At 42.9% G+C, this 539284-nt stretch overlaps 1 protein-coding gene across 1 annotated transcript; it reads left to right on the forward strand.

The window, feature by feature from the left end:
- Positions 1-130711: 130711 nt before the first annotated feature.
- On the forward strand, positions 130712-469082 carry TENM4 (teneurin transmembrane protein 4). Its single transcript, XM_035560436.1, has 30 exons — positions 130712-130934; positions 135435-135704; positions 261116-261368; positions 266552-266650; positions 268698-268933; positions 290995-291165; positions 296003-296217; positions 301111-301321; positions 318118-318219; positions 322927-323121; positions 327356-327556; positions 345892-346077; positions 352105-352131; positions 359486-359632; positions 375392-375608; positions 389244-389363; positions 395044-395305; positions 401924-402191; positions 404359-404502; positions 405526-405775; positions 408465-408485; positions 415581-415813; positions 424491-424645; positions 428357-429234; positions 439905-440077; positions 444415-444650; positions 451926-452222; positions 453423-455037; positions 459591-459733; positions 468322-469082. Exons 1-30 carry the CDS (start codon positions 130712-130714, stop codon positions 469078-469080), a joined length of 8307 nt encoding a protein of 2768 aa, XP_035416329.1. The 3' UTR covers positions 469081-469082.
- The last annotated feature ends 70202 nt before the right edge of the window (positions 469083-539284 follow it).

Consider the following 539284-nt stretch of genomic DNA (forward strand, 5'->3'; position numbering starts at 1 on the left):
TTGAAGTAAACACAGGAAACAAATAAATGAGTCTATGGGCAGAAGAGTTCTCTTTCTTCCTCTCTTTTCTGAATGGAAGCAACTACTGTACTTATTTTCCAACTGAGAAGTGAAATTAAATTGTCTGGGTACTTGATGGCCCACTGTTTTTAGAAAGCTATTAAGATGCTGCTGTCAAGTAGTGGACAACCTTCTTGACCCTCTTTAGCTGGCTTATCTAGTGGCCTCCTGATGACTTCATCACTGTGCAGAAGGCAGATCACCAGAGGTGACCATGTTTAACAGTGTCTTCCTCTAAGTGGCAATTTAGTGAGCAAGGGAACACACTGGACTGGCTCCTGAATACAGTAGGGGGGACCTGAGGGAGGAAGGGAACATTTTGTGCTGGTTATCTTGCCCCTAAGAAGCGTGGTGATACAACAGACTTTCAGCTGCTCCAGCTCTTATGCTGGCTGGGAGCGTGAATTAACAATGCTAGTGCTAAGTCTATGTGGGATCAGAACATCAGGCAGAAAGGCCCACCTCTTTCTTGTACAGGTTTTGTAGTGAAAATATGTTTTTACTTATTACTGGCGCTTCATGAAATTTACAGCTTTTAGATCATCATTCTTAGCTGATCTCTACAATGCTGCTCGTGGACAAAACTTGATTTTGCTAGTGAGGTCAGTCAGTTGGAGACATTAGACAAAGTCCTGCTGGCTTTATTTGTCTTTTTATTAGCCTTCAGTCAAGTGAAACCTAATTGAACTTTTTTTTTTTTTTTTTTTTTTTTTAAACTGAGAAAGGACTTTAGGTATGAATAACAGAACAGATTTAATGCTCAAAGCTTTTTTTTTTTTTTTTTTTCTAATTTTGTCTTTGGGAAAAACATTTTGGCCTGACCTCACTTCTCACTTCAAGACACCTGTGGTGTAAGCCCCCCACATCTATGCTACCCTGCTGGCATGAGTACTGTTTCCCACCATGGTGCTTGAGCATGGAGGAGTAGCTGGGTGGGCACACGGGCACAGTTAGCATCTCACTTTAGGGGTTGGCATCCAGAAGGTTGTGAGGCCTCTGCTCACACAAGGACCTGGTATCTGGAGATGCCTGCTACTCAAAGCACAAAGGCATCCCTGCCAAAGCTGTAACTACTCTGGCTCTTGCCTCCATGTGTTAGCCAGGAATGTGTTTTCAATAACTGATCAATCAGTGAGACCCAGGTTTGCTCCTGGACACCCAACACTTCCTGCCAGAGGTGTTTTCCTTCTTCTTTCTTTTATTTTAGTTTCTGATCTCCAGTCAATGCTGTTGAAAGGGCATAAAGGTTCACCTTAAGGGGAGTGGTGACAGATAGCAATCATTCTTCAAAAAGAATCCCTTTCGGAGACAGAGGAAAGCAGAAAAGACAAATGGCAACAAGACCCTCTAGGCAAATTTCTGGTTAAATACTTCTGGGGGCCCAAGTTCAGACACTTGTGCTGGGAGCAAGTAGCCCTTCTCACATCCTGGTTTTCAGTGTACTTCTTTGCTCAGAAGCCACACAAGAGCACAGATTTTGTGATCATGGAATGGATGAATGATTGTCTTCTCCATCCAGCTCTGAACCTTTCAGTCAGGATTTCTGAACTGTTACTTGCAAAGAGCAAAGCTGCCCATCAGACAATGTCATCAAATGAACCAAAAGGAGAACTGGTTTCACTCTGAAGTGAACCTATTGTATGGGCACTTCAGAATGCGGTGACAGCAGCTTAAGATGCTCCTTTATTTTTCCTTCTGTAGATTGTTCTTTTTAGAAAGCTAACTGCATCCGATTATTTTTACGATCTGAGAAAAGGCTATGGGAACGGTTTATCTTTTTGTGTTTATATAAGTTCTCTAATCTAAGTCTAACCACTCATCCATTGAAAAGCAAAAGAGACTTTTATGGTACTCTGAGAAAGATCCTCTGCTTGTAAATCAGCATATCACCACTGAATTTCAATTAATTTCACCCTTGGCTAAGTAGACTACAAGAGATCTAGGTAGCTGAGTGATCTGGCCTTTTGGTTTAGTGGATTGTAATATACAAACTCGTAGGAAATAAAGGAATGAATAAAATTATAGGGTATTACTCTGAGATAATGTTGTATATTTTGTTTAAGCCCCCAAGTATATTACTTCACAGCACATATTCTCCTTTCTTTCTCTCTCTGTCTTTCTGTGTCTGTGTCTGTAACAGCCTGTCTGCTGTCTGTCTGTCTGTCTGTCTCTTTTTTCTTTTTTTTTTTTTTTTTGGTAAAAGTCATTACTGATCCAATTTAAGGAAGGTAATAAAAAAGAAGAAAAATCTTTCCCTACAGTTTTATAGGAACGCAGCCTTTGGAGAAGCAATATCCTTCAAACTCAGATGACTAGCTTTCATTGACGTGAGTTGCTTTCACAGTGGAAATATTCTTCAAATGCTTGGCTGAAAAAGAAAATAATCATCAACTTGTTGAAACCATGCCTTCTTGCTGCTGCACAAAATCTAACCATAAGTAGCTTTAATTATCCAGAAGTAAAAGGAGGAGCCTTCTTAATACAGGCACTCAGATGCAATTTCCAGTTGTTTCTGTTCATGAAATGGTTGTAAGTTCAAGCTTGAGAAAAACTGTGTTTGCTGTGCAGCTGAATATAAACAGAAATAATAATAAGAGGGGAAAAAGACTAAGAAAGAGATGATGAACATCTTGATCGTACGTGTCACTGGCATACGCAGCTCTCATGGATGGGAACAAGGGAACAGGGAGCCTTCAAGATGTACTGACTTTAAATGATTGACATTAAATTTGGTGGGATTTTTTTTTTTTTCCTGGAGGCAAGTTCCCTTTGGCTTCTGTCATGGTACTTATATTCATTGCCCTAGTTCCCCATCCCAGGCATCTCTGTGAGAAATCATAGCTATTCACTGAGGATTCTAATGAGGAAGGGCCCTGTGGACTCTCTGGTGTGATGTAGCATTTAGCCTTGCCCCAAACCCGTCCCAGAATACTCACCTGGATAGAAAAGACAACTCGTCTCTCCTTTCCCCTTTGCAGAAATTAACTTGAATGGAAAGAAGTATTGAGGTGATAGGGAAAACTGTTCTTTTCATTCTGTATAACATATACACACACAGAGGTGCATTAGGCAGGGTCTACTTCTAAAAATACTACTACCACTACTACTACTACTACTACTACTACTGTTACCACCACTGTTAATAACAATGACAACAACAACAACAATAACAACAACAATAATAACAACAACAATAATAATATACTGTGCAGGTGAGTTGACAACATTCAGCTGAAAACAGGGTAGTATTCATGGCAGTGAATGGTGTTTTACATGGCTCAGTATCCAAAAGGTCTCAACTTCAACATGGGAGAAGGAGAAAAATGAAAATGTAAGGAAGGACATAACACAGTGCATAACACTGAGAGGGTCTCAGAAGCAATCTTTCTGCGCCTCTTTTCACAGGCATTTTTCTTCTGATGAAATTTAAAACAGCCCAAATAAAGGGTTTTCTGAGTTAGAAATATAGGTGAGAGTTGTATTGTTTTTTTTTTTTTTTATCTGAGGGTCTCTAACTACTTTAAAATATTTAATTAATTAAGTCTTAGAAATCCACTTTGGGAGAAGCTAAGAAAAATTAAAAACTGGAAAGTGTTAAATGTCTTGTGCTACCTTAACGTGTGTCAATAAAGAAATCTTTCGTCCTTAAAACAAAACAAAACAAGAAAAAAATAAATAAACAAGTCCTTTCCAACCTTGTGTTTCTGTGATTCTATGAACAACAAAATACACCAAAAAAAAAAAAAGTTTAAGGAAAGTTAAAGGAAAGTTTATTTTATAAGGTGCATGGACAATTTGGAAACTAAGCATTTGAATAAGATCCCCAAATCTTCTATCTGGCAGCTGTAATTAAAAAACAGGTATTACAGCTACCTTTACTAACAATCAAAATTAGTATTCATGTTCATCAATAAGGAGAAGATCTCAAAACAGTTCTCCAGAACAGGGCAATATAATTATCCCTGACTAAAAACACAGAAGTCCACCTGTAGTGATCAATGTAACTCATTTCCCAGCAAATTCAGAAAATGTGCCGGTAGCGTGAATTGTCTCCCATCACACAGAACCATCACATCAGGGAGAATATACAGACCAACATCTTGACTTTATGGAAATCAAGCAGAGTCTGTGACCTCAGAGAAACATTTTTTTCCCTGATTTTCTGGCTCCAGTGTGCCATGTTCAGGATGTACTATGAGCCATTCCCAGGTGTATGTTCCCCATCCAAACATCATTTTCCAGTAGTCTGCTGTCTTGCTATCCCCTTGACAAAGAGATGGACAATGGCAAGATATATAATCAGGCTTTTTTTTAACCTTACTTCTATTCTCCTTTCCCAGTATGTCTCTTAAATTTCTCTCTCTAACACTTCTCCTTAGAGCCAGGCTCAGTTTCTAACTTCCCCTTTTTCACTCCTGTTTTTTTGCTCCATGGTCCAAGGACTTTCTCATTAGTTTTGCTGCCTGGCAAGCCTGCCAAAGTCAAGAGAAAGAAAGGTAAAAGCAGGTAGATTAGGGCAAGAGCAAGAGCTTGAAATCTGGGATCTGTAGTTCAATTCCCCTCTCATTACTTTTCCAATGCCAAATACTTTTCCTTCTCAACACCTTTTTTTTACTGACACTAAATAGGGAATATCAGTGGTTCCTCTATTCACTGGAGTAGATGGTCAGCTAACTTGTCTAGGAAAAGGACAGGAAGAAAATGAGAGATGTTTACATGCCATTGCATTTCATAAGGTAAACCATATTTTGCTGCTGCTACTGGAGGATGAAAGGAAATGAATTCCTGTTTTGTAATGAATAATCAAAGCCATTTCACTTGGGGTTTCTTTCTAACACTTGAAGCAATGGCACAGTGGATTTTTAATGACCCGGAGAGGAGAACAATGACCTCAAATGCTGGTTGGGAGCACAACTTTATTGTCTTTTTTTATTTCAGCCTCCTTAAACTCTCTCTCTTTTTTTAAAACCTTTGTTCTCTGCCTTTCAACAGATAGTTCTGTTGTAAGGTTATAAATAACTTTACAGGCTGTTTTTACTTACACACACACACTCTATTCTGCAAAGTGAATGGTAACACTGAAATCAAGAACCATGCTTCTCCAGCTCCAAACAAAGGCACTGCTACTTCTCGGCAGCACCAGGATTTGACCTGGGGGTCCTCCGGAGCAGAAACTACAAAAGATTAACATTTCAGTCTGCTGAGCCCACCAGTGCGGTCTTGCCTTATCTCATAAGCTCTGCCGGAGGAATGAATTGCCCTAGTTCATTAAGACTCGTTTTAAATTGTGGTGAGAGGTCACCACATAAGTCACCTCCAGTCTATTTTGCGAATAATATGGATTATGATAAAAGCCGGCTGGGAGGTTGAAGCCCAAGGATTTTGTTTTCTTTATTCTTCAAGGTGGGTAGAATACAGGGTGGGGAAACCCTGATCTGGACATTTCCTAACACTGCATAGTAGACTATAGAAAAGTCCTTTTTGTTCTTTTTTTTTAACCCATGAATAGGTGACCTCTTGATCTCTCTGACCCCTTTATTTTTGCCATGAAAGAACTAAAACTAGCTGTGCCCATACAAAATCTTCTTTCGCTTCAGTTTTCTCATGATTAAATTCCCTGCTGTGTTTTTGTTTAAGTGCTCTGATGATGCCCTTTGGAATTGGGCAGATGTTTGACCCTTTGAAACAGCATTTTTATTACTATTATTTTTAATTTAGCAGTGGCCTACAGTTGAGTCATGTTCGTCCACATCCGAAATAAATGAAAAATGTTTTTGTAGTACCATTCATATCTCACCACCCAAAAGTACTTTGCGAGTGTTACACTGGGATACAGTAATTGGTAATTTGCATCAAATTAATCTGATGTGCAGAATGCTGTACATAATAAAACAAAGGCTATCTCCATGTTGGGTTGATTACTGGGAATACACTAATTACAACTGTAGGCAGCTTCAAACATAACCTTGTCAAACTTAGGTAATGGAGAGTAAGGTTGAAGGCAGATGGCATATGATCTACTTTAATCACATACGTAAAAATTAATGGAAGCCAATCATTGAGGAAAATATGTGGAAATAATTCTGAAGAAAATGTATGTGCTTCAAATATTATGAGTTAGTTTCTTATATGCATAATCCTACTGGCTATGTGGGAGCTGTGTTAATTCATTGCTGTTGAAATCATGGTTTTTAGGAGAAGAAGAGTAAACTGGGATAACGTTTAGAGCTATGGAATGATATGGAATTGTATTGATAGTATGGAAACATATCTTTACCAGGAATTAGCTAAATCCAGGCTCTTTTTTACATGGCACTTTGTCAGGCCTCTGTAGACTATGGTTATTAAAAATGATCATGCATATAATATTAACATCTAATTGAGATCAAGGCATCATTTTGCTAGTTACTATACAAGTACAGTGAATTTTGCACCAGAGAAAATACAGGCTTAAGATTTAATAGAAGTGAGTAATATATCATGTAGGCTAAATGTTTTGGTGCTCAGATTTTGTGATGCTATGCTTAGATTTGTTTAGGGAAAAAAAAAAAAAAGAAAAAAGAAAGAAAAAAAAAAAGAAGTATGAACCCCCACTAACACTGGACAAAACTTCCCACATTTCTCACAGACACAACAGAAGCTTTATGTCATCCCTCTCTTGGCTGTGTTTCTGAGGTGTTCTGTATCACACTGCCGAATCACATGTCCTGGTGTAGCCCTTGGCTGGTGATCCAGGACTGTGTACCCCTCTGCCCTGTCATTCTCCCACTTGAGCATTCCAAGTCACATTAGTTAATGCCTATTACCCAATTCATTTCCAATTCCATGCACTCAAATACAAGCCAAATAAACCTGAGAGAAATTACATACAAATACATAAAATAGACATGTACGGGCAACCAAACTTGTATTAAAGGCCACCCCTTTGGGAAGGGCTGGTTTAATGATTGACTTGAAAATATGTCTAAGGCTTCCAGCACAATTTTTCCAACCTTTACTTGAAAAACAACTTCCACTAAAGGACTGACCTTGTTCCGATCCCTTAGAACTCAGTGGTTAGGATATGTTTCAAAATGTAGATATAGCCCAAATATTTTACCCAAGAAAAAGTAGATTGCATATAAAAAGCTCTCAAGCTCCAGCTTTGGAGTGACTTACACTCAGGTTTGTCTTCCCATGGGAATTTCTTGCTGGGGATACTGAGTGTACACAAAGTTAAGCACAAGAAAGGTTTAAATCTCAGTGGACAAGGCAAGGGGAGCTCCTGTTCACCTTAGACCTAGGGGATAATGTCAGTGAGATGTGGCTGTAGGTGAGTTAAACAGATCTGTAAACTCCTTCTTCCTCCCCATACTTACAAGAAGGACCACTGTCCTTTCCCAGCCCTGTATTATAGAGATGGATGTGAGAAGTGTGGGGACGGAGAAGGACAGAGAAAGAGAGAGAGAGAGAGAGAGAGACTTAAAATGTGTCATCTTTATCCTGAGAATGACTGTACTGAAGTAAATTATTGCCTAGCAGAGAATTATCATTTTTGTGAGATCTTAAAACCAACAGCTGTGAAATTGACTTCTAACCGATTTTAATTGAGATGGGCCAAAACTTAAAATATCAGAAATAAAAAGTCTGGATGTTTATTCCACCAGATGATGTGTGAATTTCTTTATAGCATTTACTGTATGTCTGCTTCTTCCAGATATACAGAGGACATTCTGTTTGTAATGAAATTGCTTCAGACATCCTTTGCTTGTTCTCAAGTTCACAAACATTCTGGCCACATTATATACAGTATTATATCAATATATATTTTTTTCTTCTTGCCTGAATTCTACATTTTTTTTTATTTATTTATATTTTATCTTCCTGTTTCAAAGTGTCACATCCCCAGAAGGTGTTCTTGAAATATCTGACCACCCCAAAATGTTAAAAATTATCACAATACACACATGGTTTACACTTTTTCCTTCCTCACCTACCAGATATTCAACCTAGAAATGAAATCAGTTCCTCAGTTACATCCAACCTTACCCCAAAATGCTAGACGTTGTCATATCCATTCTTCACAAAACAAGAGAAAATTATCTGGGAGTTGACCTGCAAGGCAGCTTGTTTGTGACAGTTAAAATTAAGTTCAAAAATTCAGAAGTCACTCATCCTCAGATAAATATCTCTAAAGGCAGGTTTTCTTTACCACGATTTTTTGGCCCAAAACAGGGTGTAACATCACATAGCTATAGTATAGGTAGTGTTTTTGCAACAATTATACAGAATTGTGTTGACCTGCTCAAGAGATGGTTATAAAACCAGGGTCCACCTGGAAATAATGAATTTCAGGAGGAAAAATAATCAGAATTATGCAGAGTTTTATTCCTTTGCAAAAGTAATGCTCTAAAGGCCTTGCAATAACATATTAATATTTCTATAGAGGAAGAGTGGTAGAAAGCACACTTGTCATTTAAAGATATACAATACATTTTGGCTGCAGAATTTGCATTAGACCCCCATCAGGTCCTTTTAAATGGCAGCTCTATTTTTTTGATAGAGACTCCCTTAATCGTATTTATGTGTGATAAAAGATACAGTGAGCTAAAGTTTGGCTTAAACATTGTTGGGGCACTACTAACTTGTACCATAATTTAGTAAAACAATGTGAATAAGGTTGTGTTTCTTCTGTATTTCTTCCCACTGAACAACACAACAGCTTTGTCTGGTTTTGAAGCTTGAGATTCCATATTATGAATTAGGTGATTAAGTATTACATTCAGACCACCTGTTTAATCAGCTCCAACAGCTGAGCTAGATGTTGAGTGTGATTTTGACCTAACTTTGACAAAGTTGTTCAAATGGAGGTTTTTGGCAAGTGGAACATAACTGTTAAAACTATACATCAAAATGTAGCTGATTTCCCCTTTGTCTTGTTAGCAAAAATAACTAGAGATTCTATGAACATCAGTGATTATGAACTATGACAAATAATGATGGCTTTGCAAAGCCTTGGAGATGACTACTGGACATTGCTGAGTCTACAACACCTGTTGTGACCCCAACAGAAGAGCTACCTGCCACTAACCACTCATTGAGCTTGAGATATCACTAGTCTGAGCTGTAGCTAAAGCTAGAGCTAAAGGCTAGACATTAAATCCTCTCATTCAGGCAATTTATGACTCCTTGTACTTTCTATGTAAGTGTTCATTTGTCACAGAAAGTGCTGAGGTGGGAAGAGCAAGACTCATTTCATTTTGGTGAGCTTGCTGGTGTTTGGCTGTTTACCTCTCCCACACTCATAGTTGTTCAGTCCCCTTCCAAGTGACAGGAATTGCTAGGTCAAGCCCAATCCAGCTTGTTCATCATCTTGGGATCTGCACCATTACTAAATATTTCTTTGGAAATTGTAACTCTATTAATGTGGATGATTAGAGATTAGCCTCTATATTATATTATAAGTACCACTATATTATTTTAGGTACCTTAAAGGAGGCTGTAGCGAGGTGGGGATTGGTCTATTCTCCCACATGTCCAGTGACAGGATGAGGGGGAATGGGCTAAAGTTGTACAAGGAGAGGTTTAGGTTGGATATTAGGAAAAACTTCTTTTCTGAAAGGATTGTTAGGCATTGGAATGGGCTGCCCAGGGAAGTGGTTGAGTCACCATCCCTGGAGGTCTTTAAAAGACGTTTAGATGTAGAGCTTAGTGATATGGTTTAGTGGACGACTTGTTAGTGTTAGGTCAGAGGTTAGACTCGGTGATCTTGGATGTCTCTTCCAACCTAGATGATTCTGTGATTCTGTGATTATTATAGGGGGAATTGTTTTCAAACTTGATGCTGTTAGAGGATGGATAACTTCACTAAAATGCCAAATAAACCTTTCCTTTCCTTTTTCCTTTCCTTTCCTTTCCTTTCCTTTCCTTTCCTTTCCTTTCCTTTCCTTTCCTTTCCTTTCCTTTCCTTTCCTTTCCTTTCCTTTCCTCTTTATTGTGAATATAAGCACACACACACACATATATATATGAATCCTGTAAAATTTGAGAGTAGATACTTAATTTTAGCATAGTTGTTAAGACAGCTGTATGGCATTTATCTAATGGAAATATGAAATAAGAATGACAAAAACAAGGTATTACGTTCCACAGATTAATGACACAATATGCCTTCTTTAAGAAAATGTATTCCAATTAGTTTGTTTATTATTGTTTTCTCTTCAGATCAGAAGACATAGCTTTGAAAAGCCATTTTTCCTAAAATTTTAAGGTTCTTTTTCTTTCCCATTTTTTTTAATGGCAAAATATATACATATATATATATATATCAGAAGTGCAGAAAGTTGATAGTGCAGCAAGACACCTGGCTTGCATCATTCAGGAGTTAATAAACTGAACTGAATTTTGGATGCCATTCTCCATGGAGCTGTAGGCATCCATGCAATCTTATAGGTTTGTCATTGCATTCAAACGGAGCTGGCCATTCTTTCTACCAAAACAGCTCCCACAGGGATCCAGATGGCTACTGCCACTCTCTGTGAGACACTTTTTGTTTTGGTTTCATAACCAGAACAAATGATGAGAGCACAACAGAACACAGACGGCAATTCAGAAATTATGAGCAATCTATTAATCTTTGGGGGCTAATATCACAAAGCAAGGAGTATAATGCTACTCCCAGTTTAACTGAGAACTCTCCGTATAAAGGACAATTAATGAGAAATGAACAATTTGGTGTTTCAGGAGAGGAAAATGTTGGAACCTTAGGGCATATCAAAGATTTAAGCACTGGATTTGACTCTCCTGTGACAGGTGGAAAATTACTTAGTTATACAAACGTGGTTCAGTATCATATACTCTGCAGTGCTGTTCTACAAAGGAGGCCTAACTTCTCCCACTTGTACTTTTTTTCCCCCTAGCATACACTGATGTCAGTGGAAAATCAACAAGGTAGTTAAAGCCATTGGAACTGATGCCATGAAGAAAGCTGGGTTTAGCAAGCTGAATACTGGAGCTAACAATGTCATTGCTGTTGTTTTACAACTCGTGAGGTTTAATGGGCTCCATCTCATTTCTAAAGGGTTGTATTTGACCTTCTTTATAAAACTACCTTGGAAGAAGTAGGACACACAAAAAGATCAGCTGGGGAAGGCATTTTTTTCCTAGTCATTTTTTTCCTAGTGATTTGAATGCAGGTTTGGATGCAGGAGCTCTTGAGATTTAATTTCTCCCTCTCTCAGTTGCTATATTTGTTCTCAGTCAGTAACAATAGGAGGGGACTTCTAGCAGCTCCTTCTATCAGAACAGGGTGTAGTGGGGGTACATTATTCAGTTTTGATAGCTGCAAGAAATTTGGCACACTTCGTGATTCTAAATGTCAATCCGATGATCAGTTTTGGCACAAGTTATGTCCTTTTTTGTCTTTGGTAAAAATGCTGCCTTCGGTTCCATGTAATCAGCAACAAAATGCATTGGCTTGGACATTTTACAGAAATAAACAATTTCATTGAGCATAATGCTTCCTTGCTAGCATTTTGTTCAAGGACAGCAATAAGCTTTTATGAAGGCTAAAGACAACTTCCATCCATTTCCTACCAGTGTACTGTTCTAGAGGAAGTCGTGCAATCTGTTTGGACATCATATGCTCTCACTTGAGATTTTTCTGACTCAAGGTGAAGAAAGATGAAAAGCTGTGAGTGCAGGTTATTTTGAATAATGTTTGTTTGGCAGCAGTTGCTGTTTTTTGTTCTTTACAAAGAGATTTCACTGAGGAAAAAAAATGGCAACAGAATAAAACAACCCTTAACGTACAATAAAAAGTGTTCAGATTGTTGTAAGGTGGGTTTTATTGATTGTGTTACATCTTTGCTACAAGTTTTGGAGAGGTACTTATATTTCAGTACTCCATTTTCATTGCATTGGCCTTGGTTTACTATCTCAGATCCATGTATTTGTAACTATGCATGGGAGGAATTTCATTAAAGCGTGAAAAGCTGGAAGATGAGTTTGAAGGAGAGAGCAAGCTTTATCAGAGCTAAGGGGATGTAGAAATAGGGGAAATGTGTTTCAGTTTGGGAAAAATGTGTTGTGTATTATCTTCCTGAAGACCTGCAGTTGCACAGCAATCAAGGCAGTGGGTAGCTTTTGACTGCCTTGTAATATCAGCAGAGGCACTTACAATATCACACAGAGAATGCTGCTTTAGGTAAACATCTCAGGAATGCTGTGCCTCAGCTGTTTCACTGCAATACACATACAGATGACTTGAGAATTGCCACATCACAATAAATAAGTATATAAATAAATGAGCATTGGGTGGGATTCATCTGCATGTTCAACCACATGAATTTTAGCACCTTGTGCATCAATATGTGAGATGGATGGCAAAGCTCTCTTTAAACTTGATCTACCCAAGGCAGGCAATGGAGTCTGGAGAGCTATTTATCTGACCCTGAAGCAGACACCTGCATTTGCCCAGCCAAATGGCTTTCTAGACTCCACTGACTGTGCTGATTAGGTCTCCTCTAACTGTAATTGAAGTGTAGGCAGACACCTGCCTCTCTTGTGGACGTCTAATTTCAGGTGTCTGAATCTGGACGTTAACCCTATCTTTGCTCTACCAGAGCTGAAACAACAAAAGCTACACACTTCAGAAGAAAATACAGTGACTTATACTTCATGATGGCCCCATTACTTTTTCTGACTCCACCTGGTGGTCAGTGTACCACCTGAATCATGAGGACTAGTGATTTTTATCATTCATTTACTTGCTGGTTTATCTGAAAATTAACCTTTGATTCTGTTAACTCTTCCATATTGCCTTTGCACAGATTCAGATTATTTGAGATGTACCAGGCTACTCTACAGCAATAGCAGATTTGGCAATAAGATTAGAGTACCAGCTGGGACTGGTCCAGCAATTAGCTGGACCAGGCTTTGATCATTGATGATGATTGTCATTGTTAGCTTTTTGGGTGGTGGTTTTACAACAGACCCAACTATTTTGTTTTGTTTCATTTCTTTGTAATTGTGTGTGTGCATTTGTGCACACTTTTATGTCTTCATCGTCATCCAGCTTTTAAGATGGTTGGGAAAAAAATGGTTCTGAGTGGTACTTAGAACTTTTAGGCTGTTTCTTAAATTCTTGTCTTTCTCTTATGCTTTTATATGCTGTTCTCAAGCCCTACCTGCAACTTATTATGTTAAGCAAAAAAATGTTACTGTCCATTTCTTCTGCAGTGCATATGTTCACTACATCATTAAACCTCGAATTGGACAGAAGACAATTGACGTGTTTCCTTTGGTAGTACAGAGTTACTAAAAGGCAAGAAACACAGAAACCATGTAGACAACAGAATTTTAGAAAGCTGTTACTTTTGAACCAGTGCAAAGTTGTTATTTTCATTTATTGCTTGACAACTGCAGTCAGGAACTTTCTAAAATGTGGCTGCTAATACAGAGAGCATATTGTTTTACAAAGGAAAAAAAAAAAAAAGCTATTTTTTTCCAAATCCTTCTGCAAGTCCATGCACAGATCAGAGAGTTTGTAATGTTATGGGGTCAAGGGTGTATAAGCCAACAAAAAAGTACCCTCTGGCCTGACTCACTCCTATAGCATCTTCCCCAAATCAAGGCCCAAATTCACCTCACTTGTCTTGAACCACCTTAAAACATGGTGACACTTTTCAGAGAGGTGTTTTAGATGTGTTATTTAGTTGAGATCTTGACATTTGATTTGTTGAAGAAAGTTTAGTATTGCCGTGGTGGACTCATGATTTATGTATGCACAGCTTCCCATGCCATAACATAGAAAAAAATTAGGTCACCTATTTAAATAAAACTCAGAAGGTTTTGACTAGTGCAAGCAATATACAATACAGTGCAAGCAACTTAGGGGAATGATACAGAAGACTTTCAACAAAGGATATTGAGTTGTTTTGCTCAGACAAGCAGGCAGATGGATATTCATACAGCCAGTCTCCAAACACTTCCAAATGCAAAATGGGAGCTTGCATCCCAGAAGCCACAAAAAGGCTTTATCTTCTTAATATGATTGCTTGTTTTCAGCTAACTGAGCAGTTAGATGGAGACAGGAAATTTATAAGAGCCAGCTTGGAAAGAGAAATGAGAAGTCTATTTTAAGAGCTGTTCCACAGTGTAGGCTCACTTCCCCAAGTATATATGGCTTTTTCTGAGTGTTATATATATTAGATTGTCATCTATTGGATATTAATATCAACAAATGTGACTTATCTGCTTAAAATGGAATGGAAATGCTCATACAATCTGTATGATGCTGTGGGCTGAAGTTTGCTGTAATCTGTGGATGTCTGTATTGGGTGTTACTGAGTTTTCAGTGCAGCTTGCAATAAGAATTAAGGTATTTGCATGCACTACTTAACAAAGTTGAGCCTGTTAGCTCCAAGTGAGCTCTCATTACCTCAAATGGATTCTTAGTCATCAAGAACCTTCCCCTTTTAGGAATCATAACATATAAAAGTTAACCAAATGCTCACAGTTGATGCACTCTTGGCTGTGAATACTGGTGTATAAAGCTTTTAGCTGTAACCTGATTCACATCTGCTCTCAGCACTTAAGCTGATGAAAAGTGACAAGCCTGAACCACTGCCACTGACCCAGCCTCTTTCTGTCTTTTTGTTAAGTAAATGGCAAAAATCATACTAATTATTGATAACAATCTGTAATTTCCCAACTTTTTGCTGCATTATGCAGGCCATTTTCTGTGCTTTTCTAAACCCAAAATACTGGCTTCGAGGGTCACAGTCCAGTTAATAAAGAAAAAAACACCAGGAGTTTTTACAGAGATGCATGCCAGTTCAGAGAAAACCTTTCTTTAATCTCTTGGTAACCAAAAAAAAGCCAAAAAATATGACCTGTAACCTTCTCCTGAGGCTTGAAATGGTATCTGTGTCTGATCTACTATCTGAGGTTTGAAAAATTTTGGATTACTTGAAACATGCATGCAAACAGCCTTCCAAGTGCACCGATAAAAACCCTGCAATGAAATCTATGCAACCTGCAGCCAACACACATGCTTGATGTTCAGAGACGAGCCAGTTGGACGTGCTGCAATGTAGCAGGCCATTTAAACCCTACAGTGAGTGGATAAACATAAGCATATACACCTAGGCTGTGAATCTGCAAGATATTCTTTGTTTTTTTTTTTATTCTTTGTCAGCCTCAATTGGAATCTCTTTTCCAAAGGGATGAGTACCTATCTTTGCATATTATTGTGTGCCTCTTACTATTCTTTAGATGTAGAAGAGATGACTCCTTTACTGATATCTGGGAAGCGTAAAACATTTGTATGCTGTAGTGCCAGGTTTGCTGATGGTTGGACATTGTAGCTCTCTCTGCATTATTGCATATCGTGGGCTGATGTGTACTCCAGCAACATTTTCAAGCAAAGAAGTTGTTGACCATGTAACATGTGGCCAAAGCCAAACTAATAGGCTCTGTATTAATGGGCTATATTAGCTCAGAGTTGTAGCTTTGCCAACAGTCACACTTTTTGACCTGGAACTGAGCTAAGTCCTGTAGGCAAAGCAGTATCATACCTGCTCACAATATATTGCCAGACCTATAAACCCATTCAAAGTTGGTGACTGAGGGGTGAAAAAGGCTCCCCTTTTACCTACACTCTCCCTTTTCCCAATAAAAAAGGCACACAATGCTTCATGTGAAACCCAAACCATCAAGCTGGCATGACCTACGCAGCCACAAATTTGCTGGTACCTTCAGTTCAAATACAGATAGGTTATGCCTCTGGGTGAGATTAACCTGGAAACATAGCCAGAGTTCAGATGAAATGGTTAAAAACCCCAAATGACAACAAAGATTTTTAAGCCACTCATAATATTTGAAGGCCTAGTTCATGTAGTTTAGATGCTTGGATTTAGGAAGACAGTGGTGTTAATTTTGACTACTAGTTTCATATAATGTCAACAAAAGTTGCTAACAGTTTCAAAATACTCTGTTTCAAATCTTCTGTATTCCTTTTTTATGTGATTTCCTCCAGAAGTGAGTTCCACCAGGTATTCAAGGTTCCTGGATTCAAATGACATGAGATGAGTACTGGAAATTAGTTTGGTGCTCCTTCCTTGGCTGTCTTGGTCTTATCTTTACAGAATTCCTACTGACCATTAAACAGGATGGGAAGAGTGGTAATTTATTTATGGAGTTTGAAACATTTTTAGCAAAAGTGTTTGTTTAACTATTGCCATGAGAGTGTGCATACAGTTCTCTGTGTTGCTCCTGCAAGCACAGCCAACAAATAAATATAAATGAAAGGAGGGAAGGGAAAAAAAAAAAAAAAAGAAAGAAAGAAAAAAAAAGGAAAAAATGTCTTTGTAAACCTGATTCAATGCTGTAGCAAAATAATATTCTCTATGATTTAAAAACGGAAAGCTAGATTTCTGTATAGCAAAGATTTCCATCAAGCTAGATTTCTACCTAACAAAGGCAGTAACTTTCTATTCTCTGTCACTCTATCCTGAGCCATTGAATCTACAGACAAGACACTTATTTGAAATAAGCCATTTTAAGCATTGTTATTTTGATGGCTTCTTACCCTTGTAACCCTAGCATTTTCATTTCTTAAATACATTCCCATGCACCAAGTGTTTTGTAGCATTTTAAATAGTTCCCTCACCTCAAAGATGGTGACATTTCCCAAAGTCTGTGTGCTGTTAGATACCTCCTTTGTTATCATATAGCCATATTCTATATATTTACTTTTGGGAATCATGCCTCATTAGTCAATCCTTACACATTCCTGTGAATAAAGTGGTACTGCAGTGACCACATTTTTAATGAACCCCTACTGTTTCGACATATCTTAGGCTTCATAATGCTTGTGGCTATGAATGCAGCAATGGTGCCAGAAAACTGTGTTCCTCATGATCTTCTGTGGATCACAGCAGGAGTGAAAATGGACAATGAAACTTCGAAAAATATAGTTTATAAGAGACCTGGAAGAAGATGTGTGTACATCTTGTTGGAAATCTTCAGTTTTTCATCTCTTGCTCATTCAGATGTCAAGGATGAATGAATTCCTGCCATAGCTTGAACCAATTATTCACTGATCCAGAAGATAAAGATGCACAATCAGTAAACTATCATACCTATAGTATGTAAAGTGATTGCACTTTAATCTTAGGGAGCTATTTCAGGGTAATCCCAACACGATTATCATTCCAATGAAAAAACAGTGACAATTTTCATCACGATTAGGGTTTTCCAAATAATCCTTTTTTATTCTCGTTATTATTTTTACTTTTCCACTGTGATCTGCCCTGCATCCCACAGTTCTCAGATCTCTGTGGCATACATTTGGCTGCTCACAGGGCCAGCACTAAGAAAGCCATAAGTGAAACAGAGTATTTGCAATGGAAGGACATGCTGTAGAGAAGATTGGGGAAGGAAAAGATGTGCAATGAAAATGCATTTCAGAAGAAATAATATTGTATCAAGCTTAAAAATAATGTGAAGAACCTTATTTACCTACTGCTGTGATTCAGCTATTGATGATGCTACATACATCTTTTACAGTCAGACCGTAAAAAAATAAAGGGTCTCAAAGTGCTTTAGATGTAAATAAAGAGCACTACTCCATTTCATAAAAGGGGAGGGAGGTCTTGGTAAGGTAAAATAACTAGAAAAGTGAGTAAGTGGAAGAGCATATATAGCTGAGCTCAGCATGCAGCCTTGTCCTCCAATACTTGAAATACATTTTTGGACCAGGTATATGCCAATGGTAGTGGGAGGACAATAAAACTTTGTCCCTGGACATAGAAAATCTGTGTGTTTTCCTCAGTATCTCTGCATATGACAATTGGCAAATGGTTGACTTGTAATGGTGAACACTTCCATGTGTTTCTGTGATATTTTAGATTGAATTCTTTTTTCTTAGTGGCTATACCAGCCAGGAAAATGAAGTCTTCATTTTCTTCAAAAAAGGAGTACAGAATCCATCTGACTCTTTACTTTCTTTAAAATAGAAGCCCTAAAAAATGTGACTTTCATTATGGCTTGTTCATAGGACCTTACAGTCAGAGATAAAGAAAGTATTGCTAAGTGTTAAAGGCAAAGAAAAGAAAGGATGTGTTCTGCTTGGTTTTATCTGCACAGTCTTTGGATCAGACATACTGGACTGTTACACATTTCTTTCTCTGAACAACCATGCTGATTGCTTTCAAGCACTGCAGGAGACCTGCCTGACTTTTAATTGCTTCTTTTTTCTCTCTGTAAATTCTTGACATTTTCTTGCTGAATGAGGTTCATGATTACATGGCAAATGTGGTTCTACATTTCGTTCTTCTGTTAATGCAGAGTATCTTCAGAACTATTTGGATTTATGGCATTACTGTGAGATTTGCATCACTGTAGCAAAGCAAAACCAAGTCTACAGTAAGCCCCATGTGTTGTAAGTAAGCCCCATGTACAGTAAGCCCCATGTACAGTAAGCCCCATGTACAGTAAACCCCAATATGTTGGTAAATCAGCAGTCCCTTTACTCCTTGCAATACGATCAAGTGCTTAGATAAGTCAGTGATAGTTTGTCTTCAGACAGAATTGCATTGGACAGCATCATCATATGCATTGATAATTTAAGTACCTATGTGTAAACCTTAACATCTGATTATGATTCATTTTGATGGTAAAAGCAAGTAAAGCCCCTTGAGGCAGAAAATCAAGGTGCTAGGAGTTTATTGAACGTTGCTGGAGTACTCACAGGGGACCCCTCCATATGTGATTCAGAGATCTACAGGTAGTACTTGAAAACAGAGCTCCAGCTAACCCACCTTTGGATGCAAATTAGGACCAAATGTCTCTAATGGTATTATTTTTCCATAGGAATTTACACAGCAAAAGATAATAAGTGAGAAATGATGCAAAGGCTAATTATGAAGTAGGAGTATTTGAGAGAGAAAATGCAATGTCAACTCTTTTTTAGAGGAATGGTTTCAGTACTAAAAATATTCTCAATTTTATTGCAAATCCAACTATATTTGGGCTTCTTCAGGTAGTCATGTAATTAGACAGAGATCTCACCCTTTGTTTAAAAAGGAAAATCTCATCAGGTTTTATAGTCACAAAGAACTAGCTTGAAAACATGTCCTAATTGCAGAACAAATTGATAAAATATCCAGGGGAGATTTTTTTTTTCCATTTTAATAGAAGTGTTCATGACACATGGACTTAGGAAGACAGTGTTGTGTAGGAAAGCAGGGATTTGTTTGCCTGATAAGTGTGATTATGAAATGTCAACCCTATGGGATGGCAGCATCACCACAAATGGTGTCTTTGGTTCTACTTTATGTTTTCTTCTCTCTGCCTTCTTAGTTCTCCTGTCCATTTGTCTGAGGAGAAAGTTACAGGAGGTCATTCTTAATGGATAACAATGAAGAAGTATTGCCTGCTGGATTTCCAACTGCTCTGACAGCCTGGCATCGTTGCTGGCTATTTACAAGTTACTTCCTTCTATCTGATTCAGTTTCTTCATCTGTAAAAGGGCTTCCTTTCTAAAACACTTTTGAGTTTCACTGATTGCTGAAAAAGCTGAACATGAAGAGTGGAACTGACATGTTATAGATGGAGGGCAGCCACTTTGACAAAAAAAAAAAAAAAAAGAAAGAAAAAAGAAAAAAAAAAGAAGAGAGAAGCAGGAAGTTCTTAAATGCAGCACTAGAAAAAATGAGTGAGTGATAAGCTATGGAAGAAGGGAAGTTGAAAGCAAAGAAAATGAATGAATGTGAGAGATCGGTTTAATTCCAGGACATCAAGAGGGTGGTAGCTAAGTAACAGAGGAATCCATATTGATCATCTCTGAGGCTACAGAGGGTACATCCACACTGGCAGTTAGTCATATAAGAATCATAGGATCATAAGTCTGGAAGAGATTCAGAAGACCCCAAGGCAGGATCAGCTGTATCTCTGTCATTTCTGGCTCATGTTTCGACAATTTGTTCTGAAGACTTTCTTTGATAGAGACTACACAGCCTCCCTAGACTATCTGTCTCACTATTTTCCTCACCCTTAGAAAGTTCTTCTTAATGTCACATCTGAATCTTCCTTGCTTTATTTTAAGCTAGTTACTTTTCCTCCTGGTGTCAGTGGATGTGAAGGGGAAATTATTCTCTTCCTCTTTGTGGCAGCCTTGTATGTATCTCTCCACTGTTACAATAAATCCATTTCTGTCAATTTTTAGTCTTTCCTCAAAATGATGTCGCTGGCATCTTATGGAATCTTTCCAGGTGATCCACATCTTCTTTTAAGTAGAGGACTCAAAACTAAGTAGAGGACTCAAAACTGGGCAATGGTTTTTGCATGCCCATTCCCAAGCTGAGACTTCCCCAAGTTGAGATTGTCTACCATCCAGTTTACTTACACACCAGAAGGTGCTCAAATCCTATTATGGGGTCAGCTCTTTAGGAGGATATCTCAAGTGTATCAATGCCTTCCTTAGCTGAGACCAAATTCTCATACCCACTGTCGATTAAATTGAGCCAAGCACCACACAGCTCAATCCACTGGTTACTTACAATATACTGTTTATCTAGGCTACTGGAACTAACCAAGTAGGCAGAGAATGAATATCACTTAGGACTGAAGGAATTAAAATGTCATGGTGCCCTGCATATTGAGCATATTGATATATGTTAGGTCAGGGAGCAGAGTCAGCACGTATCAACTTTAAAGGTGGTCTTTTTTTTAAAGAGGCCTGCTTTCTCTTCTCTTCTCTTCTCTTCTCTTCTCTTCTCTTCTCTTCTCTTCTCTTCTCTTCTCTTCTCTTCTCTTCTCTTCTCTTCTCTTCTCTTCTCTTCTCTTCTCTTCTCTTCTCTTCTCTTCTCTTCTCTTCTCTTTCTTTCCTTCTTTCTTTCTTTCTTCCTTCCTTCCTTCCTTTCTTCCTTCCTTTCTTCCTTCCTTCCTTCCTTCCTTCCTTCCTTCCTTCCTTCCTTTCTTTCTTTTTCTTTCTCTTTCTTTCTTTCTTTTTCTTTCTTTCTTTCTTCCTTCCTTTTCTCCTTTCCTTCTTTCCTTCTTCACTCTGTGAGTATTTTACAAGAAAAAAAAAAAGCACAAGAATCTGTCGTAGTACTTTCCACATTTTTTAAAGATGCTTATTCAGTACTGCACAAAACTCCCCAAGAAGAGGTAAATCCAGAGGAAACTGATTCATCCATCCTGCTCATGAATCCCACTGTTTTTCCAGCCACTGAATTGTGTTTAAATTCATCAATGCAAACCAAGTGCCACACAGAGCAGCATCTACTGCAGAGCAATCTCACCTGCACTCACTGTGGCTTTAAAGTACTGCATGTTTCATGCTAGCAGGCTCTAACCACAAAGGACCAGTAAAAAAGCTCTTTCTGTCCGACATGAATTAGGACGCTCAGTTAAAAATTCATAGGAAGATTACATAAAACCATATGCTGCTTTTATTTTTCCCCTTTTGCATTAAAAATGTACAGCTGCTCTGCATTAGACATTCCATTAGCCTTCAAGTCTCACAATCTGGACTTTGTAGTTAACGATGGGGGAAGGAATAACATAGACGGGAGAAGGGGGAGAATGCAAGTGTTTTAGGTACAATGTTCAAGGCTTCCTTAAAAAGGCAGTATATAAGGTGGATGGAGAGTTTAAGTGTGGGAGTAGAAGGTCTGACGAAGAGGAACTGCATATTAGAAGAGACCTGTTTTCGGAATTATTGGCTTGCCCTCAGAACCTCTGAGCAGCATCAGCAATAATTAAAATGATATAACCTGTTTCCTGTGGTCATTTGGGAAGAAAATAAAAAATCTATATTCCAAATGGACTCAGGAAATGTTTAGACTCCTCTAACAGTGTTAAGTCACAGAGAGTTTTATGGCCACTCTGTTTCTTCTGCAGGAGACCCTTTAATTTAGTTGGAAGACTTGAAAGGTCCAGCTTTATTATTAGATAATTGACTGTGTTGGGCAGTTAATTGCCTGGGATTGAATATGTGGTCACTTAATGTACTGCCAAAATGAATCATTTCACAATAGTCTTCCTATACATTATAATGAGATGCATTCCAAAGAGTCTTCTTGATGATAGTGTGTCAATAAATGTCCTAGAGGGTTTTGTTCAGAAACATGTGAAGAAGCTTCTAGGTATAGGTGTGCAGTGTGTGACAACAAGCTCAAAAATGGAGTAAGCAAACTGCATAATATTTAAAGTAGATTTATTTACACACAGAAGACCTGAATCTGGATTTTATCATGGGGCAGAAGCAAAGAGGAAAATTGGGAGCTTCTAGATGTGCCAGAAATATCTTCTTTATCCTCTGAACTTATCCACATGTATTCTGTCATTGTAGGTGGCATGTGCAATTCCAATATTAAAAACAAACAAGCAAATTAACAAATAAATAAATAAAAACAAACAACAGAAACAACCACCACCACCAAAAAACAAAAACAAAAACAAAACAGCAGATAATCCAAACAATATTTAAAATATCTTCAGCAGACAAAGAAAAGAAGTATTGTGTTCATCATTCGTGAATTAGGAAGGGGATGGTTCATTTCTAATCTAGGAATATTTCAACATTTGTTTTTGTTTTTATCTTAGCTTAAATACAAAAATGAGTTATAGCACTAGGGTCTGTTCTCTCCGTGTATGATTGCTCCCAAATGAGCCATCTTGTATTTTCTTTATATTATTATATATTAAACATATTATTTCTTCTTGGTCTGATCCAGTGTTAAAAGTCATAAACATTGCACCTTCTCAGATTGATTATAGTTCTTCACAGTTACACAAAATGAGAAATATGAACAAATTTTTGTTGAGTCTCAAATAAAATTTTAATACAAGGCATTGTGAAATGTGTGATGCAGTCACCATTGCTAAGCTGCATGTTTAATTAACCACTGCCTGAGTGCAGGTACTAGGCAACAAGAACACAGGAGCACATTAAAGTGTCTTAATTAAATTATATGCAGTATGGTCATATTTAATTGTACACAGGACATGTTTTCTCCTTGTTTTTATTTCTACATACTTTTTTGTTCCACATCATCATAGTACTCCATTGATGGAGTACTTCTGAGGTACACTTCATTCACAAAACACATTTTTGTTCCCAAATGTATGGGGTCTGGAAGAAATTTAACACAGTTATTTGTTTTCTTAAGCATGCTACAAAACGAATATGCTGATATAAGGAGAATCACAATGAGTAGCATCAGTGAATCCTCAATTTAGCTCATTCTCTCTCAAAATTTATGTTACATAGGTTGCACCAAATACAGCTCTCTGCATTGTGGTCTTGGTCTAGGAAAGGATGCTATACATGGATACATGTAATGTCTATGAACTTGTGGCTGATGACCAGATCTTTTGTAGCTTTATGGAGTCTGTTAGGGCATTAATTGTTTAAGCAAGTATTTTCTGAATTAGTAGTGCTGTAATCAACAACTGAAATAAACACTGTAGATAAAACAGATATCAACAAAGCAAATATGTCAGCGATTGCTTTAATAATAGAGCAGAATAGAAAGACTGATCTGCAAGTTTGAGACCTTGATTATAGCCCAGAGCAGATGTCATGGCCAGACACAATTTCTGCTCTCCTGGGAAACACAGCTGATGTGCTGCAAAACTGCCAGCTACAAGAGCTGTGACAAGGGACCTGTTTCTGCAGGTTTAAGGAACTATCTTGACCTTCGAGTCTCAGGAACTCAGCTCACTGTGACTGTGATTCATTCTTAGCGAGATGTTGTTTGTTGGAGAGACACAACGCAGCCGCGCTCCTTTGGGTCTGTGCATTGAAAGGGAGAAACACTGATGAGAACTTTGGCTAAAATGTGGTGTTGCAGAAATGCTTGTTTCTATCAAGCTCGAACTTGGCCACAGTCTTAAAACTGAGCCTGATACAGCTGTATTTCATAACACTGTTTTATTTGGCCAGATTTTCTCCTTATGCTCATACAAGGTAACCTCCCTTTACTCCCAGGTCTGGTTCATCCCAGCAGATTATAGTCATCTGCATCACAGCCTTGTGTTTGCAGCAGTACCTTAGTCCTTTGGGAGAGACACAAAAGATAGACAAACAAAAAAAAATCTTAGTTTGCCATTGCAAAAACAACTTTGAGCACTGCTCAGAGAGCTTTTTAGGAGCCTTTCCAGCAGAGTTGTCTGGGAACTATGCTGTGTTAGGCCTTCTCTGTGCTATCTCACTCCTGGTTTCTCTCCAGCTAACCTCTCCCATGCTGGAGTTTGGCTTGACCAGTTGTGGCTTGACCAGCCCTCTTCAGAGTCAAGACATCCCCAGCAATGTGGATCTGGTGGTCTCTTTCTCTTCCCTGGTGGCTTCATGCACAACTAGTTTGTGGCTCGTGGCCCAGAGAAAAACATGTGAATCCAGGGAGTTGGAAAGAGGACCACACAAAGAGTTTCAGAGGCGTGCAGTGAGTGTGGTGAGGCAGTGATGGGAGTATGTGAGGCAATATCAGACCAATATCATCCTCAGGGCATGAGATTGCACATGTTCTTGAGCTTCTCCTCAAATAGCCTTTCTTAGTCTGGGATTCTTGACAGTAATTCTGACCTTTTAATTTTTGCAAGTATGGAAGATCTGAAGTAATAATTATTGTAATGAGAACTTCACCCATGGAGTCATCAGTCTCTGTCATGGCCTCCAGATGTCAAAATGGGCAGGGATGATGTGAAAACACACTTGAAACTCTTCATCCTTAACAAAGCTTAGAGAAATCTAACATTGTACTAATGTTTTAAAAGGGTAAATGGAACAACCCAGGTAATTACAGTCTTGTCAGATTGACATTGATCCTAGGGAAAGTAATGGAATTGCTGATGCAGGGCTCAAATAGTAAAGGCATACAGGAGGGTAATGTAATTAATGCCAATCAATGTAGTTTTCTGGAAAAAAAACACCACCACACCTATATATCTTGTCAAATCATCCTGATGTCTTTTTTATGAGATTACAAGTTTAGTAGAGAAACATAATAGTTTTGATGTAATAGACTGAGACTTCTATAAGGTTCAACTCTGTGCTGCGTGACATGTTGATTAAGAAACCAGAATGATACAAGCTCAAAACAGGAGTTATTAAAAATGATAAAACCTGGCTGAAAATTAAGTCCCAGAAAGTTTTGTGAATGGGAACATCAAACACTGCTGTGTCTAGTGGACCAATGATTTACTGAGTCTCCGTTTGATATTTCCAGCAACAACATGGAAGATGTACTCAGTACTGGTAGTTATAAGATTTTACAATTACTAGTGGAATGATAAATCATGAATTGGACTGATCATTGACACAGAACAATCTGGACTGGTTTATAGTAAAGTGTGAGACAAAAGTAAAGTCGAATATATAGGAACAAAGGCTATAGGTTGGTTCTATTTTCAGAAGCAGCAATTCACTGATATGTTTGAAAGATCCTGGTTTATCACTCACTGAGCATGAATGCCAAAAATGAGTAATGTATTTGAGGGGGGGATCTTGAGTAAAGCTAAGTGTATTATCTTGTGTTTTTTTTTTTTTTTTTTTTTTTTTTTTTTTTTTGTGCCTGACTTCACTGTTTGTTAACCTGGGGAATATTTGGGGGGCACCATGTGAATTGTTACCATAAGAAAATAAGGATCATACCACTAAATAAGCTAGGAAACAAAAGATGATCCTAGATGTTTGATATAAGAAAATGTGTGTTGTTTTTTTCTCTTTCTGCTTGCCCCTGCTATGACTTTGAGGATGGATAGCAGCAGTGTGCATGATAGTATCAAAACCTAGGGACAGGTTTAATAATGTGAGTACCATTTTCCGTCATCTGTGAACAGGCGCAGGCTATTATCAGCTTGATCCAGAGTTCTCTGTGTGCACTGTGCTGGCCATCTGTGGCAGGAAGGGATTTCATGTTGATATTTCTCTTCATTTCTGGTTTGACTGTCACATGTACTCCTTTGGGTGCTTGTCACCCTTGAAAAGAGCAAATCTGTCTCTATCAGGAAGGTACTCAGTTGATCCCAGGAGTCTTCCACTAATCAAGAAGGTCACGACTCAAATTTCCTCTTAGTCTATTTTTCTGTAGACAGGGAAGTTTGGGAAAGGGAGAGAAACATTTCTAATCCTAGGCCTGGTGTCTCTTTTCTGTTGATAGAGGTGATATAGCAGAATCAATGTCTTTTTTCATGAAAGAGAAGCCAAGGTTGATAACAAGTGATGTGGGCAGATAGAGCCTGCCTGCTTGTTTCCTGCAATGGCGGATGAGAAGAGCTGCCCCACTGCCTCTGTCATGTCTCTATCTTTCCCAACGCTGCATGAAATGTAGCAGTTCAATACCTTAGGCTCTTGCTGCCATCCTCATCGCTTTTATCCCCAGGGTTCAAGCTCCCCTCACTCCCACATCGCTGTTAAAATTTTCTTGAAGACAGAGCATGGTGTGGAGGGACAAGGAAAAAGGAGCAATGTTATACAGCCAGTGACAAACTGATTGTATACAGTTTCATAAACTCTTTTATTCTGGGATATTTAAATTGAGTTGTTCCTAAATTTTCTTGTGTCCAGGAGCTTGGAGATGGAGTAAGAGTGAAAGAAACAGTTGATAAAGGTTTCTCCCATTATCTAGGAGGCCACAGGGCCATTATCTAGATTGAAGAGTTGACCTCTGTGCTCAGAGATATGGGATGATCTTTTTTTCTGGACTAGCAAATGGTCTTTATGCTTTCTTTACCTACTTCCTGTCCGAAAGTAATGATAGGCATATCTAACCCCTTGGACTTGGACTCAGACCATCAATCCATATTGCAGACAGCAGACAGTGGGAAGTAACTAATAAAACCTTCTGGTTAGAGTGATCCTGGGATGGATTTGACCTCTGTGTCACCTTACAAACCCTAGACTATCATGGTTCCCTCCTGCAGTTATTCTAATGAGCTGAAAAAATGGTTTTGGACATACTTTCAGAGTGTTGTTGAGACATAAATACGCTTTAAGTGAGGACTACATAATGTTTTCCTGTTTGTGCATAAAAAAATAATGGAGCAGTAAGCCAGTGACCCAGAGGTGAAAGCCTTTGCATTCTATATTGCCAATTTATTACACATGCAAAATTTAAGTATATAACTTAATTCCAGTGCAGTTATAGTGTCTTGGTGTCCTTCCTCTAGTCTGTTTTTCAGTAATTTGGATTCTAAGCACTACCCTTTCAACTCAGCAGTCTGTCATAGAGCAGCCATCCATGGTTCTTACTATTGCTGGGAGTTTCTTGCTCTATAATCAACAATGAAGGGTTGTTCCCACTGTGTGTCCTAGAAGAGATACTGCAGTTAATCTACCCCGGTGGATACATACTCCAGAGATATTTATGCAGTCCTGGGCCACATGTACCTAGACTGGGATCAAGATCCCAGTGTGCAGTGCTCAAGGCCCTGTGCCCCTAAAGACACAGGAGCTTTATGGGCCAGGTGGAGAAATCTGTGGAAACTGGTCAACAGCCTAGTTTTGTTTCAATCAAAAGGTAAAGGAAAGCAGAAAATAAGCTTCAGTATTTCACCTTGTCATTTTCCAGGCATAAATAGCTCTGAGTAGCATAAAGCACACTTGCAATAATCCTAATGCCTATAGAACAGATTGGACTTGTGATGCTGGACACCTGCCAGGTGAGTCCTTTCTGTGCCTGGTGTTTGCTGCAAGAAATGGGTGAGCTGCATTGGCAGCCTGAGACTGTGGAGCATGTGTAAATCTGGTATTACCAGGGGAAAATATTTGTTTTCCATGCCTGCACCGCAGAACAGACCTGTGCAATCAACATGGAAATGTCTGTAATTTCCAGACTTAGGGCAGGTGACTGGATCCTATGTCCGACCAGGGCTGACAAACTTCAGAAACCTAGGAGAAATGTAAAAATCCTTAACTTTTTTTTTTTTTCCTGAATTTAAAACAAATGATTTCAGACAGACCATACAGAGACAGTAGCTAGGAGGCTCTGTCCATTACTTTGCTCTCAATCAGCAACTAATTTTTGTTGTGATGGGAATAGGGGCCCAATGCAGCTTTCTACAAGCCCACCACTCTCTGCTTTTCTGTTCTTTTCCCTGACAAATTTGTCACACTGCAGACTAGGAAACATGGATTTGTCAGTAAGTAAGTAAAATTGTGCTGCAGGCTATAGATTGAGGCAACTTTGCCTTCAGGGCTTAGGCAAGAGCATCACAGATGGGCTTGGGGGTGGGTTCACTGGGCTAGCTGAGAACTGGGTCACCTTGCAGTGGAGGCAAGATACAAGATTTTACATACCAGTGGTCTGTTTCTGCATAACAAATAGCCTCTGTTCTTGAACTACAGCAGTAGAACCAAGTTAATAACTTGGCAAAAGAAAACCATCTCAAAAGAAGATAAAAATAACACCAAGAACTTGTAGCTGGGTAGATAGCCCAAACCTTGCCAGGTTTGCAGGATAAATATTACATTTATCCATGCAAATTCCATTACATTTCCAAGCTTTTGGAGACGTTTCTTCCTGTAAAAAGGAAGGATAGTAGATGAGGAAAGAAATCATTTTTCTCATGAATTAACTGGGTACTACTTTCTTTTGTGTGGGTATGCAAGTGGTAGACCCTGTAATTGTAGAGTCGGTTGCATAACATCTCCTTGAGGTTGACAGAGAATGACTGTGTGTATCCCAGTGAAAATGGTGGCTCCTAGATATCTAAATTTCAGTTTTATATGGTTCAGACATGGTTACTATAAACACTATTAGTTTAGTTGTTGTTAATAAAACACTCTAATATAATCATTATTTACCTGTCCTGTGTCCTCCCAGCTGCAGCTCTGGGTAGACATGTCTATGCAATTAGAATTAACGCAAACCACTTAAAACTTGAATGCCTAGTTTATTTTCAAATGGGAAGGTCAGCATCATTATCCTTGGTGGATTCAATTACCAAATCCTGCATAATCACAGAGCGTGCTTCCTGTCTGCTAATCATGACTTGCTCTGCATACATTATGTGCAAATATAACCAAAACAAGAGGTGGCATTTCCATATGTTTTTTGCCTGTAATTACTTCTTACAGGTTGCATTTAACTTTCTTAGTATAATGTAAATTCCTTTTATTGACTTTTTTTTTAAAAAAAAAAGAAAAGAAGAATAAAACCCAGTGGCAAGCAAAAATAGGAAAGCATCTGTATGCAATTAATCCTTCTGCTTTATTTAGACCCCACAGAATCTGTGAATGTAAGTCACAACAGTAGAACAAAGTTGTTAGAGTTATTGCATTTGGAAATGCCTCTCACAAAGAACAGCATGTGTAATTAATGGCCTTGGAATTATTTTGTTGGTTTTGGTTTAGTTTTGCTTAAGGAAGAGAATTCTGATAAACTTGTATTCTTTTTTTTCTGATAAACTTGTATTCTTTTTTTCCTTTTTTTTTTTTCTTTTTTTTTTACTATTGAATTGTTCACGGCTATTGTAAACAAAAATCTTAATGACAAGATCAGGGAGTATTAACACACAATAAAAAATACAGCCACCTAATTAAATGTAAACATCCTTTAATGAAAGAAATTGCATTCTTATGTGGAAAGCCTGATCTATAACCAGTGTGAAATCAACAGGTGTCTTTCCCAGAGCTCCGTCAGTTTTGGGCCAAAGCTGCTAAAAATGTGCCTTCTCTGTGCTACATTTATGCTCTAAAGGGATAGAAGAAAAATGTTTTTTAATGTTCTTGAAAATTTTCACTTGTCTACCCTCCTTGTGGGTGTACACACACACCCCTCAAACACATGCACAAACATACTTTTTTGAGATCAGGACTCTGAAGTAGAGCAGTTTGCTTCATTTTCTGCCTTAGGGTCTTGTATCTCCACCATCCTTAGGACACAGAATCACAGAATCATTAAAGGTGTAAAAGATCTCCAAGATCATCTGGTCCAACTACCACCCTACTACCAATGTAACCCACTAAACCATGTCCCTAAGCACCACGTCCAACCTTTCCTTAAACATGTGATACATCCTCCCTTTTGTAACACTGTGGATGCACCCATACTCCATCTGGATGCAAAATATCACAGATGAATATTAGGGCATGGCAGACCTCTGGTTTCTACCTCAACACGACAGCTATTGCAGCAATGACATCACACCAGGTTTTATTCTTCATTGATAAACAGCAGAAACAGCAGAGAAATCTGCTCCTATGTTTGATCAGCCTGGAGAAGTGTTGCACCCTGGTGGTCCTCACTCCTCAAAAAGTCCCTTTGCACTGAGGCCTGCTCTGGAGCCACCCTAAAGACCAGGCCCTGTGCCTGTGGAAGCTGCAGCACCACAGGCACAGCCCCAGCACTGCCACTGGGTTCCCACCAAAGCAGTCAAGATGCCATTTCCCCACATACCACCCAGTGTGGGAGGGCTGCTGGTCTCTGAGCTCCCTGCAAGAAAGCCAGGGACCATCACAAAGTAGCCACACACGGGGAAAGTGGGTGGGCTGGGAAACAGCCCGTGCTCACTGTTGTTCTCCACTGTAGACAAAGAAATGCTGATGTAAGGGCTGAAATGGAGGACCAGAGACCATAGAGCCTGGAAATGCTCTTACTGACTTGCATCATGCAAGATGGTGATGACAACACCACCATGGATTACACTGAAGACAATGCGGTGGCTATGCGTAAAAACAACTAGCAAAATTATTTTGAGAAATTATTTTTTATAATTCACATGAACAGATTTAGGTCTTTTAATTTTTGAAATGTTTCGTAGGCTTATGTTTTTATGTCAAAAATTTCAACCCCACTAAAAGAAAAAAAAAAAAAGGAAAAAAAGAAACAGACATACATACACAAAGACAAAGATATTTATTAAAACATTTTATATTTTAAGCATTTGAATTCCCTTTAGGTTTTACTAAATGTTCTCTCTACATTTATTCAAACAATATTATTTGTCATTTTCTGAGAGAGGTTGTGAGCCTAAGATAATTACAGTGATTGAACCTTCCAAGTGAATATCCTTTGGCAAGAGAATTTCACTGGAGGGGAATTGAATATGCTTTAAATTTAATAATAAGAGGCAAAAGGTACCAAGTCACAATTAGCAGAATAAAATGAACATCAAAGATGACATTTTATAGGACTTCACTCGACCGTGCCATCAATATTTGGGCCATTTTGAGATCTGAGCATGGGAAAAACTTAGAAACCAATGTGGAATGAAATAGGCCTGATTCTGGACTTTTTTTCTCTCATGCTTTGGCAAACATAATTGTATGGATTCTGGTGGTATTACTTCTTATGGCATTAAGGTAGTTTAGACAAAAATTGGATTCACCAGCTATGGGATTCTGTAAACTGAAGAGTGGGATTACATTTAGCAACAAGCAAAAGATTATTGTTTTGTTTTGTTTTGTTTTGTGTGTACGTGTGTTTTTTTTTCCTTTAAAGTCATGTGAAAGTGCCACCAGGTAGTATTACTACAGCATGCAAAGATTTTCATTGAGACTGAGTTTCCACTATGTCAATAACTTTTCAAGCCCACAGTAAGAGACCCCCTAAAGCTCTGCAGTCTAAATAATCCCGTCTCAAAGAGTTTCAGTGGAGAGCTTTGGCAATGGTGGGAGAGACTAATTGTAGGGTGGGATTTGCCTCCTCTAGCTTCAGATATTTCAGTATGGTTTTCTGCTTGTGAGTTTCTCAACTAAACTCCTGCTGCAGTTACATTGAAGGGGTGAAATAGACACTTTTTAGGTGTGATTTCTCTGGCCTGTTTTAATGTCTAGCTTTGGATGGGATGAATCCTGCCCCAGAAGCACTTTCTTTTATTCTAAAGTGAATATCAAAAAACCAGCTCAGATGTGGAGCCGTACTTTGTAGATGTCTAAAGATAGGAGAGGTGAATCTTGTCAAAACCCACAAAACTTGTAGTCTTCTGAACATTGCAAGCAAATTGAGATGGGTAAAGTCCTTTTAAACCTATGCATTAAAATGCTCAGAAAGCCCTAGGAGGGGAGTGATCTGAGTTTCCGTGGTAAATGAAAGCAAAACAGAGCTTCGCTGCTGGATGGTGCTCAGCTAGGCTGTGATTTTACAAGCCAGCATGACATCCTGGCAGGTAGCAAGTCTGTCATTGTGCTTTCCCACACCTTCTGAACTTGCCAGGAGGGCTCTTCTCAGGTCCCATTGTCTGGTCCCATTCCTGTGACCTTTGTCTGAAGACAGCTCCCACTTTGTTTGAGATCATTTGTGTTGTCAGCAGTTAGGGATATTTCTTCCTCTCCCTGTCCCCCTTCTCCTCGTCTTACAGTGCCAGCGACTGTTTCTGGTTGTTTTGCATTGACTACTGACAAGACCATCTAATTCAGTCCTGTCTGTGAAGCCACTGTATTAATATCAGTGACAAACAGATGTTTGTGCAGTGCCTCAAGAAGGTGAAAAACTCCCTGCAGTTACTTCATGGTGAGATCAGCAGAGACCTCTTTCCTCTGGTGCTATCCTGCTCCCTCTGGCCCTCAGAGCTGGATGTGGCGCTGGGTATCCATCTGGCCCCTCTCCTCTTTCTTCCATAGTGGGGTCAAGCCATTTCTTCTTGGCAGGGGGTTGCTTTTGATCCTACACTGCTGTGAGAGGAAGGCAGGATGGGGCTTGCTTACTGCATAATCTGTTTTTCTACCGGTAAGCAGGAGCTGTAAGAGAATAAGATCATTGTGAGAAGGTCAGATCACGCAACTTCCCTTGCTGGGGTAAAAAAGAGCAATCCAGCTGCCCTTACAGAGCAGCTTACAGATTAATTACAATTCATACTGTGGATTGTAATTAGTCTTGCATATAGAGCTTCATTCTATATAAATCCAAGAGTCAGGGCCCCTCTGCATGTTCTAGATCCTATTGCCTGATCAAGGTCATAGTCCAGGTAGTCACCCAGTTTCACCTCCAGGGTTTGCTGGTTGTGAACAGATTAATGACACATTCCCCTTCACTACAAAAATCTCTTGGGGTGTTAACCCTCAGTTTTGGTATCTCTCTTCACAAGCAGAGTTACACCTGTGCCTCGTGTCTCTTAGAAAAGGCTTTGCAAATGATTTTCTTCTTATAGAAGTGATTTTTTTTGTTTGCAATTAAAAAAAAAAAAAAGCTGTTGAACAGATCATGTTGAAGTTTTAGAGCTAATTTCTCAACTTCTGCCTGCTTTACATCCCAGCAACTTCATGTCTTTAAATATACTCAACCTGTCTAATGTACTACAGAGCTATATTGATTGGCCCTTTCTGCTTACCCTGGGGAGACATTTTCTGCATGTATTTGTTAGCCTGTAGTGTTTACTTGTTTCTCTGACTTTAAGTTCTAGGACACTTATGATGTGTTTTAAGCTACACAGAGCAGAGAGGAATCCTTCTACTAAAATGCACCTGCAACACAACATCTGCTCCGTCCATTCATAACCTCTTTGATCCTAAGCAGGAACTGATGACCTTAGTGCCAGTCCTATACATGACCAGAAGTATTCAAGAGGTTAGTTTTTGAAGAGATCATGCCAAGAGATCTTGTATTCACCAGAACAGTACCCAAAACACTATGCTTGGACATGATTCTCTTCTGCTTCACTGGGGAGGAAGGATGCTACTGGCTAGATAAACCTGCTGGCAAAATGCAGCAGGTTTCCTTTGAAGTCTTTGTTTTGCCATTTATTGGGCTACTCTGAGTGTTTTTCTGCCTCTTTTTTTATGGCAATAGTTTCCAGATTTTGAGCTGTTTTCTTGACATACATTCCCGGGGTGGGTGGATGAGCAGAGCGGAAACATGGGTTAGTTTTGCTTCATTTGGTTTTCAGCTTGTATACAACTTTCCTATTTTTGTAATTGAGCCATCTTTATCATTTTTTCTGCTCTCACGACACTACAGGGAAGCTGTTGAATTCCCTTAACATTAATTTGCTTTTGCAAGGAAAAAAAAAAGCAAAAAGATATCTTTTTTTTTCTTCTTTTTTTTTATGCAAACCATGCTGTCTTTCTGGTCTGCACCAATTGGAAGGCGTTTGCAAATGCTTCTGTCTCAGTTGCTGAAAACTGCCTCCCCATATGTTTTCCTGATTAAGAAATTCAACCCACCAAATGGCAGAGTTTGCTCAGCTGGAGCTGACTGTTTGGTTGGGATTAATAAGTAGTGTTCTTCTTCCCATACGTCTTCCTGTTTAGTATAAAAGAAAACAAATTACTTTGGGGCTTTCCTGCTTATTTGTTCTTACACAAAAAGTATATTCTGGGAGCTTTCACAGTGTGCCTGACTCCTGGAAATGCAACATGAAAACAACTTGCAAGTTGTCTCCATAGGCCGTCAGTGCTTAACAAGGCTTGCGCCTGGGCAGCACAAGAGCCGGCTGGTTAAGTGGTGAATGCTGAGTGAGAGAAAAATAACTGACTGATCTGGGTTACACAAAGTCTTACGGGGATTTATTGGTAGATTTTCTTTAAAAGCGACGAGAAGAGGTAAATTTAGTGCTTGGATTGATAGCTCAGGAAGCTGGAAATCCTTAGAGAAGAGGACGAGCACTGCCCAGGCCAAACAAAGCCATCATTTCTCATGTTGTCTTATAGGTGTGCCTCTTTTTTTTTTGTTGTTTTTTTTTCTTCCCCTTTTCCCATATGGCAGCATCTTTATGGACTCGGAAAATCTGGTTCTGGCTATTTAAGTTTGAAAACACTGCTGAGTTTGACAAAAGGGTCACACAAATTTCTAAAGACCAATAAATAGCCAGAGCTTTTAGGCACTGACACCTGCAGCTGGACATTAAAAGAGATTATAGCTCCTGAGTGTCCCAAATCCAACCTAAATTCAACAGGGCTCGGGTGCCTAACCCTGATAAGCCTCCTGTCAGTTTATGAACTTTTCTGTCTTTTGGGGCTGCTGACTCGACCAGGTCTACCAGCTGCGACCATTATGTAATATAAGTTTCTAAAAATTCTTAGCTGATGGCTTGATAAATATTTTTGATATATATATATTATTTTTGGTTGCTATTTTATTCTAACATTCCTCTTTTTCATCTTTATGTGTTGATCTTTTTATTTTCTGAATAACTTTTGCACATTATTGCATGCATGTGTGTGTGCATGTGCAAATACATAAGCCACATTTTTCTTTTGGGGCCCACTGTTGCTTTTCAGTTTACAGATGATTCTTCTTTATAATTCCTTGTTTTTTCCTCATGATAAAGTTTCTGAAAAGACCATTGCATCAAATGAAACTTTCTGGGGTTGACTGCTGCTCAAAGGTGGATTCTTTTACTCTAGGTTGGTGTACATTGCTTTCAGGTCTTTTCTCAGATGTGGAAGTACAAGGGAAGAAAAATAGTGTTCTAAATAGTGTTCTAAATTAGCTAGATCTGGTGGGTCTTGTTTAGGGTGTTTTGTTTTGGTGTGTTTTTGTTTGTTTGTTTGTTTGTTTTACTATTATTTATTTATATGGTTTTTGTTTGCTTGTTTTGTTTTGTTATGTTTTTTCCTGAGCAGACTACAGGGACTTAGTTAACTGCTTGGTTAAGTGTGGGGTGTGAGGTGAGAACTGAGCCTTGCATTTGTGCAGCGGCAAAGATGGGTAACTTGTAAGTAGACACTGACCTGAAAGAGCTTTCTGCTCCTTATATCCAAATACCTTTGCACTAAGAAATTATTTTAGGATCAGTATTTTTCAGTAGGATCCAGCCTCTGGCTGTATAACCATGTTTGATAGGGATTTAGTGGGGTACAAGAGACTTCTAAGCTCTTGCAAAGGGTAGATTTCTCTGAGTGTGGAAGTGCATTTTTCTGAAAGCCACTTTAACAGGCCCAAATCATTCATGCAAGCATTTTGGCAAAAGATATGCCTCAAAATGTGCCTAGTGAATGCAATGTTACAAAGTGCTAATTTAACACCAGGGCGTACAAAAAGCCATACTGGGCCAGGGCAGAAGTCACCAGCATGGTACCCGATCTCTTGTATGGAGATTTTGGGGCAGGGTGGGAGTGCAGTGCAATTCCCCTGCACCACATCCCAGCTCCCAGCAATCTGCTATTCTGGGACTACTCGAGCCAGAGGTGGTATCTCTGTGTTTAATAGCCCTTGATGGATTTTTCTGCAGCTGTCTGCTCCTATTTCTGGCATGTATTTGTGTAAAAGAGCAGCAACAGAGAACAGTCACAGTGTCTCATTATACACCGGCCAGCAGAAACAGAAAATATCCCTCAACCTCCAAAGTTAGAAGGTTTCCAGACTCTTCCATTTCCAGTTCCCATTACAATTCTAGTGTTTAACCAGCCACTTTAGAGCACTCATATTCTTTGCCAAGCAGCCGTACAAAAGCTGCCAGGTTTCATTCTTCTGACTTGAGAAACACTTATGTCTTGTTGTGCCTCTTTATTGAAGGTAGTGTTACATGGGTGTTTCCTAATATCAGCTGTGTTCAGGAATCTCTGTTGTACAATCAAAGGATAATTTCCCCTTAAGAGTTACACCGGTCTTTTGAAAGGCTATAATATTTCCTGTTTCGTCTGTCTGTAGCCTGTGGCGATCTACAGGGGGAGAAAAAGCAGCAGCAGCAGAGCCAGGTAAATTCTGATCTATGGGCTCTTTGGCAGACAATGCGGGTTTCATGCTGCTGCCCATACGTAGAAGTGAGCACCGAAGCCCTGTTGATGCACTGGTGAATGACCTGGAACTGTCTTCTGAAGGATATTTCAATACAGGACACAGGTGAACAGTATGAATGCTTTCAATGAAGTGCAATGCAATCCTCAAACCAGTGCTTTGGATAACTAAATAAATGCCTGTTCCTCTATACAGAGGCAAATTGCCTTTCTTATGGCTAGCAGCTCCCTCTGCTCCTGAGGTACTAACAATCTTTTTTCTCTCAAATTGTCTAATTGAGCAACACAGATTAATTAAATTTAAGTGTGTAATAACCCAGTATGTTGCCTTTGGCACTAAAGCCACTTAAGAAATTCTTATGCCCATCTTGTTTCTTCTGTGGAGTCTGCTGCCCCACTTTATTATGCTGCTCGTAGGCCACGCTGTGCATCCAGTCACTGAAACAATTTAGATAAAATGAAAAGGAAACAACTCTTTTAAATCAACATCATTTAAAACGTTTGCTTAAATCACAGTGTTGCAGATGGTTCTATGGGCCTGAATCAGTGAATAAAGAGTAGTGGGTGTAGGCAGGACCAAATGCCTGGGAGCATAAAATCTTACACCAACTTTGCTGCTAAAGACAAAGAATAGCAAAATGACAACTTTGGAGCAATTATTCTGTTTTGATTTAGCTTGAATTTTTCTGCTTCAAGCCCGAGCATGTGCCTAAAATTAGGCTCATTCATTTTCTCCAATTTTATCTGTTGGGCTAATAAAAGACAAAACTTCTCCCTACACGTTGTCTCTTGCAAAGCATATTTTCACTTTACTACAGTGTTTGCTGTTTTTATCAAAAATAGCTAGAAAAAAAATCTGAAGGCAACATGACTGTGAACTATTCATGTGTAGAGCTTTCAGAGCTGGTGCTGAGCACCATTAGCACAGGATGAAGATTAATTTGTCGAAGTCTAAAGCAAGGAAACTTTAGAAGTGGAAGATCTTCAGCTCCTGGTGTTGTAAGTGGCTAGCATGAGGCAGGCTGAAATCCTCTTTTATGGCAATGAATGCTTTGCATTATCAAACCCCTTTGGAAGCATCTCAGCTGAAACAGCTAAACCCTGAGGCCCTATAAACAACCGAACACTTTTGCAAATTTTAACTTTCCTTTGGATCCATCCTCATGACAGCCTTTTGCTTTCTGCTGTGTTCTATACCACAGATGCATCTTCTCCCCATTTCTATTTGCCTTCAGGGAAAAGACTGGCTTTTATCTAAGTTTGTATGGTAGGCACCAATAATGCTGTTTAGAGTCTCTAGACATTACTGGAATGTACATAAATAAAATCAGGAAGACTAGGAACTATGGATTTACAAAATAAAACCATTTCGGGAATGAAGCAAGTTGTGGAAAGAGGACAGATATCTCATCCAGCTGGAGATTTTTTTAATCATTTGTTATAGCACAAATGAGTGCACTCCCAAAGCCTTCTTCAGAGCACTGTTTATTTTCATAGTGAGACACTTCCCTGTTGTTTCTATTTTTGTGCAATTTTTTTCTCCTGTAGAATTTGTCCAAAGTTACAGAAATTGAAGTTGAAAGACTGACATTAGAAAATATATATATATATATTTGCAATGCATTCTGCCTAATTTGTGGGTGTTCTCATGTTTACTCCAGGCAGCCAGTGGCATCATCAGCTTATTAGCAGTGAAGCAGGAGCCTCTGTACTTTCTTCCACTTCAAACAGTCTTGTTTAGGGGAGACTTTCCCGTTAATACAAGTACATCTACATCACCATCCTACCTGAGATATATTTTGATGGATGATAGAGAAGTCCCATCCATCAGCCTGCTGTGATATGAGCACTATGAGCACTGGGTTCATCAGTTTTTTGCACTCACCCTTCTTCCTGCCTGTGTTTCTCTCTTACTTCTTGACTTATAATTCATCAGTTCCTCAGTGGAAGGGTTCTCCTTCTGGTCTTGCAGAAGTACTGGGTGGGATGCAGATGCCTAAACATGGGCATCTCCTGCCTTTGGAGATGCCCAGCAATATCTGAACTTTCCACCTTGGAAAGCTATGACATAGGATCTTTTAGGAGGTCCTCCGTCCTCTGCAGTGGCAGAGGGAAACCTAGCAGGATAACACTAAGGTGACTAAAATCCACCTGGATGGTCATAGCTGGGGTGCTGAAGATCATTAACAACATGAATAATACTTAATAATCATGGGAACATTGCTAAGGATGCATTAGTGATAAACATTTATCGCATTTCTGCACAGTTTTTTGGCTATACCTTTTTGCTTCCTTTGTCACAAAAAGCTGTACTCTGAAGCAGCGTTCATTGTTTATGGTAGTGATTACCATTCAATAGGCGATTCCAGACATTGAGACTTGGCCAGGGGGTATGAGCCGTCAAAGGAAGCGTACTTTTCTTCTTTGTTTGAATAAATGGCTATGATTTTTTGACCAAACGGTTTGCTCTGTGTGGGGTCTGACATGGGAACGGAACCCTGTTTGATTCTCTGCAAGGGGACTTGAGTGACCTGAGTGAAAATCCCAGAGGCAAATATCTCTGAGCACTGGGAGGAATTGCAGGTGGGGTCTGTGTTTTGTATGGGGGCACAGTCGTCTCCCCAGCAATTCACACTTGGACAAAGGACCACCAGTATCAAAGCCCTCAGGCTCACAAGTGGAGGGTTTATGGAGACTTCAAAAAAAAAAAAAAAAAAACTCATTTTTTGTTGTTGGATGTGTGGGCTTTCAAAAAGACACTTGAGAATGAACAGGGAAGGCAAAGGCACTGCAGATGAATGCGAAGTGGAGTCTTCTATACAAAGTGCCTGCATAGCAGAAGATACAGTTTTCAGCTTTCCTAGTTTGGAGGCTGCTGGGTGAATTGATTCAATTTGCAGTGGAAAATGATGCAATTGTTTTACTAGTTCCACAAAGATAAATGTCTGTATTTCATCAGAGCAAACACATAAATGAGCAGCAGCTCCATAATCTATCCTTCTTGATGGCACTGGAACTGAGCGCATTTGGCTCTGAAGTTATCGGCTTAGCTAAACTGGCAAGTTTCTCATTTGAACAGAAATGATTTTAACAAGGAGAGTTTAATAAACCAATGGAAAGATTCACATTCTTTTCTTTACTCCCCTTTCATACTAAATCAAATACATATTTTGACTCCATTTTGCTTTTTGAAGCATGTTGCATTTCTTTAGGCTAGGGGCGAGCATCTATAATGCTTCCTTGGAGCCAAACACATCTGCAAGAATTGGCTTTATGATGGTCTTTTGTCATAACACAGTTCCAGATGTTGCCGTTCCCGTGGTTCACAGTGTGGTGTGCACTCTCCATGTAAGATGTGGTTTTGGTGGCTCTTTTATCTTAACACTTCTCGTTAACCGTAGGCCAGTGGGCTGACAGCCTCCATCCAAAGAGTTTTAGGAAGCCGAGGTTGGCTTTCAAAAGCAGAGTGTTTAACCATGTAATATAGAGGGGGGTGGACATTGCTTTAATATTTTTCATGCACCGATGCTCAGCAAGGATTAGTTCTCAAATAAGAACAATCTTATCTTTGAACAATGAGAAAGCTTTCATCTAGATGAGCTTGCATGGCCCAAGGTGGGACTGTGCCAAACAAAGAGCTGCAAGGAGATCAGAGCTTTCAGGGGAAATGTTGAGTAAGTTCCTCCCTCCAGAAATGGGAGTCTTGAAGTGGGTAGCTCATCAAAGCCAAGTTACAGGTCTGCAGAGCAGCAGAGGAAAGAGAGGGGCAGGACAGGTCTTCCCTTAAGAAAAGAGAACCAGGCAATGCTGTAGGAGGTCTGCAGCCCTTATTGCTCCCCAGATAAGCCTGCCCACTCTGACATACTCTGCATGTCTACTGCGTAACTTGTATGCTTATTGAGTGACGACAGATTTTATCAAACGAGGTTTGCGTGAGAAATGGAGGCTGTATTTTACTTCTCTCATTGCTGCCACTTTTATTAAAGTCTTCAGACAATCACAGTGTCTCTGGCTGCGTAGGCAGCTGTCTTACTTCTCTGACATGCCATGTTTTTGCAGGAGAGTGGTATTAAAATAAAAGCAAACCTCTCCCCTAGGTGTGTGCATATAGCAATTAGGGGACCATAAATAGCTTCACCGCGCTTTGAGGCAGAGGTCATCAAACTATGCTGCATGAGGTACTGGTATTTTGTGAAATGATTGGTAACCACTTCACATGGTTGTGAAAGTTGCAAGGTGGCTTATTTGCAACTTCTGTAGTGTATTAAAAGACAGGGTGTAATTCACTGCAGTAGAATTTCTCCGTCAAACAATATAATTTGCTCAGGAATAATTTTGATTGCAATAATTGTCAGGGAATCACAGGAGAGACTACCCATAAGGCTTCCTTATGTAGACATGTAAGAGCAACCTCTGATTCTCAGACATTGTTTTTGGACAACACCATCAGGTCTGCACAAACACAAGTCCACATAACACAGAAATCCACGCACATGCCAGACATCTGCTTTGTCACTAGCCTTAGCAGAAAAGCCAAGGACTTTCTGATAAATGGCTCTTCCCTGGAGCTATATTTTGAAGTGTTTGCCCCCCTTTGGCTTCAGAATCAATCCCACATCAGCGCCTTAATAGAAACACACTGACCATTATGTTCAAAGTCACTGACTTCTGGTGTGAAACTCAGAGCAAAATTTTCAAAGGAGTTAAAGAGCAGTGGGAATTTGTGGCCTGTACGTGTTGTACCAGCCAATTTTTTCAGGCTTATTGTACATCAAGTTTATTTAAAAACCTGGTCCCAAGTGGTTTGCTGTTTTAAGATAAATTTTATAAATATTAATAATAATAATAAAATGAAGATAATAACTGATCTGGTAAATCATGTAAGCATCTCTGGCAACATCTTTACTGTTGGGAATTTAAATGCAGGGATGAAGCAATGTGGGGAAAGCTCAAGGTAGCAGCACCTGCATGCTCATCTGTCCTGTAGGTAAGCGGCCATCCTTCCCCACACCTTTCGCACTCCTGTCTTTCTCTTCATTTCTCATTCACTTGGGATGAAGGCAGGGCTGTCATTTCCTATCCCTTTAGATGCCTCCTCACCCTGCATGGCCTGCAGACAGTGCAGCAGCATGGATGCCAGTGCTAAAAACACCCTGGGAGGAAAGAGCAAGTGAAATCAGGAAAGTAGAGAGGATGGTGTGAAGGGCAAAGCTCAAGACAGCAGTTAAGGTTAATTATTGGGGTCATCACAGGAGATCTCTGAGCCCCGAGAGTTACTTGTTAGACGAATACAGAATATTTGTTTCTTTTATAAGACGGCACTGAGGCCTTTTCACTCCAGAGATCTGAACGTAGCATGCCTTGACCTTAACTGACAGCATCTGCTTCTGTTTTGACTGTATTGATGAATAAGAGAACAGCAGCATGGTGGTGTGTAGAGCCCCGGGGAATATTTATAAGGCACATTAGTATGGCAACGCAAACTAAAACAGCTATTGACAAGCATGAAGTTCAGAAGCTGTGATTTTGCCCCTAGCCATGACTACTCCCCCCGCCTTGAAAACCCTTGTCAAGACAGATCTTTGCGACACAAGGAGGCAAGAACAAGGTGCCATTTCCATGAAGTGAACCCAGCAGTATGGGGAAGGACAGAAGAGAGCTTTGGCAACCTTAATGTTAGTTCATTGGGCATGTACGCAACAGGAAATGATGTTTCATGTACAGCACCCTTCTCATGGGAGAGCTTAGGAAAGAGGTCTGGATTTTTGGCTGTCTATCACATGTGGGAAATTTCTGCAGAATATAATAGGGCATTACTTGTTTTCCGTGTTTCTATTTTTTTAGTTTTTAATAAATGTTTGTCTGGCATATACAAGAGTCATAACTCGTGGAATTTTATGGAATGCTTTAAAAAGTCCCGTAGTACGGATTTCTTTATTGAAATAGTAGTTAGCGTGATTTCTATGGAAACCTAATTATACTTCTGCAGACTTTCAGTAAGGGACTATTAGACTTTTAATGAAGACAAAAACAATATAATTGGGCCTCTTATTTAGAAATCTTTTGTCAAATTTACTACGGACACACACCCTACTTGAAAATGTTCTAGGGCACAAAACTCAAGTAAAAAGATTGAAGTAAGTTTTGTTTCTAGGTTTGAATATCACCATTCTTTTCCTGAAGAGGGAACAACATTTAATTTTCCATTCCTCAGTTTCCCTGTCTGTAAAACGAAGGTAACACTTAACCTGAGCACAAGGATGTATTCTCAGTGATGTTTAATTACTTCTGCTGTGCTCCAGATGAAATTTTATTTTCTTGAAGCAGAAACCTGTGAGCATGAAATTCCACACCATATAGCAGCAAATCTTTATTTGTGTCTTACAAATTCTACAAGTTAACAAGTGAGTACATATGCCTAAAAGAGTCCCTCTGCACTGCAAAATGTAGAGTGTCAATAGTTCTGCCAAGCACGACTGACTTTTAATTGTTTAAGATAATCCCCCAATGGCTCTTTGTATATTTTCTACAGTATTTTTTAAAGAAATAGCATCCTGTAATATAAAGAACAAGCTTGAGAGTAAGGCACTTGGATTCTACCTTCAAAACAAGTTCCTTGTATGATCCTGGGGAAATCATTTAATCTTTTCATTTTCTTCCTATATAAAATACTTTGTTGCAGTCTTTTAGGCACACTGATAAAATTTACATATTACAAAAAAAAAAAAAATCTTAACTCCATTGCAAAAGAAGCTAGGACTGGTCTTCACTTTATACTTGGAGTTTAACTCAGACTTTGACTTTTCAGATTTATTATTTTAGTGATCTCACACCCTTATTTTCACCATTCCTCTTCCTGTGCTTATTTAATCTCTTCTCCAATCCAGAAGTTAGCAGAACTTTTTTTTCTTCTTTTTTAAATATTTTTCTGTCTGTCATATACAGTAAGGGAACCATGATTCTAGACTGCTCTTCCTGGTAGTTACCATAAGACAGAGAATAAAAAATAATAATAAATAAATCCTAGGATTTAAAGAAGTGTGAGAAGATGGCTTTTAAATTTTCATACTAGAATATATTTGCTAACAGCCTGAGGAGAAAAACAGATTAGAAAATTAAATTAAACTTACCAAAATATGACTTCTCATAGAAAACCTATTGCACTAGATACAGTATATGGTACAACAAAAAGTATGAATCTCTTACTATACTTGCATATCTCATGTATGAGCTGTACCTGCTTAACAGTATAAGACATTTTTTTGTAAGAATTTCTCCGTCTACTCCAGAAAAACATTGTTTCATACAGTGGTGTTGAGGAAGACCTCTTTGTCAGGGAGTGTAATGACAGGACAAGGAGTAATGGTTTCGGACTAAAATGGGAAGATTTAGCTTAGATATTAGGAAGAAATTCTTTACTCAGAGGGTGGTGTGAATTACTGGAAGAGGTTACCCAGAGAATATGTGGATACCATTCCTGGCAGTGCCCAAGGCCAGGCTGGTTGGGCCTGGGGGCAGCCTGGGCTGGGGGCTGGGGGCCCTGACCATGGCAGGGCTTGGAATTAGATGGGCTTTAAGGTCCCTTCCAGCCCAAACCATTCAGTGATTCTATGACTTTCTGACATGCACAACCACTCTGCACAATTGTTTCATGAATGCTCTAGAAGATAACAAGCAACCTGCTGTCTCCATTCCTCTAAATTTACTCCTCTTAGGCAGGAATCAGGTGTGGGTTTACTCCCTATTCGAACACTGTGTATTGCCGAAGTTCATGTCATTTTTGAGTCAAATTCCTTTTGGTTTCGGAAGAAACTGATCAAGCCACAAGTGAGGAAGGATTAACAAAGGATTTCTCAGAGATTAGTAATAGATCAGTCCATGTTGGTTAGTGGTTTTGAAAGGTTTAAGTTAGCAAGAATGAAGAAGGATGGTCGAAAGTGACATTGATAATATGGGCAGCATGCTGTCAGAGCATATCAACAGTAGCAAATAGTGTAAACTCATTTGCTGCATTAACTAACATAGTGAAAGTTGCCGAGAGATGCCACTGAGAAGAGAAACAAACAAACAAGCAAACAAACAAAACAGCAATAACAACAACAACAACAAAAAGGTGTTACGAATGGATTCCACCAAAATTACAGCAATGCTTAGGTATACCACCCCACACAGGAGCACATCTATGAGGCATGGAAACACGTGCAAACACTTTGTTCCCAGAATAATCCTCAGCCTGAGATAGGTTAAGAGATGAATAGGATCAGATGCATAAAGACTGTCTCAAGTCTAACGAACACTGAGTGTGAACAGAAACTCTGCCTCACAGACTTCAGCAAGCTAAAGGTTTATTTTGGTGCACAATGACTCACAGTTAAGAAAGCCAGAAGAGCACACCATTGACATCTACTTTGTCATGAGGACTACATCATTTCGCTGAGATGCTTCTTTTCTGAACTACAACATTATGCATTTTTATGATGGGGAATCTCTCATTTATGGCCATTAATGGTTACTCCACTGGAGCTTTTAGCAAATTCTTATTTTTTTTTTCACTATTCCACAAGTTTAAATAATTTCAGTCTGAATTATCCAGTTACTGCTTCCAGCCATTAAATTTTGCTGGCTATTCTTTCGATAGTTTCTCTGCTAGCAGACATTTCACTCCATAGCATGGATATTTCTTTATGATACAAGTTAACCCTGTAATGAAGGATCAGACCTTAAAAGTTGGCATGGAAACAGGAACTGCTTATCAAGAACTTTTCCACTGTTCAGCTCTTGCCTTTGATATTGGAAGGAATTTTTTGATTTAATTGAATCTGAAAAATATGATAAGGAATAAAGTCTTCTTTAGCTTGTTGTGTGCAGTTTTTCAGCAGTCAGACTGCCACAGCTACTCCTTCCTGAAAGAGTCAACAGTTTTGTAGGTCCAGATTCTCTCAAACTAACTTGTAATTGAGTTTACACATCTGGTGCTCATTTTTCCTAGGTCTTCCAGAATATCTATTTAATAAACATATATTATGATGGTTGCAAGTTTAGGTCCAAGTGTCCACAAGTTAGGTCAAGAACACAATGCTCAAAATATTGTTGTGTTAGGTTTGGAAGAGGCAGTTTCTTTGGCAATGGTCGAAACTTGAATCTTATATATCCTTCCTTGCTCAAGTATTTTCAGGGGAATTATTTTTTATTAAAGTACATTCAGTTTACTAAAACACCTTGGGAACTTATGATACAAATATGCCAAACGCAGTCAGACCTCTCCCTCCTTTTCTGGTTCTGTAGATGGTGAAAGCTTGTGGACTCTGCCCTAATGAAAATAAATATAATGATTTAGTGCATTTGGACACCTAGAAGAAGTTGTCTTTCCTAGAGGTGATTTACATTTGCATTTGTTTTTCTCCTCAGAGCAATGGAGCATGTTCTACAGACTTCATATGAACCCCTAAGAAATTGTTTGGTTTGGCTATTGCGATTCTTAATCCTTCCCACATTGGGAGTCTATGAATTCCTTACTAGAGGGTATGTGCTCAGATTTTTTGTATTCTGTCAGGATAATGCAAGCTGACAAGTACATGGGGTGATGATAAATCTAGACTTGAGGTTTTTTTCATGGTAGGTGAAGAATGAGCTAGAACTGCTTTTGTGGAAGGATTAAATCTCAGTGGTAATTTTTTCAAACATCACACAGAGTTTTAGTCATGTGGTTGCCATGAAAAACAGTATAAAAGAGTCATGTGCCTAATAACTCCTACAGAGCAGTTCTTCAGAAATGTACCCGTGATGCAGTGCTGTAGAGATATGGGATTATGTTAACAGAAAAGGGCTGGGATCTGTATTTCCTATAATTGTGCCAAATTTTACAGTTTAAGGGAAATTCAGAGCATCCAGAATATGTTAGTTAGGTCTTAGGGTAAAATCCTAACAAAAGCGTATTATCAAAGTTTAGTTCTACCATATGCTCAGAGTCAGCTTCTTGTGGGCTTGATCCTTGTAAGAAAGTTGTCATGAGGCTTCAGTATGTCCCTTTTTGATCACAGAAGCCTCTTCCCTGGAATATTGTATATCTTTGTTTTCTGCCCTCTCAAAAAATGCTGCTGCATAAATTTCTCTTTAATATTGTTTGACTGTAAAACATCTCTCTCCCTTTCTCCTTCATCCATCCTTTATCTCTCTGCACAGCTCCCTTTTACACCACCTGATGTTCAGACCTCTTGTGGTATTCAGTGCCTCTACCCACCTTCCCCAAATACCTCAAGTATCCGTCCCTTCCCAACCTCTCCCTGAAGACCCATTTCTATCACTGTGCCCTTAAGAAACTGATTGAGATCAACCACAGAGAAGGCAAATAGGACCTGCTGATATTTTTTGAAGTTGAAATGACTGACGTGCAGAGATGTAGCTTAGATAAACCCCCTGCTTTTATGATTGTGACCTTCTCCACAAAGCTCCCTTGTATTATCTGCTTGAAAAAGGTGTGCTTCTATTTTTCCTATGCAAAAAGCACAGCTACATCTGTCCTAAAGTTTGTCTCTGAAATTGAGCTGCAGGATTCTTTACATTACTCTATCCTTGGAGAAAAACCTGTTTTCACCCTAGCAGAATGTGTTCTTGTGAACATATGAAATATTTCATCTTTCAGCCAAATGAACAAATTTGTTTATGCATGTGTGCATATTGTATTGGCCTCAAAAGCCATTGATTTTTCCTGTTACACTTTGTTTCTGTGTACCACGTGCCTAAGACCCCACTGTGGTTGCAGAGCCACAGTTAAAGGCTCTACTGGCTATTGTGCGTTCACTTCCCAGGTGGAGCTCCCATTGATCTTGATGGGAGTTCAGTGTGGGATTCAAGCACAGGAGGCACAGGAGGAGAGATAAGAAGGCTCCTGATAAGAATTCACACATCTGATAAGAGTTCTGCAGCACAGACAGGAGAGAAGCATTTTCACCTTAATTATCAGTCACCTTCTTTTGTGGTTCGATGAAGGATGCTCCATTTTAACAGAACATCAACCCATTCACCTAGGAACTGCCTGAAGTCCCACAGAAAGTGGCACTGATACCATCTTTAAAATATGCATCTCCTTTCCTTGTGAATTTTAAATAAAGCACTGTGCATCCTGAGCAGCACTCAGCAAGCAAGGGAGCATTGAAAAACCCAATGATCAAACACAGTCTTCAGTGATAATCTCCGGCAAACTAGTTCAGTGCTGAGCAACAAACCAAGGAGAGGCTTTGGAAAGGATTTACTTTTTAGTACGTGCCTTAAAAATAAATTCCAATATTTCAGTTTGCATGACAGGAATGTGGAGGTTTTTTGAAAAGGCTATGGTGATAACAATAGGCTTATTAATACTAAAAACCGAGCTATATAATTATAATAAAACCGTTGAGTCTCATTTCTTTTATATAGATGGCAGTATGCAAATAGGGAGCCATCCGCCTTGATAACTGCAGAAGCTATGAAATCCTTATTTGAAGAATTTCAATCTGGTTTTCCTATAGCATTCAGTACTCAAAGTTAGAAAACGAGCTACCCCCTCCTTTTTTTCTTTCTCAATATCACAATGCATTTAAAACTGCTCCAAAATTGCAAAGCTATTTCACAGTTTCATAGAGAGGAAATGGCTTGAGGGAACCATTTGATTTTTTATGCCTGGAACATCAAAATAAAATACCAAATGGGAAAATGAATTCTGTTGTATAGAGGGTGGGAGCGGCACAGAAAGGGCTTCGTGGTGGAGGGCAAATTGAATGGGGAGCCTGAGAGGGATTTGCAGACTCTAGACAGGGACCTCAAATGTTGGCTTAGGTACTTCAAGGCTACTCAAGCATGGCAGGAGGCCTTACCAAGGCTCTGTGCCCTCTGCTTATCTAGGGACATACACTCTGCAGTCCTCATCACAAGAGGAAAGCTGGGTATATGGGTTATTAGAGATCCGAGGTCCATAAAATTCACGAGATTTAGGTGGTCCTACTGTCTCTGCTATAGGTAAATGGGGGGGCCTTGGTAAGCCCATTCACTTCTTCACATCTTTGTTACCCCTTTGTGTTTCTCATGAGTGATGAGCTCTGGTTACAGCAACAAACCATCCCAGAGCACTAAACTTTGCTGAGAACTTCAAGAGGTTCATTGCTCTGAATAAAATGATAGTGAGCAGTCTTTATTCTTAGTGGCTCTCTTTAAAGTAACAATATGTTTAGATGTCTCAAGAATAGGGACATTCTCAGGAAAGGCAACATTAAATCCAAATGGAAGTTAATTTCAGGAATAATGAAAAGTTTGATGAAGCATTCATTGGTGACCTGGTAATTATGCATTACTCAGTGGGAAGGCTCAGAGCATGGCTGTGTCTTTGACCTCTCCTGGTGTACATTGACCAGCTTCAGACTGTAACTTCAAACTAGCCTGTTTTTATGTTATCTTGCTCAGCTAGAGGCTTCAGAGAAATTTGAATGCCAGTCTTCTGCAGGGTACAGGACATCTGGTTTAACACTCTGATTTTGAGTGTCAGCCTGCAGAGTGACCTTGGGCAAAGTACTTCCTCTCACTGCCCTTGCTTGCTCTTCTCTGCAGACTGCAAAACTCTCCTGCCACCAAGCACAGAGACCTGCAGTCAATGGCAAAACCTGATGCTGAGTACCATGAATGCCATATAAGTGCCCTCTCCTTGGCCAGCTGGAGAGAGTGGCTCGAAAACTCATAGGAGTCCTCTAGCAATCCTCACCTCCTGACAGCTAAAGACATCCTGGTCAAGGCAGAGAAGTGTTCCCCCTGAGGTGTAGTACCTCTTATCTGCAGATTGTTTTGTTACCTTTCCAAATGCCTTGAAATGCCTCTCCATGGGTTTATAATTTATCCTAAGGGCTAAGACTGATCTTCTTTATCACAAACTCATGGTGCTTTGGGAATGGAGAATTAAATAGCAGAGCTAAAATTTGAATGGCCACTAAACTGAAAGGGAATTGGGTACGTACATCCTCTTAAGTAGCTCTGAAAAACTGTGACTGCATTTCTTTCTTTCTTTTTTTTTTTTTCCACACAACTCCTCATCAGGTAGGAAAAAAAGTACACTTGAATATGGTACAAATTTAGAGATGTCCATGGGGCTTATTTTTCCTTTGAAGACAAGCGTACATAAGGAGAAATTTACCAGTGTAGCTGTACCTACAAGCCCGCCTTATGAAGACATATGTTTATAGTGGCAGGTGGTTCTGACCATTCAGTTTAGCACTAGCTCCCTGAACGCTGTTTAAGCTAATGACAAAAGTGATTTGAGCTGTTGTAACTACATCGTTGCAGCACGTCTTGGTGGTATAGTCTTATAAAATCATGCCCTATTTATATATCTATAAATACATATTTCTGTCTATGCATATTTCTGTACATAGACAACAGCTGCATATACAACTTTGTATATAAAGCTCATTTATAACTGTATCATTTTGTATGTGTCAATATATGCTTATATAAATCCATGCCAATATATGGCAGAGAAGGACATACCAAGTGTTCATGCCTTCCCTTGCCATCAGAAACCCTGCTCAGTATCCTTGTTTTATAAAAAAAGTCCAGTTAGAAGTGAATTGGAAAGTGGCTTTTTCACTCATGCATCCAGAAATTTGTTCAGACATGCCTGAATTCAGGCCACTAGATCTTCTAAAGTGCCAGGCAGTAGCAGTATGTCCCAGAACAAAATGATTGTCACAGATTGGTTCACTTAAAAGGAAAAGACCTTCTCATACCACATAGCTCTGGAAGACAAAGGACAGATGAAAACAGAGAAATTATAATGTTTTCCATGCAACAACAGACACCTTATCTAAAGAAGTAAAATATTTTTTTTCAAAGTAAACAAAAATATCTTCATTACGAAAACAACAAATACATATAAGTTAAACATATATTGTTCTTGTAAATTTTTTGGAGTACAACTAAACAGAAATAAAAAAAAGTCCATCAGGCCTGTTAATTTTTTCCCCAGTGAGCACTAGATCTCACAAGGCTGCCCAAATTAGGCTTTATGACTCCTCCTCTTAATATCTTACTGAGAAACCTCTCTTCAGAAACTCTGACTTGGGTTGTCAGTTGCCAAAGCTAAATCATGTCAATGGCTGAAAAGACTAAGATAGATATATACAGTAACTAATATAACTAACAAAAATATAGCTCTGCTCTGGATTCTGTGGGTGAAATTTTCCTAATTTTGGATTGCAGTAGTGAGGAGTAACTGGTGGATTAAACCTGAATTGCAAAAGCTTGAATAGCTGTTGCAGAGATGCTGCGGAGGGCATTTTGTGTCAGGGGATTTAAAACAAACAAACAAAACAAAAAAAAGATAGGAAGAGAATCAGATAAAAGGAGACAGGGAATTTTCAAGAGGGAAGAAGGAAAGTGGTTGATTTTCAGTACTGCAGTGTCAGAGTTGAATGGGAGAAAGGGAATTGCCAAGATATAGCTCATACATATTTTGCTCCAGATAAAAGTGGAGAAATTGAGATATAAAGACTTGCACTGCAGCATGTATCCTGGCTCCACATTACCGGTGGGAGTCTGACCTTGAAATCTGCTACCACATGGTAAAGGGGATCAATATTGATTCCTGCATTCAAGGTGAAAGGAATGGTTTTTAGTTTAGTATCAGTGATTTAATGTAGCTGCAGTTCTTCACAAGCATTTAGGGGTACCTATTGCTCCGGATTCCCAGGAAGATGGATGTGATAGAGTAAAATAAAGGAGAACTTCAACTCTACACTGTCTGTCCACAGATCATAACCCCCAAATGACACTTTTACATTTTTTTCCCCTTCACATGCAGGCAATCCACATGCGGTCCTTCTAACTGCATTCAGATGCTCAAGTTAATCTGTGACCTAAAAGTGAGCTATTTTACAGGCATATTTTCACTGGCTTATAGAAGTCATGACTAATATTTATAATTTCATGGTCTAGTTCAGAACTGAAACTGTCTGGAGACATTTTTCCTTTTCCACCAGCTTTCTTTAGTGAAATTCAGAACTGGTAACAACAGACATGGAGAAAGATGTGGTACTAAAGTAAGCTCAGTCTTCACTGCCAGTCAGGCTTCCCACACCTCTTATTTCCCTGAATCTGAAGGTGAGGGCTGGGGGAGCAAAGTCCTTCCCACTGTAAGCGAAGAGCATTTTCAAGACCACCAGATGAAGCGGGTATAAGGTACAAGTCTATGGGGCCCAATGCCATGCATCCCAGGGTGCTGAGGGAACTGGCTCACGGAGTTGCCAAGCCTCTTTCCATCACATTTGAAAAGTCCTTGCAGTCAGGTGAAGTCCCTGGTGACTGGAAAAAGAGAAACATCACTCCCATTTTAAAAAAGGGTAGAAAGGAGGACCTAGGGAAATACAGACTGGTGAGCCTCACCTCTGTGCCTTGCAAGATCGTGGAACAGATCCTCCTGGAAGCAATGGTGAGGTACATGCAAGACAAGGAGGTGATCTGAGACAGCCAGCATGGCTTCACCAAGGGTAAATCATGCCTGACTGATCTAGTGGTCTTCTATGACGGAGTGACTGCACCAGTTGACGGGGGAAGACCGACCAGTGTCATCTACCTGGATTTTTGTAAGGCTTTTGACATAGTCCCACATGACATCCTGGTCTCCAAAGTGGAGAAAGATGGATTTGTAGGGTGGGCTATTTGGTGAATAATTCTTCACTCAGAGGGCGGTGAGGCATTGGAACAGGTTGCCCTGAGAAGCTGTGGATGCCTCATCCCTGGAGGTGTTCAAGACCAGGTTGGATGAGGCTCTGGGCAACCTGATCAGGTGGGTGACATCCTTGCCCAAGCCATTCTATGATTCTATGATTAGTAACAGCAAATTAGAATAATAAAACTTACTGCTCTGAGATTCATCGCATATTCAACATACTGAATGAGTTGCCAGGAAAAAAAAATAGTGTTAGTATACCATTTAGTTTACAGAAACCAAAGAAAAATTAGAAAAGAAATGGGTATATGCTTCTAGTGGATTTTAGCATTTTTAATGTCAATTTTGGCAGTGCTTCCCATCCCTTTCCTCTGCCCCTTCCCTCTCTGCTCCCCGAAAGAAAACACTTGCAGTTGCCTTAGGAAGATAAGATGTATCTAATTTACTAAATAAACCAGAGCCAAATTACCTGCTAGATCTGGCTGGGGCTACTCTGTTGAAAACTATCATGACTTTCGAGACTATATCCAAAATATACACACTAAGACAGATGAGGATTACAGTGCAAACTAAGAATCACATGTGGGAGACACCCTTCACCACAGCAGGAAAAGAGTCAAAAGCCAAGTGTTTATCAATTCTTGCATTTCTTAAATTGAGCAATGTTACTGGCTTGTGTTCCTGCACCAGTTATATCTTCTTTCAGGCTAGCAGAGAGCAGTACAGGAATACCCAGCTGTAATTTGCTTTTCCAGCCTGCTCTGGCTGTACCCCTTCCCTGCTTAAATCTCTGCGTCCATGGAGGAGCAGCATGCAGTCTCTGCTGGTTTCAGCAGCACTGCTTTACAGGCTGTCTCATCGCACGGAGGTGAACATCAAACTCCACAATTGGAATGTAATTGGAATACACACGTGAATGTGTCACTACTTGCTCTAAGCAGGTACACGTGGTTCGGTTCACTGTACGTGTTAACCAGGCTGGCTTCTGCAGCTCGTCCTGCTACTGCAATGTCAAATCAAGAGAAGCAGCAGTGCAAGCAGCCCAGGAAACACCTGTATCAGTGCTTCTGCCACACTCTGGAAATCCCTTCTTAAAGTCGGTGGCTGCAGGTCTTACTTGGCTGCCTGTAGAGCCTATGGAGGAGGAGGGGAAGGTCTGTCTGGATGCACTGCAGCACTTCCCAGGCTGGGCTGCAGACTGCAGCCCCAGGTTTTTCTGCCCCCTTTGGCTGTTCACCTGGCTCTGGCCAAACCACCCAAGTCCTTAGCACATGGATTTCCTTTCACTGCTCCTAAGGCTCAGATCAGGCAAGCCTTGATCCATCTAGCCTTGTATCTCTCTCTGAGAGTAACCTCTTGTCAGCACTTAGGGAGGTGTTTAGGAACAGGGCACAAATGTCGTGGTATTTCCCACAGCACTCTTCTAGCCCTTTGCCCAGTTGGATTATAAATTCTTCAGGGAAGAAGCAATATCTCACAACGTACTTCCACAACAGTATCCTGGTAATTTTTAAGGCCAGGTAGTTCTTGTATCTGTTGCGATTTAACCCTGGAGGCAGCTAAGCAACCCACAGCCATTCACTCAATCTCGCCTCCCAACCCAGTGAGGTAGGGGAGAGAATCAGAAAAAAAAAATGTAAAACACTTGTGTTGAGTTAAAGACTACTTAATAGAACAGAAAAGTAAGGGAAAATAATGACAATAATTATGATAAAGTAATATATAAAATAAAGCGGTGCACAATGCAATTTCTCACCACCAGCTGACTGATGCCCAGTCAGACATCAAGCAGTTATGGCCCCCCACCCTGGCCAACTCCCTCCTGTTTTATTGTTCAGCATGACACCACATGGCATGGGACATCCCTGTGGCCAGTCTGGGTCAGCTCCTGGCTGTGTTCCCTCCCAGCTCCTTGTGCACCCGCAGATACTTCACTGGTGGAGCAGCACCAGAAGCTGAAAGTCCTTGGCTCTGTGCAAACACTGCTCTGCGACAGCTAAACATCAGTGTGTTATCAGCATTGTCACCCTAAATCCAAAACATGGCATCATAGGAGCTGCTACAAAGAAAATTAACTCTATCTCAGCCAAAACCAGGGCAGTATCAAATAAAAGAATGACAATTAACAGCTTGTGATTGGTGGCTGGAATTGGGATCATAGCTACTTGGTTGCAGCCAGTGCTTTCAAACAGGACGAGACAGTCATTTCCATGATATGGACAGCTTACTTCTCCATCCCTATCACAGGGATTAACACACACACTGCTAGCAAGGACCCACTGAGGGTCTAAAAGTGTTACAGATGATAAGTGTATAACAGGAAAGTCAATTATCAGCTAGTAGATCCTGGTGTTACCTTCCAAGGCACAGAATTATAGCCTGCCACTTGCCTTTTGCAGGTCATCTTTCACGGTGTTGCAGACCCACATTAAAATGACTTGTGACTAACGACAGAGCAGGGCTTAGTGCCTCTTTATCACTCTGCAGTGAAAGGAAGGTCTTCGCTTTAATATTGCAGAGAAAGCTTCACAATTGAGACTTCAGACTGGCTACAAGAGATTTGCATGGTTAAAAAGAATTGCTTGGTTTGTGTTTTGACACAATTCAGCTCACTGTTTGCATTATTCAAGGGCCTGACAAAATCTATGTTTTATTTTTATTTTTTCATTTTACACACACTGTAGTAAATGTTTGCTTTGGTCCATTACCTGCTTGGACTAACCCTTGTAGTATAAATTCTCTACTAAATCATTCAGAAAAAAAAAAAACGAAACAGGGGTTTCCATGATGTATATTAAAAAGTAGGTCAGTGGTGCAGCTTCTGCAAGGTATGCATTTAAGAAAAGGAAAAGAAAAAAATAAATAGGATCGCATAAAAAAGGAAGACTGAGAAATGTACATTTGGGGTAACCCCTCTTGGAAGGAGGTGGCATGTCTGTGAATTTTATAGATGTGTGTATACTGGTTAAAAAAAAAAAAAAAAACCTAAAGGACAAGTGACAAAAAGCTCTCATCCTCACTGGTGCCTCCCCTACAGCTGATTTGTTTTGGCAAGATCTAGACCTAGCAGGAATGGTCCACACAGCTTAGTAGTGCCAGCAACAAGCAGTGCCAGCCATTGGGGATTCCGTGCTGGAGGTCAATGTCTGACCCCTGCCAGTATTTGAGTTTGGATGCATCCTATGATGGCTGGGAGAAAGCTTACATTCACCTGAAAGATGGGTTAGAGCCTGGGCCACGCTCTGTCTTGGTGTGAGGCATTATAACTCTACTGACCTCACACACCTCATAAAACCCCTTGACTCACTGCCCCAGTGGATCTCTTCTGGCACCTACAAAGTCTGAAAGTGTCATCCAATTTAGTGCACAGCCCTCAGTAAGAGCTGTGCACCACGAGCTGGTTACACCAGCCTTGAAGAAGCCAAGAAGCACTACAATGCGGTCATCTCTGAGTCACAATTTCCTCCCCACATGGCTCTTTCCTGCAGCTAAAGCAACAAATAGCCAACATTTCTTGTGCCACCTGCACACACCAAGAAGTGTTGAAGGAGAGCTCAGGCTCTGTTCAGGCGTGCTCTCTGCAGCCTCAAGCAAGGAGTGAGGCAGTGCAGCTGTGAATGAGTAAGTTTGGGAATCACCTAATGTTCCAAAAATAAAGGAACAGAAAACAGAAATAGTGTCAAGTAGACCTAAAGCAGATGTAATAAAAAACTGCTTGGGAAACAAAACCAAACTCAGGTATTTGGGCTTGATTAAAATGCTTCCATTCTTTTTGACTTTTTAAGTATTTGAAAAAAAAAATACAAACAACCTAGAGCAAATTTCTAATCTAAAACTTTATTTGCAAGGAAAGCTCGAAATCTTTTCATTTAGAAATAAAACTAACAAAACTATAGACCTTAAGAGTGATCTTATAACACCGTTGTTGTTTTGTGTGTGTTTTTGTGTGTGTTTTAATGATTTTTATAAGTTTATAGATCACAAATTAAACTGGGCTTTTGAATAAAAATAACCAAACTTTCCAAGTAAGGCAGATAAAAAATAAAAAATTCATTAGGAGCAAAATGTTTTTGATCTACTAAAGAACTAAAAAACACTTCATTACTGAATATTTCATCTCTCATATTTAAAAAAAAAAAAAGGAATTAGTTTTACAATAGTAGGTGTGTTTCACTCACCTTACAGTGCACAAGTGCAATCCTTTCACAGAATCCACTGTGTTGTTGCTTAGTGTTTGTACACAGTTGCCAACGTTCGTCAGATTTCTGTATGGCACTTGGAAAATTTCAATATGTAAAGATCTTCAGGATCTTCTGAAATGAAAGGCATTCCAGCCACATAAGATGTTTCTATCATTGTTTTTACAAAACTAAAATTAAGTTCTTATACTACTGAGCAGTGCTCTTTTAATCCCTCAGAGGTATTACTCCTGTTCCTGGGTTCAGTAGTGAAATAAGAATGATCTCCTTACTTTTTTTTTTTTTCCTGAAATGCTGTTATTGTTTTATATCTTTTGGGAAGAATAACAAAAAAAAAAAAAACCTGTGCAAAGTCAAATCAATTGCATGGTATAGCATTTACAGGCTGGAGGCTGGTCTTAATTCAGATCAGTATTGGCAATATGTTATTTAGGAAGTACTTCTAGAACTTGCTAGCCTGGGGGATTAGATTTTAAAATGCTATCAATGAGCCATATAACAGGAATCATGAAGAAAGTGTAGCCATAACAGAGCTGAATGTGTGCATGTAATCTGCCTACAATGTGGAGGTATTTTATTTATATGCTTGCTCTTAAATGCCCAATTAGTGAGTCCCTAGTGATGAAGATTACTGCAATACATGCCCTGCATACAGACTATAGTGCAACCTTTGGAAACCCTATCCTTCTCATTAGAGTTTCCAGCCTGTGAAAGTATCTTCTCCTTCCCCTACCTTGGTATTCAAAATATGCACCCATGTGCTTCAGTCTGGGATATGTTGGTCTCCTGCTCTCGTTACAATGCTCTCTCAATGTCAGATGCCTTCTGATGTGGAAAAACGTCATCGTTATCAATTAAGAATATTAACAATGGATTGATAATGAATTTCACCAAGCCCTCCTGTCCTTCCCTACATTTTGCCTAACTAAATGGTGGTGTGCAGCAAACCATTGGTTGCAAACAAGCAGAACACAAGTGCCATATCCATCATACACATCCTTCTGCAGGGACAGTTGGCCAAAGACAGGGAAACAGTGATGAATAACCCTCCACTACTATCACAGAACTTGTCAGCTAGTAGAGACATCCTCTTGTGGAACATGCAAAATAAATAGAGTCTAAATTTCTATTTACTGTCTTCACCTCGATCAGATGTCAGCTTTCTTCTCTCTAGAAGGCATTCTTTGGTAAATGGTAAGCTCTCATAATGAGAAAAGAAAGAAGTACATTTTCTGTATGCATTGAGACTTGCATTGTGAAAAGACAGGAGAGTCAATTTGCCTTCAGTCATTTAACAGCATAACTCATTGCCGTGCTGAAGTGGGTCAGCTAATGTTATCAGCGAGCATTGTGATGGGGAGGAGAGTTAGTGCTCTCTTTGTGTCCCAAAGGCTTTTAGTAGACAAAAGCAAATCAGCTGAAGAAATAAAATAATATGCTGATAAAAATCTTTAGTTTTTAGCTGAGGGTCACTACATCTGGCAGATACTGTGAGGGCTTTTTTTTTCTTTCTTGAGCAATACAGTGAATTTTGCTTGGAGGAAGCCAACTGAATCCAGGTCAATCTGATTAGAACAAATAAAATAGGCTTTGGGTATGCTAGAAAAGAAATTTGCCCAGGCCCTTAGTTGCAAAAGGCACAAAATCTCTCAAACTTGAGCAGGTTAAAGCCTGCAGAGCAAGGCTGCAGCCATTTCTGAGTTATTTAAATACCCCCAAAGTATTTAAAGTTATTTTGATCTCAGTTTCTGAGGTAGAAGCCTGCACTGGACTCACTCAAAATTCTCAGCAGTGTTACAAGGATCCATAACCTGTCGTGTCTACAGCATGATGGGATGTAAAACACCATTGCCTGTCCAGCTAAAACAAGATCAGATTATTAAAATACAAATCAATCTGTTTTTGCTTAATGTACTAGCACACATGATTTACCAAGAGAAGCACGTTGTATAAAAGCAGACGTTGTGTGTAAGTCATGTTAGGTAAAGACAGCCCAACCAGAGATGGTGAAGGCGTTTGCGCTTTTCAGGGGGATGGTAGGGCAATAAAATTTGATCTACGTTCCTTGGAGGAACTGAAGCACTGTCAAAATTATAACAAGGTAATGAGCTATTTATTAAAAACACTCCTTGACACCTTCATAGCTCTGTTCATATGACAAATAATAGCTAATCCTCCTAATCACTTTGCAAAGTGATTATGTAAGTAGTGTCCTCGTTTTGCAGGTGGGGAAACGAAGGCAGAAAAAAAAATATTTTCATGGCAACAGAGGAAACTGGTGCAAGAACCAGAGTCTGACTGCAAGAATTTCATTTCTCCCTTTGTATTGCTCTTGCAAATACAGGATAGTCCCATAGTGGTGATTTCTGAGCTCTGGTTTTGTTTTATTCTTCCTTCTCCCTGTTTTAAGTGACCTGATTTTATCTTTCTTAACAAGAGGAGAGAGGCACAGCAGCATATCTTGTTTGTGTGCATAGGGAGGCTTAGAGGAGCACTGCAAATTTGGGGCATCTGCGGTTGTAACCCTTCCCTGCCCATGAGGCTTCCTCCCGAAAAATGCGCAGTTCTGTCTGCTTGGCAAATCCATCTACAGGGTCTGAAGAACTGCGTGGTCTGCTAGAAGGGAAAAATACAAGGAAGGGCAAACTGATTGTATGTAAGCTCATCCTACACTAGGGATTTGCTTAGAGAGCTGGCGGTTTGGTAAATTCTCATAGATTAACTCCATAAACACAATGAAAAATCATAGTGTCTTCTCCTATCACATCTACAGCCTCCCTGTTTTCTCTCTTCTCCTTCAGGCGAGTATTTCACCCTGAAGAAGGCTTGCATGATGAAAACTGTGCTGCTCACAACTCTTTGTAGCAAGGTGTAAACACCCCGCTGGCTGCTTTAAAGTGTTGGAACTCTATTATGCAAGTGTGAGGAGTGAGGAAGAGCAAAGGAGACTGTTATACTCCCTTGTCCTGTTGCAAACAGGGGATTTTGGCCCAGCCCACCTGCATTTAATTCCCCATAATAACTTTGAGAGAGGGATTGCACTTTGTTCTGGGATTCACTTACCTATTTTCACACACTTCACCACCTCTTCAGATCACCCTTCACTTAGGGAATCACCTAGTCTAATGAAGTGCAAGCACGAAGGAGTTTTCAGGGCATAATGTACATTATCAAGCAGTTTTTCAGCAGGCCGTTTTTGCCAGATACTTTCCCAACTGCCCTTTTATCTGCTGTCCTATCAAAGTCTGTGGTTTGGATTAGGAGACTACTCGTAGAGGCATCACGGAAGGGAAAGGTGTCAGATACGCGTTCCCTGCCAATGTGCTTTTGAACTTATCTATTTCTGCAGGGCTAATGGGACAGAGCTCTGGGTTGCTTCAGTTTTAAAGATAGTGCTGGATCTCTTTTCTCAGAATAAACCTAGGACTGCTTGGGAAGCTGCCATAAGACCAAACAAGTCTAAGAGTCAAATGACTTCAAATGACTCCCGGGTGGCTGTGCTTGGAGCTCGATGTGAAGAAAGCCCTGAGCAGAACCTGCCAGCCCAGCTCCCATGACAAGCACAGAAGCTTCATTTTTCCCCCATGTTAGCTTGCTGTTGAAAGCAAAACATTAAACAAGGAGCTCAGGGTTTCCTTGTTTGGGAATTTGGATGGATCTTCAAGAGTCCTCAGTCTCGAAACCTCACCTCTGCTGCTGGATCTAATGCTCTTGATGAAGTTAATATTGAATTGGTGACCCAGTGGTGCAAACGTGGAAGGAAACACTGTCAAGCAGGTGTAAATCTGGTATTAGAGCAGAATTCAGACAGTACATGATATGAGGGGGATGCCTGTGGGGTGAGATCTATTAAGCAAATCCTTGCTTTAGATGAGGTTGCAGATTTGAACCTTCAGTCCGCAAATAAGAAAAGTCTTAAAGACCTGATATCTAGACCTAAGTTTTTCCTTCTAGTGCTTGTTGTGTATCAAAACACATGATCTGTTCCACATGCTACACATCAGGGAGGGTAAGCAAGCCTTGTGTTTGTCACACATTTTCCTCCTGCCTCTGCAATGTCTTGTTCTCCAAAGAATAACTGCTATATCCAAGCAAGGAAAGGAGCTTTTCTGCAAACTGCTATCTCACCACAGACTAGCCTTAGGGTGAAATTGCAGCCCAGAATAGACTGAAGAGCAACTCAGGTACCTAGACATAAGCGTTCACTGCTATTTGAGATGCCACAAGGTATTACAAAAGATTTTAATGATATGGGCAACAAGCTGTGGAATACCCCAGAAGATCTCAAACTGTACGAGATGCTTCTGCTTAGGCAAGTGAGAAACTTTTTTGGAGTTTCACTGTTGACTTCATCAAAGCTAAGATTTTTTTTCTCTGCATGTCAATCCTATAGTAAATATATTTGACAAATCCTGACTTTCATATAGAAGCAGACTTATTTTAGACTTTTTAATGGGTCTGTAGTTTCAGAAAAATTTCCTCATTATCCTCACTGTGGGAAAGATAGGGTGGAGTCTGAGTGTACGTGGTGATGGTTTTGTGGAGCTGATGGAGGGTGTTGAGTTAACACCCCCAGCCTTCCCAGCCTGCTGTCTGGCACCTCATTCATCTGAAGACCTCTGAGCATATAAGGTCTGTGACAAACAAAGGGGGTCTGTATTGTGCCTCTGGGTTTCCAGTGACTTATTAAAGATGGGATTGTTTAATGTTATCCTTCAACAGAGAGATATTTCTGTGGCTAGGGAGACTCCTGTGTCACTGGACAAGAAAGAACAAGGCTTTCATGTTACTTGCTTAAACCACTAAGCGCTGATGTTTTGCTGTTTGACATGCTATTGTTTCTTGCTCTTTCTAACCAGGCCTGTTTCTCCATTCCTTGTGGTTAATTATTGCTCTCGTTCTCTTTCTGGCATGTCTTCTCCTGCTCTGTTACTGGATCTGTAGGGGAAAAGTGACTGAAGGAACTAAGCGTAAGACCCAGAAGCAGAAGATTAACTGTCCCCGTGGGAAGCTTGAGTTACTAGCTGCCACATATGCACATATTCATTGCTAACAGTGAAGAAAAAGTTAACAAAGAGCTTGTCACCTAGAGCAGAGTACAGGGCGTAGGAAAAATTTCTGCAAGTAATTTACATTGTCTACCCACGACAGCACAGTGCATGCAGTTCATGTCCAATTATGATTTTTTTTATTCATTATTTGGATTACAGTAGCATCCGCAGGTACTAGTCAGGACTGTAGTAGCATTGTGAGAGATTCTGCTCCAGCACAGACTGGGTCAGCTTTGGAAGTCTTTAGCAGTATGCCAGCTGAGAATACAAATTTTCTGCCAAAATAACTACACCGCTGCATGCCATAGAACTGCATCACAGCAGACTTGCCTTCTACTTTTGCAGTTTATTTATTCCTTTTCCTACAAAGGAGAGAAGAGATGCAGGTGTAAACATTTTTCTGTCATTTTGAGTATTTATATTTGAATGTAGCTGCAGCAGTTAAATGCTGCAATAGTTTCAGGCAACATTAGTCCACAGGTAAATGCATGTAAGGCAGACCCTGACCCAGAAGGCATCACATCTCAGTGGACAACAAGTGGAAAAGGAATCAGAGGCATAAATAAGTCATAAATCTGTTGGACAGTAGTAGCACTGGACATAGTGCTTGTCTGATCCTTGGATCTGGGCTGGCGTTTGCCTGCTATGGGAGTAGACAAGCTAGTCTTCACTCTAATTCCACATCAGTGTCAATGTAACTTCGCTAAAGTTAATGAAAAGCTGGGGTAATTTTAATTAGGCCCCATCTATCTAAAGGTCTCTTTTGCTATCCTCAGCTCTGGCGATTTAATGTGCCAGGGGCTTCTCAGAAAGTAGCTGGCTGGCATTTCAGTTTTGCAGCCTGCAAGAGCACTTATAGCCTGATCTGTCTTCAAGAGTGTCTTGGGCATCTTCTTCCTGATCACTAAAATGGAAATAAGAAGGAATTCAGCTCCTGTTAACATTTGATATAGTTTCTGTCATACTCTGCCAACTGGCTTAAAATTCTGACAAGTGCTCAAGAAAGTGTGAGAATAACCCTTCCTACAGAATTTCCTTCCAGACTCAATGTGACAAATAATAAAGCAGTCAACACAAGTTGACTTTCTCTCCATGATTTCAACGCAATGGCTCTGCGAGTGTCTGATGTGCAGCTCTGGAGTTTTCAGCTTTTGCGACTCAGCTGGCAACTTTTTTGTAGAATAGATTCCAGGTAGAATTAAGACCAGAATCCTAATATATACAGTATGTGGGCTACGATAGTGCTTTGTATATCCACAATGATTTGCACTTAAGATAAATTCTGTTGCTATCAAACGTGTTCTCTGAATACTCTCTTCTAGGTTGGCACCAATGCCATAGAAATCCTTTGTTAGATGTAGAAACATAGGGAAAGACTAAATAAAGCAGAAAATCCCATTAATTCCCAGGAAAAATAAAATATACAGGTTGGAGCTGCAACCTCTAAGTTTTGCCGAGCTTCTGGGATACTCTCTTCAAAATCAGTTATGAAAGCAGCAAACACTGATCTATAAAATACGGTTGCAGTATGAAATATCTTATAGATCTGTATGCTTTCGACAACCTTTCTGCACGTATAGATGTATTAAAGTATATGGATTAACTTGTTCTATCACTTCCTGATTGATCGTGATCTCTATAGTCCTAATCAATAAACTGTAAGTTTAAAAAGCTATCTGATCCAGATGGTTGTCTAAAGCAGAGATATACATGTCAGAGCTAAAGTGATATGTCAGCTTGGAAGCTGGGAATGGGTGGCAAATATAGGTGAGGAAATTTCTTCTATGGATTTAAAACTGGCAAAGTGATGGCTTTAGCTGTCAATGCATATCATTGAGCCAAACTGCTTGTATGGTGAGATGCTTGCATGTACCATTTCCAAATATGTCAGATACGTGTGATAAAGTCATGTTGCTGAAGTATAAGCTGAAGATACAGGGCACAAAGAAAGGCAAATCATCAGTGGGAGAATGATTGTCACGATATCATTATTAAAAAAAAAAGAAAACTGCAGAAGGAAACTGGGATCATAATCTTCAAGCTGAGTTGCTGAAGTACTGGAGACCTCTTGAGATGCCAATATGCCGGTTCCATTCAGTATTCTAGCTCAGGAAAGTGAAAATTATCTAGAAACTTATGAGCATCAGAACCATCACAAAAGTCTTCCTTATCATAGGAAAAAAGAGAGGTGTTGGAACAACTAAAGTACGCTTCAGTTGCTGATCTGAAAGCCTCATAAAGTAGGACTGGAGGACTGTGGTCTAAAGTCCCTGGGAAGATTAACATAGGGAAGTCATTTGATATAAGTAGGAAACAAATCTATGTGTCCTGCTTCCAATTTAATGCTCTGTTTCTAGATAAGACTGCCTCTTATTACCTCCTTGCAGATTTTATCAACAAAGTGGAAAATTACTGGTGCATTCACACCATCTGATTTTAAATGTTTGTTAAATGTTAGTTTTAAATGTTAGTTGTCCAATCTTGAAATGGATCCAGTAACTAGGCAGATAATTTAGGTTCCCCACTTTCAGGTGTTTTGTGTTGCATGTAATTAGGTGCCAAAATATTTGGAAGTGTAATATATGAATTCTCACATTGCATCTGTTGTGGTCACCTTCTGCATGTAGCCATTGAGCCAGGAAAAAGGCTGAAACGTCCACTTCGTACACATGAAATTGCCCTGTATTGGTGTGCTGTGGTTTAACCCAGCAGGCAGCTCAGCACCACCCAGCTGCTTGCTCCCTCTCCCCATGTGAGATGGGGGAGAGAAGAATTGGAAAGGTAAAGGTGTGAAAAGCTAAGGTAAAAAAAAGCTGTGCGTGCAAGCAAAGCAGAACAGGGAATGTCCCCACCATCCTTCTCCTTTACTCCAGCCTTTATTGCTGAGCATGATGACACACGGTATGGGACATCCCTTTGGCCAGTCTGGGTCAGATCCTGGCTGTGTCTCCTCCCAGCTCATTGTGCACCCCCAGGGACCTCGCTGGTGGGCAGCACCAGAAGCTGAAAGTCCTTGGCTCTGTGCAAGCACTTCTCTGCAACAGCTAAACATTGGTGTGCTATCAGCATTATTCTCATCAAAAATCCAAAACATAGCATTGTGTGAGCCTCTACATCAAAAATTAACTCTGTCCCAGCCAAAACCATGACATGGTGTGAGAAATCGGCTCATGAAGGCTGATGTTTTCTCACCAGTGTTTTGATAACCATCACTGTGGAGTCTGGAAGATTTCAGGTCTACAACTCTACAGCAACTGGCACAGCTGGCAAGAAAGGAAATACTATGCGAATACCATTATTTGGTTGTCAAAACCACACTCAGATACTTGAAGACACTCACCTACTGTTGTGCAGGATTACCTTTTCAGAAAAATATGTTCTTTTTCTTGCCACCCTTTCTGCTGCCCTAACATTGGGTAGTGGTGGATCTGTAAGCAGTTGTTGATCTCCAGAGCATTTTTCCAGAACACATCAGGTCAAAGTGTCAGCAGGACAGCACAAAACTTGTTACCCAGATCCAGGTGCTTTCAGTGGTAGCCAGCTTCTGTAAAGAGGGAAGGGGAAGAAAAGGAAATGGGTCATTGCTGTGTTAAATAGGAGGCAGTAACTGACCAGTTTACAAAATTTCACCTTTGTTTAATGTCATCTGTCAAGTCTGCACTTTGAATAAGTGACTTTTGAACTCATATCTATCCAGCTGGTGCCTATCTACGATCACAAGAATGTATAAGAGCCCAAATCAAGTACCAGGGTGCTAGATCAAGGAATGTATTCCTTCAGATTTGTTTTTAATATAAGCAGTAATTATGGTATCTTCCTTTTCCTCAGATATTCTGTGGCATATCAAAGGTCAGAGCGGTTTTCATCTTACACTGATTTAACTGAGAAATATTTCTGCTGGATTAAGTGACGTGTGGTGCATGTTGGGCAAGAGGTCCAGCATCTCTGAGTGCTACTGTTAAGAAAGATTTCCTGATTTCAGACTCACTGGGGGGCCAACATCGTTCCCAAAATAAGCTTCTCAGAGTCTCAGTACATAATGTGCATACTCTACAGGCAGACGGGGATCAGCTCTTCTCCACGGAGTCTGAAATGCCTGAGGCTCTTGTCTCTGCTTATATCCATTAGAGGTAAAGCAGGGCTGATTACAGGGAACACTGTACTTCTGATCATGTCAATGTGCATAGCTAGCAAGTGTTCTGGGGGCAGATTCTCATCTCATTTGCATTGGTGCAAATCAAGAGTAATTGAGTTATGTCATATTGATAGCAGGAGAACTGCCCTAATAGGATTTTCTGTCTCAATAAAGATATTATTGAATTCAGCTAGTGACTCTGTTTTGTCACTGTTTTCCTTTGGTTCCATGATAAGTCGTGTTTAGCTTTGGTTCAGAACGGAGCCCAGAGCGCGTGCAAAGAGAAGGCCACTTAGGAAAGAAACACTGTTGAGTCCCAGTTCTGGGACCAATTGTTTTCAAAATGGGCTTGTATCAGTTGCTCCTAAACCAGATTTTTTCTAGTGAGTCACGTACCTGTCTGCTGGCCCTAACCAAACCCAAACCCAGGGGAAGCCAGTAGTCCTCATGCACTATGATCACTCATCACAGAAATGGGTGGAGAGAAAAGCAACCCATGCAGCAGACTGACATTAAGCCGAGAGATAAAAGGCAGTCTTTTTGTGTAAAGAAAAGGACCAGCTTGAAAGATGATTTAAAAACAAAATTCTTCACATGACCCTTTAAGACAATATAAGCCCCTTTTTGTTTCCTGCCTATTTCAGCCTGTTCCTGGTCAGGACAGCCACAGCTAATAATTGTGTCAGAAAACCTTCCTGTCTGAAAATGATCTCTTCCTAATGGATAGACGATTCCATATGGTTTCATATGTCATAGATGGAAAGAGAACATATTGGACGACTGGCCACAGCTGGCAGTTCGTGTTAGTGCCATATGGATTAATGTGTGAGCTCTACTGCATTGTGTATTTCAAGTAAAACATTTATCTAAACAGGTGCTGACCCACTAAGAATGCATCTTTATGGTCAAACTTGCAGCATACACTGATATGAACCACTCTGTCCTCCCCTCCTTTTTCTGCAGCTCAAACAAGACACTTAGGTATGACTTGACTCTAAGTCCATTGCCGTCCACAAAAGCACACCTGGGCAGTCCCTTTGTAAATGAGATCAGAATCTGGATCCACAGAAATGCATGGATATTAGGACCCCAGTCTCCAAAATCCTTTCTGGGAACCGGTCTGAGATATTCACTTCCAATAGATATTGCCATATCATGCTCAGTAGATTAAAATCACCCCCTTTTATGAGGCTGTATAAATACAATATCAGACTCTCCCCCCCTCCTTGAGCTACTGTGCTCCTTTCCTGCTTCCAGCTGAAATTTTTGCACTCCTTTTCTCTCCAAGCCATAATCGCCTCTTTGTCTAAACACGCTTCAAGTTGGAATTCCTCTAGCTTGCATTCCTAATATGTGTGGTTCAAGGCACTTGCTGACTGATTTATGCCGGGCTTGTGCGGCTCCCTTGGAAATGGAGCAGAGCACATTCCATCCACCTGTGTAATAAAACCAGCCCGTGCACAGTGAGGGCACTCAAACCACAGCAGAGATAATCTTCACCTAAGTTTTGACTGAGTTATCTGTCTAACTCCATCACATGTTCTGATTGTCTGTAGTATTAAAATCATGCCTCAGGAGCAAGCCTTTGTGAAAAAGTAGTCTCTAATTATGCTGTTTATTCTAGAGCTCTGTGTCATTGCCAGCACCAAAAGGCTGTGGGGTGAGGGAAAATGCCTCACCTGTATTTCTGTGCAAGTATTTTTCATAAAAGTGCAGCCCTCTGTTAATTTGGTCCCAGCATCCAGACAGTTGTAATATCAGTTAAACTCTCTAGGCTCCTTCCTCTCCTCCTGTCTGTTTTACAAGCAGGGTAACCCTCTTGCCATCATTGCAGGAGGTAACAATTTACATGGGAGATATTAGGTCAGCCTGGGGTTAAACCAATGTACAGGCAGAAGCTCAGATTGGTAATTTCATTAATGAGATGTGAGTTGGATTCCCCATCAACCTGAGCCTGTACCACGGCATGCCAAGGAGCAGAGAGTTGGTTTGGGTAGGGAAATTAGGATTTCTGTGTTGGTTGGAGGCATGAGCCTGACAGCCTTATTCCTGCCGAATAGATTCACATCACGAAGAGTTCAGTCCTGGCTCCTTGCTAGGTGTGAAAACAGAGTCAGCCTCAACCCATCAGGAAGAGGATGGTGGCACTAATTCTCATCTCCCGCCACCTTCCAAACCGTACCCACAACTGAAGTGTGCGTTCCCTCACTTCGGTTTGTTTGTGCTCGTATACTCTAAACGTTAGTTAAGCTTTCACAGAGTAACTGTAATAAGGCAGCTTAAATAGCAAGTTCTCAGCTGTGTCTGGTGCACACTGTGCCGCGAGAGATTAAAAAGAAAATCAGAAAGTGCGTGACGGAGATTAAGATGATTCTGAATCGCTGTGTATAAGACTGAGTCCCCTTTGTGCCTCTTATCTGCTGTTTGAAGTACCGTTACTTAAGCCCAGTGTTAGGGGAAAAAAAAAAAAAAAGTCTTTCTGAGAGGATGTGAGAAGCCATTTCAAAAGATGACGCCTCTCCAGTAAATAAAGCACAAAAGTTTCAGGTCAGCACTGAAATGGTGGATGAAATGGAGTTGCACCCGAAAGAAAGCTTGTTCATCCAGGAGGCTTTCAAATCTCCTCACTGAGATAAAGAAGATCAAAGTGTTTAAACACGTTGATCCACTACTGAGGAAAATTTAGTGCTGGCAACAGAGAGCAGCTGCAATATAGCCAGCGTGTCTAAACTCACAGCAGGGAACTAATTGCTCCTATGGATATAGGTTTGCTTTACAAAAACAGGTCTGAAGGAACGCCATTCCCATGCACAGGATGGAGATCTATTGATAAGGGGTGAAATGCAGATCTCCAGTATGCAGCAGCATCAGGAGGGAAGGAGCTGCTGGGAGGAGAGCTGCAGCCTGGGCAGGGGGTGTGTGAGGATCCTCTGCTTTTACTCAACTTCTGTCGCGCAGGGAAAGATCCTATCAATTTGCTCAAGATTATAGCATTAGCTTCAAGCCCTCCTCAAGACATATTAAATAATGAAATGAGGAAGAATAGCTCAAAGTCAAACCGTAATGCTATTTATACAACATATTGTGCTGGGGGGATAGCAAGGAGGGAGGGGTATAGTCATCAGAGATTTCAAAATTTTCCATAAAAACTGAAATGTTATTTTTATATAAATTATTAATTGAGTAGGGAGTGGAGAATAATGAAGTTGGTTATGCATTAACCAATTAATAATCCAGCGGACTATTCCTGGTACAATCACAGCTGTAAAATACATTTGAGAAGTGGTGGAGAGGCTGCTGTGGCATCTCACCCATTAAACTTATTGCAGTTCTGGCACTCGGGTGTGTTTCTATTTCATCGGGGGACAGAGTAGACAGGCCTGAAGCATGGGTTAGTAATGTGTGTTTTTTTCCAGGTCACAGGAGTTGTTTCTGACAAAGGTAGCAACTGAATGTAATTTTTGCATTTGGATGTGAATATCGAGATATTTGAGTTCTGTGTACCTAATACCTGAATGTTTTTTTCTTATCCTAAAGAAAATTAAGAAAAATGTTATGACTCTGATCCAGAGTGTCTTCCTTGTAAAAGTACAGCCCGCAGTATCATCGTATGCATTCAGCAAAAAGTGAAAGTAGCTCAGCCACCTCAGCCTTTCCAGTTGAGGAAAGATGTTTTTGCTCTAGGAGGAAGTTAAATACTCCTGTGCCAAGTCATTACAGTACAGTGCAATATGCCAACCTAGCTCCAGCAGTTCAGCCCTTTTTTGGTATATGTAGTTGTTCTGATAACAGCAAATTTCACTCTATGTATATATATGGTATGTATATACATATATAGATGGAGAAATATTTCTATGTGTATGCCCAGCCACAGAAGTAAAGTGCATGCTTTGACCTTTTTTAATACCACCTCATTCTTGGGATGTTCCAGGAGTACCTAAATTATTCCCCTGGGCTCCCAGCAGAGTCAAAGGAGGGAGAGAAGAGCATTCAGAGGCCACAGATTTCTGCTGCTACCACAAATGAGAACCTTTTCAGAGCTGCCTCCTTGATTGCTCCTTTGCAGTGGGGACCCTTGTTAAAGCCATTCAAATGTCAATATGCCACCGGTGCATTTTCACAATTCTCACCTAAATGCAGGAGGTAAATTCTTCTATGGTTTCCTGCGAGGGCATCACAGCATGCCTACGTTTGCTGCACTGTGACGGCCAGCAGGACAGGCTGCTAAGCATGCTGCAACACAGTCGACAGCATGTGGTGGCTGCAGAGAATGAATACAGTTACAAATTTATTCTCTGATGGATTAAAGGCTTGATTCATGGCACTTTGTACCAGAACTATCTCACCTGATCTACCTGGCGGCCCATCCCAGCAACTACATGAAGTTTGAATTGCTGAGAAAACAGCTTTTAAAAAATATGTTAAAAGATTATTTAATATCCATTTCATGTGCCATTAATTTGTTACTACTGTCATACTGGGAACTTTTGTTTGGTACACCTTGTTAATCATTGGTGTCTGGCATGCTTTATGCTTATTCTACTCTTAAATTTGCAAACAGTTGTTTCAATGGAGTTTTGTGGAGAAAGTATTTGTGACAAGTGGGATAAAAACATTGCAAGAAGTTGCAATCTTTGTCAAATCTAGCAAGAAAATGTCAAAGTTCAGATGTACAAAAAACCTACAAAATGACCAGATAGCATGCACAAGGTGATCCACAGGAGTGTTTAAAGTCTATGGGAAATGTGAGGTCCACACAGTTTAGTCCACAAGTGCCAGGCTTTCCTAGGGTTAGGTTTTCCATCCTTCACTTCAATAGCAGTGCTCCTGTAAACTTCTCAATGTCAGCTTACCTACCCACTGGCAAAAAACAGGGGCAGCAATTATCCTTCATTGCAAAGCATTTGAAGGGCTTTGGATTATATAGATCAGCATTGGATAAAGGGAAAGATTATTGCTTCCATTTAACAGCTTTAACGAAAAGTGTATTGATGGTAAGATTATGTTTTATTGTTGGTCAAGCCTGTGCTGAAAGACCTGAAGCATTTATAGGACAACAATTATAGAAACATCTGTTTTGAACTGGGAGACATACTGTGACACATTTCTAGGCAATAGAGGAATTCTTTCTTCTACATGGATATTTTTAATATACAGTTCAAATGGGCCAGAAGAAATGATTTTTAGCTATGAAAGGAATCCAGCAGAAAAAAAATATAAATAAATAAATAAATAGTATTTTTTGCCCAGAAAAAGCAGTAGCAGAAAAAATGATCCAGGGCCCAAGAAGATTTTTTTTTCACAGTACACCTGGAAAATATATTTTTTTTAGAGATTCCATTGCACAAAAGACATATTCTAATGCTTTGAATTTAACAATATGGATTATGAGCATTTTGAAGCAAATTTTGTGATAAGCTTTAAAGAAAGGTTTTATATGTGCAGGAAAACTGGTTTCTAAACTGCTTTTCCAGCCTTGATCAGAAGGGTATGTTAATTTTAAGCTCTGCAAGTATCTGACCAACTTCACTGTGAATGAGAAGCTGTTGCTTTTTGGTACAATTGCTCAGCCAACCTGAAATCTAAGTTCCATGGATCAAATTGCCATAGCAGAAGCAATTGAAAATTAACATTGCTGCATTTCCACCCACTTAGATTGATGCAAAATGACCAGTTTGTCATTTTTCTAGATGGCCAAATCTGGGAATTCTGCCCTCAAGTTCTGCTGACTTCATAAAATAAGTTATTTAACTCGCTTAATCTCGTGGTCAAGTGTGATGTTTAGGTTAGTGTCATTACTGATATTACTGGTTAGCCTTTGTCAAGGCAGCATTGAAAGTAATGGCTGTAGGAGGAGATACTCATTTGCGCTGTGAAAACACAGTTTGGGGTGGGACTCCTTGGTGATTAACTTGTGCAACTAAAAATTAGACAGCTGAGTGGGTCTAGATTGATAGTTCCTTAGCATCTAGTTGTATATGTAGATGTCTAAAGCTGAGATAGATCTGTGATGACCAAAGTATATGCAAGCAAATGAGACAGATATAACATGATTAAAGTAGAAGGTGAAGGCCAACTTTTTGCACAGAACGTATGTGGTTATCTTATGATAAGTAAGGAAGAAGAGCTTGGTACACAAAGGACACAAGATAACAATTCTCTGATGAACATTAAAAAGTAATTCTGCGGAAAATCAACAGGACATATTTTACATCCTTTACTTCCGCTACCATTTCCCAGAAATCCAATTTTTCACATGAAATTATTACATATTGAGAAAATTATCTTAATTCTGAGAAGCCTCCACTGTGTATCCTTTTCCAACATCCTCTATAAACGTAGTCCTGCAAATGGCTAAAAACCAGCCTCACGCTTCTTAAAATAAAAATAAAATAAAATAAGAAAAAAAGAAAAAGAAATAGATAATAGCAGAGATAAAATACTGTAATATGGCCCTTCTGACACAATTGGAACAGATTGGGATATGCAAAACACTCACTCCACTGGGATCCATCCTGGCTGTTGAGGTTCAAAACTGACTTGATGTGTGGGCTAAAAAGAAGAGGTGCTTTGGGAAAGGGCAGCTCTCTGGGCTTAACTGTGCCTGCAGATCCCTCCCTATGATGGCTCAGCCTGCACTCTCCATCCTCTCCCTCGTTTTCTTTTCATCTAAAAGAGGGATGGATCACAACCCTTAACTCTTTCCTAACAGAATTTTTGTATGGGGATGATGGTCCCTCCAAGTTAATCTCATCACTTGCTATGGACTGTTTTAAAAAGATCTCCTGTGCTGGCTTTTCTGTGTATTTCTAGCCAAGGACTGATTGTGTGGATGACGATCGCGAAGATAATTGCAATTTGTTTTGCCGATGACATGCTGTCAGTGTGTGGCAATGAAACGTTAGGCAAAAGCCAAAAAATATTTCTACGCAGGGCATCAGTTTGGTGTGAAAAGAGAAGATGTGCAGGTCTGGAGCATGTTTGAAGTGGTGGCTGGGCTTCAGTCACTGCAAAGGAATATGCTGACTTAAAGACATCCTTTGACTTTGCTGAACCGAACAAGATTCTCTTCTGCTTTTATTTGATGCTTTTTGGAACATGCCTATGATCTCCAAATACATCAGACATGTCTTTCCATTCTCTGTGGGGGATCAAAATAATGAGGGGTTGTCCTGTAAGCTGGGCTTCATTTGGGAGGATGATTTTCCACTCATTTCCACAGGCTCCGTCTCCACTTTCTGCTTGACTCTGCCTAGCTGCTGTGCTACATAGCAAATCCCCAGAAATCATTTAAAGCTGAGGGTGATAATGGAAAAAGAGATGGAGAGAAATGTGCAGCACAGAGGCAATCAGAAGCAGCAGTGACCAGTTTATGTATGTATGTATTTATTTAATCCTGGTCGTAAGTGCCTCCAATTCATCAGTTTGTCCCCATTCAGCCACGGTGCTCTGAGGGAACGCTTGACTTCAGGTACATATCGAAGCTCTGCTGAGTTCAGTGAAACTTAAACATGTGTGTGATGGTAAATGTTTCCTAAAATCATTATTTAGGGATGGGCTGGATGAGAGAATATCTCGAAGTGCTTTGCAGGATGCTCTACCACCAACTCAGCTGGTCCCGAGATGGGGCTAACGTGGTTCTCTCTGGAACCTCAAGGTTATTCTGTATGTCCTTGGTGAAGGCACATCCATGGCCTCCTTCTCTCGCCCTCCCAGCAGCAGCCAAGCCGTCTGTGACCATTTCTTGTGCTGTTGAGGATGGCCTTAATTAGTGCTATCCCAGGGGGAAAGGTTTCTTACACGGTAGACACCGTTTCATTAGGAATTCATTTGGTACTACAGCAATTCAGGGGCATCTCACCTGCTGTGGGTTAATTCAGGATGGACCAAAGCAGCAGATTAAACTGGGAAAAGCTCTGCTAATTCCAGTGCTGAACACTGGCTAGACCCCTCAGTTGCTGATTGAATATATGATATGTTTGGAAATAACATATATATAGAAAAAAAAAAAAAAAAAAAGAGCAAACACATCCCAAAATGATACAACCATCAAAAGTCTGGATTAAAGAGCACAGGTGGCAAGAAATTGTTCTCTCCTTGTGTGTGGTCCCTGGTGCAGATGCCTTGTTTTCACAACACTGATAATGAAAGCCTTTTTACTTTTGGATGCTCTGTAGGATAGTGTAATACATCAAAATAAATCATTCCATCCCATGCCTGTTACACAAGTAAGCTGATGCCCCAAATGTCAAGGTGCTCACTTCAATTAATCAATGAATATTGCCAATTTTGCAATGTTGAGGATAGGAATGGTAGTGAAGAGGGAAATGCTGGCTTGATGCAAAGATATAGAGATTTTTTTTTAAATGATATGTTTTTGTAGATTTAGAGATAATACTCTTTCAAGAAAGAAGACATTTCCATGGTATATCTGAAGTGATGTAGATCTTTATGTACTTAAGGAAAAATTAGACTTTTAGTATTAAATCAGTCAGCTGGATCTGCGCTTTAGTAGAGAAAGAGCATTTTTTCCCCAAATTTTAATGTATTAAATGAATTCAATAATCATCATATTTGAAAAGACATTCATTTCAACTGCTATGAAAAAAAAAAAAAAACCTTCTGATCAAATCAAGAGCATTAGCTTCAAGGCCACCCTTCTTCCTACGAGACAGGAAGTATCTGCGTGATAAATTAACTATGGGTGAATGCGAAGTCTTTAATGAGAAAAATCATGCTCTGTTGAATTCAGCCTTTCATGTGAAAGATGTTTGGGACCTTACTGAAAAGAATGTGTTAATCAAGAGAAAAGCATAATTACTGTCTTGTCAACAGACACAAATGGGAAAGCCTGGTGTAAATGAGGTTGAAATTAACTCCAAAAAAATACACAGAAAAAGAGTTTTTCTGTAAGGTTTTTGGAAAGCTTGCCTTACACTGCACGGTGATTTACGACAATTGGAATCTCACTATTTCTATAATTAATATTGCTGGATGCTTCCTATTCAGAGGAATGTTAATCATAATAATGCAAATGGAAGTATTATTGCAGCTATGCCTCAGAGTTCATATTTCATATTGAGCCAAAGGTTCAATATTCAGCATCCTTCTCAATGGAGCATTCACATTGTATGGATAGATGAATGTGCACCAAAGGTAAAATAACTGAATTAATATAAACCAGAATAATATGTCTGGCACAGACCTTCCCATTTTCCCATTTTGCTGTAAGGTCCTGATTGTTCAGGCTTTTTAAACCAATAATAAATTATTGCAATGCACCGCTAATTGCACCTCACTGAAGTTGTGTGTAGTATAAATTGCTCTGGCGATGGACTTAGATTTAGTTTCTTGTGCTTATTTTTAGCAAGTCAAAGGCAATTCATTTCCAGCTGGGCACGTTTAAAAGTTTATAGCGAAAAAATGTGTAATTACTTCCTAATATGAGAAGAATATTGGTAACAAACTTTTTGTACTATGTGTCTTTTAGCACAAAATATATTAATGAAAAAGGCAGAAGTAATAGCACATATTAATTTTGACATATGTTTAAAAAATATGATGAATATTTGTAAATTTTGCTCCTGTGAATACTTTCCAAATTTTCTTCGTAATGTTTTCTAATTCCCTCTACACTCCCTTACGTCATTTCTTAGCTCATGACTGGTTTCTTTAAGACTGCTGATGCTCCTGGAAATATATGATCATTTTCCTTTTTCCTTCTTCTTTTTGTGCGTGTGTGTGTGTGTTTTGTTTTGTTTTTCATGAGTATTAATTGGTGATGGGGTGGGAAGCAAGAGAATGATCATCATCAATTTTTTAATACTGCTGGCTTTTATTAAAAACACATAAACATGAAGTTTCTGAGAATATTTTACTGTTGATTCAGAAGCATTAACTAACCTTTCACAAAGTAAACAATCCAAGTAAATTAAGACCATACTGCAAATGCTTTTCCTAGCCCTTTTCTCTGTAGCAGAGAAGTGCTTTTTATTTTCTTCTGGAAGGAATATAACTATCATATTAAAGCTGTCACATCAGGATGTGACAGTAAAGGAAGCTGTGCAGACGGATAGGGTGAGAACCTACATTTTGGGGAACAGAAAATTGCAGTAATATGGCAGTGACTGGAGCATAAATGTCCATGACATGAGTATCATTTTGTTGGGTAAGGAGAACAGTTCTTAACAAGGCAAAACATTTTAAACGTTGAATATCTGGGTTCAAATCCAACACAAATTTCCTGTAAAACATGAGTTTTAGTCCAGGTTTTCAGAAACACCTCAGCACCCAGCTGAAAGAGGAGGTGCCCAAATAACTTTCAGGAGCAAATCTTAAAGATTATGGCTGTATGTCTTATTCTATAACCTGTGGTCTGGATTAAGGGTTTACCTAGGTACCTGATGTTCAAATTTTTGGCATTGTCTTGCATCTTGCCATGCTCAGTCTTTCAAAATATCATTTGGAGAGTGGTACAGACATGTAGATATAGTTATTTAAACACAGAGAGAAGAGATGAACTCACTTAGATATTGCATTTGACAGGTTATCCCAGAATATGCAGGCAGTTATGGCACAGTAACTTCCACAAGAGAGGTGTAGGTGCAAAAGCAACTTTAACCTCTTACTTTGTAACCACAGCTGTTAAAGGAGCACAGCCAACCTCCTTATTCTGTCTGTGCTAGAAGATATTGACAAAAGTAGTAATAATAGCACTTCTCTACCTTGATGAGAAGTTTGAAAATACACATATTTAAATAATGAGAAGCATAGATATTATGGTGGTGAGGGACCATATATGTACCAGAGTCCTGAGAAGGAACAATTTATTCTCACCTCCTCATCATTTTCAGATCTCTCAGAAAAACATTCTGGTGGGTGATGACCTTTTCTGGTTTTGTTTTCCTTCTCATTGAAGTGAACGTCAGCAAGAGAGGAGATTCATAAAATTAATTCAGATTGGCTTAGATAAGGACCCTGTGATGTTGATTAAAAACCATCCACAGGGCCATTAGCAAAGTGAGATAATAAATGAAAATGTATTGCATTGCATGAGTTTTCTAGTGGGGGAACATCAGTGAGCAGTTTTGAGTCCAGTCGTCTTTAAACATCTTCATTCATTAGCCAAAAGACAGGAAAAGGGTATGTGTTAATTAGAATCACAGATGATCCAAACTGGGAGGTATTGCATAAATCAGTGAAGATAGATTAGAAACCTTAAGCAGGAAATGACAAAATGAGATGCAGCTTTGAAAAATGCATGTTGGGGAGAAATAATCTGTACCAGGACACAATCAGCAGTGAGGAGGATTGTTCAAGAAGAGAATTAATGGGAGGAAACTGAAGGATGTGGCCTATGGAGTAAAGGGCAATCTAACAGCGCAGCTATTTAAAGGCAACCTTTGCACCTTTTCAGTGGAGAGCTTGGATTCAAAATTCATTTACAATTGGCAAGATTGAAAGGTCAATGTAGTTTTGGACCGTATATGCAGAAACAGGTTGCCAAAGAAAGACACGAAAGCCCACCTCTATAATAGCCTGCTACCACATCATTCATGCTTATTAATTTTAATCTTCTTCCAATTCTGAAAGACTCTGTGCACTAGAATACATGAAAAATGGATTCATATCAAGCAAAATGGGTAGCCTGGGAAAGCTGCTGGCCCTCACAAACGTGGCTTTCGATGAAACCACCCCCATCAAGCTACCACAGACTCTTGTCCACCCCCTCAGTCCCCATGGGACTGTGTCACCCTGAGACAAGGAGAGGAGAGGGGGCATGAGGCTAATCAGGTAACGACAGATACAAGAGAAGAGCAGAGCCCTGGCGCTGCACTGCAAATGCATTAGTGTGGGCCAGCTTCCAAGGGTGCCACTTTCTTTGAACCTCCTGCTTGTGGCAGGGCATATTTTTCACACAGGAGTCATTACTTTTAAGCTGGGGCTCTTCAACACCACAAGCAGCTCAGATAAGACAAAACTTACTGATGTGAGTGGAAACGATGAGAAGCTTTTGTCTGGAACCTTACTCATTTCACTTTAACAGCGGTAATAGATTTAAGGAAGGAAATTTTTTGGGTGATTACATAAATAAAAAATAATAAAAAAAAAAATCTTTCACCTTCTGAGGACTGTAAAACCACACAGAACAGGAAAGGAACAATCACCATGTTACTCAGAAACCCTTGAAACTACAATAGAGGAACTGGTAAATTACTCCCTTGGCAAAGGGGTGGATATTTGCACAGTTAGCCAAGGACAGGCATTTAATTCTAAGTGCTGTACAGAAAGCCTTAGTTTGTATTTGACAAATACATTTATTTCCATGGAATGAATAAGAATAACCCAGTACAGTGCTGATGTGACATTGCACTAGGAATAATGAATTTATAGGTGACTGTTTTATGTGCCCTAACTATAAGAAGTTGTTTTAATTCATTCATCATAGCAAGTTTAAAAAAAAAAACAACTGATTTTTGTTTGTTTGTTTGTTTGTCTTTTGACAGGTAGACTGAGAATAACACATGTCCAGGTTAAAACTGTATCCTACAAGAAGTATTTGATGGATTATTCCTAGACATTTCTAAGAAGGTAAATACAAAAAGTGAGTACTAATCCCAGTATCTGGGGTGCTTTAATTATGTTTTGTTATTATGACAGTTGTAATGTTTCTTGAACAGATTTCTCTGATTGGAGTCATGAAAAATTTCACTGATTTCTTTAGAATATATCTACTATTGTTCTGAGTTTAGCATTATTATCTGATGTTGATAATTTTCATTAATGTCAAACTTGTGAGTCCCTTTCAAGGAGTCATTTTTTCATAAAAATCTGTGCTACTCACTATAGAACATAGAATCGTATGGGCATGTGACAGGATGGTGGCATTGTCCTCTCTGATGGAGAAGGAAGGTTGCTTGTGCTCATGACTAGGACTCCTCAAACTGAAAGAAAGCAACATTACAGCTGCTGAGCACACACACAAAAGAAAGGAGAAGGTAGAGAAACAGAACCATGAATCAAGAATTACAGAATATTTGAGGTTGGCAGAGACTTCTGGAGATTGTCTAGTCCAATCACCTGCTCAAAGCAGTGTTACCTACAGAAAGTCACTGAGGGTTGTGTCCAGCTGGGTCTTGAATATCTCTAAAAATGAGGAATCCACAATGTCTATGGGCAACCTGCTCCAGTGTTTGACTGCTTCCCTGTAAGTAGTTTTTCCACTGTTCAGATGGAATTTCCCGTATTCCAGTTTGTGCCGATTGCCTCTTGTCTAGTCACTGGGCACCACTAAGAAACATCTGGCTCCATCCTTTTTAACCCCTTCCCGCATCAGCTCTCACGCACATTCATAAAATCTGAGATTTTTCTCCTAGGGACTAAACAGCTCCAACTTGCTTAGCCCCTCCTCAAAAGAGATGCTTGAGTCCCTTAAATGTCATTGTAAACCTTCATTTTACTTGATCCATTATGTCCATGACTCTCTTACACTGGAGAACCTAGAAAGGGACCCAGCACTCTCGATATGACCTCACCAGTGCTGAGCAGAGGGGATGGATCACCTCCCTCAACATGCTGCCAATGCTCTGCCTAGTGCAGACCAGGAAGCTGATGGTCTTCTTTGCTTCAAGAACACATATCTGGCTCATGGTCAGCTTGCCAGGTCCTTTTCTGGCAAGTTGCTTTCCAGTTGGTTGGTCCCAGCCTGTGGTGGTACCTGGGGTTACTCTTCCCCATGGGCACAACTTGACATTTTCCCTGGTTGAGCTTCAGGAGGTTCCTGTGGGCCCATTTCTTCATCCTGTTGAGGTCCCTCTGACTGGCAGCACAGCCCACAGATGTATCAGCCACTCTTCTCAGTTTTTCATCCCCTGGAAAACTTGTGGGTTCAGTCTGCCTCATCCAGGTCATTGCTGTGAGAATTTAATATATTGGATGCAGTATCACCCCCTGGGGTATGTCACCAGTGAGCAGCCTGAAGCTGGGCTTTGTGCTGCTAGTCACAACCCTTTGAGGATGGCAGTTCAGGTAATTTTCAGTCCAACTCACTGTCCATTTATCTGGACCATACTTCATCAGTTTATCTATGGGGATGTTATGGGAGACAGCATCAACGCATTACTAAAGTCAAGATAAACACCATCTACTACTCTCCCCTCATCCACTGAGTCATTCATCTTCCTGCAGGTTAGCTAAGCATGACTCCCCCTTCATAAATCCATTCTGACTACTCCTAATCACTCTCTTGTCCTTTATACGCTTAGAAATTATGTCCAGGATTATTTGCTCCATCACCCTGGGGAGGTGACCAAGATGAGGCTGACCAGTCCTTGGTTCCCTGAATCCTCCTTTTTCCACTCCCTGAAAATAGGAATTACAGTCCTCAGAAACCTTCCTTAGTTCTCCCAAACTTGAGAGGAGAGGAAGAAGAGAGCTTTTAACAGGCTGTTTTGGAATCATTGTCTTTAGCTGAAAAGTCTGTGTTTTGGGACTTTGAAAGGACAAGAGGACAAAGAGAATTGTTGGAGGGAATGGGACAAAACGGGGTAAATGGGAGGTTCAAGAAGAGACTAAGAAGAAGGTGTTACAACTCATATTAAAGAGTAGGACAAGGCAATCAGAGAATAGGAATGGCAAGGGAGGCATAAGGGGAGTCTTGTTATATTAGACAGCTTTCTCATGAAAGAAACTGGTAAGATCCTGTACAGAGAGTGTGGAGGAGACAGAAGGAATGAGGGTCCCCAAGGACAGGGTCAAGATGGAACAAATTTTTCAGAAATTGGAGTTTAGGCTGGAAAACAAGAGTGGATTTTAAGTGGGAATTAGAATGGAAGGAAAGAATGAATTAGCGGTGGGGAAAGATGGCCTGATCAGATTTCCCCCCAAGGATGCTTCAGCTCATGAGAGAAATAGCCAGGTGTGTGTATATTTGGATAATGGATACCGAGACCTAAAATAAGAGCCCAGTAATCCAGTCTTCCTGTTCAGGCAGTGGGAGAGCACTGCATCTCTTTAAAATATGTAGACCATTCAGCACAGGAATTGCTCATAGAGAAGTGTCTCCCTCTCTTTCCTTGTAAACTACTGTCTGGGGCAACCAGGTGCTGAATTATGCATGGCCATTGTTCAAAACTAGAAGGGATGAATACAGGAATTAACATCCCTAACCCTTATTTCTCATCTGTGATATGGGGTCAAAGTTTCTCTTTGATACTTATATTTTTTATTCAGGTTTTAAGAGCTTTTCATGTGGAAGGTGTACAAACAGCATCTAGCACTACAAATGAGGGCTGGGACATCTACAGGCTTCTGCCATATGCAGAAGCAGAATGTTCACCTTACCTGGAAAGTCTTGATATGGATGGAGAAAATCAGAGAATAGAATAATAGAATCATTAAGGTTGGAAAAGACCTCCAAAATCACCTGGTCCAACCATCCCCCTACCACCATTACCCACTAAACCACGTCCCTAAGCACCACATCCAACCTTTCCTTGAAAGTCTGTTAATAAAAACAAATACAAGTATGGTGAAAGAAGTTCTAAAACTCTTAATCCTGAATATAAAATTATATTGAAATGATATCGATGCAGAACTATGTTGACTAGCAAAATGAAAAGGGAGTGGTTAGTGAACACCTGTGCTTTAATCACCAGCTCTTTACAAATACTGACATAAATAATAGCAGGCAGTTCCCAAAACATGATAACTCTGCCTGCAGGTTATGTCTGGGAGTGCGTATTTGTTGTGTATATCTCTGGGGAGGAACCAGTTTCTTCTGTATGGAATTAGATCGTTTCTCTCCGTAATAACAATGATCACTATGAATTAGTTGAGAATTCAGAGCCTGCTTCCTATGTATGTAGGGCTGATATATATGCATATCTAGCCTACTCAAGTGAATTTTATAGTGGGTTGGGGTTTAGGTTGATTGGAAGTACTGGGGCTAGCACGAGCTGAAAAGAATCTGTAGCCAGCATTCACAAAGTTGAGTCTTGAGTACGATATCACTCCAGAAGAGAGACTATGCATCAAAGAAAAAAGACAGTGTGAAAAATTAACAGAAAAATCAGTGTTTTCAAAGTCAGTTCCATGTTACATGGTAACAATATAATGAGGTGACAGCCTGCAGCAAACTGAATTCAGAGAGGAAAGGGAGAGGAAATCTTTAAAATAAAACTTCCCAAATTGCTGGGAGTCACTGAACATAACAAACTGTTTATAAATGGATATGTAAGTTCACAGGACATATCTAGATTTTCTTTATTGAAGGTGAATTATTGTCAGCATAATCAGAAGAATAATGAAAAAAAATGTTACTCATTTTTACTTACTTTGATGTATTTAATAACCTTGTTGCTGCCAGCTGATCTGGTTGGTGACAAAGGATCAGAGGGTGAGTAAACAGACCCCAAATCAATTATTTTCTGTGGAATCACAGCATTTTTTCCTAGTTATGTCCAGCTGGGCAGTGAAGCCACCCATGCCAGCTATGTGGCAATCAGGTCAACCTCAGGGAGCCAGTCCATAACCCCCAGGAGGTACACCATGCTGTTTGTTGGTCCAGTTCCTTGCTGAGCAGAATTCAGCTGAACTGAGCTGGCAAAGGGCAATGCACACAGAAAATGAGTACGAGAAGTACAAATAATAGGTGCTATTATTTCACTGTCTCAGTAAAAGGAATAAAATGTCTCGGGGTAGGTAGAGTATTTCTCAGGGTGCTTTTCAGCCAACATCTTTGCTTTGGAGCAGTAAACATTGATCTGAAAACAGGCTGATTCCCAGAGTTGCTGCTCAGCTGCAGCTCTCGAAGGCAACTGAGGTTCATTGCTGAACGTCAGACTATTTTTACTCAGGTGAGGAAAGATGTTATTAGCTGGTTGGCATTAGGTTCCCCAACTTGAAAAGACTTGCTGTTGTTGTTGGCTTTCATGCCATTGTACTGCATCCTGTGCACTCTTCTCTTCTCCCATCTATTTTCCTATCACACCACAAAGCAACCTGCATGTATTTTGGCATGTTTACAAACAAACTCTTTTTATGAATATAAGTTTTTGGGAAAAAAAAAATCATAGAAAAATGCCTTTTGGACAGCTAATTAGGAACTGTTGTGTAATGTGTACATCTCATCTAATTTTCTTAAGTCTCCTGTTTTCTTAGCCTTGATCTACCTGTCACAGGATCCACATGGTATATTTTCTCATTTACATTATAAATCCAAGATAAGCGCCCTTGCCAACTATTATAAATGTATATCTATTTACACAGCAGCTAACATGTTGGGCTAGTGATGCACTTGAAGCCTCCAGGTGCTACAGATATAAAGATGTTATATAATAATAGGGAGCAGCTCATTCTCCTACAAGGCATCTTGTTTCAACCCACAATACAGAGAGACATTCATTAAAAAGGTTCCATTCATTTAAATCAATCTGTCATGCAATGTTAATTAAGCATTAATTGATACTTATTTCTCTAAGGCACCAGATCATCATTTCTCTTGAATAACCCCTGAAGTTTGGCTCACAATACTGGAGGAAGAATGGAATGGGCTTGTCTTTGTGACTACTAGAGGCATCATTTATTTATTTGTGCATTCATTCACTTATTCATTTTTGCTCTCAAGTGCATCAGTCTCCATAATCCCCTCCCCTCCCATTATTTGCCTAAGGAGGAACTGGCAAAACAATAGAAAGGATGTAATTAGTAACTTGGCTGTGGGGTGCATGGAAGGGTGGGTATAGAAACCAGTATGAAATCAGAAATTTAAAATGAGAACTCTTTGTATGCTGTCAGTCAATCATTTTCTCCCTGTTTAGATTTGCAAGTGAATTGCAGCTGTATTTCTTGGACATATCAGCATTTGTTTTTCTTTTGGTGTGTTGCAGGAAGCTATTTTCAGCTTAGGCTTCATCCCTCCTGTTGTGACACGCAGGAGATGTGACCTCACACCCTCTACAGAACTGATACACAACAGCGATGCCATAACAAAGCTCCCATCATTACACTGTTTGGAAAAAGATGTAACTTCATGGCAGTGGAACTGCCTTTAGCTGTGAGCATGGAGTATCTCAGAGAAATCTTCCCCTGGGGATACTTATTGCTCATCCCTTGTAGGTTTAATAACATACCATAATACCATAGCATCTTCCCTCTGAAAACCGCGTGCTGTTTGGAAAGCATTAATGACATTACGCTTAACCCACAGCCTGCGCACCACAACACCATTTACACATACCACCCACCTCCACCAACAGGCAGATTCATCCAGACGCTCTAAGCATGGTTTTGTTGCTTTCAGGATCTTTTCAAGCTTCTTGCAGGGTTTCCTTATGTATCTCTGCATGATCCTATAAGAAACATTACAGACAGATCTAATAGTGCCAACTTTGCTATGGGCCCCAGTGGGAACCATGCACCCAGGGATTTTCAGCCCCTCTACTTTTCACTCATTTGTGTTGGCTGAGTTAACTTTATCCAGCTTGTGGTGAAGTTTTCAAATGCCCAGGCTATACTTGTTTTAATTTACAGATCCTAATTAGATGTTGACTGATAGGGCGGGAGGATGGTGATAAAAGGGAGTGAAGTTTGCTTTGGGGCATGCAAGCATCAGTTACCATTCTGCAAGAGAGCTCAAAATGTTTCTGTAGGAAAAGGCAGAGCTCTTTCATTTAATTGTAATGCTAATTTTTCAATTGTGTATGATGCTATCCGTGACTCTGCTGCTGGGGAACTTTGGTTTTTGCATGTTTTTTTTCATTGGGGTTAAAAATGCACTGCATATCATAAGGCAAAACAAATGGGAAGGTGAGTAGGGGTATTCATCTCTCACACAACAGGATAACCCAAAACACAGTAGTGTGGAGAAATAAATGAAAGGGAGGTATAGGATCTGTCTTCACCTGCTACTAGAAAGCACCCTTGAGTACTGCTGCTACAAAACTGTTCAACATGTATTTAGCTCCTGTGAAGAGTCCTATTAAGTCTTAACATGAAGGACAGGATGAAATAAGGAAGGCAATTTTAAACATGTGTCAACAGGTAGTACTCTTCTTCTGACTAGGTTTTGTAATAAAAAGCGTAGTATTGCTAGTAATAATAATTAACAATCATGAATCTGGTAAGGTGCATGTGCCTTTGAAGTAGAGGAGTTACTTTTTTCACTGTATTGCTAAATAAGGGTAACTTATTTTTCTGCAGTGGATGGCCAGAAGTTATGACTTTCATCTGGTGTAGCCACAGAAGCTTGTTCTTTATTTTAACACATTTAACCTGTTAGTATGAAGAGGCAGTCTGAGTCAGCTAAAAGCACTATCCTGAAAACTTACTATTAGCAGTGTATTAACCCAACGTGGCCTCGTTGGGAATGATAAGTAGATTAGATTGTGATGCAGAGATCAGCAACTCTGAAATACTGCTCAGCTCTGAAAAGACAAACAGCAGTATGCCATAGCTTTTGCAAAGATCTTCCATATCTAAGTGAAACAAGAAATACAAGTGCCTCTGACATCATCAACCCAGGTATAGAAAACCCAAAGCCTGGACAAATGTTTTTTTCTGAGCTGGACGTCTGACTTGTGCAGATTTGTTCATCTCTGCATAATGGAAACAATTTGTTTTCTCCAAGGATTTCTAACAATAAGGTGTTTGTGGGGAGGAGGATGCATGTCTAAGGCATGCACTCAGATTTGCAGAGCATTCAGCATTCATTTCTCGGAAAAACAAAAATTATCTTGGCCTGCCTCATGCAGAGTTGCTGCCCTGTTTAAGGCAAACACACAATTCACCTGCTATCCTCAATTTTCAGTCTGTGCTGGGGAATTGTCACTTTTAAGTGTAATTACCAGGCACTAAGGAGTCCTTTTCTGTCAGCCGTTCAATGACAGAACAGGGGAGGCTATCCTTGAAACTTCTTCAACAGGCAAATGTGGAATATTCTGCTTGTTTTTACGAGACCTTAATATAGATTGGAATGGAATGGAGTAGAGTAGAGCAGAGCAGAGTAGAATTGTTCAGTTTGAAGGGGCCTACAAAGATCATCAAATCCAACTGCCTGATGACTTCAGGGCTAACCAAAGTTCATCCATATTGGACCATGTGCAATAAAAGTACAGCTGTGTTGGGCAGTGCTCAGTTGCAGGATTTGCTCCAAGTGGCATTCCCAGTAAGACAGCCACACTGAAAAGGATGCGTGTGAGATGTCCTTTCTGTCCATAAAATATCATAGAAGCAGAGAAAGGTTTGGGTTGGAAGGGACCTTAAAGATCATCTAATTCCAACCCCCTGCCATGGGCAGAGACACCTCCTCCCAGCCCAGGCTGCCCCCAGCCCCACCCAGCCTGACCGCCGCCAGCCCCACCCAGCCTGGCCTTGAGCACTGCCAGGGCTGGGGCACCCCCAGGTCCTGTGGGCAGCCTGGGCCAGGGCCTCACCACCCACATGGGTGGGACTTTCCTCCTTATATCTAATCTAAACCTACCCTCTTTTAGTTTAAAGCCATTACCCCTTGTCCTTTGAGCTTGGGATTGCCACAGCCCAGGTGCAGGACGTCGCACTTGGCCTTGGTGAACCTCATGAGGCTCACACAGCCCCACCTCTCAGGCCTCTCCAGGTCCTTCTGGATGCTATCCCTTCCCTCCAGTGTGCTGACCGCACCACACAGCATGGTGTCATGAGCAAACCTGCTGAGGGTGTTCTCAATCCCCCCTGACCATGCCACTGTGAAATACGTGATCTGCAGCCATAGTTGGTGGCCCTGGTGAGGTGAAAGGACATTTTAGCACGTCTGCACACATGCTTACACAGTAGGCCATCCATGACTCTGAGTCTAAGGATCCAATTTCAGCCTGTAGTTTACCATGTTTCTTTTCTTTTTTTTCTTTTTTTTTTTCTTTTTTGCATTTTAATGGTGTGACATTTGCCTGGGAAAACATTTGCAGCAATAAATCTCATCAAAATCTCAACCAGAATCTCATCTATTGCCTGACATTAATTTTGATCCTTTCCATCACAATTGTCTCCCTGCAGGTTTCATCTTTGTGCTGGGAGATGGGGATTTGCTCAGCCTACTCCATCACTCTCCAAGCAGTCTCTAAGTGTTAAATGATTGGAGGGCACTGAAAAAAAAAAAAAATATATATATATATATATAAGTTAAATGCAGCGGAATAATTTCCACCTTGTTCCACCTTGCTTAAACCACTCTGATTCCTTTAACCAATTCCTTGGCAGTCTGTCAGCACATTTACCCCAACATCAGAAGCTCCCAAAATCTCATTGACAGGTGTGTAATTGGTGCTGTTTTAACTGTTTGAAATTGCCCTGCATAAAGAGTCTGCAGAGCCACCTTTGTTCCAGCTTGCCCTTGGAAAGGGCATCATCCCTCTCCCTCCTATTGCGCTTGCCAGCCATGGCAAAAGCAACAAGCATGCATGCAATGAGAGAAACAAAAAACACATATTCAGTGGTGTTGTCTTCTGTTTGGGCAGGAATCTTGCATAGCTACAGCACCAAGCCTTCCAGGGAAGAAAGCAGGCTGGAGATCTGCTTGGGAGGCCAAAGAGCTAATGGCATCCTCAAAACAATCCTACTGGGCATTACTCTGTTAATTTGCTTTGGAAATGAGCTCAGTTAGCCAAGCCTGGCTATAAAACTGCATATCTTAAAAACATTAACATTCAGGTTTGTTGACAATACCTTGGGGCAGCAGACAAACACCCCTGGGGCACCTTTAAGAGGAGTATTCTGCTCTCTGCCTTGGCACACTGGGTTTCTCCTCACCAAAATTCTGTGATTCTAAAATGTCAGCTGGACTTGCCACACATGAAAACAATGAAGTAGAACATCCCAAAAGAAAAGAAAATACAAAAAAGTTAGCTTATTTGTTTGTTTCCCTGTTCAATTCTGTAAAGCCTGTGGTTACATCCAAGGGGAAAATTAAGGAATACAACGGGGACACATACCGCTTCATGATGGCATGACTTGCTGAAGTGATAAAATGCATGACGTTTCCTGACACATGCATATTCTTAGTAGCTGATGATGAGACAGGATGAGTGGAGTGCAAATGTTTGCTATCTTGGGGATGGCTTCTGATACGGAAGGTATGCAGAGCTGTCTTTGAAGTCTGTAATAGCCAGGCACATATGTAACTGGGATCAGCAGTGGTTGTTCATTCTCCAAGGACACCTCAAAGATTGCGTAAAAAAAAAAATATATATATATATATATATATATATATACTCCTAAGCATGATGTCATTGGAACCCTCTCCAACATATGGCCATCAGAGTGCCAAAGGTCCATGTGGATGGAGGGCTGCAGGAACTTGTTCAATGGCTTTAGGTTATTCAATATTCAGCAGCAGGACATGAATTTGGGAGGTGATATCTGGTCACCAATTCAAAAAAAGAAAGGTTCTTTTCATTTCCCCTGCGATGTTTTTTCGTGGTCTCACTAGAGGAACCATAGTGGAATTGTCAAGTCTGGGAGAGCTTGGGCTTCCTAGGAAGACACCTGTGTCTTTTTTCCTTCTTCTCTGGCTGTTGCCTTTATTTTTCTAGGCTTGCATCCAAACTACACAAGTGCATTTTGAGTCTTAGGTCAGTTACTCTCCAGTGAAAAGGAAATATATTTAGAAAATCATCCAGACATGCAGACCAAACATTTCAAAAAAGCATTCCACTTCAGCTCACCAAAGCCTGGTCCACTTGTGTCCCCTTTATTTTCTTTATGAACTTTACAAGAATTTTCATAAGAAAAGGTAGCTGCTCCCAGACTAATAATGTTTCTCCTCTTTGTATATATCTGCTGGAAGACGATGCTAATAGCAGAAGAGAGATAATTGTGCTTTAATTGGGCTTTGCTAGTTCAAAGGGGGAGGGGATATGGGATGCCTTTTGGTTCCCATGGCCTTCTAGATAAGTTTCCACATAATGCCAATTAAGAGCAAAATAAAGAGTATGCAAAACAGATGACAACTGCTCCTCACCAGGAATCATTCTTTTGTCACTAAAACAATGGGGCATTCTACCAAGGGTGTGCTTTTTGCTGCTGTAGTTTCCCTTGATTTTTATTGCATTTTGCTTAACGTTTGCTGCTGAGTGGACCAAGCCTAGAAAAGTTTAAGATGAATGCGTAGTGGGAGCCTTCCAATTGTATGTATATGTGTGTGTGTACACTTGCCAAAAGCAGAAAGGAAAGTCAAATTAAGTTATTTTTTCTTCCCCTACAAGTTATTTTTAATTTGTTTTCATTTCAAAGGAGCTATTGTGTATGGGGAGGGGTCAAGGGTTTTTTTTCCTTCTCTTTCTCTGCATTTTTTTCTTTCTCCTTGTTTGTTAGTTTTAAGGGTAATTATTCACCAGGGCCTTTTCAGCTGTCAAATGTAACAAAAGGTAATCCGGCTTCTTCTCTCCCCTACCCCCACACCCGCCTGTTCTTCCAACAAAAGCAGTCTTTGTTGGGGGGTCATCATTTCACAAGGATCCTTCTTCATCCCACAAGTTAGAAATGCTCTTCTACTTGATATCAAGGCGACCTCTCATGAATGCTGGGAGACTTGGGATGTTGCAGCTGATGCTCTGCCCTGGGTGATGTTACCCATGGACAACTGCCAGCTTGACAAATGAGGCTCTGATAGATACTCTGAATGCTTTCTTTCCCATCAAGCAGGATTCCTAACTTAGTATATAAGCTAGTCATCAATTTATCTACTATCCATACCCTGGCATTAATCGGTCTCCATCTAAAGAGTGGTCTTTAACCATTGGCTCGGATTCACAGCTCCATTTGACTGGAATTAACCCTCCGACTTCCCAAATTGTATTTTCTTTTTCTTCATGACTTGCAGCTCCTTGTTGATGTGGAAGTACATAGTGGAAAGACAGCTGCTCAATGCAAAAGTATTTTACAGACAGAATTATGCTCCTTATAAACAGATCAATATATGCCAATCTCCATCTTCATATAAATATTTGCTTAGATACTAAATTGATCTTGTCCTAGATTTGCCATAATTTAAGTCTATGAAGATACAATCAAGATTCCTTGATAATAAAAAAGAACCCATCAGCGTTTATACTCATTCACTTCCCCATATTCAAGCTGATTTCAACATTTCACTGATAAACTCCCATTTTCAATCAAATTTGCAGTGTGAAAATCAACATTGCACACCAGTTAAAGATGCTGAAGTGCTTTGTGTGTGGTATTTGAGTGATTTCAGAGGGGCTTTTATCTAATAGGGAAACAAGTTTTTACTAAAAATGTACCAAAAACCTTCTTTTAAACTCAGACTATTTCAGATTTGAATATACTTTTAAATTTCTGAGAGTTTCCAATAGCCAAATTCCAATAGCAAATAGAAGCACCTAAAGATGGTTCTGTCACATATTTTTCATCACCATGATCACTTTTAGTATGGAAGTTTCTGGTACCGTGAGTTATATCAAGGATCCCTTGCTTTAAATGCTGGGATTCCCAACCCCAAGTACTTTTGTTCTAAATAGAAGAAAAGTGTGTCTCTTAAGAAATGTTATTTCTATTTGGTCAGAGGGAGACTTGCAGCTCTCATAGTGTAATAGAGGAAGTCTTTTAAGGAAGAAAATTGAAGCTTCCCTGGGTTTGATCTGGACCTCATTGCAATAGGAAAATTTTGTCTGAGATTAGGAGAACAATTTTCACAGTCAGGTTAAAACACTGGTGCAGGAGGTATCTCCATCCTTGGAGATATTCAGAACTGGTTTGTCCAAGGACCTGAAGAGCTTAATTGAATTCCCCAGTTGTATCGAACATCAAACATGGCCCTACTGTGAGCAGGGGATTAGATTAGGTGGCCTCCAAAGGTTGTCTCTAACCTAAATTACTCTGTGATACTATGGACTATGGGAGCTCCTCATCTTCTCAGCAAACATTTACGTGCATATATATATATATGTATATTTATATATATAATATATACTTAAAAAAAAAAAAGTTATAGACTTAAGTTAGTAAATAATGAGGATGTGTTTATACATAAATTCTGGTAGTCATATCAGACAATAAGTGTCCTGGCTAATGCTAACCAGAGGAAAGGGCTAAAATCCCTTAGCTTTTCCAGTGACTATGTGCCTGATCATAAGACAAAGACCTATGTCCTTATGTTCTTTTAAGACCTTGTTGCTTGCTTAAATTTTGAACCTTGGTATTTTCTGAGGTTAACCCAATACTGGCTAATTTAATTTTTCTGAGCTGAAGTTGTCTTCATGGGGCATATCCTCAGATCTAAACCATCTGGCCTTATCCATAGACTTTTAACAAGCCTGAAAGTGCTTTTCAGATAGATGTTAGGTGCTCATCTGAGTTCATTCCTAATTCCTACATCTTGACATGTGTGGTGGCATCTATTATTAAAACAGAGCTGTGTTGGGGGTGCTGCACAACACACACTGAAGAGAATCACCTCTTAAGTGAAGAACCACATGTAAAAGTGAAAGCCTTAGGTAGGGTAGAATATTACATAAATAATGAACAAATTTATAATTAAGTCAAAGGACAGCCTCAACAATTTCATTCTCATGAGAGATTCCTTGAGACTTTAATAACCACGTGGTCAAGGTTTGATTTGATGCCTCACTTGAAATTCTTTCCTAATTCAGGAAAATATCTGTTCCATACTTCTTGTTTTGTCATTGTTGTTGTTTCTCTAAACTGACATTAATATCCTATATGGATAGGATGCATACAATATACTGCAGGGTGCACCTGTACCCACAACCCCTTCATCGCTGCTTGAGTATTTCATATTTCCTAAGGAGCCTGAAACGCCTAAAACCATTAGTAAACCGAATGCATCATGCTCCACTGGAGGAAGGCAAATAGAATTAGACCTATTTTACTGATAAGAAAACTGAGGTCATTTTCCAGCTGACGTCTGAAGTTAAATGCCTATCTCACCGCTTTCAGCTGTAAAATGACCTAAGCACTGATGGCCCCACAGTTTGAAACTCAAACGCTCGGCTCCTGCCATCCCTCGCTCAGTCCCTGGCGGTGTCTGTCACAATATTTCAGGCCTAATTGTCAGGAGAGCAGAGGCCCCTGGTAATCATCAAACGTGGTGGATGTGCAGCACTTTCTGAGTCCATTTAATGTCTGGCTTTGTGCGTAAGCTGAAGGTGACTTTTCACAGCTTGTCACTCGAATGTACTACAGACAAATGAGCTCAGGCCAGAAAAATAAGGGTTGTGGAGGCCTCTGGAAGTGTTTGCTTGCTTGGTCTCTGAAAGCCCTTGCAAGTTGTTTGGCTGATAATGTGAACAAATTGGTATTTAGGGCCTGGACTCTAAATCAAAGAAAACACATGGAAAAGCACCTAATAAGTAACATTCATTATCGGATTATCACTGGTTGCAGAGCCTGCGGGGCTGAATCATATTTGGTTTTCTTTATCAGTCCCACCAATGGCTGGAGCCAACTCTAATATGTGGAGTTATCCCTTGGGATTAGTTGCCACCTCCTTATGGCTGATTGTTAAAAAAATAAAATAAAAAATAAAAATCCCTGATCACCTATTTCCATGGAAAAATCAAATAAAATAATTTGCCACTAGTTTCTCTACCAGCATGCTGAACATAGTCCAGAGATGCTGCTCATGAGGCACGGTGCTGAATCTTTCAGAGCAATTAACAGCTAATGGTATCTCTGCTGATGCAGTAGAGATGTGTGTGTATTGCAGCATGTCACAACAGCCGTCCTGACCCCACTTTCCCTAACTGGAGGGAAATAAGCAGCCACACTGGTACCAGAGATTAGAAACTCAGCTGTACAAGAGCATGTGGGGAGCTTTGTCCTTTGCTGATGTTTAAAAAATAAAAAATGAAATAAAAGCAACTCTGAGAGTTGCTGCCTTCATGGTCAGCGGTTGCAAGGGTAGAAAGGTGGAAGCAAAAAGGGATTGTGTCCCTCACATGGGGGTAGTGTCTTCCTTCAGAGAGAAGCCGTGTAGCCCTCTGGAAGGGACCAAGCAAAGCAGAATGCATCCTGGACACATAGGAGAGCAACACCAGAACAGTCCCTTCCAGCAGAAGTGTCTCATGTTGCTTTCTTTCATAGAATTTTTATAACCCTTATTTTTTAATAGGATTTATATAAGCCATTTCTGATTAGAAGAAATAATGAATTTTCATCTTCATTTTCACAAGACAGTAAAATAATGAATAGAAGAGTTAGTCTAGAATGACCCCGATTGATACTTGCAGGCAGTATTCATTGCACCTAAAAAAATTACCAAGTGTATCTTATAACTTCAGAAAGAAATAGGCATTAAATGGCCAGTTAATCTCACCCTCAGTGAACATGTAAAACAGGATGGCTAAACTGAGCACAAAAGTGTAACTTTCTGTCCATTGTATATATATAAAGAGAGTTTAGAAAAATAGCAAGGGGCAGCTGCCTGGTGAGATGAATCCCATTTCCTAATTCCCCTGGGCTTCTTCCAGATACAGACAGATCCAGAGGAGATTCATAGGCCATAATGAGGAAACCACCTTCAGAAGTTTTCAGTCTGTCTGTACCAATTAACAGAGGAACACCCAGGTCAGGCTATCTTCTTACCTAGACGCATCAGCCAGGTTGGGTGAGATGAAGCTTGAGCTTATGTCGCCCAAAGGCGATGCAGGTGTGAATATCACCTTAGTGCTTTCTTTGTTTTCGCCCGGACAAAGTGCACCAACATACCCCATGCAGCCACACAGCCTGCACTGCAGGAATGCTGTTTCTTGGTTACCATATGGAAAATCATTTAAAATTAACCTCAAGGCTTCTCAATGAGCATTGCATGTTGATTGATTGAAAAAAGCTATAAGTGAGCTACAGCTAATGGGTGTATTAATCATAGCAGGACACAAAACTTGAGAACATTAAGATAAAGGCCCTATTTCAAATATAGGGAAGGTGAGATCAAAGCTGACTTCTTGTCCTTTCATGCTGATGCCTTTGAGGGGATGCCATCCACAGAGTGGGAATTGAGGCAACTCAGCATGTATTATCTTAAAAAGGAGACTAAAAACAAACAAAACCCAGTAAAAATACCAGAATGTGATGATATGAAAACCTGTTCATTTTTCAGTGTGCTCTTTAAAACCACAGAGAATTAAACTTGGTTTTGAAGTCCTGACATCTGTATGTTCATGCCAGGGAAACACATTATCTGGAGGTGTTAAACTGAATATGATTTTTTTTCAGTTTAATCAAATAATAAAATGATCTTCCCAGACTTTGGGGAATAAAATGATCTTCCCAGACTCCCGTGGGCTTATTGAATGTTTACAAGACCCATCAAAGTTTCGGGACATGGAGAATTCAGCAGGTTTCAAAAAGCACTTGGTAATTCTTAGAGGTAGAATTTGCCTTGCCTTATTTTTCAGCTCTCCACAGACAACCCCATTTTGACTAGTCACCCTGGACTTCATCTACAGTCACTGTAGAGTGAAGAGACACTTCTGCCGATTTATTTAGCTGACATATCTTATACGTGTACATTAGGATAAGATGAATTGCACCTGTAAAGCTATAATTTAGGCGCTTCCATGTAGATAGCTACCTTGCAGACATTTTAATGTGGGTGGAAGATTTGCACCCTTTTTATTGTTTGGACTAAGGTCTGACGTTATCATTGTGTCAGATGGATTTGCAGGCTCTAAAGTCTATTTTTCTTATGTTGATTACATATCTTCTAACCAAAATAAATACATATGTCCATCTTTGAAGTCAAATTGCATTGAATCGTAAAGCTCTTGTGCCTTTGTTCTTTATCCCAGCATTGCTCTTTAACCTCACAATACTTATAACCAGCCCCGTCCCCCATAAATTGAAGCTACATTAGCTCCTATTTAAGTTTGTGGGAATTCAGGTCGTTCTTCACTTCCCATGGATGGGATGAAGGAGTGGAGAAAGCTTAAGTAGTTAGAAAGTTGTAGGGACTCACTTTTTGAGGCACTGGATAAGAAAAGCTGAGAATATTACATCAAACCACCCATTTATTTCCTGAGGAGATAGAAGAAAATTCTCCTGAAGAATCACTACTTACAAACTGTTTTCCTCTCCACAAGATTTAAAAAGAAGCATGTTTAAATAACTTGGCACACCTCCTCTTCAGTTGGAAAGACGAAGCACAGTGTGGCAAGTGGTTTTGAAAAAGCATTTTCTTGAATCAGTGTTGAAGCTGCAGATAGTATAGACAAAAGTCGAACTCCCAGGAACAAAATTGTTCTTTTTCTGTTGAACCCTATGACCAGTCAAAACACCAGTAGAGATTAAGATTTCCAAAACTGTATGCAAATATATATATATATATATATATATATGCACACACACTATTAGCTGCAATTCCTTGTAGGTGCTGAAGATTGGCTATGAATTTGGGGGGATCTAGGGATGCTGGACAGAAGGATGGATGCCAAAATAGAAGTTATGATCTGAACTGCATAATGTTGTGTGCTCATGGTTGAATGGTGGTTGGAGCTGAGGACCAGCTTGAGGACCCCTCTTCTCCTCAAGTCAAGTGTGGATATTATGGCTGGAGGATCTCCATGCCATTCTAGAAGTGTTTTTTTGCAACAGCAGAAAATGTGGTAGAAGAGAGAAGATCCTGTGGGCCACATCCAACCCCAGGGCTATCTTGATCTAATATGCTACATCAATGTCAAGTTATAGCTTTGTTAAACATTTACATGCACATGTATATAGATGGAGTAGAGTCTTAAAAATACACACGCACACCAAAAAACACAAACCTTTTTGGCATTTATACAGATAAGGCCATTTTTATTGGCAAATATTTTGCTTGGCACCAGTTCAGCGTGTACTAATAGCTTAATAATTTTGGCAGACACACCAATGAAAAATGTTACTGAACCAGACCCAATTATGTGTATAAAATGTAAACAGTTGTGTCTGCTGGGGATAACTGCAGTATGTTGTCAAGCCACGGCTGTAAATTACATATGGTAGATTGCTCTAAATTTGTTTTTGACAAACAACCGTCTGATGAGGTTGTTTCAGGGCCACACAACTGATGGAAGGACATTATCAGCAGACCATAATGCCAACATGGCTGTTGTTTCAGCTCTTGGGCCAGCTTTCCAAAGTTTGGCAGCTCTGCCATAAGTTTCAGGCTGGTTTTCTGCTGTTTGCTTTCAGAAGAGCCTCCACAATGTCCTCATGCTAAAGTTATAATGAGTTAATTTCCAACAGTTATTTCTTGTTCTCTGTATTAGCCATTAGTTGGAATAGCTGTTTAGGCTATTTCTTACTCTGGAAAAATTCCTGTGGCACTGGCAGAAACTGATTTTTCATACTGAAGCATTGAAAGAACAACAAAGCCCTTTCCTACATCCTTTATGCCTCCTGTTTTACTAAACTGGATATTAATATATATATATATTTATACATATATATATATATAAAAATATGCCATCGAAGGTACCATTCAGCCCTTGTAACTGAAAAATAACTCTGGAACTGGCTAAAAATGCTTTTCAGGAAGAATTTGAGTTAAGTCAGGGCTGCAATTAAAGAATTGCTGTGCAAAAGGGGTGGGGAGCATTGGAAAAAAGGTGGAAAATAATGAAGCTTTTCAGAACACGGCACTGAGGAGACCCCTCCAGCCCAGCACCTGGTGCAACCATCGAGTATGCCCTCCCGCTAGCTTAAATTAGAGTAACACTGCTACGCAGCAGGCCCCTGCTAAAAGCAGGCAGGGAGGGAAGAGACTTAAAAAGAGCCTTTTCTGATGCAGTCAGGTAGAAGAGTGTAAAGTAAATAATGAAGCCGAATGGCAGCGCGCGAGAGCGTGACTTTGCATTCCTTTCACGCCCGCTGCCACGTCGCTCAAGGAGAACGCAGCAAATGAACTGCTGAAGGATGCACAGCACTCCGCGCCGGCTTTGCTAAAAGCCGGCATTGGCGGGGAGAAAGAAGTTTGAGCGTGAGCCTGCTGGAGCATAGCCCACCACCAATCACTGCCCTTATCAGAGTTTTCCAGAGAGCCTATAAACATGCACACTTCACTAAATGGCATGTTATAAATACGGGTGAGTAACAGCATTGCTGTGGAAAAGAAAACAGGCAGTTATTTATCACCACCTTTCTCTGATCATCATATTCTGTTAGAAGTATGTAGTTATTAGGAGAGGTTATTGACAGGGCTTTGTCAAGCTTTGTATGAGTAAGCGTAATTTGTAAATAACAATGGCTTATTTATTTAGCAGGTCCTAAAATCTCATTTTCACTGAAAATTTTCCAGCCTTGGAAGCCTCGATTTACTTCTTTAGTTCTACAACAATATAACAGTAATTATTATTTCAGATATTCACTGACATAGGTATAGAGAGCAATGGAGAATTATTGATATTGTTAACTGGAAAACATGTTTTTGGTATTGATCCAACTGGATTTTTATTTGCATTTAATTACAAACATTGTAAAATACATCCATAATAAAGAATGAAAACTGAATGTGGAATAACAATTATATGACATAGTAAATATGGAATTGGCACGCTTTGTGTCTAGTTAAATGTTTTCTGAGCCAGATGAGATAAGGAAAAATAAATAAAGTTATAGATTTGGACAACCATGCCTTAACTCTCTGAGCATTACTGACACAGAATGAGTACTCATGATAGGGAATGATTAAATTTCAGGCAGAGATTCATTAGAGAAGATAGGAAGGAGAGCAAAATTTTCAAACATAGGACCCATTGCTTGGTTAGTTTGACTTTGGAGCAATCTACCTCCTCCATAAAATGATATATAGTGACTTCCAATGCACTTTATATGTGTGTCTTTCTTGCCTTAATGTACTTTTGCCTAGTAAAGAAAAGAGAAGTAATCAGTCTATGGACCTTTTCTGAGGTCACACCCTCTGTTTGCTCTTATGTTTTCTGAATCTTTACTACCTTGGCCAAGAAATCAACTCCAAAACATAAGCACATAGTGCAGGACTCTTGAATCTGATTTCCTCAGATCATCTGCTCAGGAATTTATGGGAGCTCACTCTTCATCCTCAGTTTGCAGCCAGGGCATGCTATTGCAGCTGAAGAACAGGTCTGAGGAGCCTTCATCCGAAGAGCGATGCAAAATTGTCTTAAATATTACACAGTCTGCATGCAGAATTGGCATCCAAAGTAGGCATCTTGGAAAATCCCCCTTTCAGTGGGATTTCAATGAGGAAGGAAGAACAAGTCCATCCACAGTTGGTTCTTGTCACTTAGAGAAATCTGAAATTTGCAGTGTGGTAGCTCATTTGTGGTTTGACTTCCTGCCTTTTTTGTTTATTTGTTCATTTATGGATAAAAGAAATAATTTATTTAAGCTATATAGTAACTTCTGTGTATTTTCCTTGCCTGCTCATCAGTTTTGGTTAGCATCATTCTTGGGCCCGCATTGTTACATCTATTGTACCCCAGAGTTACAAAAATGTTATTCTCACTTGCAACAGAGAACTGCTGAAATGAAAGAAGTTATAAGAATACACATAGGGCCAAGTCTCATCGATTGTAGTATGAATTGCACTGGCTGGACCAGTCCTACATGTTACTGTCAGCAGGGTGGGAGGCAGGCAAACAGGCAGTATCACCACAATCACCTTCAATTTCTACTTCAGCTACCAGTGATGCATACATTTTATTTGAATAATCTTTGAACTTGACTAGACTCAGTCCTGGATTTCATTGTCAGTCCTGTTAGTTCATCCCATCTTTTCTGCCCTTGCAGAATGGGCTTCATATAAATACCAGATGTTTTTTTTTAATTCCAACTCATCGATAGATAAGGAATTCTTATCATGATCAAGTTCAGCCCTCTTGTCTTCACCTTCATAACTCTGCAATATTTCATCTTCCTTGTCCTTTCACTTCTCTTTCCCTGCACGGTTTCTGTCTTTCCTATTGCCCACCCTTCATTTCCAGTACTTACTTACTCTAAATTTAGATCTCCATTTCCATGGGGCAGAGTCCTTTTCTGTATTGTACCTATATATTGCAGAGATATAGGTTCATGAAGAGTCATCAGTAACAATAGACCTCTAAATAGCAACAAAAAAACTCAAGATTCTTAAACAGAAGAACTAGCCTGCCATATTATGCTTTCAGAGGTAACAAAAATACTGGAGCCCAGAAACCTTGAGAGAGCTGCTTTAACACCAGAATATAAATCAGTTTAACACATGCAAGGAATTTATCTTCTGTTTTAGTTTTAAGTTGTTGAGTAGGAGTAGCTGAAGGTTATTGTCTAGTTGTTTTAATATTTAAAATAATGTTTATCTATGTGTAGATAAGTAGAAAATATACAGAGTAAAAAGAGGGCAATGCAGTAGAGAAAAGTATTAGAAGTAATAAGCATTGCCCCTTACTTGACAGACAACCTAATTCATTTCTCTGGGCCTCATACATGATGCAACGATCGTTATAATACTTGATATTTTCAGGCCTATGTTGGGTGAAATCTTGACTATATATTATATACATATAATTGCATTGCTTTCCTTCTCTGCCTTCACGGCAAATTCTGGTGGTTATAACCCTCTAAACTGAGCCAGTTAAATGGGGAACAGTGACAAAGTCCATCAGGGATCTGCAAATTCGAAAGGAGTGTTTGATTACACCCTGACCTGATAGTGCAAAGCAAACATTAATAGACAGATCATCAGTGAGAATGATTTACAATAAGGCCAAATCCTGTCCCTTTGAAGAAGCTGATATTGTTGATTTGAAAAAAGACCTACAGGCATAAGTATTGTTATCCTATATTTTCTATACTGACATTTGAAAAGATGCTTAGAGATTTTTCATCAGAGCTGCTCACATGTTGTTGACTTGCCATTATTTGGGAGTGAGCAGGTATATAAGTGAAAACAAAATTGTTAGAGGCAGAAATGTTTACCAAACACGAGGAAAAATATTTTTCATGGAAGAACGCTTTTGGTTCTTCAAAGTTCGTAAAGAACAGAAAAATTTGTGATATTATAATCCTTATCTGCAAAAGAAAAAATGCACATCCAAAGTGCATCATGCAGGTTTGTATCGGAAGGATGGAGGGTTGACTTAGGAAACAGAGGTCTGGCGGTGTCTTCACCCACCATAACCAAAAGTTCAGCTCTTCTAATTAAAAAAAATAAGAAATAAAACCTAAGTGTGACTTTAGCTGCCTATTTCAGGATGAAATTACTCATCTGTTGAAGGCTTCTACTCTAAATAGAATCTTGAACCTGTAATGTAAACACAGAACTTGTTGATGTGTAACTTGGGGGATCTGAATCCCACCCAACCACTCTGGAGACAAGGCGCACTCAGAAATTTTAAGTAAATCTCTGACATATCCATGATGCATGGGAATTATGCTTTAGAAATATTCTCATGTCAGTGTTTTGTGACCTGCTCTAGGACCTGAGGTATTGCTGACTTCCTTTCTTCCTTCTTCAGATTTTAGTAGGAATTAGGAGGCTTTAAGGAGCAATTTTGCTGCAGAGTTCTCTGCTGAAGTCAGTGGGAATTTTTAATAAAAACCTAGTGTATATGCATTGCAGTTGCACCAAAGCCTGGTTGTGCTGGACATTGTACAACCTTAGAGTAAGAAATGTGTCTGGCCTTGAAGAATGCATAAAATAAATAGGAAAAGACCTGGATTTGGATATGAAGGCTGTGCAGGGCTATAGACACTGGCATTCCAGAGAGAAAACTAAGTCCTCTGGGTTCTCAACCTATCCTTAAGTTTGCAGCGCATCCCTCATTAAATGGATTAATTGATTGACTAGAAATGGCATCTTTGTCAGTGCAGGCTGATGTGCCATAGACACTGAGAGTCTCCGAGATGCAGATTTGGGGCTGGGAAGGGATTTTCCCTAAATGATATTAGCAGGGATCATCAGGCTTTTCCAAACTGAGTCCACTGAGGCTTTTTCACAAGATATCCCCCACCCTTGTGGGGGATTTACAACATTGGCCATGCCCTTAGTCTGCCCTGCTTTTTATCTGTGGCCCACTGTAGATTTTATCTCTTGTGGTTATAGGTACTGAAGGTCTTGGTATTGTTATGCTGTCTTGAGGAGTGATTTACGGTTTGTTTTTGGTGTGTGCAGTGGGTGTTGTGTGGACAAGGGCTTGGCTTTGTTGCTGAATAACTCGGTGTTTGCATTAGGAGCCTTTCTGCCAAATCAGGCATCTCCAGGGTGGGGCTGATACCTCTGATGTGGGCTACATTGAACCCTGGAGGAGAGAGGGATACATTATCTGAGTGCCTAAATTTAGGTTGGGTTTTGCATTTGATATAATTGCCTGTGATGGTTTGGGACAGGACATGGAGACAAAGACAGTCCCCTCCAGTTCTCAGGGCGATCAAGAAGACCTATGAATGGTACTGTAGCTCTTTTTACCCAAATCTTTCTACATTTGCTAAAGAATAAAACAATAGAGTGTGGAGTTTCAGCTCTCTAGTGATTTTAACCAATTACTGTTTTCCTTCAAGCTATATAAATTGTGTGCATTTAATATTTAGTTATCTCCAGACTGTTTACACTAATTTTCATTTATACAATGCATCTCGTAACAGAGGTAGAGTGCATTTCGTTCCCTATTTCTCTTTTGAATGAAAGCCTTGAGGGAAGCCTGCAGTTTTTGATCGTGCTCTCCTTTGATGTAAGCAAATGTTTAAGTTACGCTCTGGCAGAATGTCTGAGACTCGTGTTCATGAATGATGCAGGATTTGTCCTCCTTCCTCGGCGGCTCTATTTATAGCCACCACTGTTTTTATTTTCCACATAGTCATGAGAGAGAAGGTGAGAAGGAAACAACCACAAGTCCTTTGTCTAAGCACAGCTAAGTTTGTTCATGTGTTTTGCTGCATTTTATATTCTTCCATGCTGTGTTTCATCTGTCTATCTCCAGACCAGATAAAGGCCTTTTTCCCACCCCTGGGCTCCAGAGACCCAAATCTCTACTGCTCTGTACTCCACAGGATCACGTACTATACAGTGATGTAGCTGCAAAGCGCTGCCAGAGGAAAGCAATGAACCTATTTCTGTGTTCCCTTACAGCACGTTCGCTCTCCTGACCCATGCATTGCTGCTGTTTTTGCCAGTGTGTAAATCCAAACCAGCCTACATTTATACACAGAAGAGACCAAATCACAGACTCTGTTTTGTTTTGTTTTGTTTTGTTTTGTTTCCAGCATGTTCTCTTTTATGTTTGTTTTTTTGTTGTTGTTGTGGCTTTTGGTTTTTTGCTTTCAGAGCTTTTCTTTGTCCTGTTAGACAGCAATCCAAGGCTGTGTTTGGATCTGAATTGTCTGTAGTGTTAAGGGCTGGGATGATGCGATAAGATTGCGCAGGGTGCCAGCAGTGGACAGTCATTCTCCAGGGGATGATGGGCAGCTCTGAGCTGCTGCAGGGTAGTAAGAAAGAAGGCAGGAATGCTCCCAAAGCACTTATCTTTGGTGGGTTCAGTGCATTGTTTTTTGCAGCATTTGATGGTAAAGCTTCCACTCAGCTCCCAAGGGGAACGAAAACTGCCTATCCCTGGCAGAAACAATGAAATAAGGTAGTGTCGAGTGGGGAATTAGCTCCAGTGCACCTGGCTCTTCTGTCAAATAAAACCTCTGCTTTTCCATATTTTTCTGTGATTCAGGATTGCCATAAATGTTTGCTCTAAAGGTGTGTTGGAGCCTAGGAGGCTGGGATCTCACCAAAAGATGCCCTGAAGGAACCTTTAAACAGAGTAATATACGAAGACAGAGGAGACAAAATGGGTTGTGCTCAGTTCACACTCACCCATCACTTCCGCTAATCAAGGCAGAAAGAGGTGGAGTTGAATCCATGCACAACATGGCTTTTTCTTCAGGATAAGAACAGTAGGAAGCAAACTCCAAACATAGATGGTGCTTTCAGGGACACAATAGCAGGATCCAAGAAAATGTGGCAATTAGAGGCTTAATTAAAAACAAGTGACTCAGAAATGCAAGTTAGAAGGGAACCCGACAATTAAGTTGTACATAACAGAACAAAAGCTTTTCAAGCCCTGCAGAGTTTGTTTTGCCAGGATGCCGTCCTGACTCTCCAAAGGGGCCCTGCAGCCCTGCCTGATTCTGTGAGTGATCAGATCTGTGCCTGGAGTTTATAAGCAAATTTATTTTCCAATTCCTTTACATTTCACAGTTTCCCCTGCTTTTTGCTTTGGGAATCTGTGTTCGCTATGTCCAGCGCTCAGATCATATTCTGTGGCTAGGGAAATGATATCTCACATGGATGGGAATTGGAGAGAGCCTCAGCATCTCACAAAGCTTGATGTCTCATGGCCAATTTCAGAGAATCCTCAGTGGAGATCCAGCTGCTAAGAAGATATTTTGCAGTCTCACATCTCAGGATTTTGCTATACTTAAAGAAAGCACACATTTCCTGAGAGCTCTTCACTTTGTTGGCTGTATTTTAGTACTCCGCATGGTACTTTGACATCTGAAGCCTCCCAGTTATCATATTTCCAAATAGAAACTTCTGGCCAGACTTATTGTTTCCCAAACTTTTGGAGGATGTCCTTCATGAAAATGAAACCACTTAACCTCTTTTGCAACTTTTTAAAGGATTAATCCCTAACCCCAATGTTGTTTTGTTTTGTTTTTTCCTTTCTTTCTGTGCAGTTCTTCAAACTTGGAAAAATTCTTGTCCATTATCATCACTCTGATACATTTTTAACAGACGCTATTCCCACACCAGTGAGGAATAGTTACAGTGAAATTCAGATAACATGCACTTTTAAATATTGGCAAATACAGCTTTTTAGTGATATCCACTTGTTTGCCCTAGGTCAAGCATCAGGGTAGTGGCAGAGTGCAATAGGTCACTTACCTGGGAGCTCATGTCTTTGAAACCCTGTCTCAGAGCTCTGGCTGACAAGCTAAGTCAGGTAACATAAAAATATCTAAAAGCACACAGCGAGGGAAAGGATTTAAATAGGGCCTTTTTTAGGGAGAACTGATGACAGACACCTGCTGTAGGGAAAGAATAGAGACAAGCTTTAAGAAGGGCCAAGGAGCAGATCTTGAGTTTCAGAAGGGGGGGATTACTTTACAGTAGACTGGTGTTGGTGGTGAATTGCTTCTTTACGTAACGAAATACCACAAAGAAGTTTCTGCATTTCTGCTACTATGAGAATTGCTATTTAAGATACCATACAGTGAGCCGGCCCAATGGACAACACAAAGATCAGACCCTCATTTTCCCAAAGGCAATCTTGATGAGTGCTCATCAAGAAATAATAGAGAACAGAAGGCGAAAAGACACAGGCTTCCCAGAAAGCACAGTACTGCCTTTGAGCCTTGACCACCTCTGAGATTTGTCTCACCATGTTGCAGCTCTACGAGTATTAACTGTTGTGTATCCCTCCTCTCTCCCTTGTAATAAAATAAAATACAAGAAAACTGAGTAAAGAGAAGAAACCATGCAGGGAGAGAAAGAGGGACAGCATTACATGGGCTCTAAAGACATCAAGGCTGTGCACGTTGGTGAAATATAGTTCTTGGCCCTGCTATTGTGGCTGCCACACCATGAGTGTACTTAACAGGGTTCTACCCGAGTTTCAGTTAATATGATGGCAGAAGCACTTTAAAGTGCTGAAACCCATTGGAAATAAATCTGAAGCAACCCCATAGACTGAAAATATATATATATACACACAAACATCCTTCAGCAGGGGGCTAGACCTTGTTTCCATTCACACTGATGGACTGAATGCCACATGGCTCTATCAGTAAATAACATTAAAATATTCAATAGCGAACAGAATATTTTTACAACATGAATACCAAATGAAATGATTAATGTTCCCAGCCTTCCTAAAGCAGCAAAATTTCATTATGTTAACACTGGACTAATACAAAGGTAAATGAGGCAGCCTGATGTACTTTGTTTTTCAGACGTATTCCTGAGGAGAAGATCACCAGTCCTCTAATCCTTCCATTCATTTCCATGTATCAGCAATAATAACTGGTGGTAGTTCAATACTGAAGTGTGACAATACTTTGTTAATGTTTGAAGAAAGCACACAGAGTTAGGGATTATTATATCAAATTTTGCAAGACTCAAGTAACGTGTCTGCTTATCTTTCATTTACTTCACATTAGCTGAACAAATTACCACTCTCTACAGTTTAATCAACTGCTGTGGATCACACTATCAAGCTAAAAATAAATGAGGGTGGATTAATGAAATAGTCAAGGAATATGTCCAAACACTCAGCGGGTGATTTCTTTTTTTCCAGTGTTTTTCTTTCTATGTTGCTGAAAGAACGGTCCTGTACTATTGAACTTCTACTGTAAAATACTATTGACTGTTCTTTTACCACTTTCCCTCTCCTGTGTTCATTTACCTTTGTAAAATGATGTAAAAATCTATCAGATAGGAATGGTAGGCAACTGCTTTCCATTTGCAATTGCCACTTTCAGTAGCAGTTACGATGTGGTGGAGCAGCACCAAAGCCCTTGGGAACCGGCTCTTTATCCTGGTCAGAAACCGCCCCAACTCAAGGAGCTTTCATCTTAAGGAATAAATAATTATAAAGGGTAAATGGCACTGAAGAGTATGTCTCTTGTCCGTCTCCATCCTGTCCTTATACTAGTGTCTTTGACTGATTACCTCTTCCGGGATAGAGTAAGGAGTCCATCTCTGTTTTTAGTGTCTGCTGTGTCTGACATGCTGATTAATTGTGCCTCCCCCAGCTGCATGGCTTTGCTCTGCTCCCTGCTCTCTCCACTCCTGCACAGCTCCTTTCTGGCCCCATCAGATGACTGAAGGTGTCTCAAATACATAACAAGAGCAGTTCAAGCATCAGCTTGGCCTTTTTTGTCCCCTCTTTTCACCAGTTTAGAGGGTAACCTCTCTTACATCTTTTTTTTTTTTTTTTTTTTAAATGCTGTCCAGGTCTTCTCATTAGCACTCTAACAACCTTGTCAAGAGGTGTCTTTAATGGCTCCCTCAAAATCTGCTCATACAAAATTGCCATGTCACGTTTAGATTTTGCATGCATAGCATGCTTTCCACACACAAAACCCATCCACAGCCAAGTGTAGAGGATCTGGTTGCCATCACTACCCGAAAGGAAGTGGTCATGGATCTTTTCAGTGGCTGGCTTGCATTTGAGGAACTGTGCCTTCAACTCACGTGGCAGAGGTATATGTGGTATATCTGCTGGTGAACTGGGATTTTCTATGACAGTCCACAGTCAGCCATGAGAACGTTCATGCAGTTTCAGAACCACTTTGAGCGTTGGATTCATCAGGAGACACAGCACATAACAGTGGTCATTTTAAAAAGTATCTCATCACAAATCAAATAGTTACCATATATGAAGAACTGATTGCATCCCATTTTTGCTTGGCATATGTAACAGAACTGACACTAATGACCTCGTGCTTGTTACCCTATAAACCTGTGTTTAACTAACGTTCCACTAGAATATGATGTGATTTTCAACTCTGTGCCCATCTCACTCATACAGCAATCAATGGAAAGATTTTAATGCAAATGTAGTCCAGAGATGCCTAGAAGTATAACTCTTCAAATAACAGAGGCTAAATAAGACAAGCTTTCATTTTACTGTAAATATTTCAGCATATTACATGTTATGGTCATTTGGATAACTCATTTCAGAGGTGTGTTTATTTAAAGGAAAGAATTTGTAGCTTCTGTGTAATGCTGAGGTCAACAGGAAGATGGAGTCTGTAAAGTACTAGCTGAAGGTTAAAGCTGCCTTCTCTTCTCCTGGCCCAAGATAAATAAAATAAAATAAAATAAAATAAAATAAAAATTTTACAACCAAGGATAAACATATTCTCATGCTAGGCTAGGAGTAAAGTTACCACACATTTACACTACCATAAATGAGATCAAATTTGGCCCTTCTTAATTAATCCTGGGTCGTAGTGAGACTTTACAGTTCTTTACTCTGGAAAGCCTGAACTAACATCAAAGAGCATATTTTAATTGACAAGTGTATTCATTGCCAGAGAGGGGTATAACACGAAAAGGGGATTAACACCCAGCTGTGCTCTAGAGGAAATTTAAGGCACAGACACACTGTAGATCAGATAAAGTCGGCATTAATGCTCACGAATGTGAACTTTCATTGTCTTCACTAATGCTAAGCAGTTCACATCTGCCAATTAAAAGTCTCTTCATTCTGGTGCCCTCCCTGTAGTGGTCGGTCTGTTCGCCTTGACTCGCTGTTGCTATTGAATTACTGTAGTTATAGCTGCACATCCTCATAGTCAGCAGAGTGTTTGCTTCCTCCCTGAGGGTACTACAAAGCTGGAACAAGCTGACAGTTTCCAGATCTCCAATGAATATGCTGCACAAAAGCAAGAACACTGGAATATTTCGAAGCTTAGTGATGTTACTCAGTGGCTCTTATTCTCCTCTCCGTCAAAGCTGCTATGAGAAGCACCTCCTGCCTTCAGTCAAGCTATCATCTCAACCAGCCTCCTGGGCCGCTTTCCAGCAGCTGTTGCGATAAGTTAAGGATTATTTAGGGGCCATTACAAACTGCTGGGGATTGCCATTGAGTAAGGAATCTAGCCCATGCTCCATACAAATAACAAGCAGATGTTTGAAGAGGCGGAGGCTTGTGCAGCAGTTCTGCAGCTCCAGAAGTTTTCCTTACAGAAGGGTGATCCTTCTAATGCCAACAGCATGAATTCAGGCTTCCTCTGGGTCAATGAATTGCCTTCTGGGTGTGTGGAGGTTACCCCAGTGTTGTGATATGAATATGGACCTCCATTAACTCAGAATAGCTTGCTTTCTTTTTCCCTTACAATACTGGGCAGTGGCAAAGTGGTTAGGAGTTTGGCCCATATCTTTCTGGTTTGGAGTATTCAGAGCCAGTCACAGGCTTCCACAGTCATCAGTACAGATTTATCTACCTCCACTGTGAATTATCCAGTATAGGAAACCTCAGAAGCAGAAGAGAATCTACCAAGGCTATTTGTCCCACTCCCAGTCCAACATAAGGCTGCTCATTTACATACAACACCGTGTTTCTACATTGCTTTATTTTATTTTATTTTTATTCTACTTCCTCAAGGGATCTGATCATAAGTAAAATATTTCATTATATTAGTCAGAAATTTCATTTTTCTTAATCAAATCTTCTTCTTAATAAAATAGTAGCACAGATATCCATTCCTGTTTTGTCTTGATACTTGAGTCCTTCAGATTTTTGTGGATTTTTATAATGCCGTTGTCTTTACAGCTTACCAATCTGCATGCATTTATTGCAGATGTTTAATGGTCAGTCCTTCTACCCAGTCCCTTTATGGTTTCCTCCACACATGCACACACACACTCTTCATATTGATATATTTTTGGTTACCATCTAGGGTTATATGACACACTCTAAGCGGGCTCATTGCAGAGTCATGTAGAGAGATACATTTCCATGCTGTAGCAGATACTAATGAAACTGCAAGGAGTTAGTGGTGCCACTGGGTCTATGATTTGAATGGGACACTCTGCCTTCCCCATCTGCCCTCCCAGTAAAACCTTAAATCAAATGTAAGAAGCAATAACACCTCTGCTGCTATTGCTCATATCCTGTAGCTTGACTGTGATACAGGATTGCAGTACAGGAGTGAGTCCCTCTCACTGTGCTATTACAGCTTATTTTTAAAATGCTGGGGAGCAGGGAAGTAGCTGAGACATCTGCTTGGAACCAGGAGACCTCAGTGTACCCTTTCTTCCAGCCTGAAGGGACTAAAACTCACCTTTCTCATAACAGAAATCCATTTCTCATAACAGAAGTCATACCCACCAAAAGGCAGTAGTGCTGGAACTGTGGCAGTCTGATTGTCTTTGGGAGAGGGAAAGATAGGGAGCAAGCTGTGGAGAAAAATAATACCCTTGGCACTACAAAGCACATGTATAGGAATGCACAGTTCTCTGTTCTGGTCTGCTTTTAACATTGCCTCCTCTTTACATGTGCGGAAGGTAAAAGCAGAATTTTCAGCAAGTATTTTTCAGGTATTGGGCCATACAAAAACAAATTTCATTGCATTAGTAATAGGCCTTGGACGTACATGCCCTGCATTGGGATCGCTGGAACTCTTTCGAACTGGACTCAGATAACTTTTACTGATCTGGAAGCAGGCAACAAATCTTTCTGGATAGATTAAGCCATTTTGACCTAATATGCCATGATAAGCTTATATGGTCTCCTTTACCTGTTTCTTTTATTCCCAAAACAGATTCTCCAATAGGTGCACCCTTCTCTCCATCTTAAGCTAACAGATAAAAATCAGATTTTGTTGCTGCTGTTGCTGTTTTAAGAAAAAAAAAATGTAATATTTCTGTTATAATTAAGAGGATATTGTCATTTCATAGGTATCTTTCTACCTCCCTTTGTCATGAGCTTCAGCGGCTCAGGTCATAACATAAAGGAAATTTGAAGAACATCACATTGCAGAGGCATAGATGGATTATTGCCACTGCACAGTCTTTTCCAGGCTCTTCTTCAAGGTCCTATTTCTTATCTCCAGCAATGACTCACAAAGCAATGACACAAACAGCATGGACTACATGGACCTTCTACTCCACACAAATCCCCTTCTCTGTTTCATGGCCAGCATTCCCAGCCAAGCATGACAGAACACATCTGACCCATTTATCACCAGCTTGCAAGTGGTTATCAGGGCTTGCCAGCCTCAAGCTGCTTGAGCCTTAAAGAAACAAATGCTCCAGATACACATCTTGTAATTCTATGTATTGCCTCCATCATGCCACCTTTTTCCTTCATTTGGGCAACCTTTGCTCCCTCTTACACCTCCAAAATCAATTTTTTTCCAATGTTTTCATTTCAGGTCCTGAAGTTTTTAGATTTCTCCTAAATTTCACATTCTGATTTTATTTTTTTTAAGTCTCCTAAGCACTTTTGAGTCTTATTTGCCTCTTTCATTGTTCTGGAGACTGATTATCTTGTTTGGAAAGAAAACCCCTTGTTTGCTAAGAAGTGTCCACACCCACTGAAGGCGTCTCCTTATCATCTCTTGGTCAGCACAGGTCTCTGTATTTGCCAAACAATGGGGTTCCTTCAGCCTGCACATAAACTGCCTTCCTTAGACAACGTTAAACTCTTTCCTGCTCAGGGTTGGGCCCTGCAGGCAGGTCCTTCAGACGTTGTTTGGGGGTGAAAATATATGATTTTCTCCCCAGAACTGTGGAGCATGGCCATGCCTGGAGGAACCCCGCAACCCACTCACTGTGTGCAAGTACTTCCTAGGGACAAGTTTGTCTTCAGATTGTCTTTAGAGCTAATCCGGTCTTGAAATAGCAGCAGTTGTCTCACTGCATAGATCGCGCTGCTTCTGACTTAGGACATTGCCTGGTCCTCTGCAGTGAAACTGTAGTCTTTCTAGAGAGGTAAAACATATGTCTGACAATTGCTGTCTGAAGTCTAAATATTAAATGAGGTCCTAAAAGCAATGCAAATAAAAAGAAATGTCCAACAATCTAGCTCTGTTTTATTTAAAAGTCAGGAAAGGAAAGAAAATGGCTTAATAGTCAAATTTAGAAGGAGCATGTGAATTCACCACTGAAACATCCATTCATGGGTTCATTGAAGTATCTGCATATTTCAATGCACTTAACTATGATGGGGGAAAAAAGCCAAGACTTGTGGCAAGGAAAGTGAGGAAGAGGTTTTTCAAGCGTTTTTTTTCAAGCCCAACTCCAGGCTGGGCAGGGAATGGCTGGAGAGCAGCCCTGAGGAGATGGACCTGTGGGTGTTGGGAAGTGAGAAGCCGGCCCCAAGCCAGCCCCGTGCGCCGGCAGCCCTGAAAACCAAGCGTGCCCTGGGCTGCAGCAGCAGTAGTGTGGCAGCAGGGAGAGGGAGGGGATTGTCCCCCTGGGCCCCGCTCTCGGGAGGCCCCCCCTGCAGCGCTGCGTTCAGCTCTGGGCCCAGCACAAGGACACGGAGCTGCTGGAGCGGGCCCGGAGGAGGCCGCGAGGATGCTCAGGGGCTGGAGCAGCTCTGCTGTGGGGCCAGGCTGAGAGAGCTGGGGGTGGTGGGCCTGGGGAAGAGAAGGCCCCGGGGAGACCTTACAGAGGCCTTCCAGTACCTAAATGGGGCCTAGAGGAAAGCTGGGGTGAGACTCTTTGTCAAGGAGCTCAGTGATAGGACAAGGGGTAACAGCTTATGTGTTCTCCAGCAGGTAACGCCTCCCCAGCAGTAACAGGAAAACACAAACTTCCCAAAATTGAGAGTAGCCTAACTACAACTCTTAGACAAGGTCTGTGTCAGGAACAAGAAGATCTCCATTCAGTTCCTGGTTCTGCTGCTGGCTGGCTAGAAAACATTGAGTGACTCACTGCATCAGTTTGCCTCTCATTTTTTTTCCCTCTTTGCCTCTGTTTCCCCAGCTGTAACTGAAGCTCTGCTTTCCAACACACCATCTGTGCTCATTTCATAGAGGTTTTTACTAGGAAAACATTTTTATTCAGAGATGGCCAGCTTAACAAGGAAACTTCCATTACTAATGAGTGTACAATCCTTTAATTAATATACCTTTCTCTTTACCTTGGTGTGATATACATATCTGAGAACCACAAAACTGATATAAACAGCCTATAACTAGAAAGGGCTTAGGCAGAAAACAAGATAGTTCTTTTTATGGTGATGGATAAGCAAGAGCATGGGTTGTTGCTAGGAACAGCATGGCTTAGCTGCCTGCTCTTTGGTCAGGGCCAGAGCATTTGACCTGCTTTGTCCACAATTTCTATCATCTTGTGATTCATGATTAATCTACTTGATGGATGGCACTTTACAGATGTCAAGCAAAGTCACAGCCCTGGCCTTCAGGGAGAGCCCACTTCTATGTCAACCATCCTGAAAATAAACAGCAGCATAAATACTGCAGAGGTAGATAGCCTTGATCCTGTTAGGTCTTTGCTAAGTGGCTTTTCATTGAAAAAATGTACAAAGAACCCAAGCTCCCCTTCATTCATTGGTATGCCCCCACAGTACTTGCTTATTCAGCTCTCATTCAAAAAATAATTGTGAGAAATTTATAGGTAACTTTAGATAAGGTTTTCCTCTGAGAAGTTTCTTATACTCACGGCTGGCCCCAGTGTTGGCAAAACGACTAGTTCTGCAAACAAGACAGGATTAAACTGCACTGTCTCTTGCTGGATTCAATGTGCTCACGGGTTTCAAAATCAATTGCTTGAAATGCACCTTATTAAGGTGAAAACTTTTTGATTGCAAAAGACCTGAAGTTGAAGAGGGGACAAGAGAGAGAAAAGACATCTGTTCCAGTGCCTAATGAAACCATAGCTGCACACAGGCACGGGTGAGATCAAGGGATGCTTGTAAAATATTAACAAAATTGCAAAACAATCCCTAGGGGAGCTTTAGAAATATTTGATTTGATGACAACACAATTCCAATTCATTCTTCACCAGGAGCCAGGAGAGATAGCATTCACATCCAGTAATCCCCCCAAATGGCATCTTTCTTTCTTAAACACCCTTTCATTATCGTTCACATTGTTTGTTGATTTGCAGGGCTTCATGTAATAGTTTGAAGGCAGAGATTAGAGTTGCGAGGGCAACCTGACAAAATTCCGTCTCTGCCTGCTATTGCCTTCACTCCCAGACAACATGCTCTAAATGATATCTGCTCCATCTATGAACTTCTAATGAAAGATCACTTCTGTTTCATTTGCTCTTTCTACTCTTAAAAAAGAAATGGGAGGGGAAGTGAAACAAAATGAAATTGAATGCTGAGAAAAATTATACTGCTCAACAGTCTTGTCAGGAAGGGGAAGAAGTAGGGATTTTCTTAAAAAACAAGATCCAAGGTCCCAATTATTGTTGCATTCAAGTCTGACAGCTGTAAGACTGACACCACCTAGCTCTTCTGAGGTCCCTGCTACACAAATAAGGTAGTGCTAACATGGGTTAAAGAGCAGGATTTTGCACTGAAATCATTGTTTGTGTAATTAGCTTACAACCAATACAAGGAACACATTTTGTTTTACAAATGAATCCAAAAACTACTTTAAATATGAAGGTACGCGTTCCCTTATAGTTCAGCCAGCTGCAGCTTTATCTATGAATATGCTATCAGACTAAGCAATGCCAGAATATTCACACTGTTTGTATTGTTAAATAACTGCTAAACAGCAATTAATAGAGGCCTCTGGCAGTGTTTTGACCTGGGCCAAACAATTTCTGAACACAGTTCAGTCATTAGCATCAGCCAGGGACCAGTCCCAAAAGGCAGAAGACTACAGCCACCCTCTTTCAGACACTAAGAGGTTTTATTATATAGATGAAGGCTTCTCCATGCCAGTTGGCCTCAGTGCCAGGGAACAGTCCCAGACTTTTATTTACTGTAATAAAATATTTAATTTACTAGTGTAGATATCTCCTTTGTGTCTCCGATTTCAGTAGATCTGTTCCCAGATTAAAGTGGTGAAAAATCTGGTGGCGGACCAACACTTTATTAGTATTCCTGTTTAGCAATAAATGCAGTGTTCATTTACAGCTTTTGTTCCTGTTTGTTTGTTTGTTTTAAAGAAGGTTTAAATATGTTTGTTTCCAAACTCAGAAATTACTAAGGTCACTCTTTATCTCTTAGTGTAATGCTTTAATTTCAGCCTATATAAAACCCTGGGCCAACTGGAAAGTCACTGATGTTCTCATACCAGTCTATAAAAAGCATGCACAGGCCAGAAAAGAGGTTGGAGATTCTGGCTTTAAAATGGACACAGACAAACTAGCTACTAGTATTAACATTATTAATATACTTAAGTGCTCTCCTGGAGTGCTTCTCCCTCTGCAGTCCCATAGGAGAAAGTGTTGGCCTCACCCTGAGCTCAACACACATTTCCCGACCATTGCTGCTGCCCATTCCCTCTTACATTTACCTTGTTTCCAAAATCCTGGAGCCAGATACATGGTCTACACCTTCTCTCCTCCTTCCCCCACGAAACAGCCTCTCACTTGATATGGATCAGCTAACATGAGCTGAAAAGCATGAAGCAAGAGAGGCACAGGCATGTTTGCCTTGGGCCAGGATCCCAACGATGTCTCTGTGATCCTAACACCCCCTCCCCATACATTTATGTTCCTTGATCTGCATTGAGAGCAGCTTAAAATTAGGGACTGAGAGCAGTGTCAAGCTTGGCTTTCTGCCTGCTCTCCTGCCATTGCTACAGCAGACGTGATGGAAGGGGAGGTGGACAGAAGCTCACACCTGCTATTCTCATGCCAACCTAGCTTGCTCAGGGCTAACAAATTGAATTATAATGCTGGGCTTTACAGTAATGAGGTTCCAAGTATCTCTTTATTGCTGATGCCCTGATAGGACCATTAATCTCTAGAGGGAATGGTGATGTGGCCAACTGGGCCAGAAGGAAAATCCTCAGTGTTACCACAAGTCTGGCCAGATGACCTCTGTCACTCCCCTGGTCTCTGCTTTCAGCATCGACATCACTATGTGCTTCCAGAGCTGCAGCTGGCAGCCCCTGGCACAGCTCAGCACAACCTCTTGTTATTTATTTGCTGCCTGAGAGGTGCCATAGCAGCCTCTAGAACCCCTAGACCTTTTGTACCCACCACAACTGGTGCCCTTCTCACGGCACTTCATCCCCTTGACTTCTGCATATTCCTCCCCACCCTTCCTTAAAGGCAACTACTTTTTCCTGTCCAAATCTAGGCCATGGAGACCTCTGTTTGTTTCCACTACGTATGTGGTTGAACAGGGACTGTTGTTTGACACACTGGCTTCAGTCCAAGCCAACGCACAGACACTAAACAATTCCAGCGTAGGAGGTAAAACACATGTGAATAAGATTCGCCTGTACAGCTCCTTGCTTTGTAGCTGAACTTGTCCTCCCCCTACACACATCCTTCCCCAAATTGCAATTTGTAGCCTAACACCCAGGAGAAAGCTCTGCTATGGGTTTCTCCTCCACATTCCTGGGTGAGCCGAGGTGTGAGGGAGACAAAAAGCTGCTTAAGATCTTCCAGTCTGGAAACATCTTCACACCCTCTCCATCCAGATGTTGTGACATCTGGAGATACAGAGCAGATGGGAGTTAGGGTGTAGTCCTGACCAGGACAGCAGGGTCATGGGGACGTGGGACCTGTGTTTAGGGTAAATACAGTATTATTAGAGCTTGGTCCAGAGCTCTGGCCAGCAGATCCTGCCTGCCCTATGCCCAGTCCCACCATGCAGCAGTGATCTGCAAAAATGAATTAAATTTATTCTCATTTCTGCAATAATTTTGTACCAGATGAGATTAACATGGATGCTTTTCTCATCACAAGGGACGAGACACATCTAGGTAAAAATCATAGAATGACTTGGGTTGGAAAGGACCTTTAAGATCATCTTTGGCTGCCCCAAAATGAGCATCCAGGGAAGGGTTTTTGCCTTAATTTTTCATCTGTGCCAACATTTCTCTGCCTCAGAAAACTGAGAGGAGCACAAGCCTTGCAGCACCCAGGAGCACTCAAGAGCTTCAATAAACAGGCAGTCATGGGGAAACCAGGTGGGATTGTGAGAATTTCCGGTCACAGGTGAAAGAAGAGAAGCAGATTTGAGAGAGGAAGATCAGAGATGAAGAAGGAGATGGAGGAAAAAAAAAATCTCTTATTGAATTAGATTTATCCCCAAACAAGGGTCCAATCCACTGACCTACCAATTTGTCTTTTTATAAATTGCCATCACCAGGATATCTAAGCATCTTGATATTGTCCCTTGACAGAGGGAATAATTGAATGCTCTTCAGTTTATGTCAAGGCTGAAGGTACAAACCCTGCTCAGATGAGGGCACAACCGAGCAGACCGGGTCAGCCTCTGTCTTTCCTCCTGCGGTGCCTACCAAGGGTGGAGAGAGGGGGTTTCTCTTTCATTTCCCTTCCCATTAACACAGTTGCATTTTGTGAGGTATTTGTTTACATGAGTCTTCTCAGTTCGTTCCTCTCAGGGGAGCCATTAATTTATCTGCTTTGCTTTCTGTCAACAGGAGTTGACAGAGGGAGTTATGGGTTAACTGCTCTGTTTAGAGCAAGTGGCAGGTGCTGGTATCACTCAAGCTAAATGAAAATATAAATATCTCCTTACCTACCCAAGAAATCAGCTTAAATGCACAGGCCACACTGTTTAGGTTCAACCTGTTTATAAGCCTAATGACCCAACACGGCGTTGAATGTGTTCAGTGACAGCTTGAATGTCAGGCTGCCCCAGAGCCCAGCTACATGTAATTACTGTATGAAAATTTCAAAAATGCCTTAATGATAGCAAGCACTGCGCTTATAATGCCAGAAAGGAGCCTAATTTTGGAGAAACACATGCTCCATCAAAAACAGGGCCCCTTGAAGATCCTCGGGGGATCCTTGCAAATCAGAGGCTCCCAAGGCTGCAGGCCACGTCTGAAAGAATTGCCAACATGCTTTGCTATGAGTTTCTCCATCGGTTCATTTTGGGTCACTCTGGGAAGGAGATTTCCAAAAGAGGCCAATTTCATAATTTTATTCCTTTTCATCCTCAGTGCTGACACTTCTGAGGGCTGAAATGTGATGCAGTGCAGCCCATGCCATAAATGTGGATGTTAAAAGGTTTTGTAGAGGGAGCTGAGCTTATAAAACCCCACTTTTCTCTCCCAGCGAAATGAGTGGAAAATGCTTCTACATAATTTAATGGGCTTTGGATCAGACACACAGTTCACAGAAGCCATTGCTGGTGTAAAACCCAATGCCGGTCAGAAGATGACACAACCTGTTCACTCCTCACTGGTCAGAAATACAGTGAGAAAAACGTGTTTCATAGAATATCTTAAAAAATAGCTTACACGCAGCATGATTTCCAAAACAAAAAGCACCAAGGCAGTGGGGAAGACCTAATCATTTTTTGTACGTTCATTTCTCCTATATGGGATACCAATAATTGCTACTGAAATAAAAGGGAAGAAAAAGAGGAAAAAAATGCTGACTGTGTCTGACAGGTTTGCTTTCAGCAGTTTTCAGCTTTTCTTGTAGTAAAGACATTGTCGAGACAATAAAGTATTAACAGAAATTCCAATTAAAGATAGAGAAACTTGGGTCTGTAAACAAGCAGGAATAGATGAAATGTAGGCATGAAGCAGAGGGGTTCAGCAGGGCAGTTTCCACGAAGCAGCAACAGCAGCTCTCTTGGCAGAAAAGGAACAATGTCATCTCAGAGAGTTACAAAATGTACATCTGATCTTGGGTGGTAGGGGCTGGAGCTGGAAAAGATACATTAGAAAGGCTGTTGGAAATCTATGGCTTGAAACACTGGCTAGAAATACAGATTTTAGATCCAGGGAGTTATCGTATGCCATGACCTAAAAAGGATATGGTTCCATCTTCCAGTTTATGTGGTGGCAAAGAGTTTCTCAATCTGCCTTCCTTCCCAATCCAATGCATTGCCTTCTTGCCAGTGCCAGTGCAACTACTTGTGAAATTACACTTTAAAACCAGACTGATTTTAAACTAGCCCAATTAAAGTTGGGGTAGGTTAAAAAAATGAAAAGGTAAGGGTTTGGCAGACAAGTGCTCTTTTTCTTTCTATTTCCAGCCCATTTCCCTGATCTGCTTATGGTGTGGTTTTACAAGCAGCTGCATCAGTGTCCCCAGGGAGGCAGCAAGCAGCAGGGTGGCTGAGCCCTGGCAGGAGGGAACATCTCAAGCTGGGTTTGTCATCAGAAACACTGAAATGTGGAACCATTCCTCCACAAAGGCTGACATTTTCAAACCCCAGAGCCTGAACTTTGGTAAAAACAAACTTGTGTTTAAAGGATACCTGGCAATTGGATTTCCTGAGGATTTCTGCATCCAGCAGATCTAAGCATTGATCCAGCCTCACTTGGGTAATGATATGTAGAACGAGACATTTGGTTCAGGAGCTTATGTCTGAGGATGTTGCTGTCTCTCCTGTCTCCATCTGTACCACTTCCTTCTCTTCAGATATAATAGCTAATAAATTAACATTTATATACTGCTTTGAAAATCCTCAGCACTAAATACAGGTTTTTATTAGCTCATATCCTGGCAAAGCATTTTTTTTCCTTATAAATTACTTTTTTTTAATTGAATTATCTATTGCAATTTTAAAACATACAAAGTGCTTGGACCTCTGCTATTTATCATTTTTTCCCTGCGAGAGTTTGCCAAGGTAGGAAGGAAATTGGGTCAAGAATTTACTGCAAAAAGCAGATAAGCATTTTACTTTAGGGTCCTTTTATGTCCATGATTCCAATGAGACTAATAATCTTTGCAAATCATTAGCATGTCATAGCCAAAAATCCGTCCTGAAACTGTATGATCTCACCTCATAAGTTTCTCCTTAGACTCCTAGACTCACTCAGTCATCATCTTAATAGTGATATATATCTCATAGATAATTGATTGAAATGACATGCTTAAAAGCATCAAACAAGACCTTTTACTTGGCTGTGAAACAGCTAAGAATGGTTATATCTGGTTTTCATATAATGGGCCCAAAAGGTTAAATGCCTTGTCCAGGATCACACAATAAATTAGTGGCACTGCTAGGCATAAGAGGAACTAGTGCTGTTTCCCAGACTCTTGCTTCTCAGCAGTAGACATAACTATCTCTCCATCTCAGGAACAATTGCATGGTCTAAAATGAAGATGGTTTTCTTGCTACTTTAAACCATGCCCTTGACCTCTTAAATTCTCTTGTCTTTTGGCCTTGTGCAAGGTCAGAAGTGCACACGGGACAATGCAGAGATAGAGGCCACATGGTAAGCGTCTAATCTTGGCTTTATTATTGTTATTATTTTCCAGAAGATAGACTTTCCAGAGATAGAAATTTGCCTTATGTCGACTTCAACTCGAAACTTTACAATTCGGAGTTATCTACTGAATAAGACTCTGTGGTGCTCCACTACATCTCATATGGTATACATCTTACATGGTGGAGAGCCCTTTGCTGAGTTTTGCTTTTTTTTTTTTTTTTTTTTTGCTTTTACCTTGTAAGAAATATAAAAGATTGTGTTTGTTGCATCTATTTGAAACAGATAGTAATAATTAACATTTATATAGCGCTTTCTGCTTTATAAGCACTGCACAAACACTAACTAATTACTTTTGCTTTAGTGTAAATTAATGTAATCCTACTCTGCTTTACAATCTATTTGCATCTTTTGTTGACTGAGAGCTAGTTCAATTGCTTCTAATCTTTGGTCTAACTAGTTATTAAAGACACGGCTAAAAAGATCCATTTACATCTTCAATTGCCTTATCCACTCCCCAACCCCTTTCATTTGCTTTTTCTTTTTCCTTCTGCAGTGTCTTTTTGCTGAATATTCCTCCAGCTGGATGCCAGTGCATGGTAGCAAAGCTCTCCTTCAGCAGACCAGTGAGCCTTTCCACTCCTGTTGTTAAATGGAGTGAAAAAACTTCCTGTTCATTATAAGAATGACTTAATAAGTCATTCTACTTTGCCACAGAAAGTCATATAGAAGACACGTCTTCCTATGGCAAACTGAACTTACCACTTAGCAAATAAATTAGTGATCTCAGTACCCATAATCTGGAATTCAGTTTCCATTTGCGGCTTGGATAAATCACTTGAGGTCTTACATAGCATTTTGACTTCTGGAAAATATAAAAAAATATTTGGCTTTCCTGAATATTGACACAGAATCCATATACTCCAGAAAACAGGCTTACAAAGTGCAAACAGGAGCTTGGGTTTGTGCATGCTCTGCCACCGAATTCTGTGTGACCATGTCCACATCACCTCCCTTCTGCCTGTCTGTTCTACCTGGAATATGTGCAAGGACCTACTTGAATGGCTAAATCCTTAAGAAATAACAGTCATGCAAAATCATAATTGAATGAAAAAACACTACTGTGTTATTATTTCAACCATATTTGGACTCTTACTCCCAAATGAGTCAACCTAGGGTCTCTCGGTAGCCAATAGAGAGACAGCATCACTTCTAGGTCAAAATTGTTCTATACTAGTAATAGATGTGTAACAGCTTTTTTATGAATCTTGCCCTAGAAATGCCTTTTTTTTCCCCCTTCATTAATTATAAAATGAATCAAATGTAATGAGTTTGGTTGTAGGTATTTGCAGAATAGATGTCTAAATTTGGGTGAGACAAATTCTACATCTTAGGAAAGCCTGTTCGCCCTGTCATGTAGATTTACAATTGAAGCTCAAAACCAGAATGTAAATTTTATCTTCAGATTATTTGCCATGGTGTTAAGAAAACAGAAATAAATAAAAATAAACCTTGATATCATTCTGATATAATTGGGCAAATGTAGAATTTTGCAAGGATAATATAAATGCAATATTTTCTATTGTTACCCAAGCCACAGTATCTCTTACCTTTACCTTCCTAAGCCCCCTCCTTAGTACATAGAATCCTAGAATCATTAAGGTTGGAAAAGACCTCCAAGATCGTCTGGTCCAACCATCCCCCTACCACCAATGTCACCCACTGAACCATGTCCCTAAGCACCACGTCCAACCTTGCCTTGAACACCCCCAGGGACGGGGACTCCACCACCTCCCTGGGCAACCCGTTCCAAAGCCTGACCGCTCTTTCTGAAAAGAAATGTCTCCTAATTTACAACCTAAACATTGTGCTGTCCTTCAGCATTTGTATGTCTAGAAAAGTCCATGGAGGTCTGTTTTGCAGGTTCATTTTAGCTCTGAGCTGCAGCCAAGCAATCGGGTGTGAGTCCATTTGCCAGAGTGTAGTATGTGATCTGTGGAGATATTGGCTGGAGTTCTCACACTGTAACATGGATTGCATCTTCTTTAAATCCCTTTGAGGGATTCCTCACTTTGCTATTCAAGTAAGGGAGCCCCTTGTCTAATGAAATAAAATAATAAAATAAAGTAAAACAAAATAAAATAAAATGAAAAATAAAAAATAAAGAGATTCTTTTCTAATTTATTATTTTTATCTCTTTATTCCCCGCCCCCCCCAAGACATTTCACCTAAGGAAAATATACTGCCTACTGCATAAGCTTGATGTGTAATTTAAAGTTAAGCTTTGGACACAGTAGGACACTGATTAATCAATCCCTAACATCTTTCAATGCACTCTGATTATCTTGCACAGAAGTCCTAAAATAAGTCCATAGAAAATCAGAAATCAATTCATGGGTCTTTGCAGTCTTTTTACAGATAATTCATATTTTAATAAACTTAGTTTGAAGATGGGTTCTTCAGGGGATTTTATCAGAAAAAGAAAACAGGTTTATTTCTTTCCTAGCTGAAGGAAAGCAAGGAGAGATTACCCAGTAACACAGCATCTGAGACAAGATCAGGGACAATTTTACACATGATAAGGCAAGGACACATTGGCCTTGTGACTAATCCTGCAGGAGTCTTGGATGCTAGCTACTTGGATCTTGTAACCCGGGCAAGATACTTGCTTTTGCCTGCAAAAAAGGGATAGCAGTATTTACTTTTCCTTCTGTTGTTTGTCCTGTCTGTTTAGGTGAGAGTTTCCCTATTACAGTAGCATTCTGTGGACTGTTTACATAAATAGTGTTAATAAATAGGCAGGTAAAAAAAAACAAAACAAAAAAAAAAAAAGCTTTTTGAGCATACTTTTGGGTTTATTCCTCCAAACTCACTTGAGCCTGTTACATCTCTGTCCATTCGACTGCAGTATTAAAAGCCAATGCAGGCACAAACTATTATTTTGTTATTATTATATTATTATTTCATTATTTTCACAGCCAAGGCCCAACATAAAAATAAAAACAGAATTCAGATATTGCAAGTTTTACATGACACCTCTTTTTCAACTACAGCTGTCCCCCTGTGAGCAGCTCAGACACCAGGCTGCATCCAAAGGGTGCAGAACAGGAGATGTGCTCTGAATTCTGTTTTAAATACCCAGTACACACCAGCATGTTCCTTACACCCAGTGATACAGATATATGACAAGGTTTATACTTTAAACTTCATCTGCCAACTGTTTTCTCCTTCTTAGTTTTCCTGCAGCGAGCACTCCTGATAGTGTCAATGTTTTTAGAGGCAATGTTTTTAGTGGAGACAGCAGGGAGGAAAGGCAGACATGCTTTCTTTCCTAAGAGTCCCAGCCCTCATCCAGTTCTCTTCTATGAGAGCAGAATTAAAGCATATTAATGATAAATAAGGTAATTTTGAGGGTGGATATGAGTTCAAAGCCTTGCTCTTATGGAAAGGGCTGTGAGCTCATCAATATCCCCGTAGAAGAGACAGGACCTGTACACATCAGGCAGAGAGTTTAAAGGAGACAAAAGGAAGTGCTTTTTCACACAACATGTAATTACATTGTAGGACTACTCACAGGATGTTGCAAAGGCCAAAAGTGTTTAAGTGTCAAATGGGATTAGACAAATCCTCAGAGAACAGGTCAATGAAGAACTGTCAAACCCAGTGGTCGAGCTAAGAAATTTGCTGAGCCCCAGACTCCTGGGAGTATATCGAGAGGCAGGACCAAGCTTATTGCTTTAAACACACTTCCTAACCACTTTCCCTTTTCCAGAAAAAACACCACTGGGAGACAGGATACAGGACTTGATGGCCCATTGCTCTCACCCAGTTTAATCATTCTTCTGTCCATTATTTTGGGAGTTCTTCACAGGATGGTCAAATCTGAGACAAAACTGCACGATATGCCATAGGCAAGGACTTAAGTATAGACAGCCATTTGATCAGTTAATGCATAATCCTGTAAGAAGTTCTAGTGTGTAAAGAGAGTTCAGTTGGTCTCTGACGCCCTACTAAGATGACTAGTTTTGCTTTGTGTATCTATATGCAGACAAAAGTCTTTATTTCTTCCTTTTTTTCCCCAGAAGTTCACAGAAATGCATACATTGCCTATGGTTGCATACAGCCCATATGGAGTAATAAAGTTGTGTGTTTTCCATACACAATTTATGAAGGAGAAGAAGGTTATAGAAATAATATATCTAAGTGTCGGTATTCCCTTACAAAATAGTGGGAAAAGAGGTTGAATGACAAATTGTGCATGGGACTTGTCCTGGGCTTCTTGCTACACTTCCACATGGGTCACCATTTTATAACAAAAATTTCCTGTAGGTCACACAAGACCTCTAAGAATTAGACACAAAGCCTTGCCCAGAGAAGCCTTTTCACCACCCTGAATGAGCCTCCCACTAGTCTTTTCTTGTTATCTAGGAGATGACTAGAGATTATCAAATACATTCTGGTTTTTGTTTGTTTGTTTGTTTGTTTTGTTTTGTTTTTTTCTTTTTCAGAAAAATCAAACAAAACAAAACAAATGAAAAAACACCTTAGACTGTTTTTACAATTTGTAAGAAAAAGAAAAGACTCCTCTAAACAGATTCAGGAAACTTGTGCCTAGGGCCTTCACCTGGGATATTTGAGATGCATTCAAGACCTTGTCCAGTCTCATTCAGATTAAGGACTTAAATCTCCTGTATTTCAGGACATTTAAGAGCCCAAATCAGCAGATGGTGGTTGATGGAGGAAGAATGGGAGGAAGGACTACTGTGTTCTTTAGTGAGATTCATTCAGTGACTACCTGCATTGGCGGTGTCACTCCTGCATTTGATGCCACCAGCTCTGGGACGTGCTGACACGCACGCTGTTTTCACCCAGCTTGTGGATGTCTGGCACATCACACACCCGGTGCTTGAGGCTGACTTGGTGAGCGAGGAAAAATTCACAGATGGAACCTGATTCAGTCTGCATTGGCAGGCTGGCTCTTCTGGCATTTAATATTTAAATAGCCGTACACATTATCTAATTGAAAATATTTTTAACTTCCGGCCCAAAATCTTGCCCTAATACAGGCTAAAAGCTGCAACCCATGAGGGGAGACTTCGGGGTCTGCAAAATGGAAATAATTGCATTCCATCCTCTTCGTGCTTTCCCACAATACTTCAAATGTCCACTACTGTTTCAAGCTTTTCTGGACCTCCAACTCACTGCAGTTTTAGATTTATTTATGGAAAGGTCACAAACCACATCTTTTGGACAGGATGTTACGAATTGCCTAGCAAGTCCCATACCAGTAGAAGAAAGGCTTAGTGGTTGTGACCAGAAAAGGGAGGTTTTGTTACTTTCTTCAAGCACTGGGTTCAAGCCAAGAAGAGTTAACTAACTTTTCATTATTCCCTCTTGTGCCTGCTTCTTTCCAAAGTCTTTGCCAAAAATGTGAGAGGATGTTATACCTACAGCTTAATTTATTTCCTACAAAGACCTTCTGGGATTCAAACCTCTATTATAAATCTGAAGCTTAAAGTTTAATAAAAAACACAGGAATCTTTTATGTTATAGAAGAATCTCCCAGAAACCTGGTAAATAGCATCACACAGTTTAAGCCATGGTTGTGTATTTGCTAAGATCAGATCATTGCAGCCTCCGATCACCTGGCAATACAAATTTGATTTGAATCATTCCTAAGTACATGCCCAAATATCTGCTGAATACATCAGAACATTCAACACTACATTTATGCTGGCTTTGTGCTTCAGACAAGCTGTGGAATGGCAGGCAGTATCACAGATTTTTTTGGACAAATGGAAATGGCCAAATAAGATTTCCCAAGTTCATCATTTTGCATCATAAGACCAGAATATGGAGCCCAGTACCAGGCATTTGCATCCTCACAGAAGTGCAGTGAGGACTGTCACAGTGGACTGAGTTGTTTCAGAAAGATGTCAAATATCAAGTGGTAATTTAACTTGTTGTTGGACATTAATAACAACAGCCACAAAGTAACTTAAACATCTGAACTCCTAACATCTGCAGATGCAGCTTAAGATCCTGAGTTGGAGCTAGCTTCCCAAATACCATGGCTGGTTTGACCCCAATATCTCTTGGTGTTTGTGTGAAAAACTCTCTCCCTTCTGACTCTGAGTGGTGTTTTTATCATTCACCATGGGATTTCACTGGTCAGACATAGCTGTAGTTGTATATGCTCCACAGCTTTTCTGACTGAAGGGCACTATCCAAACATGAAAGAGCATCTTGTTAATAATACCTGAGGTTCATACTACTCTTCTCACACAAAGATTTCAGACATGCATTGGCAAAGATCTTTAAATTAAGTATTCTGCTGTGCTTATGTGACTCGTTTCTCAAAAAATCCAAGGCTGAATGTCAGTCTGCCTGGGAGATCAAGAGTCTGCTCTCAGCTCTGTTGCTTTCTTCTTGTACCACCCTAAGCAAGTTACTCTGCCTACCCGTGCCTCATCCCTTCCTCTATAAAAGGAAGAAAAGGATGCTTGTTTGCTACTTACCAGCTTTGGGTCTTAGTTAATGATTTGCTTTGTGGAGCCCAAAGGAGGGAAAATAAAATCCAGCATGCTACTCGGCATTCTGTGGCTGTGCTCATTCTACAAAGGACAGCAGCATTAAAAATTAGGGGAAAAAATGCCCAAAGTAGTGGAATGAGAAGATCTACTTTAAAAAAAAAAAAAAAAAAGACAAAAAAAAGCAGGCCCTGCTGAGTAAGATGATGCCATTTTAGCATAAGCAGTTTTGCAGAAGAAAACCTGTCTTCGCCCAGAGCGAAGGTGTACAAAATCAACCCACCAGGATTCATGCTCACGCTTTCATGAAGACGAGATATTTCACTTTTCCAGCTTTCTCACCACCCTGTTGCCATAACTATATAGGAAACACATAAAGCTATCTCTACCACTTAAACACTCACATTTTGACAGAAAATTGGATGATATGACATGCTGCCTTCTTGAACAGGCACTGTCTATCACCTTGCTGCTAATCTCTGTGATTAGTGACCTGCAATGTAAGTCAGCTATCAAAGACCACCTGTCCCTTTTGCTGTAAGCGCCTCCTAGCATATCGCTTTGTGGTGTCACACTCTCTTGTCTGGTTTTTGATTGATGGAAGTTTGTCTTTTGAGTGGTGACTCAGAAAATAAATCATTCCCCTTGCCATTCATTGAGTGCAATTCTGCAGCACAAAGCCGGTGTGGTTAATCAAAGCTCCAAAGAGCAACAAAAAGCAACAGAACCGAGAATGAGGAGGATAGATATAAAGGATAAAACATAATAAAAAGGATTATTTAGGAGCCAACCAGAGCAAAAACAAAATAAAAACAGCTGCAAATAAGCAGTGCGCTTACTGCACCAGAACTAGAAAGCTCAGGTTTTTGTTCTGCTTCTCGACACATATGCACTGATGTGAGAAGAGCCTCACACCTCTGAAAAATATAACTATGTCGAGGAGTCTGATTTTACAGGCTTTAGTATGTGAATAACCCTTGCTCGGATCAGTAGGACTTTCTGAGTTGAGTAAGTAAAGCCTGAAGGATGCTTCTGTTGTGAACACTATTCCAAATCAGCTTGCAGTCCAGCTGGTATTGTACACTCAGAAGGCTGTCAAAAATAAGAATGGCTATTGCCATTAATTGTCCTGGAGGGAAAAAAAAAAAAAAAAAAAAAAAAAAAGATATGCAAAGAGCAAGATGATGAAAAAATCAAACTGAGACAGAAACATTGCATCATAGGACAAGAAGGTCCTTTCCAAATAGAAACGGTTTAGACCAGAAGGGTTTTGTGCTTTTATGGAGGGACAAGGATTGAAGGAATGGAAAGGACAGTACTAGAACCTGTTGGTTTTTTTTTTTTTTTTTTGGTCCAGCAAGTTTATGGAAGACTTTAAAAATATGAGGAGCAATTGTGAGCTAGAGACGGAAAGAAACTGGTGGCTGAGTATGTAACTGAGACAAGTGTGATTCTTTCTATTCGCTGTGTGCCAGAGAAGTCACAAAAAATGTGAAGTGTTGATGGCATGGATGAAATCTTAGCAGAAGCAAAATCAAGACACAAGGAGTAGCAGATAAAAAATAATAATCTATCAGAGAAACACACTGCGAGGCAAATTCCCTGCCGACACAACTGCATTGAAGACAAGGTATGTTAACCATCTGGGAATTTGGCCATAAAAAGGAGATGACAAGAATTGGATGTCCATGGAGAGGTGCTGGAAACTTACTTAAGTCAGTTAAATGCAACAGATAAGAAAGAAAGGAAAGAAAGGAAAGAAAGGAAAGGAAAGAAAGGAAGGAAAGGAAGGAAGGAAGGAAGGAAGGAGGGAAGGAAGGAAAAGAGAGAAAGAGAGAAAGAGAGAAAGAGAGAAAGAGAGAAAGAGAGAAAGAGAGAAAGAAAGAAAAAAGAAAGAAAGAAAGAAAGAAAGAAAGAAAGAAAGAAAGAAAGAAAAAGAAAGAAAGAAAGAAAGAAAGAAAAAGAAAGAAAGACCTAATGTGTTTTGGTGGTGACCTTTCCAGTCTTCTTACAAACAGCAAGAGGGAGAGCAAGGGCTTAGGAGAATTAAATTTATAAAGACATGAACGAATTGGGAATTGAAGCACTGTTATAGAGGAATGTGTATGTGAATGGTGCAAATTTACAGGACTATTTTTGATGAACTGTAGGAGGAATTTCAGTTTTTCAGCACCTTTCTTTACGAAAAGAAAAACCTTCATCTGGTGGGAATTCAGTCAATTACCTCATGTTTTTTTGGCCATTTCCTAAGTTGCAAGGTTACTAATGGTAATTACAGACCCTGTTTGTACCTTGTGGCTCTAACTGTGCAGAAAGGTTTTCTTGGCACGTGTGCTTCTCCTGCTAGTGGGTTTATAAATGACTGACCCTTTGCAGGAATTACTGCAATACTCATGAGCAGATAGAAGCCCCCTTTCCTCATTTCTTTTTTGTAGAATACAGTAACTGCTTTTCTTGCTCAAATTTTGCTATCTCCAGCCCTCATGACAATAAACCACAATGTCAGTGTTCATTATAACAGCTCTTACTACAGCGTCCTTGTGAAGGAGCCTGTTTTAAAGTGTTTTATTGAAAGGTATAACAAACCTGGTCCTTTTGAGGATTTCACACAAACAGAGGTAGTATAAAGGAGATAAACCAATTCAATAACAATCGGAAAAAAAAAAAAGTCACATTTTTCCAAACAAAAAAGGCTTTGTTTTTTAAGGGAGGAAGATAGTGTAGTGAAGAGCAGTCAGATGTTCTATTCCATTTACATTTTTGAACTAAGTACCAATAAACTTAATTCAATACAGCGAAATGTCTACCTTTATTTGGTAGACCTCTTAAACACTATTACTATATTAAGCAGGTCCTTAGAAGACTGTTTCTTCTTCATTCAGTCTGAAGTCTTTCCATCTCTCAGGCCCTTATTCAGCAAAATGCTTAATGTGCATAAATTTTGGGCAGTGAGGAATCCCATTTGCACTCACTGTATTAAATGTACACAGTTCATGAATGAAAATAGATCAGTGAATTTGGTGGGTTTAAACACATGTTTAAAATCAAAGCGGTGCTCAGAAGCTCTGCAGATGACTTGAGTAAAGCTCATTTATGGCATACACTCCCAATCCTCCATTCATGTTCAATAGGTTCTCTGTGCTTTGCTGACAAATAGGATGTGTGAACTTGGTCTGCTGCCATCACTGGAATAGACTGGGAGAGAATTCAGTGGATTTTTGTTTTTGAAGTAGTGTCTTAATTTCTGAGAAGAGTGCAACAGAAACTACACAAGTTGTCAGAATTTGGTTCTGTCATTGCAAAGTTCCTTTTGGAGGTTAAAGGGACAAAACCCAGTGAGCAGTCTTTGTAAAGTCAGAGCTGCAGAAACAAGAGCAGGACTGTCTTTTTCTCTGACCAGCTGCCAGTGTATCTCATGGCCATCCCACAGCCCTTGCTCCATGGGATCCTTGAATGGCTGGTGGTGTCGGGCAGCTGCGGGTCCCTGTGGTGCCAGCCCTGCTCCAGCAGGGCCACCCCGAGCAGGGGGCCCAGCCCCACGTCCAGGCGGCTGCTGGAGATCCCCAAGGAGGAGCCCCCAGCCCCTCTCTGGGCAGCCTGTGCCAGGGCTCCGGCACCCGCCCAGCCCAGCAGTGCTTCCTGAGGGGCAGAGGGCACCTCCTGGGCTCCAGGCTGGGCCCGGGGCCTCTGGGCCTGGCCCTGGGCACCCCTGAGCAGAGCCTGGCTCTGGCCTCTCGGCACCTCCCGGCAGTGCTGGTGGCCATGGCTGGCAGCCGCCGGAGCCTCCTCTGCTCCAGGCCCAGCAGCCCCAGCTCTCGCAGCCTCTCCTCACGGCAGAGGTGCTCCAGGCCCTTCGGCACCTCGGGGGCCCTGCGCTGGGCTCTCCCCAGGGTGCCCAGCTCTGGCTGGTGCTGGGGGGCCCAGTGCTGGGCCCAGTGCTCCAGGGGCAGCCTCAGCAGTGCTGAGAAGAAAGGCAGAGACTCCCTCCTGCAGTCCCTCATCAGCTTAGAATACTTAGAGAATACACTTAATTATGCTTGCACCAGACAGCTCAGTGAGTGAGAAATTTGTAATAAAATGCTGTCTTCAAGCTCCTGCATTACTATTACAAATTGTAGGGTATTATGAATTGTTAGGGTCTTCCATTCCTCACAGGCTTTTGGAGAGCCACAAATGCTGTGTTACACCACATCCCTCTAAACCAACCTGTAAAACTCCCAACACATCTCATCTTTACAGTTGTGTTGTAGCTGTGTTGTGCTGCAGCACAAATCCAGGGCATAGCATCAAAAACAAGGCTGGGCTCTAGAAGTGTAGAGGATCAAGATTTCATTAGCACGTTCAGGATTTAGCCTTTCAAGACAGAAACACCAATGGAATGTGATTAATTCCTTGCCAGTGTATTTCCATACTTACTCAGTATGAAAAAGACTGAGGAGTGATAGGTATTTTCAATTCCTTGTCCTCTCTAGTAAACAACCATATTCTGGTCTAGCATTCCAAGACACAGCTCCTGTTTTTTTGCAGTTAGGAGGGCTCAGCTCCCAAGAAACCCAACCTGTAATTGCAGATTTGCAAAATAAATAAATAAATAAATAAAATAATAATAATAATGCTTGGTTTGTGGGTTTTCTCAGTATTTTCCGTGTAAACCAGTTTAGGTACTCAAGAATTCAAGAATGTATTTTACCATCTTGCTGCAAGTTATTGGGCTTTCTTTTTTTTTTTTTTTTTTTTCCAGTGTTTCTGTTCTGTTGCATTTAATAAACTTAAAGTGAAAAGACAATTTATTAATTATTTTGACAAACGTACTTTTAATACATGGTGTATTTTTTATATCAGTTTTCTCTATGTGCAGACGTGCGTATACACACTGGTTTTCCACAGACAAATATCCCAGGCCATGCTGTTACATGAAGGAGAGCATGTAACATTTGTTTGCACTTTCTCAGCTCTGCTAAGTTCTAATATGTTTCTAGCTGGGTAAAGAGGAGCTATCTGAATACAAAGATATTTGCATCTGATTTCCATCCATATCTCATCCCTTCATTCTTCTTTCCTCCCTCTCTCTTCCTGTTTGCTTTCTTACACACTCTCATTATTTTTTTCATTCCTAATAGACTCGTAATGTACCAAAACACTTTTAAAAGCATAGGACAGCATTTTCCAAAGTCTTCCATGTGCCCAAATAGAGACATTTCAGCATGGCCTGATTTCCCACCAATTAGGTGACTGTTGTACATAAAATGTGCCTCCAGGAGGTGTCTGAGTCACTTCCTGTGGAAATAAGACACAGAAAATCACAATCAGTTTGAAATCCACAAGTTCAAGCCCGGTTTGGACAGATGCAGGTTGCTGCGTGCATGTATCCCGTTAGCCAGTGTAATTAGTAAAGTTCTGAGTCACACATAATTGAGACTTTCTTCCCATCGGTAATTGCTCTAGGAGGGTTTTCCTGCAGTCCATTAAGTAACCTCTCTTTTGTTCAGTGCAAGAATATATAAAAAAGGCAAATTAGCCTTCTGGTGCCCAAAGGCATGAGCATAGGTACTATTTCTTTCATTCTCTCTTTCAGATTATCCCATTCTGACCACTACACGGACGTCATTATTTTAATGTTGAATACTCAGACAAGAGTGCCATGGATGTAAAAGAAAGGAAACCGTATCGATCTCTGACTCGGCGCCGCGATACCGAGCGCCGCTACACCAGCTCCTCAGCGGAGAGTGAGGACAGCAAGGTTCCCCAGAAGTCCTACAGCTCCAGCGAGACCCTGAAGGCTTATGATCAAGACTCCAGGTTGACCTACAGCAATCGGGTCAAAGATATGGTGCACCAGGAGGCTGATGAATTCTGCAGAGCAGGTGAGCACATCTCAGCAGGAGCTGCTGTAAGCAGTGAGAGTTAAACAACTCGGTGCTGAGAGCTTGGGGTGGGTAGGGGGCTGCTTTTGAAGGACTGTGAAGCTGAAAGCAAGATATAGTGAAGGAGAGCAGCAAGGAACATCTTCATTGTTTTGTACAATTGTGGGATGTATGCAAACTGATGACTTTAAGTGGGATACCACTAGCCTGTGTTCATTAGCATCAACTAAAAGACATTCTCTAATTATGAGTGTTGGGAGTACAGAGAGGTACTACTCTTATCCCACATTCTAGAAGAAAGTTGGAGGCAGTCTTGTATGTGTTGTGTGCATCTGCAACAGCCCATTGACACTTCCCGCTGTGAAACCAGACACAGTGGGAACATGCTGCACAGTCCATCTCCATGTATACTGATGTTGCGTGAAAAGTCCTGGAAATTCCTGAGCAATCTGCTCTAGGTGTTCCTGTTTGAGCAGGGCTGTTGGACCAGATGACTTCCAGAGGTCTCTTCCAAACTCATCTGGTCTGTGATTCTGAAGTCCCTGCCTGCTTAGGTGTCCTTTTTTTTTTATGTCATGTGCCTGCTCTGTCATGAAGTCAACAAAGATCCCAAGGCAGAAGACAACCAAGGGATATTACTACTGTCACACTGTCCATCAGGGCTACAGAAAAACCCAAGAAGCCTGGAGAAACTGCAGATGAGCTGAAACATCCTTGACATTGTACATGGCCTGCAGGCTATGGGTTTGAGACAGGGACAAGTTCTAGTATTAAAAGGGTGGCGAAGAGACACGTTTAGGACTTTTAGGACTCCATTTAGTGAATATGGGTCAGCATGGGCTCGAGTCCTAACTGACATTCCAGATATTTTCCTTTTTATTGATAGCTTGAAGTCAGGTGCAGTTACATTTTTGATGCTGTTGTTGCCTACATGAGGTAGATTTCTGGCTGTTTCTATAATCTCATAGTCTCATTTTCATTTTTCTGTAGAGACATGAGTAACTTAGTTCAGAAACCAAGCAGGGTATCACATAAATTATTTTTAGAAGTCCATAGAGAAAAGCATAAAATGGCAGAGGAAGTCGAATGGAATAGGCAGTAATCCAGACAATGAACATAAAAGAGCTGACCCTGACTGCTCTGAGCTCGCCCACTGGTGTTTAGAGAAGCTGATTCTCCAAAGCGAATGCATACAACTGTACTAGTTTAACTTGGGGACTGCTTAATTTCACTCTTCAAACACCATGCAGTTGTGGTTTTGGTGCAAAACTCATCTTTAAGGCATTCCCAAGGAAAATGACTTACAGAAGTCTCTTAGGGCGCATAGTCTTGGTATTTGTATTTCAGGAAAGTTGCAGCAGGCAATAATTAACAAAAGGGGCAGTAGGTGTTATAAGTAATAGTTTGCAGTCATAAAAAGAGTTTCCCTCTTAGCAACTCTGAAGTACTTCATCCTCTCTAAGGAATCTAAGAAGTTATAAAGAAAAGGAAACCTTTTAGGTCATTGAGTTTGCTCACTTCATACAATATATTCACCATGCAGGGTAGATGTGAATTAGTATAGGTCAGCGGTTTTCAGCCTGAGGGTCTATGAGGCCACGCAGATCTATGGACTTCTCCTAAGAAGTCCACAAAAGAGAAATAAGAAAAGCCAGTCTATTGACAGGGAGTATAAATTTGCTATACAGAAGCTCATAATTCCCTAGGGAAAAAAAAAAACAAAACTGTAGGATACTGAAAAATGCTAAAAACTATTGGTCTAAGTGGCTGAAATTGATTGAGAGGTTAAGGTTAACCACATCAGGGGGCTGGTTCTACTTCTGATATATCACCCACAGGTTTTTCATTTTATAATTTTCTCCCAGTTTCTCCTGAGAGTCCCCAAACTGTTCTGAAGAATGATAACAATTACCCTGGACTTTCTGTGCCACATTTTCCACTGGCAGAAAGCCATAACTGGACCTCACTTTGTGGTGCTTCTTGGGCTAATGCCAACTGAAACCAAGCCTTATTAGCTTGCACGACATCAACAAAGCAAAGTGAATTTCTCTCCTGCATTGGTTTGGAAGGCAGAGGAGGGAAACATTTCAAATTGACCGAATAAATTCAGTAAATAAACAAGTCAGCATTTAAATGGTTTTAGCTAGAGTGTGAGTGCCAGCAAACGTGCAAGTCAGCACAGGAAAAAATAGACCAGATCTGAATTAAAAAGTCTCAGATATTTATTATCTTCCTTTTATTGACTTGAGTTCTTCCAGCTTAAAAGGCAACAGTGAGCACAGAATATGAAAATCGATGCATCTCCTGCTGTTTATTGCAAATAAATTTGATTTTCAGTTAATTGTAGCAGTCATTTTTCATAATTTATGAGCTGCTGTTACTGAAGAGTATCAGTCACACTGCATGTTGATGTGTTGGATGATGAGTGTGGCTTGTTGCAGGGGAAGGTGGAAGTCACCATTGGTGACTCAAATGTACAAGCAAAACCAAAAGATGCTGTTCTCCAGTTCTCCACAGAAGATGGTTTGAAAACTATCCCAGCTTTGCCCAAAAGTCAAAACTGGAAGAGTGAGGTCTCTAGGGATTTACTACTTCTTTGCTTTTGTAATTTAGGTCAAGTTCATTTGTTACTTCGTGTTGTGGAGTGGTAAGAGGATGCTCTCTCATACTTGTTTTGCAGCCAAGTTAAATGGATTAATCTGCCACAAGCTTGCACTGTGCTCCCCAAGCAAGGCTACAGGGTTCAACGGATGTGTGAGCCCCAAGCATCCTCATCTGTTCACTCTGTCTGAAAGCTTTAATCTTTTCTGGTCAATTAAGAACGTGTGAAGTTCATGAATGCTATATACAGTTTAAATGTTATCAGCTGTAGATCCATAATCAGCTGAACCATGGTTATTTCCTCCTGACATCAAGCAGTTCCTTTACCGAACTTTAGGTTGACATGTTGTCCAGTCCCGTTATTCACTTTGCATTCAAACATCTCCTTCTCTCTGTTCCCTCTGAGATGCAAAGTCACTGGAATGAAAAAGCACGGTAAAAGAGCAGCTGATCATTCAGTGCATGTGTGCTATAATGCGAACCCTTCCCCGCCCAGCAGGGCACGAGGACAAGCCAGAGTGTTTCCACAAGCATGAAACCAGACTCTGGAAAAGTAGAAATCTGACTGTTTCTATTGGATTCATGTTTTCCACCATGTGATATTTTACATCAACAAATAAAAACGCGAGGAGAACCACATGCTCTTGTGGTTTTGAGCACAGAGAGAAGCATAACTCAGTTTTGGATACAACCTTGAGGCTGAGGTCCAGACCTGCGGAATGAATTTCAATAACGAATAGATAAGAACTTTGCTGTTCTAAGTGAGGTTGGGGACTGAACTGTCCTGGAGATCATGCGTTCAGATCCAGCTTGTAGAAACACGTCTGAGCCACAAACACTGCTCTAAAACTGAGTCTGGGGCTTGCACATGAACTTGGCGGTTTGGGCTCAACAACTCTTTTGATTGCAGGGGATTTATTTATTGAAATAACAGGAGGAAGCCAACTAGACTGATTGTGATCAGCGGTGTTGGTATCTGGCCACAGTCCAGGGCCTGATGCCTCCTACTGGTTAATAGATAAAGTTCCTTAATCTGTCTGACCGAGGCGTACTGTAACAGGAGGGTGCACGTTGTGCCACGTAAATGCACGGTGCAGATAAAGGCACTCACAGGTGGCCAAAAACCTTTAAAGACATTCAGGACTGCAAAATAAAAGAGTGCATTAATAAATAAATATGTATTAAAATAGAAGCACTAATTGCTCTCCCCAGCTCTCTCATGCAACTTTCTGAACAAAGCGTGCTAATATTTGAAGACTCCTTCACATCGATTTGGTCTGATTTTGAAGCTCAGCAGGTAATGAGACATGAACTCAAGAGTCATTTTTCAGGTTATATTTTTAGTCAGCTAAACAATGGCATCTATTTGCAGCCAAATAACCTCCGCTGTGACTGTGTCAGAATGAATGGCTAAACCGAGTCAAATCGTGAGTGGTCAGCCAGAGGAAAGTGAGATCACCCAAGGAAATTTAAATCCCCAATATGTAATTTCATTGATTTCAAGGAGCAGAACTCACTCAAATTTCCTACTGTAGTACAGTTGCAAGGTATATGATTTTTTTTTTAATCATTGCATTCCCCATTTTACTTTTCTCTTTCTCCCAAAGAATTCCATCCCCTTTGCTTTCATATGTGATGATTTTATTGAGCAAGTCCTGAGTTTTAGTCAGAGACAAGGTTCCAGAGGCAGGAATCCAGCTGTTTTTTTGGTCTTGGCATAGTCACTTTGTGTCCCATTAACCAACGCCATGAAACAGGGCAACTTTTCCTATGATGTTAGGACTCTGGAGCTGGAGGGTCTCATTTGAAGACAGAAGACGAATGGTTCTGCCATTTGACACATGCTATATGAAACTGTCCCCTATTAAAGAATAACCAGGCTGCTGTGTTTTCTCCCAGGAGCCAACTTCTCCTTGCGAGAGCTGGGTCTTGAAGACGTGACACCCACACACGGGACTTTGTACCGGACTGATATCGGGCTGCCTCACTGCGGCTACTCCATCAGCACTGGCTCAGATGCCGACACAGAGGCAGACGTGGTCATGTCACCCGAACACCCCGTGAGGCTCTGGGGACGCAACACCAAGTCCGGGCGCAGCTCCTGCTTATCGAGCCGGGCCAACTCCAACCTCACCCTCACCGACACAGAGCACGAGAATACCGAAACTGGTAAGTGCCATGGCAGCCTCGAGCTTGACCAGTAATGCCACTTCTTGCCACTCCACCTTAATCTTCCTTAGTTGTATTTTTTTTTTATCAGACTCAGTGAAAACACTCTTCTAATAGCGCTGTGTCGCAGCCTTTTGTACTGTCCTACAGTGTGTTTGTTAATAAACTGCTGGAGAAGCTCCTACTTATTTATCACAGCGACAGAGATCATTAAGCGGCTGTAATACTTTCTCTGTTTTTGTAGCGACCTTTCAGACAAAAAGCATTTAAATCTCCCCTCCCCTGGCTGATGCTGCTCTTATCTTTGCTACAGATTTTCGGGGCAGATAATTTCCTTCTTTTCCTCACTGGTTCCTTGACAGGAGCCGTTTCATTTATGTAAATCGGCTGACTGCTCTCTGAAGGAAAACGGTGGTGAAATATTTTTAGAAGCCTTTTTCTTTGTGAGAAATAAAAGCTGAAGGTCACGAATTTTTTATCTCAGTAACTTTGCATCCCCAGCTGCAGGGACTCCTGCATGCCTTTTGTAAGTCCTGTGAACCTTTTGGTCAGCAGTTCTGCCAAGCAGTGTAGGAAGGAGAGAGGATTTTGATTCAATTGCAGCTTGACCCGGGGGTTCACACAGCCATATATGCCTTTGCACCTTTAATTCAATTATGGCACAGCCTGCTTCTTAATATAGCTGCTGCGTACAAGTCATCGGGCACTTGAGCTCAGCTCTGAAAGCTGATGTGAAATGACTGCATTGCTTGTTCTCGTTATGCTTTTTGCCACAGTATTATAGTGACAAATGATGATAACTTTTCCTTTGGAAGCCATGACACAGTGAGACATACACCACCCACATGATTTTATGTTTAACTCCAACAAAATTACAGTGGAATCTTATTAAGTTTCTGTTCAGTGATAATAATATATTAGGCAAAGTTCAAAGATAAACAACCTTCTATTTAACGGATGTACAGAAGAATTTTCTTAAAAATATATCTTTATGATATTTTTTTTTAAAGTTTCTTGGTGTAGTGTCTTACAGGGTTTCACTCAGTAGGACAGGCAGATAATGCAGTGCCAGAGTTTAGCATTTTACTTCCTAGCTTTGTGTTTTCATCAAAAGACAGAGGGATCTTGCACGCTCCCCAAAGCAAACACCTTGCACTTGTGTCCTGTTCTCGTTTCCATGTCCCTCTCCTGCGCTTTATATAGTGGTGTATGAGCAGCTGTGAACCTATACCATACATTTTTCTTTCCATGCCTCCTAAGAAAAGCAAACCACAGAATTTTAGCCATTTTTTTTTCCTTAAGAGAGAAGAATTACATTAGCTACTGGAGTCTTTTTCACCAGTTTCCGTAATGCTATCTCTACATGTGCAAATGCAACTCTGTACCTACAGATCACTTACAAATGAAATTATATTAGCAACAACACATTAGCAACAGCACATGCCTTGAAAGGCTTTACTGAAACTAATAACAGAGGAAGGAGTACTAATGTCAGGACTGAGACAACCTCCAATTCCTCTTCCCTTAAATTTGATGACACACTAACCATTTGTTGAACCACCATAGCAATTAGAAAAGGGAAGACAGCAAGGTGGAGAACATATCTGCAGTATTTTAAGTGCTGTCCAAACATAGAAGTTTACTTGGCTCCTAAGCATTTGTCTTAGGTGTTGAGTATTTTGAATGAGAAAGTCTATATCGTAGTCAAAAATATAAAATCTGTGTAGCATAAATATAATCTAGAGAGGGACGGTGTGCAGAATCTAATTGTGTTGTTCATACTGACAAAAAATAGAGGTGTGGAACACAAAGAATGCAAGGGAAAATATTACAACCCAAATCATGCTGTTGGAGAGCTTGAGTTGGTACTTGAAACAGACTTCCCTGGGAAGAAGGGAAGAGATAAGAGACATCAGCCAGATTCAGGTGAGAAAAATTTGCCCAGAGCTGCAAGAGAGACACATAACTTCAGTGTAGGGATTGCCATTGAATTGAGGGAATAAAAGTATCCAAACACAAGGTGCAGAGGAAGAGGAAAACAGGGACTAAGGACAAAATCTTAAGCCTTCAATGTACACAGATAAAATGTGGACATCTTTATTTTGTATTTTCTTGGCACAGGTAAAGGTGTGACAAACATTTGCAAACAAACCCCTCACAACCTGAAACCTGCTATTGGAGAATGCGAAGCCTGTTATACACTCAGAAATTCTGTCTAGCAAATGGAAAGGTTGCTCTGTCACTTCGCACAGAAGCAGTGTTACTGTGGGCCCTCTGCAGCTAGTTATCACACAGGCTATTTTGAGAAATCCCAGATTTATAGGAGAAATGTTTTCAAGAAGACATGAAATTTTGCTAATGGCAGCATAAAGTAACATAATGCTATGACTCAGTTTACAGGATACCTTTGTTAGTCAATATTAATTGTTGACAGTATTGATAGAAGTTATAGCCTTTAGCTGAAGTCAATATGGAGCTTTATGAACCTGCCATCAATAGAAGATTTTATGGGGCCCATTAAACCAACTTTTCCAATGAAGGTTAACGTCAGCAATTTTTATGTTGTTCATTATTTATCCAAAATGAATAATCAGAATTTACTTCTGATGTTTCTAAATCCAAAGCTGTTGAAATGCAATTCTACCAAGACATTTGCTATGTTCTTAGAAAAAGAGAGGTCTGGCTCCCTCAAAAAGCAGGTTTTCTTTTATTTGAGGAGTGGTGATGCCTTGAAGGAACAGATATGCTGCTCAGTAAATGCGGCCACAATCGCCCTCTCTGTCTTTAAGGAAACCGATGAAGTGGTCTGGTTCCATGGCATATTACAGTCCATAAATCACTTGCACAGGCAGCTGGCATGAAAAGCCATGCAATGTTTTATCTAAACTGTTCCCAGGCTTTCCAGGAGGTTGAGTACTTTTACTAGGTTAGGAGTTTGTTTTCACTGAAGTTAGCTTGAGTTACAACCCTGGCATTGCCCTGAGCTCAGACCCTGCACACCCAAAGAGCCCCAGAGGCTTCTCCTTGGTTGGCCAGTGCTTTCTGCTCAAGCTGGCTGGTCACTTGGCAGAAAAGGGGACAGAGGGGACAGCTTAAATCACCACAAAATCACCACACCTCATCCAGACTAATGCAATCACTCTATGCTGCTAATATAGCAGCCACTTAATGAAGCTTAAGGGTTATTTTGCATCATGACCACCTAGGTTAAGCTGAAGTTGTGAACTCATATCAACTGTTCAGGTCCATGCACAGAAAAGTGTTTGGGTGCTGAATGTCTAAGCAAAGAATTTAGGAGAATTTTTTTCCTGTGCTATTTCACACGGTTTCTCAGCAAGACTAATTCAAACAAAAGAAGCTCCTGAGGTGGTCATTTGGATCTGAGCCTGGCATCAACTTAACTGGTGTCACCTTAGGCAACCCTGAACAGGCTTTGCTCTGATTTGCTCTACTTCTTTACTATAGATAAGAGCAAAATGGAGGAGAACGCGGTAATAGTTTTCCAGAAAATGACTTATTTTGCAGCAATTCAGTCAAAAGCAAAATATTTCTAGTCATAAAGACATCCTCTTAAAAATACAGAACCACAGAATAATTTATGTTGGAAGCTGTGCTTAAAGCAGGGCTAACTTTAAGGTTAGATCAGGTTGCTCAGCACCTTATCCAGTTGCATTTTGAGTATCTCCCAGGTTGGACAGTCCACAACATCTATGTCCCAGCTCTGGTGCTGACCATTCTTATTGAGAACAACTCTTCTTCTTGGAGGTAGTCAGAGTTTCTACTGTCCACTCTCTCTTGTTCCCTCATCATGCTTTTCCAAGAACAGTCTGGCTTTATCTTTTGTATATCCCCACATCTAAAATAGTTAAAAGACAGCCACTGCTTTAGTCATCTCTTCTCCAGGCTGAACAAAGACACCTTGATCCTCCTCTCATAAATGGTCTGTAAGTAGTAGGCACCGGCAGAGGTAGTCAGAGAAGTTTGGGGAACTCCAGTTCTAAAAGGTTTGAGGTGTAAACCAGACACCTAGCTGCTCGTAACCATCCAGGTTGGATGCTGCCTCAGTCAGAGTTATTGTACCCGTTGTCCTCTTGAGCATCCCTTTGTCCTGTTTCAATAGTTTGTAGCATTGACAAGCTTTCTTCTGTTTCAGGGGGCATGCAGGACTGTTCAGACTGGGCTTTGAGAACCTCGTGGTTTTGTACTGTCTAGGACACTCTTAACAGATGTAGAGTTGGACAGCATTTGTTGGTTAGCACCCATGAAACAGGCTCTGAATATCTCCTTCTGCTCCATAGGGAAGGTCCTACCCTAAGCCCACCCAAACCATTGTGAATCATGCTAATAGTCTCCCAATGGACCTGAGCATGAGGGGGGAAAAAATTACTGATATTGCCATACCTTCCTCCTGCTCCCAGAAAAAAACAAAACAACACACACGCTTTTCTGTCTGCCTTCAATGTGATAAAGAGCTTACTGATTTATTCAGTGCAATTGCTTCAGGATCACTTTAGACCTGGGTCAACCACATTTTAAAAATTTGTCTTTCTGAAAGTGGGTTGTTGCCCTTTTTATATTAAAAAGAAAATACAATTTAACTTTCAGCTATTCCAAAGAAGCCGAGGCAATCTCAAGATTCACTTCATTTTTAATCAGGGGTTAGTGCTAATTTCCACCAAGGCATGCAGTTAAATGTGAGAAGGAGCTGGAGAGAGGGGGAGCGGTTTCTTCATTAGCAGTACAAGTCAGCAGTGATTAATGCTCTGTACATGTGCAGAGTGGAGCTGATGTTTCTCTCTGTCGTCATCTCCTCTTGGGAAGAATGTGGGCAGTATCAAGAGGCCACAAGGATCTCACAGACAGGATGAGTAACATCAGATGGCTTGAGACAGTTCAACCGAGATGGAGATGATATAGAACTAAATGCTCAGTTGTGATATATTGTATGAAGAAATTATTGCAGCAGAACTGTTGCTGAAGTGTGGAATTTTCTTATCTAGCAGACTGAGAGATAAGTAGACACAAACTAAAATTCCAAATCTAAGCACCCTGGAAGCCAAAATTCAGTCTGCAAGACCTTTGCTGCTGAATTGTGCTGTGGGTCCTTCTTTCCATCTTAATAATTCAAAAAATATATAGGAAACATATGCTGCTGCAAACAATTCTGCCTGCATTTCATGTGTGCAAGAGGAGTGAAAATGGCATTGCTGGGACTCAGATCTCTCATTCACCTATGAACTCCATGCAAGTATCACCAACATTTCCACCACTCATCTGTTGGTCACCTCTGTTTAAGAAGAACAGTTCAGTCGCAAGGTCCGTTTGTCTCTGGTGTCACCTCTGAAATCACCAGTCAGTCCCAAAAGCTGTATGGTGGCTATAGCTATCGAGACACTTACTTGGTGACAAGATTAAGAGTACCAATTCATTTTACACTGCCGGACCCACATCCTACGGAGATAAATTTTTCTTGTAGTCACTACCGTTCTGAGATGCATTTAAATGAGCTTTAAAGCTGTCAAGCAAACAGCCAGCCCAATATCCAAACCTGCTCTCCAAGCCTTACCAACATGACTAGAAAGGTAATGAATGTGTTACTGTTAATTTTTGCTTTCCCATCAAATAAATTGCCTTTCTGGAAAATTCTCATATGCTATGTAGAACTGAAACTCACTGGCAATCAGAAGCTGGAAAGCTCACGATAGCTCTGCCTGTTCCACCATCACAGCCCCAACTCTTGGCCATTTAATTGACATAACACATGATTTAAAGAGCATTTCTTGCAGTAACCGCCACACTTTCTGATTCCACACTGCTAAAGCCATTATTGCTGCTGGAAGGAGTGCTTAAGAAACTGCATAGGAAATTAGGACTTGATAGAAACAAATGCTCATAGAAGATATTTAGAAACACAGTGGTACGTTACAGCAGGAAATAATTAAAGACAAGTTCTTCAAGCAAGAAACACCAGAGAAACGATATAATTTTATTTCTCCTGGGTAGTTAAGAAGCCTAACTAATTCTTCCACTTATTCAGCAGTGCCTGATACAGACCTTGCTGAAGCCTTTGAAAATTCCTGTTGCTATCAGCAGTGGTAGATCAGGTCCTAGGTGTACGGTGGCACCGTGCTGCTTTGGAAAAATGGTCTGAGTGCCAGCAAGGTGTAAATCCCAGTACTCTTGGTTAAACACACTGCAACATGCTGTTCACCACCAGGTTTCTTGTATACATTTTGGCTTCTTATTAAATCAGAAAGCTGTCCCAGTCATTAAGCCACATGCTCCAAAATTTCATTAACTTTTTCTGAATATTCTGAATATTCTCTCTTCAGAGTGTTTTTTTGTTTTGTTTTGTTTTGTTTTGTTTTTGCAATAGCTAGGGGAACCTTAGGCAAATGGTAATTATTTCCGTGTATATTTCTTGTTCTCTTTGGTTGTCTGGAGCTTATCTTCCTAATGCTGTCTGTACATGTTACCAGGAGCCTTACAAGGTATTCCTAAATAGCTCTGAATGTCTGCACAGGAAGGATTTTTACTCGGTCTTCTTTGCCTTCTCTTCCCTGCTTCCCAAACCATGTTGACCCAAACCACTGGCCCAAATTGCAGTTCAATATATCAGTGCAATTAGCAGTGCCAGAATTATTGTGTGATCTTAGCATTACAAATTATTTGTTAATACCCTAGTTGATAATCCATGGTGACTTTTCTTTTTATTACCACGTTTTGCTGAGTAATTTCCTTTCAGGCTTCATGCACTCTATTGTTAATATTGTTACCGTGGTTGCAGCAACATCTTTTTTTTTCCCCCCCTTCGAATTAAATAGTGCATTATAAAGTACTTCCAGTAAATGAGTGTGCGCTTCAGACATGCTTCTTCTGCAAATTGTGTAGGCATAAATATGATACTCAGACTCCGGAGAATTTAGAAAAGAAATTTAGAAAAAAATTTGTTCTTCAAAATAAATAATTTTTAAGAAAAGAAATATGCTGTAAGCTCTGTTTTCTTAAGCTTTCCTTATGCCTTTTGAGTAGGAGAAGACAAGAATAAATTAGAATTACCAGGTCAAGATCAGGCATCTGCTGGCTGTCATCCTTCACTTGCCTCCTATCAGTTGTAACCTTAATATTAACAAGATGTTTCAGCTTGAAACAAAAATTAGCCAGAGCCCTTAGCACTAAAGATCCAGCATCAGTTGTAGAAGATAGGGAACAACACTGGAAAACTACAAAAATGAGCAGCAGGTTCAGAAAGGGATTTTCACTAATCCCCTTCCCTGTTTCAGTTCCTTGAAATTCTTACGCTGCTCTTTTCTAGGTGGGATTTGCAAGCAATACCCCATTTTGATATCACATTGGGATTGCTCGGGTATTGCAGCCTACTGAAGCTGCCTTATAGAGAATTCAGAGACCGAGGATCACTTGAAATGTGAAGGTCAGGGGAAGGAATGTGCCTTCAGGTTTTCCAACCGTAAAGATACTAATATTCTTATGAAGAATATTGGTGCTAAAAAGGAGACTTTTGCTATATGACCATCCCAAACGCTACATTCTCCAGTGAAAAATGGCTCCCTTGAAGGCTGTTATGTCTTCCTTTCTTGTGATCCAACTTTCTAACCACGGACATCCTTGATGATGGATTCCTAATGCCTTACATTTTCTGTCCTCTTTTGTCCTTTTCAGACATTAGCCCCAATATGCTTCTTGAAAGTGAAAAGGTGAGGTACCTCCTTACTTCTTCACAGGAGTCTCAGAGACTTTTACCCTGACAGGATGATAAATTGATAGGGTTTAGGGCAACAGACCCTTAATGTCCCTCCACTTTTAACCAACCCTCTGTCCACTTGGTGTAAAACAGCCTTTCAAAGCAGGAAAGAAGGGGATGTCACTGTCTCTAGGGAAGTATTCAATGCACCCAAGAGCTGTACCTCCCTTTGGTACCACCTAGCTCGTCCCAGGGACCAGAGAAGGAGCCAACAGCATCCATGCTTCCACTTCAGGCGATGAAGCTAGGCAGGATTCATCTGAGTTTAATAATTCATTTTCTTCATTAATGAACAATATCTTGATTTTGTTCCTCAGTGAAGGGATTCCCACTGATTTTAGGGCTAATCTGTCTCATCACTGGTCTGCTTTTTCTACAGAAAAAATAAGTCTTTCCATGTATTTTTTTCTCCATATGATAAGTCCCATAGAGAATGTATTTTCTTTATTGTTGTAATTTGCATCTGAAGGGATGCTGACATTAAAACGCTTCACAATGGGATTCAGCTGTAATGAACTGCAGTTCAATATAGGTTAGTGTGCAGATTCCACATTATTATTATTGTGATGATGGTGAAGCCATTAAGTGGGAAAATAAGGTCCAAACTCCATAAACTCATTGATAGCAGGTAGAAACTACATTAACAGGTAAGAATTTACTCTTCTTTTCACTTAGGCTGCTAATTTTTGTCCTTTCCTTCGCCACTTTAAACTGCCTTGTCATGGACTTTTTTTTTAATGGAAAATAATTGCATTTAGTAACATTGCTGGCCAGCTGCCAAGCATTCTGGAAGCAAATCTGGGCACTTTTTATGTATATATATATTATTTCCAAGTGCCACGAATAATTCCTTGTGGTGTGAAACACCATAGGGGGAATACAGCTAGGGTCAGCAGCAAAAGCCCTGTTGCTCTTTAAATAAAAATGCTTGGCTTCAGTCTCTTTTTGGGGTGGGATTTGTGTTTGAACATCGGTGCTTGGGGCAGGTTGGACTTGCAGCTTGATGTGTATTTGGAGCAGGATTTTCCTTGCAGGGCCAGACACTGGCTTCATCCTAAGCAAACAGTCAAGCCCTCCTGGGACAGATGAGAGAGGAACAATGTGGAAAGAAAAAATCAAATGATTATAGGGGGAAATAAATCAAAGCAAGGAAAAGGTGAAGGCTCAAAATGGTCTGTTACCTACCTCCATGGCCAAAGAATCCCTGCCCTGCAGAGTTAAATCTGCTAGTTAGCATGGACCAGAGTTTGTTTTCCCTTGCCTTTTCCCCCTTTTCTGCTTCAACACGGTTGTGTAGGGGTCACGCATACATGTCGATATGCCAGCCCAGCCTTTCAAAGAGGTACAATGCTAGTTCCTGCACAGGGGAAAAGGCATACCAGGGTTTCTTCCTAACCTGACCTTTCCAGATGCTTGTATCTGTATTTCTGAACTCCTTTTGGGGCCACTGTACCTACTTCTAGGAAAAGCATAAAGTGTTAGTTCACATCTGGTCCAGTCTCCGCCAGCACCCTTAGAGGTATCGTGCTTTGTCTTCATCAATGATCCATCTCCACCCATGAGCAGAACAAAGTGAGAGAAGAGAAAATATTTTGGTTTTACCCATGCCTGGAGGTGTGCACTGACATCCAAATAAAGGCTTCTGCCATGAGAATTTGTTCATTAACGTCTCATTGCTTTATTTCTCAGAGGCTTTTGATTAACTGTTAGACAAAAATGCCATTTTCTTCAATCCAGGGCAGTTATTGAAAATACAAGGCTGCCCTAGTTCTGTAAAGTTCTCAGTGTTTCTTTGAAATGCCCCTAAAACTTTAATGCCCTAAGGCAATTTGGTTTTGTTTGTCCTTCCCACCACAGACCACTTTGAAACACAAATATAAAAAGATTTCTAATAATGCCTATCCGATGTTCACGTAGATTAAATATTTTATAAGCATGATGTTGTTATGGACCAATCAAAAATAAGTCTTTAACAAGTGTGTCTAAATAATGAAATGGCATTTGGGGACCAGACAGTCCAGGACTCAGAGAAGGGCTGCATTTGAGTGGGCACTGGGCTGCAATTCAAGAGAGTTAATCCATGGCTCTGCTACAGGCAGTGCTTAACCTTGGCTGTATCATTTCATTTCTCTTTCTCTGTATTAGTTCCCTGTTACAAAAGGAGGGTGTTTTTTTCCCTTTTTTTCCTCTTTTCTTTTTTCTTTTTTTTTTCTTTTTTCTTTTTTTTTCCTTTTTTTTTTCTCCTTTTTTTTTCTTTTTAAGTTGTGAACCCAAATACTTTCTAATCAGACATGGATATAACAACAAACACCACTGCCATACTCCTCTTCTATCCAGTAATGTATTAAGTGAATTCTCAGCACTGAAATATTTAAAATGCCAGCACAGGCAACCCCTCAAACATGCAACAGCTATCTTCGGAGGGGGCAAAAAGGCTGAGAAGTGAGCCTTCTCCCCTCACAGCTCTCTCTGCAGGCGAGACCTTTTCATGCCAGCTGGCAGCAAGCGCAGCCCTCTTCTCGCCACTGTGTTTAATGACCTCCGAAGTGCTACAGGGCTTCCATGGCCAGCTTCAAATGTGGCAAAGCAGAGCAGAGCTTCCTCAAAGCGACGGCTTTCTGCCACATTTGGAAGCACACGCTTTGATCGCTGCCCCGCTTTGGTCGCTTTGTAGTGGGGGGGACGCTTTTTTTAAGTTTAATTTAAGCAAAGCGCACGTTTCCTCTTTTAATAGAGAAACTGCTGAAAATGAAATGGGGAATTATGACAGTCCTGATTAAGGCTTAAATTCAGAATAATCACTTAGAGACTTTTAAGTTACTCTCAGACCGTTTCCAAGCCGCTGTGTCTTAACTGCCGAAGTTTTAAGGAAAGGCAAAGTCCTTGGGCAAGCAGCTAGAACCGGTCTGTGGAGGTGCTAAATCAGCTCCTGACAGCAATTGCTTCTTCTGCAGGTGGAAAGGGAGATTTTCTTCACATCGAGTCACTCAAGTAGATCTGCTCAATGAGCATGTAGAGAAGTGAGAAACCTCCAGCAGTTAAGAAGGGGAAGGGAAGATCTGCATGAATAAAACCGAGGCAAGATGTCTTATAGCTAATTCTAGGACACATTAAATTTGAGGGACAACTGGCTGAAGAGGTCCCCAGCTGCCACCCTTTCAAGGGTTCACCGTCCCTGCAGCCATGCCACTGTAACAGTTTGCATGGTCTGACTCTGATTTACTCCCAAAACAATGTGATTTAAAGCCTGTCCTTAAGGACAAGGTATCACCATCCCACACACAGAGGTTACTTTGACCCAGGGCAGAGCATCAGAAATCTCACCCAACAGAAAATCCTCCTGATTTGGATCAGAAAAGGGTCAGTGGCTGAGCTGGGGCAGTGAAAGCACCTGGGAACTATTTAAGCCAGCATTGCCAGCCAGCAAGAAGCATTGACGAGCTCTCTTGGAAATATCCCTCCGTTCCAGCTCCCCAGCGACAGCCAGCGCCCTCTCTTTGTTAGTTCAATTCATTTTCTGTGCAAGACTTATTTTCTTCTCATATCTCCAGCAGGTTTGAGCATTTTTATTACTCTCAGTTTGGGAGGAGGGGGGTGAAATTATAACTGGATTCCAGTTGCCATTTAAATGCAGCTTGACATGAATTCCAAATAAATGAAAAAAAAAAAAAAAAAAGGAAAAGAAAAGAAAAAGAAAAAAAAAAGAAAAGAAAAAAATCCAGCAATCATCTACTGAATAAGAAATCTGTTGTTCACCATTTTCTCTTCAGAAAAAATGTAAAAAGTAGAAATCTGAATAAATGCATGCTAAACTATATAATTGCTGAAATAAATATGTATAGATATAGGATATTCTTTGATTTAGCATAAAGAAGCAGCAAATTATACCAATCAGTGAGAATCAACCAGTTTTAAAAGAAAATAACTGAAAAGCACAAATGCAAAACAAGATTAAAACTGATTATTTAAATCAAGATTCTCTGTTTGCTGGTTTAAACCATGATTATAATTTAAATCAAGCCGCCCTGCCATGAATAGTTTAAGGACAATGATTTCTCCCTCTGACATTACGTGCGGATTCGATAGCCAGCAGAGCATTGCACTACTTGTAAGCTTGGATGTGCCAAGCCTCCATCTCCAGCCATGTTCTTTGCTTGGTTCTGGTTTGCTTTACGTGTTTGAAACAGGCAAATAGCAATCCTTGCCTGAAAGAACGCAAATGTGAAAAACCATCCAAAGTCTCTGGGATGCTTTTATTGCTTAGGGAGGGAATTAAATAGATGCACAGCTGCTATCTCAGAGCCAGGTTGTGGTGCTGATTCCCTGGTAACACAGGGCTGGAACAGCAGCCCTAGCCCCATCTCAGAGTGCTAAGGGATGCGACTACCTGTCCCCTAGGTACCACCGTTTTGGATAATTACATTTCACTTAACAAAACTCCCTTTGCACCTGCAGTTGGACGAGGTGTTTCTCCTCCATTAAATTGCTCTGTTTTGCTGCTCTGCTCCACCGAGCAGCTGTTAATGTTCCACCCCAGAGGTGTCTGCAGTTCAGTGATGGGTGAAATGATTAAGGCTAGCAAAGCAGTTGATCACTGGGAATGAAAGGTGCTACATAAACATACTCCATTAGTTTTATTAATGCTCAACAAAGCAAACTTTTCCTGTAGCTGGTTCTGCTCCTCCTTGGTGTGTAACACAATGCGTTTCCTCCAGGAGAGATGCCAGGTAAACTTGGTGCCAAATAGGGAAAGGGCTTAGAGGTTCCACCTGATGGAGTTACAGAGAAAATAGGTCCTTTCATGCAAATCAGGTTCAGGCTTTATGCATATTATAAGTTTGGTTGATAAAGAGAGGATGACTTGGTTGGTTGCAGACTTTGATTTGTGAATGGCATCACCTCAGACATCTAGATAAAGGACGACATAGACATTTGTGCAAAGAGAATGTCTGTATTTATAAGTCATACACCTAAACCAGACTTGTTGTGAGGGCAGAAGGGGACAAAACCTGCTCTCCTTGTTCCTCCCTAGGCTCAGGGTCGCTCAGCTCCAGCTGAATGCTTTTGGGGTTTGAGTGGCCACGAAGTGTGGCTCCCCCTGAAGGAGTCCTTGCCATTCCTTCCACACAGGTCCCTTCCCCGGGGACACTGCCCACCCTCAAGTCCTGACAAATCTGCTTTCTTTGGTCATCTTCCTTCTGTTGGGGCTGTGAATAGAGAAAGTAGAAAACAGATCCACTCACAAAATCTCCATGGCTCCTATTTAGGCTGAATGGGGTATTTCCATAACTCCCTTTGGTGGGGGTCATGTATGTCTGCACAGGGGTATCTTCCTTCGTGTGAGCTGGCAGTGAACAGAGTGGCTCCCAGCTGAATTTTGGATTATGAACCCTCTTCCTGCTCCTATTTGTCCTCGGGATTTGTGTGAATTGAAGCTGAGCCCTGGTGAAACATCAGTGGACAGTCCTACCCATTTATGTAAGTGGATGTACCAAGTCATTTGGTTATAAATTAGCCATATTTTGACAAAAACAGACAACAAAAGATATTGCTACATTAATTGTTGGATAGAGAGTTTCTGGGACTGAAAGGGTAGGCACTGGGGCTGTAGGTATTGGAATTCAATATAATGCATTTCAACATTTCAGTGGTTATCTAGAGGAAAACTTAAACTCATGGCTGCTAAAGTGTGTGGACATAAAAACTAGATGCAGTAGTAAAAAATAAACAAAAATCTGTGAGGGCAGGGTCTAAACAGACACAGATTAATGCAGGCAGATGCAGTGATCTGCAGCTGTACGAGCAGAAAGCTTTTGAGTGCAGCAGGGTGACAGCCTGGAGGTGTTGTCTCTGTAAAGAGTCCTAGGGTCAGGGTGAGCAAGTTTCTCAGCAGCATCCACATGAGATGCTCTTGGTGTGTTTCAGCTCATGACTGGATGTCTTGCTGGAAGGCTAGCAAAAGGAACAGAGCAGCTGGGCGAAAGCAGCTGTGATTTAGACTGACTTCTGTCTGTAAACTGCATGACTATGCAAAAGTTCACTCTTCAAAAGTATATTTGAGAAGGGATCAGTGCTTTTTACTATGGAAATGTTTAACCACCTCTAAATAAAAGCTTTATTCGGAAACTTTTAGGAAGAGCCATGGCCTGGACTCTAAATCCATTACAACCCCTCAGTCACTTTTATCTCAGTGGCTCTGGAAGTTTGCACTGTCAGCATCAGATTGTGGCTGGTCCCACACATATGAGTAAGATAAAAGATTCAGGAAGCGTTCCCAAAGACATCCTGAACACTAGCATCTATTATTGACCCTGAGCAGTACCCCAACAGATTCATATCCCCATAGACTATGATGAACTGAGTCCTAAGCCTTCTTTAAGTTCTTTTCTTCCAGTGTAATTAATGTTTTCCAAAACTTAGTGGTCTCACAATCTATGTGCTGTTTATCTCTTTCCTCCTTGAACTGGATTTCATTAATTCATTCTTGGCTTTGTCTAAAGTTCTTGCAAATACATTTTGCATCCTTCAAGAGAAGAATGTCCAGACCATAGTAGAGATGGGGAGATGTCAATACTCCTTTTCCCCGGCAGACAGAGAGCAGATAGATTCTGCAGAGGAGTTACTCCGATGCTTTCTTGGAGAAACTACTAAAAAAATCTCTCCCAGAGCTGCTTCACAGATTGATGTCTTATCGATGGTGGCATGTGGGGGTTGAGAGGATAGAAGGGACAGATGGTCCATAAGGTTCCTTTGAGCTACAGCCAGACTCAAAGAAGAAAGAGGAAGACTGGTGAATTCTGGAAGAGTTTATTTCCTCCTTGGACTTGATCAGGGTGTTGAAATTCATCCAACAGACTCTGTAAAGCCTTTTGGATTCTAAGAAGAAGACATAGATCTACAGCCTCATTATTGCTTGTTCGGCTGTAAAACAAGGGTTGCAAGGAAGGAAGGAGACAATAGAGTTTGCTTCCTTCCTGTGTATACGAGCTCCTCTCCAATTGGAAATTTACTGATAGGGCTGTTCTGAAATAATTATTTCAGCATCCTTTCTTTTGGCACGAGTATCTCTCTGATCATTCTGATTCCATGTAGAGAGTTACTTCAAAATGAATATTTCTAAATAATTTCCCAGGAATAATTACATTGTTACATTGCCAAGTCTAGATAAACCTATGAATAGGATTCCACAATAGGATTAAAAATGATAATAATAAATAACAGATTATTTACTTAAATGTTTTCTAAAGTATGCAGACATACTTTGTACTTGCAAAAATCCTGTCTGAAAACAAGTTAGTGACTCCATTTTCCAATAGTTCGAAGGAAGAATGCAAGGAATTACAAGGAATTCAGCAGGTCACTAGGAAGGGGTACTCAATATCACTCTATTAGGGGAGCTGATAGAGGAAGACAAGGAGCTAACTTGTCGAAGTCCTGCGCAGCCACGTAGTGAGTCAGGAAGGTCATAATAATTGCCATAAACCACCTGAGATGTCACCCAAAACCTTTGAGATTCCAAGCCACTTGGATGAAAGAGAAATGAACAGAAAAAACAAGGTTTTGTTCATGTCTTGCTGCAGGTAGTTCTTGGTGTCTGGATACGTGCTGCCCTCATGAAAATGGTATCCCTTGAACATGATCCCTGGGCATGAGCCCAGCCACCACTCCACTCTAGCCAGTCCCTGAAAAATAAATAAATAAATAGATAGATAGATAGATAGATAGATAAAAGACATGACCTTGCATTGGGGTCATAATTCCCATAGTGATTGCATGAAAGGTTTCAGAGGCGGGTGGCTGCAGCACGTTTTACACAGCTTCGGGAGAAAAAAATCTGTTGCATGACTCAAACTCATCCAGCATCTCCTCAGCGTTTACAGTTTCTACCACTCAGATTTTGCATTCAGTATCTTTACTCAAACAACTCTATTTCCTCCCTCCCTTTCTTCACCTTTATTTCTTCCTGATGAGCAATTCAGACAGCAAACTGTTCCTCTTCTCCGTTCCCATCAGTGACTCCATTCAAAGTCCTGCCCATGTTCTTATTTTCTTGGCAGAGCTATATTCAGTGAACGCATTTGTTTCTCTAGCTAGAGAACAAAAATATCTGCAAGCAAACTCATTTCCCTTCTGAACTGCTTAGGAGAGTAGTGCTGGGAAGGGGGAGGAAAGTGCTTTGTCAAGTGTTAGTGGAACAAGAGAGACATCTTCTCCCCCCTGATTTCCCCCTTTTATTATTATTGGGAAGACTCTGTTAGTCTCTCAGTTCCTTGGGGACTAGAAACATCTTGAAAAGATCTTTCACGCAGGCAGATAACAAACTCACTGCAGAGCTGCATCAGAAAGGGAAAAATTACTTGCTAGTAATGATGTTTATCACAATCCTTCCTCTTTTCCCAATTCTACAAAGGAAGCTATCTCTCATACAAAGGCCAAATCTGGTGCTTTTTTTTTTTTTTCCCTGGCAAACTTCCTATTGTGTCAATTCAGCCTGGGTAAGCTTGACTGATTGGAGTTTTACCTAAGAAGTGTGTTGAGGGAGAAACTACAGAGTGGCTGGCGTGATTTATATGAGATAGGCCTGAGGTGATAACACACACCCCCAAAAAAAAGGTCAGGTCGCTCCTGCTCAACAAATTGTGCTGTTCCCAGAGCTGAGCAGAACCTGTGAAGCCCCAACCTGATGCTGGGGGACTCGCACTTCCACCAGACTGAACTCCTCAGCAGATTCCACTCAGCTTTTCATCCCACCAGGACAGGAAAACAGTTACATGGCACCATCTGTAGCTGCTTTGAAGGAGACTTTGATTTCCCTTGCTCTGCATGGATGTTAAAAATCTCACAGTGCTTTAATTTGAAGGTTGACCCGGGTGGTTTTTATCCTCAGGTGTCTTTTCTCATATAGCTAGCACTGAACCAACTGGCTCCTACCCTCAGCATTACAGGCATCCACATCCTAGAATAGGAGCTACCTGCATGATGTGTAAACCTCAAGAAACTCTGCAAAGTGGGGACATGCAAAGTGTACTTGTGTGCATGGACAGCTGCAAGCCGAGGTGCTTTGTTACGATGCATTTCCAGTCCTTTTAATTTCATCCGCTTGATGTTGCATGCTCTGTCCACTTGGTCATTGGCAAGACTGAGACCTGAGCCTAGGGATCTGACATCCAGACCCTTGAGTCTCCCTAAAATGTTTTCGTGATGCTCAGTGAATAAGAAGCGATCCGGTGTGCTTGACTCCAGCACACCCTCTGAAGCATTCACAGAATGACATTGTACACCCATAACATCATCAGTCCTGGGGATGGAATTTATGAGGCTGAAAAAAAAAAAAAAAAGGCTTCTCTCTCTGATTTACTGAATTCAGGGAAAAGGCACCTGTATATCAGCTGTCTTTTCCACAGACGAGAAGAGAAAAGGCACTCCAATGTAGCTGTTAATGAAAATAAAAGGACTGCTTTATTTGCTTAAGGTGCAAAGTAAATGACTGCCTTTAAGAAGGTGTCCACCTAGTAATATTTCCCCTAATGTCTCATTATATGATGATTGAAATATCCAGGTCAGTCAGGTTTAAGATGCTGAAGACCTTGTCAACACAGTTGACAAGGAAATGCAGTTTTCCTGGGACATTCTCAGGAACAACTAAAATGATTTAGGTGCATACGTATGAAAAAAAATCTAACCAGCTGTGGAACGAAAACTTCTGGAGACTCACCATTTAGTCTTCAGTATCCCCTGACTGAATTTCTTAATAAACATCAGAGTGGAGCAGCTGGGCAGAAGGGGCAGGCATATAGCAGACACATCCAAAGAGGTCAATTTTTTTTTTTTTTGGAGAGCTTCTTTTTCAGAAGGAAGATCTTTCTGCTAAAAAATATATATAAATATATGACTTTTTAATAAGAGTATGTAGTTCATTACCTTCTGCAAATTAACCATATCTAATCATATATTTCCTAAAAAATAAAATAGCACGTTGCATCTGTTAGTCTTCATTCAAATACAAACCAAATATGCATGAGTACTGTAGTATAAACTGTTCCATCTGTTTCCACGAATGTATAGTCACGCTGGTCACCCACACACACACAACAGAAGGGTCTTTGGCTCTCAGCATCTGTCTTTTCTGAAGATCTAGCTCTGGGTAACTGCATTTTGACTGGGAATAGCCAAGCTGGAGCAAGAGCAGCACTACTGTAAAATACTTCTTGAAATTTGGTGTCCATGGTGCTGTGGTCATTGGGAGTCCCAAAGCTTTAAGATCAGTGGGGGTAGATCTGTTTTTTAGCACCACCATAAAGCTGAGCTTCATCTTAAATATTTAAAGAAATGGTTAAAAAAAAAATCATCTGTCCTTGGTGGAGGGAATTGTGGGAAGATGTTGGAGGGCAGGCGTTACTTGAGAGGCAGAGTGGACAGTGGGCAATGGTAGCAGGCAGCAAGTTGTGCTGCCCAGGGTTTTGTTCTTTGCATACTTTTGAGCAGGGCACTTCAAATGTATTGCTCTGCCATGTTTGAATCGAGTGGTTTTGTGTGTGACGGGGGTAGGATTTACAACCAAAGATGAAGCTGTAGTGCAGGTTAGCTTTGTGGCTATTTTTAGAAAACACGGATTTGCCATTCAGCTTGTGCCAAGGGCACCGCTGTTCTCACTTGCTGCTGCCCTTTCCCTCTGGCCTGCACATCCCAGCCTCTCACACCTGAATTACTACAAAATCAGGATAGGCAAGGGCTCTCCAAATATCAGCTCCTACGAACAGACCATTAAACTACTCAGGTATAGCCTATTCCTGCATGGGAAGGAGAAGCTGCAGTCCATTGCCCAGAGCAGTTAGCTTTGCTTTGAGGAGCTCAGCTAACACCCTGAGAGGTCACTGCACTGTACCATGTCTGCATATGCTGGCCAAGTACCCAGAGGTGTCTCAGGTCCAGCTGTGCTGAGCAAAGTGGACAAATTCAGAGATATCTAGTCTTCTCTGAGACACTTTTCTACCCCCCCCAAGAGCACAGCCCTTTGGTAGATAAATGCAGTCACCCCTGTTTTCTCCAGTTACCATCTTCACTTACATTTCCAGCAACACAGTCATTACATTTGCGACTTATTTCTGGGCAATCAGGGTCCTTCTCACAGCCTGCTCTTGCACCACTGACAATGCAACAAAGCAGACAGCGAAATGGCAATGTCATAAAACACCAAAAAGTCCCCAGGTTGTGCGTGGACGGATCCCCCCGCTCGTGACAAGCCTGAAATAATCCCAGCCTGAAATAGCAGCGATGTGGGTGCACCCTAAGGACTGGGGACCAGCTGGGGCTAGTTGATGAAGAAAGGTGCTGCAGAGAGAGATCTGTCCCAGCTGGCCACTGGTGCCAGCGCTGTCGTTTTAATTAGCTGTGTGTATATATACAGATATATAATACACACTGTACCTCTTTATCTGCTGGATGGGTTCACTAAATATATGTCAGCTGAAATTACTTTAGAAAGAGTCTCAGCACTCAGCTTCCCACCTGCTTCTCTACGACAGCTGCCCAGACTCTGTAAAACACATGAGATGAAAGGCACCGTAGAGCTACAGCACGATGCTATTATTATATCTAACAGATGAGCAATCAGATCTGAACTGACCAGAGACTGAGCATCTGAAGCAAGAGGAGAATCCTTTGGGGACACCGTTACCATGAAAGTAATATAATTCAGTATTTGTACTAGTGACTCTGAAATTCAGCAGCAGTCAACCTAGTGGTAGCATCCTTTTAAATAACATCTTTCATTTCTTAGCAAACAGCAATATCCTATAACAACATTAGGACAGTGAAAGGAGGGGAACTGCACAGCAACCAAACAAATGTACAAGAGACAATATGGGCAGGTAGGAGAATCAAAAACAAAATCTTGTTGAATTTGTTGGCATTCTAAAGGAAAAAAAAAGGATGGTGACATACTGGTCTGAGGGTTGAGCTGAGCCTCAAGAGAAGGGCAAATAACAGAGATCACCAGGGAGATGGTCCGGGAAGCAGCATTCGGCCACACATCACAGCCCAGCTGAGACCATGGGGCTGTTTTCATGTCTGGGATCCTGCAAGATGGAAAACAGTTCAGCAATATCCATGGTACAAATCCAAGTGGGAGAGCTATCTGAGTATCCATGTAGTGGGCATTTGGTTCATATTTGGGGGGGGAAATAGAAGAAGGTAACCTGCTTTGACCATTAAAGACAGCTTTAGGGAACAAGACAGCATAGAAATAAATGAAAACAGAGTTTGTAAAGCTTTGACTTGGTAGTGGAATGATATTGAAGCTCTTTTTTAATTATTGTTTGTTTGTTTTTTGTTTTCCTCCATAAGGTTGTCTTTTTAATATGCAAAAAGAGCAGCAGGCTATTGATTAGCCTTACATTGCACTGAACTGATTTCCTGGACAAGTTCAATATCAATAACTCAAAATCTGGGAATAAACCAATAAACATGGACTGCAGTTGACCTTAACTGTAACCTTCACACTATCTTTGTGGCAAAAGGGAAAAGCAAGCATTGAAGATGATAATGAAAGCTCTTGTTTTAGCGCATATTAATATGCACAGCCATCAAACACTCTTCCTGCTAGATTTTAATTTCATGAACAAATTGGATGAGACTTAGAAGATCACAGGGTGAAATGCTGCTTTTGACACCCAAGTGTCTCATGATTTAATAACCCTTTGCTATGATGGAATTCTGCCACGACTAAAAGTGTTTCAAGGTAGTGGACTTGGAGTAAGGGAACTCAAATTCTCCTTGTTTCAGCTACTTACCGTGCCAGCTTGCTCAAATCTCTCTGAGCTTCTGTTTCTTTCTTGGAAATACTGACTGTAAGACTTTCTTCCCTTCTTCCCCTTCAATGAACATGTTCAAGAAAGAATTTAAAGTGAAACCATTAGAAAAATAAATAAATAAAAATTGAATGGTGATGGCATAGGGGATCCTGGGGTTACTACAAAGCCTTTCTGGGCTTCATCTATCACAGCAAGGGCTGAGGGGGGAAGGCAGGGAAAGGATATGACTGCAGCTTCTAAATATATCAGCCAGGTAAACATCAGGGAGGGAGCAGAGGTCTTCAAGCTTAAAGATGGTGTTGGCACAAGAACAAATGACTACAAATAGGCCAAAAATAAATGTAGACAGGAAACTAGAAATTTTCTAAGCGTTTAGGGAATGAGTTCTGGAATTTCTTCACAGTCAGATTAGACCAAAACTTAACTAGTTTTAAGAAAGGTATTAAGACAGATGTGAGAAGGCCTGTATGGGATGATGCCTCTTATATTCGAGGGATAGAGCCACTGACCTTGACCGTCCCTCTTAATCCCATGTTCCACTTTCATTTTTCTATCATCCAACACCTGGGGTGTCCTGTGCAGCGTGCCAGAGAGAGCTGTGTCAGACAGGTCACTCCTTCATACCAACAGACCCTGTTTTAATACAGCACCAGTTCACAGGGCTGAGAGCCACAGTGGTGGGAACTCGTCAAAGACGCGCCGTACGTGAAGACTTTCTTTCCATGCAGGAGAGCAGAGTGTCTGCTTAATTACAAACTATTCCGGACAGAAAGGATGGTTCTGCACCCAGCACGGGAACACAGGAACAAGGGAAATTCAAAACTGGCTCGAAATCCGTCTGCCCAAGTTATCTTTTCAGTTTATGCATTTTTACCTCACTACAAATTCAAGCCATTCAATGAAAAGTCAGAGCCCTGCTGGGCAAAGTGCTGCTCATTTCACATTAAGGAACAGTCCTCGTCCTAAAGGAATTACAAAGCTCACCAGAGAAAGAGGTTATTGTCCCCACCTCATACACGGGGAACTGCAACAGGGCGGCATGGTAGTATTTCTAAAAACAGCCTCAGCTTGGGCCCTTACAGGCTCAATCTTACCTTCAATTTCTCTCAAAATAAGAGCAATTGTGTGTGAAGCCTGACATAAAAAAAAAAAAAAAAAAGCAATCTTTTTTTGGTAAACATGTAAATATATTGCTGTTTCTACTTCTTACATCTCTTGACTCCCGGACCCAGCCTACCACCCCTGCAGTGTGTTTCTCTGCATATTTGGTCGGCTCTCAGAGCCACTTTTTGATCTATTTTGGGATGGAGCAAAGTGAAGGTTTTTAATATACCCCCATTGGGCAGATGTGATTTAAGAACTGAGGCAAATATGGCTCTCAGTTTTCCCAAGCCTAATAAGGCTTTAATCCAAACACTTAGTATTTCATGTTTTCCCATACTATTCCAAGCAATCTAGTCTGTGTATTTTTATTTTCCTCACTTCTGATGACCATTTTTGTTTAGTAGTGATGGCTTAGTATTTATACCTAACATTTGCCCTCAAAACTTCTGACATGGGATAAGAGAGCAAAACAATTAAAACACAATATTCTGCTACATGATGATAATTTTCCCTCATTGGTGAACATTAGGAAATGGCATTATTGTAAAGACCCAATTACCTTTTTTATGAACATTGTATATTTGGAAAGTAATAAAACAGAGTTATAAAACTCAGATGATTAGGAATCTCAGAGATGCTTTGCATTTTAAGAGGTGGGGGAGGAATATTCTTTTAATTGCATCTGAGCACAGCCCAACCAACGATTAGTTACTTTCAAAGCAATAAACATTACCTGGGAAGCAATAAAAGGAAGTGCAGGAAAGTTACTTGATGGATGATTCCCAGAAGGCATAAGGCAAAAGAAGGGAATGTGGTTTAGTGGTTAGAATAACAGCCTAGTAGGCAGGACTCCTGTTGTTTCATCCTAGCTGTGAAGATGACTTACTAGATGCTCTTGGGTTCAACATCTCGTTTTATCCGGTGTTAATTTGGTCTAATAATACCCAAAGAACTGATGTGAAACTGAACACGCAAGTGTTTGTCAAGGCTTTGAAAGCCAGGATGAAAGAAGTCAGAATAAATATAAAGTATAAGTGGCTGGAGAACATGGAATGTATTTAGTTGAAGTCTGACTATGCAAAGCACTAGCACAAGTGACTAGGCAAGCTCCCATCATCTACGGGTCAGAAATCAGCTGCTCAATCTTACCACGGGAATCACAAAACATCTTTAATTTCAATTCTTGGAGAATTCAGTGAAGCTTCATCTCACTTCCAGTGATTTTCATCACGCTAGCATTGGCCCTATAACCTGAGCCTCTTTAATTCAATCCCACATCATTCTCTCAACCCACTACAGCCTGAATCCCAGGTTCCTCTCTGCTAACATGATCTGTCACAACGCAAGCAGAGCAAGAGAGCAGAAAAGCACAAAAAAAAGGATATGCACAAGTTTTTAAGACAGCCTATCCTTGCAAAGCATCTTAGAAAGCCAAAATCAGAACAAGAACCACCTGTGATTCATTATTGGCCCAGGAACAGCATCACAACAATTTTCAAGTGGGTGGTTCCAGTTAGAGCAACTGAAAAAGAAACCCCAAGAAAGGAAGAAAATATCCAATATTTTTACATACCTTTAAAAATTATTCTGTTACCTTATCCTTCAAGGCTTAGACGGGACCTCAGGACAGGGCACAGTGGTTGTTACCCCGTTAGTCATCTCCATTCCTAGAACTACTGTGAAAGCATTGATGGGCACAAATAAGGAAATGAGGATTTAGATATGTCAATTGAATGACAAAGATAAATTTATTGAGAACTATGAAACAGAGCAACAGTTAGGAGTAGCCAGAGACAAGTCCATCCTTTATGTTGGGCTCTCATGTTCTTGTCAGATTTCAAGTCTGCTTTTTCCAAAGCAATACAACAATGTGACCCCTGGCTGCCCTTGTTGAGCACATGGAGGCCATTTAAAAATGCAGAACGAAGTTGCTGGGTCCCCCTAAGAATATACATCCAGGAGAAGGTATGTCTTATCATTCACTGGATACCAAGAAAAAGGCATTAATGTCAAGTTGCTTTAGGGGGCTGGTTACTTTTTCATCCACACCAGTTCCTACGTGAACCTGGAAAGAAAACTATTTGTAGAGTCTTTGGAACTGATTGCCCTCATTTCCTCTGCCTTAGCCAGAGTTTGGGTGGATATCAGACTTTGTCCATATTATTTTTACTTTGCATAACTCATTTCACAGATACCAGAACTCACTTAGGATATGAAAAACATGAGCTGCTTCAGATGAACTTTTTTTTTCCCCCCAAGTCCACTCTGTGATCTTCAGGGAGAAATACTGTCCATAAACTAATTAGATCATTTCCTTCCACTGATACAAACAGCCTGGAAGAAAATGAAATTGCATGCATGCTTGGTTTTCTAGTTTTTCTGTTTCTGTGCCAAAACATTTCTTTTCCTTAATTATGGAGAAATTTGACCAGGTTTATGCCAGAGTTATACCATCTCTTTGTATGTAGTTACTTGAGATCACAGTGTTGTATCCTGTAATGCTGATGCAGCTTTCTAAGTACTTGACATAATGGTGCCTGAACATGTCTGGTATAATGCTTGTACCACAGCAGAGGGAGAAATGTTCTGTTTAAGGCCACTGAGAATATGTTTGAGATCATTTGGGTTTGTCCTTTTAGTGTCATCATTTTTCCTAATTATTAAAACCACCAAACACAAACAGAATTTTAATGCAAAGACACAGAAAACATCCTGGAGCTGTCTGTCCATCCTCCAGTGAATCTGAGGACCACTGCTCCCATCTTCTCTACTTCAGTTAAGTGTCTGTACCTAGGTAGCACAAATCTGGACCTAAACCCTGTTGATCTCATTGGCATATAAGCAAGAGCTTAAAATAAGGCACAGCTGAAGTCCTCTGCAAGATCAGGACCTCAGAGCATAACGCTATGAGATGCCAAAATCCTTCATGGTTCATTTAATCATCAGGAGCGTAGGATATTCAGCATTTTGCCAAGCTGGGCCTCTCCAGCTGTGTTATATTGGTTTTGATTGCTCTTAGTTCACTCGTGTTCATGCCCCGTTTCAATTTGATTTGAATGAAAACCAAGCCTCCAAAGGCACTCTGATGAGAACGCCACAATCTACCCAGCTCGCCCTGGAAAGGGGGAAAAATATTTTAGCTGCAATTTTAAAGCACACAAACACAGCAGTTCCTATTCAAACACCAGTTTCACATGTGGGGCATTGATGGCAGAAAAGCTGAAGGCAAAGGAAGTATAGAAAATCGGGTGAAAAGCAATTTGAAGGAAAGTTATGGGAAACTTAGAAGCAGGGTGGAGGGGAGAGAAGAAAGTATAAAGTTTGATTGCTTGCTCATTACAGTCAGTGGTCCAAAATCCCATTGAATTTAATAGCACATGATCAGGCTTCTCCTTTGTAAAATTAATATTGCAGCCTAGCTTCTGAAGGATTCTTCTGGTGCTACCAGCTGGAACCTAGACGCCCCATATAGGAGTTGGCTTTCCATTGACTTACACTTTAACAAGCAGTGCATTGGTAAAAATCAGCTTCAGAGTAGATATAAAAAGTTCAGTTTTACATTGGAGCATTTTAGTACAATTTTAACTCACTTTGCACCAATGTAAATGATTTTTCATGTTGCAAAGCACCAGAGAATCAAGCCGAGAGCTTTTTTTGATTTTTTCAGTCAATGGCTCTTGGGATAGCTTGTGCTTAGCCAAATTAGCTGAGGATCTGGCCTAAAGGGGGAAGAATAATGGGAAGAAAAGGAAGGATTCATAAATTTGGACTCATTTCGCAAATCTGGGGTTGGAAGGAGGAAAAAGCATGTAGCAGATTTGCGGCCATTCAGCTTCCATGAGGTTAAACTACCTTTTGTTAAAACAAGACAAAAACACCACACTTGAATTATTTCCCTCCATAGTCATAGCTACTGTGACTTAGTCCAGATTCAGTCTACATTCTTAAACCTCTGAGCAATTGTTGGCAAACCCTGTCTGAGCACTGGGATCACAACTAAACGGTTTCACAAACATCTGCTAGGGCTGCCTGACAATCACTTTTTTATTTTTTATTTTTTTATTTTTTGTGAGTTTTTTAGAGTCAGAAATCTATTTTAAAAGCTACAGAACAATAGCATTCAAGCCGTGGCATCCTCTGTAGGAGCTGGTAACTCTCATTGCTTAATTACGAGGCATGTTTGAGTCTTGGACATCATCCCGGTTCATACTGTTATTAAGTTGATAGGGGAGCTGTAAACTGGGCTTATGAGATCCCCATTCCATCAGCCACTCCATCTGACATTCCTAGGTACAACTCAGGAGCAAAAATGCTGGGTATTTCTCGTGTTCTCCACTGAAGTACAGATGACAATAGATGAAATAAGTTAATGAGAATGTAGATGCCATTTTCCTTTGCTGTTTCAGCGTTTCTTCATTTCTTTTCCACCAAGCATACATTGTTTTTGGCTCTCAGGTACTATGTGTTCTGGACACTGTGTTCAACTCCAGAAGTAGCCGTATTTTAGTAGATAACTTGTCTCTTAGATGCTCTTATGTCTCTTTAAAGAGGTTCTTTCAGTGCTTTCAGTACTATGTGAAGAGATTTAATCACCCTGTCTTCAATCTGCTCAGGTTCAAACATGAGTCAGTATACAACAAGGAATGGGGAAAAAAAAAAAAAAAGGAAAGAGAAAAAAAACATTTCTGCAAAAAGCATAAAAGATTGTTGGATTCATTCTGTTAACATAAATAATTTTCCTGTGTTCTCATGAATGTAATTCCAGTGTGAGCCCATAAACAGAAGACATATTATTGCCAATATGCGGGATATTTGAGGGTCTGTATACTCTCAAAGTTCTCAAGTAATAAAGGTTATTATGAACAGGGTTATGAATTTTTATACACACATACACACAGGGAAATACTTAAAATACTTTAATACTTTAAAAAGCTTGAATATTTCAAACTCATCAAAGGCTCTTCCCTCATCATTTAGAGTTTTCTGGATTGTTAATTTTAATTTTCTCATTCATTTTGTTTAAATTGTTCATTATCTCATCACTGCCAGAGTAAGTTGGGGCTTGTTGAAAGCACTCACTATGAAGTTGTCTAACATCAGAGCCTTTGAAAAGTTGAAGGTACTTCCAAGATTATTAATAATTACATTTTCTAAGCTATTTGACATGGCTAAGAAAACCCCACATCCAAATTCCATTGTGAGGATGGTGAAGAAAAACAGATTTTGCACAGTTAGTAAGTGCTGTGCTTCAAATGCCCTGGCATTTGTACAACTCTGTATGCAACATGGTAGATAAGAATAGTGAAGTCGAATTTGTTTATGGCCTTCTTTCATTATTACAGGGAAAGTGATTTTACTGTGTCATTGAAAATGGATTTTTTTTTTCAAAACTCACTTCATCTAGAGCGTATTGAGAATTTATCTTATTAGCATATGTAAACCGATGAGTCTGTAAGGCATTTTTCAGTTGGGATTGTTGTGCTGGAGGTTGGTGCAGGCAAGAAATGAAGTTGGTTTGACACCCCGAGACAAAATAAAATGAAGCGCTATTTTAAGGCTATCCTAGAGGTATGTAAAAATAAAAATTGACTCAAAACAGATATTACTGGAGAAGAAATTGTCTGGATCCGTGTCCTCCACACCATGGAAGGGATTACTGCTTGGGCTAGCTGGGGCAATGCTTGTGTTTGGACTCAGATCTATGTCCAAGATTTTGGGTTGATGTCAAACCTGAGCAGTTCAGAGCAAGACGCTGGACATGTGTTGAGGTTCAAACATCTCCCAGTCACTGTGGTCAGGGCAGTATCTTCTGCTGTGTAGATTTATATCTGAAGGAGAGCAGAGACACACAACGTTCCCCACCCAGGTGGCAAAGCCGCAGAGCTGAGTCAGGTCTGAAAACCCAGCCTCACACTCATACACACCTCCCTCACTGCCACAAGGCTCATTTTTCCCCATCTCCAGTTTGCAGGCTCCACAGCCTACATTAAATCTTGCTGCCTTCCAGGGAGGGAAATCCTATGTTGCTGTCCCAGCTTCAATTTCCTTCCCCCTCCTCGCTGAGTACAGAGAACTCCACCGGTGCTTCTAGGTTCAGTCCCCATATTCCTCATTAGCCCATCGCTCAACAGCCCTGTCTTGCTCTACAATATCTTCCTTTCTCCCTAGTTATAAAGAGAGATTTCTCCCCTTTTGCCCTTTCTCAGGAGGTGAAGGGATTTATTTCTGGCTTGGTCATGAAAGACGTATCAGGAATCCTCAGTTATTTCCTTGTTTCACCCCTGAGCCACAGCATGACCCTGGAATAATCATTTGCATCCACATTTAAAAGTGCTCAAGCTGTATACGGTGTGGGTGAGGGGCTGCATAGCTGTTCCTACCTGAGATGACCTGAGTGGCAAGAGGAAAAAGAGCAAAAGCAACTCTTAAATTTCTCCTTAGGCAGCAAAGTCTCCCTCGTCGCGTCTCTCCGGGTCAGTACAAGATGCCACCCAGGAACAAGAGCAAAGCACTTTGAAATACACTCAGCCATGCAAAACGAGGTAGTTGTCAGAGGGCCCTGCTCAGAAATACTCCCCTGCTCTGGTCTCTTTGATCAGTAACTTTCAGGGGAAGGAAAAAAAAAAAAAAGGCGAGAAGGGCAGAATGCAGAGGGGAAATGAGTGAGCTGCTTTCCTCTAGCCGTGCCAGGCAAGGTAGGTGGCTGGATGAGGGCACACAGGGGTCCCCTTCCCAAAAAAAAGTGGCAGAGGGATGCAGAAAGACTGAACACCCATGTCAGTGTTTTGTCTGCCTCAGACAGTGCAACCCAAGGCATAACTTCATGGCATTTACCAAAAGCCTGGCTGTCCCAGCATCCGCACATAGGATCCTTTCCCCATCATTTTGCTTTCCCATTTGATCCCACCAGGAGCTCATTTGTACATCTGGGAGGCAATCAGGTTTTCTACCCTGCCCCACTGAGAGCAGATTGGGTTTAAATTTTGTTTTCCACTCTTCTCCTCCAAATTTAAAGGGTTTCTTCTCTATCCCTCCAGCTACGTTGTTGTTGTTGTGTTGCAAACGAAGAGCTGAGGTTTTTCGGCAGCGCTGCTCCAAGCCTGTTTTGGATGGGGAGAGAAAGTAGTTTTGGCAGGGCAAGGCTGTCCTGCTGGGTCAGCCCGAGGACAGGAGCAGATGGGAGCATTATGTGAGAGCGCGCTCGTGGACGGCATCAAACCAGCCTCATTTGGGACCCAAAGCCTTTGAGATAACTTGGCTGTGACCAGCTACCAGTTGATGATGAGGGAATGCTGATTGCTCTAGACTGGAGATTTCACTAAAAAAAAAAAAAAAAAAAAAAGAGAGAGAGAGAGAGAAGAATCATTGTATTGCTTGTGTTATTCCTATAAGCTCATTTTTAATGTATGGCAAATGCAAAATACTGCTTCTGGACCTACTTCCATGCATACCATTCTCACAAAAGCACTGAGGACAAACCGTTGTCCTCTACGGGCTTGCTTTCTGTGTCCTCCCATTAATTCATGAGTGGCCTTCCAGGGCTTACATTTGCATGTCTTCCTCTTATCTTTAGTTTTCTTAAATGAGATTTATGCTTGGGAGCAGGAGTGGATGAGGAGGGCCAGTACTGATAGGACTAGATAAGCCGATAAAGATCTGATGAGTAAATATCTTGCAAACTTCTGCTCTCCTCATGCTTGTAACGAAGCCTGCTGCTCCATGGTGTATCAAACAGGTCACCCCCAGCTTTCTGCAAAAGCTCAGGGCAATGTTCCCTCTCCCTTCAAATTAGGCTGGGTTTTCTGGGGCTCCAGCCACATCAAACAGAGGCAACGCCAGGGAGATGCCTCCCAGAGGTCCTCCAGAGACCTCTGTAAGGATTTATCCCTTGTGGCATAATGGACAGCCCATGGTCTCCCTTAGGAATGGGACTGGTGAGTCCAACCTGTCCTCTGCCAGAGCAAGTACCTCTGGAAGATGGGAAGCCATAGCAAAGGAGATTTTGCCTTGGCAGTCATAGAATTGTAGAATCATTACGCTTGGAAAAGACCTTCAAGATCATCTGGTCCAACCATCGCCCTACCACCAATGTCACCCACTAAACCATGTCCCTAAGCACCACATCCAACCTTTGCTTGAACACCCCCAGGGACACTGACTCCACCACCTCCCTGCATGGGGCAACCCATGCAACAATGTCTCCTCCTTCCGCCTTGGCTTGTTTGGGACTGCCACGCTGCAGGCACCATCAGAAAAATAAATAAATAAATAAATAAATAAATAAAAAATAAAAAGCAAATATCAGACCAGTCGGAAGTACTCAAGAGTGTGATTTTGACAATGACAATGTGACCAGATGGAAATCTGGCAGGAGATGCTCGGTGCATCTTGTTTGCTCGTGTCAACGACATCTTTATGGAAGTCTTACCAAGCAGCCACTTGAGTCACATCCCCCCTTCCCATCTCTGGGTAAATGTAAGGTAGTTTGTTCTCATTTCATGAGGGGCTACGTCAAGTTTCTGATGAGATCTTGCTTCTAAAAGAGGCTGCACACATTGCAGAGGATTCCCAGGGAGCAGCTGACATGCCGTAACTCCTTGCTGGGAGCGACATTTTTATGCTTCAAAGCCCCTCTCAGCCACTCCAGACAGGGATTATTACTGCTGCATATTCAAGTTTGGGAACTTTATATTAAGCATCCAAATCTGTCATCTGAATTATCCCATATTGCATTTTAGTGCTGAGTCACATCCCTTATTACAGAGCCCTGTCCTTAACGAGATATTCAGCTCCAAAGCTTGATTTGTCCCTGCAGGGACCATTTAACCCTTTCTGCATCCTTGTTTACATTCCACCTCCTGCTGCAGTGACCCAGACCCTAAGCCAAAGGCACTGCAGCATCTTTCCCTTCTCTCTTCTCCTCTCTATGCAGTGGCAACTGAGGCACCAATGATGCTTACATGGGCAAAGTGCTGCACATGTTCTGCTGGTTAAGGTCTGGGTCCTGCCTCTTAACCCAAATCCAGCTGCAATTGCCTCCCTTGTGGCAGGATGGGGACAGGGATGGAGGAAATGCAGGTAGAAAAAACAACACAGTTTGCTTCTTATGGTTTTTTTTAGGATGAATGGGATTGGGATAGCTGCAGGGACTGGGATAGCTCAAGTATGGAAACAGGATTGGGAGCAGCAGCAGACTTCTAAACTCTTAGGGGAAAAAAAAGAAAAAAAAAAGAAAAAAGAAGAAATAAAGGTAGAAAAAAGAAGGAAAAAGACAACAGATTTTTTTCCTGCCTTATTTTTCTTCTTTTTTTTTTTTTTACATAGACATCAACTAGTTAGCAGTTGTTAATTAAGAAATGATCCCAGCGAAAGCTGCTGCTGCCACTCTAATAAATCATTCATTAACAGTCCATTTCAGTGGGATTGTTGTTTCCAAGCACTGTATTTAGCTGTTGGAAGCAACCTCCATACACTTAAGCGAGGGAAGCAGTTAGGGCTTGGCCATTACCTGATGCTTAATGATGCTCTGAGCCGGGAAGCGATGGTTGTGCTCTTTGTATTTTGCGCAGATCTGGATGGTTTAACGGGAGTGTGAGGGGATTTGTGGGGTTTCTATGGTGATCAGTGCCAGATAAGACCACAGATGGATGATGGAAGTGTGCTACAAGTACAGACACACAAACCTTGTGTGTCCCATAGCCAAAGACTGCGATATCGCCAGACTGTAAATTCGGGGGAAAACACTTGTGCAGCTCTCCCCGACTAACAGCCCTTGAAATGCAAACAGCTGAATGCTTCTCACTGCACAATGAGGCAGAACTGCAATTCCTTTCTTGCCACACTAATGTTGTAGGTTAGGGTTTTAAAAATGGCAGCACGATGCTTTGATGCCAATTTCTGGGGCCTTCCTCCCGTTCCCACCTCTTCTTGTAGTTTTGTCCTTAGAGGCTTGATGCAGAGATGCTGGATTAAGGCTCTCAGCCTGGAGGATAGAGGCACCCTCTCTGCTCTCATTGCAGGGAGAGGGTGCATCATTTCCTGCCCTAGCAGCGGTGATGGCACCCTAAATTCCAGTCCCTAATTTCCTCGTGCATTAATCACACTTCAAATTTGAATTCCCATTTTGGAATAGGGAAATTTATTCCACGGGTGCAAGGTCTCCACCTCCTAAAAGCAGTGTATATGAAATACATTTAAGAATTTCATAGAGAGCAGATTGTGTTAGGACAAATGTATATGGAGAGCCCACCTGCGGTCTGTAAATAATTCAAATGTTAATCGTTGCGCTTGGCACTTCAGTGATGGCTTTTACTTCAATAACACCTCGAGCCCTCAAGCAATTATCGGGATCCCGCTGTGCAGCGTGATACACTCGCTTAGAAAGGGCAAGCCATAGCCCAGAGAGTTTGCTGTCTTGCTGCAGAATCCACCTTTCAGAAAAAAAGTGTCATTAAATGAAAAAAAATAAAATAAAATAAAAAAAACACGGGATTTTTCTATCCCTGTTCAAATCATTTAACCATGAGCTGCTTCTTATGATTAAAAAGTTGTGAAGTTGTGTTTGGTATGTTGACGGACTGACAGAGAAGTGCTCAATGTCCTGTGCCACAGAAGAAAACTTCCCAAAATGCCCATATTTAAAAAGTGCCTTGGTAAACAAGGATGCTGCCCTTTTCTGATGCTCCAACCCGCAGCATGTCTGGGAGCGAGGAGGATCAGTTCAGGCCATGCAGTGTTAAACATCCATGAGCATCACCCTGGCCTCCGTGCTGGTTTTAGGGATTTCTTTTTGTCTTTACCCATCGATGTGACTGTGCCTTGTGAAAATGTAGTGCCTTACGTTGCAAGAGGAAAGAAAGTAGGGGCATAAGGTGGAGACACCAGACAAATTAAATTTGGTGCTCATTCTGCTGTGAACTTCATGGTTGTCAATGTCCTTTTAGTTGTATTGCACCTTGATTTCCTCACTGATTTGTAAAATCAGTGTGCAGGCTTCAGGAGATGCTGCGCAAGTCCAGTTATCCGGAAAAAAAAAAAAAAAAAAAACACCACACTGATCAGATACTCTGAGGACAAGTTCTTAGAGATCCTTCATTGACAAAGCTTTTTATCCTCCTCCAGTCAAGTCTAACATTAAGGTGAAAGAGTCACCACCGGCCTTCCCCGTGTTCTCTTTGTTTACACACCAGTCTTTGAGGGGACTCGCGGCACCTTGAAAAAATGCAGCTGGAATTTTTCCCCCTTTGTCTCGTGTGTGGCTCGGGAGCTCTCCTCCGCTAAGGCGCCTTTATTCCAAGAGGCCAGATTTCCTGGGCTGTATTCTGGGATTACTAAATAAAACATGCGGGTCTCTGCAGAGCCTTTTACAGGCTTTTCCAGCCTCGTGAAACACACACACAGGCACTCCCTCTTGTTAGCACTACTGATAATATCGTATAAAACCTTTGTTGCCCACATTTATAAATCAGCTATCACCAAGTTCTCTAATCAACCTTACTCTGCGATGCTACAGCCTTGGCTCTGCAGCAGTGAATTATTTATATCTTGTTGTGGGGTGTGTGGTTTTTTTCAAGCTGGACTGCACCGTGGTGTTCTCTTAACTCATGAGTGGTTTGCCACTCAAAAAAAAAAAAAAAAAAAAAAAAAAAGACTTAAAAGCACAGCACTGTTACAAAGAGAGGATCAAAGTCTTATCCCAGCATCCTGGTTTGTTTGCCCCTTTAAAAACACTTGAAAACAGAGACAGTATGCTGCCTGTGATTTGATCCTACCTACTCCGGGGCTTTGTGTACATTTCTTGTTCACATATCATATTTCAACAATGCCAGCCCAGTGTTTTATTTATAAAGCTATTCAACCACCTTCCTTTAAAGCGTGGATTTTAATAGGTGCCAACTTCAGATGTGCTGAGCCCAGGCATCCTGGTGATGCCAACAGGTGCAGAAACAAATATATAAGTACATCTTGGTTTTAAATACATATTAAATGATATCATATTTGAGTTCTGTCTGAACAGCCATAGATGTTTTGTCATTGACTTCAGAAGGACCAGGTTAAGGGCTTTGGGACCGACATCTTCTCCCCTATCTGTGCATTCAAGACGTGGGAAGTTTGGCGCAGATACCTTTCTTTTCCTAATGGCACACAGTCTTTTTCAAACCATATGTTGCTGATTTTTCTGAGACAGAAGAATTAATTTATATTCCACTCTAGGAGTATTTATTGCAATTCCCAAATTACCTCAGAATCTGTAGATCACTGCTTGTATTTATATATATATGTATACCTACATATTCTGTTGAGAATATCTCGCTGGTAAAAAGTTGCAGCATGTTGGGGACAGCCTGCTTCCACCTGTGCACTTGACGAGGAGTCAAGCACCCACAAGCACCCAAATGCCTGCCAGAGCTGCTAGCCATGGTTTTTTCTCTCTTTCTGCTGATTCCAGATCAAAAGGATCTTTCAATTCTGTTTAGCTTTCAAATGGAAATCTGCTCCCTCAACATCAAAACCAGGCTTTAAATGGGCGTTTGTCATTCAGCCTTGGCTGTAGAGTCAGGATTGCAATACCACCAAAGAGAAAAACTGGTGACAAGCCAGAAATCATCGCCTTGGCACTGGGTATTCAATAGCTCGGTCCTCACCCATCAGCCTGTCCTACAGATGAAGCTAGGTAGGTGAGGAGAACTACCAGGGTCATTTTTCCCCCTCCACCCCAGAGAGCCTGTGTTGCTTTTTGGTTAGCTTTTAGGGAAGACAAACTGCAGCCTCAGGCCTCAGAAGAAAACTTCTTGAAGCTTTGCAGAAAAATAAATAAAAGCAGTGTCATGAACCCCACGGGGGAAAAAATATACTTCTGTCAGCCTTCGCTATATGATATAACTGCCATCCTGCAGTGCACTTTGTTGGCATGCCAGATCACATCTTATAGGAGACGGAGCTTTATGTTAAATTATGTGCTGGGAGGGAAGCGGATCAGGGCACTGAAGACAGTCGTAGGCGTTATTGGATTTACTTTATTGCCTATTGTATAGATTGGAAGCAACTTAGAAGCTCATAACTCCTCAAACAGAGGAAATTTTGCCACCCACAGGTTGAAAATTTTGGTGGCAAGCTTGCTTTCATTCCATGAACAACTGGCTAAAAAGCCTGTTGTCTTCGTTGCCAAACAGCAGCACTCAGGGACCTCGAATCTCCTTTTAAAAGGCATGAAATTCACTTTACAATCATGAGAATACAGATTGCCTCCCTTTCTTTACCTTCTGATTCTGAGCTTGCCAAGCATGCATTTCCTGGTTTTCTCTTGTAAACCAACAACAAAGCCCTACAAAATGAGGCTACTGAGGCCAAAGTTTGCAGAAATCATTGCCTAGATCAAGATTTTAAGCACAAATGTGGGGTGTAGAGCACTGTCTTTTTTTCAGGCATTGGTATCTGGCCTGAAGGAGGGGGATTAACAGAGATATATAGGATAGCTGCATTAGAAGTCAGACATGTCTGTTCTGTGTTACAGCTGGCAACCATTGACATGATGCTAGTTATAAGGTACTCCACAAAAATCGAGAAATTAACACTTCTAATGTTGGAACATTAGGAAACTGATGGGATAAAGCTTGCTTGCCTGCTCTAAACACATGTACTAGATAGAAAGTACCCAATAAGCTTAAAAAGCCCAAATTCCTTAGTAGGAAAAACCATGTGTGTGTGTGCACACATGCAAGCACACATTTTTTTTTTTTAAATTCTCTGGTGGAGGTGTGTATTGATTTACATCAGGCAGTGGCCAAGGTTACACCAAGCTCTCCTCAACGTCCGACCTTCTGAACTGCGATTGCTCTTTTCCACAGCATTTGATATTTGGCATTATGTTTCTCAGCGTTACATCTAGTAAAACCAAACTGATCGGGATCATTTTGTTGTTCTTACACACCGGGGTCCAATCCTGCTTCCTACGAGGTGAAAGCTGCTGACGCCACGAGGTTCAGAGCAGGACCCCGCTGTGCTTCTGCCGTGCAGCTCAAGCTGCCGGGGCATTTCGCCTTATTTACGTTTGCAGCTACAGATAGATAGGAAATTGTACCTTGCCATATATACAAAAACCTTTGTGCTCCTGCTAGTTTTGAAGCTCACTGTTTGGATCATGTTCTATTATCATGAAAAGTTAAGTCTCCCAGATGAGCTGTTTACTCCATGCTTGACAGTTTGCTGCTCAGGCAGCACAGGTAGCCCTACACAGACAGGATCGTGAAGCCTTGGGGAGAAGACATCACCACTTCCAAACCCAAACCAAAACCATTGGATTTTTGCTTCTCCTGATCAGGTAACTGGCTTTTATATTCCAAATTTAATTTTTTTTACAGTAAAACTCCCTGGTCAACCACCCTCCACAGATGCTGAGAGAGAGGATTCACCTTAATTCCTATAGTTTTCAGGAACTTTTCCGTCCATTTTTAATTGCTTATTTGCTTCGCCCGGGGAAGAACACTGCTTTTCCTGTGCTTTCAAGGTGAAATGTATTGATTACTTCCATGTGATTCCCAACCCGGGCTGCAATGCACCAGCTAAACCCAAATGTTTGGTAACGACGAGCTGTGCATTAAGCCGGAACATAAAAACAAAACAACAAAAACCCCGCCAGAAACTCCACTCCGCAACAGCGAGTCTTCAAGGCTCATGCTGCTTTTGTCATTTAATTTGCTGCAGGATAATTAGAAACTCCTACAATGATTTTCACTTTGCAGAGGGGGAGATGGAGATCCTTCCGTGCACTCTCCCTCCCGTGCACAAGGGAGGGCACTGGGGTTCCTCTCCCGGAGCTGTTTTCTTGCCAGCATGGGGTGCAAGGGCCTGCAATTGACCACGGCACATCCAGAGAGCTCTTTTACCCATGGGAACAGCATTGTTTATGCCTTTTATCTTCTGCATGAAATAAGCTTATTAGTTTTGTAGTACCTTAGAGTAATAGGTTAAACAGATTGGAAGGGGTTGGAGAATGGAGAAAGGAAAGGTGTCATTGTCTGGGGTCATGTATGGCTTCGTACCCATGACAGTGAGGGCTCATTAGCTCCCATGGACTTCCAGAGGGCCTGAATTCAGCCCTTTCATTTCTGTGTGCTCACAGCATATCTCCTGAATGACAACAAATGTATTTGCCCATATCACTGTATGCTAAAAGGATTGTTCTTCTTCCCTCGGGATTTTGGTTCTTGGTTCTGGTTACTGTCAGGTTTAATTTCCAACAGATTCATATTTCTGACTTACAGACACCTGATCTGACACCTGATCACCTGGACATGAATACAGTCATGCACCTGAGCAATGCCACCAGCTTCTGCAGCTCTGCATGTGGAAATAACTCTTTGCATTAAGTGTAGGGTTTTTTTAGTGCTTTTGTTGGACACAAGCAAGCGATCTCTAAACACAAAACTGTGCATGCACTATAAGGAGCTACCCTTGCTCTTAGCTTGTGGTTATTTTAACCCAATTGATGAGATTTCTTTCCAGTCCTATTTAAGATATTACATCAAATAGCATATTCCCTCCTGTTTGCGTAATGAACTGGTTAACATTATTATTGTTGAAGTCCTTATATTGTCCAAGTCCTGCAGCTCTCTTCTCTGGTACTATTATACACGTTATACTGGACTTTATTTGCCCCTATGCACCCCCATTTTATGCTAGTGCTTACACTGCAGTGTAGAAATCACAAAATCCAACCTCTCAGCCACTGTACACCTTGCATTTTGTGTTACTGTGAGCTAATCCTTTCTATTGACTCACAATTTCTCTACAGATGCAAGACAAAAACTAGTTCCCTAAGTAGCAACACTAATTTTAAGAAGAAAAAAAAATATCTTTAAATCCCCAAAGGTGAGTGGAGAAGCTGATTGCATTTTTTGTGGTAGATAAACCTGCATTTTCCTCTAGCTCCCAGTAAGTATCAAATATACTGCACTTACAAAGCGGAATAATCTGCGTGCATGTGTTGGAGTTAAGGCAATATATAAAGTGTTACATTGTTTTTAAATCTATGCCAGTAATGGATTAAACCCAGCTTTTATACTTAAATCTGAGAATTAGATTTCTCCATAAAACTTGGCACAGGCATCACACAATTTCTCAAAGCCATGTTTTACTCTAATCATGGCATTTCAAAATGCTGGCTCTGGTCAGATGAAGATAAAAGACTCCAGGACCCTGGGCTCCTCACAGACAAACTTGGTGAAGAAAACTCCACTACATTAGATACCGAGAAAGGAGCTCTTGTTTCAAATATTTCTTTGAAAGCAACTTTCTGCATGCTGGAGAGAGAGGCTCTTGCAGGTTTCTTGACATAAAAGGGGCAGCCTATGTATTTGATGAGAATTTGGTAGCTGGGAGAGCTAAATACTCTTGCTGTCTTTAGCATTGGTTCATGTCGTGGGTCTACAGAGTTGGTCTGAAGGCTATTTAACCGCAAGGTCTGCAGAGAAGAGCATTTGGAGTAGAGCATACAAAGACTTTTGGTGGGTAGGTAAGTTAATGGATGGATTCAGTAGGAAATGGGCAGGACACTGCATTTTCTCATCATCACTGATATGCTGGATATGGGGCAGCCCTCTTGGGCATGCTATGAAAAGATATTAATTCTTTAATAACCTGAAAAAAGGTGCCAAACTGCCCAAGGCCCAAGGAAAGACCAGGAGGAGCCAGAAAGAAAGGTGGCCCCTTGCAGCAATGTGCTTTGAGCTATCCCAGGCACACAGAGAATGAAGAAATTCATGCTCCTAGGCACATACCTGGGGGATGCAACCACAGTCCCTAGCAGAACTACCCATCCTTTTTAAGTTAAGAGCAGTAAAAGTGAGAATAAATCATGGTAAGACCCAGCAAATAACGTGGCAGGTGTGGAAAAGAGGTGCAGAGGTGTGGGTAGGCACCTGTGACCCATGCAGGGCTTAAGGTTTTCTCTGGGGTGGCTGTGCCTGGCTGTCCTAGTTGGGCACAAGGAGGCAGGATATGGGACAGTAGGTTCCCGTCAGTAGGTTCCAGGATACACACATCCCTCCCTGGAAGGGAGGCCAACTGCAGTGGGGTGACAGCTGGAAAACAGAAGCTCTGGCTGCTGCACCGCAGAACAGGAGCAGCAAGCTGTCCACATCTCTGACAAGTTTGTGTAATGTGGGCACCCACCCAACCATCCAAATAACAGCCTTTAACGCCTCGCTCTGTCTCACCTGCTTTGCCTATGCATCATTCTTTATTTTTATAGCTAGAATTTATAGTTTCATCCTGCAGCACCCACAAAAGCACACAAACAGATAAGGAGGAATCACATTTAACTGCAGCAGTACTAACTTGGGTAAGTGGAGATGACAACTGCCTTTCTTCCCCGTGGCTGTGCATCTCAACCCAAGGGCAGCTCTGGCAAAAGGCAAAGTCAGATGGACCACCACAACCAGCAGCATCTCACTCAAAAAACAGACTCAACCAGCAGCACAAGGGACCTGGTGGAGTGACAAACCCATCATGCTGCCAGTTACAGCACAACCTGATGACATAGTGATGGAAAATATAGTTTTTTCTTTTTCTTTGATCTGCTTTGGTAATAGTGAATTTCTCTTAATAACAACGTGAGAGAAAATACTCCAGTGGAAGTGGTGTAGAGCAATTGACTGTGTCCACATCATTCTGTCTCAGCTGCTAATAAGATTTGGCGAGAGGATTTGATTGCTCTAAGTATCATTTAAAGCAGCAATATTGCTCCAGCACTTATTGAGGAGTGGGGAGCACGGTGCAGCCCCAGCAAGAGAAGTAAGCACAAAGCAATGCAAAAAATAAACCTTTACCAGGGTGTTGTGGTTTAGCCCGGCTGGCAGTCAAACACCACACAGCCGTTCGCTCACCCTCCCCCCTCCCTCTCCGGGATGGGGGAGAGAAACAGGAAAGTGAAGCCTGGGAGTTGAGATAAAGACAGTTTATTAAGACAGGAAAAATAATAACAATAATAATAATAATAATAATAGTATTAATAGTAATAATGTGTACGAAATAAGTGATGCACAATGCAATTGCTCACCACCCGTTGACCGATGCCCAGCCTATCCCCGAGCAGCCGGCCCCCCACCCCGGCTAGCCACCCCTATATATTGTTCAGCATGACGTCAGATGGTATGGAATACCCCTTTGGCCAGTTTGGGTCAGCTGTCCTGGGTCTGTCCCCTCCCAGCTCCTGCTGCACCCCCAGCCTGCTCGCTAGCAGGACAGAGCGAGAAGCTGAAAAGTCCTTGGCTTGGTGTAAGCACTGCTCTACAACAATTAAAACATCAGCATGTTATCAGCGCTCTTCTCATCCTAATCCAAAACATAGCACCCTGCCAGCTACTAGGAGGAAAATTAACTCTGTCCTACCTGAAACCAGGACACAGGGCCACCATGACTCTTGTGTACCAAGCATACTTCCTAAAAAACAAAACACGGGCTTCTTTCATTGTCTTTGTCCTCCCCAGTCCATAATACTGCTGCCTTGGCACCTAATGCAGAAAATCTCACCCCTAAGTTTTTGCACCTCCCGTTGCAGCATCTCTAAACCTCTTCATCTGCAACCCTTCTGGGGATTTCTGATTGCTGCTCTACTGTGAGATGGGATCCTCAGGAATATTCTGGCCTTAGAGAGTATTTTCACTATTTGACCTGCCTAATCAGAACCAGTTCTTGAACTCCATTTTTATTAACTTGGAGAGAAAAAAAAAAAAAAAAAAAAGAGAGAGAGAGAGAAAGAAAGAAAAGTTTCAGACAAAGCTGATGGTAAACAGATGCTACTCAGCTAATAGCACTTGGCTCTCTAGGTACTCAAACACAGGGATGGGTCCGAAAAGAACAAAACCTTCCCAGTATTGGTTTTAATGAGCAGGCTTTCTTGCATTTGATCATCTGTTTTCTCGGAGGAAAATGTTAAGAAGGTTTGCGATTAGCCAGAGGCCATTCCATACCCAATATAACGCAGGCATGGGGGGCGAAGCGCTGATGCTCCATGTCAGACAGCCCCGTCCCTCCTCCCTCCGTCCTCACTGCTGCTGCAGCTGCAGCCAGCCACGGGATGTACAACCTGGAATCATAAGGTCCAAATAATTGAGAAACAATAGCTTCTGCAGCTAAGCAAACCGAGGCAGCTTGCAGAGGCTGTCAATCTCCACGCTTACAAGCCCCAGTCTATTTTCACCCCCGTAGGCTGCCAGGTTAATTAAATGGGACTCCTTGTGGTGTCAGGAAGCAAGTCAAGCAGCAAGTGTTTGTAGAATCAGGCCTTAAAGCAAACAGTATACGAGAAAAGGAAGATATTTCCCCTACACACGTGTTTTCACATTTTCTTGCCAGACGTGCCGTGCCTCTGCTGCTTCAGGGACGGTGCCTGCCTGGGCAGTGTCCTAGCGCTGGGATGCTGCCCAATGTATTTTGCCATTACTAAACCTGACTTTCTCTTTAATGTAGGAGAAGCAGTATCCTCCCTTGTGCCTGAAAAATGCATGATTACCACAATTAGGACAGCAGTATGACACCTGACTGCTTTATGTTTCCCATTAAGGCAAAAACGCTGCAGGGTTTTCCTAGATTTGAGATCAAGACAAGAAAAATGACCAGTTTCAGCAGTTCCTATTTCCTTCTATCTCCTTGGCTTTGTTCTTGTAGGAGCTCACAGTGCTAACACTTTTCTATTTTGCGTCACCCATTGATGATACTGCCCCCAAATTAATCCTCCCTGGAGTATTTTTCACACCGAGCTCCTGCAGTTAGGAAAAGGGAACAAATGCAAGGTTATTTAGGACATCGTTCAAGTCACATTGCTCATTTTGTATCTTAAACCTGCAAAGCTATATAAAAAAGCAGTGGCTCACCTGTTGCCCCACCAAAATTTCCCAGTAAACTCAGAACTGTGATAGGGAAAAGGCACAGCTGGATTTTCGGACCCGAGGTTAAGCTGTAGAAGTGTCTGCTGAGGTGGGAGGTAAATCTGCTGGCTGAACTGAGCGGATCGGGTGAGAATGAGTCTAATCCACTTCTGTTCATCTTTAATACAAAGTAATTCTGGTGGAATTGCTCTTGCCTGGACAGGCACCTTTGCACTGCCGAGCTGAACAGGACTTAATAAATCGTGATCCCTACAGCATCCTTTAATGGTCACTTGTCCATAAACTACACAAGTTCTGAGGGCATGTCTTAAAGGGTCATTTGACTTTTACTGCATTTAAGGGGATTCCCTGTACCTTCCCATTTTCTCCATCTCTGACTTCTCCAGAATAACCTCTTTCCTGTACGCCTTGTATTTAGATTATTTCTCTGTTTATCAATGTCCACTGTTCTTATTTACCGCACAGAGCCCCTTTGTACTACTGAGCAGACAGTAAACAAAATCCATCCTTTCTCCTCATACAGAAAAATAAAGAATTTAATGGAAATTGATGGCTCCTCTACAGGTTTCTGAATAGTCTTACTGAATATAGAACAAAAAAAGATCTAATTCTCTGTCATGTTTTATGTGAGTTCAGAGTTATTCCTGCGAAACGCTTTGGCATAATTCCTGTTCACCCATTTTACACTTTCCATAAGAGTTGCAATACTGTATATGCTCAAGAAAGAAAACACTGCCTGCTTTTAACGCTTCATTCTTTTCAAAATAAGTATAAAGGCTCAGCAAAAACAGCCATCAGACCCCAAGTATCAATGACCATTCTTTATGCTAATCTTTCCATTTCCTGCTATTACCAGTTCTAGGGTCAGCAGTTAAAAAATAAATAAAAAAATCCTGAACTATTGTACAATCATCTGTCATTTTATTTTCTCTCCCAAGTCTCTTAAAGAGTGTCTGCAATGAATTACCTCCGTGTCTGAAATGAATTACTACTCCATCCCACACAAACACACCATCATTACCTGCCCCAAGCAAGGTCTGGAACTATATTGCTCTTGTATGTTAAACAATAGTCAGGCAATGGTGAAATGCAATTGATTATGTGAAACGTTTGAAAGCTTTAGTAAATCAGCTTCTCTGAAGTCATCTGGGCTTTAGGTGTAGCTGGTTTTGGTTTAAGAGGGCATTGCACTTTCTTTTTTTCTTTCTTTCTTTCTTTTCTTTCTTTCTTTGTCTTTCTTTTTCTTTCATTCTCTCTCTTTCTTTCTTTTCTTTCTTTCTTTTTCTTTCTTTTCTTTCTTTTCTTTCTTTCTTTTTCTTTTTCTCTTTCGTTCTTTTTCTTTCTTTCCTTCTTTCTTTCTTTTTCTTTCCTTCTTTCTTTCTTTTTCTTTCCTTCTTTCTTTCCTTCCTTCCTTCCTTCCTTCCTTCCTCTTGCAATAATTCTGACAATGCCACTGCACAAAGGAAATTGGCCAAATCTTTGAAATCATCTTCAAATTTCGTTCCTTCTCCATCCTTCATCAGTGCCAAAGACACTGTCTGGTCCCCAAGTCCAGACTCATTCTACAAGCAGGAATAAAATCTTTCAGTGCTCATTGTCTTGAAGCCAAAAGGGCATGTTGCTCCCATCACTTTTCCTGGAGAGAGTTGCTTCATTCTTCAGATGCTTAGAAACATTCATCTCATTTTCAGCTTAAAACGATTCCTACCTTTTTATACTAATTTACTCCACTGCCAAGATTTTCTTTTAGCTCACTTGTTTTTCTCCCTTGCCAGTGTTTACCTGCTTGAAATATTGCATATTCCCCCTCACCCTTAATTTTCCTAACTTAAAAAAAAAGAAAAAAGAAAAAAAGCTTAATAAGTATTGTAGGGTTTTTTTGGTTGGTTGGTTTTGTTGTTGTTGTCATTGTTTCCTTCTTCTATTTTCTTTTCTTTGTTGCTTTTGGCACAGGAGTGCCCTATTGTCATTTAGCTTGATTTGGCTAGGAGCAAATTTGTCTAAATCCAAATGAGCTGCCCCTCGTGGCACATTATTCAAGTATGATGAAGCTGTGGTAGCATTGTGCTCCCCAGCCAAGGGCAGTGAGCTGGCTGGGGTGGTTCTGCCATTAAACCAACTCTCCTGTAACAACAGGCAGCCCGGTGAGGGTTAAAACAAGGAGCCAGGGAAGAAGCCAGCCTGGGACATCTCTTCAGTTTCCAGCAGGCAGCTGACTAAACAAAGGCGGGTTGGGGTTTACATCCCATTTCAAACCAACCTGCCATCCAAGCGGATTCCCACCACTATTACCCAGTCATAAACAACATTCAGATGTTTCCATTTGCTCACTGAAAACCGCGTGTAGTCACGCACCGTGATCCCACGGGGATGGTGTCTGCACCCTTCACAGTGGGAACAGGTTTATCATGGGATTTCTCTCCATGCATGGTGCCCGGGCACTCTTCTTTCCCACTGATTTGACCCCAGACCTGGACATACTGAAAAGGTTCCAAGTTTCCATGATTTATTTCCCCTGCTCAGGTTTTGCTTCTATCTGGAGTTACGCAAGGAGTTAGTCTGAGGAGCAACTATGCTGGAACATCACATAAATAAGAATAATCTCTCCTAGAGCTGCTGAACAAGGCACATAAATCATGCCTAGAAGATGCAAAGGCTGAACTGTGTTGGTGTCGTTTCCACCCTGGTGGTGGAAGGGGTGCATGGAAATGAAAGAGGAATGAGTAGGGGGTGTGCAAAGTCGGGCTGCAGCACCTCCCCGGACACCACAGAGGAGAAATTCGGTGGAGCTGCTGCATTGTAGCCATGTAATGGAGGTCAGGATCCAGAGCAGCAGCTCTCTATCCGTTATTGGGAAATAGCAGATACACACAAAGGAATAATCAGGCATTGCTTTGCCCTGCGGATCTCTTACTGGTTTCAGTGTGCATTCAGATCAAAGGGCAAAGCCTGCTTTTGAGTGTTGTGCTGGTCAATGCTCCGGGCTGGGGATCTGGGTCAGAGATGTCCATGGCAGGTTTCAAAAGGCTGGGTGATGACCACTGGATGTGTGGGGAAATGTATTTGCAGTGTGGCTCTCTTACCTATTCAGCAATGTTTCCGTGTGCTCATTGCATACAAGTGCCCCTCAAAAAATACCTTGCAGAGAGTTTTGTGTGTGTCACCGGCTGTGATTTTTATCAGCCACAAAGCAAATAGGTGGAGAGCCTGCTTCAAAGAGAGATCCCGAATTTTCTGAATGCTTCAGAATTGTTCATGGGCTTTAACCTCAGTCCTCTTATTTAAGGAAAGGAAGTCAACCCCATCTCCATGTCTCTGCAGCACACTGTACAGTGAGGTGAGGGGACTTGATGAAGGTTTTGCATGGAAAATGAGAAAATTCGCCGTCTTTGGGGCATCGCTCAGACGACAACTAGAAAGGACCCCGGGAACAACCTAAACCAGCAACACATCCAGCATCCAGCCACTGATTCGTTTTACGCAACGGAGGCAACAGCACCAGCAGAGTTTGAAACACAAAATGCTCCAATTAAAACCAAAATGCTCAGCGCTGAGTGTATCTGCTTTGCTGTGTGCATAAAAGAGTTGAGAGCTGGTGGAGGAGAGGGCTAGGCTGGTCACGCACAGTATGAATGTCCGGATCTTTTTAATCATTAGCCAAAAACAATAATTATGCCTTAAGAACAAAAGCCTGAAACAAGGACTGAACAGCACAGGGGTTGTGCAGGGTTATCATGTGAAGTATCTTCACCAGTGTATTTCTAAGCCGGGGGAAAGCCTTTTATACGGCTGTGGCTGAGCCCTCACTTTATAACTGAACTTTAGATTTCATCAGTGATTTATCAGTGATAAATCGAGTGTCTCTCAAAGAGTTCTGTTAAACCACTAAGCACCAGGAATTGCATCAGATCAGCAAACACGAACAAGAAGCAGAGTCTGTCCACAGAGCGCTGAATTACTTGGCAAGGGCTCCGTAGCTGGGGGGGATTCCAGCAGCAGCAGAGCAGCGATGCTCTCTGCTTCCAGTTCATATACCCCGTGCGATGCTGAGCACCTTCCTCCTTCTGAAGAGCCCCCGACACTGCTTCAGTGCCCTTCGCAAAACCTGCCTTCAATATTTATTATTTGTGAGAGAAAAAAAAAACAAAAAAAAACCACACGGCTCTCTGCAAAATAGCCATTGGGGAGTGGGGATTTTTATGGCTGAGTGCAGATGTTTTTAATGCTCTTTATCATTCCCATTTATTGTCACCTCTTCACACTGCTCCAGAGTCTGTCTCTTTGTCTCTCTGTTTACTTTAGGTATATTAATCTTGCATTGAATAAACATGCATTCACCCAGGGGCTAGTCACCAACCAGTTGCCTTGACTGAAGTTTATGGTCATCTGGCCCCTACCCAAAATATCCATCCCGGCCCCTTTGCAGCATCGTGTGGCCAGCATTCAGACCCTCTACTGGGCTCTTAATGCTGCTGGTCATGGCTCTTAGCAGCTCTCATCTCAATAACGCAGCAGAGCGGTGAGTCAAGAGGCTGCCGACACGGTCTGTGCCCATCATGAGGTTTTTGGAGGATGTGGGCACACAGTCAAATCTCACTGAACTGCCACAGTGCAGCTGGGGCACAGTTATCTGAGCTCACTCCAGTGAAATAGAGGAATTTAAGAATACAGAGGAATTTCTGGACATGGTCTTGGGCAACCTGCTCTAGGTAGCCCTGCTAGAGCAGGGGGTTAGACCTCCAGAGGTCCCTGACAGCCTCAGCCTGTCAGTGATCCTGGGATTATGGGATTCTGTGAATTCAGCATAAACCTTAAGTTTATGCTTAAGTTTCTTTAGCATAAACCTTAAGTTATGCTAGAGGTGCAGAAGAACATTTTCTGTCTCACAATTAGGAGTGAGCCTCAGTGACACTCAGGAGCAGATTTACACGAGTGCATTTTTGTCCCTCTCAGCATCAACCAATGTGGCGTGCACTTCTGCATCATAGGATAACGTCCCCTCCAGCCACCCAGGACCTGCGCCCATGCTTTTGGGCCACCACGGCTCAGCTGATGACACGCTATCAAGCCTCCAGAACTCATCTGCATTCGACTGTGTGTTCTGTCCTAGAGACAGTCCCGCAGTCTCTGTGGATTCATTCCCCAAAGCAGCCATTTTTTTTCATTATCAACAGCGAAGTCATTAGGGCTGCTGTCCCTCAAGGGGACTCTTGTCCCCATTCCCCGGTGCAAACTTCTGAGGGACACTAAGAAGGGGAACAGGATGGATAAGGAAGTCCTCGAGAAGGACAAAGGATGTGTTGCACTCAAGACGAAAAGGCATGGATCAAGCATTTGGAATGGGATGTCCAGGGGAGTGGTGGAGGTATTTAAGAGATGTGTAAACATGGCACTAAAGGACATGGTTCAGTGATGGGACATGGTAGGTCAGCTTGCTGGGTGGTCTTGATGATCTCGCAGGTCTTTTCCAACCTAGATGATTCTGTCATTCTATGCATAATTAGCTTATTAAATAAGTTTAAAAAAAACAACAGTACCTCAGAGAAGGTGATTGAAAAACGTCTTTCAAGCTCAGAAAATCACTTTCTTAGTGAAGCAAATGGTTTTGCTTCTTTTGATGGCAGTTCTGAGGATATCGAGTTTGGGACACCTTCACTAAATCTGCTCAGAGCACAGTAAGGTGATGGTACTTCCAATTGTTTTATACAACAGTATCCTCTGGATTGTCTGCTGTTTCTTCCTTAATCAATACAGGCCATTAGAAGCTCACTTTTCTGCTAATACTACTCTGAATACATCTTGTTGGGAGGTATTCTTTATGACATTAGAAGACACAGTGCATTGATTTCTCCTGAGACATACAGCCTAGGGTTTTTCTTATCCCACCACATAACACAATTTCCTTGCTACATTTCTAACTGCCGTGATCTAATATTCACAGTCAATGAAACACCTAGATTACTAATTGATTTATTTATTTATTTTTACAGAAATAAAAGTGAATACCTTTAAAATATTCATACAGGTATATTAAAAAATGGTATGATAATGTACAGCTATGATATACTTGTATATATAGCAAGTACAACCATTGCTAGACAATTATTCTTTAAAGAAAATGGCTTCTAAATGCTCTCCTGAAATCATCCAATGGAGTGACATTCTCTGGTTGACTATATATTGCATACAGCAGAGCACGGTACTTTTAAAACCTTCATTCTTCTGTAGCAAGTTGGACAGCATTTCTAGAGGATGAGTACAGATCTCAGGACTTGAACCATCATTGCCAACAAGGCTCTGAGGTCTGAGCTAAGCTGGCAGGTTCTTAGCTCCTTTCTTTCTGCTGTGGGATTGACAAACCAGTGCACTGAACACAGCTAAAATCAAGCATGCTGAATATCTCTTCTAAAAGAAAGAGGTGCTCATTGAATGACTGCTGCTGGAAATTTGAGCTGATGCTGGTCACAGAAAGGGAAGCTACTTACTCAGGCATTGAGGAAAGGATGGGGTGGCTGAACATCTTCTGCTTGTTTCTTTAGAAAAGAAGAGGAGATCTTGAATGGTAGACCAATGAACCTTAATCAGTTTGCTAGAAAGGGAACTAGTGTTATACCAGTGTTACAAAAGATCACAAATAAGCCGTATGTACATGATGGAACAGATGCAAACATGCTTTTCCAGTCTGCTAGTCTTTTCCAATCTACATTGAACTTAACAAGAAAGTGGATAAAGAGGCAGCTGATTATATTTAATGTGGAGTTCCAAAAAAAACCCCTCCTTAACAGAAGATAAAGGAGCTTTTCCTCCTTTTAAGGAAAAGGAGTGTGAATGGAATCTATTTAATATGCCCTTTATTGACTTAGAAAAGCAGTGAAGGGGGACGTAACAACACTGGCAGATGGCACAAAAGTAGTGACAGTCAGGACTAGAGGAGGCTGAGGATGAAATCCAGAGCAATCTCCTACTGCAAGGCAAAAAGAAAATGAACTGTTGTGTGGGGAAATGAGATGGGGCAATCACAGGTGAAAACACACAGGTTGGAGAGCCAAGCACATTGCTAGGTTCTGGAGGGTTTTAAGGGAAAATTGGTTGATCACTATGAATAGTTCAGGGAAATCACGTGATCAGTGCATATCTGCACTTTGGAAGGTAAATGTGTGAATAGAATATGTAAAAGTGGATTTTATGAACAATACCACAAATGCCTGATAGCAGACCTGGCAATGGTGACAGACACTTGTTAGGAATACAGTGACTGGTTCGGTTCATGCCCACTCAGACCTTCAGAAATCAGATTTTATTACAATTTTTCATTACAATTTTTAAACAAATTAGAAACCAGAAACCAGAAAAAAAATACATTTAAATAAATTAATCCTTTTATATTGAAAGAAATAGGAGGATTTCAGGGTGGAAGACGTCTCCTACAGCACATGTGTTAGGAAGAATGCATAGGCAATAGAGAGGAAAAAAAAAAACAGCTTAAAGAAAAGGTGAATAAAAAGCTGTTTGAAGGGAGTATATTACATTCCGAGTGCTACAGAGAAGGTAAATTGGCAGCCTTATTTACTCCCACTCATAAAATCAAAACAAGAACCATCCAGTGCAATTGAAGGGCAGTAAGTTTAGAAGTGATAAAAGGCTTACTTCTAATGACAATTTAACCTGTGGAATTCACTGCAACACGGTATCATTAAGGTAAAACCTAACCAGAATGGAAAAAAGAACAGGTATTTATATGAATAGTATGTATGGACAGTATTCTGGGCTGCCTGGGGCAGAGCAGGGCCAGCAGGCCGAGGGAGGTGATCCTTCCCCTCTGCTCAGCGCTGCTGAGGCCGTCCCTGGAGCACTGGGCCCAGCGCTGGGCCCCCCAGCACCAGCCAGAGCTGGGCACCCTGGGGAGAGCCCAGCGCAGGGCCCCCGAGGTGCCGAAGGGCCTGGAGCACCTCTGCCGTGAGGAGAGGCTGCGAGAGCTGGGGCTGCTGGGCCTGGAGCAGAGGAGGCTCCGGGTGCTGCCAGCCATGGCCACCAGCACTGCCGGGAGGTGCCGAGAGGCCAGAGCCAGGCTCTGCTCAGGGGTGCCCAGGGCCAGGCCCAGAGGCCCCGGGCCCAGCCTGGAGCCCAGGAGGTGCCCTCTGCCCCTCAGGAAGCACTGCTGGGCTGGGCGGGTGCCGGAGCCCTGGCACAGGCTGCCCAGAGAGGGGCTGGGGGCTCCTCCTTGGGGATCTCCAGCAGCGGCCTGGACGTGGGGCTGGGCCCCCTGCTCGGGGTGGCCCTGCTGGAGCAGGGCTGGCACCACAGGGACCCGCAGCTGCCTGACACCACCAGCCACGCTGGGATCCTTCAGTTCTGTGAATATTGAATGTAATCAGAGTCAGGTTGCGCAGGAGTTAAATACACAAATCCTGCAGGCTTTAAGAAAAAAAAAAAAAAAAGGAAAAAAAAAAGGAAAAAAAATACCACCACAATTTTCTGCCAGAGGTTAGGATGAGCCTCCTTCTATGGGAAGGTTGTTCCATAATTGGTCATGAAAGGTTTCTTGCATTTTCCTGTGATGTACCAAAACATACAGTATTAGTCACTGTCAGAGAGAAAATACTGGATTATATGGACCATTGATCTGACCCAGCATGGCAATTTTTATGGTCCTGTGAGCAAAATCCAATGGATTTGCAAGGAGACCTTACAGAATAACAGCTTCGTTTTGAATTTTTCTTACTGTTACAGAGGCCATAGAAAAAGCAACTAAATTTCTGGCAATGACATATCTCTGCAGGCAGGCATAGTAGCAGTGCAGGTATCTAATGTTTTTATGCCATTTGCAAAGGATTATACAGTGGTAATCTTTCCCATTAATACTTTGACTTGTTCTATGTTGAAGATTCCATAATCTTCTTCCTCCCCTCATCCTAACAAAATAAGAAAAAATAAATACTGGGTGCACAGACCAAAACTTAATAACTGAGATTAATTAACTAAGTACAGACCTACGTCCTATTAATCTCGCTTAACTTTTCAAATCAGCCTATCCTCCCAGAAATGGAATTATATCCTCTGTGTTTTTCTTTCCTTTTCTTCCTCTGCTGTCTTGTTTTCCACCTGTTATTGATTCTCCCAGGGGAAAGCATGTCTCTGTCACTTTCGAGTCCCCCTCTCGCAGTGCCGTGCTGGGCAGTGGCCATCTGCAGTGTTAGTGGAGTGTGAGATGAGATACTTATCAATGCATTTTCCTTACATCTCAAGGAGACACTTGTTTGACAGAACAGCATTTCTGAGAGCATCCCCACCAAAGCTGACAGCCAGCAGGTGTTAATTTTTTCCTCAGATTCGAAACTAAGGAAAGCAGGCTACCAAACTGCTTGTTCCTTGGCACAGTGGCACTCAGACAGTTCAGGGAAAATTGTTTTAGGAATTTTGTGCACCTGCCTTTGGTTAATGAGGAGCCAGCTACCAGCTTTTGGAAAAATGTTGCCTATTTGCAGGTAGTTTTTACAGTGAGATGGGTCAGAGCCAACAAATATTGTTACTTTATTGTAAACGCATTTTCCATCTTAAGGAAGAAGCCTCAAGGGTACTCCAAATACGACAGAAAATAAGAGCAGCTACAGGCAACAATAAGCGGAGTTCCTTATATATCACCAGTTTATTTTAGTGCCTTTAATACAGACAGATGTGAGAAGGAGCTCCCATCTATTTGGAAACATAGCTGTCAACTCTTCCAAAACCTGTCTTTTGTATCTGGCATAGCTTCTAGCTATTTTGAAGGAATCTCCCCCTTAGAAAAGCAGATAATTGATTGCTCATTGGGGATTTAGGACAAAGATGCTTAGGCAGAAGGAGAGGCAGGGAAGCAAGTCTGGGAATGCACAAACCTAGTGAAGATTTTGTGTTCTTTGTCTGCCTGGCCCAATCCATAGGTTTTCATCCATCAGTGTTGCTTTTCCTAGTTGGGGCCAATAGATATGTAACAGATAGCGGAAGGAGAGGTTTTGCCATCTCCTCGCAGACCTCGATGGGCAGCAGTACTGAGGTGCTTCACAGGTACCACAGGAGCTTCCATGGAGTCCCGTGGTGTGAGCCTGGTGGAAGTTACTTCTGATTCACCCTGGAAAAAAGGACAAAGAAAACCCTTATCGTTTGTCACTAATATTCTCTGCAATGCCTTATCTCACAGTCTGAACCCATTCTGGAACATAGCAACCTCAGGTTTCCAAATTATTGACGCCACAATCTGAAGTGACCAACAATACCACAAACACACCCCACAGTTTGATCTAACAAGAGATATGGCAATCCTGGCAAATCCACCTAAGCCGACCAGTTCCACTCTTGATTATGATTATCTGCAAATTCCCTCCTTGCCTGGGACAAAAGGCATCAGACCCTTATAGAAAGGGCACTAGATTATGTCATCTCCCTGTAGTTTTTCAAGCAATGCCACCAAAATAAAGATAGGTGGAGGCTTGATGATACAGCAAGTAAGTGCATCTCCTGCCAAGATATAAGCAAGGAAACTTCTGGAAATCTGTACGAATGAGGGAGGATGGATTTGGCCCCAAATGCAGCCTTGGGAAGTGGGCCAACACAGTAGGGTCAAACCACAACCGCTATGAGCCCAAGCCACAGCAACATTAGGCAGGAAATTCATGTGAATTGGAGTTTGCACCCACTTTTACTTTCCACGTGAGCATAGCCACAATGTGTTTAGACTGAAACTTGGTAGAGATTCCTCAAAATCGTAAGTATTGGAGGTGAGCTTAATCCAACCAATATATTGCTTGCAGCATTTCATTTTTCCTAAGTACCAGCTTTCCCTTCACAGGATCTCATAAAAACAAAACAATATGTTGCTCTCTTATAGATAACCTGAAAGCAGCAGTTGGTGATGCAGCCCCCAAGTCCAGAGCTATATTATATCTTTGATGTCTGCTTCTGCAACAAAAATATTTCAGCAGAGCAAGACAAAGTGAAAGTTTAAGAGCTTGTTAAGCAACCCACTATTACAAAGAGCCATGTTCATTTTGCCTCTATTAGAAACACAGGAAGAATAATTTGTCACTTTCCCATGCCTAGGAAGATCTCAGGGGGAATCTCAGATAAGACATCAACATCATTGGTGATTACTCAGCCTTTTTTCATTATGGTTTACAAAGCCCTGAATAAGAAACTGGATTCGACTGGTGCTCCAGTTCTGCAAATGCATCTTTACAAGGCATTTATTTCTGCTTTATAGATGAGGCGAGTGAATCATAGGTGACTGGTGACTCGCACAAGTCCACAGTGAAAGAGTTTCGGCACACCATGGGTGATGCTGTAACGTTACAATAATAGTTCTAGTAAACAGAAATCCCGGGTTCCCCTTCTGGGTTGCAGCATGAAGATTTTTTTCTATTCTTTTTCATCTCTTTCTGTACTGTTCCTATCTTACTTTCTTAAACTGGACATGATACAGTTGAAAAACCTCTTCTTTCCTTGGGATCTAAAAACTTTTCAGAAATGTACAGCTACTGGATGATGTTCCTATCTGGCTGATATTTAATACATTTGTTCTGCTGTAATTGAGAACACAGTCGTGCTGGAGGATAAATTCCAGTGATAACATTACAACACTTTGAGTGTTTTCTCCATTATGCGTCTTTACAGCAGAGATAACCTTTTGCTTATTGAAATATAATTGCATACAGAGATAGTTGTTTTAAAACAGAATTAACAATATAAGCTGAACATTTTGAAGGAAGTTGCCATAATAACCTGGTTTTATGTCACTTTCTCCAGAACACAGCATCACTTGTACTATAAAATTAATTGAAAATTGAAAACTGAGCAACAGGAGATCTTTACTTTTCTTTTAGCACATCCCTGGAGTTATCGTGAGTATAAAAACTACATTTGAATGTCAGTGGCTGCTTTGTCAGCACCTATCCCACGGCAGTATTACACAGGGATTCTCCCAGACTTCCCTCACCCCATATATTTGTACAGGAGGCAGACGTGGTGACTGGGTTGTATTGTGCATCAATACATGTAGTGTTTTTCAGAACAATCATTTTTCTGCAAAAATACAGCCAGAGCTGGACTTAAAATACATCTAATCCTCATGGCTGCCCTCAGGAGGAAACGTGCATGCTGCACCCGCAACAAATCTGCAAGCAGAGCCGCGGGCATGGCCCTGCTCTCCCCTCCAGGTCTGCAGGACCCTAAGATGCCCCCTGCCTTTCATTCTCGGGTGGTGAAGTGCACTATAGACACGTAGGTTAGAGTTCAATACACACGAGGAACTTCCCCGTAGGGTATAATCACAGCCCCCTAGCAGCATGACCCAAGGGAATGGTGCGGGTACGTGGCAGCAGACGGCTCTCTGCTCTCACCAACCTTCTGTATTTTAGCTGGTGGTAGCCAGAGGCAAAGCCAATGTTGATGACTGTACCACCAAATAACTGAGTTGTAGCATCACCCATAGTGGATCAGAGGCAGCCCAGTACCCCAAAAAGGTCAAGTCCCAGCACCTAAAGACTATTCCTTTTGTGGGAGACCTTCCCCTTCCCAGCATGGGCTCTCTGTCATCATTTACCCCTGCTTTTCTCCAGCCATCCCTTCAGACAGAGGTGCAGCCACCATCCCCTTCACAAACCTCGTATGTTGTCCTGCCCTCCTGTTCATGGTGGCATTGCCAGCCCCTCCAGCAATTCCTCCTCTTCTGCTGCGGAGCTTCAGCAGAGATCTTCTCCCTGCTGGGGGCAGAGAGATTGCCGGTGAGTTCCCTTCAGGATAAAAGATCCTAAGGGACAGGATAATAGTTAAATGATTATTTTTAGCCTGCTTTTGACCTGACCTATTTCAATAATGCAGGGAGCAGAACCACCCCACAGAGAGCAACCCTGCTGCAGCCCAGAGGCGGTGAAGTGCGATGCAGAAAACAGGACCCAGGCAGGGAGACCTTGGCCATGGCTTGGCGTTGCCTCTTCTGTGCCAAGCTGACCAGTACCACTTTGCCTTCGGGATGCTTGTATGGGCCATAAGTCACCACTTTTCCCAATCCTCTGCTGTAGTGGTTCCTTCTCCCAGCTCGTCCCTACCTTCGCATCATTCGGGTTGGGGTCAGGCTGTCAGTAGGCTGTTGGGGAGTTTATTTTTCTTTGAGCCAGGCATTGCTAATTAGGCCTAGCACTTCCTCCTAGGCTTTATTAAACAGGAGTCTCTAATCCAGAAAACATTTCCAATATTAAGACTAATTGAGTGTCACAATGTCAGCCAAGGTAAATAAGGCACAAAAGGAAAGAAACAAGCACTGGAAGTGGAATCGGAGTTGCTGAATGCACGTCTGCTGCTCAGAGCCATGGCTGCCACTCAGGAAAGCATCACCCAGTGAACCTGATCAGACTAATCCCCCCTGAACAGATAATGCAGAGCGATTTTTTGGGTGTCTTAGGTGTCATTTGCAAGCCAGCTTGCAAGCCTGTGGGCAAACACCAGTGCTGGAAGCCAGCAAGGGTTTGAAGCTCACGGCTGCAGTCATCTTTGGACTTCAGAAGGGGCAAAGTCAGATCCTTGCAAAGCAAGGTTTATTTCTTCACTTTTTAAAGGAGTGCATAAAATTCAGGGACAGCACAAGATTTCCACCTAAGGCTTGTGTGTGTCTTTTCAGTCAGGCTGGAGGGGAAGTTTTAAAACTCTGCTAGTATGAGAACTTATTTGTAGTGTGTACAAATATTCTTTCATTTTCGTTCAGCTACCTGTTTAATATTAAAAAGAAATGAGAAAAGGAAACTTTCAGGAGGTAGATTGTTTGAGAAACATCATTTAGTCATCCCTCGTTAAAGAAACCACAGCTATATGTATCTTCAATCTGTTTTTTTTCTGCCTCTCCTTATCTTAAAAATATCTTATGCAGTACTATAAATAACCAGCAGAAGGAAAAGTGAGGCAGGAGGGGAAAAACAGCAGTGGTTGTCCTTAATCATGTTCAAACACAAATATCGAGAATGAATGAATGTCCCTCTCTGCATTTCCAGGCCGAACAGGATAGCCTGAGTCCCCGGGGATTTGCGTTTCAGACCTCGGTGCCAGTGTGCATTACTGCGGCCTTCGAAAGATGCTCTTAAAATGTTTCTAAATAACCAAACGGAACAGGTCTCTCCAGCGTGATAATCCGCGCTGTTCCTACCGCAAGCCTGGGAGCAGAAGGGGGCAGGGGGAGGCGAGGGCACAAAGTGCTCTTCTAGCTGTGCCCCAGAAACCCAGTGCGAGCAGGTATCGGGAAGGTGGATCACAGAACATCTGCACCCAGCTTGGATGTGCAGCACCCACACAAACACAGGGGTAACTGCTTCAGAAAGCAGTGGCCAAAAAACACGGCATTAAGGTATTATGCAGGATTTCTCTGTGGGCAGATGGAAAGGTGGAAAGTCTCCCTGACACAGCTCAGCAGCTGAAGGATGAGGTCTGGCTTTGTTTAAGCAGCACGGGAGAACGGTGTGGGTTTTGCTGCAAGGAACATGAAGCACGCATGCAGCACTAGACCCTGCTGCCGTTATCAAAAGACAGCTCCTGGGGAAAAAAATAATAATAATAATAAATAAAAAAAAAACAGTGCAGCACGAGGTACAGTGCAAACTTTAATAAACTCATCAGAAATCTCCAGTCTGCCTGCCTGCCTCACTGTGACTGCATTTCAATTGCAGTTCTAGGGCCCTTTAATGCAAAAAAAAGCCTGACTCCTAGGATGGCTCTTGCAAAATTCATGGCTGGTACTGTTCCATGCCCTTATGACATGACAGTAACATCCATTTGTATCAGTTTGGCACTGTGCAAGTAGGTCACACGATTATGATGAAGTTAAAATGAATTTTGCCTTCCTTTAAATGGTGGTGGAATGGTTACCAACTGATTAAGGAAAACATTAGCAAGTACCATTTTAATTGATTTGAATGCATGTGTGTTTTGTATTGGTTTAGTTTGAGGGCATTTTTAAACAAATAGCACTGTCATTGTGAGCCTTAATTAGATAATAAATTAATAGATAAATGGATTAGAAAGTTCAGTATGGCTTTCACAATCACTGCTAGCAGCATAAAAATGAGGTGCTTGGTATTAGCAATGCTAATAGATGGAATAAGGAATGCACTGGGGGAGAAGGATGATGTGTGACTGGCGAGGACCATGGTCTCTCCTTTGCCCACACGTATTTTGGAAAACAAAGGTGCTCCTGTGCTTCCCTAGGAAAGATAACAGGGGGGCGGGTCTGGGAGGGGAAATATGTCAGCTCCCCTGCGCACCTCAAAGCCTGCACATTTAATGTGGGGTTCATGAAAAATTCAGTAAGCACATACGACATATTCTCAGGGTTGGGCTGCATGGGGATCAGCTCAGGGACCTGCCAAGGAAAAAGGCTCAGTATGTGCAGAATATATTCAGTGATGGCAAAACTGCTCAACAGGGAGGGAAATCTGGACCAGCTGGATGTGAAGCGCGCGAGAATCATTCGGATCTTTCCAAAAAACAGTGAGTTTGTGGATGTTGTGCTGCTTACTTAGCTCCGTCACGCAGTAAATCCGGCCATACACGTCTCGGTGCTGTTCAGGGAGGTAGTGACAGTAACTCAGATAACAGACACAGAGCGCTGCGGGTTGGAAGGTGATGCAAATAATCACTGGCGTGAGCTCAGACTGAGTGTCAAATACCTGAAATTAAGAAGTAGGGAGAGAACCTCTCGATGGTGTGGATCGAATATTATGCAGCTTTCCTAAAGACACAGAGTAGCTTGGATTTCTCTTTTTGGGTTGATTGCCCCTACTTCACGGATAGTATTACCCTGCAGCACTTTGTCACCCAAATTAGAGTGAATTCTCTGAAAAGGTTTGAAATGTGAATTATATTAAAGGTGCTTTTATGATTTTCATCAGAGTATCAAAGAAAAGCATCTTTCTGCAAAAACCTGTACTGGATGTCCAGTATGGCTGAGCTGTGACTGCTGCTGAAAGGACTTTAGCACACATAAGACAATGTTTGGATGGACGTTATTCTTATTTTTTAATATTCTTGATGCAAACAATCTGTTCTGTTGCTCCCCTGAAACTTGACTTGTTAGGCAGATGATTTTGAAAGAGACGTGAACTTCAGCAGTCGGCCCAGTCCTTGTTAGGAATTAGCCATGGTGATAGAAACATCTTTTGGTGTACATTTCAGGAGCACTTGGCTAGCTGCTTTCTTTTATGGCAGCAGTTAAGTACCTTGTGTACGGCATTCTGTTGCTCTTGTTAAATGAGAATTAAAGTTCCACCTGATTAAAGACCAGCCTGATAAAAAGCGAGCAGCGCACTACCCCCTCAGCTACATCATTAATAGTCTGATTATCAATCTATCTAGAATATAAATGTGCATTCAAAAACCACTGCAATTACTGTAAGGCGTATCACAGGGTGTACAGACCTTATCACATGGGTAATTTAAAGCCTATCAAAGCATGTGAAAATATACAAGAAAGTCATAGCGGATCTTAGGTAGGAAGAGATGCGAGATGCAAACGGTGTTTTTCACCTCTAGCTTTCAATGCTGGAGACATTCGTCATCTGTTAGGCTGTTTAGCAAGCTTCTAATTAGTGTTTTTCCCAAGTCTCCCTCCCACCCAAAGGGCTTCCATCCACAGAAAATCTAAACAGGTTCAGAGATAGTAAATACACTGTCCTGGGGGCTTGCATAAGCTCCCACAACCCCGGTTCTTTGGCAGCCCCATGCACATTTGTTGTAAACCCTCAAGCCGTGCAGCCACGTACTGCAGGACTGAGGCTAACCTGTTAAACCCCCGAAAAGGGGAAGTTTTCCCATTAAATTAAATCAGCTTTATGTCAGGACTGTGTTAGCATAGCTGCAGTGCTTCTAGCAGGTTCATCGCATGGGCAGGCCAAGCTCGTGTCTTCTCACAAAGACTACGTCGATACATTTACTGACACAGTGAGAAGAGCAGGGCGAGCACAAAGCCTTAGGATCGACAAATCCCGTCTGGTTTGGAAGCAGTGCAGCCTTAAGGCAGGCTAGGAAGGAAAGAGCACACCCGGCAGGAAGAATGCAGCCACCATAATACAATCAGGATCTTGAGGGCCATGGAAATGAAATCTCATGTTCTGTTTTGGGGGTTTATTTCATTTCTTTCTGCTCCGAGCGTGCAGCTAGGACAGCTATTCATTTAGGCTGGCTTTGCAGCATTGCAGTTACACTCCTACCTTGCACCTTTATTTGTGAGCGTGTTGAAGGGCTGCCAGGCAAGAGCTTTTCTTCTTCCCACTGTCTGCAACTTCCATGCCAAGGAGAAGGCTTGGGGAAGAGGTCAAAGCCCAGCGTGTGGAGACTGGGGTCGTGCAAAAACGGAGAAAATTGAAGGGAGCTTTGAGCAGAGGTGGCTCCCCAAATCGAGATGACAGCTTGCTTTGTGGGGTTTCTGAAAGGAAAAAACAGTGCAGGACACGATGCAAACCAAGGGCTAGCACTGATCCATGTGTAACGATGGCTCTTGGGACCTCTCTTGAGTTTTGTCTCTAATTGTGCAAGCTATTTGCCCTGAAATGCCATGCAGAAAAAGGCACGTGTGGAGCTTGTGCGTGCCACACGTGGCCCCAGGCTGAACCTGCTCAGGAATTTTCTTCACGTGCTGCTGCCCTTCCTTCCTCCCCTCCATCCCTGATTCCATAAGGATGACTTGCAGCAATTTCCTGTTCTTGTAAGATCTCACCTCTTTTTTTTTTTTTCTTACATACCTTACTATTCCTACCACAAAAGAGGCATGTCCCGGGGGAAAGGGTCTGCGTTCAGCTGGCCAAACAGCTAGTTTTGTTTCGCGGGTTTTTGTTTGGTGTCAATCCCGGCATTGTATGTACCTGTTTCAAACATGATGGAAAGAAAGTGTTTCCCTTCTGGAAGAGAATATTTGTTTGGCCCTGTAGATAGATAAATGCATGCTGCTTTGTAAAATCCATGAAAGAGAAGGGAGGGGAAGGGGAAGGGGAAGGGGAAGGGGAAGGGGAAGGGGAAGGGGAAGGGGAAGGGGAAGGGGAAGGGGAAGGGGAAGGGGAAGGGGAAGGGGAAGGGGAAGGGGAAGGGGAAGGGGAAGGGGAAGGGAGGTGATAATGAACTTGCATGAACATGCCCACACTTTTCAAGGCCAGGGAATAGCTTGAACTGGTGATATGTCCAAATTAGAGTTCCTGATCACTGCAGCACCTAGACAGTTAGAATGAACTTGGTTAAAAAAAAATGGAAAACAGCCTCCCCTTTCTTCCCCAAAGACCCTTTTGTTATGTAAACCCCTGTTCATGTTTTTAGTTTAATCTTCCCTCTACAAGAGGCTGAGTGAGGACTAGAAATCAAAGATTGTACAAGGCTCAAATTAAGATCTGCATTTGGGTCAGAGAAGTCTCTGTCCAGTTTGAAACACAGGACAGAGCGCTGAGGCAGAATAATCACAGTTCACCCTGTAGGTCTTTTTCCATTCCTAATGCCTCTGATTCTGTGAACCATCAACCAAGTATTCCTGTTTGGGCCGTTCATAGGGTTGTTGCTCTTTTGAACCTCTCCTCTTTGCTCCAGGGATCAACAACATCGTCCAACTCACTGATCTTAAATCACTTTGTGTGCTTGGGACTTGGCTTACGTTGAAGTTCATATTCCCACCATGCCAACAGAGCAGTTTCCCCAACACATGCTTTTCTTTTTTAACCATTTTTCCAGAAAACCCCACTCCTTCCGTGGGCCGCCACTGTGTACTTTGGTGGGTTTGACTGCAGATTAAATCATCACTTTCTGTGAAATAATTGAAATGGAAAATCCTGAGTGTTGGGAATAAACTGATTTAGGAAGATAGGTCTTTCCTTTGATATTTGGAGACTTGAGCTAAGCTTTGGATGCATGCGGTGTATATGTGCACATCCCTGTGAGCTTTTTTTTGTTCCTTCATCACAACCAAAACATACACAAAGTCCGTATAAGAAAATTCAGAAGTGAGCATTGTCTTTGGGAATGTGGGAAACTCCTTGCTTCATGCAATGTTTTTATTCAGGAAGCCAAACAATTGCTTCAGAGAGCCTTCTACTCGGGGTTAAAGTTGTACCTAAACCTGGCCAAGCAGTTAACTTTCCAGTGCCCTTTCTACACCTCTGTTATAGTGCTTAATAGGAACCTGTGTTCACTGAACCAGAACTATTTAAACATTTTTCTGCAAATATCCCATTCTCTCATTTAACCCCAATAGCAGACCTGTTCTGCAAATAAACACAGGCCTCAGTCCTCCAAGGAAACCTTTACACTTCATACAATCATTTACCATGTGGACATTTGACTCACATTTGAATATCCTGGGGTAGGGGGAGAGCAGGATGGGCTTTCTGTGTAGTAAATCCAGGCCCGGCAACTTGTGCTGACAGCTCTGAAAACTGATGATTTGGGTTAATTCGTAAAACAGGAGAGGGTTTGATGAGATAGCGATGCACTAGGGGAGCACATCTCGGAGCATTTTGGGTTTTTCTCCCTAGGCACAGGCTCCTAGGGGAATATCGGGAGGGGGTTCAGGCCCTGCCAGGCAGTTTCTCCCATCACTGTGTTACTATTTGGTTTTCCCAGGCACAAAACCAAATCCCTTGGCACCATGGGGATGTCGTAGAGATACCCAAATCCCTCTGTCCCAAAGAGCCCTGGGAAGGTGGGTGTCCTGCCCTGCCTGCCCCACGTGGTGCTCCTCCAGAAGGATTAGCTGCCATGTTACTTGGATAAATGAGGCAGAGCAGGGTGATGGCATGGTTTTTTTCGAGTTGAGATGTGGCTAGAAAGGAGAAAGATAAACCTGTAGCTCTTATGGATTAACTTCTGGTTTCTAAGAATAACATAGATAAGGCAGCCTCAATTAGACAGAGCTTAAAATCACATATAACGAACCCGAGACGGAAGAGATTGGTGTATCTGAAAGAGAAGTCACCGCTGTTCTTTAGATAAGCTCCCAGATCCTCAGATGAGAAAAAATAAATATTGCAAAATGGGGTTTTCCTTAACCTTCCTTTTCCTTGACTTCACCTTCCCAGCCAGGCTCACTAAGCTCTCTGCCTTCTTCGCTTGCCCGAATTGCCTGCCACTGAAGAAAAAAAAAAAAAAAAAAAAAAAGGCAGCTCAAACACAGGGTAGTTTTACTGCAAATCTTTCTGTTTCTGCTTATTCTTTTATGTCCTTTTAGAAAACCTAAGATAAGAAGTTGTCCTTTTACACACATCTGGGACAGTTTCAGAAAGGTGTCTCCTCTCTTTCTTAACAAAAGAAAAGGTCCAAGCCAAGCATGCACAAGTAAGACAATCACACATGCAGCAGAGATGTCTCACCTGGAATAGTCTGCACAAAATCTGCACAAACCCGTGTCTGTTTCTTATCCGTCGTGGTAGTCGTTTATTTTTATGAACACTAACGTTCACCCACAAAAATAAAGCAGGGCAGCATTTCATAATGAGGCTGTTTCCTCCAAGGTATTTCCTACAAGGTGTTGGATTCACTTTCTGTAGGATCAACAGCTATCGCTGTGTAATTGCCAGCGAGCAGGTACCAGGGCTGAGGGTCAGCCCGGCAGCGTGCATGTACCCAGCACAGCTGCTCCTGTTTAACATCCCTAATAAAGGGAGGGAGACATTTGATTTTGATCAAGGTTTTAAGAAACACCATATCTACAGAGGCCGGACATTTTCTTTCTCACTTCATCAGGGAACTTTTCAGGATAGAAAAGCAGCCCTGAGCAGTTTATCATGGAGATGACCTGGGGTTGGCAAGCTTTGGATAGGTCAAAGGCTTCCCATTGCCACAATGGGAACGTATTTTATCCTCGAATATGACAAAAGTTGGTAGTGTACAACTTTTGAACTATATTTTGAATACTTTGTGGGGTTTTTGACTTTTGGTAGTTCTTATTGCAAGTTTAAGACAAATGCATATTTGTTTGTGGAAGGTAGGCAATTTCTCCCCCTTCTTTCTTTTTTCTTTTCTTGAATTTAAACTGCTTCTTTATAAAGGTCGCTCAAGTCCAGAGCAAAAGAGGATTAATTACTAATAGCCATAATTTAGAGACAAATTACCCTCCTGATACTTCAGCCGCATAGGATACACCATGGAAGAACCATCTATCTGAGAGAATGACATGCATGACTGTAACCTACAGTTGTGTTCAGCACCAACATGGTTCATCTCCCCTGATGAGTGATAAAGGTTTTAATATATTAATAATAAAGGGTATAAAAATAACACCATATTTCCATGCAACATCTCTCATCCAAACAAGACAGTTTTTCTCTTAATCAGACCGGGCAATTTTTTTTTTTTCTATAGGGATATGCATTGATTTCAGTAGGGTTATTCACAGAATAAATGTTCCTCTGCATGAACACAGCCCACAGGATCTAGGACGTTCATTTCCAACCCCCTCTTTCCCCATCTCTCATTACATATGCCTTATGTTATCAGTAATTCAATTAAAATCAGTAAGATTGGTCCGTGTGGAAAATGACCCCAGGTAATCAGCTTCATCGAGGCACGATGCGCACTTTGGACGTGGCAAGCAGAGCTCAGATGCTCACACTGCTGGTCAGTGGTGGACCTCGAACCGAGAATTTGAGAAATCCACTTAATTTCATAAATCCCTCCCGAGCCCTGATCGTGTCCGTAGGCACACCTTGACGGATCTGCATCTCAGCTTGGTTCCTGCTTCTTTGGAGAGAAGAAAACCCTAAGGATTTTTATGTATCATGCAACAGGCCCCAGAGCATCAGTGTTTTGGGGTGGCATAGGTCTGTGCTAGCGAGCCCTTTGGGGAGCTCTGCATCCTGGGGACACCATGGGAAGGTGGCTCAGCCCATTCGTATCCACGTGGCTTTTTCACTTCCAGAGCTGACCTGTCTGCAGGCAGCTATGTGTGCCCCCATCTCCTCCCAAATGTCCCATTTCTAAGCCTACGCCATTGACTTCACATGGTAGCCACGCATTTCTGTCAGGCCGCTTATATATACCTATGTATTTCACATGGTGAACTTTTCTGCCTGCAAGTCTTTTCAGAAAGGCCAGGAATTTTCTCCCACTGTTGCCAGATAATATCTTTTCTCAAAGGTCAATCATAAATGCACTCATTCCACTTTATTATTCATAGTTGCTTCTGCTTGATTTCTGGCGAGTTCAGGCTGTGGGATGATCTTAGAGGCTCACAATGCTATTGCCAAGTTGTGGTCATTTAAGAAAGGACAAAAATCGCTGTTGAGAGAGTTCACAGGGGCCTTATATAGAAAAGGAAAATAATGGGAAAAAGTTGTCAGGCAGGAAGAGTCTGGGTACACAAAACACCTGGCTTAGACATTAATCAGTGTGGTGTCTTCTTTAACACTTTCCATTCTCTTTCATTTGGGAATAATGTGCAATTCAGTCTGACATTGCAAGACAGTTAATTAGCATCCATGGACTTATAAATAGGATTTCATAGAATAGCCGATAAGCTGGTGTTATTAGTGTTCATTTCACTCTTACTTCTATTCCCTTTTGTGCTGAAAACAGATTTTATTAAAACAGACCTTTCACAAAACACATTTATTCATTTCAGATTCCCATTAAACCCCCAGGTGTGGGGGGCAGATTGGTTTCATTTGGTTTCTTTTCAGTTATGATTCCACTCTTTCTCATAACACGCTGCTACTAAAAGTTCCTTAAGCAAACAGAATGATTCAGTGGACTCAGCCCAAGGGATACATGTCCTTTTATCCAACCTGTTGCAAGATTTTGGCCTGGAAGCTTTACTGCCCACCCATTCCATCCTCCAGGATGCACATTTTCTTCTGTCAAAGAGTTTGTCAGATACAACACAACGTGCAAACCCTAAGCATTGTTTCCAAGGCTGGGACAGCTTTGGAAAATCCATTTCTGAGTTTTTTCCAGTGACTCCCAAGGCCCTGGTGAACAGGTGGCTCAAGAAGCCACTGGTATTCATAAAATGTTCCAATCAGTTCTAGAGATTTGCATGATGCAGCAGGGGTTTGCAAAAAAAAATACCCTCTTGCTCAAGGGCATGTGCTTATCACCTGGCAGGGATCTAAAGGGAGTAATTCCTGCAGCAATGTGCAGTTTGCTAGATGAATCATTGCTGTATGGATTTTGGTATCGGCCATGCTGAAAAAGATCAGTGAATTAATGAACAAATGAGATTGGGAAAACGTAATGGGTTGAGAAGCGCTGCTCTAAGAACTATAATTCCAGTCCCATCAGTGATGGGTTCAGAAATCACTCTTCCAGTCCAGTTTTCCATTACATGGTTTAGCAGCCACCTTGTCCCACTGGGAAGGATAAAATGAGAAGTTTAAAGAAGATATTCATTGATCCATCTCTTGGATGACTTCACAGCATCATAGCAACAGCAAATAAGGAAAGAGAATGGCATACATCGTAAAACCTTTCTTCTTCCTCCAACTGGCCTCTACCCACACCAAAAACGGACTTTGAATTGTTTTTATTTCACAAAAATCAGCAGTAATTCTTACAATGCAGGTTTGAAATTATTTTAAATATGCCTATTTCCTGAGGAACTGCAGAAGTTAAGGACTTAAAGAGCTGTTTTCACAGGTATGCAAAATCCCTGCCCGTTTGAGCCTTACACTAATATTACTGGGTAACCAGACACAACTGCTTTCTCTGAATAAAACGCTGCCCCTTCCACTTCGGAAGAAGCATTATAAAAGCAGCAGATATGCCTGTTGCTGTGGAGATTTTCAGCCACAGGCCAATCTCTCCTCTGTCACCTGAGTTAGCTCACAAGTCACAGCAGCTGAAGGTTGTTTCCCCGTGATTTTCTGAACATGCAAATGTTTTCCTGAATAAACCAGACAGAAAATCATTTGCAGATGCTAAACCTTCCCATCCCATAAGTCCAATGGTCAAGTTCATCACCAAGTTAATGCCCTTTCTGTACATGACATTCTGCAATGCCATATAAAACTCTCTCACCTTTTCATCCCGTATTCTCTGAGCTTTCGCTGGCAGCTCTTGGTGGCCTTCCCCACACCGATCACAGCACTGACTTAACTTCTTCTGCCACTGTGGCCTTTGTTTCCAGCCTTCAGTCCTCCACTTGTTCAGAGAGGTCTGAACATGAGCCAGCAGTGTGCCCAGGTGGCCAAGAAGGCCAACAGCATCCTGGCCTGTGTCAGGAATAAATAGTGCAGCCAGCAGGGCCAGGGAGGTGATCGTCCCCCTGTGCTCTGCTCTGGTGAGGCCGCACCTCGAGTGCTGGGTTCAGCTTTGGGCCCCTCACCACCAGAAGGACATCGAGGCCCTGGAGCGTGTCCAGAGAAGGGCCCCGAAGCTGGGGAAGGGCCTGGGACACAAGTCCTGTGAGGAGCGGCTGAGGGAACTGGGGGGGTTTGGGCTGGGGAAGAGGAGGCTCAGGGCAGACCTTATTGCTCTCTGCAACCGCCTGAAAGGAAGGGGTGGGGAGCTGGGGGTCGGCCTCTTCGCACAGGTAACCAGTGATAGGACCAGAGGGAATGGCCTCAAGTTGTGCCAGGGGAGGTTCAGGTTGGAAATGAGGAGACATTTCTTCTCAGCAAGAGCGGTCAGGCATTGGGACGGGTTGCCCAGGGAGGTGGTGGAGTCCCCGTCCCTGGGGGTGTTCAAGGAAAGGCTGGACGTGGTGCTTGGGGACATGGTTTGGTGGTGACATTGGTGGTAGGGGGACGGTTGGACCAGATGATCTTGGAGGGCTTTTCCAACCTTGATGATTCTGTGATTCTATGATCCAAATTAGAGAGAAAGGAGACTGCTATGTTCCTGAGTCAGCTTTCCATCCGTAATAATTCTAGGATTCTATGATTCTAAATGTCCTTTGCTTCCGTTGACTGCCTTTGTACGCTTATGTGGTTGGCTTCATTGATACAGTGCTAAAGTCAAAAAGTAAATCTGTGTACTAAGCAGAGATATTCCACACATGGGCACATCTGAGTTATTGACCTTCTCTTTTTATCTGTGCTCTCTAAGACCTGTGTTAGATTTTCTTATATTTTAAATAATAGGGTTATTTCATGTCATCCACATCAGGTTCTCACATCCTTTTATTAGTGGAGGTGAGTGAGTGTTCGTCTCCAAAAAAGGAGGATGTGGAGAAATCTCTTTGGTGTTTTACTACCTGAAGAGCTTTAAATGATTATAACTGTTACTAATACAGTTATAAAATCAATTTAGTTGTAGAAAACTATTTCTCAAAGTGAGCCAGCAAGCATCTGTATGCCATTTGAGATCCTGAAATATCAGCCTAGTGGCATATTTTTGTAGGTGTGATAATCCGAGGAGTTAGTCAAGAAAACACTTGTAGGCACAGGTAGTATCTTTTATTACAAGTAATATACTCAGAAAAAAAGTAGGCAAGCTTTCTTCAAATCCGTAATAGAAGCAGCAGACTTCAGAGCTAAGTGCGAGTTTAGAGAAATTGCTCGGAGTTTCTAACAGAGCTTGTACGGGTGCATATATTTTTGCAGGGTAAATGGGATGGAATAATGGCTACCAGAGCCCTTTTTCAGGTGTGTGTCAGGACTTTTAATGTTCACACCGGAATGACCACTTTGCTCATGAAGTAGCTCTATTGCTCCCAGACCCCAGCACCTCCGCCTCCATTGACTGGAAGGCCAGAACACCCGAGCAGGGCCAGGTGCTGGGTTCGCTGCCTCGGGGATGGGCATAATAAAAATCACAAGCATATAACAAAAAGGCAGTGTCGCGCCTTTTCCACATTCATCTTTGCATCAGCTTCGGCATAAAAGAAAATGTAAAGAAAAAGGTAAAAGTAAAGGAAAAATGGAAGACAGCATAGTTACTGTGCAGCAGCAGACGTCCAACCAGAGCTGCTGCTAAATAGCCCTGGAGAACCTGTAATCTGGGGAACCTTCAGATACAAACCAGTTTGTCAATAGCACCTTTACCAGTCCGTTGCTAGAATCCTAAATGTAAAAAGGAGTTTTATTGAAGCTTCTGGGTACCCTGGGCCTATGACAGGGAGCAATGACCTTTCGTTGTTCTTAAACGACTCCAAATGTGTGTTGCAGATGCCCCATCAGGGTGTCGTGGGTTAGTTTATGCCCAAAGGGATGGGGCTAGACAGCAGCTTTTTTCAGCCAATAACAGCAACAACAAAATACAACACATTCTTTTTTTTTTTCTTTTTTTTTTTTTTTTTGCAAAGACTGTGTGCGGGTGACAGTTGACCATTTAAGATATAACTGAAAACAACCAATATTTATGATTTTGTGTTAACAATTTTAAGCGTTGGCTCTAAAACATAATTTTAATTGTTTATTTGCTTACATAAACAGGCACACAACAAAACCCACTTGATGTCTGCACCATGAACTCTGGGTTCTCTTGCACCTATGAAAAATTAAGATCCAACATACCCCAAACTCCTGATCTACTTCGTGTCAGGGCCTCCACACTCAATGACTTCAACTTTTCACTTTAAGTAAAGAAAAGTGAATTTTGGTGCTTTGCTCTAAGGACCGAGGTCTGCAAATTGTGACTTTTAGGCAGACTCCATCACACTGAACCTCTGAGCTTAATGAATCTGGGGAAATTTGGGACATGTGAACCCAAGTAAATTGGAGAATTCCAGTCTATGGGGAAAAGCCATCTAAATTTTGCTTTTCATACTTTGCATGTGAAAGGGAAAAGCTTTTGCCACTTCAGGACTTTTCAAGTTCATTTTAGTTATTCTTTCCCATCGTAACATCAGTTTGTTATACACATCAAGGTCAGTTCTTGGAGGATACTGAGCAATTACTGGCTTAATTACAGTGCCTAAATAAATACATTAAGTGAGGAAATTGGAGGTCTGGATAATTATCCTGGAACAAAAAGAAAAAAAAACACTACCCTGCTTATTTTATCTTTTTTTTTTCTTCTTGCTGATAAGCAATAGCTGTTATTCTTGCTTAAATTTTTCCAGATCATCTTTTAGCACTTCTTTACAGTCAGCCTTTGATTTTTTTCCAGGTGATTCAGTGAAATGCATTGGCAAATACATTTTCCAAGCATTTTTATAAGGCTGTGATAAATGGACGTTTTAAGAGTTGAAGTAGGAGCTGAGTTTATACTATTATTTTTGATAATAGGATCACTATACAGGATATGACATCAGGAAGGAAGTATGCTGTAAGCTGAAGAAACCAGAGAAATAATACAGCTACTGTACTTTTCTGTATGTAGGACAAGAAAATACTGTAATAAAATACTGCTGGGAAGCTGCAGACGTACAAGATTTTTTGCATGTAATTCTCCCAGAAGATTTAAAGTACAGCCTTGTGAAAAACTGGGCTTTAGATTAACCTGTTGTTTCTTTATTTTTTTTTTCCAAATGAAAAGCATCACTTGAAAAAAAATATCTAGCGGAGGGAAAAGAGCCTCTTCTGTGTGCATGCAGGATCTGCCCAGTGAAAACTTAAGAGTGCAGGGAAAAAAGAAAAAAAGAGTGGTCAGGCATTGGAATAGGCTGCCCAGGGAGGTGGTGGAGTCACCGTCCCTGGGGGTGTTCAAGGAAAGGTTGGACGTGGTGCTTAGGGACATGGTTCAGTGGGTGACATTGGTGGTAGGGGGATGGTTGGACCAGACGATCTTGGAGGGCTTTTCCAACCTTGATGATTCCATGATTCTGTGATCCAAATTAGAGAGAAAGGAGACCGCTATGTTCCTGAGTCAGCTCGGCAGCCTACTGAAGGGTGTCAGTGCAGTAGCTGGGAGTGCGTGGTGTTAGACCTGTAAGACTCAGGAACAGGCTGCCCAGCCTAATTGGTCAGGAATTTAAAGTTAGACTTGGAATATAAGGGATTTCTATGCCATAGTGAATAACCACCTCAACAACCCTCAGAGATGGACAAGCTAACCAGCCAGGGCTTCCGATCATCCAAAACAAGCATGGTTCCCTGCTCCTGTTCACATTTTATCATGGGATAAGATCAAAACCATTACATTTACAAAGGAAAGCAGGAATTATTTTAGAGCTAGTATGTGAAAGTACCCATTCCGTGTTAGTTTTGACAGAAACTCCTTAAACTCAGGAAAATCGCCTATGAGAGTTGGAATATGCCTAGCATGTAGTTTCAGTAGTCAGAAAAAAAATAAGGGCTACAAGTCATCTTTCTTTATTGCCTAACTTTGATTACTATGTAGTATGAGGAAGACATTTTCCCCTACAGTACAGGATGCAATTAAGAGTTTTAGGGGAGGGGTGCATGGCTGGAGTCAGCCAGGGATGGGGAACGGATGGTAAATCAGCTGGAGCAGGAGTTTGCTCCATCATGGCAAAGCCTGTAGCACATCCTTACATGGGTTCAGGTGCCACCCTTTCAAGCATGAAGCTCATTTTTAAAAATGCCCTCATTTTTCTAAAATGCATTCTTTTTTCGAAGATAACTAGTTCCTTTACCCAAACAGAGGCGGGGGATGAGAGATGGAGAGGCTGTTCAATGAACAAGACCATGCATCTTGCCCTCCTGCATACAGCCCACACTGCTGTGAATCCTTCTCCGAACTACTGGGATTTTTTTTGCAGATAATCCTCATGTGCCTTGTACACGTGTTGAATTATAATCACCTTCCCTCTGTCCAGGAAATCTCTTACAGGAGACCTTTCTTTGTACAATGCGTTGAAGAATTTCAGGTTTTTTTTTTTTTTTTACTGAGCAGGGAACTGAAAAAAACTCAAGGTGAATATTTTTTCTTATGGGGCAGAAGTCAGTAAAGCAATGATTAAGGTATTCAGATTGTGGCTTCAAAGATCTTAAGCGAGGCTTTGGAGGAAAAAAAAACCAGTAACATCAATGATGTCTCTGAAATTTTCTGAATTCTTGCTATTGCATTTGCAAGTTGGCTTGTTGGCTGCTAAAACATGGAGGAAAAAATAATAGTTCCTTTTTTTAGGACTTGAAATTCCATATAATAACCTGAAACTTTGCCTCTACCGATTTCTTCCTTTTTTTCTTGAGAGTGCTCTTTAGCTACTAATGTTGTTCTAGGCCTGAAATGAACCTAATGAAAAACAGAATTTTTGGTCCAATACTTTTTTTTTTTTTTTTTTTCCTCCTGGCTTAATAGCATCATATTCCTGTATTACCTTCTTGGGCAATACTACTGATTGGCAGTCTTTCTCAGGAGCATCACCAGGAGCTACTATTAAAGCAGAAAGAATAAAAAATTCTTTGCCTTAGCAAGAATTCAGGAAGTTTTCTTGGAAGAGGATCCTGAAGCGCCGGTTTATGTGGAGGAACTTCGGATTAGAGCAGTGAGGACTGCATATCTTCTTTGCAGCTTTTTCAGTAAGTGTGTGGTCTTCACTTTGACCTCTGTGGAAGCACAGCACTTGTCCTGCAGCACAGGGACTCTCTCTGCCTCTCAGCGCGTGCAGAACATTGTGAACAGCTCTCTGCCATGATAATTAAGGTACAGCCCAGCGCTAGGACACAAGGCAATGAGTACAAATGGCAACACAGGAGGTTCTGCCTGAGCATGGGCAGAAACTTCTGGGCTGGGCAGGTGCCGGAGCCCTGGCACAGGCTGCCCAGAGAGGGGCTGGGGGCTCCTCCTTGGGGATCTCCAGCAGCCGCCTGGACGTGGGGCTGGGCCCCCCGCTCGGGGTGGCCCTGCTGGAGCAGGGCTGGCACCACAGGGACCCGCAGCTGCCTTACACCAGCAGACGCTCTGTAAGTCTACAATTTTGAACTAAACTTTGTTTTGGGATCTGTTTGGGATCACCTGAGCGCATTAAATTGGTTTGTAGACTGGTTTGTCAATCCTGCAGGAGAAAAGAAAGGAGTTAAGAACTTGTCCAGACACAGTCCTGGGTAATGTGCTCCAGGGGACTCTGTCTGAGCAGGCAGGTTGGACAATATGGTCCCCAGAGGTCCCTTCCAACCTCAGTGATTCTGTGATTCTGTGATACCCAAGCACAAAAAACTTCCCTACTCTTACAAGTGGCATTGCAAGAACACCCGATGGCCCAACACAAGATCTAGGTCCTGCTGTTCTGCTGGCTTTGCGAGCACACAAGGAGAAGCATCTTGTGCCTCAAAAACCCTGCAGAATAAATAGCCAGAAATGTCCCACGTGACTCTGGAAGATGCAGGATGGGTCTGATCTTGTACCGCTCTGTGCCAGCCAAAGGGTATGTGCAGGATTCAAGTGCTTTCCCAGAGGAGCATGAGGTGCAGAGAGACATTTAGGGGTCCCACAAGCTGTCACACCCACCGTACAGCGCTGTGCACAGGTGCTGGCACAAGGTGCACTCCTTTAGCTTAGTACCATGCCCAAACTCTTCTGCTGTTCAACACATTAACTCAGCAGGCTCAGCATCACTCCGGTACAGCTATCCTGCCTCCTCTTCTGCAGCAACCTCACACTTTTTTGGTGGCTTACCCTTCTGTTTTCAACTCCAGGGCCACAGGGCTAGCTCACAGAAGGAAACTGCTACGGAAAATAACCTTTCTTCTTAATCAGATCCCTTCAGAGAGTCCATCTGAGAAGAGTCTTTTGGCACTAAGTTGCCTTGATCTCTCTTCTTAGCTGAAGACAGAGAATGATCTTCTGAACCATGACGCGTAGATGTTGAAGGGAGACAGTTGGCTTTGTTTGAAATCGTTCACTGGAGAAAAAAAAAAAAAAGGAAAAAAAAAGAAAAAAAAAAAGAAAAAAAGATCTTCCCAGATTAAGGGATATTGGCTAGAAAACAGCAAACAGCAGTCACTACAAAACAACCTCCACACAATTTTAGAGATGGAAGCATCCAACCCTGACGGGGATAAAAAGTAGGATCAGGAGGAAATTGCCCCAAGAAGGATAAGAGGCTAAGCAAGTTCATTAGTTTTAATGTAGCACAGAAATCCACAGCCAACACTATTTGTAACCAAAATAGGAACAGGTAATGATCTCTTTATTCAGGCCACATTCCTCTCATCTGAAATTTCATCCCCAGAGAGTTTATGGCTAGATGACTTGGATCCTCACTGCAGTATAACTTTGGTACCCCTTTGTCATGCTCCAGAGATCTGCAACCTCATGTTTTCTTCGGACTGTATTTACTCATACAGACTGCGTTTCTTTCCAAGAGAAGCATAAAACATCAGGGCTTCAAAGTTCTCCCTCACTCCAACTTTCATCTCTAGGTTCCTGTGGGTTGAGGCATCTTCCATCGCTTCGATACAGCACTTTTGTCTATGAGCTAGGAAGGCTCAGTCTGTGCCCTCAGGTATTACAGAGCAACCCAAAACATCGCTGGCAAAAACGTCTCGGTGAGATTGCCTTATCTTCAGGCAGGTTCCAGACATTAAGCCCAGGGTTCATGCCATTTTCACGTCGGCATCTGAGTTAGGATCACCCAATGCTCCTTGTCTAATCAATGAAGAGAAATAAGACAGTCCAACAGAACCTGCAGACAGGGTTTGCTGGGCAGGTCCCGAAGCACGGCACTGATCATGAGCTGAACTTTTGCATTTTTGGGTCTTTTGTCTATAAGACCACCCTGCAAAATAATTGCATAAATGTTATTCCCTGAGGCAGGTGAAAAAGTCTTGCAATGGCCCGTGTGTATTAACTCTTCCCTGCTAGGCTAAAAGGACTAAGAAAGGGTGCTTTGCCTTGGCCAAGCTTATCACGAACAGTTTTGCAAGGCAGTATAAACCTCTTTGTTAGCATAAAGCTTAGGGAAAGCAATTTCTACAAAGCCCACCGTTTGGTGCTCAAATATAGGAAAATGGACCTTTTAGGAGATTTGCATGTAATCTTCCGCAGAGAACTTTATACTTTATATGGGGTGTTTTGGATCAGATAGAGCATTAGCGTCAGATTGAGAGAGGCCATTTCACGGGCAGCTCATCAGCCTTCCTACCGATTACATTATTCTTTTACAAGTTGAGTTTGAGTAAAGCTGCAGGAGCTTTTGTAATGGTGATCCATAATTAGGGGCTTGTGCTTTCCTTAAAACTTCAGATGATGTGAACTACTTGCGTAAATATTTCACGGGGAGCGATATAAATATTCCACGGTGATTAGGATTGTTTATGCTGGCACTATCAGAAGAGAGTCTCTTTCCTGATCCATATTTCTTTGATTTTGAAAGAGATACAAGTGTTCTCCCATATATTTGGAAATTAAATTACCTGTTTTTGCTTTCGAATAACAGCACAATCTCAGCCTTGGAGTCTGATATTCAGAAAATTGTGTAGCTAACTTACACAATCTGTTTCTACTGTTGTGCCTACAAATGAGCAGGCTGAGTATCCGGCTCAGGCAATTGCCCATGTAATTTTCTGAAAATCTGCTGTATTATTTTCTTGTGTTGGCAAAAAATTATAAGTGCTGCTGTGCTGCTCCAGAGCACCTCAAGCCCCCGAGGAACTGCATTTCAGAAGGGAACAATTTCCTCCCTGCTCCTCTCCATCTTGCTCAATGGATAATTGTTTTCTGCTGTTTTGGGTTGGGTTAATAACCTCAGGAGCTGGCAGAAAGCAGATCTGAGGTCTGGGCTATTTTTTGTCCCTTTCCACCTTATGCTTCGTTTGGGGAATAACTGCAAAAGGCCTGAATGCTCGGTCCATAATCTGGGCTGGGACAGAGGCAGATAACACAGGCATATGGTTGGGATGCTTTTATACGTCCCATCATCACATCACCTCTCACATTCTAGATGTTTTCCACCCAGAGGAAGGTCTTCTTTGTCCGAACAAGGATGTTCCTGAGTTCCCACTGATGGTGACTTTGTGAGCTCCTTGACAGAAATTATCCTGTCCTTGCACATGGATAAAGAGAATTATTGCATCTCTTCACCACAAAAGGGAGTAAAAAGAACACAACTGGGGAGGGGTAACACAAATCACCCACAAGGCATAACATATGTTCTTCATACTCCATTTCAGTCCAAGGGAATTTATTCATTTCTTCGTAACCTTGCATGGCCCTTTTTCCCAATATGCCAGTCTTCATACAGGGCATGTGATTATTTCTCATTTTCAAGGCCCAACTACTCATTTCTTAATTTCGGTGACATGGCAGCTGCCCAGGTTTTTCTTGTTAAGATGATATTCATTTGTCCCCTTTATTTCATTTATTTTCCCCTCTGGCTTCATAGCTATAAATCAAATACACAAAATTAAATTAAATAAAATAAACATAAGTGCAGGTGGAAATTCAGGAAATATAAATAACTAAGAGTCATTTTCCAAGGCTGCTTTTTTAATCAATTCTAAACACAAGATATATATTCCCCATTGAGCTAACAATGTTGTGACCACCTATTGTTAAAGAACGGCAATAAATCTGCACAACAATTTCTTACTCCTATGATTCACTGACATATTTTGCCAGACAGCTAGTTCAGATTGCTCTTCTTCCAGCGGTGTTTTATGGTGTCCACAGGAAAGGCGTGATATGCTACCATGAGAAAGGCATGAGTGATGCTTGTCCCTTAGGAAAATCCTTTCTTCTAAAGGATTCTTGGCTCCTGGCTGCTAAGAAAGCAGTCTTTTACCGTGTGATCATCAGGGGCTAGTCTTTAAATATGTTCCCCTAGCTCTGAAAAGCAAAGTGGCAGATGTTCTCCTGCTCCTCTCCTCAGCTCCAAAGCCCTGAAATACTACAGGAGTAACTCACCGTGTTTTCTGTTCTGCGGGGCACGGAGCACCTTGTCCCTTGTGCCAGCAATCCATCTCAGAGGTGCTGCCAGGGATGCCCCGATGCCTGCCACCTTTCACACGCCAAGACCTCAGCCCTGCAGTTCTCCTTCATGCCGGTGGGGCTTCAATGAATCGGATACAGTGCGGGATGAAATTAAATTGCCTGAGTTTTAGATTTATTTATTAATTAACTGCTTTTGTCAGACAGAGGTACCTACGTGTTTCCGTTGTGTAAGCAGGTCTTGGTTTTCTCCAGCTCAAGACTAACTACAGTTTTAATATAGATCAATAAGATTTAGTTTGGATGTCAATAAGGATCACTCAAAACCACTGTGCGAGGAGAAGGGGAGACAAAAACAGAAGAGCATCTGTTTACACTCTTTCTTTTGACAGGATAATAAACCCAGCCAGCACACTACTTCACTGCATTTATACAGCCTTCCCGTGAACTCTCAATGCATACCAGTGCCACACATTTTTAAGGCCAGAGCTGTGTTGTGATGTACTTTTTTTTTTTTTTTTTTTGTCGTGGTGCATGAATTGTCTCTGTGCTTAGCAGCACCACTCCTATTTTAAGGTTGTATAAAGCTCAGCTTTTCCAGCGGTATGGTACAATGCAAAAGTTCTTCCCTGATAACTACTGTAGTTGCCCCACCGAGCTAATTGTGTCCACAGTACTTCTGCCCGCCTTCCCCTATCTCTCCTTTGTGGTGGAAATCACTGATTTTAAATATTTTCAGTGTCGCAAACAGATTTTTTCTCAGTGGTTAGAGATACTGTGTGCAGATACAGGAAATAACAGCATTTTGAAGCAAATTATTTCACTTCTATGAGCCTCAGTTTCCTTATCTGTAAGAAGTACAAGCCTGCTCCCCCAGACAATCCAATTTTATCAGCCTATCTGATTACAAATCCCAGTATTTCAAAGCGTACATCCTCAGTGCTTGTAATGCTCTTCAAGATTCCTGATAGAAGATATTCCTTGATAGAAGAAGATACTATGGGGAAAAAAAAGTGGATATTAATGATTTATTGATTGCAGATAATACCACTCTGGGTATACTGACCACTATTAAATCCCATTGCCTTGTTATATGTGTTCCATGAGAAGTCAGCATTTGTATATCCACACTTCTCTAACCCTTTTGAGACAAGTTGTAAACATATGAGTGTATTCCTTAGAATATAGTCTATGAAACAACGTACTGTCCTTCGTTTAAAATGATCTCCCTGAGTGTTCTGTATTCCTGGCAGCCTTTCTGTTCACATGAGCACGAATACACCCATTTTAAATCAGCTCTTGATCTCTGAAGGCCAAAACCTGCAAATGACAGAGCAACTCTAGAAACACACGGTATTCTGAAATATTACAGCCAAATGTGCAGCGTAAACTGAAGGCATGTTTATTGTTTGTCTTACTTTCCCCTAACTATTTAGAGTCTGCTCTGGTCTGTCTCTTCCCTAAATTTAAAGCGGTTGCCTAAAATTTGCAGAGTTCCGTAGTGAAGCTGAGAAACGCATTCTTTGTGTTAACCTAGTTCCGAAGTTTGTGTTTCCTAAGCACTTTCATAAATCTACAAGGGACTGTAACATATCTTCCCCTGATATTTTTAATCTTCATCTGAAATACTGGCACACAGATAAAATAGAAGTTTATGTTCTGTTTGCCTCTGAATTTGGGCAAGCAACGTATCATTCACACAGAGACATTGAACTTTTATATTATTCCTGCCTCAAGTCCAAAGAACATAATTTCGACTGTTCACTGCAAGCGGATATACAGGGTTGTTACAAATTGATGCCAAGGGGCCCATACTTGGAATCCGTTTTGTTTTTCTTTGAGTTAGTTTCCAAATTGCAAGGGTGTGCGTAATGAATGTGTTATCTAGTCCTTCTGTTTTGTATTTTTGAAGGAGAGGCAGCACATACTGCAAACTGACTTGGCCTACTTGCTCAGGTTCCATAGCAACCCAGTATTGCTCTGAATTCATTTTGTACTAATCAATTAGAAATTTTGCTCTGGCAGCTGGAATGAAAGTTTATGGGCCGAATCCTGCTTGTTTTACTTGGATCTGCAGTTGCAGTAAATTCAATGAGGTACTTTCTTCGAAGGATACAGACTTGTATCTTTTGTCTCTCTCTTGGTTTATTTTTCCTGAAAAGGTCAGATTTAATTTCTGGCTTTCTGTCCAAGCAGAAGAAAGGAGGCAATTCTCTTAAAGGATCCACAATTTAAGACACCCTTGTCTTACAAACATAGTTACTGACATGCTTAAAAAGAAGGTATCGCTTTGCTTCTTCCTCATTTTAACTGGATGCTGTCAGCACAGCTGACCAGCCCACACCTTCCATCCAGAAGCTTGTGAAATCTCCAGCTGCATCCAGCCCAAAATTGTGTGTCCAAGAGGGAATTTTCTGGGGCACATGGTTGTATGCACCAGTGCCCTTCAGAGCAGTACAGCCCTTCCTTTCTCATTGCCAAAATTACAATGTTGGGACATGGTGGAAAGTCTATGTCAAAACCCCAACATGCAGCCATGTGGAAATGGCAGACAGTTTCTGATGTGATAGGTACTAATATTTTGCTTTTAGGGTTACAGTTCCAAATTCAGCTCATTCTGTTGCTTGTCTTTGTGTCTGGACTACAGGTTTCATGCGCAGATATGCCAAGCATGCTATCTAACAAAAACACAGGGAGAACATTAGGGATCTCCTTTCATTTACCACATTATTATTATTATTATTATTATTATTTGGTCATAGTTAGTCTTACCATTAGCTTCCTTTTTATGCTTTTTCACTGGACTTTGGGTAAATGAGTCAGAGGCTTGAAATAGTTTTTAAAATCTAGATTGTCTCTCAATGGCTGGAAAAATGTGTCCTCAAATTACAAAGAAACGCACAGGACAATGGGATGACATAGGTTGAGCAATTTCTTTCCATTTTACTCATCTTCACACTAGAATGCAGGCTCTGACTACACAGAGCCTGTGTATATCATCAGCACAACAAATCAAAGACATGATTTAAACTTTATAATATGTCAGGGCTCATCAAAACTCCATCGCAACAAAGAGGATGATGCAGAGTAGACTTGGCTTCTTCAGGAGCACGTCAGAGCTAGAGCTGTATCTCCAGAGCCGTTTGCATGTTAGGGTTTGTGACATGGCAAAACAGAGGTGTGTGGGATGGATTATGATATGATCTCACCTGTGTATGAAGATGGCCTTGCTCAAAGGAGCACACAAAAGAAATCAGTCTCTTCATTTACTTGAACCCAGAACTGCAAGTGGCACCTGTCTTTTTCATGGGGTCATGACAGTAGTCTCTTGCTATCTGCATTTCTGTAGACTTCCTCCTTTTCATGTGTGATGATTCTTCAGGAATTTCCTTCTGCAATCCCCTTTATAACATAAGGGTGTGCTGTCACCCTGTTTCAGAGGCAAACAGCTAAGGCTGAGAGGAGCTAGACAGGATGCTGAGGCACTGCTGGTGCCTGAATTGTCACTCACAGCCTAATAGTTGGGCTTTCTTCTGCTCCCACCCATTAAGCATCTCCACAGTACCCTGGAGAATTTGCACATAGTCCCTTTTTCTGCTGTCTCTCTCCAGCTCCTACCTATAGTTAACAGGAAGGTGACAGCCTTGGTACCCTAAGAAGGGTCAGGGAGTATGAAGTGGGCTATAGATTCCTAAAAGACAGTGTTCCTAAAGGAGGAACTTCTCAGTCTGGAAGGCTGTCAGAAGGAACGAGAGCCAGGGAACTCCACTGGTGATCATAACAAAACACACAGGGCTCACAACCTGAAAAAAAAAAAAAAAATGTATAGGCTCTCTACTAAGGCTGGTTTCTTCTGTGGGGAGTCACAGTGACTTGAATGTCTCTGAGCACCGTCCCATGTTCTCTCCAGGTCCCAGGCTTTTCCCTCAACACCACAATTTCTGGTCTGATTACAGTTTTCACTTTATAAGATCTGCATATGCCAGGGAGGTAACACCCAAGGGCTTATCAGGAGAAAAACTGATGACCAAGGTGGAAGGCAACTTAGCAGAACCAGCTTTGGGGGATTTAAATGTTAAACCCGCTTCATTGTTTTGGGTTTGTGTTTGCTTTTCTAAAGCATTCATGTTGTGTTTAGTCAAAAATACTGCATGGCTATGTTGTGTGCTATGTTATGTTCAAAATATGCTGTTTTAGATTTTTTTTTTCTTTTTACATTTGCTAGTTTTTTTGTGCTGTTATTCTTTTATGGATTTTGCATAACATTTCAGTATATGGGAAAATGTGTGAAATTAATCATAATTGTTTTCATATCAAATGTATCAAGGGGAAATACTTGTGTTTAAATGCATCGTCCTGTATTTTAACCTATTACATGTCTGTGTTCATATCCCCCTGTTTTTATTGATATACTGCAAATATCTCACCTCCACATTTCCCCAATAGTTTTTTCACCAGCTTGGGGTTTCTGATTTCCCAGTCGAGCTGGGAAATCCAAAATCTGATTGGAATAAGACCCTGATACCACTAATTACTTACAGCATGTTTTTTCAAATTGGATCTACTTAATCTCCACGTACCTGATCCAATTTCCTTCAAGTCACTAGAAGCTCGTCCTTCGGCGGATGCAGCTTTATGTAAAATGTTATCTAAGAACCTAATTTGCCGCATGTCTAGTGATTTAATCCACAAAATGAACCTGCACTAAGTTTCTCAGGGTGCTGGTTTGCTGACATGCTTCGATGCCATGCAGCAATGCCCGTCTCTCTCCTCCACCCTCCTGAGGTGGTTTTCAGTCTGTTTGCCTTATAAACTCGATACAGGCATGCTTAAAGACAATCCCTAAGGAGAGTTGACTGTTTTCAGGTAAAACCTGAAAAAATTTACCTCATAAAACATCAGGCAAAACTTTCCCTTCAGAACCACGCAGCCTGGTGTCGACACACAGCCATGTTGGCAGCGCCCACTTCGTGGCGAGAAGCATGCCTTCCACCAGAACCCCAAAACCCTAAAAAATGATGGATATTAGTTTTAAGGGTCTGTTACACCAAGGGACAGCAGCAGTCCCCTCAGCGCGACAGATACACGAGTCGGCCGCCCTCCAGCGGGCCAGGAGGCCGCTCCTCGTGCCCGCGCTCAACTTTTTTCCACAGTTTTGTGTTCGTGTGCGTCTCTCTGTGTCTGTGCTTTCCCGTTTACTTCCTTTATTATTATCATTTTCTCTCTCTCTCTGTGTCTGTGTGTGTTTGTGGCCCGCAGGTCCCCCCTTGCCTTGTTCGTCCGCCTCCTCCACCCCCCCTGAGCACTCCCCTTCTCCCCCCCCCTCGCCGCCCGCCAATGAAGGCCCCGGGCGGTTGCGGGGCAACGGCGCGGCCCAGCCGGCCGCGGACTCTGACTCTGAGGAAGAGTTTATCCCAAATTCCTTCTTAGTTAAAAGTGGCTCTGGAAACCTCTGTGTCGCCGCCAACGGTGAGTGACTTCTCTCTACCTACTTGATTTTCTCGGCCGACAGCCGCCCGCGGGGCTGGAGGGCGGCCGGCGCGCGTCTTCGCCCGTCGGCTGGGGTTCGGTGGTGGTTTTTTTGGCTGAAATGATAGCATCGTGTGGGAGGAAGGGGGTAAAACGTTAATAAAACAGCTCGTAAAGCATGCAAAGTGCTGCATTGGAAGCGTCCGTGCTGTGTGGCTGGGTGGCTGAGGTGAGGGACGAGCTTGGTACCTAGGCAGAGATCAGAAACTTCAAGTGCGTTGAAGGCTGGAGCTCCCTCCCTTTCTTTTTTTCCCCTTTCTTCCCCTTTTTTAAAAATGTTTTGTCCCCTTCTCTGCCAGCCCCTCTGTCTGTGAGGGCGGCAGTGCTGAGGCAAGGTGCCCCCTCGGTCTGTCAGAAACCTGTCCCCACGGGGATGCAGGAGGGAATGCCGAAATGCCAGAGCGGGTTTCAACTCCCGGTGAGCTGTGACAGCGGCATCTGCACCTTGCTCTCAGCCTCAGAGCCTGCAGGAGGCTTTCCACGGCCACATCCCCCTAAGAAGGGCTGAGAGATGCCTCCGGTAAGTATATGAGGTGGCAGCACGGCCCCTGCGATGCCCCGAGACTCCCCAGATGGGAGCTGAGGGTGCTCAGCCCCGCCGGGACTGACCGTGCTGCTCCAGCGAGTTTCAAGAAGAGGAATGAGATTCACAGCTCCCTGCCGCAAGACAATGAGTCATAAACAGAGAGGTAACGCTCATTGGCAAAGAAATGTGAGATTTCATCAAAGGTAGTGTAACCTGACGAAGCACAGATTACAGCAGTGGAATAGCCGTGGCCACTCAGGCCACTGCCATCCCGCTTGAGTGATAATTACTCACAGGTTTGATTTATGATGAAGGAGAAGGCATTCAAAGATATCTTGAAAGAGAGAAAGAAAGGTGAGAGAGAGGTTTACTGCAGCTGGCAACAGCTTAACTCCATTTATGTTAAGCTTCTAAGAAGGTTTCCTACTATGCTGTTATCTCCAAGTAAGGAGAGAAAGTTTGACATTTAATTTGTCCCCCCTCACCACCACCCCTTTCCCAGCTTCCCTCTTCTTTTCTTTTGTTGCATTTGTTATGGTAAAAACAAACTTTCCCTTCAAGGCTTTTCAAAGGAGAAGGTTATCTCCTCTGAATTGTCATCCTAAGGAGAGCAGGGGGAAATACAGTGTCGTATTCATTCAGGAAACTGCTTAAAATTCATATCCTCTATTCAGCTTCCCCCCTCCCCTCCCACCCTGCAACACACACACACACACACATCTGACTCCATGCAGTTGCAGCACATTTAAATCTGAAATCATGTAGATGACACTCTTGTTGGAAATAAAGTCAAACCCACACTCATGCTTTCAACATCACAACGTATGTTCTTTCTCTTTGTTCATTTAGGGAATATATATGTACACATACACGCATGCCCTCCAGGTGAAAGGAGGGGAGAAAAAGAAAGCAAGTGAAATTAAAGACCTTAATCTCTTCTTTTACTAATTAGCTGAACAACAGAAAAAGCATTGTTCGGAGTCCGTGGTGGGTTGACGACAGTATTGTATTATTGATATGCTGGTGAGTTAGTTGGAGTTCAGGCTTTTCAGCTGCCTGCTTATTTATCCTCCTCCTTTTTTTCCTCAGTGCTTTTTGCATCGGCTTATAGACATACTACTTTCCCTGAGGCTTCTTTTTGTGTGGGATTCAGCAGGTTGGTAATAAATATGTCCCACACAAAGACAGGGTGTCTGGGGTCTCATTTGCGTGGTTGTTTTACTTGTTCAATAATCAGAAGTGAAGGTAATGCCAGCACACTGGTGATGTGGTAGGATCAGCTCAGCATCGCGCAGCTATCGGGAGGAAAACAAAGATGACTTCTTATGCCACCTGTCAGCCCATAATCTGAGAGTTCACAGGAATGAGAAGCACAGACCATACAAGCCCATCATGTCTAAAGCCTGATAGATACTCTTCTGACCTCTGTAAATAGATTTAATTGCTTTAGTTCCTTAACGTTCTGTTTCTCTGAGGCTTAGTCAGCTTAAACTTTAAATGATAAAGGCAGGTCTTTATGTTCCTTAAATGGTGAAAATTAGGGAAAGCTTATTTTGTTTAGGACTAAGTTTAATACAGTTAGAGCACTCATTCTAGGAGAATAGTAGCTGTCTCAACAGCAGGACAGCCTGAGAATGCTGTCCAAAGGATTTGTGTTGCACTTTTTAATTGATTGTGGGTAGGTTTTCCTTCCACAGCTGTGTAAACTCAGCCTTAGAGAAGTCCATCCAAAGTAAGTAACACCCAGGGAGCAGCACCGCTATTACAAATCCCCATGTAAATTGCAAATATAATGCACATGGAACATAAGAAACATGCTACTTTTTGAGGATACAGTAGGCTATTCTTTATCTAAGTTCCTTTCATTCCAGAAAGGTAATAATGTCCGTAACATTATTTCTGTGCTTCCAGGAAAATGTCCAAGTAAACATTCAGATAAAGGATGGAACAATCTAATCAGTATATAAAAACACAGGCATCTTTTAGGTCTTTTAATTTTGTATTGCATGGATTACAAGCCTTGTTTGTACTTTTAAGGGAAAAGTAAAAGTCATTTAGAACACGAAAAATCCCCAATTCTTATTATACTATCAACAGGTACTTAAATATAAGAAAAAAAAAAAAAACTTTTCAGACTTGTATCTTTTTGCTTTTGTTTTTATTTATATCTGCTCCAGAATATTTTGTTGTTGTTGGTTTTTTACCTGAAATTATGCAAAATAACTAGGATGTGAACGTCTCCATTTCAGGATATTTCATTTCAGAAACCTTCGAATGAAAAGCCTGATTTGGGGATTCACTATCTGAAAAGTAGGCTGCCTTAGGGTATCTTGGTGGACATTCAAATTTTCTAATTAGTTTTTAAGGTTTTTTATCAACCCACTCTATGTGTATGCTGGTGTCTGGGTATGTATGTGTATGACTGATGACAGAAGACATCCAATCCTTACACTGATTGTTTCTAAGAAAGTAAAAAGTTGCCCTTTAGGGTCAGAACATCAGTCCATGTAGCCTCCAACAGCGGCACTGGGAGGAGAAACAGCGCAGTGGGGTTCCTGGAGGATGCTGACTGGCTGGGAATGGTCAAACTCCAGCCAAGGAGATGGATCTAAAGGGTGATGATTGGCTGGGAAACAGCAGCTCTTCTCCATTTGAACCAGTAAATAAGATGAAAACTAATCCCTAAAACCCCATTGTCTTTAGGGAATGGTGTTCAGGAAGAGCACATCAGCCTGGCCACTGCTGTCCACGTCCTGCAGCATCCACAGCTGCAGCCCTGGGGATGTTAGTGGGTACATTGCTGCTCAGCACACCTCTGAGGTAGGGACGTGGCGACTATCCCCATGGAGAGATGATGTGCAGAGTGACGAAGAACAGATTTTGAAAAATGGATGACAGCTATGGAAAGCTGACATCTAAATTCCTTTGAGACCGCTGACCGTGCCGCCTCGCAGTCAGAGCCGAGGTGCATGGCCTCTTCCAGCTCTTGCATCAGTGAGCAGCCATTCGATGCGAAGCGTGCTTTTGTCATTCTGGGGGGTCTGCTGTGTTTCTCTGAGTCACTCGTACCAGGCAGGCAGGGAGGCTGGGTGTAGGCATTTGCAACGACCACCACAGCTGGGAGCCAGAAAATCCCAAATCACCTCTTGTTTGGGACATCTTAATATTCGTGTATGGAATTTCAGAGGCTAGGCGTGGATTTTATTTAATTCTAGCAGAAGCAAGGAGATAGCAGGAATTAAGGTTGGAAAAGACCTCCCACATCATCTGGTCCGACCATCCCCCAGCCACCAATATCACCCACTAAACCATGTCCCTAAATTTGCCTTGTTAATGGAGAGGAAGGAAATGGTACACACATAAATGTTCCTGGTTCAGATCATACGAGATGAGTGTGAATGTCATAGGATCCCTGATTTCAGTGGAAAATAGACCCAATCAGGATCAGTTTGTCCTCCAGAAGACAAAAAAACAAACCCACAACATGCTGCTTCTACGTATGGGGTCTGCACGAGCAAGCCTTGGCCAAGAAAAGCTGTGGTCAGGGAGCTAGCGCAGATTCACATGCTGCCTTCTCCAGTTTGTCTTTGTTCAGAGTGCTGGATCGAAGCAGGAGGTTTCCCCATGATCTTTCTTCTCATTTCTTACTGAACTGACCCAGCCTAGACCTTCTGATTTGTAAGCTGTGTACTGTTTTCTGCTTAGGATTTTTTTTATCTTTAATGATCAGCCTTGAGCTGTTGAAGACAATCATCATTTCTAATTTACCTCCCGTTCCCGTCCTTCTGAAAGAACTTTCCACCTTTTTATTAAATGATTTGGCCCAGATTTATGAGACAAATCCTTCCCAAAAACACTGTTGAGGACCACTATGGCCTTACTCATGTTCTCTCAAACAGATAAGTTTGATAGAAATTGTGGATTCCTGGCACTTCACAGTGCCTGGCTGACCAGATTATCTGCTGCTACTGCTGCTATGGCTGAATTCCTTTGGTTTCTAAAAGGAGGTAGTCCTACAGAAATACAGGGCAGTTTCTGCCCCGAAGAACTGATGCATGTGCTCAATGTTTATTTCTTTAGTACCCTTGATGCTTTTGGGGCTGCACAGTTAGTAAGTGCAGGCCAATCGTGCCGCAGGGGTAGGTGCTCACAGCGCTGGGATGGACGAGACAGCCGCAGAGAAATCAGACTGCAGCAGGGAGCCCCAAAGGCACAGCATATTAAAGCGTTTGGAAGAAAGAATGGTATCATGTAAGGCTGCTTAGAAGTGGAGAATTTTCAAGGATCTGACTGAGGAGAGCAAAAGAACCTGTGATAATTTAATCTTAATAATTGATATTTTCTTCATCTAATAATTAGTAATAAATCCCAATTAAATTCAATTTTCTTTTAGCCGAGCGGTTTTTTTTCCCCACAAAGGTTTGTGGATGGATGGTCCATTCTCTGGCTGTGTCTCGTCCTTGAGCACTGCTTTCTGATGCTTCTTTATTTACTACTCGAGTAAGCATGCTAAGTAAGAACAGCAATTAATCTCTGCATCCTTTATCAGAGATTTGCAGAGCCCATTAGCAGCCAGTGTTACTCGTAATGGTAATTCATAATTACAGAAGGGAAACTGAGGAATAGGAAGATATAACCAATCATTTTCCAAATATTTAGGAAACTAAAAATCATCTTTGAATTGTGTTTCCTACCCAAATTTCTTTAAGACCCCCTCCAAACATTTCGGAAGTTCAGGAGAAGCATCGTAAGAAGAATAGTTCAAAAAGATGTTTAGTTTAGCAAGTTTTAAAATATTCAGAAAAAAAAAGAACATTTTGGGGAGAATGGTGATGGAAAAAAAAGGTGGTAGGAGAGGGGCTTGGAAAAAAGACATTTGAAAACCTGTTTATCATATCTTTTCACTGAATTTATCCTCTAATTTGGGAACAGTAAACATTCAGAGTTCAGCCTGAGACACCGTGACCTAAATATGTGCCTTTTAATTTTAATCAGATAACTAAGCACTAATAAACATATTAATCATAAGCTTTCTGTTTAGTAAGAGGCATCTCAGGCCATCCGGGGCTGAACCATCCTTAGGAGACATCTCTTTTTCCACCCATCGTGGAGAGATTTGTGGCTGCCTAGGAGTCCGTAGGAGCCCAAGAAGTTCATTGGGATGAATCTGGTCATTTGGGCTTGTCATCAGCCTGAATTTCCCACTGACTTTGCTGAAGGCATCCCCAAATTCCCTGAGATATTTGAAAAATATCACACAAATCCTTCTTCCAAATGTATCTCCATGGCAGAGCTGACAACAGAGTTCAGGGTTTGAATTCCCAAGCATCAACCATTGCCTGTTAGACCCTGGAAGATCAAGGAAGACATTGTGCTGGGCAGCTGGGAGGAGGATCAGATCATGAATTATTCCTGCTCCTATTCACCGTGCGTCGGAGCCGTCCTGTTGAGTTTTTGTTCCTTCCATTTCACTCTTGCTGCCAGGTGGAAAGATCAGAAGGACTTCAGCCTGTGAGCTGCAGATCTTTCAGAGGACACGGAGCTCCACGAGTGCCTTGCCCTCGCCTGGGCTCTTGCCCCATGACTTCTCTTTGCATCCTGAGGGTGTTTGTTTAACCTGGCAGCTCTTTACCTTCAGGATGAGCCAAAGGTGAGAAGCAAATCATTTGCCGTAGGACCAGATTCGTACCGCTGATTATCGGTGGGAGGCATTTGGGTCAGATTCCTAGCATAACGCGGGTCAAATCCTGACCCAGCTGAAATCCTCTGGGCTCAAACAGGGGGAGGTTTGGTCAAGAGTGGATAATCTGAATACGCAAGAAAGGCATTTTTTTTTTTTTTGCAAAGAATAAATATCCCAAAGAGAACAAAGCAAAGTTATGATTGTCACATTCAGCGAAGGGCAGCAATGAAATGAGTCACCTTTCCAGGCCAGTAGGGAACACACTGAATCAGTTAAAGCAGATTTATAGCTTTTTAGCTGTGATAAAACCGTATCAGTATGTATATGAATTTACATAGGAGTAGGGTTTTTTTTTTCTTGCTTTTAATGCAAGACACATTGAAAAGTGTGCACAAAGGAGCCCCACTCCGAGGAAAGACAACTGGAACAAATTATATGCATTCAGACTTGTTAAACTGAATTGGCAGCAGAAATATTCCTGGTAACCTGAGCGTTACAGCAGCGTTGGTATAGTTAAGGTTATGTCAGCATTTCCATTAGAAACCCTTACTTTCAGAGGTTTATATCTGCAGTAAAAATTCACTGTGGGTTGAAACTTGACAAGCTGTGCAAGGTCTCATCTGAGACAGATTTTTTTTTTCTTTTTACCTTTTTCCTCACAAAATTGAGGAGAAAAATCTGTTTGAAGAGTCAAGCTACAAGAGCGCAAACAAAAATCGCAGCTTTCTGGCTTTGATCCTTTCCGATGTTAAAAAACCCCGTTCCTTTCTTTATAGTGTAACCATCAAATGTGCAACAAAATCTTGCTCTGAAGAAGGAATTAATCATTACACTATTAAAGGAAATGAAACATTAATTTATGGCCCATTAGATGCTTTTTTCACTGCAGGACTGCCAGTGTTTTGGTCTACCTAAGGTTATACTGAGAGATTTGTGACTAACATGAAACAAAGCCCCCAGAGGAGCAGATCCTGTGCAGAAAAAATGCTTCTGGGCAGCTTTAGAAGAACAAAACATTGAAGGCAGAGTTGTCCAGAGACCGGAATGAGTACGCGGCGTTCAGCCTTCTGGTTTCTGCCACGGGCTCCTCAGCTAAAGAACTTAACCTCGCTTTTCTCCATTGTAAACGGAGGATATTGCAAGCTGTTGGCCTCACTATCCTTCTAAACTGTTCCCTCATCTCTCCAAATCTGTTGATACTAACAGAGCTGCCATGGCTTACACTAAGTTGAATGAGGAGGGAAGGGATCCACGTCTCCATCCTCGCAGACATCAGTTTTCAGAGTCAGGACTAACCTTTTCCCTAAATCCTTTCAGATTTTAGGGTGCACGGCTCCAAACTCGTTACTTCTGGGTACGCGTCACCTGGGACCTGAAGCCTTTGCGGTGAGGTTGTTGTGGGAGTCTGTGTGCGCTCCCAATTCCAGCAGGGCTCTGTGTTTTCTGTGCTTTGAAAGCCGTGGCTGATGCTCATCAGAACTTTTTCCACTCGCCAGATGAAAGCCGGCGTGGAAGTGCAAAGCGTTATAAAATTCAGGAAGGAAGGCGGACGCTCGTGCGCCCGGGCTGCCTGCTGTTGTTACTGTGAAATGGATCCCTCAGTTGGGAACGAGCACAAACTTTGGGGAGGCTTGTTCCGTTAGCTGTTCTCAAGCCATATGTCTCCCTTTTAAAATGAGGACCTGGGGGCTTTGAACTTTATTTATAAGCTGAAATCTGCTGGCCACTGTGAACCAGCGATTAATTTGCGAGGAGGAAGATGCCAGAAGTCTCGTTCTGACCCGTGCCTTCTTTCAAACTAAACATGCAATAACTGCGTAGCCTCAGAAGATGTCCCCCCCGCTTCCTCCTCCATCCTTTCTGCGCTTTGCATTATTCACTGTTTATTGTAACACGCTATTCATCTCAACCACGGCTTTCAAACCGTCGTGTGACCCCAGCAAATTCCTGGAATAAAGCTGTGGTAGCTGTAGGTATTCCGGGTGGAAGCTCTGAGTAGAAGGGAAAGGATCAGGTTAAAATGTTTGAGACAGAAGTTCTGTGGAAAAACTGCCTTGTGGGTAAGTTTTCTAAAAAAAAAAAAAAAAAAAAAATATATATATATATATATTTGGAACATGACATGGGGGGGTAGTGCAGCTCCCTGCTGCGTGTGGATGAACCATGGGTGTCCTTTGAAGTCGCTTCCCGTGTGCACCTGGGTGCGAAGCAGTAGGGTTGTTCGGTTCAAGAAAGGGCAATCCCTAAGCGCATGTCTAACAGCAGGACCAAGCCCCCGGTGCCCACGCTTGGTGGTAAAGCTGATGTGATAGACAGTTATGGCACAGAAGAAGCCTTTGATCTCAGAGGGATTTATATGAAAGACTGTCACAGTTCCTTAAGAGTCAATTGGGTTAAGCCTTTGAGGACTACAAGCGTACACGTCCCACCTAAGAATTCGTTTTGCTGGCAGTTTGGAGAACTCCAGAACTGGGAGGGTTAAAAGCTGTTTGCGTGGTGGGAGTTAACCACCACGGGAATTGAGGCAAAGCCCCACATACAGGTGGGGATTAGCTGTTTGGGGTTTTACAGGCATGAATGGCCTCACCCCAAAATCTACCGCCACAACCTGGCTGCTTTGCAGCAAGCAGAAGACCGGTGGCTCTTCCCAGTTTGTGCCCAAGAGGCTGCCACCTGACTGCCACGAATAAAAGGGGGATTGCGACCATGGTTCACCTCTTACAGCCTCAGAAAACATCCTCTGAGATCCTTGGGTGGAAATGGAAATGGGGTGGCGCGCTCCCACTCTGCTCTGCTGGTCCATCCCCAGCGGGGCCGGCTGGGGGAGCGATACCACCAGGTGTAGGTGTCCTGGTGGCGATGTGTCTCGAGGGTTTGGCCTGGCTTTTAACAGGGAAGACCTAACAGATCTTTTTGGTCTTCTTGTGTAATAATTCAGCCTATTACAGAAACCCTACTAATTAAAGCCCATCCCATATAAAGCAGATAAAATGCAGCAAAAAGGCAAAATGGCTCAAATCATACGATTGCATGACGGAAGCTAATAAAATGCACACATTTACTCTATCGCATTGCTGCTTACAAGAGATCAATTAATGTTGGCACGTCAGAGTAGCATGAAAATACACAACCATTCACTCAAAGCAGCAGTGGGTGGAAAGACGAGTGGCTCCAGGAACCTGAGCTACTGGAGCCCAGAGCGACCGAAGTGGTTCAAGCAGCAAGCGGTCCCACTGGCAAGCGGCCAAAGTAACAGGGCAGGACTGGCCCTCGTTAATTGCTTCCTAATTGTTCCTAATCTTTCACTTCTTAGGACATCAGCATGGCTCGGAAATCGACTCCTGCAAAATACAGCGAGAGGGTTTGGGGTGCCTTTCTGCATAGCCTAAAAATTGCTCTTGTTGCTCTCTTTTTGGCGTTGCTGCCTGGCCTAACTCAAGATACCTTGGCTGGGCAGAAAGTGATGGGCAATTGTTCCCTGTTCTGTGCAGATGTATCGCTCCTTTCTGGATGATCTGAGCTTTTTTCTGCCATGTGAAGTTTCTGTAGGTTTGCAAGATACTTCTAGATGTCCCACCACTTCAGTCTCTTAATCTGAGAGTGTTTCATTTTCTTTCTGTCTAAATAAGACCTGGATTGTAGAGACAAAAATCTGCCTTTAAGAATTACCGAGGTTAAGCAGGTTGTCATTTCAGCATTTTGGACACAGGACGATAGGCATTCGATAAGTACAATGTGCTGCAGACAGAAAAACCATTCTGAAACCGTAAGTGGCCATATTTCTTTCCAGCATTTGGGGGAAGAAGTGTTACGGTGGCCAGGCCAGCAGTAGGAGAGTCAGTGTCATCATATGCACTATTCAAAGTCAGCCAGCCGTGGCAGCTCAGGAATTGGACTCCGCGTTCTCCCACGTGAGGGGAGATTCGAGCTCTGTGACCTGCTTCAGCAAAATTAAGGTAGCGACACATGCCTCATTAGCATGACAGCGTTGGGAGTGGGCTTGGGATATAATAAAGTGCCGCAAGACCTTGGAGCGCGTCAGCGGGAAAGCTCACGAGTGTAAAATCGATGCTTTTGATACATTAGGTGGTAATGGAAGAAGCACAGCACAGAAATGGTATGATGGGATGATTTAGTTATAGCCATAAATCTAGCGGCAGTAGCAGTATCGTGGCGATGTGATAGGACACAGCATTTCAGGAGGAGCGCGGCGTAAAGGTTCATGCATTTCTCCGGTCGGGTGCTGAAGCACGTCTGGGTAGGGGATGGCTGCTGAGATAAATGACGGTGGTTCAGCCTGGCTCATACAGCGAGCTGGCAAAATGAGAACACGTCGTAGTAAATGGACACTTGAGGTGGAGCTACCTGGGTTCTGTGTGGGGATTTCTGGTGTGGAAACACAGTGAAAGGAAAATCATCACGGATCGCTCCAGGTTAAGTGTAGCGTTAAAACCGATGCTTGCACAGCGCCCCCTTTCTTGCCTCACCCTGCCTGGCCACGTGTGGATTTTCTAAAAACTCTGCAGGGTCTTGTTTCAACACTAAAACGACTGCCACTTGATGGTTGCTTGTGCTGTGTTTTAATATAACACAACTCTTTTCCATGATAGTCAGCTTACACCACTCTGCCCAAATCACCTTAAGACAATTTTTCTCCCTAAACGTGACCAGCTGCATGAAACGCTCGCAAGGATCTCCATCCTACCTCAAGCCATAGAGTTCCTCATTCAGGCATCTTGTTTTTAAGTTCACTCCTCCTCTTAAATTGTCATCATTTTTTGCAGGTAATTTTGCTGAATGTATTGCATTCGCTTTATCTGCACCTCCCTAATAGTATGGGACAGCTGAGGTTGGTATAACTTCACGTGTGCAACCAGTACCGAAGAAAGAAAGGTCAGGTAAAGACAGAGGAGAGTGACATTGCTTCCTGCCATTAACATATGCTTGATTAGGAAAAATATTAGGATTGGTGCCGAGGAGCAGCGAGGCAGAGGGGACAAAGCAGACTGAAGGGGTTTTATGGAATGAGTTAAAGAAGTCCTTACTGTTGCTGCCTGTAACTTTTCTGATACACCAATGAAACTTGAAACAAGAGGTCGTCTCAAAGGGTAATAGCTTCCAGCCAAAATGTGCTCCGCTCTCCCAGACCACCCATCCTTCCTTCATCAGCGAGGTCAAAATAATAGCGGCACTTGACACTTTTACACAGATGGGGAAAATCCATTGTGTCACCAGTAGATATTTCCGGAAACCTAACCCATCTAACTGATTTTAATAGCAGAAGCAGTTGCATTGCGCCTTCCCTGTATATATCTCTAAGCAATTAGGAACAAGTAGGTCTCCTGGTACCTCCTCGAATCAGATAAGTGTGATTATCTCCATTTTACAGAGGTTACAAGTGACTAGCCCGAGGTCACCCAGGCATTCTGTGATACCATCACGGTGGGATTCATCTCCCCCTATTCTCCCGTTTCTGTAACAACCACTACACGATGTTCTTTCCCAAAAGCTACACGGAGACACTTAACTCAATTGAGCGCTTCGGAGCAATTGATTTCTAACAGTCTGCGAGCCATTTCCTAGCCCTGATATCACCTGCCGAAAATGATTCGGTATGATCAGGAGTTTTCCCCAGTTTACAGAAGACCTCCGTGCCCACGCATGGAATTCGTATTAAACCACAAAAATACAGAGTTAGACATCCACACGCCATGTCTGTCTAGATCTGCATGAAATATCCCATTTGCTCATGAAATGGTTTTCAAATAAATGGCTTTCAAACGAAGCTGAGAATTTTACCAAGGCATCTTAACTTCCTATCTGAAAATCAGGGCCTGGTTTTTAGTCCCATGAAGATCTGAGCAGGGAATTTAGGCTTGTGTTGTGGTTGCTTCTGTTTAAAACAGTTCGACTTGTCTTCCATTTCTTCTCCATAAAAACTCTTGAGCAGTTTATATCAGTGTCAGTCCATGCCAGAAGTTCCTCCAATCCATCTTGGGGTAAAACACAAACAGTTCTCCTCTGACTGAACTGTGAGTTGGTTGCTGTCATCTGGAAAGCTGAGTAAAGCCCTTTAATTTATGAAATGCTACGTAGTCCTCAAAAGATTGCCTAAATATTTTACTGCATGTCACTTTTGTTGGAAACCAGAACCCATATTCGCCGTGCCATCCATTAAGTAGAACCTCTTCAAATTACTTCTGCTTCTAAATGGGAGTTTGTATGTGCTAACTTTTATCTGGCAACTTCAAACGTTTCTCGGGGCACTTGCATCTTTTTTTCCTGTTTGTCTCCACCTTGGCTTAGCGTAATATTTACGTGCAGGATTTAGAGGTGGGCTTAAAGCTTTCGTTTAATTTTGTTTTCCAAATTGTTCTGTGTAGGGCACTGGGAGGGGGTAATTTTTGAGGTCCTTTTAGAATATGGAAAAGTTTGATCTGCTCAGCTGCTAAGGATGTTTGCATGCTACAGTGATTGAAGTTGTACGAAATTAATGTGTGCAAGAGGCGATGATAAAGTACTGTATTTTACAGCATGGATTTCCTTGGAAGTTTTTCAGCACAGTAGCCAGAGAAAGCTTATTTCAGACAGAGGAAGCGAAGAAAGAAAAAGGATCTTTAGAGACTGGCGTAAGCGACTTGCATGGCAGAAAGATAACCCCAAACACACCTGTGCGGCAGAAGCAGGAGGTACTGATTAGGTTTGTACTTCATCTGGCACTCGGGCATTCCCTCGGCGAACACCCGAGTGCTTTCTGCTGGCCCGGCTCGAGTGTCCCTGCGGCTCCAGCCGCAGCGCCGGTGGGTTTCCACAGGGAACAATGCCTGCTTGTTTGGACTCCAGTGTCTAAGGTGGAATTTCTAACGGTGTGAAAAATGAGGGGAGAAAAGAGGAAACAATAACCCAAACCCCGAGGCACAGCGCTCAATACAATTTCTCCAACGTTGCCCTCACATCCAGTCCTCCTCACCCAGTCCTTACCCTAGTGAAGTGGGGTTGTGCTGCTGGTGTTACTCTGCACAAGGAGGGCCTGGCATGCCCAGTCCCACAGCTTTACTCCGTCCTGCTGGCCTTTGCACTTACTGAACCGCAGTTCCTCTTGTGTTACGAGTTTCCTCGTGTTTCTCATTTTGCGCTGTAAGAGCCCCAAGCCCCTCACGGGGTGACTGCACGCCTGTAAAAACAGGAGTCTTGTAATTTCAGGAAAATTCTGCCCGAGCCTCGGAGTGTTCCATATAAAAGGTGGGACGTGAGAAAAAGGGAAAAGATTATAAGGATCTGTCTGTGGTTTCTGCCACTGCTGTGCTTTTGGGAGGAAGCGGCTCACCTGGATGGAGCACTTGCTGCAGAAGCCAAACTTCTGGCAGAAAACGAACATTAAATTCCAGCCTGCAAACATGAAAGAGAGGAGGAGGAAGAGGGCAGAAAAAGGCCGAAGAGCACTGAAGAAAGCTTTGTTTCACATACATTTCAGTTTAACTTTGGCCTGGTGTACTTCCTGGGGTGTTGGAGTGCTGTAAATTGGAAGCGCTCAGGTTGGAAACAGGTCCGAGCCACTGATTCCTGAGCCCAAACAAAGTTGCACTTACTGCCAGAACGGTTTATGCAGCCTGCTGGACGGGAGCCAAAGGAACTGACCGCCCTGCGAGCTGAAACCAGTGCCAGCCAGCCGAAGAATAACATTGCTTTGACTGAAATGGCAACTGTTTGTTTGTTCTTCCAGCAAAAAAAGGGGGAGAAAAGCAGCTTTTAGTGCTGGTGGTGAGAGAGAAGGTTAAAAATCGAAGGGAGCAAAACAAAGATGATTGTGAAAGAGCGTGAAATGTTAGGGGCAAGTTTTTCCCCTTGGTTACACTTCTCTGCCTGGTCCTTGCTGGGGTGTGATTAAAAGCAAAGCTTGTTCTTGATTAGTTTTAGCACATGCATTTTTTTCCTTCTGCTAAAATACAGTAATTTCCTCTCTATCATAAATTCCCCTTCCCGATGATGTTTGTAATACACCAGACCCACTGGGCACTGTCAGCACGGTCACAGCAGTGTGTGGTGGCTCCGGCAGCCCCAGAATCAGAGCTTTTCAGGTGCGGGTAGAGCACTGGGTGGAACAGCACCTGAAGCTGTGACCTGGGGCCTGAGTTCTCCGACCTTTGCAGGAGCTCAAGGTGAGCCAAACAACGCAAGCTCAGGTGTTTTCAGGTCTGTTTTCAAGGGAGCTGCTCTAAGAGAGGCTGGCACCACCCAACAACCACAGCCAGAGCCAGGTTGCTGCCTGCCACCGCCCCCCCATGCCTCACTCATCCTCAGGGAACATCCACCTCGCCCTCACTAGCTGTCATGCAACTATCAAGGCAGCTTTTTCTTCCTTGTTAGAGCTTCTGGTAAGACAAATAATCCCAGTTAAGGGGTACTGCCAGTGATATTAGCAGCATTTTTTTTTTCTGTGTGTGGCAGTGCAGAGCCTGCCTTTGGTTTTGCTAACTCCAGGCACGGTTGGTGCTTATATTGTTGTGCCAGCCCCTGGCATTTTTCAATTACCCAATAATTTCCAGCCTACTAAAAGAAGAATAAAATGAAAGTTTCTAGCCTTCTGTATTCTGGAAAACAGATTTAAATGTGATCCAGCTGCAAGCATTTGAAATGCAGAGCTATAAAGAGAAGCCAAAATATGTTATTAAAACGCATTTGAATCATATTTCTAATAATGAAAGTATTTAAATGTCAGTGTAGTTAATTGCTTCTTTAAACTTCAGAAGTATATAAGTCAATCACACGGCCTGGGGGGCCCACCTCTTTGTGGCAAGGCTGTGCCCAGCTCTTTTGGGGTGGGTAGACGAGGCAAGGGGCAGCAGCTGGGGAGGGGAAGGATCAGTCTGATGCTCTGAATGAAGCACACCAAGAGGTGTTTTCCATTTCCATTTTGCAGATGCTGTTGGAGAGGAGCAGCTGCTTACGCAGATATTGCAAAACGTAGGGTCGATGGCAGAAGCAGGAGATGGATAGGGAAGTGAGAAAGGAGAATAAGCCACCATCTCATCCCTTTTTATCTTTAAATACCTTAGGAGGTCTTCATCTCCCCTCTGTACTGCAGGACTGGCACTTGGGTGCAGACTGGCTTGTTCTTCCTTGTTCTTCCTTGCGCCAAGTGTGCTCTGCCTTGGAATTGCCATTCTGGGCATTTAGAGGGGAGGCGAAATGACAGGCTAAGTGCTGGCATCGCTAATACCTCAAACAAGTGTTTTTCGGATTAATTAAAATAAATTGGCGTAAGAAGAAACACAGTGTGCGTCCTCAAAAGTGCAAAGTTGTTTTCTAATGCAGGTTCCTGTTAGAGCAAGTGCTTTAATTATCTCTGTTTGTGCTCGAAAGCAAATCTGGACTTTTTTTTTTTTTCTTAGAAATCAGCCTTGCTTGATTCCCATTGCTGTTTAAAAGGCAGCAGTGTGAACGGGAGCTGTCCGTAAGCACGAAGTCTGTTTTCCCCTCTGCACACAAGTGGCTCCCTTCGGGCTCCCTTAGGAGTGACCTAAGCACGGCTCTAGGTAAAGAACTTTAATCTGTGTTTGTTCAGAGTCACTCTCTTGGTTTGCATTATTTTATTATTTAAACATACTGAGCTCCAGTAGTTCATGAGCAGCACACCAAAAGACAAAGAGCTGTGGTAGCAGGAAAACAAGCAGGTTTCCCTCCCTTGATACAGAGCTTAAAAAACAAATTAAAAGACTCACTGCAGTTGTCAGTCATAGAACAGTCCCATCACTATCGGTAGGAATGGGAGAAGTCGTGGTTATAGTACTAGTTACTGGCCAATTCCTTAAAATAAAATATTAATACAAAACCATATTTGTTATTATTGCTAGATTCCAGACTGGAATGAAAATTAATTTGCTAATTGCTTTCTTTGTCTGTAGAGTTCAGCAACTTCTGTGCTACCTCCTCCCCTGCAAGCAGCACCAGTTGTGTGTTTTTAGAGTTACATCGGGTTGCCCTAACACACTAGCCGTGTTTTGCTATATATATGGAAACCCCGAGGGATGCTCTCTGATCTTGCTACGGTTGGTGCTGGTGCTTCCCAAACCCTTGGCTTGTTTACGGGTCAGGGCTCAGCGATCCCTGGGTTGCCCTCGGCCTCGGGACGTTCTGGGGTTCTGTGTCCAGGACAGCGTCAGGTTTTCTCTTGAATCACGCCGTGAAACCAAAATCTCAACCGCTTCCTTGGGGTTCCTTAACGATCTCATGTCATCTTTGTAATACATGGGTACCGATTCGCCTGTCCTAGTTGCATTCTAATTTCAGTAATTTTATTCCAACCTTTCCAGATCTTCTGTGCCTTTGTAATATGTTAGCCTTTTTTTTTTTATAATCAATTTGTATTTGAAACTTTTCGTTTATTGTTCAGCAGAATGAAATACCAAGGGCTGGATTCCCCAGGAGATCAGTGTAGAAGATCAGGTAGTCCTTTCGTACCATAAGACTATGAGTCTGTGCAGTGTTGTTTCATGGGTTTAGGCAGCTGCAGTGTGCATCACCGCTGAGGCACTCAAATACAAGCCGCGTGTCTCCAGGGTCTCTTTACCTGCTGCAGAGCAGGGTGGGGAGGAGCAGCCCATTAAATTGTCACAGAACAGTCGAAGATCATCAAATCTACCCAGATACAAAGCAGAGTTATCTTAATGGTTGAACACCACCTGGCCACTGTCTTCCAGTCACTCCCTTTGGCGTAGACTGGAAACTCTCGCACGCTCTGGTCGCCTTTACAATCGTTGCAGACCTGCAGCAGAAGTTTGTGGTTGTGCTGTGTATTGAGAGAGCAAATGCCAGGATAGGAAAGTTTCTGTTGTATGAAATAAAATCTTCCTAATGCTCCTGATTATGCATCCCAGCTGTCCTTGTTTTGCAAGTCCAATGATTTGAGTTTTTGTAAAAATGTTTGTTTATTGTTTTTTTTCCCCCCTCTCCCTGCTCATGCACACACCAGGAATTCTCTTTGTATCATAGCTCAGCTTTTATTTCCAGCAAAATAAAAGAAAACAAACCACAGCTAATTGGCTCTTTGCTCTCATTTTTTTTTTGACAAGTGACAAACACTGAGATCAGCCTGTAGTGCATATCCTGCAGCGGTCATATGGAGCTGAGTTAGTGAATCTCAAATTCCCCGTAATAGGCTCCCACTTATCTTCACGCTGGCTGTGTTTGGGGTGTGTGTGTTTACACACTCTATGCCCCGAATGCTTCCAGTTAAAGGGGTAAGCTAAAACCTACCAACACTATGTGGGAAATAGCACTCGGTATTTAGGCATAGCTCCTATTCTCTGATTCTTTTTTCGGCTTGATTTCATAGCTCGTGAGGAAAATGAGGTGTTTGAACCGTCTGGCTAGGAAATGATGAGGATTTGGACAGCGCTCCGAGGGCTGTGCTTAGCCCAGGACACCCAGCCGTCTGTGCACAGGTCGCCTGAGAGGTGTGCGTGGCTGTGTCAAAGCCTGTCGGGGCGTGCTGTCCTGGAGGGGCTGGCACTGCTCTCGTTTAAGCCAAAAGCAAAATTTCTGTTTTCGCTGAGAATGGACGAGGCCCAAAGTTCAGGTAATTGGAGAAGGAAGAGGCTTCCCTCAATGAGTTAGGGCACTTACGGCTCTACCTTTGTCTCCGTCCATCCATGCCTTGTAAAAGTCAACGGGCTTCTCACTGCTGGGGAGAGGATTGCATCAGATAGACCATGGAATTAAGAAGTTACTCATTACATTGTTTTCATTCCCCTTTGTGTAGGACAACATGGCCGAGCCTTGTTGTTAAATGACTGGAAACTGCAATGGAACCAGAAGTGAAATACCACGAGGGTTTAGTTGAAGTCCTGCCTGCCGTGTTATCCGCTGGATGATTTATTTACCTTTCCCATAACTAGTCTTCATCATATTTGTGCTGAGATGGCATGATTTCGTCTTCTTAATTTACAAGTGCCCTGGTTTCTGCCAGTGGGCAGCTTATATAACCGTGTGAATGAACCGGAGCGGAGCATGTGAATTTAATTTAGAGATTCTTCCCCTCTCCACCCCCAGAACTGGAGCCAGCTATTCCATAAAAAACAGGACGATTATTTTCAGTAGTCATTTGTCTGTCCCCACAGTCCTCTCCTCTCTCCTGTAAGCAAAGGGGGACCTGTGATGACTGAATGGTGCTTCCTAAGCACAGCATGGCTTTGCCAGGCACGTTCCCTTATGTTACCTGTTGAAATGAGCGCCAGGGTAACAGCAAGGAGCCTGGGACCTCGCTTGTCACTTCTGAGCAAACATCATGCTGCAATTTTAGACCACAACTCATCGCGGGGGAGTTTTCTCCACCTCTGTGTTTGCTGCTTGAAGGCTGACGCTTAGGTATCAGATAACCCAGCAAAAGACCAGGGGCCGATTGTTGTTGTTGTTGTTTTTCCCCTTTATCGTCTCCAGACTATGTCCTCTCCAGCCTGTGGAGAGACTGCAAATCTTCATTTGCTGAAGAAATAATGAGTGTGGCCTGCTGGTATGCAAATGCCATGTGGTGAGCAAAGAGTTTTCCTGGATAGATGAGCTTTAACATCTCATATTCCGCGTTCAGAACTGTATTCCCTCTTCTTTAGTAGCGTTTAGTGTAGAGGCAAGATTTCTGTGCTCAAACAACGGGCATCAGTCACGGACCGAGTTCTGATTAACGGTGTCAAGGAGGGAGAAGACTTCCAGCCAGTTCGTTGGGGCTGTAAAGGACTGGAAGTCCCAGCCAGACTGAGAGGTATTTATTTATTCTTTTCATGATGGGGATGCCAGTACCAGAGAAGGGCTGTCCTCGTTGTGCCTTTACTTCTCCAGCTCGGCGTCCAGGGAAGCTCACCCTGAGACCCCCTGTGGCACCAAGGGTGACTCTTGGTGCCTGCAGCCTTGAACCTCGTGCGGAGTACTCACACCGTTGCCTTGTCTGAGTTGTCCTGTTGCTTTTAAAGGACATGAGACAACTAGGGGAGATTTATTGACACACATAAACATTCAGCAGGATTCCCAGGGGATTTATAAGAAGTGCCTGGCAGGCAAGCGGCCTCCCTGTCCTGGCACTTAGCGAGAGGTACGTCACTGGCACCAACGCTTTTACACCTTTTGCTAAAGGTATCACAGAATCACAGAATCGTCTAGGTTGGAAGGGACCTCCAAGATCACCCAGTCCAACCTCTGACCTAACACTACCAAGTCCTCCACTAAACCATATCACTAAGCTCTACATCTAAACGTCTCTTAAAGACCTCCAGGGATGGCGACTCAACCACTTCCCTGGGCAGCCCATTCCAATGCCTAACAACCCTTTCGGTAAAGAAGTTCTTCCTAACATCCAACCTAAACCTCCCCTGGCGCAACTTCAGCCCATTCCCCCTCGTCCTGCCACCAGGCACGTGGGAGAACAGACCAACCCCCACCTCTCTACAGCCTCCTTTAAGGTACCTATAGAGAGCGATGAGGTCTCCCCTGAGCCTCCTCTTCTCCAGGCTGAGAATCCCAGCTCCCTCAGCCGCTCCTCGTAAGACTTGTTCTCCAGACCCCTCATCAGCCTCGTCGCCCTTCTCTGGACTCTCTCGAGCACCTATGCTTTTCAGAAGTGCCAGAGTGATGTACGAGTCTAAGTCACTAACTTTTGTGAGTACCTAAACTCTGAAATGCATGGAGCACTTTAGAAAATGAAGCCTAACTTGGGCCTAGGGCTTTCTAGAAAACACATCTCATATACTATGGAAAGTATGAACCTCATCATTTATCTCCCGCCCTTTCACACACCTAAATATCTTTATAAACTTGGCCCTGCACCCCATTAAGCCTTATAATTTAACACTGTGACACGAACTGGCTTCGGCGCTTTGTACGGGCGAAGCACAAAGCACCGCTTACCAGCAAATGAAAAAGAATGAGGAGCTCCGTCCCGACAAGCGTACTGTGTGTCACAAATCACAGCCATGGGGGAGCCGATAATTTAGAGGGAGCTGTTGCTGTCAGTTCCGTAGCAGTGACTGTGCCGTGGAGAGGGAAGGTTAGCACACAGGAGAGGCTTGCTTGAAGCTATCAGGATGATGAAGTGAAATTTAAAATTACATTAGATGTTTGCTTAAGAAACAGCAGATGAGGCCCTGCGGATTCTCAAATCCTCCTTGCTACACTGTAAAATGAAACCATAACCATTTGTTATTCTTCCACTGGCGTCTAGGAAGCCGAGGCAGAAAGGGATGACCTTTTAATGATGCTTTCCGGCTTTTTAAGGGCTCGAATGTGTTGCTACTTTTTGTTCCATCCAAGATTCTGGTCATCCATCTACGCGAAGCTGCCTTTTCTCCGCTTGAAAGTTTCAAGTATTTCTGGTATTATGTCAATGTGATTTTAAAGGTGTTTCAGCCCTCCTTCACGGATTTTGCATGAATCTATCAAGAAGTCATTTGAAGTAGCACGGTGAGAGCTTAAATTAAAATCACTCCCAGTGGCAAGAGAATTAGGAAAGGAATTGAAATTGGGACCTCCAATCACTCCGAAACTCTTAGCTGCTGTGCTGAGCGAGCGGGCCTTCCTTCTCCTAATTCCATGGAATATCACTGTTGATATAGCTCACACTGTAAAATATAAATTAGGGCTCTAAAGGATTTAAATGCTATAAATACAGGTTGGCAATTCCCCCAGTGATTGCAGTGGAGTTTTTTTCCCTCGCACAGCTAATTTTAATTAGACTTGGAAGTGGAGATTTCTCTGTAAAATAAGATCCCATGAAGGGGCTTTGTTTTTTGCGGCGTTGTGACTAAAAATGGCCCGTTTTGCTCTAAGGTGGTGTGCAGCCTGCCAGCATTCGCTAGGTAGTGAACTTTTGACACCAATGAGCGTAATTCCTGCCAAACAACAATCCATTGCCGCTCAGATGCCTTGCGGGATGGTGTTCATGCAAATATTCCTGCTAGCCCAACGCGAAGCAGTGCATTATAAACCAGTATACCACGGTCATCCTTTTCTCTGCGTTTCAGATCATTAGCATAGGTCCAACAGCAGAGAGGACCAATTTCCATGATAAAGGAAGTCCTCTCCCGTTTAATCACTTACCACCAAATGAACCATTTAATGCCACATTCAGACCTATTCTTTGAAGATTTCCCAAGGCTCTCCTTGATCCACTTACACTCCCTTATCTGCCTTTTGTTTCTTGTTAACCTGCTTGCTTTTTAGAAGGGGATGGGGGAAGGAAAAAATCACATCAATTGCAAGAGGCCTGCAGCTGTTTAATTAAACTTTTTTTCCCCCTTCAAAAGTTGCTTGAGATTTCTTGGGGCTTCTCCTTAGCAGCGCCTAATCACTATAATTTAACAGATTCTGTAATTACCTGCCTCACATGGAAATGGCTTGATTGCTGCTTCTTTGTCCAATCTATTTCAGCTCTAAATGACAGCTGAATTTACTCTAAATGAATGGCTTGTGCGGTGGGAGCCGGGTCGGGGTGGTCTGGATTTATTTGCGGCCTTAAAAGCTTCTAAAACAAGAGCAAAACATGCTTCTGAGTTCACAGGCGAGCGGAGGTGCGAGGCTTCTCTGTTGATATTGTGAGGAGCAGCCCCTGTAACCTTTGCTTTGAGCGGAGCGTATGTGGGACTCATCTGGGGGCATGGGGCTGAGTGGTCTCTATTCAACAAAAGCAAAAAGCGGCAGAATACACCCCAGAAGATGCATGGAAACCGCCGACGCTTTGAATAAGGATCCCACAAATTCGGGGAGACGGTAACAGGCTATTGTTTCAGCCAAGAAATCGAGCGCTCGACTCCAGCTGAGCCCTGGCTGTGCCTAAACAGCGCTGCCTGTTTTCAGGGAGCCGTGGCTGCCGTCAGTGTGTTTGTGCCGCTTCTGCGGTGCTGCCAGGCCGTTGGGCATCGTTGCTGGACTGTGATATCCCCCAAACCATGGGTTGGAGGCCACAAACATGACAGAAAAGGCAAGTGTTCCCCCCAGCCTGCTAACAAGCACGACATGCCAAGGGGTGTGCACAATCAGACACTGTTTTTGCCTAAAGCTGGACCAGCGATGGGTTTCTAACCTGTGCTTCTTTCAGAGATACCAAAAGAACACAAAATGCTTTTGTGAACGCACAAGTGAGTGAGAACGTTGTTTTCCTCACCGCATATTACCTGCTCATAAGGTAGGAGTGGTGCAGCAGAGACTAGACATGCAGGGAAGGAAAGATCAAACAGAACAATTGGTGCCTGCAGCCCTCGTTGCAGGATTGCTTCCCGCAGTCCTTTTTATATATATTGTGCTCTCTTGTTGTTAATGTTCAAAGCAATGAAGTTTCCTTTAAATATAATGCGAAATTAGATAACATTAAAAACACGTCCCAAGATGCAGAAACACTACAGTCCACACTTATAAAATAATACATAAAATAATATTTATTTAAACACTGTGCTCACTAGGATAGCCTCATTTCCTAAGGGTCTCAAGGGGAGAGCAATCATACAGTATAATCTTGTTAATTTAATACACGTCAGTGCAATGCAAACAATAAATACAGAACATTCAGACTAGAAATTGCAGTAACTATATTAAGCAATCACAATTTCAGTTCATTATGCACTGACAAGCTTCTTAAGATAAAGATATACCATTTTCTTTAACTCAAACAATATGTCACATTTTAAGCAATAATAATATTTAGCAACCACATAGCTTGATTCATCTTCAAAGTACTTTAAAAATAATCATGTTTTAATCCCAACGACGTGCGTAGGTAAATATTATTAACCTATTGCACAGATGGAAAGACTTGTGCAGGTTGAACAGCTTGCCTGGGACTACAAGGATTGTCACCGTCACCAGCGGTGAGGTGAGGGCTCGTGCTGCCAGCTTTTCTGCTCAGACCTATTTTGAGTAGGAAATTGCTGGAGGAATCTCTGGGGCCATCCACTCTCTTCCGTGATTTGTCCCCAGTTTCTGTACGGTTCTGAAGCTGTCCCCCTTGTTCACTGGTGGCTGTTTTTTTCAGCTGGCCTGGCCTCTCTCTCTCTCTTTCCAAGCAAACCTAAGTCTTCCTGGAAGGCCAATTATTTCTTGACTTTGCATTAAAGTAGCTGTTTAGATAAGAGGAGAAACAATTCCCCTGATTAGTATCTTTGGATTATTTTTCTTATAACCTAGTAAGAAAATCTCGCCAGATCTGTCTTTTGCTCTCTTTCACCCCTGCATGTCTTGAGATACAAATTCAGGATTAACATTTCTCTTCATCTTTCCTTTATCAAATGTTTATTCAGGCAAGGGAAACAAAGGGACGGGTTCGTAAGCTCTAGGACATCCACGAAACCTTAGACCTGCTCCTGCGGACATGCAGAAATGAGTATGTGGGAGATTATTCTTTATTTGGAGCGCTCTGTGAGTGAATTTGACTTAATAGCCACACATCCAGTCTTGAGATACTGCATGGAATGCGAAAATAGTAAAAGTAGCTGCCTCCTGGTATTCCCAGGGATCCTTTTGGCAAAGGGATTCATCCAAATACTGTGATTGATTTACATGGTAAGAAAGTGGATTGCCTAAGGACCAAAGTTCTCTAAAATTTGAACAGATCTTTGCCAGTCTTGCAGCTCTGAGATGAGTCTTGAAGAAAGGAGGCTGTATTTAAGACCAGCTAGAACACATTTCGGGATTGCTTATCTGTATTTACTCTGTGGGCTGAGTATAAAATGAATGAGGAGTATGAAAATAAAAATTCAGGTTAAGAAGTGCTATTTAAAATGTCTTATAAGCACACTATTTTGTTGTTGTTGTTTTGTTTTATACTTTAACTTGAGTCCTATCTCATGCAGGGGGGTGCCGGAGGGTCTGATCTACAGACCTATCTATTTCCAGAGCTGATCTCCACCCCCATTTCTCAGCGATTTTCAACAGGAGCTGCCTTGTCCTGTGCTTCCACATAGACCTGGGCTGCAGGAGGCTCAGCGGTGGGATCGTGTGTGGGTTTGTGATCTCGTACCACCGAACTTTAAGAAATACAGTAAACATTTCCTTCATGCAAGAGCATACTGGGCAGGACCCAGAAATGTTTCGATGACACTTTCCTTGTTCTCATTAGACTTGAAGCATTCAGACAGCTCGAGATGCGCCATTCAGCTAGGCTTCGTCACTCTGGTCTTCCGTGTGTTAACATGGGTGGCTGCTGGGGCCAGCAATTATAAAATATTGCTGCCAGCTTGTAGAAACAGGCATTTATAGATGGGCTAAAAGACAGCAGAATTAGAGAGCTATGAAATAGTGAATTCAGGAGCAGTTGTTAGCAGGTAATAGGATTGAGGAACATCGTGGCTGGCATATGATAGAAAGATGGTACGTAAGGAAGGGCCGATGAAATACAGTGGAGGAATAAGATGGTGATTTACAGCAATATCTGTACTATTATTTGAAGTGCTCCCTTCAAACTCGGTTATTTATCTTCCCAAAGTGGGGGGATGTGGCAATGCAGATGGTAGAGCTGCTGGTTGTCTGAGGTTACACGTGCATGAGTGTTGCAGGAAACTCCTCAGTGCCTTTGACCAAATGTAGCCAAAAAACACAGGTCAGGGTGGTTCGTGGCATTTTATACAAGTGTCTCCTGATGTTTGGGTCTCTCCAACTCTGCAAGGAGCCTGGGGAGCTGGCAGAAACAAGAGGGTTGCTCCACAAATCGCTAAAATACAAGTAACTGTTTGACCCTATTAATGTCACTGTGGGTGGTTTTCCTCGGCTCTCCTATTAGTAATCCTAACTTGTACTTAAATTTTAATTGGAAGTTCTGTAGGACCTCGGCTTTGATTTTTTTTTTTGTGACTTGCAATTGTAGAAAATCAGAAGAAAAATCTGTTGCTGTCTGTTTGATTAGGTGAGGGAAGCCGAGAGGATAATCTGAACAGTTGTCTCAATCGTCTGCAAAGCACTTCTGTGACACAGTAACAATAGTGAGCAGAACAAATACTGTGACAAATTAAATATAATCATTTCACTTATTTTTGCTAAGGAGAAGGCATTTTAAAACCCATTTTTCTGCAGGAAATGGAATGTTAAAAATTCAAGGAGTTTCAACCTAGTAATAATACAGTTCTCAGGAAGAGGTAACTTCATCCCTCTTGTAGTCAGCTTTATGTTGCTGAAAGAAGAACTTATAGTTCCAGATTAATCAAACGATTCATTAAATCAGGTTGCTGTTACACATTCTGAGGCCTCAAGCTTCCTTGAGTTGCAACGCCTCGGAGTTCATGTGGCGGTGTGGTTGTCAGCAGCCTTCACAGAAACACAGAACCACAAAATTACAGCATGGGTTGGGTTGGAAGGGACCTTAAAGATCGTCTAATTCCAACCCCATGCCAGGTGCCCTGCCTGGGCACTGCCAGGGCTGGGGCACCCCCAGCTCCTCTGGGCAGCCTGGGCCAGGGCCTCAGCGCCCTCAGAGGGAAGAATTTCTTCCCAACGCCTCCCTGAAGCCTCCCCCCTGCCAGGCTCCAGCCGGTGCCCCTCGTCCTGTCCCCCCAGCCCTGACCAAGAGTCCCTCCCCAGCTTTCTTGTGGAGGGGCCCTTTCCTGACACAGGTGACATTAGGACACAGCCCTACGTGCTTCCAGCCACCTTTACAGGTAGGAGCCTTGAGGTAGGCTCCACTTCAGGCTGTCTTACTTTGTAGGGTTTTTTTATGGGTAAGGTCCCATCATCACAACAGCTTCGTGGCTCGTCTTTGGACTGAGCACCTTAGGTGCCTGCTGGAGCTGGTTAAATACCATTTCACCCCCAAATTCACCCTCCCAGCAGGCAGGTGAAATCGGGCTGCTCTTGCTGCAAGGCCCCGTGGCCGAATGGCAGCAGCACGAGCCCGCTGAAGTTAACAGATTTATTCCAGGCTAACGTTCGGTGCGCCTCAGATCAGATTCTCGCTCATACAGAATTCATTACGGCGTCAAGTTCTGCTCTGGTCAGACCTAGCAATAACTATGCAAGTTACTGTGAAATATGGTGCCGTATGGGAAATAGCTCCACAGTGAAAATTGCCACGGTAACATGCAATTAGGCTGTGCGTTGACACTGAATAGCAAAAGGATGTTGAAACAAAATCCAAACTCTGCAGGAATGGAGACATTTAACATCTCTGAGAAATACCTTGCAGCAGCACTTGTCAAATTCCTTTTCAGCTGCACTTTCCCCTATGTGTGCATGCTGTACTCGTTTTCTTTTTTTTTAAGAAACGGTGTTGCTGAAGGGCCTACCTTTTAAAACTTCTTTCAGTGGATGCTGAAAATAATTCTTTCATTGTCGTTAGAGACTTGGAATACTGGATCGAAAGTTGATTAAAATATTTAGTGCTCTAGAAGATAATTTTCTAAGTGCTAAAGCTGCTGATATGCCGAGCAGTCCTCATTACTGAAACTTCTGAAACCTTGATAGCATTCTCAACCACTTAGCAGGCTGGAAAGCTGAGGTTTCTTCTCAGTCATTGCAGCACAGACAGAGGGACAGGAGGAGGACCTGGAGCTCCAGGGAGCAGTTTCAGTACTTCAGTATGTTGGCCTCAGGGACTTTGGCACCCAATGGAAGAGAAGGTGGAATAATTAACCAAATCCCAATCGCATACACTGAGGTAGGCCCACTGAAATCAGTAGATGGTCTTGGAATCAGTTTGGCTTCAGACATTTTATTAGTGATGATGGCCGGGGCTCCAAGAAGCCAGTTCAGCTCTCCCTGTCCTGGTCCTGTTAGCTGGTTTGTAAAGTTAAACTGGTCAACTGGGCAGCTGGATGTGAAACCATAATATCACAGTGTTGCTTCCACAGTACAAATACTACAAAATAGCAATTTAAAGCAAATCCATGAAAGCATTTCCAGCTCCAGAAGAACATATGGAGTAGTATATAATGCAATCCATTTTCTTTTTTTTAACTACAAATTGAGCACTAAGTATATATCATATACTTTTGTTTTCTATGCCAAATACGTCTGACTTTGGAAACTGATGAAAAATACAACGCCTCCCCTTGTGCCAGTGATACAAGCCGTGGCACACCGCTCTTCTGTAAAAGTTCTTGCATTTTCTCAGACTAGGAGGCTTCACAGAAAGAACTGGTAATTACACTTGTCACCCTCTCACTTGGCTACAGCTGCAAAGACATAATGCAGTAGCAGGCTCGTGTTTAAAATGGCATTGACTCAACTGTTACTCCCAAAGGTCACCATCATTAAAATCTGGGGCATGAGTTTTACACGTCACTAAGATCATGCAGATGAAGAAAATAATCTACAGGGAAAGAGATTTCAGGAGCCGGTAATTCTCCCTGTTTTCAGAGCACCGATTATATAATGCCTAAGCCAGTGGGGTCTGCAGAAAACAGAAATTTATGAAAAAGAAAGCAGAAAATACGTATGGGGTCAGTCAAGGCAAATCGCACTTGCGCTGTAAGGTCAAGGCTGCTCCTGGTCTTTGGTGCCTACACTTTGTCGTGTTTTGCTTCATCCCGTATGACAATGTATTATTATTCACATGATAATGACTTACACATAACACCACAAAAAGAAAGTACTTGGATGTCTGTTTGTCCAGGCAATGAAATGAGCGCCACGCCAGCCTGAGGTTAAGGGATGCCCTTGCCTGACTGTGTGTAGGATCCAGGACACTTCAGCATCTCAGAGCCCCACTAATTTAATTCCTTGGCACGTATCAATTCCTGCGCTACGTATTTACTGCCAGATCTCTGTCTTGCCATTTTCTATGGTCTAGGCAATATCTAGATAAGCTCTTTTAGTGCCCCCTACAATGAAATCCAAAATGTCCTTCAAGATGCTGTGCATACCTTGTACACTGCATAAATTGTTTAAGGTCCCACTAAAGGACCCGGTGACTTAGTTGCTGTAAATCCATATTGAACTACTTGGGATTTGTGCTTGCACGTGCTCCTCTCCTGTACATGAACGAGCAGTTGTAATGTTTCAGATTTTAACTAATTAACAGTAACTATGACACGAGACAGAAACCCAGGACTGGCCAGTACCATACAGCCTAGTGTGAGTAGCTTGGCTGTGAAGAACAACCCGGTGATGGAAATTTTGCCACTGACTTAATTATGATGAGGTTTGGTCTTAATATGTTGCCATGGCAATTGTCTGTTAATTAGGGAGTTCTCACAGGGAGAGTGCAAATGAAAAACAAACAAAAAATCAGCAGAAATGTTGGATCGTTTCTGCCCGAGCTGCAAATGACTGAGGTTCACACAGAAGTGTTTGGGAGAAATTCTGACCCGTAACATACGAGTTTCATTTAGATGATCCTCAGAGTCCGGGCAGCAAAACTGGAGAGTCTACAAAGGGAGAAGGAGGAGACAGATAAGAGTGTGTCTAAGAATGCAGTCATTTAAAATACAGTGAACTAGATTCTGATCTAACTAATACCTTGGCTTCAGCGGAATTTATTTTGGATTTACACTAATGTAAACAGGATCCTATCTGATCCAGATCCAGATCACTGAACCTTATCTAGCCACAAGAAATCTATCTGGCATTTCCTGCAATGTGTGGTACATTATGTCGCTGTAGTAGTTGCTAAATCACATCACTTGAAACTTGCTCGGCCCGTTTTGGAAGGCAGTTCATAGGGAAAGAGGATTTTTTTAATGTCATGTTTGATGTCTTTCTTCCAAGGGTAACTTCTAACCTCCATCAGGTGGCGGTTTCATTCTAATTTAAATCATTAGATTCAGAGGAGGACAAGGTAATCCATCCTGAAGAAAAAAAAAAATCGATGCAAGTAAGTGTAATTAGTAGTACTTTCCTCTGGTAAGTCAATGGTGTAGAAAGAACCGAAAAACCACTGCGGACTACATTTGTCCTTCCTAATGTATTGTGACTCCCTCACAGCTCCTGTAATGAAGTTGTTTAGATCTCCGCTAGGAATGATACGTCTTTTTTTTCTGGTTGAACATACTGACAGGCTCTAATATGCCATGAATAATTTTGTCTATCAAGAAAGGCCCAGACATACAGGCTCGTGTGGACAGCAGGGGTTTTAATTTTCTTATTTGTTGAAAACCAAACTAACCTTTGATGAAATGCTTACTTCACAACTTCATGTTTTTACCGAGTTTGTTACATATATTTATAGGTGGAGATCCTTGGGGATATTCTATCTAAATCTGAACTTGTTTCCAGTCCCTGGGAGGCCAGGTACAAAGATTTGTGTGCTGTGGATGTTGGTGATTGCTCCTTTGCATTCATCCGTATTTGCCAAGAGAGCACTCTCTTCTTGACAACTTCAGTAACATAAATTAGATGAGGGAAGTAGCAGTAGCCAAAAGACGTGAATATGACTACTCCGTGTGTTTAAGTTTCTCCAGCAGTCACATTATTTGTTTCGTAAACTCAAGCTAGTGGGAGTAAGAGTAGCATAAATCAGTATCTGAAATGGAAAAAAACAAAACACCAAACCACATTTCTTTTTGGATTGCTTCTAGACTGCATCTTTTCTGGATGTTGCTGTAGAAGCAGGTGATTAACCCAGAATATCTCAGTGGAACTCAGCACAGATTTTGCCCGATGACTTTCTGTCATATCAGTTCAGAAAGTGTTGCTCCAGATGACTGGCAGCTTGGGAGATACTCCACCCGTTTCCCTTTCCTTCCCTTTCACATCTTTCTGGGCTTTTCTTTCCAGTCGTATCTTAAATTGTCCAGCTTTGGGTATTGTTCTATAAATTGTATCTGGGGAGATCTTCTGGATCCAATACATAGGGAAAAGTGTAAGAACAGGGCATGCACATATAGGAAAGCACTCACAGCTACAACACGCGAGGAGAGTTTCCCCTGGGATTTTTCCATATAAAGAGACCTCTCCTTCCTGATGCTGAGCAGAAGGCGTCATGGCCCAAGCTGTGTTGAGCTGGAGCTGTGAGTAGTCATGTTGGCATAACCTCTGACTGCCTCAGAACTAAAAACCCATTGCCTCTGGGGCTGAGACTGGAGCACTAGATATCAGCCCAGCACCATTTCCCAGCCATCCACCGCTTCCATGCCAGCTGTTGCAGCGCTGACCCCGCACTCTTTTTGCCCAGCTGCATGTGTTTGGCATCGGGGAGATCGAGCGGGCTGTCTGCTTGCACACCACAGCTTACAGCACTCTGTGTGTGTATCAGAAACCTCCAGCAGGCTGCCTACAACGGGTCACAGCACGGAGTCTTCGCTGCTCTCCTGAGGACGGAGTCACCTCCCAGACATCATCACCGCCTCCAGTCACAGCGTAGCCACCTCCTCCGCAGCACGCGTGTGACCACAGCTGATGTTCCTGTGTATTCTGGGCTCTTCTGTCCTGCAGATCAGCAGCTGTGTGTCACAACACATTACTGGACAGGGTGCCTGGGCAGTAGGAGCTCCCCCATTTGACCCACGCAACCAAAGTCAAAGAGAAAGCCGAGAGACCCACATCTGTCTAAATCAATCACGTAGAATAAGAGTAATCATAAGGCTTAGTGTGTTCCCCTGTGGCCTTTTTCAGAATAATTTTCCCTGAGGAACCACACTGTTCTCTTCATTGGGCAAGACGCTGAGTTTCTGCACAGCCTCCACAGCTCATCCAGCTCCAGCTGCTACTTTGCCTGTATCTGCAGATACTCTGCTTGAGCCACAATGCTGTCAACCAGAGCTTTCCTTCTACTTCTGTGTGCGATCACTTGGCATGCTTTGTAGGTAGAAAACCTTTCGGAGTCAACAGAATATTTGTCAGGAACGCCAAGAAATAGAAATACCATCGATACTTGTGCATTGAGCCTGGCTTGATTTGCTAGAGATCGTGGTAGCTTCTGAAGGACGCCTGTAGCAACAGGCAGAGACAGCTTCTAGATGGGATGAATCAAAGTGTCTTGGTTTGTTTGGGTACAAGTGTCACTAATCTGCCAACCTTCGATGCCAAATGGCTATTTATCAGACATCAGTGGTGGGGATTTTTAATTAGCATAAACTCTTAGAATCTGTTGATTCCCATTGGAGTGGAGAGGGAAGTTTAGTATTACCAGGAACTTCGGTGGCTGTCGTATATAGATTAGAGAATGCATCCCCTCCGTGCAGTTTTGATGACTCCCAGCGCTGTGCCCACAGTTTTAACACCTTTCACCGTTACGAGGAGGCCAGCTGGCGAGAGAGTTCCCTCATCATAAGCTCTATGCCGTCTTCTGTGGATGACCTCATGGAAATCCTGTCTTTTAGAGGAAGAAAAAGGTTTCTTTTCCTCTGAGGGACATTTAAGGAATGTGTCACTTCACTGGAGCCTATATACTGATTCCTAAAGAAAAGAAGAAGCTTTATCTGAGACAGAAAGCAACAATGTCTTTTTCTCCCCATAAGATTTTGAACTCTTCTGGATGGAGGCAGCATTCTACCTGAATAAGACCATAAACTGTCTGCATATGCAGTGACTAAAGAAAAGCTATAATTGTGACAGGTTTGTTAAAGAACATGCCATAATTCTTATCATTTCTATTTGTCCTCCCCATGCAAACACCCCTGCTCTACCACTACAGCACCAAGTTGTATTTGGATTCTCCAGTCCACACTGCCCACCGTGCCTTGCATGTGGGACTTAAAAGCTTATTCAAGGTGCAACCTTGATCTCAGCAAATGCATCTGTCCAAAAGATAAGGATGCGTGCAGCATGTGTCCACCAAGAGTGGAGCCAAAATGGACAACAAATCGTGAAGGATTCCCTTTTGCTGAAAACAAGATCAGTTCCCTCTTTAAAACCCAAAATATTTGAGCTCGGTCATCCAGTTTTAATTGCCACCACGGAGCCCTGCATGCCTTACTGGTCTCAGGTTTTGCTGCTCTTCTGGTGTTAATCTCTTTGCTGTACAACAGCAGAACTTTTACCAAATCTTTCAGATCTCACACACACATATTCCTAGCTGGAGGCAGGACTGGCACAGAGAAATGAAATCCATAAGTTCATGTGCACCGAGTCACATATCTTTGGCTGTGCTCTACTTTGGGTTTGTTGCTTCAAGGCTCCCTGTTTTAATGTACAAGCCAAGCACAGGTCCTTTCATCATTACATTACCTTTAATTATAGTTGTAATCATCTTAATATGGAGTCCTGTTATCAGATGCTCTTAACTAATTAATGCTGTAAATTAACAGGAGAGTCTAGGGCGAAAGTTGCTTTGCAATAAAAAAAAAATATTATTTATGTTTGTAGCTCTCAGGGTATACCAGATGGATTATTGTAACAGCGTCAGGTCCCAAATAGGGTGAATATCACTTTACCCCTTCACTAAACGCTGTGAAATTACACAGAAGCTTTTGGGTTTTGTAACTGGCAGCTTTGCCACCATAAACTGAAGGAAATAATGGAGACTCCTTGCTGCCTGGCGTTTTTCTGTGAGCTCAGGCCATCTCTGTGCCTTCAAGATCCCATCAGAGCTGGCTTTGTAGGTTGATTTCAGGGAGCAGTCTGGTGCTTTGCCTGCGTCTCTTCCAGAAGATAACAGGTATAGGGCAGTAGGAAAGAGGTGCAGAGAAATTTGAGCATCTACTTCCACGCCTCTGGTTTATAAGATCTGGTTTTAAGGACAGTTTGGCAGGATTTGGATCATTCAGATTTGGCTGATGGGGAAAGATCAGGACTGGCCCAGATGAGAAGAGAGAGTTCAGAAGAAAAACTGTAGAAGAGAAAAGGACAGTCTGGTCCTTCTGTCAATGACCCTTTCTTCAAGCCTAACCTTTCCCTGCCTCATTTTTTCTCTTCTTCTCTAGCTAGATAGGAACTTTCTAATTTTTCAATGTGATTTTTTTTTTCTGGCTGTAGTTGAACATTCCTCAGACTCTACCCACAAACTCCGCTCATTTGTTTTTCTCTCCAGCGAGGCATCAATCGCTGATTAATCTCAGTGCATCCCCAGCTTCTAAAAACTTCCTTCAGGAGCCATACACTGCCCACACTGCGCACAAAACTGCTGCTGGCATCAAGCAAGTTCCCTCGCAGATCAAGGCGAGTATTGACAATACAGGAGTTGCGCTGCAGATCAAGGGCAGTGTATCTCCGTGGGAGTTGCTGCGCATTGCTTTCCAAATGGTTACGCTGACAGCAAGGTAGGCTGTTTGATTCGTAACGGCGTACACGGGTCTGTCCCTGCCACGGTTTGATCACTGGGACTGAAGAATAAAGGCAGTCCTGCCTGGTTTCCACTATTAAAGTTCCCGTCAAGTATTAAGGCATTTTTTTGCTCAAGATGAGTTGTGAAATTCCAGCCTTACTTTCTGAGTTTTGCAGTTGTTCTCAGTGAAGTTGGGGCTTTATCCCTCCTGCAGCAGCTGGCTTGTCCCTTATCAGGCACAAGGGACTTCCAGGGATGAGTTACGTGGTTCTTCCCTATAATTTGGATATCAGCTTGGTAACTGTGCGCTTTAGGACCATTTAGGCTAAAACTAAGAATTCTGGAGTTCTATTCATAAGCGTATTCCATGAAATTCAAGCCTTAGAGCTAAAAATATCCCATCAGTATTCATTTAGCTCATGTTATTAAGTAATTGTACTTCGGAAATGTAGTTTTTGAAATAAGTCCCCTTACAGTAGACTGAATAACATGTGTTATGTTAGCATTCCTGAAACCCTCCAGCCAGTTATTCATCCCACGGTTTAATTTACAGCCTGCGGTTTATGATGGGCCAGTTCCAGACCATACATCAATCAGCCGCGGGGTAGGGGAGGCTGTGGGACTACGGAGGGAACAAAAAAAACCCTTTTGTCAGACGGAGTTCTTGACTTACAGGTAACAGAATGTATCTTTATGCTCATCTCTTTAATTAAATCACAAAGTTGCGTCACCCCGACAGAGCCATGCCGGTTGGTTTTACCAAGATTGACCCTAAAAAAGCGAGGCAGTATTTTAATACGACTTAGTACTGAACTTGATTTGTTCTGTTTAAAAAGAGTTAGCAGGCCTATCAGTTTTATAGCGAATGCTTCCAGCATGCAGCCAGTATAAGTTGTGCTGCTTAGTGAATAACTACCAATGTTTGGAACAGAAGTTTCACAGATAGCTGAAACGTGTGTTGGTAGGATACTTGAAGGTCTTTCTGCAAACACCGGCTGTTTTACTTCTAGTTCTTTGACAGCACACACACAAAATCCCTGTTTATTGTTTTCATCACGCCGAAGCCCTTGGTAACGTAAAGTGTGTGCATGCGTGCACCCTCTGCGAAAATTGCCCATCTTAATTTCTGAATCATGCCGTGCTCACATTTTGTTGAACAATATTATAAGAAAATTATTGCTTTATTTTGACATTTTTCTAGGAAGCTCCTAAACTGCTTCGGAGAATGTCAAGAGCACTTGCAGAAAGTAATGAAAAGAACCTTAGAAGATTCATCTTTCGTGATAATCTGAGTGAGCTTTTAAGTCGCACGCTTCGTGCCAGTGTTATCTGAGCGCCTTGCCACTCTCCTGAGCAGCCACATGCTAAGGGGACCGTCAGCTAATACTGGACTTCGCGTAGTGCTAGGAGTTTGCATTTCCAAAGCACATTATTCAACGAGCTAATTGCCTCGCTTCAGAGGTCCACGCTACTTGTGTTAATTCAGGGCTTGAGTTTAAAATTTTCGTGGTGAAGTCTTTGAGGTGACAGACGTCACTGAGTGGTGCGGTGCCACGGTGCCATGGATGAAAGTGGGACATGTCACCTAACTGCTGTTGGTGCCTCTGAAAATCTCCCTGCTGGCACATTTAGAGCTAACGGTAATCCAGCAACAGTTTCACCCTGGGACAGTTCTAGACTTACGTCTACAAAGTATGGATTGCAGAAATAGATACGTCTCTTTCAGACTTGATCTCGTGCATTTGGCAATAACTGCTTTATAGCCTGGTACAGTGTTTTTCCTCAGTTTCTCCTCTAGAAAAGAAAACCAAAATAAACACCAATATAACAAAGAATAATTCTGATACACTTTTCTTGCAAATTTTTACAGAAAACCTAGGGCAGTCTTTTTGTTCTACCAGACACTTTTTTATTTATTCCTTTTAAATTAACCCATTCACTGAGATGAAAGCTGATGGGCAGCAAGCATCACTTTAATGTGTGATGCCAGTAAAGGCAATGCCTCGTGGTACACAACCAAAGAAGTTAAGAGCAAAAATGAAGAAAAGATCAAAATCCTTTAACTATAATGTGGTTTCTCTGTCTTTATAGTGCTCTATACATATATGCACAACTGTGACAGAGATACAAAGGTACATTCACAATGAAAAGATGAAAAAATAGTATCAGAACATGTATAAATCTCTTCGTGGTCTATCAGTGCTAGATGTATGCATATTTATAGTTCTGTTCATATTTATTTGTTACATGTTAGAGATTTATTTCATAGAATGGAAAAGAAAAAAAAAAGAGTTGGATAAATGAGGCTGCCATCTTAAATAGTTCTTCTCAGGAGCGTGTTGCCAGAGGAACTGTTTTAATTGGCACTGAGATATTTAGGAGTGGAGGTGTTATGAATAGATAGACAAACGTACACCCAGGATAAACTACACTGCCCTTCCATCACGGTGTTTTTTTGAACAAAGCGCAGCACTACCGGAGTGTCTTGACAGATTCATAGTTTTGATTTTCTTTTAGTGGCCTCTTCAAGTGTTAATAAAAATATAAAAGTTTTATGTCTGTTTCAGAATTATTTGGAGCGCAGCCTCCTGCCACCGTGCTCCAGAGAATGTCAAATAGAACCTGAACGGAAAGGTCGTGGAGCCCAGCTCTCACAAATCAGATTCCTGTGCCGAAGGGAATAAGGTTTTCCACCTGTGCAGAGAGATTTTACACTTAACTGCACCCATGGTCTTCACCCAAGGAAGTCGGCCGGCTTTTGTGTGCGCAGTGGCTGGGGCGGGGGGGGGTCGGTATTAATCACTGTGACAGACGCGGCGTCGCCGCAGCTGTCAGATGGAATTGTCACCAGTGGATGTTGGGCTTTGGAGGTATTTCACAGCCATGGCTTTGTTGGGACTTTAAAGGTGGGGAGGCAAAGTTAAAAGGAGGGAGAGGGTAACAAAGAAGGGACTGGCACACCGCCTCTGTGCTGCGCCGCGCCGCCGCGTGGTGCCTCTGCCGCCAGCCCATGCAGAGAGGTTGGTCCAGAGACACCAAAAACTCTCCAGCAAAAGCCTTGAAATAGCTTATTTCAGTTGCTGCCAACACGAAATTTCCCTCTTTCTTTCTCCGGAGTAAATAATTAAAAGCATTAGTGCTTGCTGGCATTGTGCTGCGCCACATCACGTCACATTCCATAAGCGCTTTGCTGTGAAATGATGGATCCAGAGACCGGGCCATTCACAAGCCCAGGACACGCACGAGGGGAAAGGAAAGGGACAAAACCCTCCCTCAGATGTCTCTGCTGTGCGGCTGCCGTCAGCTCTGGGAATTGCATGCCCCTTGGAAGTCAGAGTCCAGACCCAAAGCTCACAAGTTAACATTACAGGAAATTTTTTAGAGGGTTTTGTGGCATATTAATCTCTCACCCTGACCTCTAAGGGCGCATACCCGGCCCTGTCGATCCGCGTGGCAGCCCTATCATTTCGCGTTTGCAAAACGACGGTCTCTGGATCATTATCCACTTGCCACTGCTACCATTGTAAAAATTATATAAAACAGGCAATTTCTGCAGCTACTATAAATAGTCAGCTTTGCTGATGGAGCTGGGGAGCTGTCAGTCCCGTTAGATGTGCAACGAAGTCACAACAGCGCTGCGGTTCAGCGAAGATTTCTGAAGGGCATAAGCAAAATAGAGGCTGCTTGTTCCCTTTATTTTTAGGGAGAAACGGGCAAAGGTAGGTCTGTATTCCAAAGCTTTTCCGATGTAGGTATACGAAAAAAACACCTGTTCGACAGAGCTGTGCTGGCAAAATCCTGCATTTGTTTGCTATTACAGCAGCCAAAGACACCTTCTGCTAATAGACTGGAGTTTGGGGAGCTGCTTTATGAAAACATTTCAGAAATTTGCCATTGTAACCGTACCAGCTAATCACATCTGGTTTGGACACGGCTGAACTCTGCGGCTTTTATTTGTCTCTATGCTGGTTTCCACATCTTGCTGTATGAAAGAGCCCCACAACGGGCACAGGAGGCAGGGAAACCAGTTAAAAACCCCCTCTAAACAGAGCTCCTCCGTGCCAAAATCAATAAACTGCAAACATCAGCAAAATACGCAGCATTTCATTCAACAAGGCTAACCTTAAGTGTAATAACAGTTGTGTCTCTTGTTGTGTCTCAGTTGTATCAGCAGATCGGGGGGTTATTGCCATTTCTCCGGTCCTGACAGACTGCAGGTGAGTGTGAGGGTTTCTGTATAAAACACGGGGAACTGAACGCACCTCTGACACTGGAAAAAAGGTCCATGTGCTCGGAAGTCCTGCCCTCCTGCATCTCTTACTTAAAAAAGAGAGAGCAGCAGGCTGCCGGCTCCGCAGGCTCCGGTCCTAGGCACGGATGATGAGAACCATTTGTCGGCTGTGATTTGACAAGCGCAGCGACGCAGGATCAGAGCAGGGCCGGATACTGCATCCTTCACTCAAGCAGTGGGTTTTCCTGCCTCGCGTGGGGGTGCTGTCCCTCCCAGCAGCCCAGGAGGGTCACCCACCTCGCTGAAAGCCGTCCGTTCTGTCAGAGTGGCACAGCGAAATGATCTGAGCATCCTCCAGCAGGTTAAAAGTTGTGGCTGCAGCTCTCCAGACCCAGAACCCACACCTGAGGGCTCGCAGCGCAGTGTGGGTGACCGCGGCATCCCGCCAGAGATGCACACAGGTTTGAGGAGAGGGAAGGAGCTGTCGTGTTGCACTGTCACGTATAAGTAAGCATAAGTTTAGTTTGGTTATAAGCCTACACCACGATGTCAACACGTCAGTGGTTTGAGCCTCCAAGGGCTACCATTGCCTCCCGTCCACACTCTCAGAGGACTTAAAGCTGTTCCTTTTTAGCAATCCCAGCACCAAATGCAAGGTCTCCAGGGCTGCAAGCAAATTTGCTTAGTTGTGCACTACAGAGGGTACTTTCCCATGTTACCAGTCATTTATTTAAGAACTCCAGTATGTTATTTAGGTTTAAGCAACTCGTTGCACTCTGCCAGACATTTTTTTTTTTTTTCATTTCTTTTGTTACCTTGCCCTGTGTTTAAGCTAATGATTCTTCATAAACTGTCCGAGTCTGAATAGTAAGCCTCTGCCTTGTTTTTAGTGGGCTGCGATGCCCTTTTATTAACTTCGGTAATGGACACCACGGGTTAAAAGTCAGCATAACATCCCTGTACAGTGACACAGACCTTTTTAAAAGCATTACTTGTAGGGCGTACAATTCAACCAGATGCATGCTGATGAAAAAACAACCACCCAGAGCTCTCGGTGGCTGTGTAGAGCCAAAGCTTGACAGCCTAGCATCAAGCAAAAAATTGATTTAAACCCCAAAAGTCAATATTTTGCTTTTGCAAAGGCACTTTGGCACTTGAGAGGAAAGTTTGCGTGTAATGTACACATTGGATGAGAAAAATACTGAGGAGATGGCTTGTTTGGACTTGATGTGGTGCACCTGTTGTTTTCTGCAGACAGCAAAACGAATGAAGTGTTAATTTGTGCAGCTAGAGGGGCGCTTCGACTAGTTTTATGTGTGCACTTACACCATCCAGGCGGGCCTGGGTTTTGATGAAGTTCACCTAAACAAATTAAATCACTTAAATAGAGGAATAACCTGGAAACGTTTCAGAATTAAGTCCTCATAGCTTACGAAGCCTAAACTTGTCAAACAGTAAAAAAGGGTGCCGGTTGGTTTCTAGCTCCTCCATTTCCACTTGCTACTGGTTACAGTCTGGCTGCAAGATTGGTTTCACACTTGCTGTCCGATTTACACGTTTAGAGAAACACTCTGAACTGTGTGCATCCATTTTCTCCCATTATATAGTTTCCAATGCTTACAGGATTTTTCTGGATAAAGGGCTGCACCAAATTTACAGCTCAGGTGTGCACAGGAAGGTTTTTCTTAGGACTTAATCATACACAAACCCAGACAGGTGCGTGCCTATGCATATAGCATGGGAAAGCACCGGTGAGATACAAGAAAGGGACTGAAAACCCAAAGGGGAAACTCTTCAGACCAGAAATCTCTCAGAAGCAGGATGTATACGCTGCAGATGTTCAGCTCCTGGTGAGGACTGTGACTTTCTCTGGTGAGAGCCCTTGGTGGAACAGCAGCTCCCTGTTATGCAGTTCCTTAAAATAAGGCAGAGAAAAAACATCAAGGTAGCTTTCCTATCGGTGTTTTGTTATTTCCTGGAGGTTATGCGTCAGTTCTGTGTTTTCTTGTATGATTTGGTGTCATTTTGTTGCTTAGTATTTGGAAAACCAGCAGCACAAGATGTTGTTAGAGCAAAAGATGTATTTCACAGCATGGCACAAACACTCCTCTTGATGGTAGGAGAAGCCAGTCTGAAGTTGAATTCAGTGGATATACTTCTTAAGGAGAAATTCAGTCAGCTAGAATTTAAGGGAAACCTTCAAATTGTACCACTAATTCCATTTTTTAAGTGTTAGTAAGGCAAGAACAGACATCTGCATCCCGGGTGACCTGTTTCGTCTTTATTTCCATCTCGGTGGCATCCTGCCAGGCTGTCCTGGCATCGGACGTTCCTCGGAGAAGGGAATCCTCCTCCAGACTGCAGCATCTCTGCCACAGCAGCCCCAGGTACCCCCGTTGCACCTTCCTGCGGCCCCGTCCACCTCCTTCACATTCGTCTGGAGTCAGAGAGGAGAAAAGCTTCAGGCTGCTGCAGATCCTGCCTGTCGCCAGCCGGCACCAAGGCACCAGCTGAGCAGACAGCCACTTGGTCTCCCCCTTCTGATTCTTCTCCTCTTATTTTGCCATTATCTGCCAGCTCGGAGGTTAAATATTCTGCTTGCTGTTCATTCTGCACATGCCGTTATCGGCTTGCCATGTGTCTGCTACAGAACCTGCTTCTGGCAAACTGTTTTATTGTTAAACGTAGTGCCCCCTAAAAGGTGCTGGGGAAGACCCACTTCAGTCCTTTATAAACCACTCGAAATTAGGCAAGTGTGGAAATTAGGCAAGCAGGGAAAAAAAAAAAAGTGGGAATGTATTTTTCACTTTTAGGTCATTACGGTTGCCCCGAAAACAATCCCAAAACTTAATGAATTAGAAAGTGTAATCATTGCACGGACTAACTTCAGAACAGTGTTACTCATTAAAGATTAAGGAAAAGAAAAGGAACAAAGGGTTCAGACCTTTTATTCAAATGTTGCCGTATTAGCTCCTCGCTGGCAATCTTTTTATGGTTCACATTGATTCAATCCTTCATTCACAGATTTCTGTCAAGGCTCGCTAATATGTGCCAAGGACAAGCTTCATTAACCGAGTTATCCTTCAGCTCTGCTTCATCTGTGGTTACCAAGCCGCTGTTAGGCAATGACATTTTAATGGTAAAACAAACAAACAAACAAACAAGCGAGCGACATAATAGCGCCTTGATTTCTTTGAGTGTTTTTCAGATCGGATTTGCAGTGTTTCATTACATTTGAATACTGACATACTTCATCTCTGACACACTTGGGAGACCCATTAGAGAAGATGAAGCTTATAGGGGGACTCATTAAGCCCTGAGCCGTTCAGACTTTCTCAGTGGCAGCCTATCTTCTAGAGACACTGAGCTTTGTCCCTGGGACCCTGCGTCATCGGCACCTGGCATCGAAGGGTTTGAGGACCCTTTCACTATTTACAGATCCCTTTGGGGCCCTTCAAGGCCCAGATCCTCCCAGGGACTGAGTTGCATGGCTCTATTAGAATTTTTTATTTTGTTTTTTTATTCCCTATGCTTTGTTAGCTTACCTGCTCCTTCCGAATGAAATATGTCAGGTCTTCCATGAGGATGCCAACAGCAAGCATAGTGGGACTGAAAAACTCCATGGTGTTTTGGAAATCAAAGAGGAAAATTGCAGGGAGGAAAGTGTAGAAAATTATCTGGTTTTACGGGAGCCGGGATAACTGCCGAGCAGTCATGGTTAGCTATCTCATCCTTGATTTTAAAATGTCTGAGGAAATCTAATACAATTTGGGCAGAAGCCACAAAGTCTGGCTTCTCTAGAAAGCATTCTGAACTTCTGTGGTTCTGTCATCCCAATAAAGGTTTGCTGTTAGACGTAGAAGGTTTTATCTGACTTCCCCTTTATCCTGCATTTGTCTGTAAAAATGCAGTGCTGCCTAAGCAGCTGTAATAGGATAATGAGAACATCTTCCCAGTGCTGTGATGTAAGAGGAGCACTGCAGCCAGCATTAAGGTTCTCTGTCCTGTGTGGAAACCGCACACTTTATTATCTCTTGAAAACTGTGGGACAAGCTAAAGAGGGGATGTTTAAACAAAGGGACAGTTGCAATTTTTAGGAAACCAAGGAAGAACGCACTTCGTGAGATCCCCTTACTGACTGCAAAGCCCATGGGATCATTGTTGACCACAGAGGGTAAGAACCTCAATAGTTTTGTTGCACTTAGAAAATCCTGCATGGCTGCAGTAATTTTCAGGAGGAAGATTTTATAGCTCGTGCTTCCATCCGCACCTCTTTTCTCATGTTCCTCAGCTTGAGAAGAAAAAGAAGAAAAAAAAGGATTGTAAGGCAAGGGAGATAGCTGCTAATCCAAGTCAAGGTATATTAAATGTAGCGATGCTTTGACATGCCATAAGTATTCAGAATTTGTATATGAATAAAATTAAGAATATTCTGGGAGGAAAAGCTACCTACCTGTCAGAAAAAAAGAAATATAAGCTATAAAATCCTATGAAAAATCACGGACCAGAGCAAGATAGATGTGCTGCCTTTACTTAGCAGAGAAATCACCGAGGGTATGCAAATAGAGCACGAAAATGACACATTTTCACTTGATTCAAAAGCATTATCCATAATAGCATCTGCAATATGTCTGCAGTAATAGGGAGCAAATTGGGATTTACATAGCAGATCGGGGGAAACGGGCTCTGACTCAGTCTGAAAGCGGTGTCGCTGGTAGGAGAAGTCAAATGATAGTGGGAGAACATCACAAAACGCCTGCTGCCTTTTCCAGGATTCACCCGTTTGCCCACAGCATTCATTTCAGCCGTAATGAAAGCTCGAGTAACTGGACTTGTAAACCTTTGGGCTGTTGCTCCTGATTAGACGAGGCATTTTTCCTGGGATGAATTAAGTTCTCATGAAAGGTGAGAGACTGACAGCCCCAGAAACTGGAAATCCTCTGCTCATGTCCATCTCCCTGTGCCTGGGGTTAACAAGCTGCTCCTATCTTCCCTGTCCTGCTCCCCAGGCTGCAGCTCGTGCTGCGTGCTCTCTCCCTTTTCCTCCCTTTTCCCTTTTTCTCTCTTTTTCCTCCCTTCCTTCTGTCTCGCACAGGGGCTTAGCCAACAACCATGGCTGCTGCCTCTCGGGGGGGAAAATGAGTCACTGCTGTAAGGAAGCCAGCAGCAGGATTCCCCCACTGTTGTTTTTACCATCTCTGTGCTCATTTAGGCTCCGTTTAAGCAACAGTCGGCGATAACATCCAGGGCAAGGGCGGTTGGATGCCTCGGTTCATGTGGTGCTGCTGAACTGCTGTCAGACCTGGTTCGGTCCCGATATTCCTCGTCTCTACTAGCCGTGGTTGCTGCTCTATGCTTCTTTTAGCGTGCTGGCTGGTGGACAGAATTTGGCAGGGTTAGCTGGCCGTGGATCAGAGGCCAACATGGCATTTTCAATTCTGGGTGAGCTTTGCTGAGCCAGACGTTTGAACGCGCCGTTAGATTCCTGGGAAGAATTTGTCTGTCCAAATGTAGGCTTCTCTTTGAGCTGGTTACTGTCTGTTGTCATTGATGTACAATAGGGTGAACAGCACTTGTAAGATACCCTATGACCTTTTCCAGATTATTGGGTAAAATGGGTCCTAGAAGCCTTCATTTCTCCCTGTGAAATCCATAACCCTGTTCCCATGTCTAACAGAACGGCACCTTCATAATTAATATTTTCTATTGTTTTGCTAGACTACCTCAACTACCCTCAGGTTTTGGTTTAATGAGCCATAGCTAATGACGAGGTAGTTTGAGTCAACATAGGGTGAGGAGAAAAGGGATGGGATGCATCTCACTCATCTTTAAGTCTTCTCTCATGTGTCCAAATATACAAGAGGCTACAGAGATACTGTAAATGCTTTCCTCGTTCCTGTCCTGAGTCCAAGTCCTAATCCAGATTTCATAAGTGTCACTAAATGTCATGGTAATTTTGACACCATTCATTGTAATTTAGGACTATGTACAGTTCATTCAATTCTGAGCTTTCTAATTAGAGAGTAAATGAGTGTTAGTTTTTTGTGATACTGAAGTCTGTCTGGTAAGTATCAGATGGATACTTTTTTTTTTTTTTTCCCCCAGATAAAGCATCAGAGTAGTGTTGTGTCTTACTAACTTACAGGCATAAAACTACTAATGTCAGAGAGGAACAAGTTTCTGTATCCCATATCCTGAACTGTCTATCTCCCTTGAGTTCCATCAAACATTTCAGTTTTTCCTCATTTCCAGAAAACACGTAGAAATGTTTAGTCACTAAACTAAAAACACCGATATAATCAGCACCAGGTTGGTCTTTTCTGAGTGTTTGCCTTCCTTAATCTACCTCCTTCAGACTCCTGGCTAACAACAATAGTATCTGGAGTTTTACTCGAGCAGCTGTATCACTGATAACCACAGCCATTCTTTACATCTTTCTTCACTATACGTTGTTTCATTTTCCTGACACCTCTGTTTTCATGCGGTATGCATTTTTTACTCAGTTTGAGCACATATCTAACAACACAAACTATTGGATTCTGTTAAATTGTATGATCCTGACACAGTTTTATGGCCTTCCCTAAACTCAGTCTATGATCAAACGTATTCTCAGTCTTCATCTTGGCTTAACTATTGAAAGTTCTCGGGGAAAACAGGCAGAACAAACTTCACCGGGAGCTGTATATCCATCATAAAACTGCTCTTAAGTGTTATCTATCCAGCCTGGTTGTATTTTTCATGCTTTATCACAAATCAGTGTCACAGATAGATTGCAGTTTGCAAGCTGCAGTTGTTCATCGGAGTTAACTTGGCTGTCAGGACAGCCTTTTTGCAGTGCTTTAAGCTTTCATAACTTTCTTGCATGAAACCGAAGTATTTCTCTAGCCAGCCAGTGGATCAATGCATGCGTCATTAGGACATATGGAGCGAGTCTAAGCTAGCCTTTTGAGTTTGATTTAGGATATGTGGCATCCCAGCCTGTCTACATTTTAGAAGTGCCTGCACAGAAAGGAGTCTGGTACGGAGCACCTCAAATCATGAACCTTAAAAATATTTTACTTCTGTTTTAGATCATCCTCCAAATCTTCAAAATCATTCGAGACTCAGAACTCCACCACCTCCGATATCCCATGCTCACACCCCAAATCAACATCACGCTGCCTCCATCAATTCCCTAAACAGAGGGAACTTCACTCCTCGCAGCAACCCGAGCCCAGCTCCTACGGACCACTCTCTTTCTGGAGAACAACCAGCCAGCACTCAAGAACCAGCCCATGCTCAGGACAACTGGTTACTTAACAGCAACATCCCACTGGAGACTAGGTAGGTCGTTTTCTTTAGTACTTTACAGTGCGCTGCCTGCGTGTGCTAAGGATGTTATGAACATATGTGCATCTGCATAGGTAGCTGTTCAGTTTGTGAACTGGTGTTTAGATGATATATTTTGAGTTCTGTTTATTATTCCTTGTGTCTTTTTTATTTGGACTAGGAGAAGAGGAAATTGCTCTTCTTTCATAAGCTAAAAATATTATATTTTAACAGCTGCTTGTAAGGTTATTTTCCTCATTTAAAATTGGAATCAGGATCACAGATTAAAATGTTCTTTTTTTAAAAATTTTCCCTTAATGTTTTTTCTTCCTATATCATAGAATAAATCAATATCCTATTTAAGAAACTGAAATCAGTCAATATATTGAAAATATTTAGCCTTCTGGCTGTGCCTCGTCAAGCGGATGCTGTTGTAGTATGTCATTTAGGAAAGGATGATCTTGTTTTACCTACTGAGGAGAGGTCAGCTGCTGCATTTTACTACTCTACAACATTCCTCCAGCAAGCAAACAACACTGGATAGCAACGCATCAGTCAATTAATGATGTTTCCATTTAGCTTTTAAATACTTCTCCACCTATGCAACATACCAAGGGTGTGGGAAGGGTGCACTGAGTTTATCTAGTTCATACCTTTGATTAGGCTTTTTTCCTGAGAGGTAGGTTCTGGAAAAGGGAGTCGTCATTCTCCCTCAGCTTCAGTCTTTCCATCTGATTGGGAGGGCATCTTCCAGTTGTCCCACGTGAAACTCTGTTTTCACATTCTCCAGAGGTTTTGCTTCCCCATTTCCTTTGTTACAGAGAAGCCCCTGGAGTTGCTGGATCCCTTAGTCCCACACACGGTGTCTTCTTCAGTCTGGGGAGGTCTTCTAGGCCAAATATTGTGCATTGACTTAGCTGCCTTTTGCCTTGTTTGACTTGGCTTCTCAAACCAACAAGAAAGATTTTAGGCAGCAAAAAACATTTACTGACTGAAAACTGAGCCAAGGACCAAAGCTGTTGTTTCACTGCCTGTGGGAATCTCATCGAGATCAGCGGTGGCTGTGTCTGTATCCTGGGACAAACTGTGCCCAGTTTTGCCAGCTTCTGCTAAGAAAATATTTTTTAAAAATTAATGACTATCGATCTCCTAGAGAACTAGCTGTATCTGCTGGCCCCCTGAAACTTCCAAAACAGACCTCAATCTAACATTTTATGGCATTTAAGGATAATTAATTTCTCGGCAAGTGCTTGATTAAAAAGACCCAACTAAGAAGCTGGCTCCACGAGATTAAGACAAAATTATAAGCAATTACTGCGAGTGTGATTTGGCAACAATTTCAGTAATTATATTGTCTTCCTAATTCTTGAGCATACATACCCAAGGCCTGACTTTCATGTATTGTTTCTTTTGAAAAAAATATTACATTATAAAATACTTATGCAGCCCTTATGTGAGTAATCTTCTACATTTCTGGAGCATCCCTTGTACCTATTTCTAAACCAGGATGTAAATTTGTCAGAGACGAGATATTTCACTGCTTGAATAGTGCCAAGACATCCTCATATCTGACCAGAGTCTCTCAGAACACACCACATTCCATTGAGAAGGAATATCTTGGCTGCTGGAGGAATGTCAGAGATAAAAACTCTTTCCTGAAAACATCCTGCCCCCAATTGTACAATTCTGGTGGTGATCAGAGGATGATATGGAGAGACAACACATCTTAATAAATGAAGCAGATTGTAGACAGAACAATTATCTGACTAGTCCTGAACAATACCTGTTAAATTGTAAATGAGTACATCCTTAAAGACTGTCCTTATTTCTTCCCCATGAAAACACTGAGGATGAACATTTTTCAGGAGCTGAAGCAGACTGTTATTTTGGCAAGTTGGGTTATCATGTTATTATCGCTAACGCAACTAGACTTCGGAGGTCTACTTGCATGAAGAGATCCTTCTGCATCATTTAAGGATTTCACTCACATCACAAATCACTCGTATTCGTAATTGACCCTCAACTATTATATTAAGTAGAAAACAGGTCATTTAGAGACCAACGTGGCTTTTGACACACTGGATGGAAGGGCATAATGTAGCCTTCAGATGACGAACATATTGGAAGACTATGCTGAACTAAAATGAGCACATTCACAGAGCATGACAGACAGGCTTTTTTTTTTCCTTCACTAAACAAACATTAAGAAAATAAAGCATGTTATAATTTTGTCATAATGCAGAGGCTGCACTGCATAGATGACTGGTAAATCTGAGACAAATCTCTGCTCTAATAATCTGCTTTTCCAACATGCAGAGATCTTCCATTTCCTTTGGTGGGACGTCTGCAGACGTAAAAGGCCAAGCTTCTGTTTGGCAAACTTGGATGCCCCGTTTCACCTCTTTCATGAAGCTGACCTTCCCCACTGCAAAGACTTTTAGAACCAAAACAACAACAAAAAAAGACTTCTACCTAAGAGAATAAAATGTCCAATATGTAAGAAATAAATCCTGACCAAAAGACATTAATCCAAGAATTAAGGCCTTTGAAGTATAGCAATAGGAGATTATAGTAATCTCATGTCAAAAATGGAATTGTATTTCTGTTGAATATCCCTTTTTTTTTTTGAATTCCGTATTAGTCAACAGAGAGAGCAAACACGAAGAAAAAGCCACGTCTTTTAAACAGAGTTTGTCACAGGCTGTGAAACATGCCTACAGTTACAGATTTTTAAGCGCCCCAGAGTTTGAAGAGGCTTGATTTTGACTGTTGTGGACTGCAGGCAGTTTTCAGAACTGGAAAATTAGGGTGGTTTGTCACTGCCTGGAAATTTCCATCATATAACGCAAAGGCAAGCAGAGATGTGTAGCACAAGTATACAACTGACACGATAAGCATACCCTATATCTGAAAACTTTTGCTAGAGGAAGAGCCCCTCCTCTTCTCTCCCTCCTCTTCTTTAGTTTCCCTTTACTCGCTTTTCTCTGTTTCTCCTTCTTCCTCTTTCTTTTCCTGTCTGCTCCCTTTTTTGTTGCTTTAAAATCAATATATTATGAAGGTTGTGATGAGAAGATCTTTGCTCAGCACTCCCTCCTGACAGGTAAGTCAGTTCTCCCTATATTTATTCCTCGCTCTTCCTTCTTCTGTGGCATCCTTTCTGTTCCTTTACATCTGACCTTGCAAGGAGCAAATAAATGCCAACTAGATGGACGTTTGGTTGACAAACCAACAGCTTGCAGGGGACTTCCATTCCCAGGAAATTTCACGTGGCAATCATGTAAGGTCAGATCCTGCCACCACAACTCATAGTGAGAAGGGAGAGTGGTTTGTAAACAGGCAGCTCTTCACAGGTCATCTCCAAAGGAGCAGCATTTGTGAAGCCCTCGGTGAGGGCAGTCATGCATTAGTCCCATCGGTGACCCAGCCACCTCGCTGTTACACATCCACACATTATATGGTTATGTAACGCCCACCCCTTCTGCTTTATTGACAATCCACAACCGAAATTCACGGACCCAATCTGACATGGATTTGAACTCCTGATGAACTCCTATTGATCAGCGTGTCGCTAGATGCCTTGCCTCTTACCCATTAAATGCTCGGTGCATGCGCATCCGCTGCTTCTTTTTGCGTTGAATTCAACATCCAACCTTTCCTGCATTCCTAGGGAATGTGAGGAAGCAGCAAACGCTTGGGGATGTCTCGAGTGCTACGGCACACAGCTCATGCATGTCGGTCCGCTTTACTCCGGAGCTAGGAATAGGAGTCACTTTACTTACATTCACATTAAGGAGTAGATCTGTGCTGTCAAAGCAGCCCAGAAGCCTCCGAAAGCAGTGAGTTGAACAAAACAAGTGCTGGCATTAGCAGCAGGAAGAGGAGGAGGTAGAAATGAAAATGAAGGCTAAGGACATTTCAGAAGAGACGGTATCAAGGTTTGTGTAATGTGACAGGGCTGGTTTCCCTTGGTATAGCACATTACCCGAATCCAGTTTCTTTGACAGAGGAGTTCTCGTTTGAGTTCACATCATGTCACTTACATCCTGTAAGCGTTTAATCCTGCATAAGTGATAAAATGTCACAATGCTGTTACGTTCCTTTTGCTAGTTTTGGCCAGGGGATTTATTCACATTCAGGCTTAGATTCAGTTCTGATGCTGAAAACAGGCATGGGTGAAATCAGGACTGGTTTTTGTTTTAAAGAAGATGGGAAGAATGTTCTTTTGTCAGGTCCTGAGAACCAAGCCTGAAGGTGAGAAAGACACAATCTGTTCCCAGCTGTGCCTCTGACTTAATTCTTTATGTTCCTGCTATTCTCCTCTAAAAGTACAAAACAGTTTAGTATATGTAGGTCGAAATGTGACTCATTGGAGTATGTGTCGGGGAGGCCAAATATTGCAAAATACCATTATTGTGTGCAAAATCAAACCCAGGCTTTTTCACATGCAGGACCTGTATATCTCACCTATTGCCTGTATTATCCAGATTACAGCCAATATTCTGCTATTGGAATTTGGGTTGCAGTATAAGCTTTTTTCAACTTCTGCCTGTTTATCACTGAAAGACTTTTCTTATTCTGAATGCTCCTGTTGAGCAAAACTTGCATTTGGAAACTTCTAAATACGAAGCTCTCATTGGTCCACAGAGAAAAACAAATTCATCAAGTTAGTAATTAAAGAGTTCTCAAACGCAAAACTGAAACTTAAGCAAAAAAAAGGGGCAGATTTTCACTGGAGATCCATGAGGATGTTGGATTGAGCAGTGCTACCAAGGTATCAGCCACAATGAGACAGAGACTGTGATGTGCCTTTTCAGAGTAACAATAACTCCGATGCAGGAGTATAACAAGGTTACAGCCGTGCTGGATTGAAATCTAGTTTTCTGAATCCAGCACTTCAGAAGGTTTCATGTGTCACTGGCAATAAATAATGTGAAATGAACAAAGACAACTTTTTTTTATACATGCACATGTGCATGTGTGCTTATATGTGTGTATATGCATATAAATGCAGTGTATAGAGAGAGAAGTGAACATTCTTAGAAGCTATATATGTATATGTGTAGCATCTTATACATATAAATATATGGTCCATCATTCTAATTCCATGCACAACTGCACTATAACCATTGTGGTTTATGAGATCACACTTCATATATGCATGACTCACTGGCTTCATTCATGTTTCCATATGTATGTAGAAACATAGCAAAGCAGACATTCCTAGAGACATTGCAGGACAACCTCATTGAGATGGACATTCTCACCTCCTCCCGACATGACGGTGCTTACAATGATGGGTATGTGACACTTACGTGGTCTTCCTGTTTACTGTACAGTCATTATGATCCTTGCATGAAAGCATTTGGTCACATCCATGATGTTTAAGGGCAACACCATTGCTGGCCTCTTCCAAGACGGCTTTAAAAAAATGAGGTTCTGAAGCAATGTGTCCTGTACATATTAATGGCCGACTCATTAATATGCTAGTGATCCACAGCATTCCATTTGCTTTTTTTCCCCTTGTTTTGAAAGTCATTGCATTAGTAAGAAGTACCTACAGCAATTCTGAGTCCCGTATAAACCCAGATTAATTTAATTTTGATAATGATCTTAAACCATTATTGTGCTGGCAGCCTGATATTTCATTGTTAAGCTGGTATTTTTCACATACCTTATCACACGCAAGGTACAGAGTGACTACTAGTGGTATCTAAATTGAGCCTTTGATTTTGACTCAACCACCCATTCTGACATTTTTACTTAACTTTTAATCTCTTAACTTTTAAGTTATAAACAGCTTTTAACATGACAGTGCCAAAAACGTCACTCTTGTAGTGGCAGTTTCTAATTTGGTAGCCACCCTGAACTTAAGGTCTAACTGATGTGCTTGAGCACTGCAGGTACCTCTTTGCTCAGACCAGATACAACTGCCTAAACAAATACTTCCTGAAATACAGAAAAGTATCTGAGTCCTTGTACAAATGAATGTTTTGATGTAGAGCATTAGTAGAAATAATGAATCTTTCTCTAATGCTCAGCAGCCATGCTTTGAGTACCAATAAAACCATGGCTGTAATCGTGCAAACACCTGTTTCACAGAATTATATGTCACTTTATCCCGCACAAATCAGTGGCTTTTCTGCATGGTGATGTTTCTGCATGTGACATTTCCCCCCGTGACTGCACGAGTGACTTCAAGGGGAAAAGAGAGTCACGTCTGGTGTAATCCACTGGCTCGACTGACTCCCTTGGATCCATGCCGATCTGATTTCTGCTGGCTGCAAGTCTGGCCCCATAAACCACAGCAGAAGGTGCAAACTGCACGGGGGCTGCTTCTCAGTCCTCACAAGCAGCATTTGTGTTCGACATCGGCATGGTGAGAGGAGAGTCGGATCCCTTTCCCAAATTTCATTCCCACAACTGGAATGCCTTGCACTTCATCACGTCCCACCCAAAGCAGGTTTTCCATTCAGGATCCCCATGGAAGGAACTCCCATCGGGACATTTCATTTCAGGAGCTCATGAGCTGCAGTGGTTTTTGTTTGCGTTTTCATGAGTCCTCATGGGCTGGCTCTCAGGCTGCGGTTGCAGTAACGGGCAAAACACGGTGCCTCCCAACGTGTCACCGGACAGGAAACGCTGTTGCCATTGACAGTAATTCACACTTTTAAAAAAGAGGCATCAAACTAAGGTCCTTTGTGGAAGCAGGGGCCTCTCCCCTCTGTCCGCAGGCAAGACTCAAGCTCTGGATTTGATGCTTTCAGCCATACCCTTGTCCGACGCTTCCAGGCGGAGGCAGTGTGAATGTTCCCCTCTGTGACAATTTGGGTGCTATGGAATGGCTTAAGCTCTCCTCCCCCATCTCCATTCAGCGATGCAATACGAAAAACGCTCTCATGCAGTGATCAATGAATTGGTAAAGTCCCCCTTTTCCTTACTCCAACCTACGCTCCTGTTGCCTTCCAGCCGGGCCTTTCCCCGGGAGCGGGAGCAGGCCCTCGGTGCTGCCCGTGCCACCAGTCTGTCGTAGCTCTGCTTGGGGTTTCCGTGTCACCCCAACGCCAGCTTTTCCTCGGAGGGGCTCCTGCCCTTGGATGCCCTCTGTGGCATTGTTGGCGCTGGGTTTTGTTTTTTATTGTTCATTTGGTTTGGTTTTCCTTTACTCTGTGTGACTTGCCGTTGGTTTTTATTCTTCTCTTCCGTGCATGCCGTCCGTGTCTTTAGCCAGCATTATGTGGAGCTGCTTTCCTCGTCCCGGCAGCAGTCGCCATCCTCTCACCCCACGTCTCCCCCCTGCTTCAATTTGTGTGAGGAGTCACTTGCTGTCGGTCTTTCTTCCCTCAGGCACTTCCTGTTTAAACCTGGAGGCACTTCTCCCCTTTTTTGTACAACGTCGCCGGGATATCCCCTGACGTCCAGCACTGTGTACTCACCTCCCCCTAGGCCCCTTCCCAGAAGTACCTTCTCTAGGCCTGCCTTTAACCTGAAGAAACCCTATAAGTACTGTAACTGGAAATGCGCAGCTCTGAGTGCCATTGTCATCTCAGTCACACTGGTGATCCTCCTGGCATATTTCATAGGTAAGCTTATTTCTGTTTTGGTTTTTCTTTTTTTTTTTCTGCTTTTCTTTCTACAAATGCTTCTGCTTTCTACAAATTCACACACGATGCAAACGCTTGGGAACCAGAGGGTCAAACTCATGATACAGAGTAATGGGGAGATAAGGCCTCTGTTGACTTAATTGAGGTTGAAGTGCTACGGCAGGGAGCAATATTTGACCTAACGCATAAAGGAGCCAGAAGGGCTTAGCAGAGTGTAAGTCATATGCTGTCCTCCCTTTAAACCGAGCTGACTGCTCACTTTCTGCAGAGAAAAGCGTAACTGGAGTGAGACAAACACACCAGGTTGTCTAAAAACAACCAGAAAATTCTGATTAAAGCAGGCAGTGAGGTGCGTGTCATAATCACGGCCGCATCCAGGTCAGTGGGAATTCTCTGACACTGACTGACAGAGTCAGAACCAAAATCCTAACACTTTTTATTCTACCTTTTTGTGGCACATCGCATTCATTTAACCAACTATGTTGAAATTCTCAGGGTGGCCTGAAGGAATAGGGAAGGACTGAGTTTAGATTGTTGTCCAACAGAGCCTTTTTAAGTAGGAAGGATTGGGGACAATTTGCTATTTGGGTGGAGAAGCATTGTTGTTTTTTTCTTGAGCTGTGCATGGTCTGAATTTATGGGCCGTCAGCGTTCATTATGAAAGTAATTGAAACGTTAGAAGTGAAAATTGTATTTTGCCTTCTGTAAACTTGGGGTGTTAACGTTACTTTTCCTCAGTCAGAGCTGATATTTGTCTTACAAATGTCTTAGAAAGGTCCATTCCTCCACTCCTCTTGTAAGCTGTCAGCAGTGCAAACTCTAGTTGTCAGACACTTGGAGATGTGATCATAGGTAACAATGCCTGTGTCTCATGGCGCAAATGAGTCTTTTTGATTTCATAGTGGCTTCCTGTACACTAATGATCTATAAAAGGTTGTGGTTAGAATTACAAATCTTAGCCTGGATCGAAAGATTTTTGCTTTCATTTCACATGAGTATAATTAGCACTACCACAAAGGATTGCTTTTACTGTGCTCCTTTTATGTACACTTCTTTAATGACTGATACTTCTCCACTCCTGCCTTGTATCATACTTTGGTCACTTTCGTGCCTTCTGTAAGAGGAGCAGAAATGATTAATTAACCAACATTAAATCAGCAGCAGTTTGATGGAATATGCAGTCAATTTTCATCATTTGCTGTGTACATTTGGACTCGCCTTTCTCATTTGTCTGGTATTCTCCCTGTGCCCTGAACATGGTTCCTCTGGACATTATCTCAGTGTGTCAGAGGAGTATCGTTATAACTCAGAACAGCGGTGCCTGTTAATTCTGACGGAGGAGGTACATGCCATTTGATAGATAAAGAAGAGTTTGGTGGTTTGCCTCTTGCTGTTCTCCTTCTCAAACTCCTTTTTTGGAGTTTTGAGAAGGTCAGACTTTTAAAAATCACAGTTTAATGTGGCTGAAAAGTAGGTCCATTGAGTGATCTCCCTTTTTTTCCCCATTCAGATGAATTCTGTGGCATCCGCTAGGCTCCGTGGCTGGCTGGCAAGGTGCCAGAAATGCTGATCAGGTTGAACTGCTGTAATTATGGGTCATAATTACTAATTTCTAAAGGAACTATCAATTATTAAAAATCAAATTCGATGGTTCAATTCAGCATAAACATATTTAACAAAGGTTGTCTCTACCAGACCCAGCGTTCTAATCAACAAGCAAAAAGGCAGATATTTAATTAGATTTTGATGAAAAATTGTGTTTAATTTCAAGTATAATCAATTATTAATTACTGTAATGAGTGACTCTGGCGGGGTTTACTAATTAACTCATTTAAAAATTATGAATAACCTTTTCATTTGTAATTATTTTCTACATCCTGTCAAGTTGCAGATGAGAATTGTATCACCTAGCCCAAAAGGAAAAAAAGAAGAATCAGGGAGTCAAAATGTTTGTGCTTTCACTAAGTTAAGCTTAGACGTTTTGCATTCTGATAAAAACTACGCAGTTATTTACTGAACTGGTTCATTCTTTTAAATAACCAGGTCTGTTTGCAAAACAAGTGGTTGTTTTTCCTACAGTATTTTTTCCCCTGTTTTCGCTTAGTTGCATTTTCTTACAGATACATTTTCTCAGTTAAGCAGTATCTTGATCTTTTTGATGCCCCAGGGACCATCTGAGTGGTAAGGTGCAAGTGATCAGGAGCAGAAAGGGCTAATCTATATTACACCCTATCAAAGTTAGGAACATTACTTGCCACCCGTTCTTGTTGGTTAAAATAACCATAGAAGTTTAACGACCATTTTCATCCTGCAAAGCAAACTGATGTCATTGGAGAGACTTCCATTTAAGTGAGTGGGCTTTGGGTCAGGTCACAGAATCCTAGGATCCCCACAAGGCTGGTGGTGTCAGGCAGCTGCGGGTCCCTGTGGTGCCAGCCCTGCTCCAGCAGGGCCAGCCCGAGCAGGGGGCCCAGCCCCACGTCCAGGCGGCTGCTGGAGATCCCCAAGGAGGAGCCCCCCAGCCCATCTCTGGTCCCGTGACAGTGGTATAGCTTTTACTCTTTTTTTCTTTCTTTGTACACTGATTAGTTCATGGAAATACTTCAGAGTAATGTCTAGGGCTTCACAGCATCAAACATATCACAATCGTCTGTTTAAATATTAAAAATCACCCATTGATTCCTTACTTATCTATACAAGTGTATGGAGCTAGGGGCATCCAGAATTCTGCTCTTTCCAATACTTTTTGTGTGACAGATGCTCAGGCACAACTGTCATGGGTGACCATCTGAGGCAGGCAGAGCTGCATGTAAACAACGAGGCATTTGGTTGTTTCTGAAGTTCTTTGCTGAAGACAGTTCATCTTTTAAATTCATCTGAAACACTTGCTAACTCATTTGTTTAAGGCTAAAAGCCAGAGTTTCCATTTTTTAAGAAACACTTTTTCATAGAACCATAGAATCATAAAAAGGTTTGGGTTGGAAGGGACCTTAAAGCCCACCTAATTCCACCCCTGCCATGGTCAGGGACACGTCCCCTGAGTCCAGGCTGCCCCCAGCCCCACCCAGCCCAGCCTTGGGCACTGCCGGGGCTGGGGCACCCCCAGCTCCTCTGGGCAGCCTGGGCCAGGGCCTCAGCGCCCTCAGAGGGAAGAATTTCTTCCCAACGCCTCCCCGAAGCCTCCCCCCTGCCAGGCTCCAGCCGGTGCCCCTCGTCCTGTCCCCCCAGCCCTGACCAAGAGTCCCTCCCCAGCTTTCCTGTCCCCCTGCAGGCCCTGGCAGGCCGCTGGCAGCTCTCCCCGGGGCCTTCTCTTCCTCAGGCCCACCACCCCCAGCTCTCTCAGCCTGGCCCCACAGCAGAGTCCAGCTTCTCACCCCCCACCACCCCCAGGTCCCTCTCCTCAGGGCTGCTCTCCAGCCATTCCCTGCCCAGCCTGGATTTGGGCTTGGGATTTTGTGCTGGTTTTGCTCAGGTGGGCGGCCGAGCTCCACCACAACCGCTCTCTCACTCCCCCTCCTGAAAGAGGAACTGGGAGAAATTACAATGAAAAGGGCTCAAGGGTTGAGATAAGGACAGGGAGATCACGCAGTAATTATTGTGACGGGCAAAACAGACTCAGCATAGGGAGATAGTAAGATTTATTGCTAATTACTAACAAGCTAGAGAAGCGAGAAACAAAGGAAAGAATCCAAAAGCACCTGCTCCCCCATCCACCCTCTTCCACCTCCTCCCCCCCAAGCGGCGCAGGGGAACGAGGAATGGGGGTTATGGTCAGTCTATAGCGCTTCTTCTCTGCCACTCCTTCTCAGTCACTCTCATCCCCTGTGCTGTGGGGTCCCTCCCACGGGATGCAGTCCTTGCTGAACTGATCCGGCGTGGGCTGCCCACAGGCAGCAGCTCTTCAAGAACTGCTCCAGATACAGGTCCGTACCACGGGGTCCATCCCTCAGGAGCAAACTGCTCCAACCTGGATCCCCCACGGGCAGCAGCTCCTGCCAGGTCACCTGCTCCTGCGTGGTCTCCTCTCCACGGGCTACAGGTCGAGCCCAGAATCTGCTCCAGCAGGGGTCTTCCACAGGCCGCAGCCTCCGTCGGTGCAGGTCCACCTGCTCCACCGTGGTCTCCTCCACGGGCTGCAGCGTGGAACCCTGCTCCACCATGGTACTCCATGAGCTGCAGGGGGACAGCCTGCTTCACCATGGTCCTCACCACAGGCCGCAGGGGACTTCTGCTCCGGTGCCTGGAGCACCTCTCCCCCTCCTTCTTCACTGACCTTGGTGCCTGCAAGGCTGTTCCTCACTCCTCTCACTCTCCCAGCTGCTGTGTGGCGCAGCATTTTTTTTCCCCCCATCTTAAATATGCTCTCACTGAGGTGCAAAACAACATCGCTTATTGGCTCAGCTCTGGTCAGCAGTGGGGCCCTTACCAAACATGGGGCAGCTTCTAGATCCTTCTCACAGAAGCCACCCCTATGGCCCCCTGCTACCAAAACCTGGCGACGTAAACCCACTACAGATTTGTGCAGGACCTTGCACTTGGCCTTGGTGAACCTCATGAGGTTCACACAGCCCCACCTCTCAGCCTGTCCAGGCCCCTCTGGATACCATCCCTTCCCTCCGGTGTGCTGGAGGGGTTGGATGCAACCATCCAGCCAATTTCTTCCACAGCGAGTGGCCAATCCATCAGATCCATGTCTCTCCAATTTAGAGAGAAGGATATCATTCAGGACTGTGTGAAATGCTTTGCACAAGTCCAGTTAGATGACATCAGTTGCTCTTCCCCTATCCACAAGGCTGTAACCCCATCGTAGGCCACCAAATTTGCCAGGCACGACCCACTCTTAGTGAAGCCATGTCGGCTGTCACCAAGCACCTCCTTATTTTCCATGTGCGTTTGTTCTTAAATATATATATTTTTTAATAGTCTGAGGTTCACTAATCTTGCTGGGCTTTTTCAAAGAGGAGAGGAGGCATAAATAGAAGTCCCTGGAAGCTGAACGGCTGGTATCGTGTCAACATGGTGACCAAGCTTGAAGCTTTTGCAGGTCTGAGTCACTGGTCTTGAAAGATAATGACAAACAAAACATAACAGAGTGCATTAAGCACCAGAAGCGGGTTTTCATTTGAATTAACCAGTTTTTGATTGACTTGTTGCCACCTTTTCAAATATTCAAAGACACACACTACAGCAGCGACAACAATACGCATCGAAGTTTGGTGCACACACAGTTTATGCAAATCCCGGGAGCTCTACAGTCGCTTGTCTCGTGGGGTGAGAACACGAAAGAGAAAAGCAGCGGCAGATCGGGGCTGTAACATTAAAACAGCAGGGACAGCACCGCTGGAGCCACTGAAATGAAAGGCCTCTTTAAGCAGCTTGTAACTGACCTGCAAATTTGCTGTTCCAGGAGGTTGGGAAGAGACACCGCTTTAAAATTAAATTGTCCATTTTAGGATTTGTCCCTTCTACCGACATTCAAATGAGGAAAAATTTCCTGGCTTTTGCTGGGATGGGAAGGCGTCTGTATGGCAAGGAGCTCTGCCTTGGAGGGACAATTTAGAGACAGAGATAATACCATGAGGTGTGTTGCTATCTGAATACTTTGTCTGCACTTTCTGTACCTGGTAGATGCCAGGCCTGATAACACAGCTCTGTAAAGAGTCTCTGACATTGCTGCTCTACTTGGGAGGAAGATTTCTGAGTTTAGAAATAGAAAAGACCTGTTTGATTGTCCAGGTCTCCATGCCCAGCAGCTGTTTGGCTAGATCCGCGGAACGGTTTCTAAATGAATTAGTGATGGAGAATAGTTCCTTTCTTCTGAAACAGAAGGTATTATCCTGTGCCTGATGTACATTCCAGACGAGATGGGAGCACGATTTGATGTAGTTAGGCACTTGCAATTTTCCTATACTTAAGCATGTGTTGCGGTTGCATTGCATGAACAGCAAGAAAGATGGACATTTGATTTAAATTAAAGTTAGGGCTGGAAAACATATTATGAAGCCAAAACAGCCATTCGTTTGATTGGAGTCAGGTCTTGGTTCGTCTGAACTCCGTACAGATGCAGCTTCCCTTAAAGAACAGCGTTGCTTGCTATGGGCAAAATGCTTTGACAGTAAAACGGTGCTAGGGCTATGATGTGTTTATAAAGTGTCTTTCCTTTCATTGTCTGAAGATCACCCTGAAAGCTAACTTCAGCTGAGTTTCTCTTTGATTCTTTGATGATATGTAGTAAACCCAATTTAAAGCAGCTCTCCAAAGCTCTTAGCTATCTAACTGGTTAGCTGTGGATGTGTAACATACCAATTACTGTAGTGTTTACATGCCACTTGAGATCAATAGGAAAAGTTGCCATTGCTTAATGCTTAAAATTGAGCTATATTTATTCTATCTTTATGCCTTGATAGTAAGGTTTTTATTCAACTTAAAATATAAAGCAATTTATTACCGTACCAACAAGTTTCTTTCATTTTCTGCTTTCAGATTTCTTTTCTGATCCCAGATTAAGTTCTGTTTTGCTACTGTTCTGTTGCCATTTGTTCTTTTGATTCACAGGGATTTTTCAGTGTTTTCCACTTCCATCTTAAATAAAATGTAGAAATGGTAGTTCAACAATCTGTTCTAGCAAAGCCTTTACACTATGAAGTCAATCTGCCACCTAAAGAAGAGCTTCCAGGTCCTTTTTTGGTTCTTTCACATATTCCACAAACTACTGCACACTTGGTAACTTCGGGTCTCATTTTCTTCATTTCACCCTTCATCTACAAAAACTGTGAAATCCATTTTGAAAAGTGCTATGGTACCATCAGAAATATATTTTATGTACAGTAGATGTTTGTAAGACTCAACATTTCAGGATACTGGTTGAGAGGGACCATCATCACAACCGAGCACTGCCATTTTTATGTTATCTAGTAGTGCCTGAATTTGTGGCTTTTTTTTCTGTTAAAGCTGGTTTCTGTTGTGCCAAATGCATACGAGCACGCTTAGTGCCAGTCCCTCACTAAGAGTCTTACAATTTAAATGACATCTAGCTCTTTCTCTCCAGTTTTCCATTTTGAAGTAGATTAACATACCATCTGATCATGTCTCGTTGATGCAGTCTTAAAAACCTTTTTTAACTCCTTATACACAGTGACATTTGGGAAATGGGGGCCTTATTCTTCTCTTGAACATGCTCTTCTTAACCTGGAGTAACTCCATTTACTTTAGCACTGGTTCAAATGCAGTCAGAGTCAAGGGCATTGGTCCCGGTGTCTGCAACAGGAGCTGGACCAAGCCTAGAAAAGTCTCTCTATATTTTTATATATTCCTGATTATGGAGATTGATATGGTTAAAGACAAAATACTTCAAGAGAGGTGCTGACCTTCCATCCAGTTCTGAAAGATCACACTGCCTGTTCTGGTGCTGAGCTCCAAATTGTTTCGGGAAAGCTAAGACACAAGATGAGTCTCACCTACTTGGAGAGATGCTGTGAAAGGGAGCTTTCAGCTCATCTTTAAGTGCACGATTTCAGACTCTGTTTTGTTGTCTTTCATTGCAGCTTTAGGTGCATGGTGGTATTAATTGTAACTCCCATCTTGTTTTCCATCATCTGCAAAGTCAGGAAAAGCTGTTCGTATTATTAGAAGGCTGCGTGTGTCTTTTTTTGGTTTGGATTCTGCACTGTGTCTTTGGATAGCAGCCACTGTCATCTTTAAAGTTCAGAGGAAAGGAAGTACAAGTGATTTAACTGCAGCTTTAAAATATAGGTTATAAAGGTACAAGATCCTACTTTAAAGCTATTTTTGTGAAGATCAATTCATTCAGGTGGGTGGTAAAAAACTTACCATAGAAACTCCATTAAAGAACATTCACTGTTTCAACCTAGATAAGATCTGCAAGCTGACATTAAAAATGTTCGGATAGGAGAAATATGCGATGGTACAAACACTATTGAGAGAGAGATGCTGCCAGAAAATATTACTGGAAGAGGATATTAGAACATAATATAAACACTCTCATTTTACTAGAGCTGCCCAGTGTGCCAAGTGGGATAGGTATAAAAATAAGAAGTATTAAAATGTAGGTGGCATTGGATGGCAACACTTTCTGAAGCTCAGCAGAGGAACTGCTGCTTTGCAAAGCAGTTAGCACTCCTCCAGAGTCTACCCTGATATAGAGCATGTTCAACTACTGCATCTTTTACAAACTGGTTCGGTGTTTATTGGAAGTGAGAAGTAGTAGGAAGATTCCCTTAATTTTCCTTTAAATCATTTTCTTAATTGGTAATGTTAAAAGCCATAAATGCTTTTAGATCATGTAGTCTGACCTCTTAGGACGCTGCAAGTTGGTAAATTCCAGCTCCTTAATCCACCATTTTAACACAGATAAATCACATATCTACTTCAGATCATGGTTTCCCAACCTCGCTGTGCAAGGATCCCATTAGCTCTTTTGGGCTATGAAAATATTGAAAATAACATTGGACTTTTATTCAGACCCACTATCAATTGTTAAATTTCACCAGAAATTTTAACATTTCATGTTTTTTCACCAATCATGATGATTTTATAGCACTGCTATAGACAGCTGAGGAATATTTCTCTGTCACTGCCATCCCTAACTGAGCTTACTCTCATGACTAGTTACCCACACAAATGTCTGGTAATTAAAAACACTGAAAGAAAGCCCATTACAGAAAACGTTCTTTCTTTCTGCGCTACTTGCATATTGCTTTTTACTGTTGGAAAGTGCTTGTTTCTTTAGTCTGAAAGTCATCCTGCATTAAATCAAATGCTTTACAAAACTCTAATTGTGTCAAAATATGAGTAACTGTTTCTTAAGATCTATTTTTCGGAAAAGCAGTATAATTGGCCTGAGTTCCCACACATTCACTTTCGTTATTCTTCCTCGGATGAATTCGGTGTTTTGTTTTCCATTATTTTGTCTGTAATAGATGTCAGGCTACCCAGTGTAAGTGACTTGCATCTTCTTTTCCCTTCTTAAATATTTGCACAGCATTAACCCTGTTCTAATCTCTCGGTAGCTGGTTCAGTATTAGTCAGTGAGTCAGATTCCTCTTCTGCTAGCTCGTCTCATTTACTGGGTACAAGTTAAATGAGCCTGCAGATTTAAAAATGTTTGTCCTTGAATAGATGTAGTTTAATATAATTCTTGGTTATTAATGGACTGGAAAAAAAAGTTATTTCCTGTGAAATAATTGCATTATCCTAGTTATTTTCAAAAACCAGAACAAAAATACTTACTGAACATTTTAGCCTTTATTAAAACATTATTAACCATTTCCCCATCTCCATCAAGTAAATAGCTAAATTGTTGCTCAGTTTACTGGGTTTCAATACACTTAAAAAATGTTCTATTGTTCTTTCTTTTTTCAGGCCATGGATTTTTTTTCTTCATGTCTTCAGCTTCCTTTATCAACTTCCTGCATGGTCTTAGATTTATATAGATTACTCCCTCGTTCCCTGTTGTTCTGTTTTGTTTCGTTTTTTTCTTATATATTACTTTTTTATTTCTGCTTATTGTTTTATTTTGACACTGAATGAAGAGGTCCGTTTGTCAAAGTCGGATCCTCTTTCATCACTGTGGGATCTTGGGGAGAATGGCTTCCTTTTAGAAGCAGACCACCGGTATGATTGAGTCTGGAACTGGTCGAAAGGGGACCGAGGCTGTATACCCAGAGGGCTCCGTCTGATCCTGAGGTTTGCATCAATGCCTCATGAAACCAGGCATCAGTCACGTAACACCACAGTTAGCCCTTTAGCTGCCTGATCCCTTCTTAAATTTAAGAATGTTTAATGCAAGGAGGGATGAGTTTAATTTCCCTCTCTTTTTAGTAAATGGCAAGATATGAGCTCTCAACTTTTATAAGCTTTTATCAGTTGCTTTTAGTGAGTTTTTATAGTTGCCGTAAGCCCCCAGAAAAGAAAATAACAGCATGCTGACACCGAAAGTGCTGACCTTGCCTTTATGGCAGTGGCACAGATGTGCTGCTATAATCTTCATTTCACGGCTTAGGTTGACCTTTGCACACAGACACTGAAAAGAAATCAATTTTACAGATCTTAATATCTACTGGAAGGAGTTCTCCTCAAGTTTGTATTTTTATTTCATACTAATTAGTATGAAATAGTTATTAGTTATAGTTATTAGTTAATAGTTGTAGAAATAGTTATTAGTTAATAGTTATTAGTATTAAATTAGTATACTAATTAGTATGAAATAACATAATTTCATTGCAGTTAAGTGGAGAGAGAAAGAAAGAAACGTTTCCAGTAATGGGCTTTCCTTCAGTTTTTTTAAATACCGTACGTTAGTGTGGGTAACTAGACAGAAGAGGAAGCTCAGTTAGGGATGTCAGTGGCAGTGAAAAGCATTTCTGAGTTATACTTCAGTGTTTCTCTCCCATCCTTTTCTAGCATAAATTAGAAGATGGCTTCGAACCCTTATCTGCAGCCATGTCATACGTTTCTGTTGGATGCGTGCAGCGAGGCATTCTCTGAGGTTTGTTTTTACCTGTAGTTAAAGCTGAGATATGTGGTAGGTACACATCTTTACAGTGCTAAGTGAAGTGTTGCAGTTAAGTATATCACCTAGATAACATACCAGATGACCTCTAACATACAGAACAAGATGTCCAACCCGCTCTTTGCCTCTGTGACAAGATTTCAACATCACTGCTTCTGCTGAAACTTAAAAGCTCCAAAAGGACCGCTTGCACAGTTCACTTTGAGATACCAGAATCTAGTGCTCAATCAATAGGTAGGTGGAGGTTGTTGAAGCCCTGTTTAAATGAAAATCTGATAAACTCTCCCACCATCACCGGCCTTCCTTGACTTCCTCGTTATTTCATTTTGTCATACCTTAAATTCCTGTCCTTGCCGCAGTCAGAAGCTTTTGCCTAGGGAGATGATGAGAACAGCATATGTTTGCTGTTATCAGCTATGGTAGCACATAGCACAGCAGCAGCATCGCACCTTGCTTGCCTGGTACAACTGTACCATCACTTCATTATGTAAAGAGACTCTTTAAAAAGCAAAGCAGAACAAGGCAGTTAGCAGAGAGGATGGTTATGCTTGCACTATGGACTTATAAAGGAACTCTAATTCGATGATCAGTGGAGCAGAATTTCTTTCAGTTATAGTAAAAATTATAATGAAATCAAACATCAAACGGTCTTTCTAGGGCTTTTGGTGGAAAGAAAAAATACAGAACACTCAAATCTAAGCATAATGATATCGCAAATGGTATTAATACCAGTGGTCAGCAGCAGTTTATTTATATTAGTGCACCTTCTCCAATCAAGGTGGGTCATGGTCTACTCCAGGTTGTGACATAAGTGTATCTGGGACCATTCCAGGAATCCAGCTGGTCCAGACTGGGTCCATTTCTGTTCTCCTGACCTCTCGTGGATGGTCACAGCCAAAGAGATCTGTAGAGGACGATTTCTGGTCCTTCCTAGCAAGGATTCCTATGCTCAGGAATTCAAGTGCTGACTGACCAGAGCCAAAATCATGGCAGAGTTCGTTCTAACAAATCAATTCTTTGGACTTCCAAGTTTCACTGCTTGGGGATATTTCTTGGTAGTGTTTAATTCTCTAGTATCAATGTAGTTTTGGGGGATGAAGGGTCAAGGCAGAGCACGATGCCCCTGACCAAGCACGTTGGTACATTTTGTTTAAGGATGAGACAAAATGACCATGGCCAAAGTGATCACAAGCAAACAGATCCTAAACAGACTTGTGGAAGACAGGTTCTGGATCTCCACTGCCAGCGCAGTCATCAACTTACACAAAATTTTGCCCTTCAACCTACAGTTATTCTGTGCTCTTATTGCAGAAGAGTAGAGGTAGCAGCGAATGGTGACAGCTCTTTTCTATTAGACAGAACAAACAATAGTGTGTGCTTTATCACATTCCTGGTCCACACAGAGTTGGCTGCCATAAAACTAGAAAACCTGAGTTCACACATGCTCAGGAGGGACCTATTTAGAGTACTGTAGCAAAATTGTCTGCACTGAGTGTATTCTTCCACTTTCCAACCCCCTCCTACTGCTACCAACCAGGCTGCATATATGGCATCCCCAGAAAGCAATTGAACGTGCTACAATGCTGGAGTTGCCAGGGTTGAGTGGCAATCTCTGTGCAATTGTTCTGCTCAGCACTGGGCCAGTGGAAAAAAGAAATAGCCTGTGATGAGAGAATTAAAGGCTATTACAGGGTACATATGCATACAGGAGCTGATCTAAAATCACACACGCAATCTTAATTCTGTTCTTCGCTCACTTCTGAGCGCTTGACTTGGCGAACTTTGAGTTTCTTTAGTAAATGCTTTTTTTTTAGGTGTAATTAAATATAAAGATGGCTGTGGGCCTTTTAAGAGAGCGCTGTGGGTTGCACTTGCCAGCACTTGCCTTAATCTATGTGCTGGATTTAGTTCTAAGTCCAAGGGAACGAATCATCGGGTTGTGTTAAGTTTCGTTACTGAGAGAGCTTTTCACACTGATCTGAACCATTCACTTAGATTTATAGTACCTCAAAGCACTGGGCTGGGTTTTGCCCATGGTGTCTGGGCAGAAAAAAAAATAAAAAAATCTAGTGTCATTAATTGTGCTGTGTCACCCAGTTTATCAGCTTTCTCAGACTGTACATTTGTATCCATTTGCTGAGCTTTCGTACACAAAAAAAGAATAAATCCCTCTCCAAATGAACTGTTGGAACAATCTGCTTCTTTTTCAAGTTCATATAAAGAAAATTAGAAACTAAATTAAAAGATTGTTAGCCTGCTTTAAACATACCCATGTGTTTGTCATGGCCAAAGCAGTTAAAACAGTAAGATACCCCTAAATACGTGTGCAGATGATTTTTTTTTCAGATCTCTTCAAAAAGCCACCAAGCCAATCGTATTCAGCTTTAGGATTCAGGTTTGACGATGGAGCACTCTCTGCCCCGATCTACAAAACGTGTAAATTCGTGCTTCATTTAAAGCACCTCCATCACACTCTTGTAGTCACTGGATTCACTCAAGCTAAGTACAGCTTACGTTAAACCTGTGCTTTGGGTATCGAGGGATTCAGAGACTGCCGTTTCGTTCATTTTTCTTACATCAACTAGCACAGCCCAGTGGGGCCTCCAGTGCTATTTCAACCTGCACGGTGACTAATGCAGTTTTCAGCTGATTTTAGGATTAAACCATAAGCAGCACTCTCAACTCATTTTACTCATCTTCAGAATAAAATTCAGGAGGATTGATGAGCTGACAAGCCATCTGACAGATCCGTTCACTCATCAAATTATACAGGAATGTTTCGATCTCAGCCCCTAAGCTGGGATACTAAACGTAACCTCTGATCCCACCTCTTATGCTGGGGTGAAGGTAACAGATTGTTTGTGATTTTGGAGCAACAAAACTATGTCTTTCAGACTTTAAGCAACCTATTATACTAATTTGGAAAAGCGGATTTTCTCACGATATCTGGCAGAACTAATAAGGAAGGAAGCATGTGAGAGGTTGTTGATTTACCTATGTAAATTACACCCTTTTAAACCAGGATCTCACAGTTTATAAGCGTGTAATGAAATGGTGTTTGTAAAATTATACTGTCCACAACAGGTTAGCCCAGAATTTTAGTAGTTGCAAAGCAAGGTAGGAGGCCTTGTGGTAGGGCTGCCTGTCCTCATTTCTCTAATTGAAGTGAGTAGCCCGATGGGAAAACCATTATTTCTAATATTATATACACAAATTAAAACTCCATTTAGAGGTACAGTGGGACCATCTTATAATTGACTTTGATCGCGAAGAAATATCTCAGTAATATTTATAGTAATATGGTCTCTGCCAGAAAGGGTATCTAGAAGGGAAAATATTATTTTACTGAGAAAGGGCTGAGCACGTGTAACACCAAATTTACTAGAGCTGTGGGGGCTGGAATAAGCTGCTTTGGTGCAGTAAGCTGCCTAATAGCAGCAAAATGTTGCTGAGATCCATCCTTCAACGTCCTATTCTGCTTTCACAATGGCAAAGGAAATTACAGATTGTATTTAAGCAGGCAGCTCCCTGGATAAGCCACAACACCTTTATGTCATTTTTTTTTTCCTATAGGTTGACACTTTAAAAAATCCTCCTAAAAATACCCGTAAAAATATGCTAAGCATTTAAAATTGCAGTTTTCTACCCTGTAGGAGATGAGAAGCATCCAGCAAGCTACTATAGCACTGGAGGGGCCAGTGATCATCTATTAGCAGTCTGAATGGACAGGCAATCACTTGAAAGTCTTTGATCCCCAGGGGTAATTAGGAAGACATTGAATAGGAAGTGCTGACTCTTTGCATCGAACAAACATTGAGTTTAACTGCTTCATTTTATAACGTCTTCCTCCCAGTCACTTCCTTGAAGGTTTCAAAGAAATGTGATGCTTCAGCTGGAAGCTTTTTTTTCTTCCCTATTAAGAGCAATTGAGGACTAAATTAAAATATAAAGTGTTCTCCTAAGAAGGGACTAATACTATTTGGTAGACCATCTGCTTCTGTCTTGGAAATCTTTGGTACAGCTCTTCAGTGAGGAGGGGTCAGAGAATAAATGGTGTGTGTCAAATCGAAGCAAGTGAACGCCTTTGCAGCCAGGAATTTAGGTGATTAACACCATGCTTTGTTTCCCTGAGAGGTAGTTCCTACTCTGGTGGCAACATTTTCAGAGGTAGGAAGCTCTCAGTCGTTTGAATTCCTTCTTTGCAGGTTGTGATTTTGGCTGGGGGAAAGAGGAAACCCAGGCTCCCTTCTGGTGCTTTCATAGTTTGACATCTGAATGTAGAGGAATGGCCAAGCAATAAAAAAAAAAAAAAAAGACACAATTATCTCTCTATTTAGCACCTAAATCCTTCATCCTACTCGCTTCACCCAGGGACAGGCAGTAAGGGTTCTCCATTTCTCAGCATGAAGAATTTGCAGCCTGGCCTAACAGAGTGTCTTTATCCCCAGCCGATGAAGAAGGCTTGTAAAACCTTTTTTTTTCTCACTGGAGCTGGATCACTGAGCAATCAGGGAAGGGGCCAGCCAGGGAGCTTACAATAAAGGGCATTACCCTAAACGTCCCTCTTTGTTTTGTTCTGTTTTGTTTTTCTAAGTGATTGCCCTGTGACAAATAAACCAACAGGGCAGGAAGCAGAACCGTGGGACCTCCCAGCCACAGGCTGTGTCTTCACTTAAACAACACGCAATCAATCTGTCTTTGGGGCTCTGGTCTTCGAGGCCTCTTAATTTTGCATTTCCAGGCCTGGGTTCAGCTGGGCTGTGTGCAGGGTTCTCTGCTCCCACATGGTGGGCAGGTTCACGTCCGTCTGGCCAGGGGGTGATTTCTCAAGTCGGGTTTTCCATTCCATAAATAAGTGCTCTAAGCCATGAAAGGAGGGCATTTACCCATAAGAAATAACTCCAGATGCTGGTAACGTCGCAGAGAGCTGTGCAGTTTTCAGTCCCAAGGTAACCGCAAAAGTCCGTGCAGGAACTACGCTCTCTTTGTCCCGCAGCGTCTGGCTCAGTGACCAGGTATTTACAGGGGAAAGGTGTGAATTCACAATATTACAGACCACTGGGGTCTGCAGTAAGGATACCGGACTTCAATTCCAGGCCCGAGAGCTTGTTTAGTACTTGGGCATTAAATTGCTTCAGCATCAGAGCCCCATGCCTTTAGATGAGGTCCCACAAGGAGCCAGGACTTGGCCTGACAAGCAAGGAGAGCAGGTACGATACACCACATCCAGGCTTGCTGCTCTTACCCCCTTCTGACACCAGAAGGGCCACAGGACACACTTTGATCCTCGATGTCTGCCGTGTTGGCATGTCCTGCCTCTCCAAGCCACAGAAACATTGTCCAGCACGGAAACAGAAACAGCAATGAAAGAGAAAAACAAACTGGTTGTTTTCTTTCTCTAATGTTTGTTTTGCCGCTTCCATTCTCCTTAATCTTGCGCGCCTCTTCCTTGATTTATTGAAGATTGACAAACCAGTGATTATTTCATGCTGAAAGGCTCCTTTTCATAACACTGAATGTCACAAAAATATGATTAATTCTGCAACAGTCAATTCTCCCACTTCTACAGAAATCATATAATTTCAGTGTAGAGAGAGAGTTATCCAGATAATTACAGTCAAGTTTATTCCAGAGACAGGAGTGAAAGCAATACATTTACTTGAGTCAAAATTAGCCCTGAGTAATTCAGTGGAGGAATTCAGCTTTTTTTTTTTTTTTTTTTCAATTAGGAGAAAAAGTAAAACTCAGGTCTCATTTTCGAAAGTGTGTTATTATAAGACTGATTGTTGAACCTGGAGGTTAAAGAGGAATGTGTAAGCACCACGTATCTCATGCTTGATTCCGCAAAAAGACGGGGGAGCAAAGAAACAAAATACTTAAGACATCTTCTTAACCACTGACTGAGCTCCAGCTGTTTTTCCTATTCCCTTTCTTTCTTTGCTTTCCTTTGCTCTCTCTGAATCTTCCCTCTTTTTCTTGGTTTCTAACCTGTATTTTTCTCACCTTCCTCCTTTTTCTTCCCCATCTTTATTCTTGTTCGTTATGGCACCAGTGCCTCTCACATTGTCTTTTCCCACTTTTTTTGCCCCATGCTGCACTGGGGGACTTTGGAAAACCATTCTCCCTACCAGCAGCACTCCTTTGGCTTGTTTTATTTCAGATTAGAAGCCCCAAAGACTTTCTGTCTTGCCTGACTGCTCTCTGGGCTCCGTGTAAATCCAGGCTGTGCACCACGCTCGTGCTGCTGCTGATTCACTCCTTGCTTTTGTTGAGCTTCCGTTCAGAGAAACTCTTTTTTTTTTTTTCACTGTTCAGGGCAAGATCATAAAACAATTGTTATTTTCTTCATTCATTAGCTTCTCGAGGAGCTTCGGCCGGGTGAGGAATCGCTAAGGCAGCAGTAGCTTCAGGACATAGCTCGGGGAGGACAGGAGAGGAGGCAGCAGCAGAGCCTGTGAGAATGCATTTAGCAAACACCAGAGAAGCAGCCGGTGGCTTCGGCCGTAGCCTTAATTTCAAACATCGTAATTGATTGGTTTGGTTATTTATTACACTTAGCTTGCCGCCTTGGGCAAAGCAACAAGCTAATAAAGGGCCAGCAGTGTGTTTTTCATTTTTTTTTGCTGACTGGTGTGGTTTCTGGGGGTCTCATATGCTTCAGTAAGCACGTCTTGTCTTTTCTTCTCCCTGTGATCTATCACAATCATCTGCCTCTCTCGGCGAACTCCTTCGCTCCATCAACCTGTCCCAAATGATGTCCATTCTGTTGAGCATGTGAATTATTATCTTTGTCCGTTTTCACCCGAAATGCTCTTCCAGTTTCTTTGTTCTCTGCTCTGCTGAGTAAGATGTTTTGACTTCAGGGTTTCGCTGTGTCATAAGCAAGCGGCAATAATACCAAGATGCCCCAAAGCCCAGGTTTCGTGAGAGCAAACTTTGAAAGGGTGTTCCTCTTTATTTGGCTCAACACCATCGGCTAATGTTGCTTATGGTCTCCACAAGCTGCTGTAGAGTAGGAATAATGCGATGCCGAAGAGAATAATGTGTTAAAACCTGAAGAATCATGATCCTGAATATTTGGTGCCACCAGCATGAACTTTGATTTATTTGGGTGGTTAAGTAGCTCATCTGATGCTAAAGCTGTTTGTAAATTTGCTTTGCTCAAGCGAATCTGAGCCCAGCAAATGAATAGCCACATCACACCGCCGTGGATGAATTGCTGAGCTCAGCAGAGCCATCAAACCCTGAAAGGACTGTGGAGTTTGACTCCCTTCTTTTGCCCACCAAGAAGGCAGCCAGAGACGCCGCAGGACTGAGGACAAGGCTGTTTATTCTGCCACGGAAAACTCTGTTACCCATTCAGCAAGGTTCGGGGCACTTTTTGCTGGCGTGTAGCTATCGTTAAAAGTGTGCAAGCGTGCTCGGTGTCAAAACATGAGCATAATGAGCCAGATGTCCCAGATGCCTTTACCACATCATCGGAATTGTTGGTGCTGAAACGGCCCAGAGAGCACACACGCGGCGTTTCCCCAAAGTATTGTTTCCATTTCAAGGGAAGGCAGACAAAAGAGTTTTATTAGCCATGGGGAATGTAACCAAAGCTTCTGCAAAGAGCATGTCAGGAGGCTTCCCAGGCAGTGAAAGCTACATGGTATTTTACAAAAGGGTACGCTCTAATGGTTGTTAATTGCAGTGTGCTCTTTTAATACATGGGGAGCCTTCAATATCTGAATATCTACTGAGCAGCATGGTGGGGAGGGACATGGGGGCTTTTAGGAAGGCACTTGCTCTTTGAGAGCCACATCTTATATCTAGCTGAGCAGAGGAAAAAAAAAAAAAAAAGCCAAAGAGAAAATGTCAGCAGTGGGTTCAATTGACCTGGAGACTGAGAACATCAGGAATCCCAAACCATTTTTACAGCCTTAACTTTGCTTTTAGGAACATTAACACTTCAAAGTATGTGACTGTGTTTCTCATCTATGTTTCCAGGGTTTTTCCTTGATTATGGTCTTTTTTTTTTCCCCACACGAAAGAACTTTGCATCAGTTTAGCACAGAACTAGGTTGATTTGTGCTGTCCTAAAACCTTTAAACAACTGTGTGCATCAACAGTTTTACACATCCCACTGAGATTTAGAGACCCAAAGCATCCACTGCTGTTACTGCTTGACTTTTTAGCATGAGTATGGCACTTAGAGGTAAAGCAGAAGACTGAATCTTTCATCAGCTTGTAAATCAGATAGTGTTGGTATTTGGTAGATAGTAATGATAAATACTTAGCCAGGAGATTTCCTAGTAACATACATAACACCAGAGTGTGTTTCCAAAGCAAACTGGACTTCTTGTTCTGGTTTCTGAAAGGCTTTTGTGGTTATTACTCACCTGCAGCAGAAATTATGTGCTATTTGTCTTACGGTTGTGAATATTTATAGGTTTTTATATTGTTTGGAAACATCAAATTAGAAAGTCTTAATGGAGCATGAAGTGTAAGCTTTTGCATTGTTTTCTGGATTTTTTTAAAGCCACTTAGTAATCAAATGCTGTTCAAATAGTTCTCTATTTCTCAGATTTTTGCACTTTTGTATGCATGGTGTGCATACATCTCATTCTCATAAGGCATGTGTGCGATGTTGGGATCAAGGCACACGAAGCTTTTTGCTTCAGGAAAATCTATTAACCAAAGACAAAAGTTGACATGTTAATGCAGGCCCGTATGATAACATGGATACTTTCATCTGTGTGTGATAGTACAGACAGCATCGTTGTTACCTATAATTCTGTCATATTTTCTAGATTGGGACATTGTAAGATACTTTGCAAACGTTTAGGAATGAATGGTGACATGGAACCATGATTCACTTGCTCAGGGAGATGGATAATACCCAGAAAAGTCACAGCACTTCCAGACTACGAGCTGTGTCCTTTGACTGAAGCACGGTTTTCTCTTCCTAAGACATTTCCTCTCAAGTGTTTTTAATGCATTTTGCATGCCTGTAAGAAATGCTCATAGTCTTCCCTCTGCACCCAAAACAATGCTGACTTCTTCACCTTCATTTTCATGCAGTAAAGAATGATGTACAAGCAACAAATTCCTACTGAGGACAGGAGGCACTTACGCTGTAATAGCCAAGAGTGTGTCAAATGGTCTAGTGAAAAAGCCATTGGTTCAATTCATGCCTGAGCCAGTGATGCCTGGTATGAATTCATGCAGGTCGTTGTAATCTGAAGGCATCTGGTAGATGGAGTTGGAATTAAGCACTTAGGTCAGCAGAGGCATCTGGACTGCTTGCTGTCAAGGACTGCCTGAGTTTGGAGGGGTGAAGAAGACAGGTTTCATTCTGCTCTGACTACAAACACCCGCGTGGTTAACATGGGAACCCACACTAAGAGCTCTGCAGCATCTGGGGAGCACTCTGGTCCCTGGAGAGGTCCAGTCTGGACGGCGTGTTCAGGCAGCATCTGGTACTGGGCTTACACAAAACCTGCTGGAGGATGGGTGCATGCAACACTTGTAGGGCTCGTGAACCTGTGAGCACAGAGTAAGTTAAGGGGACTAACACACGGTCTCCTTCAAATGTCCAGAGAAGTGAACTGAGTCAGTCCTCTAATCCGATATACTTCTCTTTTTGCTTTCTGTGAAGTAGAAATAACAGATTCCCACCTGATGAGGTTTTATGAGGTTGAAAGCTGTGAACTTGTGTCCAGTCAGCCTGGTGAGGATGAGGGCCATATAAGCACAAAGATACTATGCAAACATAGCAATGCCAAACGCTTGATACAAATTCTTTGCTCCCAGCCTGATTTCTTCTCTTCCCTTGCACGGTATCTCTGCCAAATATTCTCCCTTCAGATCGAAATGCTGGCCACTGCCCGAAGTGTCCTGGGTGCATCACCAGTTGTGCTGGTAGTATTCCTTCTGGGTACGTGTACTTGGATAAACACATTTGGGCTGTGACCAGCTCCCTGGGAGACTTCCCTTGCTGCTTGGGGGTTTTAGGAGAGTATTTTCTTTCCTAATGACCCAGACTTTGTTAACAATCCCAGGCCCAGTTTACATGGTAAAATGAGACGTTTGTTCTCCTTGTTTTGTGATGTTGTGTTAGTGCAAAGACAAGTTTATTCATGTTAGTAAATGATAGATGACCTAATTGAGACTGAAGTGGAAAAAAGTCACTGATTTCGCTAAATTGCCTAAACATGCCATTTTTGGAGAACTACTCCGATTACTTTTCAATCATCTTGAAAAGATTGTTCCTGATGCACAGGTTTAAATAAACTAACCACGTGTCCCTGTCAGTGTTTGCCAAGCTCAGATGTACCTTTGTGAACAAAATGAGAAATATATAAAATGGAAATGCTCTTATTTCTGCACTGTTTTTGACTCTTTTTGTTTATGCTAAATGGCTGTGATTCTAGTGCCATTGCTCAATTTCTTGGAGAAATTGTAGAGTAAAATATCAAGGCACTCCCTTAGAAAAGAAATGTCATTCCAAGTGTAGCAAATATCAGATCATTTAGCTGTAGAGAGCCTGGAGCTAAGCTGGATCCTGATTGAATATGAAATGTTTATGTTGGGGAAGGAAGAACTGATACGGAAAGCCATGTTGTTTTGCTTTCTGTTTTCAAGGGGCAACCATTAGTTGTGTAAGCATACAATTTTCCATACTCCACATACATGTGTTTGCTTTTTAAGCATTCTGTCTTGTTCCTTAACTTCACCTGTCTTTATGTAATGGCTTGAAATAGATTCATGTGTACACTGGATGACTTTGCACGGCTGAGAAACCTAGAGAGAGCTATGTCCTGGTGTCACACAAATCTAAGTGGTGCTCCTTGTGTTCGAACCTTGAGGATGTATCTTTGATCTGCATAGGGGAAGCTGAATTGTACTGAGGAGCGCTCACTCGTGGTCATGTTGCATTCCTGGTGCTGAGCACAAAGGGATCTCTTCAAGATTGATCTAAAATTGCATTAAGTTTTTCTTGGTCTTAGGAAAAACTGTCAGAGGGGCTTGTGTGTTTAATTGATGGGTTAAAAAAGAAAAAAGAACCTACATAATATGCTTTGACTACAGCAAAGCAAACCAAAGAGCAATTTCCTAGGATCTATTGGTATGCTGAGAAATAATACCCCTTGTATTTTCATGTTCACTGCATCGTCACCACAGCCTTGGGAGTTTTCTGAAACACGGTGCCCGATTATTCCCTCCCACAGGCCATGGATCAGGTGTGGTTCCACTGGAAGAAGCAGGGTGGATTGGTAGAGGTGATCTAAAACTAGTTCAAGTGGGGGTAAAGAATTAATGGGGGTAAAGACTTAGTGGGGGTGAAGACTTAGGGAATCGGTACGGTAGAATCACTAGGGGCTGTCTAACCACACAAATCCCATTTTTGCCCCAAAACAACGACCACCAATAAGCCAGTGGACTGAGGGTTTAGGAAGTTCCCCTGCTACAAGTTCTGAATCTCTCCCAGGCAGAAAAAGATGACTTTTCTCATTGCTCACCACAGCCATGCACCTGTTTGGCCTAAACTGGCACCTGCAGCCGATGGAAGGGCAGATGTATGAAATCACGGAAGACACGGCCAGCAGTTGGCCAGTGCCAACGGACGTCTCCTTATATCCTTCGGGGGGCACAGGGTTAGAGTTACCTGACAGGAAAGGCAAAGGAACCAGTGAAGGTATGGTTGGTGTGTGTCCATGTCGTGAGTCTTCTGTCTGCCTCTGAACTCCAGCCACCCAATCTCATGTTCCATTACCCTCAATGCTGCCATTGTCAGGTGCTTTTTCCACTCTTTCACGTCTAGAACTAGTAGTCATCAGTCTTCTTTCCGTATGCGTCTAAGTTTCATACCCTTCTGATATTCACTGATGCAATAAAAGCGTGTACAATCCTCATCACACATCTCAGGCATTCTCAAGGTGGAACTCTGCACCTTATCTCTAAGGCTACAGATGTCCATCGTGAAAACCTTGCCTCAAATACCTATTTTCATGGAGAAAAAACATCTTGAAAAGTAAATGATTCCTGGAGCAGTGGATCCAACTCAAACATTTGGTTTTGGCTGTTCATTGCCACCATGTGCCAAATTTTTTGAGGACCAAAGAACCAGTGGGTACTGGCATTCCCTGGCTGGACATCTCTTTGCTAAGCTGGCCAGATGGAGGACCTGCTCTCAAAGTGTCGTGGTGCTGGCAGCTCGCACCTTTAACTGAAATTGGAAGCACCTGATGGTTTGTCAGTCCAGCAGCTTGACATCTTCCTGTGCTCTGTACAGAAGCAGCACTGCCAAAAGCACCCGTAAACCCTGCAAGGACAGGTTTTTGATACCTCCCAAAACTTGGAGGAATGAGGAATTGAAAGATTCAGAAAGCTGTTCTGCAATTCAAATGCTCAGAAAGCTGTTTTGTTTGTGTGTCGAGCTGCTTTATACAAGGCTAACAGATTCCAGTAAAATTTAAGTCTTTGGCTTTTTTGCTATTTATTTTGGGGGAGGAAGGTTTTGGGGTAAGAGATTTCCTACTGTTCCGGCAACTGATTGAATTCAAAAGTTTCCAGAGTTCCCTGGACTTTGGCAGAGAGCTTATGCTTATCTATTTAATTTAAATTAATTGTAGTCTTTTTTTTTTTTCCTTTAAGAGCTTATCTGCCTTTATCAGTCCAAATAAAAGCCCTAATTATGTGTGTTCCCTAAAACAGTGTATTTACTAGCAACTGACGGCTGACATCAATGTTCTACAAGGGAAAATCAGCTAAGAGTTATTCTCAGCAAACCTGACTAGACAGTGGAGCAAGCTGCAGATATCGTATGTTGTATTCTGAAATACTTGAGACAGACCCTTTTTTTTTCCCCTCTAACTTGCCATATGTTTTGGTTTTGGAACATGTAGTTTTGATCTGTCCACTTCCTTTTAAAAGTCAAAATGAAAACGAACTAAAGTATTTATCTAGGACTGCCATCCAAATCAAAGACCTCCACTTGATTTCTTTTTCAGCCATGCTTAGTGCTGTCAATTGAAGTTTTGATTGCTGCCAAAAAGCTCTGCTAAAAAAAGAAATCTGGAAATTACCCTAGGAGTTTCATCAGAAGCCCCCTCAAGTTTGTGCTTCGTACAGATGTTTGGGAATCTGTAGGTTTAGAGGAGAATATCTTGTCCTGACTAAGAAAAACCACATCAGGACAAGATGTTTCTTGCAGGACTAATGACATCCAGCCTGAATATGCAGCTCTCTCCCCATCGAGTGACTATGCAACCAATTCTGGACTAGCAGTGTTGCGTGGCTGCTGTTCTAAATCAGAATTTATGTGATTGGAATCCATTTTTTAAAAAATAGATTAAACCATATTTGAAACTACTCCTGATCACACTGAAACGGTCTGGAATAGTCGTGCAGCTGATCTGAATGAATCATTACCAACGCCTTGCCAGTTCTCATCTGTGGCTTTGCTCTAGCACAGCATTTACGGGTGTTTAAGCCCATCCCTGTTTAGCAAAGCACTTAATCACATGCTTACATTTAAGCGTGTAATTAACTGTGATTGAAGTCAGAGGAATGCCAGTGTGTTCTGAAGTGTTTTGATGAGTCAGGGTACCTTGGTATCGAAAATACCAGCAGATTCAGCAGGGGCCGAAACGAAATGGTTCATTTTGATAACCAAATAAATTAGGAAGAGTTGCTACGGCAACTAAAAAGTTCAAGGTAATGCATGGAAAGAGCAAAGTAATTGACAGCCCAATTAAGAATTCAGACCTGAAGTTAATTTTAAGTAGTCAAATATTCTGATTAAAACCTAATTTCTGATTAGAAGCTGAAATTGCTTTCTTATTGTACTTTCTTTATGAAGAATCCAATTTGTAGGGCCTGATCCTACTGTAGGTTAAACCCGGCAAAGCAGGGATTGACTTCAGCTTGGTGGCGAGCCGTTCTGCATCAGGGAACCTCCAGCTGCTGGCTGCACGGCATAGCCCGGCTCACATCGCCTTTTCAGCCTTACAACACTCCACCAAGAGGAGATACAAGCTTTGTAATTGCATGTACAAACAATTATTTATGTGAAATTGTCTTTTTCAATCACACAAACATTTTTCTTGCTTGAGCAAGTGCTGTGCGTACAGGCAGAATACACACTGTGCTCAATTTCTGCAGGCTCTCTCCTGCACAGCACCATCTATCATATTAAATTCTCACCTTCCCCTATTCACTCCGCTGTGCAGTCTTTATTAATGAACAATCAGGGCGCATATCAAATACTTTAGATTTTCATCTGAATTTCTATGAATCTATAAAACATGTCGGTAGCAATCAGAAAAATAAATCCTTCATCTGAACCTCAACAGGTGATGTCTTTAGGTCTTTTTAGTAGAAGCCTGAATCTTTTCACCGTACAATAATGAATAAGAAACTTTGCGTGAAGACATGGGAACTGTTTCCTTTAATCCCGACAGTGTGAAAAGTAATTTTTAGTATGCCAAATAAATATTTACAATCCATTTTATAAAGTAATCCCCTTTGGAATCGAGCTAGCTGATTTCCATTGTACAGCTGTACTCTTTTAGCACAAACGATTCAGTAACAATGTCCATTTACCTAAGCTGCTTCTGATTATCTCTATTAATATACACTTTGACTAAAAAAGGATAAAAAGTCACCAGATTTCCCCCTTGTATTTATTTGAATTTGATGAACAAAGATAAATGAGGACCTTATAAAATAACCAGCAGCTTTTTCCTATGAACAGGTGTACACTGTTTTCTAGACTGTGCTGGTATGCATAAAACTTCAGCCATGAGACAGCACAGAAATGAAACATACCATCAAGCCCCACTCCAACAATGTACTTCAGCAGTTGCAAACTTTAATTAGCTGATCAGGGTCCTTATTTGGACCAAAAGTTCTTCTAAAATGTTTTATACAATAAAAGAGAAAAAATCTCCTGTCTACAAAGAAATATCTTCAGATACTCCTTTTGTTAACTGTCAATATCCATATAATATATATCTGGATTTTGGAGAGACAGCTAACAGTTTACTTTTGTCTCTTCTGGGGAGTTTGTATTGGGATGATACATGGAGAAATTTAATTTTTAAAGGAAATATTATAACTCAAAACAGTAAAATGAGAGGTTGCTCTACCAATCACCTTTTCAATATGGCAAGTAAATTCTAAGATTATTTCATTTTAATTCATTCTGCATAGAAAAAGATACTTTTATTTCATATATCCTGTTTCCCACACGTAGGTTCTGGAAGAAAAATTCTCATAATTTGATTTTCCTGCAAAATGCTGCGTGTTCCTGAAAGTTTTCTTCTCGTTTTATCAGAATTGTTTGATCTGTGAAACATAGGGTACTGAGGTGTAATGGCACCGAGATAACAAATTGGTTTGGATTTCTAAATTTAATAATTAGACCTCGATGGTGATATGATGTTCTCCTTACTAAAGCCAAAATGTTTTTTTTTGTTTTTTTTTTTTTTAATCAAGTACAAGTGTCCTTAAAGGCTGTTTGCTAAGCAGTTGCTGTCATCTTCTTTCTGCACTGCAGGTGAAGCTGCGTGGCCACTGGTTATGGCAAAGGCCAGACAGCATTTGGGGACTTCAGCTTGCATTCTGTCCATACTCCTTGGGCTTCCGTGGAGTTGAGGTTTTCTCAAAGCAGCCACCAATTCTGAGAACTGTGAGTGTAAGGGTGTCTAACCTGGAGTTCCTCAGCCTTGTTTTCCAGGGATGCTGAGCTCCCTGCTGACTCCCTCGGATGTCACAACGAGTGCTGATTGCCATCCACACACTCAGGCTCTCCAGTCTGGTGGTTGCTTCAGAAAACAGATGCCTCCGTTTGTTTGGCTGCTAAAGGAAGATGGATGATCCTAACACACTTCACAGATTATATTGAAACCTAATTAAAACCTATCAAGTTTCTTAGTAGATAGTACTGACGTGCAGGGTATGATTTCCATCATCTTTTTACTCAGTCCTTTTTATCTTTAGCCTTTTCTGAACTGTTGAACAAATTTGAAATATTGATACTGCTTTCCAGCATTAATTTAATGGAGAAGCATTTTCCTTTCCCCTCTTAGGCATCCTTTCATGCTGCTCTTCTCCACACTGCCATTCCATTCAGTGACACGTGTCTACCTCACTATTACTTCCCTTCCCTCTGCTAATGTAATGATGTCTTCTCCATCAGTGAACTCATTTTCATTTGTGTTATAATGCAAGATGATTTATTTTTATGTAATGTAATTACACAAGCTCTAATGTTATGGTTTGAACAAAGGGTCATTTTTCTCCAGGTTGCTCTTCCCATATTCATGTTTTCAAACAAAACAGTTACTGAAGCCAGGAATAACCCTGCCAGTTTTCCTCTCATATCATAAGGATTGGCTACACAAAGTACTCCAAAGACCTCAGGACACTAATAGTCTGTTTCTCAAGATCAGCGTCAGAGATACCAGTACGGTTGGATTACTTCTAGGATCTAAGGCTAATCCAAGTTTTTTGTTCCTGTGTTTTGGCAGGAAAGCCCAGTAGTTTCTTTCCAGACGACAGTTTTATAGACTCTGGAGAAATCGATGTTGGTAGACGAGCCACACAGAAGATCCCTCCTGGTATCTTTTGGAGATCTCAGGTGTTCATCGACCACCCAGTGCATCTGAAATTCAATGTGTCCTTAGGAAAGGCCGCTCTGGTTGGCATCTATGGCAGAAAAGGCCTTCCACCGTCACATACACAGGTAATGGAACCTCATTTCAATGAAGCAACACTTGTCTTATAACTTTTGTTCTCATGGCTGTTTTTATTTCAGGTGTTTCTCTCAGGAATTTGCTGCGTGCTTGCAAGACAATAAAGGTGATATATCCAGAGAAAGATAAACAAGTGAGAGTTACCAGATTGTCACACGCATTAACCCCATGGGCTGTAGGCTCAGGCAAAGCAGGCGGTTGCCTAAGGCAGCAAGCTGCCAGGGGGCAGAAAGGGTTGTGTGAGGGGATCACCCTCCTGCTCCCAGCACCATCAACCACCACCCTCTCCATCCAGTGCCCCTTGCAGCAGCAGCCTCACCGAAACTACATCAAAAAGAATCATCCCTTGTCCCCACCTTTCATGCCATGTGCCCCTCTTTCAGCCTCTCCTTCTCCCCTCCCATGGTAAGAGCTGCAAGACCCCAGTTTCTCACCCTCATGGGAGCATGATTCATTTTTGCCTGCTGTGCTGAAATGCCTTGAGCCCACTCTTCACATTATGTGTGTTGACTGTCAGATTAAGCTGAGGTTGGTCAGGACACAGTAACTGGTATATAACCAAACAAAATCAAGTCTTTAACAGAAAGCCACTGTCTTACTTCAGCAGGAATCAAGATATGGTTATTATTCTGTAGGGCTAAAATGAAAGCAGTTGCTTTCCTTAACACACCTGTGAAGAAGCTGTGTTGAGAAGTCACTTTCTGGGGAAAGCTCCAAATAACCATCCCCTTATATAAGGATTTTGTACATTAGTTTCTCTACTTTCCATCTCAGTTCGTAAGCTGCTCTTAGCCAGATTGATTAATGCATTAGGGCGTAACTCTGTTTGGCAGTGCAAAACGTCTTGCTCCCACTTGCATCAGCAAGTTAGCAAAGTATTACCAGGTTTCTGTTAATGTTCTAACTTACCCTTCTCCTCCATTACTAACGGAAAAGTCCAGCAACCAACACAGCAATTTAAGATTTATAGAAATACCCTGACTTTATTTTCTTTCTAAGCAAACAAATATGTTTATTACAAACTTTCTGGGTAATATGATATTTTCCACATATTAACACACCTGCAACTTATTTATGTCAAAGAGGTGTCATAAATCTACACTTTCTCTGCCTTCTTTTCTGCAGAATTAAAATATTTCAGTAGGATCAGCAGGTCATAAATTCAGTGACACAATAGTGCTGTTATTACCCATTTTTAATCAGTCTCTCTTTAAGGGGAGATTGAGACATTTAGAGTTTAAACCTCCTGTTTTATTAAAATAATAAGGTCATGCTCACAACAATAATGCTAACTGTAGATCAGAAGTCTGTATTACTTTGGCTTTCCTTGTTTGTAATGATTATTAATATCCATTATGAAACAGAACTTAATTACATGAATAGTTTCAATTGTTTAAAGAACAATTGTGAAATTTAACACATAAATCTCAAGTAAAGTTTGTTGAATTTAAAGCAAAATGCTTAAATGGAGCGGGGCACTTCACCCAGCCATAGTAATGTTTTAATTACTAATGTTTTAAGCAATTAAGAAGCCCACACTGACTTCTTCATTGCTATGTTAAATGTGGGATGTGGCACATGTTTGTCAATATTACATGCTGGAGGAAGCAATGCACTTGTACCAAGACCTTGTAAGTGCTGCTTTCTGTATAGCCACAAATCAAGAGCTGCCAAGTATATAAAAAATCAGCATCTGGACCAAAACATCACCAAAAATTACCAGAGGGACATTTTAATACAAAAAATAAGAGTAGTAGAAACAGAACCCCAATCCCACCCTGTTATGAAGAAATAACAATGGATCTGCAGATACTGGAACAATATTGATATATTACTAGCTAATACTTAGTTCAGTTTTGAAATGAGCCCTTTTCCTAATATTTTTTAAATCTGCTGTCAATTAAAACAGTGTTTTCCTTCTGTATCTTTTTATATGAAGTTTAATCCTTAGCACTTCATCTCGCCATAATTTATTAGCCTTAGGAGTCATTAAATAGGTAACCTGCTTTTTGTGTTAACATTGTATCTCATAGTTAAAACATATGACACAAATATCATTTTTTCTCTTGCATGATCCAGAGTATCTGCTGTAAATCTACCTAGTGAGTTTTATATTTCCAAATTTTATAATGAATTTCACAAACAAGACTTTGGCAAAACGTACGCTTAAAGCAGTGATAATCTTCTCCTTGGAAGGGAGCAATAAGCGGTTGATTTTTTTCCCAGCCTATCTGGTTGATGGCAGCAATAAAATTTGAGCTGACAATCAGATTTTCTTCTGTACTAGACGATTAGATATTTCTTCTGGTTAGATAATCAATTTTCTGTAGCATGCACCTATGGACAAACTATTCTCTTTCAGGATCTTTGAGTTGCTTCCAAGGCTGTAGCCCCTTAGCCTGTATTCCTGAAGTTGGTAAAATCTTAAAAGTTATAATGTTCCCTGCTAAAACAACAAACTATTCCAGATTCTCTTTGGGAAACTTTGTCTGTGATCACCTATCTACTACTGAATGTTGCCAGCAACCATGGACATTAATCAGAAGAAAGTGCAACCTCCAAATTTCTGTAGAGTTAAAAATAGGGCTTGTAGAAGCCAAAAATAATTTACTGGTAACAAAAGGCACTTCTAATTCTTCTCAACAAATTATAATAAAAGTTACACAATTTTCTTGTGGTCTATTAAATTTAATCTTCCCATATCAAATCATTTTTAAACTCTTTAACCTAGGCCAAATTTTTTACATACTTAATTTTAGGGATTGGCCATCACAGCCTTTGGGAGGCATTTTTCCATTTATACAATTTGAATTTATTAAACTGGTATTTTGTCTACAATTTTCTTGCTTGCATTAATTCTAATTGTGTATTAAAAATCTCCGAATTTATTCAAATGTAATAAAACATAATCCATTTCCGATTCGATTCATATTTACAGCTAGTAGCTTAGTAACTTCGCAAAGTCACCAACACCTGAAGCACCATCTTGCAAACATTTATAAAAATAAACTTTTACATTTGGCAGGAAGCCCCAGGTAAGCATAACCTGGATTGGACTGTAACAACAGCAGCTCACTGTAGCTGGATGCCTTGAAATTGTTTTCATCCCACTAAGTTTTAAGCATCTAGACCTAATATGTAGCAAGCAGTAAATGCCCTCAGGGCATCCTCAGAGTGGCTGCGAATGTCTGGCTCGCACGGTGCTATTCAGAACAACCTCACGCTTCTGTCCTCTGAAACTTAAAACCACTAAAGTCTCGTATTTTTCCAAAACAAATATGCTTTTTCAATTACATACCTGTAGGCTTTATATTTTGTATTTACATCGTATTATCTCAAAACAACAACTCTGCTTCTGTCTTCGTAGACAGCCAAAGGAATGCCCTTCGTAGGCGTTCTGGCTTTTGTTTTCTCAAAAGACAGTGCAGTATCACATTTAAATGATCTACATGCTGAAATGAAATAAGAAAAAATGAATACAGCAAATTCAAAACAAAGTTCAAATAAATAATTAAAATGTAATAATGAGGAATACTCTAGGGACAAGTTTTGTCATTTCGTGTGCAAGGTAGGACATATACAGTTTATTTCTAAAAATAAATAAATTTGGAAACAAATATTTCTTTTTAACTTAGTAATAACTGCAAGAGGAGAGAAAATGCCATCAACTCTTGGTGTACCTTGAAGAGTATACCAGCCAACGTAATAATATAACAGAAGCACCCACTCTTTGATATGGCAAAGTCAAAAGGGATAAGGAGCCCAAATTTGTTGCAACCATTTAGAGCAGCAACATTTGCTGGTACAAAAATAAGTGGTGGTGTTTTTCCCTGTTTTCCTTGCTCCTACCAAAACCTACAAGCTTATTTGACTGACTGGATGAGAGAGGGAAACCCAAGTAAAGTCAGGGCACAGAGAAGCACGGCTGTGCCCCAGCTGCTGCGTTCTGCTCACAAAATGTTCTGTTCACCTGAGCACAAGATAAGAGTCGGGTTAGATAAGGTTCACTTCACATCTGTGATGTCTGCTAGACTTGTATCTGACTTGTCCCATTAATATATTATCAGACAAAATACAATTATTGCAGAAAGTCGGTGGAGTTATTTAAACAGGGAACAAAAGGTAGTTGTAATGCTAATAGCAAAATGAAAGCAATTGTTCACCTGAAGTCACCCAGGGGGAAAAAAAAGGTTCTTTTGAAGAAAATTTCTAGAAGCCAGCTCGTAAATGGGCCTTTTGTACATTATCTTATCTGTTTTCCATCTTCGTCTTCTATGATCTTTTAACCACTTCTGCTATTGCTTTAAGAAAAACCCTTACTGGCTAAGGAAAATACTTCTGCAAAACTTACACCAGAATTTACTTACAAATACCACTTACCTTTCACAATTCTGGTAACCAATCTATCCAGTTAGGCTAGATAATTTTTTTTTCTGCCTGTTTTCCTCGTTAGCCAGGACACAAAGAAAATAACAAAAAAGCTTCTGAGTAGCATCTCTTTATCATTATTGTACTCACAGTGCAATTTAGCCATGTTCCCTGGACTTCAGCTTTCCCTGCCTATGTCTCTAGAGAAAGCATGTCAGTAAGGTCAGTGTGCCCCAAATCACTTTCTAAATAAAGATGGTTTCTTGGCCCATGTAATTAGAGAGAACTACATTCTTATACTTGTTACTTCCAGAATGGTTACTTGCAGGTTGTCCAGGAACATACTTGAGTTTGGATAGACACCAATAGAGAAAACATGTTTATGAAGCATCTATGTATGTACATTTCTAATACTCAAAGCAAAATATGTCTGTCTCCTTCATAAAACAAACCAGGAACAAGAGGCTAGGCTTAGCCTGAAATTCACCCAACCATCACTCTTTTTTATTTTTCAGTTTGACTTTGTCGAGCTCCTTGATGGAAGACGTCTGCTAACGCAGGAGGCGAGAAGCTTAGAAGGACCTCAGCGGCAACACAGAGCTTTTGTGCCCTTGTCCAGCCATGAGACGGGGTTTATCCAGTATTTGGATTCAGGCATATGGCATTTAGCCTTCTACAACGATGGCAAGGAGTCGGAAGTGGTTTCTTTTCTTACGACTGCTATTGGTAAGGATTTCCTGTTTTATTCCTCAGATGGCTGCCTTGAGGCCAGGTATTAATGCACATACTCAAATTGCATGGTGCCTTTGTGTGGTTGGGGAGAGAAGGCTTGTAGAGGATGTGTTTAGCAACAGGCTGAATGCTGTTAGGCCCTAAATACCCCGTAAGTATTTTGTATGCCTTTTTAATAACTATATCCAGAAGGAGATTCTACCTAGTGCCAAAGTTGGATTACAAGCTTGAAATTCCCTGCTTCATTTTGCCTTTGATCTCATTTTTATTTAGCTTCTTTTTTTTTTTCCCTTCCTGGAGCAGAGGTATAGGAATGATTGAAGAGCACAGAGCAACACCATGCAACAGTTTTGTGTGACAGTCCTGCCTTTGAGCACTGTCAAAATTACTGCAGCAGGAGTTCAGGCAGAGCGCTGGGGTTAAAACCACCAAAGAGCGCTGCGAGGCTTAATAGTAGGAACCACGATAACAGGCATCTCTATTTCTCCTTCTAACAGAAAGAAGCTGTGATTTCTTAAGAAGTACAAATTAACAGGTTTCTCAGTTTCTCTGGCAGTAAAGTGCCCTGCCAGTTCAGCGCGCAGGCACTGATTAGTTGCTGTCCGAGGAGGAAAGGATGCTGCCTGCGGACTGCTTGACAACCCAGCACACTGGGCATTCTTACTTCCCTCTGTAAATACCAGAATCTGTTTCTGACTCAATAATGTTTAATTTTAAATTTACTGACCCGCAGAACCTTTTCATATCCCCAGATTCGTTTGGTTGTAATTTAAAGATTGCTCCATAAAACTAGCACTCAGCTTTCTGCTAGCCACCGTAATTGCTTAATGGAATTTTTTTTCTTTGCTGAAAAAAGCAGACTCGGTCCAAAGCTGCCGTTAATCCCTCTCCCAGAAGAGGCATTGGTGTTGAGTCTCAGCTGTCTGCAATAGTTACCTAAGAGCTATGGGCTGTGATTTGTCTTGGCAGGTTAATTAAAAGTTTAGGTCTTACTAAAGCAGTCATTAAGATCCCAATATTCACTTTTAGTGCTAAAGTTTGTCTAATGCAGAAGTGGAAACACTGCTGTAATACTCTGTGTTAAATTTAAAACCTGGAACTTCACGTGTTCGATGCTGTTCACAGTTAAGCAATGCCAGAAACAGTTGCACGTTGGCTTATGAAACTGAAGCCTCACTCTATAGAATGCAGATTTACTTTCATTTAGTTTGCTGTTGCAGTGATGGGATTTGAGCCTTTTCTTACACTGACCACCTTCTGCCCAGAATAGCCTCCAGATATCCTTCTGTGCGCGACTTTATTTTCGTGCTCTAGGAATTCCTCCAGTTTTAAAACTTCCCAGCACAAGAAATCGGTAAGGCTCTCAGAGAAGAAAACATTTTTAAAGCACAGTCACTAGTTGCTCGTGTTTTCGAAGTGATGCTAAATGAGGTTCTAGCCAGACTTTTCTCCCTGCCTCATTGCACTAACATAGAAAAAAAAAAAAAAAAAGCAAAATATTCGGAATCTGTCTTTGAGCCATGTGGGTGAGGAGCATGTCAGCCTGTCTTTAAGACAATATTTTCTTGTTTACCCTCTGCTGTACCTTTGCAACCACATGAGAAGCAGAACAGGCCATGATACATTCCCTGTTGACCTCAAATCATTCTGTCTTCAGTACAAGGAAGTTTTCTTTTGCTGTACAGAAAAATAGAGCTTTGCCCCATACATGGGAGCCACTTTGCCCACTGGCAGCTGTGCAGCAGCACAAAGCTTTAGCGTACAAGAAAAGCTGTTTAGGTACAACCCACTCATTCTGAAATAGGTAAAAATTTACTAAGGAAGATGTGGCTTCCTGACTAGAATTTGGCCAGATAAATGCAGCATTTTTAAAAGTACTATAAATTGCAATATCCTTAATGAGTAAGTACCTTTCTCCTTAGTCGAGATTTCAACAGCTTGTTTAAAGAAAATCCAGGCAGGCGTTCTGTGTAAATGCATTGTATTGATTCAGAGCCTTCCTAGTATATTTGTGAGGTCTGGCAAGGCATGGTTGTTACATTTTAAGTCTACCAATACTAAAGTATGGTGGTGTTACAATTTTTGTTGGTGCCAAGGTAAAGAGGATATAGCTGACACGGTGTTTATGACGCAGGGTGTAAAATGGCAGCGCCAGCCAAATAAATCAAGTCACACACAATGGGAGCCCTTAGATCTGTGTGGGGTGAGGAAGCTGCACCAGAGGCAGGTTGTCATTTTATGTGATTTGTGTGGAAGGAGCGCGTACAAAAAACTCCCTTTCTTATTGCATAGACATAGTGCTTACAGTGAAAGGGTGTTTGGAAAGTGTAGCGGGGATGCAGGGAGAAGTAGGATCCAGTGATGTGAGAAGAGAAGCAGCAGCCTGGAACTCCTGGATTCTGATCGATGTGTGAATCCTGACCCAGCCCAAGCTCATGCTTCAGCTGCTCACCGTGTACAACCGGCGAGAGTGACATTTCCCCAGAGATGCTGTGAGGGTGATAGAACTGCTGAGAAAATGCATTAAGCATTAATTAATAATCATAGATAATGGCAGAAAGTGCAAAATTGAGAATGGTGATCATGATGATGAGTGCATAAGGCCAAACTGTTTAGTCTTTCCTCCCTTGGGCATAAGGACTCACCTGAGTCAAGGATTGTAGCTTTTACTACAGCACTAAAGTGTTGCATAGTAAGGATGCTGATTTTCCAAGTTTATTTGCTGTGTTCCGATAGACCAAAACTTTCAGAGCCAGTAAAACCATCGCAGGCTCTGTGTGACAATATCAAGTAAAATGACTGTGCAGTGCTTGTCTGGAATGATTCGGCCTTCCATTATTCTAGTGAAAACTGAAGAAAAATGGAAAAATAAAAAAGCATCTTTATTCCCAATTTGATAGCATATTTGATTTCATAAATTGTGAGGCTGTCCATCATACTGTTTTGGAATTTGGTGTAGCTATAACTAAATCCACTCAGGAACATTAGCACTGATTTTAAGGGCAAGAGATGACAGTTTAGCCTGTTTTCTAAAAGGACGCGGAACCATCATCGCTACAGATTTAGGTGGTGTCAAAATCTGTGCCTGTTACATGTCGTTGCATGTGAACCCGGGGAGAATACAGAATCGTAATGCCTGTCAGAGCTTATACTTCTACGTAATACAGGCAATTCAGGCGGAGGGAAATCAGATTGTTCTAGAAAAGTTTTCAGCTTTTAATAACATTTTTATATCCTATTCCTCTGAATTACAATGCAAGACATTATAAAGGAACAGACAATCAAAGTCTCTCAATAATAAATTAACCTTTTTTGTAAATGACATTGGCAGCACTTTCTGAAATTTCTAATAGAAACACTTCTCTGAAAAGCGCTCTGTGGGTTTACCTCTGCCTGATAGTGGTGATTTATTCGGAGCAATCTGGCTTAAGTGGAGCAAAATAGTAGGCTGAGGAATCACCTGGAATCAGCACATCTGAGGCAGAGATATTGGCCAAAATCTGCTCAGGAGAAGTGAGAAACATCTGAGAGCCTGAAAACATCTACAGAGTCAGAGGGAGAAAGTCTCCCAGCACCTGTTAGTGCTGAGCTCAGGCAAGCTGGGCTGTGCAGGGCCACTGAGAAATCAAAAGAAAAGCAAAATCAGCTGTCTGGGAGAAGAGAGCATCTCTATTTACCATTGTGTCACCCACCAAGCAGCAGGAAACACATGTATGACACCTGTGAGAGGATGCAAGGTTTTATCTCACTTTTATCTTCTGCAAGAGACTGTGCTTGAGTTTAGGAACAGGTCCACGGTTCCTCCTGCCCCCTCCACTATCCGTAAAGAAAACTGCTGTAAGTACTTCCCTCCACCAACGTACAAGCAAGCTGACAGTAATATTTATACGGGGCTGCCAGCACATACAGCACTTTACAGTATACATCACAAGGCAAGCTCCCTTCCTGCAGCAGCCTAAAATATAACAACCCCCTAGGACAGCAGTTCACACACAAGAAGGATAGCAGGAGAGGAGCACTTCACAGTAGGACTGAGCTTAGGGAGGAGGGAAAAAGCGCAGGGCACAGAGGCAAGCATGGGACTGGGACCTCTCCCAAGTGTGAGAGGTGACTAGAGTGGCTCTTCTTCAGCTCTGAGCAAAAAGCACTGTAGTGTTTAGCTTGTTCTTAACAAAGGAAGAGGGAAAAGTCTGAGTAACTCAGATTTGCTTCACTTAGACTTGCTGCCTATGTGTATGCTAACTTAAACTCTACCAACTTCCAATTCAGAGGGGATGCCCAAGTGTGATCCACTTAAGTCTCAAAGCCATTCACGTTATTTACACTTGCTTTGCTAATGTCTAAGAAAGTCTAAATTGGTTTCATGTAAATATTGAGGAGTCAGGAGACTGTGAAGACTAGTGTGGGCTGTGATCTGCTCTGGCTTATGCTTTCCTTTAGCTCCCTAATGCCTGAGTTATTTGCCTTAAACTCCCCTGGGTACAGTTAGATCCTCAGGGCTCCAAATGAGGAAAAGTGGATTTCATGTCCCAGCTTCACTCTTCTGAACTTGTCCTCCAAGTATATCCAGCAAAAGAGCTGGCACATGCCAAAAGTGTCGCAAGTACTTGAGCTGAATCAGGACCTCTAATTGTTAATGGGTCTCCAGCTGCTCCCTGGAAGTGCTCTGGAAGTTACTACAGGTGGTGTTCTCCTCTACTGCGTGAATGGGGCCGCCTTACTCCATCCCCTGTTTCACAGAGGCACTTCTGAGCATTTCCACCTTGTGGTAACCCTCTAGAGCTATTTAATTGCTGGTTCTGTCGCAGACTCAAAACCCTTTCCTTCTGTTTGCTTTGCACAGGAGAAAAAAATAAATAATATATATATATACACAGTGCCATATAAGAACCATGGCAGGGAAGAAAATCACAACTTCACTTTTAATGTTACTAATCTCTCTCCTGCAAAATAACAACAGAGCTTTGCATGCCAAATAACAACAGGGCTTTGCACGCTCTGCAAATAGTTTTTTGCCTTTGGCTCTCTGTGTCCCATTACTTGACAGACACTCAGATGGCTGTGTCCCATTGCTAAGCCCTCTCTTGACAGACGCCCAGATGGTCAGTGCCTTTTTTGATTACTCTCTCGTGACCACCACCCCCTTTTATTGGTGCTTTCTTTCCTGATGTTTGGCTTCAATTAGCTTTTACCCAGCTTCTCTGAGTGTGGTAAAGCTTGTAGGTCTTGGGTAGAAACTGTACACGCTCCCTCAGTTCAGCTAGGAGGCAATAAAGGTGTTTATGAGTCCCTGCCAGGCTGTGAGTCTCCTTAGTTTTCTTCCTTGTGAATTTGATCTCACAAATGATGTTAGGCTGACAGCTCCGCTTGGCTGCAACCTTCCATTAATTTGCAGAATAGCTTCAGGTTATGCTGCAGCACTGCAAGGCGCCTTCCACCTGGCCATGGGGCACAAGGTCCTTCGGGGAGAGGTGAGTTGGTCCATGCAGGAGAATGGTGAGAAGACAGGAGATCGCCTTCTCCAGCACAGTCAAACCCATCCCAGCCTGCTAGGTAGGGCTTTGCCCTGGGAGATGGCACTGGGTGAGCTCCCTCCATCTGAGCTTTTTAGGAGCTGCAGGAATTCCCCTCTCCAGACAAGTGCAGTAGTGTGGTGGGTGAGATTTTACTTCTTCCTTCAGGCCGATGTGCAAAATTAATCTGTAGAGAGCTTAAAAACCAGAGCCGGAGCCTTGATCTGGAAACTGAAGGAGGGCTGTGGGGTGGTGAAACTTTTCACATTAGTTTGTAATCCCCGTGGCCAGAGGGTTTTGTTTGCAGTTCTCAGCTGAACACTGATGATGTTTTTAAATGGATAGTGACAAGACCCTCAAAACCTCAGCAGCTAGAAGCCAATGATAAATTTATCAGTGCACCCTAAATCTTTTCACCTCTGTCTCTATCCCCAAAATTGATTAGCAATCTCATTTCCAGATGAAGTGAGCCGAGAGGAGGAGGATGTCCTGGTATTGGAGTTTATCTCCCTCACTGCCTTTGTGTGTGACTGTCTGCAGATCAAGCATTTCTCCCAGATCCTACATCCCCTTCAGCTTCAGTCAGTAACGTTTGTGCCTGATCCCGTGGCACACAGTTCCCCAAATGTTACCTGCTGCTTTCTGCCTGCTTCTGCTGGAGCCGGAGCACTTCCAAGAAACCTGAAGTCAGACCAATCATTTCAAATCTAGATGTTATTTGTGGTGACCTTTTTCTCCCTGCAAGTGTCTAAAACAATTCTTACATAATTACCCTGCTTCCCAAGTTATAATGGCAGGCAAAATTATTATTTCAGGATTTTTCTGCTGAAGACTTAAGGCATCTCTAATAAAAGAGAAATTAGGGACACATCTCAAAGATAATTAAATAATAAGAAGCCTGGAAAGGTCAGATACTTGGCTGTGAAATATTCTGCTACAGCTCTTTCCATATACAGCATACCTCTTCACTGATGTCCTGCAAGAAAAAGCTAGCAGTATAAAATCGCAGTGAGTAAAGAAAGTTAGCTTAGCTTTAAAGCAGAGATAGAATCACTCATTTAACAGTACACTTGAGCTTTTTCTTGTTTCCTTCTTTGTAAAGAAATGGTTTGTATAGGTACACTCCTCTTCCAATAGATCTAATGATTACAAGTGATAATTTGGGTGGGAAAAATTGAGAGACAAGCAGACAGATATTTGCATTAATATGGTTGTACAAAGGAGATTAAGCCACGTTTGTAAAAATTGCTTGGATGCCAGTGTGTATTCATTTCAGTAGAAGTTAGATGTCTGAATAACTCTAATGATCCAGATTTTTTGTTGTTTTTTTTTTTTTTTTTTGATCATGCTTCAAAATAGTAGAGAAGCAAAGGTAGGTTTGTCTTTCTGAAAAGCTTTGCCTACATCTGCACTTACATGGCCCGGTAGCCTTGAACTTGCCCATCAGCGTGCTGCTTGCAGGCCGGCAAGTTCTCTTGATCCAACAGAGCTTGTACAAAAGATGTATCGATTGGGGTAATTACTTCGGTTTTGGGGTCAAGAAAAGGCTTATTTAATACCAAAGTTAAAGCCTTTCTCTTTCCTTCTGTTATTTCTGTCCCTTTCTTTCAGTTCATTTTTTCAGAGCAGCACAATTCTGCCTTAATGACATGACGTACAGCGCTATCGGAGGGTTTCTGGAGAAACGTGCAAAGCAGTGCATATGGTTTTCGTTTCTGCAGTTTTGTATATAGCTCTGTCCGTGCACCCCAGACTGCAGGCTAATGTAAGCACAGCTTGTTTTATTCCTGCGTCGGATTACTGAGCAGCTCCGCGCAGACTTTTCTTTCCGTGAACGCTCCCCTGCTAAAGCACAGAAATGAGGTTGTGGGAGTTACACGTCCACTTTGGCGAACACAAGGGGAACCCTTTCTGTGCTAGAACAACCGACTATTTTGAGCCTTACTTTTCCAAAGGCTGTATTTAATCGTATTTACATGCAGGCCTTTAATTGACCACATGAGAGAACAGAAGCCAACGAGCTCGGCACCGCAGGAGTTACCAGCCCAGTCTCCCCTTCCACACAGGGCCCAGGGGGATGAGAAGGACACAGTCTGTGCAGTAACTCCTGGCATATGTTGACTTCTAAAATGATAACGGCTGTTCTGTGTATTAGATGTGCGACTGCTTGCCTTATCTAAGAGCTGCAACAGTCTGAGAAAGAGTTATATAAATTATGCTAAACTGATTTCTGTCTCGGAGGCTTGCTGGAGGCTCTGAGAAGGAACATGATTTGACCAAGCTTGTGCAGCCAGTTGGCTAGAGGCAGACGTGGAGCCAGGAGTTCTGCTTTTTCTCTGGCCTTGATCTCAGACCACGGAGAGCTCAATGCAAGGAGTCGAGGGCATCCCTGCGAGGAGGGGTAGGTCCAACATAAAGCCTGGGCGAGACTCAGGCCCTTCTGTAGCAGCAGCTGGAGACCAGGCATCGTATTTTCGGATATCGCCACAGCACCAGACACCTACTTTTTTGCAGCGTATTGGAACCTCAGGTATCAGTCATTCCAGCTACTGCATCCCGATTTATCAGGCTGGATATATTTGCTAAAGACTTCATGTAAAATGAAACTTAGTGTTTAACTCGTCCAAAATGATAACATCGCCACGGTTTCACGGCATTTGTTTGACCAAATGAGTTCACACTGGAGGTCCTCTTTGTGTGTATGCAGGAATGGATTGCCTCCTTTTCCCTAGAGTACGCTAACTTACACCATCATTTAAAATTAAACTGAAGGCCAGCTTTAGCCTTGCCCCAAGCTGCAAGAGCAGGAATCGTAATGTACTGAACGCAAAGTAACTTCCCGCTTGCCAGCGCAGCTCCAGAAGTTGAGCCCTGAAGGCTGAATAATTGTTGTTTCCTGTATTAGTTTGTAACAATTTATGAGAGTGGGAAGGAACAAAAAAATTCCTTGCAGTCCCTTGGGCAAACTGGGGATATGAGGGTTTCATTTACAGGAGTGAAATTCAGGTTTAAAAATACTCCAGCTGCAAAGAAGAAAAGCAGCGCAGAAAAAGAACATTCACGAGTTGTCTTTCGGGATCTCCCCTGCCTTGTAATATGTCGTGGTCCCTGAGGCTAAAGGGTTATCATGCTTTTAAGGTGCATCTTAGAAGGAGGAGGAAGAAGGCTTCAGTCCAAGGGCTGCTCTGTTTAGAATCATTCGTTGAAAATTTTCCCAACTCACTTCTAAGCTGCGATCACATTTCAAGCGACGTAGAACAGAAGGATTTTTTTTCAGATAGTCAACGTAAGATTCCTTAAGAACTGTATTTCATAGCCCCTTTCAGGCTTTTAGCATTGCTCACATTCTCAGGGAAGAAAAGCGTTCCCCGTATATCCCTATGAAGAGCAGAAATACATTAGCAGGGTTTTCTAAAAGGTGCCTCCATTCTGGTCCCAGCAAAGTCAAAGGAGATTTTACCATTAACTTAAATGGTAGTATACATAAAGCAGTGCCCTGGTGCTTTTGAAATCCCATTACACCTTATGCTTTCAACCATCTGATAGCTGTAGATTATAAGGCATTTTGCACTGGAGAGATTTCTTAAAAAGGAAGCAGTAAGAGAAAGGAATGAGGCAGTGAGATAAAGCTCTCCCTCAAACACAAACCAAATTCAGACCAAATGTGTCACAGGCTTCTGAAACAAGTGGGCTTGTTCTCCTCGTTATTTACTCCCCAAACTGTTCCCATTTGGTCCCAGTTTCTGTGGAACAGAAGTTCAAAAATAGTGCACACAAAGCTGTTTTTGTAGTATTTCCAGCTGGGTTTGGAGTCAAATGTGCTTGAAGTAGTGAGAGAATGACTGATATTATTGTGGTGAGAGCCATTTGAGTACCTGGATAGATATCTCGAGCCAGGCCTGGAAGCACAAGTGCAGACATCTCAAGGGAAATTGGGCTCACATGAGGTACTGTGGAATTTGGCAAACTCAGCAGGTCTTGATGGTTTCAATAAGCACCCCAAACTGATGCTGAAGGCCAAAATTTTTGTGCTTTGCCATCACCTTTTACAATGATTCAGACTCTGGAGCAGCTGCTGGAGCAGGTACATGCTGTCAGTAGAGTGATGGGGATGTATATCTGCCATTAGAAATGGCTTTTTATTATTTTTTTTATTTTAAGTTCTTATGGGTAAATAGCTGGGGGAGGATGACATGCAATTGGATACTATGACCATTTTACTTCACTCTGACTTTCCGGAGTCCGAAGTGACTTAAGGAGTTGTTCAGAAGAGCTCTCTGCCTGTTGCCCTCTTCCTAATTTAGCATCCTGATACCTACATGTGAAGGTTAGCGTTCCATTGGGACCCGAGAGCAAAACAGGGCTATATGCACGGATCCTTAATTAAAACAGACCTCCCAGCCTTCAGAAAAAGAAAAAAAAATCAAAATCTGGCACAACATCAAGTGGCATTAGCAGTATCAGCATCGCGCTAGGTGCCCTGCAGAAGAGGAAACTGAAAGAGCACTCAGAAATAATGACTGAGTTTCCATGATGCTGTCAAGACTTTCACATCCCTGGCTGCCAGGTGTGGATTACTTGAGCTAGAAATGTAAAAGCCTTATAAAACACAAATGAAGCAAAAAAATCGAAATCTCAGCAGGTGATGATGTACTGTAAGAAGGAATCAGTCCTTTCAAATTTCATCCCAGAAAGGAAGAGGAGGAGCAAGAGCATGCCGGACCCAGCATTTTCACATTTCCTTTGTTTCCAGAGCCTTTTTTTTTTCTTCTTTTTTTTTTTTTTTTTGGCTCAAAATGTCAAGTCTGATGTTTCAGATATCTGAAGCCTGTTTTATCCCCTCTCACCTCCACGTCTCTCTCGGCATTGTTATCACAATTACAAGAGCAGGTGACAGTTCTCTAAGCTCAGAATCCTACTACCCTGCAGTGAAATTCAATTGAGTAGCATCATTTCTTTGAAAAATAAACAAGACTGCAAGCTCTGCAACTGGGAAGTAAATTAAATGCTGGCTTGTGTTCGTGGAGCTTCAGAATCTTCTTTGCCTTTCATGTTATACTGCCTGACTTCCTATTAAAAATTACTGCTAATACAGTCAGGGCAGTGACAGGGAGCATTTTTGTGAAGGAGACACATAGCAATGAGCTTGTAGGTGACAGCTTTATCCTGGACGAGCACTAGATCTAAGAAAAATAGTATGTGGTGCAGCAGCACAAAATAAGGTGAAGTAATGTGGAGTCCCTTCACCCTCCCATGACACGTAATTCATGTCAGGTGAGAGGGATGCCATGCACTCCTGATGGCCCCTTTGCATTGATGAGGCTCACACAGGGGATTTCAAGGTTAGATATGTGCTGTGGAGTTTAATTACCTGCTGCCCTGCTCCACCTTCATTGCAACGTGTCTTCTGTAACCAGGGGTAGATGACTAGGCAAAGAATAGGCAGTCAGGAACAAATTCCTTCTGTATGGCAGTAAATATATCTATTTATTTGATACAGTGAACGATAATCCTTCATGTATTTGTCCAGAAATTGTTTTTCATTTTATTTACTTACACTTTTAATTAATGCACCTGTGTGTACAGGAGGTTGAAGTTTATAACGAAAGCCTTTATTACACCGATCAGTATATGTGAAGTATCTCCCTGGGTTTTGGTAGATAGAGCAATTGTCTTCAGGCTCAACAGCTTCACTTATCTTCTCATGAGCACAAATCAAAAGATTTTGAGGGCACTTTTTGTGTAGAGGTGTAGACTACTAGCTGAAGAGACCAAACAATGAGGATACCTAAATATTAAAAATAAATAAATAAATAAATGCTGTTTTCTTTGCATCTCACTTCTCATATGTAATATTCTCATCAGAAAAGCAAGTTTCATGTTCTTTGCATCAGATGCTTTTATTAACGCTGATTCGTTAAAGTGTATTTTTTTTACACTTTAGTGCTGTTCCTACCTGGTTTTGACACCAAACGCTGTTCAGACCAGCTCCTTGAGGTTATCGAAGGAAGTGGTTACATCTGAATTCGTACAACCGCACTGCCCTGAATGGCATTTAATCAGTTCTTAGAAAGCTGTCCTGGCGCTTATTAACTCCCAGGAAAGCTACCGTCTTCAATTGCCAGCTAGATAACTATTTTTTCTTTGCCAATAGATAGTTGCCTCTAAATGCCGAGGGAATGATGATGCTTGGTGGCAAGTGTAGACTATAAAATATTTAGCTTTAACACACAATTGTGTTACTGCAGCCTCTAATAGGATTTGGTGTCAGGCAAACATCTGCCTTGGCCTCTGGCCCGAAGATTCAGAAACAAGCTATTAAGTTGAACGTTGCATAGTAAATAAATAAGGCGGATATGCTGCTAAAGTATCCGTACCACTGACCGACAAGCACGGTAAGTACCTAAGAGAGAAGTCCATCAAGAGTCTAATAATTTGTCTGTCGTCTTCGTGCATTTATTGCAGTTCATCTGAATAAAGTTAAGTCGGGTAGGTAATTGCAAGCCAGACGAATGTCTTTATAGAGCTCACCACAGCAGAGTTGGCTTTCGCGGGGCTTTTTGTCAGCAGCAAATGGTCCCCTGAGCACACCATTAGCCTGGGAGCTCCGTCGCTGGCACGAGTCAGTTGGTGATCTCAAGCAAATGGCGTTATTTGTCTGTGCCTCAGATTGCCAGCCTGAAAAAAATGGGAATGGTAACAATTAGCAATTTCCTGTTGAGCTTAGTGATATCCTTAAATGACAGATAGCATAGTGTGAAGTCTCTATTATGGGTACGGGCAGGACCATGCCAGTTCGTAGCTTCTCACAGGCTAAGTGGTGATTGCACAAGGGAAACAAGCAATGAGACAAAGATTTAGCCAAGTTTCCTTCAAAATCTACCAGCTGTGAGAGTACTTGGACCAAAAATGTCCCCAAAGAAAATGGCAAAAAAACAAAGAATAAGTTAACATGGTGTATGCTGGTTTGTTCCAAACCATCGTCTGGTTTCTTCTCTGCTTTGATAATTAAAGCCCTTGGGTGGGGAACACCTTGGAGTCCTTCAGAAGAAGAGCTTTGCTCTTGGAGATGTCTAGGTTTCACTCTTAGCAAACATTTTCCCTCTCTCCTTTTTGTTAATGTAGAAGCATTTTGTACATATTCTCCTGGGTGAGGAAGGCTGGACGAGGACAGGGAATACCTCAGATGATGCATTCCTGTGCTGTTCTCCAGACCGAGACCGTGCAAGTCTGCAGGCAATGCGTCTCATGTCATTACTCCTTCTCCCAGTGGATATCTGCGTGTTCACAGTATTTACTCAGGAAATGACTTGTTTTTTCAGTTGCTGATTAGATTTTGAAGCTGGCAGGGCAATTGCTTCCATACTTAAGCTTCTGAAATCTCCATTTGAGGCCACACCACCTCGAGTTTTGCTCATCTGTCCCCATTGTGAGTTGTTTGTTTTCAGGAGGTTTGGAAGGTGGCTTGGAAGCTGCATTTTCAATCTTCTTCTCTTTGGCCACTCTAATAAAACCATATGAGAGCATCACGCACGGCTGGCCTTCCAATTAATAATCTTTGTCCTCACCAGCTGGTGGGAATCAGATCACTTCAGAGGTTTGGAACCCAACAGAAAGCTTGTGTGTGTCTTTCTAGGAAAGAATTGTCCGTGGTCTCACCGTGAATTTTAACTGTTCAAAACAAAACAAAGCAAATAGTTGCCGTGATTCTCTAATGCAATTCCCATGGCACCATTCATAAAATACCACATGGAATTCTGCATAAATTGGAAAATATCCATATAATACGTGTAATAGGTTGCAGAATAAGATGTAGAATGGAAACTAGAACCTGGCCGTAACTGCAGTGACTTGGTTTTATTTATTGCTCGGCAGTTTTTCACATCTGCAGCAATGTTGACTATGGCCATACTGAAAGATAAATGTGTTTTCAGGTAGTAGTTTTGTGCCACTAACTTGGGCGCTCCCTGAAATTTAAGTTTGATTTTGTTTATCATCTAAGCCACTTTAAATAATATTTTCGCTAAGTCCTTGCATCTGCAACAGATGTGCAAATTTTTCCATTCGGTTCTTTGTGCTTAATTTTTTGTGTTCCCCCATCTCGACTCCCTAGTTTCTTCTTGCCAAGCCACCCATAATGTCCTGTTTAATTTGGAAGGTAGGTATGAGAGCCGTGTACATGCACGTGTGCTTGTGTGTGCACATTTCAGAGGGGCCAGAAAAAGCAACTCAGCTCTCAAATGGGTGCAGTGTATAACCACTGAAACTAAATTCAGTCTTGACTTGAAGACAGAGGTTTTTATCGGGTCTTAAGTGAGTATGATTTACTAATGCGTGCAGTGCTCAAAGGAAAAAGAAATTCCAATCTGTGATCGTACCTAAGAATATAAATAGCAGCGTGCTCAGAAACACACAGACAACTCTCAGACTTGTTGCTCACAAGCCTTGTTTGTTCTCATTAGCTCTGGAGTTAGTGAGAAAAAAAAAAAAAAGCACGTTCATTTTAACGCTTCCTTTATGGAAATAACTTTTTGAGCCGTGTTGTAGCAGCTTTGGGACAGGAATATACTGCATGCATCCTCATTACTTTTCAGAGTTTATTCTCAGCAACGAAGAACTTTGGGGAGTGTGCGGAGACCTTAATTGCCCTGAGTCACACCAGGCAAGTTCGTTTCCTTAACTGCTAGAAACTGGTAAGTGGCTCCAGCCACAGGAGAGGGAGAATTTCTTTTCCTCTTCACTTCATCTTGTCTCTATCAGTCGGGTTATTCCAGGGCAATGCGAGTGAACGCAAAATTAGAGCACATTGGAAATGTTACTTTTAGCTATATTAGAAAAATGTGCAGCATCAGAGAAGGCACAGAAGTAGGATGAAGGGTTTTTAAAAGCCTCCTCTGTCATTAATAGCATCGAGTGGTCAGGGCACAATTAAAAGTTACCAAGGTGCTTCGGTGAAGAAGGTACAACGGCTTTCTTTCAGCTGCCTTTATATTCCTTTTGGGTGGCCCACGATGTGTTATGATGAAGTTAGGGCACGCTTACGAAGAGCAGCCGGGGAAATCAAGGACTGCGGAGACATGATTGTGCGTGTACCGTTGCAGTTTTGCAAAATAAAGTGCCAAATGAGCAAATATATGTGAGTATTTTTTGTAAAGCATTAGTGTTGGTCACTGTGGATGGATCTGACCAAATGCAGATGCCTACGATGACGATATCTATGCCTGAACTAGTCAAGGGAGGAGAGGGAGCACCACGGGAGTGAAGTTCATCAGATGGATTCACCCTAAGAGTCAGGGAAGTTTGGTTACCTAAACATAGACGTGCTACGTGGTCATTCGGAGCTTTTAGATCCCATTATACCTCACCAGTACAGTGAGTGAGAGTTGTTCGGTTCACCCTATAGTGGACATCTGATCGGCATACTGAGTCTTGTCCTGGTGTAGGCATCACAGGTACATCAGCCGAACCACCCTGTAAATGCAAAATATTATTTCCAGTAACAAAGACTTCCTTTAGCTGATGTGGTGCATTGTTACGCCTTGCAGCACCTGTCATGTTTGATGCCACGTTGCTTTTCAGGTGTTTCTTTGTTTTTTAGTTCTATTGCATAAATGTTATTTATTATCACAGAGTTCTGAAGCTCATACATGTACAGGCTAATACTAACTTTTCATTTACAGGATAGATTGGTGTTTATACCTGCCATTAAATGAGAGATCCTATACTTGAATATCAGCAAAAACGCACAAGTTTCGAGTTGCTATTTGTTCTCAGAAATGTGGCTGCTGTTTGATTGGAATAAATATGGCAGATCAATCCCCAAGTGTTGACTGCACGCTGTGATTGTATTTCCATGCCCCATACGGCGAATATCTGCCTACGTGAAGTGTTAGAAAACTGACAGCACATCTTGTACCTTCCTTGCTGCATGGAGCTGTCTGCTTGGGCAAAGTCTTCTGCCAAGACTTAAAACGTAACCACTTGAAACTGTTTTTATTATTTAAAACTGCTGTTGCCGTTTTTGGGTGATTAAATTACACCACGTCCTCTAAAATGTCCTTCAGAAACCTGCGGTGTTCAGCGAGCAGCCATTCAGCAACAGGCTCCCTTTCATTGCTGATTAGAAACTAATCTGCACATCTCTGCCGCAGCTGTTTCTCTTCACTTACACCCATAGGAAGTTTACAAATATCTCTGCTATCACCGGGCCTGGTGAAGTATGCCTATGAAAGTGCAGTCATTATTCACATGGCCAAGATTTCCACCCCGCTCCGTGACAGATGTACCACTGGCGTCCCTCCTGTATAACTGAATCCAGTTTTAATCAGATATGCGTCTCCCTCGGAGAAAATGAGAAATAATAGTGTGGAATGAACCATGGTATTCCATCATCTTTCCGAGCCCCACTCGTATTTACTCAATCTTTGCTCACAGTTTAGTCAAGAAAATAAAATGGTTTTCATTCCGTTTTTGAGAAGTAATGTTTACCAAATTGTGTCCCTCTTTTATGAAAGATCAGTTTTAGCCCCAGTGTTCTGAACTGTCCTCAAAATAAGATAAAAGTGCTAGATACCGTTTTGCTTACCTGTTAACTTTCCTGGAAAGATGAATAGCCAGTGTTTTTGCCAAAGTCAGGGAATTTAAGATGATAACTAGAAAAAGAAAAGTGTGGAGTAGCCCCATTCCTGTTCCACCAGGATATAATGTTAGCCCCAGCACTTTGGGCTGTTTGTATAATATTGCAGAACAAACCGGAAGACTTACAGTTAGAAATAACCCATCGACAGCAGGCAGACAGAGCTCACCAAGTGCCTGTGATCAGTGAATTTCATAGGGAAACATTTCTATCATAGATCAGCTCTGTTAGGTGCTAATAAATGCCCCAAGTTCACTTACCCAAGTCAACAAAATCGCCCCAAAAAGTGTGTTCTGCCATGGGAACTGCATGCATCACTTCTCTTTGATAAATTCAACGAGGGAAAGGGCCCAGAAAAATAAGAAGGAAGACAAGTTTTCAGGTACGGAGTGAGGACAAAGCCTGAGCAGCTGCGGTATCAGTCGTAGGATTTGCAGTCACTCCACGCTAACGCGTTAAGGTTGAGCCATTTGTTGCTGTAAATGGATGAGCTCCCATTAGTGGAGCTCGAGACTAATGCTTTTAGTCCCAAGTGCAGCGATTGCTTCGAGGTTTCAGCTGTCCTGGCACCCAAAGCCCTCCCAAACTCAGAGGTGTTTTCTTGCCAAGAGAAATAATCTGAATTCTCTTCTCTTTTCTAGAATCTGTGGATAATTGTCCCAGTAATTGCTACGGGAACGGAGACTGCGTGTCTGGGACCTGCCATTGCTTCCTTGGCTTTCTGGGCCCTGACTGTGGCCGAGGTAGGAATTTATACCTGGTTAACTCTTCCCTCCTCCCCTTCTGTTAACACTTTTCTTCATGGAAGTCACATTTGTGCCCATGCCTCCTGCAAAGCCCACCTCATCCAGCCTGGGGACGCTGTAGAAAGATGGGAACAGCTCAGATCTGCAGGTTTGGTTCTTACTTGTCGTGATTGCTGTGCTCGTAGCGTCAACCCAACCCCCTAGCTGTGCGTGGACAGGCAAAATGTCACACCAGCGCTTTTCATTCTGGGAGCGACTTTAGAAAACATGACTTAAAAACGTGGCTTTGCTGTTTGTTTAGCAGACCCCTCCATCGTTGCGTGGTGATATTTTATTTTAAGGCACTGGTTAGAGAAAACGTAAGTACCTGTTCCATTGCTGCAAGGCTTGCAGGTCTGCCTCAGCTATGACTGGTGGCCAACACCCAGCAGGGCTGCAGTGGAGCAATGGCAGGCAGAGCTGGATGCTCTGGCCCCAAGTGGAAATCTTGGGATGCCTGCTTTTGGTTTGCTGCCTGCCCCAACAAACAATAGCATACATTTTTTTCTGCTCAAGCGAAAAGCATTTTTTTAATAAATCACTTTGGAAGGATTTTCATTTGACCTGGAATTTTTAGGTTAGTTAAACATTTAAAAAAAAAAAAAAAAAGAAGTAGTTTTAGTAAGAACATGTTTCAGGCAGAGAAATCAAATCGTTGCATGTGGAAAATGCCGGAATGCCGTGTTTCAATCTTTTCAGTGTCTTTTTTGGCTGAAACTGCTCAACAAAGTGCAGATTTATTAATTGGGGCTGAGGGGTGGGAGGTAACGCATGAAGTCAGTGCCCACACAAGGAGCTTTGCGAAGGCAGAAGGTCAGGCCTTCACCCCAGCCCGTTGCTGTGTCTGGGAAGCAGGCTGGGCTCCTTCCCAAGGGAGGGAGCCAAACTCTGTCCAACCCCACGTCCTCTCCCCCTCCAGCTGAGCCCTGCTGAGCGTGCGCCAGGCTTTGGGTCCCATCCTGCAGCCCAGCCAAGAGATAAGGCCGGCCGCATCCCCATGCGGTGTGGTCCGGGCTGAACCCCAGAGGTGTCTCAGGGTTCACAGCCCCGCTAAGATGAATGGGGCCGGCTGCGTCCCCAAGAGCTGCCGTGTCAGACTTGTTGCTGACTCAGGTTACACTTGGCGTGAGTTTCCGAGCTCCTTTTCAAATCTGTCGAGCCGGAGACAAAAGGAGTTTTTCCATCTCCCACACCTCCTGACTTGAGCTGGGGGCAGAAGTTCGGGGTTCGTTCCCCCACGGCTCGCTGCAGAGCCAGGGCAGAAGGCAAAGCTCCTCCGTCACCAGGCAGAATATTTAAACTTCGGGTCTGAAGGCTCTTTCAGGGGAGCTCGCCTCCCTTCATGGGTTACGCACCGAGGTTTTCTCAGGCTCTCAGCCGAGCCGCATGAGTATCTCCCATTTCACAAGGCTGCTTACCCTGGCTGATACGAACACCTCTCACTGGAGTCAGCCTTTTGGTTCAAAATCGTCTGGGTTCAGGTCACAGATTACTGTCTGCCTTTATGGAGACAGATTAATTCATGGAGTGTCCAAATGCTGTTTGTGCGTGCACTTCCACCCAGCGGGCTTCTTAAATGAGCACTTGCCACGGCTGTGAGATACGAGGGCCCCAGTGTTGGCTTCCTCTTAGTTTTCAAGGGAATCTAAGATGCTGCTTTTGACCTACAAATGCCTCAGAGGGCAGCAACTGCAGCATGTGCACAGCCACAACAGGATCTGTCTGCAACCCTATACAGGTTGCTGTATGGAGCAGTAATTCTCAGACAAGCAGGTCTCTGCCTGCCCCAGGATTTGTAGGTCCCAGATCTCCTGGGTGTTCGTTTCACCTTGTTATTCACCCCCCAAATGAGTGGGAAACTGTGGAACAGACAACCTTTCAGTTTTTAATAATGGCTAATTATTAATGTGTCATTCACCAATTATTTTAAACCACATAAATGTGAACAAATCCCCAGCGATGTGCTCACGGGCCTTTTGAAGATCTTATTGAACACGGAGAAGGTGTTTTTCAAGTCTACAAAGTAAAACAAACAAACAAATAAATGGATAATTTTCCTCTGTGATACCAAAGTTTACAAGAAAAGTGGTGTGCATTTGGGCTGTAGCTACCACAATCACACCAGAGAATTACTATAATCTGGGCATCTTAGATAGCATTTGTTGGAACGGAATCTGAATGGTCAAATTAATTACATATCATTACATGGAGAAAAGAGTTGCACGAGTAGCAGTGGAAAAAAAAATATATCCAGAAACCTCTTTTGTCTTTGTTTATTATGGTATGCTGCAAAGGAGGTCTTGCCATTGCCTTGACATTTGCAACAGCACTTCCCAGGTTGTGCTGGAGGTGTTCTCCATAGAGGGCTCTGTGGAATACCAGTTTTATTGCAGATGACCAGCAATTTATCTGATCTTGTACCGAGTGATCAGCTGTCCTGTCAGAAAATATGTAAGTCTTTTTCAGCAGCCTCTCACTGGTTAAAGGCAATTACTCTGCTTGTTGAAAAAAAAAGCTACAAACTGTCCTTTCCTGGTGCCTTGAAAGAGCAGGCTCCTCTACTGAGCATTTGAAATTTGAGACGGGGAGGGTGGAAAATTCCGTCAGCCTAGATGAAAAGTGGAATTACAGAGTGAGTTTGCTGTGAACCATATATTCAACACAGTGTATCTTAAACAATTTATGTGTTATATTGTATAGGTAGCTATCTCCTTGCAAATGATGCACTCGAAACACACCACTGTAATATGCTTTCTTTAAGGTGAACAGAGAGCTCCTTCGTAATAACAGCTGCCAAATTCCTTTTTCTTTTGAACTTCTTTTATTTCAATCAGGCAGATATCATTCATTGCACGTCAGGCCAGTTTAACAGTCAGAGCTGGTAATGTTTTGTTTTGAGCGTGCTGTAGTTCTGTAAGCCTCAGACTCGTCTGTAACAATAAATGAAAACAAGACAGAATGGGCATTGTGCAGTTACTGCGTTAAAAGGTGGTAAGAAAAAGAGAGGAATGTTTCCTTTAACCACGTTAATAGCTCTTTCTGCATGTGCTCAGTCAGGAACAAAGCAGAAGAGGTGCATTGTATTAATTGCATGCCTAACGCAGGTGAATTAAGCAGCAGACTAGAATAGTCTTTTCACATTTATCCTGCATAAAAATGTTCATTAATTGCCTTTGTGAGGGACAGATGACAAGCCCAGCTGCTCTCACCTAAGGATGATGCTCAACAATGAAGGGGAGAAATGTGAGTTGGGTATATGTTCTTGCAGGTGAGTTTCACTGAACGCAGTTGAAGAGAAACAGGACTTAAGCAAGAAGAAATTTCAAGGGATAGTGAGCAGGAGGGTATTGCTTTTGAGGGACAGAAATCAGCAGCTTCCTTGGAAAAATCAGAACAGAGGACAAAGGGAGCCAAAGTTGGCGGCTGTGGAGAATGGAAAAGGGAGAAATCTTCAGAGAGGAGCGGAAGTAAGCTTAGAGAACAGCAGCTGATCCTTCTCCTTCTGTGGGGAGCCTGCTCTGTATCTTTCATCCTACTCTGCCTGGCATTTTCTAGAGCTAGCTCATTTCTGGGGTCTGCCATGCCACAGCTTGATTTTGTTGTCTTCTCCCCTTGATCACAGAGAAGAAGAGGCAATGGGCAGAAATTCTTACGAGAGGCCCCGGGCCCAGCCTGGAGCCCAGGAGGTGCCCTCTGCCCCTCAGGAAGCACTGCTGGGCTGGGCGGGTGCCGGAGCCCTGGCACAGGCTGCCCAGAGAGGGGCTGGGGGCTCCTCCTTGGGGATCTCCAGCAGCCGCCTGGACGTGGGGCTGGGCCCCCTGCTCGGGGTGGCCCTGCTGGAGCAGGGCTGGCACCACAGGGACCCGCAGCTGCCCGACACCACCAGCCACACGGGGATCCTGTGAAGAAACCCTGTAGCTGGTTTTCTTCAAAAACAGCCAACTTAGTTGGAAACAAAGAGAATTAAAAGATCTTTTATAAACCAGTATAAGGATCAGGGGATATAATCAGAGAACTTTTGTTCCAGGGTGCTTGGGAAGACTAGAGGCCAGATTTGCATTGTGCCTGCTGATGAATGGAGACCAGCAGAGATCATAGGAGGGGGCTGGAGATCCAGCTGATGGTATGACTTGAACTAAATCAGGGAAAGAGACTCAACGTGGCATTCTGGACTCAGAGCAAAGTAACTGAAAACCATACAGCTGAGAATTACAACAGCAAAACAGGGGAGTGATTTGTGTACAGCTAAGGTCCGCAGCAGAGGCCATGTCAAGGAAAGTATGAAGTCTGGCAGCGGGTCAGGGATAGAGATAAGCAATTTAAGGTCAGTGGTGCTGCTGAAAGAAGACACCAGTGCATTGGGAAGTCAGAATACAAGAAAGGTCTGAGCTTAGTTAGTGAAATAAAGTATCGGAGACACAAAGCAAAGAGATGTCCTAACTCAAGAGCACTGTTTGTTTGTTTTAAACATCCATCAGAGAATACGGTTAACAGCTGGGTGTCATGCCCATAAAAGAATTGGTTTTGGCAAAGAAAAGAACAACATACCCCCACTGAAGAGTGTATAAGAAGATTATAAATCCCATGCTGGATTCTTATGCTCTTTTATGAAGTGAGAGTTGTGTACAGTTGGTTTTTAATGTGATTTTCATTGTCTTTCCCCAGCATCCTGCCCAGTGCTGTGCAGTGGAAACGGGCAGTACATGAAAGGGAGGTGCTTGTGCCACAGTGGCTGGAAAGGAGCAGAATGTGATGTCCCCACGAACCAGTGCATCGACGTCACCTGCAACAACCATGGCACGTGCATCATGGGGACCTGCATCTGCAACCCAGGATACAAGGGCGAGAGCTGTGAAGAAGGTATTTGCAAGATACATTCAATTAGCCTCTTGCTTTGATTGTCGTTATATAATTACATGGATGGAGGCAATTCGGAATGGGACTGGCACTTAAGCAGAACAGTAATAGGCACCTTAGAGATACAATGGATGGATGCAACATAAAAATGATATGTTGTAATAACTTGTCGTTAGCTATCATATTTGTTCAATAATTGGATGAAAAGCCATCAAATGCTTCAGATAGACAAATCTAGTTGAAAGACCAGAACATCTAATCATATGTTCAAATGTTCTTATTAAAGCATCGTTTCCATTTACACATCCAAACGTATAATTACTTTTATAGTGCTTTCTTCTGTGCTGTGCTATGCCAAGTATTTCAGTTGCTTACATATACAAAATGGCAGCATATGAAAGTCCCTGATTCTTGTCAGCTTTAAAAGCTTAGAAATGCTCAGGACTTGAATTAAATTTTGCTTCAAAATCAGATATTATTTTAATGGCCCTTCCATAGATTCTTTTTTTTTTTTCACATTAGCCCCCAAACATTTTTTCATTTACATTTAGATTTGTGACTCAGAAATGCAGTGCCTTTTAGCTCTTATCTTTAATCTTTTTGTGCAGGAAGTCACCTGTCACCATAAACCTTTATCTTCCCTAGTCTGTGACTGCTTCTTATTGCTAAAAGGAAAAGTGGACAGTTTTGTAAGCGTACGAGTCATTTGGACAGTTACAAAAATACATCAAAAGTGCCTGATTTACAGAATACTGTTCATCACTTTTGAAAATTATTCTCAGAATTCTATGCAGAGAACCTGAAAAATAATTATGGCTAAATTATGCTTCTACAAGTGCAGATATAAGGCCTCTGCACCATGTGCTAGATTTAAGACATCTATTTGATAGATGTACCAGATTCACTATGTCTTGAATTAATTTGTGGTTGTCTTCGTGCATATGGGATAAAGATTTATCTGAAATGGCTTTTATTTTATGGACAATGGAAACAGGCTGAACTGACATTTAAATGGCATCTAATCCAGCAATTCTTTTGATGCATCAAATGCATTGGAGTGGGACATCTGTGACGTAACGTGGCTTCAGTGTCTGTAGTGTTGGAGATGAAGAACATATCAGCTCCGTAACTGTAAGCCATATCTTGAGAAGGCTTTGGCTTAAGAAGGCACAATTCAATGAAGCCATGGGGCATGCAAAACCCAAAGACCGTGACTACTGAAGTACCTTTAAAGCATCTCTGTAGACCTCATATTTACTAGGTATCTTTACCGAATAAACAGAAATTAAAAGATCCTTATTTTGCCTTCAGCTAGGTGTGTTTAATGTGTGTAAATCAGAGAAAGATTTGCCCTTTTTCTAACAGGAGCCTCTTTTCCCTGGTCACATTTAAAGCAGAAAAGCCAGACTCCTCTCAGTTGTTTTATGCTCACTGTAGCAGGGGACAGCTTCAATCCCACTAGGTAAGAACTTGAAAAAGAATGAAGAGCAAAGAGAACATGATTTTCCTTATGAGCTGTTTAGGATTTTACAGCTATGCATTTGTTTTTCATATTCAAGGCATAATTTGTATTGTGTTGTGAATAGGGGAGGTAAGTCAGAAATATGCCATGTGGGAAATCTTCAGGACATGTATATATTTATGCATTTATATCTTTAAATCTAGTTAAAAAAAAGTTGATATATACTAGTTTTTAAATTGTTTTTACTTTTCAATTTCTCTTCTAAGAATGACCATCTGGTATTGATTACTTTTTATTATTTTTTAGTTCTTGTAGCTTCACTGCTTACTCGCTGTTTATAATGGGTTTTCATTCCAGTGTTTCTTCTGTCTTTTCTTTTCCCCCGTAGAAGCTCAGCAATGTTTATAAAACATCGGCCACCAATCTTACATGAGTTTTACTTTTCTCCTTCCTTAGTTTATTGGGACATATTTTACAAGGCACGGGCTAAGCCACTGAGACATTAAAGGGAAGGGAGCAAATTTAAGCAGTGAAAAATGAGAAGTTACTTTTTGGGTACTGAATAAGCCTAATAACTCGTGTGACCAATGAAGCATGAAGCAGATTGGGGAAAAGTGTAGAAGAGGCACTAGCCTTGCTTGCCGCCTGATTTATCTCTCTGGCAAAGGTTCTGCACAAGGTTGAACTATAAATGGGGCATTTTCGAACCAGGAATTAGACCATTTGGGACATTTTCCAAGCAGCAACACAGATATATGTAAAACTTTTTTTTTTTTCATTTTCTAAGTATGCTAGATTTTGTCAGCTCTGCCCTCCTGCCCCACTCCCCATCTCTGCTCCTCTTGGCAGCTTCTCTCCTGAGCAGCCAAATTTGTCAAGCAGAACTCCCTAAAAACATACCATTGTACTCCAAATCCACTAAGCAATTGATTAAGAAGAAAGCAGAAGCCCCTAATCCCGTCCCAAGGCCCTTGCGATGGTGCAGAAAGCCTAAAGAGATACAGCTAGCGAGGCTGAGATTAAAGTAGCCATTGTGTGTGACATTTTCTGAAAGGGCTCATTTCAACATGAAAAATGGCCTTGGGATTATGATAAATGGGGGGTTCTGACATGCACATTCCCCTCCTATAATCATCTGTGTTCGAGCTGAGATAGCAGATTGTCTGCCTCCTGTGATGGAGCCCCCTGTAAAACTCACCTTTTTCCCAATTGACCTTCAGAGGGGATGATTAATTGCCTGGAGGTAGCCTCTTGTCAGTTAGCCTGTGATCTTTGTTCTCCACGTTCAAACCATCTGCTGAGAACCTACGCGGCTGCTAGTCTGTTCCTCGGTCCTTTTCCTACTTATTACTGCTGAGAAAGAACAGGGCCAGGGCTCCAAGGGTCTCCTGCTAAAATTGGCACCTAGCTCCCAGCTCACTAACAGTGAAGGAGATTTATAGACTCATCCTTTTCAGCCTCTTACAATTTTCAAGGATTGTTCCAGCTACGAGCAGGGCTCCAGGAATCAAAGAAAACTGAAAACGCTCTCACATGCCTTGGGATAGTAATTGCTGAGCCATTACTTGTCAGAGAGAGAAGGTTTTGAGGATCCAGGGAATTATCAGAGCAGCTGTTGTGTTCCTTTATAAGGTTTCTGGATCTTAAACAGGTCATCGGGATTCTTATTAGCTCTTGCAGGGAGAAAAAACAAACTGCAAACCCGCTGTGTGTGTGTGTGTGTGGTGGCCGTGTTCTGCTCTTCTGTATTAGGGCGAGGAGCTGGACAGCTTTCCCCTGGCTGCTGAGCCAGACTGACACTTGTCACTGATCCCCAGGGCACTGCCACACACCATTTCGAGAGACGGGAAGAATTTCTCTAGGATGTCCTATATCCTTTTGTATATAAATAGCTGATCAGCTCCTCCGGTTCTTTTTTAGGAGGGTGTCTGGTGCGTTGCATGTTTTGCTATTGCTGGGTGAAATTCTGCCGTGGGTAGAGGAGCTGATGGGTGCCTACAAAACCCACAGCTCAGGAATCACATAGCAGGGCATTTGGTCCTTCAGTGCACGTTACTGTGCCACAAACCCAACTGGATGGTCTCCAACGTTGTTTTAAAAGTGCCTCCTCTTTAAAAGCAGAAGCCATTTAAAAGCGAATACACAAATCAAAAATAAAAACCACAATAATACCAATATCCAATAAATCATAATTTGGTTTTAATCCTTACTTCGAAAAAAAAAAAGTATACGTTTAACACAAAATTCAGGTGTCTGTGAAACCTGCATAGATTTCAGCACATTCTTCAATTTAAGCATGTGTTTTGCTGAATCAGGACGTAAACTTCTGCTGAGTCTTTATGCAGAATTTCTCTCTCAGAAAACTAGAGCTCAGCTTTGATTTCATTAGTAAAGGTAATTTTGGTTATTCTAATAGAATAAATGGAGACGCAGTATGTGTACAAGACGATATTATTCTTATCCTAATCTTAATTGATATTAGCCTGTTCTTACAGGAAAGGTCATTTATTACTGTAGGCCTGACTAAAAGAATGAATTTCATCATGTATTTTTTTCTCTGTTTTTCATGTGTTTTAGGTCTCACTCCATTTTGGGGACAGTATCGTCTTGAAGCATCTGTTTTGTGCACATCAGGGCTTTGCATTATGGCTGGAGCCTTGAGATACTGTATAAATGAGCCTGTGTAGATGGCAATCCAATAGCTTTTTTTTTTTTTTTTTTCCTGAAATTCTTATTTATTTCCTGTTTCTCCTTCCTCTTCCTTCTTGCCCGTAGTGGATTGCATGGATCCTACCTGCTCGGGACGAGGCGTGTGTGTGCGCGGAGAATGCCACTGTTCTGTTGGCTGGGGAGGGACAAACTGTGAGACCCCACGAGCCACTTGTCTGGACCAATGCTCTGGCCATGGGACCTTCCTCCCCGACACTGGACTCTGCAGCTGCGATCCCAACTGGACTGGACACGATTGCTCAATCGGTAACATCAGCGGTGACTTCTTGTTGTTTTTTGGTTTACTTAAACTTTGTAAAATATTCAGACTTCGATCTGCAAAACTAGCGCTACAAATGTGTTCCAGTAAAGCACATGTAGGGCATGACTGGAAGCAGAAATGCCATAGCTCACCTACATAAATAATTCTGCTTCTATAGCCGAGCATAGAGCAATATAATAAATAACCCCATTAAAGCCACCTAGGCTTGCTATTGTTCATTATATAGCTATGAGTGTAATTGATGGTCTACATATAACTGCTTGTTCTGGTGTTAGTTCTTGATGAATCCCAGTAGCCACCGAAGGGTCTGTTTTGATTTTTAGGAGAAGGCTAAATATTCTTTAGGTTGCTGTAAACAAGAAAAAGAGGTGACAGTTCTTCAAGTCTCATTTCCCTTCACAGTTTAAATGCTGTGATTTTCTAGACTCAGCTAGAAGAAGATGAGTGTCACAAAAGGCTCGTACTAGAAAACTGTAAGCACTGTCCCATATCAAGTGAAAAATAAGTTAACTGAGTAGAATCATTGAATACTACAAGCACCTACCAAGAAGACAGATTTTTATGGGCAATTTTGTGTAAAGTCTAGAACTTTAATCTTCCTTCATTCCTTAGCTAAATGGACATCTCACTTGAAATCAGTATCAGGTATCTGAAATGGAGGCTAAAGAAAAACTGTTCAGAAGCCTTTTCTTCCAAGTGCAGTTAGCTTTTAGATGCCACACTGAGAAATACTATAATACATTAAATAGTCAGAGCCTATGGGACATTAGTCTTTTGGCTTTTGTTCTGTATACCATGCTCACAAATAAGAGACCACAGCAAAAACAGCTTCTTTACCTTAAATAGCTGGGATGGAACTAGGCCAAACATCCAGGGCAGTTCTGTATAGGCAACGAAATGGAATGAATTTTCAGCAAAGTGACAAAAAAAGACTATTATGAAACTGGATGCAGTAGAAAAAATGTGCAAACAACATTTTCACTGAGGAATTACTAAATGTATAAGAAAAAACAGGTTAACTGCTTACAAGTATTTTACATCACTTACAAGTGAGTAACTTGCAAGGATGGGGCAAACTGAATAAGCTCTTATAAAGGGTAGGAAAAGAAATGCCTTTGTACAATAATCATTCAGGTTAGATGGTAGGAAGCTTGTCATATGGTAAAATTAACTAGGCTGAAGAACACAGCAAAAGAGGAGGCCTCCTTGCCTGGGGCTAACACTAGGCTGATCAAAACTTTGCCAGATGTAGAGAGGGAAGCTATCACACGTTGATAGGAGGATAAATTTGGTGTCAGACTTTTTCTTTTCCCCACATTAATGTCTTCAATTCCGTACTTAGTGAGTTCATTTATAAGACCATGGAAAAGGGGAAGGTGGTAGTGTATTTCTAGTGATTTTGTAGCATGGTTCATAATTGAGTCATTATTCTGAGTTTATGTGGAGGTTTGGGGATTGCAGGGATGGATTTAGAAAACTGTTCATTTCTACACGCAAACAGAATTCGCTTTCCCTTTGTTAACCTGCAGGGTCGTGTACAGATGATTTATAAGCTTTACTTATACTGCTTTTATAAATCCATCTAGTGCAAACTTTCTTTGGCAGTGTGAGGTTATTTGAGACAAACTTGAGCATCATGCCAAGACCTTTTTCCTCACCAAGCTGCTTGTAACATTCAGGTTATTGTGCCTCACAGCTAAAATCACAGCTAAGGTGATTTGTAAGCTTCCATTTCTAACCCGGACCTTTCCGCTGAATTGATGACTTGATTTGAAAGACAGATTTACTCACAGGATGTGTGGTACTCTTCTTGCATGATTAAAATAGAGTGAGCAAATGTGTTAGTACACATAGCAACACTCTGCCCAGTGGGGGCAGTAGGGGGTTCTCTAGAAGAGACTAAAGGCACCAGATTTTTATTGTCCTCTAAAATAGGAACAAATAGAACAGAGAAATTATTAAGTGAAATACGTAAGTACTTGTATAAATCATCATCAGCTCAGCAAAGCAGTTAGGACTATGTTAAGTGCCAGTGAAGAAGTAATGATGTGCCTGTTTTGTTTTGTTGGTTTTTTTTTAGCCTTCTGTGCGTACCCACTGCCAGTATAGCCATAGTACCACAGATTTTTCACTCTGGAAATGTTTCTCTTACACATGCTTCACTCTTTCATACAAGGGACAGTTTCTCTGGGTCCCTTTCCCCTCAGTATGCAGTTCTTTTTTGGTAGATCACCTACTATAAAGAGAGTCTTTTAACGAAGGGTGGAGAGATGAGTCCAATGATGACCTGTACACAGAAGAAAAAAGGGTATTTTGAGTTCTCCCTGGAGAGAATGAAATCTCTTCCCTGTTGCATCCTAGTACTGCCATAAAAGCAAATACAAAAAGGTCCCAGTTCAGCTAAAAAGTCCAAGGCAATGCTTAGCACAAGAAGGATAATTAAGGAACCACTCATCCTAACCCCTTTTCTCCAGAGTCTACCATTACAGATCCTCTATATCCCCAGTTTTTGCCATGCTATCTCCCTTCACCTCTTAATGAGCCCTAGCAAAGGACTTCATTCCCCAAGCATGGCAGCTAATGAAGCCATTATAAGGCAGCTCTCTTAACCTCTTATTGTCTGAGTGTAGCAGGAAGAAGGAAATGGCCTGTGCTGTAGCATGAAACACAACTTAATAGGTGATATTAAGAGTGAGTCTCACTCTTGACCGATTTCAACTGGACCAAATGCTTCTGGCTAATCAAGAGGCAACAAAACACATACCGTAAGATGTATTTGCTGAGTGCAGTGAAATGAACAGGTGAATCAGGTTCTCTGCATTTGGGGAATGCGGAGTGTCCCAAAGGGATCACACAGATGGATCCATATGGTCTCAGGCCCTTCAAAATAGTGTTATGTTTGGATCCAAAATCATTCGTAAAGGAGTTATCTGATGTCCTTCACTTTCCTCAAATTTAAAGCAATGATTTTCACTGTCCTTTATTTGACAGTTGTCATCTTGGCATACACAATACCCACTAGAATCATCTGAAAATTGATAATACAAAGTATATTACATCAATGTAATAAGGATACAGATTTTTTTCTGGGCAGTTGACAATGGTTGTACATTGACCTGCATACAGATAAAGATTCCTGCTCAGTCACTCGTTTGTAGTGACTCACTTCATGCACAGTTGACATCCAGTACGATACTTGAAATCTTTAAAACTAGACTGGAGAAGAGCAGTAATAAGAATATTACTTGGTTCTGAGTTGTCAGGGTAGACACAAAATCGTAGGCTGGACATTTAATGATGAGAGTTAGCAACTGGAACTAGGATTACTGGGACTCCTATAGAAGTTATGAGTTGTGATGTTTTACTTCACATTTTGAAAAGGCTAAGAGAGCATGCCTGGCCAGAGATTGAGACTGAGCTTGTGTGCTCATATCTCATGAAATCTAGAAGTTTGATCCTATCCATAGCTTCTCTCACCCCTTGGACTGGTAGCAGTGTTTTCTGAGGATACACCATTTGAGTTAATGATGGCCCTTTACTCCCTCTGCAACATGGAGGAAATAATACTTCCCAGTGATTGTTGCCAGACTTTGTTAGGTCTACACTCACGAAGATATTTAGGCATTTATGATTCATCTTAAGCAAATACAGATTTTCTAGCTTTGATGCAGTGTTGCATAGAGCCTCTTCTCAGCTTCTGAAACATCCCCATTGTCTAGAGCAGTCTACTGGAAAGCCACCATAAGGCCCTGAAGTTTTGCTGTGGTATATACAGCAGGTGTCTTCCCACTCAGAGAAAGCATTGGACCTGCTCTCGCTTTTCTTGGGAGAGCATCCCAAGTACCAGGTCAGTGCAAATGCTACAGGCAGCCCTCATCTCAAAGTAACGAATGAACAGGCTGGTCCAATCCAAAGGGATGCCAAAGTTTAGGACAGGGATTTCATGACCTGAGTATTAACGTCACCTGGGTATCTTTCTATAGCACAGAGTGCCTATAGTTTGGGATAAGAACAGAGTTTCCAACCATCCATCTCCTCAGCATTTAATGGTATGTCCACCGTGCAGTAATCTACAGGTCAGAGCTACAGGGTCTCAGCCCCAGCTTCCAGATCCTCTGAATTTGTTTCCAAGATCTATGGCACTCGGTTAAGATTTATAAATTTCAACCCTGGTGATAACTGCCAAAATGTTAGGCATTTGTCCTGGCCACACGTACTGTCATTGGTAATGTTATAAATGTCTTTGGTGGCCAGAAAAAAATGTTTCTGGATGAAGCCAAGTTTCATGTCATCCCCTCCTGCCTTTAGATTTCCCATGACATTGCCAATTTAGCGGGACAGTTGCCCTAGAGAAGAGAAACATCTGCAGAGGGCTGTTCAGATTGTAGTTAAGTGGAAATCCTTGAAAGAGAGCTTAATTGAGTCCTCATCGATTCAGCTGCCTCCGTATTTGGGTAATTCGTGTTACTTTGGAGCCGTCTGGGTTTCAGCTTTTGAGAGATCCTCAGTTCTGCCTAATAACTGTAGAAGTCTCAGCAGGCGTTATGATCAGATTCTTCTGGAGAGAGACATTTACAAAACTGTGAGATACAGCATAAACAAAATAGGAAATCACCTCTTTGACTATGTGGTCAGTTAAAACAGAATAGGGGGGCCTCAAACTGCAATGCAATCATCACAGTTTTTGCAGATATGCCTAGATAAAGCTGGCCTCCTTGCACAGTGGGGAAATAGTGTGGGTGTCCATAGGGTAAGCAAAAGACCAGGTATTTATCCACCAGCTGAAAAGCAGTCCTAGATGGCTTTATTGCTTTTGATAGACTGGAAAGTTGGATTAAGAATAAAATTAGCATGGCACGAGTACCCATGATTTCTCATTGCAGGGAAAACATATTCTTGTGAGTTATTGCACAGCATATTGAAGTCAACAGACAAGCTCATGTTGGTTTGCAGGAGTATAGATTAATTAATGTCCATTCACCACCAATGATTAGATTTAGGATTCTCTATCAGCTAATGGTAATGGCTGATTTTCTTAGTACCAGTTGGATTGTGTAAATTAACACTGGAGAAATTCTTTCAGAGAGCACCCAACAGAGTTCCCCACCACAAAGTTGTGCAGTTCATTGAAACAGACATATTTTCTGTATTCCAATTAGTAGATAAGACCAAAAGGAATGAACTTTTAAAGGGGAAGGCCACAGCAAATGCACCTTTATTTTCCGATGTCTTTTTCATCTGGAATTGTGCAGATTATCACACGTGCACACAGAAACACAGCTCTCATATATCTTACCAGACAATGTCATATCCCATTGGTCAAACAGCACCAGGGTTAACACAACATGTGTGGAAAAAAAAAATGATTTCCTTGGGCTTATTGGTGTCAACCTTACAAAACAAAGTCTCATGTTAAATTCATGTCATGCCCAAGGCCACCAAGATAAAAGTCCATCCCCGGAAAATGTTCACATAATTCCTCCTTTAGACCATCATTTTCTTCATAGAGGGATAAGAATGTCTCTGTAAAAGATGGGTGTTGCATCAGCTGTTGCATAATACAGGCTGGTACCTCACTACAGGCTAGGGCAGTTCCCCCTTTAATGCCTAGGAAGTAAGTGCTTTGTCTTTTTCTTCTATTTAAAACACACAGGGAAGAACAAAAGAACTAAATCTCAGGGTACAACATGTGAAATTGATAAGCATCTGTATATTTTTGATCCTAATGGTTTAAGAAATAGATATAGGGAGCAGCCTGTATTCCACTGTGAATAATCTTCCTTCAGCTTGGAGCTTGTTCTCACCACTCCTACAGTACAGCGAGAAACAATCTGGAGCAACCGAAATTTTGGGAGCACATGGGCTTCAGAGGTAGACTTCACAAGATACCATCACAGTCAGACCTGGTTCAGTACTGAAATTGCAAACCTACTCCCCAAAGCCTTACTTGGTCCCTTAGCAGTCATTGAAGGCCAGGAAACGTTTTGTACCAGCAGAGATTTCATCCTCAGCTTTGCAGAACCGTAACATGCTGATTTGTGAACTTGTGATCTTCCCCATTTTATTTGTGTGCGGAGAAGTTTTCTCTCCGAGGGAATAAAGTATGTGCAGCCCGGAGCTGTTACACAAGGCTATCAGAGGCTCTGCTGAGCAGATAGCTGCTTTGTGAATTGTGTAGGAATAAGGGAATCCAGAGAATCAAAAGTGTTAACAAGAAACTTATCATTGCATAACATAAAGTGTTTGATGGCGTCTGGGTTGTGAGCACAGATTTCAGCCTACCCATTCCCAAGATCAACTCGCCCTTTAAAGTCTTCTAGGCTTTTTATTAAAGATGCAATAAAAGACTAAAACCAGCCAAAACATATGAAATAAAAGTATTCAGGAAGGCTTTCATTCGAATACCCTTTTACTCCCTTTCCCTTTGGTTATTGAAAATGTGTAGAGACCCCTGTGTGGTGGAAAAAAAATAAAAATGGCAGTAGTTGAGACATGCTGTAGTTATTTTTGCTGGGAGTCCAATTCTTCGAAAGTCCAAATATCCTTCTGGTAAGAAGATTAAAAGAACACAGTAAAGAGGGAGGAAAGTTCCCAATAAGATAGAAAGTTCAACTTACGTTTCAAATATGAATTCCTATTTGCAATCTGATAGTAGAGAAACAGGCTTAGCGCATTCCTCTGGCCAACCAGAGATCCACTAAGCTTGTCTCATCTTTGGAATCTGTTTAGGAGCTTAGTTTAGTCACCTTTCTGTTTTTAGCCACTTTTCTGTTTGCAGCAGTCTTGGTCAAATACAGGGACCAAGGGAGAGATTGAAGGAACTGAAAACTTGTGTTCTAGCTTTCGTTTCAAACTGGGCCAAAACCAGGAAGTGGTGATATCACCCGTCTGTCTCCGGCCATCGGATCACAAAACGTTTGGTCTGGTTAGGTCACGTCTCAGGCTTAGAACAGTGTAGGTCCAGTGGTGTGACAAGCAGTCCCTGCTCTTCATTGCCCTTAGGCGTGCTGTGATGAGCACAGCTTCCTTCTCTCCTTTCAGCTCTTCTAGCACCAGTGCCAATCTATGGACCCCTCAGAGGGCAACGGGAAGGCTATTCCATTCTCTGTTTGTTTTCTACAGTTAGGGCTAATTCCCAGCATGCCAATTTTAGTTCGACATTCCTCCCTATCTCCAAATGTGACTTCAGCAGTCACACCATGAGCTCAAAAGTGCTTTTTGTTTGGCTCAATTACGCTTTGTGTTGGGGACTTTCCTGGCTGAAAACAGCAGTGATACACCAGACTGTGGGGCTGGTGTTAACTGGGATGATTTGAAGAATAACTGATTCACAGCACACAACAAGCTGTTACATTCCATGGTTACAACAGGTTACTGTTAAAACAGCATATTTTGAGGATGGCTAAGCAATTTGCTTATTTGCTTGTATCACTGATAACCTATACATCTCTGATGAACAGATTTTGGTTTATTCTTCACTTTTGAAAAGAGGAGCCTTAGAGTCCTTACAATTTCTGGACTTACATCACGTATGGGGTCTTGTTTCAGTTGAGCCTCTTGTCTACAGTAGAATATCTGTCATGATGTTGCTGCTTGTTTTTTAACAATATTAAGTCACTTCTTTGGCATAGTAAGTGTAATCCAGCTGTCACCAAGGGACAAGACGATTGCCCTGCAACAGTGATGTGGCGTGGTTCTTCATGTTTGTTTGCAGATAAAGCCAGCTGATCAAGACAATTGAAAATCTGAAACCTCATAGTCACCGCATTTACAAGCACATAAATGATGCTTGTAAAACCACAGGGATCAGTGTATATCTCTGTAGAGTAGGGCAATCGAGCAGCTTTTGAACTGAAGATAGATCATGTCTAATAAATTTGGCCAATCAATTTGTCAGCAACTCACAGTAAACCATGTAGACATCGTTACAGGTTTGTGAGTCTGGACCTCAGCTTCTGAATATTCCCTCTTTTAATCAGAATATTGTGGGAATATCAACAAGATGGATACTTGTGCGTAGTCAGGGAAGGTCATACGTACCTCATCATGGTTTCTCCACTTGCATTAAGTCCATTCCACGCTGCTGTTGGTGGGTAGCTCCTGCCACTGTGATCCTGAACTCTGGCACTACTGGAGCTCACATTGGTTAGAGTTTCACATAAAGGGTTAGTGGGTGTTTTTAGCTTTCTGAAGTCATGTTTCATACAATGGCTGAGATGAAATAATAGGGGAATAATAGGGGCAATAATCTTGCAGTCAGTAAAATAGAATATTATTAAAAAAAAAAAAGAGCAAGCAAAAATAAAATAATTCAAAAAAATGAGCAAGCAAAAATAACCCAAGACCAGAGGTCATCATACAGTGACTCAATGGCTGTGGAACACCAGAAATCTGTGATGCAGTAGCTTGAAGTGGACACAGTGGATGCCATTTTACCTTTCTGCCCCCTTCCAAGTTCCAAGGTGCTCATACTCTAAAAACTATCACCACAATTTGCACTCATGAGCACCTTTGTAATGATCTTGGCAGGCGAAATTTGAAAGAGTTTTGGAGAGAGCTTTGCTTCTTTTCCGTAAAGGTGATCCTTCCAGACCAGCATTGAGGTATATTGACAGCACAGGGGGTACAAAGCTTTCCCAGCAGCTGCTGCTGCATCCCATTTGCGTGGATAGGCAGACACATCTAACCTCTGGATATGTCAGCCCGGCACACTTTATACAAGTTCTGTGTCTCTTTCTGAAGAAGCAAGGTGAAATATTAATAACAATGACATTTCAAAGTTCCTTGGTAAAAATTTGTTTGAAGAGGAAGAAAACCATGTTGGGACTGTGTACAGTCATGCTGAGCTCTGGGTAAGGAAATCCCAAGCAAATCTAGTTTGTAATTACTTCAGCATACACACTTGAAAATGCTCTGTTGAATTTACTTAGACAAAACCAAACTGCATAGAATTGAGAAAGAAATTAGTTCTTTTTAATGACTATAAGCATCAGCAAAAGTCTTAACTGTCAAATGATCTCCTCCTTACAGACACAGGGAGGAAATCAAAATCAGTCCAGAGAAGTATCCTTGTTAGGAACTTCATTTAATACACTAGGAATTGTTTCTTCTCTGGGAAACTTTAACTCACATCCCAGAAAGCACAGAGATCCAATTAAACATCAAAGAGAAAAACATAATCCTGCACTTTGGGATATTTATTTTTATTCAACAAATCTTAGCTCCAAGACTTCAAGACTCCAAGCTCCTTCAATACCTGGCATTTCATGTCCTGCTATTCAACAGCAAGAGGCAGTTTAAAATAAAGTTCAGAATAATAAATAAAGGGAAGATTGACAGGAATACAAAAGTAAATCTCAGCTATAGAGGAGATGCTTTAGACACAATGTGATGGTCAGTCCCTAACATTTAAGGCAAGGATGAAAATAGGGTATAAATATTGTGGAAAACAGAGGCTGATAAAAGGCAGCAGACCAGTTTAATGGAATTTCATCTCGCAGAGTAACAGCATTTCAGACAGGAGCTGGAAAACCTTTATGCAAATAAAGGAAGCAAGCTGAAATTGGACTTCAAAGTGAGTTTGTTGTGTTTTTTTTTTAAGACATGCCAGCTGTAGCACTGTACATTGTGCAGCTGCATAGGCTGGGTTAGAGCTTTGATCCATTACCACGGGGACTGCTAACAACTGCTTCTGTTCTTACTGCTACTATTTCTAGCAAGAACTCCCAAGAGTCCCCTTGTGCTAGGTGCTGTGTGTTTACAGCATGAGAGACTCGATCTTGGAGCACAGACAAATATCAGTTGAAGGAAATTACTGTACCCAACTCATTTGTTGCTCCTTTTAGAGACTGAAGGTGGTTTCCAGGGCTCTAATGGGAGAGATCTCCCAGATCTGCCAGCACTAGGTAAGCAGCTGCTCTGGGGACTTTTCATCTCCAAGTTAGGCAGCTCAGAGCTGCCTAGATTCCTGATTCGAGTCCCCAGAGAGATGAGACCTAGAAAGGGATTTGCAGAAACCTTTCAGTTAAACACAAAGCTGCTTATGCAAGCAAAGAACTAAATACCAAGAGGAAAATGGGGGAAAGAGCTGAAGTGGGGTTAAGCTTTTGTGTCTAGCTGGGGACCAGGGATGGGTGCTTTCTTTTATTAGGGATTTCCACCAGCCCTTCTCCTCGAGCTAAGCCAGCTCAACCACTTAGAGTCAAAACTCTCTCCTCTTCTGTCATGCACGTGGTTTATACCTAATTTGTGCAAACCCAGTGTCCTCTGCAAGTGCAGAGATGTCCCTGTGTTGAAGAGCTGTGCTCAGGTCTCCTTCTGCAGAGCCTGGCAAGAATCAGCTCTTAGGCCAACTCCAGTACCCTAATTAGGGTCACGCTATAATGCACGAAATGCATTCCCCAGTGCAGGTCCTCCAGGATGCTCCTTCAGAGCTTCAGGTGCAGCAGGCTGAAGCTCAGGTGTCCGGAGTCCCATTTCAAAGCCAGTGCTGCAGGTCTGTGCTTTCCCCGATGGGGGATGATAGTAGAGCTGATGGATTCATTTTTTATCTCTTGAAGGCATCCTTTAATCTCAATTTCTTCATCCGTGGGAAGAAAAGAAATAACTGTGACTTTACAGGTATATTCTGAGCTATGTAAAATACACTTAGATCCTTAAGTGGAGTGGGAAGTTGTCTCAGTACCAGCAGTTTAACTACACTCATAAAAACAAACAGATTTTATATTTATTGACATAAATAATAATTACGTATATATTAGTATTACTTACATAATTTATATATATTTTTGAAAGTGAGTAAGCGTCTTATTTGTATAAAGGCATTAAATTATGCAGACCTTGCTTCCAGCTTTTAAATGTATTGACATAAGTAATAATTGCTACTTATATATTAGTATTGCTTCAATAACTGATATATTTTGAAAATAATAAGTAAACAGTTTATTTGTATAACATCATTAAATTATGCAGACCTTGCTTTAGGTCGTGATCTCCGAGTGAAAAGACAAACGACCTTCAATTAGTGACATTGCCACAAGTTGCACAACTGTTCCCAGTAGTTACTGGGATGGGATGCTTTGCAGAAGAGTCCATGCTGGGGTGGCATGCTGTTACTGGGGTGGCAAGGACAGAAAGTTCAGATTGCTCTTTTTGCGCTTTGTCTTGCTACCTAGTTGGAACCTTTCCTTACAATGTTTTTAAAAGGGCATTTTGAAAAGCTAATTAGCTTTGTGCCTTCTTCAGTTCCAGCACAGGAGTTCATATGTCACCACAGAGTTATCAAATCACATAAATGAGAATTTCATCACACTGGAAATTACGTTTCATTATGAAGCGTGTATTTAGCACTTCACTACCATCTAAATCATGCTGATTACAGACCTTTTGTTTTTCTCCATCTTTATATTAATGCTTTATATTAGGCACAGAAACTCCCCATAATTTGCCTTCGAAAGCAAAGGCAGGTTGTGAAAACAAGGCTTAGCTCTTCACCAAACATAGCCTTTTCGCTCTGTGCAGTGCCTCCCTCCTGTGCCTCTTCTCTGGAAAAATCTGGCTGAGGTGGGAAATGGCCTCAGATGAGCCAACTTGAAACTGGAAAATCCCAGCTAAGACAGATTTTTAATTATTAAATTTTCCATTAATATGCTGAAGGTCAGTGGAACTGCCCCAGTTTTCAGGAAGCTCTGAGCAATTTCACCTGATCTTATATTTTAGCACTAAATCCATATTTATTAAAGGATTTAGCAGGCAGGTCAGAAGCAGCTAAATCTCTGATTCTGCAGCACATGAATGCTAAAGAAAAAATTTCATCTGCATTGCTGTTCTCTAAGCTGGAAAGCTTTAAACTGTTATCAAGCCAATTTTAGGATTTGGGGGTAGGGGTAAACACGTAAAAATAGATTTGTCATAATTTAAGCACAAACTGACATCATTATCCCTCTTTCTCAAACCAATTCTTTAATATAATGTGAAAATAATATGAAACTCTGGATTATGCCACATCCTGTGTTGGAAGCTACCATGTCCGTTATATCAATTAAAAAGGACAATGGACAAAGCATTACACTGGTGGCTAGTGTTTGATAGGTTTCTTTTCCCTTTTTTCTTCTGAAATATCAAAGGCAACATAGCAGACATTTTACTCTTAAGGGGACAGATTTGGGTCAGTTTTTAGCAGGATATGCAAAAAAAAAATATCAGGTACAAGGTTTTTATTTGTATGAGTAATTGCTTTAGTATTCTTATTTCTGAAGTGCTGTTAATGGACTGTGACCTCATTACACCTGGCACAGTGCAAATGCAGAAGAAAAAGCATAATCTTGGCCTCAGATAGCTGGGATTCTGAAGCATTAGGCAAGCAACAACAGCCAGAGACAAGCTGATGGAGGTACAATAAAATTACAACAGAATTTTGGTCAATGCAATACACAGAAGTTACGGCACATCAGTGACTGCCGTCAGGATTTTGGTAGGTTTCCAAGGTGGTTTAGGATTTTTAAGAGAGGCTTGAGCAATACTAAGGCAGCTTTACAGACCAGAGGGAAGTCTCTCCCCCAGTCATGAGAGGATAATGAGGAAAACAAAAAAAAAAAAAAAAAAGAAAAGCCATTTGTACAAAAAGTAACTAGCAGGCAGAAGAGGCTGGACTCATAGGCCTGTTCCCAGCTGGGGTGAGCAGTGATGGAATAGAGCAGGTCTTGAAACTGAAGACAAATACTTTCTTTTTAATTATTTACATGAGAAATAACCAGAATTTTGCTGGAACAAGGAGAGATCAGAGCTCACATATCATCACCATTCCTGAATGGCATTATCCTTTTCTAAGGATAATCTCTGTGAAGCACCTGAGCCTCCCCTAGGTGAACCACACGAAACTCAACAGTATCTTGAGCACAGTTTGTTCTGGAAGATGTCCATGCAAGACATCTCAGGTATTTCATCCTCCGGAGCCACCTGTCTTTCCTTCTTGACCCTGAGAGGAAAATTAGGCTCAGTTGTTCCTCACATAAAAGTCTGACATAAGGCAGGGTGATATCCAGACAATGGAAGACGCCAAATCTAGGCAGTAAACCCAGTGAAAACCCAGACGGTAAAATAGAAATGAAATTGATTCTCAGATAAAACAATACATCCATGAATCTAGTGAAGTCCATCAGTGCTATCCAGTGAGTCCAAGTGTCAGGGAGCAAAGCTCAGGTTATTGCTGAAAGTCCAGCTATTTCCCACAGAAGTTCATGGGCAGGTTGAGCCTTGTAAGGACAGTGAGGTTCATATCCACATTTAGAATTGGGCAGAGTTTGCAAAACTCCCGATTTTCTCAGAAGGCCCCCTTCCTTCAAGGAACTGTAGGCAGCTTTGAAAGCTGGATGGCAAGATGAAGTAAAACACAATGCACCTCCAGGAAAGGATAAAGAATGGCTAATCTATTCGTACAAACTGCAAAGGAGATTAAAGATGAAAGGAAATATTTAGTCACCTTTTGGGAACAGCTGGTGTGAAAATATTTAACAGGCAGTGCTTTTATATACAAGCACAGTGTCCTCACTAAGCTTAAATAGGCAGGAGCAATATAATACAGCTGGCCAGAGTCTGTGAATGCTGTAACAGGAGAATTAACAGCTTTCCTTCTCATTTGCTCGCACAGCTCAGATGTTAGCTAATCATGTCCTCTTAATTTTAACAACAGAATTGGGAAATGTACCACAAAAATACAGCTTGTATTAAGAACAGAGGTGGCAAATTCTGTCCCTGGGACTGAATGACAGAGCAACAATTCACCTGCCCTCTTCTCTAAGTTAGCCTCAGTAGCCTTGAGCTGCCTGAAAAGACATGGATTTAAGTGGAAACTTAATCTGAAATCCATTCTGATCATTTCTTTGAGTGCCACCAAAAAAAGTAAAAGCTCCTCCGACTGTTTAATCACCTATTAGATATCTGTGAGCATTTAAGAGCACCTTGTTATAGGGGGCCAAGGCGAACAGCAGGATGAGTGTTGTAAGGCTATTTATATTGTATGGTTCCCATCTATCTTTAAACTGGCAGCTAAATGGAAGATTTACAGTTGAGAGTTCCTGGCTCGCCGGTTCCCTGTCAGAAATAATTAAACTACATTTTAAGGAGACTGTCGTAAGTAGTTTCCTTCACAAGTGTTTTTCACAGCTGAGGTTCTTTATTACAGCTTTTAGGGCCTGGGAATGCAAAACCACCTTATATATCCATTATATACGAGTTATATGTTCACAGCCTGGAGCTTGCACTCTCTTGCGTGGGCGGTGGTATGACTGGGGTCTCAGCTGTGTGGGAGATGAAACCCCAAATGTCCCCAGTGTCCCAGTTCTGGATTAGCCTACGATCTGGTTGTTGCCGAGCATGCAGCATTTTGTGTCCCTGGCCTGTGTGTGCAAAGCTGTGCCTTGGCAGCACGTTGCCTGAGAAATATTTCAGTCAAGATGTAAATGTCCCAGTGGGTTTTCCATCCCTTTTCAAAGGAATGACTCCACAGAGATTCTGCCTTTCAGAAAGTGCTTTTTTTTTTTTTTTAATCTCTTCGCCATTTTTGAATGTCATTCCATTATCCTGGTTTCACACCTTTAAATAACTCTAAGAAGGCTTCTGAATATCACTCAAAATAGCTTCCTTTTGTCCCTGATATTTTTTTTTTCTGCACTACCTGCCTGTAGATATCTGACCTACCATGAGCTGTCATTTTCCTGACAGACAGGAGACAAGACTGGATATCAAGATATCTAGGAGGTCCTGTGCCTGTCACAGAGTTCACATATACCTGTAGACCTACCACTTTACTTTATGCTTTGTTTATTGTGAAAATGGGAATAACGTGGAATATCAAAAAATAGCCACTACAACTCAAACTGAGTAATATCCTCATACTGAAGATAAAATATTAAGTAGGTAGCAGTAAAGTACTTAAGATATTGACATGGGCTTTTGGAGTAACAGGGGGATGAGGCCTTCAAGATGCAAATTTTCCTGCACATCTCTGGGCCTGACAGTGCCAGGGGTATCCCCATGTTAGTGATACGCCTGGTGGTCAAAGCTAGGGATTGGGACATAATGAAGATAAGAAGTAAATGAGATAGTGTTCTCTACATTGCTTGGTGAACTGAGAGCATGTAAAATTATATGTTATCTAATATTTTCAAGAGGAAGCTCCGGGGGCTGCCAGCCATGGCCACCAGCACTGCCGGGAGGTGCCAAGAGGCCGGAGCCAGGCTCTGCTCAGGGGTGCCCAGGGCCAGGCCCAGAGGCCCCGGGCCCAGCCTGGAGCCCAGGAGGTGCCCTCTGCCCCTCAGGAAGCACTGCTGGGCTGGGCGGGTGCCGGAGCCCTGGCACAGGCTGCCCAGAGAGGGGCTGGGGGCTCCTCCTTGGGGATCTCCAGCAGCCGCCTGGACGTGGGGCTGGGCCCCCTGCTCGGGGTGGCCCTGCTGGAGCAGGGCTGGCACCACAGGGACCCGCAGCTGCCCGACACCACCAGCCACTCAGGGTTCCTGTGATTCTGAGGTGTAAAGTTCAATATGTATGAATAAAGAATGCAAGTCAATAACCAGAGGAGTCACTCCAGTCCAACATTAGAGTAAACCCGTAGCGAAATCCTGACGAGAAGCACCAGAGACCACAGCAATACTTTTCTGATTTGGGCTTAAATTCCATCAGACCTGAACTGTACTTTCTCAAGTCATTGCTTCTCAATGTGCTGGAATTTTGTACCATAAATCTAGCCTTCAGTTTTTTATCTGCTGTTTCCTTTATCCTCCCCCAGACTTTGTTCATCAGGTCAACCAAGGAAAATCAGGGTTCGTTTGTTTTTCAGTGCAGCTTTAGTGCTACATTAGCTAACGCATCCTATATGTTCATGTACCACTCTGATCAGCCCACGCTCCATTGCAGTGCTGTCTGGCAGTTAGGGAGAAGGGTAGAAAACACACACGGCTGGCCTCCAGCCCTCCAGCGAGTTGATAATTGCACCATCCCTGATGTTTATAATGGCCATGGTAGTATGGTGTTACCTCCCTCACATCTAGGAGCTGTGAAAATCCATTTCTCTATGCCAGATGCAAAGTAAAAATTTCTGAAAGCAACTCAAGAGTCCTTCTGCAGACATGACTTATGCTTTTGATAGCATAACTTCTACTGACTTCCAGTAAGGCTTACATCAGATTCAGTTATATTTAGGCAGCAAGTAGTATTTGCAGACATATTGCTTAACATCCATGGTTTAAACACCCAAGTTGCCCAAGCAAGTTTGACTGTACATGGGACAGTGTCTGAGTGTCTTAACTGCATTTGAACTCCACAGTCCTTTCATTAGAGATTTATGTATATAGAACTAAGTGTTTAGGAGCATTTGGAGATATCTGAGCCACTGCAGCAAAAGGAGTTTGACTGGAAACAGTTCCACTGCCCTGAGCTGAAGCAAGCAGGAACCATGGTGTTTACGTTGCATTTGGAAAATGAGGCATTTGCTAGACATGCAAAGCATTGCCATTATTACTCTTACAGTCCATTTCAGCGTGAGGGACCAAAGGCCTTGCAGACCTCTCCTATGGCCTGGTGCAAAACTTTCCTCCCAGTGTCGAGGGGATGTTCCAGCCCCATGTCGGGAGTGTGTCAAAAGTCCCTGAGCAGCCAAAGCTTCCTGCTACTGGTGGTATTAATTAGCAAAATACTAAAGCAAACATAAGTAAGGCTTTCAGTCAGGTATGATGTTAATGCAGGCTGAGTAGTTCTGAATATTTTATGTGCAGCCAGTGACCCGAAGTAAATGTCTTGTATAATACCAGACTCCCCTCCACTGCAAGCCTCGAGGCCTGAATTCTGCACTTCATATGCTTAGAGGCACAAAGAGAGGCACTGGGGATGGGCTGGTGCAGACAGTGCCTGAGATATTCACCAGGTAGGGGAACGGAGAGAAAATGTGCTCTGCAGGGTACCCTGGTACCCATTCCTGGGCTTTCAGCCCAGCCCTGCTCAGTATTTCGTCTGTTCACATCTTCTCTCCACTCTCCCTAAAGGGAACTGTGCCCCTACCCTATCAAATCTATAAATGGCTCAGTCAAGCAAAAGGCTCGAATACAAAACATTTGGGAAAGTTTAACCCAATTTAGATGCAGAAGTCAGAGAAGAGATAGAACACCTGATAGTAGGAAATATACTCTGAATTGCCACTAGGATTGAAAACAGGAGAGTGCAGTCTTTATATGAGATCAAGAGTGAGCAGTCAGGTGATGAGCCCGGAGAAGAAGAAATAGATTCATTTCATTTCATCTGCGGTATAACACTATGTCAGTATTTGGTTTTAATTTTTCCTTGAAATCAGTCCTCTGTAGTAGTGGCAGTAACAGGTGCCGTAACGCCTGATTCATGGGTATCTGCTCTCCTCCAGAACTCAGTTTATACAGACACGTACAGTGCAGATGAAATACAGTGCAGTCTCCTGAATTCAAGCCAAGGGCTTGCGAGGTTTTAGCTAAATGCCTAGTGCTGGATCAAAATATCATGTGTATCTGTGTCATCATGCTTACTGGAGCTCACAGAGGGTGGGAAAGGCCAGCACCTCTGAAAAGCCAATGTCCTTTAGCTCCTTTCTTTTTTTAGGAGGTAAGTACCAAAATATCCAGCCCTGACCCCCTGCTTCCATTAACTCCAATAAGACCGAGGAACAAGCACCATCCTACAAACCCCAGCTCATGTAGCTCACAAAAAGAGCATGGAGGTATCTCCAAATGCCTAAGAAGGGATTTTTAATGGGGTGGTAGGAGAACAAAGACATATCAGATGCGCAAGTTCAAGAGAAATCCATTCTATATATATATTCTGTATTAATTTTAAACAGCGAAGGGATTTAATGAATCCCATCCCCAGAACTGCGGGTTAACAAGCCATAAACAGGCTTTGCCAGCACTTAACTGTAGCATCAGTAGTTTATCAGTACATTGCTTCCACACTTAACCAGATTTTAATTAAATGTGACTTTTGTTCTGCTTATTGGAAGAGCCAAACCCTTTGGATTCGGTGATCACAAAAGCTTGAGGAGTGCAAGAGAATTAGAAAGCAAATAGGAGGATCAATCACAGCAGACCTCTGCAATCCATGTCCGTCTCTTTTTCGCAATATACTTATTAGATTCTTATTGTCAGGAAGGATTAGTGTTATGAGCTCCAGGAATTCCTTTCATTGCCCTGTAAGGCAAGGTAGTGAAGTGTGGCTGCTTTTCTTAACAATAACATTCTGGATTTCCCCCCTCTCCCTTCTCTCCACCCATATCCCCTCCTCTCTCTTTTCTCCTCTCCCACAGAGATTTGTGCAGCGGACTGCGGAGGACATGGCATTTGTGTCGGAGGCACCTGCCGCTGCGAGGAGGGATGGATGGGCACAGCCTGTGATCAGCGAGCGTGTCACCCACGCTGCAATGAGCACGGGACATGCCGGGATGGCAAGTGTGAATGCAGCCCGGGCTGGAACGGAGAGCACTGCACTATTGGTAGGGAGAAAGAAAAACCGACTACTTTTAAAAGAATAATTGATGATCAGGAAGGAGAAAAGGCGCATGCTTAATTGAATATGTGTGACTTAGTGTAGCATGAGCACCTTTGTTCTTGGATTTCAAGTTCTGACATCATACATTTTCATGTGGGAACAAGACAAAATGTCCTTTCATTTGCTGATGACATAGCTCTATATATTTTTTATTATCAGTCCTGAAGTACACCTATGTGATGTTTGTTCTCATAGGGACAAGCTGTCAAACAGCACCTAGATGGTTTTGAGAACATCTCACTTTGCCTCTCTCAAAAGGTCTTTCCGTGGCCTTCAAGACTTCTCCCTACTATGTTGACAGCTTTCTTGAAAACATGCATATGATTTCAAGTTTTTTTTTTTTTTCTGTTAATTTACTCCATTATTTGCCCTACCACTTTGCTTGGAAACTGCAGTCAGGTGATCTCTGGCTGGTATTTAACACTGTCTTACGTATCCCTTCTCTGCTCTGCTACCTTTCAAATCATTTCATTGCCCACTCTCTTTGGTTCTGCATTCCTTACACACCTGGCACTTACCCTGAGCTCTTGGTGTCATGTCTATTAGTAGTAGTACTAAGGCACCAACAATATACTGAAATCACGCAAAGAGGTGCATTTCCCATGTCAAGCAATTTGCAGCATCATTAATGAACTGGCTTGGGTTTACCTTCCTCTTCATCTCACTTAACTCCTTGATGCACTTCCCCTTTTCCTTTCTTTCTGACAGTCATGCGGTCAAGTACTTCAGTCTCCATTCCGTACTCATGCTATAAAATCAGTAGCATTAAAACTCCCCAGATACCATTTATTACATATTAATGGAAAACTAAATTAGTTAATCCAGTTCCGCTGTCAATAATGCCTGTGTGGACTTGAAAAAAAAAATCAGTTGACTTTAGAAGAGTTCCAGAGTGAGAATTCTCCTCCAGGCATTTGGTTTTAATCAGCTCCTTTTAAAGATAAGAAAATTTACCTCTATGTGGCTTTCATCGTGCAGTGATACATACAAATCACACTACATCAAAATTAACTGCCAGCAATACCTGGGCAAAATTCAGTACAGTTATCCATGTGGATTATTAACTTAGTTACACGTAGACATCCACCGGTTTTGCTTGAACACCAGGTGAGTTTGCACACACAAAGACAGACAGGAAATGAAGCCTGATCACAATGTTTTAATTCCAGCATTAGGGCAATGGTACAAACCATATCTGTGGCTCAATTCTGCTTATCATTTATTTATGCTAATGTCACCCTACCACATTATGGTCTCCACATGCATCCCTTAATGAAAAATATCTAGCTCTAAAAACTTCCTCTGTCTCATTAGACATTACATTCTTTTTGCATTCTTGTCTATATCTCTAGCAGCTTTCATTTCTTTTCATGAGGAAGAGAAATTAAAAAAAAAAAAAAAACTTCTCTTAAATGACTTTAGAATGAAAAGAGAGCAGACCTGTGTTAATTGGAATGCTGTGTTTTTGTAATATTGTTTTATAGCCTTGTGTTCAAGCACTTTGATTTGGAAAGTAACACAGATTCAGGAAAGGGTTTTAAAAGAAAAAAAATGTTCAGCAAAAGGCCCCAGATCCAGGGGACAATTTTATGTGAAAGACATTTATGCACAAAAAGCCTGATTCATTCCCTCAGTGCCATTTTATTAGTTCTGCTGCAAAAACAAAATGCCACTAGTTCAGTATATGATATTTCTCCACACCACTGATATGCCCAGACTGATTTCAAAGAACAAGCTTTTATCTTTCCTGGTAATTAAATTTACCCCATTATTTGTGGTGTTCCTCGCTCTAAGTCTAAAGAGTCCGTGTTATCATGGGAAAGGCCAGCACCGCAATGCAGTCAGCATCGAGATTTTAATGGTGCACACTGTCATTTGGTATGGTGCTACCTTCCTATTGCAGTGCAGGTCTCAGAATCAGTCTGTAATACTTAGGGTGCTGGAGCAATTCTCTTTCTTTGCACTTCCCCTCCCTCCTCATCTTCTTGCATCGTGATTCAGCCACAAATTTGTACACAGTCTCATGCCTCTGAAGCTGTAAACCATATTTCCTATAGAATATTTCATTGACAAATGTGTAGAATGTAAGGGAGATTTGGCAAAGTCATAAATATCCAAGAAAACTGAATAGCTTTAGGAGGAGTAATAAGCTAGTTCTATTGGCACAGATGAAAGGACATTGACTTGGAATTACATTAAGTATGTGGAAAGCATTCCCCTTGTCCTTGTGTGATTTCCCTGCATGGCAACTTGTTCTGTTGATAGTAATTCCTTATATGTCTGTGTCATGGCCCGTTTGCTTTAGCACTGACAAGCGTAAAACCCCATTGCTGAAGTGATGCTTTAACAATATTGCCATGTGTGCAGGTAACATGGTAGAAATGGATGATACCAGTAAAGGACACTTCTTCCATTTCCTTTCGAGCATGCTTGAGAGTAAGAAATCCTTTTGTTTTGTAGGTCATAGGAGGCTCTTTCTTATGGTGTACAAGGAAACTCTGATCCCAGTGGATTAATTTGGTTTGCTCATACAAAGAGTCATGTTACCAAATATACTAGCTTGATTGCTCACATCCAGCGATTTCATTAGAAGAACCCCAGTTAATTCCCAACAAGGAAATTGATGCAGAAGCATGCATTCATCATCCTAATTCAGCAAACTTAGCACATCCAGGCAAAAAAGTAGAACAGAAAGTTGATTATATAACTGCAGGAAGCCTGAAACCCAGCAGAATGGTTCAATTGGTTTACTCCAATATATTAAAGGGAAAAAAATCATGACGATAGATTAGGCAAGACTCCTATGATGGGCTCTCCAGCATACTCCACTCCAGCCCAGTCTACACCAGCAACATCCAAGGATCGTGGTGGTTTCAGGAACATTGAGTTTAAAGGTGAAATCAGCCCTCTCATTGTCGGTCTGAAAAGGCAAATCACAAATCAGCTCTGTGGCCGACCACTCTATGGGCTTGATTCATGGGTGGCACCACAGCAGATTTCCTGGGTATAATAACCAGCTCCAGAAATTGCCCAGGGCTATAACATTGTGGCCTCAGAGTTTCAAGGTATGGCCTGGAGAGTGCTCCAGGTGCTGTGCATCCTGCCTCAGAGATGCAGAGGGAGATTTCACGGGCCTTGCACTGAGATTGAATCTCTCTGTATGACATTTTACCAGTACACAAGCCTTGGTTCTTTAGGGTTGTTTGGAAATAATGCCAGAAAGGGGTTCCCTGTGTACACAGTTGAGGTGGAGCTGAGATATTCATCATCCTTGAATGGCCAGGACTCAAGACCAAAACCATCACTTGAAGTTCAGTTGCTGCACCTGAACACCACAGGGTCTCTCCAGAGCCTTAGGGGGCCAGCAGTTAGCTCTCCAAAAGCACACAGGTCTACCTTTCAAAGCACCTCAGTGCCTAATTCCCACTGATCTCTGCAAAAGCTGCACGCTTAACTTCTTTTGAAAATCTGGTCTTGGCACCCACTAGTGATGTATGTAATAAGAAGTGCCTAGACAGACAGGCAGACAGCCCGTCCCACATGGCCTTCTGCTTGTGGCACCACTGAGCTGCTTTTGTTTTACTTAGCAAAACTCTGATTTTCGAGAAATCTGCCCCTTCAAGCTTGCCTTTCATCAGTCTTCTTGCGTAAATAATCACACATGTTCTGAATAGCCGGGGTTGTAATCAGTGCCCCCTCCGTTTCTGCTTAAGCAGCTGGAATCCAGACAAAGCACATTACAGGTGGATTCTGGTCTCTTTTTAACAAGTCACTTGTGCTATTTAAACCCACAAAGCAGTTTGGTCTGTATGCAGCCCAACATAAAAATGAGCCCAGAAGTGTGTAGGGAAGGTGCTTGCTGCCCTCGGTCCCCCCAGAGCCGATGCCCCCAGCCCCTCTCTGGGCAGCCTGTGCCAGGGCTCTGGCACCCGCCCAGCCCAGCAGTGCTTCCTGAGGGGCAGATGGAACCACTTCACCCCATGGGGAAGATAAGGGGCAAAAGGATATTCAGAAAATGAAGGAGAGTGTGCTGAGGAATAAGTCCTGCCCAAGGACCTGTCCCCAGCATCTCTCACCCCTCTCTTCCCTCCCTCCCTCTCTATGGGCCAAGAGAAATTCTCACATGATCCTCCCCAGTGTGCTTCAGACAAAACTAACCCTGACAGCTCAGACTGAGGAAATAAGAGGACTTTCAGACCAAAAAATGCTCACATGGGCTTCCCCAGAAGTGAATCTGAAGGGAGAGGGGCTTCCAGGAGTGTGAGCTGACATGGAGCTGAGTACAGTGCCTTTGGGTGCAGACACCTTGGAAAAGTGGCTTTTCTTCTGAGCACAGTCCCTCATCCTGTCCCGCATGCCCACAGGTTTTCCAAAGGAGTGTCTGCAGGTAATGAAGTTACATGTTAGTGCCAGAAGTACAGCACATTAATGAGAACTGCACACTTTTAGAGAAGAAAGAGCCATGGTACTGCTGCATACATTTGCGGAACATTTGTATGGAATTTAAATGTATTCATTGGTATGGAGTACAAATGGATGGATTCCAGGTGTGGAATGTTCCCATAGAAGGCCTCCATTATTTTTTTAAGTACAAGATAACTGACATATTGCTCACATGGTTGGTGTTGGCAGCTGCCTCCATTGTCTTCATCCACACCGCGATTGCTGTCCGAGTTTGCAGGTTGGGCTGCTGTGGATTTTAAAATCAAAAATACACGTTTCCAAGCTTCAGCCGCCATCCAGGAGGATGCTGATGCTGTGCTTTCTGTCTCGCTACCACCACACTGGGGTGATTTGGTGATGCTTTTCCCAAGCCTCAAAGCTGCCCCGCACCAGGTCAGCTCTGATCCCCCCACCCTCTCCGCTTACTTACAATAGTGCTTCGATGGGCCCATCAGGCTCCCAGGATAGAAAAAAATTTCTTCCAAGGGCTGTGACCTCCCAGGTGGTCAGTCTCTGTGACCAAACCTGGAATAGAAAATTTTTCATAAGGGTACCAGGACACAACTGAGAGAGACGGAGCAGGAGCAGGGAAATAGCATTTAAGGAGGTAGCCAGATCGAGAAGAGCAAAACTCAGAGCCTCTTATTTATTAATAAAGACCAGCTGCTGTTAGATGGAGAGTGCCGCCTGCTAGCATCCACAGGGCTCTCCGAGGCAGGACGCCTGGCTTCTGCTCGTGTCTTTGCCACCAACTTCCTGTTTGACCCTAGAAAATCAATTAGATGTCAATTTCCCAAATTAACATATCATAGGAATTGGGCACGTGACTGCTCCCACTGCATCTGAAACTTTCTTTTCTTTGCTTTATCCCTACTTGGAATGAGTATATGAAGAGCTGCCTATCTGGTAGAGCTGCCGCGAGGTTAATTTAATGTTGGTAAAGTAATTTGATCTTGGGATAGAGGATGCTGTATAAACGCAATGTGTTGCCATTGAGAAGATCCAGGGAAAAGCCTCTGGTAAGGCCACAGGAGAACTGTGCATCTCTGGGCAGAAAAGTGTAAGACAATCAGGTGAGGTGGAGCACTTTCAAATGACTCTGTTTTTCCTGATGAAAAGATGTTTTTCCTGATGAAAAGTGGTCAGTAAAACAGAGGGAGATTGTTGCAAATGAGCAGAACACTAAAATATTCTGCCACGTATATATATATTTATAAATATATATATGCATATATATATATATAAACACTTACATAAATATATATATATATATTAAACTTTCCTGTTTCTCTTCCTGGTCTTAATGAGCAAAGATGACTGGATGCCTAAACGTAGCCTTCTTGAGCTCTTTAACTGAGGAGGGCTGTGCTCCACCCTTCTTCTTTTTTTTCTCTCCTCATAATCAAGGTTTTTCTTTTCGTATCACAGCAAACTCTCCTTTGCCTTTCTAGCACCTGCACAGTCTCGTAGTAAGCCGCAATGCACTTATTCAATCCTACCTTAAATGTCCTGTCTTTTATCTCCCAAGCTCACTATCTGGATAAGGTAGTGAAAGGTATGCTCTTCCTTCCTATTTTTTCCTATTGTCTTTGTGTTTTCTTTTTAAAAATGCACCGTGAACGTGCTGTGTTGAGGTTGCATCTCTTCCTCCTCATCATCAAAGTGCTCCCTAATGTCTGGAAGGGTGAACTTTCCAGTCATTTAGGTAGGAAATACCTCTGTAAGTGCTGTGACCCTGTGTTAACATCGTATCAGTGTTCCCACCCCTCCCCTCCTCCCTGCCCTCCCCTCCAAATCATCTCTCATCTTCACCCCTCCTACCCGGGTAAGGCAAGTCAGGGGGAAACCAATTTTCTGTGAATGCATCAGGAGCCCTTTACAGTGATATGTTTTAATCAAATGTCTATGATCTGTTTTGTAACAAGCAGGTGAGTGCACTTTCTGTGTGGAGTCTGCCTATTTTTGATCCGTGACTGCTAAGTCTTACCTGGGAACTTTGAGTAATTATATCTATATATATATATAAATAGAAAAATATTATGACCTCAAAGCCTCTGGATGCATAAATCAGCAATTTTTACTAAAATTAGTGATGTTGCATTAATTTACACTGTAAAAAAATCCTACTCTGTGCTCCTATTTTTGAAACGTAAAGCAAGTCTAGGACCCAAGTCTTTTCTCAGCTGGGAAGAAATGATATTGAACTGCTGTGGACCAGAGGTAATATGATATCTTAAAATAATCATAGTTGTATTAATCAGAGCAACGAACTAAATTAATTTAGGACTTTTAAATAAAAATAGACAGTTCCACAATGCACTTAGCTTTCTAAATATATTGAAATAGTATACATCTAGTTAAAAACAACAATCTGACAGTAAATATGATTGAGTTGGACACAAATATCCTTCTGCATGGCTGATTTGACACTAACAGCAACACAGTGCTGACACCACACAGCATCATATGTTTGCTGGTTAAACAAACCAAAAAATCAGGTTGAACAAATCAGTTTCTTCCATAGCGTTGCCCTCCTTTTTAGGTTGTGAGCAATCAGAAATAGCAGCTGTGAGAAGCTGATGAAGGAGGACAGATATGCCAAAATATTTGCCTGGTGAATAGTTAGAGTGAAGTCTCTGCCATGTAAAGCTCTTATTGTGTGGTAAGAGACATGGTTGTCCTACTGAGTTCACTGCTCTGGATGAATGTAGATGAATGTACAGTCTAATGTTTCTTGTTTCTATTGCAGCTTAAAAGCAGGTTCAGGTATACACAAATAGGGGAAAACTTTGAGCAGACAAACAAATATTAATGGTAAGGGAATGTCCACAGTTTAAATAAGGAAATTTTTGTCTTCAGTCTCATGCAGCCAGAATCAGTTGTCCTTGAACCAGTGCTTATAGATCAGTGGATTGTTCAGTGGTATTTGTTTTTTCTCGCATTGCTTAGCATCAGTAAAACATGATTGACTTGACTTAAACCAGGAGGAAAAAAAATATTCTCCTTAGATCAAGGAAAGAGGGCCACTTTTTGTACCCTTCCAGAGTAATAATAGTGGTATTTGTAGAGGAGGGTACAGGTCAGCACTAGGCAGTGTGACGACAACCTCCTGTAGATGTCCCACACCTCAGTGTTCTGCATTTCAATACCCCAGGACTCCTTCTTTTCTCTCAACTGGTGTTGGAGAAGGCTGCATCAAAATGTAGAAGATAAGCACCAGGGGGGTAGAAGAGATGAGAAATCAGTCTGCAGAGCCCGTGTCCAGGGACATTCAGTGCCAATAGGCCCATTTGATGGCACAATAATTTTTTTTTAGTAAGTCTTCTGTAGCTGTCATTCCTCCTCTGAGCCTTTTGACTCACCTTTATGCCCAAGAATAAAGACACATTATATTTAGTGAGTTCTGCAAGTGGGTAACCGGTTAGCAACATACTAAGAATAACGATCGTCTCTTATAATACATGGCCTCTTCTGGAAGGATTAGCAACAGCTGAAACATTAAAAGTACATAGTTTTTACTTGGCTAGCTTCATGGCGTGCATTTTTCAAAACTAAATTACTCATGCCCTTTTGGCTTTCTTAATTATTAACATCTTTCTGGTTGAAATCCCTTCCCAGTAATCCTGTGTTGTCAAGGGTGAGCCTGATTTACTGCTGAGTCTTTCCTACAGCTTTACAATAAACCAGTAAATCAGACAAGATACAGAACTGTTTCTAAGTTGGAGGGCAAGTTTCAAGAGCAAACATCAGCATGATTAAACCAAGAAGCCCCAACTAGAGCTGGAATGGAGTCTTCCAGTCTGAAGCTTAATTAACACTGGTAATGCTTAAAAGGAAAAGAGGTGCCTAATATTGAGGATGTGCTGGTTTTAGAGGGAGCTCCTCCATCCAGAATGCCATTGGAACTGACAGCACATCAATATAATTAATTTCTATTGGTGGTTTATCAATTCTCACTCTTAAAAAATAACCACATTAGTGCTGTAGTGAGGCATATAAGCAGCCAGGCTGAAACATAAAGATGCCGAACAGCCACCTCCGTATGAATTCAGAGATGACTGCAAGGTCACTTCTTTGGTCTGAGCGGTGGTGAGAACCCAAGGTCTAACTGCAGCCCACTCCTTTATTTGTACAGATTGAAGCAACAGGAGCTCTGGGAGGTAACTTTTAATTTCCATCTTACAGAAGCCATCTGTTTAAAGGTTTTTTGATACCCACCATCGCAAAATGTTGTGGAGGTAGTTTAGGAGTTAGCGTTTTTCAGGACACTGTACTAGATTCTCATAATCTACGGGGATCAGTTGATGTCTTGCTCCTCCCTTTCAGTCCTACAACACTTCTGCAGGTCTCTCACTGATTATTGTTCTCTCAAGTTATTGTTTGCATCCTCACATGTTGCATTCAGCCATGTCCCACTCATGTCAGAGCTCAGCCACTGTCTATTGAGACTTGCTAGAACATCCATTAGTGCTTTCTTACTGCCAATGGAGGAACAACAACAGCAAAACATATTTATCCTTTATCAATATTTTAAGATCAGAAGGAAAGTCTAGTCTTCTAAGTCCTATTTCAAGTGGCAATGTGTCTTACCTTGAAGAAAATTGCCATTGAACATTGTTTTTAATTGTACTAATTACAGAAGGTCTTTGCTGTACAGATCATTAAGAGAAGACTATTTTACCACCAATCTTAAAATAATTTCTTACTCTGGTGACTGTCTCCTTTGACTCTGATAATCTTTTCTTGTCCAGTTCAAAATCAGTTCACTTTTTGTAATGCTTCCCTACTCCGTGTTCTCCTATCCATGGCAGATATGAGATCTTTGTGAACATAGTGTATCAGCAGCGCTTTCATGTGCTTCAGTTAGAAACTCACATAAAGGACTTTTCCCCCCTCAGAAAGTCCTATTCATGTATTTAATTCTCTTAGTCACCCCAATGCAGTTAACAAACACAGGAATAATGAATCATGAGTGACTCTAGCTATGAGAAATCAGAGCAGCAAGATTATGGTGGTGTAAATCCGGGAAGACTGAGCCACCCTACTGCGTTGATATTCATTTAGAAGCACTTTGGAGTCAAGGTGCTCTTTTTCCTTTATTCCCCAGCACGGGTGAGGGGAAGGGATAAACTTTATTTGTATCACCTTTTCTTCAAATGCTTTGAAGAGCACTGTTTGTGGAACATAGAATATTGTATGTTCCTAGCTATATTGTGTTAGTGATGGACAAGTCTGTATGCAGGACCAGTTTAGAAATAGTAATGGACATTTTGAAATTGACATAGAGGTCCATTCTGCTAGATATGTTGACCTGCATGTCCATGTTACATTCTAACTTGCTGAGGCTGTGAGTCCTCTGACAGCACGATTAAATTGTATTCTTCTATATTAACGATTTCCTTTGTCATTACTTAGGAAAACAGTCTGTTCTCTTACCAAACCATGTCATGGGAGAGGTACATGTTAGTGCTCACAGCACTGACACTTTGCTGTATCTTGTAACATAACAGTTAACATCTGAAAACTTGTGTGTTCCTGGATCTGTGAAAAAGAAGTTATTTCATTAGGAAATAGTTCTCTCTGACTCCTTGGAAGAGATTTACCTCATTAGGAACTGGAGCTGGCTCGCTTCTTGGTGAGAGGAAGTAAATTTGCTTTCTGGACTTGAAAGATGGCAAGACAATGGGTTCTAACATTACGGAGGGAGTCATCCCACTGTAGGGGTCTGCAGTGTAGATGCTTATCTCTCAGCTCGTCACCCTAGATTCCCTTAATAGTCAAGGAAGAGGAGTAGACACTTTGGGAAGACATAATCGTATGAGATACTCTCTGTCCTCTTTCTTTTCTCTCTTTAATGGTGTTTTTCTTCTGTCTGCCTTCTGAGATGATTGACTGAATTGCCCTGGGTCCAATTCAAGAACATTCAGAGGAAATCATGAAAGTCCTTTCAGATAGTCCAAACCCCATTTCTTACAGAAAATGAATTGCACACAAAATTCAAGAACATCGGACTGAAAGGGGTCTTCTCAGGCAGAGCCCAGTTGTCAGCTGTCAAGGGCAACCACGTTGTGTAAAATTTTATGTAATTTTACCAAGGTCTTTGGATATCCGTGGGGCTTCTTGACCTTAACCATCCTACTGGGAGGCTATTCCAAAACTTTATTCCTTTGATCCCCAAAAATACATTTTGTTTCTTTCTAATTTCCAACCAGAATTTATGCATGCTTGATTTATGTCCATTTGTTCTTATGCCAGCATTATTCTGTTTAGCTTAAATAGCTGTTTTCTTTCTCACTGTTTGTCTGTTTCACGAATTTGTGGAAACAATTATATTCTTTCCAGCCTTTGCTGTGCTAGAGCAGATAATTCAAGCTCTTCTCGTTTCCTCAGATGTTGAAGGTCCTTCCATCCTAATCATACCATCCTAATCATCATAGCCTTAACTTCAACCATTTCCAGCATTTGGGCCTGTTTCCAGGATTTTGATCTGTTCCTGCATGGCTTGAAACTGAACCAAAGGAGTCCCATCAAAAATTTCTAAAACCCCTCTTCTTCCCATTGCAGAAAATAAAGAGTCTACTCCAGATACTAAACAATACTTTTTGGGTTAAAAATCTGATGGCATCCAACCCTTCTTCTCTCATGCTTCTATAGTGGTCTCTTCAATTTCTCATCACCCAACTCTTTTTGATTCTCACTGCACTCCTGTCCAGGTCGACACCACTGCACCTTTAAAAGCAGTGTCCTGCTCAGTCTCTGCAGCAGCTGGATAGAAATGAATTTTTTAGGATGGGTTATGAAGAGTCCAACTGATGCACTAGAGCAATTAAAACATGAAATGTGCGCAATGATGATGCAACAGTGTCATTGCAGAACCGAGCTGCCAACTGAGCTCTACTGGGGCCATGCAGAATACACATAAAGTGATTTCTCAAGATTTCTTCAGAGGCTTTTTGTCTAGACAAATTTAGGCAGATTTATAAAGAGGGGAAAAAAGTCATATCCCTTCTGTCAGGATGGGCCCATCCAAATGGAATTTATCTGCTCCAAAGTACAATTACCTACCTAATGAAGCAATTTTAGCAGGTTATTTTAAAAAGTAATACACTTCTCATTTTCCAAAACAGCTGAATGCTTTCAGCTTCTACTGAAAGTAACTAAAGGGAACAAACAAATAAATTAGCTCTAGCATTGAAAAAAAATTAAATGCTTAAAAGTTTGGCACTGTTGTAAGTAACTGAAGGCAGGATTTTAAAATGGAGAATTTCATACAACCTTGCCTATAAATAGCTCTTCTGTAGTGTATAAATACTAATATAATGTATAAATACTAATATAATGTATAAATGCTGAAGTATACACACACACAGAGCACGCTCACACATACACATGTAGTATGCCCCCTCCTCACACACACAGCACACATTTTAAACGCCTGAGATGCTACAAACATGTTTGTAAATGCAAAACCTATTTAAGACCCTTTTAAAGGACCTAACCACCTTTGTTCCTTATCCCATTTGGTCCCTGGCCACCTTTAAGTTAGAAAAACAGTCTTGGTGGAGATGTTAAGTTCACAGAGGGACATGGTTTTAGTGACAAGGCCTTTGGGCACTGCATCTCTTCCGCACACGATAATGGTGGCGTGGCCTGCTCTGCTGCCTCAGCGCTTCCCCAGGCAGCCCCTCATGGGGTGGCCAGCCAAATTCACCCTTCGGTGCTCTTCACCCTCGTGTTGTAACCCTTTAGGGCAGGATAATCCCAACCCTCCTGCCGTGGGGGGTTGGAATTAGATGGTCTTTAAGGTCCCTTCCCTTTTTGGTTCCACAGAATCTGCGCCATTTGCGCAGTTCCACCAACAAGGCCGCCTTGCAAATTGAGGGCCTGAAGAAACTCAAACGACATGAAAGGATTTCACAACACGTGTAAGCAGAGCCTTAGGACAGGGCTCAGGAAGGCTCAGTTGTGTTCCTGGTTTAATCAGTCCTGCTGGGTGACCTTGGCAGTCACTTCAGTCCCTTCTACTTCAGTTTCCTAATCTGTAAAATGCAGCTAACGTTTCTGACTGCTTCTTGGAAAAGGTTTTTGAGCTCTGCAGCTAAAAAGCCCCCAGAACTGCATAAGCTAAGCTGCGTCCTTCACACTGCTGCTTGCTGGGGAAATTACTGTGCTATTTTGTTGGGAAAAAAAGGATGGAAAACTCAGCAGGGGGTCATCGGATGAGAAAATCAACCCCTAGTGAGCAGACAGGAAGCGTGGGGTTCATCTCCCCCTAATTTTAATCACCTGTAATAGAAATATCTGCCTCTGCTGGGGTCTCCTTCTAGTCAGTGGAGAGAAACAGGCATTTCCAGAGCATCCTTCAGCTCCTCAGTGTGGGCATCTAACCCACACGAGGGGCCTTCTGCCCCCAGAGAGGCTGGTCCTCTGCTGACTACAGAGAGTGGAAAGTATCTCCCTTCTAGGTCAGTTGTAACCAGCTCAGATGAATCCCACCCAAAATGACTATGGAAGAGAAATCGTGTTCTCCAAACATTTTCCAATATAGAAAGTGCCTTCCCTTCCCAGCCAGCTTTCAGGTTGAGATCTCAGTACTGCTGAAAGCTGCATTATCCCACTGGGTGTTAGGGACGTTCACCCCACGTGTAAGTCAGGTAACCCCAGATCTAGGTTCTACAAAACAAAGGCTTTGAGAGGTTCAGACAGCAGGGTGGGTTTCACAACAGCAGCCCTCCACCATCCTGATACCGAATTGGGACAGTTTGCTCCAGGTGGGAAGACACCAAGTGGGAGTGGAGAAATAACCTGAAAGCAGAGGGAAACAGCTGCTTTTAAGTAGCCTTTTTTCCCAAGGCTGTGTGGCTTTGTTTTTTTCGGTGTGTTTGAACATGTGGCTGTTTGCCTTGCAGAGGGATGCCCTGGCTTGTGCAACGGCAACGGCAGGTGCACTCTGGACATGAACGGCTGGCACTGCGTCTGCCAGCTGGGCTGGCGAGGAGCGGGCTGCGACACCTCCATGGAGACGGCATGCGGAGACGGCAAGGACAACGACGGAGGTAGGACGGGAGCGCGTGCGGTATGCCAGGCTTTCCCGAGCCTGTAAGCAGCCAGCAGTCAGCTGGGCTTGATTCGGCGGGGCAGATTGCTTCCCGACAGCTGGCGGAGAACAGGCAGCCAAATCCACCAGGCTGACTCAGCCAGAGAGGGTTTGAAAATTCAGATGAAATGGATTTGGATTCAGGGTGCCAGGACTGAAGAGGGAGGGTTATTTATCTGCAAATCGAGTCCGTGTAGCAGACGGCAGGCAGAGGCTGTGTGCTTGTCCTGTCCCTCCGTGTGGCTTGGCAGTGACACGATGGGACCACCCCAGACAGCGAGTGTCCCTGACTGTTCGAACTTTGGCCTCGCTGCCTGAGGTTTTCATCGAGGCACCTTCGTAGGTCACTGCTGACTTGGGATGGATGTTTTGCAGTAACTCAGGGGCTTCATGACTGATCCCCATGCCCACAAGCCATCCGATCCCTCTTGCACCATGTTTTATTGATTACAGTTCCATATGTAATGATGTCAGGCATGTGAATAATAGCCCTGTGTAATGCAAACTTAATATTCAGAGTTATCTCATTACAAAGGAAACCCTGGTGCAGTGTGAAGGTTTGAATTAGAGGGCAGGAGATGAGATATTAAATTTAAGGCATAAGGGAGACTGCATAATTTGTTTTGTTGTCACTCAGCAAAAGGCTTTGTAAACCACAAGTCTGGGCCGGGACCCAGACTGTGAAGTGGAGACTATATTTTGCAAGTTTCTGTTCTATCGTATTCGCAAGAACAGTACAGTTAAAAATAAAAACAAAAATAGACAAGCCAAGGCTGTGACTATCTGCTTCACAGCAACTGGGATTCTGACTGAATATTTAAAATACTTCTGCACATCTGGCATGGCAAACGGACCAAATTATCCCTTTAAAAAAGATGGAAAAAATTGGGGAACGATAGAAAGAGTACACACTGTGAAACCAAAGTCTCTTCTTGCCTTACGTGAAACTGAATATCACTGTACTCATCTTTCCTATTTACAGCTGAGTCAAGACAATAGTAAAGTTTGCCATGTGTAAATTTATGGTAAATAGAGCCAGAAATAAACCCAGTCTCACTGGAAAAAATAACCAACAAAAACCTTGACTTCTTTTTAGAAAGAGAGGGGGGAAATACAGAGCAATCCAGCCTGACTGACAAGCTAGACCACATCTGCATAACATCAAAAAGAGCATGACCAGACTCTGAGCAGGCTGGTGAAGCACCATGCCCTCCTATCTCTTGCTACAAAGTGCTAACCTTGTAATTGGCTTGCCCTCACCTTGAAACAAGGTTTTGAGGCCTCGCTAGCCTGCAGGACAGCAGATGTAGACAGGAGAGACGAAAGGCATCAACATGTTTCCGAGTTAGTGCACATCAGCTGCTAACTTGCATTTGGTGAGCTTGTGTGGAACAGCGGTGCACACAGCTAGCGAGAGCAGCCGATCGGTTGTAACATATTGCCTTGTGACAGCTTATTCGTGTGTCACAGCCCAGAAATGAGTGTTGACTTTATTCCTGGTACACTACAAAAGTCTGTGTGTGCATGGACATTGTGTGCATTATTTTACAGAAAATCCATGCCATACACTACATTATTCCGTTGATTTTGCTACATTACTGCTAAGGACTCTTGTCCTTATGTCCTTAGGTATGCATTTACTTTCTTGACCTGATTTTTATAGATTTTTGTGGATCGTTTGTGGTGTATTTGTGGGCTGAAATCTAGAATTTAAACTCCTGAGGTACAGGGGCATCAGTAGTGGGGAGGAACTTCTGCTTTGAAGCCAAAGTTCCCTGTTTAGCAGGGGGATTTGAATGTGTTTACCTGGGGTGGGGAAGAAAGGCTGATTCTGGACCTGTGTCCTAGTTGCTATTCTGATCTCTATAGCAAGACATCTCGAGACATTTACAGAACAGAAAGTAATTTAGGTTGGAAGGGACCTCCAGCAGCCATCTACATCAACCCCCTGATCAAAGCAGGTGTAATTACTCAGGGCTGTGTCCAGCCAATTCTTTAACATCTCCAAGGATGGAGATTTCTTTGGGCAACCTGCACCAGTATACTACCTCATAGTAATCATTTTTCTCCTAAAATCTAATCTAAATTTCTCACGTTCCACTTAATGTCTGCTGCCTCTTGTCCAGCACCATCTGAAGCATCCTGGAATACCTCAGCTGGCCTCTAGCTCCCCCTTCACAGTAGCTTGGGTCTTCTGTAGAGCATATGCATATGTTTTGTGTGCGAACCAAGCAGCGCTAAAGGCTGGGAGATGAGTGGTTGGAAAGCTGCCTGGCCGAGAAGGACCTGGGAATAGTGGTTGATAGGCAGCTGAATATGAGCCAGCAGTGTGCTCAGGTGGCCAAGAAGGCCAACAGCATCCTGGCCTGTATAAGAAGCAGCGTGGCCAGCAGGTCTAGGGAGGTGATTGTCCCCCTGTACTCGGCTCTGGTGAGGCCGCACCTCGAGTACTGTGTTCAGTTTTGGGCCCCTCGCTACAAGAAGGACATGGAGGTGCTCGAGAGAGTCCAGAGAAGGGCGACCAAGCTGGTGAGGGGTCTGGAGAACAAGTCTTACGAGGAGCGGCTGAGGGAGCTGGGGTTGTTTAGCCTGGAGAAGAGGAGGCTCAGGGGAGACCTCATCGCTCTCTACAGTTACCTTAAAAGAGGCTGTAGAGAGGTGGGGGTTGGTCTATTCTCCCACGTGCCTGGTGACAGGACGAGGGGGAATGGGCGAAAGTTGCGCCAGGGGAGGTTTAGGTTGGATATTAGGAAGAACTTCTTTACTGAAAGGGTTGTTAGGCATTGGAATGGACTGCCCAGGGAAGTGGTTGAGTCGCCATCCCTGGAGGTCTTTAAAAGACGTTTAGATGTTGAACTTAGTGATATGGTTTAGTGGAGGTCTTGTTAGTGTTAGGTCAGAGGTTGGACTAGATGATCTTGGAGGTCTCTTCCAACCTAGACGATTCTGTGATTCTGTGATTCTGTGACAGCTGCCTTTGGGTTCCTGAGTTGTCCAAAGGCAACTCAAATGACAGTAGGCACCTGCGTTTAGGAAGCAGAACTGAATCCATCTTCAGTGCAAACACTTTGTCACCAAAGAGACACATTGCACAACTGCAATGCTTTCCAGAGCACTGCAAAGATGCAGGCTGAGCAGCGTCTGAAAGAACAGGTAGTGACGGTATAAGCACACAAAAAAGGCTTTTCCTTCTTTTGGGGTCTTATCAAATTTTCTTGCTCTGGCTAGAGCACCTGAGCTGGTCACCACATGTACTGCCAGCGGAGAGAAATAGGTTTATGGCATCATCTCTCTGAGCTGTTTCGGATATACACCTTGTAGGTGCCTACTTTTGGTAGATGTACACTGCCCTTTGAGTCATTTTCTGCTCAAAACAGAGTCTCTCGAGGATGAGACACGGTGGTTTTTCAGAACAATGTGGGGCCGTTCACGCTACGGGGGCTTTCACTCCGGCTGAGCTCATCGGAAGCTGGTCCCCGTGCCCTGGTATCATGTGTCTGCTAATCAAGATCCCTGCAGCAGGAAATGCCTCGGGATAATGGGAGCTGAAGTCAGAATCTTTTTCATCACATCCCAGCCTAATCATACCCTGAGGGAGATGGGTACCAAATTACAGGGCGTGTTGGCCTCTTAAATCTGGAGGCTGTTCAGATAAACAATAATAAGCAAAGCAGAAGTCACTCAGAGAAACTCGGTGAAATGTAATCTCTGTTCAGGTTAGAAAAAAGGTGTCTCGGAGAGCACACTCCACACACAAGTGTCATTTGTCAGAGCTGACACTTAGGTTTCACACTCAGGTCTACTTTATTTACACTTCTAAACACGAAGTCCATCAACTTGAAAGGAGTTGTAGCAAGTAACTGAGAGCAGGCAATCATCCAGTATCAGTCAAGGGAAAACAGCGCAGTGACAGAGCTTTAACAATCTGGGTAAAAGGCTAGGATTTTGAACGTTTGACCTAAGAGGCCACTGCCTGTATTATAACAAATGGGAGATGTTTCCTTAAGACGGGCCCAGAAAAGTGCTTCTTGCCTGTCTTTGGCAGAAAATAACTCCTGTAATTCATGGCTGCAAACACTCACTACCTGCAGGTAGTCCCGTCTCCCCCCACACAGAGTGCCCTGTCACGTACTTGAAGAGTGAAAAGTTTGAAGGTTTAAAAGGCCAAGAAAATTATCTTCTGTGACAAGTCCTAAAAGTGGAGTTAATGGCATTTGACTACACGTTGAGAACAGGCTGATATTCCATAGGCTAAATGTGGGCTCCATTGCACTCGCAGACTCTTTGGTCAGAAAAAGAAGTATATAGGAAAAATGGAAGTGGAAAGGATATTGTTCACAAGCTCATAGATATGCTAGTGGGCAGCAAAGCTATGTTAACCAACTTTGTTCCAGGGAAATCATCTGTGTGACTCCCTGTCTTTTCAGAGTCAGAGGATTGCCCGATTCACCATTTCATTGTCTGGATACATCCCACTGTCCTGAAACCATGGAAGAATTAAAGAAATTAAACTAAATTGCTCTCCGGGTCTACAAGTTTTGTCTCATCAACACAGTAATTTCATTTGAGGGCTTCTGATATGGTTTTGGGATTTTCCAGACTAGCCAAGTCTTCACAACAGGGTAAAGCCTGCTGGTTTTCTGGGAGGTGGAGCTGACTGCATCTTTCCTTTCAACAATTCCAGTTGTTAAACTGCCACTGAACTCTGCCCAGACAAAGCGAATCAACTTCTGAGAGGCAAGAATCTTTCTCAGATAAAAAATTACAGGAATATAAATGCTGCTAATATTACCTAGCCCCTCCTGTTAGTAAGAGGTTGATGTTCAGTTGTCAGTTCTCTGCTCCCTCTTCCCAATTTAAACAGTTCCAAAGACTTGTGTTAGTGATTACTGCAAGATAATTTAGATAGAATAGATGTGAATATATAGATATAGATATAGATATAGATATAGATATAGATATAGATAGATGATATAGGTATAGATATAGATTAGATAGATGTAGAGATAGATAGATAGATAGATAAATAGATAGATAATCTTCCCATTAAAATAATGCTGGCCTGTCCTAAACTCTATTGCATACCATTATATAAAAGTGTATTTCATAGAACTACAGCAACTGTTTTTCTTACATCACCTGCTCAATGATCTTCCTTCAAGAGCAAAGAAATCTCATTCTCTTCTTCTGCAAGGACTGTAAGCTTCTACCCCTCAGTTCATGTCTTACTCATGACAGCTACATGCAACACATTCAGCTGAGCACAAATGCAGTGTTTCAGCATGCACGTGGCCCTGTTTTGCCTTAGCATGTTCAGTTCTGTGCTCCACCAGATGCTACCTAAGAGCTCAAAGTTGGAACAACTCTTCCCTCCGTCCTCCTGTGCCAGAACAGGCAGCTAACACTTGCCTTTAAACCCCAGAGCAGTGAGCAGGTCAGAGCAACCAAGCCACATGGGATTTTTGCCTTTCCTTGCTGCCTCGAGTTAGTAATTGCTGCCACTAGAAACCAACCTGCATTTCAGGGACGATGAATTTCTTCCATAGCCACACTTGAATTACCAGGAATGGGCTCTCTGATATGACTCAGTGCTGCACCACAGCCCATCGGTGCAACTTCGTGTCTTGCTCGCCCCATTCAAGGATCAGGTAGTGCTTGTAGGAAGGTGGAGACGTGCATAATGCTTTGGGACAGCAGTATTTCAAATTTTTTGGCAAGAGGAATTTTGGCAGTGCACACCAGCCTTCTTAACACCCGTGTGTCCACCATCTGTCCACCACATGCCAAATAATGTGTGAGATATCTGGTAGGAGCCTGGATTGCTCTTTGCCAGTATGTGGGGTTACATCTGAAGGTAGCAGTAGGGTTATAAAGGGAATTGTAAAGAATCCAAGAGAACCCCAGAATGCAAACCTAATCTTTGCAAATGCATGAGCTGCAGACAAGGTGATGGGGTGCTTTCAGATTTTATTTTTTTTTCTTTTTGCACACTGCTACAAACCTTTACTTCATGCCTGCAAGGCTTTTATAGCACAAGAAGAGCGTCTCCTGGGCATGGTATGGGAGCTGTCTGCTTCCTTGAAACCATAAAAAAGGATGCATTAATGTGCTAGCTACATTTACAAAGGGAAGTGTTGAGATCTGAACGCACCTGGGAAAACAGCCATCATAAATTAGCATTTACCGTCACAGATAGATCCCGTCAAACAACGGGGTCATCTTGGAGGAACCACAAAGCACTTCTAGAAAGACGAGAAAGCCTGCTGCACCTGAAAAGATTGTCGAGCTGGTATAATGTGTTATAAATCACCCAGCTTCTCTTCCTCCGCTTTATGATGACTGTTAATCAACCTTTCCTCAAGTAAGAGAACAAAATGACTGGTTCACATTTTCAGGTCTCAGCAACTTGCTGATTCTCTGTTGGACGGTGACACCTGTGTATCACCTGCTGCTGGTTGTTAGCACCGGGGCTGCCAGGAGTGCAGTGTGAACCCATGCATCCACCCGTGAACCTACTGCATCCAGATACAGGTGTCGGCTGTGCTGTTACTGAGGGCGTTGTGTTGTGAAGTGAGGGTCTAGCAATGGCTGTGGGTTGTCTTGACAGCTTGGGAGAGTTCCTAGCGCTTTTGACTAGTCTGTAATGAAATTCCTTTGATTAATAGATTCGGGAAGAAACAGTGAAAAAGTCTCCTTTGTCAAAAGAAATGTATCGTTGTCTGCTGAGGTGAGGAGAGTTCCTGATGGGAAGGAGGCACTGCTGGTATATAAGGCGTAACAAGAGGTGACACGAACCATCTCCAGAAACGACAGGCTTGGACACACCTTACACAAGGCCTTTCTGCAATAAAACAATGCTTAAGCAGAGCTTGGGTACCTATTCAGAAAGAAATTCAGGAAAGCTCTGCCAGACCTGCTTTAGCACTCTAAGCAACCTCTTGCCTGTCTTTTGGAGCAGAAAGTCCCTTAGAAACCCAAAGCTTTGCCCTTGAGTGTGCTCGGACACACACTGTCATGGGTGCACAGGGTCCATGGCTACTTTCCTGTTGATGAGGACTTGAGAAACATGCCTGTATCTGAATTTTCTCACTTACCACTTGCCAAGGTGTGCTCTTGATTTATTGAATTGCCTTGGATTGAGTCAACGGAATATGTTAGGGTGAACTTCTCAGCCTTAGCTTAACACTTACGGCACTTTTCAGAAATGTGAGAGACCTCAGTGACAAGGATATCTCAGCTAAGAATAGCTCTTCTGCTGCGGGTGTGAACCCATCATTCCCAGAAAAATTTTCTAATCTCTGAGTCCCTTTTTTCTCAGAGGAATCACTTTTGGGAGGCGCTTTGGCTCCTAAAGCAGGCAGCTTCAGGTACAATATTGCTTGACCATTGCTCAGGTGAAACAACCAATGCTTTCTGCACTGCCTAAGTGCCAGTCTCCTCTGCTTGGAAGAGCTCTCACGCGCCTTTCTCAGCCTCATGAATTTCACTCCAAGCACAGACTGCCTGGTTTCTGTGCTCCTTTGCTGGTAGGGTAAGTCCCTTTCCTAAAAGCCTGCCTGGAGAGAGGGAGAATCGCATGAAGCCAGCTGCATCAACAGCGTGCTCCGGAGCAATGATGATCTGGGGGATGCTGTGAACTTGTAGACTCTAAACAGGTTATTATAGCTCTGGTTTATGGCCAGCTAGTGGTGATTGTCGTGTGTTTTCAGTCATTTCTTCCTTCTACTCCATTCCCTTCTGGTTTTTTTCAGACATTCTGTTAAGCAAGAATGTAGCCCTGAATTAGGGTGGACTTTCTGCAGAGTATTTCTGTAGTGCCTGCACCGCAGGGCTCTGCTTCTGCGCTAGAGCCCAAGGAGTGCTGTAACACAAATACATGATTACTATTACATATGCCTATATTATTTTGATCCTGCAAACATGTGCTGAGCACTTAGAGTAGATGTGAAGACAACTCCTTTCCCAGGGAGCCAGCAATCTAATTTAGCTAGGATTCAACCAGTGAGAACCTTAGTAAGGCAAAATCAAAACAGAGCAGGTGGGACAGAAAGGGCTAAGAGAGCCTTAATATCTAACATGACCACAGGGTGCCAACAGTGACATTGCTCTTGTTCCTTACATCTGTATTTTGTTTCCCGTTGATTCTTTACAGTGTCCAGAAGCTACAGCCCTGTTGTTGGATAGGTGAAATTGTTCTCTTCAAAGCCCAAGAGGAAAACCTATTTATTCCCCAGATCTAGTTGAAGTAAATTAAGTGCTGGTCCTCAGCTCAGGGCAGAACATCATTACTCCTGCAAACCTTCATCAACCCAAGCATCCACATGAACAATAACTTGTGTTTTGTGCAAAAATGCTGAGCCGTTCCCTTAGTCTCTATTTTGCCAGAGTTTAGACTGAAAAAAAGGGTAAAATCTGATTTGTCCAAGGATAAGAATAACACATTATGTTAGCTTTACATCTGAGTGTCCCCATTTTAAACCCTTCCCATCCAAACTCTTCCATTGATACATCCAAAAGCATTACAGGACAAGACAGGCAGTGTCCCCATGAAGGATAATAAATGTTGCCTGCTGAGTGGTGCAGAAGGGAGAGTGAAAGACAAGAACTGGATGAGCTGAGAGCCTCGATTATGCATACAACCGGTGCATTTTATGTTTTTATTGGCGATGAAATACTTCCAAAAGACAATGTATTTTTATTGTTATTTTCTTTCTAGCCTTACTTTGCTTAGTGCAGCTTCACACAGAGGTTCTTCTTGCTGCAGTCAGTGGCAGAAAGTCTTATCCTCTTCATCAGGAGCAATCCTTGAGTTTGTCCTGTGCACCCTCCCAGATTTACCACAACAAGACTCTTTAGGCTCACCTCTTTCTGCGTGCCTGTGTGTTCATGGCTTCTGATGAGCGTCACGGTCCACAGGATGCTCTCCATGTATGACCAGATCCGTCCCTACCTGTGGCCTGCCTGTTCCATCCCGACACTTAACATGCAGCCCCCTGTCAGAGTCAGCTTAAACACATAATAATACTCCTGGCTGAAGGCTATTTGCATGCTGTTGTTGATGTTAGCATGACGGATTTTTGTTGCAGCATCCATAACTGTAGAAATGCTCCATTATTCAATCTCAGCGAGCTAAGACGCTGCCCATTAAATCAGCCAACACAATTGTGGGGCCATGAAAAGTCACAGCTAATTTCAAATTTTATTAGCTCTCGGCTGATCTTGTTTACTGCAAAAGCAGTCTCTCAAAACCAGTCCTTTGCTTCTGCGTAAAACCCTGCTCCTGGGCACCTCGTTGGCAGTGCATGGTGGTGGTTGAGGGACTCGGAAACCAAACTACGTAAGGCTTGAAGGAGGAACGAGGCTCCTGTGGGACTTGGGAGCACTTTGCAGCCAGCAAGCACGGCAGCAGCCCAAGGAGCACAGGGTTAGTAGCCCCATTGCTGCTGGAGACTAATTATTTTGCAGGCTAGCAGTGGCTGTGAACATGACAGTTAGTTTTTGTTCCGGGGAGGTGATATGTCACACTCATTTCATCACAGTTCAGAAGTAAGCCAAAAGAGATGCCTCTCCTAATGGGCAGTGGTGCTCAACAGGCACACTCTTTTTCCTGTCAGCGAATGGCTGGGTTTGTGCCTCAGGTTCTTAATCCGTTCCTAGCAAAGTCGGCTTGCAGGAAGCCAGAGAGTCTGGGCGTGAAGGCTTACATGCAAGGAAGACAGTCACAAAGCCCCTTTAGTTATTTACCTGCCTGCCCTTCCTGGTGCTTGGGAGGGAAGGAGCATATCCCACCTGGGAGACAAACCTTGTTTCCGTCATAACACACCTGGGACAGGTTCAGTTTGTCTGTTGGTGTTTCAGTTTGTTGTTGACTTGTTGGTTTTTTTTTTGAGAAGATTATTACATTTGGCTCGGATCCATCAACTCCTTGTGTGGTGAATACAAATGAGCATGAGATAGCGATCCTTCGGCCCGCCTGAAACTCCTGTGGGCAAAGACACAGCCTTGAGTCTTCCACGCTAACCCCAGCAGCTCCAGATTTTCAAAATTGTCTAGTTGTTTTGGGTGGCTGTATTTTTTTTTTCTTTATTTGCATGCTCTTGAAACCTCATAAAGGCCATGATTTTCAGAAAGTGATGGGTCACAGGCAATGCCTGAAAGCCCAGTAATTTTAGGTCATCTTAAGTCTGGCATCCAAGTGAGTAGTTATAGCAGACAGCTATGACACTGAGTATCTTGTGAAACTCTTTCTGAATAAGGTCAGCGTTCAGATCCATTGTCAGGATCTAACTTAGCTGTCCCAGTTGCTACAGTCAGAGTGTTTAACATCAGGGTAGCAATGACTGAGAAAAAACTGCCTGCTCTTGCAAACCAAACCCTGTCCCTCTCTAAAGGGACAGAGAGAAATCTATCTGAGCAGCAGTAGACCATCAGAATACATCCCTCTGTATCTGCACCCATGCTCGTAAGGATACGAGGCAAAAGGCAGTAAGAGGAAGATGAGAAAAGGAGGTGTTTGAGGACACATGAGGTGAGACAGCCATCTGCAACACCAGGCTTCTTCCCTTCCCTTGTCCGTTAGCTGCTTTAAGGTATCCGCAGGTATGCACAGGTATCTTACACTTTACTCTCTTCCACGAAGTAAACTTGTAGCAAGAACAGGCTGAAAACCCACTATAGATACAGATCTTTAACAGCTGTTCCTATTTCAGTGGGTTGCACTGGTTTTCAGAGCACTTCGGGACCAGAACGGATGTGGTGTGAACACAAAATAAAAAGACAATGTCTGCTCCCAAAGAGTTTGCAGACTTAGTGTTTGGAAGAGCTCAGTAATGGTATTGGTGGATTTCTGATCTTTAAAATGAGATATGAGCTAGATTCAGTAATCCCAAAGCAAAATTCTCGGTCTAATGTTAGACAGAGGGCAGATTATCTGATCAAAGTGGACTCAGATTTAAAATAAAATTTTTAAAAAGGGTTTAAAATAAAATGAAAAAAAAAAAGTTAGCTGAACAAATTGGAGCTTCTTGTCCTAAATAGCAGGAAAGGAACTTGTTTTGCAGAGTCCTGTTGATTTTTCTTTATATCAGCCTCTCTCTGAAGGGAATGAGACAGGGCTCTCAAGATGACCTCCAGAGGTCCCATCCTGTCTAACTTAAGCTATGATTACATGATTCTTAGTTAAAGATGCAACTCACCGATCATATTACTTACCAGATGTGGCAATACCTTGCCAGTGGTTCCCTTTTCACAGAGATGAGGATTTGATCCACCCCATGGTAACTCTGAGATTGCAAAAGGTATTTCATGGCTTTGCACAAAGGGGGTCCAGCTAAAGAGTTTGATTTTTGGCAGGAGTGCCAGCCTGGGCGTTTAGGGCACCCGTGTCTACGCAGGAAAACATCTCAAAGATGTGAAAATTCATTTTCCATGGAAATACCGAAGAACATGAGGTTAAAATCTGGCTTAATAACGGATCTCAGAGTTAATTTGTGAAATGAAAGGGATCCATGGCTGAAGCAGTTTCTAGAAGGGCTCCTCGGAATTGCTTGTTGGATCCAACCTTATTCAGTGTTTTCATCATTCTCTTGGAGTGTTGTTTAAATCTTCCTGGTAAAATCTTGGGATCACCTAAGGCTTGATACGGTGATAAATAGCGTACCCAGCTCGTTTTGATACAGGGTGATCTGACTCACATCATTACACAGTCACAATCAAACAAAATGTGTCTTAATGCAGCAAAATGCAAGGTAATACCCCTGGGAACAAGGAAGGCATGTTATACTTAGGGGGTTGGAGACTCTTGAAAAGCAATGACTCAGAACAGGATTTAGAGGTCACTGGAGATAATTGTCTCAACATGAGTTCTCAGTGCCACACTGTTGCTAAAAGGCTACTGTGAACCTTAGAGGTATAAAAAAATAAAACAAAATAGGGAATTGGGCTCTTTTCTGTACCCAATATTGCTGCCATAGTTCCGTGTCCAGTGTTGGTGCCCACATACAACAAACCATGTGAAATTGCTGGAAAGAGATCAAAGGATAGAAAAATAAATAAATAAATAACATTAAAAAGATTTTAAAAAAATCCAGCAGCTGGAAAACAAACCATACAATGAGAACTTTAGTCTTCCTCAGCTGTTCAGAGAAAGGGTTTGGAATAGCTTCTTGCTCAGTGTGGAGAGACTTGCACATGGCGAAGACATCCGATCACGCAGGGCAGGAGGAGATGCTGGTAACTTTGCAGACAAAGGCAAAACAAATTCCAGTGGTGGGACATGGGAGTTAGACAAACTCGACCTTGAAATAAGATGCAGTTTCCTAGCAGTAATTAAGCATTTGAATGGCTTACCGGAGGAAGTGGTGGGCTCGCTGTAATCAGATGGCTTTGAAATATGAGATATCTTTCTAAAAGACAGGCTTTAATCCAGTTCTGGGGGGAAAAAATGAACAGCCCGTGTATATAGGAGGTCCGACAAGCAGAGCATAGTAGCCTTTTTGACCTTAAAGTATATAAATTATTGCAAACACAGGACTTTCAATCTTGCATGGAGATAATTCAGCAGCACATTTGTTCTCTGGTCTGAGGTGTCTCAGTCATGTCACGGTTGTATGTAGAATAACGAAACCCCTGTTTTCTAAAACCCAGGGCTGTATAAACATGGCCCTAACTGAGACCTTATTGTGCTGCCCATCTGTGCTCCAGGAGCACAGAGGAGTTAGGAATCCACACGTAGATCATAGGCCTCCGGGGCTTTGCTGTGGCAAAATTTGGGCTGCAAAAGTCACTGATACCATGTTCACTTCCTTCTGTTACCTCTCTTGGAAAATTTTGCAGTGAGTTCTAAGAAAAAAAAAATCACCTTTATGCTTTAGGAATTTGAGAGATGTTTTGTATTATGACTTCATATTTTTTTGTGAGATCATATCTTGATATATTTTCCTTTGCTGTGGGTACTGCCTTTCCGCATTTTTTTGTTGTTGTTGTTGTTGTTGTTCTGTTTGGATTACTTGTGGCCCATACAACTGAACAAAAGAAAACAGAAAAGCAAAACAAAAACAACAACAAAACAATATTCAGATGGACACATCACACTTATGACCTGGTTTGTATCTCTTGCTGTTTTCCACCTCTCAGATAAAAACAGTCTTTAAATTTTCCAAGCTAAATAAATGCATTGTCCTGAAACTGCTGCTGGTATTAGAGGTGAGTAGCTAAATCCCACTTCAGCTCTTGAGGACCTAAATGGCTGTAAGATGTCAGTGACAAACCTCGCTGGTGTAATTACCCCCAACTCACTCCATAGAAACACATTAGCTGCAAAGCTAATCTGCAGATGAGGCCTCAGCACTCCCGCCTGTACAAAACACTGCCCCGTGCATCTGGTCCTCAAACATTTATCTGCTGTTTCCTGCAAAGACAGTATTTCCTTGCTGTCTTGCAGCTTCAGGTCCCAAAACGCATTTCTGATGTCTGAACTGAAGACAGGGTAATGAAGAGGTATGGTGCAGCTCGTTTGCTGTCCTCTCACCACACCGCCTTTATTGTAGAAAACATTATAAATGTGTGGGAGAAAATGACAACATTTTATCTTGCTTGAAACTGTAATCGGTACAATAACAGGGCTGGTTTGCTTTTTCTTTTATGTGCTTTTTTTATATTTTTTTTCTAGTGGATAGCTATGGATAAACATATTACATCTATGCAGGTCTTTGTTCTATGAACAGTATCTCAAGCTCCATCTGAGATTTGACCTTCCAGAATCCTACTGGCCTAATCATCTGCAGCAAGTCCTTTTTTTTTTAATGGGCAAATAAAACGTAATTAGTTCTTTTTCATTATCACTAGTCATCAGGAGAGAAGGCAGATGGGTAGATTTTGTGCCCGAGCTGATAAATTTTTGTGGTAATTTTGTGAGGAGTTATAAAGATGTAGAGATATCAGAACAGACAGAGGTAAGGATAATGGATGATATTTTCAAAAGCACTTTTGCTAGCCTAGCTCTGCTCCCATTATCATTAATGGCAGGTGCAGAGCACTTGTGAAAATGACTTGGGGTGTGTGTGTGTGAATGTGTGCACAGAGCAGATACTCATCACACTTGACCCACACGTAGACTGGAAGCTCTGGGAACATGGAGTAGGATTTTGTTCAGCTTTCTGTATAACTGTAACCCCATGAAATGATGTTGCAAGTGATGTTTTATGGCACTAAAATCTTCCAAGAACGGAAGAGGTATAACTCAACAGAATCCTAGTGCATGACACGTAAGCCTTCGTAAGTGCTACCGCAATAATAACAGATCAGATTCTCATCCTATTTATATTACAGTAAATTCAAAGTAATGCCAATAATATTAGTGAAAGGGCTTCTAATTCACACTGGTATAACTGGGATGAAACTGAAGCTCACAGTCTGCAGTAATGACAAACTGGCTTGTCTTAATTTACCGTTTCTTTGGAATTGAAAATACATTATCCTGACAACTCCAAATCTCATCCCACTTCAGGAGAGACCTACCTCTCAGGACATCTTCGCTCTCCAAGCTCATTCATTTCTTGCCTCTCTGCTGAAGCTGTCAGTAGGATGCTAGCTGTAAAGGTGGTTTCTCTGATATATAGAGCTCCCAGCAACTACACTGAGACCCACCACTCATTGGTCTTTGAACAGCCATCACATGGTAACAATTTTCGTTCACTATCGAGCTGTCTTGTTCGAAATGATGACTGGGAAGTGAAGGGCTCCATATCTCATTACCCCAGAACAAAAACATCCAGTTCCCTTATCTGGTTTAAAGATCCAGCTCAACAACATGCTAACAACTTTTATTTCTAAATGTGATGCTTCATCAGTCCCCCTCTGAGCTTTTTGGGCATTTCCTTTCCTGTTGCTACTTTTTACTTAGCTGTTTGCAATGCATAATGCCATCTTAAAACAAACTGGTGAATGCTCCTATGGTGATGATGGGGTGGAGGGGAAGTAATAGTGTCTATGCATTTGATGACTTGACAGATATACAAACTCTAATTTTACTAGATCACACTTGGCAAGCTTTTCTCATGTGGGTCCACTGCTATTATTGTTATTTATTACTTTAGTGGTGCTGAAAATACAAGATTTATATCCTGAGAGTTTTAGGTTGTCTGTTACTCTGTCTGCATTAAATAAATGTACCAAAGGCCAAAAGAAACTGAATCTTCCCAGTAAAATCTTTCCATTCTCATCTATCTAGCCAGAATCTTTAGTGGGTTGCATGTATAGATCTCTCTGTAGCCATGGTAGATATCATGGCTTTCTCCATTTTTAAGTATTACTGAAAGTGACCCTGCTAGCTTTGGTGTGATGCAGGTTGCCTGTGATTTGTACAGGCAACAGGAGTGGTGTAAAAAAGTCATTGGTATATGGACAGAAAGAAAAAACACACCAACCTTTAGGGTCTCCAGAGTTATCTCAATGACCGAGATGTGAAAAGGCATGTCCGAGAATCAACCTCAAATATGGTTTCTTTAGCTTCTGGTCTCATGTGTATGTGTGTTTTCATGTATATACAGATATTAATTCATACTTGATGTTCTTTATTGGGGCATTAAGGTAACAGGTCTTTCTCTGCGCAGGTGTAAAGTTCACGTTTCTCTCTGTCTGCATTATAAAGTGTTCTTGCACCATGAAGTCTGCAACAATCCATGTTACATTTGCTCTAATCTTTCTTATCCTTCTGTAGATGGCCTGGTTGATTGCATGGACCCAGACTGCTGCTTGCAGCCACTGTGCCACGTCAATGCGCTGTGCCTGGGCTCCCCGGACCCCCTGGATATCATCCAGGAGACACAGGCCCCCGTCTCCCAGCAGAGCTTGCGTTCATTCTATGATCGGATCAAGTTCCTGGTCGGCAAGGACAGCACTCACATCATCCCAGGAGACAATCCCTTTGAAGGAGGGTAAGTTAATTTTGTTTTTTCTTCAGTAAGAGGTAAAGCGTGAGCCACTGGACCAGTGAAAGAGGTAGAATGGTTTAAGAAGGAATAGCAGCAAGATGCAATACACAGAAACCATCTCAGGGAAGTAAATACCTGTAAAATTTTGTGGCTGGTATAATTCTGTTTTCTTTCTCCTCATCTGCAAGGTCCTGCCACCCAGTAAGAAAAGATGTTTCTCTCCCAGTGCGCATGGGCAGTTGCATCTGTCCTGTCTTCTCTTATTTCAAGGAACAAAAGCCATCCGTTCAGCAGGGCTCTTCTAGTTCAAGTGACTGTCATTCTCCAGAACTATTTAGTACATTTAGCAATGGCAGACCTTCTTCCACATTAAACAGAGGTTTGACAGAGCCAACAGAAAGGGAAACTGGAATGATATTTACAGTCTACTGTATGGCTTCCAAAGGCCTGGAGAAAATCTTACAGTCTGGGGAGGGCTATTAGAGCAAATCCTGATGTAAACAATCAAGTTGAATATAAATTGGTTTTCATACGTAGACATTCATTGCAATCATCATCACAAAACAGGAACTGACAAAGAGATTTTATGCCGTTCACGTCTGCGACTGCATTTCAGCCCTTCGGTTCAGGCAGTGCCGGGCTGTCAGGAGAGGCAGCCCCTTTAAACTGTGTGCTTGTAGCGGGACACCACGATACATACCCTGGGGCATTAGATTCTTAGATCATTCGGTGTCTGCTCCGAATGTTGCCTTTCAGAAGTGGTAACCCCGAGCCACGAGGTGGTTCTCAGCACTGAGGTTTGAACTCGGCTGAATTCCACCCAGTCATTAACTGCTTACTTTCAGCTTTCCCACGCACAGCAGTGAATAGCTTGGCTCTGGAACTATACAATCCTCGTGTTCCTGCGGGTAGTTATTTCAGTACTTGCATCTCAGCAGGCCTCTCAGGCCCTTCTGGGTCTGACCTAATGCTCTTCCAGGAGAGGACGTTGCCAGCATCCCTGGGTCACACCTCCCGTGGGTACCACCTCCTGTGTGTCACCATCTCTGGTGGTCTACAGGCTGACCTCAGATGTGAACCACTTAGAGGCATGCCAGGGGCAGGGAACTGGCCTGATGTGATAGTTTCTCTGATTTGTCTTGCTGCCAAGCCCTTCAGAGTCCACAAAAGCTAATGGCAATGATTCAGGTCAAAGACAAGCAGTCATTATGTAGCAAACAGTTTTCCTTTGCCAGCATTCTCAAAATTACGGATTCTGGATACTGAACAGTCCAGGCTCTAGACTCAATGCTAGAACAGTGAATCCTCTGTTGTCAGTTGTGATTCGTTGCTGTAAAATCAGGTCTCAGAACTTAAAATAAATTACACTCACAATTTCATTTTCTAATATATTTAGGGTTGTAATTCCTCAGTTGAGCTCACAGTTGGAAGCCTTTCCACAGCGGACTGTGGTCTCAGAGCCATGTGTAGCTACCTGTTTTGGTAGGTAGAGGATTTCAGTAGACACAAGTCATGTTTAACAAATTTTTCTTTGCAGCTAAAGAACTGTAGGAATCTTCACACGTGATAACAATTTGCAGCTTCTCTTTAAAGAAAGTCTGCATTCACCAATACAGAGAGGTGAGGGGAATAATGTGAATTTCTCATTATACAGTAAATTTGCTTCTGGGAGTGCCAGCAGAAAACCAGAAAGATTGTCACGTAGGGCCACATAAATTCCTAAAGGAGTTACATGTGTTTCATAGATCTGATGGCAGATCTCTATGTACGAAGGAATTACTTTCCATCTGTAAATACCCTGCTAAGGATTCAGAATTCAGAAGAAGCACCTGCTAGCAGAAATGTTTATTTGGCATATAGATTATTAGAGTGAGAGAATGCAAAGATTCAAATCAATAGGAAGGGTTTTAATGATTGCTTTTAATTTACTACAGTGAAACTAATAAATGGAGCTCCTTGTTTCATTTAAGTTAACACGAAGAATTATACAGAGACAGTGATGGCTGATGAGGTTGCCTTTCTTAAAATATCAACACGGGGCGGGTATCACTAAATATGGTCCACAGACATGCCACCTCAGGCAGTGATTTTATTGCATCTTTCAAGTTAAATATCTGACTCATCACAAGAGCAGTTGCAAATAACAGTGAAGGATTTCAGCAGAAGGTATGTTTTCCCACGAGATAGCACCACAGCACACAATCTGGGCTTATTGGTCTGTTGGGTTGCTAAAAATGACATTACTCTTTTGAGATGGTAAAAGATATCGTGAGTTCCTGCTAGTTCTTAAAAGTCCTACAGATCTGGATAAACTCAACCGTCACAAGCGTTTTCTGCCTGCTTAGCCTCTCTTTGTAGTTCCAACTGGCTGTTTGTCAGAAGGCTGAACCTTTAAGCAGACATCTCTTGTCACCCTGGAAATGGCAGCACTTCAGTGGTGGTCTGAGAGAGCCTTCTCCATGGAGGAGCATCCTGCAGGCAGCCTTGGCCTGGGACAGCTGTATCTTCTCCTGTGATTATGCCCTTTCTTCGGTAGCATTCTCGTTAAATCTCCTTCTGTTGGTTTAAAAACAGATTGGTGATAAAATCCCTCTTACCGTCAAACTACATCTCCATGAAGATTACAGCAGCAGCTGAGGGCAAGATGGACTGTTTTCCTCTTCCTTCCAGCTGCTGGCTCAGAACCTCGTCCAGCAGGAGGGAGGGCAGGAAATCTTTTTCTTCCAGTGGAGAGCTCTGACATCCTGACTTAGGACACTTCTCCTCCCCTTTGTTGCCGCTGCAATTCAGGAAGTCATGTTCTTCTTGGTGTAGGTCAGGACTGTACACTGCTGTACGACACATGCTGTGAGCAGTCCCATAAGCAGAGGTGAGAAGAGGGGACCCTCTGTCTGCCATGGGGACGATGCCCTGCAGAGACACACATGGCACAGGCACACTCCTCATCTTTCAGGTCAGGGATTTGAGGAACCAGAGCCTCTTAGGGCTTTTCCAGGCCATGCCTAGCTGCTACGTCCAGCCCTGCAGCTGGAAAGGAGGTGTTACACCACAGCACGGCTGCAGCTCTTGTATGGGCTTGCAGAAGAGGCAGCGGAGTGAGGGAGGTGACTGAATACCTGTACAATGCATTTCCTGGGCTTCAGAGACACAGCTTAGCTACCCTTTAGAGAGAACAGCAGTGCAGATCACCTAATGGATACAAATAAATGAATGCCTCGTGACAGCTAGCCTTTGAGTGAATTTATTATTGAATTACACTCCAGCTTTTTAAGAACAAGCTGAGCTGACAAGCTCTCTCACCACTGCAGAAGAAAAAGAAAGACAATGATAAATTACCCAGATGGATAAAGGTAAAGACCTTGTCTCGTCCAAAATACCAGCAATTATATATTATTCATGTTTGGGAAGAAAAAATAATCATTGCCCATATTGAAATGAGTGTTTATGATGATAAAGCAAGTAGCTAAATTAAATTCTGAATGCACAGAATGTCTTTTCACATCATTTTGATGAACAGATAACAAGTACTCTTCTGCTACTTGATCGTTCGTGTATTGATTTTGAAACCACTTACTCTTGCTGTTTGCTTTGTATTTTTAAGCCATTCTTAGTTGTCCATCATTGTAAGGAGCAGCACAAGATGCAGCGGTGTCAAGTTGTTGACTTTCAAGTAGGACACCTGATATCTTTGTTCTCTCTTGAGGGACAGTGTCAGAAAACTGCAAGAACAGGCTAAAGCCCTGATCCACAGAGTCTATGCTAAGTGTTGGCAGAGGATTAACGTACCACTGAAAACCATGTGCAGAAATGGTGGTTTTTGTAAAGAATATTTTAAAACAAATCAGGTGATTTTTAAGTAGATGCATTTTAAACCCCTTCTTTTTTTTGTCATGTTTTTCGTATATCTACTTGTTGCCAATAGCGTTAACCCCTCGCAATTAAACAGGCAGCTAGAAATAACCCCCTGAGTTATGAAGACACATCAGAGAGCAGGATCTGGTATCAGCTGCAAGAATAGTCCCTTATTGCCATCATGTCAATAGCCTATGTACAGAAAGTAGTAAGTTTTAATGGTTAAAAATTCTTATCTGAATGCCATTTGCACCTTTCTGTTCCCACTGCTCAGTGAGCAGGGATCCCCAAACATGCCACTCCACCCCCCTGTGCCTCCACGTATGCCAGGCTGTACAATGCACCTCCCTGATCCTACAGGTTCCCCAGCAGATCTTGCTGAGTTTGCTTGTCCTAGCCAAAGACAAAATTAGAGAGAAGTCAAAAAACCCCAACAAACTAACCCAGTGTGGCTTTTTGCTGATGACTCCTCCCAGGCTGGCTGGTCCAAACCATCCCTTTGGCCCTGCTCCAGCAGGATGCGGTTCCTTTGGGCTGACAGCAAAATACCATGGGTGGGATGCACCCCAAAAGCTGCAGGCACCTCGGAGGCCATGCAGGAGCTCCCAGAGCACAGCAGCTCCATGGCTTTGGACAGATCTGAGGGATAAATGCCGCATCTGTTTAACGCGGTGTCGTAGATACTAGACACCATCCATTGCTCCTGCTCAAACCATCTCCTTCCCAGATTTACTCTCTTCCAAAGGCACCCATCTATTTTTGTTTCTTTCTGCTTAAATTAACTACTCATTAGCTACAAATCACAGATTTGTGAAATGCAGGAGAATAATGAGGAATTTTCGAAGACCCAGTGTTTTTTATGTTGGTAATTATTGCTCGTACATGCAGACAAGCATACTTTTAAAACTTACCTTTTCAGTGTACAGGCCATATATACGTGCCTTTTCAACGTCTGCCTTTTTATTTTGGTTTCAAATTATATACTATGGCATTATTTCAGCTCAAAGTGATTTTGCATTGAGCATGCCATTATTTCCATATAATAAATTAATGCAAAATATGCAGCTACCTACTTCCATTTCGTGGAGTTTGTACCCACAGGACTCTCTGAAAGAAAATTTCCAATCAATTTTTATGTTTCTTTCCATAATATAGATAGCATAATCATAACGTAATTATATTCCCCTTTCACAAGTGGCAGTGAAAGGAAGTTCTGAGTACAGTCATTAGAGAAGCTGAGATTCAGTTTTTAACAAATATTAAAAATTATTGGATATTTATTACTGAGAACTCTTGCACTAGATTTTCTGGGACCATCTACAAGAGAAAGTCACGCTTGAAGAAATTATGAACTCATCCCTTCTTAATGTACATTAAACTATTATCTTAATGTACATTAAACTATTGATTTCTCTTCTCAGTGGGGAAAGAATGCTCAAAACTGAAGGAATACTTGAAAAAAATATTGGCATTATACTAGGGATAAAATAGCATGCTACGTATATAATCAGCAAAACAGAGAGGAAATGGGAAATATGAAGAGAAGAAACAGAGATGAGGACAAAACCTCGAAGGAGGCTGAGGAGCCTGCAGGACCTTGAAGGTCTCAGGTGATACCAGTGCACCTGGGAGCTCCTGGAACGTGCAGAAAGCAAAACCTGAGCCTTCAAAATTCCCAAGCAGAAAAGCAAAACTCTCCTAACGAGTTAAGTGCCTCGTGGATTACACAGATGCTGATGTGCACATTTGGTTTTAGGAATTTAAACTGCACTATAGATGCTGATGTACTCTCTTGGATCTGGCACATTGACATTTGATTAATATTTATTCAATATTCGGGGTACGTTCCTTTGAAAAAAGAGCAGTCCGCATGGCCGTTGTTTTATACTGCTGGTTGATAGACATGACCGGCATGATGGCTATGAGCTGAGTCAGTAGCTCCATTCGATAAATCAACATCACCAGGAGCAGCATATCCTGTTCAGTGGAGTGACTTGATTATTTCATTCTGCCTTCTTCAAAGAAAATATCAACTCTCTGCTGTAATGATTCTCACGTGGGACCCGGACACATTCCTTCTGCAAACACCTGGAGCTTTCTGCCCCAAGCTCTTCGCTCGTCTCTGAAAATTTGGCAATCCCTGAGCAGACGGGATTGCTGGAGCGCCCCTTGGCCAGCCCAGCACAAAATCTGCATCCCAGCCCCAAGCTGCAGGGAGGCTGGTGTGAGCTGATTCCCTGGGCTTTGCACTGCTGGGGTGAAGCTCTGCTTTGCCAGATCATCTCTGGGCAGCCGCCTCTAGCTGGTGGATGCTAACAGCTGAGTCCCAGTGCAGTTGTCAACCATTTTGATTTATCAGGAAGAGTGTGTCCTTTGAGTGTGACATTTACTTGCTAAATTGGTTAAAACCTCATACATAGCAAATCAGTTTTAAAATCCCAGTCATGAAATCTTATATGTTTTATTGAATCATTTTTTTTTTCCTAATTCCGTTGGATCACTACAAAGCTATCAGGCAGCTTATATGTAGTTAAAGAACTTTTCCTCTGATCATCAGAAAAAGGGAGCTCATTTTATAATTAACCTGGAAATAATGTATTTCTTCTGTCCTGTTCAGTTTTACTTTCATGATACCTCAAATTCAATAGGAGGAATTGCTTTTATTTTGGGTCTTCTGCAGAGCTGAATATGTGGCCATAGCTTACAAAATAAATACCAGACATAAAATACTATGATAATACAAAACTGGTAAGATCTGCAGACTTTTTTTTTATGACTTGACATGAATACATTATTCTTCTTGAAAATTATTGCACCATAAAGTCTCTAACTCTCATAGAAATAATGGTTTTAGGATCACTTCTGAAAAATTATGAAATGAGCTTAATTCTGTATTAGGTACAAAAATTATCTCGCATCTTATGAGCTATTGAACCTGACATGGGTTTTACAGACCTAAAAAAATGAGAGCATGATTCTGCTTCTTTGAGACCTTGTACAAAGCAAGAGAGCGTGTTTCTTTGGTTATGCTGAAGTAAAAGAAAGAATCATCAACTTTTAAAGCACTTCTCAGGCAACCACACTGTGAATAAAAGGATTTTTCACTGAAACTTTGCAGTAAAGCACAGCCCAACTTTATTAAGCATTACATTTCCTATAAAAATCTATTCTAAAGTACTTTCACTTCTCCGTTATAGTTGGACCAGTTTTATAACTTCAGAGACCAACGTCGATGTCTGTTCCTGTTCATTTCCTACTTGGTGAACAGCTTTCCTGTATCCTTTATCCTCCCACCTTCCCAGCCGAAAATCTTGGGATGCAAAACCAGCGAGCTGATGAGGCATAGAGACCCAAGATGTTCTGGAGGCAGAAGTGACATCTCTGTCCAACAGTGACCAGATTGCTTGGCTGATCAGAGAGGCAGATTGTGCTTTCATCTTCCTATGTCTGTCCCTTGAGGAAAGGAACAGACATCAAGTAGAAGGTTCAAATCTTGGGAGAAGTTTTCAAAACCATGAGGGTCCGAGCCTTTCAGGAATTGAGCCATGAGGGAGTTGTTCTGAGAGCAATGATCATTCAATCTTGAGATTTCCAGAAGTGATTGGTGTTCAGCTCTTTCCTCAAATGAGTATTACATTTTATTACTAACTGTCATGAAAGAAAGATGCCTTCTTTTCCCTTTGGAGGCGCTACAACCCACAGTCACCAATAGCACAGACAAACACGATGCCATAGGAGATTTCAGAGGACTAATTCATCACGGAGCAGAATGGAGGCAGATGCATGCAGTGGGGAGCTTGAGAAACTGGCCAACAGCTGGACACAGAGCCGAGCCCACTCTTGGATACTAAAAAGATCAGATGAAGAAGACCCACTGTTTTGATACTGCCAGGTTAGACTAGATCTAATGAGACAAAGACAAGAAAATCTGCATCTGGACGTGTTATGGTAAATCTAGATTAATAAGCACCTTCCTCTTATACTTCAAATACCACCTTCATTAGCCACAGTCATAAGGTATACAAGCATTAGATTGCTTTTTCTCCTGTCCTTCTTAAGACAATTTAAGCAATGTGCTTTCATCAGACCATTTCAATCAGGCGGCTTTGATGTTTGTTTTGTAAAATATCCGAGAGACTGTCGAAGGTTTCTTGCAAAAGGTTAACAGTTAAGGCCTCTACCCACATCAAGAGTCGTCAGCACCTCCTAACCCTTCAGCGATGGGACCTTATAAATAGCTTCATTGAGCAGGTTAAACAAACAGGGCAGATACTGCTTCTTGCTGCAAACAATGTAGAATTTACTGTCTTATATTGAGTCTGGTCAGAGCTCTTATAAACTTTGCTCTTTATCATCCAGTCTTCTTCTCCTGGGTCCTGGGCTTCTCAGAAAGTTGAATGGCAGTGAGAAGTGTTGCAAACCACGTCTTCCAGTGCCATTTTAGCAAGTCCCTGATCGGGACTTGGTTGAATATGAACACATTTAGTCCTTTGTCAGATTGACAGTGGCATTCTGGTGCTCCCCTTACAGGCAAGGTTCTCAGCTGAGCCTAATTGATGATTTGTATCCTGGCTGCCCAACACGTGCCAAACCCTTTCAGAAACTCACTTGTGTTACCCATGGGGCTGAGGGAGTCTTTCTGGATGGCTACTCTTTAATTTTCTTATCTTCTTTTTTTCACATAACCATGCCTTACTTGTTTAACAAGAAACCCTTTAGCAAGATCTTTTCCATTCTTTTTCCTAACCTTAATTCCTTAATTCAGATGTCATCTACATCAGTAGAGGGTGTTCCAAGTTCAGCTTTTCCTACAGCTAAACTGAAGAAGCTAGAAAGGGATTGACTCGGTTCAAGGAAAGACTATCAAGAGATTTTTTTTGGCACAGTTAAGAGGCAAGTGGGCAGAGCTTGTTTAACAGACAGAGCTTTTTTTACAGGCAGCTTTTGAGGGAGATACTGCCACAAGCAATAAACTCAAAAGTCTGTATGTTCTGCTGTTGCCTTTTCTTCTTTTGTCCTTCATCTGTCAGCTCAGGCATATTCTGTGTCCATGTCCTTGATCATGATGCCCTTGGCTTTTACCTGGCATGCTACCAATTTTTCTGTCTATCCAGTGCTAGACAGCCCTGAGGTGGTTTGACCCGAGGTAGGTGCATTCAAACCAAAGTGGCCGAGGTAGTTTTGCTGCATCCCGCCTTATTATTAAGCAAAAAGGTCACAACAGATAAAGCCATGAGAACATGTTTGTACCAAATGACTGTATTTATAGGTACTTACCAGAAAGGTTTCCCAGCACGCCACAGATGAAGTACCGTGAGAATGTAAAAATTCCTGTGCAAACGATTAGCAGATTACTACAATTATCCTCTTAATGTCCCTGTAAGAAAATGTGCCTCAATTGTAATTTTGCAGGTGGAGTACTAGAATACATGCAGACCAGCTGATAGGACCAGTGTTGAACAAAAAGTCTGTAGCAGAAGAAGAAATATTGCTGAAATCACCTAATTTCAATAGTAAGGCTCGTACCAACAAGAAATAACTCTCTAGGTTTTCACACAAGGGTGCTGTGGTGAAGGTTCATCCAGAGCAGAAGAATAAATACCCAGCATGTCTACGCCAGTAAAATATGAAGTGGTAAATAAGATCAAAGAGATGAAAAGATTTATAGTGGCAAATTAAAATATGTATTATGAATAACTTGGCTGAAGCTGGGTGAGTAGTCATGATAACCATCTCCATACGTCTGAAACTTTTGAAGAAGGCACAATGAGTTTTGGAGGAAATATTTTGAGGAGCTTCAGAAATTCATTGAGGTGAGATTTCCCCTTGGCACCTGTTCTCAGTCAGGGAAAGAATATACATTTCTTTCAGCAAAAGAGGATTTAGAATGTGTGGGATTTTCTTTTTCCAATGAAAAATGTTCAGCAAAAGCAGTATTTTTTTTCTATTTCCCAGTGCCAAGCAGTGTCAGCAGAAAACTGCTATGAATAAGAAGTGTTGGAAGGACCAATGTCTAAGTTATGAGACATTGGGTCAGATACAGTATTAAAGTCAGATCTTTAATGTACTCCCATGGGAATATGAGAGATGGCTTTTGGGGAATTTACTTTTCTGTCTTCTGTTCTAAAACTCTTTTGGTCTGCTCAGATTTTGTAGAGAAGTAAAGCAGCCTATCAAACTTTCTGTATACCTGAGCAATGGGAAAGTAAGGGTATCATTGCACCCTGTCTGTTTTGCCACTGTAGCCCAGATCCTACCAGGAAGGCTTAAATTAATTTTCAAAGGAATAAAGAAGATTTCACAAAGCAATGGTATAAAATTGTCTGATATGCCATCTGGCATTCTAGATAGCAATTCGACAATGGCTTGGTGTTTCAGGGAAGCCTTTATGGACAAATTTTAACAAAAAAAATAGGGAAAGTCTAATTAGAGAAGTAGAAAAACAGCAGAGTGCTGTTCATTGCAAACCAAGAATCCATACAGCCTAAAAGAAAAGTAGTGAAGGAAACAAACAAAAGACAAACAGAAAACAGAGGCAGTATGCAGAATCTTTTAATAATTCAATGGGAAGACGAAGCTCTAGCTACGAGAAGTTCAATTTTGTTCAACTGCAGAAAACACTCTGAACTGGCAGGCTTAGCCTGATGGAATAAATCTGTTCTATTAACATGAGAGATAATTTTATGTAAATATATTGGGAGACCTTCTAGCAGAGCGGAGCGTCTTAGCAATACCACTTAACTTGTTTGTAGTGTAATTGCATTTAGACCAAGGTCTTCTGAAGGAAATGGCTGACTAAATTAGCATTAACCAGGTTCCTGGGGGGCTCAGTGCGTTGTGGGTAGTCGATCTTGCCTCCAGAAAGGACACGTTGACACCAGAGAAGCCAGCTGCTTCCCACGCACTGTATTCACTGTTTTTCCCAAGCGGGGCAAATTTTATCACCTAGAGAAGGAGAAGATTTGAGAATCTAATCAAGGAGAGTCTGGGCTTTGGTTTTTCTCCAGTTCCCATCCCTCCTGCATTTAACTGAATTCAGATTTGTGCGTGTTGCTCCAGCTCCTTTTTATCACTGTGGTTTGGGAAGGATGTCCCCTTTGTGGGAATATATCTTTCCCTATAGCATGTAAGGAAAGCTATTGTTGTAGTCCTCTGGGGGACTGGTGGATGCAGCTGGGCTTGTCGATGAGCTGCTTCTCTGCGAAGAGATGCTAGCTTCAACTGAGTTAGTGAGCACGTAGATGCACAAATGGTGGTGGAGACAGCACTGCGAAGCATCAGCTAGGATGGGAACCAAGTCTCTTGCTGGAAGGTGGGAGGTCAAATGCATCTGTTTGTCCATGTTGTGCTCATTCCTGTTACTGAAGAAATAGTTGTCTGTGATATGTAATGGACCAGATGCTCGCTGATATAAAGCACATCCCCCCATTAACAGGAGCTGAGGATCTAAGCCAATGTGCTTGCAATATTACGTAGAAGTTTGCAACTACTTGGACATGTTTTAAGTAGGGCAGCAGGGGAGACACCTGCAGCATTTTGTATTTTTTCCTTTGCTTGCTTTTAACTCTTGGAAGGAAGGAACAAGGGGAAGTATTCTTTCTGGGTTTGCAAAAATGTAGCATGATCTTGTCTCTCGAGTATTTTAAAACACGAGCAGTCCCCGTGTTGACTTGAATATGCAATCAGTAAGTCAGAATACTGAGTGCCTCGTGCTCTGCAACAAGGCTTTAGTCTTCAAGCAAGTCTGTAGTGATTCCTTGCCTTTCACAAAATGTGCAGCCATCTCGTAAGGAGAAGAGACAGTTCCAAACCCTTCCACGGGGTTCCCTAAAGGATAGAAAAGGAGATGGGGCAGGGTGGAGGGAATCACGGAAAAATCTGGGAAGAGAAAGCCTAGCTCTTCACTCAGGTATGTGATTGCACATATTCACTGTGCAAAATTGCCCTACGGTTGGTGACCTGTAGGCTTCAGCAGGGTCATTTCAAGCATTGACATTATTCCCAGCATATTCCGTGGTATTGTGATCCTTTGAGTTATGCTTTGCCTGCCTGTTAGAGAGTGACATATGTTTTACTTTACTGTACTTGGATATTATTTTAAATTTGTTGTCTATGGGAAGTTGGGTTAGAGCCTTCAGTGGGAGAAGCAACAGAAGTACGAAAAACGTTATTAACTACAAGCTGGGTCCAAGTCTTTTCCTGCATGACTCCTAACAAGTCAGTGATGATATATCAGAGAAGACTCAGGGACAGAAAAATAAGTTCCATTATCTCATTTTCCTGTGTTCTATTCCAAAATTGTATATGAATCAAGTCACATTTTAGATTGCTGGCACATTCTGGTAACGCTTCGAGAATTTCTGTTAATATTGGAGCTCTCTGTTTAGTTCAGTAAGAGTTTTAAGACTCCCTGACAAATGGTCTGTTTTCTGTGCTGTGGAATATACAACAACTGCAGCCCTTACTTAATAGAAATTATACGTTATCTCCTTGCATTATACAATATTGGATTTTCAGATGGACTCAAAGAAAATAACTTGATCTCTCAAGTGTTTATGAAATCAACGTTACAAAACAGTGCAGATATCATTTGCCTGAGTGAACCAGTAAAGTGACATTTCTCAGCTCAAGTGGGTAGATAGCGAGTGCAGCTGGGATGATTTACTCTTGCTGAGAACTGGTCCCACACCTGTAGAAACATTGGCTTTCAATCTCCGCTCTCCACCAGGACAACAGCAAGGAAAATCACTCACCGGGTCATGTTAGCACACTGACACCACAATTTGCTGTTGTTGCTCAGAAAAATAGTTGGCCTCAGCCAGCAATTGGGCTCAGACACTCTCACAGACGTGTGATGCTTTGTCTTTACAGAAAGCTCCTCAGGTAGCAGCATAGCAATGACTTAGAGGTCTGGAAACAGGCTTTGGAATAAGAACCCAGAAAATCTGTCTTTGGCTTTACTGCAGATTTTCTGCCTGACCTTGGACAACTGAAAACCACTCTGCTTTATTTGCTTTCTCTGTAAAATACCTATCATGCAGTATTAATCAATGTTTGTAAAGATCCTTGAGATCCCCAGATAAAAGAGCACATTACAGAGCGTAGAGTAATTGGAATACACGTAGTCTATAAAATAGTGCAAGCTACCAAACTTGGAACGAAAAAGACAGGAAGGAAAAGCCCGTCTTGTTACCTTGCTCCATTCCTCAAACATTTTGTAGGAAAGCTATCTGAACCTAGCAAATTATCTGTCATGTTCTTCCCAAGTGGTAACTTAAGGGTCTTTGTGAAATCTGGATGAAATAAAAGCCGCCAAGCCCAGTGTGCCTCTTACCTCTGAGGGCTTCTGTGCTGTAAATATGTCCGTGCAGTACTTAGTATGCTTCTGTTCTCTTTGATTCTAAAATGTGGTTTGCCCTTAGTTAGGGCAGTATTGTCAAGGCACTGTGAAACTTAGCTGGTTACAGCAAATTCCAATGTGATGCTGTGAACCCTACAGAAGCTCATAGTTCGTGAAGTATATGCTGCAGCAGTTGTGTTTTTCAAGAGTAGGTTAAAGGTAAGCCTCAGTGTCGAATGTTCTTACATGAATGTTCTTTTTCTCCTGAGAAAATCTTCAAGAGCAGCATGCCACCATCAGGCCAGACTGCATGGCCCCACGCTTTCCAGGACAAAAGGGCTTGGGCTGCCTAATTAACAGGAGCTCCAAGCCCCAGAAATAGAGGAAAATCCTCCATTTGTCAAAAGACTTACCATTTCTTATCGTTTCTCTCCTTCTTCATCCAGACATGCATGTGTGATTCGAGGCCAGGTGATGACAGCGGACGGGACCCCTCTAGTTGGAGTCAACATCAGCTTTGTCAACAATCCTCTTTTTGGGTACACAATCAGCAGACAGGATGGCAGGTAGGATATCTTAACAGGATTTACAGTGTTCAAGCAGTATTAATGCTATCAACACTAAAGAAGAACTTCCAAGGGCACATTTATTGTTTATATATTTTGAAGATGTTGATGCCTTATTGTTGTTGCTGGTTGTTATTTTTATTATTTATTAACTTTGTAATATAAACTAGAATCATTAGCCAACAATTAGGCAATGAACTGCACATGCGTGTAAAGAAAAGATGTTTCCTTCAGTTCTATTCTTGTTAATTCATGTTGAAATGATTAGAAAGAAGTCATTAAAATTACAGTTGTTTTAGAGGCAAGTGCTTAAAATCTGAACAATCACACTCAACCAAAACAAAACCATTGCAAATCGGGAAAGTCTTTCATCTTATCTTTTGTCTGTCAGTGCTAATTGGCTCCCTTTCTTTTAAGAACAAAAATGAAATATTAGGGGTTCCAGCTGCACATGCCCTATGTATTGACTACTAACCACTAGCACTTGGGAGAGGATTTATAGATTTTAGCACCTCTCCAATTCACCACTTTCATTAAAGGTTTGACTTGGCCAGAGAAGCTGATAGAATTACAATGAAAGAGAGGAATGTGTGCTAGCAACATGTGATTAATGCTGCCTTGTTCATGCTCGGGGGTTTTTGCACCTACTCTAACACTGATGGTGACTAGGAGGCTTTCTTAGTGATGCTACATCTATTGTATGATATGACAATGACATCTAGACAATAAAGAGGCATCCGTGGAAAACTAGTGGTCTCCTTCAGAAAAGGATGCCTTTGTAGTTTCTATAGCTTAGGCATTACTGCAAAAAGGAAAAAGTCTTGCGCATTTATGCTATGAGTGTCTATCAGACTCACTGAACACACTTTGCATGAACATACTTTGCTTTCAAACTGCGCACTCAGCATCAAATTGCTGTGTATAGACTAGCACAAAATCTGCGTATATTAGAACATATATATCTGTGAAACTCCTGGACAGTAATGCCTGCTATAACCTTTTTCCTGTCTGCTTGTTTTCTTGCCCTATACAATACGCAATTACTATGTGTAATATTTCATGTAGATTACAAGTACGCTGAGGAACGGACCATCTCTTTGCTTTGCAATTGCACTGTACTTAAAACAGAGGGACCTTGCCTTTAACCACACCTCTAGCCAACAAGCGTAAGAGGGCAAGAGGTGGGCAGTGCTATCCCTGCACCTTTCAATATTTGAGTTACTATTTCTTTCCACTTCAGCTATAAGGCTACTTCTGCTGGCAGATCAAGCCAGGGGTGTGCCTTTCACACCACGTCCTCCCCAGCCTCCAGCTCAGCCAGGGAGCCAGGCAGAAAGCAATGCAGCTGCAGCATCAGTATGCTCCACCAACCCTCAGTGAACTGCTGGTTCCTTAGGGCCCGCTGCCAGCCTCCAGAAGTTAAATTGGTTTCAAGGAGCTCTGTGCTGCCATTTGCTGACTCAGCCCCTGACAGACGCTGAGGTCCAAATGACACAAGTGACAGAGATCAGCTGCCTCAGACGAGGGAATCTGAGAGCATGTGGGACTCATCCTGAAGCTGGGATTTCTGGCGGCAGCTGCTGGTGTTCGAACCCCAGGCAGCGCAGTGTCAGCTCTTCTGATCTCATTTTCTTCACCTTCCCCTCAGATTATTCTGCTTCTACGGAAGTCTCGTGCCGGTCTTTCAACACGACTTTCAACAAATGGTCCAGTTGTGGTCCTGAGGCTCTTGAATCATAAAAATACCTTCCAAAATTGTCTAAGGCATACATGCAGGTATTTTCTCAAATGGAAGGGCAGTGCATCGCTGTACTCTGGAGGTAATAAATAAGCAGGTGAAAGCCCCTTCTTAAAGAGCACAAGAATCCAGTGACTTCCACAGTGGCAAAGCTTTCTGAAAATTACCTTGAAAACTTCAAGAGCATTCAGACTAAAATTATCAGGGCAGAAAATGACGTTAGACTTCCTTTAATTCTAATCCTAGTCTTGTTGCCAGTTTAGCAGGCAACATTAGATGCATCTCTGAACCTTTGCTAGGCCAGCCAACCATCCTGTGAAAGGGAGGCAACATTTACTCGCCTCCCTTACTGATTTTAACAGCATTTATTGAATACTATTTGTAAAACAGTTTCAAAGTCACATAAAGAATTACGCTGTTGCTGTTTCTATTATGTACTTTGATGGTTTTCAGAATTAGGCCATTTAGGAAGAAGCATCTCTCTTCTGATCAGCTTTTCCACAGTGCAGTTTTCGTGTGATTGAGTCGCCGTGGTTTAAGAAGTTGATGCTCTTAAGCAAAAAGTAGCTTCTCCTGAACTACAGTAACAGGCTGCATGCATTTCCATTCCGTGGCACTGCACAGTCATACGGGGTCATCCAGTCCATCTTTGTTGTCATTCAGGTTGGAAGAAAAATGGGAGCACGCATGCAAGCAGTTACCGTGTTCCAGAGGTTATGAGATAACTGCTTAAAACTCACTGCCTTTATTATTTGGCATATTCACTATAGGAATATCTATTCTTGAAAACGTGCACTGAGTTCCCTTAAATTGATTTAGCAAATCAGTTTACTGATAGCAGGGCAATAACTGTGTTTTTAAAGTAAGGGAGTTTAAAGACAGAATTGCATCAGCTTAACTTGATTGGCTCCTAAGCTGATTTTGTTGCTTTAGTAATTTTTTTTTTTGGCATGACCAAGTTTCAAAATGAGTACTGTAAGTGAAATTTCAGTTTTAAAATTACAGTGAAGTGAATTTTTCACCCCTGTGAATGGTTCAGTGTATCCCAGGTCTCTGCAGGTAGGTTCCACTCCCATTACAGCAGCCAGATACAGTCTCCAGTGGTGAAATCCTGGTCCTATTTAAGTCACGTTACTTAGTCTGTTCATGAAATCATCCCTGCTCCTCCCAGCTCAACTCTTTGAGAACGTAAAGGCTTACATGTGATTCTAGACTAATTATTGGGACAGACTCTATTCAGGTAACAAGGCATGAAGATGAAATGCCAGCTCTGAAACCACTGTGTTGTGTGATTTCTCTGTAAAGCAAGTTAATAGATGGAACAAAGTCTTTGTACTGGATTATAAACCACATTTTTTAAATAAAGCTTTAAATTTGATCAATCTGGTAGTTTATAAAGGCCATAAGTCATCACATGGTTGTGGGGGCACTGTTAATAAACAGACAGGGAAGTCTCCAGATATTTCCAGTCTCATCTCCCCACTATCACATTCAGCAACGTGGGCATCAGCCTTCTCGGAAAGTGAATACGTTGGCCTTTCAGAGCAAAGAGATGAGAAAGGGTTACACTATTCTGTGCTTATTTTTTTTTCCTTTGAGTCTGCATTGTGGATAAATAGAGAATTTCAGCCTTTGGCCTGTCTCTCCAGAGTCTTTTAAGAAAAACAGAACAATATGACGGTACAAGTATGATTTTTTTTAGAGTGATAAAAAAGACATCAGAGAACAGCAGCAAAACCAGAAATAAAATTATCTCATTCTTTCAATCCCAAGATGGTTTTGTTCCTGTTAAATTTAATTTCACTAAGGGAAGCTGGGATGAGGGTGTTTTCAGTTTAGGTTTTTCTGTTTGGTTTTGCTTTTAGTTTTTTTGTTCAGTTCATCGAGGTAACTTCCAAGCTGCACCCTGAGACTCCAGAAAGAACAGCTCACGTGCAGCAGTACCTGCTGCAAAAGACTGCACCTCTGTGCTTTCCCAGCCACTGGAGCCTGACGTGGAGGTGATGCTTTCCCTTCTGCGCCCTGTTTTGCAGATGCAGGAGAGGCGAGGCTGTTTCCCCAGACAGGTTACCATCCCTGACCAAGGCTCGTCGAAGCCAAGAACCACTCACAAAGGAGCAAAACGGAGGTGTTTCCAAATAAAACCTCTTCCCCACTTGCCTAAAAACATGTTGGGCATCATTTGTAATGTTTGTTTCTTTCCTCCTGTTGCCCCTTTTAATGCCCAGTTTCCTGCAAAGAGAGCTTTGCCCTCCTAGCTGCAGGGCTTGCCAAATGCTAATTGACTGTTAAAAATACCCTCATCAAAGTACAAATGCTGCGAGGCTTTGCTGGCAAGGACCTGCAAGTTACTCCTCAGGCTCTTGCAAGCCAAGCTCCATAGGTCTGGGAAGTCGATGTCCCCAGTTGAGTGGTAGAATAAACACGTCGTTAGGTTTTTCAAATGCTTTCCTCTCCCTTCCATGGACTCGATTAACATTCTTTCCTGAATAACTCTCTTTTCATAATTATATTTACTAAATGGCACCTCAGTCTATTGTCCATAAATAATAATAATAATAATAATGTCTTTAGTGATTGCTTGCCAAAGATTTTTTAGAAGTAATTTGTACCTTTTGTTTCCCCTCTGGGGATTTTGCAGCAGATCTGAAAGCCTCAGAATTAATTACAAAATAATTTTAGATACTTTTTTTCATCATCTTACTTACCTTGTAATTACAAGGGTCATCAAGGCTGGCTCTGGGCTGTCAGCATGCTTTCAGATCCTGCTCCTCATGCACAGGGAAATACTTCAGCACACATCTCTAAAGCACATGAGCAGCAATGCTGAAGCCAGCGAGCCTCTCACACAACTGCAAGCTTGTCATACACCAGCTCCAAGCATCTCAAGTGAGAAGCAGGGAAGAGAAAACTTTCTGTGCCTGAAACATGCGTCTGGCATTGCAACAGAATAGATACTGAAGGAAAGAAGTAAAAAAAGCACAAACAAAAACAAGAGGTCTTCAATTTGTGCTGAAATCTCTTCCTTCCTCAGTTGTGCCTCTTGTTTGTGTCTATACATTATAGATATATCCTGTGGTGCTTCGTTAAATATAGCATGAAGGTAAAACAAACAAACAGCACTCTCTATCCCAACATCTTTACATCAAGAAGAAGAATATTTTCCTTCCTGAGATAACATCCTTTCAGACAGCTCTGGAGGGCTGTCTGTTAACCCAACATGATATTCTCTAGCACTAACGCAGACAGAAAAGCCACTTGGCTGGGGGTAGCATAGGACGAAGTTTCAGACGGTAATTGGACCACGGGCAGTGACTTACCTGCGCTGTTGTAAATGATTAAGAGTCAAAAAAGGATATGTGTATAAGTGCTGAGTGCTGGGCACAGTGACTGCCTTTCTGGTCCTCATTTCTTCCCCGTGCCTAGTACAGTAGGTTCAGTCTGCGACTGGGCTCCACATGTTCCTGACTTGCATTAGGTATTAGTCAGGTTAGCAGTGGATGCCAAGACAATTTATATGCTGGCTTGTCAGAGAAACCACTTTCCAAATAGTTTATTTCAGCATGTGAATTGATCCAGTCTGTGACTCTGTTGGGATGAAAAATACTTTAAGAAAAAAGAAAATGAACATGTATGGTCAAATAACACTAGAAAACTAATAGCAAAGACAAACATTTGTCTCAAAAAAAAAGGGATGGGAATATTTTAATGTACAAGTGCATAACAGGCAAAGAAGCCAAGTTGGTACTCCTGCCTATTCCGCTTGCTCTTGCCCAACAAAAGCTTCTTTGAGCTGTAGTTTTTATATTTGTAAAATGTGAGTGATGGTATTCCTGTGGCCTATGAGGACTTGTGATTACTTTTCTGCTACAAACATATTTCCTTGCTACAAACACACGGGGTGTTGCTTGCACTAACCTTGTTTTCCATCTCTTAAAACAGCTTCGATCTTGTTACCATCGGCGGGATCTCCATTATCCTGCACTTCGAGCGGGCTCCCTTCATCACGCAGGAGCACACGCTGTGGCTGCCCTGGGATCGCTTCTTCGTCATGGAAACCATCGTCATGAGGCACGAGGAGAATGAGATCCCCAGCTGTGATCTCAGTAACTTTGCTCGGCCCAACCCTGTGGTCTCGCCATCCCCGCTGACAGCTTTTGCAAGTTCCTGCTCAGAGAAAGGTCCTATTGTTCCTGAAATCCAGGTATGAACCGTATGAGCTCAGAAGAAGATGACCCAGTTCCTTTCTATCCTTTTGGCTGCTTTGACCAAATTGAACGATATTATGCTTCTGTGTTTTTCCCTACCCCCCTGCTTTGCTAAAAAGAAGCGCTCCTAGTTTGTCTCCCCATTTTTCAGACGTTTGCCAGGAGCACACACTCACGAGCACACACGTAGCCAGAAGGTTTGTTTTCCCTTTTCCCTGAGAGATGGAGACAAAGCACTTGTGGCTGGCAGTGCAAACCTACGTTGGCTCTGCTTTGCCTTCGTCTTGGAAGGCAAAATTCACCCAGGAATTCAACTGGGACCCTGTGCAACCTGCAGCGACCTTCTGGCAGCCCTTTGGCAGTCAGTACTCTAAAGCACAGTGCAAGGCTTAGGAGTTTCTTATATTCATGCTTTTCTTCTGCTCAGGAGCAACTTTGATCTGCTGGGCATTAAAGACTTCAGTGGGAGGGTATGGGGTGTGAAATTCCTTGGGTTTTGAAGACACAGCCCTCAGTCTGCGACACTGCTGGGGCGTCAGTCAGCCAGAGAATGGCCTGGCAAACGGCCAGCGTGTGGAGCACCTGGGTTTTATTGCATTTCATGACACATGGGATGGCTGAGCAGAGTGGGAGGGTGGTTTTTTTATTCCTCATCCCCATTTTCCTGGTGTTTAAGGACATATGGGTCACATAAAGTAATTGTAACAACCTACCATGGGTTCAAAGTATTTTACTGAGTGGAAACTGAATGATGCAAACAACTCAAGTACCCATTCTCTGTAAAAATACTCACTGCTACACATGGATGTAGCAGAATTCAAGCTTTCCTTTCTTGGGCATGTTATTCCCTGGGTCTTAGATGCCAGCATTCAGTGTACCCTGGGTATTGCTTTTAGTGACAAATAATAACCTGCCAAGGTAGAAATAATAACAAGTGTAGCGACAAATTGTGTGCTTCCTGCTTGACTCCATTGAGGTTTCGGTAGCGTTAATGAGGAGAGAAGTCACTTCATATCTTCTAATTGCGGAACACCAGGTACTGAACCAGGTACTGAACAAATGAAGCTAGTGGTCTCTTTACCTTTCCCTCTGGGCCAAATCCTGTGAACTTTTCTCACACTAATTTCCAATTAGAGGCCCTGGGTTTGTCCCAGCTTAATTACTAAATAAGTCTCATATCTTGTAATGTCCATCAGATTGCAAATTTTCAGTTCAGTTTTTACATCTCTTCTTCTTATTCCAACAAGCACCATGAAAGGCAATGTTCAGTGCTGAAAGAAGCAAATATTTGATACAGTGATACTATAATCAAAATCTCACTCAACCTCACTCATTATTTGGTAGGGTACTTGTTAGATTTTGTTAATTATATCTATCAAACTAAAACATTCTATAATTTCTCTTCAATAACAGTGTGTCTGTCTATTGACTGTGAAAGCAGCCAGGGATGTAGATCATAAGCAATGGTTCGATACGATTTCCTGACTATAGATGTGTAGTGCTATTTGAAATGCCCTGCAAATATCATGCTTGGTCTCCAACTGGCAATTCAGAATAATTCTCCTATCAGTGTCTTGCATTACATCTGCCAAACCGTTGTGAATGTCACACATAACGTGGACATCCCAAATGGCACTGGACACCTGTAGTTATGGAATGTAATTAAGTGGGATTCATTTTGAGATTAAGGCGTCTAAATCAGGTGTTCACCTACAGTCATCTGGAGGTGTGCTGGATGTTCGAGCTCCCATTAAACCTGACAGAAATCTAATCAATACTGTCAGCAGAGCCTACAGATCAATTAAACTGACCATCTTGAAGGTATCAGATTCCCACTGACAGTATTGGTTAGATCTCTGCTGACTATAATCAATGTTTAGATGCCTAGCTCATATACACACACTTATAAGTCAATGACTGGATTTAGTTGTAGGATTTAGATGGTTAAACTGGAATTGAATCCCACTCTTAAGTTAATATGGCAAGACTCACCTGAAGAACCTATCTCTTCCTTTTGCCAATGGAGAGACCTGGTAGAGTAGCTTAGAGGAGTCTCCTGACTTTTAGGTTCCTAAATTTGAGTAAGTCCCCCATACGACATGATGAACAGTACTTTTCCCACATGCCAAGTGGTTGAGCCAAAACCTATAAAACTGTATTCTTCCTCAAATATTGACGGGTGAAGGTAAAAGAGTTTGTGATACAGGAGTCATGGAAGAGACTCTGCTATTATAGCAGAGTCCTGACTGTACACTTCAGTTCATAAACAGACTACTTTTCATTCCTGTACTGGGTATACATACAATATAAAATAGCCTAGCTGTCAGCTTCTGCAGCTGCATTTTATAATACATAGTCCACATTAGAGAAATGTTAAATATAATAGTAAAGAATATAGCTGGGAGGAGTTGACAGGCAGATGGCAGGGCTGGGAAGGGGATTTTTACAAGCTAAAGGAGTGGGCAGATAGGAACCTCATGATATTCAACAAATACATGCAGTGTCCTCTACATGGATGCATTCAAAAGACTAAATAATACATTTTAAGTGTTAGATTCAGGTGCCTAAACACGGATTTGATGCCATTTAAGGTGCCTTGAAGAGTCCCTTCAGACCTCTACCTGTAGCTTCAGGAAGGTGGAGATCCCAAGAAGTTCCATGTCAGATCAGTCATCCCCATGCAGAGGTTTTGGATACCATATGACATCTCAAAGGCACTAGGTGCTTGTGCTAAGGTCCCCGAATCAGGCCCTAAATGCCTTTCTTTCTCAAAATTCCTTCTGAGCGTTGCATTAAAAAAAAAAAAAAAAAAAAGACTGATAGTTTCTTGCCTTATATACTGGCAGAGTGAAGAGTAGCTGTAAGAAAAACATTTAACCCTGCACACAGAGACAATATTTTCTACATTGTCTCATGCAAAGAGTGGAAGAATTTGCTACTAGCACAAACATAGATCACCACCCAGGTTTGAAGGGAACAAGGCAGTGAAAATTGCTAAGTGGTGAAAATCCCTCGTAAGTCTGAAGCTCCAGCTCTTCTGACTGAGCTGGTGGCTCGACCACTTTTGCTTAGGTTGTGATAAACTCCAGGAGCCCTAGTCTTGGACACAGCATATGAATTTGTCTGGACAAAGCAGCAATTATCAAAGAGAAGTAAGTACACAAGTCAGCCATCATTACTTTTTGTGTATTCAGAGTATTTTAAAGTTTATTTTTCCCTCTTGTCCCACCAGCGTCCTATTGGATTATCCTTCTCCCACCCTACTTTGTTGCTAGTTTAGTACTGCTTACAAACTACAAATGCATTTCGGATAATCTGAATTACCATTTGAACCAGATCTTCAAGGAGGCACCCTTAAACACAATCCCTTGTGCTGCTCAGTGCCTCGATACCACTGTGCTGACCCTTCCTCTGAAACGGTAGACAGCAGAGACAGATCATGACAGAGAGAAATAATTATTTCTGACAGGGATTTGAACCAGACATTGCAAATAGTACCTCAGTGACAATTATTTCTGTCTGGCTTTTTCCTAAAGGGGTTACATATGAGGACAGATTTGATGCAAGGGACCACCTTTACTGCAGCTTGGCTCAGCTGATCTCTGGTTGAGCCTGGTCCCAGCCCAGCTTGTTGCTGAGCTCTGAAAATATATTTAAAAATCCTGGGTTTTCCCAGTTCTGTCATTTTTCAGCTTCCTAAGCGCTGAGATATGTAAATTTAAAAGGCTGCATTAGAGAAAGTAAATATTTATGAGCACGGTGGAACAGCACTTTAACTTCTGGATGTGTCCGTTTGTCAAGTGCTGCAAGCCCAGAGGTTGTAAGTTATCACTTGAAAAAGTGTTAGGCCTTGGATAATAGCTTAGAAGAGGTCTTTTCAGGGGGCAGATTACAACATTTGTCGTTATTTATAACTCTAACTAGAAAACCTGTAAGAGATGAGCAAGTTGTCACATCAGGGAATTTTACTGCTCCCACAGAGGGAACTGAGTGTGGGAGGCGCAGAAGTGGCATGGAGAGCCCCAGGACAGCTGTGATCCCTTCCTGATGGGAGGATCTCTTGACCCACCTGCCTTCCAGCCTCTGTGCCCTTAGCATTATGAAAGCTGATTATTGCTGGGGAAGTATTTTCATAGCTCATTTTGGGCCCAGCACATGAAAGAATTGCAGAAGTGGTGCAGGAGAGAACAGAGCTAGTTATGACCTCCTGACACATCCCATTATCAGACCAAGTTTTCAGGCTTGCTGCTAAGCTTCTACCTTAATCTTTCAAAGTTTCCCAAAGGTTGCCAGCTTGTGCTGAAAGTGACCATGTTGGGTGCTTACCTAAGGATGAAATTTTCTGAAAAGTAACAACTAATTTCTTTTCCCAAAAGAATTGAGAAAGAAATGCCCTTCATCACCATTTTGCACAGGAGAATCATCATGATGTAGGGGATGTCCACTGCATTGCCTTCCAGAAAATATCCCTGCATTTCTCCAACTAAAAATGAATAATAATAATGCTAAGATCTGATTATACTTTAGCAGGTAAATTACCTGAAAATCCCATCTTTACTGAGTCTCCTCTATTCTCAAAGCAGAACAGGGTCAGACAAAACTTTCCCTGCTGTCCTTCAGTCTTCTGTGAAATCCTGTACTGGAATGGAGACCTGTGAGGTGAACGTCCCAGTCAGTCAGCAATATCCCCACTGTGTGGCTGGAGGAGAAAACAAAGCAACTCACCTAGAATACTAATGAATTTGGAAAAGGAGGGAAAGGGAGAGAACAAGGCAGGGGAAAGATGTTGATGGTGGTAGGTCAGGTCAAGAGCTTCATCACATAGGTAAGATGGGAGAGAGTTTTAAGCAAGCACCAGGATGAGTAGGAACAAATGTGAGGGCAGAAGATAAGGGTCAAGACACAGGGGGAAAAAAAGAGGCTAGAGCTAGGCAGGGCAAAGAGGGCCAGAGGTGAGGTAGGAGAGTACAAGTTACAGGGAAGGAGAGAAGAGTAAAGGAGAAGAAATGAGATATGGTCAGAGGAGGGAGGATGGGAGCACAATTAGTGACGTGGGAGAATGGAAGGTTATGGTCAAGACTTGGGAACATCCATGAGGATACAATCCACATGCCAAGGGCTTGGTATTTTATTGGAAGAAAAAGCCAGGAGGCAAAGGTAAGCAACTACAGAAGCCTACCAAGATAGAAAAAATGGAAGCTATACTGTTGTGCTTGAGACATCTCAGACACCAAGCTCCTTTCGCCATGAGTCCAGGGACTCCTTTTAGCAACGAGTCCCATTGTAAACACTGACTTAAACAAGATACTTACTGATAAACTCTTGACTCAGTCTTAGAATCATAGAATCATAGAATCATTAAGGTTGGAAGAGACCTTCAAGATCATCTGGTCCAACCATCACCCTACTACCAATATCACCCACTAAGCCATGTCTTCACCCATCCGTAGGCCGAGCTCGATACATTCCAGTTGCTCTCTCACATAAAAAGCAGCTCTACCACCTCACCTTCCTGGCCTGTCTTTCCCAAAAGGCATGTAGCCAGTCCATGAGAGCATTCCAATCACACGAGCTATCCCACCATGTCTCTGGAACTGCAGTCTGATCGTGGCCCTGTGACCACACACAGGTCTCTAATTCTTGTTTATTCCCCATGCTGTGTATTTCACTGTATGGGCAATTCAGAGAGGTAATCGAGCATGTAGGTTTCCCAGGAGGGGTCAAAGAGGATGCTCCATGTGTCCCATATGTACCACCACAAGAGGCACCCCAACTTGAGCCATGTTTTGCTGATTACCCTCTCTCTGTAACTCTCTTCTCAAGTCTTTCCTAGTTTAAAGCCCTCCTTACCAGGCTGGCCAACCTGTTGGCAAAGACACGTGTGCCGCTTAGTGAGGTGGATCCCATCTCTCCCCATCAGTTGTCTATCTTTAAACAGGGTCCCATGGTCACAGAAACCAAAAGCCTGTTGCCAACACCAGCGGCGCAGCCTGGAAAATCTGTCTCCTCCTCCTCCCCTCCTCCCTCCTCCCTGGAAGGATTGAGGAGAAAATGTCTGAGCTCCCAGATCCTTGACCACCATCCCCAGAGCTCTAAAATCCTGTTTGATAGTTTCCAATTTGCCCTTAGTATCACTAGTGCCCGCATGGAATAGCCACAGAGGGTAACAGTCCAACGCATGGAGAACCCTTGGCACTTTTACCACGATGTATCATATTTGAGCCCCTGGCAGGCAACAATTCTCTCTAGACAAGAGGTCAGGGTCAGCAGATAGGTGCCCTGGCAGGGAGTCACCCACCACAATCACCCACCACTTCTTCCAGGTGTTCCCACCAAGCACTGGGTCTGTAGGCCCAGTTGCTTCCCCACAGCAGCAATCGCCCACTACTGCTGTTCTCCGATGTAACAGAGATGGAGAAAGAGGAGGCATTCCTGGCTTCCAGAACTAACTCTATAAATTATAAATCTGATTTCATAATTGATGCCTACTAGGTGTGCTTTTTTAGACATGTCTACCAGAGCTTGTATAAAGGTGTGTTTGATTAATTGCAGCTTCACTGCCGTTTCCTGTCTGCTCGGAGCTGATTTAACACTCCTGGATTGCTTTTCCACAGGCTCTACAGGAGGAGATTAACGTTTCCGGTAGTAAAATAAAAGTGAGTTACCTGAGCAGTCGCACAGCTGGCTACAAATCAGTCCTGAGGATCAGCATGACCCACCCCACCATCCCCTTCAACCTGATGAAAGTCCACCTCATGGTGGCCGTCGAGGGGCGGCTCTTCAGAAAGTGGTTTGCAGCTGCTCCAGACCTGTCCTATTATTTCATCTGGGATAAGACAGACGTCTACAGCCAGAAGGTGTATGGGCTTTCAGAAGCTTTTGGTAAGTGACCCCAGGGCCTGCGTCTCTTTTTAGAAGCAGGTGAGTGGCAATGCACAAACGTTGTCGGAGACTGTTATGGTCCAACTGCTAACACATAAAATGGTCCCTGCTGGTTCACTGCTGTTTCCTTGGAGAGGATTGGGCCCAGATGTTCAGACAGCACACATTTTCCCAGCAGACGAATGCTTATCTATTCTCTGGCTCTTGGCCCAGCATATGTCCTGAGCTGCTACCATCATACCCATGCAGAAGGAATGAACTGGGACTAGAGGCATTTGGCTACCTCTCACCTACAGCTGAAAGTTGTCAGCACTTCTTTGAAATAAATCCTTAGAACTGGGTCTTAATCTCTTCCCCTCCTTCTGTCTGACCTTCAGGATTACCCTGATCTTATAGTTTCCCATTTATTACCTTTTTAAGAATGTCATCCCAAGCTGGGATGCTGTAGGCAGTGATGCTCTTCTCCTTTGTACCTCGTGCAGTCACTTACATCTGCAAAAGACTGTCAGAAGCTGCAGGGCAGAGGATGGAAGGGCTCTGCATACTCCAGGTGCCACATCCACAGCACCAAGCAGTATGGCCCATGCCTTCCATTCTGCAGGGACGGAACCTGAAGTCCTCACTGCAGCAGGAAGCTGTGCTGTGGCTATAATATCCATGCAGAGACACGCTTCTTTCCGGTTCCTGCTGCCATCGCAGACCTCACGTAGTGAGCCCTGTGCAATGATGTTGGAAGGAACAGGGTATTTTGAGTGTGCAGTGAGTAAGATGATGCTGCTCTGCAGTTTTTCTTTCCTATCTGATGAACAGCCAGCGGAAATTTATGTGTAGGTCTTCAGCTGAGCGTAGACTGGACCTTTCAGGATGCCAAGTCAATGATATTAGCAGCATGGGAGAGATCCCAAACTAACAAATATAGCTCTTGTTGATAGAAGGATTGTTCCCTGGTGCCTTATAGCCCCACAGAAGATAAGTCTCTTTAGAGGAGATGTTTTCGAAGAGGAAGAAGAGGTGCCTTCCTTGTACTCAGCTGCCTCGAGTAGGCTGGGTGATACAACCTGCTGAACCTTACGCAGTCTGGAGCCCAGAATAAGCAGCGTCTTCATATCACATACTGAAATATTATGTTTACATGCTCTTCAAGATGCTAGATGATGCAGGTGATGCATCACTCCATGATGCAGCTCTGCAGCCCCAGGGTACACAAGCAGGTCTGAGGACATCAGCGTTCAGGCTTCCAGTGATTACACCCACCAGCAGAGTGGAAAATATCAAGTCTTTATTTCCTGAACTACAGCTTCCCCTGATACTGTGTGAACCTGCAAAGGGTGATATTTGATGGGGGATCCTGAGTTCACTTAGTGCTCAGCACTTTTCAGGATACCAGACTTCTTTTTTTTCTGGCAAAAAATGAGCTATATAATTGCTTTTCATCTGTTCAGAACTTATAATTCTGCTCTGCTCCAGCTGTTAGTACTGAAAAGATCTGGTAGGGCAGAAGAAAAGCAGACCAATGAAACTGGGTCTTGCGCTTCTGAGAAAATAATTATTCTGTCAAAAACGTGATTCTCCTTCTACTGACATCATTTTACTCCTAAGTAATTCCAGTACGTTCAGCAGAGTTACTCCTGAAAGACTCTGATTAGACATCATGGCAAGTCAAACCACATTTTGCTGTGTACCCTTTTGACATTAACAATGACCACAAGTCAACCTGGCCTAAGACTGCTGTCTTCGAGGGATTCACTGTCCCTCGCTTCATTTGTATGTCTTTACTTTCCAAGTGAGACCATGATTTTTAGCAAATTCCTGACATGCAGTCTTACATCAAAGATAGCAGGTAGGAGTAAAATGCTCCCATTTAGGAGCCCAGCATTATTTTACGCTCTAGAATAGCCATTGTTTTAAGATATGTCTTTAAAACAGCGCCTTTTAAATATTTAGCACATTTGCCCAACATCTACAACTGTGTTGACCTTTTTAAATGCAGGATGGCCTTTAAAGTGGGAAATATTAAGACTCCACATTATGATTATGACATTTTAAATGAAATAGGCAGTTGCACTTAGAATTGTTCTTACCCCTGCTCAGCTGAAATTCTGTGTGTGCTGATTGTGCATTTCCAGGTTACTAACCTAGAGGGGTCTTTTGTTTCTCTCTTGCTCAGTTTCGGTGGGTTATGAGTATGAATCTTGTCCTGACTTGATCCTGTGGGAGAAGAGGACGGCTGTGCTTCAGGGTTATGAAATTGATGCTTCCAAACTTGGAGGATGGTCCCTGGACAAGCACCATGCCCTCAACATACAAAGTGGTAGGTTGACTGTAGCACATAACAGGAGGATAATGCTCTGTTGCAAGGCCCAGCTGCTTGTCATCATTAAGAATTCAAGAAACGGAAAGGATAGAAACCTGACCCACACAAGTACTCTACCACATATGCTAACAACAAATTATTTATTGTAACTTGTATTTAGGAGCAATGCTGTGTGTGTAAATCCAAGAGGAGCTGACCATGGTGAAGCAAATGAATGCCCATGAAACATATAGGCATCTCTAACTTTGCAGTGTCTTAAAAGAAGGTGATTAACAAGGAAAATATTCCTTAAATAAATAAGGGGAGTGAATTCAGATTGAACCTTCCATTGATTGTAAATCCACCCCTACACATCCTGCAACGTGCAAATCTACTTGCAGAAATGAGAGGCTTTGTGGGTTATAAGGGAAAATGGAAGGTGCCAGAGTCCTTGAAGGGAGCTCAAGACTGCATTGAGGTTCAAGACTGGTTTGGAGGCTGATGAGCCTCCACTGAATACATTCAAAAGATGGAAGCACTGTCTCTCTCTGAATGATAGCAGTGGTATGGGAGCAAACATCTAAATTCATCCCACACCACTGCTGAAAACACTACACTTATAAGGAACATAAGCAGAGCTCCTCTGAGCTTTGCAGATGAAACATTTCTCTAGAGAATGCACCATGTTTTTTTGTCTCTTATCTTTTCATGAGCTATGTGATTTTTTTTTCCCTGGTAGGCTGCAAATTACAGGGCAAAGAGGGACAGAAGAGGAAGGTGAAAATTCATGAGATGCTGAAAAGTGTATTTCATTCAAAAGTAAAGACGGTCTTGTTCTCCCTATATACTTTTATTTTGCAAAAAATGTAATGGGGCTGTATAAAAAATGCTTACTTCAGATAAGGGGGCCCTCCTTGAAACCATCACAAAAAAATATGATGTGATGATACACCCCCTTGCCACTTAATAGCTTCCCCAGCTGGCATCCAGCAGTGCCATTGTGTTACCCTTAATTTCCTTATTACTCCTTTCTCTCTCTAGGCATCCTGCATAAAGGAAACGGGGAAAACCAGTTTATTTCCCAGCAGCCGCCTGTAATTGGAAGTATTATGGGCAACGGCCGTAGACGTAGCATTTCTTGTCCAAGCTGCAATGGGCTTGCAGATGGGAACAAACTCCTGGCTCCTGTTGCCCTAACTTGTGGGTCTGATGGAAGTCTTTACGTCGGAGATTTCAACTACATCCGAAGAATCTTTCCCTCTGGCAATGTCACCAACATACTGGAGTTAAGGTACACTGTACTGCATGTGGCTGTTATAATTATGCCATTAAGTTGTGCACAAATCTTGCATACCCAAAACGAGCAAAACTTTTAATAAAAAACATTAAAACGGAAAAAAAAAAGAGCTGCCCAGATTTGCCTCTTCTGCAACTCTGCAGATTTTGACTTACACCAGAGAAACATCGGCCTAGCAAGATTTCTTCCAGAATTGAGTCATATACCAAAAATATTGTACACATTTTTGTGCTGCTGAATCAAACTGTGTTAATGTCTCCCCTTCAGTCTAGTTAGAGACCAGTGGGAATTCTTAAAATTAACAACCAGCCTCCGGGATAACCTAAACGTGGAAGGACACAGCACTGATGACAATATGTAGAGGTTAATCAGGACAGATGATCATTCATACTTAAGACAGGATGATCACCCAGGGAGTCACAGATTCAGGGCTTTTTTAGTTGTTTTTGAGGGACAAACACGTATCAGTTCCCTGCAGTCTCCAACTGAACAGCTGTGTGAGGGTGAAAATATAGATGGATCATCTTAAAATGAGTGAAGCATTTCCTTTTACCCTGAATAACAAAGGAAAAAAAGTTATATAAGGAGAAATAGTGAGGCTTGTTAAGGAACATTCATTAAAAATAAGGAAGGGGAGGGAACATTACAAATTTATCACAAGTTCTGAGGAAATTAAATAGATTGTGACTGAAACAAAATTTCATATTGACATCAGTGGTGATATTTTTCATTTGCAAAATTTCCACAACAAAAACACTTCTGCTTCAATGCACCACAGCCTGCTTCTGGACCCTTCATGTGGCCAGATGAGACTCACCCCAGGAATATCACTGGAGTTAAACCAGTGTTTCTGAATGAGACCTCTCTGCTTGAAGGACCTGGCCTAAATTTCTGAGATCTCAGTATGAAGTTAACGTCGTAGGAAGGTTCACATTCCCATTTAGCTCTCAAGGTCTGGCCTGAAAGAGAATTCCCAGAAAGTAAGAATCTCCCCGCTATACTCAGTTTTAACATCCTGTCTTCTGGGGACAAAAGTAAGGCCCCATTTTCTGCCAGGACTGGCATGCAGAAGGTCCCGTTACAGCTTACTAGAGCAGCAGGATCCCATACAGCATTTCGTATTTGCATTTGCTCCACAAGGCCACAGGTGGAAAATGGAAGGGCTGAACTGCAGCAGAATTGGTTTCTAAGATCCTTTTAGTCCCTCATTTACACACACCATAGGCGTTAGGTCCACAAGACTTTGCTGAAGGCCTAGTTTGGCATGCAGAACTGTCATTGTAGATCATGGTATATGAGAAAAAAAATCCAGACAGCTATCTCAAGGCTGACACTTACAGAATAGGTGTCTTGCTCTGCCCACAGAAAGACCACAAAACCGGGATTCATTGTGTGAGGAAGCCCACAATGACATGTGTACAGTCACATCCCAGAGGGCTGGAGTACCTTTTGAGTAAATAAGCAAAAAGCTGATTCATGCTGTTCATTTATTTGATATACAAATACATAATCTCTCTCATATTTATAAGGCAAGAAGATGGGATAAATCTTCTGTGCTGGTCCATATTAAAGAATATAATATTCTTCTAGTGCCAGAAAGTTATTTTAATGACCAAAGGTGAGATTTCCAGAAGAACCTAGGTGATTTGGGGCCCAAATCCCACTGCAACTCACTGGGATTAATATCTCATTCCCTGAAGTACAATTTTGAAAACCCGATCCCTGTTTCATTGTCAGTAGAAATACCAGACCCAGCGGAGGTTCTGCAGAGTATTTCCTGACTGGAAAAGAGAAAATTGGAAGCCTTGACAGAGTGGCCTTGCTTGCTTTTGCGTAGAGCCACAAAGTTAAATTTACTCCAGATTTAAATCTGCTGGAACGATTGCTGCTTCATCTGTGCAAACACTTAGGTTACTGGATCTAATAAACATTTCTTCACTTTGGTGTGCTATAAAGTAAGTGAGTTCAGATGCAGGCTGACTAAAAGCTGGGGAGGAAAGCCATTGCTTTTGTACTAAATGGAGTTTGCTTGTGTCTTCTCAAATCAGCATCTCTGCAGGAGATTAACACCCTCATGATTTGGCTTTGGGTTTGGATTTTTTTTCCTTTTTTTTTCCTTTTAATTTTTTTTCTGGAGTGTAGTGTTCTGTTGCAGAGAGGAAAGCAAATGCATTGTGGGTCTCAGATAACTGCAGCATGGTTGTAACCAGCCCCATGAAAAACGTCCAGCTCGGCATAATTTCAGTCTTCTGGGCTGGAGTTCATGAGTTTACAGCAATGAACTGCCACCCACAACTATGCAACTGTAAAGTTATCTTTGTAAATCACAAGGTATTGCTTTGAGGATAGTGAAAAAAGCTGTGAAGATATCTGCATCTACATATATTTAGCTCGGCACTGCTCTGTATGATAAAGTCTGCCTGGTCCTATCTTTTGCATAAGTGGATAACTCCAAGCAGGTGAGATCACACTTCCTTTGTGATATGCAGCGATACATAAATGAGCTTACTGACAAGTAATATCCAATATAAAATATATCAGTGTCATTCCAGCTAAGTCTTTATTTATTATTGCATTGTATGATACAGTTACTGTCAAGTTTTCAATCTGCTAATAATGCTTCAAACTAAGCCGCTAACACCTCATTCTTTCTTCTATTCCCTGCTTTCCTGTCTTCTGTCAGAAATAAAGATTTCAGACATAGGTAAGCCAACCAGTGGAGAATTCTTATGCCGCTCCCTGTCTTGTTGCATGTTGTTACACAGTAAGCCATGAGTGCCATTTCCAGATGATTCAAGAGGAAATGAAGCTGGTGTGATTAAAACTGGCGTAAGCGATCAGTCGTCAGAACTGGGAAACCATTAATCACAGAGCAGAATCGCACAGACTTCTGCATGATCAGTTGCAGTTGCAGACAGAGGAAATATAGACACAAGTAAGCAGGGTAACAGGAGGAGGAGGGTGGAAGGAAAAGCGGGTGGGAAATCAGCAAGTAAAGAGAAGGCACCGCCAGGATACAAGTCGCTTGGAGAACTTTGATGGAGAAATAATCTTAATAGGGTGAAGTGTCTTCCCTTTGAGTTTTGGGGAGTGCAATGGACAAAATGAAGGGCCAGAAGTACCCTGGCATCACTCATCTAGGGAAGTAAGGTTTTGTAACTCTGTCAGCTTGCGCTCTTCACAGAGAGCCTTTGCATTGAAAGTGTGTCAGGCTCAGATAGGAGGTAGTGCAACTTGGAACCTTAGCCAGGAAATGCAATAAAAAAGAGAAAGAGTAATGACAAGAAAACAACATTAAAGACAGACTCCTAAATTGGAGCTTTGTCACTAAGAATATTTGTCACTCGGGTTCACTGGAGTTGCAGTGGGTTTGATCCAATCAGTTGCATTCAGGAAGATGTCAACCTCCTGTCACTGCTTGTGTTTGCAAGGACTTCTCTGGCTCTGACAAGTTTCCCATCCTTCTCCCCAGATGCTTTCTAAATTAGAAGCTTAGACTGTGGAGTTGGGATTTTTTTTTTGGTTTAGTTTTCTTTTTGCATTTGGGATTGGGGATTTTTTGTGCTACGTGCTTTTTATTTACTGTTTCTTTGATTTTATAGAGGCTGTGCAAAACCAGAAATGTTCATTTTATCTGCATGCCTGGAAATGCAATAGAGTAGAAAGTGTTTTTTTGTCTTATTGCCAAAACATTAATGAAAGGCTGAGCTTCCCCTGTATAATGAACTGGCCCAAGGGGTCTATTAGTTGGGCTGGGAGGTTGGTACACAAGACCTTTGCACTGACTGTCTTCATCAGGCTGAGTTCCAGACCCCAGCTTCTCTTTCACATCATTCGAAGGCAACAGAAAAACTCATTTCTCTTTGGAACAAGCCAGGTTGTATCCTTAATGACCTAGAAATACACAGCCACTAAAGTGCACCTGCTTTGACAGTGAAGGGCAGCAGCTGAAGAGCTGTTACAAGAAGAGTTTTTATTATATGAAGACAATCACTGAGTCAAGATATATGGACTGGCCACAAATGCTGCAGATGCCACCAGAGCTATACGAAGCTGGCAGGGCTTCAGCCTATAGGCAATTCCTGAAAAATAAGAAATGAAATGACATCAAGCCAAGGCATTCCTACTCCAATGCAGTCTAAAGGGAACCAGTAAGGGTGGAGGAAGAGATGAGGAGCTCTAGATCGTGTATTTGCTTCTGAGACTACATTAAGGGAGTCATCCATGTGAGTTAGCAGCTGCTCTGTGTCGTTTGCCATAGCACATCATGTTAGGAAGCCTCTTCATCCCTGAGCCACGAAGAAATGAGTGGGTGTAGTCCTAGCTTTGAGCTCCAGAGGGCCCTAACCTTGACATCATTGGCAGGCAATAATTGCAATGGGTGAGATCCACAGGGGCAAACCTCAGTGGGTTGGAAAAGCTGCGATCCATATGCAAAAGCTTCCTTGTTTCAGGGAGAAGGATCTCTGGAGCTTGTTCTCCAGAGGTGCTAGAGCTACCAACCAAGAGGCTTAGCTCTACAGCACGGCATAGGTAGCTGAGATCCATCTCTATAACAGCCAGAAAGGCTGTGGGCCAACACAGAAACATCAGCTAACCCAGAAATCATCGTGAAATAGCAATGCATCCCAATTTTTCCCCCATCTGTCATTCAATAATAGATGAATATGAACTTATTCCCGTATGGCTATGTGTATGGACCTGTCTTGATGGGCCAACAGAAACTAAAGACCTTTTCCAAGCATGGCTATAACAATTTGCAGTTAATTGGCATTGCCTTTTCTCTGCAGAAACATGGAGGGCAGTGAAGCATTTCTGTCTTGCAGATGTGCAAAAAGTGGCCACACTTAAACATATTCTCCCTTTCTTGTTTCCATCCATACCTCAGAGAGACGAAGCTACAATTAGTGGCAAAAAGAGATGCCTGAGAAAACTGCCCTAGCTTCAGATCAAAAGTCCTTTGCAGTCCATGGGCTGGCTTACAGCATTGCTGTGAAGTTTTATTATCCAGCCTGCGACACCAGAAGAGCTTTGGGCATCGCACACAAACTGAAAACACTAAAAGGCCAAGTGTAAATTCAGCTCACTGCACTGTGTGGCCTCCTTATGTGCTAATCTATTGAATGTCACCCAGGGAAAGAAAAAAAAAAAAAAAGACCAGTACCTCACACAAGCTATAATAAAATCCTCTGTTTGCGAGCTGCAGGGTGCTTAGCATGGAGCCATGGAAACAGCCCCTCTGAACAAAAACTCTTGGCTGCAGGAATTCAGCAGTTCTTTAGTCACCAGCAAACGCATGTGGCCACCGAGGCTCAGAGGGGAAGAGGGCAGCTAGCACAGAAAGTTTTTACGGAGGTGATTTCATGTGCTTGAAACGGAGGCATCAGATCCAAGAAAGCACCGGGGCTGTATTCAGATCAGCTGTTACGGATAACTAACTTGGGTGTTGTGACTGCTCCTCTCAGGTGACCTCAGAGCCACGTTGCTACCATTAGCAGCAGTTGTCATTTAGAGGAGGTGGGAGATGGCCTCGCATCTGAAAAACTAAGATGCAGGTCATCTCGTAACACAAATGGTGAAAATGTCAGATGAATCGTTCCTCAAAAGTTGCTATTTCTCTCCATCAGCTGTAAAAGGAGTTAAGGCAGACTGTTTGTATGTAAGCATCTGCCTTGTAGACATCTGAAGCTCAGTGGGATGAACAAAAGCCAACAAAAAGGTGCAGTCTGCTGTGCTGACATAGGTAACCTGCTCAATCAAGGGACCATGTCCTTTTTCCCAGCTTTATTCCTTAGAGACTGGCTTCCCATGCTGGAGCAGGAGGCTCCTGCAGACCATGGACTTTGCACCCAAGGGAATAATGACAACCTTTGCTCTACACCTATCGTTGTACTGCAGAAGCAATCCAGATGAGTGGCACGTCTGCCTATTCACCCCATATTTTATCACTTTCCTTCCTCATGCCTGTCTGCTAGGAATCATGTAAGGCATAAGCACTTTAAAATGGAGTTAGAATCCCTTAAGCTATCTGCAGAGCTTCCCAGATGGTGCTGGCACTATCCTGTCCTAAGAATGAGAATGAAAAAAGGAAGGGGACAAGGCAGATGTATGGGACAGCCTATATGCAACCCCAGCCCCCTGGGGTCACTGTGAATTTGAAAGCTTTCCCTGTGCTCTCCCAGCACATCAAGTATATAGGAAAGTCATTTCACCTTCGTTTAACTTTGGTTAACTTCTCATAACTTCTGCTTATGAGACTGCTCCCAGTGATTACACCATTGTGCCTGCTATTACCCACTAAAGAGCCTGTTTTCAGCTAGGGATCAGCCCACCCCATCCCAGCATCCCCATCCTGTTTTGTTGCTCTGGGGAATTAAAATATCAATGCAGTGCTCAGAGTTTCTTCCAAAAAATCTTAATAGCAAAAGGAATAATCTGAATAGGAAATCAGCTCTCTCCCTCCACAGCCCGTTTCCAGTGGTGGCAGTCTCAATATGGGGGATAAATACTCTAAGGCTACAAAAACTGTAACTGATTGTCTTCTGAAAAGTAAAAAATCCTGTCTTTTGTTTTGTTCCTTTATCTAACTGAGCAATGAGAGGGGATAAAAGAAAACAAACCCAAAAATCTTCTCTGCTTTGCCCCAGGCAGATTTATTTCAGTTGTTGCTCAGTTCAGTCCAATTTGCCCCTTGGATTTGCCTTCTGATTTTGACTTTAAATAAAAAGCAAAGCCTCCGTGTTCCTGGCTCCAGAGCTCATGCGTTATCACAGATGAAGGGAAGCAGGTTGGGAACTTTTACAAATTTTTATTTTTTTTTTACAGTACTTTCACAGTATGTTTATTTAGCATCTCTCATCCTGAAGGATCTCAAAGTGTTAAACAAAAGCTCCAGCATCTAACGCTTCACGGTTCATGTGAGGGCAGAACACGACACCTTCCCTGTACAGTGGTGAAAACTGTTGGCCAAAGCTGGTGGGGTAAAACTGCAGCTTGTTCATTTTTTAACAGTTTGCATTTGAGCAGCCCTGCTCCAAAGCACTCCAGTTTAAATACTCCATCACGTAAGCCATCCAAGGAAGCCTTCCCACACACAAAAGCCCTATGCACGGAGCAGTGTGTAGGAGACCATGATAAGCCATGCTAGTAAAAATAAGTCTAGTTGATAAAAACGAGCTAGTGCTTCCTATTGCTCATACAGCTGAAAAGGCAGAGCTTGTGTTGGGGCTGCCTGTACCGTTAATAACATTAGATATAGAAAGGCAATCATGCCATAGGATTTCACTATCAGCTCACCAGCTGAAATCCAGAATAGGTTTTAAGTGACCCAAGATTATTACTGTCCCATAGGTAGGTTAATAAACAGAAGTTTCTCTCTCCACCTCTTCCAAGGTACATTTGCTAGTAAAGATGCGTGTGTCTCTGTGGTATCAAGCTATGCAAAGGATTAAATAAATAACCACTCAGAGCTCATTTTTTAATCATAAATGCATAATGATGCGAACCGTGAATTCACCCCTAACTTTTTTGAGGAGCCTATTTTCAGGACCTCATTAATAAAACTCACCTTACCAGCAGCTACTCCAAGTATTAGGTTAATGTAACAGCTCTTTACTTAATTCAGGTAGGAAGGACCATTGAGCTTTTCTGCTGGACGGTTATTTCACTTTTACCTGGTTCTCTGATCAGTGGTTAAAGGAAACCGGTATTCACTTCAGCGCTCATTCTGCACAAGAGCTGGAATTAGAAAAAAGTTTAAGATCTCGCTCTTTCACAGGTTGTAAACAGTAAAAAGTCCACCAGAGTGAGGCTGTGAAATCCAAAAATAAATTACAATGATAGTGCTGGGAGGGGGAAGCAGGAACCTGTAGTTCTGCAACCATTTTTTTCCATCTTGGAGAAATCATTTGGTTTTACCCATCCTCAAATGGCCTGTTGTAAGACTCAGCAAGAGCTATCTGCGCTTTCCAAGATGCTAAAGATTTGCAAAGTGCCATTAAAAACGTCCTCCTTTTGTCCACCTCCTGTGCAAAACAGAGATTAGGAACAGCTCCAAAGCTGGCTGATGACATTCAGCTGAGCATTGTTAGGACAGTCAGTGGAAAATGCGAGGATCAGGATGAGGAATGGATTCCCACCGGGAACTTCTTCCACCAGGGCTGAAGTCACTTGCTTAGTGTAAGTGACATGCAGGTAAATGAAATAATGCCCTCCCAGCCTGCTGTCATTGGGAGGGAATACAGATGGAGACTGAACTGTCAGGCTGGAGCTGTCTTGAAGGTCAGAGCATTTTATTTAGCAAGAATCAGTGTCATTTGCAGAGATGAAATCTGTTCAGACTTTAATAGGATAAATCACAGGGGATATTCTAGAATAAATCAGAAAGGTGTTTTTCTTTTTTCCCAAAAAAGTATTAAGTGATTTGAATGAAGAACCAACTGACGGCTTTTTAAACCTGACAATAATTCAGTGGGTTTTATGTGCCTGAAGAGGGGTTAATTTTCCTAACATAAAGGTTGAAGGAGGGAGGAAATTTCTTAATACAAGGGACAGAGTTAACTGTGATTGACATTTGGCTTTCTAAGCAGCATCTCCTGGAACATTGCACTAAGTGCAAAACGTTGAACTATGGCCCGTACATTTATTATGAATTCAAGTTAGCTGATGGGTTTGGACATTTTTGAGGTGTTCTGTAGAAAAGGAGAGAATTTTTCATACTCCTTCTAATTATGACTTAGCCTTTCTTAGAAGGAAGGAGCTCTGTTTTCAGGCACCAGTTTCAGGCTTAGAGCAGATGCAGCTCGATACATGCTGGTAGTACACACTTAATTTCAAGAAAATAAAGACTTACCAAGCCATAGATAGAATCCTTCAAAGAAAGATTCTTAAAATTGTGTCTAAATTCATCAGGTTGTTGTTTCTAAAACAGATGCTGGTTTACCCATTTCTCCAGTCTTCGGCTCACTTAGTGCCATGGCCAGGGAACTAAAAAAACACCTTTCTGTCTGCTCACACCATTTTATCAGCCACCCTTTCTTGGGTTCAAGGAAGCAGTAAGATAACGAGGTTTAACAGGGGACTGACATTCAGATCCCTCAGACCTTCTCCTAGTTCATGTTGTTACTTAGGGCAAAGTGTGATGCTCCAAGGACCATTTTGTTTCTGTCTTCACTGAGACCCAGCTGAATCCAGTGGCAGCAAACATTTTATCTCCACCAGGACAGGACAGGACTCTGGGGTCTTTGCTGAAGTCAGTGGGATTTATACGCAGGAACACCAGCTGAGCCCCAGTGCAGTGATCTTCAAGAGTACATCTTCAAGGGCTTTACACTTGGTTTGCTTTGGGGTTTTTGTCCTGGGGTCCTTCTCGGGATGCCAGCTGTATTTATTTTTCACTTTGTTTTCTAGGTCTAGTGTCCTGTGCTTCCCCTTCACTGTCTGGCACTGCACTAACACCAGTTTCAGCGCTATGTCCATGTTAAATAAATTAATCCCAGACATTGGAACTCAAGCTGTAGTAGTTCCTGGTATGAGTTTGGCCAGTGAGCCCTTTCCTTTGGCAGCTGGCCTCCATGCCAGAGAGCACTCCTAGCACAGCGACTGGTAACAGACATAGCTCAGAAACCTGCTGTGTTAACACGTCTCTACTGAGACTGCAAATATAACACTGCTGCACTTTCCCAGTCTGTCTGCCCTGTGCATTTTTCTTCTCTGAAGTTCTTATATTGCTTGTTGGTGTAAGGAAACAAATCATCCAAATGATAATAATAATAATAACGTTATACCCTTGCTTTTTCAGCCACAGCCCAGCTCATAAGTATTACTTGACCACAGATCCAATCACCGGCTCCATCTACCTCTCTGACACCAACAGCCGACGTATCTACAAAATCAAGTCAACCACATCAGTGAAGGACATTGTGAAGAATTCAGAGGTGTTGGCTGGAACCGGAGATCAGTGCCTCCCGTTCGACGATACCCGCTGCGGAGATGGAGGCAAAGGCACCGACGCTACCCTTACAAATCCCAGGGGTGAGACTGCTTCTTCTCCACAGGCTTTTTTAACAGGATCTGTTTGAAAGGGACTTGTTTAGTAATGCTGGGGACAGCTCTCCTTTCCTATCAGAAAATAACCCGGGACTTTGCAGGCCTTCCCAAGCCAATCCACAAGCACGTCCTAAAGACTCATCTTTGGAAATATAGAATCATAGAGTCATTAAGGTTGGAAAAGCCCTCCAAGACCATCTGGTCCAACCGTCCCCCTACCACCAATGTCACCCACTAAACCATGTCCCTAAGCACCACGTCCAGCCTTGCCTTGAACACCCCCAGGGACGGTGACTCCACCACCTCCCTGGGCAACCCGTCCCAATGCCTGACCGCTCTTTCTGAGAAGAAATGTCTCCTCATTTCCAACCTGAACCTCCCCTGGCGCAACTTGAGGCCATTCCCTCTAGTCCTATCACTAGTTACCTGTGAGAAGAGCCGACCCCCAGCTCCCCACACCTTCCTTTCAGGTAGTTGTAGATGCACCTCACTCTCAGACCGTCCTGGTCTTCACACTGAGTGGCTGGGACAAGTGCCAGACCCGAGGTGTGTAGCAATGGGCACATGTGCAAAGAGCAATAGAATAAATCCACCCATCAGTTTTATGCCCACTTAACTACTTATGCTCCTTACCAAATAGCAGTGTTTGGTCCTTACCAATCTCGGTAGGATTCACCTATGTTCAGTTCATTGAGGCTCTCTTGGCATAAAAAAAAAATAACAAACAAAAAAACCCCAACAACTCAATTAGCATTGCTATATGTAAAATACCAACAAAACCTGCAGAGAGCTCAGAGGTACATAAAATTCAGGTTTATACATTGACATGAGGCACTGTGGCATCTAACTCAAATCTTGTAGTGGGGTGGATGCTAATTTTGATATAGGAATTGTCTAATTCAGTATGACTTCACCTCTCTCCTGATTAGCTTACTTATATTTGATAAAGGCACAGCCAAATCAGAATAAAAGCATCACACAGCCTTCATGGCTGTGAACTAAATTGTTCAAAACAGGTTTAGCCAAACATATGCAGTCCTGTGTGTAGCCAAGACTTCAGTCTGGCAATCTCAAGGTAACAAGCCCTGCATATGGAGGATGTCATTCCTCCCAGCTGTCCACAGCTCCTCCGAAAAAAAAAACACACAGAGGGTGTAAAGCTGGGGTGGAAGATACTGTTGGTACACACACCTTCTGCAGTGTTTGCGAAGAGAGGAGGGAAGAGCCCCTGTGCAGGAATGCTGCTAGAAATGTGGCGTTTTTGCCTGCTGTGCTCTGCATCTTCTTGCCCAGTTGTTAGGATTGTGGCGAGTTATTTATAGGTTCTTGGCTTGAGCATCAGTGTGCTGTAGGTTTCCTTTTTCATTGCATCTGGGAGTGGTAGCTCCCTCCTTCCTTACCACAGCAATTTCCAAGCCCATCCCAAGCTCTTTTGTAAAGCAGCTCCTCGGCAAAACCCAGGGATCCTCTAATAAGTTACTTCCCAAAGAGCAGGCAGGATGAAGGCAGCTGAGCTCTTGTTTCTCTTCCTGGCTAGATTTCTTGGGAAGTTATTTTTCTTGACATAGAGATGACATTATGGTTACTGAATCCAAGAAATCCGAACCGATTTAGTGACCTTTTGTGTCAGCTCTACTGATTTTTGTTGTTGTTGTTATGTGTGAGCTAGTTGTCTGCTGGCAGGATGCAGAAGAAATTACCTTGGGAGACCTGCACTGTGCCAAAGAGCACTGAAGGCCAAACTGCTACCCTCGTAATATTCAAAGGGCCCAGCATGGGTTCCAGGCACTCCAGACTCCCATGAGGTGACCATTATACTGGGATGAAGTATTGCCAGAGGCACAGATGTAGAAAGGGAATGGCTACCTGTGGGCAGAGTAGAAATCGTCTCGTTGAAATGAGAGGGCTGAGTGAAAAGAAAATTAAGTGACTCGGGCAGAGAGATTCAGACAGGCTAGCAGATGAGTCATGAGATCAGGGAATCCAGAAATCTGTAATCCAATTTTCTATACCACTTTGACGTTCGACCAGTCCAAAAAAAAAAAATTTGTTGGACCTCCATTCTCCCTTGTACAAGATAAGAGGAATATTATTCATTTCCCTACACAGGTGGAGGTTGCGAGGTTTAGCTGAATTATGTTTCTGCATTCACTATGGGAAACAGAGCTCTGGAGTTCAAAGCTTTCAGCGCTGAAATCCTTCTTGTTGGCAATTCAGGCTCTCAGGAGGCTGTTCTTCCACCTCAATCATACCGCGGCAAAATGCATGCATTCGTTCCTCATCGCTCAGAAATTTCACAGAACAGAAGTAAATTGAGAGTGAAAGAGGAAATGACACGAAGCAATATGGCAACAAGAAAATAATAATCCAAGAGCCCACACCCCTGATGGAAAGCTCGCAAACAGCATACCCTGATCTGGTTCTAGCCTGAGTTTGCAGTCTGCTGAGACAAAAGCTTTGGCAGGTGCGAGTCCCTTCCCATTCACCTCAATAAATGATTACCAGTGAAAACTCACACTAACGATGTAATGTCAGCATTGTTTACACCGTGCGTCCTAGCAGAAACATTCAGCAATTGCTCTTTCTTGGTGTGACGGTATTGCATAATAGTTCAAAATAAAAATGAGCTTTTGCACAAGTAGCCAGTAGTCCTCAGGCTACCCTCTGCTCCCCTCTCTTGGCAGGGAAAGTGAAGGGCCAGAGGAAATTAGAAAATGATTCTGCAGCTATAGAAGTATCAGCTGGCCAGGGCAGGACTCGGAAAGTTCATCTCTTTAAGAATCACTACTCTTCATGGGACTCTGCTTTTAAAGGCTAAAGTTAATTTTTAACTGATGATAATTACCACGTATTTTAAGAACATCTTTGCAGCTTGTTCAAAAGGTGTAAGGAAACAAGGTCTTGCCTCCACTTTCACAATGCTTTAATCAGATGATATCTGCAGCTTGCTGGAAAATACTGAAGGAATATAACCTGCCAGGTGAAAAACAGCAATTTATAAAAACTGGAGAATCAGTCATGGGGTGTCGAAATAGGCTTTTGCCTACCTTCAGCCTCTTGGGCCAATCAAGGATCTGATCTAAGTAGAACTTTCGGTTCTTCTTTCCGTGGAAGGAAACTCGTACCTTGAAGGCTGGTTCGTTCTGTGTCAGTGCACGTCTGAGTTGTACGAACCACCCTCTGGAAGTGCCCTGGAAGCACTCCTGGTGACAGAGCCCAAGGGACACAGCCCCCCCAGATATCACTGCTCAGAGTGATTCTCCACTTTCTGAGCAGGAGCCTTTTCCCCATAACATTGGTCACCTCTTCCAGTTCCCACATCACCTCCCACCAGTTCAGAGGGGTAATTTCTCCGAAGTGTGTTCTGGATAGAGGTCCTTGTCTTGGAGAGAGAGAAATCCTTTTTGGCTTACACAAGACATTAGGGCGGATAAAAGCCACCCCTGGAATTTCATTCTTCCCCTATCTTTGGCTTCTCTGATGAAGGTAGGCTATACAAATACAGGACAGGTAGATCGACAGAGGAAATAGTGGGGGCAGTTGTTTGATCAGAGTGTTTATCATAGCTGTTAGGAACCAGTCTGATCCCTCTGTTCATTTGCCACAGAGCTCAGCAAAGCTTTCAGACGCTAGCGAATTTCAATGCATCCTTGCAAATTAAAGTGTTACCACTTTCTAATTATCATCTGCTAATAACGATCGTCTTCTACAAGCAATCTAAAGAAAAATTAAAACTCCAGCTTGTCAGAGCATTTGTTTTCATCTGAGTACTCACCAGTGGTTCTCCTTGGGAAAAAAATGTTGTGGCAGAGAAATTACCAAGGAGCCTGCAATTAAGAGAGATGGCAGTGACAAGTCTATACAATAGGAAGATGGTTTCAGAAAGGACAGGGCTGGGGCCAGGGGTGTCTCATTCATTTAGCACCACAAAAACAATGCAAAATGCAGTAATTGATTTGGGGACAGATTGCTTCCTTCTCTGCGTCCTGCTGAATGTGTAAACAAAATCTCAGTTGTTCGCTAAGTCTTCTCGGGTTTGACAGAATTATAAGAAGAAACTCGGCCTTCCACAAGCACTTAGAATTTGTATCATCAAATAATAACGTAAGGGCTATTTCAGGGAGGACCAGAGGCTGATTGAACAAAATATCTTGTCTCTAACTGTGGCCAGAAAAGACACATAGGGAAAGGGGCAACAACAGTGACCTTTCCCTGCTAACATTCTGGTCGTTGACATCTGGGAAGCTTTCTGAAGAGATTGCACCTGGACCCTGTGATTAGATGCCACCATCAATTTGTTGAGAAACCTCACTGAACACCCATTCTTTTTCTTTGAAGACATCCTGTGCTAATTTCCATGACTTATTTAGCCACAGTCTGAAAAAGTCTTGTCTTTTTGAGACTAGAAGAGTGTTTGTTGTTCTTCTCTCTCTGCCTTTCCTAATCCATTCTTGTCCTCTAGCTCCTTTCTTGACCACTGCAGAGCCCCAAGCTGATCATTGCAGAAAACTTGCACAGGAATTCCACCTTTTTTTTTCTTTTTCCTGTGAGCTATTTTATGGCTTGTCATTGCATATGGGTTGTTAGACTTACTCCTTCCCCTGTGAATTCCTCTGTACTTATTGACATTGATTTTCATCTGCCATTTTATCACCCAGTTATTCAGCATCCAGCCTGACAAGAAAGCTCTGAATCTGGATTCCTTTAGTACCTATTTTTTCACTTAAAAGGGTTCTCCCCACCCTTTCTTTTTTTATTTTTCCAAGTAGAGCTATACGTGCAATGCAATCACTTGTAGAGGTTTGTTTTTTAGAAGAGTCATTGTGTTCCAGTATTTGCAGTGGCACCTTGCACTGTCACTTCCTCACACCACAAGGTCCTGACATTTCAAGCAAATGTCATCGCATCCCAGCTTTCTACTAGCACAGCTCACTGGTGCGATGCACGGTGTGCCACAGCCCTCGTTCCTTACGGGATCGTAGACTATCCAAGAGGAACCAACATGATTTCCTACCGCATCTATTTCATAACTCGGAGCTTAAAATTTGGACCTGCAACACCACCTAGTTAGTGGCAGCAGATGTTTTCTCTCAGTAGCTGTGAGATTGAACTTCGAGCTGTGTGCTGAAAGTCTTTAATTCCACTTATGTTCCTATGGAAACATGAGAGGAGCCTTCTGCCAAAGCAACCCAAGGCCTTTGGCTTTACATGCGTAACATGTGAATTACCTGTTTCGGTGCCCGTCTCCAGCTCCCAGCACTGGAACTGTGCCATAATCAGATAGGAAACACAGAAATCCCTATCAAAAAGTTTGATCTGACCTCTACAATCTGCTGCAAAGAAGCTGTGAGATGCCTCTTTCTCTGCAAGTTGTCCCTCCAAAGACACTTGTCTCGGGGAGAGCAGGGCTCCTCTTTGCAATTCGATTTAATTCCGAGGCAATCAGGTAAACTCAGGAAGGGACCGGAGTATTTGCTGTGCGAGGGGCAAGTGGAAAAAGGAATTAGACCTTTGACAGGCTGAAAACTTTGTTACCCTGCAGAACATCCTGGGAAATGCCAGGTAATTGAGATTGCTAGGCTCCGTGGAGGAGGGATAAGCAGAGAAGTGCTCCGTGATAGGACTGCATGCACCTGCTATCGCCCCCAAGCAGGGTGATAAGTGGCAACTTTTCTATCCCACTTTAAGTTATTTGGCTGTGCAAGCTCTTTGTCTAAGCCGGAATGCAAAATAAAGTTGTGCTGTATCAACCGATCGGAGCCAAGGTATGCCCGGATTATTATTGCTGTAACTGGTTAATCAGAGCAGCCATCAGAGCTCAGCACCGCGCACCGAGCGGCTGTCAGCACACGCTGCTGATAAGTCCAATCCAATCCATATGGAACTAGCTAAGAGAGAAAATTCTGCCTCATTTAAAATCGCATTATCCAGCCTGCCACCCTTCACTGCCTTTTGGCCTGTCACGCAGACTAATGGACAGGAGCCCTGAAAAAGACTCGTTGTGAACCTGGGACACGGGGTAAGAGCCTTTTGTGCCTTACAAAAGACAATTAAGACCAAACGAACCCTCTGTCGTGCCTCCTTTTGAAAAGCACATGTAGCACATTGCTTGAAGAGCTCAGCTGTATTCCTGCTTGTCAAGCAAACACCACCAAACCTTAAGGAACTTGCCATTTGGTGGGCAAAATAATTAGAGGAGCGGGAACCTTCCAAGCAGATGTGCCAATATCTTGGCTGGCTTGCTGACCATGGTGCCAGCTTGGGCACGATGCTGACGGATCTCATGGCAGGCAAAAACAACTTCTTTTAAATCATGCAAGCAAGACATTGTTGCGGATTCCTCCACATCTCTCTGTAGCTTTTGACGAGGTGCTAAGATACAGCTGATGGGTTGGTATTGTGTATGAAGAATAAATGGCCACCACTGCTGCAGCTTCTCCTGTGGCATTCAGGTGTGCAACAGGTGCTTGCCACTCCTCCTTGAGGTTCTTCTTTCGAGGTCTTGCAAAGATCAGTCGTGTCTTGGCAGGAATTAATCGCAGGTATTGGAATGTAGGACTGGAAGCAATCTTTTGGATCATTTAGTCCTGTCATCCATTATCCCAGAAATCCTGTCATATAATCCCCTCCAAAATTAATGAACTTCGTCTTAAAAGCAGCAAGTAATATTTTTTTTTCTCCTCACTGCCCCAGGCGCTATTCTGAAACCTTCCTGCTCTGCTGGTCAGATATCCAATCCAGGTCAAAGTGATGCCCTTCAGGCAGGGAGATGCTGTGAAGAAGTCAGGAAAAAAAACACATTTTTTACCTCCCAGCAAAAATACACAGCTCCCATTCAAGTCAGTGATCTGCAACGTCATTGTCCTGACTCCTAATTGACTTTGACTCGACAGGTCGCAGCCCTGTCTGAACCCCTCCTTTTACCTCAGCAAAATGGAGAAGTTTGTTCTTTCTCCCAAACAATGACTTAATCCCGAGGTTTTCTTGTCATTACTTCCGGGCTAGATTATCCTCTGCGCCATTTCATTTCCTCTGTAGATTTCTCTATGACCAAATACGATATATTTTTCCACATATCATCCACCTCCGTGGCCCATACAATAGTTGCAGTGCTGGCTAAAGGCCATAATTTTAATTTCCAAAGCAATCAGGGGATTAGTCCCTGCTACATGAAAGGCAAAAACTTTTGATCTGTGAGTTGCTGCATCTGTAATTCACAGCATAACTCACAGTGGATGAAGATGGAGGGTAAATGTTTCAAACAAGGGGATATCTGGCTGTAACAGAGCATTTTGGAGAAATACAAGATCTGGTCGCTTCTCAGAAACATTCTCAAAGCTTTCTGTCTGCAACAGATTTTCCATCATATCTGTCACTGTGATGACAGCCAAAAAAAACATTATGGAGAAGATTCATCTCACTAACTTTATCTGTCTATGGTATAAATGTTTCCTGTGGAAATACTTGCTGTAATCTCCTTTCGTAGTCAATGAGGAGGAAAAGGTGCTTCTGGAAGGATTTGCATAATCTTCTGTGGACATCTGCTTTAGGGTGATATGCATTGCACCCCAGAAAGGTATTTCTCTCTGCTAAATGGAAAACCTCCAGCTACTTGCTTGCATGTACAATACAGATGTCTACTTCTTGCCAAGTTATTGCTACCCTGCTAATGAAAGAAACCAAACAGGAAGATCCTAATATTCATATATTCCAAGCAGAGTTTTTACCTGAATAGAAAAGGGTGTTACACGCTTCTCCGTTCCTGTACTGTTCTTTTACATTCTTTGAGTGTCTTGAAGACACTTAAATATTATGCTGAGCAGCATTCTGCTACTGTAGGATAGATGAGATGGATGACTCTATTAGTATCTGTGGAGTTATTTTTAATTTATACTAGCATAAAAGAGAGGTGAATGGGGCCCTTAACTTCTTATTCCTGCCTTAGTCATGAACACTCTCTACGACCTTGTGAAAATTGCTTTATCTCTTATTTTCCCGGCATGTAAAATTAAGATGCTCACACTCACAGGCTGCTATGAGGTCTAATTAGTAAGTGTAAAGCACTAGGAAAACCTCTGATGAAAGATGCAGGGTATAGCTGGCCTGGGATAAAGAGGATTAAAGGAGGTAGTGGTAACATAACAAATACTTGAGAAATGATGCCTAGGGGGAAGTGAAATGGCACATATCTTTAGGTGAGGAAACAAGAATCAGCAGTCTGTAACTGTTGTTGGCAGACTTCAAATTCACTGGTAGGAGTGTGTCTACAAAGGGACGATGAAATAAATCACCTCGCAGTGTTCAGAAACAGGTGAGCTACTAGAGATGAGTAGGATTATCACAGCAGAAACCCTTCCACATTTCTCCATCTGGAATTTGACTGACCTGGTGGATCTTTCAGAGCCTTTCTCATCACTGTCTCTGAAACATTCCCCAGTGTAACATTTTCATGCTCATGGCTTAATATTCATACCATGAGCAAGGCATCATGTTTCTGAACACGTAGAACACGTAGTTATTAGAATCCTTTTTGAATGCCATAAAATATATTGTTCCCAACCAAACCAGCAGTCTTACACTTTCATGAGTCAGACCAGACCCATTCATCTCATATTTTCAGGTTGCTATTCCTTTCTGACTGATGTGTTTTTTTCTTCCCCAGGCATCACTGTGGACAAGTTTGGGCTGATTTACTTTGTGGATGGCACAATGATCAGGCGGATTGATCAGAATGGGATCATCTCAACAGTGCTGGGTTCCAATGACTTGACATCTGCTCGGCCTCTCAGCTGTGACTCTGTCATGGACATTTCTCAGGTAAGACAGACAACTCTTTGGATTGGTTCTCTGTGGAATAAAAGCCTAGGCATTCACCTTGTCTGCATGTCTGTGTGCCTCCCCAACTTCAACAAGGAGATAAGGGCTTAAGGAGAATTACATCCCTACATATTCTGTAGCATGAAAATTACTGAGTCAAAAGAGAGCTCCTATAAAGACTGAAAGACCTAACTCCGAGAGTTGCTGGGGAGAGAGATTTTAAAGACTTCATTCAGAGCTCCCAACCAACTGTGTGAAACATATTCCTGGGAAAGCAGGTTTCATTAGGCTCATTTCTCAAGAAACTAGTTGGTTTAAATTAAAAAGGCCAGGCAACTATACTTATTTTAGTGGGGATATAACACTTTGCTCTGTTATAACAACTTAGCAAACCACGTTTTTTTTTTCATTGCTTCCCCCCATTCTGATTTGGCCCAGCAAAATTTTAGGCCTGAATCAAATTAACATCTAGGAAATACTGATTGGAGGCTGTGGTGCCAAAATTAGCAACAGCAGGAAAACAAGAATCTTGAATTGCATTAGATTGCAAATTGGTTGCAGCTACCATCATGCTGGGCTTTTAAGTCCTGCTGCTTAAAGGTGGAGGGGAAAAAAAGAGAGAAAAAGAAATCTCAGTTTGCTGATTGCTTTGCTTCTGGATAGTGCAGAAGAGAAATCTGTTACAGCCCAGCACTCAATTTTGTGGGGCACTGGCCAACTTGTCAAATTGTGCCAGTTTTGAGATGCCGTGCTTTGAAACCTTTGTGCCACTCATTGTTTGCTTGGCTAGAGGAATGTTGCCCTCTCCTATGAAAATACAGATCATAGCTGGAGGGCTAAGTACTGTTATTCAGCCACAATAGATGTCAATGGGGTTTCCTTTTTGTAACTACCTAGATAATTTCCGTGCTCCCATATGGAATCTGTTCTTCTTGTTTTTCTCTCTAATTTGAAAAGGTTATTCTTGCTTCTTTGCAACTGGTTCCCACTGTCCGCAATTTATGAACAAGCTGAAATTATGAGTTTAAAAGCTCTCATGCCTTCTATAGAAGTAAATTTTGCTGGTTAAAGGCCATTTTGTAGTATGTTTCTCATCTTAAAGGCATGTTTTTTCTTTACCCAAATTTCAGGGGCAGTTACCACAAGACCATTGAGGATTCAGGCTTTAAAAATATTCTCTGTCAAGTTATGTAGCTTATATGCATACCAGTGTCATACTTAAACATTTCTGAGATGAGCTAAAATGGATCAGCAAAAGCCTCTTTCTTTCCCTTCACAAAATTACAGGAGCCATTCTTAGATTAATCTGTCCTGTGATGGACAGATTAACCAGTCATGTTCTGGACAGACACACCAAAGACAAGATTAATGAGGGGAAAACAACAAACAAACAACAGCAATGAACATCTAAACAAAACCCAGCTTGGGAAGTAGCTTTTCATCATTTACAGTGCATAGAAGGGTCTTTTCTGTCAGGTCCCTGAGGCTATCTGGGACATGAAATATTTAGCTGCCAATGTTGACAAGGACTGTTTTTTAAGAAATTGAAAATTCCCTTGTCGGTTCAGTATAAACTCTGCTCTTGATACTAACTCAAGGCTGAGGAGCTTAAAGACCACTGGAAGGGATGGAGGCATGCATTATTGAAGAGGAAACCACGGGCTATAATGTTTTACTACAGGAAGGGTTAAAATAGGCCAGGAGCTGAGAAAAGGAAGAATTTGCAAACGGAGAATCAGAGTAGGCAGAGCTCAGAACCGTTATTAGCCATGAAACTGAGCTTCACAAGCCCAGACATTAGAAGGGATAATGAACTGAGTACCATGCAACTGATGCTCTTAAAACAAAGCAAAACAAACAAACAAAAAAGTTGAAAAGGGATTTAAACATGAGTAGAAGCACCAAAAGTAAAGCATGGCTGTGGCAGAGATGGTCAAGCACAGGCTTTAAAAGTATGAATCTTCTGTGTGTTCCTCTAGTTCTTACCTGGTCTCTTCTTGTTCTTGGTTTCAAATGTGTGCCCTTCCCACAGCTCTCAGTCACAGCACATCCATTGCACCATTTGGTACAGGGGAAAAAAAAAAAAACATAGGAGAAGGGAGAATGACACAAAGTGGACAGTTCTTCAGTTAACCACTAGATATCAAGTCCACCTGCTCTAACTTCGAGTTGCCTGGCTGACTGAAAGGCAGGATATAACCAGAACAGCTATTCTTTTTTAACTAGTTGAATATCTATTTAAAAGACTGCCTGGAGGTGACCAAGAGCATTCTTCAAGGTTGTTCATTTCCAATTCCACTTCACACCTCTGTTATGGAGAAGAGACACAATTAAGAAAACATGTAAGCACTGTTTGACTCCCATCATCACAACATTGACCTTTTTTATATATAAAAATGAAATAAAATAAAATAGTAAGAAAAGGAAAAAATCTCACAGTCCTTGTTAAAAAAAAAAAAGAAATTACCCTGAATTCTGTTAGTAGAGCTTTCTTGGGTCTGACAACTGAAAGAGTAAACTCACCTGAAAAGACAACATTTTGCACAAATAGAGCTAGAAATAGAGACCTTCTAGCACTCACTCACTTGTAATGTTACCAGTCATTGCTTCAGTTTACTTGTGTCTATGGATTATCAGTGTAGAACTGGAATGTATCACTATTACTTGAACCCATTCTTCCATTATGTTCAAAAAATATATTTAAAAAAAAAAAATGTAAAGACATAAGTATTTTATTTCACAAAGTGAAATAGCCTGAATTTCTTGTGATTTGCTATTTTTGCAGCATCAAGCACAAAATAGGTGGTTATAACTTGGGTGTACACAAATGCTGACACAGCTGCCAGCTTTCTGTATCTCTTCATGTCATTTACCCAGAGGAGCTGGGCCACTTGTCTGGAAAATCCTTTAGTTGAAGGATCATTGTTTTGTTTGACTGATCAGTTTCACAGCACTTCAACCAACAAAATTCCCAGTCCCAGGTCTCCACTCTCAGGTCCAGGCTCTATGAATCCAAAGAGTGTAGGGTGGCTCAAAGAAGGGAAATCTCATTTGAATCTGAAACTTCTAGTTTCCTCCTATTTCCCATTCTCCTGGCACAACACTGTCAGCTCCTGTGCTCCTAGGGCACTGATTCCACTTTGCACGGGATGAGACACCTCACACCAAGGTGGAGAGACAAAAAAGCCATAAAATAGAATCATAGAGATCACTAAGGTTGGAAAAGACCTCCAAGATCATCTGATCCAACCATCCCCCTACCACCAGTATCACTCACTAAACCATGTCCCTAAGCACCACGTCCAGCCTTTCCTTAACCCCCCCAGGGACGGTGAATCCACCACCTCCCTGGGCAATCTGTCCCAATGCCTGACCGCTCTTTCTGAGAAGAAATTTCTCCTAATTCATGGTACAATGAAAGCAGAAGAGCATCTGGCTCTACCCGTCACCTGCCCCCATGAAGCAAAACGTGAGTGTCCATGTGTGTCTCCCTCCTGTGAGAGGGAGCCAAACCCACTCATTCACTCCAGGGTGATGCCTTCTGTGGTCACATATAGTAATAATAATAAGCAGTAATAATCATTTGTGCTTCTTTTACACTTTTTCCTTTTACTCCACGTTGAAACATCCTCACTGAGATTGAGTTATAGCAATCATATGGTGAAAAGAGGTCTCATTGTAATAATTTCCTTGTGTTGTTTCACCATCAAGGTTCGTCTCGAGTGGCCCACAGATCTGGCAGTCAACCCGATGGATAATTCGCTGTATGTGCTCGACAACAACGTTGTGTTGCAGATTTCTGAGAACCACCAAGTGCGCATAGTGGCGGGGAGGCCCATGCACTGCCAGGTGCCGGGGATGGATCACTTTCTCCTGAGCAAGGTGGCGATCCACGCCACCCTGGAGTCCGCTACCGCCCTAGCCGTCTCCCATAACGGGGTGCTGTACATTGCTGAAACAGATGAGAAAAAGATCAACCGCATCAGGCAGGTCACCACCAATGGAGAGATTTCTCTCGTGGCTGGTGCACCCAGCAGCTGTGACTGCAAGAACGACGCTAACTGTGACTGCTTCTCGGGGGACGATGGCTATGCCAAGGATGCCAAGCTCAACGCGCCATCCTCCCTCGCAGTGTGTGCAGACGGGGAGCTGTATGTCGCCGATCTTGGAAACATCCGAATACGCTTTATTCGGAAGAACAAACCATTCCTCAACACGCAAAATCTGTATGAGTTATCCTCACCCATAGACCAGGAACTCTACTTGTTTGACACCAGTGGTAAGCACCTTTATACTCAGAGCCTTACCACCGGAGATTATCTTTACAATTTTACTTACTCTGGAGATGGAGATATAACCCTGATCACTGACAACAATGGCAACTTAGTCAACATCCGAAGAGATTCCACGGGGATGCCGCTCTGGCTGGTCGTGCCTGATGGCCAAGTCTACTGGGTGACCATCGGTACCAACAGCGCTCTCAAGAGTGTAACCACACAGGGGCATGAAGTGGCCATGATGACTTACCATGGCAATTCTGGTCTCCTTGCCACCAAAAGCAATGAAAATGGCTGGACAACATTTTATGAGTAAGTATATTGTGAATATTATGCTGCTGACTTCATTCTGTGTCCTCTGAACCATGCAAACTTGTTAGATTTTTAACAGAGCTGAACAGAGCTATAGTCCAAATAAAATGTTCAGAACAGAAAATATTAGATCTCACACAAACACTTCATATTAGATGTACGTGTGTTAGAGTTTAAATAAGCTCTCTCTATCAAATCAACTTCAGACAGAGGTTATGCTGAGTTTTTCTAAATCAGCTAAGGAATTTGGACACCTGCTTCTCCTTAACTATAGTTGGGATTGGAAATTTAGGCTGCATGTCAGAGAATTTTGTTTGGCTTTGAAAGCCATGAAAGTGTGAAAGTTCCATCAGATCCTCTTTTTCTCAGCTTTTCACCTACTTCTTGTGCTCCAGTGTCTTTTTTCAATTGTTTGAAATGGCTGATGTAGAATGACAACTGACAATGACTAATGACAGCTTGCTCAGAAAACGATTCTGTAATTAATGAACTGCTCTGTTTCTGTTGTGGTTGGCCTCACTAAACTTTAAAAATAATCTCAGAGCTATTCAAGCCCGTCCCTGCCCAACAAATTTTTGAGCAGAGAGAAGGTGGGATGCAGTGAAAAATGCAGCAATGGCAGTGACGAAGATTTGTGTTTTTATTTTATATTACTATTAGCAATTCCGTGCTTGTAAAGACCATGAAGATGATAGTATACTTCTGATATCAAATAGGAAAAAGATAGATTACTCAAACAAGGGCCTCTAGAAGGGTGGTTTACAAATTCATCCTGCTGTTGCAAAACCACTCCCCTCTTCCTTAGTTCCATTTTTATTCTCAAATTCCAGCCTTTTTGAAATGCTCTTTTTAGCGCATAATTTCCCATATAGTTTGAGTGGTTACATGGAAGCATTCAGATACCATAATAGTAGACCCATTGCAGGAGACCAATTTGGCTAGAATAGATAGTTCCCAAGATTACAAAGACAAAAACTGGAGAGAAAAAAAAAAAGAGGAAAAAAAAAAGGAGATAATCAGGGAAGGAAAGCTGGCTATACCCACATACCCACATATCCATGTGTTAGACGTGCAGTTGCTTTGGCTCTTCCTTTAAAATGCTCCAGGCCCAGTTTTGAGTTTCTTTGCTCTTGCCTCTAAAAGAACTGATGGAAACTCTGTGATGAATCTTTTGAAAGGTTATTTGCATTCCATCAAGGTTCTGTTTGCAATTACTACAGCAATATTCTTCAGTGAATCAAAGTTAATACCCTTCCATCTCTTACATTGAATTTGCTTGAGGGAGGCTTTAGGGAGGAAAGATAGGGTGTTTTTCTCTATAGGAGTGGAAGCCTGCTTTATTGTCAGGACCATCATGCTAAATCAAGGCAATATTTTCTTTTTGTAAAGAACCCAATAGTTCCTATGCTTGAAAACAGATGTAGCGATGGACAGTGAAGTAAACTAAACATTACAGCCACTAATGGTCAGATTTCTACCTAAAGCATATTAAAAGTGTGACTGAAAGTATCAAGGAGATAAAATGAAACAGAAGCTAAAATCCAGCTTAGTCTGTGGATATATTTATAACAGTGATCCATTATATCTTGCTATCCAACAAAATAGAGCATTTGTGAAAGTCATCATTCTGGTCCTTTTATGCACTTCAGAAGAGTCATAAGAAAGCTTTTTAGAGCTAAATGGAAGACAGTATTCTCCAGTGGTTAGGCTATGGAAATCTTGACTAGAGCAAGTCAGCACTATATGATAGCACAGCATCACTGAAAATAGAGTTGGGAATGTGTCTTCAGAGATATCTCATCCAAACCTGTGATCAGTTATCTCCATTTAACTGTTCCTGACAGATTCTGATGTAACTTTATACAACTACAGCGTAAAAGCCTCTCTCTGAACTAGTTACCTCAGCCTCCCTTTATAGGCAGTGGAGAGAAACAGGTACTTTCAAGGTGAGTTTCGGATGAGTTATGTCAGATATTGTGGCTTTAGGATGTAATGAGACAAGTAGTAGCCTGAAAGTTCCTCTCCATAAAGGCAGTCCAGAATGATTAGCTCTGACAGGGGTGTTTACATTGCAGATATCTACGATTTGGTCAAATGGATCCTATCAAAGTGATCTAAGTTGTTCATAAATACTGCTAGTGATAATAATGTCGTTACCTATCCTATTGTTAAAGTTTGGTCTTGCTGTCAAAATACCTTTTTAATATGCTCAGTCTGAGTCTTCCTTGCTTGAACTGAAGACTGTCACTTCTCAGCCTATCCTACCCTATCCTAGCCTGTCTTATCCTATCTGATCCTTTCCCAACCTGTCCATTAGGTTGGTCTTCTCTTCTTCTTAGCTGTGAAAAAGGCATATTAAATGCCTCAAGAACTCAGCAATAGGAGGTCACTCAGTGGGGTCGTTTGGGGTGAATTGGCAGGGCTTGATTCTACCCTGGTTTTGCGTGCGTAATCTGGAAAAAAATATAAAATCAGAACTGGTAAAATGAGAAGATTATTAAATAAGGGTGAGATCCTTAGATTTATTGATAAATTAAGTTTCATTTAAACATATTATGTTATTATTACACGGTTTACTGCCAAGGTACAAATGTAACAGGCCACATCTAAAGAATGGGGCTGAGCGTTGACTCTCAGAGGTTGCAGTAAACAAATCATGAAGCCATCCATGGCAAATCTGTCTAACCCATTGCTTGGATGGAAAAATAAAATGAATATGTTTACTCATCCCTCCCTACTTTAGTGAGTAGAAGGGAGCTGATTTTCTCCCTGTACAACATTGATGAGACTAGTACTATCAGTTCTGGTGTCTGCAGTTTATGAAGGATGGGGAAAATCGAAGAGTGTGCAGAAAAAAAAAACAGTTCAAAAATGCAGTCGCGGGGAGAAAATGCTTTATGCTTGAGAACTAAAACAACTTGATCTGTTTATCTTAGCACAAGAAGTGTCCAGATCACAGCATGTCAGCACAAAACTGTCACCTACAGAAGGACTTTCAGCCTAGCAGAGAAAGGCACAAGAAGGGCAAGGGGCTAGAAAAGCAAAGGTAGAGACATTCAAGTTGACAGGACAGTGTAATTTTTTAGTGCTGAGATTAGCTAACCGGTAGAGCGACCAACTGTGAGAAGCAGTATATTCTCCGTTTCTTGGTATCTTAAATCATAACTCTGGATGCCTTCCCTAAGATGTATTTTCTCTAGACAGAAGATATGCATGAGTCAAACACAAACTGCAGGGATGAGTGCAGGCATGGCAAGATGAAATGTAAATTCCTTGATAGCCAAGAAGTTGAAGAAGATGGTGTAAAACAAATTGATGTTTGAAACCTGCAGGTTATTGGTTTCTGTATCAGAACATCGGGAAATTTACACTGGGGAAGTTTAAGTGATTTAGAGAAATCCTGTGATCATGAGCGACCAGAAGGTGCTCTGAGTTGTTTTCAGTCCTGGCTAAGGGGGAAGGTGAAGCCCCTATTTCCATTTTGCTTGCAGCCGAGGAAATAAAGACATCAGATCTGACTCTGAGGAAAAGCTTGATGGTTCTCACTGCACATAACAGTTGTTTATGGCCCCAGGCAGGATGGGCACCACTGCTTTAAAAGTTAAGGGTAAGCATAAATTCAGCTGGCAAGTTTACACTGCACCAGTGGCCCCATGAAGAACATCCCTGTAAGATTTACCTTTACCTTACTGTCTGTGGAGGACCATAAAACCAGATACCCAACACAAAAAAGCAATGGTGTTGCAAGAGTGACAATACTACATAGGTACGTGTCCAGCATCTCTGCTTCTCCTTTGGTTGTTGCTCTTACCAGGGCATTTCTCAGCTTTTATCGTACGGCTGCAAAGAGCTGTGATATACGGACACGTTGGTGAGACTCCGGAGAGGACAGAAGAGGATGTATTTGATACGTTGACCCTGCAGCGGAAGGCAAACCAGGGAATCCAGGTCCTCCAGGGGTTCAGGAAGGAGACAGATGCTGTTTTCAGAGGGTTGCAGACTTGCTCACAGCACTTGCAGCTCTTCCTTGCACCCTTCCTACACCAACACCTGCTGTAACAGTCCTACTTGATTGGGTTTAGCACAGAGCAAGGTTCAGTATCTAATGGCATGCAGTTCCCCCTTCCTTTGAGAGTGAAACTTAGCTCCCTGCAGTAATTAGCCTGTCCCTAAAGACCTACCTAGGACTTCTTTGAGGGTTTTCGTATTATATAGACCTCTGCCTCCACAGAGGGCTTGACACTCACTGTCAATTAATACAGGACAGCTCATCTTGTCCAGTAACCGGATTAAAGACTTGCCTTCCCGTTCAACCCGTGACAGTGATAATCAGTGGCAACGGAGGTTGATCTGGATGCTCTGCCAGGGTAACAGCTTCTCGTTGTCCAGCTCCTCAAGTCAAAGACAAAGGATGCTGTGTGACTGCTTTGTTGTTGCTGCTTTTTCACTTGACATGAAAAAATCACTACCAGCCTTCACTGAGCTGGTTAACCTTGCTGTTTATCTCTACTTCAAAATCCGTTTTTTTTTTTTTTTTTAATGTATTTGTTTAAATCAAGAATATGGCAATTATCTTGATTAGCTCATGGAGATGGTATCACTGTACATTAATTCAATTTCCCTCTGAGCCAAAGTCAAACCTTCTATGCATTATTTAACCCAGATGAGGCTCTTTCACTTAGGTCCTTTGTGTGCCCAATTAGTCCTGAAGGTCACCTCCTCTGGTGCAGAATTAAATACTTACACATCACTGAAGTCAAGCCCACAGATTCAAAACCTTTCCATGGGCTGCCCAAGAAATGGCAGAGAGCAAAGGGGAACGTGGAGCCAGATCTCTGGATGGGAGGGAAGGGAAGCATTGACCTGTAATGTAGGAAGCTGTTTAATAGAGGACCAAACTCTGCCAAACCTATAATGGTCTGAAGGTAGGAGCCAGCTGGGCTGAGGACACAAGACGACCTTGGATGGCTTCCTGACACCCCCAGCACTCAGCAGAGGTCCCACCCCAGCACCAGTGGTGCTTTGTGCCGAACCAATGCTCTGGTCTGGGTGACTGGGACACCAAAACAGGGGTAGAATGACCATGATAAGCATTTACCCAGACTCAATCTGCCTTGCAGGTGGCATAAAAGCTGTGCAATTTCTTCTCTCGTAGTCAAAACCAGAGATAAATAACACTCATTACCTTTAGAGGAGCAGCCACCTCTTGACTTTGAGAAAAGCTAGCTTGCTGCATTAATAACATCCCTTTATCACCAGCTGATATCTCAGGTCATACACAGAGATTTATGGGATTTGGTGGCATCCTTGGTTTAGTGTAGTTCAAGTGAGGGTCTCTTCCCGTGGCTGCAGCAGGCTGGAGCAAAAGAAACACGAGCCACTTTTGCTCTCCCTCCTCTTCTGCCTCTTTTAGCAAGTTTTCTTCGCTCCACATTTCTTCACAATAATATAACCCAATTCTCATCATTGTTCCTCTGCAGAAGCTACAGTGAAACTCCAGTAAGTGCCAAGACAAAACAACACCTCTCCAGTCCTCTCGCTAAGTTGTGAGGTCATGTTTGGAGCCCGTGGCCTGGCCTGAAACGCAGCTAGAAAGGTCTTCATCTTCTGGTTTGGGCAGCCAGAAAACTCTGCAGACAGTGGCTGCAGCCTGGCTTTGTGTCATTAGGGAGAGGACTCGCCTTCATACATATTTGAGTAGTATCGGTTTGTCTATTATGGATTTATTTTTAATGTTGTGTTTAATGTTGTTTGAAAAATTGCGAAGAGACAGGCTTGTTGAGAGGCGGCGGGCGCACGGCTGTATAATCACACACAAAATATAGTTTGCAAAGTACATTAGGACACTTTGGCACTAAATGCAATATTATTACAGTGATTTTTTTTCCAATCTATTTGACTGGTAGTTTTAAAAGGCTGATGAAATGTGAAAAAGCTAAAATGAGGAAACTCGGAGGCTCAGGCAAGGAATTGATTTCTGAATAGACGGTACTTAGGATGCTCTCTTTAATTCCCAAGGCCCAGGTCTCTACACAATGGTAATGTGATAAATGAAAGCTCTGAATGTTTACAAGCTAACAATTAGGCCTCATAAGCACCAAATACCATTTTAATTCTGGGCATTGAACCTTAGCTAAATACGTTTCCAATTGGGAATGGATGGCAACAGCTTCCTTTGCTGGCCTAATAATTGTCACTGTAATTGTGAACGCTGAGGCTGTGCAGCAGGTTTGAATGGGAGGCAGCAGCTGTGTTAGCAGGTGATGAATTCATTGCTCCGAGTGGCTGCTGCGTGTGCACTCCCATGTTTCAGCATTTCCTTAATTCGAGCATTTGGAGAACACAGAAGTCTTAGGCTGTGATGAAAACTGGCCCACGCCTGAATCCTGAGGCTGTGGAAACCTGGCCCAGGGGGGCTTAGCTGCGAAATGAGTTGACTGGGAGAGATTTATCTTACCCCAAATACCAGGGCACATATCTGTAGTCGCTTGGCCTTCTTCTCCAAGCTGAGGATGAGACCTCTAAGTGCCTTTGTAGGGCTGAAGGCAGGGATAGAAAGTATGGACACAGCCATGTCACTCATTTAACGTGTTAAGCACATTATCTGCTTGGGAGGCTGAAGCCTTCAAGCTCATGTGTCCCGGGAGACTGCGGGGGTGTGAGAGATGACATCAGATATGTGCCGTATGCTCGAATTCGGGGGAAAAGAGGGAAATGCTCCAGTCCTGAGCAAAACAGAAAAGAGGAAAGGATCTGCTTGCCAAGAGGAAAGCACCGCGTGTGTCTCCTTTTGCACAGCCACCGCAGCACTAAAAGGAGCTTTTGTCTGGCCGTGAGTGTTTTACACTTCATCTGCCGCTAATTAAAAGCCATAATTAAAACCGGAGCAGTCTAGTTGTGCTGCCTTCCCCCCCCCTTGCAAGGCGTGACCCCCTCGCAGCTGCAGCTAGGTGAGCTGTCACCCCAAAGCGAGCGCTCCGACGGTCCCTGCCTGGCTCCTGGGCAGAGCTGCAGCAGACGCAGGGAGCACAGGTGGCTCGGGTTACTCCTGACAGAGGCTAATGTGGTGACGAAGGAGGTGCCAAAAGTCTCATGTACACGTGCAGGCATCTTAAACGGATTCCAGCATGCCATCACAGGCTGCTGTGGGCCAAAATGAGCCTTGCTCCTCGGGACACAAAGTCCCAAATGGATGCTCTTGGTGAACTTCTTCCCTGGCGTGTGAGTTTTGTGCGGCTGGAAAAATGTAACCATGTAAATTATGCTTGTTGTACTCACTTGTTTTGACTTAAAAAGAAAAACATGCAGAGATTTAGGCACCATCATACTCTCTCTTTTTTTTTTTCCTGTTTAACCCAGTTTGAACAGGCAGAGGGTATCAGCATATTTGCCCGCTATCCCACCACTGTGGAATAGCAAAAAATCAGCTTTTGCTCTTGTTTAGTGGGATGAGAGGCTGCAAACATACGTGAGCAGGTACCTTGTCTGATCCCCAGGATGCTGGGGAAGTCAAGTAGTGCCAAGCGGGTGGCAGGAGAGATGTTAAGAGGTGTCTGGGGACGTCGTGGAGGAGCCCAGAGCTGCTGGGAGTGGGGTGGAGGGTTGTTTAAAGGAAGGAGCAGCCTTTACCAAGCACTGGAGGACCATTTGTGAGGGTGCTGTGGGCCAGATGTCCAGGAATAAATAAGAGTTAAGGGTCTGCATGTCTGCTGCTGCTTGGGGCTGTTAAACTGAGCATCCACAGGCTTTGTGAGGGCTTTTTTCTGAGCTGTAAGTAGGGCTTGCATGGAAGATAGGTTTTCTGCTATCAGCATGGTGCTGAGTGTCATTCAGTTTGGATAAATCCTATGACTCAGAGGACATTGACTCAGCACTTCAATGAAATAGTAGCCACGTGGCCATCACTCTCTCACCCCATCCTGGCTCTTGCTGTTCTTCTTTCCTTAATCCGTGGACCTGCTTCCTTTCACACTCACACCTGTGTTACACCAGAGTCACCCCACAGACTTCAGCACAACTAGATTCGTGCCGTTATTTTTAGGAGGTGAAACAGGCTCGCTTCCAGCAGCTGATTCTTAAAAACTATAAACATAGCAGGATCCTTTCCCTACAGTTACACCAAGTCAGAGGTGCTAAATTCAGATCCCATCTTCCTTAAATTTCAGAGCATTTGGGATCTGAGACTACCCTTACTGTTTTATATATGGGTCTATTGGTGTCACGGTGGAAAAAATTGGGGGTTTTACATAACACACCTTTAGCAATAACAATGCTCTCTCTGCTCAAGGGGGAGACTAAATCATGTCCCTCGTGGCCTGTCTCAGCAGATGGGATAAAGATATCTCTCTTGATGCGTTTAATTGAAGATTTCATACTGTTTTAGGAGGAGATGTGTGGCTGCATCCCGTCTCAGAGCAAACAGGACAACAGCAAAAGAGGAGCAAGGCCCCTGGTACTGAGAGCTTTAGTTCTGGCTCTTGCAAGGAGATGCAGTTTAGATCCAAACCATGCTCTCCTAGCCACTTGGAAAAGCTTTAGCTGGTCTCTGCCAGCCTCCTGCAACGCAGTCCTGAATTTATCCCTTTCCCTTGTTATTTTTCCCCTTCTTTTCCACTTCACAAGTAGCTGATTGATTGCCAAGGTCTTGGAGGGAAAAGGCAAGGCTGCTCCTTCCCCCATGCATGGATAATCCCAAGAAGGATAGGCTGACACTGGATGGCCAGATGCTTTCTTCCACCATCCTGGGCAAGAAAAGCTTCATGTGGCGACGTCTCCAAAGCCAAGAGCTGGAGAGACTCGGCAATGAGCTCACCTATTTAGGCACTTTACTAAATATTAAACTGTGACAAAAAATCCCCTTTTCAGCCAGCCCTTCCTCACATCAAGTCACTGCCATCACTGTCAGAAGTGAAGTACCAGGACTGAGGACAAAACTGGACGAAAGAGAATGGAAGAGAAGAGGCAAACTTGTTTTTCTGCACAGTGCAGAGCCAGTGGCAGGTTTGGGGTCTTTCCTAAGTTGCAATTCATGAATAGTTTTATGCTATTAGATGGGGTCTGTTGTGCTGTTCCCCAGCTCAGAGTAATCCTGAAGAGGATCGAGAGCTTCTCAACCACCTGCTCCCTCCAATATCTGATCAACCACATCCAGACCCTCTCTGACACTTTTCTCTCATCTGTTCTTAAAAACGTTGGTCAGTGGGGTGTCCAGAGCTCCATCTGTTCCTCTGCTTGGGGCAACCATGGACCTGGAAAATGTTCTCCAGTTTCTGACCTGAATGTCTCCTGTACCTTTTGTCACACCCTCAGTAGACAAGACAAATTAAAAACCTCTTCAGAACAACCATTTTCAGGCTGGCATGTCCCCACTTCTTTGTTTCCTCTCATTTAAAGCAGCTCATTTCTTTTGGCTTTCCCTCTTAGGTTGTGTTTTCTAACCATGTTTTCCTTAACATATCTTTTATGTTACTTCATCGTTCTGAGGAGTAGTGCCCTGAGCTGTGCTCCATCAGAGGTTCACCGCTGCATGTTGCAGGAGAATGAGTTCTCCCTGCTCAACCACCATTTGCTTTGCATCCCCAAACGATGTGCTTTCTTGCCCTTCTCTCCTGGGCAGGACATGAAAGAGTCAAATGTTTAGCAGTGATGGCTTTTGCTGATTTTTTTCCTACTGTTTCTCCCTGCCTATTTACATATCCCTTGCCTGGAGGTCCATAGATCTACCTGCTGCTCTCCATGTCACTCTGCAGTAGTCTCCATCCAAAAGTCCCTTGCCAGTTACCCAAAAGGGTAACTCTTTTGAAATGCCATGAATGGGAGGAACATTTTCTGTTCAGAAGGCCTCCAGGCACTGCTGACTGCTTCTTCGTTTTATTGAAAAATAAAAAAATAACCCCCCGGCTAGCTACCTGCTGTGGGACCAGCGTGTGTGTAGTTCATTTCATCTGGGTCCTGGTAGACAGGTGTCCACATCACAGAAACCTTCCCAGATGGTGCTCATGTTGGGTCTTTCATTGGAAAAGCCAAGGGCTTGGTAGGGGTGAAAAATGACCTGCTTTTTTTGTGCTTTTAAATCGGTCCTTCCAGATGGTCCTAGGAACAGCAAAAGGTAGAGACAGGGGTCTCAGCTGTGTGCTCAGGGCCCTACATCGTGTTCACAAAGGACAGTTTTCTACCTGGTGTGGCCAATCTGGCAAGTCCTTGCTTCTACCTTAACATTAGCTTTTAAAATAGGATAGAAGAAAATGCAGAAGAGCTCGGGACACAACCGTACAAAAAAATGGTGGTCTTCAGAAACTTCTAGTTCTGCTAGACAGGATGCACAGAGTAGTGCTTTTCCACAGGTCACAGCACAGTGAATGGGAGATAAAAGTTTTTCTGACATAAACAAGAAGCACAGTGCAGGTGATAAGTATCAGAAAGATATTGTTAAAAAACAGGCTAATGCCTATTTAGTCATTTTCTGTTCTTTGCTTCATTTCCGTCAGCTAAAAGCCGTAATTTTCTTTTCATAAAGCCAAAAAAAAGTTCAGGTTGTCCTGACAGATAGCGGGGTTTTGTCTGGGAAAAATCTGGTTGAAGACACCAAGACTTGGTCTCTGCTTTGCAGGATGATGAGTGTGTCCCACGCTTCTGTTCGTGCTGTTGATTTCCCTCCATCCTCCTTTCAGGTACGACAGCTTTGGCCGCCTGACCAATGTCACCTTCCCCACTGGCCAAGTGAGCAGCTTCCGCAGCGACACCGACAGCTCCGTGCACGTCCAGGTGGAAACCTCCAGCAAGGATGACGTGACAATAACGACCAATTTGTCGGCGTCGGGAGCCTTCTACACCCTGCTCCAAGGTGAGTCAGGCCCCTCTCCCTCTCCCAAGCTGTACGCATGGGATTATCCATTAGGAAACAGGCACCGTCCTGATAATCCCTGCCACCTGCACCCCCAGCACCCCAGAGCTCCCCATGTGCCGGGGCAGACGCACACTCGCACCTACTCAGCAACATTCCCTAGCTCTGGAGTTGCTCTGCAGCTGTTTTCTGCTTCATTCTCAGCCAGTCCCCTTGCCGTGCAGCATAGTCCTCCATCATCATTACCATTTTTGTTATAACGAAAAGGGGCGCGTAAATCTCGCCGTGCTTCCATCCGACCCCCTTTGCTTCGTTCTCTTTATGGCTTCCAACTTAGCAGTTCCTCTCCCCCTGGAAAAGGCTTCCAGATGGTTACCAGAGGTTTCTCTAACTCTTTGTTCACTGGCCCTTCAAATAGTTAGAGGGCAGCATCCGAAAAAATGACCGTCCCAGTCCCAAAATGTCTGCATTTGAGCTGAAAGGCTGGGGTGGAGAGGCACGACGGAGGAAGGAGATGTGGGCAGCAAGGGTGGGACTGATTTGCAGCTGTTGGAAATGAGCACGGCTCTGCTGGTGATGGCAAGGTGGGGAAGCGGAGGATTGATGAGGTGGAGGAAAAGGTGATGAAGTGGGAAAGGAAAGAGGAATAAGGAGTGGTGTAGCACCGTGCTGACGTACCGGTAAGGTCAGAAGTTGTAGTGCACAAACCATGCCAACCTGGATCTCCAGGTTCTGAAGGCAGAAGCCTCCCGAGGGTCCCTCGCTCCTGTTCCCTGGGGCCAGGAGCAAGAGGAAGGATTGGCAAACCATTAGCTTTCTTCACTCCCCATTTCTCATTCTTTCTTAGCCTATGCCTAATGGCACCAGGCTGCCAAACATCATTTCCCCTGGTGAAGAACAGTGCTCCAAGTGAGACCAACGTGTTCCAGAGTCCCACTTGTTCCCATGTCTCTAGGACGTGCATTTCCGTCCCCCTCCCTATAATAAAAGCAAGTTTTCGTAATAGAAAGTGCCTACTATGCCTTCACACTGCCTTTCCTGCCTTTGGAGAAGGCAGCTGAGAGGGTGCCAGCCCCTTCAAGCTGTGCTCAGTATCCCTGTAGGGGAGCACAATGACTTTCTTTTTCTTCCCCTCAGTCTGCAGAGCAAGATCCAACCTACTCCGCCCCATCCCATCCACTTGCATTAAGATGTCTGGCAACTGCACAGACACGAGGTTGGCTTCACCTCAAGAGCCTAATTAAGCAATAGAGCCCACTGTTGGGGGCCCTTTAGTGAGATAATTGACTGCAATGTGATTTATACATCCAGAGCTGAAGGCACAGTTACATAATGGTGCCACAGTCAATTATCTCATTGTACTGCCCTCCAGCACAGGGCCACTGTTGCCGTTGGGATACACAGTATTACAAACAGCTTAACCATCTTGAGAAGTATAAAATTACAAAATTCATTGGGTCTGAAGAAACGCACTTACCTAAAACTGAAGATCTGGATAATGTCGCAGCAGAGGTGGCCCGTGACCTGCTGAGGGTGGCTTTCCCACGAGCATTATTCCCAAACCAAGGCAGTTGTTTGTTCATGGCATCACTGTAGAAACTAAATCAAGGGCCACTGGAGTTACCCAGGGATGTATTGAGCACAGCTGAAATGTAATTTACCTTCCAAGTGTCTCTCCAGTGGAAGGAGCTGAAGCCATTCGAGGTCTCTGAGCGTCTTGCCCGCTTGGTTGTTCTCAAGGGAAAACACACGTTGCAGATTCCCTTTGCATGAGAGGTGCTTGTGCGTTTTCCTTCAGGGCTCACAGCTCTGGCCAGCTTTCACAAATCCTTTGCAAACCTTTCAGGAAGCCTGGATCACACTGAGCAAGCTCTGGCTACAGTCAGTGTGTGATGGAGACATTTTATGGCTCCACGCAGAGACCAGAAACAGACCTCACTAAGGTATTTAAATGCCTAAATTCTGTTGTTCTTGGTCAGAGTTACAGTTCAGGCACTCAGAAATCTTTAGTTATAGGACTCACAACTGTAGACTCTCATCCATAGACCCCCCGTCACCTACTGGGACCCTCTGTCCCAAGGTAAGCAATCCCCCATATCAAGGATGAGATCTGCAACGAGCTGGGGTGTTGCCCAGCCCTCAAACCCCCAGGTCAGAATTAAGCACCATGAAAAGCTTCAAACATCCACCTGCCTTAGCCAAGGTGGATGTCAGGGCTGTCAGAAAAGACCAACATGCACCCAGGTGGATCCATACGGTAGACACCAAAAAGGAACATTGATGAGATCTGAGAAGGCATTTCCAGAAGATTATGTGTTCCTTTAGGATGGGTTTAAGAGCCTGTATAGCCAACAGAAATTCTGTGGGATTTTGCCCTGTACACTGCTGACAAAGGGGGTAGTTTTTCAAGGCCAAAATAGAGTACAAAAATAGAGCCGAATCGCAGAATCACAGAATCATTTAGGTTGGAAGAGACCTCCAAGATCACCAAGTCCAACCTCTGACCTAACACTAACAAGTCCTCCACTAAACCATATCACTAAGCTAAATCACTGTAAAATACATCATCCAATGGCACCTGGATTTCATGTAGCCCTTGAGAAATGCCTTCCAAACCCAAGAAGAGTCTCTTCTTGGGAAAATCCTGAAAGCAGTGGATTTATAGTTCTCACACTGCTGGTGGCAATCCACCATAACCCCTCTGTGGTGGCAGTGTGACACAAAGGGAACACCACACGCCCAGTGAATTCCAGAGAGCGTTTCCCCTGCTTCATGGTGAAGGATGAAGGAAGGAGGGATTTATTGTAGTGCAGAGATATTTCACTTATTTGATTTAAAGTGGATCTCTACTACTTTTTTTCAGGAGACCAAGTATCTAAGAACAAAAGAGTGAAAGCCAGCAGACTGTCTTCTTTCTCTCTATTTGGAGAATCAAGCTTGGAGTGTTCACAAGTTTAATCTTTCTGGAGTCTGGGTCAAAAGACCATCAAATTAAGTAGACAATGGTGTAGCCAAAATGCTTGAATCTGTGCTGTGGATCACTGCTGTACATTTATAGTGGCAAAATCCAGTGCCACAGCAATTTCACACCATCATTAGGTTAACTGTGTACAGTAAGTTGAGTTGTGGTCCTGCTGAGATCAGTGTGGCAAGACTCCAGCTGGCTCCAGCAGCACCAGGATCAGCCTCACAATAAAAGCGACCAGCTGGTGTCAGGTTTCCTTCCCTAATTATACCAAACTCTGTTGTGTTTTTTTTTTTTGCTGATCTATTTCAGCTAGACGAGAGATGGTAATTTTGCTGCGACCTCGTTTCCTGCCGAGCTATGACAGAACAACTAGTGAACAAAACCCTACTTGCCTCGGAACGGAAAAACAATTGACATGAATTTTTAATGGGTATTTTTATTCACAATTAGGTATTTATGGCAGCCTGGGAAATAGAAATGGTAATATTTTCCAGCTTTTGAAAAGCTTCAAATAAGTCACTCTGTGTATAACGCACTTTTAAAGCTATTCTACATTGAGCAAGTCTCATGTTTTCTTACCCTTCATGAGCTCCTCTCTGCAGAGAGAAGTGCCAGCTGGAGTTTCAAAGGACAGGGTTTCAGCCTGCCTAGTTCCTGAAGGATGTGCAAGGGATATTGTTCTTCTCTTCTGCTCCTGAAATCCCAAATCCTGGCCTCCAAATCTGCTGATCTGTCAGGAGCTAGCAGAGAACAGATGTATGGAGATGTGTGGGAGCTTAGTGCCTCTGCTTTCTCTCCAAACATGAGGTCTTCGGTTGCCTCCTGAAAGCTTTCCCAAGCGAGAGTGTTTGGCTGTTGTTTGGGGAACTGGTTAGCGTTAACTTGCCATGCAATTTCCTGTCCCTTGAGAGATAGGGAGTAAGCTGAGAAAAGGAGGTGGCCCCACTTTTTCATATTTTGTAGTGAAGCTGGGATCTTTGGGATATAAAAATGTGGAAAGTTTTCGGCAGGACTGTGGTTTAAAACAAGTATCTCACCACCCAGTGCTTTAGCAAAGGTCTTTATCCTAGCCTAAAGGAAGAAGTTTGAACCTTTGTCCTTGGGTAAGGTATTACAGGGCTGTTCCACTGGTGGCTTTTAAACCTGTGTAAGATTTTTCTGCAAGACTTTGAGACCTTGCAGAATCTAATCAGAATGAAAAAATGACTGCTCACCTCAGTTTTCACTGATTTGCTCACTGTGAGCAGGACAGGTGAGCCACAGAGTTGCAACCATCAGAAATAGTGGTGAGGCCTGGATGAGGGAGCAAATGAAATGATCTGCTGTATCACCAAGCAGCCATTTTAAAAGATCTCTTTTCTGTCTTCAGACCAAGTCCGAAACAGCTACTACATTGGTTCCGATGGCTCTCTCAGGCTGATGCTTGCTAATGGCATGGAGGTGGCACTGCAGACCGAGCCGCATCTGCTGGCTGGCACCGTCAACCCCACGGTGGGCAAGAGGAACGTCACCCTGCCCATCGACAACGGCCTCAACCTCGTGGAGTGGAGGCAGAGGAAGGAGCAAGCGAGAGGGCAGGTCACCGTATTTGGACGTCGGCTGAGGGTAAGTGAGAGACGTGAGCAGTTTTGGATTCTGCTTCCCATCTCGTCAGTCCCCAGCCTCGTGACAGAAAGGGACAGGGCTGATTTCTACTCTCTGCAACCAGGATGAGGCTGCAGGACAGAGAAAGAGCTGTTCATCGCCAGTGACACAATCTTTATGGCTTGGATGTGTCCTTATGTCTTCTTGTGTGCTGTCATTGTCTCAGCTGTCACAGACAGGACTGCTGATTTCCCTGAGCCCCCTGCATCACTGGGAATGCATCACCTCCTACCAGACACTGCAGCTTTAACCACCAGGCAGTTCAAGCAAGCAAGAGACGATCGTAACCACTAAATATTACACCAATTAATAGAAATTAATAGGTATTTTCTACCTGTACTGCTAGTAGACCTGAGCACTGACAGCTTTGTAAGCCTTGTTGTTCACTGTGCAGCCTCAGGAAATTCTCTAGGTTCCTGAAACTTGCTAATCTGTTGAACCTGCTGAAGAGCTGGGCTCGCAGGGCATCGCATGGCAATTGCCTTTGTTCCCTGATGTGAAGAGTTATCAACAGCTTCAGCCTGATGGTGCTCTCTCCCCACTGAGTGCTTAGCTCTTTCTGTGCTTGAGTCTGACGTGGTTTGAAAACATTGTTCCACACCATGCGCCACAGACTCGTCAGGGCTTTTTCAAGTTCTTGCCCAGTAAGCCTATAATTCCTCTGCTAACTGCAGGCAAGGTGGGGAACTTGTAATAACAGCGAGTCCTGCACACTCACCCTACACCTTGCTGCTCTTGGAGTCATGGGTTTATGGGAAGCTGCTCAGCGCCTGGCAAATTCAGGCTCTCAGAGAAAAAAGCAGTGCTACCACGGCCAAGGGACTGCAGCTATTTATTCACACTCAGGCTTCGCAGTAAATATTAATGCTGTAGTTTCAGAATATGTATTTCCCAGTCCTTGCTCTCCACCTCTCGCTATTCCCCGCTGCGTGACCTCTGCCACCGTGGTGTGATTTTTCACGGCTCTCTTCGCTCACACTTGTGAAGCTTTGCTTCTCACCTTCCCCAGCCCCGCCGCTGCTCTTTTCCCCTTGCATCGATAGCCTCACACGCTCACTCTTTTTCATCATCAGGAGAATAGCTGGGCAAACAGTAGTGAAAGCCGATGCTTCTCCTTCATTGGAAACTGCTGGATGTCTGCAAATCAGTTGGCATCAATCTTCTTGTTTGGTTTGGGTTGTTGTTTTTTTAAATTTTTTTTTTTTAATAACCAATGAAATGACCAGACAAGTGTGTCTCTGAAAGGAGACAGCCTTCTCGAATCTGCAGCTGTGGCACAGCTATTTGGTGTTCAAAGCAGTTTCCACTCATTTAGCCGCAGCTCAGCTGCCCGTGTCAGTTTTATCTTCCAAAATCTTCACAGCGGATTCAAACACAGAATGTGTCTTTGTTTTATATTGTACTGCATTTGGAAAAGCACTTGCAAAATGAGTTTTCAGGCTGGTAACTCGTGTCCCTATAAATCTGCCAGCATTTATTCACATTTGGAGCCTACTGGGGCCTGTCCCTGCTTCTAGTGAAGCAGAAGAGCATCTTACATCATTGAAGGACTCGGTTACAGCTCTGTTCAGGGGTTCAAAGGAGCTGAGGGTGAACAAGAAGTTTTAAGCTGCCTGTCTGCACCTGCAAGGCAGCATCTGCACCCCCAAGACATAAACCTGCAAGGTGCTAATTGCCTCCCTGGGGACTGCTCGGCATTTAACATATTCTCCGTGTCATGTTCTCCTCTTCCCTCGCACCAGTAATTGCTGCTTTCTCTGGCAAGGGAGAAGCTTAGGGAAGTTCAGTTCAACATGTTTTTGTTCGTTTGGGGAAACTTTATCATTTTCTGCCTTGGGTGAGTAAATCACCGCTTTCCCTCTCCCCTCACCCTGCTGCTCCCAGGAGACAACAGCAAAGGCATGGGGGAAAGGATGCTCTGTAGGGAAAGAACACACCCAGCAAGGCTGCAGCTCTGCATCTCTCCCTGAGGTCTGTGAGATGGGGAGAACAGCATCTGGCCGCTGTGAAAGAGGGACTTCCCCTAAAACCAGCATCCTTTCAGCTGCCATCACATGGATTTATATTTTATGAGTCGTGACCCATGTTTGCAGGGTGTTCTTGGGGACTGACGACACATTGCCATGAGCTCAACCAGCTCCTGGAATGATAATGCCAGTTGCTCAGCTGCCTCCTCAACCTTCCCCAGGAAATAAAACAGTGCCTGTGTTTATCGCAGGGATAAGGCACAGGGCAGGGACTTCTTTGTGGATGAAGGCAGAAGGGGCCAGCCCCGATGCCTTTTCCACAGTCCCAGCAATGCTGACCTGATGCTGAGCTTGAGCAGGCAGCACTGAAGCAGCACAAATATGCTAAAGCAGCCTTTTTCCCTTCTCATGTTGCTCATACCCTACGGAAAGAAAGTTGCGATCCTCTGATCCACCCGCCCAGCAGTGAGGTATCTCCGCTAATTGGCTGCAAATTCAACCCCTGACAAGCCAACAGCAACACAGACCCCATCTGCAGTGAGAGCGTTGGCTAAGCTCTGCTCCAAGGAGCAGAGCTCCTTCTTTCCTTTCCTTTTTTTTTTCTTTTTTAAACAAATATGATTTTTTCAATAAAGAAGGATGTAATCTCTGGCAATGGAGCAAATAGGACAGTTGACAGAGCTGCTGGCTCAGCTGCTTTATTTATTTAACCATGAAAACTCATATTGTAGTTTGGTTCCTTTTCCCCAAGACCAGGTTAACATTGGCACCACGACCAAGCGTCCCAAAGACCCACCAGAGCCAACATGACCAGAGAGGTCCTTTGGGATACGCCAATAATGTTCCTGGTGTGTTTGCTAGTGAGAACAGTCCAGCATCATCTCCAGAACTTCTACAAGGAGCTGAGGCTTGGATAAGGCCACCTCAATAATTTCAACAATTTGCAGGCGAAACTGCTTTGTGGGTACCATTTATCACATGGATGTTGTTGGCTCCTGGAGTCCTCGCTGCAGAAGTATTGTTTGTGCTCTTCTGCTGAAGGTTGCCACAGCCTTTTTATGAGAAATCTACCCTTTTCGTGCTCTTACGCTCCCAGGGAGACCAATGCATGCTGGTTAATTATCATTTAAGCTAAAGGAGCTCCACGTGAAGCTTTGGGGAGATCTGAGATGGTAGCGTGTTTGTGCTCGTGCTTTTCCAGAGCAAACCAAGGGGTTAAATGGAAGTACTGTAGAAGGATGTGGGTTTGGGGGTAAGTTTAGTCTCTTACACACTGTAAAGGGAGGTCAAATATACTGTGAACTGTGCATTGATGTTTACCCTGGCTCAGCGCCGTGCTGATCACAGGCCTTGCTATCCTGGCTATCGGGGGAGGTCCCAGTTGACTGGCAGCTAGCCAATGTGACGCCCATCTATAAGAAGGGCCGGAGGGCAGACCCGGGGAACTATAGGCCTGTCAGTTTGACCTCAGTGCCAGGAAAGCTCATGGAGCAGATTATCTTGAGGGTCATCACGCGGCACTTGCAGGGCAAGCAGGTGATCAGGCCCAGTCAGCATGGGTTTATGAAAGGCAGGTCCTGCTTGACGAACCTGATCTCCTTCTATGACAAAGTGACGCGCTTGGTGGATGAGGGAAGGGCTGTGGATGTGGTTTACCTTGACCTCAGTAAGGCTTTTGACACCGTTCCCCACAACATTCTCCTCAAGAAACTGGCTGCTCGGGGCTTGGACTGGCGTACGCTTCGCTGGGTTAGAAACTGGCTGGATAGCCGGGCCCAGAGAGTTGTGGTGAATGGAGTCAAATCTGGTTGGAGGCTGGTCACAAGTGGTGTCCCCCAGGGCTCAGTACTGGGGCCAGTCCTCTTTAATATCTTTATCGATGATCTGGATGAGGGCGTCCAGTGCACCCTCAGTAAGTTTGCAGATGACACCAAGCTAAGTGCGTGTGTCGATCTGCTCGAGGGCAGGAAGGCTCTGCAGGAAGATCTGGATAGGCTGGAGCGATGGGCTGAGGTCAACTGTATGAAGTTCAACAAGGCCAAGTGCCGGGTCCTGCACCTGGGGCGCAACAACCCCAAGCAGAGCTACAGGCTGGGAGATGAGTGGCTGGAAAGCTGCCTGGCCGAGAAGGACCTGGGAGTATTGGTTGATAGTCGGCTGAATATGAGCCAGCAGTGTGCTCAGGTGGCCAAGAAGGCCAACAGCATCCTGGCCTGTATAAGAAGCAGTGTGGCCAGCAGGTCTAGGGAAGTGATTGTGCCCCTGTACTCGGCTCTGGTGAGGCCGCACCTTGAGTACTGTGTTCAGTTTTGGGCCCCTCGCTACAGGAAGGACATGGACGTGCTCGAGCAAGTCCAGAGAAGGGCGACCAAGCTGGTGAGGGGTCTGGAGAACAAGTCTTACGAGGAGCGGCTGAGGGAGCTGGGGTTGTTCAGCCTGGAGAAGAGGAGGCTTAGGGGCGACCTTATCGCTCTCTACAGTTACCTTAAAGGAGGCTGTAGTGAGGTGGGGGTTGGTCTGTTCTCCCACGTGCCTGGTGACAGGACGAGGGGGAATGGGCGAAAGTTGCGACAGGGGAGTTTTAGGTTGGATGTTAGGAAGTACTTCTTTACCGAAAGGATTATTAAGCATTGGAGCGGGCTGCCCAGGGAGGTGGTGGAGTCACCATCCCTGGAGGTCTTTAAAAGACGTTTAGATGTAGAGCTTAGCGATATGGTTTAGTGGAGTACTTAGTGTTAGGTCGGAGGTTGGACTCGATGATCTTGAGGTCTCTTCCAACCTAGAAATCTGTGTCTGTGTGTGTGTCTGTGTCTTGCCAAACGCCCTGAAGGGCAAAAGCTTTCTGCAGGAGCTTCTCAGAGCCTTTTCCAGGATGAGGACTCTGGGATGGAGGATGGCACCTTGTTTAGTTGCTCACCATAAAACACGCTTGTTGGACTGAAGCCTGCAGCCCTGTCAGTGCTCCTGCAGAAAATTCCCTTCTATTGAAGGCATGTCCTTGAACAAGGATGAAAAGATTTAGCCCCTGTTCAGAGGCTACCTGGCAGTGTCGGGTTGGCTTTGCCCGTCACCTTGCGGGGTGGCTGTTGGCACTGCAGCGCTTCGCGGAGAGGAGAGCAGGAGAAAAGAAATCATAAAAAAAATCATGAAAAGGGAGACTGGTTCCAGCTAGTCCTGCAGAATTCTCTTGCCACAGTGGTGGAATGAGTTAGGGCACCAGTAATGGGATACAGAGGTTTGGAGTGAGCCTAAGAGCTGCCCTGGGACCTGTTATTTGGTCCTTCCAGCACGGTGCATGGCACATGGAGCAGGGAGGCCACTTCCAGCCCAGATCACTGTCCCAGCCCTGGAAGAGCTCTTTCCAGCTCTCTTGGCAGAGACCAGTAGCAGAAAAAGCTGCAGCTGCCGGGCTGAAGCTGCTCTGTGAATAGATGGAAGGCAGAGATATTATTCCTTCCTGCTTTGCTTTTCTTTCCTTTTTTTTCTTTTTGCAAGCAATTGCCACTTCTGTTTCTCTATTTATAGCAGCAAGCACCTATGAGATATCAAATTGCTCCGTTAGTTACATATGTGCATCTGTACTTAGAGTTTTGATACCTTTTTAATTATTTCCCAGCTTGCCTGTTACAATGGGCTTTTGGCTGATTTCCTCTTTTTCCCATTGCCCATTTGCATTCTATTTTAAACTCAGCTACACATTTAATTGGAGCATTATCTACCTTTCCACACTGTTGTTTTTTTTTTTCTCCCGAAGTCATACTTGCCTTTTACACTGTTATTCATAAACTGGAAATCAGTTTTGCGGTTGCCTCCTTTTACATCATTTTTACACTTACATCACAGCACCGATTCCTTCTGCCTGGGCTGGCCACGCACCCCCTCAGCTCAGTTCCACGTTTTCTCAGCCCTGTTTTTGCCTCTTCCGACCTCCTTCTGACACTCCTTCTTTTGGCTTTGTAATGCCCCCATTCCCCAGGTTCCAGCACTGATGTCTGAAAGCACAGCAGTGGTCCTGCCTTTCCCTCTTCCCCTCCTTCAGGAATCCAGCACACCATTTCTCCATTGCCTCTGCCACGTCCTTTCTATACCTGGTTAGCTCTCAGATACTCCCACATCCCCAAAATACAGTGGGAATTCAATAAACACCCTAAAGAAATGGCCAAGATCAAAGCTGGACCAGGGCTGAGAGCAGTGCTCAGTGCTGGTGTTACCCAGAGCAGGATACGGCAGCATTTTTAACTTGCATTCTCAAAGACCCTGCAGCAGCCTGCAAACCCTTGGTTTATTGACTGCAGCTGAAGGGCTGCAGAGGGAACCGAAAAAAGCTCTTTGGAGTTTGAATTTCATCTGAGAAGAATCTGCACCTTCCCAGAAAAGAGGGGTTCACCAGCTGAAAAAGGTTCGAAAGTGGTGGGATGGAGAAGCAGCTGTCTTCCCTGGCAAGCTTTTCCTGGCAATGTGGGGTTTTCATCTTTGCACTGTATTTTGCTACTGTGCTGATATGGCTTTATAAATCTTCTTGCACATGCAGCTAAACATGAGTTGTATTAGCCGGCCCTTTTTGTAATGCTGTGTGCTACAATCCCTGAATGAAAATGTATTCCCGCTCCTACCTTTGAAGTAGATACCTTTGATCTTTGGAAATGCGGAGTCTGTGGAGGTAACAGGAGTGTAATTATGCAACACAGAATAACCCCAGGACAATGAAGCTAAAACTCCAGCTCTCACAGGAAAGTCCCTGGTCTATGTAACATCTACAGTGGTCAAAGCCTCCGTATTTCATCCCAGGTGGAAAGCTTCACCTCCAGTGCATGCAGTAAAAACTCAGAGAAAAACTCAACTTTCAACTATGTTGACACAACATTCATCTTCTTTCTCAAAGTATTATTTTTTAATATCCATGAAAACAAAAGGCTTTTATATCCCAGATTTAATAAGCAGAATATCTTGCAAATATTCCTTGCAACAATTTTCCATTACATCTTCTGTAGGGCCATACCACATGTGCTGTAGCAATCCTAAGTTTGGGATATGGGCAATATTAATTCACCATGGTGATGTTTCAGAAGTAGCCACTGGTTTTCTGCCTCTGTCCTCACTGAAGCCAAGAAGTAGGGTTAGGCCAACACTTGGTTTTGACAGTCTTACCTAGAGGCAATGAATATCTGGATAGTCTCTGGTTGATCTAAAGAGGTGTTTGGTGAAACAAGGCTAGGCTTTGTCACTAAAACAGTTTCCAGCTTCCTAATTCTCTGTCTCCCTCTTGTAGGTCCACAACAGAAACCTGCTGTCCCTCGACTTCGATCGTGTGACAAGAACAGAGAAGATCTACGACGACCACCGCAAGTTCACGCTCCGCATCCTCTACGACCAGGCGGGGAGGCCCAGCCTCTGGTCGCCCAGCAGCAGACTGAACGGGGTCAACGTCACCTATTCCCCAGGAGGACACATTGCGGGGATCCAGCGGGGCACAATGTCAGAGAGGATGGAGTATGATCAGTCTGGCAGAATTACATCCAGGATCTTTGCTGATGGCAAATCATGGAGCTACACTTACCTAGAGAAGGTGGGAGTCCTCCTACTGACCTCTGACTCATGGTGCATTTGGAGTCAAAGGGATTTACTCCTTCGACTTCAGTACAGCTGCATTACTTCAGAGCAGCTGATTACTGGTCCTTATACTCCTCTTCTGTGTATTCTGCTTGCACTAAGATTCATATAGGAACTTCGGTGCCACACCACCCAAAAGCAGTTGAAAATAGTATGGAAAGTTCCCCTGAGGGCATTATTCTTTCCCAGTCTCACTGAGAGCATGTCTTTTAATGCTGTAGAGCGCTGGCATTTGATTTTTAAGCACAACATTCCTTTGCTGAGCTAGCTGTAATATAAAATATCTGCAGGTAAAGTCAAGGAGTGAACAGTAGGGACTTCCAGTAGGATTTTCCATGTGAAAACAACCCATACAGTATGACATCCTCCTTTCTTTGAGTAGCCCATTCCTGGTTCATAGGAAATACATGTAATAAAAAGCCAGACTGTTGTAAACACTTTGCACTGTAGTTTTCACTGTGTAGGTTGGCATGGGACTTAACTTCTATTACCATTTGTTGTTACACTAACTCAGTGTCCCAGAGATCCACTTCTTGCATCTCTGGGGCTGATATTTTTATTTATAAGTTTTGTATAGAGCCTATCCCTACAATAGCTTAAGGGAACTGTAGTAAATGGCTTTTAAAAAGCAAAAAGTATTGACTTGCACCTTGCATTAAACAATCTGTGTGGACTGTCAGTTATATGCAAAAAAACACCGACAACGAATACACACGTGGGCAGAAGTTTCTAAGGCAGAAACAGGTGACACATAGACACACCAAGTTAATTGGGCATTGGACAGCTTCAGGAGGCTATTTTTCCAAGAATTGCTTTGGTGTTTCTATCAGCTTTATTTAGTTAGTTTGTAGAAGCTATTGACAAGGAGAATTTGGGTAGAGACAGCTACACGGTATCGATCCAAACAACTGAGCATTCTAAACTTAGACCTTCACTGCGCTAACTGCTTCTTCCTCTGACTTGCTCCTACTTGGGGATGCTTGATGGGCCATGCAGCTGCATGCTGCTATTATTTCATCCTGTGGGTGCAGACTTATCTCACTTGCTGTATTATTTTTTTTTTTATTGGAGAATTTTGCAGGTTTTTTTTTAGAGTTAAGAATGATTTTGCCTGAAAACCAGGATTAAAACGTATTCTTTTCTCCTCCCCACCTAGTCCATGGTGCTGCTCCTTCACAGCCAGAGGCAGTACATCTTTGAGTTTGATAAGAATGACCGGTTGTCGTCTGTGACCATGCCCAACGTTGCCCGGCAGACTTTAGAAACCATCCGTTCCATCGGCTACTACAGGAACATCTACCGGCCCCCAGAAGGCAACGCCTCAGTAATTCAGGATTTCACAGAGGATGAGCAGCTGCTCCACACTTTGTACTTGGGGACAGGGAGACGTGTCATCTACAAGTATGGAAAGTTGTCCAAGTTGGCAGAGATGCTCTACGACACCACAAAGATCAGTTTCACCTATGATGAAACTGCTGGCATGCTGAAGACGATAAACTTGCAGAATGAAGGGTTCACATGTACAATCAGGTACAGACAGATAGGGCCCCTCATTGATCGACAGATTTTCCGCTTCACCGAGGAAGGCATGGTGAATGCACGCTTTGACTATAATTATGACAACAGTTTTCGGGTGACCAGCATGCAAGCAGTCATCAACGAGACACCTTTACCCATCGATCTCTACAGGTACGATGACGTGTCAGGCAAAACTGAGCAATTTGGTAAATTCGGAGTCATTTACTACGACATCAACCAGATTATCACCACTGCTGTCATGACTCACACTAAACATTTCGATGCCTATGGCAGGATGAAGGAGGTCCAGTACGAGATATTTCGGTCGCTCATGTACTGGATGACCGTACAGTATGACAACATGGGGAGAGTTGTTAAGAAAGAGTTGAAGGTTGGCCCTTATGCGAACACAACCAGGTACTCCTATGAGTATGATGCTGACGGTCAGCTGCAGACAGTGTCTATCAATGACAAACCACTCTGGCGTTACAGCTATGACCTAAATGGAAACCTCCATTTGTTGAGTCCGGGGAATAGCGCCCGCCTTACCCCACTCAGGTACGACCTCAGGGATAGAATTACTAGACTGGGGGATGTGCAGTACAAAATGGATGAAGATGGCTTCCTGAAGCAAAGAGGCAATGATATTTTTGAATACAATTCAGCTGGCCTGCTCATCAAAGCCTACAACAAAGCTAGTGGGTGGACTGTGAAATACCGCTACGATGGCCTAGGAAGGAGAGTTTCTAGCAAAACCAGCCATGGCCATCACTTGCAGTTCTTCTACGCAGACCTGACCAACCCAACCAAGGTCACCCATCTGTACAACCACTCGAGCTCAGAGATCACTTCCCTCTATTATGACCTCCAAGGCCACCTCTTTGCAATGGAGCTCAGCAGCGGCGATGAATTCTACATAGCCTGTGATAACATCGGCACTCCTCTGGCTGTCTTCAGTGGGACCGGCTTAATGATTAAGCAGATACTATACACAGCATATGGGGAGATCTATATGGACACCAATCCCAACTTCCAGATCATCATCGGCTACCATGGAGGACTGTACGACCCCCTCACAAAGCTTATCCACATGGGACGGAGAGACTACGATGTGCTAGCAGGTCGATGGACGAGTCCGGACCATGATATGTGGAAACACCTGAGTAGCAATAACATAATGCCTTTCAACCTGTATATGTTCAAAAACAACAACCCCATTAGCAACTCTCAGGATATCAAATGTTATATGACAGGTAAGGCATTTAAATTGGTTAATATATTCACAGACTGGTGTCTAGCTTGCCATCAGTGAATAGGATCCTCTCAGTACCTTTGTCACCACGGGGGTTTCCAGTGTTCAGTACAATGGACACAAGCTTTTCTTTGCCAGTTGACCCCTATGTCAGAGAGTGGTCGAGGGCATGTTTAATTCATTAGCATAGACTGAGATTCTAATTCCCAAGCTTGTTTCCTTTTCACTTTCTTGGTATTTAAACTCTACGTTGCTTCCAGTTGTTTGTTTCCTCTGATATCCCAAGTTTAGCTACCAGTTAATGTCCTGATAACCTTTCTCTTTGTGGTGGGGCAGCTCTGTTTACACAGTTTTGCCCAGAGATTTATTTGCAACTAAACAAATGACATGCAGATTTGTTTTAGCACAATGGCAGCAGCAACTTAAACCTTTTATCATCGTCAGCCATTTCAGAGCACACAACAGTAACGATGTAGTTCAGAGTTAATCTGCCCAACAGAATTAACAGTTTCTATTAAATGTCAATAAAAAGCCAGTGCTTTAGACTTAAAGGCCAGGTTTTAAGGCATACGTCCCCAACATCTTGACATAACCTCTGAACTGCTTCCCCAAAGACTTCATAAAATGGCATTTACATGATCTCTGTGTATGTTTTTTATACAGAAAATCATTCTGGAGGTTAAATGTCCATCCTATACTCATACTTTGTGCAACACTGGTAGTAACATTTTAGAGTACTGTTCTGTTGGGACTTTTTTCATATAATTATCATTGCAAAACCAGGTGACAGTCACAAATCAAATGTGCATACTTCTTAAAGAGATACAAATAATTTTTAAATCCACTGCATCTATCACAACTTTCCCATATGCAACAACAACATTTGCATTCCCCTAAATTACAAGAGTGGCTTAATAGCAAAAAAAAAAAAAAAAGTTATGAAATAAAAATCCTGTATTGTTTCATTCAGGTTGTTTTTCCAGCCATTAGAGTTCATGCTTTCAGATTCTTCTGCAATAATCATAAGGATTAGATTGTATTTTTTCAGATGAAAAGCTGTTTTGTCCAGAGCTGGGAAGATGATGCCATGAGGAAAGTAAACTATGCCAAAAGATGCAGACTAAGACTCTGTGTGTTGGCCTGACTCTGATAATTAAAGCTGGCAGGGAATATTTTGAGACAACTTTTCCTATCACAAAATGCTCATTTGTCAAAATGGAATTTGTTTGTGGGAGAGAGAGCGTTGAGCTTGAGAGATTTCTCAGCAGAAATGTTGCAGACAGCTCTCAAAATCATCTAAATGACAAATTCCAAAATAATCTGAAAGAAAAAAATCCTTTTTCAGTTTCAACCTTTTCAAATTAATTATAAACTAGTTATAGAAGACTGGAAAAGAAAAATTAACAAGTCAAAATCAAAATGAAAGATCTTAATATGAAATTGTTGTCTCGAAGTGGTTTAGTGTTTGAACAGTCACTTCGTGACATATTAACAGATTTTTATTTTTCTGCTCAAGTTCAGACAAGAGAGAATTTCAAATGCTGTCTTGGATCAAGCAAACACTTTCCCACCCAGCTTTGATGATAACATCAAGACGCCCAAATCCGATACTTTTATATTTTATATGCACCAAATAACTTTTTCCATCATCTTAAAAATTCAATTTTTAGTCTTAAAAGAATGCAGAACCCAAGTTCGTGTTTTAAGTTTCTGCTTTCCCACTTCCACCCTGTGCATGGAAGAAACAAATCACGATATGGGATAAGTGTCATGATACTTGGCTGCTGCTCTGCCATTCCTTTCTGCTGAAGCTTTCAGGCTCTTCATAGACAGGGTGGGTGATGAGAGTGTCCTTGTCATCACGACCACATCTGCCCAGATTTTGGCACAGGGAACCACTCTGTCCCTCCCTCCCCACCCCAGCACCCACTGTCCTTAGGGGAGCTCAGCTCCCGAGACACAGGTGAGCAACATTTTGGTCTCCAAATATCAGGTTTCTGAGCTCGTGGGTACAAATTGGAGGCACGCAGAGCAGAGATCAGGAGGAGCAGGTATTTATGTTTTGAGAAGCCCATTGTTAAACATGAGTGTTTTCGCGATTGTACACTTCATGGCACAGAGCTCTGCTGCCAGCTTCAGCTATCCTGATGGATTGAACTGACATTTCCATTACATGTGTCTGCATTAAGCACTCTTTTTCTTTGCCCTCAAATGAATTTACTGTGAAATGTGTTGGCAGGGTTACTGTAGCTGAAAAAAAACTCTGTGATGTGGAATGTACTTTTCTGTCAAAAAAGTTGTCACTGCCTCTTGGCAAATTAATATTTTCCCCTCTGTTTTCTCAGCTCCACACCTTCCTCCTATGGTGGGTTTTGGGGTGTGGGTTTTCTGTTGTTGTTGTGCTGGGTATTCCAACACCTCTTCCCAAAAAGAACAAACTCCTGTTTGCAAATGTTTTGAAAGTCAGTTTTCTGAGAAATACCAAAAAGAAAAACCTGTCTTGAATCTCTCCAGACGTGTTACATATTTTTCTGCTGTTCAGAATCCCTGCTCTGTATCCTTTTTAACATTCGTGAAGTGCTCGGAAAATGATTCCTGCACCAATGCCGACCTTCACAGTTTTACTTTGTTCTCCTGACCACCTGGTCCACAATATGGACATCAAAGGTCCTCGTTTCACATGAGAGGGGTTTGGAAGCAGGCTGGCTTAGCGCTAAGCAAAGAGATAATCAAACAAGAATGAGAAACGATTAATTTCCTTCCCACCCCCCCCCAACCCCTCTGTTTCAAAGACACTCCAAAAACAATCTGTACATTGAGTGAACAGAAGTGTTTTTATTGCAGAAACCCTCCTCCTTCCACATGGATTGTTGCAAGGGCTTTTTGGACATCTGCCCAATCTCAACATTTTGGCCTGCAAGAAAACAAGCATCAGATAGTGTGTTTGTTTGGCTCCCGGTCCTCCAGTCATCTGGAAGTGCCTTTCTTGCCATTTGCATCTGTAATTTCTCTTCTGACCAGCTCTTCAGAATGTTCATTCAGGCCCATAGGGGACAAAGAAAAAAATATTCAAAGATGCACATTTGATTCTTTAAATTGATCCTATTTTCGGACTGTTTCAGCAGGGTTTATTCAGCTTAGCAAAATGAAAAACGAGCCCTTTGCACATCCAGCTTGAAACAGAGCAATCACCAACACCATCCCAGTTATGCACAAAACACATAAGACCCCTGGGAGCTGATATTAGTTAAACTTTACCTTCATATCTTCCTTTTTCTTGCAATTGCTGTTTGTGTGCCAAATGCACACCATATTGCTTGGGGACTGGAGCAGGTGCGTCCTTCTCCAGAGTCCAGCGAAGGCAAACAAGGTGAGATCATCAAATGTTCTGAAGTTAAAGGGGGGAAGCGATGCTGATCCCAAGCAGATCTAGGAGTTAGCCAGCCACATCGTTATTTCCTCCAGCAGGAGAACATCTAGCTACTATTCCTAATAGCTCTGCAACTTGCAAATTAGGGAAGATTTTGTAGTCTTATGTCAAAGGAATACAAGAACATTCCCCGGTTTAATCCTCAACATCCCAAATGCCTTGGTTTTCCATCATGTCCCCTGTAGTGCCAATGATCCCTCTTTTACATAAGACAATGGTTTATGGCTTGTAGCCAGCAGTTTTCTCACCTTCCAAGGATTTCTTCTAAGGGGTTTATGAAAAGTGCCTGAGCAAAGTGGTATTGTATCCCTGTAGGTAGGCTGGCTGGCTGGCTGTTGTGTTATGGGATGGAAAAGAATCCAGCAGTGTGGATGTGGTGTCACAACCTGAGAACAGTTTGTGGCCCCTTTTATTAAGCCCTTTCAAATAACCTGGTCAGGTAGCGGTGTGGTAGCTGATTTCAGGTGTCACTGTACAAGATGCCATGACTTTACACTGGTGTAATACTCAAACTACATGTTCTTAAAAATGACAAGGAAGTGAGGTGGAAATGCCATGGAAAAAGCAAAGGATGCATCCAGAGCCTCTTCCTTAAGCATCTGCACCAGAACTGTGCTGTTCATCCTGGATGTCCTGGTATTCTGGCTCACTGCAAAGCTTTGAGAGGCCTCAGGAAGAGAAGTATTGTGGCTGAGATATTCAGAGCTGACTGCAGGGTTGGAAAACACTTCCAGTTAAGCTGCAGCATCTCAATCTCTCTTAGCATATCTTTGTTCCTGTGCTTTTCGTCTGTCACTTTAGAGCAGTGTCTCGTGGCTGCTGATGTAGAACAGCCATGGAGTTGGCTTTAATTTGAGCCATTTGGTCACTGCCAAAGTTTCAGAGCTGGGAAAATGCAGAATTGGACTGTGCTTGGAGGTGGAAAGTCATTGACTTGCCCAGCCTTGGCACACAGTTCTTTCAAGGGCCATTAAGATTTGTTCTCTTCACATAGAGTAGAGAGCAATCGTTGTGGCCAGACTGCTAAAGTGCCAGGCACTGTAGGGTCCTCATCTGTGCCATTCACCTAGGCAACCCTGCTTGAGAGATCAGATAATCTGATTTATACTTCTCTTCCTTTCCAGATGTCAACAGTTGGCTGCTCACCTTTGGGTTCCAGCTACACAACGTCATCCCCGGATACCCCAAGCCAGACATGGACGCCATGGAGCCATCCTATGAGCTTATCCACACACAGATGAAAACCCAGGAATGGGACAATAGCAAGGTGATCCATGCAACTACATACCGTATTTCATACCCTTATCAGCAAAGTATTCAGTTGGGATCTTTGTAAAAAACCCTCTATCAGCCTGTTCTTCCAGATGTGCTGGGAGGTTAAGAGCGAGTCGACCAAAGGCAGCTTGTCTCTCCCCATTACAGTAATGAAATCTCACCGAATAATCACATCGTAAATTCTTTACTGCCGCTGTGTTTATTCCTGTGATACTTTCTGGTCGTCACTCAGTGAGATGGAGCATTACTGTTTTTTTGTCAAACAGAAGAGAACTACCACATACTGCAGACGAAGGTCCTGGCCTTTGCACCAAGGATTCTTGGAGGGAAAAGAAAGTAAACCTTGATACAGAATCATTTTCTACAATTTTTTATTTTTATTTTTTAATTTATTCAGTCTGGTTTAAAATACTTTTTAAAAAAAAATCCCAGCACTTCTTCTGCATTACCATGGGTTTCCCCAGAAAGACATTTTAGCTGGTAGTTAACTTTCATTTTACCTGAGGGGTTTTAATCCCAAACCACTGTGTCCTGCTTTTAAAAACAGGCCTGCATCACAAGCCATTTTGACAGATGCTAGCACAAAATTCAATGATAAAATTGGCAAGAAAAAGCTTTTACAGTCCAATCATTTCTCTGTCTCTTCCTGTTGGGAATTATTCAGCTGAAAGGTGGAGGCAGCACTGTTAAAGGTTAGCACACTGGGTCAGGGTCTGAGAGCCCTGGGTTACTCCCAGCCCTACTGCTTATCAGTTGTATGACCTTGAAAACAGACATTTCCCTCTCGGGATACTCTTTCCTCTCCTAGCCTGATTTTATTCTGGCTTTGTTTTATCTCTTCAGTCTGAATCCTCTTTAGGATATAGATTCCTGCTTGCTATTGCTGTGTATTCAAATACTGCGGAGCTGTGAGGCACCAATTTGTTTGGGGAGATCAGGATGTGCTCTTAACACTTCTGCTAATAAAATGATAATGGTAGCAAGTGGAAATGATCCCAGCTGCCTTCCTAGGCCCTTTATCTAAGCCTTTACTGAAATCTCACTGTCCTGCAGTGGATTCTTGAGGTCCTGTACACAAATTATTAAACTAGGAGGTAAAATACAGTGTCACATTTCCCCAGCCCCAAGGTATCACTCAGAGGTATGAACAAGATACTGTGAATTAATTACATAGTCATGTGTCAGCCCTGCCTCGGTACTGAGCCTCGTAGTTGCAGGGAAGACAAGCTAAAATGTACCAGCTTCAACTTCAACAAGAGAGATTTAAATTAAGACATATCACTTTACAATAGAAGCAGATGGAAAGAACGATGCCTTTTGCTACCATGGCTGCGTTGATGCTTGAAAACCATTACGCCACAGTAACTCAGTTGTGTTTTGGAGCTCAGACACTTCTCTTTTGTTTCTCTCTTCCTCGAATTAAACAATAAAATGCTACCAGAGATGATTTCTGTAATGAGAAATAATAGCCTCAGGATTCTTCACCCGCTTTGATGTGACACAGTCTCCCCAGGCAAAGCTGTACAGGAGAAGGCAAACAGGGAAGGCTCATTCAGAGACCGCACAAAGATTGTCTCTAAATTATTATGTACAGTAGATGATAACACTCCGAGAACTGCAACAGAGATTAGTGTTAATAATAATAATAATAATAATAATAATGTTATTATTACATCATTTCAGTGTTTTTATAAAGCTTATTGAATAGCCAAATAATTTAATTGGCGGCTTGAGATGAAGTCTGACACTTTTTTATACGGGAGCTGGAAATAAAACCAAGGAACCCTCCCTTCCAGCCACCCATTTTAGGTGAATCTGCCTGAATGAGCGAAGTCTCCTTGTCCCCTTCAGGTTTGTAAACCAAGAAGCTGCAGTGAGGTCTGTGCAGGGACCTGCTTGGTAAATAAGGGCTTTATGCAGCTATCGTGCTTCCAGATGAGTCACTTTACAATCACAATGTTGAAAGTGGAATTTAACCATTGCAGGTTGTTTCATTTTCTTCCCCTGTGTTATGACAGCAACAAAACAGGAGCATTTTTATTTTAGTCTACAGTTGCAGGATCATGCTGTGATAGCAAGTAGCTCTCAAATGCTGTAGAGCAGGGTTTCCTTCCTTTCTGTCACACCCAGAATAATGTAGACATGTATTTGCATAAACTAAATTCATTCGCATTTTATGCCTGAACATACGATCCGTTTTCTCCTAAACCTATCCATGCACTGAACACTGATTTTTCACATGCAGTTCTGTTTGTTCCCAGCCCTTCCAGCCACACACACACACTCCCAGCCAGGACTCAGCCCTCTGTCTTACCAGTTCTCCCCATATCTGTTGATGAAGCATGTGGAATAAAACACAAAGTTTTGAAAACCTCCCAAAACAAATGACAAAATTAAACAAAGTTAAATGGAAGATCGGGAAATATTTTTGTTTAATGAGATTGATCAAACTGTGGAGTGCCCTTCCAGAGCATTTGGAAGAAACTGCAGATCTTTTATCATTTAAAAGTAGCCTGGACAAGGCACCAGACAATGCCCATTCTGTTTGAAATCCGGGGATATTCACTGCATGATGTACCACAGCTTTCTCATCTCTGCCTCTTCCGATCCCTGGTTTCTCTGGGTCACATAGCCCCTTGTAATAGACCAAAGGAAATTTGAGTTACTCCACTAGCTCCACTGATCAAAGCCGTGGCCCAGCAGATTGAGTCAGTTCTTTTATCAGAGAGGAATGAATAACAGGAGCACAACGGCAAAGCAACTAACTCCTCAGAAATGGCTGCATCATATCTTTTCGGAGTGCATAACCAGAGGGGCCTGGCATCTCCTTCCAAAACATTGTCGGTACTTGCCTTGCAGGGCTGGAAGACGGGAGAGATAATTCTGGCTGTGGGCATCCACCAGCTCAGAAACAGCCAGCATGTCATAAACTTTGCGCTAACCCCCTGCAGCTCCGGAGTGACATTTAAAATCCAATACTCTGTTGTGTGGCACTTCTCCCCCCCCTCCCCTGCATCCACGAGGCTGTCACTAAATTGTTTGTTGAACAAGTTCAGTGTTATTGGCCACCAGGGGACTCCGGGTGACCTCTGGCATATTGTGGAGCTGCTGCACCTGAATCCAATTTCTCCTTTTTTTTTTTTTTCCCCTTTTTCCCCCTTTCCCCTTTGTCTTACTGAACTGTCAGGTAATTGCCAGAGCCAGAACAACTCTATTTGCAGGAAGGGATGTTTTGGAATCAGTGCTTCTATCGTTAGCTACATCATGTCATTAACTACATGTCTCTCCGTCCCATGAGAAAATGTCCCAAGGACATCTCTTGCCAATGCTCATCACTCAGGGAGAGCATCCTCACTTTGGGGGTGCTTCATCCCGAGCGTGGGCCATCACGCTCTCTGTGTGCCTGTCCATCAGCCACCAGCTATGTTTTGTGAACCTTTTGGCCAGTTTTCACTTGATCTGATGTGGGAAAGAGCTGAAGTCTCCAAGACACTAAGCTCCTGAAGCATTATGAAAATGGAAGAGCAGGAATAGGAGGCAAATCCTTTTATTTCCCCACAGATGGAAATCTGCATGATGAGCTCAACCTAGCTATCCCCCCGGAGCTGCGTGCACAGGTGGGATGGAGGAGAGACCTGTCCTCCAAACCCAAGAGTTATCAAGGTGGGATGGAGGAAAGACCTCTCCTCCAAACCCGAGAGTTAGTAAGGTGGGATGGAGGAGAGACCTGTCCTCCAAACCCAAGAGTTAGCAAGGTGGGGTGTCCCCCAAACCACCCTCCACCGGGTGACCTAGGTCTTGGATAGACCTTGGGAGCTACATCCTGAGGGGTTCACCACGAGAGAGTTAGGGCATCCATAGGAGAGAGTTAACAGTGGAGGATTTTGAAGGCAGGGAAGTCGTAGCTCAGGCCAAGCATTTTGGAAGAAGTGGTTTTCCATGTTGTAACCCATATGGTAGTCGGAGAAACACCTATCTGTGTGTAACGGCAGGGGATGTAGAGAAACTTGGAAACGTACTCACGTATTTCACATCTTGGATCCTTGATGGGAAATTAAAGCTTTCAGTCTCACACTGGAAGGCGGTATTTAAAAACAACAGATGATAGTATCTGGCGATGGTATTTCAAATCCTCGAGAGGTGCAGGCAAAATGCAAGAGGCTATTCAGAGAGCTGTGTAATGTGCCGTTCTCTTGAGCTCTGTGCAGCAGGAAAGAAATGATGAAGGTCGTTCTCTTCTCTCCAATGGGTTGTTACTGGATAAAGTGAAATGTCACCTAAGGACATCTGATTAAAAGAGTCTGTGAGGAAAAACAAACCCAGCCTATTTGTCACTCACATCTAAGAACAAATATTGAAATAAAATAACTATGAATTCCCTTCTTTCTTCCTTAATACTGGTTTTATAGATACCTTCCTTTACAGTTGCTAAAAGCAGTGGCATTTTTTAGAGAATACTATACACCACTGCAGCCTTGGACGGAAATTTTCTGTTTCTCTTCCTTGCCAGTTCATTAAAATGAGTTCTAAGATGAAACAGAAATGGTAATTGCAAAGTCAGGGAAACACTGCCTCTTTGAACTGTGTGTAATGCTTGCCTCCCCCCTGTATATTCACAGCAGAGCATACAAAGCTAGCTGTGCCCTGGTTTGCCTGAATTTGGTGTGTTTTTTTCCTACTGTTGGATGGGTTTGTTTTTCTTTTTTAAAAAAATGCTGTTCCCAAATATCATTTTGTTTTATCAAAGAAATGCACTCAAAAAGTCATTTCAAAGTGATTGCGGGCTCATTTTCAAGATAACAGAGTTATTTGCAGATAACAGAGTTCAGTTATTATAATAGTTAAGAGTTGTTCGGTATTACAGCATTGCATGTCTTCTCCTACTACAAAACAGAAGATGGGGAGATGTTATGATAATAAAAGGCCTTTATCTAGAAGGCCTGTAACCAGTCCCCAGTGAAAGACCCTTTGGGTGTGATTTTGTTCTAGATGGAGACACCTAAATTTAGGCTTCTGCTTGTGAACTTGGTGTCCAGCAGGGCACAAATCATCCAGAGCTTTTGTTACTCACTGCTCCATGACGAAGCTGCAGGCACTCTGGGGCATCTCAGATCACACTAGACATCAATGTACGGGTTTATGGGCAACTGAATCAGTCCTGAAGCCAACACTGAAGTGTGAGAAGCAGGTGCACAGAAGGCTGAGACATCCATAGATTGACTGGTACTGCCCAGTTACTTCACCAGCAAAGGATCAAGCCCCCAGCCTCACAAACCTTCCACCTACGGTGGGCATACAGCTAGAGGTCAAGAAGGTCTATTTCTGTGGCTTTGGTCAGTCATTCCACCTCTGTCTTAGCCACCAGGAGTAGTGCCAGTAACAGCCCTACTGTTGCCCATGCAACAAGAGAAATGCTTTCCCTGTACAGAGGAGGCGATGTGTCCTGGATGGAGGCTGAGAGGACCAACAAGCCAGTTGGCCTCACGTCCTGTCTGAGTGTCCTTAGGCAGAAAGTGACAGTGCCATTGCTGTTAGCTCATGTGTAATCCATTAAACCTCCAAGTCGTGCCAGTAGAGGGGTGGGTGCTGCTTATTTTCCTTCTAAATGAAATCCAGATGACAGTGGAGCTGTGGAAATTGTATGACTTCATATAATGTCGTCAAGGCAGTATGTTATTAGATAAAGGAAAGGTCATGTATTCTATTATTGGGTAATAAATTGTAAAAAAGACTTTAAATTTTTGGTTTACCTTTTGTAGTGGACAATTGCTGATCTAAATCCAAATTTATTGGGAATTTGACCATAAAGCTGAAAATCAAAAAAATTGACCTCAGGCCAGAGGGTCCCACCTTGACAGAGCTTGTGGAGCTTGATGAAGGTAGATCATGTCAGAGCTGTTGCCTGTTGTACCTATCACAGCATGTGCCAAACAGGTTACAGTCCTTCCTGAATTAATGGAAAACTCAAGGACATCATCCATTAAACGTCACTTACAGCTGTTGTCAGCAGTAGACTCCCAACCAACATTTTAGAGTAACAACATAGAATCATAGAATAGAAGCGTAGAATCATTGGGGTTGGAAAAGACCTCCAAGACCATCTGGTCCAACCGTCCCACTACCACCAATGTCACCCACTAAACCATGTCCCCAAGCACCACGTCCAACCTTGCCTTGAACACCCTCAGGGACAGGGACTCCACCACCTCCCTGGGCAACCCGTCCCAATGCCTGACCGCTCTTTCTGAGAAGAAATGTCTCCTCATTTCCAGCCTGAACCTCCCCTGGTGCTACTTGAGGCCATTCGGAGAGAGCAGTTGGAGGGGTCTGAAGCCAAACCAGGAGCTGAAAATAAATTTATTTAATTTTAATTTATTAAAATTAACCAGTGTGGATGATAAGAGGTCCAGTGCAAGACCTCACTGCCCAGGCTTCTCTCATTTAGCAGCATAAACACAGTATTATGGACTATGTCCTTCTGGCCCAAACCATGCCTAGTGCTGTCCGACTTATCCAAGGTGATATTGAGTAGCTGCTGCGATTAATTAATTCTAGGGATCCCTGACCACTTAACTTCTGGTAAATATAGCGATGTATATATAGAGATGGTGACAGATAAATGACCACAGGACACAGAAATGTGGCGCAGAAGACCTGATTTACATTCCTGAGTGAAGGATCTTGCACTAAATGGTGATTCAGTGTGTGTAATGAGAAAGAACTTTTCCTGTTGCTTATAAAAGTTACTGAGCAAGATGGAAGAGCAATGTGGCATGCTTGGGTAGTGGGGAAGGACCACCTGGAGTCAGCCTATAGGAGATGCACCTGAGAGGAATGCATCCCCATTTAAACACCTCTTAAGATGAAATACCTAATGAAGAGTGTGTGATACGCACTTATGCAGAACTGTAAGAGTTTCATGGAGTCTAGAAACCTAATTGCTCCCTGTCCATCATCGGTGACATCTTCATTAATTACGTCCATCTTTTCCATAATTAAAGCCCTTGTTCAGCTGGTGGGGGAGCTATCAGACTGTTAATTAGATCGCTCTCTGGGCTGTATGTGAGATCCCCCACAGGCAGCATGGGGAGAACCAGAAAGAGCTCCTATGGCTGCTCCAGCTACTATGCTAGCAACCAAAAGGGGGAGGGAAGGGGGCTTATGCAGCTTTCTTGGCACTTTGAATAAATGTAAGTCTTGGGTCTTAGGTATTTCAACGTTGATTAAACCCAAAACTTGCCCTTAAACTTGTGTACCTCCATTCTTTTATAGTTTTCTCCTTTATAGAGCAAAACTGCTCATAACCACTGAGCAAGTCACAGTGCAGAATCCTTTATTTTGTTTCTCTAATGGTTTGAAACCCTTCCTTGGAAATGGCTACCAGGGAAGCGAGGGTTCGTTTCCCTTCCCTCACCGTAAGTCGTAGTAAAGAGGTCAATGCCGAAATGTCTGCATTGTCTGAAATGTCTTCTTACAGCCAGGGAAGGATGTGAGCCTTTAGCTTGTGGACTGTTTAAGGCAATCTCCTTCATGGATGTTAAATTTCCTCAAAATAATTGGAGTGCAGCAAACTTTTCTTTGTAGACTATTTTTAATCCTGGATGTCATTACTTTATTGAACTCAGCCGTTGGCAGTGCCAGGAGAGTTTTGTCATAGCATCCTCTTGCTTTTGTGAAATTTGAGCAAATAATTGTTCGTGAGCAAGGGTTTGTAAGAAGATTGCGCTGCCATGAATTGATGAGAGCATTTCCAAAGACATTTTGCAGTAATGATGAGCTGCTGACTCGCTGCGTGCTTGCTCCATTATACGCTAACAGCAAAAGTGACTTTGTATTGTACCTGACTACAAATGATCTAGGCTGTTGTCTCTCTGCAGTTTTTCTTCAATATAAGCTAAAACTCGAACATCAGGTATGGCTGGCCCTAGCTCAGGGAGCCTGGCATGTTGTAGAGGGTATGCAGGGAATATGATTTGGATTTAGGGCCCTCCTTTAGTTTTGAACAGCCTGCTTTGGCCAGGCTGAAATGGGATTTAGAGGGGCTGTAGCTACTTCGAGGGTCGTACCTGGGATGCAGGCCTTTTGAAGGTGGCCCAAAGAGTTACAAGGTGAAGTTAAAATAGAGGGAACTGTTACAAATACTTTCATACTTTGTCACAGAAACCTCAAAGCATTTTATAAAGCATAACAGCCACCAGATTCTCTATGAATGATTTCTTATTTGCAGAGAAAAAATACTGAAGCACAAAATAATAGCTTGGACAGGTGAGAGAGCCCAAACAAGACCCCCACACTACTAAAGCAAAAACTCCTTTTCTCCCTCTACCTGTTTCTATCTGTAAGTGTAAACACAGTTCTATTTATTGAAACGATGAGTATGAGGGGGAATAACCTGGCATGTGTCTCTTCCACTAAAAAGAATTAAAAATCTGAAGAAACTTGATGAGGAAAAAAAAAAAAAAAAAAAAACATGGACCTCCTCATTAGATTGACACTGGTCTCCAGCATGCAAAATAATGCCTTTGGGTCATCAGGCTTCTCTTTCTAACACATCTTTTTCTTCTTTCTCTCCATCCTCAGTCAATTTTGGGGGTCCAATGTGAAGTGCAGAAGCAGCTGAAGGCCTTTGTCACCCTTGAGCGCTTCGAACGGATCTACAGCTCCAGCATCGCCGGGTGCCGGCACGTCAAGAAGAACAAGAACTTTGCCTCCGGAGGCTCCATCTTCGGCAAAGGCGTCAAGTTCGCCATGAAGGACGGGCGCGTGGCCACCGACATTATCAGTGTGGCCAACGAGGATGGGCGGAGGATCGCAGCCATCCTGAACAACGCCCATTACCTGGAGAACTTGCACTTCACCATTGATGGGGTGGACACGCACTATTTCATCAAGCAAGGGCCGTCGGAGGGCGACCTGTCCATCTTGGGCCTCAGCGGCGGGCGGAGGACCCTGGAGAACGGCGTGAACGTCACGGTGTCCCAGATCAACACAGTGCTGAGTGGAAGGACTAGACGTTACACGGACATCCAGCTCCAGTACGGCGCGCTGTGCCTGAACACTCGCTATGGGACCACCTTGGACGAGGAGAAGGCCCGCGTCCTGGAGCTGGCCCGCCAGCGCGCCGTCGCCCAAGCTTGGGCCCGAGAACAGCAGAGACTGCGGGATGGGGAGGAGGGTATTCGCTCGTGGACAGAAGGGGAGAAGCAACAAGTGCTAAACACAGGCCGGGTACAGGGCTACGACGGCTATTTTGTGATCTCAGTGGAGCAGTACCCAGAACTCTCAGACAGCGCCAACAACATCCACTTCATGAGACAGAGCGAGATGGGCAGAAGGTGACAGAGAGGGTCCATACGGTGACTTCTTGCCAAAGACAGCTACTCTTTTGTGGCCACTTACCTGACTGTGTTGTACTCAATCCTTTTTCTAAACTGAACAAGGTGGGGGGGAGGAAAATAGAAAGAGAAGGAATAATACGGTTGCACTGTAACTCATGCAACATACTTTTTTTCCCCTTTAATTTGGCCTTCACACGTTTTTTGCAATGAACAGAAGGTATATTTTGCCGTAGTGTGATCACAGTGACATTTACTGTCTCTTGTCCTTTTTTTTTCCCCCTTTGTGAGGAATTTGAAGTGGGGAGTCGTCAACGTACATCCGTAGGTGTGAAGTGCGAAATGGGTGTCTGTGCTAACTTGTGTCATCCTAACCCTTTCTGGTTTGGGGCAGGGACAGATAGCCTTCCACCCAAAAAATGGGGAGCCCACGGCATGCCGGAGAGCTCTTCCTGGGAAGAAAGGAAAAGGAAGACGACACTGATTCCTTAACGCCGAAAGCGACCGACCGTCCAAATCATGTGCCTCAAAAGAGACCTTACAAGTAGTTTTCACGTTTCACTTGGGACTTAAAGTGTTTTTTGGGGGCTCCTGCTGAGCGGAAGTAGATTATAGAGGCAAAGGAGCTGATTATATTAACTTGCAAGATGATTCTCTTCCTTCCTGAACTGGAATAAAAAAAGAAAAAAAATCAGTCTTTTTTCATTATGAGAGTAGATACTTTTTGTTTGTTCTTGTGTGTGTGCGCAAATCCTGGTTTTAGTTAAAACCTAGCAAAAGCCAAGAAAGGGACTCCTGCTCTATTGAGAAAAGCTAAAATAAATTCTCTCATACGTAGAGCTGTTCTATAGGTGGATTTAATGCACCCATGTTGTACATTTGCTAATGGCATAACTTCATTAAATGTATAGTGTTTCAGTACACGAGGCTACGTGTTTAACAGTCCACTGTGCTGTATCTGATAAAACCAGTTAATTTTTAGGAAGCTGATTTGAATTTAAAAGTAGTTATAGTATCCCAGTGACATACCACTGAAAATTAGAGCAAGCCAAACCCTGCTTTTCCTGATTCTGGAGCTTGTATTTATTGGCTGGGAAACGCAGTTTTGAGTAGCATGCTGGCAAGTCATTTATGACTATGGCAGATAAATGTCTCTAGGGGACTTTGGCAGCAGGGATTTTAAAATGTTTAATAAGTAGCAACAGCTTGTGCGTGGTGGGACAAGAAGGAGAATATTGGAATCAACCCTCTCACTGTTTCTTACACGAGCTTGAATTTAATGGAGAGTCCAGTTGACTGTTAGCAGTGAAGAAAGGGAAGCTTGGCTAGAAATGCCCACTACAGAGGGGACCAAGTGCTTTAATATGAAACTGCTGACAGAGTTACATGGCATGCTAATGTAATTTGTATTCACATAACCTCTGTGCTCTGGAAGAGTCCTTGAAATTCAAGGGAACAAGGAGATGAGATGAGCATCCTCTTCCCTGCCTGAAGCAGCCCCGTGGTAGCAAGGGGCCGTTCCTGCAGGCAGAGGCATCAACCCGCTGGGGCTCCAGCTGGAGGTGGCCAGCCCTGGTCCCAAACAGACATCTCGATCACACTGACACATGCATGTATCCTGACTCTAAGAGCTCTCATCGTGTCTCTCTGAGAACATCTCAGTCCTGATTTATTTTTTCCCCCCATCCACTTCACTTTATGCTGCCTGGTTCTGCAGAGAGATAACCCAAGACGTGCAAGTCCATGCCAAGGCTGTTTCTTCACTCGGCGCCCTACAACGCACCCATGTCCCCCGAGCCAGCCCACCACCACTGGCATCCTCCAACACATCCCAATATTCCTCTGCGGGCTCCAGCCCCCAAGATAAGGCATGTTGGGCACACGCTCCTCGAGCAGCAAAATTTTGGCAGCCCCGGTGCTATCACGGTTTCCCCATAGATGCCGGCTGCCAGCTCCACCTGCCTTGCCTCTCTGTTCCCGGGCGCTTGCCTGGAAGAAGGTATGGGATGGAAATTCCCCCAGCAGACTGCTCCTCCTCCAGTTCCCAATCCTTTGGGCTGCAGGGCCATAATTTCAGCGGCTGCAGAGCCCCAGGGCTGACCCACCTTGGGGCCACCCACCGGTACAGCCCTGAATTCCTGGTGGTCCCTCCTGCTTGAGGCAAGGGTGACGTTGCCGCTGCTGTAACCAGCACTGTGCTCCTCACCACCCCTTGCAGCACGCAACCTTTAGTGCTTTGGCAGGCGTGAATCGCAGGCAGCTGTGCTGGAAAGGGCATCGGGCTCCAGCAGAGCCAGCTGGGAGGAGCTGCAGCGCCTGGGCCAGCTCGAGTCCTTGGCAAGGGAGCCTGCCAGGGATGGTGAAAAGGCCGTGGCATCACCGCCTGTGTCACTGGTATCAAACTCTTGACAAGCCTTGGTTGTCCTGAGGATGTGCTGGTGGGGACTGGGGGAGCGTTAGCCAAGCCAGCAGCTGCCACCTACTCGGAGGAGGCAGTGTCACCTTTCCAGGGCTACCCAGCTCCCCTCTTCCCCCTCCCTGGGGTACACCAAGAACAGATCCCCCCCTTCCAGCTCCTCGACTTGGCTGAAACAGCACAGGTGGACCAAAAAATAAAAATAAAATACGGGAAGCTGGGAGGAAAGGCGTAAACACTTGTTGAAGACTTGTGGCATAGAGAGAGCTCGGCGTCCATCCCGTCCCGCTGCTCCCGTCCAGGTGGCTCCGGCAAGAAGCAGCACTTCCATCCCCATCTCCATCCGAGTGTCGCACCGCAAGGAGGAGCAGAGCAAGAGCAAACCACGCAGCCACAGAAAGAGATTCAAGCGTGAAACATTCCTGCTGGAACCCTGCCAGCCTGAGATGGCACCTCTACAGCCTTACAGACCCTTCAGGTTATTACACGAGCTGATGACCTGGAGGAGTTCTCCCATTTTTCAAGAGTCTCACGGTCCCTAGAGCTGGGAGCCATCCTGCTCCGCACCACGGTGAAAGCACCACGGGTTGCACCTCTCTGCATCCTCAAGCACCGGCAGGGTGCGATTGCCCACCAGCAACATGAAGGTCTTCTCCTGGACCTGCGCCCTGTGCAGAAACTGTGGACAGTATGTCAAAAATAAAAGGAAAAAAATATATATGTAAGAGTATATACATATATATCTGTGATGCTCTTTTCCTTATCAAAGCCTTTAACCAAAAAAAGGGACGGCCATCCAGCGATGGATACAAACCTGTCTGAAGATGTCTGCTACGTTTTCCAGACGTGGTCCTGTGCACCCTGCTCTGGGTGGCCCTGTTTGAGCAGGGAGGTTGGACCAGATGACCTCCAGAGGTCCCTGCCAACCTCAACCCTTCTGCGATTCTGTGATTCTGTTCCTGAAACTTCAGCCTCTGTGAAACCTTCACCCCTTCCACTTGACTTGGGTGGTGAAACTGGAAGCAAACATTTTCAGCCTTGAACCCCTGCATTTCCCTCTCCGTTAATGGAAAGTCCTTTTTCCACGGGACCCTGGGTGCTTTCCCATGGAATTTAAGGGAGGCGGCTGAAGGCACAAAGAGCTCTGAGCCATGCCCTGCCAAGCAAGGGGCTGCTCTCAGCTGTCCCCAAGCATTCCCACTCAACTCCCAGCCCCGTAGCCCTTTCCCAGCCCTTGTGCAACCCTGATTGCCTCCCTGCAGGACCACATCGTGGCTTCCCGAGCCTTCTTGCTTTGCCTGTGGGCAGCGGGACAGCAGATCCTCACTTCTGGAAGGCTGGGAGGTCCTGGGCACCAATCCCACCGCGCTAACCCCATTTATCCCATCTCTGGATGTGCTTCTGGAAGCCACTCAAGTGCGCGACCATCGCTACAGAGAGTGCCACCGTGGCCTCGGGCACATTCATGGCTCAACTTCGAGATCTTCTGGATTCCCCAAAGCGGCATCCCTTCAAAATGCAAAGGATCAGATTAAATTGCCTTGAACTCCCGGGCTTGTCTCCAGCTGGACGAGTTGTGTGAAGGGTTAGGACCAAGACTCACAGCTTGGAGGAGAAACTCCAACATCCCTGACCGCTGGATCTCAGTGTGAGCAGTGGGTGAGGAGACAGCTCCAGCCCTCTGCAGCTGCTGCTGGGACCAAAACTTGCTTCATTTGAAGACACACCAGTGATGGTCTTCATCTGAAGACACCCGGACACAAGCTGGTGCCATGGGGGCTACACATCTCAGGATCATCCTGCGCGCTCAGCCCGAGCGGAGAGGACCAAAACTAATTTGGCACCAAGAGAAATGCCCCAATGTTTGTTTCTTCTGAGCTCTTTGTTATATTTTTTATCCCTTTCTGCTGAAGATTGGAGCTTGGAAAAATCATTGAGCGGCAGTGACCGGAGGGAACCACGCAGCTCATCATATCTGTGTCAGCACGGCTGTTGATCAGAGCCACGACGAATCTGAACGATACCGGGCAAGAGCTGCCGAGACAAAGGTTGTTAAGAGCCCGGTGCCTGGTTCGGGTCTAAAAGCCACGGATGACTGGGAGCCGGCTCTGAGACCCCATCTGGCTGCAAGTTAGAAGCAGTGAGGGATTTCTGTAATATATCTGTAGTTGCTTTATTGAGCGTAGGGAACCGGGTGAGATTCTGCTCAGTCTATTATACAGGGAGTGTAACCAGAATAAATCAAAATTGTTTAAAAAAATAATAAAAAAAAAAATCTAATAAAGTACTTTTTCAGCTGTGACTTGTAAGTGTCACCATGATAGATGGCAGTGCAATCCATTATGCAAAGACAAGGCTCTTAACATGAAATTTTAGAATTCAATTTTATGATTTACAGAGAGGGCCCCCCTCATATTTACAGCGCAGCAGTCTGTTTCGATTCAATCTCTGCGTAATTGAAACCAGGGCCACGGATCTCGGTTACTCACTCAGACGCTTTTTGAACGGGGAGGAGAAATAAGTGCCCGTGATGTTAATAACGGAGCTAAAAAGATTGTTTTGCTTGTTAAATTGTATTTGCTCTACCTACCCGTGCCGGCGGCGAAGGGCTGTGTGTCACCGCTGCCGGGGCCGGGGTTTGCTGGGCTGAACCTGGTGTCCTTCATCCTGCAGCGTCCCCATCCTGTGCTGGATGCTTTCGAGCATCTCTTTTTCTTACAATCCCTCTTTTTATTACAATTGCTAAATATGTAGATATGTGAATCCCCCGGTTACACCGAAGAATTTCCCTGAGTTTTGTAACAAGTAAAAGATTTTTTTTTTTAATTTTTTTTTCCTCATATCTGCAGTACAGTTAAATAAAATTTCTTGCTACTGTTGAGCAAATTTCCAGCAGCCCCCACAAGGACAGGAACCCCCGAGTTGCTCCTGGGCATCGAGTGTCCTGGGGGCTGCTTCCCGCAGTGCTTTTCCACGCCGTGCTACCCAAAATGACCCACCAAAGGGAAACCTTCTGTGTCTCTTGCCTGCTTTCCTTTAATTAACGTAAAACTTTGTGTTCCTGACAGAGTATTACATGGCTCAACTGTTAACTCCCATGCTGAGGGTCAATGCTTTCTGGGCAGGGGAGCATTGAAAACCGCAAGTGAAAATTAACTAAAATATATATATACACACACATATATATATTTTTTTCTTTCCTCAGAGCTGAAAATGGTTCAAGCAAACAATAGAACTTTCCAAAAAAATTACAACTTTTGGGCAGTTCATGGATGTTGTTGAAATAACCAGTCAAAGAATCACACTTTTCTATTTTAAAAAAATGTTTATTTTGTGTGAGGACTTCTAATGCAGCTGCACCTGAGCAGAGGACTTTGTATTAAAGCTGCATCTACAAGCCTGGCACTGGAGACTCTTGTCATTACCCTGTGAAATAATTTTCCTGAAGTCTGGAACTAATTTTTTGAGAAATTTTTTTTTCTCAACACTTTGTGTTTCTAATACTGTATTCTTGACTGTGTAAATACAACCAGGCTGTAAATAAGTGCAGATGTAGATAACTTCTAGAAAAAAAAAAAAAAAAAAAAAAAAAAAGAGCAGACAGAAGTGACCGTGTGTAGCCTTCGGTGACAAATAAAAGAATATTTTGTGTTTAAATAGCTTTTTATTATTATTAATGAAAATGTTGGATTTCTTTGTCTCACCTGCTTGCTCCTGACATGGGGTTGGAGCTGGAAAACCAGCCCCAAGGAGATGGACCTGGCACCAGAGCAGCCCAAGTTGTTCCCCAGCTCCTCACCCACCTGGAGCCCTGGCACAGGCTGCCCAGAGAGGGGCTGGGGGCTCCTCCTTGGGGATCTCCAGCAGCCGCCTGGACGTGGGGCTGGGCCCCCTGCTCGGGGTGGCCCTGCTGGAGCAGGGCTGGCACCACAGGGACCCGCAGCTGCCCGACACCACCAGCCACTCAGGGGTCGTGTGAATTTACACCCTCGGGAGCATCCCCACCTGTACATGGGTGCAGGACCGCTGCTGCCCCCAGGGCTTTGCAGAACCATGGGTTAAATCCTGGGATTTTGGGGCATCCGTGTGGCACCAGGAGACGCCCCCATCCTAGCAGAATGCTCTGCTCGCCATTTCAGAAACCAAACCCATAAACACCTCTAAAATGTTTTGCTGTGAATAATTTTCTTCCCGTGGTAGAGATTATTTCTTCTCCCTGTCGATCAGGCATTGCAGGTACCAGCATCAGCCATTTTCCCAGCAGGACCAAGGAGGGTTACAGGTGATCTTCTGTCTCACACACTATTAATTCACAACATTTGCTGGGTCAAACTTGCAGGAAACCATTGCACAGCTCACAGAGCCTCTACTTCCCATCGCCTCTAGACTGTGTGCAAGCATTTTGCATCTGATAACAGAGTATTTCAGTCTGGGGGAAGCTACATTGTGCACAAGAAAAATCAAATTATCACACCTCCCCCCCTAAAAAAAAATCAAGTTATCACTTTCGACATACTAAGAAAATGTCCAGCAGAGACATGCTTATCCAAAGGGAGAAGAAAAGCTACCACAGCACTCACCACATTGACCCATGGAAACCCTCATGCGATGCTGTAAGGTGGCAATACTCGAAACTGCCTGGTCCAGCCCCACTGGTGGCTTCTTCTGATGCTTCAGAGAAAGCTGGGGAATAACCCCAGAAAATATGGCTAAATGCATATGGAGGAAAATATTCTTGCCTTGGGGACAGCCTAATGGGAAGGGGAAGTAGAGCACTGGGTAGCAGTCAGTGGTGCAGGGTGCTCCTCCGTGGTCATCCTGATTCACCGCCTGCTTTTTATGGGAAAACTAACCAGGTTTTTAGGGGAAAAAAAAAAAAAAGAGTCAAACATTGCTGGTAGGCATCAGAAACAGGGAATTAAGTTTCTCCTTTCTCCTTTCGCTCTAAACAGAGCCTGTGGGACCAGTTTAGACTTCTCTGTGCACATTTCTGAAGTTAGGTGAGATGTGTCCAAGTGCTGGCAGATATTGCCTCATATAAGGTTTCCCAAAGGTTTCTACCCATCTGTGACCATTCCTGCTGGGATGTTATCTTCTCCACCAGAAAAATGTGTTTTGTTTGTTTCTCAGCCTTCATCTTCCAGTGCCAGACCTGGTAAAATTACTCCTGACACTCTACAGAGCAAATGTTCCCCAAAACCAACCCCTTCACTATTCCAAGCATGGTAAACTCCTTCATCACAAGGACTACTTTCCAGCTGTGGGATAATTTATCCACCCTCTGAAGTTTTTGGACACCTTTTCTTAAGCATGAGCACAGGTTTCCCTTACCTTGTGAAGAAAGGCAAGGTCTTGTTCCTCTGCTCATGGGCGTTTTTTATCTCCAAGGCAGGCATTGTCCCTTTCTGTCTTGCCACTGAAAGTGCATGTTGAACCAATTACACAGTGACCTTGAAGCTTTCCTCGAAGCCACAGGTTTCCAAGTGAAGCTGACTATCCCGTGGATCTGATTTGCAGCCTTTGTTCCGAGACAGATGCATTAGTTTGCGTCAGGCTATTATTCACGAGGCTTTTCTAGGGCTGTGCTCAGCCAGGGGGCTCAGCTCACCCTGTGCCGTTGACCTGCCCTCACCGGTACCCGCCGTCCATCACTTGTTGCGCCACCTGTGGTTTACCATCAAAAAATACCCTGCTTTAAATCACTGATAACTATATCGAAATGCATGGGAGCATTTAATCCCTGAGGGTATCCAAGGAAACGGCAACATTTTAAGTTGCCGGTGGACCAGGTTTGGCTCTGCTCCGCGTGGTCACACCAGATAAGAACAATGTTTTAATCAAAATATTATGGGTAGTAAATCAAGTGCTTTCATGAGAGCTGCCCTGCCATGCCAGTTCAATAGGCCAGCGTAGACTTATCACGTCATGTTTTAATAGGGGCCGTAGCCAGAGGCCTCTGGCTTATCTTTCAAGAGGCTGCTGGGAAATTCTCCTTGCTTTTGAGCAGGGCCCAAAGAAAAATTTGTCCTCTTCTGCACCCCTCATAGAAAGCAATTAGCCTGGGCGACATCTCACACACAGCCAGAAAGTGCTGAAAATAAAGAATGGTGATTAGGTTCACATGGGAGAAGGAGACACGTGGAGAACACAGGTGAGGTACCTTCAGGTGGGTCGTCCCTACAGGTGTCTGGTCCTGGTGAGCCTGGTGGCCCTTCCTAGGGCCAAAGAGATGACCACTGCCTGGCATAGCACACCACAGAGACCAGCTGAAATGTTGCCCCCCCCCAGGACTTCTCCAGGCGGCTGCTGGAGATCCCCAAGGAGGAGCCCCCAGCCCCTCTCTGGGCAGCCTGTGCCAGGGCTCCGGCACCCGCCCAGCCCAGCAGTGCTTCCTGAGGGGCAGAGGGCACCTCCCGGGCTCCAGGCTGGGCCCGGGGCCTCTGGGCCTGGCCCTGGGCACCCCTGAGCAGAGCCTGGTTCCGGCCTCTCGGCACCTCCCGGCAGTGCTGGTGGCCATGGCTGGCAGCCCCCGGAGCCTCCTCTGCTCCAGGCCCAGCAGCCCCAGCTCTCGCAGCCTCTCCTCACGGCAGAGGTGCTCCAGGCCCTTCGGCACCTCGGGGGCCCTGCGCTGGGCTCTCCCCAGGGTGCCCAGCTCTGGCTGGTGCTGGGGGGCCCAGCGCTGGGCCCAGCACTCCAGGGGCAGCCTCATCAGTGAGCAGGACATCCAACCCTGCAGATTCCCTCCCAATTCCCTCAGCTCTCTCAGAAAGACACAGGTCCAAGACACAGAAAAGCCGGGCTGCAAATGGAGCTGCAGCTGAGAACAGGGATAGAGACTCTTTCACAAAGAGCAACATGCTTAAAAACAATATCTCATTATTAATATGGCCCCTTGAAGCAACTGAGGTTAGTCTTTGCCAAAACATGACAATTTCAGTTTGGAGCAGTCATTTGCAGAGAAATTTCCAGCACCAGGGGAGCTCCCTTGAATGCAGCATGCTAAAACACCAAGGGAATCACATGAATTATTGTGATTTTGGATGTTTTTAAAACTCTGTTTCTCAGGTTCTGACTGGAACACTGCTCCACACACCAGCCCACTACATAAACCACAAGCCCTAGCACCTCCTTCTCCTCCAGCATGCCGGCTGGAAAAACACGAGCTTTGCTAAGCCCTTCCAACACATCCTTGTCAGGATTTACTCCATGAAGGATACCTGGAGCCTGTGCAAAGGGCAGCACGTCCTTTGGGACAGCAGCTCTGTAGCTCCAATTCAGAGACAGGCCAAATGTTCAGACTTACAGATCTGCTTGGTATGCCTGGTTAGATATTTCCAGAAAAAAAAAGAAAAGAAAAAAAAAAAAAAAAAAAGGAAACAAAGACATTTCAGCACATGCAGTTTTTGGCTCCACTCAGTGGTGAGGGAGCTCAGGTGCTCTGCTCATGGTGGAGAACAAGAAAATGGCCATATCAGGTCAGAGGAGACCTTTCCAGCTCTGTGTCCTACCTCCAGATAAATGTAATGGGGAGGAATATATGAGCAGGACAAGAGCTGCATCCTTGCAGTTAACATCACAGCATCCTCAGGCTTCAAGCCAGCTCATCTCCCACTCTTTGAATCGAATGATACAGAACCATGGCCAAAATACAGCTCTGAGTTTGAATGTTGCTCAGCCTGTTCAAATGCCTCCAAGTCCACCTCTTGAAGTCACAGTACAGTTTTTAAACTTCAAGTTCAAATGATGTTTTGTTACCTGTGGGGCTTCCTAAATAGGGGAAGTCAGTGACCAGATCATTAGAGCGAGCTTCAGCAGTCAGTCCCGCAGGTGAGGTGCTACAAGCAAGCAGGACCGCACAACACCTTTGATTGCTGCTCAAGGATGAGATAACAGGGCTCTGTTGGCTCATCATTATGCTGCTCTTCTACATCTGAGAGATACTTGCATCCTCCAGGAGTTTTACATAACCAAACCCATCATCCACCATCAGTCCGAGCCTCAAAACCCTCAAGCCCTAAATTTGATGCTGGAGTGTGTGAAGCCTGGCAGAAAAGCATCCCTAACAAGCAGGACTGCTCATCAGTAGGATGGAGAAAATCAAGCAGCGGGTTAATAAGCCATGGCAGGTCACTGGTAGGCAGAAGACTATGAAAATACACCCTGAGATCACTTCTAAAATTCTACCTTTGTATAATCCATGGTACCAGATTTTGATTTAAAAAAAAAATATATACTAAAATGTACTTTTGCTTTGGCAGGGGGGTTAGACCCAATGATCTCTTGAGGTCCCTTCCAACCCCTACAATTCTGTGATTCTGTGTGATAAAAGTGGTTGGCAAATGAAACATATAAAGAAAGAAGGGTGTTGCATTCATTTACAATAGCTACACATCATACCTGTGCAGTGTTTCCTATTAGAAATCTCCTTCGAGCTACAGAAAATATTACCTCAATTTTACAAGTGGGACAAGTGAGGCACTGAAGTTAAATGTTTGGCTTGAGATCAGTCGGTCAGGGGATAAATAATGAAAAAGCCGTGACTCAATGGCCCTGTGCCACTTGCTCATTGGCATGACTTCTACTGAGCAGAGTTTCCTGTTCATTGCTCCATTGCATTGTTCATCCTCCTAACTTTGCTATCTGAGTCATGGCATTTTTAATTAGATCTGCTCCCACACCCTCATAATAAGGTAATATTTAAAAAGGGATGATTTCAGGCTGCAAAGATCAAAGAGCATTTGGGAACGGTACCAATGGCTATGCACCGTTGTGCTGGCCAGGTCTCTCGTCACCAGAGGTGAGCGAGCTCCTCTCCATGCTGGAACTGGAAGAAAACGCACAAAACTTGGCCAAGGAGCAGGGCCCAAGGGTGGCCCATGGGTGCCCCTACCTCAAGAATCTTGCCAGCTTGTTGCTGAGATCTTCAGAGCCCAGTGGGTGGGTACAGGATACAGGAGGGTTTTTTCAGCCCTGAGGTTTGATGTTAGCAGTAATGCTTCAGTTTTGTCTAGGGACCTAAAATGGCAGCTGTATGAGGTTGGCACCCTTGGGAGTGCCTTTGTGATCATTCTGGATATGTTCTGCACTAGGGTCCTCTTTTTTTCATAGCCTATGTCCTTCCTTGTGCCTGCTCTGCTTAGGGACAAACAGTCAGGGCAAGAGGATAACATACCAGCATCACTCTGCCTCTCCTCCACACCCTCATGCTTTCCCCTAGTGCCTCTGGAAGTCCCACCAGAAAAAGCCACCTCCTGCATTTGGTGGGACAGCACCAAGGAAGGTCACCTGCAGGCCCACAGCTTCGAGAAGCTCAGGGCTTCACACCTGCAAGACACAGAAAGAAATAATATATATATGTGTGTATGTGGGTTTTAGAGAAGCAGCTACAGGATAGATTTTGAGGTATTTATAAGCATTTAGGAAACTCTTCCATTCCTTCGGGCTCTCCACACACATGCAAAGACACACTCACACACCCTGCTCTCCTCCTTGCAGGTGCACTTTGAGCAAACAAAGCACCGTGTGATTGTTTGGTGCCCTACATCCTCAGGTCTCATCATCTGGCAGCTTTTCTAAACACGGCTTTCTTCCTCTCAGCAATTCTGTAGGGACCTTGAGAAACGACTGCAGCAAACATGCCCTGGCACTTCAAAGTTGGAGGGCTGACAACTCTTGAAATGCACTTTTCTTCTCTTTTTTTCCCCTCCCATGTCTAACAACGCCATCTGTGCTGTCTTAAGGTCTTGCTCTGGCCATGAACCTGCATGTAAGAGAGTGATGCAGGTCCAAGGATGTCTTTAACATTTTCTGTAATGAGGTAGTGGAAAGCAGACTCCTCTATGAAGCCCTTTGGGAAGACATCAAATTCATCCTTGTTTTTACATTTTATAACATAAAATTACTTGGAGGTGGCCAAATTTGTCCTCACTAAATTTAGACTTTTAGCTGAAACATGCAGAGGAAGAGCCCATTCCCACAAACTCCTCTACAACCAAGGGCCAACAAATGATTGAAGACTCAGGGGGCTGCTGGCCACCTCTCTGTCCATGGGACTGTCCTTGGGCAGACACCTCAGGTAAGTGCAGCAACTGACTCTACAGTAAAATGAAGTCAACTTGATGGAGAAGACCCACCCAACCTTTTGAACTTTGCCGTTTCTTTATTTCCCCTCCTGGAATAAGAAATGAAATGCTCACCTGCGTCATAGTGAGAAATGCCCAGTGAGGATCTCAGCTCCTAAGCTGGCCAACAGTAAAGATGAATTTGCAAAGCTGAAAACATCTTTTGGGATGTCCTTCATTCAGGAACAGGCTGAAGTATCTGCTTCAGCTGGGACTGCAGCAAGCGTCAGAGCTCCAGTAGTTGCTCACACACTTTTATCTCACCTCTCTGGGTCTTGTATCTGGTTCTGGCTGCTGCCCCAGTGTTCACGATCTTCCAATGCCCCATTAACATTCATTTTACACCAGCTTGAGGACTTCTTAAAGGCAGGAGCATGTGAGGTAGGTCCTAGTCTGTTATACTGGTACCAATGCTGTGCATTGCTGCTCTGCCAGTGCAAAGAGCCCCAGGATACCCCTCTGCCTCTATCCAAACACAAGTTTTGTCCCTGTAAAGGCAGAATTTGATTTATTTGCCCTTGCCCCATCTGGCACTGGATGATTATTAGGAGTTCAGGCAACTGCATTTTGGCCATCTCTATTCTCCCCAGACTTTGCACTGTAGCACTTGCAGACATGTGGTCACACATTTAAACCTCCTTGATCCCAAAATCAGAGGGATTGAAAAAGCCACCCTATCCACCCCTGTGCTAGGGCAGGATGGACTGCGTCAGCTCTGACAAATGCTGGCTTGGCTTCCTCCTAAACACCTGCCCTAGCAGGGGACCCACAGCCTCTCCATGCAGCATTTTCCTTACAAGACCTTCTTCCTTGTGCTTTCAGACCTCATTCTTGCTTGTTTTGCTGCTTTTCACAGTCTCCAGTGGACTTACATCTTTCTGGGGACGCAGTGTGCTGGAGCCCAGCTGTGACAACAGTGGGCTGCTCAAGCCACGTGGCCTTAAAACCGCCACCAGCACATGAATTAACCACAGCAGCTGCACTCGAAATACCCCAGGAAAGGCTGACTTGCAGTGCAGTCAGCAAAGCTTTTCGACAGCTACTGTGCGAACTGCCGTCCAACTCCCTGAACTGATGAAATGTTAATGTTTGGTAATTTCTGAGGCTTAGGGTAGAAGAAAGAGGCTGGCGGAGGTGGCCGTCTGTGTCCACGCTGATGAGCTGAATTTTAGTCCCCTGGTAGCAGACCTTTCCTGGTGTAGTTGTTGAAAAAAGTGGAGGAGAAATGAGGTCAGGTAGGACATGGGGATTTGGACTGCTTTTTGGCCGAATGACAGCAAAAGGCTCCCTCCAAACCTTTAGTCAGGTACAGAACGATGGGTGCCAAATTCCTATTTTAAGTTTTCGTCTTTGACCGTAAGTCAATCTTTGCAACCAACAGGCTGCTGTGGAAGGAGTATTTGTTTAAATATCACTTTATAAAATGCAAAATACTCACCTTCAGCAGTTCATAAAGGAAAAACCTTCGTGTTTTGACATTTCCAAAGGTTTCACTGCGTCTTTTACTGAATCCGCTCAAATGGAACTCAAGTTCACAAATCATTTCCGTTGCCATGAATGCCACTTTGACAACCGTATTCTTCCTCCAAACACTGCATTTTGTTAGCTGTCTGCTAACCTCACCTGCAAAACAAGGCTGGCAGAGTTCACTGCCCGTCCCTGCTCCTGGCCATGGCTTACCATCAAGTGCTCTGAAGCTGGGGCATCTGCGGGGCTATTTCTGATTCCTGTGTCCAGCTCAATGTCTACGCTGTCTTTACGCAGTGACACGTGCATTGAGAGTGCAGAACAAATATTAAACAGCATTGGGCTTCATTGAGCCCAGATCTGAGGGTTTACCTTGATGTTTTTTTTCTAATATCACTTCTTTGGTTCTCTGTGGCCATGCCCATAGACTCAACAAAAAACAAAGATGCTAAAAGTGCTAAAAGATGGACAACCACCCATGCCAGGTTGTGCTCTGTGGCAAGATCCACCAGAGGAACCACACTCCCCTGTGCAGCATTCAGCCCTGCAAAACCACCACCAGAGCCTTCAGGTAACACTGAAGACAACAGGAATTGCTCCACCTCAACGGGGAATCTCTCCCCGTCAGCAAATTCCATACAAATCATTTGTGGGAGCATGAAAACTTCCCCCCAATATTTATTTCCAGCATTTGGAAGGGGCATAAAATGTTATCTCTTAAGCAATGATCGCCCCTTTTGTAGCTTCTTCTCTTAAAAGAAAATCTGTAAGTCTAACTTTTGATATTTGCTATGCCAGTGGATCAAAGTGCCTTGATAATAAAAAAAGAAATAAAATCAGAATATATGAAGCCTCTGGATAAATCTCCTTTTTGAAAATAATTTAAATGCAAACAATAACATAGCTGAAGCCCATAGAAAACGTCCACTACCTCCAATTACTGGAGATGGATTCTACATAGCCTGTACATTTTTTTTGAATATGAGTCTGTTTTGACATGATCTCTGCATTTTCAGCTGCCGGGAAGGAGAAAAAAAAATCCTTCCCAGTGCCATTCAAGATAAGCCACGCTTTCCTATCTCTTTTGACTGAAAATACCAATGAAACCTCTTCCAGTACTATTCCCCATCTTCCTTCAGTCTCTTCCTATTAGCCTTATCATGTTAGCGCCTCCTTTGATATATAATCCCTTTATGTTGTGCAATGATAAATCAAAATAACCACAAAATAATCACCACTGAGTGATTTTATTGTTATTAAAAGGTCAGCTCTAAGGGGGTCGCATCCCACCACGTATCCTCGAGAATTCATGGGAGATGCATAAAAAAAGGAGGCACCGTTCTCCTTGAACGTGTTTAAATGCTATGGCAGTCCTTCAGCTGAGCTCTGGGATGGATATTCCAACACAAATCCATGGCGTGGTGCAGGTGGGGATGCAAAAGCTGCCAGAAACACATCCCTGTCCTTTGGAGGGGGCTGGCTGCATAGGTAATTCCTTGTTAATGGGAACACTGAATTAATAATGAGGTCTGCTCACCAGGAAGGTGTTGTCTATCCCAGTCCTTCACAGCACTCAGGGTCCACCCCACAGAAGAGTTTCCATTATCCCCACGAAGCTCCCTGCTGCCCTTTCCCCCTGCCTTGACAGTAAAGGAGCATTGGGGACTGCTCAGCAGGGGTTAATAAAAGCTGCCAGTTGGCTTAGGGGAGGCTGAGGGACAATAAAACCTCTAAACCTCTGCAGAAGCCTCCTCACCATCTCCCTCACATGGCACTGATGTCTGAAATGTGCTCATTTATTAACTACCTGTCAATAAGCTCTTCCTGAAAGCGTTTTTAAGATCCATCACCGTGCCTTTTCCCATCACTTGCATGAGCGCAACAGCCTGATCCTGCAACAGTTTGCTTCATTAGCATGATGCCCATGAGTAGATCCCCCCAGAGATTCAAGATTTTATTCTTCTCTGTGTTACTGTGGTACTACTAATTCAAAGTACTTCCAGGTCAGGGCATTAGGTGGCTAATGAAGACAAAAAAAATAAAAATAAACATAAAATAAAAAGAGAGAGAGAAGATAAGAAAATATAAATCATTGTACATAGCTTGTCATTTTTTCCTCACCCTCTTGCTCCTTTTCAGCAAACTCACCTAAACTGGGAACCTCACAAGAGACAATAGAAGGAATTTGGAAATGTTTCTTAAATACTGTTGTGGTTTAGCCCGGCTGGCAGCCAAACACCACACAGCCGTTCGCTCACCCTCCCCCCTCCCTCTCCGGGATGGGGGAGAGAAACGGGAAAGTGAAGCCTGTGAGTTGAGATAAAGACAGTTTATTAAGACAGGGAAAAGAATAACAATAATAATAATAATAATAATAATAGTATTAATAGTAATAATGTGTACGAAATAAGTGATGCACAATGCAATTGCTCACCACCCGTTGACCGATGCCCAGCCTATCCCCGAGCAGCCGGCCCCCCCACCCCCCCAGGCTAGCCACCCCTATATATTGTTCAGCATGATGCCAGATGGTATGGAATACCCCTTTGGCCAGTTTGGGTCAGCTGTCCTGGGTCTGTCCCCTCCCAGCTCCTGCTGCACCCCCAGCCTGCTCGCTAGCAGGACAGAGCGAGAAGCTGAAAAGTCCTTGGCTTGGTGTAAGCATTGCTCTACAACAATTAAAACATCAGCATGTTATCAGCGCTCTTCTCATTCTAATCCAAAACATAGCACCCTGCCAGCTACTAGGAGGAAAATTAACTCTGTCCTAACTGAAACCAGGACAGATATTGAAAGGAATGGCCAAAAAGGGTTGGATTTCTCCCCTTGCATTTGGAACTTGCTCATTTAAAAAAAAAATAATGATAATAATCGCAAATAAAAATGAAGATGCCATGAATGCAAATGTTTATTAATTTTTTTTAACCTAGCTCAACTAATTCACCAGGACAGTTTCGGTTGGTTTGGTTTGGTTTGGTTTTGCTTTAAAATAAAAGGAATTATTTCCCTCTGTCTGGATGGAAGAAAGAGCATATCAGAAATAACAGATGACCAGACACAAACACACAGACAGAATTAACCACCACTACTAACCACCTCTCCAGGTGATGCTCTACCCAATTTTTGGATGCCTAACTAACCAGGTGTGTGCAAATCTAGATCTCTTGCCAAACCTACCAGCTCTGCAAAGCCTGGTTGAAGTCTTTCATAATCACAGTTTGGGGGGGGGAATTCATCCAGGAGGGCATTTATACACATCTCAGCCCTGGTCAGGCCTTGGATCTGCCTCCAGAAATTCCTGATTTTGAACGATTCTGCCTCATTCTCCTGCCCTCTGCCACCCAAAGTTGTGTGCAGAGCTTCAGGACTTCAGCTTGGTGTGGAGAAGTCCACGCCAGCCCCCAGAGGGCCAGGACAAAATGTGCAAGCAAAGTAAGCATCAGAAGAAGAAATTAGCAGTAAGGTGGCATATGCTGTGTCCCCACCGGTCATGTATCAGCACAGCACATGGGTTGCTTGCACAAAACAAGCACGTCACATGGTGTTTGCTCAAAAATGGCTTGGGCAAGCTATTAACACTTCATTAATACATGATGAAAGGCAAATTTAGAGAGCTCCCCAAAGTGATTGAGAGCTCCAAGGGGCCCATAAATGAAATGATAATGCAGAGTAAATAAGACTGTGTAATAGAAAGATTGGGAATTAGCCTATGGTCTAATAAAGGCAGCTAGACATTACCAGAAATGCATTAGCCACCTTCCCAAAAGCTTACACAGTTTTGTTCTGTGGCAATATTGCAAGATTAGAAATGGCAAGAATGAAATTTTGCACCTCCAGAAAAAAAAAAAAAAAGTGTGCATGCATGTATGATGGAACAAATGCACTATTTATAAAAATCCATCAAATACTCCTGCTTTTGACTTTGGTGTTTTTTTCCTTTTTTTTTTTTCCATCATTACTTCTGTAAAGAAGAGAAGCTAGTAAATATACTGTTATGCAGGGGACATAGTTTTGGCATTTCAAAAATTGGTTTTGATGTGTTGTTCAGGACTGTTTTGAAACAGTATCAGTCCTTATCACACTAAATATTTTACATCTCTGCCATCTGAAATCCCCAGAGAAGCGCCCATGTTGGCCATTAACTCATTCAGACAGAATTAGCCTAAGCAATATTGCCTGAAATTGTCCAATGACACCAAGCAAATTTTAGGCAGAGAGTGGACTTTGAGGATAGAAGTCCATTAACGATAATATCGTTCCACAGCCACTGAAGAGGCCATTAGTGTTTGTGCTTATTTTTAGTATATTTGAAAACAGACGGAATTAATCCACTATCAGCCCCAGAAGTCGCTCTCTGTCCATTTTCAGGTCTTTACTTTGCACCCGGATTTTGTTGCAGCCTTGAGGTCAGAGTGCCACCAGCCACCCAGGAGCACAGATAATGTTTCACACCTGGTTGAACCCTAAGCTCTCACCCATCCTTTTCAGACCTGTCAGATGTAGGAGGCGTAGGTCCTTATCCAGCCGAGGTGATCAAAGGAAGCATCCATCCTGTCCAGCGTGAGGCTCCTGAAGTATCCCCATCCATTCCACTAATTGCTTTACTGTCCCATTAAGACCAATCAAGAGAAACTGGGCTGTGATTCATCTCATCCATAGACAGGGCAGATGCCTCACCCTCTACAAGTGACAAATTTCTCTTCTTTGGCTATAGAGAGAGCCATGAGTGTCACCCTATTCAGTGTCTCCTGGAGATGAACCTTGGCCACGTGCACTTTTCCCACCCAAGCGAACAGACCGGCGCTGTGGCCCTGCGGAAGATATCTGCACGGGAGAAAAAAAAATGGAATTACTCGTCAGTAGTGGATCTATTTCCTAAAAATAGCTTTTAGCAAGTAGCTGGGAGAGATTTTCTTGGGGGCTCTGTGAAGAGTCAAGGAAGCATGGAAACTAATGTCTCTTTGGGGGAAAAAGAAATTCCTGGCTTTCTGAAGGAATATTAATGACTAGCAGATGGTTAAGAGGCCAGGAAAAATAGTTCAAGGATGCCATAAAATGGCAGGGCTCCTACATCAGGCTACTCTTTGAATTAAAATATTAGGTGTTCCTTGCTTGCCCATGGGACTCACCAGCAGTGACCAGTTCAGGCCAAGACTTGCAGGTTTACATCCCTGCCCCTCTCAAACCCCAGGCTATTACTCATGGGAGTCTTTACTGGTCAGGTCAGGGGGCCCATTTCTCCCACCACCACACTCCTGTAGGTGGTTTTTCACAGAAATGCAGTGTGAAGCATATTTTTCATCACTTCTGGCCATTTAAACTCTCACTCCACAGCCCTCTGCATGTTGGCTCACATGAGAACTGGAGAGACAGCATGTTTCCAAGCCTGAGATGAAAATCTGGAGATTTTTCCATCTTTCCATGAGGCTGTTTGGTTAGCCCTACGGTCACTGTTGTTTCATATATCAATGGTTATCACTAACCAAATACATAGCCTTTGCCACGGCTTCTCTGGGCGGGAAGTCCTAGCAACAACAGCCTGCTATTTATTAAGTCAAATGCACTCAGTTTTATTTCAATTGACAGATGTCTGCATATTTGGCACGAAAACACGAATTGTATTCCCATGGATGCACTATTGAGCTGAAATATATGTTAGCTCAAAATCTAGTTGCTTCCACATAGATGCAAATATCTCCTTCTTTCGTGAAGAACAAACAGCAGCTCTTCACATCCTCATCTAAAATAGCCCATTCATTTCTTAGTCTCTAGGGGGGGGAAAAATGGAATAAAAAAGGTCCAAAATCATGTCCAAAACTTATGAAGGCCAATTGCTGACTAACAAACATCTGTCCCATACTCATGCAAACCCCACCAGGGAAGTGCAGCCTTCCGAAGTTTTGGAAAGGAGGAAGGCAGCTCTGCTGGATCCCCGGCTGGAAGCGGTCCATGCTGTACACATGGCTTGGAAGCAGAGAGCTGCAGGAATGCCACTGCAGTTTAACACCAACTAGCTGCTCGTGTTTTCATCCATTTTCTGCGCACACACTGCAGGGTTTATAAATCTCCCCTTTACATCCAGAATATTCCTGGGAAACAGATTGCTTCTGACAAGGGTTTCTTTTTTATTATTTTATTTTTGAAATATAGATTTTTTTAATGCAACATGCTTCCATTGTATTATATATTGCAGATGACAAACTTCCCAGCTGGTAATTTCCAATCATTTATAACACTGTCGTGAGAGTCCATATTTTTATATCATACCATATATCTGAAATATGTTGGAAAATATAAAATTATATGAAACCGATAATAAATACATCTCTACAGACAGACACACACATGAGAAAACTTTCAGATTTTCTTCTCTGCCATATTATGCCTTTTATCTATTCTCCACATATCACTCTCTGAGGCTCTTGCTGGGAGTTTGCCACTGGGAAGCCAGGAAAAGTGAGCAGCCTGTGCTGAACAGCCAACGTTAGGTTACAGAAGCTATTCTGCCTTCAGCTCAGAAAACCTCAGGCTTTCATAAAGCAAGTCATAAAAAAAAAACTCTGATCTTCAATTGACATTGTCGAGGAAAGAGCAATATACCGAACGTGCCCTGGTTAGAGGGGCAGCAAGCAAAAGAATCAGAGCAAAAGACGACGCTGGAGCACTCCTAATAGCTGGGGTAAATCTTGTTCTGTAAAAGTGGCATCATTAGATGGCCATATTTACCATCTCTCAAAAAAACATTGCACCCAGGACTGGCTGAACAGCAAGCTGCACCAGTGAGGTGCGTGCTTGCAGACAAGAAAGGGAAGAGCAGCTTGCTTAGAGCTGTTTGTAGCACATATCAGTGCCACGTCATATAGCACCCATCTCTCCTGTGGTCCCCAAGCCCCTCTCAGACACTAAGGACACATCCTCAAGGAAGATGAAGCCTTGTTATTCCCACAGGAAACTGAAATGCTGAAAGATTAACTGGTTGGACCAAGGTCATATAAAAAATCTGTGTCTGATCATGGCAAGTTCTTGCAGTGCAATCTTACTGCAACTACAGAGCCATCCACCCCTCAAAATAAAGGTAGGGCCAGGTGGGAGAGACAGCTCCTCCTGAGCTCCATGCCAGAAGCAGCACAGGCTCCGGAGCTCACTTGCTCTCCAGTCTTGTAAAGGTCACTTTCCCGTGGTTTAATTATAGAAGGGGATGAGTTCACCTACCAGACACACCAAAGTTGCCCTAGATGTCATTTCAGCAGGGTCTTGTCCACTTGTGAATTGGCCGTGGCCAGCTATCTGCAAATGAGCATCACAAAATTGACAGCAAAGCAAATGGACTCAAGCAGCAACTAAAAATCTGAGGTTCCCTCCAGAGCCAGGCAGGATACCTACCACCCAGATGGGAATCATCCCCCACCGCAGGAGGTTTAACAGACCAAGCTTAGCCTTTACCCAGGTTGTTCACATTGCAAGAGGCACAGAGACAGCTGGAAACAAAATCTCTGTGAGCCACCGCAGACTTGAGAGGATGCTCCGGGTCAGTGGCATTGCATTCGCAGCAGGGTAAAGCATCATCATCACAGGACACCCACTGCTCCCCAACATCCAGCCCTCATTTCCACCACCTGCTGCCACCCCAGCCATGAAAACATCCTAGATGAGTTTTTTTTTCCCCATGTTTTTCACTTTTTTTTTTTTTTTTGGATGCCGCAGAGTATTCACAGCAGGAGTCACCAATCTCTGCTTGGGATGGGAAATATTTCTAGATGCTCTTGGAAGCACCTTTTATTCACAGCATGCTCCTTGTTACAGTTAAGCAAGGGGAAGGGAAAAGCACCTCCCTTCTACAGGTGTTTTCGTGAAATGGAAAAGCTATTCAGACTCCGGGGTAGGGATAAAGCCTATCAAAGCATCTCAGTTTTCCTGGATTTTACCTCATTCCAGCTGCTCATAGTCCTCTGCCATTAGTTGTTGCTGCCTCTTCCTCTCCTTCTGTGATGGAAAAACAATAGCGTTTAACTCTGGAGTCCCAAAAACTGATCGTTGTGTGTGACTTGTTTTAATTCCCCCCAAAAAGACACAAAAAAGAAAGTAGGCTTTTATATACATTTATTATGCATTTGATGACAAACTTTATTTACACAGAGAAGCAGGCAGGAAGACCTTCCAGAGTCACTGGACACTTTTAGAGGTCTTCCTATGAGCAACTTGACACGTGCCAATGGAGCAAAGCATAGGCTTTTTGCACCATGAGGACATTGCAAGTTAGGTACCCAAACCAAGAAATACCCAAAATGACTTTGGAAAATCTCAGTTATAGTCATTTCTGGCCCTTTATTTGACTTGACTCAAAAGATGCTTTCAAATCACATAAGTAATCATTTATTGTTAAAGACGTGAGATATTAGGGAAGCAGAAGCCACTTTTGGTGGCTTCTATAACGTAGCCAAATCTTGTTCCCATTGTGTGGAGCTGGCTAAAGGGTTTTCAGTAGCCACCAATATCAGGTAGCAGCAGGAGCAGGAGGTGCCATCAGGTACTGCAGCCCACCCAGGACACCGCACCCCGTTAGCAGGGTGGCTGCTTTAAGCAATAAAAGGCTAATTTTTTCTCCCCAGCAGCCTGGGACTGGAGAGACACTGAGGTTCATAGGTGACAGCATGGTTGCTTATCCTTATTCCCACACCTCAGATGTGTGGAGATTCTCCGCCAGTTCTTGCCTCTGGTGTCACACTGTCAAGTGGGCATTGACACTTGGCAATGTTGGGCGGGGGGAGAAGACTTTCCTAACCTTGAAGAAATAAACACACTCTAAGGGTGTGGGGAAAAGGTTTTACACCCACATGCACACGCAAACCAATAACGCCTGTGATTTCCGAGTCAGCCTGGATGAGTGGAGTTGGCAGGGTCACAGCTGCGTCCATGAAAACCCCGTGCCACAGCTGCTCCTTCCCTAGAAAAAAGGTCCCCTCCTACCCTTCCTCCTTAATGCTTTAACCTCTGAAGCCCAGCTACAGTCTTTCCCTGAATAGACGTGTCATGAGCACCCATGGGAATACAGAGGCTGGCTCGTAGCTCCTTTCCGTAAGGCTTAAACCCAGACCACTGGGGCTTTTCCAACGAAATGCCTTCATGAACCATGTGTTATCTACTGTGATGCGGTTTAGGATGAAAGTCTCTTCCTGTAAGAGCTTATTGCTTGTAAGTAAAGCAGACATTAGGGTTGCAAGAGTATGTTAATACAAAATAAAGCATATAATATTACTATTGTTTTGTAATGGGAGCATAGAGAGGTCTGGTTGAGGACGAGTGCAGGTGATCACAGCAATGCCAAGACAGATGCAGCCGCTGAGCCATATCCCAGCCTCTGTTGGTAGCCAGCCCAGGAAACTTAATGAATTTTATTAAATTACTTTATGTAACAGAAAAAAAAATGGCCCACTGAATCTTTTTAAAGTGTATTTGTGTGCATGTTCACATGTACGTCTTAGATGGCTTGATAAATTCACAGCTATCTGGAATTTGGATCTAATCTTACCCCGTGTGTTATCCAACATGCTGGAAAAATTACTTTATGGGCAGCAAGAATAATTCTTATTAGTCATAAATCAGAACTCCTTAGGAGAAAAAGATGCATCATGGATTTTTTTTTAAATTCTTCTTACCAGAAAGTCTTACACGCATGGCCACATTAAAAGAGGTTTTCAAACGAAAACTGAAAATAGTTTGAGAAAATAAAGCAGCACAAAGCACATGGGGCTTGGTTTGATACCAAGGAAAGGCTGAAGGAGAATATTACCAGCTGTGATTCATCTGATGCAAGAGACTTTCAAAAATAAGCTCGGTATGGCAGAAGGGTCAAAATTGTACCTGGGATTTAGGATTATGTTATCTGCTGTTCTGCAACATGGTGGCAGAGAGAAAAGTCTCGCTGATAGTGCTGATAGCGGGAATTGGAGACTGAGGATTAAGCAACAGCACAGATAGCAACCAGCTTTCTTCTGTTAGCCTTTCACAGATTGCAAAAAAAACAGGGTGCCGGCCCATGTGAAGCAGAAATAAGCTCTCTGCCCTGCTGATGAGGCGCTGGGTAGGAGGCAGATAACTACCAAACAGGTTGCATTATTATTTAAATGGGGGCCAAAGGAATGGCTGAGGGCTTCTAAGAGGGGTGTGGGTTGGAGGAAAGTTTCCAAAGCCCAGGAAACAAAAGCAGGTCTGAAGAAAAGGGTGAGGACGTGGCCGACCCTGTCAGCCTGGGCTGTCCAAGAGGCCTCTCACACCAAAGGGCTTCTTCACCAGGGCTCCTCACAAGATGAGGCCTGCAGTCGTGTTGGAGACCTGCTTATGGTGGACATGCCAGAGCTGTTGGCGTTACCTCCTTCATCTGCTCACCTCAGCCTTTCTGCTGGCACAGCAGAGCCATTTGGGGTCCCTCTGCCCGACCAAGGCCTGTTGATGGCCCTGGGTTTCATGGCAAAGCCAGCTGGTGGCAACTGTCCCAGCTCAGAAGGCTTTCAGCCATCTCCGTGCATGCTGTGCCATCTCCCCACACCGATCAGAGCCCTCAGATATAATCCTTGTCCTGCTGAGGATCCACAAGCTTGAAATCTGCTCTGAATCAAACTGTTTTCCAGGCACTTTTCCACGGAGCAGGGGGGTGCGGAGGAAAGGCCCCACTCTGCACTTTGGCACAATTCAGCCCAATCAGCTACTTGAAACTCAGAAGATACACAGACCAGACAGGCAATAGAAGGCATTTTGCAGGGAAACAATACCATAAAAATTCAAAAGCATTTAACCATGCATGCCCAGTAAAGAAACACTGCAAGTTTGCAGCACAGGCAAGCTCTACCCTGCTTTAGGACTACAAGGGAGTGGACAAATGACCTACGAAGGTCGCTTCCAACCTCAGTTACTCTGTGAATTAAGGTTATAATAGTGCTTTGGCTGTCCTAAGGTTCCTTTTAGTGATAAATCAGCCTTACACTGCTTTCTAAATGCTAAGCTGTACCGCACCTCACAGGATCCAGCACCACCATTTTGGGCATTTTATCAACCACAGAAAGAGCTTAAGGATCCGATGAAGCAACAGATCCAAATCGCACAAGTTAGGGACAACGACTTATCAAAAGAGATTAGCACTTGCAACACCCAATGCCGTGCCAAGACCTCGAACATTATATGCTGCTGCCTCCCCATTTGCAAACCCAGGCATGACCGTGCACCAAGGACCCATGTGCTCCTTGCTCCCTAAGCCCACTCTCCTTGCAGTCGGTCGAAAACCCCCCGCCAGACCCCTGGAACCATCCGTGATGTGAGACAGATGCAGAGCCACTCCCAACATCCTGCTCTGCCTCACGCGCCGTCTACCCCATCACCACCTAAATTGATTCCAGCATCATCCTCGCTGCTGATGAGGTGCAAAGCAGACACAAGGCAGCCAAACCTCCCCGTGCCAGCTGGAAGAGGTGAGCTTTGGTAAAGCAACACGCTCAATTCAAGCAGGCTCCATCACTCAAATCGAAAGCCAGAAGTTCAAAATGCCTCTTTACAGCACAGGAATCACTGGGGCCTTGGATTTATCCTCGGTGCTGCATAACATTACCCATTACCTTTACAGCAATAGATAGGAATTTCCAGGTTGAGTGAAAAATTGCTTGAATGAATGCCAACAGACCCCAGAGCAAGTTGGTTAGAAAACCGACCTCTGTCCATCCCACGTGCCACATCTACATTCATCTGCAGCCTGCCATGCCATGCTGGGGCCAACAGGGAGGTGTGTGCTAGCCATGCAGTGATCCTGGGAAGGCCAACCAGAGATAAAAAATGAATTTGGGGCATGTGTTCAAAAAGCCAAGTGGAGGAAAGAAAGTCATGGGCCCTTCTTCTGAGGCAAGGCAACAGGAGGTGCTTTGGAACCAATACGAGTTGGAGCATGGGGCTGGCACCAGCTCCTGCATCAGCATTGGGATCACAGGGAGGCAACCCATGAAGGACTGCTCCAAGTGAGGATAAGCACGTGCAGAGAGTAGATGGGAAACAGGCACAGGAGACAGCAGGGAACACGGGGGGTGGGTTTTGGCTGCTGGCAATGGGGCTACAATGTAGAGGAGTGGCCAAGACTCTGTGAGCTTTGGTCCCCAAAGGAAATGTTGTTGACAGCCTCCAAAACTAAGCTGCGTGAGAGGGTTGAAGGCCTGTTGGGAAGTCACGGGGTTTTCTGATTCTTCTGGCGCTGAGCTGCAGCAGGGGGGAAGCTGAGCTGTAAGAAGACACCGTGGCCCAGTGCCGTGCTCAGCCCCGATGGGAGTCAGAGGGGGTGCGTGCGTTGACGTGACAGCACCCTGCATGTCTAGCCACCAGGCATGGCCCTGTATGGAAGAGCATCTCTTACTCTGAGGTCGGCCAACAGGAATTTGTGTGCCTGGAGAGCAGTCTGCAGAAGGTGCAGTGGCTGCGCTGGGACAGATGTCTGGATGAAGTTGGATGAAGTTCTCCAAGCGGAGGTTGTAGAGCAGCGTAGAGCACACACGATGTGATCTCAGTGCTCTTCATAAGGACTTGGCCTCTGCTGGGGGGCTGAATTTCTGTTCCTGTCCAGGCCCATGTGTCATCAGTCTTCTCCAAACTATTCACCCACACATTATCTGCTCAAGCATCAGCTACAGCTGCTGCACCACTGGATACAGCTGTGCTTGGTGAGAGCTCGTATACCTTCCAAAATGGGGCTTGGCTGACCAGGACCACAAAGACACAGAGAGGGATTTACAATTAGTTAAGCATGCGTCAGTTCTGGGGTGCTCAGGAACACGATGATGGCATCGGTGGCTTTTGGAGCACTGCTGTGACAGCCAGCCCATACCTCTGTACTGATTTTCCTGTGCTGTCTTCATAGCCAGTCATACAGTGCTGCACAGAAAACCATAAAGTGGTACCTCTGGCTTAGCTGGATGTCAACGCAGAACAAAACAAATGCCCACATGCCTACTTATTTATTGTGTTATCTGAATTTCTGCACACACACACACCCCACAAGCAATAATACAAGGTTCAGATTATCTATAATCCACTGACAGCTATTGATCCATGAGGCTATCAACAAACCAGAATGATACATATGTCTTATTCAATGTGCAAACACATGCCCATGATAGCACTGGCAGCAAGAAGACCCAGATAAATTTTGTGAATAACACAGTACTCTAAATAAGACATGAAGACTGCTCCTATACATCCTTAAACCGAATTACCAAGGAACAAGGTATTTTCTCTGTAAATTATTCGCTGTTATAATTCATGGATAAAGAAAAAAAAAAAAAAAGAAAGAAAGGAAAGAAAAAAAGGTTATTTGAGAGCAATAATGGCCCAATACTTTCCTCTGAGATGTCCCTAGATGGAGTTCTCCAGAGCATCAGGAGAGCTGTTCTGCTGCTAAGCAACTGGCAGGCTCCCAGACAGCTGATGATTTTACCAAATATATGAGTGCCAAATGTAAAACATGGCAAAGACAGCAGTAGATTTCTCCCCCCCCCAACTCCCTTTTCTTTTCCCCCAGCAAGTTCATTCAGATTTAATAGTCAGCAGGTGTTTCAAATTTTCATTTACATCCGCATGCAAATGGAAACAGAAATCTAGTGTATTCATTCCCAGGCCACTAACACCTAGACCTAGGGGAGCTTCTTCACTTGCCAGGTATGAGATGGCTCTTTGTATGCTGAGGTCCAAAATTAGAAGCCAGCCTTGCCATTTTGCTTGGAGCTCCAAGAAAGCTTTTAAATCTTAATGCTGGGCTAGATTTTCCTTCCCCTGCCAGCTCACTTTTCTACACACAGACACCGCCTTGTGCATGAAGGCAGAATGAACTAGAGTGAAACAGCAACAAAACAGTGGCTGCGAGTGTTCGTTCACACATGCCTCTGTGTTTTTCCTCTGCAGTCCTTTCACATGCTGAGGAAGGAGTGAATCCAGGAGGTACAGCATGGCCATATTCTATATAAATCCCCGTGCACATGGGTTGCATAGCTGGAGTTGCTTGTAGCAACTTTAACCTGGGACTTTTCCCCTCCCAAGTACAGGAGAAATGCAACTTTCCAGAGAGAGCTATAAAATCAGTATTCTTCTAGTGCCGTATCACAGAAAACTCACACTCCATGGATATAGAGTGTCCATAAGTAGTATAAAATGCTCCTTGAGCATAAAACCAGGTACAGGGCTGAGCATCCAGAGCTTCCATCAGTATCGTAGGAAAACGGGATCCTTCCAGCCTCCTTTGGGAAGGGAAGGCTTTGTTTCCTTCCATGCAAGCTTAGGAGACATCTGTTTGTGTAACTGAGAGAAGGGCCAACTCTTTGGGAAATCATTTCCAGTAAATAGGTAATCCGGGGTCTTAAGCTGAAGCTGGTGGTTGTGCTGGGGTTCCTCCACGATGGCACAAGCCACATCTCCCCGCTTCCTCTGCTGCTTGGCTTACAAAGTCACTGCAAATCCAGAGCTCCATTTTCTTGAAGTCAGCACATATTTTTTGATCAGCAAGTCCTTTCCTAGTGCAAACTACAGGCCAGAGCTCACAGCCTTGCTCCGTTATACCTGTTGTCCAAGTAGACACTCCAAAAATCAATGTGATTACTGCTATGAGAAATGAGTGCAAAATTCAGCTCAGCTATGAAAACTTTCTTGTCTCTTTCTTTTCTGGTCTCCTTCTAGACACTTTTTTCAAGTTAGACAAATCTCCTTCTGCGTGATGGCTTAGACAAATGCTCAAGAGTACCAGTGTGAAATAAATACCAGCAGGATTCTTCACTATCTTGTTGCTCCATGAGTTTGGCTCTACCCTAACTTTGTCTTAACCATGGAAGTGGTACAGATATGTCATTGTTGGACTGTGTGGACACGAGAGGAAAGGTCTAAGGTGCTAAACAAGAATTGGTGTTGAAATAAGAAACCCGTCGATCCTAGTGCACACTATTTTTTTAGTCCTGTGCTATACACAAGACAGGGTTGAATCACTGACTGCCATCACCTGAGGAGATGGAAATCCCATCGTGTATTTTTGGGAATGTGGCCTCTCTTTGCATATGGCAAAAGCTCATTATCATTCATAAAAGGAAGCATTTTATCGTGAAGTAGAAAGCAGTTTGTCCTGATCTCAGAGCTCCCACATTCAACAAAGAAGCAGAAAATTGTACATTTACTATCCACTTGGAAAGAATTAGAGAGAATAATGCAACCCCCAAATATCTTCTGAACCAGGGCAACAACTATCCCCTAACCCTAACCATAATCCCCTAACCCTGTGAACCATAGGGTTCATCGTGTTCCCAACTTTGCATCCCCTTCTTTTGTTAAAAGAGGAAGAGGTGTCAGCTCTCCAGAATGAAGACGCTGTGATAATGCTCCCATCTCAGACTGCAATAATTCATGTTAAAAGCCTAAAGAAACACTTAATGAAATTTTGGCATTCTTGAAGTCAAAACCAGAAGCAAGAAGATTTGAATTCTGCCATTTAGAGAGTCTGAGAGGAAGTCCACTAGGTCTTCTGTATTACTCAAGTTTCAGATCCCAAACATCTCAAATCTGTATTGAGCTTCCTGCCTGAGAGTATAGGTCTGGAAGAAGTGCCACTTGCTGGTGAAATTTCTGTTGAATTCCCTTTGTTCAAAGCTGTTAGCATGAATGAACAGCAATCCATAGGGTAACTCGGACAGACTGTTGATATCTCTGCTTTCAGCAGCAGTTTTTTCTGCCTCTGAAGGAAATACTGTACCTTATCCCTTCTGCTCAAGACTTCTGGCTAAAAGTAGTTCCTCCACATTTTGTGGGATATTTTCTTCTCATTTAGTCTCTGTTTCACCTACCCCGAAATATTACTGGGCTTTACTAACTAAGAGTTGCAAAACTTCTTCATAAACAGGTTATTTGGATTCTCTCCTCCTGTTCTTTAGTTGCTCTAGCTCCTACAGTCTTTATATTTTTATTTTCTTGGAGGTAAGATGGATGTGATCTCTGCTTAGCTTTTGTAGCTTTCCAGAATGTGGCACTGAGTGTCCTGAGACACCCAGAAACACCCTTTTAAGCTCATCATTGCAGAGCTGATTCCTTATAAACAAGTGGGACACAGCAAAACTTCAGCCTGTAAAACCTTGCTGTCCTGAGATGGGATTTTCCCTGAAAGATGAACTCGGTGTTGTTCAATAATGGCTCTCACTGACAACAAATTCATTCTGGAAAATGCCCCTCCATTTCTCTATCTGTAATTGCACGTCCGTAAGAAACCCACAACCTCCCTGCTGCATGAGCATTGCACAGAAAACCAGACGGTGCTGAGCATTTGTCTCCTTAACCACGAGGAATGAGAAGGACAACAGAGCAAGAAGAAGGAAAAGGACCCCCACACCTCCATTCCTTCTGCTGTATCTAAAACAGTCCATTTTTCAGGGCAGAAAACCTCCCCTATCTGTAGTGCTACAGTAAAGAAAGCAACCAAGGTGGTGGCGTGCTGGAACAGAATAGTGTGTAAATATGGGGGGGGAAAGAAAAAAAAATGAGAGAGAGGTTTTGCTTTGTAAAGAAATGGTTCCATCTGACCTAGAGAACTGTACATTTGATTCATGACCTTGTCTCAGATGCTCTGTAATTACCCTGGAGGGACAGGGCTTTAGAGAATGACACAAAGCATTCAGAAATTCCTGGCTATCGGTATGATGGAGAGCAAAGGAAATGGGAGTTTATTTTCACTGCAAGAGGCAGTTTAGAGGCAGTGATCTAATTGCCACCTTTGCAAATTATGAAAAGGCTTGAAATTCCTCCTTGCAAACCGCTGCACGCTGGGAAAACACTGCAAGGTAGGAGCGTGTGGTGTGAAGGCTGGTGTTGCTTTCACTTGAAGGGTAATAAACATATGGACCATATTAATGAGGAGATCTAAGTACAGGAAAAAAAAATAAAGGCAGGAATGAGATCAAGAGGCAACAGGTGAAAAAAACCAACCACGTTTGGGACACCAGCGGTTCTCCTTTCTCCAGGGACAGGCCGCACAGTCTTACAAAAACATTTTGCTCAGCTTTTCAAAGGCATTTCAGAGCTTTCCTGTCAGCTTGAATTTTAAGCACGATTTGCAACAGCGCTTCCCCCACTCACATGTAAGGAGCGGAAAGCTCTTGCCAGTGGATTTTGCATCTAGTGCCAGATGAAAAGAGTGGCTCTTCGCAGTCCGAGGCTGGAGCTACCTTGAAGAAGGTGTGAAGTCCAGGTTGGACTCCGCTGACTCCAACTTAGCATTGAAAATTCAGCTCAAGAGATGAAAGGGTAGCCAACTCTTCAGATGTTTGCTTCACGCAGGAAAACAATATCCAGCACAACAAGACGAATTACAGACGGCTCTCCGGGGAATCGAGCAGCCAAGAATTTGGGAATTTGGACACCTGGGAATTTGGAGAGCAGAGGGTAGCCAGGGAGAAAAGAAGCTGGTGGAGAAACATCACCCCAGGAGCCTGGATCAACAGTGGAGCCTGGCCAGGAGCTCCCAGGACTCTCTGCTGCACAAACCTAACGTGAGCAGGTTCCTCTGGGAGAAGAAGGTGAGCAGAGCTGGAACCAGCATCAAGGGATGTGTACAAAATGCCTCTCTTGAACGGCACCAACGCCGGCTGCAGGAGACCAAGCCCCGAGCGCGGCTGTCAGCTGGCTCGTCTCCAGAAGCCGGTTTGCCAATTCAGAGCCTGCTAACAGCCTGCTGACACGGGAGTAAGAAACTAATGAGGCCTTAACTCCTGGCTAACTGCAGGCCAGGGCTTGGCTCCCAGCGTAGCTTGGAGCCTGGCCAGGCTACGAGGGAAATCACCGCCCGTGGTTGGAGGGGGATGCTTGTGGCCACGGCACAGCGAGGCTGGTCCATGGAACATCAAAGAAGTCCTCACAGACAGCCTGGGGCATTGGGGTACCAACATCACCCCCCCGAGCATCCCTTTACTGGTGCCTGATTTAAAACCGCAAGCCCAGCAGTGGCATTTCATGTGTTTTCTCTGCATTTCTCTCCATTTCTGTCAATTTGCAGCCTAATTTGCTACTGGCAAGGAATTAACAGGACTCTTTATTTTAAAAGAAGGAAAGGAAGAGCAGTTACTACAGAGAGGCCAGCAAGCCTCCTGCCAAAGTCCCTCTTTTGCACAGAAAGCAAAGCAAAAGGCCTGACTTTGCCCATGAAGCAGCATCGGGCTAGTTCTGCTGAGTGCAAGGAAAGAGACGGTGCGGTGTGACCGTAATCGGCTGTATCTTTACCATCAATCACATTTTAATGAGAGTAAATTGAAATTCCAGGCACACATTAATAATGAATGCATGAATTAACTCTGAGGAACCATCTGATGATGCTTTCACTGGGCTGTGATGGCTACAGGCTAACATCACTTTAAGCTACTTTCTGGACATGTATAGAGAAAACTTTGAACTGAAACCTAGGCTTCAAGACCCAAATTTGCAAAGGAATTTAGGTGTCTACATTTCAGCAGAACTGGAATTTAGGAAGCCACAAAATACAGCAACTCACAAAAACCCCACCTACCTGCCCAGACATCTCAGCATTCACAGGCACTGGCGTCATCGCCATAAATGTTCCTTCAGTTCCTAAATTTTCACCAGGAAGTTTCACCAAAAACATGTTGCCCTTTAGGTCAACACGCTGCTCAGATCCCATCTATTAGAGTTTGCTATTATATCCCAAAACTGGGACTTCTTTTGCCTAGATTTTTGGAAAGTTCCTTTACGGCCAACATGGGAAGACGAGTCCCAATTCAGCAGAAGACTTCCCGAAACAGATCACCCTAGTGCCCACTCAGGTAGCAAGAGAGCTTTATTTTTGAAGGAAGCAATAATGTAAGGGAGGTAAATGTCTCCTTTATGTTGGTGACGATGCCAGGCTCCAGGCAGTCAGAGCAGACATCAAGAGCTTGGTGTCAGTACAAGCACCAAAAACCACCTCAAAACCATCAGCTGCATTCATTGTAAGTGCAACTCACCACTAATGTGGCTTAAAATCCCAGTTTAACAAACTTTGGCTTCTCACTCTGGAGATTCCCAGCTCATTTCCCACCATGGAAGCCAAAATGGAGATTGCTATAGCTGATAAAACCCATTTGGTTGGCTCTGTGAGTATCACGGTATAGGATGTTTTCTGCATTTGGCAAAGGGGATGCTCATCCATGTGAGGATTTTAGAAACATCCTCCCTTGCAAAGCTCAGGACTTGTTACCTGTTTGATTTAAGCACTGGGATTTTTTGAAGCAGAGAGAGTAGAGAAGGCTGCCATGCAGGAGAAAAAAAAAAAAAAGAAAGAAAAAAAAAGACTTTAAATGACTTTAAATCTTGGAAACTGGTGGCTTGGCTTTGGTGGAGTTTGGTCACACTTTATTTCCTGAAGATCTGGTTTGCCAAGGTAATCCCCCAAAACATCTACTACGTACAAATGGTCTACTTGAATCCACCTCTCCCTTCTCCCAAAGCCTGTTGACCACATATCCTTGTAAACAGATAAATTAGTCTTTTGGGGGGCTGGGACAGGAATCATTTCTGATCTTTCTCATACCCGTGTCTCACCTTCACATCTTCACCATCCTGCAGGCACCACCACAATGCAGCCCCTCTCTGCCCGTTTGGCTCACACCCAGCATCACTCCATCAAGCTATGACTTCTCCTCACTTCATTGCAGCAGGGGATTTGTGGAGGTGGTGGAGGACACACTGCACTTTGCCACCACTTCCCAGAACCGTGGACCTTCCCCCTGTACCCTCACGCCTCTCATCAGAAAGACTTCACCACCTTTCAGACATATTTCCAAGTACACAAGCCTCCAAAACTGCACCTCCACCCCTCGGAGCTGCTCCAAAAAACAAATCTTGTAACACTCCATTTCTTACACCACAGGGCTGATTCTCTTCAACACCTTCCAATTTTAGGGACAAAACCTGCCATATACTGCACTGGCTGATCACTGCTGATTCAGACACGTCGGTCAGAAACAGCTCTTTCTTCTGACTCACAGCCCAGCTGGAACAAGAAGAGGCCAGACTGCTTCTCCCTCTCATTCTCCCTTTATCATAAGCTTGCCTTTTGGGTCCCTCCACCCCCATCCTCATATCCTCATCCCCTTCCTCCCCACCAGCTTTTTTTTATATTTTCCCAGCAGCCTGTCGACATGCCTCTTGAACTTATTTATAGCCTTATTTATAGCGCGGCTTCAGCCACCTCACTTGTTAACCTATTCCATATGTTTACTCCCCTTTGTGTGAAACAGGGCTGTGCCAGCTCTCCTTTATCCCTGGGGGCCTTTTAATTTCAGACGATGGCCCCCACTGCCCTGCCCCTCGTATGAGATCAGCAAGGAAAAAAGCAGCTCAGAAATGGTCCAGGGTGATGAGAGAGATGTGCCAGCACTGTGCCAGCCCCAACAAAGATGAATAGCCAGCAGAAAGCTGGGTCATCCAACCCCCAAGCCATGTAGCAGGTTTTGCTCATAAGAGCATCCTGATAGGATAAAAGTGGACCAAGTTCACCTGTATCCAGAGGGCTATAGAGGAGGAAGGTCTCACTTTATCCTCTGTTTTTTCTTCAGAGTCCTCAGCACTGTTTGCAAACTCTGTTCTTAACTTTTCCCGTTGCCCAAGTCTGTTGGCTAATTCCAGGGATTGCTGCAATCCAACCTCCTAACCCACTCGGAAGCCACCAGTATTTCTGGTATCCCACAACTGACCCATTTTCCCAGCACACCTTCTCCTATCCCAGATCCCAGAGACCAGCCAAGTCAGATTTGGGTGGCATGTCCTACAGCTGCAGCTGCAAATGCCTGAACCTTCAGGTCCAGGTTGCTCAGGAGCAACCTCCAGGCACTGCCACCTGAAGGACCATCAGCAATTCATGCAACAAGTGGGGACATTACTTCCCAGCTCCCCATTTCACTTGCGAACAGGGGTGGTTGCTAAACCTCTCATATTTAGAACTGTAGTATATCCAAAGCTGGAAAGGACCCACAAGGAACATTGAGTCTAACTCCTAGATCCACTTAGGACTACCCAAAAATCAGACCCTGTGTCTGAGAGCATTGTCCAAACTCTTCTTGAACTCCGACAGGCTCAGTGCTGTGACCTGGGGAGCCTGTCCCAGTGCCCGACCACCCACTGGGTGCAGAACCTTTCCCTAACACCCAGCCTGACCCTCCCCTGTCCCAGCTCCATGCCGTTCCCTCGGGTCCTGTTGCTGTCCCCAGAGAGCAGAGCTCAGCGCCTGCCCCTCTGCTCCCCTCGTGAGGGAGCTGCAGGCCGCCATGAGGCCTCCCCTCGGCCTGCCCTGCTCTGGGCTGAACAAGCCAAGGGACCTCAGCCGCTCCTCATACATCTTCCCCTCTAGACCCTTCACCATCTTTGTAACCCTCCTTTGGACACTCTCTAATAGTTTTATGTCCTTTTTATACTGTGGCACCCAAAACTGCACCCAGTACATAAGGTAAGGCTGCACCAGCGCAGAGCGGAACAATCCCTTCCCTCGACCAGCTAGCCATGCTGTGCCTGATGCACCCCGGGATGAAGCTGGCCCTTTTGGCTGCCAGGGCACACGACTAACTCATATTCATCTTGCTGTCGACCAGAACCCCACTTCTTCATGGCTGGTGGCTGTGTGGCAGTGTTCATTGGTACACGGTGCCTCATTAAAAGGTCCATACGCAGGCACAGCCGCCCTTCCCACCTTGTCCACATGCCCAGGTGCAGCCAGCCAGAGCTCTGGCTCTGTTCAGTATGGGGACAGCTTTAGAGGCAAACAAGCTAACACAGCATTGGATCTGTCTTTATTGACTCCTGCTCAGTCCTCTCCCTGACCAGCAGCAAAAATGCACCCTGGAAAACCCCAGCACGCACTCTGCTTCTTAGCAGCTTTTTCCAGCCCTCTGCATAGGGCCCTTTGTTTTTCCTCCTCCTGATTTGCAAGAAATAGGGCAGTGTGGCTTTTCCTAACATCTCTTTGGCGTTAGCATTCCTCCTATTCCAAAGCCACCTTTGATGCTGCTATAAAACCCAGTGTCTCACAACATTTCCTTGCTGTTCCAGCAGCTGCTCTCTCTTTTACCGGGCCAACTTTCATTCCCTTCAATGAGCAACTGCAAACACCCCGCATTTTTCCAGCCTCATGCCTGAGCACCACTTCCCCATTGATCTCAGATGCCTTCAGAGCAGGCTGTGAGCAATCCTCCATTTCTCTTCTCATTTTCTAAAGGTTTTTGCTACTGAAGTCCATAGTTCTGGTGTTTCTTACACAAAACAAACACACAAACAACACCCCCTTGCCTCCCCAAAGAGAACAGCTGACATTAAAGATCTTTTTTGCCCACCAGAAAGCATCGAAAATGTCACAGATTCCTTGTGCTTTCTTCTTCACCTCCCTTTCAGGTCTGTTTTGGACAGGAAAACTTCAGTCCGGGAGTAAAGTGTCTAATGCAATTCAAGAGTCTCCTCTGGGAGGTAGCAGGACACTCATTATTTTATATTCTCCCAGACAGAATACTAAATCTGGGGAAAAGCCAGCCCTGGCCTTAGCAGTAAGAAAGGAAACTTCCCAAATTTCTCTCTGGTGCCCTCGGATTCCTATTTCATTACCTCAATGCAAGCAGTCCCGGGCATCTTTTTTCAATCTCTGTTGATCAACAGGGGCAAGGCCCAGTATGTCTGTGGCCAAAAGGTTGGTTCAATATTATGAGCAAGCCATAATATGAGCACGGGGAAGGGAGAATACATACTCTGCAAATTCACTTCACCTCTTCTGTTGTAAAACACACTGGATTTTAATGATTTCTATTTACCAGGAACCTTGGATCAGCTTTAAAGCATTTACCAGTAATTTATTTTCTATTTTTCCGCTGTGGGAGAAGAAAAAAAAAAAAAAAAGGAAAAAAAAGAAAAGAAAAAAAAAAAGGAAAAAAAAAAAACACAACCCTGCAGGCTTTAAGTCAGAAAGAAGACAAGAATGCAAGGTCTCATTTTTCTGGAAAACCGCTGTGCAGGCAAGGCTAGAAAGAGATCGTTCAGATACAAAGAGGAAAAAAAAATCAGATCCAAATATATCTGCAGATAAATATTTTACTCTCTTTCTGAATTGCTGGGTGGGATCAGGCCAGTCCCTGAGAGCCCTGCGCTGTGCGAGGCTGCCACCTCCTGGGGTGGGCTGCCCCAGCACTAGGCCGTAAAGGGAGATTGGGTTAGATTTGATGTTTTTAACCCCAGAAATGATCACCTTTGGGGAAAGGAAATGGACATCTCCATCTCAAGCTGTTGCAGAGAATAGAGAGGGTTTTTAGGAAGTGGGTTCAGAGTTTAAACATAGGTTTTCCTATTTATTGCAGCTGCTGTTCTTTAATGGAGACGGTGTTTCCCTGTTATGGCTCCACCAGCCCGTTTTCAGCGGTCTGCTCTGTCCCTTCCACCAGAGCCACCACAGAGGCTGACATCAAGGCTACGGCAGATTTTGCTGGATGAGCAGAAGTTTATGTGAGGGAAGAGATGAGAGGTGATGGACCCATTGGAGCGGGCCCGGAGGAGGCCGCGAGGATGCTCAGGGGCTAGAGCAGCTCTGCTGTGGGGCCAGGCTGAGAGAGCTGGGGGTGGTGGGCCTGGGGAAGAGAAGGCCCCGGGGAGAGCTGCCAGCGGCCTGCCAGGGCCTGCAGGGGGGGCAGGAAAGCTGGGGAGGGACTCTTGGTCAGGGCTGGGGGGACAGAATGATTCATTTTAGTGCAGGAGCAGACTCACCCTGCTCTGCACACATAAATATTAAAGGATGAAGATCCTCCCTTGACCTTGAGAGTGGAGGATACCCAAGCCCAAAAACAGGAGAAGAACTGTTTGGTCAAATAGACTCCCCTTCCCTACATCACAGGTGCATCATTTCCCTACACTTTACCTATATTAAGTTGAATGACTTTTATTAAAGTAAGCATTTATTCCTACAGATGGAGGACAGGGTAGATGAAAGTGCTGAAAGCCTGTGTTATAAGGTCAAAACCAACCTGATCCCTTGTCACCAAGGACAGAAAAGCTCATCAGCCCCAAATGTCCTAATAAACTGGGGAAATGTGTGACTTGCTCATGTATAGGGTGTTGGCTGCCACCATTCATTCTTGCACAGCCAAGGAGACAGCCTGGACACAGTGACATGAAATAGCCCCCACGTCCCACTGATAGGTTTCTGCCTCCTTCCAAGGAGCTTTGTTTACTGGGAGCAGACCCTGTAATCACTCAGAGACTGCTAGCAGCTCTCTGGGTTTCAGAGAAAAGAATTAAAAACAAATTAGAGGTAATGAGCTCTTAAATTGCTTCTGAATCCACTATGTGGCTGAGAGTTTTGGTGGATTTGGATAATCAAATCAAGCAGGGCCCATGGCTTATAGAAGAGTTTAAGAACACTTTCAAGCTTCCCATTGAATATTAGCTGCAACACAACTGCCCTTTCTAATTGGAAATAGTAGTAAGAAACTCAAAGCTAAAGAGAAGAACCAGGCTCAGCCTGAAGAAATGTGGTTTCTTCCCATCCAAACTGTGCCAGCACAGCTTTAGTTGACTTCTGTTATTCATTATTTCTTCTGTTCTTGCAGAATAGCTATGAATAGTTATTCTTCTATTATTAGTTACTCTGGACCAAAACAGTTGCAAAGGATCTCCAGATCCAGGCAATTGGAACTAAGGGTTAGTTCTCTCCATCCTTCTCTGCATAGTAGTCATATGTTGGTTGTCAAGTGAAAGGACTCTGTGTGAGCCTAGCAAACACATGTTCAGATGTGCCTTTCAGGAGCTCTGCTGTATGGCTTGGACATAAGCTCGCATAGGAGGAAGGTGTTTTGCCCTCCCTGTTGGTTTTGAGCAAATTTCCCTGTGCAATAAGGAACCCTGGAGGATCAGAGGTGCCTTCCCTAGTCATGAAGTTTCTGAAGCCCATTTTGCAAGAGCAGCTGTGTTAATTTGGGGGTTAGCTCATAGTCAGTGGTCTGGGGAACAGCAGAAGCAGCAAAGATGCTCCAACGGTGGGATCTTAAGAAAAGTGGTAGGAAAATGTGGAGTCCAAGAGGAGCCACAAAGCTCCTGGAGAAAAGAAGCTGCCTCCTGCCCCTGAGGTCTCCAGGTACATGGCAGAGCTCTGCCTCCTTCCTATTTTTTTTCTTCTGCTTCCGTCACACTAAGGACATGAGACACAGCCACTCCCTGCAAAACAGAGGTCATGAATTCAGGGATCCTGCCCTCTCTGTTCCTGCCATTAATGACTTTAAAGGCAGTTGGTCTGGAAATTGCTCAGCCACACAGCTAGGTGCCACTATACACCCCCAAGCACCAGAAGGTCTTCTGCAACATAGGTGGGGACCCATCTGCTAGTGGTTTATGAGACTGAGTTACAGGACTCGGGACAGGTTTTCAGAGGGGGGACACGTGCTACACATGCTCGTACCAGGGATGGGACTCCCAGGGATGGAGCTCTGTTCGATGGTTTGCATTCACGTCAGCATGGACATGCTGTGATTCCCACCCCTGCACCAAAACCACACAAGTTCAGTTCTGAATGTCAAAGGACGAGGTGGTGGGGCACATCTTGCTGTTAGCAGATGGCTAAAGCTTATCTGGATAAATTAACTTACTAATCAAAATCAACAGTTTATGTGTTTTGGAAGGTGAAAACAGCAGAAATCAGTATTTAAAAGCAGGACAGGATGAACCCTAAGCCACTTAGCCCAAACTTGTTTGCAATGCATTACTAATCCCCTCCTATCCTGCCTTCATTAACCTTGTGTACACTGTACCTGTGCAACTAATAACACAGTGGTGTTTGGAAAGCAGATTTTAGATTGCCCCACTTCCCCACCAAGGGAGCCGATCCAACAAGGTTTTAAAGCAGGTTTTGTATCTCATTGGGAGGGGTTTTTTTGCCCAGAACTTTCAGGGCAATAAAGGAAGTCACCCCGCTGGGAAATGCTGCATTTCCCAACGTCCCCAGAGGTCACATCTGCACATCCTGCTCTCGGTCCTCATGCATGGTGGTCACCCTCATCAGCTTTCCTGACGGCAGCTCTGGATGGACACTTCCACAAGCAGTTTTACCGTGATGAAAAACTAGCAGAAAATGACCCACTTGCTCCATGTGGGGTCAGTTCCCTGCTGTTTTAATTAGTTTGAGCAACCCATGATGCAGTCTCAGGAGCAGAAGACTGAGCACAGGGCTGGGACCAGGCAGGAGATGCCTCACACCAACTTGCAGCACCCAGGGGTGCATGGGGAGTTCAACAATGACCAGACTCCAAGGCTGTACCTTTTTGAAGCCCAAGACAACTTTGAACCGAGACTTGTCATACGCTTATTCATGTCAGACCTATTGTATGTGCAGAATCAGACCTGTGGGTGAACTCTGGGGCAAGCAAAAGGGAATGGTGGCTCCACACTGCTCCTTGCTCATCCAGCTGGGGTGGGACGAGGCAGGTCCTTATCAGTTTGTCCTGCCGAAAGGAGGGTTGCAGCATCCTTATCCATTCTTACCAGTCTCCCTCTCTCATTAACAAAATGAATCTCAGTTTTCAGGTTTTCTTTTAAAAGAGAATCGGCCACAGCCATAAAATCATCTCTCTCCCTTTGCAGGCTGAGGAATGGGAAACAACTTGCTGTCCCCCACGCTGCCGTGACTCAAGCCCCTCCAAGCATTCAGAACTGAATTAAAATACCTTATTATAACACAAAAGCAATGTGATTTGGTTACCGCACTCTTTGTCTCCTAGGGTGAAGCCCTGTTGGGCCAAATACTGAGTCAGATCTTGCTCCAGACACAGTTCCTGCAGCCCATGAGCTTTGCATCTCCATCCCAAGGGAATGCTTGCCAGGCTGTCCCAGCAGTGCTGGAAAAGGTGATTACCTTCAGGAATTCACCTTCCTATTTCCCCCTTTCAAACTAATCTTCCCATTCATTGAAACCAGGGCACCGGTGCCTTATGCTCCCTGCAGTCTGGGCAAGGATTTTGTGGACCCAGCCCTTTGGCAGAAGTCCGGCACTTTCCCTGTGTGGGCCAGGATTAATATAAAGCGGTTAACTTAACTAGCAACATATGTCTGCATCTTTTTTCCCACTGCCATTTAATCTCTTATCCACTGACCATGCAAGTCTCCTGTAATCACTGCAGAGTAATTATGTGATTATTCCAGCCCTCTAAATTACAGCTGCAGCTTGGACCCTAGCAATTGCAGGTGACACAGCAAGGCTGACTTTCTCAACTGTTAGTTAATTACAATTAGACAGTAGGAAAAAAAAATGCACACACACACACAATAATAATAATAAAATAAAGTGCCAGAAAATGCAACTTCTGTGGAGAATTTTCACCCCAATCTTTCTCATCACAAGGAAGATTAGAGTGGGAACCATTAATAAGATGGCAATTTATGTTAATTTATCAGCACCTAAGACTGAGAGCCTTAATAAAACTAGCGAAAAGGAAATTAATGATAAACAAAGGCAATTATGGTGTTGCTGTTATTACACTGGCCTTTCAGATCCTGTTGAGCTGGGTATTTTTGTCAAACCAGCTCGGGCAGGGAGGAGGACAGGGCAATGGGAGGTCTTGCAGAAGGTGGAGGGGCAGCCTCAGATGCAGCCTATGGGTCCTCCTCTGACCCTCTCCTGCACACCCAGCAGACCACAAGCCTTAAAAAAGAATGAGATGAGTAGTAATAAGGCATTGTCAAGGAAGGGAACAGAGACAGGGGGACTATAACAAGACCAGCTTGCAGCCTTTATAATCTTCTTCCTGAGTATGGCATTCCTCCAGTGTTGGGGTCTTTCTGGTGTCATTTTGCTGGGGCGGAAATCTCCCCTCGGAGGAGGGAGAGGAACAAAGATCTTAAGGCAAACACCCCAAAACAGTCACAGACACTTTCTTTTTCTCACTTCCCAATGCAAATTAAAAAAAAAAAAAAAAAAAACGCTGGTGGAACAAAATGGAAAAAAAGTTAGAAATCTCCAGCCTTTTTTTTTTTTTTTCTTCTTCTTTCTAATTTCAATGACTGTTCACCAGGTGAGAAATGTATATGAATGTTCTTCCTGAAATATCTCTGGAGATATTCAAGGCCCGTCTGGATGCCTACCTGGGCAGCCTGCTCTAAGGAACCTGCTTTGGCAGGGGGTTTGGGCCTGGTGATCTCTCGAGGTCCCTTCCAACCCCTACAATTCTGTGATTCTGTGAAACATAGTCTGGACATTTTCAGCCAAATCTGTGGCAGGCTGAAGTGCCCCAGGCTCCCTTCCCCTGCACATCCCCAGCCTGAGGAAGAGGAGCAGGGCAGAAAGCTGGGAACAACATGCATGAAAAATAAAAGAAGGGAAGATTCCTTTACCAAGGACCACATTAGGAGACTGTAGGTGAGCTCCATCAGAAGCAAGGAGGATGTAGATTTAGTCCCACAATTATCTAAAATCCACTGAAATCAATGAAGAGAGCCCCCAGGACTCCAGGTAACATCTGGACCCTGCAGCAGAAGCGCACGCTCCTGCATACATGTAAATCCTCATCACCTGCAGGATTTGATCCAGTATTTATTTGGTCTCCTCTTTCTTCCTTTCCATTCAAGCTCACCACCCTGTGCAGCAGTATTACAGAGCACAGGTCCTCCATCACACTTAAATTTAGCTACCAGGCACATCGCACCGTCCGGTCGCTCCCGGGTTCCTTAAGGGCTCACAAAGGGGCAATGAACTGGAAGCGTGGACCAATCTGTAGGTGTAATGGATGGCATCAGCAAATTCAGAGCCACATTTGGGACTGAAATACTGTAAGAGGCCATTTTAAGGAAGAAACGGCGTTGAGTCAAATGCTTTATGGTGGTAACGAGCAGAGCCCCGCGAAATAGCAAATACATCTGTATGTACAAATACCTGTGGGTTGCTTAGATTTTCCCCACAGTGGCTCGGAGAGACAACGTTATGGTTTTGCGACGTGACATCACAGGGTGATAAAAATAAAAGGAAAAGCAGAAAAAAATCCGGTGATGAACTGCAAAATAAACTGGCTTTCCAGCAACCCAATAAAGGGAGAAGAATATCCTCCATTTCCAGGGGGAAGATGGAGAGTGGCAAAGATGCGCTTTACAACCCATTCCGCTGGTAGAGACCAGGGGTCTGCTGATGATAATTTTACGCATTCCCTTCTCTTCCCTCAAAAGAAAATCGAGCAAACCGCTATGATTTAAGAAATGATAGTTCGACAGTCTTTCACTGCAGGCAACCTTCATCAAACATTAGCCTCTTGGCTGCACTGCCGAGCAGCCAGTTTTCAGTCTGATTTAGAAGATCCTTATTTCATCCCTTGCTGTTTATGATCAGAATATTTCATCTATTTTCACAAAAGCCTTCTGCCAAACTCCCTGTTCGAGTGGAAATAGCAGGAGCCTCCCCGTAATATTTGGGAAATATGCACGAAAGTTCAGAAGAACTTTGCTAGTGGCATCATGTTTTTAAAAGAGATTAGAATCAATTTTGCTAAAACCACATTTCAAAAAAATAAGAGAGGAAAAGCTTCAGCTGCTTCTTTAATCTGGCTTTGTTTGCTCTGTACTAATTTGCAAAGTGTTTCTGTCTGAATTCATGCTAAGGACAAGCAGTTAATAATTTTGTGTATATGGCATGTTTGGGCTATAGAGTTCAAGGACCTGAGGAAACGGAGGAACATCAAAGTGCTCCAGCCAGCCAAAGACAACATGACCCACTGGTGCAAACGGGAATAAAAGGCAGGTTTTCTACTTTGCCAAGACTCCTGTGAGCTATTGGCAGCATCTCCACTGGTGTTTACAGCCAAAGGAGAGCGCTATGTATTCACAAGGTGACCAAGTATCTCAGAAGTACCCGTGGCTTTGCAATAGAATAAAAAGAGAGCAAGGAAACACCGGAAACCTCCAAGGTTTTACCTACCCCCTGGATACAAACCTTCCCAGGCCAGCTGCCAAGCCCTGCTTGTATTTACAGCCCAGCTGTGCACCTGCAGCCCTTACGCACAGCACAGGATTGCTGGGCAGGATGGCGTGTCCCTCTTAGAGCATAACACAGAGGTGGGACCGTTCGGCCAAGCTGTGGGTAACCCAGCTTCTGCTCTGCCTCAGTCCATATTTAAGTGCCTGGGTGGCTTTTCTAAACACCTGTTTGTAGCTGGAGCTAATCTCATTTTGCCTGACTTCTCCTGGCAAAGAATGACTGAAGAAGATGAAACACAGAAAGCCAGGAGGTAGCAAGAATCCAGAATCACCCTCGAGATGGACGACCAGCTTATGGTCCTCACTGTAAAGACAACAGTACAGGAAAGAGAAATGTTTGTTGAAGCAGAGACCGACTTCTTCCCCCCAGGGAGCTCCTTCAGTGCAGGGCTGCAGACTGCAGACTGATCCACGTTCTTGCTCCACCAGGTGATGTGGTGTCACCAAATGCCATGGGACAACCTCAGGGAGAGGTGCTGAGACCCCAGACACAGGAAACAGCACTGAGTCTAAACACAAAACCCTCTGGAACAAGAACTGAACAGAAGTCTCTCTCTTTCCAGAGGGGTGCCCAAACCTCTGCAGGGTGGAGATGGAGACCCTCTGCTCCTCCAGCCCTGCTTGGTGCAGAGTGAAACAGCACGAGCTGGGCAGACAAGCCCCACATCATCACCCAACCTCAACTCACAACCACTACCACTAATAATGGGGTACTTAAGAGACAGACTTTGGGTGTTGGAAAGCTTAGGCAGCAAAAAAAAAAAGATGGGCTTGTGAAGAACACAGCCACCTGCAGAGAGAGAAGCAAACAAGTGGGAAAAGAGGAGGATCTCCACTTTGCATCCAGTTGCCTGCAGGGCAATTGTGCCCTTCGGTGAGCATAGCCCGCGGTATTTTAAGCACCTGCAGAAAACGATGCCTCCACCTCAGTGATTCGTTTAATCAGGCCCGAGCACTGCCAGCCCTTGTCCTAAGGGCATGACTGAGGGTGCTGCTGGGGCCTCCATTATCCCTCCCTGCTCAGCTCACACTGTTCTGTTTAAAAGATTAATGAGACATATATTCTCAATCAAGAAGCTATTTCAGAAGCTCTTACTTCCAACCAGTTGTACAGTTCAGTTACTAGCATCATCTGCCCCTATTTTGGTTGGGAGTTTTAGCAAAATGATTTATGGATATTTATTTCCCCAAGTAGCATTTGAACGCTGATGGACTGAATATCGATAGCGCTAAAGCCATATAATCAATGCACGTCTAATGGCGTGTGGAGTGTGTACAACAGTAACCTGGGGAGGGAAGGTGAGGATACCTGGGCTCCTTCCTTGAGCGACGTGTGTGTCTTTGCTGTTGAAGAGCATGTGCATGTTTCCAAGGCACGAAGAGGTGAACAACAGAATCACAGAATCACAGAATTGAAGGGATTGGAAGGGACCTCAAGAGATCATCGGGTCCAACCCCCCTGCCAAAGCAGGTTCCTTAGAGCAGGCTGCCCAGGTAGGCATCCAGACGGGCCTTGAATATCTCCAGAGAAGGAGACTCCACAACCTCCCTGGGCAGCCTGTCCCAGTGCTCCGTCACCTTCACCGTGAAGAAGTTCTTCCACATGTTGGTGCGGAACTTCCTGGGCTCCATCTTGTGGCCATTGCCCCTTGTCCTGTCCCCACAGACCACTGAAAAGAGGTTGGCCAAATCCCTCTATCTCCCACACTTCAGGTATTTGTAAACATTGATAGGATCCCCTCTCAGTCTTCTTTTCTCCAGGCTGAACAGACCCAGGTCTCGCAGCCTTTCCTCATAGGGAAGATGCTCCAGGCCCCGTATCATCTTTGTGGCCCTCCGCTGGACTCTTTCCAGGAGATCCCTGTCTTTTCTGTACCGGGGAGCCCAGAACTGGACACAGTACTCCAGGTGAGGCCTGACCAGGGCAGAGTAGGGGGGGATCACCTCTCTTGACCTGCTGGCCACGCTCCTTTTAATGAACACAACATCTGAGCCTCCCGCTACCTACAGCTGCAGATAAGGGAAGATCCACAGATGGTGGATCTCTGGCTGAGCAAACCTGTCTGGATTGAAGAGGACTTTTCCCACTTGAAAAGGTATTTACGTTGTTTCAAGAACTCACAATTTGTCTCTTGTCCATCCTAGTGCTTAGTCCCCCACATTATATCTGGCTCCAGCACAAATCTTCCTGCCCCCAAGCAGCTCAGCATCAAGCCGTGGCACCAAGTTGTGCATGGGGACACCAACGGGGCAGCATATTTTTCCCTGACTGTACAAGGAAGCCAAAACAGCTGGCTCAAATGTAAACACTTCCACTCCAGACACCAGAATTTGGGTTACATGAATTGCAGCCAGAAGAAGGGAAGGCACACACCATGCCCTGCTCTGTCACAGGCCTGGGATGCTCAAAATGAAAGTTTTGGGCAGCAGTTTCTATGGGGGAGGAACCAAAGCACCAAGTAATGGTCCCAATCAGAAAGGCAACACAATGACAGGCTGTCTGTAGAAAAGACAAGCTATGGGTAAAGCATTTACCTGACTCCAGAAACCTCACAGCTGCTTTTTGGCCAGTATCACCTTGTTCCTTGTTCTGGGAACAGTCAATATCCTCATAACACAGCTCTGTTTTTCAACAGCAAATTAGCTCACATTGCAATTTGTATTACAGCACTTAGAAAAAAACACATTCAGCTCCACTTTAACTGTTTTAACAGCACTCAGTAAGTCTCCCAGGAGCTCCCAGAAGCACCGTGTGTGCTGGCTGTTCTTCTAAGAGGCCCATCCATCTCAGTCCCTCTGCTCGTTCCTTTACTGCTCAGCAACGTTCTCATTTTTTTCCTTTACTTTTAGGGCTATTTCAGCAGGTTTCATAACCCTATTCCTCTTACTCAGAATAGCTTGCAAGTGCACTCTGATTCTTCCACAAATCTTCCTCGGGAGTTTGTATCTCCCTAATCCTCTGCAGTCATCTGAGCCGCTGCAGTACCAACTTGTACTTGAACCCCTAGGTTCCTCTCACCTGATTTTGGGGTCCAAAGTGCCAATCTGCCTTTACAGATGTCCTCCACCAGGCTTTCTGCATGCTTTTGGACAGAGAGGAGCGCTCCGAAGATGCAATACATCGAGGTACCTAAGAAACCGCAGAGGAATCTTTTCTCTTATGGCCTCTGTTGCTCTGCTGGCTGCCACTGAAGCCCGAAGTGGCAACTTGAGATGCCGACATCTCCACCTACATTTCTAAAGTTAGACAAAGGGACACCCAGATAGGCTTCAGAGTATTAGCTGCTTACGTTGGTACAGCAGGTGAGAACAACTTTCGTGGTAGTTTCATCCAAAGTAGCCAGCCGGGTCTTAAACTTTGCCCTAATCAACATTGCTGCTGGTGACAAATTCGATTTTTCCAGAGTTACAGCTTTGGTGTCCACCAGAGCTGGGCATAGTTTCATGTCAGGCTCCTTAGCTCCTTCAGCTGACTTCTCAGCTCATCTTTTCTCTGCCTGCACCACATGACAGTGGGGATATGTGGGACTGCACGTGATGCTCCCAAATCCATGAGATTTCATACATTTTGATATCCATTTTGCATTTTTTGGCCTGAAAGATCACTTCAGGCTCTTCTTTAGGATCTTCTAAGTACATCCACTTAGCCTTCTTGTATTTTTCTGAGACATTTCAATCACACAAAGATATTGCAATCACACAAAGCTTAGGCTGGAACTGCAAGATGGGCTAGGTGTGTAATTCCTTGACCAGTGCACAATCACAAACTTCATGGCCTTCAGCGATGTCTCATCCCTTGCTGCAGCCTGTGTAAATTTATTCCACATTGTTTTCGAAACTGGATAATTCTTTTTGATCAAATATGCATGTATTGCATGTATCAGTTTCACGTACAGCCTCATCTAATGCTCTCAAGAGCATATCTACTGTCAATAGCTCTTTTCTTGGTTGATTCCCTATTTCAAATCCTACAGCTGAAACTGGAAAAGCAATATCTGTATTACGGGATAGATATCAGTCAGTCCTTTTGGTGCTATGGATATACGGTATTTAGATTGGGGGTTTTGCTACAGCCTGTCACATGTGAATTAATATGTAAAATTTCTTGCCTGAAGCCCCAATGCCAGACCCTATTTCTTGCACGGTGGCATTCCCATCCAGTAAGTCCAAATAAATAAGAGGTTTTCACTAAATTCCAATATTCACATAAAAAAAATGCCTTATCAAGGCAGACCTAAGGTCTAGCTGGACAATCTTCTTTTTGTCTCCGAGCTTTTTGGGCCAGAGCTTTGTAGCAAGCACTCAGGAAATTCACCTCCTTGATGTGGAAAGAAACAAAGCCTCGTGCACATTTGGAACCTGGCTCCTTCTCATTGCATTTTAAATGGGGAATTTCCATTATTCCGATGTAACAATTCTTGTACTGAAAACCACAATTAGATATTCCCTATTTAGCTTCTCCTTGTCGCTCATGACTTTACAGACTCCCGTCTCCTTCTTAGTTATTCAGTCGTTCATACAGAAACCATGCCACGTCTTTCATTATCCTTGTTGCTCTTCACCTTTTCCACTTCTGTTAAATCTCTTTTGGGACGAAGGAAGCACAACAGCACATGGTATTTCTGAGGGTTTCGTTCAACGGCACGATGATATCTCCTGGTTTGATCTGTATTGTTTTGCTAACAATTCCTAAGATTCAATATGCTCTTTTTGGAAAGCTCTTGTGCATTGAGGTGATGCTTTTTCGGGGACTTTTTATTGCCATCTCAGCCCTGAGAGGTGACAGTCAGCTCAGAGCCTATCAGTGCATGTGCACAATTAGGGCTGCTTTTTCTGAGTACATCATGTTACAATTTTCTGCTTCACATTTCTGCAACAGCACTGCTCCATGCAAGCCCGAGAGACCTCCTCGAGACGTGTACAAGACACAGAGCAAGAGGGGCCACAAAAGCTCTGCTCTCCAGCCAGCGGGCGGACTTCAGAAGGAGGCTGTGCTGGAGAGCTTTCAGTAGGAAATACCTTTTCTGGGAACACTGGTGTTCAGCTGGATCTGCCATCACTGGGCTAGCGCTCCTGAGCAGTCCCTTGGTTTTACTTTGAAAAACTTTTACTCCTGCAGCATGAAATTAAACTCTTAAAGGTAAGTCCTCTGCAGCTGCAGAAGGAGATCTACCCATGGAAGTGTCTCCTGCTGTTTGTGTCTTGTGAAGCAAGTGTCTGCAGAAATGGGAACCAAGCCCTTTCTATCCTCCCACCCCCTCATCACTGCTCTTCATACTTTAGTCCCTTCTGTAATGCCTCTTTTTCTCTTTGCTGTAACCTATGCTTAATTGCTGATGTTTTCCATCACCCAGCGGCAAATATCTGTTCTTTTTTTTTTTCAACCCATCATTGCAGTAGGAAAATTGAGCAAAAAAATAAATAAATAAATTCCAAACATCCATTCATTTATTTTTGAAACAGTCCCCCTGGAATTTCAAATAAATAAACCTGCAACAATACTTACCTTATTGAAACTGATCCCTATTAATTTCTTGTAGTATAAACACTATGCTACTTATCATTATATATCACATAAAAATTTTGATTGAACTATTTGATTCAATTTTTTACTTCCTAATAATGCTAACTACACCTGTACAAATACAATAGTGCTGCATACTAAATTGCATGTCTATATGTTTTCTCATTGTAAATGCTGCTGAAATAGGTAAGGAAATTACAAACTTGAAAATAAAAAGCATCAATATTGCTGACTTCCAAAATACAAAAAAAGGTTACATCCTCTAATGTTGTCATGCAAATGGAGAAGAAAGTTATCATCATTCAGGAGGAAAGCTTGGGAAAAAATGACACCATAGATGTTCAGTATAATGTAATTAACAAAGCACTGAAGAATCAGTAGAGAAGTCTAAAACCTGTGGAATCTTTATTATTAATATTGTACATTTTGATATCCACTGACATCATTGGAAATATTTATTAGTAAAAGGTAGAAGTGCGGTAGCAGTAATATCATAATAGTTACTCTAAAAAATTTCAGGTTTCATTCTGAAGGTTATATTTCACATAAAGTGTTTTGTCTCTATTTCCCTAAATTTTCAAGTTTTCTGCATTAGACTCCAGAAGAAAAGGAGTGCAAGAGGAGAAACTACAGAAGTCTGACTTTTTCCAGGCTTTTCCATCTCTCCTGACAATGCAGTACAATGCTGGGAGATCCATCCATTCTCCTTGGCTAATTCAGTCCTGGACAACCTCACTCATAGAGGACTTGTTGCTTTTATGACAGGAACACCCGTGCAGCTTTGGACATGCTGAGTTTGTCTTGGTTTTAGCCCTAGATAGACTATCTGTGCTATGGTGCACCCATCGGGCATATCTGTCTAGGCAATGTCAGCCATAAGGAGTATGATTTCACTTATGCAACTTTAACCACCCAAAAATCAGACAGATGGTCATAATTAGCTGCTTGGACATCTCCCATAATGAGCAGAGAAGCATTAGAGGGAGGGATTTGTCCAGTCTTAAATACCGAGAAAGCTCTCTTCTGCCAATGTAGACCATGAGCATCATGGTGAGCCAGTTGAAGACATTTCATATAGCTTCTACCAGAGCAGCAGAGATATCCTTTGAGCACAGAAGCAAACCCAGAAGAGACAAAGTGTGCAGCATTTCAAGACAAGGGAGGAAATGCTATGCAATAACGTCATCTGTGGTCTCACATGGGTTTCACAATGCCCAGAGGTGGTCTACTGAAGACAGAAGCATGCATGGTGAGGAGGTCTAAGGTTGTCTTCATAAAAACTGCCCCATCACTGACAGAGAAAAAGGACTTGCTGACCCAGGATGGTGCCCACCAGCTGAAGCTCTCCCTAATGCTGTGCTACTCGTGTCTCTGTGCAGCTCCCTTAGTGCAAGGAAAATATATTCAAAGCAGTTTCACTTGTACAGCGCAGTTAATTTATCATCTCGAGCCAGCTACGCAAGGTTTCATGGCACAGCCAGTGAATTCAAACTCATTTGAAGTAATTCTTCAGAATAATTTACCAAGTCAACCATTTTTGACTGGATATCCTTTAGACCTCCGCTATTTTTTTATTAACACCTACAAAATTTCTGAATTTTTGGGTAGACCTGTGTGGTGCCAGGAGTTGGACTCGATGATCCTTATGGGTCCCTTCCAACTCGGGATATTCTATGATTCTATGAAAATTAAATATATAATTAATTACAGATAAAACCATGACTCATTGCAAATGCTTATTGGAAATCAAATTTAAATGTCATACATTTTAATATGTTTTTTAAAAAAGGACTAGAAAAGCTTTAAATGATACTTATGCTTTCTTAAAGCTCATTAAATAAGCATTCCCTCAGCTCTCCAAGGTGTAACGTCATTACTTGATCTTCTCCTACCAAGATTAAGTCTCTTTCAGGAAAATATGCTTTAGTCAACACCAAGTTTGGGGTTTAAAATGGAATAACTGGGTGGAATTCACTACTCTGTTATACATCCAGCCACATCTAAGGGTCCTTCTGGCCTTGAAATCTACAAATGCATAACTTCCCCTTCTCTTTCCCCTCCCTTCTTCAAATCGGTAGTTAAAAGATGGCAATCCACATGACCTAAATCTTGTACATTAATTACTTGTCTTATGTTTACATAGGAACCAAGTAGTTCAATGCCGAATGTGCAGCACTGGAAGTATTTCCAGATGTGTTCAGTGATCCCGCTCTGTTTTTACAGCCTGCAGTTATCATGAGTTTTCTTTTGGCGGCTACATTAGACATGAAAGTTAACAATTTTACTTCAAGTTTTGTTTTTTTGAATAAGAAATATTCCTGGATGTCAGAGCTTGTGTGACCGGTACCTTGATAATGAAGGCTCTGATCCAGCAAAGCACTTCAAGCTGATCTTAGCTTTCAGTATCTGAATCCCTCCCTATTGACCGAAATTTCTAAAAAACCATCAAACAGAGCAGAGAATTCCGCAGATAATGTGAACCACATTTCCAGTAAACTCTGGTAAAGAAAAAGTTCTAATTTTCCTTTTAAAATGTACCGTTTTCCCCTTTTTTCCCTAGCAGACCATATATTAAGATTATTTATTGTGCTTGTGCTTCACACCATGAAGTGAATATTGAGGACTGTTGATTTCCAAACTCGCTTTGCAGATGAAACAGCTATGATGGCATTTTCAGCACGTGAGCAAAATGTTCTTAGCACCAGAAAAAGTGCAAAGTGAAAATCCAATCTCCACCCTGGCAACGCCTGAGTGCTCCTGCCCACCCCAGCAGGAAAATTACCAATTGAGCAAGCGGCAAAGATGATAGAAGAGGTCTCTCATGCAGAGAGATGTGTTGTAAGCAAGGGAGCCTGGCCATAAAATCGTTAGGATGAATAAATTTGTGCATAACGCAAAAAAAAAAAAAAAAAAAAAAAAAAAACTACAAACTCCAGAAAGCTTGGCAGCAGCTAACAACTTAACAAACCTTTTCCTATCCCTGATTGGTTTTGATAGGCCCTAATTAAAGCCCTGTCTGGCGACTTTCTGTGAAATCAGAAGAGCTTAAGAGAGCCATCGCTCATGTTTTCAGGCTTCCGAGCCATTCTCCCCCATGCACACCTACCTCCACCCACTCGTGAGATTAAATATAACAGTCCAGACAAGACGAAATGCAGTGCTCCTACAGTTTTATTTGATTTATTAAAAGGAGAGCAGTAACCAAGCGGGAAGAAAATAGGTCAAACATTCTAGATTCTTATGGAAAGCTAAAAGCGCTGCTCCTGATTTTCGATATTCCTTTCAAAATTGGTGCCGTGTGTTTGTTTTCAAGACATTAAGATGCAGAAGGGGGCTGGATCCAAGGGAGGAGCACTTAAGGATGCTGATGAGCAGAGGAGAAAGCAAAAAGATGATTTTTTACTGCAAACTGAATGTCCCAGAGGCCAGACACACAGCAAAGGCATGACATGAACATGTCAAGGCATTTCTGACTTTTTCTCCTGGGCGTCAGATGGCACATAGGGAAGTGCTGAAGAAGAAAAGGCTATTTCCTCCTCCCCTACCTCTCTGGTTTCACCAAGAAACCACTCAGCCCCACCTCTCTGATTTGTCACCGCGCCCCTGAATTCCATTTTTCTCCATAAAAACCTCCGGTTGTCTCATAAAGCTCTTTTAGCTCTTGGCTTCCATGGCCTTATTGGCTCTATTACTCCACTTATAACCATGTGCTGGTCCTCTAAGGAGTACGTCCTCTTTCTTCCAGGTGTAGACCTTGCTGTAATGAGTCCCGGGATGTCCTGTAGGTAATATTGTCCTCTAATTGATAACCGCTGGAAAATAGCTGGGGACCATGAACAGCTACCGAGTGTGTACTTTGCGATTAGCGTTAGCAGAGTGCCTCTGTTTGACTATTTGTTCAGTTCAGCTTTCATGCCTGGGAGAAAAGAGCAATGACATCTGGTGGTTAGACGGTGGAGCCATGCTAGAAAGAAATTTCAGATGGAAATACAGAGCGATTTCCTAGGGCTTTCCTGGGAAATGACCTACCTACGAATACAGTAGGTTCTCTGCAACTTGGAGTTGATTTGGAGTATGCTGGTGATGCTGGGAAGGTCACCGAAGGGAAATGCAAGAATGAAATCTTGCAAGTATGATCATAAGTCCCTTCATAGAACCTTTGTTTGGATTAGAGCTGCTCCTCCTGGCTCTGGGTCCCGGGGGCAGATGCTCAGGCACAGCTCTGACATCTCAGCCTTTCCTCCAGGCGTAGCACTCTGCTCTCCAACCCCTCTGAGCCTAATCTGCTCCTAGTTTCACTCCTGAGAGAATACAATTAAAAATAAGCAATATATAATATAAATTTAAAAAGTAAAAAATCACAAATGAAAATTTTTACCATATTTCTTCACTTTTGGAAATTGTTACAGGTCTATCATCTTCACAAAATAACTGAAGGCTTAAGATTTGGGCCAGACTTTCATGGCATTTCAGAGGTCAGCCCGCATCTGTGTATTCAGATGAGTCTTCTTGGATGTATTAAAGGATAAACTTCTTTTCAGAGCCCTACATCCTCTGCAACCTACTCATGGTAGGTCAACCTACATCCCTTCATCCCATGTAGGCTAGGCATGTCCTCAAATTCATGGCAGCGATTTTCACATTGGGCAAGGTAAGAAAAATAACGTTAGGCCAAATTAGCTCTTTCTGGTGTAAATACAAGCAAAACCCTGTGATGGGAGACAACATAGTATTGCATATCATGTCACCAAAAGTACAAATCTGAACTTCCTTTGAGGCATGCAGACTAAACTGATTTCTCAAAATAGTGAGGTTTTCCTCCACATGCAAACAATTTCAATTCAAGAGAGAGCTATTTCACCAAGTCTGTTCTTATTGTCTGTTAAACTGGACTCACAGCTGTGTGGACATGCATCGCCTATAAATTTGATTTTCTTCCATCCATGTACATCCCTACAAAGAGATGCCACTCGGTATTGTGCTCATTCATGAGGTCGTTATGGAAATATTATCTTCTCTTCCTTGGGAACAACACAAAGTAAAACTTTTTTCCTTCAAAATTTGGTGCACGAACATAAAGCAAATGATGACTCAGGCTGGCTAAGCCTATAGAATTTTGCCTAAAATCAACAGAAAACACAAATTGCATATTTTACTCCAAAGCTGAGTTTGTAGATGGAAATTACAAAACCGTGTGTAAGTCAACACAGAAAATGGTGTTTGTAATTTGATGCACATCCATGCAGGTTTGTCACATGAATTTCTTTCTAAGAGATGTGCTATAAACCCAAGGAAAAATTGTAAACTTGACACAGACATTAATGGCTGATGATCTTTGCTCTTTTTTTATGCAGAAGGTGGGACTATATAAACATAGTGGTGTCTTTAAAATCTCTATATAAAGAGCTCCCCTTATGATTAAAGCATCACACACCTCCAGGAGGAAAGGTAGTTATTGTCTTCCCTTTACAGAGTGGGAAATTAGGCACAGCTTTGCACCAGTCATAATTATCTTCTCCACCTATGGGTTCGTAATGGCTCGCTGCGTGGAGAAACTCCGCTGTGCGAGCAATTCGCCAAAATGACCGTGACTCATTTTTTAACCTAACCCCATGACAAAATAGCCCTGAACAGGGCAGTCGCAGATGTGCCCTTTCAGACGTCAGCAGGAAGGCTCCAGAGATGGGAATGGAAGGACAGACAGAGCCCCGGGGTGTTCCCAGGGGCTGGGGGCAAGGAGGTAAGTGGTTCTGCTTTGGGTTTTCTGCCACGTTTGGGATTTAGGAGGTGGAGGAGGCAGGAAGACCCCAAGATGGTTGGGGAGCTCCTGGACCACAACGTTTGCAGGCCTTCAGCCCGAGGCCTGCCAAGAGGAGTGGTTTTAGCATGGGGAGCTGCCTCTCGTCACCGGAGGGAACTGCAGAGGGATTTTGTGCTTCACGCAGCTACTTCTAAAGAGGGGAACGCGAGCTATATAATTTGAATTTTGTATGCCAGGCCTCTGCAGAGACTTTGGATTCTCATCAGAAATGCCTCATAGAAAGAAAGCCTGCAGGGAAGGGCTATTTTGTTTGCTTTTGAATTCTAATAGCAGACTATTTTGTACTGTTACCAAGCGCCTGGAAAGCATCTGGATCCTCTAGAGAAAAAGATCCCTGGGAGATGCATTGCAATTGCTGCCTCTGTAATGCTCTCTGTGGGGATGGCGGTCCATAAATGTCAACGTGTTCTGGTCTAGGAATGAGCAAAAGTTACTGTAGCTGTGTTTGACTTTACCTACAGTAAATTACATTGGTGATTTTAATCCGTTTGTTGTGGGACCGACATCCATAACATTGTTTTCTCATGGCAAAAAGAAGAGTAGGGTTGGTACGGGACAAGAGATCTTGGAAATATCTGGAGTAGAGGCTTGAGTTTCTGAGTTAGGTTTAGGATGGAGAGGACTTGGGTAGGAAGAACAGAAATCTAGGGAGGTACAGTATAAAGTGCTCTGGGCAGGAGGGATTTCTGACCTGGAAATTTCCAAATGGGGGCAAGAACATGTTCCCAGTGAACCCTGCTCCTGCCTCCTTTTGCTATGGGCCCCAGAATAGATCATTCTTTACTTCCTGGACTGCATCTTCTCCATCGAGGCCATCACAGTGCCATCTCCTCCATGGCCCATGGTGGCTTCTACCCAACCTCCAGGCAGTCTGTCCATACGTGTCATCCATCAGACCCAAATGCACAACCAAGGACTCCTGTCTCCGTGTGTGCCAACAAGTGACAGCTCTCCTGCTGGAACCTGGTCCCAAGGAGCGAGGTGGGCTCCTGAAGTGCCATTCCCCTTCCCTACCAACACCCACAAAGCAGCAAAAGGCAGAAAAATAAATACTAAATAGTAGCAGTAGCACTGCGGTCACATTCTGCCCTGCATGACTGACTCCTAGGAACCCAGGCAAGCCTGGCAAAGGGTGAACCTGAGTCTTTAACACTTGCAAAGCTTTTCTGTCTCCAAGGAACATCCTTATCTAATTTATCCTTATCTCCCCAATGGAAGATGGTAAAAACATTATGGACCAGGAAGTGGGGGCACAAAAAAATAAGTATAATGCTTGAAGCCACCTGAAAAATTGTGGTCTGCCTCTGGGACGCTTGACTCCAGGCCAGTCCCTAATCCAACCTTGCAGCTGCAAGGCCGTTTGCCTGGTGGTGGAGGAAAAACCACACTGCTTCTGGGCTTATGTGAGTTCTGCTACTAGCTATAGGGCCACAACCTCCAGGGTTGCCTAAGCACCTTTTGCCAAAACTGAATTGTAATGTGGCTTATGCAGTTTTGCTTGATTTACTTTGTTCCTTTGATGTGCAAGGATTTAGTGACATGCTTAGCAATACAGTAGCATGAGAGACATTGCATAAAATCAAATCACTGCTGGGGCAGATGCTTCCAGATTTAAAAGCTCGATTGGTACCACAGACACGTAGCAGCCTAACTGCAGGCTGTTTTGCCTGAGACTCAGGTTGTAAGGGCTTCTCAGGACCTATTTTAGTCCCCAAACTGCAGTAACAAGGCTTAGGAGTCATCCTTTGAACTTCAAGGTGACTGTTTAGATCAGCAGTAGCTGATCTGTGACATTCAGGCTGTGTCGGTGTCTCTAAAGGTCTGCTTTCAGCCCTCATTCATCAGCCAGTGTCACCCTTCTCCCCTCCCTTCACTGCTCTGCCAGCTGTGGACATGGCCAGGGTGACCTAGATGCTTGTCACCACCAGGCTGGATTTTACCTTCATTCACAGTTTCTAAAATAGGATGTGAAGCAGATGGACAGATCCTAGCTGGTTCTCATAATTCATGGTCTGGGACATGTCCAGGGACATTGCAGGTCCTCTGCTGGTGATGGGTCAGCTCCCAGACACAACTTCTCCCTATGATCCATCAGCCACCACCTGAGCCACATCTCCTAGGTACAGGGCAGCTCCCAGATTTCAGGATGAAGATTTTGGCATCAGGGAAAAAAGCATAATCAGTGACTTCAGTAGGGATGAGATACCTGTGTGGGTGTTCATGAATATTCCACCTAACTATAGCTTGCTCAATCCGCCAGTCCCATCCGATTCTACCCTAACCTCTCCGTGGGATTCAAAGGGACACACCATGGGCTGCTCAGGGCACACAGCAAAAGGTCTCTGAGCTCTTCCTTCCCAGGGATGGGATTCATCTCACGGGAGTGTCAGGATTTAGTTGAAGTTACACCTCTGTCACTTCACAGGCAGCTGAGACACAAGCTTGGCTTGACTCCCTCTGATTCCTATTTCAGATATTGACCTTGGGATGGACAAAGCCATTCTGGAGAGTCACCTACCCGACTGTTTTGTCATATATGGTTCCTATGCTGCCAGCTTAGCTTGACTGCCTAATATTTAGATGGCAACAATGAACGGAGAGGCATCACTCCCTAGAAACCTCCATCTCCACCAGCGGGGACAGCTAAAGTGTGGCACCAAGAAGCAACGTCATCTTTTCTCCTTCACCCAGCTGTGGGCCCGAGATGGAGTGATCCAAAATGAAAATGCTGGCTGTTTTAGTTTTCCTTCCCAACACACTACAGCTGCTCTTTGGGCCTGCGACCCTGCACAATCCAAGTCGATAGGAGCACAAGGTTGAGGACTGACAGCCTGCACGGGACTGACAGGAAGCGCTGCCGGTGTCTGTAGGTTATCACTGCCTTTGAGAGCAAAAAATATACTGCAGGGAAAACAAAGGCAGCAAGCACAATCTCTGTACGAGAAAGAATGTGGAAGCTTCTTCTAGTCACTGACAAGGGGCTTGAAATACGCTTTCCAGTTCTGCAATATCTGAAAGATTCAAACAGTCTCTGTATCTCCTCTGCTCTGGTTTTGACAAGGACAAAATCCTGGACCCTGTCCAAGAGCTGCAGGCACTAAGATTGCTATTGAGGATTTAGGTTGGAGAATTTTGTAATGAAAATCCTCCTTGTGAAATATGGCCCCAGAATCTCCTATGAAACTATGAATAAATCACACCCAATGTTTCCTAAAGTGTCCTGGCCTCTCCTAAGAGCATAGATCATGTCCTCCCCGCAGAATACCTTTGTACAGATCGGAGACTCGATCCAGTTAATCATCAGACAAGGTCCATGTGCTCCCACAGAGCTCTTTGCGAGACCGCAGCCTGATTCGGCCCCCCTTTATAGCATCCCAGGTACAGAAATCAACCGTTTGACTCATGTTCCAGAAACCCTCGCCTTTTCTTCCTTGTTACCTGTACCTGGCAAAGGCATTCCTGATAACAGAATTATTTATAATTAAATAATCCCTTTTTTAAAATCCCCTGCTCTGCCCCTTATTTATTATCTGGCCTATCAAGAAGAATTACTGTACGCACAAAAATCCATCCATCCACCCTGTCTAAAGTGTTCGTGCCCAATTTTAGGTATCAATTCCCAATTATCACAGAAATCCTCCCAACCCAGGAGCCACCTGTCCCTTGGGAGCTTGGCTGGTATCCCATTGCAGTTTCTGCAGGAGATGGACCAGGCAGGAGGGTGTTCCAGCTTCCAGCTCTGGTTGCCCATACCTGTGAGCGCTCCCATTGAATTAAATGAGAGGGACAGTGTCTATCTTTGGAGGGCACAAGCCTAGTCTAGAGCAAACACATTGAGTAAATATAAGAGAAATTCTTAAAAATATGACGTGGAGAGTGGAAGTGATGAGGCAGGCAAACCAGATTCATGTAGTGCCGCAAAAAAGTGGTGGTTTTTTTTACTTACTTCATATATTTGTATTTAATTTTCCAGACAAACAAAGAAAGAAAGAGGTAGAAGTAATCGGGATGAGCCGGGCTGTCCCAGTTGGTAGAGAAGCAGAACCAGCCCCTGGTTCAGAGCAGTCCTCGCTGTGATGTTGTGAGACCTCTGCTGTCACCTAGTGACAAAAGGGAAGAAGTACCCGAAAAAAAAATTTAACAATCTTGCCAAAGAAATGCCAGATGAGACGTTTTTTAGTACATCCTCCCCTGCCGTGCAGGATCACTCCGGTTCTTCAAGCATTGCCTATGGCTGGTGTATCTCAGATGGGTGCCTCCCCCCTGGCCGTGGAGGCTTCTCCATCCAACATCGCCATCGCAGGCATCAGTGAGCGTGCACTTGGGCTATTTTAGCTGCCTGCTTCGGGATGGGATGTCTTGCTCCATAGGGGAACCTATTTGTACCCATCAGCTCTAAAGGCAGTGTGAACATCTCCGATGCAGACACCTGGAGAAGAGGCCAGAATTTCTCCAGACACCTTGTCATAGAATCACAGAATGGCTTGGGTTGGAAGGGACCTCAAAGCCCACCCAGTTCCAACCCCCTGCTATAGGCAGGGATACCACCCACTAGATCAGGTAGCCCAGGTCTTCATTCAGCCTGGTCCTGGACACCGCCAGGGATGGGGCATCCAAAACCTCACTGGGCAACCTGTTCCGGTGCCTCAGCACTCTCTGAGTGAAGAACTTCCTCATAAAAATTTAGATTAGAGAAGATAAACCTCCCCTCTCTTACTTTAAAACCACTGTTTTTGCCGCTGTTTTGTGGGGTGACACATCCCCCGTGGTGACACACTGGGTAAAACAAAAAGTGTTGTTGGCAGCAGCAAGAGGTTGAGGGTGGCAGAAACTATGCGGGCAGGAGGTGGAGGGAAATGAAGCACAAGGAAAACAAGAGCTGGTGGTGCGTGCACAGAACGAGCCATCAGGAGTTCGGAGTTCAAATCCCATGCGTGCCCTTGTCCTTTAGGACAAGCTGTTTCACCAGCATAGCCCAGTAGCACGACAAGATGCTGGTTTCCCATGGGAGATCTCCAAAGACGTGAAGGTTTGGTAGCATAAAACCCCACCGTGATGCTGGGCACAGTAGAAAATGCTGGGCAGATAATCCAATTTCAAAGAAAATTCGGGTTTGGTTTCAGCCCCACAGTTACTAGCCGGGTCCCCCTCCCTACTCTTTAAGTAGTATGAGTACAGAGTGGTTAGAAAGGGTTGGTTTTCCTCTTCTTAGCAGGGCTGAAGCAACCAAATCTGAATTTTGCCTTTGTTTGCCTGTCCCGCCCAGTGTTCTTGAGCCATGCTGCAGAAGGGGGTATGGAAACGTACCAGCACTGTCCTGTTCTGCTGGTAACAGGCCCTCGGTTCCCTCTGTATCTCTGTGAATCACTTCATTAGGTTCACAGACCTGCCAAAGGATATTTCAGAGACTTTCTTTTAAGGCTTGCAAATAAAATATTAAGTGCAATCAATCATTTCTTGTGACAGCTTCTTTGTCCATAAACAGTTTCTATCCATGAGAAACCGCTTCTTAATCCTCACGCCAAAGCATTTTCTTACCAGTGCCACATATTTGAGGCACGGCCATGCCTTGAATAAAGTAGGAGCATTTTGGATGCTCAACAAGTCCACACCTGGGAGCTTAACCTCCAGGGGTGTGAAGAGCACGAAGCTCCTCAAGACCAGCCAACGCTGGAGGCCAGGTTGGACACCATCAGTGATACAGCTTCGTGCTTCCAAGCAAATTCCTCCTGCTACCCTGAAAAGTAGCAGAAAATCAGCTTCCACCTCTGTATCTTCAGGATGAGTAGGATATATCTGAGCAGGATGGAGGGCTCTCATGTCCTGCCAGTAAAAGCAAGCTGAGGTTGAGGGCAGGGCCAGGGTCTAAGCTTGCTTTAGTTGGGCTTCTACGCTCCTCTACAGCAAGAAGCCACAGCATGTCTTGGCCAAGAAGGGTTTTCCTACAGACAAAGGGATGACAAACGCCGAAATCCCTCTGTGAGAGTCCACCGCACGCACATCACCTTGGAAGAGGCTGCAGCACAAAATAGTTGTGCTGCAATCCAAGCAAGACTGAAATTTGGGCGGCTCTTCTACAGGTTGCCCATGCAACCTGGGACATACCACAGTCTTTCAATGCCTTCCCTGCAAACCAGGGGGATTTTCCACCTCCTGTGGGTGGTTAAACCTGTGAACTTCCCTATGTGCTGGCACAGGAGTTGTATTTAGGCTACCACGGGGAACCTCTGTAACCAGAAAGGTTTGGTGTGGACACCCACCATGAGGTTTGGCAGCAGAGCCTGGTGCTGAGGGATGTGGTTTAGTGGGTGACATTGGTGGTAGGGGGACGGTTGGACCAGATGATCTTGGAGGGCTTTTCCAACCTTCATGATTCTATGAAAAGCAGTGGACGGGCTCTGCGTGTACCACCTTCCCTCTGAAACATGGTCTGCAAGGTCACGGGTGGTCCTGAACATTCTCTATCCCAACATCCTGCCGTGCTGAAGGCTCAGAGCAGCTATGTGCTGCCCATTTAATCTGAATTAACATCAACCTTTCCCAAAACTAACCCCATCTTTTGCAAACTTGGTTTCATTAGGTTTGGAGAGATCACCACCCAGGATGCTGGCTTTGCTCCACCAGCTCACCGGCATGCAAGCACCTTCCTCCTGGCATTTCTGTCAGGGATTTATGTCTTAATTGGCATCCCCCAAACCACTCCAGAATGAGGGCAGACGACGTGATAAATGCAAGAACCTGCCCTCCCTTCGGTGCTTTCCCATCGTGCTTCCCCTTGCAGGCAGCCTGAGCGGTTTTATCACTTTCTCCAAAGGAACGTGCAGCCGAGTCCCCAAACCTCACAGCAGCAGGGCGCTGGAGATAAGGCAGGGAAAATATTTCACTCGCAAGGCAACTGCGCTCATCTCGCGCTAACATCCCCATCCTCTGGAATCCAAGGCAATAATTACAGCAATTTGTAGATAATTATTTGTTAATTAAAAACAGGCTTGCTGGGTACAGTTACCAATTTCCTCTGCTGGCTGCATAGGGCTGCGCAAGGAGACACTGGGGGATTGATGATTTCGTAAAAGCATTCGCCTGTTCAGTTCGGAAAAAAGGCCCCAGTGGGTCGTCTCCCCCCTCTCCCCACATCCTGGCAGGTCTGATTCATTCTCCTAAGACATCCCGGAGAGATCCATGCCTGGCTTCCCCTTGGAGATTTCCAATCAAGGTGACTGCCACATCTCCCCATAGCAGCCTGCTTTCCCGGTTAATTTAATGACCCAGGCTCACACAGATGTGTTTCCATCCACGTTGGAATTAGTAGCTCCTAAAGGAGTTGTAACCCCAAGCTGAGGTCATGAGCATGCACGAAGCTCACTTCCATCCCGTATTTATACTAGTAGTAAAAAATGAACAGTGTGTAGATGGAGTCAAAGCTGGGAGGAAACTGAAACCACTGGCTTCAAAAGTGCTGGCGAGGGAATTCTTCTGCCCCAGGCTGGGCAGTCTGTGGGTTTTGGAAGCTGCCCGAGCATAGTTTCCATGCCAGCTGTGAGCAGAAGCAATGACGGGATTTCAGATGTCCTCCACTAAATTCTGCACATATATCTTGGGATGGTTCCTCTGGCCACGTGCCAGGATTTGGGATCTTGTGAGTGCCGTCTCTCTTCCTCATGTGGAGCACTCCTTCTCCTGAGCCCACCAACAACAAACTGCTCCAGGGTCCCCCACAGCTCCAGAGCCAGGAGGAATTATTCAGCCCTGGAAGCGAGAAGGTCGCATTGCTCCGGATCTCCTGCTGGCTCTAGGCACCCACGTTGGATGTTCCTTCTTGGGTGGCACTACGGAGACAGCTCCCGTGGATCTGAGGGTTGATTATGTGGGCTGTGCACCAAAATCGCACCAGTAACACCAGTATAAACCCTCCTGGAACAGCAAGCCCATGGGGAAGAGTGGTAAGAAAGCGAGCAGTGTCCATCTCCTGGTTGTAGCAGAGCTGCTCAGAGCCATGGTGACAAGGACGGGACCAAGGAGTGACACAGCCATTTTGTCACTGTGTCTAGAAAAAGATGCTTCCCATTCCCCTCAGCAAAACAGTGGTGGTGAGAACAAACCAGTGATAAAGGGGCGGGGAGCAAATCAGCTGTCAGTGTCCTCTTCGTGGAAATAATCTCATGGGTTGTTAGTCACACGGAGGTGGCTTCGCCTCTCCAATTTCCTCCTGTACGTGGGCTTTCGTGTTCCTCTCATCACCTGAGCAGCTGAGTGCCTGCACCATGTGCCGAGGAATCACAATTAAGCAAAGCGTCTGGATGTCATGATATACGGGACTACGTCTGTGCTCCAGCAGCACAGAAATCTAGGGAAGAGCTGAGATTAAACACTGGGTTAATTAGTACATCTAATTAGCTCTCGGTTATTAAATCCTTTCAGACCCTTAGATAAATCGCTCAAAGTACAACACATTTCTTAGAAATGCTATTAGTTATTCCCCTCTTCTCTCTCCAGGTGTGTGCACGGCTGGGAAGCTCAAGCAGGAGCAGAGTCCATCCTCCCAGCCTCACTGGTCTCCCCGTGATAATCTCCCTGAGGTTATCCTCGAATTTGCAGATCTGCAAACTCACAGTTCTTCTGAGATGGGAAGAGGCAGCACCCTCCTGTTGTGGGCAACACCAGCAAGAAAGGGAATGGTGTTGGGGAAGAGCAGGGAGCAAGGGTTCCTCTGAATTCTGAGAGAGAAAAACAGACTCACAGAGGTTTGCCGTGGATTTAGGCACCACGCAGTGTGTCTTCTTCCATGTTGTTTCTCTGAGGCTGCAGCAGACAGGCACAGGAGCCCCCTGTGAGTAAAAAAAAAAAAAGCAGAAAGAAATGGGTGGAGGAACCTCTCATGAAGGTTTCAGAGAATTGCCTGTCAGTGTGCCAGCCAAATTCAGGGATAGGAAAAGCTCCTGCTAGCGGAGTTTCCAGCATTCACCCCTATGAATGATTTTCCTATGGTTTTCACATTCATCCTCACCATCTGTGGATGTAACTCTGCTCTGATGTCCTGGGGTAGCTGCCAGCCTGCTGCTTCTTCCCATCATCTCCAAGCGCACGGTGGTCCTGTGTTAATCCACCGCGGAGCTGCTGAGAGCCTCGGGGTCAGCTGAGCTTCAGAGATCACCACCGCAGCTCCGTCAGAGGGGGTTTATTCCTGGCAGGGGAATCCAGTTTCTGAAATGACCTGCAGGGCCCCAAGCAACACAGGTGTAACAGGCTCTGGGCAGGCTGCAAAATGTATTCCCACAGAGACAAATCTGTACACCGTGCTCATTGTAGTTCACTGGGAAACAGATGTTTGGGTCTAAGGAAGGGTGTTTCAGCATTGTCAGCACCAAGTTTTCTCTCCCCTACTTGTTAACAGCTGTGATGATGGGCAGAGAATTCATGTCCTCCTGATGCTGGTGACCTAAACCCGTGGGATGACAATTAATGGGAGCAAAGGGCTTCCTTGGACATGGCTTGCTTAAGGAAATTTGCTTAGGAAAAAAGAACTACATGATTAAGCTGAAGGATACTCCCCATAGCACCATGAAAGACACCACACAAGGATTCACCCAGCACTTGTTTGTGATTCTAATAATTCTAGATGATTAGAAAGGAGAAAGCAAGGGCTGCGAGAAGATGCTGTCACACAGCAAACCAACAATTTGGGGGCAAGAATGCAGCTTTCTGGAAGATAATGTTCTTTCTTCTTTTTTTTTTCTTCCCTGCAAAGTTTCAGAAAAGAGGTATTCAATCCTTTTATAAATAAGTTTGTATGTATTTGCTTCCAGAGTCTACAAAACATGTCTGCAACAAAGCAATGCGGAGACATTTGGGAATGAGGCAGCTAATTTGATAGTCATAAGAAACCATAACCATAGCCTAGGACTGTATCTCAGAGGACAGGGCTGACCTTTCAGCAACTGATGATAGTTCTGAAATGGCTTCTCATCACTGAAAGCCCAATCTAACATCAGTTAAAATAAATTAAAAGCTATCACTGGCTTCTGTGGATATTGGATTAGACCACATAAAACCCATTTGAATGCTGGGAACCCAAGGAAATTATCATGGTAAATCTAACTTTTAGTGAAGTCTTACAGGCTTTAAAACATTTCTCTGCAGCCCCATTAAGAACAGGTTTCTACTTAGCTGATGAATAATTCACCTTTCTTTTCCTTTTGATAGATAATGAGCCCCAACCATGAAGTTCAGCACAAAGCCCAGCAGTCCAGGCACCTTCTTACTCTCAGCAGATCCAGAGTGTATTTCTATTGGAAGAGTAGTCCAGAGAGTTAAGGCCCAGGCTATACATTCACTGTTTTCTCCCCAAATTTTTTCCAGTTTCCTCCTGCCCCAACAGAGCCAGGAGTGACCTTCCCCAAGCTTTTCTGCTCTCTCCATTTTCAGTCTCTTACTCCTGGCCATGGTGACAGGCAGCTTTGCCCATCTCCTTCTGCCCATTTTTAAAGCACTTGATCTTGATTTGAGAAGAATAAAACCTTGCTGCAGAACAAACCATCTTGCTGAATTCAGACCTCTCTCCCACCATCCACTGAGCTCCTCTGGTGTCCAGCAGCTGCCAAACAGAGAGGTGGCAGAGGGAGTCAAACGTCATCCCAGGCTGGGGAAGCCAAGGTTCCCCGTGCCACTGTCATCTTCTCCTCCCTTCCAAAGGCTTGCCTCTCCTGTACATCACACTCTGAAACCTCCTCTGGTTACAGCTGCAGTATTTCCCCCTTGAAGCCCACAAGTAGCTGAGCCACTGCAGCCTGATCCAATATTCAGCGAGTGCGTGTCCCAGCTCCATGCGGGACACATAGAAACCCACCTCGGTGTTGTAGGAACAGATCTCCTGCTGGTCCCAGATGAACCTGTCCAGGCACCTCACATTCATGTAATGATTCTTCTGTTTTGGCTGTAGCAGGAGATACTCTGGGGGAAGACAGAACAAGGTCAGGATGGATATTTTGCTGCAGCTTTCCCGTACTCCCCAATAAGAATCTCTGTTCACCTGGGGGACCTGTGCAAAGAGCCACATTTCTCCTCAGCACTATCATCACTGCCAGAGCCACAACCCAGGAATCCCCAGGGTCATCGTTGCTCAGGTGGGGAAAATAAAATAGTTTTAAGAGAGAGACAGGCTGGTAGCAATTATGTCTCCTGTCAGAGTTCTCAGCAAAGCTGTGAGTGGAAGAACCTGAGGAAGGTGAATGCTGAGGGGATTGGGCAGCCCCATGATTCTATGGTTTCTCAACCAAGAAATCAGAGAGCCCATTAAAGAAATGAAGCATTCCCAAGTTGGAAAGGTCTGGGGAAACTAATACTGCTTATGTACCAGGTGCCATCCAGATCTGGCCAGGGAATGGGACTAATAAGAAAAGCAAGGTATCCACTCAATACCAAAAGTAGGCAACAACACTGGTAACCAGGCAGGAAAGGGTTTAACTTCTTCCTTTCACTAGAATCTCTTCTGGAGAAAGGCAGAATAAGTGTTTGATCTGCAGACACTAGGAACAAGCACTATCAGAGCAGAACAGTCGAACAAAGCTGCTCAGATAGTGCTGTGCAACTCCCTGGCTCCATCTTTGGGCTGGCTCTAGTCTGGCTCCTTCCTGGGATGCAGCGGTGCTCTCAGAGGACTGTGAATACACCCTGAACCCTGCCCAGGGAACTTAAAGCATCTCTGAGCTTTGCATTTACTCACCCATCAACCCGGGTGGAGAGTGGCACCATGAAGCTGGTCCTGTCTTGAAGCCCAAAGTCAGCCAGGCCAAGTCATGTGTTACCCTTTGACAGAAGAACAGATTCTTCCCTTTTCTTCATCTGCTGAGAAGTGTGAAGAAAGAAATGAAGGACGATGTAAGAGGCAGTTTTTGTGTCTGCTTGTGTTTCTTTTCAATGAAGGGTACAGAAAAAAGAAAATGGGAGCTGAGATTGAAAGAATGAAATGTCTAAACCAGTCATTTGTTTAAGGAAAATCATCTTTTTTTATTGGAAGAAATGTTTTCCATATTGTATCTCATTTCATTTGAAAATTACTGCTGTGAAACAAAGAAATACAAAATCTTTACTTTGCAGTAAAGACAAATGTGCTTCATTTTGGGTTACCAAGATACCACTGAAAAAAAAAAAGAAAAGAAAAAAAAAAGAACAGCACTTCCTAATCAGTGTCCCCATTGCTGTATCTGAGACATTGCAGGATGTGGACTATCTTGTGCATCTACGTTTCATGCTAGGACCTTTAGGGGCACCAGAGGGCATCTGCTGATACAGTGAAAAGACCCCATAAAGTGGGGAGTCCGCCAGATTGAAGAACTGCATATTATCCGTGGGTTAACAAGGATATTTATCTGCCTTACTCTTCTTCCTTTTGGGAGGACATGCATATGCCCTGCACGCACAGTCCTTTATCTACTCAGAAGGCCCTATAGCAGGCCTCAGCTGGAAGGGACAAGTTGTCAAAGGGATCCCACGCTTCCTAGGGCTCAGGATCAGAGGTCCACAAACAGTGGACACTGCTGATGATAAAAACCCTCGTTGAAAGAGCCTTCCAAATCAGAAAGAGCTGCTGAGATGCCATCTTCAGGAGTAGAGATGGAAAAGATTTCCACATGGCCAACCCTGAGGGCAGAGTTTTCCTATAACAGCATCTCCAGTTTCTGACTATGTAGAGAAAACAGGTTCATGTTAACAGCTACCAGAGAGGTGAGGGCCTTCTTGTAGGAGGCAGGATTTGATTTCTTGCTTTGTACCACTTCCATCTTCTTCCTTGCTTTTCTCATTAGTCCCATTCCCTGGCCAGATCTGGGTGGCACCTGCTACATGAGCAGTATTAGCTTCCCCAGACCCTTCCTGCTTGGGAATGCTCCATTTCTTTAATGGGCTCTCTGATGTCTTCATTGAGAAATCATAGAATCACAGAATGGATTGGGTTGGAAGGGACCTTAAAGATCATCTCATTCCACCCCCCCACATCCACATTCCACACGTCCCCCCAGCCCAGGCTGCCCCCAGCCCCACCCAGCCTGGCCTTGGGCACTGCCAGGGCTGGGGCACCCCCAGCTCCTCTGGGCAGCCTGGGCCAGGGCCTCAGCGCCCTCAGAGGGAAGAATTTCTTCCCAACGCCTCCCCGAAGCCTCCCCCCTGCCAGGCTCCAGCCGGTGCCCCTTGCCCTTTCTCATCAGGGCTGCTCTCAATAGATCCTCTTTCCCAGCCACACTTCTTGAGGACTGAAGGAAGACACAAGTCCAGATAATCATTATGTGAATGTGCTAACTACCAGAGAGCCAAAAGCCTCAGAATCAAAGAGAAACAAGGACAGATTCACTTCAAAAGCAGAACTGCGTGGAGCTCTTCCCCCTCGACCCACTAGAAAGGATGAAGTGAAGGAACAGAAAGCTGCACACGGCATGGGTGAGGAGGCTGCATGTGGAGACAGAGTCTGGAGCGAAAGCACCAGGCTGAAACATCCGCAGAGGAGGTCTTTCAGAGCATCTCTCCTGCCAGGTGAAGGCTGAGCATTGCTACGTGGATGGTGCCAAGGAGGCGATGACCTACAAGCACATCACTAAATGCCCACTCCCATCCCAAAACCGTCACTCCGTCTTTGGAAGTTCTTCCCTACCACTTCTCCAAGCTTTCTCTGCAGACCCCATGCCCAGCTGAAAAGAGGATCATTATTTCTCACCGTTCTTTATACTCCTCTCCCTGCAGACACCCTGACAAGTGGCTTTCTGCCTTCCAGCCCAGACTTACATTATTAATCCGATCCACAAATAGCACCAGTGCCCTCTGGAGAGCTTTTAGAAGAGCTCTGTTCTGCAGGGAAAGAAGCAGAACACACATTCAGGCACTGCCGTGTCCTTTTCAGACACCCAGACTGGCTCTAAAACACCCAGTTCAGATATGAGAGGGGAAACAGACACATGAGCTAGCTCTAGCACTGTCTAGACCCAGGCGGATCTTCTGAAACAGCCCGCAGCCTGGGCTCATCACTGGGGCTGTGATTCATGTTATTGACATGGCAAAACTGCTGTCCAGTGAGGAGAGCACCCAGCAGTGACAAGAGGATGGTCAGCTTTGTTGGGAACAAACTGTTCTTTGTTGGAGAGCCCTGGGAATACATTAACACTTGTCTGTCCCTCTGCCCTTTTTAAAAAACTTGCTGGAAACTGTGCCTGTCAGCACACAAATGCTATCTGCAGTCCAGGAGCCTGGAACAGCTCACAGCAGCATGACCAGGTCCCAGCAGCGTTGATTCTGGGTGAGGAACTCAGCAGAAGGAAATATGAAGCATATTGGGGTGTGTGGAGCTGTGGTCAGTGTAGAGGGGCAGAAAATCCACGTGGAAAACTGTCAGCCTTGTACTTTGCTGCTAATGCTTCATCCTCGTTTTCTTTCAGGGGCTGATGAATCAGTTTTGCTCTTTCTAGTGATACCCTTTTGTCTTTAGAAGGAAAGTTGTTCAGCTAGATGGCACAAGTTTATGTGTAGCCCTAGAAATTTGAGACCATGTTATCCCCTTCTCAGAAAAGACCCACAGGTGGCCCTGGGGCACTGGGATCTGAAGGAAAGGACCTTACCTCTTATTTGGTCAATTCACCACGAATGATTCTGTCATTGGCATTAGTTCCTAATTATTCCCTAAATTTATTGTTAATCTGGCCTGGTGATCATTTTATGAGTCAAGAAACCCTGAAAAAAAATATTCTAGGACACTACAGGCCAAACATGAGAGGCAAAACCTATAGCTCAGAGCACTAATAAATGCACCATCTGTGACCCAGCAGAGAGAAGACACAACATACACAGAACAGTCGTTACATA

Source organism: Cygnus atratus, chromosome 1, assembly GCF_013377495.2.
Source record: "Cygnus atratus isolate AKBS03 ecotype Queensland, Australia chromosome 1, CAtr_DNAZoo_HiC_assembly, whole genome shotgun sequence".
In the NCBI taxonomy this organism is placed as follows: domain Eukaryota; kingdom Metazoa; phylum Chordata; class Aves; order Anseriformes; family Anatidae; genus Cygnus; species Cygnus atratus.

Coding starts and splice junctions, on each gene's coding strand:
- TENM4 (XM_035560436.1), top strand. CDS start 130,712: ATGGATGTAAAAGAAAGGAAACCGTATCGATCTCTGACTCGGCGCCGC. Junction 323,122..327,355: donor GGGCGAGAGCTGTGAAGAAG/GTATTTGCAAGA, acceptor TCTTGCCCGTAG/TGGATTGCATGGATCCTACC. Junction 395,306..401,923: donor CTATTGTTCCTGAAATCCAG/GTATGAACCGTA, acceptor GCTTTTCCACAG/GCTCTACAGGAGGAGATTAA.